Consider the following 506,070-nt stretch of genomic DNA (forward strand, 5'->3'; position numbering starts at 1 on the left):
ACTCTCTTAGCCTTACTATACTATGTCATTTTTTAAAGAAAAAAGCCTTACTATATATAGTATGTTGTTTATTTAAAGAAAAAAAAAAGCCTTACTATACTGTCGTTTTTTAAGAAAAAAAGCCTATGTTGTTTTTTTAAAGAAAAAAGCCTGACTATACTGTCGTTTTAAGAAAAAAAGCCTTATGATACTATGTCATTTTTAGGGGGGAAAGCCTTACTATACTATGTCGTTTTTAGGGAAAAAAGCCATACTATACCATGTTGTTTTTAAGGGAAAAAAGCCTTACTATACTATGTGTTTTTTTAGGGAAAAAAGCCATGCTATACTATGTCATTTTTTAGGAAAAAAAGCCATACTGTACTATGTCGTTTTTTAGGAAAAAAAGCCATACCATACTATGCCGTTTTTTAGGAAAAAAGACATACTATACTATGTCGTTTTTTTTTTAGGGAAAAAAGCCTTACTATACTATGTCGTTTTTTAGAAAATAAGCCATACTATACTATGCGTTTTTTTAGGGGGAAAAGCCATACTATACTATGTCGTTTTTTAGGGAAAAAAAAGCCTTACTAAACTATGTCCTTTTTTAAAGAAAAAAGCCTTACTATCCTATGTCATTTTTTCAAGAAAAAAAGCCATGCTATGCTGTCGTTTTTTTTAAGAAAAAAATCTTACTATACTATGTCATTTTTTCAAGAAAAAAGCCTTACTATACTATGTCGTTTTTAGGAAAAAAAGCCATACTATACTATGTTGTTTTTAGGAAAAAAAGCCTTACTATATATACCATGTCGTTTTTTTAAAGAAAAAAGCCTTACTATACTATGTCGTATTTTTAGGATTGTAAGGCTTTTTTTCTTAAAAAACGACATAGTATAGTATGGCTTTTTCCTTAAAAAATGACATAGTATAGTAAGGCTTTTTTTCTTAAAAAACAACATAGTATAGTAAGGCTTTTTTCTTAAAAAACGACATAGTATAGCAAGGCTTTTTTCTTAAAAAAACGGCATAGTATAGTAAGGCATTTTTCTTAAAACAACGACATAGTATATAGTAAGGCTTTTTTATTTAAAAAATTACCATGTATAATAAGGCATTTAAAAAAAGACCATTTAGAGTATTCTTTCCTTCAGTGTGGTCAGGAGATTACACTTTTTTCTGGGTCACTCCTGTCACTATTCAAATGCCATACAGGCGGGGATTGGGAAGCAGGGGAGTTAGTTGACCTTTACAGTGGTCTTCACGAGAACATGCTGACTCCATGAAGCCTGTCACCCCTGTTGTTCGTGTAGACAAGAAACTCTTTGCTCTCATTTGGAAAATTACTGTATATCGCCTGTTTATATTTTTATATTATAAACTCTAAAACAATATTATTTAAAGGAAAACAATTTGTGATTAGAGTGAAAGCACAAAGGTGTACAATTCCACATTTAAATGAGCTGATTACAAATTCAGGTTTAATGTTATTGTAGATTTATTCTCTGAAGAATGCCTGTCACATTTTCATAGTGTGGCAGCTAAAATGCTTGTCTCTGGGACGTAATTTCATATTGTTCCCAACAAAAATTTTAAGCTAAGGCTGGCCCGCATTCCGTGTCATTGTCGTTAATTTCAATGTCAAACATGCCATCATGCCTCCTTCCTGTCAGTCAAATGTGGCCTCTCTCAATCCTGGTTCATGTTCTCATGCTCCATTGTTGTTTTAAATAACATCTGATTAGCAGGCACAACTTCCTAAAAATAAAAATGGGCTCCTTCTCTCGTCACATCGGTCTGAGAGCCTATTTTTTCCCCACCTTTCGTCCAGCTAACACTACACTCCTTTTTTTTAATGTTTTAAAACTTTCACTGGCTTTTCTAAGGAAACTGTTATTTATTTCTACCCCATGATATCGTCCTGGCAAGGGAGGATCGCAGACTAAAAGCCCGGGGCAAAAACAGAGCGGTGCTCTCTGCACATAAATAACAGAAGCGTGTAGAAAGTCTGTATGGTGGTCTGTTACAGGAATGAAACCTCTGCTTTGTCTATCTGAATCTCAACGGACCATTCAGAGGTTTGCTTGAAGACGCATTAAAAAACAAAAACCAACAAAATATAAACCCAAAATGGATATCTGAGAAGCTCCTCACTGAATACTGCAAGAAAGCCACAAAGAATTTAAGTAGTAAATTCTACTAAAATTTAAGCATTATGTTACGCTTAAACTGGACTGTTTTCTGGAATACAAGTCTTCCTAAAAACCACTTTAAACATGGCGCACGTAAAAAGTAAAAGAAGGGAAAGCCATTTTGGCCCAAAAAATCCAACCCATTTTCGAGGATTGAAGTATGACGAAAAATGAAAACAATACAATTTATATTAAAATGTGACAACCTTGTTGAAAAAAAATGTCCCAAAATGGTTCTTCAAGCCATCCGCACAATTGGCTGACGCATTACGAAAAAAAGCATATTTGGAATTAAGTGACCATTCAAGTCGGCGACCTCCATATTTAACGTGTTCTTGACACACGTCGTGTCATTGCGTGTGCGGTCTTTTGGCCGCCGGTCTTTTGGTCGCCGGACTTTTGGTCGCCCGGACCAAAACAACGGGCGACCAAAAGAACGGCGACAAAACAAGGTAAAACAACACGGTCTACGCATCAATAAAAGCCAACAATGGCCCTGAGCAGTTTCACTGAGCGGACCTGTGAGTGTATAAGAGTTTGTATGTACATGAGTTGTCCCCTTAGGAAGGGACGTCAGTCAGGGTCTTAACAAGTTCTCCAACAAAACAAAATAAAAGTCCGGGAAATTTGGAGCTTTTCTTTAGCCTAATAATTAATAGGGCATTAAGTATGACTAAATAATAATTCACAGTTTGTTATTAGGGAATTTGAGCAACAATTTAAATGGTAATTATCAATAACCTTCCGGGCGACCAAAAGACCGACAAACAAAAGACCGGCGACCAAACGACCGAGTACCATGTCATTGGAGCCTAAGTGCCAAAATGATCAAACGTTTGATACTTGGCGCCAAAGACATAGCCATGGCGCCTCAGGTTAAACAATGATTAATGATTAAATACAGTTCAATTTCATTTCAATACTAAGTTTGTGCCAGTCATGCTAACATTGGTGTGATAAACATTTCCATTCTAAGTGAATACGTTCCTATTCATTTTGATTAGAATTACATGAAAGAAAAAGACTTTGTAAGTCTTAAGTGGATGTCAACAAAGTCCTATTGTTGTTATTAGAAATCATTAGTCTGCACCATTTTTTTTCTATATTTGTTCCCACGTGGTGGAGTCTGTCCAGCTGCTTTGACTTTGAAGTAGGCTTTAGAAAGGTGCTATTTAGCTGGCATTGTGTGCACAGTGCTAATTTATAGAGTCTGACCCTGACTCTTCTTTTGTGCCATGGCCATCTTGGGAAACAATGGCAGGAAGGCTCAAAACTTGAGAGGAACTGATTCTGCTGTTTTTTTTTCCTTTTTCTTTCTGCTCTTATTCATCTGAGAATTTTCCCCCCGGCACGTAAAATAGTCCTGTGTTTGTGTCCAACAGGAGCCATAAAGTGATGCCTAAGCATTCCATAGGCAGGCAATAGGGTTGAGTTTAACTGGACACATGGGGACAGTTGTTTTGTTGAGGAGGAGGTGAGGCAGGGGGCGAGGTGGAGGGTGCCACGGCCGCTTTGTGACCCAGCAGTGACCCGGTGGCCTCCTGGTGGAAGGATCAAGGCCTGGATGGGAGCCGGCTAAGGGTTAGAGGTTTAAGGGTCACAAATCAAGCAACACCTCACCCGGCATTCAAGCGTGCATGCCGTGTCTTTTTGGACTGCATGAGTGCACAGAATAAATATAGAAATGCTTATTTTTAATTCTCTGCAGTGAAGCCGACTTCCGTTTTGGAAGTGAACTAAATTTGGGATAATGGAAGGGGGGGGAACTGTACAAGTCTGGAGAAAAGAATTCAATTTTACACCTATAACCCACTAAGATTTTTCTGTAAAGTGGAACACATATTTTACATTTCTATTCAAACAGATAGGTACTTACCGTGGCTAAAGAAAGTCTATACTCCCATGTTTAAGTGCCAGATATTTTCTGCCCCCATAAAGAAGCCCACAAAAAATAGGTTTAAAAATATTTCCACTCTGAATGCAATCTGTAAAATGAACACTTGACCTTATCAGAGTTATGGGTGAGGAATGCCATTTGGATTCTATTCCATGTTTTGACTATGTGTCTAGTTAATGACATCTCATAGTGGAAATAGCCCCAAAAAAGTGTCAACTCTATGGCAGCATTGTCAAACAATCATGCTTTCAGGTCATTTTAGAAAATCTGAAGACAGCAACTGTGCTACAGGCAATGCATACCTGCGTCTCAGGCCATCAGTCAACTTTATGGTGATCATTTTCTGTTTTTACAGTGCTCAACTTGTGTTTTTACCATTAGTATACACTCATAAAAGAATTTGAGCCCATAAATACGACCTGCCAAACAGTCACACATCTTCCCATTAACCTCTGGTGTTCCCGTGTATCTGCAAACACCCAAACGACCCTATCGATTTAAGACCTTCAATGATCATAGCATTTTTTGATAAAGGAAATATTTTGTCTTTTAGTTTTCATAATGCCAGTTGTACAAATGCAGGTTGGAATTGTAAAATTTAATAAAGCTAAAACTCTGCACATCAACACGGATGTGGAAGACCAAACAATGTCCAGTGAATAAATCCTTCATCGAAACCGCCTATATTAAGAATTAACAGAAGTCATTAATAGAAGCCTTGAGCGGAAATTGATAACATGGAGAAAGGAGGGAAATGGGTCACAGCCAGGCCATAGCCTTAATCAGCCGCCATTCTGTTCTCCTGTTTGGAGCATGACTAAGAGGGCACCGAGTGACGCAGGTGAGAGCCAGGCCTCCAGTCAGCCCCCTCCCCAGAACCGCACCTCGCTTATCTACTCATGAAACGGAAGAGGAAGGAGTGACAAAGGCCAGGACTCTGGGTGTGATAAGGAAGTGCCTTGTGTCCAAGCACTGGTCCTCCATCACACCATGCCGTCCTTTGAGAGGGGCCAACCGGGGGCCACAAGTTGACCAGGAACCTCTTCAAGATTGCGTTTTTGGTGTAGATTTGAGCGCTGCACTAAAAGCCAAAGAGCCAGGAAGAGAGTGGCAGACCGAGAGTATAGGTCAGCTGGAGTTCAGGGCAGCAGAATTTTTGTCTCCAAGCAGGAAAGCTAAATTACTTCCGGATTTCGTTGTCTGCCCCGGTGTTACTGTTCCTACCCTTCCTGCTCCGTCATCCTCTGCTCTTGTTCTTGCTAATGTCATTTTTTTCTTGCTCTTTGTCCACCAATTGCCCTTTAGTCCTTCTGACCAGTTTGTCCGAGGGCAACAATGTCCGTAGGGAAGCAGTCTTTGAGAAGAATACCTCGGTCTCTCTGGCAGTCTAGCTCACCTATGAAACCGTACCAGTAGATGACAAGGCCAGGTCCAAATCTGAGATAACAAAGACAAACAAGGGAAAATTTAGTCTTCATAGCAATTAATCAAGAAAGTTGTGTCATGACATCTAGAAAATATGATTTTAAAAAAAGTCCTAAGAAAAAAATATACAAGATGAGAGAGATCGATCTGTAAAAAATGAGGTTACAGAATCCTTGATCCTCTTCCAGAAATTACAAACAAAATCCCGCTGTCCAGTAAGATCGCTCTCACAGTGTGATGCACACTTCATCACATTACAATGGCAGGGAAATTAACAATAATATGTGAAATAACAAAGCACTAGCAAGGCCTCCGGAACCTGTCATCGAAAGCCTTTGGTATATCGCAGAGCATGCAAAGTTCAGCGCAAAGCCTCAGACTTAAATGTTGCATGTGGCGGTTAATGTTAGCCAGTCCAACAGAATCCAGCTGTTTCATTTTGCTTTGAAACTCCCCTCTCAACAAAAAAAAAACAGTTTGCGAGTTGTGCCGTTCCCAAGAGGTGCGCGTAATGAGTTTCCAGGCAGCCAAAAAATTTGATTCCGATTATTTAAACATGAATGGCTTCTATCTTTGCTATTCCACTGTGAGCATCATATCTTTGCTTCAATTCTAGGGTCTGTCGCTATTCCTGAGGGTCAGGAAAGGTGCAGAAGCAGCCAAACCGGTGTAGCTCTTCAGTGCGAACGTTGAGGGCTACCGTAAAAACGGCACTAAATCATCTTTCAAGCTCTTTATTGCACTCCAGAGTAACCAATGGCCTCTCTCTGGCTCGTAGAGATCATACGTTTTCTTTGAACGCTGGCTGCAATGCATGAAGACATGTCAGAGTTGAACTCTGAACCAAGCGCACCTTCCTTTGCCATCCCCATGCAAAAAAGCAAGATTCTAGGGGTTTACAGTGCAGCCGTCCCAGACACTGTCGACAGTTAACACCGTTGCGGGTTCCCAGGGGATTTGGACAGGAAGCGGGCAAAATGGGCCACATGCCGGTGCAGAAGTTCAGCTCTGAGGTAAAGTACATAAAAACTTCATCCGACGCCAAATTCACATTGAAATACAACCTCCTAAGCCTTCCCTACGGTGTGGATTTAATACCAACTTAGGGAATCTTTTGTATGATTATGATTTATAAGCACCTAAAAGACACTTACATGGTTGACCTTACAACTTCAACAGCATATTTTAATCGCATATATTAAAAACATCCCTACTGTTCAAGCGCATGTGACGGCTTGTATAACTGTATACAGTCTGGGGCCATGTAGACACAGCCTTGAGGCAGTATTCGACTTACAGACACATTAAAAATATATTAGAGTGTAAGCATCTCATTCCCATCTCCCACAGAGGCCCAAACAGCAGTGCATGTTCCTGTCCGGCACACCATCCTTGTATTATAACTTTTACTGTGTGTGATTTACAGTGCTGTATCTATGGGCGAGTAGGCTCAGAGAAAGCCCACAGATGCAACTGCGAGTTCACCGCAATGTCACACACATACCTCAGCCTCACAACACTGCCGATCGAGTAGCCCCCCTCTCCTAAAAGTCTCACCGTTTCTATGGAGGACGGCAACACGTCCGCCAAGTCTTAATATGGAAATGTTATGGAAGCTAAATGTAAACATTTACATTAGATGACTTTTAAACAGGGGTTATGCTCCTCTTTTTATTCAGCTGGGGTGCTGCACCTAAGGCTTTTGGTAAAAGTGGGCCGGGAGAGGGGCAAGTGGATGTTTGAGCAACACACTGAAGAAAGGGAGCTGCAGCGAGCAAAGGGAAAGGTTAAAACTGTACATCAACAGATAAGACGGTGGAGGACGATACATCACGTTCCTCGCCTGTCAAGGGGAGGGTGAGCACAAATTGAAACACGCAAAATTATCAACACCAGGGGAGCCGTGTCACCAAGGCCTTTCCATACACCAAAAGAAAATAAATGGACTTTGAATTGTGCTCAGAATGAATCCTACTGGGAAGTTGAGGTAAGAAGCAGACACTGGGGATTGAAATAACAATACTGAGAGGGGAACGGAGTGGACAAGGGGCCAAGGCCGAGATTGAAGTCAGCATTATGAGATTGTAACTCAGAAACACTGATCAAGAACTGCAAAATACACAGCACTTTTGAAAGGGTCTGTTGTCAAACTTTACTGTTAAGACCCAAAAGGGGTTAGTTTTATTTGGTCGATATTTAAAAGAATGTGGACCTGTATTTTAATACATTTCAAGCGTTGTTTTTATTGTATTTTCATTTATAAGCTTGGTGGGAAGCATTTTGTTTCATGATTTCTGCAGTAATAAATTACCAAATTTCATTTGTCTGCCAAAGACACAATAACTTATTGCATACTGTATATTTGTGGGTTTGGATCCTAAGGAGGAAATTGTCTCTTAATGGTGTTAAGTGCCAAAAATGTGTGGAAAAAAAACAAATTATTTGCCTGGGCACAATCTTTGCATACTATAGAAAACAGGTAGGATAGGCGTAATATACAGAATTTTATTTTTATGCTATACATTTATACTATTAAAAAAAATCTTAATGTTGAGAATGCTGAAATGAATGCGACTATACTACTACTACATGAATGGGGCTTAAAATTAGATTACAATGGTGATATCATAATATCTATCCACATAATTAAATGAAGTTTAGGCTGGTTTTAAGAGCCAGTGGACAATCAAGAAAAAATGGGGTGGATGCATATGTCACCCCAGAGATTTAATTCATTGATGGTTACACAAGATTGTTTGAGCAGACCGAGAGCTGAAGTCCTCCTATGAACCTTTTACAACAAGCTGTTAAATGAACAGTCTTGTGCAGTAATGAGTTGGTTAGTTTGTACGCTTGTTGTGGTTTATTAACTAGACGTGAGGTGGCTTTAACCTGGCATGTGCTTTTTATATACAGTATACAGTAGAACCTTTTAAAGACCAGGCTACCGTGCACACATTACTCAAATTGTCTGCAATTCAAACAAAAACACTTCAGAACAGATTTGTTCTACCAGCCATGCTCCAGGTTACTGTTAATGAGCTGGTCCTATTTAAGATGCTGTGACCTAGCCTAATATTGTTTAACGAGAGCGAGGCACGCGACAAAAACATTTACAATACAATAATATAACTATAATGTGAAGCTGAATATGTTTCCCACCAAGCATTTTCTCACTTATGCAATAAATAATGACACATGGCAGGAATACATAGATTCTCATCTTATCAAAAGATTAAAACAGTCCTTGGACCCGTGTACGTTGATATATTATCGTTGGCGTACATGCTGTCTTGAGAGATGATAACCCAATACAAATACTGTATTATTGACACAACCTTAGGAATACTCATTGTTTTGATGAACATGCCAAATGTAAGATGTACTAAAATTTGTTGAGAACACACCTCAAACCTAATACTGGATGAACAATTACCATGCAATTATGAATTATCAATAAAATCAATATGGGATGATGGGTTATTTAAAAAAACAGTGACAACACATCACCTGCATACCATGCAGACATATATTTCTAACAAATACTGCAGCAAGGATGTAGGCGGGCTAAGCCTCCACCTGAGTCTTTGCCATAAAGGGGTCTTTGTTTTCAGTATCCATACATTAAGCCACAAGCAAGCGCAGCCAAGCATTACAACGTAAATTATTTCTTTACTGGCTGAAAAGCAAGTTAAATCCTTGAAATCATAGTGAGAAATGACTGGGTAAAGACAATGTGGGTGTAGAGAAGAACTAATGGCATTTTTGTTTCGTAGAGGTTTTGAATCTTATCCATTATGTTACTGCAATTACTCGCAACCAATTCAGGATGCCCGCTGACTACTGCCCACGGTTGGCTGGGATAGGCTCCAGCACCACCTTGTGTAGATAAGCAATACGTAAAATGAATGAATGGATTCATTATGTTAACTTGACCTTGTTCTTGCAGATTCCGATGCTTTGCACGCTGTCCTTTCATGGCCAAGGCGGCCAAAAAATAAAGTGTATTTTTGTTATTATTTTTATCACTAGGCACCCAGCCTGTGAGCTTGTGAAGGCCTGTCAGAGAAATTTCATCATAGAATTTTTAGTGTCTCTGCGGCCAAGTGATAGCTCAAGGTGTATTGTGGTAATTCATGCACAAAGCAAAAATAAATATCTCTTTACAACTAGTTTTAAATCTTGCCTTGTTAACGGAACAGCAATTCAATGGTAGAGTGAAGCCCATTACACACTTTCGTAGCAAGACGAAAGCACCACTTTATTGTTTTTACGTGAGACAATTGTAAAAAAAACAAAACAAGGAAACACATCAGCACTACTTATGTGGATATGTATGAAGTTGCACAAGACCTCTAATTAACGTGGACGTTGATGCTCTAAAGACAAATATGCTACTGAAATGTTTTCTCATCGTGGAATGAAATATCTAGGTGAATGGTGAATGCGATTTTTTTTTTTCTTCTAGGTATTATCATTTCTTTTATTTTTAGCCCAAAGGTATGTTTGTGTATTGTGCTGATGGGTAAGCACCCAAGATGTGATGTGAGGTCAGATTGAGTGCTAGGAATTGTATACTTGAGTAATGTGTAAATATCTGCGTAAATTATCAGTCCCAAGAGAGATACAGGAAGATTAGCAAAGTTTATCTAATTGTCCCAGCAACAACACTGGGGTCACGGCATACCCCAATACACAAAAAAAAATCTAATTTACATAATAAGGTTAACAATACAAAAAAAGAATTAAAAAGAGTACTGAAACTACCAATTATATCAATGATTACTCTGTCAATTATGTTTCCAACAATTTGATTATAAATATGGGGAATTGATTGTGGTTAAGTAGTTTATAAAGGCTATTGAATAAAATAACATTGATTACATAATTTGAATTTGTTGAAATCATAAAATTGGAAAATTACTCTTTTTGCTTTTTATTTGACCGTATCGTTGACATTTTCTAATCCCACGAGAACTGTTCAAACACACTCCATGCACACACTCCTTTATCTCCCAATTGCAAATTCTCACTTTCGCTGACCCCCCAGTGTGCCTGACAAAGCTGCTATTACCTACATCACCTTCTCGCACCTTAAAATCTTATCTCTCTCACACACATACACACAAACACGCACACATGCACAATTTGACTGACCCTTTACCAATCAGTTCACTGATAGCCTACTTCACACATTTGTGCGTGAAGGAAGCGCACAGCGATCCTATAATAGAATGACTTTTTGGGGGATATTTAGTCGAGTCGTTTTGTAACTGGACTAAATCAGCAACACACATAGTTAAGGCCAGAAATAGTCTCTGCCCATTCTCAGAGAGGGGGAATAAAAAGGAATACATCATTAAATCAGTGTATCATGAAAATGAATTGATCCCTACTTTAATGACTTGCTGCGTGAGAATTCATTAACACCTGATACAGATATGACTAGATTCGGTATAAGGGATTGTAAATTTAAAAGTTAATTTAACATACTCAACTAGTTTTAAATCAAAAATTAAAACATTACAGCATACATTAGTTAACCCGCTCAACACAATAATTCCAATAGCAATTTTACAAAAGTCAGATACTGCAATGATGAGAGCATAATAGCACATGTTCTGTGCAGGACGAAAATGGCATTCTGATATCTAATATGTCCACTAAAAACATAGGTACATATTGATTTGATGAATTTCAATGAACCTGAACAGCACCCACAGAGCTAATTTGAAGAGCTGTGTACATAATCCCTGTGGCATGGACGTGTTGCATGTGTAGTTTTGACATGGAGATGAGAAGCTCCCATGATGGGGATTGGATGTGCAGACAGAGAGGAGCTCAGAGCCATGGGGATACATGCTCCTTTAACCTGTTATTGTGAACCCCCAGCAGCTTTTGCTGATAATTGCCTCCCGTCTCTTGGGAGAGGCAGTCAAAAGGAAGGCATTGGGACAACCATTTTGGGATGAACACACCTCCAGAGCCTCCCTGCCCTGGTCCTAATCCTGCCCTCAGCCCTGGCGGCGAACATGTTTTCAATTTAGGATGCTCCCCTGCTGAAGTCGTGGCCCTAATCAACAGCAGTTTGTACTGTAATCCTATCTGGCCTTGTGAGGGCAGCGTCAGGCTGACCGGGCGCCTGCAAACCTGATGTGTCCAGCTGAGTGTTAAGTGTGTGCATGCGTCTATGATATTGTGTGTGTGCATGTGGAGTCACAGGATGTGTGCCCAATATGTCCACATATTGCTGTGATGTGGACATAAACATACAAATCACACACGATAAACAACTCAGTGGGCCAAAGTGCTATGTAATAAGAGACTCGGGATTGGATGTTCGATTTAAAATTGGTGAAAGCTTTTCCTGGGACGTGTGATCTTGAATGCCGTCAGCTCAGTGTATTGATACCATGAGATGGCATGTACGTAACATAGGTAGAAGATGAACGGGAGGATCTAAACAAGAAAGACTTCAGCAGCCCTACGATCCACGTGAGGATATCTGACTTGGAAGATGAATGAATGAAAATTGGCCATGTTAAAGCAGGTGTGAATGTTTGTCGTAAAGGGCCTGCTGGCCTCTTAGTTCACAACTAAAACCTCCTGTCCCAAAATTAGAGCGTGGCCTCTAACGTGTCCCTGGGAGTGAAAGAGAAAAAAAAAAAGAGGCCTGGCTTTCGTCCAAGTCAGCACCTTTGGAAGTGCAGTCGTGTTACCGCCACTAAATCAACATGTCAGCACCCAGCCTAGTAAACTTCTTCAGCTACCCCACACACCTAATGAAGTGGTGTGAATGCCCATCTGTCTGTGGGAGGGACTTTACCAAGGAGGATGAACAAATACATACTTTTCAAGTTTATATTTGAATGGCAGACAGATGCAAAACAAACTGGCTATTAGTGGGTTATACCAGTCGACCTTGGCCTCTGATTCCAAAGTGTCCGGGTTCGAGGGGCACGATAGAAGATGGACACGGCTTGAGTGTTGGGGTGCATGAGAAGCTGTGTGCTTACTCTGCACTCTGTTTACATTCCCTAGGGTAATTTTAGCCCCTGAGGTGGGGAAGGGAAAGGGGTGCCACATGTCGTTGGGGCTTGTCAGTAGTTGGTCCACCCACCGCAATGGTGGTACATAAACAAAAAATCAACCAAAAAAAAGAACATACAAAAATCCACTATAGTTTTTTTTTTTTTTATGTAACGGGATGAATTCATAACATTATAAATCCACTATAATTAAATTTAAGACAATAGCGAACCACACCCCTAAAGGGTTTTGGAAAACAGACCAACCACAGCGTCTGGGCAAGGGATTTCAACTCTTGCTTTCACAAAATTTAAAGGGTGTAAATCTAATTTCGTTGTAGTTTTAAAAAATTAGCTACGCAAACAAAACAATAATCTCAGCTCAAGAATTGCCTGCTGGAATTTGTCTCTTTATTACTCCCAGCTCTACAAGTCCCCTCAAAGGCCGTAGAATATCTGTGTGTTTACAATCTTCCAAAGACTTTCGTTTGTGAAAGCTGGGGGTGGTGGGACAAAGCTTATCGAAACTAATTAGGCGAGGGATCGGGATAGAAGTTAAATAGTGGGCTACATGTAATGAAAGCTGCCGTGCCGGGGACACTAAGGGGTCAGGCCCACACCAAACAGTGCTCCTCAGGCAATCTGGTATTGATTTTCACTTGTTTGGGGATGAAGGTGGATGGTGGTAAAGGGAGGGGGAGGCATGTAGCAAAAGAGAGGGAGAGTCAAAGAGAGACACTCTGCTAGAGTCTAAGGGCCTTATGAGTTGTCAACTTGACAGTTTAACCCCTTTTGGAGAAGAGCAAACAAACCAAGGGATCTCTTGGGCTGACGGTGTTGATCTGTCATAGCAAGGACACTGCAAAGCCCCACACAATGCCCATTTAGCAGAGAAAAGACTGAGTATATGTGTGTATTAGTATAAGGCAAGTGTGGCTACATATTATAGTATTCAAATCACATTTCCCAAGCCTATAAAGATTGCAATGCTTGACACAATGCTAACACTTGGGATTTGCTATAGATTCTACATGACATGTCATTTACTGTGCATTTATATCTAATTACTACTTTACTTTTTATCGAGTTACTTTATATTGAAAATGTGGCTTGAGCCTACCATTGTCAGACAAATCATAATACAAATGAATTGGTATATTATTTTAATAAAATCTGACGTCTTAAAAAAATATTCGACAGCGCAATTTAATTTGAAATAAAATATATTTACATATAATATATATTTAATTTTCCAGTCAACTGATTTTTTTTTTTATAACTGAACGTAGGTCAGCCAGAAGCGCGTATATGCCAATGCTCTTCTATTGCAACCCAATCTTTAACGCAGTCCATAGTAGCACCTTCCGTGTTCTTAAACACTACATTTGCCAACTCGAATTCTCATTGCCTCCTCAGATGGCCACAAGGTAGTCAGTCCATTAACTGTGCCGAGCACGGACACCCCAACTCAGTGCAATACTTAAAAAACAAACACACACCCAAAAGGGTCTTCACGTCAAAATTACAGAGGTCCTTATTGTCCCCATTATGGCCCGGAACAGCTCCACCGCGACGGATACTATGGGATCCCACACTTGTCAGGAGTTGTCAGACAGATAGTGAGTCTGAACCCACACACATAGTTGACAGGTAATCTGAATGTCTTCAATTATCCCAATTAAGGCTGTCATAAACAATTCGATAAGTGCTCGAGCAACACAAACAGATAAACACACGCACAAGTGCACAGGCGTACACACAGCAAGGTCTACGGGGTATTAATGAGAAGGGTAATGGGTATATCAGCGGATGCTTGACTTGTCTTTTGTTTCAAGAATCTGTGGCATGTGTGTGTGTGCTGTTCCAATCTAGAGGGCCCCTCCCTTGTGTTGCTCTCAGCTGTGCACTGCTGGCTGCTACCTGGTCACTTCAAATTGCGCCATCTCCTTTCATTAGCACATTGCCGGCTGAGAATCTGAAAGGCCGTGACAAAATTCATTTGAGACGAGTGGGAGCAGATTGCCTGAAGCAGGTGCTATAAGGGAGATAAAACAAAAGCAGCACCTCTGTGTGTGTGTGTCACTGTACGCGTGTGCCGTGTTTTCAGTCGGTGTGTGTGGGTTTGCGGGTGGTGGACGCTTTTCCCTGGTCTTCACATTCAGTTTTTGTCCTGGCTATGTTAAATGGGTAATGACACATAAGTGGTTTTTGGGGGCGGCCCGAAAAAAAGAGAAAGAAAAGGATCGGCCCAGTGCACACTTTTACAAAGCTATGGTGAAATCTAAATATTGTTTCTAGTGTGACTAAACAGGGCAACGCCTTAACAGCAAGGAGACGCGTGACAGCGCTAACATTGTTTGATTTGGTTTCCCCTTCATAGTATCTTATCGCAGTGCAAAGGTGACACCCAATCAGCTTTTGTCCACAGATTGTTCCATCTGCATGCATTTCTGGCTGACACGTTTTGCCACACGTTAATCTTGAAAAGAATATTTTTACAAACACGAGACCCAAGCGGCCTTCGCATCAATATGTGAGTGAATAAGGCTCCAGCATCATCGCCGGCAATATTTTATATGCAATGCTTCGAAAATGGTTCTACATCAAACAAGGCTGACAGTTTTAGTTCAGCCTTTAGAAGCTCTACGTTGGGTTTTCAGAGAAACCTTGGACTAATTCTTGCATGTCATCCTTGTCTCAAGTGGTACGGTATCGAGAAACCAACATCAAACACAATATCAATTTTCAATAGCCAAATATGTGCGCAATTAATGAGTTTTACTTTTTAATGTGACGTAAACATCAATATTCTCCAACTGGAGTTAAACTTTTATCAAGAATAAACAATTTCAGAAGAGTATTATTGTTCAGAAGAGTATTATTGTATTATTAATAAAGGCACTTTAGTAATTTATCAAATTTCGCTTTACTACGTCATGTATGCAGTTTAAATTTTGGATTTTCATTGATAATTAACACAATGTATTCACTTTCAAGGTATCATATATATGTTTGTGCCAATATATTGATTATTCCATTATTGACTCAATCACTTGGTTGCACCTTTAAGGTCTATTTTGTCTGATTTTGCATGCCTCTGCTGTTTCGATGCCAGCAATACAACAAACATATGAAAAGGTAAAAAAATTAAATGGATAAATAAAAAAGACCAGAAGCATCACTGGGAAGTTGTAATAGGAAATTGCTCTTGGCAACTATTTGTTCAAGCACCAGATTTATTTCGTCTTCATGCCAACCCGACAAGCCCCCATTGGAAAACAGGGCAGGTTCCCCCTAATGAGTAATCTATTTCCAAGCAGTCGTGTCTGGGCATGACAGTTTACTGAGAAGCTTGAAGAACTGGTAATTACCAGTGTTACGGGGCAATTAATGCATATTACACTGCAGCACTCATAGCAGTGACTGTCAGCTCCCCAATAAAAATGAGCACTCTTCAGCTAAAGGGTGACATTAATTGGACCCTTAATGACTATGCAGAGGAACCAAGCCAAATAGGAACAAAACAGTGGAATCACTTTGACTCCAGCAGAGGGCTGGAAATTGGACTAAAAATGAGATTAATTGCTGTTGAGGGGGATGTGGCGAGGGGAAGAGGGGGAAAAAATGGAGTTGGGAATTATAGGGTGCAGAAGGAGCAATGGGTGCTCGTACAGATGACAATTCAATTAATTATTCTTTATACTGTTCTTTTTCAAGCTCTTAGTCTCAATGTCTTTGAATACCTGCAGTCGATGTATTCTATTCTACACGAACCAGATGCTTTTCACATACAGTTAACATGAGATATGGCACCTTATAAATGTATTTTATTAAGTTTCTTTTTGTTATTTTTCAAATTCTTTTGCAGAAAGGGTTCACATGATGAAAATAGCTTTTGTAAGCAGATTCATAAGCACTGAGAATGAAGCTAAAAAAATAATTCATCTTTATAGAAATTAGCTGCTAAATGCAACACTCTGGCCAGCAGGGCGATATTTACATGGAATTTATTTTAATTAAAATCATCAAAATAATAATTTTACCTTTTAATGTTTTTAAATATATAATACAAAATAAATTTAAAAATTACATGAAATCTTACAACTCAAAATTAGGTGCATTAGTTTAAATTTAAACAACAAAGCTTTAAGTAAGGCTAAGAGAGAAATATTTTTTTTTAAAGGCACGATGAAGTTATCTTTGAGGAAAAGTTTCTTTATGAAGCAAGGATTTGCTAGAGATGTGAAATCCCAATTAGTGGTCCTATATGCATATATCTATAGGCCTCCACCTCAATACATGTGAGCTCCTAAATTGCGTGTGAGTGGTGGTGATGGTGGGGGTATAAAACATACCAAACACACTGCTATTTGCATACATTTTTGATTTCGGATTTCCTGGCTATTTAAATATGCGGTTAGAAATAGTGCGGCGCTGCCTCTTGCGCTGTCACGCTGCACACTCATGCTGTCATTGGCTCTGATAGAACTCACATGCTTCAAAGGCGGCTTTGCAGCGGCGCGGAGAACGAGCAAATATTTGAATTGCAAAAACACCTCATCTTCCGAGGGGAGCAAATTCAAGACAACTTTTTAAGGAGTTCGAGACAAACCAACCCCCCACCTAATGAAACATCGAGGAAGCCCACCCTTCTGCGCACGGCGTGGAAAACATATTCAGTGTAAGCACTCGCCTGGCTAATTTACCATATCCAAATTTGTGTAATGGGATATGACACATTCTACAGGGGTTTGAGGGGGGTAGAAACTTTAATACAAACAGAGAACCGTAAAATGTTTAAGCTTGCCTTGTATATAAATGAAATCCACCACCCAAATCCAGATTCTCGAAAAGCTGACATGGGTTTGATTGCAGAATGAAGCGTAATTAGCTGCTTAAGTTCTACAGCGAGGTTTTTTCACTGATCCTTCGATTCTACCAAATATGTTACACCTCAAGACTTTACATATGTTCACTTGAGATAAATGTTAGAGTGCTTCCAGCTAAAGAGAAAATGTCCAAAAATAATCTGAATCATAAATCAACAATGTGGCTTATTGGTTTTCTAAAAGTATGAGCCCAAGCGTTTGATGCCAGAATAAATAGCGCAGTAAAGCCAAGGAAGTAAAAATCGAGGCATGAAGGCCACAGACAACCTTAACATCAATAAATAGTCATCGTTAGACATCTAAGAAAATACTCTTGCAACAAGGGAGACACTCATCTCCCATCTTTATGATGAGACACATCTGCAAAACTTGAATCCAAACTTAACAGAGTCAGCAGTTTTTCATCATGCTTAATATGCCTGAATATTTTCTTGCCCTTTACTATCACTAAATCATGTCCCAAAGTTAAAGAGAGTAAAAGGGTGTGCAGGTTTTGGGTTTGATTACTGAGCTGGATTAGCGACAATTTATATGACCACCTTCACTAAGAAAAACAACAGTTTTTTTTTCTGTTACTGGTGCTTACGGATGAGAGAAAAAATAATGAAATTCAACAAATGGCAAAGAGAAGTCATTTCCATACCCATCGGTAAGGAAATGGATAAGCACACGCATAACCACTTTTTATATTATTTACTTAACTTTTTTTTCTTAACAACAGATACTCTCAATAGCCGATGCACAATTCTTGATTCATTTAAATATACTACGGATATGGAAGCAAAATCCTATGCTGCATGTTTAGTACTCGGTCAAAATCACGCCACACAACAAGCCAAACCTCCCGTAGCCCCCTCTTCCGACATGTAGACAACATGGAGACAGGTCTGAGCCGAAATCAAATGTGAATGATGAATAGCTTTACTGCACAATGACCTCTGTCACCGGGCTCTTGCCCTAAATCAATGCTCAGCGATAAGGGGCCTTGCGCTAGCGCTCACCTTGGTATGTTCGCCAGCAGACCTTATCTGTGGCTTGAGGAAGTTTGAGTAATAACTAAAGACAAGGCAAAACAAAAACCAACCCCACCTTGTCAAACATCATTTACAATGTATACGCCCTTTTTTTTCCAGCGTTGCGGCTGTTAGGACAACAATTATAAGAAATACAGACATTTTGGGAAGTGCATCAAACACGGTAATGAGACATTGTGTAGTTTGCTAGAATTTAATCAAGGATGAAAAGGAAACAGATTTATGCAAGGATTACTATTATCAATATTATTATTTTACTACAGATTCAATAGGTTCAATGCTTATTTTTTTGTGACAAAGTTAGAGGATCAGAAGTCTGGAACTACTTTGTCAAGATGTCAAAATTATTGCATGTTAAATAAGAATTTTTTTTTTTAGCTCTAATTTAAATTTAGAGAATAGACCACTACATGTGGTCAGGTCAAATTAAAATTGTTATGTGGTATGTATCAACAAAGCAGTTTAAACTGCTTTTTTTAATGAATACAAATCTAAATAGTAGATGAGAACGTATAACAGAAATTTTCAAAGATGGACGATGGCTAAAGCTGAACAAGCAATGTTAAGTAAATAAACAGTGACATGCAAAAGCATACCCAAATGCTTATAGTAATTACTGGTGTGTTCAAAGTGACAGGCAGGAGGCTGACAATGAGTTAAAGAAAATACTTTAAGGTTTACAGAACTTGTAAATTAGACCAGTGTGTTTTTTAAAAATTGAAATAAATGTGATGAAGTGTTTACGCTTGTGTGTGAGAAACAGACACAATGGCGCGAACTAGCATGCTTCCAGCAGTCGCATCAAAAGGGTGGAGGGAGACCAAACATGACATCAAACGTGGCAATTAGCTGACCCCTTTTCCCCAGAGTCGCGGTTTGAAATGGACTGCCTTTAAACGCGTGATTAAAATATGTTTGCTTTCTTATTCAAAATGACATTTGACAAGGTTAGCAATATTTCAACTAACTGCAAAAACATTCTTCTGGCTATAATCCCTTACTTTTTTCCATTGCGGACTAGAGGCGCAGGTAACCTCCGAGCGAGTTTCCCATGAACTCATAGCTACAATTTTGGAAAGAAAACCGCTGGGAGGGAAAAAGTAAAAGCGTGTTTTGTTTCACTCTACACGGTTGAAGCTAAATGTTTTACAATGATTATCCGGGGAATTTAACCCCCCCTTTTATTAAGTCATTTTTGTAACCACCAGCTCCATTCTTGCATGGGACATAAAGACTGTCAGCAGCTGAGTGGATCAAGTTCCTCAATCTGTTAAACCCCCTCATCACCAAATTAGTATAGGTATAGTCCATAGTCTAGTGGTCACTTCAAAAAGATCAAGAGTATATTGATGCTATTTAATGATGACTTTCAAAGGATTACATAATGGCACTTGCATAAAATTTTGATGTTGAGGCTGCAAAGAGTACGCACGCATGGGTATGGAGTCAAAACAAACCAACGTCTGAGATAAGCAACAATTCATGGCTTGGAGTCAGTAACAGAATGTAGTTAATAGTTTTCATATTCACTCTAGACAAAGCAAATGCAAAGTGTCAGGCTCGGACAGCGAGCTGGGCAGGGCTTCTGTGGCAGCTGAGCGAAAAAAAAAAAAACCTTTTGTCAGACAGTTATATGCTGCCAGTTATGCTTAGAACCTTCAGCCAAATAAGAGTCGTCATATATAGCACACCCCTGCCATGGAAATAAAAAAAAAAATGGCATTTAGCACTGAGGAAGATTCCTTGAGTGAATTATATAGATATCGCTTAAAATCAACAGCAGATTTCTGTGGCATTTAGATGACAGCACTTATAGAGAACTGATCCAGAGACTCATGTTCGATATAGATTCACTAAAAGACAAAATACAAATATCCAATGTACAGTACTAATTCAGTACGGCTTTCATATACAGTAGCATATAGCAAAAGTACACATAAGTCAAAATATAACTGCTAAATAGCTAAACTCTGAAGAAATGGACTTGTATGCTGAGTAATGCATTTTTGTGGAACTCCGACACTCACAATTACTGAGTGAGGACTGAAGCCATGCTACCTGAATTGAATTTAGGCAATCTTACCACTGATGTTGTTTCATCAGTCACTACTAGAAAGCAAAAATATGTGCTATTTACAAAATTTGATCTTGTAATAATATTTATCGTCTTAGAAGACTGACTTTTTGGGAGACAAATCTGTGCAAGCCTTAGTGATTGGATATTAACCCTCACAATTGATGAGCATAATCATCAGGTCAGCACTTTTGACACGGGCTACTCATGTGTCTTTGATTACACACTCCCACTAAGAGTGACGCAGGCAGCAAGGTTTAAGCTATCAGGCAATCAGACGGCAGACAGACGTGAAACTCGAAACAGAGTTGGGTTAAGGGGAGAAGGCTGCCTGGAAAAAAAATAGATGGATAGAAATGAGTCCTGACGAAGGTCTTTAACAAATGCCAGGCCATAGAGGAAAACTCAGATATGCATGTGTTCTTTCCGTGTCTAGCAACGAGTCCCTGAAGAGAATTAATTGTGAAATATCATACAAAAACAAATGCCTTTTTTGCTGGCCTTAAGAATCTGTTACTTACGGCATGTCAATCAAAAAACAACTTCTATGAAGTAAAATCAGATAAAGGTCCAACACAGGGAAACAAACCATCCTGACCGTATATCAAAGTTATTCTATTTGAGTGATGAGGTCATCTGGAAACTGAAAGTTTTTCAAAGTATCTTCCAAGCAAAATGAGCAATGATAGATGGAAATTCAAAACAGCATCCCGCCATTTGACATTACTTATTGAGGAGCATGGATTGATTTTAAGGTGTTTTATGGTTCTGTGGTTTTACAACTGCTTAGAATTATTGCTATTGTATAGGATCATCTTGGTTAATGGCTGCTTGGGAACTACACCAATAAAAAAAGAGGGTAAAGAGAGGAAAGACGAAGCCGAATATCAGAATATCAAAAGCTTGCTATAAATCAGCTAGACCCTTTAATCAGGATGTTTTTGTTAAAAGCAGAAATTTGCTTTGAATGAGGAAAAATCACTAAATGCTTGCCCATCTTAAACAGGGAATTGCACTAATAATATCTTCTTTCTGAATCACCATTGATTGCATTAAAACAAACAAACGAAGAAGCAATACTTCAACAATGGATCACTTGTAGAAGGTGAGAAGGAGGGCGAAAAACTAAAACGGAAAAAAAATGGCAAAAATAACCCTGGGTGGGACAAAAAAACAAGGTTATGTGTGGGACAGTGGACCTATAAAAAGGAAAACGCTGTCTAGGTTATCTATAAGAAACCACTTATCACAAGCCAGCAGCCCTGCTCAGTGAATGATGGGCCTCCACAGACCTCAAGTACTGGGCGCATTATCTGGTACACACAGAGCGACTCTTTAAAAACAAAAGGCAGAAATATGATGCATTGTTTTGTGTGGTTTGTCATTCGGTACAAAACAACTTATTTGCTGTCCTGTCTGAAATAGAACGACTTCAAACATTGATAGGAGATAGTGACACTGACCTTAAGAATTTATGATCTGTGATGTAAGGACACCATGGGGAACCTTGTTGCTTTTCATTACATTTTGATGCAATTATAATTTTGCATATTGGTCTAATTGTGGGGTGCCAGGTGCCAAATTATTGACATTTCCACTTCAGCAGTGTTTATAGACGTATCATTTTTCTGAATATGTAAAGGCTTGTAGTGGACCGAAAACAGGCTGAAAGATTGGTATTTAAATTCGGGACTTTTTTATTTATTTCATGGAGTAAAAAAAAGATTTGACAAAAATTTTGGGGTCCTATTTAAAGAGGTCAACTGACTTCCAGACAATTACCTACTATCTGCGGTTTAAATTAACATATGAGGGATGAATGGTAACTCTGAAATTAACAACCTAATTCTATAAGGCAGATAACGGCAAAATTAAATACTTTGACACCAAACAATAGGGAAATTTAAGGTGCATTTATATAAAATAAATACTCCTCTGGTTTTAAGAAATGTCAGGTGCCAGATCTTCCAAACTCCAATCGTAAAATTGATTCATGATAGTTAACATGATTGTTAAGTATGAAGAATAGCGACCTTAAGGAGTTTAAAAAAAGTAATAAAAATTAATAATTAAGCCACAGCCACAAAGAACAAAACCGCAGAATATGTGCTATAGTCACATTTTCTGCTGGAAAATATATCAAGTCTTCATAGTGTAGGGCCAGAGGGGCACTGAAAGAATAAAAAAAAAAACTGAGGGGAAGAAGTGTGTCTGCGATTCTGATGTTATAGATTGTGAAAGCTGACAAAAACACAGATATTCTTCTCTAAAAAAAATAGTTCCAGCACAAGAAAAGAAAAAAAAAACATTGAGTCTCTCACCTCATTTTACTTGAGGCTTTCTTCATCATCTTACAGTGTTGTGGCCAAGCGCTAAGATAGGAGAAGCGATACACTTAATGTGCTACCGAGATGCCACTTTCTCTACTACTGTCAAAACCAAGTCACACACTCAATGCTAAATGACAAATTTGGATAATGCACACATGTGACTTTACTTATATAAATGGCAGACATGGCGGCTTAACTAAAGCTAAATCCTGAGGCTGCTGGAGAGACCTGAGTGTGCGGATTACACCGCGGACCCCTTAAACAATGCGCTCAAATGTGCATCCTTAAACGCATGAAATCCTTGAAGCATCACAGCTTACTTGTCATTTGGCATTAATACTCCAGGATGCCGGTGAAGAAGAAGGGAGGGCAGGCTTGCACCTCTGTGTGCGATGGCGCCCCAAAACAAACACTTGCAAAGCCCTAAAGGAACTAGCATTGTGGAGACCTATTTTTTCTTCTTTTTTTCTGGCTGTGGATATTCTATGAGAGGATGTCATAACAAAGGAAACAATAAAAGAGGCCACGTTCCTTCACAGCAAGGGGTGCCCATAACTATAAATAAGAGGAAGGCAATGTCACATGCGCTTATGCTTTATCAAGGAAGCTAATATTGCTGCTTTCTCAAATAGGAGGGCTTTATTAATATTCATATTTTCCTCTGCATATACGTTTGCTTTTATAAATAACAAACAAGGGAATGATGTTTCTGTCATATGACATTTCGAGGTTACGGGTGGCGCGGAATGAACTAAACTGTATAGCGGCACAAGAATATGTTGCCAGTACAAAAGAAGCCAAGCTCAATTATTGCTTGTGGATTGCTTGATATTTATCCCTTTAAATTATATTTCATACTCACATTTATTTTAAATATGACCTCAATACAGGTTTATTGTCGGTCTGTAAGAATACGACTTGAAAAACCTAGTGCAAGCATTCTGAAATCCAAATTTAAAAGGGCCAGCAACCTTTTCACCTACATTTATTGACTTAAAAACAAAAAATTGCAAAATCTAAACATTTCCTTTTTTATTAATTTATATACTATATATTAACAATCCCACTTCCATCCATTTTTTTTTCTCTCAGGGTCCCTTACAAAGATATAAATTGCAAATGGGGCCAGCTCTAAATGCATTAACATCCATGAGTGAACAATCATATCTATAAGCTGAATTAATTAGTATTATTACAACATGACTTCATTTCAACTTCAAATGATTGGCGTGGCCAGACATAGCCTGCAGATGTCATCCTTAAAGTGCTAGGACCTGTCTATTGAGAGACGGTATTTATTGTTAGGTTCAGGCCCATTGGATCAGTGGCGGTAGCTTTGGCCGAACAAAAACAATATTCTATGTCTGATTACTTGGGCCTTTAGAGAAGTTACTAATTATTTTTTTATGCCTTTCAACATGACCTTCAAGAAATTGACTCCTGAGCTATTTTTAAGAAGTATAAACAAAAACGATAAGCAATATCAGATCAAGAAATAAAATAGCTTCAATTGATGGGCATTACCTAAATTTGCTTGCTCAAATTCATATTGTAATTGCAAAAGTTTCAAGCGGTTTAAAACTTGAAATTGCAGGTACGTCAAACCAATAAATAACATGCACTTTGTTTTGTCTCATTGTTAGATAAAACATGTCCGTGAGCAGAATAGCAATGTGACAACCTATATACCGTAAAATGGATGGACAAAGTTAGGGTAGTGACGTAGGTATTTTTGGAATTATGATTGACTCATTTTTGGGCGTTCAAGAATTATTTTATGGCCTTTATGATATATATCCAGCACAAAATATACTTTGTCGTATAGACACTGTAATTAAAGTTAAGCATATGTATTAATTTCCACGATTTTATGATGTCTGAATACCATGTCCTAAGGATAAAGCCTCCAGGAACAAACAGAGTAGTGAAGCCGAACAATGCAAAGACTACAGAAAATAAATAAATAATCCTAATGCAAATTTGCACCTGAACACATTACCAGGTGGTCAAGACAGATGATGTATTATAGCAAACTCAAGGGTCTTAACCCCTGCTTCATATGAGGAAGAAATGAGGCATACTGTACTATTATATTGTGATCAATCATTTGTTTTGTGGGTTTCTGACAACTCTTTCTCAGAAGTAACCTTTTGACACTCTGTTAAGAGAGCCAGCATTTAGCATTTGCAGTTTACAAATCTCCTATCTGACTGAGTGTGGAGGGGGAAGAGATGTGTTGGTGGCATTACGGGCATGAATTTATGGGGAAAATGTGAGGAAAAGGCTAAGCATTTTAATCTTTGAATGTATTATACAATTCATCAAAACCATTTTGTGCCGATACGAACAGTATATTCTGATTAGTGCTATTGATTTGTCCATAGGACACCATTGCTCTAGGGAGGACAACCTAATGGTACACACTAGATCCTTCATCATCAGCTCTAAAGAGCCGCATGCGGCTCCAGAACCTATAGTTTCTGAACCCCAGTCTAGTGCATAAGACAATTGGAGGTGCTGTGTATGTGTCTATGCTATCACAGTTACATATACTTACTCTAAAAATGGAAACAGTATTAAAAACAATCTTGATAAAAGATGGCTATTTTAAGGGCTCCTGTATGGCACCAGTGTCTTTCTTTAACATTAGCCACTTCTTCCAAAACACACAAAGGGCTCAATATGTGTTTAATATTCAAAAACAAGGGTATAATTCTTATGCAATTCCAATGGTGGGGTGAGAAGGATAGATTAATTATAATGAGCGTATGTCATATCAGATCCACTTGCCAATTTTGAAACACTACCATCCAAGATTGAAAGATTAATGGGTGATCGACATAAGGCAGTAGACTTGAACACAACGTTTGATTTCATAGAAGAGCACTTTAAATTCATTTTTCTCTGCTTTTCCACTTCTTCCTTTGGTGCATTGTATGTGAAGCATCATTACCCTTCACTCCACTGAAGAGGGGTTCATTATAGGGTTAGTGTGTTGGCAAGACTGTTGTTTGGATGAAAAATGTAGTTGGTTAGAGCTTTGGAGAGAAAATTACTTTTCTATTTTTCTCCTCCATTCTCTGTCTACAAAACCACGTTCCCAGAGCTCCCCTTATTGCTACAAACTGAGAGCAATTAACACAAAGGCGAAGCAGTTCCGCTACGTGGAAGTGAAAGTTCAGGAAAATAAGCAAATCAGTGAAGGTGTCATTAAAAGGAATCCCAATCTCTGCTGTGGATTCTTAAATAATAATAAAAAAAACTCCAGAGGTTGTAGAGTAGAAAGGGTTGGAGAAACATTTAAAACATGAGCCCTTCAGGGCTTGCTTTTCTGTTTTCACGATTAAGCATTGACCCAAAAGGACAGAAATACCTGAGACGGTGATGGAAAAGCTCTAACAATGAATGAAAGTGATTGCAAATTTTGAAATGTCAACATGAAATGTCAATTAAAAGTACTGGTTGCTGGATAAGGCTCAGACTGACAGTTTTACATTTCTAGTCTGACACAACAATATTTATCTGATCGGGCTTCAGGCTGACATGATGGGATCTACATTGTCACTTGTCTAATTCAATTGGACAAGGCTGTACCGTCGAATATCAATGCAAGACACCTCCGGGCAATATATGTAAGGCTCAGGCTAACCCTAAACTCCCAATAAGCATGTTAGTGCCATGATGGTTTGACCTATCGTTACTAGTGAGACTGCGATAAACGACACTTGCTTCAATTCAAAGCAAACAAGAAAAAATAATGATACTTGGTGACTGTACTACTACTCATACAAACTATATATGGTATTATATCAAATAAAAGAAGAAAAAATGGAGACAGGCTCATTATTTTTTCTCTTTCTCTTGGATTTGAGATGTTGAATGAGGCTTATCGGTGGCAGCAAATCAAAACCTATTTCTAAATTGCACTTTTCACCACATAGCCTTTTTTTCTGGCATCAATTAAAGCTCTTAAGCAGTTAATAACAATTCAGACAGGGCAGAGCAAGTTGGATCACATTCAATGTGTATATATGGATACCGGAACAGTCAAAGAGGACGTTAAAACAACAATGGAAAAAAGACTATTAAAACTAAAAAGAGTGAAAGATAAATATAACAACAAATCAATGAAAAACAAGAGACTGACCGGTTCCAGTAGCTCCAAAATTGTTCGTTGAGATAGGTCCGGTGACTGTGATCATCTCCAAATGATGCTTTGCTTTCAATCCAGTGAACAATGTGTCCTTCCACAGCTTTCCGTAAAAACAGATATACAATGAGTCATACAGAGAAAAGGAAGAAATGATCATTCACATTTGCACCAATTTAGTTGATGACAATGCATTGTGTATTTAAAGAGAATGGATTTAAAATTGAAACAATCATAAACGGCTTACTAACCAATAGGGACTTCTAGGATGATATCAGGTGTTTTGTCATAACCTTTAGCTCTCAGTTGGTTTTCATCTGAAAGAGAAGGCAAGGTCAAATATGTAAGATTTGTTGGATTTGTGCGTTCAATACCTTTAACACAACAAAACAATTGTTTGCAAACTTCCCTTGGTAATACAAGGAACAGCATTGACCACAGCTTTTGTGTATTTGCTGTCTTAGCACAAAAAAGCTGAGCTTCACTTTGTAGTTTGGTGAAGCTTCATAAAATATAAAGTGAGAGGACAAGGTTGGCACTATAGCTTGAGTAAGCCCAACCTCGATCCTCACGGACTACAGCCATTGTCCTTGACTTTTTGCACACTTCAGCCATTATCCGCACAACACCTGATTTCTCCATTAAATCTCGAGCTGACCAGGTCATTCGGTTCCAAGGGCCTGCCTCTTTGTCTCCAGTCAAGCTCAACTAATGGGCTACAGAGGAGAATTGAGAAGAGATGGAAGGTGCTGGTGTCAGTAAAGAGGCAGCATCAGCCAAGGATGGAGAAAGGGGAGCCGTGAGGTCAGAGTGGCTGCCAGAGGCCTGTGGTGCATATGGGCCATCCTGGACTGTGCTAATGTGTCTGCACTAGAAGAGAGGACCTCTATTCGCTGCAGCTAGGCTGTTGACATTGTCATGTGGCTCTGATCGCCTTTTTACACCACCTTTGATTAAAATTAATGGGCCGTCCCTGCTGTTGGGTAGCTTATTTCCAATCCATTTATCAACCGGGGTGATGTTGCCTCAGTGGCCCTCGTGCCCTCTGACAGTTTTAGAACAGTCTTCTGTATAGCCGTGAAGAAAGGTCAACACCGCAGGTCCAAATAAATGATGTGGTCTTAATGACACAAGGAATGACTTTCATCCTTCACTCACCTGACCTATGGGATGATGATGGGATGGGGGGTTGAGAGGAAGGGAAGTGGGGGTTAAATATTAACTTCCACAATTTCACACATGAGCACTAGCTCAATTAAATTCTATTGGGACAAAATACAAATTCCGAATCTATAACCCTATACACTTCAACACTGCTAGTTTATTGAAAAACAAACAAAAAAAGGTATTTTTTTTCTTTTAAAAAAGTGATAGTCGTTGCTCATCTTTGGAGCAATTGCTGGTAATCATTGTCATACACAAATTGGCTAGAAAATTTATAAAAGGGTCCTTATTTTTTTACAAGCATCAAGAGTAAAAGTGGGAAGGTCAAAAACAGAATGTTGGGATAACCTTCAGAGCGTACTGCGGTGATAAATCTTCGGATGTTTTACCAAGATACCTGATTCCTACAAATGGTCATTTGGACTAAATCCCTAATCCCTAATTGAGAAAAAAACATGGCACATGGATCTCCTTGGAGCTTAACTGTACAATAAACAGTACAATGGAATTAGTCAAGGATTGATTTTTTTTCCTGGTGAATCTCATAAATGATCATCTCATCATGACTCCATGCTCCAACCAGAAAGATAAAAAATATTCAAAGCAAAATCAGCAATTTCACATCTGTGTGATTAAAGTATGAGGTTAATTCATTAAATGTTGATTGGGAAAGGTTGATTATTGGAATTGGAGTCCAAAGCTAGTAATTTATAATGAGCGCTATTGAGAGAGTTGAGGGGGTGTATTCAGGATCTATATAGTATTAGAAAATGTATCAATAAAGATACATAACAAGAATTTCAAATTGCATTGTGTATGTACTACCCATCAAAAGGAGGGTTGCAATTTTACTAACAAAAAGCTATTAGCAATAAAATTACACATCAATTTGCAACAATCTACTGTAGCCCTATTTTTGTGTACCAAGCCTATGTGCTGTCTTATAAAGGTTAAATGACAACTTACCCAGGAAGGACAAATTTTTATCCTTGAGTTTGTCACAGAGCAGTACCTCGTGCTCTTGGCCAATAGCACTGTGGATAAGAGTCAAGGATTCCAAAAACTTGTTTTCTACTAGAGCATGAAATGCATAAATTATGAGTGAAACAAAAAAACATCCCGTCATCATTATTTATGTGCAGATCCATTCCTTTTCCTACTTGAACATAGTTGCTGCAAAGTCTACTGGGGCTTATTACGCAAGGTAAAAGTAATTTCTCTTCATACAACGTATTAATCCAAACCTCAAGGGCATAATCAAGTTCTCTGGCCAGCGTTAATCAGCACTCACAACAAAGCCCTAAAGTGCTTCGCTGTAATAATGAATTGGGAAGAGAGTCAGAGAAAGTACAATGTGGAACACAAATCTTTTCTAACAGTGTTACAATAACTTCTTGCATTGTATAATGTAAATTATTTACCTTGATATATTTATCAAGACCAATTAAAACAGTGCTGCTGTCACATGAACTGGGTAACTGTATTTTGCAATAAAAGCAAATCACACATGAGTAATTATTGAGCCATTAATTAGAGAATAGACTAATACTTACCATTAGTTTAAAAAAAGCCTTATACAAGATGTTTCTGCAGTATTGAACATTGATTTATTTTAGACTAAGAGAAACTGTCATCCTTAATGACATATGCCAGCAAACAAACAAGTGGTACGTCTACACTGATCTAAAAAGAGCAGATAGTGAATGTGAAGATGTCGTTCCTGGTTAATCCAATATCATCATGTGACATGAGTATGTCACAAACAAATTGGAAAATTGAATTACGTATTTACAGTATGTATATTTCAATTGCCGGTAATTTCTCAACTGATTGTTGATACAAATTGCGTAAGTGACTAAATCTATATGCGGTGAAAAAGCGTGACTTGAACTGTCCATGGTGCTGAACTGCATTTGATACATGATAAAAAGAAATTTGAATAAATTCATAAAATGCATACAACCCACCTGGGGATGATACCAATTGGTTTCATTAAATAGCACCCAGCTCTCGACATCTTTTTTTCATTTTACTCCTATTCACCTGCAGTATTTTGAATTCCTGCCATTCAATATTTCCTTCCACATCCTGCATCATTTGCAATAGAGGGATGGCAAATGCTTCCTCCGTGAAGTAGAATTTTTATGTGAGGTGAAGGCAGACACATCTCATCCCCTTCAATAGCTTCTCGTCAATTTCAAGCTTAAAATTTTATGGGATAGGATACTGTTTGATGCAGTCTACCAGTGGTCCATAACAGCAGTCGTTTACTGTGCACTGAGGATAGGAGGGGGTGGGTGGAGTTACACAGCATGTGGAGCATTGAGAGAGGAAGAGAGAAAAGTGGAGGTGAGGTAAGGTATGCCATACAGTAGTACTATACAAGGAGAAAACTAGTGTTGCACTGAAACCGGTACGTGAATCAGAAAGGGACCCCAAAATGGAATTAAAATACAGGTATCGTAGGACTAAAAAAAATATGTCAATGCTTCAAAATGCGTATTTACACCAAAAAAAACACTGAAGATGCTCACTAAACAGTCATATTTCTGATGTATGGGCATATACTATACGGTGTGGATAAATGTACATGTTTATTGGTAATAAAAGCCAAGATTTGCAGCAGCAAAGAGTGTGAAGCCGAATGGTATCAGGAGAAAAATCGTCAGTGCAACACTAGAGAAAACATGTCAGAAAAACATCCCTTCTCTTTATAAAGATAGTCTGCATGCAAAAAAATAATAATACAAAAAAGGGAACAATTTACTTGGTATACATTCTTGGCCAAGGTTTGGTCTGGTATTAATGATGGTTCCTTGAGCATACTGTTGAGGATGGATTTAGAGGCTGTAAAGAAAAAACAACAAACATGGTGATGCACATAGTAAAGTTTGCGGAAAGACTGATCATAGAAATTTTCATAGGCACCATGCCTAAATAATTACTGGGTTTGTTGTTTATTTTCACAAACTAACACCATTTCAAAATTAAGGGTGATTCTTAAATAAATTACACCAAACACATACAAAAACACATTCATTCTGAATGAGAAAACCCTGGGAAAAACAGACAGTTAATTGAATTAAACTGCCTAGTGCTGGATTAGCATAGTATTCAATATAAAAACAGCCACTTGGCATCTATTCAGGTTTTAAATAGATAAACGTTTCAGTCCAGAGCACAAGACCTCCATGTAGTTTATCTATGTTACAAACACCGGCTGTTCTGCATGTCTCATCCCCATTTTTGGTCTACTAACACAATAAATCAGACATAAAAGCCTGCCGGATGAGTTTCCCTGGGTATTGCAAAAGGCTGAGGAAGAAATAGGCAGGAGGAAGAAGCCTTAAATCATTTCTTTAAAAGATTTGGATTAAATGGATTGTAACATTGGGTGACGAAATGGCGGAGGCACACCATTTTAGTGATGTATATATAGATATGTGTGCTCCTGACAGAGTCACCATATTACCCACAATACCTAAGAATGTTTCAATACATATTTCAGGCATGGATGGAGCCTCGAACAACACTGCAGAGAACCCCACACTGTTTAGTTGTTGTTTTTTGTTAAGAAAATTGTTTTTGCTAAAATATCATATCCATTTTTATCCAGTTTGACAAAACTAAACAGATACTGGGACTGAAATTCAAATACTAGACTAAGAGGTCATCCCATTGTGAGGAGAAAGAGCAAGCTTTGAGCCTTCTTCAACAGAATAAAAACAGGTAAGCTGGAAAAGGGACTGAGCCTTAAGCACTCCCTCTTCACTGACACTTCTTTTATTTGTGCTACCATCTATGTTTTAGCCTCACCCTCCAGCTCATAACCCCACACACTCCCTCTCAGAACTGCCAAGCATGGGCTTTATTTCTTTGCTCATTTCTCTACAAGCTAGGCTCCTTTTTCTATTTTTTTCCCCTCCTTGGTGGATCCATACCAAACTCCCAAGCAGGAAAGAGGGGTTGTAATTTCCCCTTGAGTTAGGACACCTCATGACAAATGATAATGGGAAATCAATAAAGCAGGGGAAATATGAGGCGGCAAACTTTATGAAGCCAGGAGATGTATTACTCTATAGATAAGACTGTTTTCCCTTAACAAAGTCACTACTTGAGTGTACCTAATAATCTGAAGGAAAATCAAGGGAGCCACAACCACATCAGCAATATTGGCAACTTATTCCACTTTAATGGCATTTGGATTGATCCCCCCCTCCTTGTCCTAATGGTCCTTTTATAGATTTGACGCTGCTTCTGCAAAACAGTCATGTGTATTAAACCTCCCTGAAGGCTAACGGTAGCCATTAAAGCCCTTGTCTCACTAGTGCTCATAATTGGAGGTTTGAGCACCACCACAATTTGGTCTCACATGACACACACAAATACACACATTAGTAGTAGGCTGTGATTGCTTTGAACAGCGAAATTCCCCAAGTCCAAAAGTTTAAAGCTTGTAACATTTTTTCAAGAATACAATGAATTTTCCTCCTTACCGTCACTTTTTTGTTGGGGTTTTGGGTGGATGGGTGTGTTTTTTTTTTCCTTGTGTGAACTGTTCGCATGATTTGGAATGTGTTCCACCTGCCTATGTATCTAAACCCTGTGTTGTTGTCAGTGTGTGTGGCAGTATTGTTTCCTGTGAGTAATATTTACCTATTCATTGGTGTGTGTCTCCCCTGTTAAGTTTGTATTGTTGTTAATTTTGTCCCAGTCTGTATTATTTCTATGGTTATTTTTCATTAAAATCCTAATTTGTGCAAAGCACTTCTCTCTCATTTTCCTGCTTCCTGCTCCTGGAAAAGAATGACAGCAAACTTGTCTGTTGTTTGTTAGGCTGTTTCATAGAAATTAGACACTTAACTCCGCCCCCTTAGCCAAAGGCCCAATAAAGAGAGTTATTTTCATTACCATTATGATCAGGGCGGAGTTTGGGGGTTGTGGCAAGGTGAACGGCATTGCAATTATGGAAGCATAACAAAAGCCAATCATCACGCCCACTCTACTGAGGTGACCAGTAACAAACTTCTACAAGCTGATTTAGAGTATTGACTGAGTGCCAATCGACACACAGGGAACATAGAGAAAAAAATTCTGCATACTTAATTTAATCTAATTTAGTTAATATTGTTTATACTATTGCCTATATAAAATACCCTGTTTTAAACTCTTAGAAATCGGTAGACCACAACTGTCAGCAGATTATTCTGTAATTTGGTGACTAATCACAAATTCTACTCATCCTGCTCTCTCTATACCTTTACAGTAAGATGGTCTTAAAATAACGATAAAAAGGATGACCTTGGCGCTGACATTGTAGAATTCCATCCAAGAATCGACGTGATGAAAATCGAAGGCCTCGTTGTTAATAAATCACCATGCTTTTAAAATGAATTTACCCTAATGCTCATTCATCATGCACTGTAATACTTTTGCAGGACTGCACAAACACAGCAGTAAATAACAACAAGGCGCTAGCGTTCCTTTGCAATGCTGCATCTTCCGGCATCAGCATACATTAAAAGACGCCCCCGCCCTACACGGCATCGCTCCTCCATGACACTCTGAGCTCATCTGTTTCTCTCTCTCACCCCCCCCCCCCCCCCCCACACACACACGCACACACACAAACTACAAGCAACAACATACATAAAATAGAGGGATATAAAAAGCACAATCTGACGAGCACCAGACACACAGAACAAAGCCCTGCAGCGCATCTTTGCCCCCTTGTAAACATTCACCAAATTTACAGTAATTGTCCCACGTTGGTATAAATTGTGACTAAGGCGCCGTATCACACCGTTAGCATCTGAACACAGCAAAAACAGAAGAGGCAGGAAAACAACAAATATAACGCTACGCCTCCCCCGGGATTTGCTAAACAAATCAGAAGACTGTGTTTGTGAAAAAAAACTCCAAAAGAAGATGAGCAAACAACAAAATAACATTGATTTATCACAGCTCACGTGTGCCATTTCTTTCTATTCCTCCGCCCGGGTGAAAAAGTCATTATAGCAAATGCTGAGAAACATCATTAGGAAGCAAAATTTGTTGAAGGAGGACATAATAAACAATAACGGATGACAATTGTGATTGAGTCTGACACTGATGAGCTCCTCTGCAAGTTTGTTTATAAATTAAAAAATATATATACTATCCAGAATGTGTGTGACGTTTGGATTGGGGTGAGGCTAAGTGTACCCGTGGGGGGATTAGCCGTTTCCTCTACATGCCCACCCCACTAACACATCATACTCCCTTACCCCATGCCACCAGAGTCATTTGAGCTGTGGAGTGGGGGTGCACTCATTTATCAAACTTCATGGAGCAAGGGAGAGACAGGCCCTGATAATGTGCGCCGCGCTAAAGCTGATTTTCCATGATGAATCTCAGAGCATATAAATTGGCTAATATCTGAAAACATTTACAGATACTGCAGGAATTGACTACTTGCGCGACATGATGAATGAGTCTTCCCGATGCTGGACGACAGCTTCGCAAATCTCCATGGCAGCCGAAAGCCCCTCATTTGACTTTCCAATTTACTTCTTTTTAAATGCTTCCTCAAATATATATAAATAAATATATATAATTATGTATATATATATATATATATATATATATATATATATATATATATATATATATATATATATATATATATATATATATATATATATATATATATATATATATATATATATATATATATATATATATTTATATATATAACTACAGGAAGTTTATTTTATATATATATATATACATACATACATATATACATATATACATATATATATATATATATATATATATATATATATATATATATATATATATATATATATATATTTAAAAAAAACAAATTAAAATAAACTTCCTGTAGTTATTAGAGGTGAAGCTGGTGGTGCTGAAGCGGGTACTGGGGCAGAACTGATCTGCTTCCACCTGATTCTCCGTGAAAGCATTGAGATGAAACTCTACATTGCAGTGTGTATGTGCACGTGTGTGCATGTGCGTCTGTAAAATAATTGCAGCGGTAGATCTGGCAGTACGGAGGCTACATAGGTCAGGCCATTAGACTGCGGCAGAAGCTGGCTGGAGCTCCTCTTGTGAAAGGGAGTAATTAGTATACTTGTCAAGTGGAGTGCTACGGCGCTGCTCGCCTCTACCGCACTTGCAAAGAATTGCTCATCTTGCCTCCAAATGCACTCCCTTTATGCGACTTTAATTATTTCTACACACACACACAAACAGTTCTTGCCTTCAGGTAAACAAGAGCCTTAACAATGACAATGGACTCTCAGGTTTGACTGGATGCAACACAACATGACACCCAGCTATCTACAAAACAGCAGAGTCATTATGAATAGATCAAAAGGAGCTTGAAAACATTCTCGTAGTGTTAACATCAAACATGGGACATTTATAACCTGGCATACAGGGCTTCTGTAAAGGAATGCGACAATAAATCTTGAGGGCGCTCGAATCACACAGTTACAAAACACGCAGGGAGCAATCTAATCTGGAGCCGGGCCTTGGGAAAATGGAAAGGTCAAATAGCTAGCAAAATTGCCTACACGAGAAAAAGAAAGAGAGTGAAAAAAGTATGTCTAAATCTAGAGCGCCTGTCAAAGAGAGGAATAGAAAGAGGGATGATGAGATTGAAGCGTAGCAAAAAGGCTGAAGAAGTGGGAGCACCCCGTCTGATCCTCCTACTGACAGTGAAGATTCGTCAGTATAGATTTTAGAGAATACTAATATCATATTTTCTCACATAGAGGGCACATGCCCCTAGTGACCGCCCTATAGAAAGTATAAAACGTATACTATCATATTTAAATATAAGACAAAACCAGCAAGTGAACATTCCCTCCCATGTGGGAAAAACCATCATCTACTAGATAAGGATCACAATGATTGTTGATATCATATTCAATACATTCCAAACTGATTTAAAGGCATTGATTTATTCACAAAAGCCGCCCAAATAGCATTTCATACTGCTCTCAGGATGCTTTGTCGATATTATATTATATCTCTAAGAACTGCTGAAAGAGGGGACAGGGGATTGGCCATCATGGTGAGGTGAAAAAAAAACAAGGTGTGTATTGGTGTGATTGTATGTATGTAAGTACATACGTGTATTCCCTGCAATTTAAGGGACCATCCATCCCTATGTCTCTTAAAAGCAAAGATGGAATCGAGAAAATTAAAGAAAAAAACAACGACAACAGCAAACCACTTCCCTGGTCGGGGTTAATGTCCCTTATATAGAATTTTATTGATTTTTGCACGCCACTTTGGAATCCGAAAGGCACATGCGTGCGAGGAGAGTGAAAAATATTCCTGCCAATAGCTCTGAAGCAGCCTGTTAGCTAATTGCCCGCAAAGACAATTACCCAGGCAATGTTTCATAATGGTAACATATGACTTGGCTGTAATATACCAGTTTCGGGTTCTGCGATTCAGATTTCCAACTCCAGTAGGCAATAAAGTGACCTAATCCACCCCTATAATCATTGTTGCAAATTTGGAAAATATTATACAAAATTGCAAAATAAGATGTAAACACATCTTTACTGTTAGCACCTTAGATAATAACAAAAGCAATAGTTTAAACCGATATTGATTTACTACATGAGTATCAAAAAACTCCTTCACTTCCTCATAATCTACTGTCTGTCGTACAACACAATGCCTTGTTTTTTTTGATACATTATATAAAAGTTACTCTATACCATTGTGTAATAGTTACTTAAAACACTTTCCTACATAGTGAATACATGTTTTATCCATAATGCAGTGGGGCAATGGAACAGATTAGTTCAATTTCTGTTGGCGCTTTTTGGGGAAAAAATATTCTATTGATTGTACAATTTGTACAAATTGGAAGTGCAACAGCATAGGATTGCACTTTATATTATGTCATACAATCTTGAATTTCCTATTAGATTACTGTTTAATAACAAAACTCACACAAGAGTTTGATTTCAATTTGATATCGGAAGCACAAAAAAACAACATATCATGCTTTCGCTGTATAGCGATGCAGGGAAATGGTCTAATATCATCTGAGATTGCCTGCATCTCCCGGGTGAATGACCAGCTCTACAAGCTGCCGTGACTTGTATTTTGACAAGCAACGGATAACTGTGCTGTAAGTCCAAAGCAATCACACACTGACATTGACAAATGACCATGCTGTGTGAATCTGAAAATAACACACATTCCCTTTCATCTCTTCGGTGATTAAATGGCAAGCACATCTCCCCTGATGATCACACAGACTTCTGTATACGTCTATTGAATTCATATTGCTAGTATGTTTCCACATTTGTGAAATGATTTCCCAAAATTAGTGAAGCAAATATCAAATTACTATAATATGTATACCATCAAGCAAAGTTACAACATGTCTGGTGTCTCTCTTTAGTTAAGATAGCAAGTAGAAAAGAAAAAGAAAAAATATATGTACCTATTTAAATGTGGGGCATATAGTACCATTCTAAAGCGCATACAAGTAGCATTTTTTTCTCTTGCCTAAATGTACCTCCAAATATCTGACACAATGTCTGGACAACATCTTTGACAATTTCAACAAAAATGTGAGCATCTGGAATTTACTTCCTCTTGCAGCTCATCCATCAGTGCTACCTCAGCACTGTTTGCTTTTTATTTTGTCACTTTGCGGCAACTCAATTTCCTCAGTGGGGACCGGTAAGGTTGAGAAGAGGATGTAGACATAGGAAGGAGGAGAAGGTATGTTAGATGGATGGAACTAGGGATGAAGTGGGAAGGACTCAAACGTTATAAATAACACTGATGAGGTGAGCTTGCATTGATCCAAAGTGCAATTGAGGGGCGGCGCCCCTCCTACCGCTCAATTGTCAAAGCTACTAGAGGTAGTCTGTTGCACATTTAGATGAAGCAGAGAGGAAATTGCAGAAAAGGTTGGAAACAGAAGGCGGAACCCACAGACAAACTACTCCAATTAGGACTGATGGGGACAATGATTGAAAAGGTGAATGGAAACTCACGCATTCCACCGTCCAGGTCCTGGAGGAACCTGTCTAGGATGATGCGAGCCATCAGTGCGGGAGACAAATCCACCTGTAAAAAGAGACAATGAGTCTTTTTTTTTTAAAAGGTCTCAATTAACTCTTAACCAACTTTTGCTACAAGACATATTGTAAAGTCATTATAAAACTTTTCTACCCAAGAGCAAATTATAGTGAGCCCTGGTAAAAGCATTAAAAAAACCAAAATATATAAATAATTAAACATTTTTGTGCATTTATGAAAAAATAAAATAAATCTAAAAAAGCCATAGTCAACAATACCAACAAATGAAGGCCTAAAAATGATAAGACCATGGCTAAAATAAGGACCACTTTAATACGATTATATATGCAGATTGCTTATATGTTGGCAATTGGACGTCATTCAAAGCATAATACTCGCAAATATTTTGGTTGAACAAGTTTTAAGGCATTCCAGAGTTAAGGTTACACAATATTGGATCCTATTCTAAAGCCTTTATGTTTAACTGACCTTTACATAAAAAGTCTATATTGTGCATAAAACTGCAATATTCACGGGGGACATCTAGGGGCGAAAAGGGTCCGGTAGCAGTTTTCATCATTGTTAATCATTTCTCGCCATTGGAGATATATTGTCTCATAAAGGGATGAAACTACATCAATTAGTGGTCTGAGAGAGCATGAGTGCTTGGTTTAAATGTTAAGTAGCATATTAAAATGACAGTTAAATGGTTCATAGACAGTTATCTCTGAACTGGATTCAGTCTTTTAAAAAGAGGAAGAAAAAACCTTGTGTCAATTAAATGGTGAATGAATAATGACAGTTAGCTTTGAGGCGCCACTCATGCATGTGAGCTCCTCTGATTTTAGATTAAGAAGCACTCCAGTGCCATTGACTGGTCTAAGGATGCAATAAAAAAATCTAATGTACATTTAAATGGGCAAAGTAAGGCAAAAGTAACACGAGGGCAATGTGCAGAAAGAAGAAATGAATAAAAGACTGGGAAATGTTGCTTTGCAAACTCATAACTGAATAAATGTATACATATCTGTACCCTTTAAAATGACTTTAAAATCCATGCAGAATGTTCCCTTTTATGCTGTGTGATGTTCTTGGCATCTAAATTATATGGTTGGTTAATAAATAAAATAACACCCTGAATTGGTTAACAGAAAATCGCAGAGCAGGAGATGAACCATATTTTCCCCAAAATAAATTTGTACAATGCCGATATCTGCAGTTGAGTAAACGTCCCGGTACTCTAGCAACGTGGAATATACTATATTATGTTCCTTAGAAGTGTAATTGTTGAGCTGCAGTGTATACCCTTGACTTAACCTAAGCCACAACCTCCGACATCATGTCAAATCAAACAAGCAATGAAGTGATAGAAAGAGGAATTAACAGCTGACCCCTCACTCCTCACCTGTCTGTAGTTTACACTTTGCCGGGCGGGACCGGTGCAATTTGGGGAAAATTGCACGAAAAAAAGACAACAAAGTATTTTCACATCTGCTTGATGGAGGTGAGAGCTAATTACATTAAATAATTGATAATGGAGCGGACCATTTCAGCAATTTTCATAATGACTAACAGACAAGGGAGAAAATCAAAAACCGCTGCCAACCTCTATATAAGCATTGATGCAATAGGACATCAATGAAATAGATGGAGGCGTGGAGGGTGGATGTTGAACCATTACCTCATTGGCCAACTCCAGCAAGACAGGAGCAGAGGGATGTGCCAGGGCCTCGCTCAGATACCTTCATTAGAACATGAAAAGAACAAAAGCAGAGACAACAAATGGCAGTCAGTTAGTAAAGGGAAACAGCAAAGGCTAGCCGAGACATGCTAATGTCCCTGATGACTTTCCCTTGGATGGCATATGGCAGGCTCAATGTGGTTAAAGCAGCATAGCTCAGAGGGCTTCAAATTTCCCCCCTAAGCCATATATAAATAGAAGGTTAGTTAACCCCTGCCGCCCAAAAACAGGAGTTTTCCCTCCGCAGTAAAGTAAGAGCTGCCCTCAGTTCAGCTTTGAGGTTTGTCAAAGTGGAAATGACTGTAATATGCGGGTATAGTATTCCTTGTCACTATTAAGACTACCAGGCAAGGAAAAAAGCAATATTTGAAATAATATTAACTGATACTGGTATATTTAAATTTACTGTATGTCAAAACTTGTTTCTTCTCTTACCTACTGAAGTCCCACGAGAAAAGCTATACAAATGACAAAATGGTCTGGATTGACTTCAAAATATTATTATTGTAGCCTCTTCCCTAGTGGCCAACAAGACAATGACATAAAGCAGAGCACTGCACCTTTGGTAGTGGCTTTCAACGACATCGGGTGCATGGTGCTTTGAAATTGTCCTTTTAGTCCGTTTCTGTTGAGATAGAAAGAAATATGTTATTAGAAACAGGTAGAAAATAATACAGCTAATACTACTACTACTACTACTACTACTACTACTACTATTACTACTAAGATAGTACAATGTTACCTCAAGACAAGATGAGTACTAAATTGGAATTTTACAGGAGCTAACGTTTTTGGTTTTTTTTTTCTAAGCAAAATGAGTAAGACAACAGGTGTCTCTTGCAAATGAGACCTTGGGTCTCAATGGCATTTTACCTGCATGAAAAGGTTATAGTTAAAAAATAAAAAATGTTATTTTAATAAAAAATGAATCACAATCAGCTATGCCATTAGTGCAGATACTCACATCAGCTTTCCGAGTAAATTCACACAAATTAGATTTGAAACAAAGTGAAGGATTTAATTTTTCTCCATCCAAATGAATAATATAAAGCCTGACATAAATAGCTTTGGCACCGTCCACATTCTTGTGAATGACTATGGGGATCTTAGGTCACAGTGATTTATTTTTAATAAGTTTTCCAGAGTGGGTCAAAGCGTGTAACAAACACCTTGTATAACCCACGCCTCCACCCCCTGCTCTTTTATCAAACAATGATGCTATTCCCGTATTCCTATCTTCATGCAATTTCCTTCTTGAGGAGTAGCACAAGAGGTAAGAGAGGAAGAACATTGTTTTAAAAACAACCTATTTAAAAACTGCTACACACAAGAAAAAAAAATGTAATTCCACTGAGAAAACCCGGTGACTGACACCCGTCAGACAGATGATAAATGACTCCATTTTCTGCCCGTGCTGCCTTCTGCCACTGGCGGCGGCGGCCATTTATCATCATCGGCTGTCAAGCGTGGAAAGCGGCAGTGACAGTGCGAGTCAGCAAACATTTAGCACACGCAGCCGCACTAGACAGGGAAATTATTATTGTCAGAATAATAATGGTTTAGCATAATTTATTACAGGTCCACCAAATAAGCAGGGGCTAGATGTTATTAGACAGATGGATGGGGAAGCTTGGCAGCCATCCACTGAGGCTCGGGTAGGCAAGTGGCGTCGGAGTGATGAGGAGGGGTTGAAATAAACGAGTACGTTGGCGAGGTGCGGGTTTGAGGGGCATCCTCCAAACCAATCAGAGAGTTGGCAGTTCAATTACAAAGAAATAAAGGGACATTCATCATTCAATTAGGCACCTGTCAGGGCTCACAAAGGAAGAAAACTTCTAACCTGGTACTCTAGGGAGAAGATGCTCAGAAGAGTGGACTGCGAGTGACTGGAACAAATAAAAGAAGGACAAAGTTAATTACCAGGAAAGCATTGCACACGTTCACAAAGAAAGAAAGGATGGGTGAGTGGCGGTGTGGTGTAGCGCGGGCGGGGGGGGCTTCAAAGCTCGGGCCAAATGCCCTGTAATCTAAAAGAACATGAAAACAAGGGTGGCAAAGTTGTTCCAGATGATCACCTCTGACAGAGAAGACACAGGGAGCATGGATGTGTTTTCACTTTCATAAATAACATCACATCATTTTAATGTATGTTGTGGAATTTACTGGAAAAAGGAAGGGGCAATTTGCACAATGACAACCTGTATTTGATTGAATGGTAGAATAATCAGGAGATGGTCTGATTGGCATGTGATTCTACACTAAGTGAGCCCACCACAAACTATTTCGGCAACAAATGGACTTTGGAAATGGAAACTTGCACTGCAGGAAGCCCAGAGGCTCCCAGGAGTCCGTTCAGTCCAAAAAGGTTGCCATAAGCTACAATCATCGCAGGCTCCCGCCCCCAATGTCAAACACCTGGCAAAGACACCAACATGGGGAAACATGCGGCGGCAAGAGGGGCAGCCTTTAATATCCCTCCAATGTTAAAAAAAAGACAACCCCACATTCCATCAAAGGGAAACCCAGAATATGAATACTGTGCAGACTAAGGCAATACAGTAAAAACATACATTTGAACACCATCCTAACTGACCTCTGATTTGTTCAATTTTGGAATAATTTCCCACAGGAAATAAAGTACAGGGAACTAATCCATTTCAGGGGGAAACTGCTGCCATCATAAAAGCCTCAATTCGAAGAAAAAAAATCTCCAAACAAGTATAGTCAACCACTGTAAAACTGTAACTCACAGGAATCATTTTTTGAATTTTGGATAAGTTTAAAAAGAATTCAATACTAAAACTATCGGACAGATTAGAAGCGACATTTATCTTAATACAATATTCACATTTCAACCAACGCCAAGACTGAAAACGGAAAAAAAATATCACAACATCATGAATTTTAGTCCTGAAACACAAACAGGCTTTTCAAGCTGTGAGAACTCATCACATGAGGGGACAGATGTCACCCTCAAGGTTACTGTCTACAAAAATAAAGCTTCTCAGTTTCAAATAAAAGACAAAAGGAGAGAAAGTTTGAAGGTAAAATAAATAAATAAATAAAAATAACACCGTGGCTTCACCATTAATCTACAATGACGCTTGGGGACGAAGGGGGCCGCTGCAATTAAAGGGGAGGAGGTGCCATTAAATGGTCAACTGTCAACATGTGGGCACTGAAGGGAGGGGTGGAAAAAATGTCTTCCACACTTCAACCTTGCACCTGAGCATTTCAACAGCATTACAGCCTTATGGTTGGCATGGGACCGTCACGATCCCCCTGCTGGAACAGACATCTGTTAGGTTTTAAATGGATAACTCCATAATGAGCATGATTACAGTCTAATTGCTAAATCTATACCCTGTTAACTTTAAAAGGGACATAAACTGCTCTTAATATCTAAGAAAATAGATCTGCTTCAAAAGTCTAAGATCTAATGGAACTTTTGTTTTTATTTCTCAAGTCAAACCATTTTGAGTTCTTATCAAATCTAGACAAATAGTGACAATCCGACCGTGTTTGTGTTCAGTTTGAAAATATATGTGTAAAACAAGACAATATGCTAGATAACTACTTAATATATGAACTACTATAACCAAGTGCAGTTAATGTTAGGGGCTTGATGCTTGTTTCAAAATCCAAAGAAATGTTATCTCACTCATCCTAGAATGTCCTGAAATTTGTAACTTAAGATTCTGAAATGTAGTCTGCAATATGTTTAATGCCCAGTCCAGGCCTTTAAGCAATAAAAGATACACAAATTATATTTTACAGATTTTGCTACTAAATGTAAAAGACAATCTTCTGTTTTCTGAAGGCAAATATCCACCCATGATTTGCACATTACAAGTATGAAGCATTGTTTTGCAATTTAAACATTAAATATCTTTTAATTGACCTTTGTTGGGAGAAAGATTACAATCCAGCATCCCACCCGCTCTTCGCACGCTCTACTTCGTGGGTATCATTTAGAACAAGAAAAAACAGAAGGCTGGGAAACACTAGAGTGGATGAGAAATCATTCACTTTCAACCTCATTATCTTCCCTCACGACCTAAGATGGGGGAAGTAATATGCATTGATGCCCAAAATAGTGAAATAGCCGATTAAAAAAAAATTGTGCAATTTAGTACGTCATTTTGCAAGTTTTTTCTTTATGCTAGATTAAGTTAAGCAATCTCCTACTAGGCAAAGTGAAAGGTTCTAGTTATGAAAGTATTTTACCAATGTACATAGAACAAAGCAGAACATGGCACCTTTGACATATTTAATATGAGATCTTGAATTATAAAAATATCAATTAGATTAATTTACATCAATTGAGAAAATTAATTATAAACAATAGCAGTAATTTGGGTAATGAAAGCCACCTGGCTAATGACAGTGGTATCATGTGCTCTCACGGTGCTTAGCATTTGGTGAATCTGCATGCATCGGAGTATGGGGCATGCGGCTGGCTAAATTAGATACAAAACATATTAAATTCTTCATCCATCCTTGACGATAGACGAAAGAAGTTTAAAATATGTTTTTTTGTGAATGTCATTTAAAAAAAAATAGAGTCCCCTTGCAAAATAGACTTATAGAGTGTTTTCTGGCTCAAAGTGCTATGGCCAGGAACAACAAATTGCAACAATAACATTTTGTACATGTAAATGGGCTCAAAAAGACCAGATCTTTCAAAGTTTTTTCCTCCCATAAAATCCTGACAAACTGGCTGTAGAATGTATGCACTATAGTGAAGGACAATGCTAATGAAATGAGTTGGGTTTGTTTTATGCTCACAAAAGCTCATGCGTGAAGGTTATTTTCATCAAAACATCTTTAGTGTGCATCTTTTTTTGTCCAATGACTTCACAGAGGGAGTTTCTACTCTAAAACATGTCCTCATAAATGGTTACAAGGCCAACTATACTTAAGCTGCTTACCTCAGTCGTTTTATCTCAATGAGTTGAAAAGGGAAAAGTAATCTATTGAATGTACTTGGACAACATCCCTGATATGAAAAGGAAGTCGTCATTCCCATGCTTCCTAATCAAGTAATTGATTGCATCTATTATTCATGAATTCCTCATCCTGACATAAAGTTGTAAACTCAGTGTTTCTTCTCCTTGTTCGTTTCTCCCTTATGCTTACGAGTCATATATAGTTATCATGTTGTTTTTAGTTATTGTTATCCATTTTCATCAATTTATTTTGTGAATCATTGGAGAGTTCACTCAGGTAGAAGAACCCAGCGAAATGGCCTCAATCTCAGTAAAATAATGCACTTAATGAAGCAAATTAAAAGATATATAGAGTATTTTTTTATAACCACACAAAGACATATCAACTGAATCATGTACATGACTTCGTGAAACATATCCTATCAAATTCGATTGCGATCCGGCTCATTAAGTCCATATGCGTGTCACGTCAGCAAAATTTTCTAAGGATGCCAAATGGCCATGCAAAAGGGATTTGAATGTCATTCATGTTTTGGATTTTAAACGACATTTTCATGTAAGTATTGTTTTTTGCTGAATAAAGTAATGACAATTCTGAAGAGAAAATAATTTTTAATCGATAAGTTAAGGAAACGATGTAAAAAAAAAAACTTAACAAGTCATGTTCCAAGGCATTACTCAATGTTTTAACCAGTGTGTAAAGAAAAAAAACACTCGAGGCACAATAAATAATCAATGAGCAAGTCCCTTGCCTTGGTCTTGAGCCGAGTTATAACCATCAAAAACAAAGTGTCGGGAGTCAGGAAATCACCATATCAATGGCACATGCCAAAACAAGCCTGCCCTTTGCTTTTTCCTCCAAAGATCACGCTAGATAAACCCCCACCAATAACAGAGAAATTAACAAATACTTGACATTTGCTCAACATCCATTATTCTGACACTTCTCTGCGAATTTCAAAAGGCTGAGCGCATGCTTAATCAACATTCATATTCCCACAGCGATCCACCACACCATATTGTGGCCCGCCTCGGTGCCAATGAAAACGGCACATTAGGGCCCAATTCGAAAAAGAGCATACGAGGGGGGACTCCACACTAGGGAGCTGTGTATGTGTGTGCTCGTGTGAGTGTTTATCGGCGTGCATATATTGAAGAAAAAGAAATAAAGCAAGAGAGAGAAAGAGACGATGCTTCACATTGAACTTTTAGTTGTACTCTAAAACAGTGGCATCTGCACTCCCTTTATGGACGACATACGACTGGGCTGAATGGAATTCTAAATAAGGAAAAAGATAGGAGGGGGCAATCATTACAGCCACATCTATTCATAATACACCACAGAAGGACAGAGAGGATTCGCCTCCCCTCCCTTCATATACTAAAAGGGACAAAGGGTGTAGGAACTGGGGTTCCCCCTCCCTTTGGACACAAGGGAACTCAGGCAAGACCTCGGAGACCAGCCCATCATTTCCAATTCTAATGCACGGCAAGAGAAGGAACTAATAGGACTGATGTCACACGTCTGCTTGCACTGGTCCCCCACCTTTGCTACACTCCAGATACTTGGGCAGGACACCACATGCTCACTTTTACACATACTCATGAAGTCTTTTGTCCCTAGCCCCCAGTCTGTTAAGGCTCTCAGATGCAGAAGGAACATCACAGTTGGACAGGAAACCATCGTGCAAGGCTAACTGGCAAAATTAATGAAAACAGCTCTTATTACTAATGTCTTTCACTGGTAATACAATCCATCCGTGGCTATTAATGCTTATCCTGTCCGGAGTAATACGTGAGCCTTTGCCTAACCCAATTGACATTTTGGGGAAATAGGGTTCACTTTAGAAAAGATGCCAGTCCATTGTAGGGCACATGAAAAAGTAGCAATCCAAACTCAAAATGAAAGGAAGACAATTTTGAGTTTTCAAGTATCACTGAATGTTTAGGAGAAAACCTACACAAACCTGGTGAAAAAAAATCCTCAGATGAGATTCAAACCCAGATTCTTTCATCTCTAAATAACTAGTCCACGGTGCCTGCTAAAAGTTTTTTTTAACTAATACATGCTTCAAAGGCTCCCAATACTGACAATTGTTTCTATTTGCCAGGTTCTTAAAAAAAGCCTTATTTTCCATGGGGTCAAAAACTCATAGTCTTCTTATTTGAGAAAGATAGATTTATGAACAGATCTTAAATACAACATTAAGGAGGACAAGAGTGCACAAAAATGCATACTGTCAAGCTTTACCCAAATTTTTGAGCTGAAAAACTTTTTTCCATTAGGATGGAGGGACAGCTGCACTAGACACATCAAGTGAAAAGAGCATTGAACTTGAATCAAACAAGACAGTCACAAAAGGGTACATTTCAAATTTGCCTATACCAGCAAGTTTTTCTTTGTTATAAAAAAACAGTTCATATTCTAAGAATGTATTTATAAAAATAACACTTTTGTTGATATAATTTAAAAAAGTGTTTGTACTTTTTTACAGCTCTACAGTGCCTCCAATTATCAACTGCAGTTGTGAAATAACTGTATAAAAAATAAATAAATAAATAAAATACTGTAACTTTTGTTCCAAAATGTGAAAATACATTAATACTGTCATCACATGTTGTTTGAAAATCATTATTTAGTTATCCAGGACACTTAATTTTGAAATCAGTAAAAGTTGAGTGACATGTCGGTCTTCGCAATGAGTGCCCGCTTCGGGGTTGTTATTATTATTCAGTGTTTATATTACCATGTGCATCCATTGTGAGTAGGGTTAGGAAAGTGACAGCACCGTGTCCAATCCGTCACCCCTCACCACCAACTTCCAACTCCCAACCCTCTCGAGGAGCACCCCATACCCGGAAAGAGAGGCCAGGCTGACAGATGACTCCCAACATCTGTGTTATGCAGGCCGTTACAGATGAGGGGGTCTCTTTCCACGCTGTCTGCGGACCCTCCCACTCTCCTCCCACTGGACTGATGGCCCGACAGAGAGGCAGAATGAGCAACCCACCACCCCCGTGAAAATCAGTTTGAAATTGACTCTTGCTTTCACTTTATACCAAATTGGAATCATCCCTAATTTGCTAAATAAATCAAAAGATAATTATTCTAAAATACTGCTGTGCCAATAAATTATTCATCACTATTGTTTAACATCATTTTACAGAAATAAATGTCAAATCAAATTTATTTATAGGCCTTAGTATTCCAGAAGATCCCCAAAGCTTTATGAACAAATACTAGTAAACAAACAACAAACATTTAAGAAATGATAACAGTTAATCAAATAAGTAAATAAAAGATATAAAAATCTGCAATAAGGACTATGAAGAGACTACTGTGTGTATTTTTTTTGCACATATACGAACAAATTGGAGCATCATATCCTGCAGGGGTACACACAATAAACATACAAGTATTTTATAATAATGTCAAATCACTCTAACTTAAGTAGAAATGCAACACTAATGTTTCTGAACAAAAGATAAGAATGACAGAGCTATAATAAAAATAATAATAACTGCAGTAACTTCCAGGGAATGGGAGAAATTTGGGGCTGATACCAATACGGAGGTGAAACTGTTGCCTATAAAAAGAGTTCACAATCATAAACCAGGTTTCACAATCCTTGAAACAACTGCCACTGCTGTCTCGGACCATCTTATTTAACTAGTGCATCACTTTTATAGTTCATGTGATACACAGAGATGTTCCCATAAAGCAAAAATGCCTGATTCCCTCCCACAAAGCCACATTATATTTTTACACAGGTTTCCAGTACCACTATGATCAGACTATTTAATGAATGAAAAAAATATTCTCCCAACTGTGCGCACATAACTCACTTCATTCTTGCAGTCATGACCATTTCGGCCAATATTTACGCAGTGGCAGTGCTCCCACATTGTCCGAGGGGATAAGGTGGGTGGGGGGCATATACAGCAAGTTGGAGGGGGCTGACTGGCGTACCCGAGTGCACGCTAAGAGATGATGGATGGCCTCGTCGATATGTTATGTCTTAAGAGCCTGATTTCCTGCCAGTCCAATCACTAACCCTCCAGAGTCCAGCTCAGCTGATTGGACAAGCAGAATAATTCTGCAGGCTGTGAAAACACTGCTGCTCAGCCTGCCTGTCAGGCCCAGTGAGGAGACTTGGGCATTTTAAAGAGCAAGGGTCTCACCAAGATTGCTTATGCTGAACGAAATAATAACAATAGCAGGCAAGACTAAACAGAAGACCAAAAATTTCCGGGAAGCGGAAAATGCTTCAATTTTTTTTCCTTTAATTATTACACTCACCAGTACTTCTTTCTTTTCTCGAGACATCATGAGATTATACAACATGTTTGTGGTCAAGCAAACATAGTACTGAATTTAGGCCCGCCATCATCTCAATTATGGGTGTCAAACTAATTTTGTCAAAGGCTGTATGATAATTATACATTGGATTGTATAACTTTATTCATCCCGTATTCGGGTGCAACAGTAATATATTTTTTATCAGTGCATCAATGTACTGCATTTGTCATTCATTATTATGATGTGTATCTACGATGGAGAGTGGTAAGGACATCCGTCTCACAGTTCTGAAATCCAGAGTTTAATCTCCACTGGGTTACGACCTTCCTGTGTGGGGTTTGCATGGGTGGGTTTTCAAAAACATGCATGGTGGGATGATTGAACAATCTAAATTGCCCCTAGGTATGAGTGTGAGCACCATGCGATTGGCTGGCAATTCAGGGTGTGTCTATATTTTGAGTGGGATATGCTCCAGCACCCCACCGCGAAATAGGCAAGTGACTTACTTTGGAAATCTTTCCTTTAACAGCTTCATACACTGCCTCGTTGGTCTCAGATGCTCTGTCCATCTCACTATCTCCTTGTATTCAGCACGGGATAGTTTCATCTTTTAACTATAAAACAAGGAAAGATGAGTTAAACAAACTGTCAAACAAGTTGTCAACATCAATACGCTATCTTTTCTATATTCCTGAGGCAAAGGCCACGGATCGCATTCATATATAAATGTAGAAATTACTACAAAATCTCTATGACATTGTAAATACGGAATTACATTTTTGCAGATGATTTAAAATGCTGATAAAAGGTTTGTTTACCATTTATACCGGACCCTTCGAGGCGACTCGTCTAAACCCTTAGGAAGTTGAATGGACAACACGTGAGTAAACTGTGCACCGATTGGGCTAGTCTGGTCATATTTGAGCATACTTGCGTATGATTGGCTCATTTTCCATAAAGGGGGCGGAAGTAAGTGAAAACAAACTAGGAAGCGCGTGCATACACGCTCGCTCGTTTGAAAATGTAAGCGACGCTTTCCCACAATCCCAAAATGTTTACAAATATTTAACGAAGTATGCATTGTTGTAATTACAAATGCTTTTAAGCCCGATGTTGATAATGATGCTCCGAGAATAGACAGTGAACGGTTGACGCTGCAACCGTCAGCTCAAGGCTGAGAGTAATGCAGAGCGAACAGGGGCGTATACTTGAGGGGGCTCCACATGTACGTACGTTTGTGCAGTTTTGATTTTTTTGGTAACTTATTTTTTTACTGTATGCTTCAGAATCAGGATTCCCTTAAATCTCATTTCACAAGAAGTTGCAGAATGAAACTGGTGCATTTCTCTTGCATTGCATACACGTAAATATAAATACAAAAACAAATACTAAACACAAGAGCAATATATAGCAAATTTAAAAATATACAGATAAAAACATAAAACCTCTGTCATACCACTTTAATGCAAACTGCAAACATCACCTTTTTTTGGTCGGTTCCATTTCATTAAATGTGAAACATATTATAAAACATTTTAATTCAAACTATGAATGTCTTTAATTATAAATACTTAATGTCACTACTTAATCAGATATTTTATTATTATTCCAATCAAGGCATGGTTTGCTGATCAGGAGATGAGGAGAACATTTGTCCATACTCCTTCATAAATCTGGAGGAATGCCATTTACATCACCAGGAAGGGAAGGTATGCCAATTCATGTAGTAAAGTAATAAGTAGTAACTCTGGTAAAGTAGAATAATGATGAAATGCATAAAAAACATAGGGAAACATTGACTGTGATACTCATGCATAGTCCCCTTACCACTCATAACTTCATATGTAATTTGACAAATCTTCCCCATAAGATCAGTATTTTCTAATAGCTTCATTTAAATTGTAATTAGTCTCTTAGCGGTGCTAAAAGGCAGACTGCTTTAATTAATTTTCTCTGTACATACCATTGGTTTGATGTTACATAGGATTGTGGATTTTGTTTCCTTTTTTTGTATTTGTATTTTTAAAATTTAATGAACAGCGTGTTGGCTTTTTGCCAAATGGAAATGTCTTATTGCACTGCATGTCTAGAGAGTCAAAACATTTCATTTGAGTGTTGAGTGTTACTGGTTCCTCCCCATTGTGATTGAACAATATATTGATGAGCCAGAAAGCCTCTATCCTGACCTGCGTGGCGTTCGGAAATAAAGGCCATTGTTGTTAGGCAGTGTAGTATGATGACTGAGATGAACCGAGGTCTCAGGCCTGCCGTGTGTTCGTGGGCATAGCCCATGGATTTGAAAGGGCTCGCTTCGCCGCGCTCGACTACAAAAGAAAGCCGTGTAGTGGAATTGGTAGAGCCAGATAAGATCAGGGCCTCTGAGGAAGTCTGGTCTGATTGCTACAAAGGGCCAAGGTCAGGGGCAGGAGGAGCGCCTCGGCTAGGTATCAGAGGATCAGGGGGTGGGGATTTGCTGCAGGGTAGTGTAATAGGTAGAAAAAGATCAGTGTAATGTGATGGCATTAACAGATAAAAATCTGAGTCAGGGTTGGGAGTCGGTGAACTGTGATCGCTCTAAAAGCGGTAGGATCACAGATTATGTTGTGTCTGTGCATCTTTACACTATAACGATTAGTAAATAAAAATGGAACTGTTTCAGTCAAATGTACCAACAATGAGTGTTTCCATAGTGGTCAAATATTGCTGACCAGATACTTTTTTCAGTCACAAGGTGCAATTTACAAGGTCACAGGTAGAGACCATTCGCACTCACAATCACTCCACCAGCAAGTGGATCTATACAGTCTACACTGAAGACAGTCGAAAGAACCACTGCACCAATGGGAGGCATGTTTAATTATCCAGGGCTAAGCTCAAATGGGTCTTTGGTAGGGGCAGCGATTGTCTCCTGTTCATAACAAGTCAGCATGTACCTGAAATGAACAAGTTTGGGGGCAAACGGAGTCTATAGAACTAACGAGCTAAGGGTATGATTAAAGATTAGAATCCACCCTGAGCACGCAAAAATCAATTTAAAAAAAGGCGCTTTGTTTTAAAAGCCACAGGGCACAAACGGACAGGAAAAAGTCGTGGCTTCTAGTCCATAATTTACGGTACTTGTCAGAAGATTTACAACAACACAGCACAGCACAGGGGATTGTTGAGTTGGTATTATCTTTAAGGTTACAAAAGTGCTGGGTCGATTTTACCCCAGCCCCTATTTTAAAAAAGGGCAGAAAAACACATTTTTCACATACGAAGTGAAAATAACTGTCATAGGAGGCTGTGTGCAAACAGGGCAGTGGTACACGGCGCACGCTCACCAGATGTGAAGCCTGCTCACAGTGGGTGGTGAATTTACAAAGGGTGTCTCCGTGTGATAACCGAGAGAGGCTGCACTGATCTCTGCCATTGTAGTGCAAAGCAAGGTGCCGCTAATGCCACCCACAGAAGAATAAATTGACAGCATCCCCAGTTGACGAATATAATGATTGATGATTTGCTTGCTCGTGTAATTTCCTTTACTCTACACACATCTGAAGTATATTGTAAGATCTTCCACGTCCTGCCTGTTAGTCCCCCTCTCTCCTTTCCACATCCAATGGCATCACTTACCATGCTAAGAGCGTGGTTGGTTTCACTCCATTGTCAGTATTGCTGTCATAATGTTTCTTCCTTCTCCTTTTTTCCCCCCACCACTGAAGCTAGTGACTTCACTGGCCCCGCACCACAAAATTGCTCTCGGAATCATCAGGGAGTCTGGAATCTCAGCTCTAAAAATCACAGTTTAAACACGAGGGAAGCCAGAGTCAGGAAATGCCTGTAGTATTAGCACGGTATCGGATTCGTGCCTTCAACTCCCCCTCCCGTCCCCACCTCCTCTCCAAACAGCATGACTGCCCCAGAAAATCCCACATCCATATTTTACATCGTGGAAGACATGACATGTGTTTCGCTTGAGCTTTCCACTGTGCCTCCCTCATTTATTTTATTATCTTTTTAATGAATCTAATTAGCAAGACAAGTAATTAAATGCAATTGTGCCCAATGCTCGCGAGACGTAGGAAGAGCACACTGTTCAGCATGAGTGAATTTACCGGATTAATAGGGGATTGATAATATTTTGGGATTGTATTTCACTCTAAATGGCTGTGTGCGGTAACAAAGGCGGCAGGCCGAGCTCATTAATCATAGTCAACGGGCTGGCCGGCCCAGCCCAATTTGCATGACCGAAGGAGGCTGCACATGCTGCCGATTGGCCTGAATCGCTGGATCAGCCTCCATTGGATCAACCTCCATCCAGACTGTTAGCGCAATGTCAATCAAAAACACAAAAACGATGCTGCTAAAGGAGAGCGAGACGAATCATTTTCCCCCTCATTATCCAACACACCTGCACCACTGTCCGCTTTGCTTTAATATACGTATGTTGTGTGTATATATATATATATATGTATATGTATATATATATATATATATATATATATATATATATATATATATATATAGATACATATATATATATATATATATATATATATATATATATATATATATATAAAATTCTCAATTCACGAAATGAATAGATTTGGGATAGACTACAACTAAAGAGACAGATTAACCCTTTAATTCAGGTATTTACTCAGATTGGGGTAGGCCTCAACGAATCCCTTCCAGGGACAGCAGTAACTACAGTGGACAGATTGGTGATTTCTCTCAAAAGTTTTAAATTTCATATATGCATATATAAATACTATCTATGAAGTGAACACAATTATGACCCTTTTATTTCATTTTTCACATTTGTTTTTAATATATATATATATATATATATATATATATATATATATATATATATATATATATATATATATATATATATATATATACCACATGAACAACAACATAATTAAACTGAATATAGGCCTGATTCCATGGACAAATAATAAAGAGAATAATTTACTGCATCTCAGTACAGCGTTGAATAACAATGGTCGTAAAAACCACTAGTATTCCACTAATGATTCTCCTCCAGGATTTATTGTGTTTTCCAGCGTGTGGCGTACATAAAACACGCTGTGTCCCCTGCGCTCATCGTCGCGTCATTCCCCCCAACCGTTCACCCAACCCCCCCTTCTGCAGGTACTTCCAAAGCCCAAAATTAAATTTTAAACATTCAGGCCCGGTGTTCGGTGACCATGGTTAATCATTGTGAAAGAAAGACATCAAACAATATTTGATAATGAGAAAAATGCCTCCAGGATATTAGGGAAATGGTGGGTGGTTGAAGTGGGGTGGTAGTAGTGATTCAAGGGGGGTCAGCACAGCATGCGACACTAGGTACAGTACTACATTGTCTAGACCAGAGGAGGCTGTGTGATGCACACACACATTAACTATCTCCAGCCCACTCAGTCACCTCTTACAGAGTTAAAAAAGCCATTAATACATTGCCTCTTTCTTAAAGTTCATGATGAGATAATTACAATTCAAGATTGGAGAGGCAGTGAGATGAGATTGGCTGTGCCACTCCTCAACTCAATTATACGTGTTAAAATAGATTTTGCACAGGAAAAAAAAGATGAGAAGTGCAGATGAACGAGTGATTTTCTCTTCAATTTTACATGCATATATATATATATATATATATATATATATATATATATATATATATATATGTGTAAAATTGAAGAGAAAATCACTCGTTCATCTGCACTTCTCATCTTTTTTTTTCTGCAAGTTCAGTAAACAAATCAACACAAATAAAAACTCTTTCTCACTGTTCTTGTCCACATGCTAGAATTAGAAGAAATGCTTAATTTCTGTGATGGCCTATTGATATTATCCCAGAACGTCTAGCAGAGGAAAAATGGTAGCGGCCCATTTTATTGTAATAAATGCAAACTGGTGGGGAAATTGAGCACAGCAAAGAGTAATGCAGAAAACAGAGAAGGACTGTGTACTCTATGAATGAAAGGTTATACATCCCCCCACGTATTTGTATTGTCAATAACTGGAGATGGCTGTCAGGAAAAGTGGGGAGATAAAGGTCAATAACTCAGGCAAATGTGTTTGTATTTGTGCACTCCCGCTGATAGCAAAGCAAACGTCAGGGCCCTCTGTGTGTGTCAGTGTCAGAGACACCCCCACAACAATAACACAAAAAGCAAGGTCTTATGGCTACACCGCAACGCTCATTATTATTGTCGTCGTCATGGGTGCTGGAAACGAGAGGGAGCCTCAGCACATGGCAGTGACAGCCGGTGCGATGTCACTCAAGTCACTTAATAATGAAACACGCCAGAGATCAGAATAGATGACGACAAAGTGCAAACACAGAGACATTATAGTTCTGGAGGAATAATAATAATAGAAAATCTCTATAAATATAACTGTCCCATTTTTTCCAGCATGGATATGAACATAACTGGGTAGTTTTGAGGCACCAAAATAATAAAAAATGATATGTTGCCCAGTCTTAATATACGTAGGGATTTACTTCTATCATAAAATTGCATAAATGTGACTATTTGTTTATTTTCCCCAACAATAATAATAATAGTCATAATACATTAATCATAATGGAAACTCTAATCTTTCTTTGGTTTCTGACAAAACAACACAAATTAAAATACTGATTGATAGGTAAAGCAACATCTAAAAGTGTAATTTTCTTACTGTGCTCTCGCATTATTATTATTTTTTTTATCCCTGTGAGTGACATTAAGTGCAACTCTCTATGGCCTTGAGGATCATACATGTGCAATTGACAGACTTAACTGAGGAACATTGTAGAACTAACAAAGAGCACAACAACTATACAGATGGCGCTGTCATTGGCCAATACCATCCGTGCAGTGTTTGTTAATTGGCGGTTGAAAAAAAAAGGTGATGTCGTTTTGAATAGAGTTATTGGCTTACTATGAGGATAAAGAAGCAGTCCTGATTATTTGTATGTGTTAAATGCCCTGGGTAAGCAAGTTAACAAACACGTTTGCCCCTTTTTTTTACTACAAAAAGACTGTCCCAATAAGCAGTGATGTTTAAAGAAATACTTCTATGTCCTCTGAGCAAAACCGTCTGTTGAAGTAATGTTTAATTGTGGAATCACTGTATCAGCTTCTGGAAAGAATGCTCTAATTAAAGTGGTATATCCTCACAAGAGGCACCACACCTAAAAATGGATGCCTCTCATTTACTTATGTTGTATCCGGAAGCACTTTATCTCCCACAATGCACAAATGTTGTCCTTTATGTTGTGCACAGATGAGATTAAATATACTCTTAGTGTGCATATAAAGTCCATAAGGGGACAGAGGGATGTAAAAAGCACAGTCCTCATCTCCGTCAGCCACAGTTTGTTTGTTGCCCTGCTTTACATTACACGTGATTATGCAAATCTAGAGCTGTTCCTGTGCATTATGGGCCAAACGCATCATCAAGATCTTTTCTAAAGCAGTCAAGGAGCTATTTCGGCATTCTTTTATTATCCGCAACAAAGAAAGTCTTTTGTTCACGCTTTGCTGCGCACACACTTATATGAAGGAAGAGAGAGTTACACACACACACCTCCACACACACCCCACACACACTAATCTACAGTATATACGCACAAGCCCTGCTTTTGCTTTCCATGACTTACTACTGTCCCCTAGTGGTGCTAGACTCCCTTATTTCATTCCCAAACCCTTCATTTTCTTTCACTTCACCTGATTTCCCCCCCATGTCACCAGTCCTCTCCTCTGCCTGTCCCTTGCCTTATCATGCTCAAATATTTAAAGGCTTGATTTGTTGTATTGTATGACACAGAGCTTCTATTATGTGTCCGCACTGTGTCCACAGTGGCTTTTTGCCTCAATGGAGGCCTCAAACAGAGTCAACAAAAACAGGAACCCTGGTGTTTTGTGGCTATTGTGAGCCAAAGGGCCCCATGTCAATAAGGTATTGTTTGGTGAGAGTGCTGCACCGAAACTTCTCTGAGAATGTTATCAGGGCTCGTGGACGTGCCGGGTGTGCATAATGGTGCTAAAATGTAAGTATGATTGTTTGGAAAAGCTTTAACGCAAGTGGAGAATGAGCCTTGAAGAGGGTTCAACTAGGTTAGTTGCAACTATTTGACCCTCAATTTTTCTTGTGTATATTTCGCTAAAATGTTACTTTAAAAAATATTTACAAAATGCTCAGCATAGTATATGCTTAGTAGAAGCATGGTTACAAAAGTCACGTTAAAAAAAAAAACTCACACGGTAAATTATACTCCTTTTAAACATGGTCTAAAAATGTTAGAGGTACATAAACAAACACATAAATAAGGAAACCATACTCAACTTTGGTCTTGCTTAGATTAACTTTATTTAAATCAGGTATTGGATTGGATTGGATAACTTTATTCATCCCGTATTCGAAAAATTTCATTGTAACAGTAGAGATTCTTAAATGAAATTATGCACTTTTTCTCTAGATACACTCTGTTAGAAGGACCAAATTGACCCAACAGACATGAAATCTAGCTAACCTATAAAATTTAACTCGCCTCTTTAAAATGTGGTTGCAATGTGAATGAGTCAGAAATGACTGGAATGTATCAATATACACATAGCCATCTATACAAGCATCTGCAAACTAAATCAAGACTAATAGCTGTGTCAGAAGAGTTCCAAAACAGAGTCAACCCATTTTTTTCCTTTCAAACAAACTAGGCCTAATGCATAGGGATGCCGAAATTACCTGAATTTAAACGAAAAGAGCCTGTCCTCTCAGTTCCTCAAAGGTAACTAATAGTATGTATGTTTATACATCCTGTTTACCCCTAAACCCCCACTTTCTTCCGGATCACTGTTATCCTAGACCCTAATTGGTGCGATAACCTGGAACGGTGCTAATAAACAGCGGGGTAAAAAGGGTCAGCCTCCAGTGGCAAGAGCATGGACACACACCGTCAAGTCACTCATGTCAAAGTAGCAATTAGACGGGTTATAGAGGATGGCACCTCTGCCTCTAGTGTGGCCTGCCACCGCTGGGAGGACTTCTGGAGCAAAGAGGGCTATCAGTCAAAGCCAGACCACATGCATTCATTAGTCGGTTCAGCTAGACATCAATTATTCATTTAAAAGTGTGGTCACTGGATTATTTCTGTCGCCGTCAGGCTTATTGTATCAAATCTTGATCATACCTCGGCTGATCAGGTAAAATCAATCAAATAATGTATGCATTCCAAGTATTGCATCTAGACAAAGTGACAATTCTCTATTGCTCTTTAACTTGCCGGATATCGTGTTCTTCACATTTTATCTCCAACAAAAATAGTTGAAACTAGAATTACTAAATTATATAAAAATAATGTGACATTTTATTGTGCCATAATGCAAATGTTGAAAAATAAAATGCCCATATGTTCTTTAATGTTGATGTAAGCAGAGCAACACCATTATATCTTCTTGATCTAAACACATTTAATATGAGGCAACTTTATAACAACCATTGGTCTGTTTGGCAGGATAGTTTGACAATTTCATGTTTGCTGACTTCTTTGAAATCCAAGTGGGCATTCTCAACTTCAGCAAACTGAATTAGATCGCATGTGTCTTCTCTCTTTTTAGTTGACCATTCATCACCTTTTAGTTATGGTGCAGTTAGGGATACCAAATGACTTATTCCACTCCATCTATTCATTCAGATTCAGTGAGAAATCTCGACTCAAATTCATAATCTGTCTTTACTCGGTCTCATTATGCTTTCATCTTGGTCTTCTTTTTGTTGTTGTTCTCTTTCATTATTCAGCCTTGCATTTCTTGATTTCACTGTCAACCCTCCCTTTTGAAATGGTTTGGACTTCTCTCAGCATCAGTGACCCTGAAACATCAGATCATTCACTGCCAGTTTCCTTGTCCAAATGGATTTGGACATCTGTCATCGTCAATAGCAGCCAATGTGGTGATTGCAATGAATGCAGTCACAATGCCATCCATCCAAATACCTCAAACAATACAAAAAAAGTGTTCCACTGTCACCCTGCTTAACAAAACCATATTTAGGAAAAAATGTAAAAACTAAATATTAAAAAAATGGAAGCTTGTTATACTTAGGTCATAATTATGGTATAAACATTGTTGGGAGGTGACGGAGCGCAGACCTTGGACTTAACCCTCGTCTTCAGGACTCGGCAGGCACTCACAGATGATGCAATGACAGCCCTCTGAAGCGGGCGGATAGAAATAAAGGCCAACACAGTGTAAAACTCTAATCATAACATAGCTTTGCTTATGAAAACAATAAACATTTTTGCATTTGTGGTTAAATTCACAGAGGTCGTAACCTTCTTCCTGCACCTCCAATGGATTGGCTTCATTTTCTTCCCCCCACTTCATTCCTCTTGGGTTTGTGCTGCACTTGCAGAGTGAGTCTCTTCACAAGAATGTGTCTAATTTAGTGGCTAAGAGGCAGATTTATACCTGTGCTAGTTATGGAGAAGGTTACTCCCCGGAGAGGCCCGATGACTGTTTACAGGCGGAGCCACAATGGCTTAGCAGATGATGAAGCACCTGCCAGAGCTCCCCCATGTCTCTGCCGTCCCGTTCTGTCTGCTCGCTCGCATCCCTTCGCCTTGCCTTCCTCCTTTTCCCGTTCTCATGCCTTCCTTTTGCGTCCTACCCCTCCTCGGGGTTGTGTAGCTAACACCCATTTCCCACTTTTCTCCCAAGAGCAAATCTATTTACTGGCTCTCTCTGATACTGAGCTTTCATCTGTGTATCCCTCTGCTTCTTCTTTCCTCCATCCTGCTCCTCCTATATGTGTACGCCCACCGCACCCACACACACATACATACACCCGTCAGCCATCAGTGCACAGAACTGTGGTCAGGTTTAGTTTATGGCCGGGAAAGGCAATATCGAGATTGTTTCAGAGCAGTGTCATCACTCGAGATGTATCGCTGTCAAGAGTGTGTTTTATACGTCTGGGCCGGCGGCCGCAGCCATTTTGGGAAGCAGAAAATATCATATCATATGACCTCCTCCAGTATAAAAGTAAACTATCAGCTGTAAATTCGATACACAACTACAGAGGGTGTGTTAAAAGGGAAGGAAGTTAAACGGGCTCGGTGTAAAGCGTTCTAGAACTAAAGATCAATTCTTTCTGTTGTGAATAGTTTTTCTTCTTTTGGTAATGAAAGATTAGAAGGACACATATTTTTTTTGCAACTCACGACAATAGCTGTCCAATCCATTGGCAGTGGCAGGTCAACTTCAATTTTGTACCTGTGACTATTCTCATAACTGTTCTTCATTCAAAAGGTTATTATTATTTTTTGCACTTTGCTTTAAAAAATATAAACACTAACGTTTGATAACTTAATAACTCATCCAAGAACCAATGTGGAAGGAGGGAAATGGCGACCTCAGTCATGTCAAGTTATAATGTTTTAAACCTAGACAGTTGTTGTCATTTGTGCAAACCCATAATTTAATACAGGGGCGAAGCTTGAGGCGGAGGCGGGTTCCCAAAGTTAAATAGTTGCAGTAATTCTGCATCTATGTCTCTCTTGTGAAACTTTTTGGCACCTCTTGAATGCATAAAGACCAGTTGGCGTTCCGAAGTAATGATCATAAAGTCAATCACAATCAGTCGAATTACCCTACAGTGTGTGTCAGTTTGTCCCCTCTCAGCCCCCAACGATGCGACGTGCGTGGGGGAAGAGGGTGGCTACATTTGTTTGCACATGTTCATGTGACATGTGGCTGTGAACGTGCACAGGAGGAGAAATGTTGAACACCAGACATAAATTGACATTTTTTACATGTTTTCTTAAGGAAATTGTAAATTATATGTAATTGTTGTTAAAATTTAAAACAAAACAAACAAACAAAAAACTTGAAGCCCCCCAAGTCCGAGCAACTCTCACATTCTGAATGGCTGCCCATAGGAAAACGTTGTTGGGAATTACTGTCAGGACTTCTGATTTGTATGCATGACGGGCCTTCTCATGTCAAAAAGAATACTAGACCCCACAAGCTCTTTACATTACGGGCAAACATTTGCAATTATGATGACTTCTGCCCGCTTATCTCAAAAGGAACAGGTTCTTACTGATGGACAAGTCGACATTTTAATGAAATAAACGGCTCTGAGCTGATGAAATGAAGATTGCTCCACCTCGGGGCGCTCTCAAATTAAATTATCAAGATGACTATGTGCATGGTGGCCTCATTAACTCGGGTATGGTAACAGCAGGGGTGTCGTGCTAGGACTCTGTTGGACTTCGAAAAAGTGTTCAGAGGAACCTTGAAGGTCCTACACTGTCAGTTACGTGCAAGCTGGTTAATAGTATAGGAAATCAATTTAATGTTGTTATCATCTGGAATCAAACCATCGCTATCATAAAAAAAATATTATAATGTTTATTTGTACAAAGACATTACTGTATAACAAAAGGAAAACAATAGCTCGAAATTTTAAATGCAACATAAAAAAAGCACTTGCGCAATTTCGATCAAATGACAACATTTTGGCCTTTGAACTTTAGAGGCTCCACTTTATTCTTCTCTTGTGTTTCCCTCTTTGTCCCGATCTACACTTTTCAGTGATAGAGAATGGCCTCCCAGATTCGTTTGACTCCACGGAGACAAAGCAATGTAAAAAGCATGTGTTGTCCCAAGAGTCATTGCAAATGGACACTGATGCAGATAAACACAGAGCACGATGGCGCGTCAGAAGTCGCTCCCCATTAAAACAATGTTGTTGCTTGTGGAGAGGGAGGGGCCGGCGGGCTTCGACTGGCAATGGGAAACACCTGTGTTGGGGTGAGCGTCAGGGCATTGGGTTGACGGCAATATTTTACCACTGTTTCAAAAGGAAACCAATGGGGGCGGAGGGGAGGGGGGGCGAATATACAGTAGAAATGCTCACAACTTCCTTGCATTTACTGCATTTTCTGATGAGAAAGTGCAGTTCATTTCTCATTTGTTACTGTTGGTAGCAACCATTTCAGAGGTGAAGGTTAACTCCTTAAAAAGTAGATCTTGGCTCAAAAAAGTTTCAACACCCCTGTAATAAGTTATATGTGATAAATTTCCACAAATGTGGTAAGTGCACAACCTGTTATATTATTTTTGTAGATTTTTTTTTTGGTTATATGTATATCTTTGTACATTTTTGTATGACTTTCTATTAGTTTCTTTTAAAGCTTGGTGGGGAACAAAACACAGAAACAGAGTGAACATTGAACACCATTTGAAACAGTCTCTCTCAGATAGAACAGCCTTTAGACAGGAATGTAATTACGGTTGTAATCAAATTTAATTTTATTTAGATTCCAGCATTATAACTTCAAGGTATAATATGACTTGAAACATCTCAACCCCCTGAGCACTCACAATAGCTGTTGTTTTATTGTGCACTAAAAATATGCGTTAGTAAGCTAAGTATTGGGGAATCTATCGCATGTTCTATAACATCTATCTCTGAGAAAGTATGCATCCGGTAAAAATGAATCATGTAAATTCCAAAAGCAATAAATAATGTGCAATAGAGCATCACCTTATTCTGCAGCCAAACATTCTGCCAGTGAGTCTATTCTCTGTAGCCGGGCGCCTTACCTTTCAGTTAGGTTGATCATTCTGTACTAGTCTGCATCCCTGTCCTGGGGCCCCTGCTGTCTATTTATCAGCTGCTGCCTTTTAATTCCACGCTTTCTGCGGCGTGAGCATCCGTCTCCGCTGTCTGGCTATGCCGTTAGAGCATCCAGAGCGTAGCGGCGTGCGGCTGACTGATGTGGAGCCCGCAACTGACAGGTGGAGGCAGGTTTGCCATGGAGTAATGATCCCTTTTGCACAAGAAATAGCTGAAGAACAGCGCAGCCTTCACTGTGCACTTTCTGTTATGGCCTGAAATCAATGATAGCATTCCATACTGAACTGTATGATACTCTTAACGTGCCTTGCATACCATGTCTTCCTGTATCATAGTATATCATGGTGTCACATGCCATGTCATGCAAAAACCTGGTCATTGATCACTAATGTGTTAAAATAGCAGACCCAGGTGAGGACTCTCTACCAGCATCAGTAGAATTTGGCTGAGTGACAATATATGACTTGCCACTGAGAATGTGTAAAGATGCCAGGATAATTTCACTTCTCAAGATAGCCTCAATTTGTATCTGTCAACACTGTGTTTGCGTCTGACTGAATAATTTTAATTTGCATCCTCCGTGCTGATAAATGAGAAATCAGATGTATTGCAGGACTCGTAACTATGCAATTACTGTATGATATTAATGCTAAAAGTATCTACTTTTGTAATCACAGAGCAGCTAAAACCTGGGAAAGACAAATGTTAAAGATGCCACATAAAATATCATAAATTTCCTCTTGATTTTGGACACTCCATCACCTTCTTGATTGTAATCCCGTCTCCACCTCTTCATCATTCTTTCCTCCATCACATTCCTGCTCTGCACGTCTAACCAAATTAATTACTGTGTGTTTTATTTCATGCAAGTGTCAGGATGGAATGATGAATGACTTGTAATATCAACCCAATGCAATGAAGGGGACGTTCCTGCTTATGTCGTCGTAGTGCTTACATGCAGACAACACTCGCACACACTCACCCTGCATAAGGTCTCTAGGGCTGCCAATATCCACTTTCATATATGATATTAACTTACAGGGGGAGCCATTATGGCTGCAATGTCATTACCAGTGGTAGCAGCAGGGGATAATAGAAGTGAACCTCTCAAAAAAAGGTCCTCATAATTGCAGGTTGGGCACGTCTTGATAACATTTCATATTGCTACATACTGTACACCAGTCCTCTCATTACAGCCACAGAGCTTTGTGGTGTTGTGTAATGAGCGTCGTACCAGTGAAGGTCATCTTAATGGGTTTCGACTTGCATTTGGGGGTCCAGAGGAAATATTCTAATGAGAAAAAAGCCACTACGCCAATTAACCACATATAGATAGGTGCTGTTTTATTGTTCCTTTCCTACTGGAGGCCTTTTGTTGTCTTTGGCAATATCGCTCCCGCTTTCCAGTCGGCTTTGCTGCTCAGTAGATTTAACATAACCATACACAGACACTTATTTTTTCCACATTTCAAATCAATTCACACACTACCCAGTATTTATGGGAAGCTACAGTTATTTCATTGTTTAGTCATGGGTGAACAAACATCAGAACAAGCCAGCAGAAGGAATGAATATTAACCCCACCAATGCTCATGTGCATTTGTTGGCTGTGCATGCATGTAGTTTATTGTCAGTTTGCCAGAGCTTACAGTATGCCTTCTTTCTTTCAATGTTCTTTTTATTGAGGGTTCCTTCTTCAAGGCAGGAAAGAACGTGAATTTATTTTTCGACTTCTGTTTTATCCCATGTTTTCAATTTCATCCTCATTTTTATTTTAATTTTTAATCATAAAATTTGACATTGGTCTACCAGACATTTGTTGAAGTTTGTCATTCGTATAACATGCTATATAGTATGTCGCTATATATGTAATGACATACCAAATTATACCATGCCATAACAAACCGTTCAACATAATATCACATAATGCCATATCATACTATATTCCCAATTTTTTTTTGTCAATTAATATCATACTAGAATCATATTCTTGATCATGTCAAGCCAATGCCCTTTTCATACTAGTATAAAAAAAATCAGATTTTTATCCCATCCCATGCTATAAAAATAGCATACTACAATGTAATATTCATACCATAACCGTTAATATGACATTATGATAGATTGTATTTATCATACCATAGTATTTTATTCAGTTTATCGATATTGTCTATATCGTTTATCCATGTGCACAGTCCTTTGGTTCCTTTTCTGGTCATTTTTATAACGGCCCGTCATCAATATTTGACTGTGAAAGTAAAACTACTATTTTCTGTTCAAGAACGTGAACGAAATGTAAGTTAAACTCTTAAAAGCTGTGCCCTATATGCATATACGCTTTGGGGATTTAAAAAAAATGAAGCAGCCGTTTGTCAAATTCCAATCAAAGCACAAAGGCGCGTGAAACACTTTTCAATCACAGTGTGCCGAAAACGGTCAGGTGAGGAAAAATGAACTCGCTCCACGTGCGGTTGTGTAAAAAGTGTGCTCACACTTTCAAGGTGATGAAAACGGCAAGGCAGCAAATATCATCTTGAAGATAAGACGCCACCCTGCTTTCCACAGGCCACATCCATTTTTATTGCATCTGGCAGCGAATTAAGGCCCGTGTGGAATATAAAGGACTATTGAAAATGAAACCCCGGGCAAAGACTGCATTCAGCCTGACTGTTTTCTTCCCTCAGCGCCGACATTCAACTTTGATTCTCACACGGGTCTTCTGATGACGATGATGAACCATAAAAAATGATATAGCTCAATAAAAGTACAAAAAGGCCTGAGTTCATAAAGAGGACCTGAGGGCCATGTTAGGTTCGATGCATTTCTTCTCCCTCTACTAGCTTTTAGAGATGATTACCTCAGATATTTATAGACATTTTTTGATTACCACAAGTTCGCATGCCTCTTTATTTCTGTTTCTTCACACGTATAACACATCCAACCCATAATGCAATAAAAACCTTAACTGGTGGCAGGACAATTCATCTTAAGATTTACTCAGAGCCAGGCCATTGACTCCAAATTGATAAATGAATAGCTGGGAAGAACTGAAAACGTTATAAGTTAACTCATTGGCTTCCATTGATGGCGATAGACAGCCAATCCACTTGAACTGGGTAGATCAGGGGTGTCAGACTCGGGTTGGTTCGTGGGCCGCTTTAATGTCAACTTGATTTCATGTGGGCCGGACCATTTTAGATATAATATTTAGATATTTTTTTAATAAATGGATTAAAAGAACTGGATTAAAAGCCCTGAATATTCAGTTTTTTATAGATCTAAAACAATGTTTATTTTAGCTTTTTTTATATATTTTTAGATTTTACAAAATGATTTTTGAACTAAAAACTGAAACAATTGAGTAAAAACATTACAATTATTGATTTAAAACGGGGAAAATCAGGAAATTTAATATACATCTATACTCTTCATTTTAATTTGATCCGAAAGCAGAAAGTCGGCACTCATGATTTACTTTCCGGGCCACACAAAATGATGCGGCGGGCCAGATTTGGCCCCCGGGCCGTCACTTTGACACATGTGGGGTAGATGATAGATTGTAATTATTATTTATGGGTGTATTTTCTGTTTCTATTCTTTTTCATTTAACTACTTTATTTATCCGTAAACATATATATACTAAAGTGGTGTCTACTTGCGTGGAGGCCAGGTCTTAATGATTCTTTTCAGATTCAGATAAAATCTGCTATGGCGTAGTTAGACGCAATTAGAAAACTGCTTATTGTTGAAAAGCAAAATGGAGTTGTTGCATTCATCTTGGAAGTCCAATTTAATTCTACATTGAGATGAATCACATCCATCACACGTCTCTATATCACAACAATATGACAATACATTGGCTTTTATGTTGATACACAACTTCATAAGAGCCAAGAGTATGGTTATTACATGGATATGGGCGCAAAACGTTTATCTTTTCCGAAGCTAACGTTATCCTCTTTATGTAGCGCTTGATATGACTTCAACACCCTGGTGCATAAAGTTAATAATCAAGGCCACACAGGGTGAGTTCAGATGAATGCAGACACATTCAGAGTATCAAAAACAAAAAAAATAACAATAAGCACACCCCCTTTGAATAAAAAAAAACACTTCCCAAGTGCATTTGCATAAAACATTAAGCTTAACAAAATGATTACACCTGACAAGTTGAGTTGGAGGAAGAACATCGCCGGTGGCAGAAGGTTTACTCTCACATCCCTGCCATCATTCTCTCGTCAAGCTCGGCTTTCACGGCCGCCTTTTGTGGGCGCTGTCACGCCGCCGCCTCGTGATTAATCCTCTGCCTTTTGTTTTCCCCCCATTTCTCCCCTCTCAGTCCCTCCTGCAAAATCCAATAAGTTGCCCTTAAATCAGGTTACCCTGCACCTTGCAGATAGGAGCATTGTGACGGATATGCCAGGAAAAAAAAGCATGCCAGGCTATGTGTGTGGAAACACTGTGAAATTGTACCGCTATGATTGCACGCTATGGTACTAAGTGTTTGTCTTGTAATGCAATTAAAAGCGCATGTTACCCGCCTCCGTACACCTACCGACTATTGTGTGGCATATTTAATAATTTTACACGCACTCTTTTGTGACATTGCCCCCGAGGAGAAATGGAATAATTTAGAGTAGCATTGAGAAGAATAACTTTTTAAAGAACAGATGACAATCAAAACATTAATATCCTTTACAGTCACATTACAGGGAAGGAAAAAAATGTGAACGTTGAATACTTTGCTGAAGGATAGCTTGCAGATAAAGACAGAGAGATTATTGCCTCCTTTCATATCTGCCCCCCTGGCGGCAGTGGGTTATGGTAATATAGTTTTTGAATATGTGTGAACGCAAAACTTAAGAAATGAGTGCTGATAAGTAGTGACAGCGCGACAGAGGCAAACCAGATCTGCCAGCGTGACAGGTGATGTCAAGAAGCTGCGGCGACGCTGTCACTGTGACAAACTTTTCAAAAGAACAACACGGCATTATTGAAGCGAGCTTCTTCCAGCCTTCTATAACGGCATCATCCAAACCCTTACTGGGGAGAAAAATGGAAGCCTCAGCTCATTATGCACATTTTCCCCCACCCTACTGAAAGCTTAAAGTTTTAGCATATGTCAACATACTTGCGAGAAACATTCGTATATATTTTATAAACAAAATCAGATTATGACCTCTGCCAAGGAGCTTATGTTGTTATTTATTTTAAGCATCATTGTTTTTTGTTTGCAACTTTCTGTCTGCAGCTTTTTTAGAGCATTCACATAGCAAGTTTGAGCTTGTTTACATTTGGCTGATTTTTTGTTTGTCTATACATGTCTTGTGATTGGATCTCAACCCGTGGCCTCTTGCCGTAAATTTAAAAGCATTCTCTCTGGAATAACTTTATCTTGCTCCAAGTGGATCTAAATAGTTGAGCTAATTTTGTTACTGCGCCATCTTCAAAACTACAACTAGTATGAAGCAACAGCCGGGACCATTGTATAGACCCTGCCAGCTGGGTCTGTTTTCATAACCTGTTTTCCTTTTGTTCTGTGTCACGTCCCCATTAAAACTGGGGCGCATGGAGATAGACAGAGTTGCATTTTACGATTCTCGTGAACTTTTGTCCTTATGAGAGGGCTTGTCCAGTGTACCACTGTGTGTCTCAATGTAGGGCAGGGTTGTGTGTGTCAACATGCATGTGTGAGTGACGCTGGGAGGAAGGCAAGGTCTGTAATCACCTAATCCAAACATACACTCGGGGAATCTCATTACTGGACCTAACGGTTCCATTTGAACCTTATCTGGTTTCAATCAGCCGCTTCTCATTTGGGAGCAAGGCGTAGAAACCCGATGCCTTTTGTCTACATCCTGGGGGTCTCACGCTTTTTGTTTGTCGTGTCATTCACCGTCTTTCGCAAGCCCCAATGTGTTTTTAGATGCGCTGCTGCCACTTTGTTGGCAGTCAAACGAGCTGCTTCTCGTCAACCAACCCTGCTGGTAGCAGTGAGTGACATCAGCACGGCCACTGGGAACTCCTGCTAACCCTATACACTACCCACCCCAACCGCCACCCCATAGTCCGTCATCCACATGCAAACAGACATTAAAACGAAACCCGACCCTAGCCCTGGAATCTTTTTTTTTTGGGCGAATACAGAATTCTGCAACCTGTGTGCATATGGTTTGCTTGGGGGAAGGTCAGTCAGAGGTGAGGTAGATGCAACATCCCCTGAACTGAATCTGAGGAATCCCCCGGATTAAAGATCTCTAGAAGAGTTGGGAGATAATCACAGGATCTGGAATTCACAATAACAAAACGGTCATATATCTATCTGTCTCCGGCCTTCCTCCCTCACACGGCCACAGGGTCAGCTGAATTGCTGCATTCCATCAACAGCGCTTTTTTTAAATCCTCTGAGCTCCCGATGATTTGCCTTCAAGGATCAATCATGGTTTCAGAAGGTTAACGTAACTTTTGCAGTACTTAAAATATTTTTGGGGATGGCTAATGTTTGGCCACATGAGTGGCAAGGAGTGGCGATAGCTGCATGAATTGGCGTGTAATCGTTGTATCATGACACTATGTAGGTAACTTATAACTGAATTCAAGATGAAGACTGTGACATGATGTTGTAGGTAGTTCATTATCTCTGTGCAAATGCATTTTATATGGTCACAACTTTCAATCTTGAGCTTACGTTGCGGTTGTATTTATTTATTTGTGTTTTTATTTTTTTAATAATGGACTATAATGTAGTATTTTTGCAAGGGAGGACACTTAAAAGTTTTAGATCTAGTTTTTTTTTATAAAACTCCAAACTTTTCACAGTGTAAACTAGTGTTGGTGGAAAAAAAATGCAACTACCACAACTGTAGACTCATTACCAGACTCTGATCTGCTGCTGCATAGGAGCTAATGTTAGAGGCCTGGTGCTTTAGAGTACTTCCTCTGAGACTTTCCGAGGTGCCACAGGGTGCTGTGGCGCTTTGGCCATTTCTGGGTTGAATTAACAGTTGAACAGGGGATCTGTGACTTTGTGTCTGCATTGGGGGTTAGCGGGGTCTGCTGTAGAAGGCTCGTAGGGCCAGTATGATTTACATAGCAGTGTGAGAGAGTCCAGGATCTGAGTCTGTTCGTTCCCAAAGGAATTATGCCACATTGTGATCCATGTCTGATATATGTTCCCTGTGTACTCCCTCTCTCAAACGGCCAACAGATTCATAATTTATTTCACGTTTGTTGGGATTATTTGCTGTTTTAGCTATCAGATGTTTTTTCAATGTAGTGGAGGGATTTGTCTTATCGTCAGATCTTTGCAATGTTGATGTTAATTGTACACGAACGTTCAGTAGAGACACTGCAGATAACGTATCCCTTTACTTCCTTTCCTTCTCAGTAAAGGAAATTACCTTACAAAAAGGGAAAAGGGCTGTCTATGAAAAGGGAGGTATTTTGTCAGTGCAAACTATAGTAAATAGCCTTAGGTTATAGGAAGAACTAATGTCTTGTCCAGAAGAAGCATGAGATACTAAGAGCTTTTCAGAAAACTTTTTGAAAATGTTTGCAGATGATTCATTTCAACATGTTCCTGCAGTGCCACTGTGAATAATAACATTCCTCAATGTTGGTCATGCACATTGAATACCGACAATTGTGGGGAATTCAGGGATTACACCAGAATGAAAAATAAATTCCATTATTGATTGTATACTACAAAAAAGGGAAAAGACGTGCAAATCCACAGCAGACTGTTTTATTCTTCCCTCACTGGCACATTCAAATTATTTGCTTTGGCAGTTGAAAATCGAATGGCCGTAAACATTGACTCTCTGCACAAGCAGAGATAAATAAATTTAAGACGTATTGACAGCAGCCAAACAGAAAAGCTATTGCCCGGCTTTTAATTATTGAAGACATTGATCAGTAAAGTGATTTATTTGGCTTGGTTTGGTTAAAAGGCCTAATTGAGTCGTAGTGTGATGGTAGTGTAACGTCTTTTAATCGTTAATTTGTTTTAGATCATATGGAATAGTGATAAGACATACATATTTTAGAAAGAGACTAGAGGTGGGGGACATGTAGCACCACTGCAAAAAAGAAAAGTGGGTTGTTCGTTTTCTGAATAGATGGATCAGATGGAATGGAAGCTTGCATTGGAATGAAGGCAGCTGCACATTTGGCACCGACTCGCAAATGTGTCTCATTTTCCTAAGCACACACACGTACAATATATAAGGATCTCCGTGTACCGTTTAGGGTTACCTCCAATGTATAAGCCCTTTGTAGCTGGACAAAGTATGATGTAGGATGAATGTCTCTGCCAGTAGTGCTTCTTCTCGCAGCTTCTTCTTTGGGGATTCATCAATAAGAGAAGTGTTTAGCAAGGCCTCAAGGCAAAGAGCATGCCAAACCTCAGACGCATTTCAGATTACCCACTGTGCTCTTTGTGAGACACCACTTTGTGTCTTTTTTGTTGTTATTGCGAGCCCTGAATGTTTAGAGATTCAGTTTATTACATTTTGGCTAGGTGTGGAGTTGGATAATTATTTTTCTCCAAAATGGGGTCATACATATGTACTATAATACCTGAATTCATTTTTGTTGAGACTTGTTAATAATTTGTCACTACTCATTTCAAATGACTCACCTTTTCTCAAGCATCATCTTCCACAATTATCATGAGGCTATATCTCATTTTGAGTGTGGCTTGTTAAGGATAAATGGAAGTGCTGTATCACTGCTTCGAGCTAGGACAGTACTTTACCTTGCTCAGCACTCTGTCGACCTCACTAGGAAAGAACATGCTGCACAATATGGTGGTAATGCTAGTGGGGCCTCGGACCCCTCGCTACTCATGTTTGCTTCCAGCATTTTTTTGGAGACGCAGCATGTGAAGTGACAGTTTGATCCACGCCAACTGCTTCCCGCAGTCATGTTTCACGGTTTATCTCTGTGTTCATGTGTTTGTCCAAAAAGCTTTTCATCAGTTTCATACTATTTTTAATATGATGAAAAAGCAACCCCGGAGAAAAGCAGGTCTGGCTGTATACTGCGGTGCTTCCGGGGTCTGCAGGATCTCACTCAGGAAGCACTTTAAACAGTGCTGGACAGAAATATCGACCCACAAGCGGAGTTGTTTAATATTTCCTTTCCTCCGTAGATATGGACACGAGGGGGATATCGGTCTCCTAGGATCCTGCCCCCCTACCCCCATAGGAAATATCTATATTCCAAGCGGAACTCAAACAATGACATTTGTGGCGCTATTTGCAGCATTGGGTCACTTCCAAAGTATCAGGCCTTAACCTTTCAGGACCCCACGCTCAGCTCAATCCTTTTTTAGTGGCAAGCACTGTGAAAATAAGCATCAAGTGGTGGTTTGTCTTTTACTGCCTTTGCATCATTTCCTGCCTACTCATTTTTTGTCTGCCTTTGATCATCTCCTCTCTGCTCAAATGCACACAGCCGACTCCCCCAGACCTAATGAGTCTTTCAACTATGAGTGATCATGGACTGTTAGTTTCCATTCCTCAGACGGATCGTTTTAAGGACATGTTTCTACATCTCAGTAAAAGATGAATGAACTGAACATTGTCATTCTGTTAAAGGAACCATTGCCTACTCTTCACATACTTATCCATTCCACAGTATGTGGTGAACATAACAGCAAGTCACCATATCCAAAGCCCAAGCAAAAAGCCCCCAACCTAGTTAACGAAGGAGCACATTGGCAAAAAGGACACTGTCTGTCAAAGAAATCAAGCACAAGTGCCTGATCAGTTTGCATATAAAGTTATCTGGTAGGGGGAGAGGGGCTGTGAGGCTGTTAGAAGGACACAGAGCCAAAATTTTAGATAAATGTCAGCGAATTAATGATGGCACTGCACACTTGAAGTCATGAATGCAACATTTCACGTTCCATGCAAGTCCATAAGACATGCACTCGGGGCCTATCTAAACAGCCACACTAGGGCTCTAAGCACTCTTTATTTACTGTAGGATTGTGTTTGGGCTGGTGCCATGCAACACTCTTACCCGCCGAGAGATGAGATTGTTGAGACGTGTACTTGTGAGGGGTGAACAAACGAGCCATTGTAAGTCACTCAGTGATGTTATTATTATCCTCATTTACTGACGTAATAATTCTCTCTTGACTTGTCCATGTTTTTGATTATTATTATTTTTCGTATGCAAAAAAACAGAATTGGGTGCATGGCATAGATTCACTCTTTGCTCCCCAATATCCTCTGCATGTGGACATTAGATCTAGAGGATCAGTGAATTACACCCCCAAACCCCCAACACACATGAACTCCCCTTGGGCCAGATGGTCTTTTGGGAAGGGGTTTTAGGGTAGTGCGACTCTCTGGAACATGCAGGACGAATCAGAGCACCTGTGATCGGTTGGACATACTATGATCGTTTGCACATCACACCATTTGTCAGAGAGGAAGGGAACCGGAGGTCATAGGGTTCTTCTTCACCAAAACGTCCCATGCAGAAGATTAACTGATGCCATTTTAAAGATGACATTACGTATGTAGTTGTTCACTGTTAACTGACTCAAAGCTACTGTATATTGAAGCATCTTAAAGTCTCTTAGCATCACTGTCATGTCTATACTACATTGCTATATATATGTATATATACACATACAGTCTTTACACCCTGAGGTTTTTGGTGGAACATGTGGAATGTTATGGCTTAAACTTTAGCAGAACATGTAAAGGTCACAAGGCTAGGCCTACCAGGGAGGTGATACTAAACACTAACTGCTGTTTGGGTGTCATAGAAATATGAATTGTACGTCATGACCGTGAACACTCTAAACCACCATAAGACCTGGAAAAATAATGTATAGTTGATGGCATTCCCACCACAGTTCGATTGGACATGCAGTCCATAGACCTATCTTTTTGTTCTTAAAGACTCTAGTGGTTTACCCATTTTTTTCTTAGAAATGCGAACAAACTAAGCCCAGATCAGAGGAGAATATATATATATTTTTGGAATACATTTTTGCAGTGACTCAACATATTTGACTACATTCACCTGATAAAGTCCTGTAATGAAGTTCAAATATTTGTCTGGAATTCCATTTGATCTCCAGTTTAAACCCTTTAAAATGATCCCGTCAGGTGAATGTTATGTGCAGTTGTCCTCTACCTCATTCATCCTGACTGTTTCTGAGGGATGACAGGTAAATGACCTCTGAAAGCGCAAATGCTGTCACTGGACTGTCATAAATGTCCTCCACCCACCCGTACAAAGCACAAAAGCAACATGCATATTTATGATTTCCCGTAAACACTGGCCTTTACGTCTCACGCTGGCAGGCATGTGTGTACCTCGCCGTGACACTCCTATCCCGCCCTCAAAAGCTGTGATGGCACAGAGACGTCAAAGAGAATGCCAGCCTTTGTCAAAGTCTACATGCTACATGCATCAAGGCACCAGAAATACTCATTAAGATTTCCACTTGGGGGATTCATCCCAAACGGCCAGTCCAAATGGGAGTGCGGCCATTTCATCTTTGTTTTGATTGGGAGGCATCAGCTAAGATCTAAAGTGCACGTCGAGCTGAGGGCCTAATGATGAGTATATGAGGCATCCTAACCTGTCAGGTATATGTAGGCCTGATTCTGAGGAACTCTTGATGATTAGTGAATGATGAGTCCAGACATGTTGCTGACTGACAGCTTCACCACCCTGCCAAAGCCATACTCCAGGAAAAATGGCAGGCATTAATCCTTTGCGCATTAGTCTAATGGTAACACTAAAATACTATTCAGTGTCCTTGTGAGCGGAAAAAAATGTTGCTGCAATATAAGATAGTTGAAAAATGTAAAACATTAACCTTTAGATATAATTTCCTAGGTTCTTTTGGAATGTTTAGTGTATTGATAAAATAGGCTCATCTTGCAGAAAGGAAAAAAAATAATTTCTTAATTCAGATCGTTTTCTCTCACATGCCACCCTTCAAGTGCATTCTTAAACGTTTATTTTTTCATTTATTACTAAAAAGCAACCCTACAATATTTCGTAAAACCATTCATTCATTTTCCAAGCTGCTGGTTAAGTAGGTGGGCTACAATTACTCCTAAATGTTCCTTCAACTATACTGCACAGTCCAATTTCCACACTTTTGTCACCTGCGGGCAGTATAGGGAGGCATAATTACGTAGTACTCTATTTCAGTTTCACTTTAGTCCCATCAGCTGTGTTGTCCAAACGTCTCTATGACACCAGCGTCATTGGGTTAAGTGAAATGTGACAGAGCAAGGAAACACATTTTGTCAATACATTAACTCTCAGGAAGGATCTTTCGCAAATGTCTCCGTTATTGGCTGACCTCTGAGGGAGGAGTACAATGAGATAAACCAGCCTTTCAATGTCAGACAGCATCATGAGCAGATGGCGTTAAAAGTTGTTTGCCATTCTAAAACGGTAGAGACTCAAGCCAGCATTCCTCAGCATTCACAACCATTAATCATAATATACTTTACATAAGATAGCAGCCAAGAGGAAAAGAAATATCACATCAAACTAATTAGAGATTAGTTGTCTACGTGTGCCATTGTAACATGCACAGAGGAATACAGGAAGTCTGACAGCTCTGCCAAGGGAAGCCAACATTGACATGAGGCCACGACGCCAAGATGAAAGATGGGTACGAACAGCGTGCGCACCTCACAAGGGACCAAAAAGGATTTCACACCAGTTGTGGCTTATTGTTTGGATGGAAGAGTCCCTCCCCATTAATACTGGCCAACTGGCAGGACTGTGAAATTATATAGGATACTGGGACATTTACACAACAGAATCTGAAAATGCACAGTTTTGGAAGCCAAATGCACAAAGATGCAGTAATAGCAGGTATTAATTTACTGCTTTTACCTTCTCAAGACAAATCTCTTTGAGAATACAATGAGACCAAAAGAGGACAACTTTTGGGAGTCAAATCTAAGTCATGAAGGCAGGTGACTTATTTCATCTCATCTGAGCACAACCGTTGTTGTGACACATGGTCACACCATTCAACAAATATATAGTATTATTTATCCTTTGCAAAGAAGCATAAAGAAAAGTTGACAAACAAGTTGATCTTAAGAGAATAAAATGAAAAAAATGTATAGCTACTCTATCTTTGCCACTATCTGTCTTTTCTGTATCTTCCTCCATCCATCCATATTTAAATCTATTTCTAAATCAGAAATCTGCAGCTTTCAAAAACAAAACAAAAATGCAGGCCAAACAAAAGACTCATCATCACTGATCTGCCTGTCCAAATGGGTGTTTACCCTTGTAGGCTTGAAGTGATTGGCAGGTGCTTTGGAAAGCGTCAAAGGTTATGCTGCATCACACAGATGCATGCTAATGGTAGCCTCTAGTAAGCTGCACCTGACAGCAGGAGCCTTTGCTTGAAATGCTTGAATAAAATGAAGAAAAAAAGGACAGCCTTGCACATTATTTTCCTTGAAGCCAATTGTTAGTTAGTGTTGAAAGTATTTTGATCACCTGCAATAGTACTTAATGCCCAGCAAATATTTTGGACACTACTCATGGTTTCCAGTACTCTGAAACCAGGCAGAACAAAACCAAGTGAGCCACCAGCAGGGAATGAGGAAAGGAATATTGACCTTTTTTTTCCAGATCATTTTGAAGAGCTCTGTGTCATATAAATTTGTGGTTTTTCACATCACACAAAAACAGTTTTTCCCCCTCCTCAATAAAATGTACCCGTATTACTGTAATGAACTGTATACATCTGCCCTGTGGTCTTTAAACGGATTACTGCAACAATACAACATCGTCTTTGTCAGCACTTAAGGTCTATATAGTCACGCCTCAGGATATCTTTTTTTTTTCAGAAACGAGGGATTGGCCCATTTTCCAGATACTCACTCTATTTACTTTTTTCACCCCCAACAGTTCTACTTCTCATCATATTACATTAATACCCCACTTCCACTCCAACGCAAAAGAAGCTGGTAATGGGATTAGTTGGAGTAAAGTTGCTATTTTCTCACAATAAAAGTTGACATTGTGCCTTTTTTAATCACTTCTAATCCAACAAAAAGGCTGTTAAAGGATGCATTTCTGCTGCTAATAAATAATGACGAGTGATACAATAATTTCAGACTTTATCAAACAATACTGGTAAAAGACAACCACAATCCCCACCCATTAGCCATCTTCACGTTCTTCATCCAGCTGTTCTTATTTGACTTCCTCCCCCATCTGCCAGCCTTCGTTTCATAATCAATAGCGAGTCCATTTGCCATATCCTACAGAAGCATCTCGGACAATGTTGGGAGATTTGATATGATATGCAATGATATGATAACCCAAGGGCCATGTACACAGGGAGAACTTAAGTAGATCGATACTGCCAGTGAGCACTCTGACGGGTTTCCTAAAATCTTTCAGAATGAAAGTGATTCACTGTGTTTTACAATGCTGACATGCTCAATGGAAAAAAGTTTGTCTATCCGTCATCGTGTGTCTTTTTAGATCTGTTTATGGGTCATGTCCCGTCCCTGGATGGTTGCAGTGATATGAGCCACTATGACATCATTCCTTTAAAGTGGCCACTGAGAATCAGAGTGGGGTTCTTCCTTAGAGAGGGGTGCATTATCCCACCATCTCCTCTTTAAGACAGCCTTCGGTTTCCTAATCATAGATTTAATACCCTCATAAATGATATATGACAAAAGAGGAGATCAATGCAGGCTGCAAGTTACAGGCCAGGGTAAATGTGGTTGTGTATGTATAATCCAACTTTAAACTAATGCCTTTAATTCACGCTTGGTGGTGGTGTGATTGTGGGTGTGGATAGTTGTCTGTCTTTATGAGTGCCTTGTGACTGACTGGCGACCAGTCTAGGGTGTAATTTGCCTTTCGCCCAAATGTCAGCTGCGATAGGCCCTAGCGCCCCGCGACCTTAGCCAGGATAAACGGTGTTAAAAATGAATGAATGATGACCATAGCCATACAACAGCACTTTAAAGGACATATGACATGACAAAACAAACCTAATAATACAATGTCATACACAAATCTCAGTTTATCTGCATTTAATTGTATGTCCAGAATTAATGCTCTACTTTGTACCTTTGTCTTTGTGCCAATTAAGTATTTTGCTTTATCTTTTGCAGGGTTTGCTGGGGTTGAATTTCTGTTTACAGAGCATCAAGGTTAAAGCAAGTGTTTTCAAAGGTAAAATTCAAGCACCATCTACTTGACCCTATGCGACTATCCATTTGTGAAAGAGCGGACCGGACAGAGGTGATGGTGTGTAATAAACCCCCCTCTCCTAATCCCTCCTCTCCATCCAAGAGCAAAGTTTGGATTTCATTGCCCGCCAGCGTCAGCCTGTTGAGCAGCCGCGGCGACCACTCGGCACTTTATTTTTCTTATTAGATTGCTCTCCCGGAATTCCATTTTTATCCACATAGATCTGGCCAGTGAATCACCATTAAAAGAGGCCCATCAAACTGTCAGGCCATGCGGTGCGCAGGTGTCGGAGTGGGCCCCCCGCTCCACTGTAAACAAGAAAAGAGCAGTCTGGCTGAATAATGGGAATCCAGACTGTTTTTATGCCTTTCAAGATAACTTAAGGAGATTCATCTTCTGTTTTATATTTTGTTTTGTTTTGTCTTTTTTTCTGGAGGGGCCACTTTCACCTCACAGGCAGTGGCACTAGTGAATAATTTTGGCAGGAAAGAAGAAAAAAATGTTTTTGCTAATCACCAACTTTGTTTTCTGGCTCTAAATGGACCATTTTCTGCCCAGATCAGGACAGATGCTGAAACATCATCCTGCCATTATAGTACTATATAGACTAAGATGGATGTAGTATTAAACTCATAAGTACAACCATAAGTAGCTTTAAAAAAAGTTTGATGAAATTGCTTAATTATTAAATTAACCAAAAATATCCTGAATGTTGTCACCACGTGTAATCAGAATGTCGGATACTAAACTTGTTCATGTACGACATGTACTAGATCTTGAGTTTTACCATCCAGGTTTTCGAACTTAAAACACATGTGGAAAACGACTCTGTGTTGGTGAGAGTGGACATGTTAAAAAATAATAATAATACAAATAACTTGTCTTGCAAATACTACTGCAAAAAAAAATAAAAAACAGGTTGCCACATCTGGTCGAGTTTTACCACAAAGTTTGGGGCCTGGAGGCTTTGACGGAGAGTGGGAAAAGAAGGGAGCTGTCAGGCTAGACCAAACAAAGCCTTTCTGGCTAACGACAGGCTAAACACACAAAAGACCCAAGTGTGCTTCGGCTACTGTTTTTTTTTTTTTACTCCATCAAGCCTTTCATAGTGACGCCTCAAATGGATGTCTTTCATTTGAGTGTTTTCCCGGTATGTGGCTAGCAAGTTGGACGTAAAGATGGTGCTCAGATACCCAAACAAGTGTGATGTAAACTAAACAAAATTATGCAATGGTGTGGAAGTATATGGTTTAACCTCAAATTTATGAACTTATAGTCCATCTTCAGTGACATTATTATATTTACAATACATAGGTTGATTAATAGGTTATTTGCTGTTGACCATTTCAGGTTAATATATACTAATATATGCCTTCTTTGTTCACTTCTGGTGTAGGTGGACATAGTCAAGAATAAGAGAAAACAGCGCAACACTACAGGTAAGCTCACACAAGATACTACAAAGAAAGCGTTTTATGCATGCATTCACTGCTTTTGAGGGATGGACATCCAATCAATTTGAACTGGGATATTTGTTTGTGATCATTCAAATTAGACCATTTGAATTAGACTTTAGCAACAAGAAAAATGTAATGCTGTAAACACACAACAAAAGAAAATTGCACATATTATATATATACACTAAAGTATAAAAGACATATTTTTTTCAAAGGAAAGTAAGCCCGATATGTCCTAACCACCAAGTCCCGATACTAGAAACGTTGGTATCATGTTCAGTAGACAAACTTGATCCTAGTGGAGACTATTGGCCATACCATGCACCACTGCCAGAAAGTGATTCAGCAGTGTCCAGAATGAAGATGCTTGCGTTAACATAGTATCTGTTTATTTTAATAATTTTATTCCATGCTTCCTCAAAAAGTATAACAATTGCAAATTCTGAAACAGTTGGACTCACTCCCCACTGTCCTTCTCTAGACGTCTAGTTTGCAAATTGCTGGATTTTTTTCCCCTCCCTAGAGGTCCAGAGTAGTCTTATTCACTCACAGCCGGGGAGGGCGCAGGGCAACATGGGGTGACTAAAGGACGCTGCATGGCATCACATAGGGTTTCTTCCTACTCGGCATGTTTCCTGGATCACTTGCACTCGGGGCCAGGACTGATTGCTGCGCTGGGATTCAGCCACAGCGCGTTTTCATTAGGAAACAGGCCAAGATCATCCAGGAAGGTTCCGGCCCATTAATACATTTGAAGCGGCAAATGAAAGGGAGAGCAGTCCGTGAGGTTTACAGGGGGGGAACGTGGGGGTTGTGGTCTATTTTGAAAGTGGAGAACCCTGTGGAACAACCATGAGAGCCTTTTGTGTATAAATACCCCTTGGATCATCTTAACCGCATTCTCCTTTTTTCCCCTCTGTAGCCAATTTTCCTGCAATTTAAAATAAATTGTTTGTGAAATCCCTGTCGCTACTTCCACTGGGAATCTACGGACAATAGTTTAAGATAGTAGGGATGAAAATCATCTCTATGATATCATCAGTTTTCCATTTCAGACACATGCTTTTTATATTATTCGTCATAACTGTGCTTAGAAATGCCTTTTACACACTCAGATTACAAAAGTAAAGTTTGAATAACACACGGTGTGACACTAAAAGCAGCAATGATGGGTGATAAATATGATATTTCCCAAGCTAGTTGACCCACTCTAGGTGTTTATTACCAGCAAGGCCTTTGCTCAAGCATGAAAGAAAATATGCCTCGGTCAGTTTCCCTACTAGTTAATATTTTATTGTGTGTAGTGGTGTAATGATGCATATTGATTTTTCACCATCTTCACAATCAAATTTGTACTGCAGCAAACTGCTAATCCTATACAGTGTTCTGATTGGACATTATGAGGAATATATGGGATATGATAGAAGCTGCATTTATGTAACATAACTATATTCAGTATTTTGTGAAATTAAAACCATTTTAATACAGTGACTGATTGTTAAATAATCTGTTTAGTTGCTGTATTTGTGATATGAGTGACAAAGTTAGTGTTTGGATGTGAGTTAATTAGTGAATATGTTGAATAGTTAATAATATGGTATTACCATGTTAGGTGGTTCGTTACTCTATTATTGTTGAAAGATGTTAGAAATAGAGAGTGGGTTCAATTGTTCAGTGCGTAAAAAATTGATGCAGTTGCAGTCCATGTTAATTTATAGGTCCACCTGCTGGACTGGAGTGAGAAACAGTTGCATCCTGTTTAAAGAGTTAGTGATTAAACAACAGCATAATCCTTGAGTATGACACTCCGTGGTTGTCAGTTGACTATCAAAGACTGTGTTTTATGTTATCGAAGCGCATCAGCAAAGGGGATCATATGTAAATGATTCTCATGGACTTACAGATGTTAAAAAAGGGCTATGTGACTTGTGCGCAGTGTGGTTTGAGTTGCTGCCAATGCAGCTGTCCAACAGGCATCACACTCAGAGCTGAAAACGACCAGCCATCTATCACAGCGGCACAAGGACGCAAAGGTGTAAAGCTTGCCTCAGCAGAGTGCTTTACACATCTTAATCTGGCCTTGTGTAAAAAATGTTGATAGCATCATTACTAAGCATGACATTTGCACTAAATTTCCCCAAGTCCACTGTTAAGACCATTAGAATACAGTGAATACTGTGTATTTACAAGTCTCGTTTTCATGCCAATCGTTTTTACCCCTTTTAAAATACTCAATTTTATATATGTATCTGGTGGGTCTCTCTGGCCATTTTGGCCCAGATGCAAATAGTCTGTTACTTCATTCATTACAGTTGCATAACAAGTGCAGGAGTGCATTCAACAATTCATAATATTCTGTAAATTTAAAAAAAATATATTAAAAAGACATGACCAGCCACCGATATGTAAATCAAAATAAAATGTTAACTCTGATTTTCGTCCTAAAGAGAAGAAAAAAATGATACAATTTCAACGAATTACCTAAACTACCTGAAAATATCCAACAGGAAAGAAGTCATTAACGATGCCTATACATATGAAGTGTTAAAATCCAGCCTTTTGTTCAAACATTCCAGTGTGTAATTCAGTCAGCGGTTTCTAACTTGCCGGGCGCCAGCCACTCACCATTGTCTTTTTCGAAAATACAATGCCAACTCCGGTTGACTCTCATAAGCACGTTGCACCCTTCTTGACAACTTTTTGTTTACACTTTCATTACATCTCCACTATATTATCTGATACCTGCATGCTGAGTCCAATTTGGCTTTCCCGTGCCACACCGGGCACTGGAGAGCCGGCTTATATTACAGTGCATGAATCAAGGCAAAATGAAATGCACTCCAGATGCTTTCAGATGGTTTTAATTCATGGCGGAGGTCTGAGGACACCGAGAGGGTGAAAAAAATACCTAGATGTAATATGATCTCCTTATTCGATGCTCACTTTATGAGCGATTTTTTCTGTCTGTCCGCCGACTGATTTATAAAACAGACACTGTAATGTTTTAAAGACCTCTTTAACACGGTGGTGCCGATAATTATATGGGTAAACTGTTTGTTTGCATTATAAAAATGGCAAGTCATTGAAGGTGATCTCAAACTGACTTCGAAGATGGGAAAATAATCTTATTTAAAAATAAGGGAGTGTGTCCTTTTGTGTACAGCATTCAAACACCCCAGTGACTGTGAAAGTTGTGCCTTGCTAGGTTAGTTCACACCTTGTCACACAACATTGTGGATTTACCAAATGTCAGGCAAACCACTGTCCGCACAAAATGCAAAATCATTTTTAATGTTCAACTTTTATGTTCACCCTTAATATGGTGACATAAGAGCAACTTCTTAGTCACCTCCAATATTTCAAAGAACGAGAAACATTGCAATTAGGGATTTGTAATGAACCCACGGTTTCCATGCACCACTTGGTTCTGCTGTTTTGGCCAAAAACTGACTTCAAAGCACAATTTGGGTCTTTACCCAAAGTTCACTGAAAAGCAGAATGTATCTAACTTTATCAAAAAATGTTTTAGGATGTTAACAATACCATTCCACAATTCCACAATTGAAGCACCCCTAAAGAATTGATTGAAATAATGAAATGAAACAATGTCCTAAGCTGATTTATGCATATCAGTTTTCCGGTGTCAGTTGAGGCCAGATTGACTTCCCCTATCTCCTCTTTATTGCGGTTCGTGTTCCATTGACATATCAATTGTATTAAAAAAACACCATTGCGTGTCCTCTGAGATCGAATCAATTTTCCAGCGTTGGATGTCTGTCGCTGGAACAGAATCCATTATGGTCAATCTGAGCTGGCCGAAGCATTTAACTTGTACATTAACAGGTCCGCAGACAGTTGCTCTCAAGTGAGGAGATGCATCATGTTTTAATGGCCCAAAAGCCACAGAAACCAATGAAAGATTAGTCGTCGATGTTGTGACTTGACAGTTATGACTTGTGGCTTTTAAACACAGGCGATGATTGCCAAATGTTGAGATTTCTCTTGAGTGGTTAGCAGTGTTATTAGCCGCTTGTTGCCACTTGTATGCGTAGGAAGTGCATCCATCAGCAGTTTTGGGCCTGTTGCTGAAAAACAAAATTGCCTCTTCCTTCCCTCCAACTCTGACCCCAGCGCAACCCGTGACAACTGATAAGCACATCTGGATACGTGAGGATGTCCCTCTGTCTTCCTTCAAATGCAGTATGTTCGCAAAAATGAAAGGTGTGCCCTTCTCCATTGGAGTTCTCTCTTTTTTTTCCACCCACTTAAGGGAAACTGACATCAAACCTTTGGTCATCTGCCTCTCCTTTTCAACTTTCATCATGACATAAGTTCCTCTGAGGGGAACGTCCCTTTACAGCACAAGCTTCCTGTATTTCACAGTTAAGTCTCACCTGCCCCCTAGTGCTAGGCTTCATTATCATCACTGCAAGCCTTTCAACCAATGGTAATCAGACATTTACAAATATCTTTGTAACACATAAGAAACTCGCAACTCAAGATAACTATGTATCTCTACACCCTGAGGCGGTAATAGGTCAGTTCAGATATTTAAACCCCCAAATTAATGGTCAACAGAATGTAAAGAATGAGCCAATATTTGCAACAGATGCTTGGGATCAATGCTTTGGTGGTGTTTTTTCCATCTCTGTGTCACCTACATATAATAGTCAGTAATTGCTAGAGCTGTACTCTAAAAGTGGTGTTATGCATTGGCCTGTCAGCATGTGAACACACAATTACAGCCGGCTATGTTTTGATATGACAAGTGTCCAGCCATTTGATGGCCATTAGATAAACTAGCATTGTTTTAAAAGCTTACTTTCTGTCTATCTATTCTTTTGATTCCCAAGCTCCCGCAACGTTTTCTTAACCAAAGAGACCGCCACACTCTTTGCATCGCTCGCTCTACTGCGAGTGGTGAAATTGTTACAAGTGCTCAGTGGTTAGATCTGTGATGAAAAACAAAAAATGAAAGAAAGAAAGCCGCCGGGGTGACGGAGGAATTAGAAGTTCAGAAGGGCTGGCTTGGCGAACTGTGACGGAAGTGGTAGTGGTGGGCGCCATTAGTGCTCCCAGTTGGGAGGATGACTCAAAGTCAAAGTATTACTTCTTTTATTTTATTCTTTAGTTTGGATTATGTACATTTTATCTCTAATTTTTTTATTCTTATCTCTTCTCGACGTTTTTTTCCTGATAGAATCCTTATTAAAACTACCTATACTGTTTGAAATATAATATCTGAAATTTTATTCTTAGGAGATATTCTGCAGATAATTATTTTGATAGATTTTTAATATTTTTTTCATAGTAAAGAAAGCATGAGACATGATAGGCGCTTAACAAACCGAGAATTCTTTCAAAATGACTTCAAGAAGCTTTTTGGCCTGTTATTGCCCCGTTCTCTGTTTTCATGTCCAGGCAAGAATGTGTTATTCATTCAAAGTCGCTAACAAAGGAGCTTACACTTAAGGCCCAGTACTGGGGCAATGATGCGACGGCACGACTGCGATCTTCGATAACAACACTTTCCGCTTATGTATGTATGGAGAAATGCGCTGGCTTTGTACCTTTGCTCAATTGTCTGTCCTGCGCCGTGGCCCCCGGGCATTTACGCGAGCTCAAGTTGTGGCCGCGGATCAGATGGGGTGTAAAAGGCTTCAAAAGCATCAAAGTGAAGCTCGCTCAGAGCACCGTGTAAATTAGCCTGGTTACATATGCACGAGCTTTGCCATGCCCACAGGTCACATGCCAATCTAAAGAGGAAAGTGACGCTGGTTTTACTCCAAAGATAAAATCTCTGACACCCCCAAAATATTCACAAATAGATATTCTTTTCTTTGAAATAAATAAATCAAATAGCATATTTCAGACTTTTTTTAAAGTAAAAGTTTACTCATGTTTCTTATGGCTATTATAACATTGGATTAAATTTTTTTATCAAAAATACATTTCCCGGAGCTTACTGTTTTTTTTTTTCTAGAGAATGATTATTATTTGCTCACGTGTACTTAGTAATAGTCAAACTGTTAGTTTATCTTTCAAGATGGTGGAAACCTTCTCTTCCTCAAAGTTGTTGTTTCAATTCTCATCTAAAGGCGGCCCATCACGTTTATCAGTACACATGAGTTAATGGAGGTCATCTGACAGATTTTTATTGATTTTCTTACGGCTGTGCTGTCAAAAGGTAGATGTGCCAAATAAGAGCTTGTTGTCCATTCCACAGCGATGAGGCCAGTTGCTAGCTGACCTGTCAAGCATGCTATCTTCTAAAGGGCATTCCCCGTCCATCCTGACACTAACAGTGTAGGTCAACAATAAACAAGTCCGTCACAGCATCACCCAAAAAATGTCAATGTGGCCTCCGATTGCTCCCTTAGCGGCCTTGAAGTTTTCTACCAGAGAGTAAAAAAAATCATTAAATGTAGACAGACAAACATTTGGCTGCAGCTGATAATGTCAGCAGTCAACCTTGAAACTTACCAAAAAATACTTGACAACATAAAGACAAAATCATCAGTTGCACTCATGGTATGGTTTTGTTGCACTTAATTAAACTTCATAGCACAATGATCAGGATGTTGGGATAGAAATTGTACTCATGGTTCCCAGTGTGGCCTTTCAACATGTGACTGAGTCACATTTAAATGGGATGCCAGGTGACACTCTCATTGGCTGTGAATGCTTTCATGCATATTATATTTGCCACTGTTAGTTATCTCAAATTTGTCACTTTCCTGGTTCAAATAAACTTTTCACTATCTTCTTGTAGCATCCCATCCCCCAAAAAAGTTGGTGTTAACTTTGATACTATTTCATGTTTGAATAATAAATTATTGTAAGATTGTTTTGTTCCAAAAAGTAAACAAAACATTTTTTTGTTTGCTTGGATAATATTGAAAACAAAATGCCCCTTAGCGATGATACAAATGTCACCCCAAAATTTGACATTGTTTCAAATGCAAACTTTTGTTTTATCGCATGTCTATAAACAGCAAAACAAAAGCCTCAGGTGACACAAATACCCCCCAAAGTGTCACATATTGATACTATAGCAGTGGCGCGTGTTTTTGCAACCCTATTGTTTATGTGCGGGGCCTTCTGAGAGATGAACTGCCTGCGTTGTTGCTTGCCCGAGCGGAACGCGACGAACCGGTGAACCCTCGAACCTTGAAATGCAGATCTGAGGCCCGCTGAGGAGCGATGACAGCTGTCATATAGCTCCTGTGATGAATCACCCAAAAAGAAAAAAAAATAGAAAAAAGGAGGAGTGTGGAAAGAGGGTGAAAAAGAAAAGCAGCAGCAACTTTTGTGAAGACACAGGAGGATTGTTCTTCCATGTTTTTTATTATCATACTAGTCAGCATAAAAGTGTTGGATTGAGGACTAAATCAAATGCTGTGAGTGACCACTTGAAACGTGGAGGCTGCGCTGCGGGGGATTCTGCCTCCTTTGTTTAGATGCTAATATGCTGCTGTGATAGCAATATTGGAGGAAGGGGGTCCTCCTTTGCCTTTGATACCCATTACCCCTCCCTTCCCTCCTGTATCTTTTTTTATTTTATTTTTTTTACTAGCCAGGCATAACAATAAGCCAATCCCTTGGAGAGTACATTTATTTAGTTATTTTTTTCTTCTTCTTCTCCATCCACTGACCTAAAGGCACCGAGCGCCCATCATCTTGAGCCTGATGGCACTTCAGTAATCAGACTCCCTTGTACATGCATACTCTCTTGTTGTCCACAGGGGCTATAATCTCCTCGTGTATTCATATTTAATGCAACGCAAGATTATTGGATTGTCCTGTAGTAGAATTTTTTTCATTGTAATGGATTGAGTAGGATTCCATACAAAATTATGGTATTTATCAGAGAATTTACATTTTCAGAATGCCATAACTACGTTTAAGTGATGTTTTCATGCACTAATAACAATAATAGTACACAGTCTAATTATGTCCTTTTGGTGTATATAGTACTATACACATACATAAACAGAACAGTCACAACCTCAGGTACACACTGTAATCTAATGAGATCCAGCACAACTGCTGAAATAATATTTCTGTTTTATTTTCATTCTTGCTTAAACTTTCCCCAATTTTTTTTTGCATTATCTTTGAATTGTTCTTACTTTTTTGATTTATCTTTTTTTTTTTCAGATTTAATTTTATCTCACTTTTGAACTTGTTTTTAATGAATATTTACTTATTGTTTTGTCCTTATATTTTCTTGACTTTATTAATGATGATTTTTACATACTTTTCAACTTACTTAATTGTTCATTTATTTATTGTAAATTATTATTTAAATTATGTTTTGTGATTGATTTCTATCTGCTTTAATTTACTCTTATTATATTTTATTAAAAAATATTCACTGTATTTTTTTTCTATTGTAGTGATATTTTTAGCATTTTAATTATTTTCTGTACAATTTGAATTTACTCACCCAAAGTGACCACAAATGTCTGATGAATCTAGCACACATACATAGTACACCTCCACTTTTTGCATAATCGCCTATTAAATTTCCCTGTTGGTTGCGGCTGAGACGATGTCATAATAAGTGACCAACTCCTATCCTCAGTGTCCTCGCTTGCTGTGTAAAATGAGCCCTCTTTGCGCCCTCTCTGAACTGGGGGCTATAGATCAGGGTCCCTATTTGAGCCGGCGTGCTTAATGTTTTCGTGCGTGTGGGCAAAGTCAAGTGAGACTGCAGACAGGAAATGGACAGGAGGGGATCAAAATGAGTGATGGGGCGGCGGCATAGTTGAGGGGGGCTGCAGAAAAGAGCAAAGAAAGAGCAAGGACCTTCTCCAGTTTCATTTTAATAGCAGCGGGCCATTTTTCTCCCTTTTCGCTAAGCAAAGAGCTGACCATTATAGGGCCTCTCTGCAGAATGTGTCAAGCTGCTGCTATTAAAAACACTATTTGCACTGTCAGCTCCTATGAGCCAAATCTATGACCCCCTTAATCCCTCTACCACCATCCTCATTTTTTTTTCTTCCCAACTTTGAGGCCACAATAACTATCATCCGTTAAAAGTAGAAGGCCCATTACACTTGGCCCGTTCACACCGACTTGCATTAAGCTAATATTATCTAGTCCCAGTGTGCCCCCCACTCCCCTGTAGTAGCCCATCAATTATTAATATCCTTTGCTCGCGGCTAATGTTTTGCGCTGCATTATTTAAGGCCATCTTCATTTATCAATAAACATAAATGTTAAACAAAGAAATGCTGATGAGAGTGAAGACGAAAATACAAGTTTATGAGATGATTTGGGAAACGGGACATGATTTATGGAGGTGATATTCATCGGGAATAAGAGCGTCGTAAAGCCCAAGGGTGTTCTGGGGGGTGCGGTGGGGGGCTTTGGGACACGCAAGACTGGGTCAGTTTGCTTGCAACTATGGGAATGTTGCAAAGAGGAACTTGTGAAGTTTTATCAGGATTTCTTTAGTACAGTGGTGATTTCACTTACAAATTAAATTTATCTGTCTGCGCTTAACACTCCGATCTTGATTACCTGATTGAAATTAATGCAAATGCAATTATTCTGCTCCAGCCCTCCATAAAACACCTACAGTTTTGTGACAGCTTTTATGACTTTCCACTAAATTCTTGTAAGAATGTATTTGTAAAGGTTTATTACACGTTCCACTCTGGAAGGTTTACATGGCTTTTAAATAATTGTTTCCCAAAACAGCTTATCTCACAGTGTCAAAATGAAATATGAGGCCCTTCTGAGTCAATCTATGTACTTAAAAAAATAGATAACAAATGAGTGAATAATCAAGGTTTACATCCTATAGTTAATTGGAGCCTACCTTTGTCAACAGGCCCATCAAAAGCATTGGAAATAAAAATACATTGGCCTAAGTGCCTGGTTTTTTACATGCTTTCACCCTTTAAAGCTATTAGCTGTTAAAGGTAATAAGCCGAGAAGCATGATATGCCGTCAATTTTCCATAAATGATGTTGCGACCAAATTCCGACCCTGGTATCTACTTTTAGCGGAACAACTTACATTTGTGCAATTTTAAATAAAAAATACATGACCTGCCGTGAACTGTACTAAAATCTCTGATCAAGTCCAAACTGTCAGTTGGTGCACACAAATGGAAATGACGGACGCCGTTTGAAAGCGTCCCTGCCCTCTTTGCCGTGAAATGCTGGGGATTCCTCACAGTGAAGAAAACTGTGATAAATATAGCTTCTGCCATCTACTTTAAGCTGGTGTGGAATTTAGGTGAGACAAAGAAGACAACGGTGTGCAGAGTGGGTGGCATTGGTTCTCCTCCAGCTAAATAATAAGAGCCAAGCCTGTGCCACACAATGTACCCGTTATTGTACTTCAGTCTGAATGGACAGATTAGGACACACGCCACACAAAGAGTAGCGGGCTGCAATGACAGCGATACGAGGACATTTATAGTGACACCCAAAGGGTACCTTCCCTCGCGCCTTAAAATCTGAGCGCGACTCTTGTGCAGAATCCCCATCGTCAAGGCGCTTAAATTGGCGGCTTGTATCGAAGCGTTGAATGAGTGGTTTAAGGTTTGCAGTGAGCGGTTTTCACAGTTAATTAACCTGCTGCTGGCAGAAGGGTGGATGCCACTTGACAATGTAACTTCAATCAAAAGTATTTCATTTATTTTGTCACACTTGGATATGGAGCAGATTATTTTTCTTGCAATTTGCAGTGGCACATTTTTACATGAAGTCTCAACTGAACTTTGAGGTTTTGTGATATTTTTGGTATAACAAAGAAGTACAACAAGTCACTTCAATATTTGATGCACATATTTTAATCCACAAGTGATTCACCTGACATAATCTTCTACGTATTTTTAAAACAAGTTCTGTGTTTCATGTTTTTCCATGGTTAACATTTTGTACGCTGTTTGATAAAGTATTAAACTTCTCCGTTTCGGCTAAATTCTTGTGAGAAAGCATGGGATTACGAGCTGATGAGTCCCTTGCCATGTTTTGAAAACAGGGACCATTACCAGTGCAAGGTCAAGGACTCTAGGATTAGTGCCTGATTTGTTCTGGCCCGTTATGATTTAGAGGGGGAAAGAGGAGCTTTGAATGCAAGACATTAGCGCTCACCAGGTTTCCGCGGAAACTCGATCTGTGGCGCGCTGAAAGCTGTGTCTTCACCTGTTAGCAGCGCACCTTCTTGTCTCCGGGGTCAACGAGTGTTTGCCACCCAGGACGGAATGTAGTGTGTATGATTCATTCTCTGTTTAATTACAGGGTCTTGCTTCATTTTTAGCTGCTGACTATTCAAACAGGTGCTAGGGTATGGGCCTGAACAAGGGTGTATTACGTCTCAACTTTGAACAAGATCTTTTGTTGTCGTTCATCCAAGCCTTCACTTTTTGTCCTTATTGCGCAAGTGAAGATGGAGACTGCTATGTTATTCTTGAGATGTATTTAAATCTTATTCACCGATATTCTTGAATTTCATCTACAATCCTACAAAGATCACTCGTTCGTGCAGTGGTAATTTTGTCTGACTTTGGTGCAGTCAGCACGAGATCGATTCCCACTCAGTGGTAGTGAATCCAAATGTTTGTCTCTCTATATGTGCCCTAAAACTGATTGGCGGCCAGTCCAGGGTATAGTCTACCATTCCCCCCAAATCAGATGAGATAGGATCCAGCACTCTACACCCCTAACAAGGATAAGTTGAAAATGAATGAATGAATCCTACAAAGTATTTTAGGGCCTCTTTAAGTGTATAATCATACATTCCAATCTCCATACATGTGCATTTTTAATGTAATTCCCTGACTAATTTACATTAAAGCTCGAGGCTGTGCGGGAAAACAATTTTCTAGGGATGTTGGTTAAAAAAATGCCTCGACTTACGCAAATAAGAACATGTAAGCCATTATTGACTTTTGGCCTTTTTAACAACTCTCCTAAGGTCTATGTAATTGTCTATCCATTTATATTAGTTGTTCCGGGTAGTTTTTCAACGTGCTTTGATATGGTAATGGTTATAATTTGATTCATATGTGCAATTAGAGCCAATATTACAATGAACAAGGTGTATTTAAAATAATCCGTTTGTCTCGCATGCACGCAACATTGTAATTATCATAGGATATTTTGCAAAGACAAAATATTCCTCGAATCGTCACTTGCAAGCCGTGATTCAAAACCAATGTATATCCGTGGGGGAATGATGCGTAGGTTTCTGTCTACAGGGAAATTCAGTAGTGGTGCAGGAACACATTGATGTATGGGACTAAATGAAGCATCCTCTCCCATGGCAGTAGGGGATGTATACTGTATAGACAAAAGAATAGTGTGTGTGTGGTGTTGTTGTATGTAACAGCAGGGAAAAAAAGATAAATCTATCTCATTAATCCCTTCTTCTCCCAGCCTTAGCATCTCTTCTAAGGGAATTTGGACCCTAGAAATTCTTGGATGGTCAAATAATACGCATATTCACTTCCAAAGTTAGATTATTTGATGATGAAAAATGAATTTATCTAATTAGGTTATAATGTGATAAAATGATTCACTCCAAATACAATTCAATTGACTTTACAATGTAACTAACTTTGGTTATAATTCAATATGATTCATTTAGATGATGAGGCAATGTATAATAAGATTCATTCCAATTACCATACAAAATCATATAAAACAATTCACTGTATTTACAAAAGAATGTTAACATGGACATTTTATCACTTAGAATCCAATCTTGATAGCTGAATCAAGGTATTTGTCAATACCCATACAATTCACATTGCACATCTTTTTTTTAACTTTTATTCAGGCCTTGCAGTTTTAAAAATCTAAGCAAGTCATCCACCGCTGTCCTAAATATGTCTAGGAGATGAATTTGCTCAAATGCTGTCCCATGACATCATTGGTCATCTGTATGATTTACCCTGTAATCAGTATTAGCAAGACATAAAGACTAAAGAAACTAACAGTTACATAATTTCTGCCAGAATTCATTTATTTATTTACACTATATAACAATCATAGGTAACGCTGAGATGTGTTTTATTTCTTCTTACTTTTTCTCTGCCCCCCAAACCAGCTGTTGTTCCTAAATAAAAATGCACTTTAAACAACCACAACGGGAGTGCACCAAATTCCCATGTGACACATTAAAACCCTTCAGCCTAGAAAGACACATCATTTCCATTCTTCGCGTCTAAGCAAGTTTAAAGATAGCACTACGTATTAAAACTTGTAGATTTACAGACTTTTTTTCTTGTTAATGCTGCAAAAATACTGCAACTGTGCATACTTTACATTTTTTGTCAGACCAGGATACAAAAAGGACAAAATAACTATAAGGAATATGTTTTCAGTCTTTTTTTTAGCTGTTTGTTTTGTGCTTGTGTGCAGTATTCGCTCACATTCTGTTGGAAAAAGCCCTACCTCCCTATAGGTCTAGTGACGTCACTGAGTGGTTGTCCCTAAATTTGGCGTAAAAGCATTGCAATTTTAACCAGCTTGACAGGGGCAAACTAGCCAGGCTGCTCAGCAGGATCCATTATGTTGGTGTTCATTTCTGGGGAAAAAAATCGTGACTTTAACCTCATACCTTGCTCTCTTGCGGCCTTTCATTTGGGTTTGGCTCTCTTAATGCTCAATGATAAATACTGATTCTCAGGCGAAAGTCATTTCAGAATGGTGGTCTTTGAGGTAAATTGACTGGCACTCACCACCCGTGCTGCTCAGTGCAACATTTTGCGAGATTTATAGGCATTTTTGGAAGAAAATTCATTTTGGAACTTCCTACCCCAACCTCACTCTCTTGTGGATATTTTTTTATAAATGACCAAAACCTGGTCTAACTCCCCATTTCTCTGGGCACAGAAGTGCACTGATCTAGATGTTGATGTTATATGAAAAGAGAGCCCAGTGTGTGAATTAAGTTGTAAACTGTTGACAGTTTTATTGCAGTTAGCCCGGTCGCCCTAGGGTAGCTTTAAAATATATTTTTCTCTGCTGTACAGGGGTGATGTTAAGGACTCAGCAGGTGTTAGCTGTCCCAAGGTATTATCAGACCATAATAATATACAATAGACTGGTATGATACCATGTTCTCATTAGTTGAAATAGGGAAAGTGGGTCTCAAAATGTGTGATGCTGAACTGCTTTGAATTTGTGGGGTTTTATGACTAGGGGCCATGAATTTGTAATGGCCTTTTGGTGTTCATTATTCTTCATATCCATTTGATGGACCTCAAATTTCCATACTTGAATTTTGTGCTGCTTAGTAAGTTTGTAAGCCCCGTTGTTGTGGGCATGCAAGTGATGGAAAATGATTTTATGATGTCTTTATTGTTTGGGTTTAGAGGGCCTTGTCATATTCCGTGCCCCTAGGCCTGGTTCTGATTTGTTTCCACCACTGAACGTGAAACAATACATTTCATTGTAAATATGACGTTTCATCCCACTGAAGATATATGATTCATTCCAATCATGACATAATGCAATGTAATCCAATTACGGTACCATATTATTCATTTCACTTAGGATGAGATTCACTCCGATTGTGCTATAATATAATTCTTTAGTTTTGATATAATAGGAGACAAATCACTCCAATTACAATACAACATGAGAAAATCTGATCCACTTCCAATTATAATTTGATTCCCTGACTTAGTTTGAGATCAAATATGATTGACTCCAATTTCTACTGACTCCAACATGTGAAAATACCATTATTTGGTTAATTCCAAGTACAACATGGATCACTCTAATTATTATACAATACACTCCAATTTCAAAATTATTCTATTCTCTCCGTATACGATTGGAACAAATCCCATTATAATGTCATAATTATGATGGGATTCATCCTGTTATTTTGATCCTTAGACTTCCACTTTTTATTCATTCCCCACCATCTATGTTCTAATAAAAGATTTGGTGAGTTGAAATGTCTATCATATAACAAAACATACTATTGATTTTTGGGGGGGAATTTAAAATTAAATTGATTTCACCACCACTCCATCTGAGATGGCCAAGAAGTCCATAAAAAGAGATAAAGAGGTCATAACCATTTTATCAGCCTGTAGTCTCTCTCGCAAAGATTTAGGAGGCAGTGAAAGTGTGATGGTTAAAAATAAGGCTCGTTGAGTACGTTGCAAAAAGATAGATGCATGTGTCTATAAAGTAACTGTTGATATGTTTGATAGATTTTTTGCAGGAGGTTGTATTGAAATGTTTTATATTTCTTTCTAAGAATAAATAAGTGTAAAATTTGTTTGGGGTCAACGTGGCTGAAACCCAAGTTGATTGCAAATTCAATTAGAAGTCCATTTTCCTCCTCATTTTAAAGGTTAGTGGACATTTGATACACCTGAAGCAAGAATATTTCCCTCTGGATACGGACACCAAATGTCAAGTTTGGATCTTAAACATTTGTTTACCCTTTTGCAAAGTTCCACACAATCCCTGGGGCACCATTCGGTTTCCTAAGCGTTCACTTCTTTTTTTTTCCTTTAGCTTCCACTCACAAAGAAAATTAGTTTGAGAGTATACCTATGTTTGGAAGAAGTCATCTCTGTTCTACCCTAAACTTTGGACACAGAAAACACAGTGTTTCAGTTATAATTCTCACAATATCTGCATATTGTTTTCTACACTATATTCTGTAATTAAGAGGTATTATGCAAACTATATTCAAATCAATGTCTCGGTTCTCATTGATGTTTTGATTTTTCCTAGTTTAAGGTCCTTGATTTTGTCCAACAACAATAAGAGTTTGGTTGAACAAAAGAGTTTTTTTTTTTTATTCAGTGTATAGATACAATTATAGAACCAAATACTATGTAGGACTTAAACTTCTAATATGGGTTTTGAAAATTGCCTTCCAATCAATGGGTTTATTTGACAAATTCAATCACGTACAAGATTACTGTATTAAATGTGTTTATCCATGATATGTTGTTGACAGATAAAACTTTTTCTTTTTTTTTAAATCTTGTTACCTTCTCACATTTTACACCCTAAGGCTTAAACCAGGGAATAAGAGGTGAAGTTAGAATCCAATCCTGTCAATGTTCCCCTTCACCTGTCATGATGACAACACATTTGCAAGGGCTTCTTCACCCTTCTAGTTGTCTGTAGGTCATGGGTTCACGATCTGAAGACCACTCCTGTCATAAAAAAGAAGCATTTCTTGCAGAACTTCTTCCTCCTGAGATGTAATTTTCAGCACTTCTACAAGGCCTTGAATATGAGTAGAGGAAACCTGTTAAGGTTTCTCTCTCTCTGTCCACGGCATTTTGTTTTGTGGGAACGGAGGTCGTAAACTTGTGTAGTAGACTGCTGTGTGTGTTCATGCTAATTTTAATCCAGTCATCCATATCGTTGATCTTGTCTGGGGAAAGCTACATAACAGACAGGAAACAAGATATGATATGATCAGATTTATGGGATACTGCACAAAATGGGGAAAAATGAATCTTTTATTGCCTTTTACACATTACAGATGTGCACTAATGGAGATAAAGAAGAGGATTTCAAAGCCAGGTTTTGACATTCACCCCCTCTGCATCTCAAGGTAAGATAATACTTTTGAAAAGCAGGAAGATGAATATGTCTGTGTGTGGTCTGGGTTCAAAATTACAATACATATTCATTTAATCCATTTGTCAAGAAGTTAAAAAGAAGTTCTGGCTACAGTGTTAAAGCATATTAAGTTCAGAACACATGACAACATGCCTTGTGATGAATTGGTTAGCTGCTTTTCCAATTGTAGTCATTTTTAACTAATGTCTGAACAAAAGATCATAGTTATGTCTTGTATTATGTAATGATAATGTAACATATTTCACCACTTTCAGTAATTCACTAGAATGAGTTATAGGTTTTATAATCAAACCTGATCAATCCCATTGGATAATAATTCAAATCTGGTGCTTGATCATTTTTGGTTCATTTGCTTTGAACTCATTCACTGCCATTTTAGGCAAGAGATGCCCAATGGATTTTAATGATCACTGCCATCCCTCCCGTTTAAATGGAAAAGATGTCTATCGCCACCTATGGCACTTAAGTTGGAGTATGTGTGAATATGTGAGAAGTGGGAAAAGCAATTTGAGATATACGTACTCTAAATGGAATTGACTTAGCTTGACTTCAGTTGCAGTGAACTCAAGTCAGATAAGTTAAAACGCTGTTCCACAATATTTTTTTCTGACTGGTTTCACTGCAGTTCATTATAATTGACACAATTGTTCCAGAAATGGACGATGATTGAGGGCGGGGAGCACGTCACCGCACACTCTCAATCACCAGTCAAAATTCTCCACAATGGAACTTAAGGGAAAAACCCTTTGTATGGGTCGACTCTCCTCCTTTTTCCGTCCTGTCATCCTTTGATCTCCTCAGCCCTCCTGGGCTTGACGCCACACACTCACCACTATCACCTTCAAGCACACACCGCCCAACCTCAGAAAGTGCCCACAAAAGGTAAAGGGGTGTGGAAATCTAGTGTTTATTCTTGAAACTCGAATAGAATAGCATATTATAGCATAGCATAATATAGCATAACATAGAGTAGATTATAGAATGTCTTTATTGTCATTGTATAAGTACAATCAAACTGAAAGCACACCCCTTAAAAATGTGTAGATAATAAGGAACAATAATAATATAAAATACATTTTAAAAATACATACAGTGCTACCTGTGTAAAAATAGTGATTTAATATAATAAAACAACTGGTTAATCAAACAAGGAATTGAAAGGGAAAAAATGTTTTCCTTAAAATAAATTGTACTAGCACTAACACTTAAAATAAATCAACCTTATTATAGATAACATTTCAAATTTGAAAACAAATGCACTGGAAGCAGTTTCTAGTAATTAGGAGTAATAATGAGACAGGAAAATATTTGCTCATGATGAATCATTTGTTTATTCATACATATTCATTACTGCTTATCGTCACAAGGTTTGCGGAGGTTCTGGGGCCTATCTATGGACAAGAATTGGGGTACATACACCCTGAGCTGATTGTCAGCCAATCGTAGGGCACATGAAGAAAATCAATGATTCACACATAGGTAGAATTTGGAGTGATTAAACAACCTACCATGCATAGGTTTTGGAATGTGGGAAGAAACCAAACTACTGGCATCCATTGAAAAGTTTGAACCACCAGATATTGTAATGGTTTACCCTTTTATGTCAAAACTTTTATTTTTCAGATTAGAGTTTAACATGTTAAAATCAAAGAAATATAACAATTAGAAAACTAATTTCAGTCTAAAGTAATAATGTGCAAAATTGGTGTCTTTCTCTATTTGGTACTTCATTCAGCATAATCATTGGCCAATTTAGGACCTAAAAAGCTATTAACCTGTAACTTTGGAAGTAAAAAGACACCCCCCCCTTCCTGAACAAACAGTTGTACTACAACATATTGGAGTTTATGCGGCCCTACATTTAATTTCACCTTCTGACTATCTGCTGTGTTGCCAGACCACGAAACTCCGTCAATACTATCAATGTAATCCACAAGCATCCCCTGCTGTCACTGAGCACTTGGCCTCTGATCCATTCTGCACAACGGCTGGTCAGTTTGGGCCATTGATAAAATGTCACGGACTGCAGCGCTTTGATTAGCTCTTCGACTAATGCCATGCTAAGCAGAAACATTACTCTACCCAGCAGGAGGATGAGGAGGTAGGAGAGGGAGAGAACGAGAGAAAATGTACTCTACAGGGAAATTAAGCAATGCGGATGAAATGGCGAAGCGAGGAACTTGTTGGATAAATTAACAACGCAATTACATTACATGACACGGCAGCAAGATGGATGAGGAAAACTTGGCTGGTGTTATGTTCTGTTTTCCAAATTGCAATTTATTTGAGGGCTCTAATGGATGCTGTATTAAAACATCTCTGGCCGCGGTCAGATTTCATTGTGTGTCACCTCAAGGTGATTGATGAGCCTCTCTTCCACGCCCCTTGACCCCCCCTCCATTCAACACACACATCCACGCACACACATACCCCACTTTACTCCAGTGTTCCTCTCCCGGCTACACTCACAACACATTTATTGGGAATTCTAAACACAAGGGTCCAAACATATTACACTGATATGCTTATTACTGCTTTAACACCATCTGTTTCTTAAACAATAGCAGCTGTGGCTTGAAAAAAATACAGTGGTGTCATGATTTACGAGTTTAATCTGACGACATTCGTATCTCAAATCACTTTTTACAATACCGTGGATCCATTCAGCAACCAAGCGTGTAGTGCTGTAACTAAGCTGCTGCAATATTAGTTGCTTTTTACAGAGGATAAATAATGTGATTAAAAATGGGTTTTTCTAAAGGCAAAGTGATGTGCTTGCATCAAAAATAGAATATGTAATTATCTTTGTTTTATTTTTACTTTAACTTCAACTGGGAGGGGCAACAAACATCTTGAGATAAGCCTACTTGGCTTCATATTTGATCATTTCTTTCAAATGTATACTTCGTTTAAGGTCACTGCTAGTATTTCATTTTCTTAATGATTGGGTTATCTAACCCAGATCTAATGAAACGTAAAAAAATAGAAGAAAAATTCAAAATTGAAACTTATTTTTCCCAATCGATAAATTTGAGTTTTTTCTTTTTATAGAACCAGAAGAACATTATTTTGTTTATTTTTATATCGCCACTAGGCTCACAATTGCTTCTCACAGTGATAACTGCGGCTATTCCTCGCGATCATGTCTGTTTGCATAGCTGGAGAAAATGCATTAGCTTGTCGGCACATCTGGAAATCATCAGCGGCTCGGTTATGGCGCTATCGTTGCAGCTTTACATCACCGTTCCTAATGACTTACAGCGCAAGGGGGAAGAAGCACATGCTATCTGCTTTGAACTCACAAGGTTTTCCTCGGATGGCAACCCAATCCTTGATAGGCCCTTTCGTCATGTGTACCTCCCGTTCCCTCTCCTAGAGGTTAACAACATTCCGCAGGATGACATCAGCCAGTGCGCCTCCTAGCCACGAGACAGTAAACAGCTTTGTTTTTTTCTTTTCTTCGTTCTTTCTTTCCAGGTTTGTTTCAGATGTGAGCAATGGGATACATAATGAATGAGGCGCTGACGAGACACATATTTCACTTAGCGGAAATGGCCCTAATGCCGTCGGCCCCGATTAGGATCCACGGTGGGTGGGAAGGAGCTTCAAAACCAATGTGCAAGGCAAAGAGTGTTAAACTCAGGCCCATCCTGAACATCAACAAGCTACTTTCCGACTGTAGTGAAATATTAATACAAAGGTGTTATAATCTGGGAAAAATGGCCAATACCACGCAAGGAAAAATATGCAAGAGCATCTGGCTAAATGATATCATTTTTCATTGCATAATTGCATTGAATAAATGGGGTGGGCCAGTGGGAGAGAGTGGTTAGGGCATCTGCCTCACAGTTCTAAACTCAAGGGTTCAATCCCCAGTGGATACCTATCTATGTGGAGTTTGCACATTCGCCCCAGGCCTGCGTGGGTTTTTTCCATCTACTCCGGTTTCTACCTAAATCCCCAAAACATGCTTGGTAGGCTGGTTGAACAGTCCAAACTTCCCCTAGGTATGCATGCGAGCATGAAGGGTTGTCCATCTCATTGTGCCCTTCAATTGGCTTGCAACCAATTCAGGGTGGTCCCTGCCTACTGCCCATAGCTGGCTGAGATTAGCTCCAGCACCCCTCGCCACCCTTGAAGTTTAATTAACTTTAAACTGCCTAAAACCTGCCTCACAGTTGATGCTGTCCAGTAGTAGTCTGCATTTACACTCTTTTGACCCATTTAAAAATTGAGTAAATGAATGGTGTGTGGTGACTATGTCAACCAGTTTTTGGGTTGTCAACTTTGATGGACAAGAGGCTCAACACCTGCTGACTCATCCCCTCACAAGCCTTTAAGAGGTTACAAAAAGCTTCCCCCTCCCTTTCATCAAAACAACCAACATATCCCCAATCCGCCTTCGCCACATCCTTTGACTTGACACGTGAGAGACAGCACTGACCACGACAGTGTCCTCACCACACCCATTTGACGGCAAATAGGCTAAGTGATAATTTACATAGTAACTTGGAGAATAAAGTATATAGTACATTTAAAATAGAATATGTCAAAATCCCACTACTGTAGTGTTGTGCAACACACTCGTATAGTTCCCAGTGAAATCAATATAAAGGTTGTTCCAGCACCTAAAAAAATTGATATGTTTGCATTGATATGTTTTGGATAAAGAAAATTGAACTTTATTATTTATTTAATATTGAATTTCATAAAAACATTTAACAATAACACAAATTAATGGTATTTGAAGAATGAAACATAACATTGGGCATCATGATTCACTGGTGTGCATGTATTCGCCACCCAGTGGCACTATAGAGTACTGTAAATAAGTGAAGAAGACAGTCACAACTCTTTCTGTTGCGTTCATTCATATTAATTTTCTTTTACGCTTATCCTCACAAGGGTCGCCGGGAGTCCATTCATTCATTTTCTGTACCGCTTATATATTCGTATTCATATTATATAGAAATAAGGCCAATCGTATGTCAGCTTGTATTGCCCCACTGTTTGTTTTTAAATATTTTTGTAATGAACGGGTAATATAACTACCACCCTATAGACCTAATATATATTCATTTGTTTGCCAGTCAAATCAAATACTGGATTAGGTTGTATCGTATCGTATACAATTGTACTTCCAAAAATCAGGTTAAAATGAAAAATCGTATTGAAGTGAACGCATTGTTTTAATTAACAAAAGTAAAAATAAGATCACAGTAACTGGTTTAACAGTGATATAGAATATTTTTTGAATAAAATACTTCTCCTTTCATGACAAGTTCTGTCAATTCACATTCCTCTTGTATCTCAGACTACAACTGAAAGGGTTCACAAAGTGGGAGCTCATAACAAGGCCACATCATCTAATTAGGTTTTCCTTACGCCTTCTTAATAATTCATGCTATCAGCAAGTCTACAAGGAAGTAAGTCTCCTCTTCTTCCCAGGAAGCTTTCGACAAGGATCATGTGTCCACTGTAAGTAAAGAAGTGTGAGTAACAATACATACTATAGCAGCCTCATAAATAAATATGATGATTGTTAATGGGGTTTAATGTTACTCAGTGGTGCCCCAGTTGACCGATATGTGCGACCACCATGGCAATGCGAGCTCAATGGAGGCTACGTGTCCATCCACAAGGAGTCTGTCACCAGGGAGAGAATTCTCAATGAAGGGTTGCTCTCGTTTTATGCCTTGTAAGAACCAAAAAAAGCTATCAAGGTGACTTTTTATCACCCTGCAAAATGCAATCCAATAATAGGAATTTTTATGACTCGGGTATATGCAAAGGGTTGAAAAATATGGACATAATTTTGGTGTTAAAGTTGAATAAAAAAATAAAAACAAACTCTCTAGTTCCAAAATGTCAACATATTCCAATTATCTTAGCTATTAATTTATAATATTGTTGCAGTGACTGCAAATTAGGCAGCCTGGCGGACGAGTGGTTAGGGCATCGGTCTCACAGTTCTGGGGTCTTAGGTCCGATCCCAGGTCGGTCCTCACTTTGTGGAGTTTGTTCTCACTGGGCTTGTTTGGGTTTTCATTGGGTACTCTTGTTTCTTCAAACATTCCAAAAGAATGCAGATGCTGTCTTTAGCAAGGATAGGCTCCAGCACCCCCTAAATCCCTTGTGAATTGAATGAATGAACTGCAAATTATTGTTTAAATTAATACCTGTCAAACGATTGTATACCTTCAAGTTACTCTTTCTAAAACTACACACTTACATTTTACAAATACTTACTCTTGTTACAACTACAAAAATATTTTGACAGCTTAGCATAACATTTACATCGAAATTACAAGCTAGTTTCTTATAAGTATTTTTTACAAGTATGAGTTACCTTTGCACCAAATTGACCCCCAAAATTTTTACATTAAAAAAATTTACAGCAGTTTTAGCCTTAATTTATGGGTTTTCGGCCAATGAGAAAATAGAGGTGATCAGTGGCCAACATTGAATTGCAGTATACTATTCTTGTTGCATTTTAAAAGTTAAAAGTAGCAGCTCCATATTTGTACTTAAACTCCTGAATACATCTGGTATGTCTTTTTCCTGACCTCATTTCACTCCACTGAAGACAAGCGGCCAGAACATCCATGCGGAATCACAGTGAATTGGAAGTATATTATAATGGCCAGCAGAAATACTTTCCTTAAAATTGAAAATGATGCAGGCTTTGTGAAAATACATATTTTTTACCAATTCAGTAACTGCCTGGAACTTCCTTCTAGAAATGTAAACTGTCTGTGCTTATACTGGCATTGCTAATCTTGGTGAAGTCAGTTTCAGCATCTGGTCTTAAGAGCCATGTTTATTTTTGTACTGTACGAGAGAGACGTGATATTTTTTGGTGGTTTTTTAGGATGTTTCTTCTTCTTCCTTTTCCAATAAATCAGCGGAGACGTTCTATAAACGTACTCTAGCAGGGCCGTGCACGTCCACTTGCACTGTTATGATTACGAGTGTGAGACAGGAGTGTTAATATTCCGTCTGTATCCCACTGAGGTGTAGCTCACGTCCATCATTTCTCCCCCCCCTTCCTCCCCTTTGCCATCATGCAGAGTGTTCCAGCAAGCTTGTATCTCCCCCTCCAGGACGAGCTCTATTATAGTCCCTGCACTCCCACAACACAGAGCAAACACATTTCTGTCCCAGCCCTCAGATTCTCCAATCTGTCATTGCAATCACTGGAGGTCGGAGAAAAAAAAAATCCAAAATAAAACATCCCAAAGCCAAATGACGCTCCAGTGTGTGACAAAATAGTCAGAGGCGGTAGGCCGGGGCAATTTGCCTGGAATCTTTCATTCCCATCCCAGGCTCTCATTTCGGTTCTCCCCAGCGCTCGCCTGAGCTGATAACAAGTGTGCGCGTTCGGCAGAATGATGGATGGACTTTAGCCACGGGCTTGTCAGGAGAGGGTGCAGGGCCATATGGAAGTGGCATATGGAAGCTCATAGCGGAAGATGGTGAGAGATGCGGAAACATACATTAAAGATGTTTTTTTGCACTTAGAAATGCAATGTTCATCAGTTTAGTGAGGGTGAGCTTTTAGTGACACTCCATTACTTGATGGAGAGTTTCTGATTGGTTTTGGGAAAAAAAAGTTGAGCTTTAGAATACTGTTCTTACGTTTTTAAATTTCAGTATATTATGTATTTTCCAATGAAGTCATGATCTATCTATATGTACAGATGTGCACGTGTATCATTGTCATTCCTAGCGGCCATGTGGCATCTAGGGATGGAGGGGCCCTGAGGAACTTCGTTTGATTGTTTAAAACCCCGCTTAATTGGCGCTTTGTCTGCTCACTTCTAAATGAGGCGGGACGCCCACGGCGGCACGGAGGGGGTTCCCGTGGAGACCACTCGCCATTTGACAGGCCCCGTAGTGGGTGGGTTGCTGCAGACCCCCCTTTCCCCCCAAATTGCCAGGCATGACGGCGGCCCGTGCTGCACCAACCCTGACCAATTAAAACTCAGCTGACATGACTAGACAGTCGACCAACACTGTGTGACTGAGGGTGTATGTGTGTATTGCAGGTAATAATAAGCCTTCCACTTAAACATCATTTTCCAGTTGCAGCACAAACGATATAAATTAAGAAGGAACCCAAAATTCAACATGATAGAATACTTGAAATACAAGACCAGCATACAGAAAAAGAAGGAATCAAAAATTCAATGTTACAAATCTTAAAATACAACAACTGTATACCATAGGTCAATATGAGTCTCCCGTTTCTCATTTGCTGTTGACTCGCCACTTGAGCTATAAAATAGGAGAAAATCAAAAATTCAACATGAGTGACAACACATTTACTATCACAACGGTGTACTACAGGTCAAAACGGGTCTCCTGTTTCTCCTTAGTTTTCTACTCGGCGCTCAAGACATAAATTTTGACTGAATTAGAACTTCAATGTATGTTACATCCATTTTGAGTGTGAGTGCAAGCTTGTGTGCGTTATCCTGTTAATTTTGGCTTAAAGAAATCCCCCTCTTCTTCCATTTGTTTGTTCACTCATTTCTTTGTCATACAGACAGAGGCCCATGCCTGTGCATGTTTAAAAATGTGGAGGTACCTTTGCAAGAGTTCTTTGTGAACTCAAGTACTCAGATCGGGTTACATGCAGACAGATTTATAATTGGCGGTAATCACTTAGGACAAGCCCTTGCACCGCTTGCTATCCGCTTGTGACTGTAGGCCAAAGTCAATACTTATAGTTGAGTCATGAAAAGGGGGTCGTAGGGGTCACTCTGCTTTTTGCTCAAATATTAGATTCCTTTTTCTTACTTGGTCTCTTTGTCATTCATCTGCCAATAAAAATATGTCGCCTTAGTCATCCTGGAATGATAGAAATGAGTTAAAGCACCCTTTTGGTTGGATCCAGATTTGTTATTTGAGGTTTCAGCATCAGACATATATTCAATTCAATCCTGGCCCAAGGCAACATGCAGTTTTTGAAAACTTCTCACCCAGTTCTCATCATGTTCAAGGCTCACCACGCAGTGTTGAAAAGTGTCGGTCAAAAGGATAGCCTTACCTCAGAGTTATTGAGTCGTCTATGGAGGATGAGGAGTGAACAAAGTAAGACTGCTGAGGTGCAGCCACATTCTATCCTTGGGCTAGTTTAGGGCTTTTCTGATCATTTGATTGACAGGACACTTTGAGTGCTGAAACTCATGAAGCTGGTTATCTAACTTTTGTTTCAAAAGGTGTAAAATACATTTCATATTTACTCGTTACACTGTTTGTGGTTGTCATGACGAGAATGGATCCGGTTGCCATGTTAAAGGGAGACAAACAAACAATGGAAATCATGCACACATGCATTCCATTCAGTATAGTGTATGAGTAGTGTACATCGTCATCCTGGCTGACGTTCTGTATGTGGCAGTGGCTGCAATGAAAAGTGACTTTTTCCTGTTCACTCTTGGTTGGGATCATTTCTACTTGTTCTTCTTCTTCTTCTTCTTCAGGGAGCTGGCCCACATCCAAGGAGGCTTCACAAAAGCTCCACAGCTGCCTCGCAGCACTTAAATGCAACATATGCTACCCAAGTACCATTGTTTCACCACTAAACACCCACTTTTTTTTCAACACGGAACAAGAAGAGGCTATTTAATGTCACTTCCATTTGGGATCGCTACACCCAAAACTAGGCTGTGAGAATGAGCGATGAGCCTGTGCTATTACACTTTTTTTTTCTTTTAGCGTTATTTTCCCACTAATTATGGCAGTGATGACATTTTGATTCGCAGTCTGCGAGTTTATGAAACAACACCATCTGTGTGCTTTCCTCTCATTAGCCTAATAGACGCAAAACACACTTTTAACAAGCTGCTCATGTCCTATTTTGAGACTTTTCACACAATTTAAAAGCCGCACATTTGCACATTCCATTTATAGTATACGTTGACTGAAAGTATAAAATTTAACATAATCTATCTTTTGTTTGCGTCTCTAATAAAATATTGCAGAAAGACTGTCAGGATAAGTTTGGTAGAATACTGTGCACCCTATTTTTTGTTGTTGTCTATTTTTTTCTTCAATTTTGCACATATGAAAAGCTTTTGAAATCATTTATTTATCAAACAGGGCTGTGTAGAAATAAACCTTAGAAGTCACCAATAGGAAACACACACTTTATTATACACCTTTTGTCAGGAGATTGCAATGAGAGCGTGGCTGCAATTATAGATCGCTTAACCTGCTGCGCTGCACACAGACATTGTCGCTGTCATCCTGCAAACATCACATCATCTTCTCCATCCTCTAGCTTCATTTCAACCCTCCCCCCGTGACCCCTCAAAAACGGCGACACGAACAAACGCAAGTTAATTTGCCTCCCTCGGAACGTGTTACAATCAGCGGAAAGGTTAATGTTTCTGCTAATTTATAAATGCGGAGATGGCTGTCAGAAGAAGAGGGGGAGAAGAGGTTAGTGGGTGAGGGGAGGTTGTTTTTTGAAAGGCGCTGACACTGTAAATTAAGCCTGTCACGTCGTCTCATTGGAGCGCCGGCGGATCAGGAGACGCCACAATCTATGATGTCAGACAGGCGGGAGGGAGGACAAAACAGCCCTGAGGGACAGACCTCCAACGCCAAAACACAGGGATGCCGCAGAAAATGTATGAGGCTTTTGGGCAAAGGTAGCTGGGCACGTGAGTGGAAGGCGATGCCACCGTTTGATGAGCCTGGCGCTGATGCAGTCAGACTCAAAAGGGACTGAAGTTGTCTTGCTTTCTCAGTGCAATGCATCTTGCATCATGTTAGCATGGCCATCTTTTTTGCATATTTGATCATGCTTGTCTAGTGTTACGTTTTGCCGAGTGGAATCTAAGAGCAGGAAGCAGGCAACGAGAGGGAAGTGCTGGTGCACAACTTAAGATTTTAATACAAAATATGATAACCTTACAAATCACAAAAACTGGACAAAAAAATTACAAAAATACAGCAGGTGAAACTCGTACAATCACATGGACAGGACACGAAAAAAAAAAAAAAAACCTGCAAACTCCAACAAAACATGACATATACAAAAGTTTACTATCTTTGCTTTTTTGAATATTTGAGACACTGGATAACATTTTTTTTCAAGTTATGCTTCCTATGGAAACTCTGAGAAACTCTTGGCTTCAACACCAAGTTATTTTTTTCTTTCAACACCAAGTTATTTTTTTCTTTCTTTCTTTCTTTGTTAATCTCCTTCACTTCCTGCTAGTCACCTCTCGACTCACTCACTGCATGACTTCTCAGCAAGACACTGAAATAAACATTGGTTGCATGCCAATTTTCCCTTGTTATGTTATTACATTTTAATCCGGACCTACTGTAGATTTAATGACTTCTTTTTCCAAGACAAAGTAGAACAAAACATTCTTAGTGGAGGAAATTGGCGTTATTTGGTTGCTTCCAGGCTTGCTCGAGCACCACCTGCCTTGTCTATCCGAGCGCCCAAAAAAAAGGTATGGGAGAATGTCATTACCTGCAGCCTGTCAGGACCAGGTCTAATGGTGTCTCACCTGGCAGAACTCTCTGACTCAACACCAGACATGCAGCTCAAGACACGTATGATTGGAGCTCCAAACCCCTGACGGGAAAAGATAATTAATGGCAAACTTGTTTTTCCTCACAATGACAAGTGAGGTATCATCGATGTTGTAGAAAGGAAAGTATTTTGTGCTGGCTTCAAACCATGGGGGGTCCCAGAGGAAAAATTGGTTTGAAGACTAGCAATCAAAGGACAAATTGGCCTCATGCAAATTATGTTCAATACGACAAATTACATTTGGAAAACATAGAAAATAATGATTAAAATATATAAAAAATGAAAAAAAACGTATAATTTGCCAATAATAAAGCTCTAAATATACAGGGACACATGTTTTGATTTTGTTGAATTGAAAAAATAATAATTAAGTACCAAAAAGTTGCTGTATAGCAAAAAAGCAATATTCTGGGATTTAAAAATAATAGGGCAAAACATTTGATGTTATATTATTGTAAAAATACAAATGATAAAATATTGCACACAAAAATTTAAACAGAAAAAAAGTTTCATTCTTACAAGAAAAAAAATGACCTCAAGTAATCTACTCCCCAGATGACCTACCAGAATGGATTTTTCAGATAAAGCAATAAGAAGTGGTTTTACAGTTTTTTTTACAGAATGGTATCAGTCAACAACACCGTGCTCGTGTGCTTACATGTGTGAGTGAGTGTCTGATATTCAACGACACACCCCGCCCGGCCTTGTATTGTTGGGATGCCCGACCAAGGTCACACAGACACATGTGGAATCTGAAGATGTATGAGAAAGATGCAGTGAAGGTCACATAATGTGAATGATAACACAGTGTATGGATGCAGTTAAAACACCGTATATACTACTACATAAACTACAGGGAAAGATAAAAGAAGCATGGCAGGAAGAAGAAAGGGGCATGTTGAGTGCAGGGGGGTTGGCAATAGATGACCTTTCCACAGAAAGCCCCCTTGCATGCCGTCTTAAGCGTGAGGTACACTTTTATTTATAGAAGGTATTTATAGAAGTCATTTTCCCGAGGTTATCCTGCGCAAAATGCCACTTCTCATTACCGGCCCGGTCCGGTTCGTGCCTCATTTTACGGCTGGATGAACCGAGGCGGCGGGTGGGGGACCAGTCTGCAGCCCAGGGTCACCCATTAAATCCTCCGTGTCCGAGTCGACGAGGGGTAGTTGTTCCGTACTGGGCGGGGCCGCGGGTACTAGAGGTGGTCAGGTGCGGGCGGATAAACACGCGTGCTTTCCATTATGTGGCGGTGGTTATTTATCACGCTGGTTGACCGTTAGTATACAGCTTAGGGAATACATTGAGTGCCTTGAAATATGAGACTTTGGTGGGGTTTTTTGTGAGACAAACCGTCATTTGGGCCTTCCTGCTATGAACTCAGTTTGACTCATGAGGAATGAGCAGCATTTTCTTATTGGGAAATAGTTTTTTTCCCCTCCACACTATATGTTGATAATGAATTAACCAAATAATGAATTTGTCTTCATTAGAGCTGACAGAAACTGAAGAAATGACCCAGTTAAAATTTAGAAATTCTGCCGTGTCAAAAGTGTTTTTTGATTTTCCTATAAATGGTATATAATAATTACTTGTACAGGTAAAGTTTTAACATTTAAACCCCAATCATACATATGCAAAAAGTAAGTTCGCCACTATGGGCATATTCCATTAAGTAAAAAAAATAATGAGTTTCATTTTAGATCTTTGCTGACATTGACGTCCCCCTGCAGGTCCCGCTGCCACTTAATCTTCACTGAGCTGCCATTTCCCTGCCTGTGGGCGACTTAAAACTGATTAGCCGAGAGGGCCTGACCTCCCTGAACACATTCGATATCACTTATTGATCGATCTCTCTATTGATTTCGACCACCCACGCTGGATCAAGGGCAAATGCGCTCATTAATCCATCCTGATTAGCTAAGACAAAAGGTTGACAAATAAGTTTAGACGTGGGCCAAGGAATGGATATGACGGCAGGGGATTAGATTTGACGAGGGTTAACGTTGGAATTGATACAGCCAGCCAGCACTGCGGCGACCGGTCGCTAATCAAGTAACATGCTTTGTTAATTCGGTCACGCGTGCCCTTTAAATGCATTGAGGTTACAATCAGTCGATAGAGCTGACCTGAACAGGCTTCAGATCGTATGCAGATAACATTCATTTTCACCTTATGCTAGAACTTTGTCACTGACACATTATTTGACTAGTTTAAATTGATTAAAAGCATGAATCACAAAGACAAACTTCTCAGTGAACTTCTACTTAATTGTACGTACCTAAATGAGGATTGTTGAGCCTTGTAGGAGGTTTATGTTATACAGGTATAATTTATATTCAATGTAAATTAGTGTCAGAGAGTAATTTAAGTGGTTCCAACAATTTCTATACACTTTAGTTCCATTACTCGTCAAGGCTGATCACAGTCATTTGCAGCAAGCGTAAAAGCATGAGAAACCATTTTGGTGCTGTCACCGTTTTTTTTTTGTCTTTTAGCTCTCTCCATTGACATTCATGCACTCTGACATTTGGGGTCCGGTATTGTGCTTTTAAAAGCTTGGCGGGGGCACTCAGAATCACACTCTGTCAACTAAGACCAAAACATACCTGTCACACACTGGCACACGAAGGCTGCACTTAAAGACGCTCTCCAATTGTTTCACATCAGTGACATAGTTGATCGCATGATCACATTGTTTTTTATTTTTTATTTTATTTTAATGTCATTCAAATTTTCTTTTCTTCTCTTCTTACTTTCTTTCTTCCACCCTTTCGTTCATTTGTTCTTTCGTTTTGTATTGGAAGAATGTACTATTGAATTCATATTCAAACTACAAGAGCATCTTGTATAGTCCAATCCTAAAAACAAAACGAAACACAAAAAAGTTACCTATTGTATAACAGTTCACATTTCCACTAACATCCAATTAACTCATTCACTGCCATTCCAGTGATTTGTCACTACAAACCCAACCACATCAATTGGATTGGGCAGCCAAAGAGTCATACCCACTGCAATTCCAGTGTGACCCATACTTAGACCTGGACATCACATCCATATTCAAAAGCTAAAACAATCTATACACCGCAGTGTCACTTCACCCTTTTTGTTCCCTCACAATAAACAAATGGGCACTCTGGTGGGGTCACAGTTCAAGCCCGACACAGGAAGACGCGACGTGATGGGCTTAGGCCACTCAGGCTCTGCAGCAGATGTTGTAACCGCGAGCGAGTAACAGAAGATACTGGTAATTACTTAGGCTCCCCCGGGAAAGTGGTGACACGCGGCCGCTACTCCTTGAGCTCATAAGGGCGTCATTAAAGCTGCGGTTAAAGTTGTTAACAGGGCGGCTAATAAAAACTACACACAACAACAAAAAACTAAACTTTTTCCCCCCCAATTGGACCAAGTTTGCCATGACTAGGACACTTGGATACCACAAAACACCAAGTGTGTAAAGATTTTGGGAAGAAGAGATTCAGCCTATAATTTAGTTGACTCTGGAATATGACAATGTCTTATCAACATCTAAGGGCATTAGCATGATTATTTAATTTTTTTGTCACGTCTCCAAATTCCATTATTTCTTCATTTTTTTGTTTTCCAAATTTCAAGGAGATAGAGGGCAACAAGAAAGCAGCACCGCAGAAAAATACCTGACTTAAATTTGCATCAGCGAATAACAAAAAAGCCTTTTGATCAAAGACACAGTGACGTTTTTAAGAAGGTTGGAACTTTAAAAGGCTCTTTTTATGCAGCACGCTTTCTTTTTTAAAGGCAATATTTGGCATCTGTGACATTAACGAGTATTATGAGGGAGGAGGGTGGGTGATTCATAAATATGCATTAAGAATTTAGTGGGGTGTTAACAGTAAGCACCTGTCTACTTAGCCATGACAGGAACTCTATGAGTGACTTTAGAACACCCCCCCCCCCCCCCCCCCACCCCCCTTGGAGCCACATGTGTCCCACTTTACTTAGCATCCTGACACTGACAACCAGCACTTGGCAAAGAGAGGGGATTGGACATTTTTTTTAGGGACAATGTCCCCCAGCAGTGATGAAAGCTCAAGATTACCCAATTGTATGCCTGCTTTGGAATACTGAAATATTCATGTATTAATAATGCATAATGTTATTGGAAACAAAGGGGGGTGGCACATGCTAGATCCCAACTCCCAACATTAAATAAACAGTAGATTCACATTTTTTGTCTGAGTTAGACTTGTTGTTTTATGTACAAATCTATATATATTTTATGTAAAATATACATATTGATTTGCATTCACATTTACATTTGTTTTATATCGTGACAAATGTGAACGGTAACACAAACAGCTGGTCAACATCAGGGAACGTTGAATGTATCGTGAACATCATCCGACAGATGCAGGACGTAGTTGTTTACCGCCATATTACTTCCCCTCCTGCCCTTCCCCTTGTCCTCCCTTCGCCTGTTTGGCACTATAGAAGACAGGTGGAATGCTATTATTCGGGGAATGCAGGTGTACGGGTTGCAGGCTTGTGTGACGGGTCAGAACCCAACAAGCTGTGCTGGGACGCACTGTGCTGCTCGCCCGTCCTGTTCTTCTCTTCTCTGCCAGCGCCAGGTGGCGGTTGGCTGCGCTCTCGTCTGAAAGTGTCACTCGGCAGTGTGAAGTTTACTTAACAAAAATGAGGACACCTGCTACCTGCCCTTGTCATGGATGACTTCTGCCTTTAGAATAACTTTGCCGACTCCAGCAGGAAATTTATTATACTTAAAAAAACCGATAATTTAATTGCCTCAGGTTTGGGGGTTTTGTTTTTGCATGATAAAACATTGCAATGATTCTCTCTGTTTCTGCAGACACATCAGAGAAGTTGGAATGGATTCCTTCGCCATGACTTCAAAAATGTAAGTGTTACCACTGACGACTATTTGTAACTGTACTTTATTGGTGTTAACAATGGTGCCACAAAAATTTGTATTCATAACCATAACAAACTGCGGGCTTTCCTAAATGATTGCGTGCAACCTCGGCTATCGGGTCTACTTGATTTTTTTTTGTTCTCTAAAATGCAGTAAGAAATGAATCTCTTGAAACCAGACTGTACCATTGAGATCCGACAATTGCAGACATACGGCTAACCTTCATGTTCAATCAATAACTCTATTTCTTAGGAGTTCTACTTGCTGTCAGAACTGGGTGATGAAATCTATGAAGCCTGTTGCACTGTGTCAGTTTAGTATGAACTTGATTTCTTTGGAAACTATTGGAACAGAAAACACCTACCTAAAGGACTAGAGTTTCCATTTGGGAATGGAACCCTTCCGCGTGATTAGCTGACATACTTTCTACTCAACAAAGTTTGAGACGGTGGAACCTCAGCTGTTTTCACTGTTCAGCCTTGCACTTAAGAACAAGTGCTATCAAAAATAGCAGTCCTGAGAGACCTCAGCCTGCTGACATGAGTGAAGTGAGCCAATCATAGGGCATTTTAGCAACCATTCATACGCACTATGGACAGTTTAGTTTTCAAATAACTTAAGGAACATGAAGTACCCAAACAAAAACCTAAACAAATTCCATACCGAAAGGTTAGATAACTCCAGGACTCAAAAGTCCACCATTATAACCTTGACTTTTCAATTTTGTAATTTTACTTTGTTTTATATTCAGTTACTCAGTTTTATATATATTTTTTCATTATTGGCAATCTGCCCTGTGATTAACCAGAAATCATTCCACATGACCCCTGGTTGAAGCTGTAGCACACACATGACCTTGAAAGGGCTCAGATGTTATAGTTATTTTTCTCTCTCTCTGTCACCTCATGAGCTAAGCTTTGTTCAATCAGGTAAGCCTGACTGATGTCTCCGTTTTCAAGTAAAAAAATCCCTCCTCCTCTTCTCCTGCTGACTATTTGAATCGCAACCAAACAGACCTTCAGCCTGGAAGATGGATGAACCCAGGCTACTCTGTCATAGGTCAATGACTTCCCTTTCCATGTCAACCGAGAAGTAAACACCAGGGCACAGGCAGCTATTTGCGACTCTGTGTCTGGACCCATGCAATCTCCTGTGAAGCTCATGATCTTTATCTGAGACTAGCGAGAGAGCACAAGGCCCCTTCCCCCCATTTCTTATTCACCCATCGACTCCCTCCTGCATGCTCTGTCCTCTTACCTTCATTACGCATTTTTTTGTTTATGCTTGGGCGCAACTATGGCTGCTCCTGATGGTTTGAGGTCAGGCATGACTGGCCATGGGTTACTCTGAATAAATACACACGGACTAGCCAGGAAGGAGCGGGTAGGCTCCACTCGCCGCCGAATCGCCCTTGATTAATCAGCTGGCAGATTCGGGGTGACTTTTTGTGTACAGTCCCCCCACGCCCCAGCCATTGCTTCCCCCTCAGACACCGCCATAGGTGATGGAATCAGGTCGGCGTGGACATGGAAATCCAGGCATCCGAGCAGATGGAGCATTTCTACCAGCAGTTGGTTTTAAATGCACAAATGCAATTGCAGGCAAAGTACAAGACCTACTACTAGACCGTGTGATCTGGAGCTGAAGTGACAGACAGTCCTATTTTCTACGCGCTCAGTGAACGAACACATGGCCAGTTGTCACACTCGGTAGAACTGTGGATGACAAGCTATGCGGCAGTGTTACTACTTGACTTTTAAATGCTTTTTGATACACTGTGCGTGCATTGCAGTGTTGATTTTCTTCTGCAGAGATATGCAATGGTTTCGTCCATCGCCGTCCACTATTCTGCTTCCATCTCATGCCTTTGCCCCACCACCATCATCTCTACCTTAGTGGTGGTACTGCACTCTCACCTGTCTGCTCCACTCAAGCATGGATCAGTAGAGCCTCAGCTGGACCATACAGACCTTCCTCATAACCCTTGACCCCTTCTTCTCTTGCCCCTCACCCAACCTTCTGCACCCCCTCGTTTGCCTCCCTGGGCCTCCCCTTCAGGCTCTGCCGCCCCAGCATCCGGCCCGTTTCTCCCCTCCACTTTGCTGCTTCTCATACCGACAGCCTACCAGCTCTTGGCCTTACCTCACCCTCGCAGCCTAAGCACTTCCCTCGCAGTATACAAGGACCTATCCTCGGGCAAGGTGTGCCCCCATGTGGCACGCCTGTCCAGAATACAGGTTACCCACTCTGATCGCCGTGATAGACTCCTCACCAAACCTGCTGCCCTGAGGGGATGCAGACAGAAAAAAAAGAGATGCACCAAAAGCGTACGTCAAGCAGACAGCAGTTGATGAGCGAAAGGATGAAGAATGGTGAAAAAGAAGTAAAAATGAAACTGGGCAGGGATGTGGATGAAGTATTGCCCTAAGGCGAGGATGAAACAATGAGAAGCCCTCAAAAACAAGCAGGCAGTTGGAGACCACCACAGGCACTTCTAGAGGGAAGAACATGTGGTCTTTTCAGCTCTGCGGCTAACATTAAGAGGCATGCACTCTGTTGTCCAGCATCAACTAGCCATTTGATTTTATATGGTCCCAGATATGTTCATTCATTTTGCATATACTATATTGTTCTGTAATGCAGTTTATTTTTCCTCCATCATTTGGGTCTTACCCGTAAATGAATTCCTTTGAAAGGACAATGGCAAATGAAATACCATGTCAGCCGATTATGACTACTGCATTGCTGTAAGCGGCTTACCAACTAACTAACCAACCAAATTGAGTGGTGTCTACAATAGCTTTCTACCAACTTTCGTCGTCATCCACGAGTTGTGTCCATTGTTGGTTCACAATCGAAGGGATTGCAACGGCTGCCTAATAGGATACCAATTGCCAGCAAAACGGCTCGATTCCACGTTGGCAGCGCTTGCAAAGATCGTCCGAGTTTCAAGCGCCATTAAGTCTCCAACCGCTGTGTCTCGCGGTGAGATTGCCCAGCTGTCAGCGAGCAGTGCTGCACTTCTCGGTTGCAGACATTGTAATCAGCCCCTCAATAATCACACTCCCAGAAAATGGAAAGCGCCGGGGGCCCATGTCTTGGAGCTCTAATGCGGGGGTGGCACAGGCAGATGGAGGCTTCCATTAAACACACACCAGCTCCATGCAGAAGAGGAAGACATCAGGGGATGTATCCTGGCTTTTTGGACATTTAGTAGTGTCAGTGCCCAGAAAAAGATACTTGATTCTACTTGATAGCATTTGAGCCGTACCACATGTTCCTTGATAACATAAGGCATTTTGAAGACATTAACTATTTATTTTTAACTTGCCCAAATAGCTAACATTAAACATATTTTATATTGCTTTTGAAAAATGATATTTACAAATAAAAGTTCTGTTTGGTTTATTTGTACCCAGCTGGGTATATACATTATGGCTTGGGAGTTAGCCAGAATTACAGCAATCCACTAGATATTTTATTACAATTTCCTACTAACTTTAGTGTTTATAAATCCTGCATTTCGCGACCCCTTGTTTCATAGCTTGCTTAAAAGCAACATTGTTTATCCCTTTATTTCCTAAGCAATATGACATTCCTCATAAGAGTGCCACAGAAAATCAACCAGGCACATATTCAAAAGAAATATTCATTTATGACAAAATGTGTTTTTTTTTTTAAATTATTTTCTCTGTCTGTGCAGTACCAGTTACAAAAAGTATCAGGCAGAACATTAATATTTCTACTATATTGTAGAAGGTACAACATTAACCTATGTGCCCACTTCTTTATGAAATGAATGTTAAATGGTGTGCCATCAAATTTGATCCAATATGAAATAAGTGCCTTGGCTCAATAAAGGTTGGGAAAACTGGTTAATGGCACTAGCTCTGCTATGACATACATCCCATTGCCGCTAATTTATCACATGCTAATGGCAGAGACAGGCGAGTAGACAAATAACGATGTGTCAGTCAAAGCGCAAAGAGACTGTAATGAGGCCACCAGCAAAAATGGATATGACATTGTTTGCGCCACGAGCGGGTCAGACTATGTGGACTTTCTAATCAGACCTTAATTTCAAAAAAGCCTCTTTACACACTGTAAATCATCCCATATGCGAGTCTTTGTCCGACATCACCCCCCCCCCCCCCAACTCTGATTGTTCCATGTCTGGATCATAAATCTCACTATGAAGGGCCATTAGCCAAGAAAAAAAAATGTCTAGCAAAAGGGACATTTGACTAAGAGCGGATGTCCATGTTCTGCATGATGACAATCATGTTGTGATTCTTTTCTTCAGTCACATTGAAACATTAGGAGCAATAAATTACATAAAAAATAGTACTACAACACATTCTGACATTAGGCTGTCTAGTTGCTGTAGTATTATAATCAAGTCTGTACATTACCGTGACATCCAGATTTCACTCTGCTTTCAGTGTCCTCTTTGTTAAAAGTGTGCCAGTTTAAAGCTGCTGTCAGATTTTCTCCAAAGTTTCCACTTGGCTGTGGTAACATGGTTTCTTTTTTTTCCATGGGAACCTGCTAACTTGATTCTTTGCCATGTTGGCTCCAGGGATGCCCCCCTCCTCCACCTCCTTTACCTTATTCACATTTTTAAATAGATGTAAGTCATTCACAACCACCTCTGTAGTGGGCAGTAATATTGTCTTTAATATGGTCATCACTGCCAAAAAGAAACATATTCATGCCTTGACTTTAAGAGCATTGCACCAGTGTGGGTCAATTTATGGCCCATCTATAAGTGTTCCTTATTATTTCTATAAATCCTAAAAGAGCTCGGTAACAGAGGTATAAATGACCTTAACCACTTCATTAAATCTAATTAAAATTAATTGACATTAACAGCCATCATTTCTGGACCTTTTTTGCCGATTGCAGATTAGCTGCAGCCATGCTGGATTCCCTAGAATGTTAAATACATATTGCATACAGTATTACAGAGTTAATGGGACAGATAATTGACAGTGAACCATAGGAGGTTAATAATAGAAGCTCAATTGACTCCGATCAATTTGTCACAGTGAACATATCCTCTCCATGTGCAGAGAGCAGGCGTGCTCATATCCGAGTTTCCTAGTTGAGCCTGGATGTGGACTCTTTCAGGCAAAGAATTATGTGGTAACATGAGAAAATTACATTACAAATATGATTCTAACCATTTTTAGAATATTGATTTACACAATTCAAAATTAATATTTGAAATTGAACTATACATGTTATTGTCCCTGTAGTAAATGAATGCATTAAAGCAAGGAAACATTGTGAGTAACTTTACTACTTCCCCACATCTCTAAATTAGACTGCACTGATTCCCCACATGTGTTTATAGCAAAGCCAGTGACCATATGCTTTAACATAAACACTTACGTTCCCTCGTTTGGTTACTTTATAACCTTCGTAAGCATATATGGCTCCCCACACCTTCAAAGTGGCATCTGACACTGATTTAAATTCATTTAAACCTTTATTTGTATTAAGGCAAGGAACCATGTAAGGTAATCTAGCCTCTGTAGCTGCCGAATAAGGTTTCAAACCCCTAAAATTAGCGTTTTTACTGATGTGAGTTCACATACCTCTTAAATGTATTTTGTCAGAGAAACAAATTTAGTGGCTTAACCTTTGTTGGTTTACAAATATGGTTCCTTGCGCCTCCATATTAGCTTCTGAAACTGCAGCAAGTTTACCTAACACTATATTTAGCTACTTGGGTTATGTTACGGAGAAAAAAAAGACAAATGTAAAAAGTTGAAGCCTTGGAACAATGTCTCGTACATGTTTTTTTACAATGGCGCCATGATTTGTGACGTTGTGTTTGCGTGGATGGCTTTCTTTAAATACTGCCCATGCAGTAATATGACAGGTCAGCCACTGTCCCAGGCCCTCTGCCCCCCCGTGCAACACGGCTGTTTATAGATTGTGTTTCACCTTCTTCCTTTTAAACAATTAGATAGCTTGCCAGAAGGAAACATGCCCTTAGATCCCAACACGCCATCCAGCCGACTGCAGGGCAGTCGGCCAACATAGACAGGATGAACGTGGGTAAACACTAGCGCATCCACGCAATTCACATGCACCAGCCACCAAGAATTGACCCTGCAGACTCTTCTCATGACTCCATTCCATCGCTTATAATGTTCCTGTCAAAGAATCACTATTGTTTTATGCCCCTGTAATTTTAACCCATGTAAAATGAGGTGCAGACATTGGCTGTTTTCCACGTGTCACCCGAGATCGATAGAAGAAGCTCAGACTTGCTCAGAAAATTAATAATAGCAATTATTGTAAGTGTTTTGCTGTGGCATCATCATGCCGTGACATCATCACACTAGGCCCATATATAATTTGTCAAGTGCAAGATTAACAATAAAGGTACACATTTATCACCCGTGTGAGTAAATTGCAGGGAAAAAATGTATCCTGTATAAAGGAAATGCCATATTGAAACAAATCAGCATCTGACACTGAAGTCAGTCAGTTCATGTAATCATTTTTTTTAATCGGTCTGTTTTTCCAGCCCTGATAGAAATCTATTGTGTTGGCCCGGTGTGTGATTCCAGCCCTAGCGTTTTAGTTTCAACAGGAAACCAAAGGATTGCGCACATAAATTGACATTGTCAAGAGATTCACATGAAGGCAGTCTAAAAATATGAGAGAAGTGCATGGATGTTGGTACTTTCTTTGTCCTGAAGTCAGGAAACGGTAGAGCCTAGACTCTTAAATAATATTCCGCAAGTTGGAAAATCTTTTTTTTTCAAGCAGTCAAATCCGGTGGTAAATATTATGCAGACATTCTGTTCCAGTAAACATGACCATGCATACACCCCCAAGTTTAGGACACCTAGTAGTCAATTAACCTCAAGTCCTAACCAAAACAGCAGCACTGAACAAAGATGATCAAACTTTATGTAAAGATGATCATCTTTTATATTTGATTCAATGCAATGATTAATACAGATTTACAGTATTGTTGTTTGTGTCTTCAATGATAGTTAGACTTTTTTGCAAGACCTGCTTTTCAAATAATAGTATTCTCTCTTTGAATTCAATACGTTATAAACACCCCATTTGAAGCTCTTGGGACATCAGAGAGGTCTTCAGGGTCTCTGACGTATCATTGCCTCAGTTCTTCCGGGCAGTGGCCCAACTGCCTGACAAGTCTGCTGCCCTGACCCTGAACTCAGAATAAAAGGGGTGAGCCAAGGGTCTGACTCTGAAGGTGGGTGGTGCGCGGGTTGGAGTGTGGGGGGGTGACAGCTATTAAACACAAAAGAGGAAGAAGGGCCCATCAGGATGTGTCTTTTATAGCCAGGCTAGTAATTGAAGGAATGGCGGTCCACTCTGAAAGATGAGAGGCAGACAGATGAGATGGCAATGATGGCCCCACTGTTATTTGTATTTTTACAAGGGAAGAGAATATTTAGGGTCTTAGTGTTCCATTGAACTGCATTTTTATTTTTCCAGTCTGATTCTTAAGTCTTTTAACTTTGTCGCATTCCATACAGAAGCCCTCAAGTGTTAACAATTGTTTGCACTTCATTGCGGATATTTTTTTCCGCAGATAATTGCCAATTAAATAAAGTATAGTAGTAGTAGTCGTTAATGGAAAAAGGCAACAAATTTCACAAGAAAGTTGTCATATATTTGTATCATAATTATGATTCATTTGGCTATATTTTCAAAATATAAAAATGTGATTTAAAAAAAACAGTTTGTGTAAAAACAATTATCCCTAAAAAGTCATCAAATGGTCATGATATATATAAAGGGGCAACTTTGCGTAACAATATGTACTGCTGCAAAACAAAACAAAATGTTGGAATTTCCATCACTTTCTTTGTGAGAGAAATTTACCTTAGCCTCACATTTAGCTGTAAATTAATATAGAAACATTTGTTCAAGTCACCAACAAAACAACCATGCAACTCCATTTTCCACATCGAGTAGTGTTCCCCAGCCCTTTCCTTCTCTTCACCACATGCTCTTTCATCTTTTCATCTTCTCCTCAGTGGTTTCGTCCGTTTCCGTCTTGCAACACGACGTCACCTGCACCAGGTCAGCCAGACCGACAAAATTGACGCCAGAGTGCCGCAAGCTTGAAAGTCTGTAGTTCATCTTGTGGTTTCCAAGTAGGGACGCCTTGGTCTGACGCACCGTCCAGTGTCAACACTGAATACCATTATTCGTGCTGTAGGAAAAATAGACTATTCCATTGGGGGGAGGATTATTGGACGTAAACTGTAAAAAGGAGTATTGGCTGAGCTTAAAAGAGCTTAAAAAGAGATGGTTAACAAAATTTGAAAGAAAAATGGATCTTAACCAAAAAGGTGTGTCCCTTTAGTCCATGTGTTAGTTTTAGATTGGAGTGCAATTGAGATACAGTTACATGTGCAATATATAAGAAAGTCTTAAGGACTAACACAAAATATCACTATATCTTCAATTTTCTTTTCTTTCTCCAGTTTAACTCATAAGAAAAGTTTAAAATTGAAAGTATTGGATTATGTTTTTATTACTCATTTAATATATCTTCCTTTTTTAAACAATTTACATATATTCTTGTAATAGGAATAAAATATCAGATAAAGGTACATGGTGGTAATCCCTGGCCAGGCTTCTTATTCAAAAGACTCATGTCACGGTCTTCACATGGGGAAGAACGACCTCTGATGGTTCATTTCTCAAGCGGTGACTAACCATAAATAACAAACAAAATCCAAGGCCTAGTCTTACAGCGACACAGCTGATGACCTCAAGTTTATGACCTGCAACCTGTTGGTGCTGAACGATTACTTGTCATACAACCGACCACCACAGAAACAAGAAAGATACTCGCCATGAGTAGTACATCAGGAGAACCTGCTTTTACGAGAAAAAATCACACAGTTCTCAGATACGTACTTGAGCCCGGTGATTAAAGTGTGTAAAAAAAAAAGGCAAAAAGCGCCTTGCAGTGGCTGTAAAGACAGTGATTTAGTGACCATGGTTGAACAAGGGGCCAATGAGTTCAAGAAACTGCTTGAAGTATGGGAAAATTGAAAGAAAAATATGCGGAAAAATACACAGGAAAATACACAGAAAAATATAAAATACACACAAAAATAACTACGGAAAAATATTATGTAGTTACTTTCAAATTGAATAACTAGTAAAGTAATTTAGTAGGTTTTTTTTCCGAAAAGCTACAGTAACTATAACTTTTTACTTTTCAATAGTAACTTGAAGAACACTGGTTATAAATGGATCTTACAACCTCTGGCTAGCAACAGAAAAAAATGTGGATGATGGCTTTGAATGCAGGTGACATCATTTCTCAGATGGAAATCCAAACACAGGCATGTGATACAATCAATGCATCAACATACCACAAACACACACTGTTCTCTCCAGAGATATGGGAGCTCATTTTTGCCAAGCCAACTTGGCAGCCAGCGGACTTTTGCGGTCCAAGAAAAGCAAGGCGCAACCACGAGAGGGTTGAGGGTTTTGTGTTTGCCGAGTGTCACACTTGATCACCAGGGAGAGCCATAACAGGCCCGGGAGAATCTTTGAACCAATGTGTGTTTGTCTGTGTGTAGGGGAATTGAGGAACTCTGATGTCAGCTCCAATATTCTGATTGCCAGCTACAGTAATACCGAATTGGGATCACACTTGGCGGCCGATGTTGGGAGAGCAAACTAAACCACTGCGCAGCTGTTTACCATAACTGACCATTTTTGTACCTTCCCGAATTGATTGAACTGGATCAAAAGTGGCTAGAAGTGACTTGGAACATTTAGGTATTTAAATTTTCATTCAAATTTGAATTGGATTGAACAGATAATTTAATTTAAACCATTAAATACAAATGCATTGCACTAAAACATTAAACAAAACAAAACTGCCCTCAAAGGTTTTGAGATACTTTCTTACTCTTCTCAAAAATTTTGAACAAGGCTGTACTTTGGCAATATTTTTTTAAGTAGTACCAACGTGTGCCAATAGACCAATGGTATTATGCCTAGTACACTATGTCGATCCACAGATTAAAGTCTGCTGTTGTGCATACCGTAATCAACATTTTGCACCACGTAACCTTGTTAACTGACTTTTATAACTATTCGAGTAATGCGTGCCTCAAAATGTCTTGAAAAAAAGACTATTTGAGAAGCGAGAGTCTCTGTAAACCATTAGCCTACGATCTTATATCGGCGCTTGGCTCAGGTGATGGCAGTGCGTGCAGTTTGGGTTGGCAGCATGATAATTATTGGGATGGAGGCCTAGTTTCACGGACCACATCCTTTTTGGCTGCAGCTTCACAGCACCGAAGCTGTAATTTGGGGTCTCAGGGATGATGGAAGGGAAGCCAGAAGACTACACATCAAGGACAAACGTTGGGGAAATTACATTTGTACTAAAGGATTTTTGGCAGGCCAGGACGTTGGAAACTTGTCCTTAACGGATAAGGAAATTATCGCTTTAGAGAGGATCTATGAAACTTGAAGCGTTAGGTGCACATTTTGGTTTCCTCTTCTTTTATTTATTTATTTTTTGCTGCTTTCAGTCCAATAAGAAATGGAACGTAATTCTTTTAAATCCAAGTCAAATGTAATGGCTGGTTGCCATTGTTAGAGGAAAAAGAACTAACCTTTTAAGTCACCCTCATTTATTCTCTGCCATTGACAGTGATAGACGTCTAATTCATTTGAACTGAAAAGGCCTGGCAGTGAATTATTGCTGTACTTCAAGCCTTTCTATTTAAAAAAAAAGTTCCATAAGATGTAAAATTAAAATAATTTGAGCACATGATCTTATTTATGTCCATTATATTAATTTTACTTATGTTTTAAAGTGAATTTATGTAAATAGTGGTAGTGATCTGCGATTGTCTGGCTGCAAATTCAGGGTGTCCTCCAACATTATCGAAATAATAAGACTGCAAATGTCTCATGCTAGATAGACCTTGCCCAAATGCCAATTAGCTTTAAAATCGTGTATGCCATAATTTAATTTGGCTTCCGTAATATTGTTTTGTTTGCTTCATTCAGTTTCCATTATGCAAATGATTCCATATTTGAAATAGTGTAGCCCATGATTAAATAGAAGCTAAATCTGCATGGCTTATCTCAACATAATCATAAATGCAAGAAAGGCTGTTGTTGATCTAAATCCTTATTTTAAGGGTGAAATAATAGCAAAATATTGGGCTTTGAGGCGAAACATTAATCATTGACGTCTATGTGAGAGCAGTTTTCAAGCAAGCCAGATGGAAAGACCGCTCAGGGGCCAAGTCTTCATGGGGCCATTGAGACAAAAACACTGTTGAAGACCATTTGGATGTGAAGCACTTTTGACTTGATTTCACGTTGTCTCACATTGCCAATCAAGGAGCGATTAGCCTCCGACATTAATGGGTTTACTAATCCGTTTAAGCCTCTCGCGATAACAGTTAATTGTGTGTAAAAATGTGTACAAATCCCCCCGTTTGGGTTGTTTACTAACTGATTTGGATGCGGTTAGGCCCTAAAGAGGTATCATTATGTTGATGGTTCTGCAGCAAAATGAGCCCCTGATGGAGGCAACGTCAATGAGGGGAGTTAACAATGCCTGAGCAAATGTAACATGGGTTGAAGATAACATTTGGTTGTCATTAAACCTCATTGTGCTTCCATTAATATTTTCCATTCATTTCTTTGGACTTTGAAACACTTTTGCCCATTGAAAATCATAGAAAAGTGTATTAATTCACTTTTCTATGATTTCATTACCATTATTTAAACGTTCAGCAACAGCATTTTTGAATTACTTTCTATGGAAATTCAATTACAAGAAAAAGTAGATGATACTCTCTTATAAAAACATGATGATTTTCACGTAAAATGTGATCACTATCATGTAAAAACGTGACACTATTTTTTTGTAGCTGAAATATGCTTCTGTAACCAGGCACATGTTTCCAGTATAATAGCCAGATATTATCCCTTAGTTGATTTTATGGATGATGCACTTTCTTTTCTTGCATTTTAAAAAATGTCAACCACTGCTTTCTGATGCTGTGCTGCACATGCACTTGCCATGCGTTTCGTTTTAAGACACGTTGAGTGTGCGTGCGTGGACGTGCGTGTGTATTCCTATTAAGGCCACCGGAGAGTACAACCTTGGCTGCCCTGTTTGTTGTGACACTCAATTTATTGTGTGGTGATTTGAGGCGCAGCTTCTTATTACAAAACTTTTTGTGTCCTTGCGCCACAGAAATTAGCTGTGCACGTGTGTAAATCACCTGTCATATGCACAGGCACTTTTAAGAAAAAAAGGGCCCAGGGTGTCATTTGATGCCTCGCCGCCGCTCTTTCATATTTATGCGTCTCATATTCACATCCATTGGCCCATCCATCAACACTTTTTTTTTTATCTCCGTTGCACCAACAATGCGGACATAAACTGTTTTTGTATGTTTGTTTTTTTATGTCAGCAAAAAAAAGTACCACCACAAAACAAATTGGAACATCTTTATTTGTCTGTGTAATAAACTGAATAAATTAAAAACAATAAGCAGGACATTTTACATTTAGTCACATCCTGGGGGGGCTTTCATTGAAATTGCCACACAGTACATTAGGAGGGGAGTAGGGGCTCATTTATGAAATACAAGCGACAAAGTGGTGACAATATTGCAGCTCCAATGATGAAAGCTGAGAGACAACCAAAACCCACGAGAGTATATTCCTAAAATAAGGCCGTTCTTCAAACACTTGTCAAAAAAGCAATACCTTATGATATAGTGCATCTCATTATGGTTGCCAAAATCAGATATTTATTATCTGAAATACTATATACTTCTTTTACCCCATTCAGGTAAGCCATCTGTGATTACCTCAGTTGGAAGACACAATTATTTACACACCAACATTTGAACTCGGTTACTAACCAAAACATGAGCTTCAATTGAGTAAACGGTCTCTCAGGAATTCCCTGTGTGATGTATATGAGCCAAAGAAATTCTGCCTTTAAAAACATTGCATGCAATTATATGATTAAAACACATTATTAAAATGCACCTAAATTTTGGGAGTTCGTATTCTTGGTACAGCTTGAAAGATTATATACATATTTTAGTACATAATGAAAGAAATGACACAAGAAACCCAAGTTAATTGAAAAAAGAAAAATATTGTGCCAAACAGCTTTCAGGGAATTGTTTTTTGATAAGCGATCTTGCTTTTCAATCACTGCAGACACATTCTGTCCATGTGTAGATTTTCCCACTTAGTCAGAACTTTAAAAATTAAAACTACAAGAGAATGCAGTTAAAAGTGCACGGATGATAGGATGTCTTTCTCGATTTTGTACACTCAAACAGAATGTGTTGCCTTTGGCCTGCTTAGGGGCAGAAGGTGAGCGGTGCACACGAAAGCAGCAGCAATTATTCGTCTCTGGCACAACAACAGAGAGCAAAAAGAGCATCAAAGGTTTTTCCTCTGAGCAAAAAGCACTCCCTCGGAGGAAAAACCTGCAACTTATGTGCACGAATATCAGCGCATGGACTTTTGCGGTCTCTCGAGAGATAAATGAAGCAAAGGATGTGCACCAATGTGAGTGCAAGAAATAGTTAAAAGCAACTCTGACTAAATATGTGTGCATTCATTTTTTTTAAATCTCCATAATTAAGATAATGTATAATTTTCACTCTCCATGGATGTTATGAGCAGTATATATATATATATATATATATATATATATATATATATATATATATATATATATATATATATATATATATATATATATATATATATATATATATATATATATATATATATATATATATATATATATATATATATATATTTATATATATATATATAAATTAAAATATATACTGCTCATAACATCCATGGAGAGTGGGAGAAAGAGAGAGATGAAGTCACGCATTTTTATCAGGCACAATTTGGGACACCACGAAAATATTGGTGGTCCTTTCAACAGGGAAGTGTTGTCACATGTTGTAAACAACACAAGCTCAGCCACCGGCTTGAGGTGCAGCACTTCATTATCAAACATTACAGTGAATCCTGTCGGAGTTCAGACGGCTTTTGGCCAAAAAATATCGGAAGATGAAAGTAGTCGCATTAATAAGGTAAACGGCGATCGGCGATCCCATTGGGTGTTCTTAGAAGGGCTATTCGTGAATGTATTTGAAACAGTAAAATCGCGTGTTGCAAACTAATGCAAGCCCTTGTGACAGTACTACATCTCGTTCTGATCTGTTTTGTTATGGTTTCAGTGGAGGCAAAGACAGTTGCTACAACATGATGCAGTGTGTGGCTGCTGGCCATCATATTGTAGCTCTGGCCAACCTACGCCCTGCACATAAAGGTGGGGATGATTTGTGACCTGAGTACGAATTTATTAAATAAAATGCGCACAAGTTATTGTGTTTGTGGTTTTGGCTAGAGAAAAATAGGAAAAAAATCTAATATTTTGCTAAGTATCATTGTATTGTTTATAGTTTATAAGAGCAGAGGAATATTTGTATAACAGCTAGAATATTTCATACTTATCAAAGATAGATGTATACTACAGTATTGATCAATCTGCCTACCCCAACCACGCCCACTTCCCCACCCTCCATATTGTACAATGGCATTCATAGAGCAAGTGACTGACCGTTTTTGCTCATTAAAACTCAAAATGCACGCTAGGGTAACTGAGTTTGATTTAATTAATAAAGGGACAATACATATTAATGAACACATGTACATGTTCATGCTAATGAAAATATATATGTAAATATGTCAGATTATATCCGAAGGCTAATTTCCATCTTTAGTCCCTTGTGCAGGTTGAAGATAACATCAATAAGGCAATACAGGACAAAAGACTAGAAAACAGAATAGACATGATGATACATACACAATTAGCACAGGTCTTGGCAGCATTGTGATCACAATGTTGTTCATCCAGCAGCTAAGCTTTAAGATACCAAATACCAAAATGTATCTTCAAAAATGTTACAGATGAGCTGGACAGCTACATGTACCAAACAGTGGGCCATCAGGCCATTAAACTGTTTGCCGAAGCCATGGATTTGCCTCTCTACCAACGCACTATCCAGGGCCTCAGCTTGGACACCAGCAGAGACTACCAGGAGACAGAAGGGGACGAGGTGGAGGATCTTTATCAACTGCTACTTCATGTCAAGGTATCCTTCCATTCATTTTCCGTACGGCTTATTCTCAGAAGGGTTGTGGGGGGTGCTGAATCCACCAGCACACTTGCAACCCTCGCAGGGATAAGCGGCACGGAAGAGGAATGAATGAATGTCCTCTTTATGTATTAAGAATATGCAAATACATATGTACATACTGTGTAGTTGATTTTTTTCTGGTCATTCATTCATACTTGTGGTGGAAGCTTTATGTAGAGATTCTAAATCTGCCATCCTCTTGACATTGAACACAAAGTTTCATAACACACCAAACTCGCGTAACTCTTTCAACTCCAAAGTGCGTTGGCTGACATGCTCTACCAACCGCTCTTTACATTTGTCAAGCTCGCCGAGCACCACTAAACTTCTCCTGCTGGCTAAGGTTCACAACACGTCACCCAGCGGAGATGTTTTACAAGTCCTCCTCTTTGAGTTCTTATTCACTTAGTAGCCCATTAGTGCCGTCTCACAGGGCCTTTACTTGTCTGATTCCATCTGGCCAACTCAACAGGGGCCGTACATTTTGCGCATCTTGTAAAGTGCTGCTAAACTGTGCGGCAGATGACAAAATCATGTTGCTGCTCTTAATCTGTCATACTAGGTAAGTCACTCGAAAAAGTGCTCTGGATTGGATAAAGTTTTAGATTTTAAAAAAGTTACCCCCAACTAAACTAAATTTGTATTCTGTTTGATCTCATGTATGAGCATACAAGCCTGATCTAGCCGGAACCTTATCTAGCCAATCAGAAGAATCAATCAATCAACAATGAAAGAACTAATACGCACTCATTGTGTGTGGCAACATTGAAATTTCTTTTGAGTTTTGGTTGTGAATGAGATAAATGCAGTGTTGATAGAGTTGGGCTAAGGCTCAGTGGGGCAGAGCTCCAGGACGCCCTTTGCTTATCCGCACACCACCAGGGTAGTGAGTAGCTGGCCAGTTTGCCTGGGGGCTGTTTGCACCCTCTGTCTGACTTTCTTTGTCATCTTCTGTTTAGGTTGGTGGCTTTACATGTTTCGCCTGCGCGCTTTTGTTTCCCGTGTATCCCCCTACACACGATCACACTTTTTGTGGATTTTGAACCTTTATGAATATTCACAGTGACATGAGCAAAAAACATTGGAACCTCCAAATCTGGGCAAAATGCCTTACAGGATGCTGTCTGACCTCATGTCAAATAAAATTGTTCTCATAGGAAACAATGTGACTAGAAATCACTATTACAATTTCTAAAATATTACGCACTTGCCTCTCATACCAAATTTAAGGTTCAAAAGAACTTTTTTATCAATGCTCCTTCAATTTGGTGGTATCTAACAAAAAAAATAAAAGAACTAAAGGAATGTTCATTCATTTTATGGGTTTTGGGAGCTTATCTCTGATGACTCCAGGCACGGAGCAGGGGCACCCTGAATTGGTGGCCAGCCAATCGCAGGCCACGAGGAGACAGACAACCATTCACTCTCACAACTATGGGCAATTTAGAGTGTCCAACCTGCCTACCATGTGTGTTTTTGGAATGTGGGAGAAAACTGGAGTACCTGGAGAAAATCCACACAGGCCCAGGAGAACGTAGAAACTCCACAAAGGTGGACCGACCGGCATTCGAACCCAGGACCCCAGAACTGTGAGGCCACCGCAGTAACCACTCAGCCGCCAAGCCACATTCAAATAGAAATCTCCTGCATTTTTACTAGGTTATTCACTTTTTTACAATTTTTGCCACCACTCTGACTCTTTTTAACTGAGAACATACCTGTAGACTTCTCCAACCATTTCTTATCCCTTGTCGTATCCCGTATTGCCTTGTACTCTTGACTCTTAACTCTTAGGAACATACCTACGACTTTTTGACCCTGGGAAAGTTTAGTAATTATCCCCGTGGGTGGACATTAGTGTAGATTTTACCCTGCGGGATCCAAATGAACTCCTACTGTACCCCTATTTCTGACAGCGTTGTACACATGTTTCTGGTATGCGATATAATCCCATCTTCCCCCTGTGGTCAGGCCTCTATAATTGCAAAGGGCTGCTAATTTCCCCATTTCCAAGGCTTCTCAGCGCTGACCTCTGCAGTCACACAGGCCATAGATCACGGCAGTTGCAGTCCCACGGGGCCCCTCGTGGGCCTGCAGACCTCCAGTGATCCCCTCGTTTAGCTCCCGCGCCATCATCGATAGACCCGCAACCATAAACAACAGGCTTCCTCCCTCTCTCCCTCTCTTGCCAAGTGGTGTCAGCCAAAAGAACAACTTTGTGATCTCAAATGTCAAGATTTCTGAGGTGCTTGTCATGCGGTGTAAATTGGATGCTTTACTCTTACCATTCGGCCAAGTACGTCTTTTTGTTATGTTCAACACATATGCTGTTAAATTTAGAAGAAGGAAACAAACTCACACTTTTTAATGACAAGCTTTTGACTGAATACGTTTTCTATGCGAAAAAAGAGCTCTGTTTATAATGTGTGATGTTTTGAAGGATTCACACATTAATTAAAAGTTTCAAGATTATATTTGGAAAATGACACCACGCCAAAAGATGAAAGATTTCTTCTCCCGTAGTCGATGAGTCTCGTTTTGGAGCATTCTTCCCGCCTTCCTCTTGCTCTTTGTCAGCGTGAGCCAACAGTGCCATCTATGGCTCCAAGATGGAACCAGTTCCTGTTCACTTGCATGTTTGGAGCCATTCAAAAGAATCAAAGGAAGAGATCATATTCTTCAGAACCTTTTGTTGACAGAGCAGAAAAGGAAGAACTATCCCAATCATAATAGCTGAGGGGGTGTGGGGGGCATCCATCTGCTAGCAGTGGCGATAATGACAGGAGGACAATGTGGCCCTATCTTCAGCCTCTTTGCTCTCACCGCGGGCCGCGCATGGCAGTCTGGCTTTGAACTGTGTAACCTGATCAACGTGCTATGTGACAGCCAGCCTTGCCGTCCCATCCCACGACGGGCTCATCTTAAAACAAACTTGTTTTGGAAAAGGGAAAGGAAGAATGGCACAATAACTCTCTCCTGCTCCCGCAGAGCTTGTATTAGGGTGTTTTTGTTTTCTATAATATGACTGTGTCGCAAGCACAGATGGTCATCTTATAATAAATGTCTCGGTTGAAAGTCATCAGTTTGTTCTGTTTTTTGTTGTTGTTTTTTTCTTCTTCTTTTCTATCTTTCGTGCCTAGTGCAACTTATTATACCAAATACGTATCCTGAGACATGAGCAAGACAATGGCAGAAAACTATTGGAGAGTGAATGGCTTGTGACCCTGCACTTGACCTTACCTCAATTGCTTCATGATCTATTTAATCCATTCCACATAATTATGCCCATCCCTAGTCTCAAGACCTTTACAAAGCATGTCTTAAATATTCTTTCTGTGGATTTTAAAGGAGTAAAATAGTTCTCTCCATCTGTGTGTGACCCGCTATGATGTGTGATAGAGATCAGCAGTGTCAGTCACCCCTGGCTGTAACGCTCAGTATACACCCCCCCCTACCCCCCATCACCACCCCGCAGGCCTACAAAACCCCTCATATTAGTCATATCACATCCCTCAAATCCTGTATCCTCCTCGCTGTGCTCTGTGACCTGACACTGGCTTTTTGTGCCCTATGACCCCCCACTTGTGCTGATGTATTTGGAGTGTTTGTGTGTGTTTGAAGTCTGGTAAAAGCAGGGTTCTTTTGTGTGACGATAGATCCATCAGATCTATGCGTACAGTACTTGCTTCCTTTCTTGAAATAGCTTATTTAATAGGTACTATATAACATAAATGCAGTGCTCTCAATCACAAATTTTGTTCTCTAAAGCAGTGTTTTCCAACCTCTTTTGAGCTGGGGCACACTTATTGCATTGAAAAAATCTCAAGGCACAGCACGAGCTAAAAATCTTCCAATTTAAATCAATCTCCCCTAAAATAACAATATCAAGTCGTTCTCACCAAGATTTTATCAGCATGGATCAAATAAATCCCCAAAATTATTCCAATTTTTTTTCACACCAATCTAATGTCACCAAAGTTGATGTCTGCGGACTCTGAGCAACTTCCGGTTCAGTAATGTGAACCCTTGTATGACATTTACTCCCAATATTACTGAAATCTCCTAATATTATGTGAAAGGAATGTTGTGCTCACACCTCGTAAGGGTTGCAGGGGTTGCCGGAGCCTATCCCAACTGACTTTGGGGCAAAGGTAGACTCCACCCTAGACCGGTCACCAGTCAGCCGTAGGGCACACAGAGACAGACGACCATACACACTCACAATCATACCCCCACCAGCGGGAATCGAGCCCACGCTTGTCCGCACCAAAGTCAGGCGAGTGAACCTCTAGATCATGAGGCGGCTTACATGGAGAACTCTTCCTTGGAAACCTTTGAGCTGACAAATGCAGACAAAGACATTTAAGCTCATTAGAGTGATGAGGAACTATAGATCATTGCTACGCACGCGTTCCCATCCGCCAGCTTTAATTAGCGGCGACGTGACATCTATGTCACATTGTACACCAGCGTCGGAGTGGATGGAAATGTTTCGTTCAAGTCGAATTTGCTGTTCTTAAATGAATTCTACTAAACTTTCGCGAAGCTGATCTGTTTTCATTTGCCGCATTTCCATATGCTTTTATCTGTGACACTTCCCACCTAATTTAGATGTTGACCTTAACTAGAAGTATGTGAGAAAATAAATCTTATTCTAATGTACACGATGTAGGCTCTAAGGAATGTTGCTTAGTAGAGCATAGATGTCCACTTTTGTGGGAACTTGGGACGGACCAAATTTATAAAAAGTCTCATTTATTACAATCATGCTGAGACAAAGTGCAGATTGAGAGGACATTTCCATGGAGAGGCACCGCTCTATTACAGAGTTGTATCCACACAATAAGAGATTATGGATTTTTTCAGTTTACAATGCAACAGGTAATCGTCAACTTCAATCAGACTATTTTAAACAAAAAAATCTGCTACCAATCACCTTACCTTGTAAACCATATGCTCAATTTAAGTTAACACAAACTGAACAAAACATCCTTTTTGTTTGTTTGTGTTTCATTGCCGTCACACACACTTTCTGGATCAAGATGCTGGAAGGGATGAAGGGAAGTTGTAGTGAGGGGCTTATCGGAGAGGCGGAGGAATCTTAGTTGTATCGATTAGGTAGCTGAGGTGTTGGAAGACAAGTCAGAGTAGTGCGAACCGCTGGAGGAGGGCAGGTGCGGGTGTCAAAATCAAACATACAGCCCGTCTCTGATTACCGTCGCGGTACCGCATTAGACGTTCATCGGGGGGCGGCTCAACAGGAAAATGGATTTTTCTTAAAAGCGGCTTAATACATAAATCATGACCTCAGGGGTCACCGGCGAGGGTTTAGTAGAGACAATCAATAACTGAGCTAATGTGAGCTTGTTTGCGGTTCAGGGGTACTATTAAATGCTGTTCTTGGAGTGAGGTTACTAACAGCCAAAACTTGTTTAATGTTTTTGTCTGTGTAGCTTTGGTCTGAGCTAAACCTATTGTTAGCTTTATCCTTGTGTTTCTCCAACAATGCAGTTGTGCCTCGATAATGCAACAATGTATAATGCATTATTTGTCATGCACTAAGCAGAATGAGCAGGATCTTATAGGCAAAGGCCCATATTCTCCAAAAACGAATACTACACAAACAACAGATAGTCTTCCTTCGAGTCTTTTTAATCTGTTTGAATTTTTCTACTCAATGTACTTTGCACAATTCTGTTTAGCGATAAAGAAAGCAGATATCCTTATCTTGCCTCAACAAGGGCATGAGCCACTAACCACTGCCACGCTACCACTGGCACATGTTCAATGGTCTTAGGAATATTTTTTTTTCTTCCTTAAGTGTTTTTTACACAGTGAAAGGTTAAACGTGTATATCCTCTATAAAATTACATCTTCAAAAGTAATTATCTAGAAAAAGGATAATTTTATTCTTACCCCAGTGGAATATGTCCTTTTTAGAAACTTTCAAATAGCTTTACTGACCATGATCAATGGGTTTGCAATGGCACTGATTGGCTACAGTTGCTGATTCTTCTCATGGAAAAAGCTCTCTGTTTTTCCAAGAAATTAAAGTCTCCATAGACTAAACCTGAACTTTGAAGCTGGTGTGTTCATTTATTTAAATGTATATTGACATGTTAATAGAGATATTAAAAAACTAAGTATCAACAGGCAGTCAGGCTTCATTTCCTAAATTATTATTATTTTTCTTTCATGTTTTATATTTTGAGTCCCAGGCCCAACAGAAAATATTTGTGGCAGCCCCCATACCTTTCAGAAGCTTAAGTCATAGCCCACTGCTGGAAAAAAACACTACTTGCAGTCTGGAGAATAGTTTTAACCAGCATGTTTTTCTGTAGTCACTCTCTGGGGCAGGGAGAAGGCTCTGTGATGGTTGGTTGGAGCGAGTCACTGTCGACTACAGAACAGACAGAGCAGGCCAACATGTCAAGAGCCTGAAACCTGACCTCACTAGAAACAACATTTACATTTGTGAGTGTGTGTGGATATAGATTAGCACGTGTGTGTGTGTGAGACTGGGTTTTCTGTACCGCTTAGCCATTAACACATTAAAAATATACATTGTTGACGGGACATAGGATTGCATGACTCCTTTGCGGACCCACTCGTTGATTCGGACCATGAAAAGCACCTGATGTGGTTTACCTCTCCGTGGCATGAGAGACTGTCAATTTGATTTCTGTATTTAGACACACTCACCTCAACTGTGACAATACCAGGATTAGTAATTTTTGTTGTTGCTTTATTTCTTTTAGATATATATTGCAGAGAACGTGTTATCCTTTCATTGGTGACAAGCAAAATGTTTAGAGATCGTTGCATCATTTCCTCTCTTTGCAAAAACATACTTCATTGATAATGTGGGAAACAAAGGGATTTTATCCTACTTTCCACAGAAATTACCATACTGGTTTTCACGACTTGAATTTTTAAATTTTCATTGACCTACTGTAGTAAACTACCATTCATTTACCTTGCTGCCGACTACTTAATTTTCCATCTATGTTCAATATGAGCACTTCTTCTGTCCCTGGGCTTGCTGAAACCCGGCCTTTGTGCTTGCTTTGGCCATGGTCTTCTCTCGCCTTGTCTCACTTCTGGCGAGGCCCATATTTATGTATCAGTAAATATCTGACAGGAAACATTTGTCTCTTATTCTTCTCCTTTTATTTTTTATTCTTTATGGACTTGGGCCCTGTGTCTCAATTGTTCATAATGAATGGTGTGTGTGTGGACATAAGCCATTCTCATTGTAGAGTAGGACAGTAAAACAGAAATAAAGATTATTGAATGATGAATATTTTCTTTGCACATATTTATGCAGAACTGAGATGGATTTAGCAGCATCCAAGTAACAATGATAAACTTTAGTGGATTCTAAAAGGTCCTCGCAGCTGTGGGGTTCTGGCAAAGTCAATAGTTTTCTACCTTTTCATCAATCATAGCCACTGGGTTTAATCCTTACACTTACAAGTACACAGGGTCCTCAGTTGACGATGGAATGCAGAAGGGCTTTGAAATTGTATGCCATTGATTGAGACTGGTGTCATTTTCAAAACATGAGAATCTGAATAGGTCCACAAGAAGAGGGTTTAATGATGTTGGCTATTTTTTTGTGTCTTAATCATAACAGCATAACATAATGTCTTAACATCGGCTTGTGGAACATTGGAAGTCACCTTGGACTACAAAGACGTTGGTTTAAAAAAAAGCCAATACTAAACCTCCTGCCACTGATATGTCTCGAATTGTTGGGACAGTCTGCCACGCCCCAGGACGGTGTGTCCGCATCGCATTAAACACAATCACTTGACCCAAGATGGCCTTGTCCCTCACATTCTACATGCACTTGAGTTGTCCCAGCCCTTCTTTCCATGTTCTCACCATGTCATTACATTACATGACTATAGGCTGCTGAGCTGATCTAATGGAGAGAACATTAAAAGTGACCAGTCACTTACTTGATGGGCCTGTGAGAGCTTGATGGCGAGGAAGAGTGTTTGACGCGAGGTGGTGGGATTAGGGTTAGAAGTGGCGTCGATATGATGAAGGCAATACACTGTGTGATGGCACCCCAAATGCCCTTGAGCAAGCTGTCATTCAAAGCACTTTAATTAATTTCTCTACCTTTTTGCCTTCAACTCCTCCTCCTCCTCCTTCCTCACCATCAAGCCCGCCACATGCAAGAGGCAATAACAGAATGAAAAGTGCACGTCAACAACGTAGGACTGGAAAAAAAGACATTTTCTTTCTTTCTTCCTTTTACATGGAAATATCTGTCAAGGCGATGCACAATAGTCAAGATTCACCAATTCGGTTGCTCAACATTGCCAAAATGGTTTGTAGGAGATATTTTGAATTTTGCTAAATGGAGCCTTTGTATTGTTAAGCAGTATAATTAAGATGTCAAAGTGACAGACATTTGGAGGGAGCTAATGAGGCTTCTTATGTATTGCACACAAATGTGGAATTTTGAATATTTCATGGTGTTCTAATTGCCTTGCTTGCTCTCAATGGATGCTATTTTTCAATATTGTAAAGTTTTTCGTGCGTATTAGGCTGTTTGGCAAGTCATTCATTCCATTAGAGTTCTGCCACAACAATACTAAAATCCTCATCAAAACTTGCTCAAACTCAGGGATCACTGTGATAACGTCAAGCTCGACACCAGGACCAAGACAGTCTTTTGCGATCAAGTTTGACACTAGACCAATTGTCTTGAACTAGGACCAATTTCAAGTGTACAGCATTATATTCCATATTAAAATATGCATTAACTACCAGAAATAGTTTATTCTTTTCAGAAGTCTAGGGAACTGATCACCAGTCATTCACTGTGCACTCACAGTCTTACTGTTACTGAGTAAGGATTAAACCTACACTGCTTTCAGTGAGTGAACCACTACACTGTCAGGGGTGCTGTATGGCACGCTTATTTCTAATCTGAATAAAGACACAATTATCAACTGTTGACATTTTATGTAAATTTATTGCGATACAAAAACAATTCTAATCTCCCGAAAAATAAGTTTTCTTTCCATGTTGTACTTTTGACTCATTTAGAATCACAAAAAGCACATGTTTGCTATTGTGTTAAAATATAAAATCAAATTAAGAGCTAAACATCTAAAAATGTCAGTGTGGCCACTTTTTGTAAATTCACCCTATAATCAACATTAGACAGGGTCAATATGTTTACTTCAGACAGAAGTAATATTGGAATTTGAATAATCCACTTGACCTTACATTTTATGATAAAAGGGAATGTGCAACTAGAACTACCTTGAACTCAACCATTGCCAGGATTCCATTTATTCTGTGTGGTATTTTTCTCCTCTCCATGTCTGGTCAAATGCATGGCTTACCTGAAGGCAGCGTGACTGTGAATACAATTGAACAACTTTTTTATGTCCCTACACAGACAAATATATATATAATTAGAAAGTATATCACGCAAACTACCTAGCGATTGAGTTTAATGGCCGTGTCGTTTCTTTGTGGAGCATGCCTACTGGCCTTAATCTTCCCCCGCAGCTGACATCTTAATAACTCAGTCCTCTTCCATCAATTTACACGGGAGACAATACGGATGTGGGGGTAAGGAGGAGTTTAATGAATTTGACAATTAGTAACAGGAGTTAATGACTGCATGTGGCTAAGTACCCTGATGGACATGGCTAGGGGACCAAGGGCTTCCATTGCTCAGGGCCATAGATCCTCATTAATAGCTTTTTGTGCCTGATGGAAAGGAAGAAGGATAGCAATGGCGTGCCTTTGTTTAGCAGTTGCCTCCGATGGGGTTGCTGCAGGGTTGTGCGGTCACACATTGGCGGGCTTGAATTAGTCCCACTCAGGGCACGAGTTAATGCAGAGCCTCGGGTCCGGCATCAGGTGGAACGGCCTTTAATGAAGCGGGAAACCTAAGATGGAATGGGACTTCTCTGCCAACAGTCATTGTAGTTACAAGGTCTAAGCCCATCAACTGCTTAGCCACATAATTATGAGTATTTATTGGCTACCTTGCCACTCTTTATCTTTTTGATTTCGTTAGCTACGATTAGTAGCTCATAGTAATCTTTTGAAGAATAAATTGCCCCTTGGGGAAACTTTAGTATGCATGCAATTTTTGCAAGTTTTATAATAGCACGGCAGAGGTGCAAACTGTTTACTATAACTTCAAGTTCAGAAATTTTGAGTTTGTCTCCAACTCTGACACTTATGTATAATTTTCTATGAGTATTCATGAGGTGCACAAAATTCTAATGGTTTCACCTGTAAGATCACAATCACAAATGCAGCATCAGTTACTTGGTAATTGCTGAATTATCGATGTCCAAAGTTTCTATGCAGATTCACATAAGGCTTGCCACTGCAACGGCCTGCCAATTTGCCATTGCGTAAAGTTGACTGCGTCAAAGCCTCAACTTCAAAGTTGTAAATCCTGTAAATCTCCGAGTGATCTTTTTGATCCATTAAACCATTGGTCTTGATCCACCCAACCTACCTTTTATATTCTTCTTATTGTCATTCCTTATACCAATCTGCCCTTCCTAATTGGCCTCTTTAGGAAGTGACAGTTGCGTTTAGGCAAAGGGTTATCATTGCATTAGAGGAGAGCGCTGGCCCTGAGGCTTACCTCGAATCATACGACTGTGCCTGCAGCCGCCTTAGCTCCTATGCCGGGCCTGAAACGCTATCAGTCCGACTTAATTATTGTCACCAGGCAGTGGAATTGGTTGTAATGTTTCTCACAATGGAGGGATGTTAAACCATACTGGATCCTGAGGCCTGATGAGGTTTAAACTTGAGATCACACATTTAGATTCATATTTATTTACATAATCCTCTTTTTACCTTTTACACTACACTTTATGTTGTAGCAAACATACACATACAGATACACAAACAACAGTGCATTTTTTTTTCTTAAATCTGATTAGCAGGCATGCCTACTTGGAGTTGTATGTGTGTTTGTGTGCAGCCTAGCGTTAGGCCCCAGGCAGGGCATGGATTTCATTTAGGAAAGTATCAAAGGTTTACACGCTGCTCGCTTTAATCAGCATGTTTATCAGGCAGAGAAAAATTGCAGGAAGCAAGGATGGGCGGGAGGGAGGCGGAGGATGAGGACGACCGCGAGGGTTATCTTAAGGACCAGTAGCCAGGGAAATTGATAATGTCTACAAGGTAATTTACTGGAGACCGCTCCAGCCGCACTACTACCACCAGCTAGGCATTCTAATTACATCCCGTGTAATGTTCTAATGAATCTGCAGGTGTGTGTCGGTGGGGTGAAGGTATTGTGGTAGGGAATATGTGTACCCCCATGCACCACTGCACCTTGCTTGTGTTTGTATGATTGTTTGTGTGACTTTCAATTTGAACCTTTTCCTGGTTTTCCCTGGAGTCATACAATATATGAATATGATAAAAAGCAATTAGAATGCCCTCACCTAGTGATTTATTGAAAATAGTCTAGAAGAATAGACAAGAAAACCAAACAAATAAAAATGTTTATTGGTAGTTGTAGCTACTGGAAGTAGAATTGGAGCAAAATGAAAGGTTATAACAAAATGTATTGTAATTAATAAGTCTTGAGACAACAAATTTAAAAAAAACGAGCTCCAACCCTCTATGAATACAGTACATACCAAAAATGTCATTGTAATCCATTCACAAATAACCAAAAGTATTAATTTTATTTTGTGCCATTCTCAAGAAGAAAAATAACAACAACAAATGAAGGAAGTTTTAAAGCCTTGCCTCATTTGTCGAGTTTTTTAAAAATATTTTCATTGCATTATTTTACGGGCTGAAAGCCTGCCAAGGGACCACAGGAGTAGTTGTTGTTCTTCTTATGGAATTTAATTTAAAGTCCAATTTATTCATCATTAGTGAACCAATCATTTTGATGCTTGGTATTGCCCAAAATCTTTCATGAGGGTTGATAATTGCGGATTAACAATTTTGATTTAGCCAGCAAAAGTCGGGCATATGTAAGTTAGGAATGTGCTACTAAGGGTCAGCCTTCTAGCAAACAAGCGTTTGTTTTGCCAGATCGCACATCTCTATTTTGAAGCAAGTACGTACACTCCAAAAATTCCCTTAAAATGAATAGGAAGCTAGTAAAAAATCAATCACATTCAACTTGTAATTTAGTTTTTTCTTTCATCAAAATGTTGATTTAAAACACTAATATGCTTTAGCTTTTTTATACTCGTTCTTTAAAACTGTAAGTAAAAATACTATTTAAAAAAAATCAAATTATTTAACTAACCAACATATCATATACATGTGAACTCAGTTTATGTACACAAATCTCAGGGGAATATGGGCTGAACCACAGTGACTTTGATATGACAGAATGTAAACATCCTGGCTGAGAATGGAAAGACTTGCCATGTCTGCGTATATATGTCACTGTGTTTGTGCGTGGCTCGGGTAAGATTAGGAACACCATTGTAGGTTGAGCAAACAGTATTTACCCCCCACGGGACGCACACGTCATTGCTGTTACTGAGTGTATCACAAATACTGTAGAAAATAGAGGAAAAAAATCTTTGTATATGAAAGTTCCTTCATTCTCTCCACAGGAAAAGGAGGGTGTTGAAGCAGTGTCTGCAGGGGCCATTCTCTCTGATTACCAGAGGGTCCGTGTTGAAAATGTGTAAGTCTTACAACACGCACACATGGTTTTAGACCACAACTTCTGATTTTAATTATATCTCATTCGAACATTATTTTAAAGCTATTTCACAAAAGGCCCCCTGTTAAGTTTCACAGTATTTATGAACGCAGTAGCGTGCACTGCTGTACTTCAAATTGCACCCTTCAGAGAGGCTTTTCGGAGATCTTTGTTGGACCCCATTGTCCCTTTGCTCGTTGCAACCAAAAATTAAAATCAAACAATATGTTTACCATGTTTTCCAGTCTTAAAAGGGCATTTTGGTGAAATTCTCAGCTGTAGAACTTTCAGCATCGTTCAAAGTACAATCTTCCCCTGTAATCAAGCTGCCCACCCCCTTCTCACTTTCACCTGTCCCCGCCAGGTGTTTGCGTCTTGGTTTGCAACCCCTGGCCTACCTGTGGCACCGAGACCAAGAGTCACTGCTCTCAGAGATGATCTCATCTGACGTCCACGCAATACTCATCAAAGTCGCCGCCTATGGTGAGATAGCCTACCCTTTTCTCTTTTTGTCCGTCAGCACCTACAAACCCCTTCACCTTGTCGCCCATGCCCTCCTCTCAGCCATTTGTTTTCTTTCCGGAGGCTTCGTTAAGTAGTCATGTCAATCGAAGAATTCCGATATGCGAGCGATAGTGCAAAGGGATGAGAAAACGAGAAAAGTAGAATAATGGCCTAATCGCAAATCTGTAGCTTAGCGTTGGTTGTCGAGACGTGTGCCAGAGGCAAAAGGTATTGAAGCAGAGAACAATATGAGGAGATAAGAAGCGCCAAGGGAGGAGGGCGTGTACGCTATTGTGCACGCGGCTGGCTGCCTGGCAGCTGAGAAGTAATCGCAGGTGATCGCCCACCTCCCCCTGATCGCATTCAGCCAGTCAAAAGACAGCGTCCCTCGTTGTGCTAAAGCAACACACACTTTTTCTTACTCGCACGGTTACGTTTCCCAACCGCTTTCATCCTGAGGTAAATGCATCGTAACCTACGCCCTCCCTGTCTGTTTTCGAGCCTTAGGGCAATAAGATGACTGAATAACAGGAGGGTGTTAAGAAAAGTTTTTAAAAAAGAAGTTTAACTTTTCTTGTGTTTCACTTTTATCACCAGTTTGATCAGTTAGATACCAGAAGAGTTTGGGAATTTCTTGATGGAAAAAAATAGGCTTTCTCAATACGTTTCCTGACCACAAATAGGTATGAATCACTGGATAATTTTTAGAAGTAAGTTGGTCATCATTGCCTCACTTCAAATGTAGAACCTAAAATCAACTATTCACTAATCACATATTTTTATCCTATTTATGGGGGGACAGATCCACTTGCACAAAAAATGACTATTACTTTATTTGATTACGGCCACCAGTAGATTTAATCAATGAAAAGAACAATTTATTTCTGTTTTTGTATGTCTGTCTGTTACTTCCACTATATTGACAATTGAGTGTGTGTGTGCATGTTTTACCTAACTGGAAAAAAAGTCAAGGGATCTTATCAGTCCTCCCCTGACTCCTCACTTGTCCTACGGCATTGTTAATTAGAAATGAGACCATCTAATGGGGGTTTTGAGGCTGCTCTGTAGTAATTGCAGGGTTTGGTGGGACCAAGTCTGAGCAGTGAATTTTTAGGAGAGGATTTGTAACAGAACAGCGAAAAACAGCGACGCACCTGGTGGCCTCTGCTTGTGTGTGTATGTGTGTAATTGTTGCCGACAGAAAAAGACAGTGATTTAAAGGGATTTACCTTCCCAAGGGAGAAAAAATGTGGAGGTCAAAGTTTAAGTCTCCCTACGAAACGACAGCCAAAACAGCTTGTGATATTCTGTCATAATAATAAGATGAAATGTGTCCTGCCAAGTCAATAAAGATTAATATTCCTTCATTTCCTGCTCAAGAAGATAGGTGCAAATTAGAAGTGAATGGATAAAGAAAAGTCTCTTTTTTTCTTAAGGGCATGATATAGCTTGATGACAAATCCCCGTTGTGAAAAGACAGCTGTCCAAATGCAGGATAATCCCCTAAGTGAATTCTCCACAAGTTTGAAATCTGTGCTGATGGCAGCTTAATACCATGTAACAGGCGAAAAGTAAAAGAAAATGTCGTTTTTCCTATTTTGGAATTTTGGCAAACTTCTCAGTGCCCTTCCATTAGAGAGAAGAAACCCTAATTGTCATTGAATTAACTTAACATACCAAGGAACATATAAAGAGCTTTTTTCCCCAAAAATATATCATAAATGCATATCATACATTTCGTAAAGCTTAAAGTAATTAAAACGTATGCTCAAAATATAAATACTAAATTTCTTGATTTAATCCAATTCATGGCAACATTTCCTGTTCTTTGACAAAGTTTACTCTTGACCCAATTTTCTCTTACTGTTATTCCATAATTTAGTCAAGAAATTCCTGATTAGGAACTAGACAATTTTTCCACATAACCTTCTTCTTAACGTTTGTCGGTGCTCCTTCTTTTGCCCTCGTTCCTCTTCGCAAAACGACGAGGCGATAACAAAGAGCTATTATTTTGAGTGTTGTTTAAAAAGTGCTCTACAAGGGAAGGGAGATGCTTATTCCATCCATTTAGTGAGCCAAAGTGCCACACGTCACAAATCTAATTTGCTCTGTGAAGGCGGGGATTAAAGCCGAGCTGTCACCAGATTGTGAGACAAACCCCGCGGATATCTGCGATAACGCTCTCACAACTCGGCTTGGCAAGGCGGTATCTGCCATCTCCAGGTTTTTAATTCGGCACGCGAGCAGAACTTCACACAAGTAAACCTCTTGTACGGTTTTATATGACACAAAACCACCCTTTTCGCATTAGTGTGATATAATTGATCAAATCAATTGAGGTCAACTCATAAGATTGGTAAGCGTCTGGCGGTGTAGTGGTTTACTCACCTGATTTCGGTGCAGGCAGGAACAGGCTCGATTCCCGCTGGTGGCGGTATGATTTTGAGTGCGAATGGTCGTTTGTCACTCTTTGTCCTCTGGCTGACTGGCGACCAGTCTAGGGTGTAGTCTGCTTGAAAATGAATGATGTTGTTAAACGGTATCTTCACTTTCAAACTAAAATCGGGATTGTCATTAAAGGCCTTCCCAGGGAAATATGTTGGCATTAATGCTACTTCTGTAGTATTTTTTGTCACTTGAGAACTTTCTGTCTGAAGTCCACAACCTGTGAAAATGGATGGTTAATCATTTAAGAGGCGAAAAGTTAATGAAACTATCAAAAAGGAGAAGTGGGCATCCCCAGTGCAATTTGGAGTCAATTATGAAGATTTTGTTAAAAGACATGACTAATTATAGAGGATATTTAAAAAGGATTGAATTTTAATGTGTTCCTTCTTATTACCTTTGCAGTGGGGTTAAGATGAGAGGATGTTAAAATTAGAAATTCTCACTCTAATTAAGCGCTTGGGTCCCCCGGGATGAGAACGAGGGTCTGCTCATTCTACCGGTGCACCCCCCTCCTTGATAACCCTCTTTTGCGTAGGGCTATCGCGAGATACAACTGGGATTAGGATGAACCCCAAATCCTGCCTTCTCGTCTCCCACCCATGGCTCCCCACGGGTGGGCTCGCACCGACTGACACTTTAACCTTTGAGCTTGTCAGACCACAAGGGAAAAGATCTTCTCACATTTCGATTAACTTTGCTCCTTTAATTAGACTCATCGTGCTACACTCCCCCTGCAGCGAGGCAATGGTTTTTCGGCCTTCTTGGCAATCATTAGAGGCATACCATATCTCTCGGGATTTGTCAGTCACTTGTTAAAGATCACGTCAATCAATTAAGACACTTTTCAGTAGTTGTCCCTTCATGATGTATAAAATATTTTTTTTCAGAGATGAACAATTAATGGCATTTTCAACTATCAGAAGCGGTGATATAATTATATATAGATATAAAATCAGTGTGTGGTTAGAATATTGAATGTAGCCCATCTTTTAAAGAGACTGAAATGTTCCACTAACCACCAGACAATTCTATGTGTCTTTTGTTATTGATGGTTATGAAATTGTTTGCGCAGTGGCATAATGGTGTCGTAATTAGAACAACAACAAAAATACAGGCAAATTTGCATTTGTTTAGTTGGGTCAATTCACTTTTTGAATTACACACTTACATTGCTCACAAACCTTTTAATATCCTTTCTATGTCTTAATTCACTGCATGTTTTCGATGTTGCTATTTGAAAGTGACCTAGTGCAATTATTGAGGCACTGCAGGTGATCACATTTTAGACAGCCAATGAAGTAGGAACAAGTGAGATTTCAGTGACTAGCTTTCTTTATTCAAAGACTGAAACCGTGACCCTCTGAGTTTGCATCTCATCGGATGTTGACAATACGAGTCTCAGTAGAGTGAGGCATGCTGAGTGTTCCCCCTCTTCTCCTTCCCATGAGTCGTTTGCTTGCACTAGAAGGGCAAAAGACAAATAAACATAAATTCACTCTGTTTATGTTCTCAAAGGGTGAACTATATGACGAAGCAGCAGGTGGGAATGTGCACCTATAAGTATGAGATTCTGTGCATACATTGCTTTGAAAAATTGTTAGCCTTAGCCATAGAGACGTGTATACACCATTTGCAAAGTCAAACAAACAGATGCCATGCCCAGGTTTTGCTGTGTGTTTACATCTGTCATCTTCAATCACTCATATGTGATTCTTTCTCCTGTGTGCGTGCACAAATTAGGCCTAGATCCTGACAAGCACCTGGGAAAATCTCTGGCTGACATGGCGCCCTACCTGAAACAGGTCAGCAACCCTTTTGGATGCCTTCACTGATCATTTCATTTGGTACACCTGCAAAAACATTACGCAATAGGCTCTCTCACAAAAGTATTTTGTTTCGACTATTTGTTACATTTGTAGGTTGCTGATTTAGTTGGTCAGATTAGAACAACCTAATATTTAATTTAATTTAATATCCTAAAAGAAATACTCTTTTTCATATATATTTTAGTCTCTTACTGTTGTGCTCAATAATTATTTTTACATGGTACATGTATATTTCAACTTTAAACTTTCTATTTTAAACAGCTCTCCCAGAAATATGGCGTACATATTTGCGGAGAAGGAGGCGAATATGAAACCTTTACCCTCGATTGCCCTCTTTTCAAAAAGAGGCTTGTCATGTGAGTATTACCTTTCAAACATTGTATACTGTACATTGCTGTCTTTATTTAATGAAAGAAAGTAGTATATGCAAGAGATGACTTAAGGCTGCAGGAAAATAGACTTCTATAAAGAAATAGACATAGCATCATGACGCTACTACTAGACATGGTATATATGGTGCTTGGTTTTCTCACTGGCAAATCATAACAGTGTAGTAAATGCCATGAATTTTGACGGGAGCCTTGTTTATTTCCTTGAAGTTTACAAAGTGAAGCACCTCCCTCTGATTTCAAACCCTAACCGTGTATTTTCCTGACGTGTCCCAGAGATTCGTCGGAGACGGTGATTCACTCCCCGGACCCGTTCGCTCCGGTTGGCTACCTGCGCTTCACTTCCATGCACACAGAAAGCAAAGCCAGTGTGAGTAGTACTGAACTGTTTTGACTGAAGATGTTGATGCTCGTTGATGCGAACCGATAAAAAGAAACAAAGAAGAAGAAAATGAATGTTTGTCCATCTTTGCCGTTGATTGCTTCCAAAGCACTCACAGGGCAAAACAAATAGAACAAAACATGGAACTAGAGGCTAGAGTTCAGAGCAGCTTCCAGAGGGGTGCCTCTTTCACATGCTCCATCTCTCTCTCTCTCTCGCTCTCTCTCCATCGCTGTCTCGCCTCTCTCGCTTTCCTTTCTCTCCCTCCTCCAGCCTCACATGGCCTAATTTGACGTCTGCAATATTCACTGCTGCCTGAAACTAAGCCCAGTTTAATAAACATGTCCCATCACATTAACGCGTTTTGCATTCAGGTAGTAGGCTAAGTGTGTACAGGCAGGGTTTGCAGGGATGTTACAAGAATTGTTTTTTGTTTTGTTTTTGTCTTTTTTTTAATGCTTAATCAGAAAATGCTTAAAGAGAGGAACCGAGGGGATGTGACTTTTTTAGTTACTTTTAAAAGAGCATTCAATTGAACAATCCCTATACTAGTACCAGTTTATAGGTTAAAGAATCAAATTAGGTTAGAGTTTACTATTTTCTGGTTTGGCTTTCTACCACAAGACATTTGGAGATTCCCCTGTTCTTACTTCTCAAAATGTAACAGTGATCACTGTGAACATAGTCTTACAAACTCGGGTTAAGCTTCCTAACATACTGTAACTCTGATGGACAGAAATATTAGAACAGATGAGATGTATCTAGGACATTATTGAAATGACAAAATGAAATGCCAAAGTGGACGATTCAAAACTGTAGGCAATTATGTGCATTCATTTATTTATTTATCAACCCTTATGTCTCAAGGATACATTTGAATAGCTAATAGACTTTAATAGACTCATTTTCAAAATTTGACTTGGTCTAAGACGACACGGAAAAGAATGTTTTATTTTGTTTGTTTGTTTTTGCCTCCTGGATGTTTTCATGTTGTGGGGGTTGGGTTATTATGGACAGAAAACATACCCTGTCGCACACCACCCGTGACCCTACAGCCATAAGCCCTAAAGCTATATATTTCCTCACCCCCTCTCATCACATCATACGCCATTCCTCTGCCTCCACCCCACCCTTAGAATGCTGGGGGAAGAGTAGGAAGATCCAGGGATAGTAGAGGCGGTGGTGGGGGCGAGCCAACCAGGGAAGAACCTGCCCCGGTTCAGCCTTCTGAAGCTCTTCTCGTCAGGGTGACAGATCGACGGTGACACCAGCACTAGAGGAGACGGCACCGGGCTCAGGGGGTGGGGACGGACTGCCGTCATTTGCCCTCCGTTAATGCTAGTCAAGCTATTTTTCATGCTGGCAAAGAGGAGAGGGGCTGAAGTATAATTAATTTGATTATCTTATGACCTCATGCGGTTGACAGCAAATGAAGGGGGGCGGTGGTGAGGGTGAATGAGTTTTGGGCATGCTGATGTGGGTGTGGATGAAATATGTATTTTAATGCAGCGGCTATGGTAGCAGGTAATATGTATGTCTCAAGGGAATGCTAATGATTTGTTATTTAAAGGCGACACAAAGAGATAAAGACGCACATGCCCATGTCGTCACATTTGACTGACAACCACAATGATTGAATCTACAATATCGTGACACACAAGTACTATGTCTGTGCTGTGTTTCCATATTCATTCACCTTCAAGTTACTTATGCCTGGGCCCTCAAAAGAACGACATGCGTTGAAAAGGTTGAGTAATTATGCAGTGTTTTGTCTGCTTTGGCCTCACGTCTCCCTCTAATACACACTCTCACCCCTAATGGCAGGATGCGGTGGCGCGAGCTCCGGTCCTTGCTCGTTGTCCTTGCCGGAATGCCATTGACAAGATGACGGAGGAGACAGAATATGCTGATGGAGCTGGAGACGACCACCATCACCAGCGACAATTTCCGTCAGGCGCTGACCTTAGTTGTCAGCAAGGCTTCGGTGAGATTTGCGTATTGTGCCGGCAATGCGTGAGGCCATGTATTTATGTCTACACATAGCCCTACGTGTGTGGAAAAACAAAGGGTGCAATGTCACTTATCGCTGTGCATTCCACAGATCAGTGTCATGTTCATCGCAATGAATCCGTATTTGAGTGACTGCTTGACAATCAGTGCATTTCTTGATTATCACCATCTACAGTATGCATGGATTATCTCCTGCATACTGCTAGCTAGATTCTCATTTAGATTTAGGATCCTTGAAAGAAAAATATGTTATCTTTTGCCTTCAGGATGCCTTTATGGATTTACAAAAGAAGCATACACAGAAACTGAGAACTAAAAAAGTGACAGCGACAAACAACTCATCCCACCCATATTCCTATTAGAATCTTGAATGCCCTTGACGTGTATGATTTTGGAATGTGGGAGGAAGCCAGAGTATAGCAGGAAAATCCATACAACCACAGGGAGAACATAGAAACTGCCCCAACTACCCCTGCTAACTCTCTCCTCCTGTGTTTGAAGTGATTTCTGCCCACGTGCCTCTATCCTGCTCTTCCATGACGTCTAGAGGTTATCAGTGGATTTCCGGCATAAACGGGCTACGAAGCAAAGACCCTGGAATCCACGGCCAGACTGAAGCAGCCTTTGAACTCTTGCAAAGTAAGGATCGAGAATAATGGTGTTTATTGTACATGCTCAAATGCCACTTTTCCTTCTCCAAAATAAGATATTTTTAGTATGTTATCAGATAATTATGCAGAGTGGATTTAAATCACAGTTCCACGTTGGTTGGGTAGGATTTTTGTTGTTCCGCCATGCAGCATTTGACGATACATCAAATAATGTCACAATTAAACACCATTGTTAATGTCAGTTTTGGTCTGGAGCTTGCAGTAGTTTGGTAGCTCCAGAGGTTCCAGTGAGATAGTCCACCATTACCAGTTTACTTCAGTGCTCCATTTTTGTTACCCTTCTTGGATACATTTTGTCATCTTGATCATTTGGTACATTTTACTTGTTTGAAACTACATAACATGTGTATATCTGTCTGTATTTGCTAAAGTTGAATTGCTTTTTTTCACACTCAGCACTCAAAGCTTTGTTAACATGGATGAGGTGTAGCGACAAAGCCTGACTGAGTTCTTCTCCCGCGTTTTAAGCGCTCTAAAACCCAGCAGGCGACCGAAGCCTTGTGTCAGATCCTATGTCGGCTGCTACAGCGGAATAGCAAACAGTGACCTCGCCACCAAATAAGGACAAGCTCTTCAAATGTACCCCTATGCCAGACTCGTCTCAAAAACAATGGTCCAGGCAGTGCTGTTACATTACGCGAGGTTATCATTGCCCTGCAGAGGTTTTAAAGTGAGCGCTTTTTGTAGTCTATCTGTAGTTCCCACCCGCTTTCTCTCCCCGCTTTATTTTTTTATTTTTATTTTTTTGATGGAGAAAGAGGAGCGAAAGATGAAAAGCATATTTAATGTTTATCGCGGTGCTTGGCTGAACTGCCTGCACAGCGCCGAGACAATATTAAACAAGTTAATATTTAATGAACGGCCTCTTTGTATGAGGATGTAGTGTGAGACGGTGGTGTTGGCAAAGGCAAAACAAACTTGAAGCTCTTTCAAATCATTGCGAGGGAAGACTTGGCTTTGAGCACTCTTTTTGTATTGAGATTGTGTTTGCACTTGACGTGCTGCGTACATACACAGGGAGGGACAAACACCATTAGTGCTTTACTGCAGTTTCAGTCGTGTTAAAAATACATCAACAAAACGATCTTCAACACAAAGCCCAAGCTTTGCAAATGTGCAGGTTGGCTGCTGTATTGCTTAGCACTGCCTCGAGGACCCCCCAAACTTACCAAAATTCAGAACTTTCTTAGAGGTTGTTATTCGGAAATTCAGATATGATATGGTTTAGATAAAAACACCTTTCAAAATAACAATCACGTTTTTGCTTTGTGTGTGTCTAGGTGAACTAGATACCAGAGGCTGGACCATGAAGGACATTGTCCTTGTTCACTTGTATGTGAGCAGCATGGAAGATTTTGGTCAACTGAATGCTGTGTATAAGAACCACTTTGGAACAAACCCTCCTGCCAGGTGCTAAGGCCGACCCCTGTATTTTTTTTCTCTGTTTTGGAACCATCACTGTGAAACACAAATCTTTGAAATTCAGGGTATGCGTCCAGGCCTCGCTGCCCACTGGCCTCCTGCTGCAGATGGACACTCTTCTCCATAAGTGGATCGAGCCAGCCGAAGACGACTGCTTTTATCGGCGAGAAGCACTGCACGTACAGTCTCTATCTCACTGGGCGCCGGCCAACATAGGCCCCTACAGCCAAGGCCTCAGGGTAAGAAAGCTAATATTTAATGTTGGTGAAATGGGATTTTGGACAAACACATTTTAGCAAAGGGAAATAAATGCATCTAGAACTCTTGTAAAGCTGATAACATACCAATTTGCTTTTGGTGACTCTCCACAACTTAGTCTTGTTTTTTTTCTAAGTGACACATCACACAAAGTAGTTATAATTTTCACGTTCGTGTTATGGTTTGCAAAGAGCGTAACAGCAATTTGGTGGACATATCCAGAGATTCCGAAGATTTTAGCGGATGTTCCCATGATGTGTAGTTACATGATGCTTTTTATGTATTTGCCTCCGTTGCTGTTTGTGTGTGCTGCAGCGTATGATTGTGGTTTTGTATGATTCCGTATTTTATCCCTAACTGTCGTAAGTTTATCTCCATATTTTTCATTGGGAACCCAGAAAGAATGTCATATCCCCACTTTGGAGCTGGGGGAAATGCGGTGCAGTGGTTGAGCATTTGCCTCTGCATTTTTTTTTCATGTTTGTTTACTCTGTGTGTATTATCCGGGATTACACTTTTCAAGGTACTGTCAACAAGGATAGTGTCCATCTCCTGCACGCTGTCCTTGATGCCACTGCCAAATCTGTGTATGAGTTAGAACACGTGTGGATTACCTATTCGCTCAGATGCTTTGACAGCAGTTCCAGCATTCAAGTACACTTTCATTTCTGTAGTCTAGAGGGTTGTTGCAATCTTGCATTTACTTTAGGGCCTGCTTGCGTGACACATTTTGCTTCAACCATCATGTGTTTTGTACTGATATTTATTTTTAAATTCTACAAATGCACTTTACTTCGATAATGGCTATGTATGACTGACTAAAATACACGAGACTGACTGGAGATTATCTTTTATTTTTTCATTGCCGGTCAACAACAAGATAGTCAGCAGGAATTGTGAGGAGAGATAAATGAGCTCTTTTAAACATCAAACATCAAAAATAGACGGACTAAAGATCAATAAAGATACATGTCAAAATCAGATCACCCTGACGGCCAATCCATTTCAATAAGGATGGATAGCAGCAAATAATCATGTTTCAGTGCCATTGCCAGTGATAGACATCCTATCCATTTTGACTGTGAAATTGAGCTAATGTGCCATGGCACAGTGGTTGGTAATTAGTCTGAACTCATCAAGGCCGCTGTGGAAATGGGCTCTTGTTCTTGGATGACTGTGAATGGACTCTTTCACAACGCTACTAATGATTAGTCTGATTCAAAGCCATTTAGAAAACTATGTGAGGAGTGCACTGGTTGACCAATTCCTCCATTCCACAATGACTTAATTTGATCAAAGGCATGTCTCCCCTGTGCATAAGGGTATTATTTTTACCTATTCATACAATTACCGCCTTGCTTCAAGCCTGTCATCAGCGCCCCCGTCTGAGTGACACTCCCTTTTGGCATCCGTTGCCATGACAACATGTCCCCTGGAACAAAACTACTGATAGACAGATGATAAAGAATATGAAATTGTAATTGAATCCTAGCTAAGCAATGGAACTGTGTTGAACCATGTAAAACCCTATATGCAATTTTCTCACTTATCGCATTAGCTTGTATCTGGTACACCAGCCTCGTATTTTAGCTTGTAAAGATCTCAACAGGTGTGTCGGGATCACACAAACTCATCACCTGTTCACCCAAAACATTCTTGCAGATGAGAAGCTGCTACGTCAGTATTGTTTAAAAGTAAACTCGTAAATTCTGCGGGTGAAACGAGATACCAAAGAGCATCCACGGCCGTGTTCCCTTCGTGTGGTTTGGGGTTCTCTATTGCGTTCCAACTCCTGAAGCTTTAGTTGCACTTTCCCGGCACTCGTTAGTCTTGGCTTCTATTTCCCAAAACTCTTTTAGACATTTGTCATACATTTTTCAAGCTTGAAACAATGCTACAGAAACTCTGTCAACACGAATAATTTTAATTTTAATAACAACTTGAACTGAAAGCGTAGGACAGAGCCGAGTTCTAAACTTGAACTTCAACTATGAGACAGAAATACTATTCACTAGGGTCATTGTTCTGCCCCGCGACAGAATTCCACGTGTCCAAATAACTGACTATCATGGTTACGATTCACAAGAAAGATAAGATATCATTCAATTCTTTTTCCAGCATCTATTGAAAATGTAAAATGAATAGGTTGTTAGTTTGATTGATTGATTCAATTACTGTGGCCGACAAAATAGCTCTTGTTTGCCTCACTATTGTGCACAGAGACGTTGGCTTGTTAAATATCTCCTCTTACCTATTTAGGTAAAAAGGCTCACCCCTGGGATATTTGCCAGGAAATTATACCCACTGATGACATTGTGTGAGCAGTGACGGGTTTGGTGGGTGGGAGGGGCAAATCAAGCATTAGCCCCCCCAATCTCCCACCCCCTCAAATGGTGACTGACAGTCGACAACATTGTGGAGAAATGTCGTGTGCCAAGCCACAATCAGATTTGCATCAGATTTTTTAAAATTGTTAAAGTGGACCACCAGGCATCGGCCACAAAGTGGAAGTGACGCCACCAATTAGCATCAAAGTGTGGTGGAGGTGTATAGCCAGGCACATATTAGCATTTGAATAATCTTCTGACAGGTGTTGGACATTTTGAAGGGGGAAAAAAAGAATAATGGGAACTTTTTTTAGACTGTGTGAAGAAGTATAAGAACAGGCACAGCACTAATTTTTCTGGCAGTTTAATAGAATTTTAATATAACTTCACCAACTATGATCGATTTGGGTTTTTTTCCCCAAAACTATTTTTTGGGAAATGAGAACAACTTGCATGCCAAGTAGCGTTACGGAAACAATTTTGGTTTTACTTTGGAACCAGGATTCATCATTTCAAGGAATACAAAAAGACTCAATTTACCTCAGTAATTACTAAAGAGCAAATGTCTTAAATATTGGTGAGAGGTTGTGGAGATTAAAAGATGAATTAGGATATTTAACTTAATTTTGAAGGTAACAAAAATTAATCCAGTTAAAATATGACGGATCTTTCTGAGGAGGTGGTGCTTGTCAGGACCTTGACGCCTCCTTCCCTTGTTTGCTGTCAGTTACTAAATGGTGGCTTTCATCCCACCTCTCCTGTTCGCCATATTTTACGGATTTATTTTTGTGTTGTGTGAAAATGGGCGGAGCCTGCGAAATTATTGAGTCGATGAAAAATGAGCTCCTGAGCGCTCTTTAACGTGTCATCACTCGCTCCCACATATAGCGGATGTTAACGCGAGCTTGTTTCCTTTACGAAATTCCTTTCTGAATGACGTGTGATGGGCCTTTTGTCTGAATACTTAGTGAGTGATGTTCAGAATGTGGACTGATTGGCTTCCCGTCTGCACCTCTACTACCTCACCTGTTCTGTCTTGAACCGAGACACAAACATTGAGGTCAAGTGACTTCTCTTAAGGTAGAATCTCACCAAAGAAACTCATCTAATTGGTATGCCATGTAGTCAAAATGTGTTTATCATCTTCAGGTGGTGCAGTATTTACTACATGTTTAACAGACTGTGACAGAAAATCAGATTCATATATTATTCTTTGAACTTACCATAAACAAGTACTTGTTTGCAGTTTTTTAGAGGATCCCTTGCTTTTGTTTTGGAATTTGTAAAGTGACATTGGCTCATTCTTCAAAATTATTTGCCATTATGTTGGCAGTAACTATAAACAACTTCCAAACTAACACTGAACAATTGCGTTTTGGCTGTCGTTTGATATTTACTAAGTGTAACAGGTTGTAACATTTGATTGGTATTGACATTTCTTTTTAACTATAGAATTTTTGGAACCCGTTTCCCAAATTATTGTCAACACTTGTGTTATTGTCATCACGTGGCATTTGATTTATTTACTCGTGGAACAGTAGATGGCTAATTCCGCAAGATCATTAACATATTCATATATCCATGTAACTAAACGATGTTTTGAGCAACAGACTTTTTATTAACAGCACTGTATACTCAAGTTGATCATCTTTGGCACAGTAATTTTTGGGGCCTTTTCTTATCTTATGTTTAGTAGTTGAAGCATTTTAGCTAGAAACTACCTACCTACCGATTTTATTCCGATTTTAATCATTACCAGCAACTTCCAATGTCAGAAGTTCCTGAGATGTTCCCAGTACCTCAAATGTGATAAAATCATAGAGACGCCACATTCTACTTCCCTGTTGCGACAATTCAAAAATGGCATTGTCAACTCATTGACTTCGCACATAAAAGACACATGCTTAAGCATTGGCGTCGGTCTGCTTTCATTTAGTGCACATCCCGCAAACATGCTTGTGTAATTCAGTCCTGGGACTAGAATCCCCTTCCCGCTCATTTGAGGTTTGCCAGCATTTACAGCTGCGTAATTCAATGTTGACGTGGTTTTGAAGCTGTAGTCAGCTCTGGAACCCTTGGACTACGTTCGACCATTGTCTCACAGTCAGTATTTTAATGAGGGACTTGTGTAGACTCACACCCCAGACACCCGTCTCGCCCGCCTGCCACTCTGCTGCATCCAGGCCCACGTGGTGGACACAGGCTGGTATTAGCATGTAGTGAGGTCGCGGGGAGGGAGCGGATGTGTCACAGTGCATCGTCTGTCAACGCGGTGGGTTACTGTCCACTGCCACGCTCCCACTCATTAATGGGCCTGAGCCTGATTGCCTCTGAGGGTTTCTCCGTGTATTGTTATTGGTGCTTGACTGCCTCCGAAGCGAGAAGTGCAACAGACCCGCGTATCGCCCTATATTTAAATATTAATAAGATTATGTGCTTCACAGTTGCGAGTGGATATGCTTGTCTTTTGAATGAGTTCCCTATGCACATTTGATGAGATCTAATACAAGCGCTACATCAACAGTAAGAAAGTATTTCATCGTGACGTTGTCGGGTTAGTGATATCGGATTCATAACTGTCCAACTGCATGATCTTATATCGACCACTCAACAGAGTGCAGTGTTCATATTGCAGCACATAAAAATAAATAAATGAAAATACAAGTTGTACTATACATACCTTGGCTCAAAGGTGGTTCACAGTGGGGACCGTAAAAGAAAAAAAAATGCAAGACATAACACTATAACTGCTTTTATAAAAAGAGCCATCTTATTTAACTCTTGGTAGGTTGTTTCACTCATTGACTGCCATTGATGGCACTAGTGTCGTCCTCGGCACGCAAACGGGAGTATTCAAAGCCCCCCCTGGCAAGAAGTTAATAGTAAATATTGTTTTAATTGTTAAAGGGGTTTTAAGAATAGGGGTTTTCCACTTCTTAATCATTCTTTTAAGTTAAATGACTAAAATTGGGGAAAACTATGTATTTATTTATTTTAATTTATTATATATATTACAAAACTAAAATATCACTGCAATTAATATCTCTATGCATTTAAAATTGTGTTCAATTTTTTTTCTCGTAAAAACAAAAAATGCTGTTTATCCATTTTAAAGTACTATGTTGGATCATATGCAATTATTTTTCATAATTCTATAGCATTTTAGTCATTTTTTTACATAAAAATGGAAAATACAAATGGTTTAATAATAATAAGTGTGTATTGATGTAGTTATTTATGATTAAGATCTGTCACACATCTTAACATCACATTTAGGGTCATGCAGGCCAAAATTGTACAATTGTACCACATGTTAACATTGACCATAATGTCAATATATGGCCCCAAATTGTGACGTCGAACTATGTACACTTTTTAAAAGACCCCAAAAAGTCAGTAGCCCTATAAAAGGTCCATGACATTTAAAATGAAACATTAAAAACAAACAGAAAAATCACCAGCAAAAGAAAAAGTCTCAAACAAACAATACATGATTGTGTCGGGCGAAGGTCAACATATTTGTCATAGACTATGCTAAGTTTTAGTCACGCACATTTTATTCTTCCTTTTTTTTAAATGAACCACATGCCTAATGTGTGTCTATTGGTGTGCGTCAGAGTGGTGAGAGGTTCACAGACACGGCAAATTGTGTGTTTACACCATTGACACTATCCGCCGTGACACTCCTGCTATCAACCACTGCAAACACCCAGTCAAAACACGTCAATTATTCCCGGTATCCTCCATGTCCCGACAAATTGTATTGACACCCCCCAGTGATACATGTTTCTTTTACTCATACATGTAATAAGTAAAGAGGAAACGCACAGATAAAAACATAGTCCGCTGCCATGGCGGTTGTGCAGAGAGAACGATATATGACCATCCCATTACTATGGTAACTAGCTTCTATATTCGGAGCTGCCCGCCCGTGTTTCTTTCCCCTGCAGTGACAAGAGCTGACAAGGCCCGAACTCGCACATGTAGAAAGACACGCACGCACACACAACAAGGATGTTAAATATCCTCCTTGTTAATATCAGCCGACCCATACAAACATTTTAGGTGGAAAATGCACTTTGATGACATGTTGGATATATAATTTATATAGATATGAAAAGATGAAAATACATTTACACTCAGAGAATATTGAAATTTCATAGTGCAATGTGAGACATCTGAAAAACACATTAATTTTAACAATAATATATTTTTTTAATCTTCATATATTTTTTAAATTCATACACACTCACAGAGAGAATATTAAATATACATAAAATATATTTAAAGAGGTCAACAGCAATCAACCAATACAATGGAACATCATTCAAAATAATTAAAGATAAATGAATATAGAAAGGAAAAAAATGTGAAAACAAACTGTGTCCAACATCTAATATTGTGTCTAGAAAAATATATAAATACAAAGAGTAAATTGTGAAATGTACAATTGAATCCAATAGAAACAGACCAATACTGAGGCCCAACATAATAGTTAGAATTATTTTTTTATGTCATGGAAAAATATAAATTACATGGATTGACTAAGTCTGAGAAGAAAGGTAGAAGGACATTTGTCATTTGGAAACATTTTAAATAATATTTCCAATCGACTTGTAATGATACTAAACTTTGAAAGAAACTAGTAATCATGCATGCTGGTTGTGAATTTAAAATGCCACCAATACAGACCATTGAGTGAGTCCAGAATGTATTATTAAGGTGTAAGAAGCACTCTACCCCAAGAAGAAATATTAATTTGAATTAACATATTCATGGTCTGTGGGTTTTATTTCTAGTTTGTTTGGAGAGCAGAAGATTAACGAAAGAGGAGCATCAAATGACTAGTATCTGTAAAACTGATGCTCTGCAGCTTTTTTTCCTCGTATTTTAGGAATTTGCTCCAGCAGCAGATTATGTATGTGATTATTATGCCCCAGTTCTGCAATGTCTTAAGTTGCGCACATTAAAAGTGACAGTCGCTGCCTCTGGTTAGAAATGATTATTACATCCACATGCAACAATATGCCAGCATTTCCATTTTTTTGCGGCACCACAGACGACTCAGACAAGATTAGCGTTTACTTTACATTTGAGGGTATTTTTCTGTTTGTTTTGTTTTTTTGGGAGCGGTGTAGTCGTGGTGCTTTCATCCTACAAATATTGGTATACTGGGCAAAGTGGCAATTCATCAGAGTGGGAACATTCAAAATGTTTTTTATTCATTTATAAAATAGTGTTGTCATTGGGTCACCCTTTGCTTAACTGTAAGAGATCATTAATATACGACTTGTATTTTTATGTTTCAGCTTGCTACCTTTTAAGGCACAGTTCTTATTGATATTGTGGATTTATCTTTATGAAGTGTCAAGGCCTCGTAAGTTATCCTGGCAAAATTTTCGGCGTGACATTTCATTTTAGAATGCTCAAGTTTTTGAGAGATTTCTTGCCTCTTGTAGTCTTTATTTATAGTATTTTTAGTCTTCTAGTTCTTGGAACTATTTACCATTTATAATACTTGAAATCATAACTTCAGTATTTTGGATTTGACCCATTCATTTCAAAACGTAAAAAATGAAAGCATGGACAAATTATTATTTTCATGAATATATTTTAGTGGATGTAATTTTAATTTTTGCCAAATTTTTCTTTTTGCTTATTTTCCAATATATACTGCTTTTTCCATTGATGTATTCAAGGTCAAACCATGAATACTATAGATAGTTAAACATTACAAATCTTTTCAAATGATTAAAAACAACACAAACAAAATATCAATTCTTCAATCAGCATTTTTTATTGTCCACTCTATTTAATTTATATTTGTTATTTATATAATATACATTTGAAGTAATATAAAAAACATATTGTAATATATTTAAGTTTAGTTGTTTTTTTTAATCTTTTGTGTCACTGCACAAAATAACCGCAGAAGGAAAAAAATGTACTGAAATTTATAATACAGGGCTTCATATATTATTTTAAAATTACAACAGAAAATGATGTGAGACACAATAACCACATTATTCACAATGAATATTTTCTTTTATATTTCTCTTTGAATATTTATTGACATCAATGTATTATCATTAAAACACACTTTTTGTTTCTTTATTTTTCTATGACAAATGAATACTGGCAATGTTTGTGTAGCAGTTTTCAGCAGTACGGCCCACAAAAACGATTTACAACCTTCCGAAAATTGCTGCAGTACACTAGAATATGTATACTTTATTAAAATGAACCTTTTGACTTTGGGCAATAACAAAAAAAAAAACATTTTTTGATGCCTTTGACTTTTAAAATCTGTATTTTCATGCAGCCATACTGCCATCTGTTGGAGCTAGGTGTTATTACTACCTTGTGTGTTGGATATTACTATTTATTTTGTCCAAAATGTGTATAGTTAACAAACAATCTAAACTATAGAGTGCTGTCTTACACGAGGTATTCTTTTAGTCGACATTTTACCGTTAGTGTACTAGAAACTAATATAACTGCACAAGAAAATGATATTATTGGACTGAAGGAAAAGAGGTGGGTAAATGGAAGACAGCAGGGGTGGGGAGGGGTGCCGTTTCATCATCATTCAATCAGACAAACATGCCCCTCAAGCCCAAATGGCGAGACCCTCTGCGATTCTCTCGAATTAGGGAGATTAGCGGCAAAGCGCGTAATGCAGGATGATGGAATTTGTCATCATTTGCATTGTCCTGGAAAGATCGGGCTTGATAGAGCGATGCGTGACGGTGCTTGTCATGTCCCCACGGGCAGGTCACACACACACACGCACGCACACACACGCACACACAGCGAGGGAGGCTTGGCAGAAATGATTTTTGCGATATGTGCATCAGTCGTAAAAAGCCTCACAACCAATTTGTCAAAAGATCGGAGGTGGCGACAGTTGAAGGCAGTCAGGGCCATTTGCCTAACACCATGAAAAAGCGTGCCCTTCCGTCAGTCTGGCCACAGTCATGTTTTAGGTTTAGTTTTTTTTTTTTTCTAGTGCGGGAATCACACAGTAACTCATGGTAGAATATCATTACCACAGAGTTCCGTCATGCTATTTGGAGAAAACTAAATGATGGATAGCAACTTTGGAATTACAGGTGGGAATCACCCTATAACTCATAATACACTAGTGTCATTTTTTTTTTCTCCACAGAGATAAGTGCCATAAGGAAACCACATGCTGTGCAATATCACTTGAAATCACAGTACATTTGTATCACAGTACAGCGATGATTCATTTAGTGAAAGGAAACCATCTACAATATAGAGATCATAACATTAGGATAAATAGATTTATGAAGTGATATAACTTTTTTGCGGGGTAAAAGGTGGTCTTGGACAGCCGTAGTTGTACTATGAGTGAGGCCAGACAAAATAGGACAATCTTTCCTTATTTGTGTAACTTACCAACAGACTTTCTGTTGTTAGAAAATTGCAGTAGTTTCAAGTAAAATTCAGTTTGAAGCAAACATATATGACGTCACATATAGCAAACTCACACTCTCACTAACTTGGTGCTGCCATACTTCAATCACGTTCCTCGTCGAACTACTTCGCACAAAATGCAACAAGTTGGATTTAAAATAAAAATCTAAGGTAAAACAACATCTGGTACAAGCATCATCCATATATGCATAGTACTACAATAATACCACAATGATAGAGTGGGATGTATGTGCCACAACAGCATCAGTATAGATATTATGCCACCTCATGATAGTTATTTTTCAATACTTTGTTTAATTATCATCAAATATCATATCGGCCTACATTTTGATACTGTTTCCATGCACAATATTATTTTGAAATAGAAGGGGTATGTTACAATTGTACACAACACAGAGCTCAACATTTGAAAATCCCAGCAGGAAGAAAAACAAGCACACATTTGAGTGATGGCGAGAGGATGTGTTTGTTTATTCATGCCCGTCGGCATTGGCGATGCGCCTCCCCTGAGCATCCCGCTGTCAGGCTTTCCCCCACTCCGACCTTGGCTGGAGACTGAGCGGCAGCCCTCTCCGACCAGCATAAAGTTGACCAGAGCTGACATGACAGTGTGTAACTCCTCTGTGTGTGTGTGTGTGTGTGTGTGTGGAGTGGGCACATCAAGGGCAGACGTGAGGGTATATTTTGGGGGGTTGCAGGAAGGCCTTTTGTCCCTGTCTGGTACTACGCGCAAAAATCAGTCTCCTGTTTGTGAAAATGGAACTTTTGACATGTCGACTTTTTTTTTCTTATACATATTCATCTTAAGCCATGCGAGTGCTTGAAGAAATATCTTTGGAGCATCACACAGGGCTATTTATGCATCACTTTAAATAACATTGATATCTTGTGACATTTGTGCATCTATGGCCAAAGCTCAGACGAGGACACACAGAAAAACAATGTATACATATAATGAACACCCACAGATTCACGATTGGCTTTGTGACGTCTTGTTGCTGTGATTCAGTTTTTTTTTCCATCAGTGTATGAGATGTCCTTTTTGTTTGAGTCCTTGATTGCACCTTGTCTTGAACTGAACAGTTACTGTGTCATAGAATCCCAACTTTCCGTATTCAGTAAAAAGCAGTGGATTCTCAGCATTGATGAATAATTTGGGGAGCTTTGCTGCATGTATTATAAGCATATTCCGGGTGGGGTCACCACCATTTATAACTAAATGACAACATTCAAGAAGAGGCATGCTGCTTAAAAGCAACATCCATTTTTTTAGTCATACCCCAACATTTTGTCTCTTTTTGCTATAAACTAAATCTTCATTTCCACTAATTACTCTGTGGGAAAAATGACATATCTTCATGTGGTTGAAAATTTAAACAAAGACGCTTTCATTTAGATGGAATATAAATGGTTACGGATGACTTTTACAGTTTAATTGCAGTGTCCATTTGTTTCGCATGTGTTGCTCAAACATGTTTGTCTGTATATGACAGCAAAAAAAATCCAGTTGGGGCGGATATGGCAAATTACTGCGGGAGGACCTATGACATCACAGCCTGCACACATTAAACACCTTTAGTTTGTTTGCATTTGTCCTTGCATTAAGCAATATTACAGACGTAAACCTATGACATACTTTGCCCATATTCATTTTCCAGATTAAATTATGCATGAGGCCTCCACGGGGACAAACGTGACCATTAGCATAGCTAAAAGGTGACTACGAGATCCTATTTTTCTCGCTTGTCCTTGGAACCAGGCTGACTGCCTGACTGTTTGTCAATAGACGGTAATTTTATCCCAATTTGGCTATCTAACAAACACTGAGAGATGTTCCTCGGAAAAAAGTGGCTTGGGCCCCAGAGGGCTACTAAGACCAAATATAGTCCAGCACTATCTGGCCATCTGTGCAGGAAAAAGAGAACCCTGCTTTTAGAAACACCTCAGCCTGGAAGAAGACACCATTAATGATCCACTGAGGGTTACAGGCTGCATTTACATAAAGTTACTGTCCGTAGAGAGCATCTTTGGTGACCTTTTAGCAAGGCAAAGATAAGCAAGAAGGAAAAATTAGGCTTCATTTATACTAAGTGGATAGGTACTGCATTTGTTCGTTTTTCACATTGACGGATATACTATTTTCAAAAAGGAGCGATGAATTCATCTGCTGCCTTTGACGGGAATAGACGTCAAAAGTATTTTAAGGGAGGGATAGCAGTAAATATTAATGTGTCCAGACAGAGACAACAATAGTCGCCCAATTATGTTAAACTGGGAAAGGTTGGTGATGAAGTACCAGCCCATCTTTCAAAGTGGCAGCCAATGAGTTGATGATGATTATAATAATTTCCATATTATATTCAACGCGGCAATGTATGTACCATAGTTGAATTTTGACACAAATGGTAGAAGCAACAATGCCAAACAATCTTCAGAGAACAGGTAAAGTCTTTATCTTCTGTGTAAAATAAATATATTATTTGGATCGGTCTTCTGTATTAGAATGTGCTGCTCAAAGCTCATTGGATTACCATGATACATAGTTGTTTATTTATTTAATTAAATTACCATATTGTAGATACCTTTTTTCCCCCTTTTTCTTTACATTTTGAATTGAATTGTTAAGTTTAGTTGTGAAAGTCAGAGCAAGGCCCCATTGTTCATGGTTTAATACCATTTGTCCCAATGCATTTGAATTCAATTTCACTTTGATTAATAAAGTAATAATATATTTTTTGTTTAGAAAATGCAAATTGTGACTCGATTTTCCCCTCAAAATCCCACGGACAAACTTTATCCATGAGTCATATTTGTTTAAGGATAAACAACATGGAAATGCGGTAATGATATGCTCTGTTTGAGGAACGTGTATTTAAGAAGCGACAACATACCCGCAAGAACCAGGCTTTTTTTTCCTCCTGGTCCAGTATGAAGGCTTCATGTCATGGGTAGCACATTTTCACTAGTATATCATGGTCACAACATGTTGGCACTTGGATAAAAATACACCAGCAAAGCAATAAAGTACAAGCTGCTGGTCTAATGTGGACACAAGCAACGTCATGGCAGTTTTAGCTCATCATTCATCACTGCCACAGTGGGAGCCTTCAAGTTCCTCACGAGGCATCACTTTAGCAAACGGAAAAGAAATTCTGTAGGCTTCACAAAAGGTGGAGGCTGTGCAAAGATGATAAAGTAGTGTTTTATGGTGTCAAATGCCTGTATTCTTCATCCCTTATGAAAAAAAACCTTTTATTATTGTATCTAACTGGATCCCGAATTGCTGAACTCTTAGTTTGTCAGTATATACTTGGCACAGAAACACCAGAAAGAGCATAATATGGAATTGACGTTGAATAATAGCATTTAATTTAATAGCAATTAACATAATTGGAAAAATTACAATTTAGGGAATAATATATCATAACCATAGCGTACGAGCCTTTAGGTCATGAGCACCGATATCGATTAACTCTCAGAACAAAAAAAAGTGAAAGATAGTCCCCCCGGCCCGCCACATACTCAGTAATGTGTCTCATCCTGCCGCGTCTCTGCGGGCCATTTAAACGGATAAGATGAGCGTTTGAAAACTACTTACCTTGTTATAGAAAGTTTAATGTCATGTGCAATTGTTTGCCCCCTCATGAATATAAAGAAGTGGCTTCTATTAAAAATGCATGCGGCGTCAGAGGTTGTTGATCACATCGGGAACGCCCATGCAAATTGGACTGTCTTTCCTGTCAGGGCCTAGGATGAATAATGTAGTTGTGTGTGTGTGAGTGTGTTTTAATGTGTGTGTATGTGGCGGCAAACAGCATTGACAGTCAATTAACAAGTTTGATCAATGTGTGTGAAGTGATTCTTTTGAACTGTTAATTTTATGTAAATAGTATTCACCCATGTCACCCCCCACCACAAATCCCCCCAATTTCACCTCCCACAAAGAGTAACCAGAGCAACGTTGTCAATAATTGATCATCACACACCTGCTTGGTAGCAGTGAGGGGAGTCTGCCTTTAACAGTCGAGGGAGCCCTCTGTTAGCACCTTTTGATATTCAAATTGACTAAATGGTCGCCGAGCTTTTGTGAATTCCAAATGGAGTGAACTCGTATTGCTGAGATGATGGATGCCGGCCAGTCGTCCCAATCAGAAGGAGGGTTAGCGCCCGTGTGGGCGGGTGTGCCATTCTTTCCTTTGCTGATCACCTTTGATGGCTTCCAAATGGAATGCCAATGACAATGTGTCAAAATCCCTTCGTGTGTCCTCTTGTTTAGGTCTACAGGGATTTCATCCATAACCATATTGTGCAGCAACAGGGCATTGTTGGTTAACGTTCAAATCCAGCTTCCATTGCGCGTGTCTTTACAGGCTGCGAAAAAATTCAGTTTAAGGATGTTACTCCAAATTATTAAAACAATCACCGCAATGAAGTGCTTTTCAATTTTTTCATTAAAACTTCTGCTTCTCCTTTCAATTTTGAACACATGATAAATCCTGCAAATGTGAGAGATCTCAATTCTCCTCATTTTATGCACGTTGACGCCCGGCCAAACCGGGTAATTATCAGCAGGGGATATTTGCATTGACCACACGTTAGTATCTAAAAACATCACTGCTGACCTCTCACTGGGGTCTCTAAATACCTGACCTCTTTAATACCCCCTCTCATCCTCGCTCGGGTCTACGCATTAAATAGATAGATCCAAGCCAACTTTAGTTATGCAAGACCCCACCTACGTATAGAGGTATTTAACAAGGATTTAATTTATTATCACATGATTAATTATGCTTATAAATAGCTTTGGTGTTGGTTAACAGCTATTGGCATGTTTTTTGCAGCCTACCACCTTGAATTAAAAGTGCGAAATAGAAAGTGTCAGCGATAAGAAGACGATAACCAAGAGTGTAGCGCCTTGATAAATGTACTGTTAACCAAGGGATATTTAGAATGGATTCTAATGTGATAAAGAGCCTCATAGACAAGAACTGATTGTCTAAAATGGTCTCAAAGTCCGGCATGTATTTTTTGAACAGATGCAGGTTAAATTCTTGGAAAATACTAGTGTGTGTGAAAAATGTAAAGCAAAACATAAAAATAAAAATAAACATCAACGTAACTGAAAATTATGAAAATATGTTTGTACATTTAAAATAACTGCTTTAAATGTCTAAAAAATAAAATTAAATAACTAGATCTATTTGTTCAAGTCAAACCCCCCATCAACATCTCGAAAACAAGCTGAGTAGTTTGGTTGAACACTTTTCGAAAGCTAATGGTAAAAACCTGACCAGATGTTTTGATTAGTATTATTATTTAAGTGGATTATTCCTTTATGGAACTTTGCGATTAATTGGTGCTGTTGCTCACTTGTTCTGATTTTGTTCTTATTTCCCAGGTAAATGATGAAGTCTTCTGTGCGGGCCAAATCGCACTGGTCCCCTGCACTATGCAGCTAGTGAAGGCAGGCACCCGCATGCAAGCCAGCTTGTCTTTTAGCCACGTCCAGAAGGTTCTGGAGGCCACCATTAGCACCTTGACTCTAGCCCACGTGGTTCAGGCTCACTGCTATGTCACGAGACTACAAGACGTTGCCATCATCCAGGGCGTATGGGAGCGTGAGCTGGAGGTTGTGGACAAAGATAAGGTCAGTACATATAGGTTTGTGACTGATTATTTAACAGTGGTTTCTTTTAATTATTCTTCTATGAAAATGGCATTTTGTATTTTCATAAAATCCAGTATCAGATTTTGTTTTTTATTTTTTTTATAAATCATACAAAGATTTCCTCTTATGAGACGGAAACCATTTCATGACTTTAAAACTAATTGGAGTGGGTAAATATTTTTTCTTAATTTGAACCCCTGTAGGGGAATTTAAAAAAAAGTCTTTAAATATAAAATGAAATTGGGATTTACTTAATAATATTTTTTAGGTGGCCCCACCTTCATGTTTCCCCCCTTCTCACCCACTAAAATTGGACTGGAGCGGTGTCTACCAAACTTTTTCATATTTGGTGCAGAGGTTGGAAAAACCTAAAAGTTCTTATGCCCCCCACCCCTCTCTGGGGACCGCTCATTGCGAACGCTATTTCCCGCCGCCGTTTCTCATGAAAACTTGATGATGTGGGAAGCGCCGGCGTCTTTGATAATACGCAGCTTGGCACAGAGGCAGATGTCTTCCTCAGAGCCTCCCTAATCCTTTGCACCCCCCGTTCATTTTGGATAGAGGTTCAACCTTCAGAGCAGCTTATACCCCTCACCCCCTTTCCTGCCACCACCCTGCGTTCCTCCACCGTGGCTTACAACCCCTTGCTACGTGGGTCTAACCAGAGCTCCAGTCTCTTCACTGGCAGGCTCTCTCCGCCCACCGTAATCTGTCTAGTGGTGGGAATAGGCCCCAAGGGGCCACGGAAGGAGGCAGAAGTGCACATCCAACATGTGGCTCTGTTGGGGGGGTGGGGGTTAAAAGCCGAGGCAAAAGAGGATGTCAACTTTGTGTCACTTCCTGGAAAGCCGGGTGGTAATTCTTGCTGTTTTTGCCTGTTCGGAGACTTTTTCAAAAGGCTTCAATATTCAAATTTTTCAACCTAATGTGATTTTGACATTTTGTAACTCCATGCTATAAGAAATCCGAAAAGCGCAAACGACATGTCACCACTTAAGAATGTAAACTGGGTCAGGTCATGAGAGACGCAAAGTTTCAAAATAGAGTTCAGATTTGAAGTCGTACAATCTCATGTCCTTGTAGAAATTAATAAATGAAATTGATTGGTGCAGCCCAAATAAAAAGTCCAGCTCAATTTTTACTTGAATGTGAACTTATGAACTGTGAATTAATTTTTTCAATTTCAGTGAGTTCAAGTTCAAGTTCAAAGTTGAGCACTACATAAGGAGTTCATTTTTATACACATGTTTCATTGCTGGACTGTTAGAGGCCTAAAAAAAACAAGAAAGAAAAGCAAAAATGATAGTTTAGTTAATTATTTTTAGTTGAGTTTTCTCACGATCAAAATTTAATCCAATGTTTTATTCTTCTTTATAGAAGGCGTAATTATTTTTCTAAACCCTTTTTTTGAATACAGAATTGCAAATTTTATGACTTCCACTCATTTTTCCAGCTCTGTTGACCTCTTTTGTAGTATTTAGTCAAAATATTCACATTGCTCTCTTAGGAGCCAGCTAAACTGCTACAAAACCTCACGTTTGTTCCATGCAAACATCCTGGCCAGTGGAAAAGGACGCAATGGCAAACCGACACTTTTACTACAGCGAGGGCTCGGCGCCGACGGCGTCCCGCTGGGCAGGAAATGTAGGGGAACCGGCTAAGCGGCGCGGTCACATCAGCTCCCCGCTGCTCGGCTGCCTTTACACCACTTCCTTATTACCGTGTTTACCGTTCGGCTTTCACGCCTCTCTTTCTGTCGTGCGCCTGGAACGCCAGTTAGCGAGAAGAAGGAAAACAAACATGGAGTGAGAGGCGGGTCACACTCCATAAATGCGGCACTACAGGGATTAGGGTTGCATACCCTTTAAGTGAAGGGTGGGAGGGGTTTATTAACAATGAATCCATCATATTCTAAAGTTTTCCATATAACATAAGTAGAAAATTAAATAACTATCACAACTGTTCCCATATAGTAAATTTAAGTGGCCTTAAATAAAGAACACACACAGTCTTGTGCTTATGTGTGCAGGTAAAACACAATTCCTTTTTTTGTAAATGTAGCAAAATATATATTTTTTGTATTTTATTATCCTCTTTCTGGGTAAATAATAATGATATATATTTAGGGTAACCTATTTTAACTCATTGGCCGCCGTTGACAGCGATAGACGTGTAATCTGTTTTAATTTAGAGGGTCTGCAGCAAATGAATATCAGCTAGTTGTCCCAATTCAAATGGATTGGACATCTACAATTGGTAAACTAATGTAATTGAACAGCAGAAAGGAAAAAGACCTAGCTGATGAGACATCTACCTCATCTAAATCACTGAAAGAGTAACTATAAATTAAGAAATTAAATTATTTACTGGCACCCATTTTCAGAACAGAATTTCTAATGACAGCTGTTTTAGAACATTTTGACAGATTTTTCAAGACCAACATAATTGACAATAGTCTTTCCAAAAGAGAGTTTATAGATGCTTTCCAGGAAAAAGAGAAGTTTGCTTCTAGCTTTTTTCTGACCCAAGAGTGGAGAAAACGTGCCTTTTGTGAATAGAAACATGTTAAGGTAAACAGTGACTAAATTGTTTCCCTGTCCCAACACTGGTGGTTGGAAAGTTTAATTTCCTTCACCATATAAACTTTCTGCATTTTTCTACCCCTCCAATTTCCATTCTGTGGTCTCCATGAATAAAAGAACAAATGTGAACCTGACGTGAGCTTGTCCGACAGCTTAAAAAGTCAGCAAGTCGCGTGTCACGACAAAGTCCCGGAGCGTCACGCCGCTGTCCTGGCGGACCGGGCATGGCTGGGTATCCCAAAGGCCTGCAGGGTGGCCTTTAAGCCTGGCTGAGCAAAGGGTCCGCTCAGCCGGCCCCCTCCTCCCCCTCGTTCACCGCTTCAAGCCTGTCACATCTCTCCTCATTTGCCCAGTCCCTTCCATGTTCAATTGCTATTGACAAGGAATAGCTAGAAGTGCTAATGTAACATTTATCAAAACGTGAGCCATGTATGGGTGCTGTCACTTGGCATGACTCACCTTGCTTTTATTGGAATTTATTGAATGTTGGGAAATTAAATGAGATTACACTTTGCGATTGAAGTTATGAATTGCCAAGCTATTTGTGTGTGGTTGAAGAAAAAAAATGATGACATTTTGAGATATAAACTAAATTTACAAGCACGTAGATAATTCCAAAAGAAAATACCTACTTGCATTTTAGAAGTAAAAGTTAATCAATATTTAAATGTTGTGATTTGTATACTTTTGCGAGAAAAAAATTCATTTTCGAAACAGCTTCTTTTGATTTTAAAGTTCTAATTTTAAAAGTTTTATATCTTGAACAATCATTGATATATAAATTTGATATTAACATTGTAATTTCAACAATTTTCTCTGACATAGTCCTTATTTCCCACGTTTAAATGTACATTCCTAGTCTCTAGACAGCCCTAATTTTGCTTTATTGAAGTCATTGGCTGCCTTTCAAGGTTTTTCAACGTGCAATCCATTTTGACTAGGAATATTGGCAGTCGTCAATTCTTAATGATACATTTACAACACATATTTTGCGAGTAAATACCTGAACATTACCGGACTTCAGGGCATGTCTGAAAGGGGTTTAAGAGTTTCAGAACTTTTATCTGAAGGTGAAATAAAGTTCTGCCATTATTTGCTGCACGTCCATTCCTCCTTTTGGATGTGTGTGTGTGTTTTGCAAGAAGAAGAAAAAAACTGAGAATAACCTGTTATTATTCTGCACTTACAGAGTGCCATATAAGTGCCTGAAAATTGATCCAGCAAATTGAAAAGGGGGTTAAGTGTTTTCACCCTATCGACTTTGGCTGAAATGGCGCTTATATAAAACACTCATTTCTGTCCCATTAGCAGATGATGCCAGCGCCAAGTATTATTAGATGGCCGCGCTGAAGACTTTTTGTTCGGGCTAATGGCCGCCGCTCTGTTGGTGTAGGAAAGCGATAAAAAGTGAGGCCGCCGAATGATCCTCGAGGAGAGGTGAAAAGTTGACAGGAGTAGGACCTGTCATGTTTGCATTTTGTTTATGGCAGCTGAAAGCATTATGGATCTGTTGGCAGTTGTTTGCACACTATCATTACCCAGGGTCAAATCACAATCTGTGGGTAATGGATGGTCTGTCACAGCTGTCATGTGAAGAGTAGAGGGTCTTGGTCGTTTGTGTGTGGTCCATTTTGATATCTGTGTGTGGTCTTGTTTTCGCTTGGGGTACCATATTTGCTAACGAGGAAATTTTAATGAACAAATTGGTTGAGAAATTGCACTGGTACCAAGTGCGTCTAATGGTAACGCACAAGGAATCCTGGATCAGACTATACTGCATCAGTTGATGATGTTTATTTTAGCATTATTGTAGTGATAGTTGAATGATATCTTGGTTTTAAGTGATTGAGTTTTTTTCCTGATATGAACAATTTTCCTGTATGCCATGAATTGGAAGAAAAAGAAAAGTCTAAGCCAAAGTTCAATATTGAGTTAAGAGACAACATATTTACTACCAGTGTGTGTCAGCAATTATTCAGGGTTGGAGGGCCTTGGAGCCTATTATGGCTGACAACATCCAAAGGTTAAATACATTCTTAACTGGTCGCCATCCCCTTCCAGGAGGGTACATTCACTAGGGACTGACAACCCTTTGCACTCACCTTTCAATTCGTCAATGTGTGGGACCAGTTGTTTTCATATATATGCAGCCTTTTTCCAACATTTTACTGACTTTTCAAGCCCCACTGCACATTCATTTCTGTGATTATTTAAACAATGAATCTACTACATGAAAGATTATACCGTCTTACTCCAAGAAAAATAGTCATCATTGAATATTCTGTCTACATTACAGGAGCTGCTTATTGTGTCTGACAGCAAACCCCCTCCATCATTAGTGGTGGCGGTCGTACCTGCGTTACCCAAAGGCGCTGCCGTGGAACTTCACGTCACAGCCATTCAGGATGACCCTCGCCAAAGGACTACCTGTCACGTGACCACAATATTGCAGAACGGCCGCATAGATTGCTATGCTCTAACATCCGCGGACCGAAGCGCCGCCTCGCTGTCCCTTCGCTTGACCGTGACCGACCCTGCGGCCAGCGAGGATGTGAGTAAGGTCACAGATGCAATCTGCACAGCGTTTCAAAAAGCCCTGAAGAAGACAGAGGGTGAGCTGGTGCCGCTGTGTGCCCGAGTGTTCTATAAGTGCCACGATGAGCTGGCGAAGCAAGTGACTCAAGGTTTGTGCACCTATAAATTTACAAATGTAGGCTGCCAATAAGATGATAGACATCTATTAGTCCTCTGGGAATTTATAGCCGGATCAAACATTTTTTAGATGATGATTCCTGGGGTGATTTATCTATGATGCACATCACTACTGTGTTACTAGTTAACTGGAGCAAAGTCAACACTTTGATTATGTCGCTACCCCTCCAACCATATCCTGACTCATCATGGAAGAGTTGGATTTGGCTCGCACGCACAAGAAGCAAAGCCCCCGCGCTCCCCCGTTCCCTCAAAGTCCACCCTCGGGCAACTTTATGGGTCACAGCCTGCTCTCATTGGGGAGATGAATCCAAAAAGTCAAAAGGGGGAAAAAGTAACACCTCTGGCGTCGACGACGCAAAATGTGAGCCCCACCACCCACGCTCCGCTCCCCTTTTTTCATTATTTGCGTGAGGATTCACAGCTGATAGACGTGACATATGCTTCGAATGAAACCTTTAAACATCTTGTCTCAACTTGTTACTCACGATTCAAATCCCCCTTCTGTCTTGGAGACCGACTTCAACTTTTTCCAGAGAAGGCCAGAGAATTTTTCTGTGCATTTGGTGGCTGATTAACTGTAAATACCAGGTATTTTCCTGAAGTAGACTCCTGGGTAGTAGATACTAATTCACGTTTACTGATACTGTACATATTTTTTTTATTACTCACAATTTTATAATATCTGTATTTATGTGTGAGAAAGTCTACCGTAGAGTGAGTCATTGGTTTTGATAGATGATATGGATTAGTAAATAAGTTGCTGGATAAAAACTATATATTATCACTTTTTACTCAAATATTGAAAATAATTTTGTACTTTTTTACACAAGTATCTGTCCTTCTATTTAAGTAGCATCTAATGGAGATGGAACAGATAAAAACCATTTCCATGCCCCTCAGCGTCTGAACTCATCCGCTGCTAAATGAACAATGTTCATTGGCCAACACTTGCTATAATCGCCGGTTCATTTGACTAATTTGATCCATTTGGGAGGCAGCGTTGCACAACTAAAAAGTCGCACGGCTCTGGGCCTCGGCCACTCCTTTAAAAGCCCAAAGAGCCCCGAAGGTACCAGCTATTAATCACAGTGATCCTCTAGTTCCACTGCAGTCTTCATTTATCATGACATGCTCATGGGATCTTCTCAGGTCACCTACCCCTCGACATTGACAGTGTTCGGTTTACAATGGTTGAATTAGAACATTTAAAAAGAGGCCATGCAATTTATGGTGGGCTCCATAATCCCCTTTAGACAACCCCCTAAAAATGTGCTACCTTTCCAAAAACTGTTTTAACAGTGGGTTTATCCCAGAATCATTTAAAACTATAAGCCAACAGTGTGCCATAAAATTAAGGCTCAGTTTATTGAGCCCACATTTAAGAGACGTAAGCTGCTAATACACTGCTTTTACCCATCTACAGCTAAAACAAAGACCACCAAGACACCTGTTTCCCTTATTGAATGTATGATTATTTGTACGCGTGCTGCCATTACATACCTGTTTTATAAGACTTACCCAAATTTTTTGGAGGGGCTTAAATGTATCCTCCGTCCGTGTGCGGTCGATTGGTCGCCCGGACCGCGACAACGGGCGACCAAAAGACCGGCGACCAAAAGACCGACGACCAAAAGACCGGCGACAAAACAAGGTAAAACAACACGGTCTACGCATCACTAAAAGCCAACAATGGCCATGAGCAGTTTCACTGAGCCGACGTGTGCATGTGTAAGAGTTTGTATGTACATGCGTTGTCCCTTTAAGAAGCTACGTCAGTCAGGGTCTTAACAAGTTCTCCAACAAAAAACAATAAAAGTCGGGAAATTTGGAGCTTTTCTTTAGCCTAATAATTACTAGGACATTAAGTATGACTAAATAGTAATTCGCAGTTTGTATTTAGGGAATTTGAGCAACGATTTAAATGGTAATTATCACTTACCTTCCGGGCGACCAAAAGACCAGCAATCAAAAGATCGGCAACCAAAAGACCGGTGACCAATCGACCGTGTACCCCTCTGTCGCCCCATCAGATATGCTTTGACATAGTGCCTATCGTTTTAAAAGAAAGGAGTTAAGCAAAAGTTAGACACCTGTGAACAATTGGCATTACAGATCAAGACAGGGCAGTTATCCCAGCGGACGACCGCTAAATAGACGGGCTGTCATCGAGACGTTGGCATCATAAATTCTCATATGTCCGATTTCCATCTGTAGACCTGCATCCCCCCACATAATGAGGATAACAACTGTGTTCAATAAAGACAGCACCCCAACTCTGTGTTCCCACACATTTTGCTTGTCTATGTGTGGAATCCAATCCGTTTTAACATATGTCTGCATTGCAGTGAATGTAAAGGGTTTAGGAATATCAATAATTTGTGAATAGCTCCCGGTCAAAGGGTTAAGTGCAGCCCCAGTGGGAGCGATGCTCTAATGTCTCCCTCTGTCCTCCACCAGGAATCGAAGATGCTTTGAAAAAACTCCTCCGGGACTCCAGTCCATCGGTGGCTTTGGTTCCAGTGCTGGACTTGCCTGATTCCGGCATCCTCCACCTGTCGTGCTGGCTCAGTTCATAGGACCAGAACCAAGGTCAGCAGTCCCGTATGTGCCAAATACTTGACTTGGACTATTCAAACAACTAGTTTCCAAGGAGATGCTTAAGTGTTTGGGTAGTGAGTGGATCTATTCCAATATGCCCTTGTAAATAGGTTTATAAATCATTTTTACTGTGTAACTGAGTGCGTTTTAAGATTGTTATATGTAGGAATTTGGGGTACCAAATTTGTAAGTTGGAACGCTTACACCATGCAGTAGTAAAGTCATAATTGCAGTACTGGTACAAGAAATCTGAGCCATAATTATGTAGCAAGCAAATTACAAAAATCCTGTAATTACAGTGGTAGCTGCTCTTGGGTTGCATGACGCCATCTTTTTACGTCACTGTGCACACAGTACGTAGTGTAAGCGTATCAAAGGGCACCACTCTATACCATCTGAAATTTCTAACACTTTTCTTTAACAGTGAGAAAATGCCAGGTCTTTCGCATATTTTTCCCGTTTTTAAAAATGACCTTTTCTAAACTATGAATGAATAACAAATGATCTCGAACATCAGAAACTTTCATTTCAAGGTTTGCCACTTGTTTGAGTTTGTTTTTGTGAACCACTAAAAAAAATAACCCTGAAGCTGCTAAATGCTGCTAGGTCTGTGGATGACTGGAAGGTGACACCAATTTTCTATAAATGATCAAAAACAAATCCAGTTTTTTTTCTCAGAGATATAAATAATTTTAGGCCAATGGTGTCAGACTCGGGTTGGTTCGCGAGCCGTATTAACGTCAACTCGATTTTATGTGAGCCGGACCATTTTAGATATAATATTTATATTATTATTTTTTATAAATGGATTAAAAGAACTGGATTAAAAGCCCTGGATGTTAAGTTTTTTATATATCTAACAAAAAAAATGCTTTTTTTATATATATTTTTAGATTTTACAAAATTATTTTTGAACTAAAAACACAGAAAAAATGATTTTAAAAATGCAGTTATTGATTTAAAAGGGGGAAAATAAGGAAATATAATATACATCTATATCTATCATTTTAATTTGATCCTAAAACAGAAAGTCGGCACTCTTGATTTACTTTCTCGGGCCACACAAAATGATGCGGCGGGCCAGATTTGGCCCCCGGGCCGCCACTTTGACACCTGTGGTCTAGGCTTATGGTATTGAAACATTGTTGCTACTTATTTGAAAGGAAAATATTTTGTGAAAGATCATTGTATGCAACACCAATGAATATCAATGTATAACACAACACAAAACAATAGGTTTACTGTGTGTTATACTAGTGTGTGTGTGTCCGTTAAGAAGACTGTCTCTTCCTCTTGTGTTACACAGGACTGAAGGTGTGTTATTATTGTGTAATAGGCAATCAGCAGCAGGCACCAGAAGAGATTAAGCCTCTTTATGTTTTCCATTGATTTGAAGGCAGCCTGGTTAATAGGAGAGGGACTTCAGCTCACATCGCTCCAGGCAAGGAATTAAGCCTGCGTGTGTGTGACTTGTGTGTGCGTTTGAAGAAAATAACACTATTAACGCTCCTGGAACATTTCTTTTCTCAAAGATCATGAACTGTATTGATGAACCCTAGTTGGAATTCATCTTCACTTCACCAATTCTCTCCTCAATGCGCCTGAAATGGCGGCGGGATCGGACATACCTATCGACCGTCAACCCGCCCCACTGTTGTTTTGATTGTTGCTATCAAAAATTGAACAATGGGGGTAGCCAATGGAGCCTGAAGATTTTTCTTTATTGCAGGTTGAACAACACAAACAAGCAATTATTTATAAGTGAGAAAGCTAATGGTCTATCAAGCGTGTACCTGTTTATTATTTAAGATGGACAGTTGTTGAGAAAATGGATTTCCATAATGATACGATTATCAACTCAAGCTTTTATCATTTACGCAAGTGAAATCAATGTTGACGCTTTGTAAGGATGAGCAATTTGTCTATGGGATTTACTAGGTAAATTAAACAACGGCATACAATAAAAGTGAATTGAATTGAATGCTTTTATTGTCATTATAATGATGACAATAAGATGTATTTCTGTGCATTCATTCTAAAACCATTATTTGGTCAAATTGATGGACAACATACTAATGTCAAATAATTATCATTCGTCATTTAGTAAACGATGACTTGTCCTAAGGTTTTCTCATGGACACAATGAGAAAATATCTGAAGGATTACTTCATTGCTAAATTGTCATTAGGAGTTTGAACAGAATTGACTAATAGTGAAGCGAGACATCCATCTTGAGTTTGGTGCAGAATGGCTTCAGTTCCAGTCAGTGACAACCAGACTGGAGGTTGTCCGTCTCCATATGTGCTCTGTGACTGACTGACAACAAGCCCAGGGTGCAGTCTGCCTTCATCCAATGTTACCTTGGATAGGCTGCAGCACCCTGAACAGGAAACGGGTTGAAGGATAGACTTTGACCTGGGTCGGTGGCAAATGTGGTTTTCCTTCACAACAAGGGCAAATTGGATAGAGGATTCAAAATGGGAAAGATGGCGACTACTTTTCTAGGAGATTTTCCTTGGAAAAGACAAATAATCAATTAAAAGGCATTGTTTTTGGGTGTACATGCAGAAACACCCCAAAACAATGCTTTTTAATTGACTATTTTTCCAAAGCTACATATATACATACATACATACGTACATATGTATACACACACAATTTCCACCATTTGTGGTCTGCGTGTATGCGTCTATTTCCATGTAGAAGCCGATAAAGCCACAAGGACGTAATCATGCCCATCGCGGCTGGGCCGACGTGATGTTCCATGACAGACGGTCTTTGTGTCCCGCCTCACAAAATGACTAAAGACAGGGTGACATTTGCGTTCGTGTGTCCGTTTTCTGCCAAGCTGCGACCGCTCCACATATAAATGTGGCTTTTTTTTTTTCTTTCTGTAACCAACGTTGTTGTCCTTTGTGTGCTTGCGGCCCTTGTCATTTTGGCCTTGCACATGGACTTAACTGTGTGCTTCTACCTCCAGGCCTACTAGGCTGCTGATGTGGGGGTATATGTGTGGGTATGTGGGGAAACTCGTGTTGAGATTTTGGGAAATGACCTCAGTGTTGGAGACACCTCTTGGCATCATTTGTTTTTGTTTGTTTTCATGTTGTAGTCCTTTTTTTACATAATGGTTGTTTTTTTCTGGTGGTGTTGACGTATTTTGAAAGCCTTGTCTTGTACAAGTCAAAGCCTCACTTCAAACGATTGCTGGATGCTGGACCAGGAGGCCCTCAGATGGATGCTCCATTGAATGGTGTGTGCCTCCCTCTGCTGTCCAGAAAAAGTAATATATTAATACATAAAGAAAGCCCTTTGCTTTGGCTGTCATTTTTTAATACACACTCTCAAATCATCCAGAAGTGGCTGGATTTAGCAGATTTTATTACATTTATCATATGTTGCCCATTATCCTGATAATAATAACTATTTCCTATTATTCAATATATTTTTAAGATATATTTTTGACCAAAAATAGGGCCTCATCTTGACAAAAATAACAAATTATCCCAGTTAAATAGTGAGAATCAGTTGTATATGCTGGAAGGACAAGATTTTATCTTAAATATATACTGTATACTGTGTATTTTTAAGGATTATTTTTATAAGTAGTAATATTGTTGTAGTTATTATTATCATCATTTTTATTATACAGTAAACTCGATTTATTTTACAATAATCCAAAACAACTATTTTGAGCTCCTATTATACATCCATACTATTGTTTTATGATCACAGTGATTACGTTTTAAACCATGTATTTATCGAATGAACTAAATTAACTTAGAATTCATGGATTTTGGCTTTCTCGTCCTACCACCTCATCCATGGTCAATACGGTTCAGATTTCAACCCATTATTACAACTATTTCAAACACTCATAAAATTACACGGGCTTTATTTATTTTCATCCATAATTTACTGCACGGTAATGAAATTACTTGTATGTTTTAGAACACGATATAATGGTAGGAACACGTTGTCGCTTGCCATCGGTGCCTTCCGGAGCGCGTTTTTGAGCGGACCATAACTCGGAAGTGTGTCGCATTCAATTCGTTTTGTTGTCTACACGCGTCCCCCAAAAGCGTATAACTTTACTCCGCATCCATGCTGAGGGAGCAATAAAGGTCTGTTTCGCTGTTTCAATTTCATCGTACAGTTTAATATAACGCTCCGGAACAAAAATCAACGAAATCCTTAATTAAATAAATGATTATTTTATTTGTACACATTCGATTTGGCGGAAATATCGGATGTGCCCGTGGTCCTGTTTTGGAAAGGCATTCTTCCAAATGTTTGATCCCTAAAAACAATATTGTTTATGTTTTTATTTTTTATGATAAAAAAGCGTCTTCCTGATTTACATTTTCAAATCATCCAAACTCCCGTTTGCCACAGTTTAACTGATTACTAGCATTAGCGCCGATCAAATGAATTCAGTTGCGATTGCTGGCAATATATATATTTTTTTAAACATTAAGAATGTTCCAGTGGCTGGAAGATTGTTGATGTGTTTTCTAACAGTGTGTGTTGTAAGGGCTAGTATGGCAAAGTGGTAGATGGGAATCAACATCATTTAAATGGGACGATTGGTATTGAATCATCATGTTTCAGTACCAAAGACAGCGTTAGACGTCCAATCCATTTGGACTCAGCAAGCCTGGTCCAGCCAAATTGCTGTTAAAGGCAGCTAATGAGTTAATTTATGAAAACATTTAACCTGATCAAATGGTAGGAGTTGTTGTTGATGTTATTGTTTTAAAAAGACTATGGTTCATCTATCAAAATTAATAGCAGTGAGTTTTAACTACTTAACAATCAACTTTTTTTCACATCACCCGCTCTCAAATGATGATCTTGCAAGAAACTTACACAGGTCATGTCAACATGTTATGTTTACTGACAGTTGTCAACGTAAAGATGCTTGGGACAAGCAAGATGGAGAAGGAAAGCCCATCTAAAAAGATTGCTGCGCCATCTGTGTCGCAGATTAATGCGGAGTATGTCACACAGGTAAAAAAGAATTGCTCACCTGTTGCTTTTTGTAGTTACCAGTGTAATGTTGTCACCTAAGTCACGAGTGTAAGGACTGAAATTAGGCTTAAAATCTATTTTTTTTGGCTTCTTTTTTGAAAGAATTTAGCTTTTGTTGTATGGTGCATAAAACTCCACAATACATCGTAAATGTTATCTGGATGTTTTTTTTTAAATTTCCTTTATTGAATGTTATTAGTGAATGTTTCTTATGCATATTTAAGAAATTGCTTTTTTAGCATATAAAAAAAAATAAAAATCAAATATATTCCCTTGAAAATAATTTTCTAAATTAAAAACAGATTGTACATGGAGCATATATTTGATGCCTTACTATATTGCTTTTTATATTTTAGCTGGCAAACAAATATTGGGCCCCTCATGCAAAAAACAAGTTACCTTTTGACCCTAAGGTGAGTTTGTGTACATTTCTCAGATTGATGGGAGCTTTAAATGAATCAAAATATATATTTTTTAATTGCCTTCTTTGCTTGTAGGTGATGGATGACATTTATGAAAAAGAGATTCTCATGTCCAAGTAAGTATTTATTTTTCTTTCTTTAATGTTAAATTTCACATTGATGTGTTAATTTTTTTCATCTCCTTTTCAGATTTGCCATTAGAAAAATCATGTTGCTGGAGTTCAGGTACCCTTTTTAACTATTCCTTGTATTAAAATATCTGTTTACAATGTCTTAATATGGAATGTCATGTCTTACAGTCAGTACCTGGAGAACTACCTTTGGTTGAATTACAACCCGGATGTGTCTAGCAATGCTTTCCTGATGTCTATTAGCTGCATTGTCAATGAAAAGTTCAGGGAAAATGTGCCAGCTTGGGAGGTAACACATACTATTCAACATCCATGCAACCTTCACTAACTTTGTGAAATGTCAACATGTGTCTCTTTTGTAACAGGTGTTCAAAAAGGAGCCTGGCCATTTTTCTTTCTTCTTCAAGTGCATCATGGAAGCCCTGTTGGCGGGCGATGAAGGTGGCCTCACATTGAAAGAGCAAACGGTGCTGCTGGAATTTCTCGACCACTGCTTCAATAGTCTCGTATGTACCATGACTTATATCCAATGTTCAAACTATTAAGGTATGAGAAAGTACATGTAGAGTTAAACCCAACTCCTCACAGAGTTTAACTATTTACCCTGGCTACAAAATACCACTAGTTGGCATCTAAAATGTTTTTTAATCAAACACGTTTTATACTGTCATTGAAATTTAATTTTTTTTGGGTTGCCATAAAATTTCTCTTTTGAAATTTTCCTCGTATCTCGAGCATCTCGTAGGTAGAGCTGCTCGTATGTAGAGGTACTACTGTTTATCCTTGTAAAGGTAGTTATTTTTCCCACAAGGTGGCAGTATAGCTCTGGGCCAAGTCATTTTGGTCATTGCTCAGTGGTGCATTAAAGCACTGCAGAGGTCTCGTTTGAAAATGTGCTATAGTTGCATACTCACTATTAATGTCCTCCTATAAAACCTCCTGAATTTTTTCTAGCGCTGGGATGCTCTTATTGCAGTGAAATGGAGGGGGGTGCCATTGGTGTTTTATGTACAATATTAAGGCTCTCTTTCTGTGTCTTTCTATAGGAGGTAGATTTGATCCGAGAGCAGGTGCAGCAGCTCATCTCTCTGCCTATGTGGATGTGCCTCTTACCAGTAAGCGCAACGGCAAAGTGTGAAATAACTGATTTGCAGTGTAATCAGTTGACACGTTGTTGTAGTGGTTAGAATATCTACCTTTTCTGGCTTTTCACATCTGGACTAAGGCTGTGTAGGTTTTTGTAGCTTTCTCACATTCCAAACACATTTGTTAGGTGAATTTAATTTAATTTTCCCATATATATATATATATATATATATATATATATATATATATATATATATATATATATATATATATATATATATATATATATATATATATATATATATATATATATATATATATATATATATATATATATATATATATATATATATATATATATATATATATATATATATATATAACTCAAATTAACATTCATCTTGTATGCGCCATGTAATTGGCTAATGTTAATTCCAGTAATTGCGGTATTGTTTATGGATTCTTTATTTATTATTATTCAATTTCATTATCACAAGTATTCATTCCATTTCTTAGGTCCCCTATGAATACATTTTTCGATGCGGCCTAACCCAAAATTGCAACTCAAATGAATCTTTTAGTAAAGGCTTGGTCATCCAAAATCTCATCACGCATAGTGATTGTTTAAATTCCAGAGTTTTATTGGATTTCTATTCCACCCATTTCATACCCATTCCATTTGTGGCAGTGCATTTGGTTTACTGATCACCATCTAATTGCAGGGCACAACCATTCATTTTTAATTCACTCAGACTGACAATTTGAACTTGACTTTTATTTGTCCAGAATGGTTTTCAGTCATTTCCAGTGTATTTGGTTTTTGAAAGCGAAAAATGAATGAAAGGCCTCTAACTTTTCTGTTCTTTTGCATTGTTCTAGTCCAGACTTCAGAACGAGCTGAAAAAAGTTCCTAAACTGCAGAAGTTCTGGAATCTCATCCAAAAAAAATTTGACAAGATGGATCCTGGCGCAGCTGAACAGTCCGTAATCAGTTTTTGTATTTTTGGGCAAACAAACAAAACTCTTTCTCTGAGTAACTTTTTTTCAATATTCCTCTTTTGTTTTATTTCAGGGCTAAAAAGGAGCGAACTTTCCTTTCATCACTCATTAGAAAATTCCATGGAGTTCTTGAATCAATTCCAACATCAGGTAAGAATATTTCCCCCCCTCTATTTTGGCCATAGCGTGCATAACACAGTTCCTATATCAATGCAACTGTTATATTTTCTTTGAAATTTTTGGGGATGTGCAGTGGGAGCATGAGCTCCTGCTGCCATGCCAGCACCAATTCGTAATGCGGTCCGACACTGACACACCACCCCCTACACCAACCACCTGGAACGCTAAAAACAGAACACTAGTGTGTTTAGGTGGAATTCATACCTGACACAATAGATTACAGTCGCAAAGCTAGCAGAGTCCACATCGCTTCTAGCACCTGCTGCACATGCTGGTGTTGCCCACACATTTGCATGCTTTGGCGTCAACCTTCTTCTCACTCACTTTGAATATCCGCCTTTCTTCTTGAACTAACGTAACCCCCCCCTTTCTCCCCTTCCTATATAGGGATCATCACCATGGACAAGGTACACTACTGCGAGAGATTTGTTGAACTCATGATTGACCTGGAGGTAAGATGAAGTCCTTAGTTTTGTTTTGGGTTGACCTAAACTGGGTTTCATTGTTTGTTAAGAGGATTCTGGTTGAATTTCAGTCTACAAAATCAGGTTCACTGTATGTATGACAAACTCTAAATGTATTTTCAAAGATTTATATATTAACAAAATACCCTGAGATTAGAGTATAATTTGTTCTCTCCCGTAGCCCAATCAGTTTTCCCTTTTGAAATACCATTTATATATTGCTAACTCCTCCAAAAACACAACACTACAATATTTTCATATAGTGTTTTGTATGAGGAAATGATTACTCTATATAATATCATATAAAAATATACACTAAGTACATCATTCAATATAATTCAAAATAATTACAATGATTTTGTAGCACTTTTTCCCTTTAATGCTTAATGTGCTGCTCATTCTGTGTTTTCGCCTCAACCTCTTGAGGGCAGTATATCCCAGGCTTATAAAGGTACTGCACTGGAAAGTCAATTCCTTGCTCAGCTTCTCCGTACTCTATTAGTAATTATTTGTCCTTTGCAGGAGATAATGTATACCTGTTTGCATTCAGATAGTACTTGTTTAAAAAAAAATAACAACGCTGCCACATAAGTACTAATCATTGTCTCTGGAGTGTCCCATTGCATTTCGGTATCAAGGTTGTGGAGGCATGTAGTTTTTTAGTTTGACATTTTGATTTTCTATGGCTTAGATCTCGCCAGGGCATTTTTGGGGTGTTTTTATCTGACATTTTTAACCAAGTAAGTTGGTCTGGAACAACTCCCTGTGATAATGTTTACTATCCATTCAGTTACGCACAATCCAGAACAAAAAAAATGATTGGTTGAATTTTGCATAGTCCATTTTTGGCTTGTCAAATGCTTGTACGTTGAGGAATTTAACTGGGAATTCCTTGCTCTTGCTCAGATGGTTAAGACGCCGACAATGAGTCAATAAATACAAATAGCTATAGCACTTGATTATATTGGTATAGTTGCTTGTTGTTTTTAAGCATTAAAAAACTAAACGGACTGATGCCCATGATAAACAGCCAGCTTTTAAAATGGTTTAATTGGCAAACTACTCAAAGATAGACAACTTGTCGTAATCAAGGATAGAGACACAATGTTCCATAAGGTGTTGCTGTGTGTGCACATCTCGCATTACAACTGGGAGCGCTCTATAGATTCCATCCTGCTGACAGGCCGGCCTTGCTGTTCCTGGCATCGTCCGTTGGCCAGCCAGCCCACCTGCCCGCTGTCTCCAGCGAGACGGGCTCCCTGTCCTTCAAGCCGTCTCCTTTTACAAAGCCTCCCGATGGCTGAAATCCATACTCGTCTCCTGTGTAGAAAGGAAACCAGTCGGGATAAGAAGAGCTCTTTTCTTGTTTTTTTCCCCCCTGCGTATCTTGATTAAAAATTGCTGGATGAAAGAAAAGAGGTATCACTAGCTGCACGCATAGCCTTAGAGAAAGTTTATTTTCAATTTTAAGAACCATATTATTTGTAGCCTAAGTTGGATTGGTAGCCACTAGTGACTTTTGCTCAAACTGTCAATTTGTCAACAAGTTGAGCTGATTTATTCCAACCGAACCAGCCCCGCTATCTCATTTTGACAGCTTTCAACCCCCCCATTCTCTGCGTTACTGCCACCAGCAACTAAATCAAGTCATCCCTTCTGTTCTAACACTGTTGATGCCAGTATTCCATCAAGAAAATAAGAGAACAGTGATGAACCAGGGGCATTCACACTCCCGATTCTGATTACTATTCTATTGTTGTGTGATTTTAAATCATACTAGAGGCTTTGTTAAGACCAATAACCATCAGGATATGAAGACCATTGTTATGTGGCTGATTAAGGCGGACACAGTTACTTTCATTTTATTCATTATTATTTATAAGAGGATTAACCATGGTGTTTATTTATCCCAAATTTTAGGTGGGTTTGACACAGTTTTTTGTTATAGAGCTCACATTTTTCGCAAAGTAGCATCAGTATCCATCTGCCACTAAGCGGCTTTCAGTTATGATGGCAAGTCTAAAGTAATAGATTGCTTTTGACATACTGCTAGAAAAAAATGTAGAAACATAAATCAAGAGTTCCTATATCTTCAGATACAGGTTCTCAAGACTTGGATATGTCTACTTGTAAATGTGTCTCAATTTTCAAGTGTAACTGTCCTCGTGGAAAGACATTTTCCAAATGTTGAGGATGAATCAGGTTGTGAAAGTCCCCCGGAAAATAACTCGAATGAATCACAAATCTGACTCCTGGGAGCAAAACGGCTTTTTCTTTTCAGGCATGGCTGTCTGATTTTTTTTCCCTCTAGGTTAACTCATGCTAGATGTGTTGCTAAATGATACTAGCTTTTGATCTTGTTCAATGTGTAGCTGTTTCAAATGAAATCAGGTGATTTTCAATTACCGGTAAGCTTTAAAAGTATTACTATCACCTGAATCTCTTGTTTCTCTAGGCCCTGCTTCCCACCAGGCGTTGGTTCAACACAGTGCTAGACGATTCCCACCTTATGGTGAGCTGCAACCTTTCCAGCCTCACCGAACGGGAGAAGGAGGGCCACCTATTCTGTCAGGTACAAGGCCCTTGCGACACAATCAACGCACACTTTGTATGTCTGAGTGGCGTTAATCCAAAAGAGATGACTCATTCTCTTATTCTCTTACGCACAGTTGCTCGACATGCTCAAATTCTACACGGGCTTCGAGATTAACGACCAGACAGGAATGGCTTTGACGGAGAAAGAAATGACAACGCTACATTATGACAGAATCACATCATTGCAGGTAACCAGCACAAAGAAATGGCAGTTTTGTGATCCACAGTCTCTACTTGGTGGTTTTTACAGGTCACATTTCCCCGGACCTTTACTTCAACATGAATGTCACATTTCTCTTTTGCAGAGAGCAGCCTTTGCTCATTTCCCTGAGCTGCACGACTTTGCCTTGTCCAACGTAGCCGCGGTGGACACTCGAGAATCCCTGACCAAACATTTTGGCTCTCTCAGGTAAACGAGTTAAATTCATGTTTTCATAAACTGCTGCGTTAACCTCATACAACACATAAACATCCACCTTCCTGCGCCCCCGTGTTAAGTCAGTGAGTAACGGCACCAGTGTTGCCGCCTGAGTGCCGCCGCTAAATGGCAGCCAGCGCTGCCCACCGACAAGCAGCGAGCGAGCGAGGGGCACGCCTCATTAATTTAATCGATTTGCAGCGGCTTGAGAATAAACTCTTTGAACAGCTGTGTTTGTCACATTGTGTTAGCTTGCCAAAGAGCACACTGGCCTTAATAAACACCTCCATTGTGCAGTCGACAGTCCTCTTTCAGGTGAAAATGAACATAATATTCAGATTTATGAGGGTTGCGCAAAGTTTAGTCTGCTAAACGAGACTTGTACTTGATTTTTGTGTCACTGTGTCCCATGCATCCTATTTAGGCGATTCCCCTGACTATCCCGGCTGACTCGTAGGAGAAACGAGTGGTCCTATTCACAGGGCACATGTGGTCAACATAGAAAATTAGTCAAAAGTTACAGAAATTGACTTTGATAACCACAGTCTACATTGCTGCTCACTTTTACAAATATTGGGAGAAAAAAAGCCACCAAGTGAGGGTGTAAACCGTCCCAGATGTGTTGGACGATCTCCAATTTTGACCATTTCTTTTAATATCAGTAAAAATCTATTGAAGTTATTTTTGGGGCCACATAAAATCAGTGAATACAGTTTTATTCTGTTGTTCCCGTGGATATTATTTCCACTTTACATGTTTCTGAGTAATGTTTATGTCAGACTTTCATGCGTCCATTGACTTTAGACTTCATGTTCTTGAGTTCAAATTTGAGCCATTTTACTGAACACAGTATCTCAATAATGGCTTCCTTTGTGAATATTTCTTAAAAGTAATTTAATCACTATCAGCAGATGGTTTAAAAAAACAGGTCACCAGATTGTTGTGTATTTTGTAAAAAGAAACAAGAAATAAACAAGACTGTAAATGTATAGTCTTGGTATGCTTAGAGCCTTGAAATGTTGTTTTGTCATAATAGATAGCTTAAATGTGTGTAGTTGATATTAATTTAATTGCTCTATATGGTTAGCTTTCTTAAAACAATATTGAATTATAAGAATCTATTTTCATGTATAGTATTGATTTTCTTGGTCATTGTTCCTATTTATTTTCTGCCAATGCAAATCATTACATCCAATTCTTTAAAAAAATGTTGCCAGTATTACGGTGGCCAGCAGCTATTACGTATAAACACCCAACTACCTTTGGCTTGACACAACATAAAATTTGTCATTACCATATATCATCCTCTCCTGTCAAAGATTAGAAATGCTTGGACCTCACACTGTCTCTCTTTAGAGCGTTATTAGCTGAGCATTGCTGAATCGGGTTAAATACTTTTGCTGAATCATTTCACGTATTTTCCCAAAAAGGCAACCCCCCCATCCCATCCCATCTCAATCCGCCACTTCTTGGCGGGTGCCAGAACGCCATTGTTCCTTGATCCGCAACTGCCATCCTGCGTGACTCCCCCACCGCCGCCATCCTCTGGAATAAGCCACTATCAGATTTAACGAGGCATTTTTTCCTTCCCCCATCAGAGCAACTCATGCTAATGCCACTTTATTCCTGCCGCGCAAACCTCTCACTAAGCTTCCAGTCACCCGTCGCTCCGAATTTATCCACTAATTCCCCAAAACACACAAACGGAGTATTATTGCTCAGCTTTGCCTATAAATAGAAGCTTCTGACACTTGCATAAAGCACCACTGAGTGTCATTTTAGGCCAGCAAATGAATTTAATACATGATCAAAGACAGCACTTTGTGAAATGCTGTAAAAGATATGTACTGTATATATTTTTTGGTAAGCTTTTAGTTTCACCCTCACTTTAAAGCTTTACTCATTTGATATCTTGGTTCATTAACATTTATGATAGTTATTTCAAGTTGAACCCCCGGCCATGTTACATTTATTTATACACGCCTTAATTGCAACAATGCCTCATAAGGGATTTAAGGCCAACAGTTGACTAAAATGGTGACATCTGATCTAAACACCAAAAAGTTAAGGAAAAACTTCTAGAGAAGACCAAGAAACCGCGAGAATTGGTCGGCCTTGAAAATATAGGAGACCCTTCTTATCCTACATTACCTGACTGATACAAGATGTTTTTCTGTTCCATGCAGTACATATTACAGCTCAAGGGAACCTAATTCTCTAGAAAATTCAGTCAAACAGAAGCAAGTATTGCCCAGAAGAGTCTAGAAATGAGATAACCGCATTACTTTTCTAAAGTCACTGGATTACCACACATCAATAGGGTCAAAACAAACCCGCAGGCTGTAAAATAACCCAGTTGCAGTACATGCCAGTGGCTGAGCTGTCAATCAAAACCTTGTCCAGTCATCACCAAAGCTGCCAGCGAGCTGCTGTGTCTTCTTGCCGAGGGGCAGGGAAGCCCATACGGCCTGTTTCAGGTCATCTACGGGCCAGAAAAATGCAAAGCTGGCACTATGTCATCCATTTGCGACATGTCACGACTATGCGCACGGATACAAGAGCCACGTGTAGCTGTCAGAACCTAACACGCTTGTGTCCAGAGTTCCTCACGCTTCCTCATGCCCATCCCCTTTTTTTGTGGCGCAGCCCTTGCCCATGTCATGTCAAGCTGATTAAGCCACACGCCTCAGTTTGTGGAGGCTTTGATTTTCATAATCCTGTCGCATCAATGCGGTCAGGCCCATTTGATGCATGTGTGCTGACAGAGCAGGACCGCAAGTGTCAAAGTAAACAGGAGTGGCTTGGTGTAGCAGTGAGAATTGCAAAAGGCCATCGGATTTCATGCGCACTGCACCATCACAATTAGAGAAACCCACACAAGTTAAGCAAGCGGTTGTGGCCCAAAGTATGAAGGGAATGTTGAACAACATCAAATTAGCAGCACTTACTATGGTGAAATGCTGCACCCAGTTCTCACAAACACACCATTATACTGTATTGACATACAAAATCAATCATAACTAAAATAAATGTAATCCAATAACATTTTAAAAATATTTTTACAAATCACTCAGGACTTTCAACACAAATCTGTTGGCAGTACCTGACACATTGGGAAGCGAATCAAGGAAAACCTGGCATAAATGGTCAGTGCAAAAACAGGAATAGATTGTCACTGAGGTACTTCATGCTGTTGGCCATGGCCTTAATGCAAAACATGTTTGACCATGGTCAGACACTAGTGCTAATGTTAACATCAACCATTGTAGCACTAGCAAGGTTACTTCGTCTTAGTCCCAAACTGACAGGCTTTTCCCCCTTCAATGCACCGATGTGAAGGTAGACACAATTTTGTGATATTATTTGGATCAAACATTCCCCAACAGTCATGAGTTTTGGTTACTTTCTTTTTTTATATACGATTGTCAACAGTTTGAAACATTTACAAAATTACATTAAGTGAAGATATTTACATCTAAAAACAATACTTTCTGTGTGAAATGTTTTTCCTCACTTGCAGGATTGTTCTCATTCATTCCATCTTTTTATTGCAGTCCTAATATGCTCCACCGGGTGGCATCTTACTTGTGTCTGTTGCCTGAGCTGCCCAAGGACCAAGAAACCACCCATGACAAAAAGGTTCTTCTTGAGCTCCTGGTATGTACAAGCTCAATTTTATATCAATCCCTACACCTACCTTTCTGCTTTCTAATTCAGTTCCACTGAATTTCAACATGTGTACCATCACTGTCAATACAGTGACTAAAACAAGTGTAAAGTTCTACCTATGGCTATGGTGGAGATATAGATCTTGGCAAAAGATAACCATCTTAACTAGTCGTTCTCAAATATTTTATACACATTACTAGCACTAAAAAGTGGGAGTATGATACAGATCATTTACAGTCACGTATCTCCCGCACAAGTTGACAAGTGTATTTATTTCATGGTCCTGGTGATGTTGTACCACCTCCCCAAGTGAAAATAAAAATGAATTACTATAGGTGTGTACTCACCCTTTCTCCACCTCCAGAGACATTGATCAAGGCACAAAAGAGGGTGTGTTGTTGTGTAAAATGTTGCTCTTTAGGCATTATGATGACAGCAAAAAATCCGCTTACATTATTTCCCTGTTTCAGGTGTCCCGTCATGAGCGCAGAATCTCTCAGATTGAGCAACTGAACCAGATGCCTCTTTATCCGACAGAAAAGATCATCTGGGATGAAAACATTGTCCCAACAGAGTACTTCTCTGGTGAAGGTATGAACATGCAGCAATTTGCCGCTTTCTGACTGGCTCTTTATCTTAGTTTACTCATTGCAGTTCTCTTTCCCTACTAAGCGTCACATATTACTTTTAGATCTTATATACTCATACCTCTTCCTTTTCAGGCTGCCTTGCACTCCCCAAGCTCAACCTCCAGTTTCTGACCCTTCACGACTACCTGCTAAGGAACTTCAACTTGTTTCGCCTCGAATCCACTTATGAGATCAGACAAGACATTGAAGATGTGGTGTGGCGCATGAAACCCTGGTAAGTCGTCTTCTGTCTTCAACAGGGAACCTTTGCAATAAACCCTATTCATTTGGGCAGAGGAACTAATGCGAATTATTGACACCATCCAAAAAATGGGTACAAGCGATTGATATAGCTACAAAGTACGATAAGATATATTATATACCTTGACTGCTTTAACGAGGCTCACGTGACTATCCCAGCCCATTTGTAACTGATCAAGAAAACACTTGAATCCTTTTTAACTTTTACGACTGAAGAGCCCTCTCATGGTGCTAAAGCACGGCACATTGATTATATTTAATTCAAAGACTATGACAAGTCGCTACAGCACATTTGGAAACCCATTGCTTAACATATTAAGTGTTCCCATTATGTCAAGTGGTATCGCAACTTTTTACGTGTTGTTGCAGCAGAAAGTAAACAACTCAGCAGCAGTGTTGTCTGTCGCTGCCCCAAATCCAACTCATTTCAGGCTTGACAGCAGCCCACGGCACTTGTCACACCTCTCCTTTCTTTCTTTCTGTCTGTCCTTCAACACACACACATTCTCAGGCAGTCGGAATATGGCGGTGTGGTATTTGGCGGCTGGGCCAGGATGGCCCAGACCATCACGGCCTTCACTATCGTGGAAGTGGCCAAGCCCAACATTGGCGAGAGCTGGCCTGCACGCGTGCGAGCTGACGTCACCGTTCACCTAGATGTGCAGGATCACATAAAGCACGAGTGGGAAGGTAATGGTTTAAGATTTTAAATTGACCCCGCTAAAAACGACTCAACATTCTAGCTTCTAAGCTTATTCAAAAATGTGATTCACCTTCAGACGAGTAATTGCATTGTAGTTGTTTGCAGTGGCATAGAATTATGCTGCATCTGATTCAAGTTTATTTCTCATAGTTGGCACCTTGTGTGTAGAAAAGTTAAATGATAAGACAAATATCTATGCAGATCTTATGAGTTCTACTCTATTAAATTGTAATATGTACCTGATAATGTGGCCTAACTCCAGGGTTTCCATATATGCAATGTATATATGTACATCTGCCATATATGCATATGTATTTGAGAAAAAAGGCAGTATTGTTTGGATTTTTTGGATAAGAATAGAATGTAGAATTTAGCTTTTAATGACCTTCATTTTCTTTACCTGCTGGTACATGGAATTTCTTCTACGGGTTATAAAGTTTTTTTTTTTACATTTTACTTTATGAAGAAGGCAAGGTCATACAATCCACCTTATTCCAACTCTAATTAAAATATCCTAAAAAAACAGTTTGAATGTTTGATTTATTGTTTAGTGACTTGGTAGAATAATAAAAAGAGACAGATAATTAGACGTTTTTCATCTTCAACGGCACTTAAAAAAGAGGACTAAGTTGCTATGAATTTTCAAATAAAAGAGGATGGTCACTGCTTGCTTTTATACTGACGTCAAACTTGCACACCACCATTGCGGAACTTTTAATATTCAAATCTCTTGCAGTGAGACCTTTTAAAATGTGATTCTTTAATATTCTATTTCCTCAAATTTAAATCAAGCCTACAGTATCACTTTCTATCCTGTCCCCTGCTTCTATAATTAGGAGTTCATGTTTTAAAGATCAGGTGCACGCTGACAAAGCAGTTTCTCTCTCTTTTCCTGACGCCTACCCCCACTATGCCACTGTTCTGCCCCTACACACCTTTCTGTCTTATCTGACTCTCAAATGCTCTCTCTCTCTCTTCCGCAGGGCTGCGTAAGCACGACGTTTGCTTTCTGATCACGGTGCGCCCCAACTTGGCCTACGGTACTCGCTTCGACCGGCGCCAAGCCTTCGTGGAGCAGACAGGCCTGGTGTACGTGCGGGGCTGCGAAGTGCAGGGCATGCTCGATGATCGAGGGCGTGTCATCGAGGAAGGTACGACTCAGAAGTGTACACATACACCCCCCACTAACACAGAATGACACACAGTCTCCATCCTTCCCATCAATGCAATCATTCCAAGCAGCTGATCCTTGGGAGAGGGTCACAAGTGGCGTTGTCATGGTGACAACCAGCGTAAGACCTGACCTGTTCACATTAACATCACATTAACCTGAGGTCGACGGCGACAACGCCCGAGAGCTGCAGGCCCTGCCCCCATGTACCCCTTCCACCTTATTTGATTCATTTAATTTAGCTGCATAGGTTGATTATGGATTTGTAAACCTTGAAGAATGTGCTATTCCTGCAGAACCGTGCTCACATTCGCAAGTGAGAATCATTTTTTTCCCTTTTGATACTTTGTATGAGTTTAAAGTCACCAATTTCCTAAATTCAAAGTGTCAGCTAGTTAATCCTTAACTCTGGGTGTCCTGCTACGCCGAGGTATAGATTTGTTTGTGAACAGAAAACACATTTAATGGAAGGAATGGGAGGGGAGGAAAAAAGCTAACTGCATTTGGAAGTGTCCATCTGAGCTGCATCACTTTAAAGAAAAAGAAAAAGTATAATATCAAGAAAATTGTTTTGCATCCATCGCCGTCGTATTCGATGGGCTCCCTCACCGTCACAGATATTGTCACGAAAAAAAGTGTGCAAAACTGTTAGCCAATCATCACAATCATCTGCAAAGGTTAGACATCGTAGCCATCCGCTTACCACTTTGAAGGGTTTATGAGACCCCCCCACCCGTTTGAAATTTTAATCCTAGATCATTGTGATGATGTCTCATGAGATGTGCAATAATTCTAGTGGGATTTGCTGAGGTATCACTTGAAAAGGAGGCTTTTTTTCTCAATATATTATTGCTTGCCTTGTGAACTGTATAACCTCAGGGACAACTCTAGAGGTGGCCAATGAAAAACCAGAGCAGTGTCTGATTAAACTCAGTTGAGTACACGTTTGAGCTGAGCCAAGTTCTTCTCCCCATTTGGGCCACAACTAAAGGGGGGAAAGCGCTGGCGGGCAAGCTGTCATCTCCGCTGACTTGAGGCGATGGCTGTCTGGTTCCGCTCTGCTTTTGAGATACCAGCCGTTGGAACGGTGACAGGGCGTCAGTCACTCTTGGAGTCATGACAACCCAATACACAACATGATGCACCGGTTACAGCTTCATCTCCTGAGGCGGAGTGACAGACAGGACAGGGGGTTCATATAGAGGCGAATGTGAAGAAAAACTCGAAAGGGAATTAGTTAAGGTTCCCTTTTAACTCATATTCTATTCATGATGTTTTTCATATCAAATAGATTCCATGTTCCAGTTAGTCAGCCATTTCAGAAAAATAAACTCAGTATTTCTGGAAGTTTTGGTCATGCCTTTTATCAATGCATTGAGCAAATTGATCATCACCCAGTTTCCACTGAGGACAAATTACAACCTCAATCTATCCATCAGGGGGAGAAAAAATCAGTATGGAAATTAAAATATCATAACTTCATCAAAGCACCCCCCAGAATTATTAAAGTGTAGCGCACAAGGACACATTGCAGACTAATTGCCTTTGTAGTAATGAAATGTGGAAATAACTTGGTAGCATGTGTTGACAAAAGTTCTTTTTAAATTAGTTTCCAACCTCTAGTTTAAATTGAATTCTTAATACAGGGTTAATATTGTTTGATTATGTTACAACCTTTGTATTGGGTCGTCTGTTTTATGTATAAATCCACCAGAGGAAATATTATACTCAGTCACTTTTTATCTCTTCCGTAGAAAGTAAAATATGCAACAGTAACATGATATTTATCACTTTGCCTGAGAGCAAATGCTGTTCTTCATTCGCAATGAACATTGCCCGAAGCCATTGGTGTTTATTTTGTCCTGGCCATATGTAAGCACCCATATTCTGGTCTGCCCTTGCTCTTCTTTCCCCTGTGTGAATTAAATATGCAACAGGCATAGGTTTGTCCCCAAATAGTCATCTGGCTGTGGGAACATGCCCCGCCTGCTTTGACTTGGTTAAACTTTCAGATATCCAACCCCCCTTGTGGATAAGTGATGGCCTGGCTAACTGGGTGGCGAGTGCACACATTGATAACCATGTGCTTGGTGTGAAATCCAGGAGGCGGGTCCACTTTTATCAGTTAAACCTGTGTTTTGCTTAATACATGATATTTCGGAAAATGATGGTTTACTGTTCTGGTCGCACTGTTCCGTATACTTTATTAGATATGCTTGCAAAATCAAGTGCACGCTTGTGTCTTACAAATATGACAAGATGCACGTGGTTTTAGACAATCCTGGCCTAGCTCCTCAGTTATTCACTGCGTCACCTTCCAGCACACTTATTTAGTTTTTTAGCCATGGGGATTAGAAAATTCCATAGCTACACATAAGGACCAACAGACACAGGCAGGCAGACACACAACAGGAGGTCAACTAGATCGAGTATCATTCTCTTCTGGCCCCTCACCTGCCCCACCGTGCCATAGATGACTATCCGCAGACATCCGTCAGGGAGCTGCCCTCAGTATACCTCGCACCCGCTCTCTGAGTGGCTGCCTATCAGGCCCTGCATCTACATTCTTCATCCTAAAAAAGGCAAAGCACTGTTGGAAGGCCAGGCCAGGGAAGGTTGCGTTGTAAAAACTACTGCGTCTCTCAAAGATAACATGCTTTTTTTCCCTGCGCCGTCAACACTCTATTGATTGCATTACAAGCATGCAAAGTTGCTACTCTGCGGTTGTAGTCATTGGAACAGCCCTAAGAATGTGTCTCTGATAACCCTACACCTTTCCTCTGCTACAATTTGTGTTACTTTCTTTCATCACCTTGCTTTTTTTCCAGGTCCCGAACCGAAACCCAAGCTTCGCGGCGACTCCAGAACATTTCGCGTCTGGCTGGACCCCAACCAGTATCAGCAAGACATGACCAACAGCATTCAAGCTGGCACAGAGGACCCCTACGAGACATTCAACATCATCATGAGACGCAAGCCGAAAGAAAATAACTTCAAGGTTTGGAGTGCATCACCAATCCCCACCCCCCTCCCACTCTTTGACACTTATTATATTCATTCGGGTGTTGTAGTTGTAAGGGTTGGGGCCAGGGCACGGCTCAGATTATGGCTATTCCAAGGCCCTTCTCAGTGGAATCTTAGCCTAGGAACCCTGCTCTTAAAGATAAAGGCTTACGATCAAGTGAAGAGGAGGCAAAGTCCCAATATTTTTATGTAGGTCAAGTTAGTAAGTTAAACCCCACAAGAACTTGAGCGTCAAACCCCAGCTCGTGTTTTTGTTTGAAAGCTACTCAACTGGGGCTTTGTCAAATCTACCATGTTCTAATGCGGGGCACATAAATCTGCCTTTTCCTACCCGCACCTAAAGAACAACAGATGTTTTTTGCAAGTCGTTAGGAGCTGATGGGTATTCGCTGAACATTCTTTTGCATCTTTGATGTTTTAGCACAGATAAAAGCAAACATGTTTCCAGCCTGCTGATTGACGCACAAGGTGCCGTTGAAGCTCATTAAAAGCAAACTGACAGATGGACATGCTTCCCGTTGTCCCATCAAAGCCTCCTGTTGGATGTTGTCTTAAAAACACAAAAACCCTGTCTAAATTTCCTGTCTCTCACATGGATGCTTGTTAAAATAGGCTGTTCTGGAGACCATCAGAAACCTGATGAATACCGAATGCGTCGTCCCAGACTGGCTCCACGACATCATCCTTGGTTACGGCGATCCAGGCAGCGCCCACTACTCAAAAATGCCCAATCAGATCTCCACCTTGGACTTTAATGACACCTTTTTATCCATGGAGCACCTGAAGTCCTGCTTTCCTGGTTCCACCATTAAGATCACTGAGGAGAACCCTGAACTGCAGGTCCCGCCTTTCAGGTGGATGTCAAATGTTTATTTTTAATCAAAACAAAAATCATTAACACTAACCATCTATTTTTTTGTCTCTATATTACAAGAATCAAGTTTCAAGTCCCAAACCAAACTGACAAAGGAAAGAAGAGGAAGGCAAACACTGATGATATCAAAAAGGAGCAGACCTTGATGGTTTCCCCCTATGTAACACCTAACCGTGGGCCCTACCCATACAATCAACCCAAAAGGTGAGCACTACATTGTTAACACCAATTTTCCACTCAATATGGTTCAAGCGTTTTTGTTGTTGTTTTGTTTAATTTGTAAAGTACTGTTCAGTGAATGTGCATATGTAACTGGAGGGGTTCGGTGAATGCGCATATAAAACTGGTGGAGTTCGGTAGCTCCAACAAGGTTACGAACCACTGGTTTATAGAGTCTGACTAATTACTTGCCTTAATAACATTATTTCAGGAACACGATTCACTTCACGCCTACTCAGATCGAAGCCATCCGAGCCGGCATGCAGCCAGGGCTCACCATGGTAAGTTGTTCACCTTGACTGGTTTAAATAGCAGTATGTGAAAAACCCCATCACCTCAAACATTATGTTGAGTTTAGGAGGGTATTTTGAAACTGCAGCTTTTGAAGTGGGCATCCTACCAGATTTGCACATCTATAATTGTATATTTTTCACTCATCTTACTTTGGGCACACTATTCCAGCATTCTACTCTTGTTTCTTCAGTCATTTGCAACTTCACGCTAGCTCTTGAAAAGGCCTTCCTTTACGGAGGTTGCAGCAGTCGTTAAATGTAACAATAAAGACACGGTCGCCACCTCCCCATCATTCTCTGTTTTCGTACCAGGTGATTACACACTGATTTATTCAGGAATGCTAAATTGTGCTCATTATTTTCCAGTAGAAAAGACTCACCTGCGATGCCTAGATGAGATTTTTTGTTGCAGTACTCCCCTCCCTTTCCACTCCCGCTGAAAGAAGCCTTAATTCATTCTGATCGGAGGTTTTTAGCATACCAATGCTTGCTTTAATTTCAAACAGATACACTGCAACTTCTCGGGTCTCGGGCTAGTTAAAAATCTGAGCTGGACGCCAGCGATTTAATTATCTCTTCATTTCTCTATCTCCAGGTCGTCGGACCGCCGGGTACCGGCAAGACGGATGTTGCCGTCCAAATCATTTCAAACATCTACCACAACTTTCCTGACCAGAGGACCCTCATAGTCACTCACTCTAACCAGGTTAGCCCATCATCCTGCACATGACCTGACACATACATAAATGTTTGTTATTATAAGGAGTGCATCTTATCTAAATATATTCCCCTTGCAATTCTCTTGACTACCAGGCTCTAAACCAGCTGTTTGAAAAGATCATGGCGCTAGACATTGATGAGCGCCACCTCCTGCGTCTCGGCCACGGAGAGGAGGAACTGGAGACTGAGAAGGACTTCAGCAGGTGAGGACAGATGGGGCACTTTTGACACGCCAGCGATACCAGTGGGAGATGCCATCTAGGCAAACAAACTTTGGAGAACTATCTTATATCCTAATCAAAGCCAACACACTCACTTCCACTTCCCCAGCTGCCCACATGCTAAATGAGTCTTTGCCAAAACAGACAGAGCCACCTGATTCCCTCGTATGTGTATCTTCGTTAGACATCCTCTCCCTGTCAGGGCTTTCAATCCGTGTAAGAGATCTCTCTCCATTCACCTAATAATTGGCACTCTCATCATTATTCTGGATCTCCAAGCACTCTGAGAAATGATTTGTTGGCAAAATACGGCCCGAGGGCCATATAGAGGGGGTATATGCTCTGTTTTTTTATTATTATTATTATATCCGGCCCATCCAGCGCAACATTGTACAATATGACCAAAATATTGCCAAACAAAAAATGATAGTAAGCTTACTAGCTCCATTATACGTACCTATCATCATTATTGCCACATACTAAAAATAGACCATTTTGCGTTAACTCCCAGTATACATTGATGGAATTCTAATAGTTGTACCATCAAAACAGCCTCTAGATATCAACATTGCCACTTAAAAATACTTTTCTGTTTACATGTCTTATTCATTTTTATCACCACTTACCTGAACCGAAGAAGGTTTTTTTAAATTATATTGAACATCAAAAGTTTTAAAAGTTCAAACTTCTCATGTGTATTACTCGATAATTGGACATCTGTACATTTGTGTAAAAATATGCATGCCACTGTGCTGTTTATTTTTACACTGGATAGATTTATATGTTGCAACAATACTTGATGCATTTAACATATATGTGGAGATTTTATCATTTTTCCACTGCATCAACCTATTGTTTGTTGGTCTGCTCAATTAACTCAAATATAAAAATCGCAGTCACTCTTGTGGGTTTGGAAATGAAATAAAAGCAAGTCAGCCCTTCCTCATCTTAAAGTGCCCTAGGAGACCTCTAATATTGGTATAACTCTGCCTTATAAAACTCTGGAAAACATTAAAGCCCCTTTTGATGAAATATTCACCAAGTTTTCTCTGGCACTGGCACAATAAGTGGGCTTGATGGTGTATTCATGCACATATAAAGAAATGATGGAATACATGTCAGGCTTTAAAGCATTAAAATATTACTTCAATAGAAGTACTACTATTGTTTTCAAGCCTGTCATCCAGTAGTAGATATTAGCATCTATTTATATATTCGTATCCCAAATAGTTTCACATAAAATTGGACAGTTGGATGGAGTTGCTATTCATCTTCCATGCCGCTTAGCTTCTTGAAGTTCGTAGGGGTGCTGGAGCTTACTTCCCAATTAGTGTTAATCTATTTAAACATGAGTTAAATTGATTTTTTTGGTGAAGACTTGATGACTGAGGCATTTTTGTTTCCATGTAACACAAAGGTTTCGTTCAATATTTGTCAAGTATAATTCGGTGTCTTTGTGATGGCCCTTTTTTCAACCCTTTTTATCCTGGTAAAAACAAATTTCTTGAGTGGCACACCACTTTGTTAGAAGGTGTAGGGTTAGCTCATTAGCAGGTTTGCATTACCATGACTCCTGTGGGCTCATCAAGAGCGACTATGTGAGAACTAAAGGGGAGAAAATAACAGCAAAAAGAGAGTGAAGCTGAAAAGAGAGTAAGGCTATATTAATATAATAGGGCTTGATGCCCAATTCAGCTGTTTTGTTTGTTCCGGTTTTGCATTTAACCCTTCATATTGCAACACGTGACTCGCAGTGTTACGGGAACACTTCCATGACGTCACACCCTTGTGGACTTTAACACGTCATCACGTGTCAAAGTGTTTACAGAAGTAAAGCGAGGAGTCCGCCGTGATGCTTTTGGAGCTATTTCGAGGATTTAATGTTACTCGAGCAAACCTTTTTTCCTCTGATAGATTCCCATTTGGCATCTCAAAGACAATGTTATTCTTTGTACTTTAGTCCGTCATTGCTCGTTTGCATTTGCTGTTTGTTTTATCGAACAGTGGTGACGTGTCTCATTAATGTCATTGACATGATTTCAGAATGCATTTCATGCAATTTCTTTGATTTTATTGGTGTTTTTAACAAGTATCTCCTCTATAACTTCGGCCCATGTTGTCATGGTAACAAAAATAGTTCTCATTGGCACACCCAATTGACTGATGTGACTGATGAGAGACAGGGCCATTTGAACAGAGCTCTATAATAAAGCTGAAAATTGCGTTATAATTCTTATCACTGACATTAGCCTGGAATTTGGGTTTTTAATTTGAGGTAGGGGCATAACATGCCCCGTTTAATACCACCCACTGCCCTTTAAATGTTTCCATATAAATAGGCCAGTGCTATTGACTACGGATTAAATATTTTAAATGGTTACTATTTCAAGTTTGTTTCTAGGCGAGCTTATTAATTACAGAGCAAATTACATCTAATAGTGTGAGAAAGGTGAGGTAGTTGTGGTGCCCAGTTTTGTCTTTATAGGCTGCTTAAGAATAGTTGCTTGCCAAATCCGTTTGTAAATTATGTAGGGTAAAAAAAGGGTTTCAGCAATGGATACATGGAAAGAAAAGTGTTTTTGCTGGTATCATTTAATACGATCATTGCCTGCCTGTGGATATTTTGTAACAATGTGCCCCTCTTTGCTTCTTCCACTCTTGTATTACTGAGTACCAAAGAATTTTAATCAACACCAAATATGCGAGGTTAGAAAACAGAGACCTGACAAATGGAAGTCAATGACGAAATATATTTCTTCGCCGCTGCCCATCGGTCCATATTAACTTATTGCCTGACGTTGACACCGTCAGACGTCCAAATTGGCAATCCATTTGAACTTGAAACAGCCATCCTCCTTCCTGTCTACCTTTTGTCAATGCCACTGAAACATGATCATTCTCTGCCCACCTTCCCAGTTTAAATGGATTTATCGTCTATTACCGTAAATACCAGCCATTGAGTTATGTAGTAGTGCCTATAGTCCAAGGTTACAAGCAGTAATCTGTATGTGTGGATAGCTGCATCACATGTTAGTTTTCCTGGGCATCAAGGTCACTTTTGTTTAATTAGACTCTGGCCAAAAAAAGGTGGAGCTGGGCCATTGTCTTTTGAGTCGTTTGCTGACTGAGGATCTTTGCACACGTTCTAAAAATAGTGTAACCCCTAGAAACCTTTCCACTTCCTGTCTGTGCGTACTTTATGCCGCTCTCTGATTGCATTGCATTAACACTAATCAGGTGCACCAAGCCAAGGACAGAAATTAGACACTATAGTAAAAGGCTCTAACATTAATTCCAAAAAGTAAATGTTGCTTTTTTTCTGACTTATAATAGTAGTACCCAAAAATATCAAATTAAATTGTTTAATGTTGGCAATTTGACACAAAACATGTTAATGAGCCAAATATGTTGATTTGCATTTTATTCATTGATTTAATATGTAAAATTCACCATATAAGTTACACTGTAGAAATACAGCAATCTTTTTCCCCCAGAATATTTTAGTTTTTAAGTAGTACTGAATATTTTTAGAATACAGTTATTTTAATGGCGAGTTCATGAGATGTGTGAGTGGCATCCTCAAAATTCCTGAAAGACAAATTTTGAAATCTTAGAATTGTATTATTTAGTACATTTATTATATATTAAATAAATGCATGGTTGATTTATATTCACTACATTTGTTTTCGTAAAGCAAATTCGAAACACAGAATAAACCAAAATACCTTGACTAAACTCTAACTGGGTGATTGATGAGTCGCTTCTATCCATCTATAGGTATGGCCGGGTGAATTACGTCCTGGCCCGACGATTGGAGCTACTCAAAGAAGTCGGGAGGTTTCAAGAGAGCTTGGACGTCCCTGGTGATGTCTCCTACACCTGTGAGACAGCTGGACACTTTTATCTCTACCAAGTAAGCAGTTATTTTGTTTCTCAAGCCGTGGGGACACCTGCTCCACTTGACTGCTTCATCTTTACTATTTCTCTACATTTTGGGTTGGAGGCTTTGGCATATTTGGTTTCCACCAAGATCGGTACTTCTGCACAATTTTGTGTATGACGATACTGTTGTCACCTTATTGCCACACATTTATTTGCTGCGTTACTGCTTGCATGAGACCGTAAATAACCCATGCAGAGCGAGAGGCACGCTGTCAGCCTTCACTGTTTATGCCTGACACCTAATTATCACTGGACTCTTAGGAACGACTCCTTCAGCGCCACGCTGTTCATTGAAGCAGCACTCCCCGTGTGAGAAAAGCTTTAAAATAGCTGTGCCTAGACTTCAGATTGTATCTTGTTTCTATCTAGACATTTGGCACAAGTGTTGCATCTAGGGCTCTTTGTGTGTGTGTGTGTGTGTGGTGGCTGTGGTTGAAAAGCATGATGATGAAATGAACAGAAACGCCTGGCTGTATATTATACAATATTAGCACTGCAGTTACAGAGGTCTCCAGCTTTGAAATGATTTGAAAGCCCTTGGCTGATATTAGCTTTTATCGACTCGATCCTCTTCACTGTATTAAAGTACTAATGTCAAAAAGTTTCGCCAGCTTGCCAATAGGCATTGTCCAATGATTTCAAGGTTACGGGCTAATCTTTAATTTAAAACAGGTGTCCCGCCAGGCTTATAAAGCACTGGGGGAAACCCTGCTGTTCCTTCGAGCCAAATTGCCAAAGTTGCCTTTCACCAAGGAAGTTTATACCGTGATTGCCTGCTGGTTGGTTGAAGCCGCTTTATTAGTTTCACAGCTAGAGCAACTCCCCATGTGTACTCCGATCTGTTCTCATTTGTCTTTATAAAAAAAGGTCACCGCCAGTGTCTGATGTAGCATTTAGAGTGAGGAGTGACACGTAGGTTCTAGCGCTCTCAAACTGATTTAGCCGATAAATCAACTAACTTGTAAAGGGTATATTTCTATTCGTAGGCCACAATTGCCTTGAAATCATTGAATTTTACCATTTCTCGTGTATAAGCCGCCCCCGATCCACAATTTTCAGCTCCATATTCATGGTTTTAATAGGGAGTACAAATGTGTTACTTTGAAGGGAAAATCATCACACGTGGTGTTTCTGAAATACTGTATGAATCAAAAGAACATTATTAGGGTCAACATCATAAGGAATTAACTCATGTAGTAATGGTTGTTTTCTTACTGCAAAACAGAAAATAACCACCAAATAGTAATTGTTATTTTGCCGACATCTACTGGTGAAAAAAGTAGAGCAAGTCTTATGCGCAAATAAACCGTACCCTTGATACGGTCATCATTATTTTTTGTTAAAAACACAGCTTATATGTGAGAAAATACGCTACTCAAGGCCCTAACTGTATTTAATGGTCCAAAACATCGACTTGCCCTCTACTACAGGTGGTGTCCCGGTGGGAAGAGTACCTAAGCAAAGTCAAGCCCAAAGAGGGTGCAAAAATGGAGGTTGAGACCGTGGCGGCGAGCTTCCCTTTCCACAAGTACTTCTCTAATGCCCCCCAGCCTGTGTTCAAGGGCCGCTCCTACGAGGAGGACATGGACATTGCAGAGGGCTGTTACCGCCACATTAAGAAGATATTTACCCAGCTGGAGGTAAGGTCACACTCGTAAATAGACACACATTCTTCAATGACAGTGGTATTCATAGAACTACAATTACAGTTGAGATTATTTATGTGAACACCGCAACAAATTACACAAATGAATGTGTGTGTAATCAACAATGATGTTAGAGAGCAGCCGTATAAATCATCGCAGTATCTAAGTAACTGTTTGTGGATGTACTGTAATATAATATAACTCCTTGTTACATCATTACAATAACCATTATTTAATGCATTTACTGTACCTGTAAATTAGAAAAATTATACTTCCACCGATGGCGTAACTAATCCGATCAGGACCGAGGGCGAGCAATAGAACCGGGGCCCCTAAAACCAAATGATAAAGAGAATTTCACGCATGCCCACAACTGCATTAATGTGAACTGTACAACTACAGTACATGTCGTATTTCCACCAACCAACCGCGGTTGAAGTGTAAATATAGTCAATTACTATTGCTACCTTACTATCAGAGACAGATTATGCCATTGTAATGGGTTTAAAACAACTGCAATAATTCAAATCACACTTTGATGTTTATAGTATGTGGAAAATTCCCAATGGCTGAATGACAGTATTCAGCATTCACATCTTGAGTTACTTCCAGAGGTCTCTTTAAGTGTTCTTGTTTCCCATATTTTTCACTTTTATCATTTCTTCTTAGCACATTGAGTATTCCTATAGAGATAACAATAACATATCAGATTTATGGGAACAGCAAGGAGGCCCTGTGAAAAAGCAATAAAGGCATTATTGACTGGAGGTAATATCCCAACATGCCTGGTGACCTTGATTTATCCGGCATCAAATCCAATCCCCCCGCCACCACCACCCCTTCTTTTCTCCTCCCTTGGCCTCGCCCAAGATGCAGCAGTACGCCTACTCTTGAGAGGGAGGCATCGCAGCTGAATTTGCGTATTTGTCTGCCATGTCCACATGTAACGGTCTAACTCTTCTAAACAGGAAAAAAAGACACTACAAAAACCTTTAAGTCATTGTCGTATTGTATGTACAGTAGTAGTGAAGCATCTCAACTGAGTCTAGTTCCGTAGAGCCAAATTTGGTTGTAGGCAGAGAAAGCCACACCATTTTGCAAGTGCACATAATCGCATACTAATTGTGTAGTCTTTCACAGAAAAAGTGCCTTAAAGGCTCCTGTCTCCCGGACTCTGCTTGTCTTGGGTCTTGCTATCTTTGTGTCATTACTTGATTTCACCTTCTATCTGGCCCAGAGCCACAAGTGTTAAAAGTACCTCATAAATATTGGAGGTCGTGATTGGTTCAACATTTAGACTAAAATAGTAACACATCAAATATGTATAACTCAGTGGTCGTGTGGTATTGCAACCCCCTGCAGATATTCCCCTTTCTACGACAATATTTCCATCCACCCCCTCTTTCAGCTTATGTTACGTCTCCTCTTCCCTAGATAATGTGATTTGTCTGGCGATAACCACACACACTCATGCTTTATCTTGGGCGAACATCGCGATCGTATCATGTCAGTGGGGTTAATCAGTGATAAACACTCCCTCTGTTGTACTTCATTGTACAAAAGAGTATATTCTACTGAGGTTTTGAGGCATTTTTGAATTTTGGAGTCCAAATTCATACTGTAAAACACAATTTTCCACACAGGAACTGAGATTTCTCATTTTACGGCATTGTAATGTTTGCTCTCTTTAACTTCTGCATCTAGTTCTCATTTTTGACATCAGTTTTTGATGCATTTGATTCCTATTAAATTGTCAACCTTGCGACTACTGGGGTTTTAATGTTATAGAGCCTTTTTCTTTTTGGTGGTGTTATTACGCAGCAGATATCAGTGTCATCTACCATCTAGTTCAGCAATCATCTTGTCTGTTGCCCTTCTCAATGAACAATCATTTTGTCAGCACCATCTTCTGAAATGTTCAGTTAGTTTTAATCCAACCAAAACTTTTGTCCTTTGTGGGCATTCTTTTTTTAAAAAAAATTTTTATTCTTATATATTTTCTCCATTAGGAGTTCAGAGCCTTCGAGCTGCTCAGGAGTGGACTGGACCGAACCAAGTACCTGCTGGTGAAGGAAGCCAAGATTATTGCCATGACCTGCACACACGCTGCCCTCAAAAGACATGACCTGGTGGAATTGGGCTTCAAGGTTAGTCTAGCCACCCACTTTTATCATGATTTTAAATAACTCATAACTAAGTCGCTATTTGGTCTCATTAGTACGATAACATCCTGATGGAGGAAGCCGCTCAGATTCTGGAGATCGAGACCTTCATCCCCCTTCTCTTACAGGTACTCATCTCTTCAATTATCTACTAGCGTTCTTGATTTGACTGTGCGTCTCGCTCCGCATAATTTAAACTAGTAGCACAGCCTGTCCTTCCACCATTAAATTTTAATTATCCATACAGTCCCCCCAAAACTAAAAGTGGTCAAATAACAAATGCTATTCCTACATTCAAAAATGAAATTGTCTATAAAACATGTGGTCTTAGTCGTGATGAATGCATGAACTGTTTGTTTGATGATGAATGCCGCATTGTACAATAGAAATGAACAGTATGACAATCTGGAATAATCTTTAAAAAAATCTTTCAGGCAAAGACAACACGTGTCATTCTAAATGTGATCTCTTCGATCTTTTCAAAAACAGCCACCCCGACACTGAAAAAATATACATAGGACTACAGATAATACATTACACTGCATTGGAGTACATCCCTAACTTGGGTGGGCCATAAATATTCTTCCATTTGATATCTTTATGGACCGATCCACTATCTGCCCCTCAGTTTTAAATTCAGCAGTACAACTCCCATCATCAAGCCTCCCACCACCTGACCTGTGTTCATTACTGCCTGACTGATGGGCGCCAAGCAGAGTAATGATGCTTGTCTTTGGTAGTTGCGCCTAATTGTCCGCGATAGCGCTAATGTCTGTTTACAGATGAGATCATTAAGCGCATCAACCCGCCCAACAACCACACCAGAACTCCTCGTCTCTTTAGATGCGGTTTGTTTGTTTTTTTCATTCTGAATGAGTGACTGACTCATACTTAACTGCCAGACGCGAGAGAACGGTAAAATCACTTTTTCCGCCACTGGCAATAAATCCTGTACACTGAAAAAAAAACTGAGGTCATGTTTCAGGTAAACTACACTTTATAAAGTACATTTGTACTCCCTTTTCCACGGTCTATGTCACAAAATTTCAGACTATTTCACATTTTGTATTTGAATACGGTAAGATTGTGGCCATATGTTTGTGATCCCTCTCTGATCCTTAAATACCACATCCAAATGTCATCATTCGACTGTAGAACCCAGAGGATGGGTACAGCAGGCTGAAACGGTGGATCATGATTGGCGACCACCACCAGCTGCCCCCTGTCATCAAGAACATGGCCTTCCAGAAGTACTCCAACATGGAGCAGTCGCTGTTCACACGCTTTGTGCGCCTTGGCGTGCCCACCATTGATCTGGACGCCCAGGGACGTGCACGTGCCAGGTCAGGCACTTTATAGGACCTTCTTCATTTTTTTTGGTGTGTTTTTTTAAATTGTTGTTTATACCAGAATTTGTGTCGCTTGGCCCTTACAGTCTGTGCAACTTGTACAACTGGCGTTACAAACACCTGGGCAACCTGCCGCATGTCCAGCAGTTGCCTGAGTTCCAAGTACCCAACCCTGGCTTGACCTTCGACTTCCAACTCATAAAAGTTGAGGACTTCAACGGCGTGGGGGAATCGGAGCCCAATCCTTACTTCTACCAGGTCAGTAAAGGAATCCCTCAACTCTTGCTATAAGCAAAACAAACAGTTGCCTTAGTGGCAGCGATTGATGGTGATAGACGGCCAACCCCTTTAAACTGTTCCATTGGATTGAACATTGTCTTATATCATCAAATAATATAAAATACAGTAATCCTGTAGTAAATCATGACATTCTCTTCTCATAGTATAAAATGCCCCATGCCCTGAAATATTTTTTTCCTTATCGCACAGCAATAACTCAAAGTGAGACACATAGGTCTGCCCCATACACATATATAGGCACAATCTGTTCTGGAGTCGGATAACGTTTCATATTCCTGACATTGCTGAGATACTTGCGTATGTGTGTGTGTGAGTGTGTAGCCAGTGGGCAGTTTTTTGCAACTTATCACAGCCATTCTATTTTCCATGACTGTCTTGAAATCTAAATAAGACAAATTGGTCGTGGTGTTATGCATGGAAAAAAATTAAAAACCAGAAAGTAACAAATTATAATTTCCACCCCCCCAAAAAAATCTGTAGTTATCCATAAACCATGTCAAAAATGGTATAGCAGTGCTGAATCATTAGTCTCTGGACCAACTGAGAAATTAATGCCCTGATCCCCTAATGCATCACATAAATGTCATCTGGTGGCCAGAGCGTATGCCCGTGTTTCCCTGAACATTGTGATTGTTCCGAAATGCAGACCATGTGCACTTCCCGAGGCTCTGGGTCACATGAACCTCCACTCCGTTTGACTGTTGCCATTTGCTCCCTCCTCAAGGGAATCACCCATGGTTCCTGACTAACACAGGCGCAGACACACAGCTGGAAAGACGATAACACAAAATCGACTTTTGCACATTCAATACTATATCGTTTGTCTTTTTCTTTTTATAGCATGTTTTCATTGGCTACTGCATCTCATAGACTTATAGAGTCTTTCATAAACTTGTGCAAATGAGATTTTTAATTCAAATGCTATCTGGATAAACATGGCTCAATGCCTCCCAACTAGATGAGAATATGTGACCTACCCATAAACTGAAAAAGCAATAATTTACAGCAATAATTTACCAGTTAAACATCTATGTTTGTTGGTTGATTACCTGTTGGGTTATACTGTGATATTGCTTCAGCATCGTCAGGAAAGATCGCAGTGTGAACCAGTTATACATCTGCCAGTGGGAATCAGAGTGCTAACAAAGACTGTGACACTTTCTGACATGTCGACTCAGATGCGGCTGGATAGGGAACTGTTGATGAGGGTGCGTCAATAATTAGCAAAGATATGAGGCTGCGGTGCTGGCCTAATTGAAACAGGATGAATAATGCATACCGCAGGCTTACCCTTGCTTATTTCCTCTTACATTTGAAGGGCAGAATGAAACCTTGGATAGAGGATTTTCCATGCTCAGAAATGTGTCTAATTGAAATTGGGTTAACGGAGGTAAATAATGCCTGTTGTCGTCTCCCTTTGTCCCATGTCAAGGGCAACCCCCAATGTTAATGGAGATTTTTATGAAGAGCAACATTTTAAAATTATGGTAAAAACTCTCTTCTGATTAAAGAAAAAAAAGACTGGGCAAAAACAAAGGTTTATTCCTTGAAATAATAAAACAATTGACTAGAAGCAAAAAATAAAAACTGACCAGTCTTCCCCCAAACTGGAATAGCCAAAAAAACAATCAAGAGACCAATTTCCAAAACACTCATTTTCTGAACCGCTTATCCTCACAAGGGTCACGGGGGGTGCTGGAGCCTATCTCAGCTGACTTGGGGCACGAGGCCTAAAAGCATTCTAAACTCACTGTCAACTGCAGAAGGGTTCTTAAACATTTCCCTTGTCTCTCTATTTCCCCGCAAAGAATCTGGCAGAGGCCGAATATTCCGTGGCTCTGTTCATGTACATGCGTCTCTTGGGCTACCCGGCTGACCGCATCAGCATCCTCACCACCTACAATGGACAAAAGCACTTGATCCGTGATGTCATCAACCAGCGCTGCGCCGGGAACCACTTTTTTGGGCAACCGAACAAGGTAAACATCTTACACAACTTGACAGCCCATTTCACATTCAACAGTTGCGGCAGTGCATCCAGCTGAATGCCTCCCACCCAAACAAAGTAGGGGCGTGAGAGTGTGCGCGTAAGATTAAAAAGGATTGTGCATGGAGTAACAACAGCTCCGTGTCGACTTCATTCCCAAAAGACCCCGCTGGCATTTTCTGAAGCCAGCCCACGTTAACCACCGCATCCAAGTCTGCACGGCTTCACATCACTGTTTGCAAATGTTTGTTTGTCTTTTTTCCACACACATTTTGCCTTAGGTTAAGTTTTCCACCTTCTTTCGTCTTTCTTCCAACCCACAATTGTTCACCTTCTACTTATATAAAGTCCAAAGAATGCATGTAGGAAAGAAAGGGGATGCTCAGGAGACCTTGTATGTCACACCTGATTTGTCTTAGAGTAAAAAAGAAACCATTTTATTGTTCACAGAACCCATGTCAACAGCAGACAGGTTGTTTATCTGGGGTTTGAAGTTTCAACAATGAAAATGATTTCAATTGTCCTTTGAGCAGTATATTCGGCATTGAAGTGCTCATTTTGTTTTTAGCTGCGTTCTTTTTGACTTGGCAACAGCACCTCTCAGCATTCACATGACTGTCATCTTCATCTCTTTGTCTTCTTTCATTTATTCTGTTGTGACAGCCAGTCAGGAATTGTGCTTGGTCATGCTAAATGTCCCGCAACGTTCTAAGACTGCCCCTGTCATTGGGTGCACTGCTGGTTTTAGTCAGTATGCGTGCCTCTTGACAAGCTGATGGGGCAGGAGGTTGGGAGTTGGGAGCTTGACAGGCTCACAGATCTGCTGAGGAGAAAGAAAGATGGCCTCAGAAGGAGATGGACATTTTAAAGGTCACCATGTCCGAGTTTCGGGTTCCGCTGTTTACCGACAATGTGTCATCCGAGCCAAAACCAAGAAAATGTCAGCGGCCAGCCCATGTAATGGGATGATTCTAATTAGAAAACCGGCGGATAAAATGAGATTCAAGGGCTGACGTTGACCAGATTTATCCCCTGTCGTAGAGCAAATACGGATATAATAGCAAGAACTCATATTCTGCTCATCTGTCTACATATTTGTTCATAGAAATCGTTAAACGAGTCTGTGGAATTTCCCTGCAGCTAAACCAGCTGACAACTCATGCCGGCTTTATCTATTCAGTGATATCCCATGATCTTTGGAAAAGTGCATTCATTTATCTTTGACTAAAAAAAATAATGAATGGTTATGTACAGAAATAGTATCTAATTTTAAGATTCTTTCAGAAAGAAATAGTGGTCTGTGTGCACAGACAACTCAAATAATAATTTTAAATGCATTCCCAACAGCAATTTTTCTTATATTGCATTTTTTTTTTTAATATTTTGAAGCCCGGCCTTTCTATCTATTAACTTGCTGAAATTTAAATATGCAGATTTGAAGTTACATTACTTTTACATTAAGACAGAAAGCCTTGACCTCAAATATTAAGCGTGAGGTAGATGTTGTGTTTTAAATGTATTTAAAATGTCGGCCAATTATTTCTACAGGCAAATGATCCTCTTTAGAGTAGACAAATTAACCTCTTGCTTATCCTGGTAGTACCTTAATTATTGATTTTTTTTTCTCCACACAGAGATTTAGGCCATTTGCACTCAACTCAGATGCTGTGACTTTCAACAGAACACACATGCCATCCCCCAACCATAGTCGTACTAGAAGCAGCACATTGCTGCCGCTGGTGCTGCACCTGTTCGGCACAGCAACAACAGACCTAAATAATACTGGTCTATCACGTTAGCCCTATTTCTCTTCACATGCTGGCTTTAGCTTGTGGCATCACAGTGGTTACTTGGTCTAGTTGGAAGCTCATTTCACTTCATACTACTATCTCGCTCCCCATTACCTCTTGTGCTCTCCTTGGGCTTGTTTTGTTTTATCGTTCATGTTGGGCTGTGTTACGGTTTGTGTTATGTTTGACAAAGTGCTTCGATTCTTAAATTTGGTTTTGTGTACCACTGGCTGTTTTTAAAAGAACCCCATCAGTTTAGCATTTGTTTGCATTTATTTAATTCAACTAGTTAAAAAAAACTTAGATGTGTTTGAAGATAAATACTATGTTTCCATTCCTTGAATATCTATAGGTTGCAGTTGTGAGCTACTCAGTATTTTAAATTTCACAGGCTATGAGGAGGTCTGCTCTCTCTTAGTATCCCTCCTAGTTTTACAAGTGTTGTTGTACTGCCTCCTTTTAAGACATCCTAGTATCCTTGGCGCACACTTCTCGGTGTGACGGGATTACTACCGTGTCGAAGCAAATTGGCTGACTCGAGTTCGCTTTTTGCAACCACTTTAATTCACTGCTGTTGAAAAAAAATCTCATCTCTGATCCTGTTGCAGCCTTGGCTCCCCCTTGAGTCTCAGAGGTCCAGGTAAGAGGCAAAATGGCAGCAAATGCCTCGTAAGCCGCCTTAGAGACGACGGCGTGTCACATGGTGATAACACCCACACGAACGCAGGCACCGTCTTGTATCTTTGCAGAAGGATTTTTCTTTTCCCCCCTCAAGTTAATCCCAGAAATGCACTCTCATTTAGTCTGCAGAGGAGAATCAGCTCAGGCCTCTTTTGTCAGAGCAGGGGGCTCGGTAATAACACTATGTTGTGTCTTTACAGGTGACGACCGTCGACAGGTTCCAGGGTCAGCAGAACGACTACATCATCCTCTCACTGGTCCGGACCAAAGCCGTAGGACACCTCAGGTGATAATAATGTAGTGTTCAGTACACTGGCAGAATTGCCTTTTAGCAGTTTTGCTTGGTTTGTCTGTTGGTTGGTTCGATAGTTCTTGTATGTTAGATTTGAGAGTAGAGCTGCTATGATTAATTGACAAGTAATGGATTAACAAATTAATTGATATTTTTTTTTAACATTTACGCATTGCCTAAAGACATTGTTGGAAATTGACTTCAAAATTTTCTACCAGGTAGCATCATTTCCTTATGAAACAAAGAAATTTCTGAACTAATCAATAAATAATTTCTGTCCACCACAATTTGAAGAAAATGGTACAAGCTTTATTCAATGAAAATGGCAAAATACAGTAAAAATACAGTATTTCTACCTTTCTTTTAGCAAATTGTGGCACATTTGGAGAGTGAGGCTATTGTTCTTTGCTAATTAAGTTGAACATCTACCCGAGACAAAGCTTTGCTAAGGTTCAATTTTTAACAATCATTAAGTGGAGCTGCCATTCTTGTCCTCGGATTCAGTTCTACATTGTTGAAAGTAAAAAGTTAATCTCTTTTCCCTTGCTGGGTTCCCTCAGACCCTCCCTATTGTAAGAGAAGCTCTTTGAGACTGAACCCAATAATTCTTGGCTGGCGTCAGTTTGGAATATTCTGTCTATTTGGACAGTCCAGCGCTTTGGCGCAGCTACTTTCGCCCACGTTCACACTGCACTGTCAGCATAAACCAGCAAGCCAGACAATAGGTTGTCCTCTTACAGCTAAATATGGTCTTTGCTACAGGGAAACTCCTAAATCTCTATTAGGGATGAAACTATTAGGGACAGGCTTGCAATATTGAGTGTTATCTGGTAACTTGGTTGATTTTGATTAGTGTCTTTGTTAAGTATTTGGCGAGGTTGTTCGTTAGGGTTAAAATGTTGTTTTGGCACTTGGTTGGTTTGTTGGTTGTTAAATTCTTTGTTTGTTCTATTTTCTTACAGTTAATAGGATAACACAAAAACGACTTTGCTTATTTGTACATTCTTGCCGTGTCAGATTTTTGTTCTATCCGATATTTTTAATTTTAGGTTACATTTTTACTATGACCCATCCACCCCACTCCCAACATTTCTCTGAGTCCTGTCTAGTAGTCGTCTCCGTTTTTCCCCAACGCTCTGCTCCTAGCAAGCTGCTGCCGTGACTACAGCAGGAGGTACAGCCGACCATATGACAAGCCAACCCTTTGCTTTCATGGGGGTTGGGGGGGCATTCCTGCACACAGAAACACATTCACACAATTTGACAGGGATGCACAGATGCAGACCCACTCTGACTTGTAAACACACACACACACACACACACGCAGTGCTGGTCCACTGTGCCCTGGCGTGTCACACAGCGCTGCCCAGGTGGGCGTCTCTCGCTCCGTGCCATGTCCACAGGCAACCGTTTGCCCCCATTGGCTCAGCTCCTCTCTTCTCTCGGTTTTCATTGGTTGTGGCTGCAGTACTTTGTCTCTGTGGAGTTTTGTTTGTCCTTCTCATTCGACTTCACAAGGACTCCATCTTTAACTCATCAAGCACCTTCAAAGCATTCATCTTCTTAATCAGGTGGACACGTGGCACATTGTGTGCCAGACTCCTCTCCATCAAATCACAGATTGCTCTTGGAATAACCAGACAAGCTTGTATTCCCCACTTCAAATGTTCAGACGTCCTACAAGCATAAAACGAGCTGGTTAATTAGCCTCATTGAGTTGCTCCATTAGGATCCCCCCAGTGCTTAAAAATGAATAAAATGTCACTCACGGGGATGTGCAGATGCAATAATCCTCCTTGGGTCAGCAGCAATTTCAAGCTCTCCCATATTCCTTCATGTCTGAAAATAACCAATTTTTGTAAGTGCATGATTCCTAATGGAAATACATTCGTGCCAGTTTGGACTAATATACACATTTATATGGTTTGATTGGTACGAGATGCTTCTTATTTCAATAGTTTAGCTGCCTATGTAGACTATTGATGCAAAATCACTTTTACATTAACCAAAGTGCCTAATCAGTCCACCAAAACTTGGGCTGTTCTTTTTTGTATTTTTCATTGGAACTTTGAAATTATACAAGTTCAAAAGCACGTGCCTCGTGATCCCCTGAAGAATTCTTTCTCTCACGCTTCTAATCCCTTTTTAGTTCATCGTAGCCAGAAGAGCAGTCACGCCACCCATCCTCTTCAGATGGTTACCCAAAGAGAAGCATAGCCATTGCAGCGTCACTCATTTAGATTATTAGATGCATCGGGACATCTGTGTGACAGCAAAAATTGCTTTCCATACAAAGCACTTTTGACCTAAAAGCATCATCTTTTGCCTCACTAATCTTGCTACACTCTCCTCAGGGATGTGAGGCGACTGGTTGTGGCCATGTCCCGAGCACGTTTGGGCCTGTACATCTTCGCCCGGGTGGCACTGTTCCAAAACTGCTTTGAGCTGACGCCCGCCTTCAACCAGCTTACGGAGCGCCCCCTGCAGCTGCACATCCGGCCGCACGAATACTACAGCCAGGAGCAGCCGGTACGTAGGATGAGTGGCCACATTTTTGGGATTGGGCGATTTCATTCTTCGCGTATAGAAGATTCATCAACCTAAAACACAAAATTAGGCTCTGGTGATCAGTGTGTATACATCCTTAGACAACACCTAAAAATGTCATTCTGAAGTATCCATTTTATTTAGTGTTCTCACTAAGAAGAACAAAACATGTGAGATCTTGAGACCTCCCTGCAGGCAGTTTTAAAATGTAGTAATTGGTCAAACTCCAAGGCATAAATAATTAATATATTGGGATGAAATGTAAATAAATAACCTTTGGTTGCTCAGTGAAAATTGCTGTTTTTGTACTTTGGGCAGCTCAGTTAACAGCATTCAGCACACTTGGGAAAATAGAGACCCCACTTTTAACCAACTGCCCGTAGCCCCCTAAGGTCAGATGGCAAACCCCCACAATCTCCCAAAAGCCCACCTCACCGGCTGTCTGGTCCAACACGTCTGGCCTGCCAGTGCGTGTGTCCAAAATCCGCCCGGGGTCTCTTACACTTCTCTGACTGAATAGTGTTGGCTCCGCCCCACCAGCGGGGACAGCTCTTTTGGGCACACACATGCGGCCCCTGCTCAAGCACTCAGTAAGGCTCACCCAACTCCCACATCACCACCACATGCAGATGGAAATTAGAAGGCTTACGTTCTGGCACACTGCGCTAAACTGGCATAGCAAACCATTCCAGTCACGCCATTGTCATCTTATCAAAACCTTCTCGAGTGGACGTTTCCACGGTTCAGTTCATTGTCAGTAAATTTGTCAGTTTGACTTAAATCCTGAATTAATTAGAATTTCGGCAATTTTCAGAGAGATGCTTCTGACTGTCCGGACCAGGTTGTCCAAAACATGCCCGAGATGGCCAATCTTGTGTACAATATGTACATGCACATGATAAAGACTACGCAAAAGAAACAGGTAACTACACCCATTTAATATTAGTAATTGAGTCAATGGATGTGGGGGAAATTTGTAACTGTTTGTCTGCTGCAGCAACTCGCCAAGCCTCCGCCGCAGGCAGAGCCAGATGAGATAAAGGAAAAGGACCTGGAGCCAACTCCCATGGAGACGGAGAGCCAAGAGGCAGAAGAGGGAAAGGTCAATGAAGCTCAGCCTAAGTCTGAGTCGGAAGAAAAACAGGAAGCGAGCCAGATGCCCGATCACCCTGGACAGGACAGCGATGACGAGGGAGAAGTAAAGGAAGAGCATTAATGGAGGCAGCTTACTTGAGACTATTTGAGAAAACAAAGTGGATCCAAAGTGTAACTGATCATTTTTTATTAATTAAATTCTATTCATTAGTTTTATTTGGGAGACCTATGCAATCATTCATTCATCTTTAATACCGTGCATCCTGGAAAATGATTGCTGGAGCCTAACACAGCTGGCTTCAGGTGAGGGGCATACTACACCCTAGACTGGTTGCCAGTCAGCCTAAGGTGACACAGAGACAACCGACCATTCATGTAATCATGCTGCCACTAGCTGCAATTGAACCTGCACGCACTGAAGTCAGGTGAGTTAACCTCTATGCCATGAGGCTGCCCAAGGTCTTAACAGCCAAACTCAGTTTCCTTAACTCTTTAGTAATTGTAGAACTCTACTTTTTAAAAATACTCATCATACTACCACCAGTGGGAATTGAACCCACACCTGCCCACACTGAATTCAGGTGAGTTAACCTCTATACCACAAGGCGGCCCAAGGCCTTAACGGCCAAAGTCAGTTTCCTTAACTCTTTAGTAACTGTAGAACTCTACTTTTTTACCCACTCTCTAAAAATAATCTTTTCCACATGGGAAACTATTTCTAGTTAAGGTTCTTCACATATCGTCAAATATTGTGTATTTACATCTATTGAAGAGGAAATTGTGGTGGGCAAGGATTTAACAATGATTACCTTTTGAAAGTGGCGGTCCAGCGACTTGAGTGATTAACACGTCGGCCTCACAGCTCTGGGTTCAAATTCAAATCTAGGTCAGTCCGCCTGTATGGAGTTTGCATGTTCTCACTCGGTCTGCATGGCTTTTCTCCAGGTTTCCTCCCACATTCCAAAAAACATGCATGGTAGGCCAATTGGACGCTCTAAATGGTTGTTCGTCTCCTCATGCCCTGCAACTGGCCGGCAGTCAATTCAGGGTGTCCCAAAGTCAGCTGGGATAGGCTCCAACACCCCCTGTGACCCTAGTGAGGATAAAGTGATTAAGAAAATGAATATTTACCTTTGAAAGCAACTGTTTTACAATTAAAGAAAATTAGTGTTCTAATGACATGCAGTAATTGAGATTTTTTTACAAGGTTAATGTGACTCTTCCTCCTCAAATGTCCATTGTAAATCCACACATTCCTTTTTTTCTCTTCCTAAAAGGTCAACCCCATGACTGCATTACTAGTGTTTTACAGTCAGTCACATGAACAAGAACATTGTGTAACATCCTGCTCCTGCCTTCTTACTCAAGCTTCTGTCTTTTTGCTAACAACCTCGACGTCGTCTTTAATTATTACATTTGAGTCCCTGGGAAGTGTGCTGCAAGGAAAGCAACCACCAGACGGGAAATCTGCAGCGGCTTGGCCTGGAGGTGAACATGTCTTTTGTTATCCCACGACAGGTATTCATTGGGTTCATTGCAACTTTTTTGTGGCAAGACGTTGACCTTCTAATAAAACTTGCGGTAGGGACTACTAATAAGATGAGTAAAATCTTGAGGCTTGTACTGCTGGCCCTGAAAGGAGGATTTGTTCTTTGACAGGGAAAAAAAGAAAAATATTTGCTTTTAAGGAAATGAAATCATGCTTGGAGATGGGATATAGAGACCATGAAGGTAGGATTGAATCTTGGTGGTTTCAAAAATAAAGTGAACTGAACTATGCACAGGCAGCCCGCAAAATTAATCATGTTGCTAAGCAACGATGCACAGTGAAAATCTTAGCATTACCTGAAAATGTCTAACCTGTCACTAATCTCGTGTATTTTGCGGTTTGCATGTAAATTGGCACGTTGCTGTTCATTTTGAAAGCAATAGTACATTAAGTGTGTAAACTTGACTAGTATGTTTTCCTAAGTGCTTCACAGTGACTTAAGAAGATTTAAGTTTGATGGAAAAGCACAACTTTTTGAGCATGTGTGGAGTGGTGAAATGTCATATTGACATTTCCTGATTAGGAGTCTTCCTGACTACCGTTTGTTTTTCCTACCGCAGACAGGGTGAATTATTTGTTTGCACTCTGCATCATAGGCGCAGCACAACAAGCAATCACGCCCAATTTTATTCTGTACAATTGATTTAAAAAAAGATGTGAATTAAGAGTTTGCAGAAGCATAAATTCCATTTGTAAAAATTGAAGTGAAATACTCTAACAATGCAGTTTTATCCGATGACATTACAGGGAAAATATTCTCAAAAAGCTTCTATGTCACATTCTTAAGTTGGCCCCTTGAGTGTTACGGTCTTTAGTGACAAATCCTTTCAATATTTTAAAATGCTACTCTTGTGTGTCCCAGAGCAGGATGGCAAACTTGGGCTCGTGTATTTGGTGCATCGTCTGGCTACTCATACTCCTGTTCTTCGGCTGGCCCATCGGCATCACCCTGGGGGGTCTCTATGGCCTGGTCAGTCCCCTGACCACCTGCCTGGGCCTAGACCGACTGTCTGACCTGCTTCTGGAGGGCGCCAACCTGGGCCGCACCTGCGCCCTCAACATGAAGCAGTGCAAGCCGCTATGTTAACGATTTTACGGTGCCGATAACGGTCACGACGACAGCTCGCATTAGCGAGCGTGGGTTTGTCACTCGCTCTGCTTCGCGGCGTTTCGTTGCCGATGACGCTGCGTGAATGAGATAAGCATTGAACAATAGTGTCGCTCTGACTTGTGAATGCAAACTTCTAATGCGATTAAACCTGCTTTGAACTCGTGCCTGCGCCTGCTGACTAAATGTTTCTCGCTCATGTTTGTTCACAGGAGAAAAAGTCAAACTTTGCTTGTATTGTTTTGGTTTTACAGTGCAACGTTTCCTTTATCGTGGTTTCGTGTTTATTTTTCAATGACTTTAGGGGATGGTATGTGATACGTCTATTTTTCCTATTAAATTACAATTGTAATAACTAGTTTTAAAATTTTCAAAATAATATATTTTGTTGTCCTTTTTTATAGAAAAAAGCCTTACTATACATAGTCATTTTTTCAAGAAAAAAAGCCTTACTATACATAGTCATTTTTTCAAGAAAAAAAGCCTTACTATACTATGTCGTTTTTTTTAAAAGAAAAATAGCCTTACTACACTATGTCGTTTTTTTAAGAAAAAAACCTTACTATACTATGTCGTTTTTTAAGAAAAAAGTCATTGGCAAAGACATTGGGTCAGAATCTGAATTGGGAACAGGTTCAAATCAGGAGACATCATAGGTCCAAAAATGCTGTATCTGAATCTTTGGTGGAAACAAGTTCAAATCAGGAGTGAGTTCCAATCCAGCATTTAGAGAGCTCATCTTCTTTTCCAATGGTGCTGAGGTAATGAAAAGGATATATCTGACTTCTGATTTTTTCCCTTCTAGCTGTTGCTGTGGTCCAGTGGCAAAGACATTGTGTCAGATCTGGAGGTGGGAACAAGTTCATATCAGCACTGAGAGTGCTCATCTTGTTTGCCAATGGAGTTGAGGTAATGAAGAGGACAAATATGACTTTTGATAATTTCTTCTTGTCTGAATCTTTAGTGGAAAAAAGTTCAAATCAGGAGTGAGTTCCAATCCAGCACTTAGACAGCTCATCTTCTTTTCCAATGGTGTTGAGGTAATGAAGAGGATAAATGTGACTTCTGATTTTTCCCTACTAGATCTTGCTGTGGTCCAGTGGCAAAGACATTGGGTCAAAATCTGAATTGGGATCAGGTTCATATCAGGAGTGAGTTCCAATCTAGCACTGAGAGCACTCATCTTTTCCAATGGTGTTGAGGTAATGAAGAGAATAAATCTGACTTCTGATTCTTCTTCTTCTTCTGGGTTGTTGCTTTGGACCAGTGGCAAAAACATTGGTCAAAACCTGGGGTGGAAACAGATTCAAATCAGGAGTGAGTTCAAAATCCACTACTTACATCTTATAATCATTTTCCAATGTTATTGAGGTAATGGAGAGGAGAAATATAACTTCCAATCATTTTATTTATTTATTTATATATATATATATATATATATATATATATATATATATATATATATATATATATATATATACATACCTGACGTCATCGACGTGCGACGGTGACCGTGTGTTGAGCTTATCCACGGCTTTTTTTCATTTGAGCCACGACGTATACCAACAACACGAGTTGCTCAATTGTCGACAAAGACCGTCTTTAGGTCACAGATGAAGCATAATTCATAGAAAAAAGAATGCAAAAGTCGATCGAAGAGGAAACCGAAAAAGGAAACAAGCGACCGAACTCTAACAAGGCTTATTTGTAAGTGGACTTTTTTGTGACAAATACATTCGCTCACTCGACGAAACACACGAAGGGACTTCTGTCCCGTCCATTATGAACTTTTAAAGGTTTGCACGAGAGCTAGAATTCGTATTTTGTCTATTGACGGTGTTGTCCATCCTAAAAAATAAGACGAACGACGGACGATTGATACGTACTGAGCTATTTTGACATGAAATCTTATTGCTTGCATTTTGAAACGCCGATTTCAACAGTAGGCGAATTTCATAAAGCAGAATGGCGGTCCGTGAGAACCGAACAAGCGTCACCTAACTTGATAGCCTGATGAAATGAGGCCAACTTTGATTGTTCATTAATTCTCTGAACCGCTTTGTCCTCAAGGGTCGCGGAGGGTGCCTGAGCCTATCCCAACTGACTTCGGGACACCCTGAACCGGTGGCGGAGGAGACGGACAACCATTCACCCTCACGCCTAGTGTGCAACCACCCTACAGCCTTTGAAATGTGGGAGGAAACAGGAGTACCTGGAGAAAACCCATGCAGGCCTGGGAAGAACTTCACACAGGTGGGCTGACCTGGATTCGAACCCTCCATGTATAGTAAGGCTTTTAAAAAAAACGACCAAAAAAAGACCATGTATAGTAAGGCTTTAAAAAAAAACGACATAGTATAGTAAGGCTTAAAAAAAGACATAGTATAGTAAGGCTTTTTTTTAATGACCATGTATAGTCAAGCTTTTTTTCTTAAAGTAGGACCATGTTTAGCATGTGTCAAAGTGGCGGCCTGGGGGCCAAATCTGGCCCGCCGCATCATTTTGTGTGGCCCGGGAAAGTAAATCATGAGCGCCAACTTTCTGTTTTAGGATCCAATTAAAATGAAGAGTATAGATGTATATTAAATTTCCTGAGTTTCCCTCTTTTAAATCAATACTTGTCATTTTTTAATCAATTTTTTCTGTATTTTTAGTTCAAAAATCATTTTGTAAAATCCAAAAATATATTTAAAAAAGCTAAAATAAACATTGTTTTAGATCTATAAAAACTGAATATTCAGGGCTTTTAATCCAGTTCTTTTAATCCATTTATAAAAAGTCTATCTAAGTTTATCTAAAATGGTCCGGCCCACATGAAATCGAGTTGACGTTAACACGGCCCGCGAACCAACCCGAGTCTGACACCCCTGATGTATAGTAAGGCTTTTTTTTTAAAACGACATAGTATATAGTAAGGCTTTTAAAAAATAATACGACCATGTATAGTAAGGCTTTTTTCTTTAAAAAAACGACATAGTATATATAGTAAGGCTTTTTCTTAAAAAACGACCATGTATAGTAAGGCATTTTTTTCTTAAAATACGACCATGTATCACGACATAGTATAGTAAGGCTTTTATTTTTTAAATGACCATGTATAGTAAGGCTTTTTTCTTAAAATACGACCATGTATAGTAAGGCTTTAAAAAAAAAAAACGACATAGTATAGTAACGCTTTTTTCTTAAAAAACGACCATATATAGCAAGGCTTTTTCGTAAAAAATGACATAGTATATATAGTAAGGCTTTTTTCTTTAAAAAAAACGACCATGTATAGTAAGGCTTTTTTCGTAAAAAACGACAGTCTATAAAGTAAGGCTTTTTTCTTAAAAACGACATAGTATAGTAAGGCTTTTTTTTCGTACAAAAATCAAAATAGTATCGTAAGGCCTATTTCTTTAAAAAATGACCATGTATAGTAAGGCTTTTTTTCTTTAAAAAATGACCATGTATATAGTAAGGCTTTTTTTCTTTAAAAAATGACCATGTATATAGTAAGGCATATTTTCTTTAAAAAATGACCATGTATAGTAAGGCATATTTTCTTTAAAAAATGACCATGTATAGTAAGGCTTTTTTCTTTAAAAATGACCATGTATAGTAAAGCGTTTTTCTTAAAAAAAAAAATACCGTGTATTGTAAGGCTTTTTTTTTTCTTAAAAAATGACCATGTATAGTAAGGCTATTTTCTTTAAAAATGACCATGTATAGTAAAGCGTATTTCTTAAAAAAAAATGACCATGTATAGTAAGGCTTTTATTTATAAAAAAATGACCATGTATAGTAAGGCTATTTTCTTTAAAAATACAAAAACATGCATTGTGTGGCATTTGAGCAATAATAGTCATATTTGACTTTATTGTATACTTAATGAATCTTGGCTTCTGGCTCATCCTCACAAGGCTCGTGTACGTACAAGATATTTGTTGAATGTAAGTTACAGCATGGAGGAAATGTTCCCCACAAGTTTACGCCTTGCTTTGTTTGTTGACAGACTCGTACCGGCGCACCCCGGATTGCGCCTTCATCCAGGAGTCTCCGGTGCCCCCCCGGATTGCGCCTTCATCCAGGAGTCTCCGGCGCCCCAGTCAGCGGAGGCTGACATGGTCATGCTTTTGGACGGCTCCCGCAGATGCAGGCGGACGACTTTGCCGGATGGCAAATCCTCACTGATCTGTAAGTCCGATTGTCGTCGTCGTCGTCAACATCATAACTTTGGTCACGTGACCTTTATGTCATTCATGGCATCCAGTCGGGAAGAGTTCGCTGACCGGCCGCAGGAGCAGTTGGGACAGATGCACGTCGCCACCGCCTTCGTCATGCCAGGTGAAAACCGTGTCGCCACTGTAAAGATATTGGCGTCGTAGGACAAAAAATTTATCATCTTGGGCAGTGTTGAGAAATAATTGTCTTTGTGTCATGAAAGATGCATTGGACAACGTGGAAGAGGAGCAGGAGGAGAAGAACGGAGTGCAGCCGACCGACCGACAAGTCAAGGCCTGCTTGCCTCACCCCGTGACAGCCGTGGGTTTGAGCTGTGTCCTCGTCATTCGGGAGACCCCTGCTTGACGGACATGGATGTGGACAAGGGCGACTGGCAGAACAACGTCACCATGCGGTTCTTCGACAGCCGGCGGTTGTGGTGGGAATGCCAATCGCCCCCCCCCCCCATCTCTTTATCGTTTGGATGTCTATCGCCAGCAACCAGTTGAAAATGATTGGGACTGCCGATTGCATTTTGGTGCCGGCGCGACGCAAACGTATTTCGGACCAATAAAAGGATTTGGGTGCTTGCTTGAAATACTAGCAAATAGCCAGTGTCTTTAGATTTTGTAGGCTAATTATTTTAACGAATTTTGGTGTAAAAAGGTTCTAAATGTAAAATTTAAAAATGTTTAAAGTTTTTTTTAGTAAAAGGTAATTATTCTCATGTCGCAGGTGTCTCTCCCCGCCGAAGGCGGGGAGAGGCACCAAGAGTACGTCTGCGGGACGTGAACCAGCCTCCACTCGGCGGTAGGCGCATGCTCTACTGTGCGTGGTAAAGGGCCCTCCCACCGTCCCACTAAACTTCGACCGGCTAAGTATTTTCGGTAAGAGGGCGCTTGAGAAATTTGGCTAAGTGTGCAAGCCGCCGCCCAATAAAGCTTTTTGGGTGGCTTTGAATTCCTAGCTAATATCCAGTGTCTTGAGTTTTTTTTAAACTCATTTTGATGTAATGATTCAATGTAAAATTTAATTTTTAAAGTATTTTTTAGTAAAAGGTAATTATTCTCATGTCGCAGGTGTCTCTCCCCGCCGAAGGCGGGGAGAGGCACCAAGAGTACGTCTGCGGGACGCGAACCAGCATCCATTCGGCGGTAGGCGCATACTCCACTGTTGCGCCAAGGGGCCCACCCACACACCCACTTAACTTGGACCGGCCAAGTCTTTTCGGTAGGAGGGCGCTCGACTCAATTGACTAAGTGTATAAGCCACCACCCTAAGAAGTATGGTCCTGCCCACTCGGTTTTTATTTGACCTGAAAAGTGACAAGTTGGAGGAGGCGGGGAATCCAACCGATTACCTTTTGTATGGTAAGTTTGTGCTCTACTATTGCGGCCAAGTCAGCCACTTGGTGAAATCGACTGTCCATCCCACAAGTCATCCATTTTTGCCTTTGTCACGAATCTGAAAAAATAAAAGTTGACAGCAAAGTATCTCTAGTTCTATTATTTGACTTTAATTTATAAGAAATATATTTTTTTCATTCTAAAAAGTTTTTTTTATGGCTATGCACACGCACTATGATCGCTGCAACAAGGCAAGACATCACATACCGAGCCAATACGAAGGTGACCGGTCGGGGCGGCGCTTCATCTGCAAGCTGGTCCCAGACCTACTCCATCCTGTCAGAGAGACCACAAGAAAATACCTTACAATACATGGTCATCTTTGAAAGAAAAAAGCCTTACTATGTCGTTTTTTTAAAGAAAAAAGCCTTACTATGTCGTTTTTTTAAAGAAAAAAGCCTTACTATACTATGTCGTTTTTTAAAGAAAAAAGCCTTACTATACTATGTTGTTTTTTTAAAGAAAAAAAAGCCTTACTATACAATGTCATTTTTTTATAAATAAAGCCTTGTTTATAAATAATGCCTTCATTTTTTAATGAAAAAAAGCCTTACTATACCATGTCTTATTTTAATTTTAAAAAAGCTGTACTATACTATGTCGTTTTTTAAAGAAAAAAGCCTTACTATACTATGTCGTTTTTTTAAAGAAAAAGGCCTTACTATATTATGTCGTTTTTAAGAAAAAAAGCCATACTATACAATGTCGTTTTTTAAAGAAAAAAAGCCTTACTATACCATGTCGTTTTTTTAAGAAAAAAAGCCTTACTATATTTACTATGTTTTTTTTAAAAGCCTTACTATACCATGTCGTTTTTTAAAAGAAAAAAGCCTTACTGTACTATGTCATTTTTTATGAAAAAAAAGCCTTACTATACTGTCATTTTTTACGAGAAAAAAAAACCTTACTATATATACTATGTCGTTTAAAAAAAGCCTTACTATACCATGTCGTTTTTTAAGAAATAAGCCTTGCTATACTATTTCGTTTTTTAATTTTAAAAAAGCCTTACAATACCATGTCGTTTTTTAAAAAGAAAAAAAGCCTTACTATACTATATGTCATTTTTTACGAAAAAAAGCCTTACTATACATACTATGTCGTTTTTTTTTTAAAGCCTTACTATACGATGTCATTTTTTTACGGAAAAAAAAGCCTTACTATATATACTATGTCGTTTTTGACGAAAAAAAGCCTTGCTATACATGGTCGTTTTTTATTTTTAAAAAGCCTTTCTATCCATGGTCGTTTTATTTATTTATTTTTTTCAAGCCTTACTATACATGGTCGTTTTTATTCACAAAAGCCTTTCTATACTATGTCGTTTTTTAAGAAAAAAAAGTTTACTATACTATGTCGTTTAAGAAAAAAAGCCTTACTATACATGGTCATTACCAAAAATAAATAAATACATCAAGTCGTCAGATATCACCAATATTACTGGAGAGAGTGTCTTTCCACAATTAGGATTTTCGTTTTATGACAAATGTTCTATAAAGGAATTTCAAATTGGAAAAGTCATCATTGAGCCGTCTTCTTTTCTGTCCTTGTGCGATCTTTGAAACGATTAAAAAACACTAAACGCAATTCGATTTGGAGATATTATGACTGCAAGTGGAACTATATCTTTATAGAAGCTTGCAATGTAGAAAACGGGAGCATTTCTTACCTTTTCGGCATGCGTCGAGTACACAAAAATCAGCCATCGTAAAAAACAACAACTTCTTGGTGGACTTCTGTTCATGTCCTTTAACAAACGTGTCTTGGTTGGAGCTGACCCAAATTAGGCCGTTTAGATCATGCGATTAAAAACCTGGAAAGACGTTTACAAACAAAACAAAGCATACAGGTTAATGAAAACCTTTTTTTCATTGTCTTTTCCGGTCCGTTTCACTTCCGGCTCACCAATGTGACGTCAATTCAGGGAACGCCCTCGACTTTTTTTTTATATACGTAATAGTAGTTTGAAATAAAAGCCTAGTCTTATGGGATGCAGCGCCTTTATATCAAATCAAAAGACTTTACTGTCATCATACACAGCTGTGTATAATGAACAAAGTCTTAATTTTAATGAAAAGATATACTGAACTACATAGTGTAGTGATCAGTCATACAACACTGGGATTTGAACCCCAACTGCCCACAGGGCAATTAGGTGAACAAACCTCTGCACCATGAAGTGGCCACCCTTTAGCTAGTGATTATTGGAAGGTCTTGACTACACATGGTTGTTTCTATTTAAGGGAAAAAAAACATTCCCAACTGAGATTTGAACCCCAACTGCCCACATGGCAGTCAGGTGAGTGAACCTCTAGGCCATGAAGTAGACACACTTTACTTTGTCATTATTGGAAATTCTTGACTACAAATATATAGAAATATCAAGGGAAAATGTTTCCCAACCGGGATTCGAACCACACCTGCCCGCCTGGCAGTCAGGGGAACGAACCTCTACACCATGAAGTGGCCACACTTTACCTGGTGATTATTGGAAGGTCTTGACTACACAATGTGGGCAGGTGTAGTTTGAATCCCAGGTAGGAATAATTTTTTCCCTTAAATAGAAACAACCATGTGTAGTCAATACTTTCCAATAAAGACAAAGTAAAGTGTGGTCACTTCATGGTGTAGAGCAGGGGTAGGGAACCTATGGCTTGGGAGCCATATGTGGCTCTTCACTAACCTGTGAAGTAAAATATGGAAATCACTGGTGAGAGAGCTGAGTCCTGTGCATAATATTATTGATACTGATTCATTAGCAACAGCATAACAGTGTTGTCAAAAGAATTCAGAGACTTTTTGTACTTTAAAAGTGGTGAAATGACAAGAAAAATCACACATTTTCATGTATTTTTACTTTTCAATTCTGAGAATGGTTCTCAAGAAATAACATTAGAAAATATGAATTGTTTAGGGCTCTCAGTCAAAAAGGTTCCCGACCCCTGGTGTAGAGGTTCACTCATCTGACTGCCATGTAGGCAGTTAGGGTTCAAATCCCAGGTAGGAATTATTTTTCACTTAAATAGAAACAACTGTGTGTAGTCAAGACTTTTCAATAATCACTAAGGAAAGTGTGGCCACTCCATAGTGTAGAGGTTTGCTCACCTGACTGCTGTGTGGGCAGGTGGGGTTTGAATCCCGGTGGCCGCTGACTGGAAAATTGTTTTGCTGAAAAAAAATGACTAAGTCTTTTTTTAATGAAAAAAAGATCATCCATAGACTGAACTACATAGTGTAGTGATCAGTCAAACGAGAGTGAGATTCGAACCCCAGCCTCCCACACAGCAGTCAGCTGAACAAACCTCTGCGCCACGGTGGCAACACTACGATGTCATTATTGGAAGGTCTTGACTACAAATATATAGAAACAACTAAGGGAAAATGTTTCCCAACTGGGATTCGAACCCCAGCCTCCCACACGGCAGTCAGCTGAACATACCTCTGCGCCACGGTGGCCACACTACTATGTCATTATTGGAAGGTCTTGACTACAAATATATAGAAACAACTAAGGGAAAATGTTTCCCAACTGGGATTCGAACCCCAGTCTCCCACATGGCAGTCAGGTGAGTGAACCTCTACACCACGAATTGGCCACACTGGCTCTCAGTGCTGGATTGGAACTCACTCCTGATTGAAACCTGTTCCCAATTCAGATTGTGACCCAATGTCTTTGCCACTGGACCACAGCAACAACTGAAAGCAAATGATTGGAACTTAAATTTCTCCTCTCCATTACCTCAATAACATTGGAAAATTATTTTAAAGATGTAAGTGGTGGATTTGAACTCACTCCTGATTTGAACTTGTTCCCACCTCAAGTTACTTACTATACTATGTCGTTTTTTAAAGAAAAAAAGCCTTACTATACCATGTCGTTTTTTAAGAATAAAAGCCTTATTATAGATGGTATTTTTTCAAAAATGTCTTACATTCGATGAGTGGTTAGTGCGTTGGTCCCACAGGTCTGAGATTCAGGGTTCCTTTGTCTGGACCTTTTGCACAAGAAAAATAGTTTGTGTTATGATTTATTTTATTTAACTTTATATGCATTTCGTTTGTAAATAATAAGCTGTCACATTAATCAAAAAGTTGAAGTATATTCTTGGATATTCTTCAGAAATCAAATATGTTTTCTTCATGTCAAGATTATTGTCAAATACTTTTTTGTGGGGAAAACAGAATTTTCAAGAACATGTTTGTAAAATAAAATAACAACATTGCTTTTGACATGCAATATTATTCAGGTTTCTTGAGTAGCAATGATTTGAAGTTAATGCTTCCTTCACGCAATGGAAGACAAAAAAAAGTCAAAAAGAAAACCAACTGAATTTTGGCCTAAACTAGCAACAAGAAAAGCCGACATACTTTCTGTTGCCGTTCTTTATTCATGTTGAGGGAAGTGTTTTTATTCATAGAAAGTTAGTGAAGATTTGAAAGCTCTTACAAAAATATTGACCCTCAGGATTCATGCCTGACTGGCGTATTAAATGATACAAAACAAAAGTACACTCCATGACTTTGCCCTTGAGTTTCTCTTCTGGCTACAGTTTGCTGTAAAAAGCTTTACCATACATTGTCTGTTTTGTTTTTTGTTTTTTTTTAAGAGAAAAAGCCTATTCATGGTCATTTTTTTATGAAAAAAAATTCTTACTACAATTGCTTTACCATTTTTCTGACGAAAATAGCTGAGTCTTTTTTTATGTAAAGTATAGTAATACACAACATGATACATTTTTTGTCTAATCTATTGTATGTAATACCTGGTCTTTTTTTAAAGAAAAAAAAACTTACTATACATGGTCTTGCTTTTTTGTACGAAAAAGTGTCTCACTACTTTTTCATGGGAAAAAAATCTGTGACCAAATATATTAACAATTTGGGCTTATAAAGACCAAAAAAAAGTCATTTTTTTACTGTTGATGTCCTATTGACAATGACACAAGTTCAACGAACTGTTTTAAAGCTTGACAATATTTATTTAATTTATGACCATTCAACGGACAAAAATGAGACAGAATAGTATTATATTACTTTTACCAAAAGCAGCATTCAATCATTTAATTTATGTGAAATTAATGATAGTAAGACTTGGGCATATCTGCCAAAGTTGAAAAATATCCACAAGAGCATGAAACATTCCAATTGAGGGGGGAAAGGGATTGAGTTATTTTCGCAATGTTGGAACAGCGTATGCTGTAAATTTTTATCTGTTACATAAGAGGCCAACCAAGCAGCGAGGTCATCGCTGGGGGTCCGCTGCCAACAACATATGATTCACGGATCGCTGTGTGCCCTTTATATATCCTGTTCCCCTCATCCGCGTGGCCGCGGCGGCGGGAAACCTCGGCGGCTCCTCCGCCATTGGCCCTTTTTCCGCAACGTCGCCGCTGTTTGGCGCCGAGCGGCAATGTCACCCCGCTTGCCTCCATCTTTGCCCGGGCGGTGAATAAAAGCCGAATATGGCACATGTCACAACAAGACACGTCCCTGAAGCGCTGGCTGTGCTGACGTCGCAAAGAATAGACATTGTCAGCATCTGCAAATGATGTTTTTTTTTAAGGCAGAAGATATTTTGGCAGAACAGTGAATTCTTGGGGAGCCTGTTTTCCACACAGTCTGTGGTCCAGGGTTAAAAAAATCTATAAACCACAGGGTTCAAACCTGGAATATTCATTCATCTTCCATCCCGCACATCCTCGAAAGGGTGGTGGGGGTTGCTGGAGTCTAAGCCAGCTGACTACGTCCTACACTAGTTGCCAGTCAGCTGTAAGGCATTTTGCGTCACTTTACTTCAGTAAAATTGTTAATTTATTTAAAATATATGACCTCGAACCTTTGGCTCTGCAGCACAAATATTTGCCGGCATGGTCAAATATGTGGTATATTTAGTATGTCCGAGATGAAATGAAGGCATTAACCTTTTTTCTATTTTAGCAGGCCAGGGGGCTATCGATATACCCCTTTGTGCTCCAAAGCCTTGAAAATGGTAACAGCTGCAGACACCAGCTGTTTGACAAGCCTCCACACTTGCCGCCTGAAAGTAGTGCTACTGTGCGTCCGGACATTCAAACTCGATCTTTGCAGTGGGGCTCACCGAGCCCCCCAAAATAAACTGAACAAAAGAAGCGGTCAAATAGCAGTATAGTGGCAGCGAGTGTGTCTCGCTAGACAGTAGTTGCAAAGAGGTACATCAATAATAGGAAAGTATACACATAGTAGTTAAAAGAATTCTAGAAGATGAATAGGATTGGGCTTTTGGGCACCAAAACATCTGACCAAGCCATTTTACATATATTTAGATGCATAATTTTTTTTTCTTAAAGCAAGAAATGATGAAATCCTATGAACGTATTTTTAAACATTCTTTTTCATGTCAGTTTTGTTATTTTTTTATTTTGTAATTTAAATATGTTTTCTTTACAAAAAAAACAAGCACATTTGCGATCATTTAAAATCATGGTGTAGATTTTGGAAAACCATTAAAGCATAATCATATGTATATAATGTATTAAAATATGTTAATCTAACTGTTCAAAATTTTTGCTGTCCATAAACAAATCAGCTGCGCTAAAAAGGATTAATCGAAAATGCTATAATTCATTATATTTGAGAAAATTTATCTTTGATTCAAAGATTATATTACAAAAAAAGACAACACTAAAATTTGGATTATACGTACGTACTTCTAACATATTTTTTGAAGTAGTTGTTATTTTTCGGTCTCACTCAGTAAAATGTTAAAGAATTAATATTTATTCGTATGAAAAACATTAAAGAAATCTGCCCACTGCTCTCTTTTTCAGATGTCTTAATGAAGGCAAACGATGAGCTTATTTTACATCAGGAGATAAAAACGTCCCACTTTTCACAATCCCAAGGAGTCTTCAGTGTTGAGTCAAGATCTAAAGAAGATGCTCATCTTCAACATGAGCACTGCCGCCACCCATAGATGGCCCAGATGGACTTGCATGTCCATGTCATGCCATTCATGGAGCACAGTTGTCAATGGAGCGACGGGGGTTACCAAAAACAGACAAAGAACAGCCCCCCTCGCAGGCTATAAAGTACGCTGAGCTGACACGACGACAGCCGCTAGTTTAACACTCTCCCCAAATCCTAAGGTGCCTGGTGCTGATTTGGTGAGTACGGGAACTGATGCAAATGTGGATTTATGCGGAGAAGATGGATTTGGGACTTGATTTCTACTATTGACTAACCATGTCATGATTTTAACTTCCATATTTTCTCTATCTCTGGAGGATTTGCTAAAAACATCTTGGAAATGCCAGATAAAACCCAGCGGGAATCGTAACTGATCAAATCCTAACCATCCACTTTCCAAATATTACAATAGGAACAACATGTGTGACGACGATGAGACCACCGCCCTCGTGTGCGACAACGGTTCCGGTCTAGTAAAGGCCGGGTTTGCAGGAGATGACGCTCCTCGCGCTGTTTTCCCCTCCATTGTTGGCCGCCCTCGTCACCAGGTAAAGGATAAAATGTTTACGTTGTGTCTACGAACCGGTTCGACTAATCTTCTCGAAATTAAAACATTTTAAAAATGGAATTGAACTGTCAGAAATCGGACTACGAAAATGTGAAACTGCAAAACTAGTTAGTTACAGAGAAACGGTCAAGAAAATTAAACTACTGACAAAGCATCGCATAATCTAATTGACAATTTTTGGGAAAATGTCTGACACACCCCAAAAATATCAAAGTCTACAGTAGTGTAGGAACTACTAAAAACCGAATCTAGGCCAAGCAATCGAAACAATTACCATTTGTTTCTCTATTTTATCTCCCATCTTATAACCAATGTTTTCCGTGTGCACGTTTCATAGGGCGTAATGGTGGGCATGGGCCAAAAAGACTCGTATGTAGGCGACGAAGCCCAGAGCAAGAGAGGTATCCTGACCCTCAAGTACCCCATCGAGCACGGCATCATCACCAACTGGGACGACATGGAGAAGATCTGGCACCACACCTTCTACAACGAATTGCGCGTAGCCCCAGAAGAGCACCCTACCCTGCTGACTGAAGCGCCACTCAACCCTAAAGCCAATCGTGAAAAGATGACCCAGATCATGTTCGAGACCTTTAACGTACCCGCCATGTACGTGGCCATCCAGGCCGTACTTTCTCTATACGCCTCCGGTCGTACGACTGGTACGTTGCCGACCGACATATCACCAAAAACAAATACGTTACTGTAATTAACTCAAACTTTTACATGTACTCTGCACTCTGAAGATGTATTTTGAAAATAGACATGGCTGAAACTGCATAGAAAGCTAAAAGGAGCGATAATTTTGTGGTCAGGTATCGTGCTGGACTCTGGCGACGGTGTGACGCACAACGTACCCATCTATGAGGGTTATGCTCTCCCCCACGCCATTATGCGCCTGGATTTGGCCGGCCGCGACCTCACAGATTACCTCATGAAAATTCTGACTGAGCGCGGCTACTCCTTTGTCACGACAGGTACGCCTCATTCAGATCCAAAAAAGTTGTTCTTTTTTTCCGCTCTACTGATGTCAATGTTCCGCCTTGCCAGCCGAGCGTGAGATTGTCCGCGACATCAAGGAGAAGCTATGCTACGTGGCGTTGGACTTTGAGAACGAGATGGCCACCGCCGCCTCTTCTTCGTCCCTGGAGAAGAGCTACGAGCTTCCCGACGGTCAGGTGATCACCATCGGCAACGAGCGCTTTCGTTGCCCAGAGACCCTTTTCCAGCCTTCCTTCATCGGTACGTAAATCGCCATTTATTCCAAATAGTGCCAAGTACAAAGTGGAATGCTATAATGTGAATTTTTGAATGTGAATGATTCAAAAGATGGCGCTGAATAATCATATTTCAGTGCCATTGATGCCAGAAAACCAGTCAAGTTGCAGGGTATAATAACTATGGAATTCTGAAACCTATTAAACACCACATCTCATTTTCCTACTCGACAACAACCAAATAGAAAACCAAACATCTCGACGCTTCTGTCACACAACTTCAGCCGACATCAAACATATACTTCAGCATTTCGGCATAAAAGCCAACCTCATCTTGAAGTGTTTCTCGCTGGCTGCGTTTTCCGACAGCCAACTGGAGGTTTATCCCCCCTGAGTCTTATTTAAAGCAGCCACGTATCGTTCACATTTGCCGCCGTCAGCTGTCGGGACGTGTCTGCCGCCGCGCCTCGTTAACGCCAGCTGACAGCAGTGGCGGTTCCTTTCTCCGCTTTGGGTCGTGGGGGCATAAACATGGCTAAGTTAACTCCCCGTGCGCCCGTTTTTGCACAGGTATGGAGTCGGCCGGCATCCACGAGACGACTTACAACAGCATCATGAAGTGTGACATTGACATCCGGAAGGACCTGTATGCCAACAACGTCCTGTCGGGCGGCACCACCATGTACCCCGGTATTGCTGACCGCATGCAGAAGGAAATTACCGCTTTGGCTCCTAGCACCATGAAGATCAAGGTAGCCACGACACGTGACATTGCAGTATCGAGTTGTATGAAAGTTAAGCATCGAGTTATGCAGTCCATTCCACAAATATAGCCAACAAGCTCTTTAAAAAAAACAATTCTCTTTTGCTATCATAATGCTATGTTTCGAAATGATCATAATCAATATTTCCTCCAGCAATGACTGATTGAATGATTTCAATGATGATTTTTTTTGTCAACTACTTTTTTAAGGAGACTTTTTTTCTTAACAAATCTATAAAAGAAAAACACTTGAAATAGGTCTCAAGTCTTCTGATCCAAAAATGTTAAATTTCTATCTTTCTTCCTAAATGTTTTATTTTATTTCATTGATTTATTAATAGAAATTGAGAATTCAGTCAGTAGGGGCTTACTCATATCTCTCATAGTAAATGAAATGATCATGAATTATTCCTTATTTCATCTTGATTATATAAAATCCCACTAAATTTTCTCCAAAGTAGTCTCTCACTTTCGGTCCCCATTTGCAGTCAAAACGAATGCAACGATTTAATTAACACCACTTTTCCTCAGATGAAAACACCCAATTTCCTACCCTGACACACTAAATTACATTGCTAAATGTGTCTTCTTCCTCAATCAAGGTCGACTTGCTTTGCTCCAAACAATAACAAATGAGAAAACACCCTTTTTTTAAATATAACTTCCAATGGATTCAATTATTATTACATTACATTGACAAAAATCTTTAGTTTTTTCAGATTTCTATACTGGCGTACATATAATCCCACGACCATCGCTCATACACCTTTTTGCTCTCATTTAGATCATCGCCCCTCCCGAGAGGAAGTACTCCGTGTGGATTGGAGGCTCCATCCTGGCCTCCCTGTCTACCTTCCAACAGATGTGGATCAGCAAGCAGGAGTACGATGAGGCCGGACCCTCCATCGTCCACAGAAAGTGCTTCTAAGATTTTCCACGCCTATTCATTAGCTCCAATGCAACATTTGTTTACAATTTATACATGTATAGCTTTATAAATAAACAAGAACCCAGGAGTCGCCACACCAGGGCTCTTTGTCTTCTTTACGGGTGGGTCAGGCAGACAAATGAGACCGGCTAATGCGAGGTGAGCTGCTCTTAAATTAAAACCGGATGGAAAAAAAAAAAGTGTCCTTTGTTCACGTGATGGACGAGTAAAGGTTATTAAAGATTTGAATTAGAAAAGATTAGCGAGCGGAGAGGATAAGCCACCTTGCCACGTTTCATTGAGGGAAAACAGGTGGTCATGTGACCTCTAATCTCTTTTGGAACATTGATGGACAAACCTCATTTTAGCCTCCTGAAATAAAAAATGACATTAATAATCAAATTCAGAGGTCTAATATCAGTACGTAGGCAAGTATTTCGTCACAGTCCCCTTCCATTGGGGCAACGACCATCCAGCACAGGGGAAGGAGGTCATTTAAAAGAACGAACTAAACAAATAATGTACTATTTTGCATCATCAAAGTGTCCTCATTGTTAAGCACAGCCGCTCCACAATGGAAATATTCATGTTTCAAATCTCGATTACCTTCTCTTCAGCTATCCACTTTCACAACCAGAGAGAAGCCTAATTTGAGATATCCTGATATAACAATGCATTGAAAAGAACACTTAAGTTTTCGCCATACAAGATAGGACGTTGTAATTGACACAGCAGAGCAAGATATCTCTTTCCACCGACTGAAAGTTGACAACTAAACATTTCATCTAATTGGATGATATGACAAAATGAAGCTCCTCTTTTTAAATTACAAAATGGAGTGGCAAGCATTGCCATTGAGAAAGTAGCAAGAAAGGATTCAAAGCCTCCCTTTATTTACAAGACGGTTTCCTGATTCACTCTTTGCAGGGCAGACATTTAATGTGTTACCTGCTATCGACGACAAAAGTGATGTCAGCATATAGTTTTTGATTGGTTTGTTTAGTTACCAAAAATATATAATTGTCCTAAAGTACAGTGTATAATTCATCAATCTGAGGGAGGCACTGAGTTAGGCAATATTTCGCCCAATTTTTGGTGGATTTTTAAATCGCAACTTGGTTTAAATTAACTGCCTACTTCACAACACCAAGCCGTAATTAAGATATACTTCTAAGTTATTGCAGTGGGGGGAGTCTCCTGCCCCGCTTTCCGGTTTTCCGGCTTTTGACGGAAGTAACACTTGACAGTCAGGTTGTTACACTAATTTAGTTCATCAGCAGATGGACAGACCGATAGACAGTTGATGGATGATTCTGATGAATAATTTTGTGATTCCGCAATGAAATATTAATCAGAACAGTGTACCTCTGGCACATAAATTCACAATTATAGAGGCCATTTCGACTTCTCGATGAACCTAATGTGCATGTTTTCGGAATGTGGGAGGAAGCCAGAGTATTGGTCGAAACGAAACCCACGCAAGGAGACTAAAAAACGAATCAATTGATCTTGTGACCGTGAGTTGGAATGGACTTGAGTAATTACGCTTTTAGACTAACTGTATTACAAAAGACTTAATCAAATATATGGGCCTCTAATTGCACGTACTTTATCGCGCATCACTCGCTTCCTACGTTCAAGTGATGTGATTGACTCCAAAGCAGAAGCGCCGTGCGCGTGCGTCCGGAGGAGGTGGAGGAGGAGGAGGAGGAGGAGGAGGAGCGGGGTGGGAGAAGCAGGAGGTGGGGGCCGTACTTAAAGGCGGATTAATGCTGGCAAAGCCATTCAACGCCAGCTCCCCTCCGCGCGGGCACCTGATGTGAGGATCGTGCACATACAGTGGGGAGGGCTTAGAAGTCAAAACCCCTACGCCCCCCGCCACTACCACATGACGGGGGACAGCGTGGCGGCGGTGCGGCGGTGGGAGCGCGCGGCACACGCAGCGGGACGCGCAAGCAGACAAAGAGACGCTCGGCGCGGCGGGACGCGCTCCGACGCCAGGCTTCCACTCTTTTTTGGGGGGGAGTAAGAGGGAGAAAAAAGCCAAGACTTCTCTTCGGAGGCCAAGGATCGCCGGAGCGCCACTACTACCACTTGTGCCCTCTTCTGCTCCTCCGGATGATCAGAAATGGGGGAATGGACTATACTAGAGAGGCTCCTGGAGGCTGCTGTCCAGCAGCACTCGACTATGATAGGAAGGTAAGGCGAGAAGAAGGACAAAAAAAGAGCCGCAGCAGCCTCCAGGATCGTCTTTAGCATGGTCCATCGTCCCCCAGCTTCTGTCTTGTGCACTCCCCTCCCACAGGAACCCGTGTGTACCCCCTCCTCGTTTTTGGTGTGTGTGTTGTGGTTTCCCCTGTAGTGTTGAATTTGGGTAAGACAGAAGAAAGGCGCTTCAGCACCGGACAGCTCCCGTGCGCAAAAGCCACTCGATTGGCGTCTTTGTGCTCCTTCCTGACGAGTTCACTTGTTTTCACTTCTTTTATTTTTTTTCTCCTTATTGAAAAAGGATCCTGCTGACGGTGGTGGTGATCTTCCGCATCCTGATCGTGGCCATCGTGGGGGAGACGGTGTACGATGACGAGCAGACCATGTTCGTGTGCAACACGCTGCAGCCGGGCTGCAACCAGGCGTGCTACGACAAGGCGTTCCCCATCTCGCACATCCGCTACTGGGTCTTCCAGATCATCATGGTGTGCACGCCCAGCCTGTGCTTCATCACCTACTCGGTGCACCAGTCGGCCAAGCAGAAGGAGCGGCGGTACTCCACCGTCTACCTGACCCTGGACAAGGAGCCGGACTCGCTTCTGAAACGCAGCGGGATCTTGGGAGGAGGCGGCGGCGGGGGCGACGACTCGGCCAAGAAGATCAAGAACACGGTGGTCAACGGTGTGGTGCTGCAGAACAGCGAGAACTCCACCAAGGACGCCGACCCCGATTGCCTGGAGGTGAAGGAGATGCCCAACTCGGCGGCCGCCAGAACTACAAAGTCCAAAATGAGGCGCCAGGAGGGCATCTCGCGCTTCTACATCATCCAGGTGGTGTTCCGCAACGCGCTGGAGATCGGCTTCCTGGTGGGCCAGTACTTCCTGTACGGCTTCAACGTGCCCTCGGTCTACGAGTGCGACCGCTACCCGTGCATTAAGGACGTGGAGTGCTACGTGTCGCGGCCCACAGAGAAGACCGTCTTCCTGGTCTTCATGTTCGCCGTCAGCGGCTTCTGCGTGGTGCTCAACCTGGCCGAGCTCAACCACCTGGGCTGGCGCAAGATCAAGACGGCCGTGCGCGGCGTGCAGGCCCGGAGGAAGTCCATTTACGAGATCCGAAACAAGGACCTGCCGCGCATGAGTGTGCCCAATTTCGGGCGCACGCAGTCCAGCGACTCGGCTTACGTCTAAAGAGGAGAGCCCCGCGCCCTCCCTCGACCCCGCATTCCCCTTCTTCGGACCCCCGGACCCCCAACCCCTCCTCCTCCTCCTCCTCTTCTGCGTTTGGAACTTTTGACTGTTACGCACGCCTCAATCAGTGTCATTACTTTTCGACAGTGGGCAAGTTTGATTTTTCCCTCTTTTTCAATGAATTTTGGGCTTGGATTACGCATACGCCGGCTTGCTTATTTGTGATTACGATTGCACTGATGCAACTTTTTCAGTTTGTACTCCACAAGAGCGACCACTAATACACACTGGACACTTATTAGGTACACCTTCCCTTTACAACGAACAATTTTACGAATACAATTTAACAGTATACTAGTGAGGTTGGCAGCAATCAAAATCTGTGGGAACCTATATGTACCTAATGTGACTGAAGAATGCACTAAAAGAAGGTAAAACAACTGAAAGCTTAATCCAAAAACGTGCTTTGTTTTTTTTTTAAGACAAAACCTCGACCGGTAGTTTAGTGGCATCATCAAAAGGACATCAATATATACATATACATATAGGTATGTAGAGAGAATATAAACATATTGGTATTTTTTTTGTTGCCTGTGTCACACCACTTGACCTTAAAAACATAATGCCGCTCCATTACTTTCTAATATCAACCGTCGCTGCAAACGCTAACGTCTGTGACTTTACCTTCACGTTTTGCTTTGTAGGACACACACCAAAGCGGGCATAGATTATTATTTTTCTTTTGCCTCATTTGTTAAGTGTAAGAAATATTGTTTCCTCAATTTTTTTTGTTGCTTCTTTTCTCTATTCTTTGTGTAAACAAGTGCCATACATGTATATAGACATGATATAAATGTATACATCTAAAAATATATATAAATATATATATAAATAAAATATTCATTATCAAGAGAAGCGTATTCCCCCTGCTTGGATGCTAAATGATGGCCATTTTTTTTAATGCTATTGTTCTGATTTCAGTGAATTGAAAATGCATACAAGCAGCTGTATTCATTTCATGGGTGGGAAATGAAGTCCTTTTTTTAAAGCCCCCCATGAATAAAAAAAGAACTCCAAGTAAGAAAAATAGCACAAATTGAGTTGGCTTTTTTTGTAAATTCAAAAATACTAACTGCTCTGGTGCTACGGTTTTGCTTTGTTTTTTCTTAAAGAATGCTTTGAAAATGTAACCAAAAACATCGGAATAAGGAATGACGAGCAAATAAAAAGTGGGATTCATGTACACAACAAGTCCGTGAGGCAAAGTGTTTTTTTCGTGCGAGTGTGAATGCGTTTGATTGGGGGGATTTGGGGGGGGTTGAGCGTCCTTGGTGCAGTGGCTGTAGCCACGCCCGCTCCACTGCGGGACACACCTTTCACACGGGAGGTGCCGCATCACTGAGATGCAAGTCATTAATATATGCAGCGGACAAAACTGCATCAGACACAACTGCATGAGATTCAGCCTTGAATGTCTACCATTTATGGGATTAGCGACTATTTTTGGCAATTAAAAAAAGGTAACCTCATAAATAACTAGCCTTCAAATACATAAAATATTACATTTTATATTATAATATTACATTTTATGTGATGTAGGCCAGAATACTCACACTTGGTATACAAGTGTGGCCTACAAAAAAAAACCAATGTGTTGTTCACCTATGATGACGCAAGGTCTCAATAATTATTTTTTATACCCTTAATGAAATGTTAATAAAACCAATTTGACTTCATATTCCCTCCTAAAGTAATTTCAATATATTGTGATACTAACAATTTCAATTATATTCTAAATTTGCAACAGATGCCTACTTACAGGGGTGAGCATTTCCCCAAATATTGTCTTTAAGTAAATTAAAAAGGTTGTGTACCTAATCAAGTGACTAGTAAGTGTGAGTTCCCCCCTTTTGCATTTCATCCTAATGCGGAATTCTATCCACCCTGGTCAACATTCAGTACAGGGATAACAAGGGGCCCAATTTTTTGTCTGTTCAACTTCACCTTTCTTCTCTCATTTGCGATGAGAATGATGAGGAGAAAGGTGTGTTCCTGAAGGTCAGGAATGAACCAGGAGAGGAAAAAACGAGGAAAGCTGCCCCTCCTTTGGAATAAAGAAAAAAAAACATACTTGCAGTAGCTCATTGCACGTGACGTGTGGAGGCCGAGTCCTCTCGCCGGCGTGACTCTGCAAAGCCGGGTGAAATGGACAAAGGAGTGGCGGTGGTGCATTCATTTTGAATTCCGCCAGCATGATCTCCTTCAACTTGAAGCAAAGTAACACTACAAGAAAAAAAAAAAAGAAAAAATTTGACTTTGATGTCCCACTCTCTTGTTCTCACAATTCACAGCGAGACAAAATAAGAGGAGGAATTAGCCTTCATCACACTGACAAATCGCCGCAAGCGGAGATGGTTTTTAACGGCTTTTTATCCAGCCAGAGCGAACTTCCACTCGCCTCTCAAACATTGGGAAAACCGGCAGAAATAATTGGGCTGTGGCACAATGCAATTACACACACTGCACTAAAATGCAGGAATCGGGAGAGCTGGCACGATTTACCTGAATGTCTCACTCTCTTAAGAGTACTTAGAGGTAGTGAAAGAGATGCTATTAAGTGCAATAACCACATTCATGTATTTTTGTACCTCAATTTTGAAAAAATACAGAAATTCATTTTACTGATGTGCAACAGTTGAGGAAAACCCTCAATAAAAGCCAGGATTTCCAGGAAGTGGCAACATCCCATGGGGACAGTCATTTTGTAACTACAAGGAACAATTTTAGCCAATCACAGATTGGCTGAGCATTCTGATACCCTCATTGATAGCCATTGTCATAACGGACTTGACAAGAAGGGTGCACTTATTAGCAATGCCATCCGGTTTTTGAACCAGAGAAAATGGATGGATGGCTGTACTATTTCCTCCACTATCAAATATATATAGATTTTTTAAGTACAATTGGCTTACTTAAATTGAGAAAAAGTCTTGAGCAAATCGGTCATTTATACTAGATGTTAAATTTCCCTTTAAAACATCTTTTTGCACATGTATCGTAATTTATATGCATAAAGAAATATATATATATATATATATATATATATATATATATATATATATATATATATATATATATATATATATATATATATATATATATATATATATATATATATATATATAATATCCTTTCATTTTCCAGAAAGCATGACATCAAAAGAGTGGACTTCTATTGTTGTGAATTTTGCAGGTAAAACTAGTGCAATGAGCAAGCTGCCATGACAACTGCATCAGAATGCATTAAAGTACCAGCAGTGATTTTAGGAGACGTATAATTCCACTGGATCCCACCTTATAATGTGTAATTCAGTCCCCTTGATTAAAGATTAAACATGTCGTATAGCACCCCTCGGCTTCCGGAACACGTGCACGCAGAGATAGAAATGCTCTTAATCCCGAATGTTCACAGGGAAGGCATCCGTGTCCATTGCGGGGCTCGTATATGCAATTTTACACAGACAAAAGAGGGGATTTGGATGCATACATGCATGTTGTGGGCGTGTCACTGATGTGAATCTGAACATGGCTTACTAGGCTATACAATCGAATCTACCTCAATGTAAATGTACGGTTTCATGAATAGATTCGCTCTAAAATGTCAATCGAATGGAAGGTTGGAATTTCTGCTGATGGAAGCATTCTAGTAAGTATAAATATACTGAAACAACTTTATTTTATTCATGGCCAGACTGAAAGACTGACTAAGATTTTTTTTGGACATTTTCATTCTAGATTTCTAATAAATCTGGTAATATTGTTCACTATTAATATGTTGAAGAAATGATATTTTTGTAGTTTTTTAAACACGGAAAAGATCTCCAATTGCTTTGTAAGGGGGGGCTTGTCAGAAATACAAATAAAAAATAATGAGGACTTTCACCTGTGAATGAATCCTATCGTGCTTTCTTCCATCTCTCTTTTCAGGAAAAAAGAATAATCCTGATGTCTCTTTCAACTTGAAAAGACGATGTCTGGCTGGTATAAGAAGTGCTTTGCATAGGCCGTTTTTGCCTCCTGTGAAAGCAGAACACCACCAAAATGTTAATGCACTCGAGTAAATACGATGACATTCACATGGTAACTGCATATATGGGCAAATACATGATGGATTCATGACACAATTCCACTTGTGATTCATTTTATGTTACAAATCTGCGACTATTCTCATCCCATGAAGAGCTACGATTCTGATTGAGTCCTCACTGTCCAATCACATTGATAGTGTTAGTGCATATATAGTCTATTAATTCATTTTCCACACTGCTTATCCTTGTCAGGGGGATCCAGATCCTTATCCCAGCTGACTACAGGCCAAACGCGAACTGCACCCTCAACTGATCGCCAGTCAGTTGCAGGGCACACATAGAAACACACAACCATTTGCACTCACATGACATCTATGATGAAAATATTGAAAAAATAAAAATTGCATCCATTTTAATTATCAAACAATAAATCCAGACAGTAATCGCCTACGGTGTCAAGGACAAAAGGGCTATTTGTAGTTTGGGACAAAAGAGACCAGATTTGGCATTCCGATTTGGTTCTTGTTTTGTGCACATGAACAGCAGGCTTCGGCTTTGCCAGGCCGGATATTGCGGGTGCAGACAGATTGTTCTACCTGACAGAAGATTAATTTCTCATCCATTTTTTTTTTAAATGTGACCCCACTCCTAGGGATTATGAACATTAGCGGATTATACAGTGGACAGATTTGCCAAACTCACAGGTTCGCTGTGAGATCATCGGCACCTGGTCGAGGACACAATGAGCCCAAACTCCAAATTTATGGGAAGCGCTGTAAGGTGAATGATGATGTTGCAGTTCCATTCACAGTCATAAATGTCTTCATTTTAAGTTCACTGCCAGTCGATTCCAGTTAAACCTTTATTGGGAGGTGGCTATCTATGTTGCACCTCCTGGTACGTGCAACCTGCCTCCTCCCAGATTTGACTTGTGACAAGCAAACCCAGGCGTTATCACGCCTGCAAAGGCAGCAATTGTCAGTTCTCGTATCGACTCTCATTAGATTGCTCACATTGCGATGCAGCACCACGACCTCAATAACTAAACAAAAACAATTTCCTTCCAGTAAGAACACTCATTACCCCGGAGAGGTGACAGTTCATTCTGACACCTACTCTGTGCAGCCACACGGCTCCCCCCCGCCCGCCCCTCCGCGCTGCCTAATAGCCTTGTACAGCACACGGCTCCATTGTTCCTGATTAATGTTTCGGTTCTGCGCCATTACGCGCCCAATAAAAGTCAACGGCTGGCAGGTCTTAATCAGACGCGAGGAACATTGGCGGGCCAATTGGACTTGATGCCGACGAGACAGGTATTGATATTCATTTTCAGCCGGTGACACGAAAATTCTGAATCATACAGAGGAAAAATATGAATCAACAGTGCGGTGCAGTGCAGGCTCAGAGAGAATTCCCATCTTGTGAGCAATGTGTCAGCGGGGAATTAAAAAAAGAAAAATAAGAAAAACAGGAAATGGAGAGAAATATCACCATATTGACGATGAACTCATTTTTTTTTTCAAGCAAATCCCAAGGGAATTGTAAGATTACACAATGTGGGTAAGATTTATTGTCTGTGCTTCATCGTATAATCAATCCCCTGCGCTTTACCTTTGGACTCTGTTTGAACCAGATATATTTTCCAGAGGCTGCTACTGGTACCACACTTTTTTTTTGTCTGTGGCTTCTAACCGCACGTATTTCTCGTTATCTTTTTTCATCATGGCAGTCTGTTGCTCTTCTCACCTTTTCTTCTGACTAACATCTGATCCTCTTACTGAGATGTAGGAGCCTCACTTAATAGGGGAGCTCAAAAGGGTTTTATTGATGGCCTGATATATTATTAAGGGGACAAGCTTTGAGGCAAAAGGGATGCGCTTTGGAGGCTTTTGTCACTTTGTGTGTCACTACACACACTTTGGTTTTCAATTCGGTTTAAGGTTTCATTCGGATGGATGTAAGGCTAACCTCGCTTGTGTAGTTTTCGTAAGCATCCTATTCCCTGTGGCGCGCAAAATGACACTGGAACAGCAAGCAAAATAGATTATTTTCTTCCAGACTGCAGTTTAAGGGGAGATTAAGTAGATATACGTGAGGCAATTGACATAAATAACAAAAAATATATTATTTTACTGAACTTAGTCTAAAGTCAAAATCAGGTGGGTATATAAGCTATCCATAAAATAACTGTGCTGATTTAAATGTAAAATGTTAATGCTATGTTGAAATCCTGAGATCTGTATAAATATGCAATTTTAGCTTAAAAACCATTAGGCAGAGATAAAAATGACTTGCCTGTGATATTGTTTTTACAACCTACAGCGATGGCTGTCATAAAGAAGGTTTATGCTAGTGTTGTTTTATGAAATAATCTTCAGTTTTAACAACAAAAGGGATATACATGGTTGTCATCAAACAGCAGCAATTGGAACACAGTGACAAAACCACACAAATCAACAAAAACAAGACAATAAAATGTGCCTTTCCCCTTGGTTCCATTTTTGGACCATTGTTCTGCATTCAAACAGTAAGGAACACAAATATATTTGTATAGCAGTTGACATGGAATTGTAAATTATGAAAGACTTGAGGTAATTTTATCCCATTTATCCGCTCAATAAGATTGTGGAATATTTTTTTTTGCTGGGAAAGCCAAAAGACTTGGTTTTACTCAAATAGAGATGAGGGGCAAGGAAGTCTATTTTCAAAACCTTGAAATTGTGTAGAGACTGCAATACAAAGACAAAATCAAGAGAAGAAAAAGATGGAAAATGTGATTACTTCACACAGTACAATTAAGAGCCCATTGGCCTCCACATTGGAAAGAAAGACCATTAAATGGATGTGTTGTGTATATGTCTAGTATGGCCAGGTGGCCTTTTCCAATCAAAGCTCAGCAGTTATTTGCATATCAAGAACACACACATTCGTCTATTGTAGAGCAATTTCTACATTCTGAAAAATGGAAAAGTAGTTAGAAAGGTGGTTGAAGCATCACCTACTTTACTGAATTCCTTTTTTCCCATGAGACTAGTGAACAAATCTATGCTACATATCCCACAATATAATTCCGAAATCAGTATATTATCTGACAACTTTTTTTGCAAAGTTTACCGTTAGAAGTGGAGGTAAAAACTTTTTCTACCTTCCAACTTTCTAATGTCTTTTTAGCGGAAGAATCTTGTGAAGTGTTACGGTTGAACGCTGCCTATGAACCATAAAAAATCCCTTGTCGCACGCCAAGTGTATAGCACTGGCCCGAGATGACCTACACTTGAATGCACAGTCCTCATCGCCCTTTGAGCGAGTCTCTGGAAAAAAAAAGAAGAAAAAAAACTAAGGATACTGTAAAAGGTGCATCTAGACTTTTTAGGGCATTAATTAAAGAGATAAATGTTGGCCTCAGACCTCACACCGTCTCACATACACAGATTTGGTTTCCACAAAATGCACGCAGTCCATACCACGATAACAGTAAGCCATATATTACTCAGAACACCAGTCGTTGCCACCTAACTGTGTGAAGAACTTGAGAGTATTCACTCCTAATGAGGGACAATTACTGGAGGAGATTGTAATGCGATGAGAAATACAGGGCAATGGTTGCGATTAGTTAGTTATTCATGCAAGGAGTTACAAGTCAAAATCATTAAGCAGGTTTCGATGGTAGCCAGTTGGCTGCTGATGTAGCGGAATTCTTAGAAACGCATCAATGATATTAGATCATTTCCTCTTGAGCTCAGTTTATGTCCGCCTAAGCATCACGAAACAGATGCATGCAGTTCATTTTTGGGATCTGCATATGCTAAACTTAGCCCCGTTCATCACGGTTGAAATGGCTTGAACATCAATTGCCGACATTCCTCGTGAAACAGTTAATATCCACTGTAGTCTTATTCCATGACTATTTTAAGCGACTACTTGTTTACTGAGTCGCGAGCAACGTGTGGAAATAGAGCAGGGCTGTCGATGTCGTTTATAATACAGGCATCTAAATAAAATATGATGCAACCATGACCCAATGAGCCATTCAGCTTAGGTCATCACACAAAGTCATGCTGACTTCATTCATCATTAATTAGCTGCAGTGGTGAAGACGATATCATGATAGCGCATTCTGAGTCATACATTGAACTCAACTGGGTCATCACATGACCTCTAAACAAAACATTGCTATGTATATTTGACTCTTTTTTGGGTTACTTTCCATATATAGTGAAGTAAAAAAAAATGGAGAGCAGTTCTGGAAATGCTCACATAGCCTGGGAAGGCACAACTGGAGACAAGCTGTTCTCCCTCCAAACACAGATTTGGGCTCACATGACTCAAGCAAGCGAGCAGCTTTGGCCCGCAGTGGTGCCCTACAGCAGCTGCAGCATGCGCTACCGCAACGCCAGAGTTCCTCAACGCGCACGTGCACAGCCATTGTTTGAACCCTCGATAGAAAGTCCCACATGGAGGCAGCGCAAAGACAACAGGCACCTGGATGATGCACCTCTCAAAACAACCGAGGGAGGATTTGCAAGCGCTGCCAATTCAGACTTCATACTGATCCTGTTTTAGAATAGCCAGGAGGGACGGTATCTATAGGGGGCACTCAGAAGTACATTGGGCAAAATTCATTTTTGGCGTTCTGTGTTAGAGTGATTAAGAATATTATGGCTGCCGCCCAATAGCTGCCTGCCACTTAAAGTTTACCGCATTGGGAGTTTAAGTCCAAACATCTGTCAAATCTAACCATAAAAAAACAACAATCCGTCATGTCACGATGCCAACGTAAAATAAAGTTTGAGTGCATTGAAACATAAAATAAAGTATTTATATGGAATGCCCATCATTTCTGGATTCATTAAGTGATTTTCATAAAACTAGTTTTTTCCTTCCTATAGAGTGAAATTTCAAAAAGCTTTGAAAGGCAATATTAAATTAATTACAAAGACTGAAGAACTTTATGTATAGCTCGTTGACGGCAATCGACGAGGATTTGATCAATTATCAGTGCCACTCTTCCCAGTTTAAATGGCGATGAGAGCAAATGAGTTCATGAGCAATTATTTCCAGATTCAAACCCCCAGTTTTAGAATTCTAAGGTAGGCAAGTATACTACATTTCAGCCTAGTTCAGGCTGACAATACAAGGTGAATTTTCCAGAGGTTTTGGTAGCGAGACGATGCTTGGGGCTGACAGATTGTGGTCTAATTGAAACAGTGTAAAAATTCTGGTCAAACATTCATGGCCATGACATCACACCGCACCGTGACTCAGAGTAACACGGTGAGATCACGACAAAGCCCATGTAGGGGGCACGCAGAGCGGAAAGAAACAAACGACACCTGAAGGAGGCCCGTGTGAGCGCAGAATTTACTTTATCGCCGCTGCTTACAAAGTATGACCTCACCGGACAGGGGTGACGCCATCCGGCATTAGCGAGGAAGCCTTTGTAGTGATTCGAGACTTGCCAACCCTTCGCCGTCCTCTGCAGCAAACATTCAAACTGCATCGAGTCTTTGATAAATCATGCAGTGTTTACTACTACGGCGAGAGAGCCAAATCCCTCGAATCGTTTGGCATGAGCCAATGACTGCATAATTCATCGAAACGGAGGTGTAACTCCCACTTTGTCGACAGAGGGACCCTTGCATTTGTTTACCGAGTCGTACCAAAAAAGAGGAGCGGCTTTTTGGTTTGTCTTGAGGATTATGATATGACAAACGTCATTGTTAGCTATGTACATTGGTTTTAAGACTCAATAAGGATTAAAAATGAATAAAAATATGTAGCTATGGCTCTCAGATAGTGACTCTCATGACACCATATATCAGCACTATACGGCTTGCCCTTTGGTCAACGTGAGAGTCCAGTGAATTTCTGTCCTTCCTGTCCTTTCTACTGAGATAGACATCTGAATGTCCCACGTCATCATTGTGTCAAACAACAAGCTAATATATCAAAGCATCAGCATCCTCTCTCCTTGTTCGCAGTCACTGGAGAAGGCAAAGTGGGACATGTACTTTGGGACAAAAAGGGCATGGCCTGTTTGGGTGATGGGTGTCAAGCCAAAGGGAAGAAGTTTTTTTAAATATATTTCTTTTGACAAGCAAAAATGAGTGACAGTGAATGTTTGCATAGCTGAAAGACAGACAGACACACAAACACATATTCATACATACATACACACACACACACACACACACGCAGGTGGGTCAGTAGAAGGTCCAGAACAGGTGAAAATGTGTGCCAAGAAGACGTATTGGACAAAGTCTTGCAAACTATGTCAGCAGCAAAACTTGAAAGGGGCAAACTACAACGATGTCAACCTGACTTCCCATGGTATAAACAAAATAACAGCTATAGTCACATATTTACATCATACAATAGGTGGCATCCTGTGAATACTATTTTTGAAAACAGTGCAGTCCTCCGCCACTAACTTTTTAAACCAGGATATCCATACGAAGGGAGTAGTATTACTGTTTGTTGCTGAATGTTCCCGATATGTTGTTTGGGGCAGAAAGGGTTAGGATCGACTAAAAGCAGTGGGAATTTTGGGAAGAAAAAGGTCAATTTAGATGGTGAAGGATACATGGAGCGCAACAACTGAATGAAGATATGATTTGCAAACAGTAAGCTTGCCATAGCTTCAAAATGGGATTTTTAAACTGCTAGTGGTGGAAATTCATTGTTCTAGCACTATGGCTGATTTTCCCTTTTTTGAGATCCCTCCCATCCCCCAAAAATGTAGTACAAAAGGGACAATCTCAGCTCACCCTTCCCACCTACATTCAAAATTATTCACTTGGATAATTCATTATTCAGTCATGTTAAAGTATTAAACATGTTCATTTGTGATGCATTGCATCAAAAGCAAGCGCTTCTTGGAAACAATGAAATACGGCACCCTGCATCTGCAAGGAGACACTATCAATTGTCAATTTCTCATTTATAATACAAATGAGAGTCAGAAGTCAGTTGATGTTAAATCAGGATGGTAAAGGACTTGATCTAATTTCAAAGTATGATTTAAATGTTTTTTTTAGTTTAGAAAAGCTCAATAAAAGCATTGTGTGACAACGATATCATTATGATAACGCGTCTAACGCACTAAGTGGTTAAGGGAGGTGGCAGGTCAGAGCGGAGGCAGAAAATTGAGCCGGACCAGCTTTATTATAAATGGCTCTCTGATTACGACTGATAAAACTAAGGCTCCCGTCGCTTAATGGGATTGTCGAGAGATCGAGTGGAGGCCAATTTGGCCGTATTAGGCAACTGGCAAGTTGCATCATACCTGCGGCAGGTTGCCATGGCAGTCATTTTGTATGCGTTCTCTCCGCTTATCCTTTGGTCCCACCCTTTCTCGTCTATCCTTCAATTATTTGTTGTCCATTTTCCCTTTCTGTTCATCCACCTGCTGATGATTAAAGCTTTTTTCTATGAATGCAGCGGTTCCTGTTCAATTAAACAGAACAAGGAAAGCAAACATTTGAAATTAATGCCAATGTCGCTGTGTTTTTAACTTATTCGTTGCCAGTTATGATGAATAACTTCCAGCCCTCTGTCATGGCAACTTAATTATGAAATCCATCTTTCTTCCTTGATTAGTATTCAGTGTTTTACTTTACTTATATGATTAATTTGTGGTTGTTCTTTGCTTAACGTTGAGTTGCATTCAGTTGTAATCATGTTTTCCTGTATTGCTTTGATTGTGTAAACTGTCTGATTCATTTTGACCCATATAATTGTGTGATTCTTTCCCATAAGATTAAAAATCAATTCAGCAATGTATGTTGTGACACATTTGTGCCCTCCCCTCCTAAATGCATTCGTAGGTATTCTACACGCCACCTTTTGTTTTGGGGGTTAATGTGGGAATTTCATTCAGCTCCACGCATCCTTCTCAAATATTACCATACAAATAAAAGCTAAGGAAGCCAGGAATAAATAAATAAAGGGGAGAAGCACAAAGAGGGTGAATTTATGGACTGCAGCCATTGGAGAGGCAGCACAAGTGAATTTCACACTCCAGCAGACTGGTAATGATGATAATAGGGGGCAATAAAAAGCTGCCCCTTTACAAGCATGGGAGATATGGATTGGGCTAAATTGACATAATAAATTATTCTGCTTCATTGGTTGTGGGGAGATTAAATATATATAGTGCACGCTTCGTTACGCCTCTGTGACCGTGTGCACGCGCTTGTGAGTTTTAAAGCTGTATTTGCATTGAGGGTTCAAGAGTTCAGAAGACTTCATCCTGATCCATGGAGTCTCAACCTTCAGATAAACTCCCACTATAAAGAACACTGCGCTTTGTAGGCTTAGTGTATATCATGCAGGGACTAAACAAGCTATATGGTCATTTGAAAATGGTATAAACATTGTCATCAGTAAACACTCGAGATAAAGCGCATTGCATCTACTGCCTTGCAAAATGTAGTCAGACCACATTTACTCAAAAAGTGTGCACCTGATTTTTAATCTTAGATTGTGTCATCCAGTTGATTACCTGTAGAATGTTTTCCTAATTTGAAAGAGCCCATATTTATCATTGTAGTGATATATTTTTTCCTAACAAAAAACTGATTAATAAATTTTATTTTACACACACACACACACATCTGGCTTTTCTACATTGCTTCAACTCCAATCCATTGTATATGTTTACGCTTCTAAAAATTATCTTATCCGCTCAGCAATCTTCTAATCTAATCGACTTCCAGGTGACAAAACATCTTTGATATCATCTTCCTGTATAGCCGGCCACAAAATAGCCTCTTTTTCTCCCATTAAAGTCAGTGTCTTATTCTGCTGTCACTCATATGTGCAATTTCCTCAACAAAACCTGATCAAACTGCAGATTAATCTCAAATGAAGCATTGGATTTTGCCTGAAATCACAACATAGGATTTTATTCATCCAAAAACAATCCAAACAAGTGAAGCCAAATCTGTTCCGTACACAAACAGAACTATCATTTTATGCTACATCCATAAAAACGACAACACGGTATCTCCCCCTCATCATTGTGTCTTAAAAGCGGAACCCAGTGAAAGGCGAAACGTTTATATTGTTTCAAAAAGCTGATTACGTGGGACTTTAGGGAGCACGCAACACATGACCACATCCCATCCACCGATTCCCGTTCTCAAAGACGACCGTGTTAATCTCCTCTCCGCACCAAGGAACGCCTCGCTCCAATAAATATGAGGAGCATGGCATATGATGAAATAAGACGGTTTTAAGTGTAGCTACCTTGTCGTGTGACTGCGTGGGAGAAACATATTGTTTCAGCGTGGATGATGATAAAGTTTCAAATCAGCCACGCTCAATGCATCACTCATGCTTCACGGTGCCACATCAACCGACTTCTGGAATGATCATATGGGGAAGATGATCTATTTTTGAGCATATTTATGCACCATAATTGTGCTGTAATGACAACAAAAGTCCCCTTCTATTTAACAGAGGTAACTAGCAATAATGTATTTTAAAAAACTTTAATAACTACACACTTGAATACAATGATGTTAAAACATTGTCTCTTCAAAAACTGCTATTTGCCATGAAATGTAAGAATATTTCCAAAATAAAAGGTGAATAAATATCATATATGGAATCTATTTGAGTTTTTGTAAAAATAATAATAATTAAGCCCTCCACAAAGGATATACTGTACTAAAGCCTTCTCAAAGTCAAAGAAATTGGCCCTAAAAAATCAATTTAAGCCTGTAAAACCATTTAAGATGACAAAACATCCATTTCAGGCTCTAAATCCTTTAGCGATCTGATTCAGAAAAATGGTCGGAAAAAAGAAAATAAAGATTCCTAAAAAGTGGAGGACGTGTGTGATCGTAATAAAAAATAAAAGCACCTAAAAAAGAGCCAAAGTCAACTAATTGCGTAATTGAAATCTCTGAAATCCCCATAGAGGCGTAATTAGTTGCAAAGCCCAACTAAGAACATTTAGGCTTCTCTATAAAACAAAATTGTCTTTAAATACAATCCATTTGCTGGAATGAAAAGAATAACTGAAAGTTCTTTCTCCTTACTTTTCTGCTGTGTCTGTGAATGCTAACACACTCATCTTTATTCAGAACACTCCTCTAACCGTTTGGCTCCCTCAGTTATTGAACCGCCATTGACTGTTTTTTTTTGCTGGCAAACTCACCTCTTTCTTCTCTCCCAAAAAAATCAAGCCTCATTTATTCTAACCCAATTATTACCAAGGCCTAGCTGAACAGTTTGATAGACGGTACTTTGTCTGAGCCCGCATTGACCGACTGGCCAGCCGGTCGCCGCTGTCCCCACAGAGGATTAAGCAGGGCAGCAGGAGCATTATCCCAATTTATGACTAGTAATGGTAATTAGTATTAACACAGCGTGGATGTAGAAAAAAAATCAACTGCGTAGGACAATTTAAGGAGTGCGAGGAAGGGGCGTGTACAAATTAACACGGTTTGTTCTGAAAACTCACTTTTATGCAAAATGGACACTATAAAATATCCCAATTTTCCTATCTGGGAACACAAATCCTAGCTGTAGCATTTGTTACATCACATCCTCTTACTGTAGACTGTGTTTGCAAGATTACAGATGCATACAGGGAGATATCACACAACTGCAGTATATTTAATTTGAGTTATTTTTTGTTTGAAGTATCCCAAGAGCCAAATTCAAGAAAATGCAACCTCCCCACAGAGAGCAGTAACATTCATTAAACGTTAAGGAATCGAGAGGAATGTATGCGTGTAAACGCATTCATTGTTTCTAGCAATCTGGTTGGCCCTTCCAATATCTGCAGTACCCCAGCAAAATTGGATTGGAGTGGTTCAGTCGCAAATGCGTGTTTGTCTGCGCGCCACGTTACCTCAGACGACCCTTGACGAGTGCAAGTATTTGATGTGTGGCGGGTCAGATTAGAGCCAAGGTGTGCTCCGCTCCATAATGTTGTTGAAGGGAGGTGAGAAAAAGAAGGGAGGGGTAGAAATTACAAGGGGGAACGTGAGGTGCAACATGGTTTGCTTTGACAGCGGTTGGTGTGCCAAGCTCGCTCCTCCAGACTGGAAGCACGGCCTGCATGTCAATGAGCAGAGATGCTCAAGTCTCTTGTCTCACACACACTGGCTGCCATCTGCACCCTGAATGGGGAAGGGGTGTGTGTATGTGTGTGTGCGTGTGCATACTTCAGAGGATGGGCTGCAGTTAACCCTGCCTGTCTCACTGCCTTTAAGAAGCAGACAGATCATTCAGAGGAAAAAATGGGGATGGATCTATTTTTAGACATGCAATGAGGATGCGGGAAAATGTGCGTGTTTGTCTGATTGCGAGGGGTGAGCAAGATCCGTGGTGATAGCCTACTGCAAAACAAGGTCATCGAGGACGCTTTTTCCAACAAGTCCAAGTTAAAGGCAAAGAAGTGGGTTCATTGTAAAATAATCCCCTCCCCAAAAAAAGAGTGGTTAAATGATCATAATCGAAAAAAGCCATGAAGATATTAAATGAGTTAAAGTCACAATGGTAGGATGAAATGATTCATAATTTTTTTTTTTAAATATGAAAGATACTTTTTTCAAAATTCCAACTCCTGAGAATTAATGCACTTCAAAAGGAAGGTCCGCAGTTAACCCAGCCTTTGAGAATCGGACAGATGATTGAGAAAAAAAAAATGGGGTCTGTCTATTTTTAGACGTGCAATAAGGGAGGGGGGATAAGCGTATGTGTGTGTATATGCATGTTTGATATCAAGGGCTGAACATGATGCGCAGTGATAGCCTTTTGCAAAACAACGTTGCCAAGGAGGCACAAGCGATCGTACACTTCACACGCAATCACATAAAGCACACATGAAGTACAGGCAGGCACACACACTCCAATCTGGAAATGGTCCTATTGTGCCTTCAGCAAGCAGTGTTGGACCAGCATCACACACACGCCACCTCTTTCCCTCCCGATTGTAACAGGCACACGTGACGGCAGCTCGTCGCATTGTGCATCCAAAGCTTTTCACGTTCTTCTTCCTGCGTCTAATCCGTGGCCACGCGGCTGCCAATTGATGATTAGCGTGAGAGCGAGAGAGTGGACCCAATGTGGACACCAAGCTGAGGTCATTCCAGCCTACCGTTAAGATTCAAGGCAGTACGGTTAAAGTAAGATGTTGCTGTTGCTCATAGTGGAGTTGAAGCCTAGGTTTTGGTACATCATTTAAACAAAAGAAGAAAAAGTGTTGACTGGTGAATTTTGTAGTTATTCACATTGCCCTTCCTTTAAAAAAGCTTTGTTATTGATGCTAAGAATCACAACTGCTTACTATGTGGAACCCCTCAACTCATTTAAATATGAAGAAGGTAACGGATTGTAATGTAATGTAGCTTCATGATATTTAAAGCCACTATAACTGTTCGAACATTGTAGGAGTTATGCGCACATCATTATCGCACATCATCATACTATTGGTATTACAAAATAGATGGCCAGATTTTGGACGTGCAAGGAATAGTAGAGGAGTGCCTAATTGGAAATTGTGGTTCAAAGATTTGGTTCCAACTTTGGGGCAAAAATATCCCAAATACGTCTATAATTTAGATAACTAAATTGTAAATTTGTATACTAGTAAGACAACAACAAAAAATCAGGAGTTTTTCCATTTTAGGCTTATTTCGGCCAGTCGTGGTCATTCAGTAAACCGTACCAGCTTCTCCGACAGGCGCTCAAACCCATTTTGCAATCAATGCAAACAGCCTCCCACCCTTCCTTCAATCTATTCTAAAGCGCTACATCATCTCAATGTACCAGCTCTACTTCCTCCCATCCAATCTCAACACGACACTTTCATCTGTGTGACACACGAACGCATGTACGCACACGCAAGCACACTTCAAAACACTGCCCCCCCTGCTCCGACCTTGCCTGCTTATTGGTCGCTGACCCTGCAAGACAGCAAAGGTTTTAATTATTCATGCACGATGAGAGACTACTGCCTCTCGCAGCCGCAGGACAACAATGCCAAGTGCTGTCAACGCATCTGTGTTGGTCTACCACCGAAGCAGATCCCATCAGGTATCCTCCAGTTCTTCCTGGCGCTTTATATAGACGCTGAGGCGAAATACTACTAGAATTTAGTCTGCAAATTTTAGGTTTCTCCTTGTAACTGTGAAAGAACTCCACAGTAACAGTGTTTGGATGCAAGTGCAAAAGCTGTTATTTGTTCTGAAGACCACCATTAGACCGTAGTAGTTAATATGGCATCTGTCAGAGTTCACTATTTTCTGGACATACTGATAACCAATGACATCTTAATTAAGCCAACACAAATCAACGCCACTATGAGATAAAAAAGGTTATTACCAAATTTGGCCACTCAAAATCTGAAGTTCGGATGAATAAAATCCTCCTAAAAATAATCAAAACTCCCAAACAGGACTCTCAGGACTGCAGTTTTACTTTCTTGAGATGCCTCTTCTTTCTCTTCCTGACACCAGTCTGACACCTCTAGGGTGGTGGGTGGGATGACTTGGGGGTCCGTATTTTAAACACCTTACAAATTTCCCCCATTAGGCTGACAAGTGAAACGTAGGCTTTAAGTCAGCAGAGGCTCCACTTGGGCTTGCGCGGAGTGGATGGAAGGAGATTAGAGGAGGCCTCGTCCACGGGAAAAGCGGGTGGGGGGTGTTGGGGGCCACAAATTGCTGACAGTTGAAGCAAGAGAGAGGAGAGTGTCACGCCTCTCATGCACAAAGTGGGGAAGTTCATTACCCCGCATATCATCCGCCACAGTGAGAGGAGCCCCCAAGCTTTTTCCGTTTTTTTTCTTCCCAGCTCTAAACCCCTCACACCCTCAGCCTTCATCCACCCACCCATCACTTCTGGCTCCCCTTTTCTCTCTCATTTTAACACCCGCCATTTGTTGCTAAAGCAAAACTCCAAACCGCTTATGGGTTACATTTCACACATCGGCGGCCAAACGGGTTGCATCAAATTGCAGAGTTGACTAACCCTCTATAACTATATTGATTCATCTTCTGCCATCGACACCGATAGACGTGCAATCCATTTTAACTGGAATAGTAAGACCTTCCCTATAAAAAAAAACGTCTTTCACACACTAAGTTAAGGAGAAGGTACACGGTCGATTGGTCGCCGGTCTTTTGGTCGCCGATCTTTTGGTCGCCGGTCTTTTGGTCGCCAGTCTTTTGGTCGCCAGTCTTTTGGTCGCCAGTCTTTTGGTCGCCGTTTTTTTGGTCGCCCGGAAGGTAAGTGATAATTACCATTTAAATCGTTGCTCAAATTCCCTAAAGACAAACTGTGAATTACTATTTAGTCATACTTAATGCCCTAGTAATTATTAGGCTAAAGAAGAAGCTCAAAATTTCCCGGACTTTTATTGTTTTTTGTTGGAGAACTCATACCTGTCAACCTCTGCCGATAACTGCCCTTATAAATGATTATGATTCCCCTTACAAACCCTCAAAAAACCTTAAAAACACCGTGCGAGTCGTAAGACCAATCCACCACACACGAAGGAGGAAGGTAGTTCCTTACTTGTTTACAGAATCTCACAAATAGTCATCCGAACAAGCATGAACTCATTTGTGTAGGACCTTAAAAAACATTTAGTACTTTGATACACATCCAGCCTTCTTTGCAGAGGTGTGGCTCGGCTCTTTGAATGACAATATGCCAATCGACTACTAAATCAGTACTCTATATTACATATAAACACCTTAATTGACAAGATTGGGAAACACTGACTCAGAACGAGGGCCCAGATAATGGCCACCTGCTCAGCCTGGTAAGAACAACGGAAGATTTGCATGCTAATGTCACTATGCGCGTGTGCATGAATCCCCAAAAGCAAACAAAGCATTTTTTTTGGTTTAACTTCCTTTTATGGTGCGTAAAACTCACCTACATGACACCATGGCTTAGATCCTCTTTGTCGCTATGGTGACAGCACTTCCCCCGCTGGGCGCCAGGGTCACCCACTCCGGCGAGCTCATTAGGGCAGTTGTCACATTGGACCGTGACACCCCTCCGGGCACCTGGAAGGATGACACTGTCAATGTGTGCGCGGGTGTGTTCGACAAAAGGATATGAGTCATTTATAAGTATCATTTCTTCTAGTAATGCAAATACTAAAACAATCTGAATTTGTGATTCATTTTATTGGAAAGTTGTGTTGAGCTTCCAGGTCAAATTAATTTATACTTTTAATCCCGATCTGGCTCTAGATTTGGAATCTGTATTTGTATTATTTTAGGACCATGAACTGTACTGTACCGTATTATACATAAAGTTTGGATAATACAAAAAATATCCAAATACTTTTAATAAGCCGGCTTCTAGATCTGGATTCAGAATCTGGTCTATCATCTTTTATTAAATTAAAAAGTTAAAACCCCAAATAAGGAGGAAAAATAACTGCATCATTAGTATGTTGCTTGGATAATTAAAGATAAATGGTCATGTTACAATTGTGAACCTGGTCGAGATATATGCAGATCCATGTACTGGATCTAAAAATACCAAAATTAACCAAATTATGGTTTAATGACAAATGACAAATCTTTTCAACCAGATCCTGAAATTGCAACTACATTTTGAATTCCAAACCGGATTATTATTACATCATCACATTATTTTTTTTCCTCGCAATTTTTTATGCCATTTGGTACGTGGCTTGAAATTTGATTGAAGGAGAAAAATCCAGCTCATGAGACAGATGAAAACATGGATTCAGAATTTGGAAAACATACTTTTCGATTGCAAACATGATTCAGATCTAGATGCTAGATTTAAGATATATAATTAGTCTTTATATTTGTGTGACTAAACTTAAAAACCCATTCGTGGTAATCCTAGTCGTGCAAATCGTAGAATCTAGTAGGTGAGAAATCTGTACACATTTTTTTCATGTCAGAACTAACAATTAATTAGTTTTTTGTTTATATCTGTCTTCACATGGGGGTTAAACAGCATGGATTCACACACAAACACACCCCACCCCACCCCACAGGGCACAAAAGAAGAAGCAGAAGTAGAAGAAGCCTCTCAGGAAAATGGAGTGAGATTGATTAGCTGGGATCATTTGCTCTGCCCAAAGGGAAGACAATGACGAGGAGCACCAAATCTTTTACATTTTGAGGGTGTAAGAGAGAAAGAGAGATAGAGAGAGAGAGAGAAAGAGAGAGCTAGAGCGTGATTGTCATTCGCTCTGGGCTCATATCCAACTCTAGTGGTGTCGCTTTTACTTATTCATCACTTGTGACTGTGTGCGTGTGTGTGCGTGTGCGTGTGTGTGTGTGTGTGTGTGTGTGTGTGTGTGTGTGTGTCTGTGGGTGTGTGTCTGTGTGCGCACCACAAAACTCAATAATAGATCGGAAGGGAAGTCATGCCAGATGTTCATACGAGGGAAAAAATAAAGGGAAGAAGCACCAGGTTTTACATTATTATTTCTTCTATAATGATGGCTGCATTACCTATTATGTGAGAAGCACACTGCTTCATACATTGACAAGTTAAGAGTGACTCGATATATTATGAATAATTAAAATACAGTGTATTGCTTGGCTTGGAACCGATAAATGGGTGTGTTGGATTATTTTTGTATTTGGATCAAATTTATTTTGTCATAGAGGGATACTGTAGGTCTTTTCATTTTACTGTTATTCTCAGAGTCTCTAAATTTATGAACATGGATGTAGCCATACTGTGACTCAAAACATTTTTGATTGATTTTTGATTGATTTTTGAATAATTTGAGGTGTAGTTTTGGTTTGAAATGATCTTTGGGTCCTGATCTTATTATTATTATTTTTTCATAAGAAATTTGTTTCCATGACATAAAAAATAGTAAATTTGCTAAATGCTTAATAATCCATATAGGAAATTGATAAAAGAATATGAATTGTAAAGTTGGTTGTATTAAAAATTGTTTAGGAAAAGCTTCTAACTACATTTGAAGGGCGAATTTGAAGGCCCAAATTCATGATCCACATCCATTTACAGAATCTATATCCAGAATCTAGATTCATTCATTTGTTCTGACACACAACTAAATGCAAAATTCTAAATTGATGATATATGGTGTGAAAATTTTAAACATAAATTGGAGAGTAATTGACCAAATTTAGGTTCAGATCCAAATCATGCCATGGAATGTAGATATAGAATCTAAATTTAAGCATCGCGGACATAACTCTAAAAGATGCAAATGGATGAAGATTGGGATGTCCTTTTTACAAACAAGCAAGGACAATGAGATGTCTTTGCGTGTCAGGTCTGAATCATGATAAAAGAATCAAGATGTGCTGCCGGGATGTACTAAATTGCTTCTGGAAGAGAAAAAAAAAGCAATGTTGGCCAAGGCTAATGGTCCTTACTTCTGAAAAGTGCCTGAAGAACATCAACAAGACCTTCTGTTTGCACACCAGAGACATTTGGCGTTGATTACAGATGCGCAAACTAAAACAGTAAACGAAAACAGGGTTTGTTTTCTCGAAATGGGTCAACCGCCATGACCGCTCAGGAAAGTGAGATCACTTGGAGATTAGTGGGGCTTCGTGTGGAGAGGCTTCACCCCTTCTCCTCCACTGCCGCCCCTCTCTGAAAAGCCTGGAAGCTTGTCAGCACATGACAAAGATCTGGACGTTTGATGGACAGCAGCAGGAAGGAGAGAATATAGAATGAAAGCAAGGAAAGAACAAGCTGAAAATAAGGAAATGACACCCACATCTCTTGTTTGTTTTATCAAACAGTGGTGACAAATATCACTTGATGTTTAGGGCATATTCATGCGAAATTGCATTCATACTTTAGAGGTGTTGCATAGACATCCTTATCCATATAAGAAGGAGCCCAGATTTGGATGAGTCACACTGTATTAAAAGAAATCGGATTTGTCTCACATATTGGGAAAGAAATCAGAATTGACCTGTAGCGGGAACGTAGCTTTACGTAGTTTTACACAGCCAGCTTTAATGACTCATTTCTGGGAAACTAGAGAAACTACTATTCTTGAAAGTAGCAGTAGTATCCTCATTATGTGGCATGGAATGCTTATCTGTCTTGAAACACTATAGCACACACACACATTGCTGAGAGCTCTTCCTCTTGTAGGAAGTCCAAAAACCTATTTTTTTAAGATGGATACATCCATGGTATGCGATAGTCGTATCAGAGTATGATATAACAAGCAAGAGTGATGCTGACTGGTATTTCTGCTGTAACTTCCCTAACTGGAGGCACTGTGCCATTTGGTATCCTAATTAAGCATTCATTGGCCACTAACGATGGGTTCTGACCTCTATTTCCTGCACCTTTGGCATTAAATCAGCCCAGAGTGATCATCACACACACACACAAGCCGGCACGCTAGTGAGAAGACAGCCAAACGTAGAAAGCAGAAGAGGAGTATAGTGGGGTGAAATTAAATGGCTATTCTTCAAAGCAGTCATAGGAAAAGGGAAGAGTAGCAGTAGTGGCTTTAATAAGGAGCCTTGGGGAACGCCTGGTGTGATAAACACATCAAACCCAAGCAGAGCAGCAGCGTTATCCCGCCGGGACTCGGCAGAAGCTCTAATCCACTTTGAGGTCCCACCGCAGCATTCCCACTGTGTCAGAATGCCAATCCTTAAAATGTTCTCGAAAATATATATACATCCCTATTCGGCTTTTCTACATGGAAACATGTTTCACTATCAATGGGCATAAGACGCAAGTGCTACATGGAGAGAGGGGGGAAGAAAAGTGCATCCTCGAAATAGGAAACACTGATAAGTGGTACAAATTGGAACTTCAAATCGTATATAGTAACTAAACACACTTAAAAAAACAATGGCAGACCATAAATGGCTTCCAGGCAATAGTTGGGAAACTATCTCACATGGTTAGTTTCAGTTTCCATTTTTCAGTTCCCTTTTCACTGGTTATTGGAGGAAAGAGTTGTAAATAAATAGTTGTCATTTCCACTTTTATTAATTTCATTAGACAAAACTAACACTCATTTGATATATTTTAGCGACAATTATCTGTAAAGCTCTGTAAAATTCTCCAAATTTCACATCGACTTAGTATGCTTCCCGGTTTGGTTACGTGACATTCAAGACCCCTTCTCAAGTAGTATTTTTGAATCAAGCATGGTCAGCAAATGAATGAGACCTATAAGCCAAGGTACCACTATACAAAATTCAACATTAAAATTTATAGCACATCCTATCCCCAGAAAGATGTCCACCACGCAGCTATTAAGCACCGAGGTGCACGAAATGTTGCACATCCTTGGATGAATATGAGCTTGACACATACATGCACCTCCACACACGCACAAATTCCACATAATAGATGGCCAAAGACACAAAGGTCAGCAGTCAGCGGGGATTGTTTTATATCACCTTGACTTAGGAGATGGAGCTGACCCATCTTTTCGCATACAGCGGACGATTTAAAGAGCCAGTCACCTCAAAATAAACAACACAATTACCAAAGCTGACTTCCAGTATGTGTAGGGTAAATTCCCATGAGTAGAGGCTTTTGAGTGACATTTATCTTGTTACCCCCCCTTTTTCACATCAGGAACCTCTGTCAGCATGATTCTATATCTTTGTGAAAAGATGCTCCTCAGAGGAATGAGGTGTGTATCACACGAACACAAACAGATTGTGCACCAGCACACAAGCACGGGGTCATGATTACACAGCCAATCCAAGAGATTGGGAAGTGATTTATTACTTGAAGACATGCTCACGAGTGTTGTGGGCATTACTTGTACCTTCACTGGGCACATTAAATTCAGCGATGCACATTCATGGATCTAAAAATTGGAGCATTATAAAAATGGCTTTATTAATTCAACCGGGAATATTTTATAGAATATATTTAACATTTGTCACTAAGTAAGGAAACTAATGTGAGGGCCTGTCAGTGAAAAAGTTAAGCTTGAGCTCCCTTGAAATTATTTTAATACTCATTGTTTCCTCACAAAGACTTACACGTGTGCATGTGTGTATAGGAGGATCTAATTAAAGGTCCATTTATTGGTGTGGCCTTGGCTTGAGGACACAAGGGGTGGAGAATAGAAAGCGCAAGAAGCCACCGTGACGGCTGGAATAACAAGGCAAATGACCTCAAAGTGTGACAATGAAAATTTGTTAAGCTCATGAAAATATAAGATGTTGGTGACAGACTTGAGGCATGACTTACACTTTATGTCATCGGTAAAAATACAGTCTTAATACTAAAGAATTACTTTTTCCTCGGTGGGTAAATTTAAACAGCGCAGTTTATTTTTTGTGATCATTTCGGTGCAACATCACGATAATATTAATATAATGTTCTTAAAACCCGATGAATTTCCCCCCACATACTACAGTGTATGTGCTTATAATTCAAAGAGTCAATTCTGTTTTACCCCTATTTTGGCCAAAATTATTATGTAGAGATTTTACACACGTGAGCCAGACACACACACACACGCACACACGCACGCACGCACGCACAATCAGCTTGGCAGGCGACGGCCTCACCTTGAAAGCTAAGAAGGCTTTGGCTAACCAGATTGTGTGTGTTTATCATGTGAAGAAGAGAACCTAAAGTGGATTACCTTGTAACTGATCTGGGATCTGTCTATCGTACCTTGATGAGTATGTTCAATGCATTGTTAAAAAAAAGAAGAAAGAAACAGAAGCACAGATGCAAACACGCCCTACAAATGAATATATAAAGTAAACAACTGCATGTCCAGTGCATATCATGCAACAACTCATTATGCATGCAAGATAAGCGGCATTGGAGAGCAGTGCCGATAAGGGAGATTAAAAGGAGACGAAGAGGAGGCTCGGATAGGTAATGGAGAATAAGGAGAGGAGAAGGTAGCTGGGAGAGGGGAAGAAAGAGAAGATTAAAATAAAAGAAGGCAGACAAATGCAAGGAGGAGTGTGAAATGGAGATGAGAAGGAAGTACAGCAGGCAGGAAGAGGAGACCTGATAAAGACAAGAAGTAGAAATGGAGATATGGAGAGAATAAAAATTAGAGGATAAGAAGAATGAAGAAAGAAGTGAAGGGGAAACAAATGGAAAGAAAAAGGTGAATGAGGTATGGAGAGAAAATGAGCCACCAAAATGGAGGGGTTGAAGAAATAAGTAGACAAAAGAGGAGAGACTCACAGATGCTAAAAATGAAAGGATGAGAAGAGAGCAGGGAAAAGGCTGAGGTGAAAGAGGATAGAGCAAGGTGAAAGGTAAGCAGTGAATGTGGAGGGAGGAAAGAAGAGAAGAGGGAAGAGAAAAGAGGCAAACAGGTAAGAGGAGAAGAAAATGACCTGTGACTAAGGAAAGAAGAAATGGAGATGAAATGGGGGAGTGAACATGCAAAAATCAAAAGGGAGGTTCCAGGGAGATGCAAAAGAGGGAAGCGAAAAGGATATTGAAAGGTGAATCCTGAGCTAAATTGCGGCATCTGCCGTAAGATTGACGGCCAACGTATCTGCGCCAGCTTTCACCGCGGACCCAAGATGAAACCTTTTCGATCGATAAGCAAATCAGAGCCAAAAGGGGCAGGCGGGATCTTAACTCACGAGGTGGTGAGGGCGTGTCGACGCGTTGACGTTGGACGCCGGCCAAGGCACTACCGCAAAACTGGGACACGGGAGGTTCTTTAACGAGCGATCATTACCTTCACCAAGGTGCTGTTTGTCTCCTTGTCAGCAAGATTAAGCTCACCAACTAATGCATTCTCCCACCGTTTCCCAGTGGTTGCCATTGATGGAGTGAAAATTTGAATATTTACTTACTGCACCCATGCCTTTTCTACTTATTTCCCTCAAGTTTTAGGTCAGATGCCCCCTGCCCTTTTGAGCTCTGCATGTTTAGGTTGACCTGAAGAGGTTTGATTAAATGCCACGAAAAGAAATACAGAAATAGCATCTTGTACGAGAGACAAGCTACCGAGACGGGATCACCTTGAGGAAGGATAAAAAGGTCTGGAAGCTTTGTCACAAGGAAGAGATGCAATCTGCTAACATGAAGATCCAGACTGGCAGAACATAGAAGAAATTGTGCTTTTTCACTAGGGATTGCTAGGTGCTCATGAATAAACAGAGCAAGAAAGAAAGAATATAATCCACAGCATTGGGAAAATGTTAAGAGAATATTTTCAAGCTGAGTGAATATAATTACCACCGTGCACAGTAAAAATAAACACATTTTATCAAAAGATAAGCACGATTCCACTCATGATTTTCCTAAAATGAGCCACAGTGTAAACAAAGTGTTAAATTTAGTGGGAAAATGGTAAAATACATGTAAGCATTCTTTGGCAGTGATATTTTGCTGCCATTTCAAATGAATGGACATCTGCTGCCGTCAATGGCAGTGTCTGATTTCCAATAAAGAAAATGAGTCCACATTTCTAGCTGTACTTCAAGTAAGCTTTAAATTTGTGGAGGCGATAAACATGCCTTATCCATGAGCATCGGAAGGGGGCAGGGGGGGGAACAGCATGTCAAACAAATGTGTTTGCGCCTGGAAGGAAGATGGATGGCGTCAACAAATCGTGTGGGGCCGCGGGAGCGGAGTAATGGTCACTAAATCAACGTCGTCACACGTTCATAACCCAGTTACACTCTTAATTCACCTGCTCTACTGGCAGACACTGAATTAGAGCTGGACAAACTGCATAATGCCACTGCAGTGAAGAAACTCACTGCATGCTAAGATAGTGTACAAGTACAGTGTATATGTGCAGCAGATGTTCTCATTAGGGGGCGGATGTCAAAATGAGTAATTAAAAGACATTTAAGGTTAAAGTGAAGAAAGTCATCTCAATGACAACAATTGGGTCTTATGCCAAGTTTGTCCCCCACCCCCACCTGTCTAGTAAGGACTGATATTTCACACTGGAGTTCAAAAGTATTAGATATGATGTGCAGTATATCGGAGAGAAAATGTTTGTTCACATTCACAAGGCACAAAGATGTGAAGGCGTACCTGATCTTCCAGCCTCAATGAGAATACTCGTGACAATTTTCTGTCCTTTTCTATTTACTAGATGTCCATAATCTGGTTTCTGGATCGAAGCCCAAAAGGCGTGGGTGAAAGAAGAAGACGACAAGGTGCGTTTGCCTCATCGGAGATTCCTTAATCCGTACTCGTGACGGTAGAAATTGGCAAGGAGTAAGGAATTAGATTTACTCGAAGAAGAAGAAGAAAATGTTATGAGATGTTTTGGCAAAACCTAAGAAGTGTCTGACTCGAATGAAGGAGCTGCTTCTTTTGCGGATCACTGAGTGTAAAATTAAGACACATTTCCACATGGATTAAAAAAACATCTAGCACTGGTCGGCAGCCATAATTTGAGCACTTGGTAGAAACATAGTGCCATTACATTCCGCATATTAGCACCTCCCCTAAAATAGATGCAGTCATGAGTGGCAGTAAATGAATTAATTACATTTATTGCTTTCAATGGGACACAAAGAGTCCAGTTGGCACACAGGAAGTTGAAGTGAACTACATTATTGATTGAAACTAAATATGAAAAAAGGGCATGGAATATGGCAATGTCACCCTTGCTCCTAGAGGTGAGTGCTCGACGGGGTTGAAAATCTGCCGTGACACCCTGTTGAGAGCGAGGTGGGGGAGGGGGGAGGAGTGGAAGTTAGATTCCATAAAAAATTCTGCTGACATCCACGGGTGTCAACTTGCATTACGCAGAACAGATCAGCAAATTCATGTTCTTGCTGATAGCGAGACAGCGACTACAATCAAAGAGATGTACGTATGTTTTCGCCATATCTGACTCTAAGACGGATAACAAGAGGTTACGTGATTAAAATGTTTCTGTCACGGCAAAACAAGCTTATTAGTTTGATGTCCTTTTAAGTCCTCGGAAGGATATTGAAATTCACTTCTGGGGAAATTGAACCTTTTTGATGTGTCTACTTATAAAAATCCCAACACTGAAGAGATTCCAAGACAACACACCCTTAGAGAAAAGCGACAAAGAACAAGAACAATAGTATCCAGCAAAAGAAAAAAAATCCATAATTTATTGAGCCAATTTTATAATGTATCAGTTCATTTTGTTCCATTTGTGTTCCTTTCCTAATATACTGCAGGATCTTCCCTGGATAATTTAGCAAATCTGCATACAAACTCTATAATAAAACCATGCTACAGTCTCCACACGTCATTAATAACAACAACAGCACAAGTGTGATTTATGACCCCGACTTGAAAGGAACAATCCCCTTGTGAGCTCTGGGTGTGTCAAGGTATTTCTTCCAGAATCGGATCAGGGGACCTGACACAACATCCGGCCTGTTTCCTCTCCTTCAATAACTCCAATGGTTGCTATTTCGGGAGAAGCAAGCCTCCACATAGATCAATATAACCCTCTTACTGCACTGCAGTAGACACACACAAAAAAGCGGAACTCCGCAGCGTTCCGGGACGTGCGTTTTATGAATGTTCCTTTCCTACCTTAAACAGGATTTGGTAGGCAAAAGGGGAGGTGGAGTATTTTACTGTTAAAGACGTGTGATGTGAGAAAAGACTGTAGAATTTCACCATAGGGATTTTAATCCAATCTTTAGCTTGTCTCTAAAGGATTTAAATATATAGATAGATAAAATATAAAATAATTACCATAAAGGAAATTATTAATTGACTAAAATGTGGTTTGCCTTCATAATTCATTATTTTAAAGACATTCATTCAATATCGTGCAGCCCTAAAATATACTGTAAACACAACATCCTAAATTTATACATATAGTGCATGTACAGCATAGCTATATGTTTGATTTTCATGTGCTTTATTTGCATAAATTAAGGCATTTTTATGGTAATGGAAGAAAACTATTCAAAAAGATTAGGGATGTAGCAAAGATTATACCAAGTAGGCAAAAGGAAAACTTTTCCACTAATCATTTTTCCTCAAATTTCAAGCAAGGCTGAGTGTCTAGGGCTTTCATGCCGATAGCAATCTCTTTCAAATGTATAACAAGAACAATAAAATCTCATACTGGGAGCAAAAGACAGTGACTGACGGCTTAAACTACAGGGAAAAAAAACACTCCAGAAAAACAATCATCATTACTGCAGCACTCCAAGTGATCGCAGCCGGTGTTCCGGCAATGTGAAGGGCGGATAAGATACCGGGAGACTGAGGAAAGTTAAGTTTAAAACTGAATAACAGAACTGTTATGGCGAAATTAAGCAAATCAAGAGCACTGCAAGCGTGTGGAGTGAAGTTGACTGCAATGGGAATCGTTACAACACAAGATATTTTGGAAGCGTAATGTAATTCTGGTTTTCTTGCAATGTGGATGAGATACCAGAAGAAACTTTGAAAAGAATCGAGCGATAAAGTCAGTGAATGTGTGAGCATCAGCACAAACTTTCCATTTTTCCAATTAAAGCGCACGCTCTCGCCCCTTCTGGAAAATGATTGTTCCTGATTTTTTGAGGGGCTTTTCTAATGGATCAGATGGAGTCCTTATCATTAATTCACACATCAAAGCTGATCTAGACATTTTCACTTTAATCTCTATTCTCTTACTTTTCAACAAATTTCACTGCCTGATACGTTTTTTTTCTTCCATTGTTTAAGCTAGAAACCCTAAAGAGGAGAGCATTAAATTATACACGCAAAAAGGCGTAGATTAGTTAAATTTGTTTAACAATAACGTTCATCAGTACTGGTATTGTTGTTAATAGCATTGTGTTGAACGGACTAAAGTGTTATCGTTGTGCATAGGCTGTATTCGTGAGGTCATATTATTTGCCGGGTTCACATTTAAAGTTTTCTAATCATAATTCATGCATATAATGTTCCAAATCTTGTTAATGAAGTAATATTAATCGAAGACACCACTATTAAAATTTGCGATAAGGGATTTATGCAAGAAATAATTATTGGTCCTGAAACAGATTAAACTGATTTTTTGGGGGGGGTTGTGTTGCCCCTAAGCTTTAACTTTAAGTTAAACTGTTTTTTCCCATTTTACCGAAGCTTGTAGTGTATTGAGCTCACTTGTACGTCAAATTCTGTCTTACAACCTGAAGAAAAAAGTGAATGACTACTCTAGCTCGGCAGCGTCAATCGTAAAACGTTGTTAAAGAATACAAATATAAAATGAGTGATAACTCTTTGGTGTGTATGGAGGAGGAAATGGGTCGGTTTAATTTCCGATTGTGTGAACCCGGGATGTCTGCGTGGGTGTCATGTGACGACCTGCTGCCACATCCTTCATTGTTATTTATGAGTCACGGCTCAGATGTAGCGCCTTTCCATCGATCCCTCAAGGTCGAACAGATGCTAAGCGGCACCGGCTAAAGCAGGGTGTAGGACGAAGGCGTAATGTAACAATGTACTGTTTGGGGGGTTATCTGCATTCTATGGAAACATATTTAGCATGGGAGGATAAAAATGGACCCACACAAATTGTGGTAAGAGGTCAAAATGTTAACATTTAGTAAGCAAGTGAGGACACTAGGTCTTAAACTCCCGTTTTGGTCCTCAATAAGTGGATTTTTTTTCATGCATTTTGTCATTTAAATTGGGAGGAGAGGCTTTGGACATTCATCCCTCAGTGCCGTTGACTGCGCTAAAGGTCCAGTATACGTAGTGACTGGTGGGTTCCAGCCTCCAAATGTTTATATGGCCAGCAAGTGCAGTCAAAGAGTTTAACGAGTCCCGTATAGAGGGTGAGTTTGTTTGCTTTAGACGAAGACGACATGGAATCTCTTGACATGTTAATAGTAATGCAGTGAAATAGCACAACGTGTGCACTTTTCCCTTCCTTAAGCACAATGTATAGTGCACTGTAATCCCGTCTCAACATGCAGTAGCTTGTATGAGCCATGGTGAGTAATGAGCCAACGTCTACTTTTCTATTGAAGCGTCAATACCACTTGAAGTGGCCATACATCAAAAAACAGAGTGTAAAGATGAAAATATTAAACTGCGCACCAAGGGGAGAAAGAGCGGAAGAACGATGTCGTCTAATAATGTACTTTTACAAAGAGTGGCAAGGGGCCAGTTATTAAATAAGAGGCCTTCACACTTCAAAATGACTATGGCGGACAACGTAATAAATAATATTATGATCTTACACCTAACAGATAATGAGTTGATTAAATATCCGAATTAATCGATAAAGTGATCATCTAGAATACAGTTTGTGTTTTAACAGGTGTTGCTGTTTTGGTTTAAAAAAAAAAAAAAAAAAAGCTTGAATATTAAATGTGTTTGAAATGAAATGATTATCTGAAGTGCAATGAATGGATTCACTCTTTTAGAGGGAAATATTGTTTTGATGTTTGCAGTTATTCAAAAGGCATAATGAGAAAATATGTCTATCAAAGTCAAAGCAAATGTTGCAGTAAATTCCACGTGGACATCTATGTTCTGAAGCCATGTGACTAACAGGACGCGAAGGAGTTTTTTACGGCCGCGTCACCATGCCGAGGCAGCTGATCCTTAGGCTGTCATCTATATGCCTGGATACAGCGGTCACTTGTGACCTCGCCACAGACATCCCAGGAAATGTATTTTGGGAGATTCATTTTTTTATTTGTTCATTTTGTTGCACCAGGCGGGCTTGTGTGGCAAGATGCTGCCATTCCATGATGTTGAGGGCAATTAGTTGAGTAACGGGCTCCAGGCTGCTTTGACATTAACTTGCACAACTAGTTGGATTCAAGTTCTTCTTCATTAGAGACTACACTGATACTTTTTAAAAATATGGGTCACAGGTTTTTCAGGTTCTCGCCAATTCTTTGTGCACTATAAGTGGTGAACAATTCTTCAAAAGAGAAGCTTTAAATATTTAATGTGACTCCCAGTTAAATTGGGCTGTCAGTAGGCAACCTTACTCTGAGGACACTTAAAAAGGTTAAAAAAAATATTTCACAAAAGAACTAAAAATATCTATATATATATTTTAAATTCCCTGGAAAGCTTCAAAAGTTAAATTTCTCTTGCTTACCTCACAGGAATTTAAAACCTTTCCAGCTATTTGGTCCAGCACTTCACCTTGGCGCTGATAAACATGATATTCAACGTTTCGGCATGTATGTATTCAATTACGCCAACGCTTCCTCCTCTAAGCACTATTTGAAACCGTGACAACATGCTATTATCTTCTACCTGAACTGGATGCTGCGTTGCATCCTTAAAGAAAAAAAAAAGAGCTTAGTGGGGGAAATTGAGGAATGCTGAGAAGAAATGTTCGGGCGAAAGGATGAGTCTGGTCGCAGTGTGCTGTGTTGGTGAATAAGTGATGAAGAGCAAGCGGAGCGGTTTGCGAGTGTTTTCTTTCTTTGATGTGTGTCTTTTAGGGTAAATGGGTTTGCGTGTTTGCATTGTTTTGTTGTTTGTGCGTGTGTACATTTTTTGTTTGTCTATCTGATTTTGCATGTTTGCTTGTTTTTGATATTTTCCGATGCTTCTGTGGGCCAAATACAACTTTACTGCCTATTATGGACCTGTGTTTCTAAATTAAATGGCCTCGGAATCAATTTTCTTGACATTTTTACATTAAGCAATGATTTGGAACCTGGTTATTAAAATTAAAAAAAGAACACGCTCCGTCTTTACAAGTTTTAATCATCTCATCTTTGAATATTGTTTTGTGTCATGAAGGATTAATGTTCAAGGCCTGCAGATTTTTTAATCTATTTAAATATTCATTCATTTTCTGTACAACATCTGGCAGCACAGGACTTCAAATCAGAGGACGTCTAGAGTTGGGAAAAAGTAGCACATAAACCAAGGAATTGCGTTGTGGAGCTGAAGAGACGGACGCCCAGCTTTAACCAAGCCAAGAGGTCAAGGACGACATACCCTCGTTCTCTATTCCAAGGGATGATTTCACTTAATGGCACCATTAAAATAATGTCGCAAATGGAAGAAAAAAAACTACACCAGCCCAGAGAAGACGTGAATACCCACTGCGTGTCAAGGGCGATAGATGTGTAATTTTTTTCTATATTACCCATTCAACAAATTCTTACCGCAAAAATTCTCTTAATGAGTCCAGATCTACGAGCTGGAAGGCTTAAGGACTTCCAATCGGACTCTATGTCCCCCATAAGGCCCCTACCAGATGGAACGGCAGCCGCCCCACCGGATGTTTGACTATCCTCAGATAAATGAGCATACAACATAACTCGCCCCAACTAATCTAGTGTCACGCACCGCACTGTAAACACAACATACACTATGCAGTATATTCACAAAGCTAAGACTTAAATGCATACAGTGAAAGTATCATCATAGGTCATGACAGCTGTCAGTCAGTATAAAGCCACAGGACGGATTAAAGTGTAGGTTAACTGACTCCTAATTACCCTCATGGCTGCTTTTTATACAATGACTGTTTAATTGCATTCGGCAATGAAGTCAGGCAGAAAAGCGCACATATTAAAACTGTGGCAGCGAAGAATAATTAAAACTTTGAAAAATATGTTGGCAGTAATGATAATATTAGGATGGAGCGAGCAGAGGTGAATATACTCCCACCCTGTACTTAACTGAATAACTGCCATTGACGGCACTAGGCCCCTAAATTGTTTGAATATGGGATGGGGGAGGGATTGATCACTATCAACTCAGTCCAAATTGGATGTCTAAGGCCATCAATGGCAGTGATTAAGGTTGTTACAGACACAAGCACAAGTACAGTGAAAAAAAGTATTGGAAAATAAAATGATCCCATTAGTGTGTGACAGTAAAAACTTCTACTGGAAAACAAGAGGAGCATTCAGAGAGCAGACTCAAACCTAAGCAGCCAAATTCAAAGTATTTCCATATTTCGTGGAATGGGCACTATGTTAACTCCAAAATTTAATCACTCCATCACTTGCCATTTGCTTTTCTTCTCTGGTTGTAACCTAAAGGCTAGGAATGTCAACGTTTAGTACGTAAGTCCATTGAGTGGAATTTTCTACTGAAAACATTAAAAAGACATTTTTAAAATGCCTTGCAGCCTGATTTGCAGCTGTGTTCACATGCATTGTCCCAGACAGCTATTGATTGGGCCTGGGAGGGGACGAAAGGGAATCAATAGCTTTTTTACATCAGCGCACAACAAGCAGTTTCAGTACAAGTTGGGGAAAAACAATAGCATCTAATTGTACACGGGCACTTTCATGTAGTGGTCAAATGAACAAAGAGATTGTTACAAGAGGTTGTTAACTCAATGGGCTTATGAAGGTCAAAGCGCGTGCTGACTTTGCTTTCTTTTTTAATATTTATAACTTTTTCCAAATGTCATTGCAGCAAAATGAGGATGATACAGACATGGACAAAAGGAGTCGTTAAAATTGACTTTTGGTTGATTGCGAGAGACTAACAGACGCCTTGTTTTTACACAACACTGACATGGAGACATGCAGCTAAAGACCAATTAAGGGCTGCCTTATGTCCAATCAAAATCACTGACACCAATGCTTTCTTACAAGACCATTTTCCAAAGGGACCGTAAATACTTGTGGGTCTTTTTGTATAATTTTCCTTGTACACATGGACACAGTCACAACGACTCTTCCATTCTTCTTCTTGGCTAACAGGCACATTATTCACACGCACAATGTTCAAGTCGCCCTGTCAGCTCGAGGAGTTCAATGACATCATACGCCTGAATCACATGAAATGACCTTGTTCCCGTGGATCACATGCATACGGCATGATGACACGCATCCTTTACCTGCTCCAAGTCAACACAACATTATGGAAGGACCACATGTCAGCCCTACTACGCAGGGGTCGGCCATTTAGGAGTGCTCGCACGGCTAATGGAGGGTATACAAAAAGGAGCATTCATTAAATCGCTACACCCTGAAACAGAGCCTGCGTATAGATTGCTCTTTAGCCAACAGAGGCATGTATTGATCACTCTTTGATTATCATGAGGCTCGTTTTATGGACCACTTCCAAGCCCGATCAGTGCATCTTTTAAGGTGTTCAATAAAAAGCTATCGTCTCTGTCCTGTTTACATTTTATCCATTATACATTCTATCCATTTCTATGCACACACATCACACTCATCATAGTTATCCATAATAAATTATGGACTTTTGTTCCCCTTTTGAATAAGGTTACTTCCATCAGATAACAAATATGCTCAATAAATGCCAAAGCCTGCTTTGACATTTATTAAGGAATTACATTGAGATGTTTTTTTTCCATTGCTGTCAAATATCAAAACAGGTCAAATTTGATGTGAATATTACTTGATTTGAACAAGTGCTTTTTTTCCCAGCAAATGCAACCACACAACTCCGCTACTTAGAGTACAGTGGAAACGTGCGTGCGCAGTGCAGCCTCAGCAACCGAACAGCATCCCTGAGGGACGCCTCTGCAGAGCTGCACACTGTCAGCAGTCTCAGGATGGGACATGCCCAGTTCTGTGCATACACACACACACGCATATGCAACCATCAATCATGTCAAGAGTGCTGAGTCACTGTCACTATCGTATCGTTGCCATTCTTGTTAAGGCTGGGAAATTGTAGCTTTATCAACTATTTTATTTTATTTAAGCATTTATGAATAGAGTGGGTAATTTCTTCTGTAAAATCTATCTACATAGGATTATATGAAAATAGAAATAGTCTGCTAAACTCAACTGTAACTGTACCGAGCAATTAAGGATAATTTTTAACTCTCATTGGTAACTCTTTTGAAAATATTTTTCACGCGCAAATGGGTAAAACATGGGGTCCAGCAGCAACATTTAGACAATGAGATATTCTTGATCCTTCGCATAGAATGACGCAGCATGAAATAGCGATGAGCTAAGACAAGGGATTAAAAGTTCTGAATATTCCATTTTTTATAGATCTATCTAAAACAATGTTTATTTGAGCTTTTTTTCTTAGTAAGAGAAATTCATTTATTTAATCATTTGTTTTTCATTGCGAAAGGAAACCACATTTTTCTTTAATTATGTGCCTTATTAAAGTGGAAAACAGAAAATATTTGTATATATTTTTACATTTTACAAAATGATTTTTGAACTAAAAACACAAAGAAAAAATGGATTAAAAATTTCAATTATTGATTTAAAAAGGGGGGAAATCAGGAAATTTAATATACATCTATACTCTTCATTTTAATTTGATCCTAAAACAGAAAGTCGGCACTGATGATTTACTTTCCCGGGCCACACAAAATGATGAGGCGGGCCAGATTTGGCCCCCGGGCCACCACTTTGACACCTGTGAGCTAAGAGATTTCAAATAATACTGTGTGTCCGTCTTATACTGCCCCCAGGTGGACAAGGCAGACAGAACCGAAGGATTGGCTGTGTGTTCCTCGCAATTAGATGTTCCTCTTGATTTGTGGGTTTGTGTTCATCTAATGTCTTATGTTTGTGTTTCATGCTGTGTGCAAGTTGTTTTGCAAATCTCAGCGCTAGAGTGGGCCAAATCAATGTTTGTTGTGTGTTTGGCGGGCTTGAGGGGGCATTATTATGATTAGATCTTCCAGATACTTGTGGTGGATTTTGCCGGAATATGCCTGTTCTCGATTCATTTTCACACTTAACTTTTTGACCTAACAATATAGTAGGCCACTGTTGTTCCAAATGGCTCATTTGGCACATGTTTTGAAGTGTGCTATTTATGTTGTATTTGTGTCAACATATGTGTCTTAAACATGTATGTTGAAGGTGACCTAGTGAATCAGGGAGCAGATGGCTGTGTGGAAAAGATGGGGATATCTTGCTGAGAAAAAAAAATAAAAATAGAAAAGGTTCAAAGGCACCTTTGGGTGATCCATGTTGTGAATTGCACTGACATTCTTGTTGCCTTAAAAATGTCATGCATCAACCCTTTGAAAAATGGTGGAGGACTGTACGTGTAGGGCACTCATTGGGCACCATGGGCAAAATGGGGCACAATATGTATGTAGGTAATATTTTACAGCCCTGTTGAGGTTTATCTTTATGAGAAAAGGGGGGGGGGGGATTCGGTATCACGAGCGGAAGGAAAGAAGCGGGAGGCAGTTTTCTTTTTGGCTGCATCCCCTGGAAGCATTCCCGATTCCTCGAAAGTTAGCTGACATGACTATTTATTATGTTACTAAATTACAGCAACACTAGTGAAGAAAGGGGGGGGCGGTGTCAAGTGGTTAGCACGTCTGCCTCACAGTTTTGAGATCGAGGGTTCAAAACCTGGTGGGTTTCGACCCTCCTGAGTGGAATTTGCATATTCTCCCCAGGCCTGTGTGGGTTTTCTCCAGGTACTCCAGTTTCCTCCCACATTGCTGCATAGTTTACAAATATATATTTTTCTGCACATTTTGGTTTTGACAAATAGAAGCCTTATTTACAAATAACAAAAAAAGGTTGGGAATTGAGCAAATTATAGCTTCATGTCGATGTCGATTCACCGAATTTAATGGAAACGACACCCAATTACTGTGTATCATTGTGTATGTTGTGAAACCTGGACTTCTGCACATATAAAAAAAAACTCCACTGGAGCATTGTATATGGGACTTGCAGTAGAAAAAAATATTAAACTGTCAACTCTCTGACTGTGCTGGATTTCATTTGTTGGTGCTGTTTGACTGGCTCCTTTTCACAGGTTGGCAGGTAATGCAGAATAATTTAACAGCACAAGCTAGAAGCATAAGCTGTTAGAAGACATTGTTAGTACAACAATGCAAAGTCACAGCTACCTCCCGCAATTCCGTAGCGAGAAAAGCGAGTATGGGTGATGTCCACGGGGAGCCGACGTGAAGCTCCTGGGCTTATTTTGTGTGCGTGTGTGGTGAGAAGCAATTAATTTCGAGCTCAGCGAGCCGGGGAGCGAGAAGGTTAGACTTAAACGGAGAACAGGCGGCTCCGGAGAGACGGCTTAATTGTTTGATTGATTGGCCGCGACTCACCAGGCATATTTCCGAAGCCCCCTCAGCGCCGATCAATGCCTAAAACCTTCACTCCCCCTCCCCCAGCCTGCACGCGATTGAATCACAGGGCGGAGGCCTCAGGATGGTGTTACAGTCCCTAGCTCTAAATCTCAACCCCCCAGGAAAATGAAGGGGCGTGGGGCTTTATTGGATCGGTAAAAGACACTACATAGTGTCCGCAAATGCCATCACACGCTTAATTTGTCAGTTAAACAAATTATAGGCAGGCAATGATGCAGTAGCAGAAAGGCGGGACTCCGGGGTGTGATAGAAGGGGGATTGAGTGGTAATGCTAATGAAGACAACGAGAGGCTTACAGGCAGCGGGACGACACTTTAGAATTCCTTGCATGGTCTGTTAGGTTGTACCAATGATATGCAGCGATATATACTAGTACAGTGGTACCTCGTCATACGACCGCTCGTCATACAAAAATCTCGTCTTACGGCAGAAATTTCGATCGAATAATTCGCCCGTCATGCGATCAAAATTTCGTGATGCGACCAAGCCAGGTCTTTTTTGCATATCTTTTGTGTATAACAATATTTACGAGCACGGAACGATTAATTCAGACGAGTTTCTCCTAAGACCAGGAAACGCACAACGCGCATGCGCGGGCAAAAAGAGGGCTTTCTGGGTAATGAAGTATACTCGTGCACACAATTTTAGTTAGATTAAACACATTTTATTACTATTAAACCACTAGTTATGTGTTACTTTATTAATAGATGGCGAATTAGAAGAAATAAAACATTTTTTTCTAATCCAATATCCTGTTTTTGGTGTTTTTTCAGAGGGCTGGAACGAAATAATTTGTTTTATATTCAATTCAATGGAAAACGTCCGCTCTAGTTACGAGAATCTCGTCATACGAGCTCAGTTCCTGAAAGGATTAAGCTCGTATCTCGAGGTACCACTGTACATGCAGTAAACCCTGTACATCAGAATTAGTAAAAATGCATCTTCCAGGGGAAAACAACATTTCCAATTTAAATAAATGACTAAAGAACAACTCTGGTTCTGGCCTCAAATAACACTAAAGCTTTTTTGTTCTTTTTTGACAGTGATAGATGTCAAACTCACTTAAACTGGGAGGACTGCTTGTTAATGCTAATCTTTCTGTCCCATTTGACATCCATATTGGATTGTCAATTGACGTCCATCACAGTCTATGCCCGCCAATGAGTGCAAATGAGTGCCCTCTGTGCCAAAGTGTATTTCTGTGCTCTTTCTATACTGCCCATCAGGGCCGTGTACGCAGAAGCTCCCATTTTGTGAGCTGTCAGCTAAGACATGGTTGCTTGGTGGAATCCAGCAGGTCAAGGCTGAAAGAGGGGTCATTCTTGAAGACTGATGGCGTAAGCGAGGGAGAGACAAATGTCTGTCACAAGCTGCAACGTTAAAGTGAAGTACTACAAAGGAGCCTAAAACCCACATGCTTACAATTGCACCAAGAGCAAGCGCTATTAAAAACACACTATTGGACTAGATGTAGAATGTTGACTAATTGATGTTATGTGAAGGTGAAAAAGCAACACTTGCTTTTAGCTGCATGGCTCGCAGTCAATTTCATCATCTGCCAATTAATTGCAAGACTACAGCTCAATTATTTATATAGCCATTCACCGCGCCAACCATACCAGGCCAAAAAGTTAACATCAAGCCCGTTTTTTTCTCCTAATTATCCTTGCAGTCGATTACATTTGGGGCAGAGATCCAAATTCCATATTTAAATTTAAAAAGGTCCTGGGAGTTTAAATTGGAATGGTCCGGGTTTGAGCACAACACAGCAAAATGGATTTTGCCAATTAATTATTATCATCTACTTAAATTCATTTAAAAGCCAATACATAATTCAATGAATTCTTATTATCCCTGCTACAAAAGTTTTATTCTTATTATTTTAAATTAGGACTCAAGTGATGGTTGAAAGAATATTCAGAGAATATATTTTTCATTTCATCTGAGGGCTCTTCTCTAGCCCTGCTTGCCCACTGAGAGTGGAGGCAAGTGGGCCCTACATGAACTGCCAATGTCCAGACTTCATTTTGAAAGCACGGATGGAACATAAAAAATAAAAAAATAAAAAAAGATGAATAGAAATTTTGGATGATAAAACTACAGATCACTGCAAGACACCATCAATAAATCAGCATTCAATTATACGCCAAGCATTTTAAGGGGGAAAACTAGATCTAAGGATTTCAATGTTAATAGTGCAACAGTGCCTTACTCATTGATGAATTATCCACCAAAAATAAACTACGTTTGAAAGTAGTGCATATTCAGACACTCATTCAACGGCACTCCCTTTAAATCGTCTCAAAGGACAACGCAAAGACACGGCAAGTGGAATATTTTTGCTTTGAAGCATCCATGGTGGAATGAATCAGTTTGGCTGAGTCCAGGTGCCTTTCAAAGATGGACCAACAACACCCACAGATTTACTTTTTTGATTCAGCCCTTCCAGCCAATTTTATTTGGCAACATGAGCATGACATGCTTTGTTTTTGTCTGCTGCCAGGCAGACGAAACCCAAGCCGACAGCAAACACCCAAATGCGTCCTGTCGCCCGTCCTCTCCCCGAGACGTCTCACTGACACCAACTGAATTTTCTCTACATTCAAATACCAACTTGAAAGATGACTATTAATATGCTTTTTCTTTAAGTGGACGAGAAACCACTGAATGTTTGGAACAAGTGGCAAGAGCGGCATTATCTGTCAATGTCGTTAACAAGCGAGCAACGTTTAACCTACATAGTCTATCTGCCGTCATTTCCACTGAGAAAGTCCCTCTTATCTGCTAATAGAGCTGGCTAATCCCTCAAACACGCATGTATAGCATATACACGAGGAGCTGCTGATGAATACTAATGAGGCTGCCAGAAACTCAACTGTATTCACAGCACTTCATTTTCTCTGTTACGCACTCTTATTAAAAATGGATTCCTTTGACACATAATACCTCATAATGGAAAGAAGTACAGTCTAGTTACACTTAGAGTGCGAGTAATTACATATACACATACATATATATATATATATACATATATATACATATACATATATACATATATATATATATATATATACACATATATACATACATATATATACATACATATATATACACACATATATATATACATATATATATACATATATATATATATATACATACATACATACATATATATATATATATATACACACACACACATATATATATATATATATATCTATATCTATATCTATATATATATATATATATACATACACACATATATACATATATATATATATATATATATATATATATATATATATATATATATATATATACACACACATATATACATATATATATATATATATATATATATATATATATACACACACATATATATACATATATATATATATATATATATATATATATATAGTCTTTTTAGCATGAAGTTTTGCCCTTCTGAGTTGTGTTTTGCTAAAACGGCAGTTTCTGTCCAAACCAAGTTGAGGTGATGGGCAATTAGATCTCAATTAACCAACTAGGGACAAATGATCGCGCTCCAAAAATCCAGCAACAAGTAGCTTTGCCAAGTGAAGAAGAATCTGAATCTTTTGAAATTTTTGAGATACTATTATTTTGTCTTTTACAGCAATACATTAGAATGGAGAATCCCATTCAGGGGCACATGACCGTCTGCCCCTGGCATCCACATTTGTGATCTCGGAAAGGAATCAGAGCATTAAACCCTACCCTTTGAAACATTGCCAACAAGGCAATTTTATCTTGCATCAAATGACCACCTTTAGACAAAAATCACAATTTGAGCCAAGAAAAACATCCAACCGATTTGTACCGCTAATTTTCATACATCACGGCCAGCCTTTAAGTATGCCGCATAAAATATCCTGCTAATACGAGCGGGGTCACTGCACCACAAATCAAAAAACAGGGACTGCAGTTGGTCTGTCGGAATATTTAGGACTGTGTTCAGACGCAGAGAATTCAGCATGAAGCAGAAATCCGCAGTGTGCATACCCAGAAAATTAGATTAACTGAATTAGAGGGATTAGCTTGACCTCAGATGGATTGGACCTCGTGTCTTCAAGAAAGAAAAAAGGACGATCGAACAAGAGCGAGCACGACCGAGAGAGAGCAAGAAGGAAGATTTATAAAAAAAATAAAAAAAAGTCAGGCTCAGCACATTAGGCATACCGGATAACTTGTTAGTGGCTGCTTTGCAACTGGTCCTTCAGCGGGTAGAGGCGGGTTCACATGGGTTCGTCCAACAGGAGGCGCTAGGCTGGTGCAGCAACGACACTCAGCGGTGGGAGGTGGAACACGTGGCGTGGAAAGGACCATGGCTACAAAATCAAGATATGACAAAAAGGCAATGGTCATGCTCAGAGCTTTGTTGAAGTCGCTAGTATAGTCGGTTTTAAAAGGCGGGATACAGAATGCTATTTGGTGGCATCTAGTGGTGAGGGAGGAAAAAGCAAACAAGTTCTAAATAAATAACGGACCACGACCTTCGTTAATTCTGGAAATGGGAAATAGTTCTTGAGCAGGTTAATTGCATATTAAGTAAACTGCCGAAAGATTGAATAAAAAAACAAACCTGTGAATTTGGTTAAAATGATGACCACAATTAAAGCTAAATTGTGATTTTTCTTACATACTTTCTTTCATGCTTCAAAATAACACTAGGGAATTGGTGCATCTACCGTACATGCCAAAAATTGGAAGTCCCCTGACACAAAATCAATAGAGGTAGACATGTAGGTGAGAAAGATGGATGGCAATGCATAAGATGTAGAAGAAACATGCTGCTAGAGTTCCGCCTTCTAAGCGCAAAAAACAATCAATATTTTTTTTGTATTCAAAAATCCATTATTGGCCAGAAAAAAAACAGTTTAGTTCAATCCCTTTTATGGATTAGTGCAGCTAGACTCTGGTTTTGATTTGTATTAAAAATGCATTGAGTTGAGGCTCTTGTTACAATATTAAACCAACTCAGTTTGCAGCATTAGAGGAAGCGACACACCAAAAAAAAACACCAATATATCATGCAGATAAAAGAAGTCGCCATTGTATGTTTCCTAAACATGCAGACGGTGGTTCGATCCACGTGGTGGCTCCAAGTGGACCCCTGGGGAAGGAAAAAGATTACACATCAGCACATATTTGCAACCAATCTGTTTCCTGGCTCAATATGGCCGACACACGCCGCAAGGCCGGCAGCTGGATCGATGACGGGGTTCATCCTTCCGTGATACTCTGGTGTGAATGTCACAAGAAGGGAAAAAAAGAGGAACGGAATTAGCTGGAAAAAGGGGCTAAATGGGTTATGCTCAAGGATGGTGGCAAATGCATGAATTCTCATTGAAATAATTGAAAAAAATTAATAAGTTCATTTGCGATAAATAATTGTCTTTATATGCGAGTGGTTGTCTATGTTGCCTGGTTTTAAAATGTTGACAATTGTTGGTCAAAACGGTAATGGCTATGGATCTAATAAGCTACAGAAATTCATGAAATTCATGCATCATGTGTAAAAAGAGAATGTATTGGAAACAAAATGTTCCAAAATTTGGCAAACTACCAGAAACTTTCCTCTATCCCAGCAATAAGTCTTGAACATTTACTCATAGTATCAAATTCTACAAAAAATAAATAAAGTTAATATACATGTTTTATAGAGGTAAAATGCAATTTCCTGAGTGTGTTTTGAACCAAGAACCTAATGACATTAACGGAAATCTTGGTTTAAATAGGAAACATTATATTCGTGTAGAAAATAGTATAATAAATCCGTTCAAGGTTAACTGTGTCATCCAAAACTAAAAAATCCACACTTACTAAACATCATACCTGTCAACCTCTGCCGATAACTGCCCTTATAAATGATTATGATTCCCCTTACAAACCCCCCAAAAACCTTACAAACACCGTACGAGTCGTACGGTGTTTGTAAGGTTTTTGGGGGGTTTGTAAGGGGAATCATAATCATTTATAAGGGCAGTTATCGGCAGAGGTTGACAGGTATGAAACATCCCATAAATAATCTTATTCATTTCCAATCATGTGTATACTGTGATGGCTAGGTGAGTACAGAAAATAGGAGTTGCAATTTCATGGACACCAACTCCCCTTATTTGACTATTAAATTAAATAGAGATTTAATTGTATTCACTTGGGTTGGTGATCCACTGATAAAAGGGTTAAGAGTATTAATGCATCAAAATGAATACTCAACCCCCTAAAATGCATCAACATTTAAGCAAGTCTTACTCAGACGTTCACAAATGCACAAAGTTTAACTTGAATACCAGCTCCATTATAATGGACATAAGCGATTAAATAGATGACCTCTAAACCCCTTCCCCAAACATTTCATGTAGTGGTAAAGACATTGAATATGGCACCCCAATTCTATCAACCCTCAAACACCTCTGCAACAGTTGATTGAGTACACAGGATGGAAGATTAAAAAGATGTTATCCCTCACAAGGTCATATTTTTTTCAATATGTTAACTCTTCAAAACAGGCCTTGGAAAAACAAAGCAGCCATTTTGAATCCATGCCTATCCTGTTTACACACAGTAAATCACTATAAATTAGTGGTAAGTGATGAGAGTAGGAATTAGTGACATTGTACAGTTTTCCAGAAAGCTTACATTAGTAAATCTGTTGATGTCCAGTTGCTTTAAACCAGAGGTTTCCAAAAAGTTTGCAAAAAAAGTGCTGCAGTGGTTGCAGGATGACATCTTTGCACCAATCTGTCCAGTTACAAGGGTAATCTGTTGATTGTAGTCAGGTGCTGCTTTTTTTTTTTTGTAAGATAGCTCATTGGTTAAAATGTTTGTGCTAGATCGGTTGGAACAAAAACCAGGACCCACATGGCCCGTGAGGAGTGTTTTGGAGATCACTGCTTTAAATAGAGTTGTCAAGTTATGGCAAACTAGTTTCAGGCCAGGGACCACAAAATGATCAATAATTTTAAATGCATATGTAGAAGGGATAACTTTGTTTTACCTGGTGGTGGGCATTCTGGGGAGGGTCTGGTACTAGGTCTCCTGAGTTTTCAATCTCCCATGGGGTCAATACCTGTGGGAGAGATGGAGGGTGCTTGGGGGCTTAGATTTTTGTCCTACTCAAAGACCACCAACAGGATCAGAACAATTCTTGCCCAAAACACAAATCAAGGAGACCATGCCGAGTTCAAAATTTGTTTTTTCTATACTAAAAAAACTGTTGAAATGAGGAAACTTTTTTTGTTTTAATTATCTCTCGAAATTATGATGTACAAAATATACTTTGTTTTGGCATTCTTTCCAAGATAAGCAAAAAAAAATACATGGATAAACCAAGAAATGTCATTATAATAGAACAATTTATCTCTTATTTTTTCACTAATATAAAAATGTTTTAATGGTGTCGCTATTTATAGTACTTGAAATTAGTTTAATACATTTTGGGGTATAATTGTTTAAAAAAAATAACCACATGGGAGCAGTGTTGCGCTGTAATCCAAGCAGTTGAGTAACGCTTTTATTCTTCCTAAAATAATAGATTAAAATAATGATGGAACACCTAATACCCCACTTTCAATTGTGTGTGACAAGGAGCTCAGTAATATTTGATGATGGAAAAAAAAACTTCTATATGAACATAAAGAGCACAAAGCAATAACATTGACCTGGAGGAAAAACAAACAAACATATTTCACATTTCTTTTTATTATTAAAACATACATCCAAAGTGTTGCGTTAGACAATGAGTGAAAGCACATTGACGATTCTGGCAAAAAAGAGCGGGTTAAAATATCAATTACAAAATATATTTCAAATAAGTTACATGAAGGCAGTGAAAAAGAAGTTACTACTTTTGTCTTTTTGGAAGAAAACACTTGTTTTGATGTTGGACATCTATTACAGAAGAATCGAATGCAGCCATTGGAAGTGAGAAATTCGCAGAAAAGGCGTCACCAGCTACACGACACGGACCAGAGAAGATTGACACGTTTGGCTTTTTATCACGTAAAAGCTAAGCGAATCCAAGAAAGCAATAGTTCTCTAATATGCAATAGAATTGATTCTTCTTCAAGTGCAGGACTGTTTCATGGAAAATAAAAATACGAACGAGAATAAATATTTTCAGTCTGGCTCTGTGAAATAAGTGCGACCTACAGTGGACCCTCAGATTCATTAACTCCTAGGCTGTAATTGACAACAATAGATGTCCAATTCACCTCATATGGATTGGACGCCCATCCTGATCAATGACGGAATGTCGAAATTTTTACAACATATTAGTGGTTGATTACAGTAGATAAGCGTCAAAATAACTTCCAATGATGACTTGTTGGCAGTGTTGACAATTGGCGGTTGCACTGTTGCTGTTTTTTTTTAAACTTGTCTTATATATTGTGGAATGATTAACAACAACAACAACAACAACAATAGACAACAGTCCAAAGTGAGTCTCCGGTGGACACTCGTACGTTTATCGATCGCAAAGCTTAGAAGAACAGATGTTCTCCGTTTGTATCACGGATGAAATTATTCGTCTCTCCCCCAAGGGCGCCATCTAATTATTAATGTGGCTTTGAAATGTGTGTGTGTGGCTACCACCCACGAGAGTGCTCATAAATAAGTAACATGTAAAACCGCCATAGAAAATGGTCCACCTCTTTGACTCATAACTTGGCTGTGAGAACAAATGAGAGAAGGATTGTGAACCAAAGCCTTCCATTTAGGTAGCTTCTAGTCAACAGTTTTGCTCCTTCCATAGCATATAACTCAAATATCGCAATGTCTTTTTATAAAAACAACAAAACTCCAGAGTCTTGGATGGATAATGGCAATTGCCGTTATTCCCCTCCAGTGCCCTCATGAAGACAAGTTGGCTTTGGCAGTGGATGATTTAACACTTGTGCTTCATGGCGAGCTATAAGATAAACAGAGCCAGGGTGGGGGGGTTTGAAAAGATCATAAAAATATCATCAAGATCATTAAAATACAAGCAATGAATGATCATGCTTCCATATGTCATTGATGACATTACGTGATAAATCTGTTTATTGGACACATATCACGGTTAAGAGCAGCCAATGAGGTAAAGCAACCAATGACCTGACAGCATTGGGGAATTATTTTTTAATTCAATAAATTGAGACGATATGAGATAAGGGGGCACCAATCGACTAATCGCTATTTTGCAATGAGTTGACAAATTGGCTTATAGATAAATCACATTAATTACTGTTTTAATACTCTGTGCTTAACGTTTGGGCTGTAAATGTGTACTGGAAAATAAATAAATAATAGTAAAAATATAGACTATTTAGTATTGAGAGGTTTAAAGAAGAGTTGGACAGTTTAAGTAATGTCTTTTAACAATTGACTGTCAAAATATTTGTTAGATTAATTTGATTAAATTGATTAGTAATAGTTATTCACGGTGACACGTGCCATATAGACAGAGTGAAATGGTGGCATGCTGAGTTGGGACAGATGATGGCAGTAGAGTGTTGGACAAAAATAAAAAGCAGTTGGGGATTTGATGAGAAGGGAAAAATGGTGACCCCTTTGTCTGCATCTGACGTGTGATTGCCCTTATTAAGGCTATTGCATAAACTTTCTAAATATCCTCATTGAGTTGAATAGTTCTTGTGGGGGAGGCAGGGATGAGTGAACGTGGGCAGTTTTCATGGGAAGCCGCTGCTCAAAATGCATCACGCAGCAGGGAGGCCGATCTGCCATTAACAAGAGTGGAAGATTCTTCCAGGAACATTTTGAAATGTGGGAAGCACAAAATGAAAGGGGAAAATGACTTCTTTCTGGATGTCTTGTCTGAAGGGGAAGAAATATGACTTTGCAGATAATAAAAAGCGTTAGAAACTCAGTCACGGCTGCAAGCCAATGATCCCGTTTCGATCCAAAAATGACAATTTGAGTGTTGTTTTTGTGTCGTCATGTTGGTTTGTTTAGAGTAAGGCAATTCATTTCGATTTCTCAGAAATTTCAAAGCTTGTTTGCTGAAGAAGAAAATGCTCCATACCCGTAAAATTCTGCATAAAAAGTTCCTTCCAAAGGCTTTTCCAGTGCACCATAGTTATGCGGTGGTGCTTAATTCAAACATCAGCAGGTGCGTGAATTCCAACGAGATAACTGAGCCCGCAAAAGTAAAAACAAGAGTTGCCTGGGTGACCTGTGGTGCATTGCGCTATTACACAGACAACTGCTGTGCAACCATTATAATCAGCCACACAGTAAATTGGCTTTTTGGGTCATTTTGTATGTTAATGGATAAACTGAACAGCATGTGAAGCGCATGGGGAAGATGTGAAATGAACAGAGGGCACGGAAGCTTCCCAAATGTAAATGAGGGAGCATTGAGTTAGTTATTAATCTCTTTAATGCGGTGAGTAAAATGAATGCAGGCCATGGCAAGGCTGATTTTGATACTTTGAGTTGAAAGCAAAATTAGATGAGGTTGGGTGACAATTTTTTTGCCATTCAAAGCCACGTCACGCATCGTATCGCACATCAAAAGCAACTGCAGGCTCACCTTGTGTGCCGTGACAGAGAACTGTTCAGCACTGTTCCTCATGTCGGCCGTCCTCTCCTCGGCTCGGCCCAGTCGCTCGCCTCGTTCGTTCAGAGCCTGGCTGGCCTTCTGCACGGCACTCGTCACGCTGTCTGCAGCAGAGTGCAGTATACTATTCCCTGTTTTCCACCAGGGACAAGAAAGGGACACACAAAAATGCAAAATTAGGAGACAGCAATTTTTCGGAAACAAACAATATCGGTGCAGAACGTTCAATAGGCACGTAAACAGGGATTTTTGAGGATTGAGGAGAAATCAAAGAAGCCCCAAGTGTAAATATATCTCTAACAAGACATCAACGGAGCTACCGTGCTATGCTAACAACAAGATCGGACGGAATTTCATCTGTCATTTTACGAAGACGGGTCGGTGTTGATATTTCCGGCCGTCCAACATGGGAGAGAGAGCTGGTATATCCCCAGAAGGAGCAATGACATTCTTGCCACTTCCTGTCTTGAGGGGGAGAAATACAATTTCTCTTGAATTCTGACTCAGACAGATTCCTCGGCACCCCATCAAGGGAGTCCAGGAAGTGTACTCCCATCATAGTAATCTTCCCAACCTTTCTGACCCCTCCAGAAGTGTTCATCTCCATCTTATTTGACTTCTCACTGCCTCCGATTTTCCCAGCCTCCTTGTCAACACCCACGTGGGCTTCCCTCCCCGGAGGAGAAAAAAATGTATATGTACTGAAGAGGCATGATGGAGATGCTGTGGGGAAAAAAGAGCTGATTGCAGCTTGTGGGGGAGAATTATGCTGCAAAAATATAGAACTAAAAGCATTATCTAGAGTTTTCTAGACCAAGGGTGTCAGACTCGGGTTGGTTCGTGGGCCGCTTTAACGTCAACTTGATTTCACATGGGCCGGACCATTTTAGATATAATATTTAGATTTGTTTTTATAAATGGATTAAAAGAACTGGATTAAAAGCCCTGAAAATTCAGTTTTTTTATAGATCTAAAACAATGTTTATTTTAGCTTTTAAAAAATATTTTTAGATTTTACAAAATGATTTTTTAACTAAAAACACAGAAAAAATTAAAATTATTGATTTAAAAGGGGGAAAATCAGGAAATTTAATATACATCTATACTCTTCATTTTAATTTGATCCTAAAACAGAAAGTCACCACTCATGATTTACTTTCCCGGGCCACACAAAATGATGCGGCGGGCCAGATTTGGCCCCCGGGCCGCCACTTTGACGCGTGATCTAGACAAATCTCAGCAAGTCAAGAGTTTAAAACAGTGAGCAGCAAAATGATTAATGCCACAAGTGCAAATAACCTATTTTGGGGGGTGGGATACTCTTTTTATTTTATTTTTTTTAATTTCCCGTGCACTCTGTCTTCCTCCCACAACGCAAATAACCATACCATGGGCTGCCCAGTCTGGACTCAACATTGATTACACTGTGGACTGAAGAAGGATGAAATTTGACTGATAAAAATTGGTGGACTACTGTAAATGTGGACTGCAACCAGGGGTTTTCTGAGTGGGACATTTAAGCCTTCCTTGAAACCATTCCAGATTCATCATACCCTGCTGGAAATGCACAATTGGCATTGCAGTGTTGCTGGGGAGAATAAGCACATTTTCCCCGCATTAACATTAGAGGCACTCGACGATCAGACAGCCAAGCAAGTTAACACTTCAAGAAGGATCATATAGGACAGTTGAGTGGAGGAGCGTACACGGCCCAGTACACCAGAAGGAAGTGCATATTGTGTCTTATCACTGCTGTGCAAGGAGAATGCTGGGGGGTACAGCGCTCGAGTGTATGTGGGCGGAAGGGCAGGGAGAATTCTTTGTACAGTGGCTACGCATCAGACATTCGCAAGCACATGCTTATCTGCACTTCAACGGGTTTCATCGAAATAATCCCTTTAACGAGTGGCGTATTGTCAGAGGACCTACATCTAGTGCTCGCGAGAGGAAGAAGCCAGAAAACCTGTTAGCACAAGCGGTGGCAATGATGGGAGAAGAACACTGCGACCCACAAATATGTATATTAATTTTCTGATAGTAACTGACTTGGTGATGGATGATGAGACAAAGGATTTTGCATGAACTCATACCTGTCAACCTCTGCCGATAACTGCCCTTATAAATGATTATTGATTCCCCTTACAAACTCCAAGACAGGTATGTGAACTACAAATTAGGATTGAGTTTTGATGCCAATTTCCTCAGTATAAAAGAGGGGAAAAATCACATTTGATGCGAATAACACCAGAAAAGAATCATTCTTACTAAAATGTAGATGATGTGTTACCCTAACTATTGGTATTCATCATAACTATTTCCCCCAAAAAAGTAATGTTCACTAGAGAAGTACTGGCACATACAATGGTTTATTTAAATGCTTAAACCATCAACAAAGTAATTATTTATTATATATATATATATATTTTTTTTTTTTTTGCATTAGGAATCATTAGTAATATTTCAATCCCAATTTGATTAAACTTGTAAGCAACATGGCGAGATCATCAACCATGGAAAAGCATGAGCAGAGAAAATTCAGTCTTATGTTGGCCTTCAAAATAGAACCCTGTTTTGCTTCAGTGGCATTTGTCAGCAAAGTGCCGAGTTGACACAGAGGTTGCCGGACAGTGAACATAACTCACAAACAACCATTAGGGGATAAACTAGAAACCCTTTACAGCACATACTCTTTGCTAACAATGACAAGTCATATCAAGGTAGGGCGACCTTGTACTCGGTGTGCGTGTCCAATCATATCTACGGTAGTGTTAGCAGAGGGAAAATGACAGTATCCTAGGATGCACCAAAGCGAGATTTCAAATAGTGGCGGAACTATACTAGGGGAGTTTAAAACTAAACAAAAACAAATAAAGCAATGCTGCACCTACACCGTACAAGTCGTGTTGCTACGTAGAACAAAGACACACTACATTGTGTCTATTAGAAGAAGTGTATGCATGAGTTTTGATTAAAAAAAACGTTTTCAACTCTTAAAGGGTTGACAGGGTGATAGCTTCTGTGGATTCAAATAGACAATTGGTGTTGATTTGCCTTGACTCTACTCTGTTTTTTTAGTGGTCTTACCTCGTCTTCTGAGATGACTATGTTGCGCAACCAGATCTTTCCTCACTCTGTTCATAAACTCTTTGCAACGGACAACGACCGAATCTACTGCTTGGGCTTCTGTAGTGAAGAAATATTGATAGTAATCATCCGTTCTTATGATTGGAAACATTTTGTTTTGTAAATATAGTTAAGATAAGTTTTTGGGTTACCACTTCACCACTTTAGTACAAAAGTGAACTATGTTGGGAATGGCATGCGGTTACTTTTAATTTAAAAACAATTCAAAACTCATGTTAGTATATTGTAGTGAGGGAAGCACATTTTAGGGCCAAAGTAGTTCTTTGTATCGGGGAGCCGAAACAAGCCAGTCATAAGACACATTGTTGCATATAAATAAATGTATGAAAATTGTCTGTCAAAAAGAAAAATAATGACATGACAGACAGGGAATTCTAAATTGACGTAGAGAGAAGACTTCTACATTTGTTTCTTTTAAACTTTGCACCATCAAAGCCATTTTAGAGTGATGAAGTTTCAGGCGAAAAAAAGTCTGCCACAGTTATGGTCCCACACCTGAGCAGCGTCATGATTTTTGTTTTGCACTGGTGTGAGACTTAAACTGGAGTGGACAGCAATGTTGACATCTGCTGACACGAAGCTCCTGCCACAAAGTAACTTTGTGTCTTTTACAAACAAAGCAAAAAGAGAGAACCTGTTCAAATCTTTGCCGCACACGGACCTTAAAAAAAAAAGTTAATATTTCAAGAAAACTCAAGGATCTAGGACATACTCCAAAATGAACCAGTCAAAATGGATTAGAGCCCATTGCTGTTAATGGCAGTCAATGTGTCACCTTTGAGAGCACAGAATCGAGCTCACGACAGACAAGTTTACTCTGCAAGTTAACTCTGTCAAGGAGGGAAGGTTAAGTGACTGGGCATGTTTGCCTGTTTGCAAGACTGCACAAACAGCCAAGGTGCTTGCGGTTGATGGAAGTCAGAGATGTGTTTGTATTAACAACTCCATGAATAATACAAAAGGGGAACAGTGCTCAAAGATGAGAGTTGGAAGTAAACAGATCAATATCTGATTTATCCAGACAGGATGCTACATTCTGTGCTGGCTTTATGAGCAAATTATTTACTTTCTTGAAGCCAGGAAATGACAGAATTGGCTGTTGGCTTTGAAAATCACCCTTCTCCTATGACCACGGAGTGAGTAATACTATTAAGGAATTCCAAAGGGTGAAAATTAAATGTTTCTTTTATAAATAATTGAGTGACAAGAGGTTTATTAGAGCCGAAATGTTAATGCAGAGTAGACTAGGGATGGGCATTAACTACATTTTCTGGGATTACTTTTGTCCACCAGGTTGTTTACCTCAGCACTATCTTTACTTCAACTGAAGTCCATTTGGCTTAAAAATTTGAGAATCAAACTACTTTAACTGAAAACTTGTGAGTTTAAAAAAAAATTGAAAATTAATTGGTTACAATTTCAAGTGCTTCCATTATTTTTGCAATGGTATGAGTTCTATTAAGCAGATGGGTCCATACAGCCAATCTAAATGCATATTGCCTTAAAATTGAGTTCAGTTAATTATCCAACAACTAATTGTTAAGTGAATAAATTCATTTCATATGAAGCCCATTCCTAATTACAACAATGTTATAGTTAGATTAATTGTGCTGAATGATTAATTGAAGAGACAAGAAAAGTCACTTCCACACACCGAAGGTGAGTTTTCGTTATACAAAATTCAAAGCACGAGGTCCAAGAAAAGTGGCAAAAAAAATATTTATATATATTTCTTACCTCCCAGCAATTTGGACTGACAGTTGACAAACTCTGGTTTCCTGGTGGGAATGTAGCGTTGGCAGGTGTGGTGAAGAATCTGAATAAAGGTGCACTTCTCTCCCGCGGATCCGGCGACCCACTGGTCAAAGGCGGTATCAAACGTCAGGTCGAACTCTGGGGAGTCCTTGGCAGGAAGTACAAGGGAGAATTGCTTAGACTACTATAGAAGTAGGACTATCAAATTGAATTTTTCCTGGCTTACTTTGTTGGAGTCAATGCCGTTGACCTGTCGTAGTTGGTCAATAGTCCACTGTGAGCGTTTGGCAAAGGCAGAGGATCCTGGAAATTGTTTCACTTTGGTGATGGTGATGAGGACTGGCTTTTTATTCGTCACTGTAAAAGAAATGTTTGAAAAACAGTCAAATAAATGTTTAATAAACTATAAAATAAATGTTTGAAAAACAGTCAAAGAAATGTTTAATAAACTATAAAGGAAATGTTTGTAAAATACAGTTAACTTTAATCGTAATTGACGAGAACGAAAAAGTGACTGCAACAACGATTACATTCTTTTTCTAAATACCCATGTGGAATACCTCACATTGTTAAAACAATGTATTAAAAAGCATTTAAGAACAGGGTTATCCAAACAAAAACAGCAACTTGAGTCCTTCAACTACTGAATTCATCTTATGAATGTATTTCCAAACTTTTTGGAGAGGAAAAAACTGCTGTTTGGTGTATAATTCTGTCTACTTGCTGTCCTCAACTGGCCCCTCTCTGAGAGGATCATGTAGACTTCCTTTTGGCCGTCTGTTTGTTTATGGATCATCCAAGCTCATAGTGAGCTTCTCGGAGACAACCTGTTCCTTTTATTGCTTTTTTGACCCGGCGAGTCAACCTCCGCTTCCGCCTTCCAATGTGATATGATGGAGGAAGTGTTTGAGTCACTTTCTCTATTGTTACACTATCCCGCCACTCCCGAGAGTTGCAGCTATCACCGCTGCAGGTGGTTTCTTTAGATATGATTTGAACAAATAAAGGCAAGGTCCATTGTTGCAGCAGGTGATGTATTCGGTGAACGAGTTCCCCGGTGAGCTAGTGGGATCTTTGGGTATGTTTTGTGCGGCCATTTGTACAGCTGTAGCTAATACGTGAGGTTTTGGCCTGTGATCGCGGGTAAGAATAAAGACCGAAGGAAATCCACAAGCATGAGCAAACGGATGAGGTGAACGATATCATTGCAATCACTACAGGAATTCAAGGGGCCTGAAAAGATGACAGCTGGATTTAATGAAGGAGCGTAGAGGAATGCTGACGACAAGACAGGTGAATAAAATCACAACAGAATAATTTCTTACATCTGTGTTCGGCCATGAAATGTTGAGACCTGGAGCTGTTACCGATAAACGGTACATTCGCTCCCTGACCAATCAAATGAAAAACCCGTTGAAAAATAAACTAGCCAAAAACTGTTTCATGAACTCAAGTAATTCCAAGCAAATTATTGTCTTTGTGTAACCTGAAATTAGTGCAGTAAACGCAGACAGTTTTAAAAAAAATGCAACATTTGAACTACATGTAGTAGACTGGTTGTAGGAATATTAGACGAAACAAAATTAAATTTACGATAATTAGAACAAGAGAAAAGGCTGAATCTCAAAATTTTCTGACAGCTATAGCAAGTCGCAAGTTACCCACCCTTCAGTAATTGTCTTTACACGTCCCTATATAATGTGTTTGGAACAGGACCTCTTAAAACGTGAACATTTAGCTCCAATTATACAAAAAATCTTTGTCAAAATTATACCACTATTCAGTATTTTCCTCTTGTAATTGTATCTCTTTTCACTTTAGCCTCAAAACACTTTTGTCATGGAGTGGAGGCCAAACATTCAGTAGTTACATATTCACCGGTACCAGCTCTGTTTTATAAACAAACACTGAGGCTCGAGGATTAGAAAGGCTGTTATGTAATAGTGAAAATATGTTACTCACTGCATTTTCACAGGCAGCTTTGCTGCTGCACCGTTTGTTTTGTTCAGTTGAATAGGAAGTCCCGTGATACCTGAGAAAACGTCTGTCTGAAGGTCATGGAACAATCCTGCATCGGTAAGGCAGTCTTCACGCACCAGACTACTTTGAGCCTCTCAAATTATTTTTTATATTTGACTTTCACTTTGTGTCCCAGCCATCTTGAATATTAAACAAGGATTTAATGTTAGATCAAAACCTCAATCAATCTATGGAGGGGAACTGCTCAAGCTTGACAATAAATGTTGTTCATCCAAGTGGCAACTTTATCTGCTGTTTTATTAAGTGACACACTTCCCTCAAATGGAATCCTCCATTCTCAGATCCAAAAAATTTGTAAAATGTTAAAAGTTCCTTTCCCATGCTCACATGGTGACTTGCAGGCACTTTCCCCCATGGATTAGTTTCTTGTTGTGTTTGGCCCTGATAATTGCAGCCTGAAGGAAAAATGTGACAATCTTGCAGCTATCCAACACGGAAAGATGATCACCCTTGTGGTGAGAAGGGGAGAACGAGGCAAGTGGTGACAAATGAGCCTGTTATCAAACCAGACTGAACGAATCCCAGCTTGTTAGACGTATCGTAAATGAAAGCAAATATGGTGCGACGCAGGAAACAGATGGAGAGTATAAAACGCATGGGTAAATTGGGAATGACATCATTAGAGCTAACGGAAAAGTGAAAAATACATTAATAACATCCTTGACCGCCTAGGGTAACAAGCCAGCTCTCTTCTCTTTATCACACTGTGCTCATAGTGTGCCTAAAGACAAACAAAAAAGAAAGAGAGAGAGAGACGGCCACATCAGGACAAGTAAAAAGCTTGAAAGAAGCTGAAATTTACATTATAATTATTATCATCATATAATTCATGGTAATCGGACATTTCGTCGAAAGACGTTTGGTCGACCGGACGTTTGATCGACCGGACGTTTGATCCGTTCTACCAAACGTCCGGTCGACCAAACGTCCGGTCGACCAAACGTCCGGTCGACCAAACGTCCGGTCGACCAAACGTCCGGTCGACCAAACGTCCCGTCGACCAAACGTCCAGGGACGAAACGTCCGGTCACGTAATTCATTGACAGAGACTGTGCACAGGCAATTGTTATGCCTTCTCAAGTCAAAGTGGGTTCTTTATTGTGTAAAAGACATGCCGTTAAAAAGGCAGCATTTCTGTTCTCGCTCTGATGCTCAATTTTTTTGCAATCTCCGTATAAAAGAGGCTAATGGTGCTGTACCGTAGTGCAAGTAGTTGATTGCTGAGGGAATGTGTTTTTGTACAACCCGCTTGGGAAACATTACCGTGAATTCATCCAATGGGCCATTAGGAGCTATAGCTACAAGATGCGACAAACTCCTAGCCGAGTTGATGCTTGATGAAAAACAAAAAGCAAAGAAGTCATCAAAATGCATTAAGATTACAGGTCAACATCCACCACTCTACTGAAGCTGTTGTCTTCAAAGAAGTTGCCAAGAGGATTTATTGTCAGCATTGGCTAGACCAGCATCAACGGCATCGAACAAAAGGCCTCTTCAGTCCTTTCACAAGGGTGGAACACTGTGACTGTTGTATTCCAGGTCTGTTACCAAGCAAAAATGGTGACCATGCAGTGACAAGACACTAGGAGTCAATAGGACTGCGTATACCATGGTAAACAATAAGCCCTTCAGGAGATTAACAGAGGTATAACTACCGTAAATAGTTCGTGGAGAAACTAAAATAAACCTCAGCATTGCTGTAAATTAAATTCCCGTAAGAAAACTGAACGGAATAAGTTGTAAGAGAACGTTTTTTTTCTTCTTTTGAGTGACCACAAATTCAAATGCGACATGGTGTTCCTAACCTTTAAATGTCAAATTTCAAGAACATACTGAAATTGTGCCCCGCGCATAGCTAGTGAGTGATTATTTGACATTACCATATCCTACACATCTTAAGTCAGGCTCATCCCAAAACTGTTTTTTTAAGCTCTTTTAAAATGTAACATCTTACCTGTACTACACTTGCATTGTTTTGGCTGTCGAGTGACATTTTACACACAAACACACCAACACATGGTAGAACATACTTTGGTTGATGGAGATGTAAAAAGTCAGCGAATTGAATCAAAAGAGTCACGAAATGAAGATGTGCAGAAACAAATCAGGTTATCCACAATGAGAAAATAGTTTGCTTCAAAGTTGCATTCCTGCACCTGGAAAGAAGGCCCAGAAGTCACAATGCACATATGCCCTCCCTCCCTCCCTATTTTACTCCATCAGCCCTTGGGCCACTTATAATAATGCTGCTATTCAGGCCAAGCCAAGTCCATACACACACACACACACACAATGCATTCCTCGAGAGATCAGGCTCTAGGATACAGGCAAATATTTAATTACACTAGGCCTTTGACTTTGTATTCTTCCCTGCTTTGACATGTGCTATGGAATGAAAGTGCTTCTACAGGAGCATTCAATAAATTTTCACTCTATTGTTTTATGTTCCATTTTATTTCTGGCTCACTTAGTTTATACAAGAGGAGGTTTACCAAAAGAAGATGTTCATTTATCGTTATTTCAATGAAATCCGTTATTGTTATTTCAAGAGTTATCGTTATGCCAATTCCTTGTACGCTGTAGTAGATTTCTTAAGAAATGCCCATTATGCAGCATGTGCCAAAACTCTGGAGAGTGTTTCACTTGAGAAAACGTCAACAAAAAACTGTCTGGTTGTCATCTTACAGTAAACACAGAAAAACAAGGCTATTTCTCAACAAGATACTTTATGCTCTGGACAATTTTGCGTTCATGCTGTTATAAACAGAGTTCCTGGATGCAAAAATGTTTTAATCAGGTTCACGTGCTACGAAGCAGACACATCAGCACTCAATGACTTTGACCATTTAATTATTAATAATTACTGTTTACCGGATATTCCCACTCTACTTTATAGCCCATATATATAGCAACTCGCCATGGTTTAACGTTCCATTTGTCCAATTTGTCCAACCCAGTGCAGTTGTCCAACAAGAGTTTAAACTCAAAGGAATCACTTTATTGTAATGGAAGATAATGTGCACTGACAAACCGCGATGAAGCACCTGACTGGGCTCAAGTTATTTTTGTTCACAGCAGTCGAATCGTCAATCATCTATTTTTCCATCCGATTTAGAAGAGCAGCATGAAGTTTTGGACTCCATAGTTTTGAATCCAATGAGTGATGCGTAACGTCACCGAATTGGCAAACTACATTCGTCAATTTTCCATTCAACGGACAGGCCCGCTCATCAGGCAACATCTCATGTCATGATTGGGCAGAGGCCCCATGTTGATGTTTAATAACAACACACCCTTCTACAATACTGCACCAGTGAATATTCTCTAGAAGAAAAAGTTGCTATTAGATTACAAGATTGTATGTAAAGGTTTATTACAATTTAGGGGAGATCACTTAAGTTAGGGGTGTCAGACTCGGGTTGGTTCGCGGGCCGCGTTAACGTCAACTCGATTTCATGTGGGCCGGACCATTTTAGATATAATATTTAGATTTTTTTAAATAAATTGATTAAAAGAACTGGATTAAAAGCCCTGGATATTCAGTTTTTTTATAGATCTAAAACAATGTTTATTTTAGCTTTTTTATATATTTTTTTAGATTTTACAAAATGATTTTTGAACTAAAAACACAGAAAAAATTGATTAAAAAATTACAATTATTGATTTAGAAGGGGGAAAATCAGGAAATTTAATATACATCTATACTCTTCATTTTAATTTGATCCTAAAACAGAAAGTCAGCACTCACGATTTACTTTCCCGGGCCACACAAAATGATGCGGGGGGCCAGATTTGGCCCCCGGGCTGCCACTTTGACACATGTGACTTAAGTGATGAGATGAGCACGTTAAATATCTTATATTATTTTATTTTTTTTAAATGCGCACACAGCAGGCTCTAAATTTTAGGCGATAATAGATCATAAAGAAATCATGGATGGAGATGCACTTTTTACCATTTAAATCCATCATATTTTTGTAAAAATGGGTATAACCTGCTAGTGAAGAGTGCGTCCTTGATGGTCGTCAACAGAAGAAGGGTGTGGCGACAAACTAAAAACACACTAAAGCCCCTTCTCGTTCTAATCCAATGTTGATTTCCACCCTCACACCACTTTATGTTGGTTGCAATCAAGGTTTAAAGGTTAGACAGGATGTTAACTGGCACCATGGCATCTATTTCCCCCCAGGAGGCGATGTCACTAAACTACATGCAGACAGTACACTGCTGGGCTTTCCAGGGTATTCTGCTGTAACTTCCTGTCTCCAACCATGGGTGGGCTTTGCGCTGGTATTTAACACTAAGGGCATGGCTGAGCACCAAAAGCCCCCATCCACCCCCCTGCAAGATTTCCTGACATCTGTTCAGCCACGTTTCGACTGTATATCTTAAGGTATTCCATGCAAGAGGAGGGGAAAATTGGCTTGTTCTTTCTGTAGTTTACATGAGTGGCGAAGGAAATGATTAAGGTTATCTCATATTAGTCTTGTTTTTTTGGACAACTTGTTTTTCCTGTCGCACAAAAGCAAAGGAAGAATGATATCATAGATTAATATCCCTAGCACAACTGCCAGCTGTTTTCCTGCCTCACATAGAGACCAGATGGGAAAAGCACTAAGATGGCGAACAAATGAAACTTTTCCTGTGAGTGCGAAAGATCTATTTCAGCAGAAGAGGCAATTTGTGCCTTCTTAATGACACCGTTTTGATGAACATGTACCTGTAAAGGGAAGGATGATTTGGCCGCCGCCGGCAAAAATTTCGGTCTGCTTTTACTCTTTGAATTCATAGTGATTATTTTCACATTTTGTGTTTGATGAGATCTTTCTTTAGATACATTTTGGTAGGATAGCGTCCTACACAGAGTGCTCTGTGTAGTAATCTTCTTTTAGTGATGTTTCGATTTTAATCTACATGATATTTAATCATTTTTCAGTCACTTTGTAAATTGGGATAAGTTATGGCTAATAGATAAAATAGCACATTTCTCAACTTCTAGTTGTTTTGTCTTTTATTTTCCAACCCAAATTCTGCATCCTCATAAATTATCTGAAAATAATCTGAATCGTCTGATAAACTGCGATCTGTGCGATTGTTTGGCTAGATGACTTTGTATTCACAATCATTCCCACAAACCCAAAGTGATAAATATTAGACAAGGCAAGCTTTGTCCTTTTTTGACCTCCTCATACTTGGAAGAACTGGAGATAAAAGCAAAAAAAGTTAAGCGAAATTTAAAGCCACACAAAATGAAATTATAAAGTACACTCTTATGATCAATCTAACAAACCTGAGTAGCACATTATATTAGCAATTATTATCTTACTTCCATTATTAATTATTTTTAAAATAATTAAATATATGGATTCATAAAATGATAAAACAATATTAATTTAAAAAAAATCTGGAATAGACTGGTTTAGGCCCTTATGATACAAATGTTATTTGATAGTACTATTTAGCCAATTTCCTGTTATTGATGGCAATTATTTTACACTGACTGTGAAAGCTCATGCCTCCGTTGACTGCACTAGACGTCCAATCCCTATTGACTAAAACTAATCGCTGCCAATTTCTCCCCAAATTGGATTGGACGTGCCGTCATCGGAAGTCAATGTGTCAAATGATCTTCCTAATTTCGTAGTTAGTCTTTCCAATTTTGATCCAGCAGCTACTCTTAACATTCTTAATCTTAAAACTCAAGTCTTTTAAACTCTTTGACTCAGCTTCGCTATGGCAACTCGGAAAAAGGTGTCAAGTGATGGCGAGGAAGCATATGGCGCTTTTGATTGCTTCGATTGGGACCACGGCAGGCGGGTACTTAGCCACCGCTGTTGTTTTTGACACAGAGGAGGATTCCAGCTGCTCCTCCGGGTGACCTTCATTACGACAATTAATATGCATGCCATTCAAACACTTCATATGCTATGCTGAGGTTTAGGCAGAGAAAGAATGGTGATCCACATGGCTAGAGCTGGAAAGTATCACCAAATTCAAATATACAATTTTTTTTACAATTAAATCATGAGGCTGAGATTATTTTAAGTCTTTGGGTGAGGCGGCCCGAATGACCGGCATATTGGCCAACAGGTAATGGGCATCACTTTTGTTTGTTGTACCCACGCAAATCAATCGTTAACAGAGACTATTAGCCGGCACTTTGCTCTCTTCTCCAAAGACAGCCATTCATCTACATGCTTAATCAGGTCCCAAGGCACAGTGGCATTGGGAACAGAAGAGAAAGCCTAATCTGTTTAAGAGGTCCTGCTTTCCACTCAACAGACAAATGTCAAAAGAAGACATGTCTCTCTTCCTGTCGGTTAGACAGTTATGCAAGCCCACTAAACGTGTATGTGGGAAATAGTTTGCCCTGTTGACTTTTGGCGTTGTTTTTCCAAGCTCGTGAGGAAAAACATTCTGAAATCTGAATTGCATATCATAGATGTCTCATTCCGATAAGATGTAGCCAAAGGAGACAAGTTGAGGTTAGTCCAAAAGAGCCCATTTACTATAGTCTCACAAAGGAATGGTTTTATCCGATAAATGTAAAAAGGAAGAGTGATGAGGCACCCGGCCGGGTAAGTATGTGCATCTGCCCGGAAGGTCCAATTACTCAAGTGCAGTGGATTTAAACTTTCTCAATAGCTAACTGTCAAGTCTGAAGCCTGCACCAATTTCCCCACAAACACCTTCACGGAAACCTTGGACGGAGTCATGTATGTTGTTCACACCAGAGAATAGCTTTTTGAACTCGATTAAACAAAAAATAAGATTTTTTTTCAGTTTTTCATATACTGATTGCCATCTGATTGGATTGTGTATTTGTAAAAGGTTCTTCCACACGCAGATAATTTGTCAAAAGAATACATTGGGAGGATAAATTAGGAATTAAGCATGAATAATTAGCATTCAATATTTTTCATATTGAAGCTCCTTATAGCATATTAACAACACTATATAAAACGTACAGTAAAATATACTGTATAAACTTATTTAAACCAACTGAGTTTAGTTATGGCTAATAATTCGCACACTGACGACCTACAGGCAGCAAAGTCAAACAAAGATGCATATTTAAAATGTTTGTAGACGTACAATGTGACCAGGAGAAAAGTAATGTGAATACATTTCTGCGCTCATTTTGTTGCGGGTATGTAAATTGTATTTAGACGCCATCATCTATGAGATGCCTTTGCTATTTTTCAAGGGATTGTAAATCACAACGGAGAGAGAGCTTGACAAGGGTGCAGCTGCGGCATTGACGTCGACCTAGCGGATGATAAACATCGGATTAGTAGTGCAATTCCAATGTAATACGTCAAAACTGCCTTGTGATGTCGAGGGAGACAAGAACTTTTTGAAGTGCTACTTGCGCATAAAAGATGAATGGCTTGCCACTAGATTGTCATTATACCAAAGTTTCTTGATTCACTGGGGGGCAATTAACAATCAATTTGCTAAGTTGTAATAATAGTACTAATAAATTTCAAGATTCAATGACATACTTGGTATTCAGTGGCTGTTGAGTTGAGTGATAAGAGACCCGATTCTAATGTATATTTACGGTGAGATGATTTGTGAGTCGTCAAGTCATTCATTGCCATTGACGGTGATTGATGTCCAATCAATTTTGACGGGGTGAATGGTTATTGAGAGAACTCTGTAAAAGAATATGGGACTTCTATCATGGTCACTGGCATGAACTAGCTCATGAAATAATACATAAAATTGCTTACAGAGTAGAGGATGGAAAGTAATTTTAACAACATTCAGAAGTCGGCACAATGCACCCAAGAACATTGGTAATATTGTTCATATTTAACCTAAAGTAGCACATTCCTTCATTGTTGTTTTGTTTTTGAATGACATTGTTTTATGTTTGATTTATATTTATGGAAAGCACTTTGTTACTGATGGGTTAGGTTCGGTTCCGTTGTTCTTAAAGTGCAATATAAATAGAGCCGAGTTGAGTTAAAGTGATTTCCTGGAAGTATTGAAGGTGAAAGTGTTAGACATTCCAGCAAGACAGAACGTATAGTGGCTGGAAAATGTGGAAGTTATGATTGAACCTCCAAAAATGTTCGAATGCGGAGTTTGACTACATTTTCTGTACTAAGCATATGTCTTGATTTTTGGATTTGGAAACTACATGCCTGAAAAACTCTTTTCTTTTTTGTTTGTTTTTACAACCTCCATTACCCTCCATTTTAAGCAAAGAAAAAAAATCTTATTAGTTCCGTCTGGAGAACAAATGACTATTATGACGCTTTCCAGGCAAGACTGTAAAAAGTTTGGACTCGTGAGATGTCTGCTTCCTGTGATACAATCCACTCCTATCTTCGTCCTAGTCCCAGTCCCAGTGGTGGGGCAGGTATTGTGCTCTAATAAGTCAGATAAATCTTTCCTGACAAATAGAAGCATCCGGGGAGTCGGACTGAGCAGATTTACGGGCTGCACCTGTAGATTAACAAGATAAGGGATGCTGCCAAAGTCATATCTGCCATGTCCATCCATAAAGTTAATGTACTTTTTTCACTAAGCATATGATCAACAGTCATTTTGGTTTTAGTAGGAAACTGTGGAGCCTCCAGTGGAGAGGGAATTTTTAACTCATTTGCTGTCAGTGACAGTGTAAGACATATAAGCCATTTGAACTTGGAGGCATTGATTGCAAACTTTCCAAGTAGAAATGGATTTGACCACTTATATTTTATTTATGTTTCATTCAAAAGAAATAAATGTGACAGGCATTTGAAGAATCAAGAACAGTGTGTCGATAAGTTCTGTAATGATGATTTTACTGAACTACGAAATAATGTTCAGTTTTGTTGAAAATAAAAATAAAAACAGCAGTGGCCAAACATCCTAGTTGAACTAGTTGAAAATCCATGGTAGAAAGAATGCTAAATGCATTCAAGAGAATCCAGAAAACATTTTAGCCGCAGGAATTAATGGAGTCAAAGAACCAAGTAGGCAGTTAAACACAAATCTATACATAATGCTGTAGTCAAAGAAATAAAAAAATAATCAAACTATCATGGAACGCCCTACTACCAAAGACCTCGAAATGAGTCAAATCTGACTTAAATCTTAGGATAACCATGCCAAAAATGTAGCACAAAATGAGGATACTAGTATCTATCATGATGTAGTCATAGTGGAAATTATGTGGCTGAATGCTAATCATCAATCCTCCCAAAAAACATTTTTGTTTTGAAAGCTGAACATCACCCTTGAGCTAGTACCACCAACAAATAGTAGTTCAGAGTACATACAATATGATTAAAACCATGTGACTGTGCGGTCACTTCAATGGCCTCCTCTATTTCCTGATCCTGCGTGCCATCAACACGTCACATAACATGTTGGTTCAAAAGGTCATCCGGGCAAGGAGGCAAGAAAAGCAAACTGTTCAACGTCAACTCAGATGTCCGAGGACCACGCCTTAGTTCTGCGGTAATAACCTTGGCAAATGTCGAGACGGCACCAGGTGGAAAGGCTCCTTTGCACATCCACTATAATGTCAAATCTCTTTTATTGCGAGGCCAGCCATCTCTTGGATTAAACCATCTGCTGCATACTCCTTTAATCTAAATATAATCGATGATGTGCCGAGTGATGTGAGTGCAATGTTTATTTTTGCATTCATCTGCTGGGAGTGGACTCTTGCTCTGTCCACACTGGAAGCATATTTGGAGGGGGCGGTGGGGTAGTCGAACCGCGCGATCTTCCTGCGGCTAGCGTGACGCCACGCATCCTGTGGACATGTTTGCATTCTCCTGGGTGGGAACAGTTCCAAATTTCTTTCATCCGCCGAACACTCAACTTTATCCTATTCTGTGCAGATAACATTTCAATGCCAAAAATTGCCATGGTCACCCTCAAAGACCTAGATTTCCACAATTCATTCAATCACCCAATTTGTGACATATGGTGTTGAAATTTCCATGTTAAAAAAGGGGAACATTTCCGCCATTTTTTTTATTCCATGTTCTTAGACCACCTAATTGAGACGTTTTCAACAGCCCCTCTGCTAGTTGCAGTCAAGCTGTCCACTAAGCTTTGCCTTCATTAATTGAGGACTGATTAATTAAACAATTTCACACCCACTCAAAGATTAGCCAGCTGTTTTCTATCCTTTTTCCCCCCTCAACCATTATAAGTGAACAGCCTGCCGGGGGGCCTGATTGAGACCACTGGAGTGAAACTAAATTTGGAGAAATACAATCGAGGTCCACCCGCAATAGCTACCAATTCATAATACAGCGATACAGTATACATTTTTCATAGCCTTACCAATCCCACATTGCAGTCTTGTATTTCATCTGGTCCAGTAGACTTCCCAACTACTCACATGTACTACAATAAAGGCTCAAATTGTAATTTCAGCTTTGCTATATTACACCGTAACAACATTGATGTGAAATCTGCGACAGCGGTGACGCACACCAGAAGGCTTTTGCCCTTTTACCTCCAAACTACGAAAAAACGTGTCAAATATTTGCTGGTCTTGGGGGACCATACCAGGCGAATATTCTCTGAAACAAGTTCGAGACTCAGAGGAAAATAATGAGTTGGTTCATGAAGCAAATTTAAACTCGGGGTTGGCTGATAAATATGGACGATGCGGGGTTTGAGATAAACCAGGATTGCGGCACTGTCAGAGCTCGAATGGATTGCAAACGTACAAAACTACTGTATATTTATAGGGATGCAAAACCTCCCACACATTTATTGTATACATTTCAGCCCACCTACACTGTACCTGAGTTTTAATCTGCCCCAGGCAATTTATCTTACCTCCCTTTACCCACTTGAGCTCTATTCAATCAATCAATCGCAAAGGTTTTTCCGAAACCCCAAAAGACAATCCGGGATGGGAGTCAACGATCTGGAGGAGCAGCAAAAGGTTTTCACAATGGGTGGGGAGCCAGAGGGAGTTTGATCCTCTTTGGAAAAGAATCTATAGTGAGGCTAATTAATATGAATGAAGACTGCCGTGATAGAAGGGTGGGATTGCACACATAAACAAGTGCGCATAGACACAGAATGTATGTTGTGTGAGTGGGCTGTTTGTCTGAATACTTAGAAGCTCGAATCAATCGCAAGTGATATTCTGCGAGAAGCCCACAGAAGTCAACATTATTCAGAACACAGGCTGCCCACATACCCACATCTGGTTTAGCATCATTAACAATCATTGGTCCGCGACCTTTGGTTATGTCACTTAGTTGCAGTATACTTAGTACTTGCTCTGTAAAGTTAGCTAGGAAACAAATGGATCAAAACCTTTGTTTTTTTCAAAAACTACAACTTTGTCGGGTTAATGAAAAACCTTGACTTTTACAAGTGAACGAAGAGCAAAAACATAAAATCCAGAAAGTCAAACGAAAGTCTTTTTGAACCAAATAGACCTAAGTTTATCTGGCCAATAAAGCTTAATCTACTTGTGAGTTACACAAGCCTCCCAGCTCATCCATTTCACAAGGTAATCGATAGCCGCCAGGCAGCCGGCTGATGATGAAAACAGCAAGGGAGGGTTTGGAATATAGAGGCCAGAGGGGTTAGCACAGAATTTATTTACAAGGTGGCCGGCTGAAAAATAGACAAAATTTGCTGCTGAAGGAGACTATTGAAAATGGAAACACCTTTCCTTGGGAAATGAGGCGGTTTTGAACGAGTACAGACTCGCAGCCATTGCCATTGAAAGACTACAAAATTATTTTCAGTGATCATTTGCCGCCAGACCTCCTAGTGAAAATAGAATTCATGTTTATCACAATTGAAACATTCAGACCAAGTTTACCTGCATCTAAACTATTTGCAATTCAAGAGCCGCCTCAACTTGTTTACTTGTTATACACAGGTTCTTGTTGAACTATACACACAATAGGTGTATAGTTCAAAAGGTGACAATATGGGCACCCCAAAACAAATTAACAAGCGGAAAGAGAAATTCACTCATGACAAACTTTTAAGTTCATGAACTTTGACTTACTGTCAAAAGTTAATCAATACCCTTCTGAAACAACTCAATACTCTGAGACCCTTGATACGGTAAGTGAACTAAAATCCAAACAAGGACTGCTTAGCTTTGGGGAAATAGTATCTGATTTTTTAGCAGATATTCAAAATTGAAATAAACCCTACAAACTACCAGCAATAAATTCAGCCAAAAGCATAACATGCTAAGAAGTCGGTTAGACAGAAGCTGAGCTGAGTTGTATTAGTTTACACATCTGAAATTCTGCCAAAATGTGGAGCAGTTACACTAAAATCTGTAGGCCTAATGTAATATCACTTTCACTACTCTATACTATACCTGTGAAGGATGTAAATAGGCAAACTTTTTAAAAACATCATCCTCATCAGTATCAACAAGTACTGTTACTTCCAAACACTTGTTAATTTGTTTGACTGTCAGAAACGGTTTCAATCAATGTCATCAACAGGTTTCAAGGGAAACAGCAGCAACCCAAACGTAGTGCCGAATCTTTTGTCTTTGTCTTTGTGAGAACACCTTGACAGTTAGCTTTGATTTTCTGTCGCAAGCGATTACCTCGCAGTGCGAACGTGATAACAAAAATGCAGAATGAAGAGTGATTCTGTGAGATTCAATATCTTCTCCATGCTAGCGAAACATTCGCCACTCTCATCTTATTCAGCGAGCTTCTTGTCTCTCACTTGCCAAACATTGTGTGGGCGATGCTGCATTTCAACTCAGAGGTACAGCTAGAAGGCACCACCACATGGGTTCCAGTGATCAAAGACAATGCTCGCTAACTGACCATGTTGAGTTGCTGGCTCGGCTCCAGCGAACACTCCTATGATGCTGTTTTTACAGCATTCAAATACAGCACGAGCCGTATACTTGCTGCCTCGCTACCATGTCAACTTGGATGTTGTGCCTTATTGGGAAAAGTATCGAATAAGGAATTAGAGCATAGCAGCAGTATTGCTTTAATGTCAAAGTACAGGGTCACCCCACAGCTAAACATTAGAAGTCTCAGTTTGGTCTTCAGTCTTCAGAAAGTCTTCAGACTTTCAAAAGACAAGAGGCCCGCCCAACTCTCCAGGTGGGTGCAAGTCAGAACATTTTAGTAGCCCGAAGCTTCCAATAATGTAGGAATGGCTAGAGAAACTACAAAAAGCTGAAAATTACCACATTGACTGTGAACACATTAATTTTGTTTTATGGTCCTGGTACTAGGTTGCATGTGGCCACCTCCACAATCTGGCTCATCACACTGTGGGCTTCCTTCAGCTGTGACCAACCAAATATTACATAAGTGGGCCACTGTGTGACCTGAGGGCCTCAATCTTACACTACTACTGGTAGTCTTAGGGAGTTGTACTTTTAGAGCCAAGTATTTTTGAATGTAGTATTTGGATTAGGAATTTTAAGAACTGAATCACATTTCACTAAACGCATATCAAGATGACATATTTGTTACAAATCAGACTGTAATATCTTTCAATTATTCTTAGGATACTGATGTTGGTTGTTGTTTCAACATATTTTAGCTCATCCAGGTCTCCTTTATAATAAAGTCTATTACTCCATCAGCTTGGCAGGTACCCACCACTGTTCAGTAACAATAATTAAATAAATATTACAGTACTAGCAGGGGAATGGCACCAAACCTAGCACACAGACACAGCATAAGCACTTCAAAGTTCAATGATCCGCGGAAACACAAATGAGCAGGCCCTTGCCATTCCACCCATGAATGCTATGCACGACCAATTCCATTAAAAGGCAATGAAACCAAAACGAAATCTCAATTTGTTGTGAAATGATGATTCATTTAGAGAGTTAATCCAATCTGCATTGACCTACAGCTTAACATGTAATTCATTTACCGTGGCATTTTATTGGCAGAGGAAAACAAGCTCATCATTGAGGACATCAGAGTGGGAATCAAGGAAGACGTGTAAATGTGTCTGACCTGAGAGGCAGATGAATGTCACGTAGTCTCCCTGACCACCAGTAGCCAGGAAAGGAATCTTCTTCTTAGTCTTCCGCTTCACCTGCACGGCTGCCAGCATCTTCTCGTCGTGGGGTACAAAGACCTCCTTGTTGATGGCGGCTTTGGAACTCATCTAGGAAGCTGGCAGGGGGCTTCGGTGAGTTCAGGTGGGCTCTCAGCCTCTGTCAGCAGAGAGAACAACAAACAAGGGGGAGATGGCAGATGAGATGGATCAGAACACGTAAACCTGACTTACGGTGATGCCTTCACTGATAGTTTTCATTAAAAAGCTGATTTATGGGATATGTATTGTTTCATCATATAAGTCAATCACACTGACCTGCCATGGAATTATACAAAATAACCAATAGAAAATGTGCTGTCCATAATGTAAGTTCACTTAAACATGATTCCATTTTGAATATAGATTTCCTTCACAAATACATACTTAGTAGAATAATAAGTAATGATTAATTTTCTTTTGAATAGAGGTCACAGTAAACCGGAAGCAACAAAGTAGAAGACAAACTCTCCAGCCCTCAACTTCACTACGTAGTTGTAATTTTATGGCTCTGCAAAGAAGTGGGTTGTTAATCAGCTCCAAATGCTCTCCTGAGATCTGATGATGTCATCAGCCACACACTTGAGGCACACACAAACACTTCGAACCGCACAAGCCATCATGACAGCTGAGGAATCAATTTGTCTTCCGTAACCAGGGGATGAACTACTGTGTGGCGAGGACAAGTCAGTCCAATACAAAACTTCTTCTAGTCCCTATTAAACAACAGGCCTAAAAATTAGACAGTTGTTTTGCTCTGACTCGGCAAGCTTTCAAAAGTAATAATGCAGTGGGCCGAGGGGAGCCGGGAAACAAGTTGAGCAGTAAATAATACACAAACAAACTAGCCTCATCGGAGGCTGGAAGATGGCTATTGTTGGCTGGCGGTCATTGTTGTGTCGGGGGTGACGTCAGCCCACGGGGGGAAAAAAAGAGTGGAACATAAAAAGGCTGGCTTCGGACTAAAGCACATTTCTGGAAGGAAAAAGTCAGACTCAAACATCTCGAAAATGAACAAGGCAACGACAATAACACGGGCTTATGATTATACCTTGGGAAGTCAAGCAACAGACATCGGTAAAAGCAACGTGTTCAGCCTCGGAATGCAAAAAAAAAAAGAAGAGAAAAAGCATCTCCATTCCTCCAGCCTGCTTGCCAGCTCTTCAGTAAAAGATTTACATTTGCATTGTCGAGGACCAAACAATACTTCAAATAGATTCTTAGTCAAACAACCTACACACACACGGGAAGCAATCTTAATTCATCCTCATTTGCACAGAAACACCAACTACTCTATTAGTTATGCTTATCAAGCTTTGTCCTTCATAAATCAGCGAGCCAGTAAGTTGTTGCATAAACTGCTCAAAGGATAAAATATCCTGAATTCATGATTTATTTATGTTTTTCAAGAGTTCTGACAGGAAACATTAAAAAGTGTGGCTGTCTGTTCTGTCATCACAGCTTAGCCACGGGCTCACCAAAGAGATGGCCATAAATATCAAACACACAAGTATCTTCACATCCATTTGAAGTATTAGGATTCAAAAAAATACTCTACTCTGCTTTTTGGTGAACCATTATAACTTCTTATAAGGCGTATCATTTGTTCTGGAAGATATAAAGTCAAAGGTCCCTAAAGTCACACAAATTCAGGGGCTTTTTTGTGACGACTGTTTAGGGGAACACAGCGGTATCAATGAGGGGAGTTAAGATAAGAACGTAATACAATATTAACCTTGCCAAAAAAAATGACTTCATCATTTTAAAAGTTTTTTTTATGTTATTATTTATTTATTTATAACATTTTTGATAGTCATTCCAACGAGCTGACTAGGTGTTCAAGAGACTGGTGTAAATTGTTTTTTTTTAAAAGCTCCCAAACAAAAGAAGTAGGCTTCTTGCAATCATCATTCCTCACTGCACTAAGCGATGCAAATCTACTTGAGCAATTAGGATCAAGCCAGTGTTTCATTGATTTTAGCGTTAACAGAAGTCTAATTAATCCTCCCTCACCATTAACTTAATGTTTAATTGCTATTTTAAACTTGCCAGTGCGTGATTAAATATAGTGATAGACGGTAGAGCCACCCTATTTCCTTTATGTCATACAAGGAAAAAAAAATAAAAATCTAAACCACGAACCAGCATCTTAAAATGGTCTGCAAATGATTTTCTGTGATAATACCAATGGGTAATGAGTTAAATTTTTAAACCTCATAGAAAGTAAGGCGCAATAGATAAATAGGGGGATAAATAAAAACAAATAAAATAAACACATTGTAACATGACCAATTTTCTTAGCAGGAACCCTAATCCCCAGCCTCTTCAGCCATCATCCTCCAGTTGAGCATGAAGGCTGCTTGGCATCTACCCGTGAGCTGTCACCAGGCAAAGGCGAGCGCATACCACCCCCTCAGGTGGCCCACTCAAGCATATGAAAATGAGGATGTGAAGAAGAAAGAAAGAAAAAGGATGATATGGACAGGAGCCTCAAGGCGGGTGACATGTAGCCAACTACAATGCCTCGACTCGGAGCTTTCTTATATAATGATCGGCGGATGGGACGTTTCCATCGTGGGAGCCAAACCACGTACACAAATTTCACGACTGAATATCGCTCGGCAAAAAAAAAGTGCGCTGTTAACTCCTGAGTGCACGGCTCTGGGCCTGAAGGCAGCGGTCACACCCGTTTGTTTGCTTTCCTCCAAATGTTTTTCTTAGAAAACGGCAACAGCCTGCTAATGACATGGAGAAATTGTACCATTTAAAAATCTTTAGCTTTCATTAGAAAGCCATAAAGCAACATTTGGCGGAGGTGAAGTAACATCCATCTTGTTTGTGAGTCTCAAGCTTCTGCTGTGGGATACCTTTCCTATTCTTTACGTTGTTTTTCCAAATAAGATCTGTGTATAAAATGACTATTTTAGTGACAACTCACATGTAAATGGCGTAAAAATAGCCTAGGAAATTCGAATCTCGCGTATAACTGACATCAAGAACATTGGTGCATGATCTTAAGTATTCAAATTTGATTGACTAAAACAGTTCTGATCAGCAAATTTGTTTACTCTTTGGAAATAATGGATTAATAAATGTTTTCCCCCACTATTACACAGCAAAAAAATACAAATATAGGATTTTTCCAACTAATTATTAAACAAAGTTACCATTGGAATACACAAAATCTCCCTATAGGTTTTTACTTTGATAACAGAATGAATTACATTTATAATTCAAGGTGCCACTGCAAACTGGCAAATAAGTCAAAAATTGGAGACAGCAATTTTCCAGTAATTACAATACCAGTTCTTCAAGTCCCAGTTTATACCACCAGCATCTGTAGTTAAAAAAATAAAAGTCTTGTGGTTACTTTTTCCAGAAGGCTAGATTACTAGCTTTCTGTAAAAAAAGCTAAGTTTGTCCACAATTTGGGCAAAAAAAGCAGCATGGGCAATGTTTTTGATTGACTGTTTACCCAAACATGAACATTAGCGACCACTCAGGAGAGAGACCGCTGTGGCTATCCTGTACAATTGTGGGGTTGTTAAGTTACAACAAATGCATGGATATGACTTTCCTAATGACTCACAGGTTTGGCTTTTACACCCCAGGCACCCTTTGAGGGTGACGTCTCACCACTTCTTCTTCTTCGGGGCAGCTGTAGTATATTCAGCATTGGCCACGTGCACACATTGGGGGATAGAGTATGCAGTGCATCCCATAATGTCAGGGTGAGATTTACATGCCTGTGGTGGCCAGCCAGCGCAGTCCTAACATGCAGAAAGTAACTACTCGACTTTTTCGACGCAACTATAGTCTCCCAGTCATGTCAAGTTATGGAAAAACTCCCTTTTGCTTACTCAGGGGTCATATGAATGTCTAACAATACTTTTTAGCAGTTTTACATTGCATCATTCCAAATGTACACTTGGGGACTTGAGCACAAATCTCTCTCCTTTGAGGCGGTGTTGTAAAAACATTATTTTTTTCCTGGCATAAAAAGCAACACATTTATATTTTATTGCCACAAAGTGGGGAGAAAAACAAGCACAAAGGTAGGAATGCTTATCCAGGCCGGGGAAGAATTCAATGCACTACAAAATAACATTTCATTTGTTTTCCAGCCACTCCAAATGTTTGATTTAGTATAAACAAGTGAAATAACATTTTTAAACTTGTGCATGTTGCTTCAAACCTTGTCACTTCTTGAACAGAGGCACTTTTCATGAGACCTTGGAAAAAAAATAGATAAATAAACACCGTTGACTGTGCTCGTGATGTCCCTGGCAACTCCGAACACGAGGCAAGGCAAACAAATGTGTCCGTGTTGACTTGAAACTACTCATGTGTAGCAAAACCTGACAGTTTGAACACTACACTAAGTGTACGCAAAAATAAGAAGTTACTGATTTTTTTTTAGGTGACTCCGGAACTTGTGAATGTGACCATGCAAGTACGAAAAAGCTTAAACCAACTTGGTAAAAACTGTTTAGGAGTGAAGCCAACTTGCAGACAAGATGGTGGATGTACATAAGTGGACAAAGAGAACGATATGAGCTTATCTTTTATGTTGCAGCGCAGCCAATTAAGCGTAGCCACTAAACTCCTTCCAGGAAAGAAGCAATATTTTATAGTAAGTGGGTTAGTTGGGCCTCACAACAGGGAACACAGGTCAGATAAGGAGGCTCTGAGCTAATAAGAGCTAGAAAAAAAAGAAGAAACACCCAATCATATTTAATCTTTTACATAAAACAGAAATGTACAACTATATACTTACATTTTATTGCAACTCAAGAACTGTTTACTATTAAATGAAAGGAATTTCCTTGGAAAACTATCGTGCAATGTAAAAAAACAGTTAGTGGGGGGGGGAAAGCCTGCTTTGTATTCTAACCCAAATATTATTACATTATTCCTCTATTGAATTAAGAGCAAACTGTGAGTAAAGAGCTCATTTGGGAAAAAGTAAGCTGTACACCGACTTAGAGCAAATGCTTACTAGTAGCTTGATTCATTTTGTACTGTACTTAATGTAGCACCAGGGTGACATTAAACCTTTCAAAATCCAACTGTCAGATGTATATCTAAAAGATTATTCTGAGTGATTATCTTGCAGTGTTTTCAACTCAGAAAACAGTTGTGCCATTGTTAATGTTAAAATGGTTCAGTGTCTGCACCTGCAAATCCTAATGCAGATGGTCAACACATGGAATTTGCTATACGTGCATAAAAGAAAGATCAGAAGCAGTGTTGAAAAATGTCTGGATTAGTGCCAGATTTGAGAGCACTATAAACACATTGGGAAACACCATTTAACAGTGAGTTACTTTTGCATCCTTATTGAAATCATTGACTGCCATTGACGGCAATAAACATCAAATCTATTTGGACTGGCAGAGGCAAATGAACGTTCAAGCCCATATAGATTGGACGTCTTCCTATTTCAATGGCACTGAAAGATGAGCATTCACAAACAGTTTGGATTTTTTTTAATGCCCCTCCCCTATAAATACTTAAGTAAATTTCAAAAACAGTTCAAACATTAAGTATTGTACCAAGGTCTGGATTGGACAGCTGCCAACGGTGGGAACAGAAAATTGATTGGACGTCTGTTGCTGTCAAAGGCAGCCACTGAGCTGAATTGGGAAATTTAAGGATGAATCAATGCATTTGATTTATTTAAAAATAAATCAATTGGGTTCTCTGCAGAATCAAAAGCTGTTACTCATGAGAATCTTAAATCATATTTTATGAAGATTTAACATTGAGGACATGCACGGAGCACGTGCATCATAAAATTTGTCAAGCAAAATCGAATCCATGCTCGAGATAGATTTGGTAGCAATGTCACTTCCACATGGGAAACTCTATTAAATTGATTAAAAATGAATTGGAGCGGGGGTCGTTCACCTCCCACTCGGAATCTGACGTCACATCGTTTGCCAATTGAACTGCATAACTTCCAAACAAAACAAATCAGCAGGTGGACCGTCGACAAAATCAGATTAAAATGACTTAAAATCGGGTTGACCTGCACACAGAATCCGGCAACTACAAGCAAGTTAAAACGACTTTAAACACGAACCCGAGCAACACTTATTGTAAAGTGCCCAAAAAAAGCACACACTTAAAACACGCGCACCAAAAAGCACGTAGAAATTCATTGACGTCATTTACTCACCGACTCGTGCGCTGGAAAGGTTCCACGTGCTGCCCTAAAAAATCCAAAACGCTAGTTTGTCTTGTCAAACATGTCCGCTTTTCCCCTGTCTTCCGTCCACAGTCGATTGATTGAGAAAAGCGACTTTTTTTCGACAGAGACGAGCGTTCTTGTCTGTCTGCCTGCGGCTGTGTGAGTGAGCGTCTTCTTGCTTGGATGGGGAGAGAGGAACAGGTTCACACACACACGCACGCACGCACGCACGCACGCACACGCACGCACGCACACGCACGCACGCACGCGCGCGCGCACGCGCGCACACGCACACGCACGCACGCTGTCATTACACGTAAACAGTCGTGTTTTGGAGGCATTTCCTTTCCAAAAACATACAAATAGAAGCAAAAATAAAAGCCTAGTAAAAGCTGATTTATTGAATGGCATAATTTCTCGACGATTACCCATTTTTGCCATTGACAGTGTATAGACGTCCAATCTATTTGGAATGGGTGGCCGACAGCCGCGCCCACTTGAATTCAATTGAATGCTTTTATTGTCATTATGCATGAATAATGAGATTTATAGCAAAAGAAATAGATTTCAGGTCTACTAGTGGTAGACTAACTTAAAATCATAACAGAACATGACTGGGCGTCTATCACTGTCAATGGCAGACTGAGTCATTCACATTAATCTTGTTTTGTCGTAAAACATTGGCCATTATCTGTGAAACAATGCTGTTTTTAACTACACATGCAATAGTGCTCTGAAAAATACAGTTAAAAACTTTTCTTTCCAAACTACTACTACATTCTAATTTGCGGACAAGTTTAAAGTAAATTGATAAATTACTTTATTACAAGATTATACCATGTCTGTTATTCTTTCCTTTTTAGCATGTTAATATCTTTCATACTGGTGTAGCAGTGACCAAGTGGTTAGGACAGGTTCGATCCCAAGTCCAGACCTTCCTGTGTGGAGATTGGCTGATCAATTGAGACACCTCGGCTATATTTCAAACTAAAACTACAGACCTGCATTTTGCATAACTCCGTCGCTGCCATTGATGCCGATAGACACTCAATACATCTTGACTGGACGACTAGCGACCATTCACTGTCAATCCCGCCAGTGAAAATGAATGGGAAATTGGATTTTCAGCAGTTGTTACTTAGAATCATTGGAATAAATCCGTTAACTACAATTTTCTGGCAGAAAATCTAATTTGACATAATGTAATGTTTCTAAGTGTATTTTGGTTTGCATTGCACATAAATGTAACATTTTACGGAAGGTCAACTGTTACATCGTGTTTAAAGGTGTACCCTCCAACATGTCTTAGAATAATAAGGTACTAAATACCAAGTGATTGATAGCTCAGTATTGAAACTTTTGAGAAAATCTTCAAACACAAAGAAAACTCCTCAAAGTCATCATAAAAATGAAAACTAAGGGTACTTTGCCCACCGCAGCTACCACCAAAGCTGTTTCAACTCGTAATAGTATCGTTTTGGAGAATGGACAGTGCTCCCGAGGCTTATAAACCAGGCCCAGAAAATAATTGGATGCCCCTTATAGAGACCCCTTTGGATCCTTTTAGCTGCCATGGAGCTGCTTCCATTATGAAGAATGACCCTACACCCTTTGTAGTACTTTATCTGCAACAGGATGTATTTCTGTCTCATTTGTTGTATGAAAATTGGTTGCACGTATGAAACAAATTGCACGTGACAGAGTTGTGTGACAATGTTCAGCGGCCATAAAGCAATTCCGTTCCGCGGTGCCGCCTAGTTTGTAATGGTGCCTAACATAATATTTTACGATTTAATTATCCTATGCTTGGCTCAAAGCGCCAATAACTCGCTCACGGTAGCTTGACCTCCACATTTTTGGGGTGAACAGTAACTAGCTCGGCCACCGTGGAAGGTTTCTTTACATGATAGCGAATTCATGAAGGCTACCTCAACACTTTCAAGGGAGGTATCTGTATTTATGATAGTCTTCAGCTGCTGGCTGCTTTTATTTCCGCACCAATGGCAGGACCACCCGAGGCGACCTCTTCAATGTGTGTGTTTGCGTCTGTCTTGTGCTTTGCTTGGCCAGTTGTGACTCTTCAAAAACAATCCTGTGCTCTGTTACGGAAACATTTCCTGATTGTTTTGGCTGTGGATCTTTTTTTTTGTAGACAAGGTTACCATGCTAGTTCAGGGTTTATGAATCATCAAAGGCTCTATGAAAAATAATGAAATGCTTAGAAAATAGTGAAGAAAAAGTCTATATTTCACTATTACCAGGTAATAGTGTTCGCAGGTTGAAAAATTTCACCTCAAATATGCGTGTCCATGTCTTAAGGTTGGTTTCTTAGCTATGTGGTGCGCATAACATAAAAGTTTTAGCCCTAGTTTTCTTAAGTCTGATGCTGGCATTGGCGAAAAGTCTGTATATTTCATAAGTACCACAGGTAATGGTGTTCGCATGGTGAAAATTTTGACCTCAAACATGCATGTCCATGTCTTAAGGTTGGTTTCTTAGCTATGTGGTGCGCATAACATAAAAGTCTTAGCCCTAGTTTTCTTAAATCTGACGCTGGCATTGCCAAAAGTCTAAATTGGATCTGGACAAGGGGGAAATATTAATGTTTCTTTGACAGATGTAAAATAAGTGCAAATAATACTTCCGACAGATCATCACAAAAAGGTTTTGACAGTCAAACCACAAATGCGTGAATGAAGACATCACAGTAACAGATATTTAAGTTTTCAACTACCTCTTTTTTTACAGAGACTCCATCTAGGAAGATATCAGTATTCTGATTGTGTTCACATCGAAACCATATTGCAATAAAATCCCACCAGAATTCATAACGACGACGAACAAACTCAGTTTGTCTCTCCTTGGTGGAAAAGTCTTAGAAATAATTCACTAATCACGCAGCCTGAATAAAACAGTGTACTACTTGGCAGCTGGCAATCGTCAATAATGAAGCATGACTATTCCTTGTTTAAGTGTCTCAAATTACAGTTTGTTTGACTCTTTGAACACAGATATAGCAAGCTGCTCCGCCATCTGCAGTAGCATGTGGAAACGCTTCTTTTAGAGAATCCGGAGGGACGCAAATGTTTCCCTCTGAGATTTTTATGCTTACTTTGAGGTCGTCCACTTTGATTTCAGCTTGTCTCGTAAATGCGGATGAGAGGTGGGCGGTGGCGGGGGACGACGTCTGCAGGGAAGGACAACAAGAAGACGGTTGTGGAAACACTCTGGAAAGGCAGAAGTGAAACCTCTGAGACATGAGTTAACCTGGGCAATGAGTCATTGTTTTCTAGTGGGGTAGACCGCAAAAGAAGCTAAGCACACACACACACAAAAGGGAAGTATTGTTACTGCTCTCAAAAGGCCTACTTCACTTGCCAATTCCTAGAAATGTTCTATGCACACAAGGAATTTCAATACGTCAGAAATTGAGGTTATCCTGTTAGTTGAAGGCAAAGAAAATGCCTTTCTGCTCAGGTGTTCAAAACCGTGACCGGACGTTTCGTCGAAAGACGTTTGGTCGACCGGACGTTTGGTCGCCGGGTTCGCTCGCTGTCAAATTATGACAGAGTTTACTGTTGATATTTTGATATTAGATATTTAGATATTAAACTCACTCTCTCTCTCATGATTATAATTTTGAGAGCTGGTTTCAACAGTAACAACCCGGCGACCAAACGTCCGTTCTACCAAACGTTCGGGGACCAAACGTCTTTCGACGAAACGTCTGAGTACCATTGAAAACGAACAACATATGGCAAGACTTTAATTCCAGATGCCTTCAGTGTGAATAATTTCGCCCCATTGATTCCAGTAGAAAAGTTAGTATTGCTATCTGTGCGCAAGGGTGCAACTAGTGAGGTGCTTAGTTACTTAATTATATCATTTCAAGGGACTTGACTATTCATTTAAATCCATCCATGTTCAATACCACTAACATTATGGGGACAATTTCATTAACTAATAAGCTTTTTAAAGCTTAATAAATTGATATACTTTGGTTTAGGATGGTATTTACAAGTTCCCATATAATCGGACAAAATGTAGACAACATTTGATCAGTGTGTCTGAAGAATATCTCCTAGTAAACTTTGTCAAGTGCTTTCAAAGAAAACATTTAAAGAGCCATCTTGAAGTGTTTCTGCATTACTCAAGCGAGTGATGAAAGAAGCCACCAAAAAACCAAAGAAGTTCAGAGGTTAATTGGCCATCCGTTGGCGTTCCGTCATGGAAAGCGCTCCCAGAGGAGGTTGGGGAAGAGGTGCTATCTGACGTCTACCTGGAACGTCTTTTCCCTCGGCTATCTTGTCGGGCTTTTACTCCTTCTCTCCCTCCTTCCTAAATCCTGGCACACATATGTAAACTCTGGGCCACATGGAGACGAGCCTGGACTGTGTGCGGGCTTAGATGTGGGGGCAGGAGCGAGCTGCCTCGGTCCCTATGGTGAGCAGGGTAAACATGGAACTCCCGATGACTAAGGAATGAAGGATGACATGGATAGATGACATGGACACAGATAAAATTCAAAACAGGCTTTCCATTTTTGTCATCTGCGCCTTTCATAACAAAATTGACATGTTATGTCAAAATACACCATGTTTTTGGTCAATATTCCAAAGGCAGTTTCATTTGTTTTTCTTAGGTCAAGGCTTGTCAAAACAACATTGTTTGGTTTTATCAACAGATGATCGGAATTAAACGTGACCGTTTAAGGCTCTTAAAAACCAAACTATTCCTTTTTGCTTTGGTCCTCCTGATGGCAGTTTTGAACTGTGGTTTAAGAATGGCCTAGAAAGCCGTTTGTACAGAGATTTAAAGTAGCCATCCATCATGTCTGCGAGCTGAGCACACCGCTATAATGACTTTCATACGCCGATTCGTCACCGCTGCTTTGGAATTGCACATTACATAAAGTACATTTCCTAGAATATTACCATAACATTATATTTTCCTGAGAATTTAGCCGGTAATATAAATACTACTTGGGTACCTCCAGTTATAAAAGTGACTCCGTGGTTAAAAATTTTTTGCATCTCATTGAAAACCTATACTAATAAGTGAATACTATACTGATGATCAACAAAAGCACAAGGCTCCATGTTTGCGCTGTCATCATGTGACATGATGTTACTGGATGAGGTCCTTACTGGCATGTTAGCAACCAAGAGATTACATTTGTAATGCGTCGTTTGGAGATGACAAAAGATTGGACAAATTGTTGGAAAGAATAAAAAAGAAAGAAAAAACACTTTAGAGAACATTGTGACACAGGACTGAAGATATTACCAATAGCATTTTGGCCTTGTATCGCGTTAAGTCATGTTCCATGGAAAAAAAAGAAGTGATTTCTGTTTTTTGATGTTCCTCTCAAGTGACCACACTGACACAGCACGATGATGTTAAGCATCTGGCTAGAACAAAATGAGATCAAGTGTAATTTGCTGTTAATACTCTGGCTCGTGCATTGTTTTCCTGCGTTAGTTTCAACAATCTTTACAATCGTATTCCACAAAGGCTCAAGGTGTGTCCTGATATTTCTTTCAACCAGTTACCAATTACTTTGTTTTCCTCATACCAAATCTTCACTCTAACTTTGTCATTCTTGTTATTTTACATTAATGTGTATATTTTGTGACTTCATCAAAGGTGCTGCAGAATAGGATTTCTTTTTCTTTCTTATATTCATCTCAGATTTGGCTAAAAAGGTGTTGCATTGCTCCTCGATGATAAGAGGGCGACTTATGTAAAGGTGCAAATGGAAAGGCACATCTGCCTCTCTTCTATCATCTCACCTCTGTGTGTTGCTGTTGTTGGCCTTGATTCAATGGACGGAAAGAAAGGGAGGCCAAATACAAGTTACTGCACTTCCCTCTGCTGGAAAAACATAGTTAGTACATTGTTTTTTTAATAATAAAATGGAGGAGTACCCACATTGAGAATTGAAGGCATGGCTTACTTTCCTACATATATACTATACTATATACATATATACATAAACATATATACTATACTATATACATATATACATAAACATACTATACTATATACACATGTATACATAAACATAATCTGTAGAAAAACTGAAAACATATCGCATTGTACGAATATGTATTATAATTTAAATAATCAGTCTTTGAAAATTGTAAATTATTTGAGAAATTATTTTTTATATAGTTCCAAGAAAAGCTATTTTGTAAATTGAGTTATTTTTTTAATTTGTAAGTAAAAGAAAAATAATTCAGCAAGAAGTGAGCCGTTAAATAAAAATTAGTTTTATTTTCTTTTAAAATAAATGCATGTTTTTTTTGTTTTTTTTACAGTCAAAAATAACTCCAAAACAAAACAACAGGACATGCACCCTTGTTTCGGACACAAAAAAAGGCAGACAAAAGAAAGAAAACAAACATGAGTTTCTTCATATATCATAAAACACTTATCAGACAATTACAAAAAGCTGAAAAAGTAGTGTTTAAGTAAAAGAAACATGTATTTCTGTGAGTTTACGATATTTTCATTTTAATGCGGTGACTGATGAAAGCGGAAGCGGAAGCCGCACTCAGTCAACACGTTAAGAACAAACACACACACGCGCGAGGGCGAAAACAAACAAAACATATTTACCCCTCAAAGCAGCGAGGAGAAAGACTGTACAATTCTATAAAAGCTGTGTTTTTACATTAGTTACAAAAAATAATAATAATACTTCATTTTGCTTGCATAATTCATCATGGGGTGGTGACCTTTGCTGGTGTTTTCATAAAAAAAAAATCACAAAAAGAATAATACTATGTGGCGTGAGAGACAGGTAGAGGTAATATTAGGATTACTTAGACATCCGTTTTGTGAGAGCGCTTGCGAAATAATAAGAAAAAAAATGCACATTAATATTGGATATTTTTTCTCAAGATAAATCATGGTTGCTTTGTGTGGCGTGACCTATAGTCCAAGTTTTCCAAATACAATGTTATGTGGTTCAAGTGCTAAAGAAAATTTTGGGGAGTTTCAGGTCCTGAGGGAGAAGCTAAAGAAAGGCCTTAGGCGTATTAAAAGTCATATCGTAGTGATGGACTAACTTGTCCAGGTACTTACATGTCCTTTGTCCTCACTAGCAAGACATTTCTGTGTACTGGTAAATTGAATGTGCCTCTGTGGTGATCATTTTCTCCTATACTGTTATTCAGGGGGAAGAAAAGTTAAAATAACATGAAATTTCAAATCAAGTTTGGATGGAATACTCAGGTATCGCCGAAAACTCAAAATTTTAAGTGAAATAGGTTTATGTTACGTAAATTGAACTCAGCATTTTATGTGAATTTGTGTTAAGGATAGTTAGATCTGAAAATTATAGATAAAGCTGATTTATAGAGCATATTTATGTTACGTAAATTGAACTCAGTATTTTAAGTGAATTTGTGTTAAGGATAGTTAGATCTGAAAATTATAGATAAAGCTGATTTATAGAACATATGAAATAAATTAACTGAATTGGAATTTGGGTTAACACAAATAGTGGGGTAAGAAGAAATAGCAATTAAATGAGAAGCACTGGGTTTAGTCAATGAAAGCCCAAAGTTAATTGATGAAAATGAGTTGGAAATACTCAAAATAAGTTATGAGAGAATTCAATAATTTGTAGTATGAATACTTAAAATCTTAATTTTGCATGATTTATATAGATTTTTTTAACAGTGTAATGTTTGCAAAAAGGAAAAAATGTCTTACTAGTGAAAAAAAAAGAGCTTTTCATATACTGTAACTGTTGGCCTATGTAATTAACCTACTAGTAGGTTTGCTTCACTAGTAACAAGTAGCTGTCCTACCACTAGTTCTCCCTGGTCATTCTACAACAGTAATAGGGCAAACTGTCTTAATTTACTTGCATCTGCAAATCAACGGTAATGAATAAATACTATACCATGTACTATATATTTAATAGCCATCTTAAGGTCCATGTACATGTATGCTCCTTGTCCTCTGTAGTAGGAAAACTACTTATACTAGTCAGCTTGTAGTGTGCGTGAGTGAGTCCATTGAGTGTGTTTCCTACTCATGGAGGTTCATCAGACCCAGCCGCTGGTGAGCTTGTAGAACATATCATCGTCCAGGGTCTCGTTCTGGTCCTTGGCCCGCGTGGACAGGAAGATGTAACCACCGATGAACTCGTGGACCACCTTGCAGTCCACCTCAGCGCAGATAAACGACAGGCTGGGCTCGTCCGCAAACTCCACAGTAACCTGCGAGGGCGGCAGACAAAAAAAATGGTGTCAGAACAACTCTTAACTCGCTACTCGAATGCTGTTTCATGTTTGCAACTGGAATTTTAGAAAGCCTCAGTCTGCTTTGACATCTTACCTTTGAAATGATTAAATAATCAGCTGTCATAGACGTTCAATTTGGTGGAGCTGCCAGCTTCCCAGTTCAAATAGATTTGAATGACTTGAAAGCGAAACCTAGGTTTATTTTAACCCCGGATATGCAAAAGCCCAACCCCGTTTTTCACCATTTTGATTTCCCAGTTGACGTTCCATTGCTTCATGTTGCTAAAGCGCCAGGTTTTGATGGCGTCTCCGGTGCCGGCGTCCATTCGGATCAGACGGTTGTACGTGATGCCAATTAGCTCGTCACGCTTTCCGCCCTGGAACCTGGATGTACAAAGTTCTTATTAGTGAGTAGGGAATGGGTGTGTGTGTATGTGTGTGTCTGTGGCGATTCATGGATTAAATCATACTTGGCCAAGAAGTGAGTGATTCCAAACTCAGGCAGCGACTGCCACGCCTGAATGAAGCGCATCTTAGCCTCGATTAGACTCATTTGGGCCACGTTCTGGTGGGCTTCGAGGATGCGGGCAGAGATCTGAAAATTATTAGACAGTGAACGCTCCACTTGTGTTTAATGACCAATCACCAAGACCCACATAGAGGTAAACCAGGCTCATCAGAGAAGCCGATTTCCTGAGGACTCGAGAAAAACTCCAACCAGTGCAACACTGCAAACATGCCCTCTACACCACACGTGTCAAACCCAAGGCCTGGGGCCCAGATCAGAGCCACCACATGTTTTTCTACGGCCCATGTAAATGAGGTACATTGATTTCATGTTCTGCACTGAAATAAAATGTCAGAAAACATTATAAATGGACCCTTTTCCCCTCTTTTTTGTTCAATCAAAATAAAACAATAATTAGTTTTCACACCTTTTACATCTAAATAAGATAAATAAAAACACTGAATTAATAATTTTAAAAATCATCTTCCTGTTTTTATTTCTCATAAGAAAGTTATTCCCCCAAAAAATGAATGAAAAATATATTAGATTATTTGGACAATTTTCAGTAAATGGTGCCTTGAAAAAAATAGGCAACCATCAACATAGTTGTCAATTTATTTGATCATCAATTATTTGTGGCAGCTGTAATTGGCAGAAATAAATGGCACTCGGAATACAACTATAACTACGACATTGCCAGCAAGAAAGATGGGTTTAACAATCCTGCTCTACACTGTGACTTGAACCCTTCTTGAGAACTCTATCTATCCTGCTTTCAGTAATTTCTGAGTAAAAAGCATACATCCTACTTTTGTCACAGCTCTGATTTGGACATTTTACACCAGAAACCCATAAGAAAGAGTCTTCTGTGCCCTCTTGTGACATAGCTGTATCAAGAAGAAAACACTTCCGGCCCTCAAGCTACGTAGAACGAGTCCAGAGTGGAAAGTTGTACTCCAAATAATGGACTTTACATTGCTCGAGCGTTAACATGGAAAGAGTAAAACCAAATCGATGATGTCAAGAGTGGGGAATTAATCAATGAAGCGGATGATCTCGTGCATTAAATATGTATAGTCGACGATCCTTTAACACAATGTTGGTTGCGTGTTAAGTGTGTTAGGAGCTACATCTAGTACACTGGTCGCTATTTGAAACTAAGACGTGGTTACATCAGACGGGATGGGGCTACTACTACTTATCAAACATGCACCCAGTGGACACTCATGATGAACTTACCAAATCCCTGATTAAGCCTTGCTGGAAAGTGAAGACAGAGGGGATGGGAAATGGAGGAGAAACAGTCAAACAGTTTGGACGCGGGGAGTTAAGCCACAAGTCATATGCATACCTGTCAACCTCTGCCGATAACTGCCCTCATAAATGATTATGATTCCCCTTACAAACCCCCCAAAAAAACTTACAAACACCGTACGAGTCGTACGGTGTTTGTAAGTTTTTTGGTGGGTTTGTAAGGGGAATCATAATCATTTATGAGGGCAGTTATCGGCAGAGGTTGACAGGTATGCATATGTAATGTTGGAAAGAGAAGAACAGTTGTCTGCCTATTCTCCATTCGGTCCCAGAATTATTCCTAATGACTGATCTCCCACAAAATTGCAATCAGTGCAAATCTTTTTAGAGCCACCAGGGGGAAATGTAGGCCAAATATCAACCAGAACGTTTGCCATTTGTTTTTTCTAGGCACACACACCCAGGAAGTTGATTGTTATTCTGTTGTTTTCTCTTCTCTTAACATGTGTGTGCTTTGGATGGGAAATTCCAATGTGTGTGTGTCTGTCCTTCAGGGGTTTCTGCAAACAGGAAGTCGTCTTTGAAAAAGGGGGGTGGGGGAATCAAAGCTGACATTGCTTTTCCCAGGCACTTTTCCCGTGCTTTACTCCCATTTCCTTGTACTTCTATGACCCCAATACTGTGGTATTTGGTGTGTCGCTCACTTTATAAGACACCAGGTCATGTGAGTAATGGTACTTTACTCCAGACCACGTTTTTTTTACTGAAATGAAACCACATGGAATGAGTCAACTATGAAGACCACCTCACCCTGCTCTTAACACATTGATGGCAGCCGTGTACTCAGCTGTTCCACACACACAGACACAGAACTGATGCTTACACGCAAAGCCGCAATTCATCGTGGCTTACATTTGACAGGTCATGTGAGGCACAAAGAACAGCGGTTAGAACCACTTTGTTGCTGTATTTGGAGTAGCTTTAACAGATTTCAGTACTTGGATTGTTATTAGGGCTGAGCAACGACTGAAATTGTTTTAAATGCAATTAATGGGATGAGATTCTTGTGATTATTTTCATTGTCTTGTACTAATACTAATACTACTAATATAGTTGTTCAACGACACACAGGTCTTTCCAATATGTTTGTCCACAGGAATATCTGTTACTTGCTAAGACAAGATGGGAGCTCATTCTAGGGTAAGGCCAATGCCAGTAGGTAGCATCAGCGACACTGTTCCGATTCAATCACCCAGCAGAGTCATTAACAAGTCAACAAGCTCGACTCAACCCTCACAAAGGCTCAACACAACCCGTCTGGTGTCTCACTGAGAGCACACAAACACACACTGGTTGCTAACAGGATATTGGAACATACTGTTCTTGATGACTTACCTGCTTGTTTTTGTACTTTTTCAGGTAGCGTGGCGACACAAGACACTCTGGGTTAATGTCAGTGGTGATGGGCTCGATGAATTGTGGGTCAGGGTTCATGTGCTGCATCTTGAGGAAGGACAAGATATTCTGCACCTCCAAGTTGTAAGAACTGTCCGCCATTGTCTTCCCCTTGGAGGCTAAGCGGCACGCGGCCATCCAGTGAGCGTACTGCTTTTCCTGGAGAACAAGTACCACAATTATTTCACTGAAGCGAAATGTTAAAAATCCAAGACATTTGATTGTGGCCGTAATGGTGGTCTCACCGTGTCGCACCGCAGCCAGATCTCATTCATGCCATCTGCCACGGGGATTAGCAACTTGATGTTGAATTTCTGACCTGATATGTTTACATCTGGGGTCACCTCACACCCTGAAGTGACAACAGCGGTATTTGAACGTTATACTGTGAAAGTGTGAAAGATTTTAATCCGTATGCACCTCTGAGGTTCATTTGATGAGCAGGCGTCCCGTGCGCCTCTTCTTTACTCTTGTAACAGGAAATTGTGATGTCTTTAAACGTGCACCAGTACTGCTTGTAGCCCTTCAGTGTCAGCTTCTTGGGTCTGGAAAACACATTTTACATAGTAGTTAATGCAGTTTATTTCATAATTATAGCTGGGGGAAAAATGAATTTATGTCTGTACACGTTAAATCCATCGTAAACATCTTTGTTGAATGAGAAAAAATATATTCTTGATCGATCCTGTTGGAGTCAACTATATGCCCTCGTTCTGTCAATACAGCAGGCAATTAAAAAGAAAGTTTGATTCACTGATTTTATAATATGATTGACAGCAGTAAAAAGTTTTAGATTTTCATTGCAAAATGACAGGACATTAATTTAATTTTTTTGTGCCAAGTGCTTTGTGACATTTTCTCTTTATCAGATAGCCAGCTTTATGTAAGCCTATGTATTTTTCTTTACCTTCAACTCCACATTTGATCATAATTTTGTCACCGTATTTGCTAAATTAGCTTTGCAGTGATGAAGGATAATGAGAATTGGGGCAGGCTGAGGTTGGATATAATAGCGCCAAGGAGGAAATGAATGTTCAAATCAGCCCTAATCATTTTATGAGACCCCCCTCCCCAGCCTCCAGCTCCAGATTCACCAGCCAGTCAGCAAAGGCACAACGCCAAGGGCTGAATGTGCTTTAAAACGTGCTTTGTCTTAAACTTCAAACTTTAACAGAAAGGCTCTTGGCAAACAAGGCAACATGGATATTAAACAGGCCTTGACGTTCACAGTTATTTAAGGCCATTTCCTGCTTCCTGCTTTTGGGATAAATGCACTACCCTGCCCCCACACTTGGTAATGTTTTCTCAATGAACAGGAGGCGGTCTTGTGGTATCGGCTAGCGGTAGACTCACTTGAAGACTTTGACGTAGTCCGCTAGCTCTGGAATAGACGTGATGTCACCCTGCAAGGAAGTAGGGGGCGAAAGAAGAAAAAAAAAAAAAGAGGACAAATTCAAACGGGGTTAGCCAAACCCACCAAAATCCCAACAACTAACAGGGTGACGCAATGATGTCATGGTTGTGATGACTGATTATTTTCAATTGTCTAAGAATATGGGTGACTGTTTGGCATCAGATCGGTATTGGATACCTAACGTTAAAAATATCTGATCGGAAATGAACAAATAAATAAATTTGTATGAGGACAACTCTAATTTTGAGTGTTCCCTTACCAGTGCGTTGGATGTCTTTCCTCCCTCAAGTGTGATCTCCAGATCCGAGAGGGCGGCATCCACTTCGTCCACCTCCTTTTCACTGTTGTTCATGTGGTTGTCAGATGACATGATGGACAGTTTGTTGATATGGTACTGGTGGGAAAGAGGGAGGAGGAGAACTGAATGGGAATCATTATTAAAACAGTGGTTAATGTGCTTAAAATCCACTTTTCCCACTGTGGCTTCCAAACATTTCTGTGCCTTTTTCACAGATTGACACAAAGACTTATTTATATTATAGATGTGAAAAGTACAGCGGACAAGAGCTAACAGGAGACAAGACAAGATTTTGAAAAGCGATATTTCTAATGCCAATTTTAATGAACAGCTCTCAACCCGAGAGACACAGCCACATTTTCATAGTTAAAGTTAGCCAAATTGGGACAAAGTACACTGTGATTCATCGCTCACTTTTCAAGTAAGGCCTAATAGGCTTATTTCTTGTTAGATGCAAAGTTCAAAATGACAGCCCAGTCTATTTTCTAACACCTGATTATCTCATTTCGACGTGCTGCCAACAGTAGCCAGCGACGTACTGAATGTGGGTAACCCTGCTCTTTATTTAGCCTTCGGTATCCACCTTCCCTTCCCGTGAAACCTCAGCCAACACCGTTAGCTCATGCAACCCTGGATGAAAAATAGTATCAAACAGCAGGGAGCCTTCAAACATCCAAGTTGGATTAGCGACTCTCCTGAGTGAAGTGTAACAGGAAACCAGTTAATTATAACCATGCAGATGAAAGTCATGAGTGAGAACAGTGTCCTGCTGGCTGTTGATTGGTCCAGGCGGCCAAAAGCATAGCATCCTATCGCCTGAGGATGCTCTATTATTAACCCCCAAGAGGGTGAAGACATGTTGGCGTCCTCAGGATCGAGTCCGAAATAGTAAAGAATACATAAAAAGGGATACACAAGTGCTTTTTAACAATGATTTTCCAGGGAAAAAGCTCAGATTTGGACCGATTTTCTACATAAAGTCTCATGTATCGTACCCCCACTGAGAAGTAGACTTTGCATTTTTATGAAAGACGGTTTTGTTTCAAATGCAACAATTCAGACCGAGTGCTAAATCAGCTTTACCTGCAGCGCAGCAAACATCATCATTTCCTCTTCCGTGCACTCGATTTCCTCCAGCAAGATGGCCCACTTGGACTGCTCATAGAGCTGGTTCACCCTTATGGCGTCATACTGAAAAGGGAGATGTTATTTGTGGGGGTTAATACACACTGATATGTACTAGATATTTCAAGTTGGGAGGGTTGTACATTCCTTTCCTGGGATTCAGCATTGTCAAAATGGTAATATGGCAATAAATCCAGTTTTGCAGGTTTCACCAAGTGATATTTAAGGCCTTTTAAGACTAATTCCTCAATCAAATCAAGTTTGGTCTATCACTGCCAATGGCAGCCAAAGATTTAATAAAGTTCTTTGTGTTTACTTTCATAATACTTTTTTTCCACCCCAAAAGATTTCAAACAGAACAGCAAAATGAAAGACAAAAAAAACAATCTTACAAAATCTTATAATAATAATTAGATAATACATCAAATATGACTTATTGATTGAAATATGGTCATTTACCTTTGGGTTGAGGTCAAAGAAACTGTGGTATTTAAACCTTAGCAGCAACACCTCATTCTCCTTGACATCCTGTTCCATCAGAGACCTGGAGGAGTCCAACCACCTGTACAAAGACAGACAAAATATCTTAACCGCGGCCCCCAAAATATTGCACACCGAGTGACTAGGTTATACTAAATTGGCCTTACCCCTGGTTAATCTTTGCCTTGTCCAACAGAGACTGCGGTTTGTAAAGCTTGACCAGGATGTCTGGGGAACTGATGGGCTGGCTGACAGCAAGGATGCCAGGGTTGCCCTCCGACAGGGGGCTGTCGCCGAACCAGGCGGAAGTGGGGGACAGAGGGCTGCCATCCCGTGAGTCGTACGTGGGGGTCATGGTCTTGCTGTACAAGCCTGGGCTGGAGTAGATGCTTCCTGAAAGCCATCCATTGAGGAGCTTACATTACTAACCAACTAATGAAGGAGCAGATAAACTACAAGTTTTTTTTAAATTTGGTGATAAACACAAAATAAGGCAGACAACCGAATTGTGAGACTAATAAATGTAGTCTTTGGCTTCAGGCAACAAAAATGTCAGAGATGATTTCAAGGTTAAATCCATACCGCAATTCATGCTTGTATCATTCCCTGAATGACAGCCCAAAAATCACATTCAGCTGCTTCACTTCAAGTGTACATTGACAAAAAATGGTGAACACTCTCACGCCAATTAGCAGCCCAGCCATGAACCAGCCCCACACGTGACAGACGAGTGGGGTCAATAATATCGTCCTGGTGGGACTCATGTGGATCATCATGCACAAACTGATCAGTCTTTACCAATTTAAGGGGCTATACACAAAGAATGAGGAAACCCAGGCCAAAAAGAAGAGTTCTTGTTTGTCTGTTTCATTGTTTCTATGGGGTGCGCAATTCCAACTATAGGAAAGGCTGCTTCGAAAACATGGGATAATTTCAGCCTTTGGTGGGCCTGGGTGAAAGAAATCATGCTGGAAATCCACCAGATTACCTTTATGTGTGTACTTCCATTGTGAGTTAAAGTGGATCAGGAGAGCACTCCACACAGAAAACTAAATCACACTATTTGGCACAAAGGGAGAGGAGAACGATTTCCGTGGATGTGAGCCAAAGTACTTAAATATTAAAATCTTGTGTCTGAAGCTCATATTTCCTGTTGTTTACGGTAATTGCCATTACACCTTTAAACACGAACCCTTTCAGTAGCATCTGTAAGCAACACTGTACTGAATTCTCTCTGAAATCAGGAAGTGGGCTTGATTTGTTTCAAAAAGAGGTCATGAGAACATGGTGCTAGCGCGGGGGGCCACCCATCCTCACCAGGGAAGGGTGTTATTCATGCGCTTCTAGGCGGATTTTCTCTAATGCCCGAGTTCAGTAGGTCGGGGAGAGCCTGACAAGTCTCTCCCACAAGACTCTCTTGAGGAATCCAAGAAAGTGTGTTGAACCAGGAAAAAGCTGGTTTAAAAACAACTCCTCCATCCTGTTTACAGAGAATTCTGATAAGAGAGTAAAAGTCACATCAGAAGCTTACATGCATAAAAAAACCTCCCTAAAACACCCACACATGGCTTTCATAGACAGACCAGCTGAGGTTGTCAAAGGTGTTAAATAAATTATTTTTCACTCTAGAAAATGAGGACTGTTCTCTAAAAACTGTGATTTACAAGCTGGGCATACACTGTACAATTAGGTCCGTGTTTTAAATTTCAATTGGATGAATTTGCTGACATATCTAGCACCATTTGAGAAAGACAAATCAAATGATCCCAAAAAATTGCATCATATGAGATGAATGAGAAGTGCGACGATTTTGCGTCAGTGTCTGGTGTGAAACTTTTTTTCACACAATAAGAAGGAAGAACTCAAAGTTCATAACCTCTTTTTTGGCTTCCTATTATTCCTTCTGAGACAGACGAAGTTTCTTCAGCCAAAAATGTAGTTAAGTTGTCACATCGATCTTAAATAAGCAAGGCAGAAGCAACTGTCACACAAAATTTCTGGAATCCATCTATACACCCTATTTCACTAGACACCTAATGAAGTCTGTATCCAAGTCTGGTGTGATACAATTTTATTTACCAATTACAATTTAAGGTGTAAATTCACCCCCACATACAGGCTTTCCAGTATTTATTCAAACTGGTTTTCTCATTCAGGCCCTTTTATGTGACTGATAAGTCCTTCAAAGCTGTAAAATGATCTTTCAAATAGAAGCACTCAGGACTGGATATCACTGCAACTGTATGATACAAAGTTTAGGCCTAATTAAATAGAGGCCCGGGGTCTCATTAGGTGGTCCTCATAGCCAGTCAACCAGCCTACACTGTGAAGGTTAAGGATGTCAAGTGATCTTCACACAGCAGCAGTGGCAAGGGTGGGAATGAAAAAAAGGGAAGGCGAGAAAGCAGTGCTGCAAAAAAAGGAGAAGACAGAGGGAAAAGCTTACCTTTGACAGGTCCGATGTATATTATTTCAGAGGCTAAGATGAAGAAAGAAAGGAAGGGAAAATAGAGGGCAGTCAAGGAAAAACATTCATGGGAATATTTAGGAAACCTTTTTTCAAGAAGGCAAGGAATGGTTGAAAGGAAAAAGACATGATATTGGTCATTTTCAAAGATGATAGCAATAATGACTCAAGTTAGCCTCATTGCAGAGGCGTGGAATAGAAATTCCGACAATTTTGAGAGTCAGAAAGGGCGAGGTGCTATTGTGACAATCCCAGGCGTCAACATCTTATACAGAGTAACCGCATGCTAGGCAAAACCCAGGAGGAATAAGCTCAAGTTTTAAAATGGACTCATTCTCATTTTTTTGGCACAAGACAATTTATGAACTGTACATTAAAAAAAGATAGGTCTCTGGCCTCCAAGTGGAAATATTTGGTCATAGAACTTTGGAGCTAACCACCAAATGCTTTTTGTATTCAAGGATAAAATCGCAATGAAGGCATAAAACCTAAATGTTCTTACATTTTAAGTTCACTCATTGGATCAAACAATAGCTCCCAATTCAAAATGGATCAAACTGCCACCATGGTCTAAAAGGTCTGAACAATGAAAATTCCCAGCTACTCTTCCCAGTTTGAATCAATTTGACGTCAATTGTTGTCAATCTCAGGCAGTGATTCAATCATTTTGGGAAAAACGAACTTTGGAATGGATTAATTTAATGATTTCGCCCATTAGGAATAAAAAAAAGTAAAGAAAAAAGTAAATCCCTGCTACAATACAGTACATTAAGTCTGCAGGAGGAGTAATAGCTTTAGTAGTAATTACATAGTTTTCTCCCTCAGGAGATGCAGGCTAACCAGCCAGGCCAGAATTACATCAAGCAATCTGCCTAGCTATACTATGCGATATGATCTGTAGAGGGGAAATAGATTTTGCACATTCTTGTCATTATGTGCTCCTTGGCACCATCAAACAAAAATCATATATCTGTCCATCAAGAGAAAAAGACACCCTGGAGAAAATATAATGACGAAACTTTTTGGGTGTTGCCGTCATCTTGGATTGTGTTCTTTTTCAATGTTCATTTCACTCAATGTATATTTTATTATGTTGTGGGTTAAATGTTAAAAGTGTTCCTGACCCCTGTGTATTCACCCTTTAACCGCCCACTTGGGTCATAATTCAGCTTAGGCGAACTGAAGCAGAGTGGGGGTGTGTACAAGGGGGGCGCACAGAATAGACGGGGTTAAATATGGCAGCGTGACCAACTATGTGTGGAATCTCAACTATCCGTCATCCTCCCCTCCAAGGAAGGCGCACCAACAGAAGCCAAGCAGGCTCGTATATTTGAATCTGTGCATCTTGGTGCCTCGAGGTCTAAAACTGAAAATTGATATAACATTGGGGACCATTTTAAATGGTCACATTTTGGTTTATCACAACATACCCAAGATGTTTCAGTGGCACATGAAACTAATTTCAGTGACTAACCTGATCCAGGGGTTAACAGTGGACCCTCTATCTCCAGATCATCGTCCTCGGCCTCCTCCAACTTTTTCTTCTTCTTTTTGGGATCACGTGGTTTGCGCAGTAGAGATAACTCCTCGGGGTGACGGATATCTGGGAGGAAAGACAGTAGGTTAATTGGTTAAACCTCAAGGCAACAGTCAGGATTAAGCACAAGATTAATAGCTAAAATCCTTTTCCATGAAAATAAATGAGATTGATCTATTTTTAAGAGTGACACCATTTTGTTCCGAAAATTCAACTATACATTGGTGGAATCCCTTAAATTGTAATTTGACCAATTTAATAAATATTTCCAAGTCCCAACCATAATCATAATTTGTGGAACCATATTAATGGTTATTAAACCCATGTGCATTGTAAAGTGAAAAATGTTAAAACATTGTCTCATGGTTTTACGAAGCAGTTTTAACCAGATGATCCATATAATAATATTTCCTATGAGAACATTTGGAAATAATTGACTAAGTGCACACTGTTGGAATGTACTGGATGTTCCAACAAAATTAAAAAGATGCTTTAGTACTTTCTGAGCATTATATGCAACAGACTACTACTAAATGTTAGTGTTAAAAAAATAACTATGGAGAGAGTCAGCACGTGACAAGGAAAGAAATGCAAAGACAGCTGGTGCACATGAGCACTGGAAAAATGGCAAATCCCTTTTCTCAGGGCCCCCACAAATCTTTGCTTGGAGTGTAATCCTCAAAGTGAGACAGGCCAGACACGATCTCAACCATCCCATCCCTACATTCGCTAACAATTTCTCAAACTTGCACGCAGACATCCAGACGTGCTATTGGTTTGCTGCTGAAGAGAATTTCACACATATCTAAGTTTGTGTGTGCTTAAAGACACGTTTACCATTTGATATAATGACTAAAACAGAGCCGCTTATTTCCACTCCCCCTCACTGCCTATTCCTCAAGCCTCAGAGGTAAGGGGAGCATCATTTAGAATAGGCAGACATGTCTCAAGAAGGGGAGCCTTAGTTGGAATAGTGCGGTGATCCGAATCATGTCAGGGATCGAGATCTGATATGAGGCATTTTTTTTACCATGATACATCATTTTGAGAATAAAACACAGTCTAACATCCTTGGTCATAAGTTTTGAGACTCTTTATATTCAACTAAAAGAAGAACATGTCAAAATATATGGCTACAGATGTAAAGTAAATAGTGATTACCTACGAGGAATTGACACCTGCCTGAAATGTGTTGTAATTGCTTAAAGAAGGCAAAAACAAGGTTAAAGTCTTGCTTAAATGAACTTCCTTCTGTCAGTTCAACATAGTTGGTTAGACCCAATATGCTACCAGATGGCCCCATAACAATATTCTATTCATACAAGTATGAAATTTAACCGCTGTATAACGAAACAGAATGAAAACCCTTGTTTCTTTGAAGACGCCCATAATCTATAATGAGACAAAGATGCTTGTATACTTGGAATGTCGGAGGAAGCTGGTTTACCCTAAGAAAACCCATGCAAGCCCGGAAAAAAAGGCCAACACCACAAAAGGTATGCCAGAGATGAGTCGAACATAGAATCTTTCAACCTCTGGTTGTGGTACACATTATGATAATGGATGAGTGTGATGTGTGTGATTGAAGACACTGTTTAGGGAAGCGTGAACAGAGCAAAAACATGGTAGCAGAAAAGCTCCTTGTTTGCTTTGTGTAACTAAAGCAAAAGCATTCCAGGGGTATTAAAAACTACCAGATGGGAGTTCGCTTACTCTCACTCTCTCCTCCTCTTCTGACTTTGCTGCAGCGTTAAAGCACAATCCCTTTGCCCTTATACAGCCATGTGAGCTGTAGGCGTGCTGCCGAGATTCAAGCCCACTGAGCTGGGCTTCAGCACATGCACGCGCACGCACACTTAAGTGCGAGTGTGTTTTGAGAGCCACGTGGCATTTAACTTACTACTGAGAAATAATGGAGCTGAAATAAATGAACACCCTATTTTTTTTTCTTGCCACAAACCAAATTTTGGATACGTAACCTAATGTAATGAGCAATACTTACCTCTAGGTTAGTGAGATTTGACTGTAAAATGATTCTAGTTTTTAACTTGGCTATTACATTTTAGAAAAGAAAATGAATGAATGAAGAAGGAATTGATAATTTTGATTTGGCTTTTTTGTTATTGCTTGTGTGGTGCGGAATCGAACTCACTCTGGCAGCACAAATAATAGTAAAAAGGTTATGATGAGTTTCTTGCAGAGGAAAATCTGCTAAAATGCAAGCAGAAGCAGAATATATCTAGAAGAGGGAAAATGGAGATGCATATGATTAACTGCACCCTGTTAGTGTAATTCAATGTTGTCAGACCAGTAACACAAAGTTAAATTATAGGTTCATAATATTTCATGAGCTAGTGGGGGAAAAAGTACCAATATTTGCCACATATTTGCGGCAAAATGTTGACACTTAAGATAAAAAAAACAAAGTCCATTAGTGGAATTGACACCTCCAAAAGAGGAGTCAATCTCGCATCCAGCAGACTTGTGGGAGTAAGCAGGCATACAGCCAGAGCTGAGGGTTTGACGGAGTTCCAGCAATGACGCGGGGAAAAAAAAAAGAAAAAAAACTTAGCAGGAGATGTGTGCTCCCTGGAACACATGATTCACTGCAGTGACTAAGGCCAATCACTACACCGTCAAATTCTAAATTTACAGGGCGAGTGCACAAGCTCAGTTAAAAAGGAAAAGGCCATAAATGGTGTAAAAAGTGGGACGATTGCATCTTTTCGCTTAAATACCGTAGCTGGCCAAGAGAACGACACGCTAGCATTCTTGTGAGTGGATCAATAGCACTGGAATTAATTAAGATGAGTTTGATAAAATGTGGACTGAGAGATTCCAGTCAGTTTATATAAAAGACTGAATTGAATATAAAAGAAAGGCCTTCATTTCCAGAAAATTGTTTTAAAAAGAAAGAAAAACATGCAATGTAATGTACAAGCAAGACCAAAAAAAGAGGGGGAAAAGGCTAATAATGATGATCAAAACATGACTTTCTGCTGAAGGCCAAACACATTGTTATGACAATAGACGGCAGTCAACCTAAGCAGACACCTTAGATGTGCTGGACCAACGAACATGCATCCATGAATTGTTATATCGTGCTATAGAGCGTAAAAGATGATAGTTTTTTTCTTTTTCCATTTCTCTCCGAATTAGACGGGAAATACTCCTAACTGAAACTTGCCAAAACGCAAGCTTGTCGTCCAATACATTCCTACTTATTCCACACAGCAGAAGAAATGTTCTGATATTGCCATGAGTTTCTTTCGTTCAGTTTGATTGAATGTTGATAAATTTCAGTTGTTTTGAACTCAACATAAAGATAAAATTCCTCAAACTGATTGTAGGTGTCCACTCTACGAAATATGGCCTTTACTTATTGCTTACAGGTATTTTCATCCGTGTACGTGAGTAATAGCACAGACGTTAGACAACGTTCTTTATGTGGCATTTAAGTGAAGCAACCTGATTCTTGTTTACGTTAAGTGGTGGTACTCAGCTGGGAAATAGAAGCCCCCTTTGTGGCTCCACCTTTGGACTCCCAACTCTGGTCATGAGCTAGTCACTTGTGAAGACCGTGTGTTCGCTCTCTGAGAAGGTAGACAACAGTGCTTTGTGTGGGGTTATAACATGGGAAAGGTGACTGAAGTTAACGCTGAGATGTCTAGACAAGACGAGCCCATGTCTGACTGGACAAATGTGCAAGGAGGTGTTTCTAATTATTGTCAGATGATTTGTTTTGGTGGAAAACAGACAGTGTTTTGAAACTGCATTACAAAACATTTGAAATCCAAAGGTCAAAAACAAATAAATGTCTAAACAAGGGCTGGAACTATGTGATTTTTACATCAGGTATTAAAAGGGCATATACTCATCGAAGTCTGTGTCAAACTGGCCATGAATGTGGGCGAAAGTGTCTTATTTTATGATAGGAGTGTTCTTTAGATTTCCGATACTTATGAATGGGAGTCTCTATGTTAAGGAGTTTTTGCTATTGCAAAATTACAGCTAGTTTGCATCACTGAATTGGAGATCAGTGCCAGTTTGCTGGTTTTTGAGTTCTAGGTATTGTCTTTTAAAGCTCATAACACTATTCCAAGCATATTATGTCTCACCACCGCACTTACCAAGATGGCACTCATCGATGCGTTTCTTATCCCAACATATAAAATGCCACCATAAAGGCCAAATCCTGCAACAGTTAGGCATGCACTGAGTCTGCCAAAGACAATTTGTCCTGAAATTTTATGTGGCCAAAATAGATGCATTACAGACACATTCTCTACCAGGGCGGCCCCAGTCAAAGCTACAATCCTCTTTCTCTACAATTCCTTGCCTTTTAAAACAATCTGTGGCTCACTATACTCTAAAATGTGCCATTCTCTCTTTTTTGTACCATAGCCGAGAGAAGCTATTTAGTTAAATTGAATACCCAACAGCTGCAAATTTAAAAATATCACCCAAAAAAATAAAAGCCATCCAACAAGGACAACGTAACAGGTGAGCCATGTGAGACCCACCATGATGGACAGATTCTTAATTGATATTTAAGGCCAAGAAAAAGTGTGTGGTAGAAGGTTATCCAATTTTACTCTGCCAATGGAGCTGGTTCGCTGCTCCCTGTGAAACATACTGACGTGATAGTGTTGAAGTTGACCTGCAAATTCTGTGGATTCCATAAGAACTGTGTGAAACACTGTAATTTTGGTGTTAAATTTGTCACTTTATACAAAGCTCTTCTGTTCTGTAGTGTCAAAAACCGCATTTTTTTCTATGATGAGAAGCTACCTAGGAATGCAACAGTGATAACATGCACTTGTTTTGGGGAATAATCCAGTGAGCAAGTGTGTGTTATCCATGAATGATTTGTACTTTGGCCCAAAATGACCATGTCAGTTTACAAAACATAAGCACAAGGCAAGATGGAGCCTGGTTTCCAAAAAGATGAGTCGTGAGTAAACATTGAGCTACTAGTTGGCAAAGCCTACTGAGCTTGTTGAGTAAATGCGAGTGTCAAGAAGCCCACAATAATACATGATTTTGCAATAGATTGAGCAAAGAATGATAGCACTCCACTTACTGAAAGTCTTGCAGATATCCGAGACAGCTTTGAAGACTCGGTCAGAGAAATTGACTTTGACCTTCATGTGCTTCATGTTGGGTAACTGCAGGCGCAGTAGCTTGTGCTGTGGTGTGAAGAGCAGTCGGGCATCGGCCTGGATGCCGTACTTATCCAGCGTCCAGTGGGTCTTCAGTAGCCACGTCTTCTTCTTCTCCCACCACAGCGCGTGGTCCGACCAGTCCTTTTTCACATCTGGTAGTGAAAAATAAAATATTAGAATGCAAAACAAAGCTGTTGGATTTGATAAGCTCTGTCAACCTTGTTTCCTACTATTGGACAATTAAAGTGAATTCATTTGATGTCTATCGCCTACAAATGGCAAGAAACATTACCTGTATTATAGTTGTGGAAATAAATTTCTTTGGAAATTTTGTTTCATATGCATTCAATAGTCGGAAAAAGTAAAAAAAAGGGTCTGTTGGACTCCTCGCCAATACCTTTTATCCAACGGAATGCATACATCAAGGACATGGCAGGAATTCTCCATTATGTCACCCAAATGTGCCCCTTCTGGGCAGAGGATCACATTTAGGGGTCTTTCAATGAGTAATTTGAAGTCAAAGTACGGGGGAAGACACCAGCAACTCTATCAAAGACATAGCAGCCTGCAGAACCCAGAGGAGAGATATCGGGTTCGTACACGCTGCTTTGTTGCTAAATTGTACCAGTCTGTGATCACTGCAACACAGAGACAAGCCACCCAAAACCTGACATTGCTCCCAGGCTATTGTTCGACTGCCACTCGACACAATGATAATGTAGCCCTTTTCTCATTGTGTACAATGTGTGGAAGGGGAGTACCCCAGAGATCGGACGAAATTCAAAAGGAGCTGTTTTGGCAGCTCACCCCGCTTGAAGTTCCAACAAAAAGTCAGCTAGACTCGCTACTATAAAGGAATTCTTGAACACATGCTTAAAAGAATAGTTTGATTAATTATACTTTCAGATTTCCCCTTGAGTAGTGATGTCATTACTCCTAACATCATACAAGGAGTGGTGTCTCATTTCCTACGCCCACATAGTCTTTAGACACTGTCCAGTCCATACACGGTCTCCCCGCGGGTCTCTCCCTCCACTTGCTGAGTCACAACTTGGAGGCAGAAGTCTGTTTATTAAATTATCCCTTATCAGTTCAGCTGATGTCGAGACAGCGGATGAGTCTTGAGTGGCTCCAAACAGAGTCGTGTCAAAATGACAAAATAATACACCAAACAGAACAAAACAAAACCAGGATTTACATTCAATAAAAAAGACAAGCAAGCATAAGTATCAGAGAATTATCAAGAGCTCTAAGACATTGAAAACCAGAAAACAGTTACTCATCATTCAAGGCCCAACACCTAAGCCAAACGTGGCACTGAATGTCACAACAACACGAATGCATAATAAGAAAAGTGGAAAGCCGGCATCGACTGTGTGCAGTTTTTTTTTCTTCAAAAATAGAAATGACTGACTCACTGTTTCTGTCTCTTCTAAAAAGGGAAAATATAAATGTTCATCACAAAAGTAAGTGGATGCCATGGAAACCTAAACCCTTGAAAAGGGAACCCGCCTGAACTGTTGTCGCCCTCCTGCAGACCCTATCAAAAATGGCTGAATGGAAAGGATTATGAGGGTAAAGCAACAGATTGGCTGCTTAGAATTAGTAAACAAGACCACTGTGATGCCAAGCGTAGCAAATCTGATCGGGGAAGTGATTACAGACGTGATTAGGACTGGGAAGAAAGTTCAATAGGAGAGAGGCCACTGGCCTCAAAATGCTGATGTGCTTATTGCGGGCTCCAACTGGGGGTTGATGTTGGTGAAGTAGTTGCTTCCACGCCGTTAGAGTTGCAAACACTTGGTAGCATAGTGAAAACATTCCAAAGCTTTCTTTGTGTGCATTAGAAGCGGCATGGGGTCTAGCTGTCATCACCACTTCCTGATGTCTCAGCTGTGCACCACCTCTTTATTGCTACCAGAAGGAGCTGCTTTGATAAGTTCATCTCACTTAATTGTGGCATTTAAGATGTTGCAGCGCAACTAGGAGGTTTTTGCACACTACAAGGTTTGGGACCACAAGAGACCCATTGGGATCCAATTAAAATTGAAGATTTCATCCAGTTCTAGAGGTTAAGTTTCGGCTCTGGGAAAGTGGTTGAGGATTATTGAAGACACTCATCCAACCAAGATGCTGAAACTAAGTTGTAGAGGCAGGAAGGTTTTCCCAGTGACTTGGATAGTACCGCTTACAACAGCTATCAAGACAAGAGCAAGTATTGAAATAGGCAAAAGGGCAAATTAAGATGGAGGCTAGTGGGGTAAACTGAAAATAGTCTAATGTATTTTCATAAAAGTTTTTCTTTTCTTTCACAGCCATGTAATTGCTGATGTCCAAAAGCAACGCTAGCACTTATCCACATTTCACCACAGACCAAATTCTATAGAAATCTGAATATCTAAACATTCATAGTTGGCCTACCTTCAGCATTATGCTGACTGCAAGGAACCATAACTGCACATTAAGTCCCTTTCACACTGTCTGCCAGGCGCTCTTTTTGTCTGTGCCGTTTACTGTATACAGAATAACAGCGAAGAAGCCGACCAAGGAATTTTCCACCGTGTGGATGCCGTTTTTTTTACTATTATAATGACATTGCGTGTCAAAAGGCTAAAGCATTAAGTACCCACCAATTATATCATTTTGGGATGCTCCAAAGTCATGTTGTGAAACCATAAACTTTTTCAATTTTGTCAGATTTTTCTGTGAAAAAGCCTCAAGTCACCCTCAAGCTCTTATGACTCCCAATTGTCCTTGGCTCAGAGGTGGCCATTTTGCAGGCTCTTCATGTCAGCGAGGTTTAATTTCCATGATTCTTTTAGTCCTGGGCTGTCTTAACTCACCTCATCCTGGACAAAAATCTTCCACTCTGCATTCCATTTTGGGGGATGCTGTTCAATTGGTTCTTTTGGCAATGCAGAAGTAACTTAATATATGTGAACGGGGAGGCTAAAAATACAGCTTGCCAAGCATGACGTAATGCGGGAGCCCGGAGAAGAGGCCGGAGGGGGGTAGCTGTGGGGGGCGTCTAAGTAATTGGGTGCATTAAACATAGACCCGTGGGCTCCTTGTTGGAGTGATGGGAGTGTGTCTTGAAAGACAAGTGTTGGGAAGCAGAACGGAGAGGCGCCGTTTTGTGACCTCCACGGGACAGGATAGACGAGCCAGAGATTGAATGCGAGTGTGCTGTTTTCTTATCCATCCATTAACCACATTAGGTGCGTGTTTGTACGTGGGCATGTTTTAACAAGCTCAATTAATTCATAAATTCTGGTCAAGTGATTCATTTTTATGAAGAGTGTGAACACTCCAATGAGGCTGCTATGTTGTTGCTGACAGGTAAGAATAGTGCTGAAAACTGTACATTTAAAAGGTTCAGGGGTGTCACAAAGAATTTCCATCAGTGTGTTCATGTTAGTACAGATGCTAATGCAAGCATTGGAGGAGGGGGAAATGAAATGGATCAATAAGAGGAGTCATTGTGATAAGTGGATGAGTAGGCCAGAAAAAAAACTAACAATTTTCAATATTTTTTAATGAACAACCTCTACAAACCATTGACATGGATCATGTCAGGAGTTCATTTGAACCAACAGTTTGACCTGCATGTTGATTTTTACCATTCCATTTATTTCCTATTTCATTTAACGCATGGTGGTTCAACTGTGCTTGATTTTGTGATAATTTAGGATAATTTCTCAAATTGAAACTGTTTGCCAACAACCATAATACGGATATTGTTGATAATAAATGCCTAGTCTGATAGAACGAAGAGATAAATAGAAACAGCAGGAAGAGTCAGCTGAGTCCACATGCAAAACACAAGACTCATGACATTGAAGGATAAAAACTGACACATGTTGCCAGTCGCTATGTTTGCACACACACACTGAAAAACACACAGTTTAATCTTAACTGATTTTCCAAAGGTCCAATGGTTATGAGGGAGGTGCTCTGTAGGGCATGCTAACAAAGTTCAACATTTTCAGCTGATAAAACTATGACAAGGTGGGGGCTGTCACTGCCAGTTTTTTTGGTTACTCCAGTTTGATGGTGCATGACGACAACTTTTTGTTACCACACAAAACAAGAGGCATCTGCAAGTTTGTTTTCCTGAATCGAGCAACCAGTTTATAGAAAGGCAATGTTAGCCAACAAACAAAACATAAGACAAACAGTCTCAAGAGTAGACTTCCATTCACAGTCACGAGCGATACCATCAACACTAAATAGACAACAGGACTGCAACATGCATGATAAAGACAGGTGACTACAATATTTGTGTAGCGGATACAAACAAAGAGGTTTAGTGTGGCTGATTGAAGTGATACAAAACACGAGCTCGTGACAAAAGAAGCATAACTCGTTCATCTGACTCAACATTTTTACAGCAAAATTTCAACGCTTCTGATTTCAAAAGGGCACAGCAGAACTGGAAAAGGAATTATAGGTTTTGAATAACAACATTGTGTAGCAATTTAATGCAGCACAGACATAAAGGACAAAATCCATACGTATAATATGCAAAATGATTTGCGACAATAAGTGTCAAAATTATATTGATTGTATGGTCAATAGCAGCCCTAAAATCCAGAACAAGCTATTTTTAAGTTGTCACATAATCAGAGTAGCTAGAATATATGAACTAATGGGCTGTCTGTGCTTTGAAACATTTTAGAAGGCATAGGCAGAATGCAAGCTCACAGCACAGAACAATAAGAAGACAAGTACAGCTATTGCTTGCGTCAAAGCATTAGCAGCCAGATGGCTTTTAGTGTAAACCTTAGAGACAGGTAGTTTGTGTCCATTTATGTCATCATCCAAATAGGGGCAAAACACTGGCACACTATAGAGCTTCAACCTGATATAGCTTGATACAATTAGAGACCTTGTGGAATAATAACATTACCATGAAAGCAAAAAGAGGACTCCGATCAATGACAGAGATATGCAATATGTCCCCCGCCCCCAGCATCCTTAGTTCGATTTTTCTTGGAGGTGAGGGCAAAAATTTGACTCAATCCCAACAAGTGTCTCAGAAACTGTGCCACTAGATTGAAAATTGATGACAGCGGAAACCACATTTCGATCATATCGAAGGAGGAGATCATGTTTGATTCTTTAAGTGTCATATTTTACTATTATTTATAGTTGTATTTACTCTTCTACGACGTTTAAACGAAAATTATTTCTATTGTTATTTACGTTTGAGAAAGTCAGTGCAAAACATTCCAGAGTTTGAATGAGTTAACAAGCAATTCTCACATCGAAGAATTAGTTTAATTACTTCAACAAGATTATGGGAGCAATATTGGCATAGATAAATAAAGTCAGATTTAAATGAAACTATACTCTATCACAATAAATACCCAGTTAAATCACCGTCTCAGGTGACTCGTTGGCGGTGAAGGAACACCACATTCTGTTTGGGTCCCCATTGTGAAGTGACTAGAAACTTGACAAAAAAGCATAGTGTGGTATCGGTTTACAACATTGAGACGCAGGTGTGCAGTGTTGTAACAACAATGCCAATGGTTCTAAAATGTCCTCATAGTGGAGTCCTTGTGTCACGTAAAAAGCCCCAAGTGAAAGGGAAGGGAAACCTATGGAAATGCTATCAGTAACTGGGGGAATTTATATTACAGTTGGTAACTGAAAAATGTAATATGATATTTCACCAACACCAATAATATCACAAAAAGTATAATACCAGTAAAATACCAGTATTCTAGGGGAAAATTAGGCTGATATATTGTATCTCAAGTTAATGTCTAGGGCGTTTTTCTCTCAATATTTAACAATAACTCAATCGCCCCATCTTAATTTTACTGATATCCTTGCCTGAAGACTGATATTTTGCCCTAGCCATGGTAGATTTACTGTAGGCTAAAATTATGCGTAGTCAGCATTTGAGCAGAGGAGAGCACAATCACTGCCCCGGAGCATCTTGCAAGTGAAACAGGAAAGCGCTGGCCTGGGCAGGACCACTATTTGGGCTAACTACTTCCTATCAGGGAGATTAGGTGGCAGGATGATTCCCGGGCTACAGTTTAATTCATAAAAGAGAAATCATAAAAAAAAAAACTTTAAAAATGGCATCAGTTTGGTAAAATGGTCAAGTGTATGAGAGGTGCTCAAAATTATACCACTTGTGTCGGAGGCGGGGGGAGACAAAAGTGACAGAAGAGAAGCAAGAAAGCATGTATAAAATGTCGTGAGGAAGTTGGGTATCCTGTGGCGTATCACATCTGTTTCCTCGCAAAATCCTACACTCCAATTGTTGGAAAAAGACAAATCGACAAAGTTCCTAGCAGGACGCATAATGTTGAACATGTCCTGGTGAGTAAATCCACAGAAAGATTAAGAGATTTGTGGATGATTCAAACAAGCAAGCACCCCATTGCATTGCCTTTTTGGGCAGTCGGGACCTGACCCAGTATCCGTTTGCTGTTTTAAGTTGTGCACGTGGCTACTATGTTTGAAAAGAAACAGACAAGATTGATGGCTAACCCAATGTTTGAAAACGACTTGATGCATAGGTAAAGTTATCCAGCAGCCTGATTTTCAAGAATCCATCTTATTGGAAACAACTACACGAATGATCAGCCACAGTACAACATTTTATATTTGCTCAACTCCTATTTATGGAAAAGTTCAAAAGGTCGTGCACATGATATAGTGACAGTAAGGTAATGATGAAATCGGACAATAAATACCTTAGTATGTATACTATAGCTGACCAAAAAGTCTTATTAGGGTCATGTGGGTGCTCCTAATCTGTCACAAATAATCAAAGACTATAATTACTTGCACGTCCACAGAATACTGTTAAGTGCCGTGACTGAATTAATGAGGGAGGGGGCTGAGAATGCAGCAGTGACGGCAGCGACAAGGGAAAAACATGCCAGACCCTGGAAGTCATTTCCTGCCTCATCCAAGACTTTTATGGAATTCTAGTAGTAATGTGCCTGCTGAGGTCTTCTATCCGACCCCTCCCTATTGTTACTTCATGTGACAACCCACCACCCACAATCTCCGCCCCCCCACGTCACTGTAATATACACAGCTGGTACATGCAGGGAGGTTTCAGTAGCACAAGCTTCCTTAATTTGTTTACATTAAATATGCATTAACACTGTATTACCTGGAGAAAAGCCACACACGAACGCACGTGGAAGGTCAGAACCCACAGGGGATTGAACTCTCGATCTCAGAACTATGAGGCAATCACAATCTTGTATTATTTTACTTCAACGCTATTTTTTTTTAGCAAATAAACTGTCCAGTTCTGAGTCTACATTTTCCTCAGCCTCACTTTTTTCTTACAAAAACCCAGAATTTGAAGAAGGGTATGTAGATGATAGAAATATACGCATATATATGTACAAAGTCACTTTGTAATGTATTTTTACCTGCGGGTCATACGAGTTTGACACCTGAAAATAGCCATTCAACAAGAGTAGCACGAAAAATCGAATAGAATCTCCCACTCACAACTGTTTGCGCAATAGTTGTAATACTAACTGTATCTTTGTAGGCCCTGTCAGCAAATTGCCAAAGAACAACTGCTAGAAAGGTGACAGCATTACGAGGGGGTGGCTTTAAATAAGAATTTACCATGGGGGTGGAAGTACAGCTGTGATCAATAGCTGAGTGCCTTCCTGGCATTTCTCTATTTAATCCATTATTGAAGGCCATCTGAGCCTGTGATAGAGCAGGACTAAAGACTCGGAAGAGTTGATGGGCTGAAGCAGGCAAGCGTCCATCCAATAGCGTGGGCAGCGCTCACGTGCGTCAAAACGTGTAGCGGCGAGACAACGTATTTTATATGGACAGCTGCAATTCTCAACTCATTGGCGTCTGGCTGTGGACAATATGTACAAGGCGCAGTTGTGAGTGGCTGCAGCATGAGCGGAGGAGCGTCAGGTGCTTTTAGGTTTAAAAATAAACATACACAATGATCATGTTAAGCTAAGGAAAGTCAATTTTCAGAACAACAACGATAGGGAGCGCTGCAACAGAGTGGGGACCGTGGAATATGATACTAACCGAAGACGTTGTTAATTAGCAGTTCGCTGTAATTTGACTGGTTAAAAATGAGCACAGTGAACAAAGGCTTCAATCATGAGGTGGCCCAGGACAGGACAGCTAAAAGCGGGAGCGTAGGCCTGGAATAAAAGCCTTGTCAGCCTTGCAGGAATGTCGGGCATTCGGGAAGGCAGCCTTCCACACACGACACACTGTCACCCCCCCCCCATATAAAAAAAAATATCACACAGCTCTTTTCTCTGCCGCCCTTGAGAAACAAGCCACTTTTCAAGTGACAGTAACACAGTGGTACTCTTAGTTCTTGCTCTTAGCCTCATTTGTCAAGACTACAGTTGCACAAAAGTCTTTTCTGGGTGATGTTTATCATGAATAACTTCCAGCAAAGCGTGGTTGTGGAAAAGTATTCACAGACTATGTGTTGTGGTGGTTAGCAGAGGTATGTTTTTCTGTGACAGAGCAAAAAGATGTCTTTTATCTGGTTTACGAACGCCACAAATGTTGGCAGTTTGAATAGGCTTGTAATATTGGGCTCCAACATTATGCGAGTTTACATGGTCATATCTCACCTAATTTTTCAACCAACTTGAGCATGACTCCACCGATGTGGATCTCGCCTGTGACCCTCAACGATACGTCCCGGTGGAGGTCAGTAACATGCATCTTCAGCTCCCACGTCCCATCAGCGTAGCAGCCATCAGGCATCCGGATCCCGTCCAGCGCCATTCCTATAGGGGCCGAAAGATAACGCCAAGTGGCACACAGTGACAGGGACAGTAAGAGTGTGGACAAGCATAAGAATAACTGATAAAAAAATAAGGATCAGAAGTCAAAGGGTGCCTTGAAACAGGCATGGTAGTAGGAAACACAAAAATTAGTGAACCATACATTCGTTCTGGTTTGCTGGTTCTTATCTCTGAAACCTGAGCCGTTAATTATTCCCTATTTTGGCATCTTTGTATCAAGGATGCATGTTGAAGCGAGTTGTCATTATTCCTATAGACATTAGAGCGCTGGTGTCATTTTTTTGGCATCCGTAGGAAATTTACTAACTTTTAGGAGGGTGCCAGCAATTCTCACTATTCTTGGCTTAGTTCTCCTCCCCATCAAAAGCAAGGGTTCTCTGTAGTGTCCCAATCTGAAACTCGGCAGCATTTCGGCGAGTAATAACGTTATTTTTGGAGTATCGGACAGGCAAGATAATCAATCGCCTAATATTTGTCAACAGAGAATTTTGAGGAAATACCAGAAGAGCGTAATGTAATACAAAAATGTGATTTGTCATTTACGGTGTTGTATTCATTTTAAAATGTCTAAAAATAGGTGCCAGATCAGAGTCATATCAACAATAAATCTAAAAAAAGAAAACAGATTAGATGTAAAAGACATCTGAACATCTCCAGTTCCCAAATAATTAGTATTCTCTTTGAAATAATATTGATCTTACATCCATTTAAGAGTCATTGCATTTTTTTCAGTGCATATGGAAGTTATAAAAATATTTTTGGGCCTGGGTTGTTGCACAGATCACGAAACTATGTTCTTATGAACGATATGCAAGATCATGTCATGACAGCAGCAGTGTGGCCCTTTAAATAAACTTTATGCGTTTTAAATGGTAAACTAGACAGAAGCTTATGTTTCTATGTTAGGGACCCACTGACGAAAGTCAAACACAATCATATGAGCTCAGAATATACATTTTCCCGACCGATCGCGGAATAAGACGCACCCTAATACGGGGGGGAAATGAAATGAGGCGATCTGTCACTTATTTAAGCAAATCGGCCCATTAGAGAGTGGAGTCTGTGGGCTTGTATGGGCGGGCTACGCCGGGATAAACGCAGCCGAAACAGGACACTCTCTCCCGGTTTGAAGGGGGTGGAACTCCCGATGCCTGTGCCACAGATTGTTTGTTACCTGCTTCCGTGATTCATTCACCTGTTGGAAAGTAACGGTCCGCACTGTGCACCACACTTCCACGCACGTAGGCTCCAAAAAAAGTCACACATTGCCCATCGTGCGCAGAATAAGCACTTTAAACGTCAGCAAAAATGCTGAAATGAGTGGCTCGGAAAGTTGCATGCTAACAGCTAAAAGCTAGGGTTTAAAAAACGATTAAAGTGCAAAGGGAAAATCACTTACCTTGACAAAAAATACCCTCAAACCCTCGACGAAAGGATATAAAAGTGCTTTGTCCTTGGTTAGAACATGCAGAGAGGGGGTACAGTCTAAAAAAGAGAGAAATTCCCGACTATGATCGTCCTAAAAGAAGTGGCGTATTCCCAGGCACTTTTCCGCAGCAGGCTGGCTTCGTCTTAATGGAGTCCAGCCGTCCGCTTTTCCTCCTCCTCTGTCCTCCTCCTCCTCCTCTCTCCCCTCCTCCTCCTTCTTCTCCTCCTCCTCCTCCTCCTCCTCGTCCCTTTCCCTGCAAAAAATCACGTCACTGCTCGAATTCCACTTTTCCTCTCCCTCACTACCTATTATACTATTTTTAAGAATATGCTATATAAATGATGATAGGAAGTGACAAGGGTGGGTGAAGGATGGAGAAAGGTTGGAAAACATCAGAAAGAGGAATAATGATTAAAAATAATAATAATAAAAGGAGAATATACAGAATGGAAGGAAGGTTTGGCTTGGCATTTATGATTTTTTTTCTTTTACAACACTGTTCTTGATAAACAGCATCACAAATCGATTTCAAATAATTATGCTTAAAACCTACTAGTACAATTTCCCTATTCTGACTATTATAGTTCAAAGTGATAATCCAGACTAGTATGCCTCACTCATCTCATTATCATGCAATAATCCCCAAGGTGTTAAAAAAATCATTATACATTATTATTTCATTGTTTTGAATGAAAACACATCGAAGAGCTTCTAACTTATGTTTGACACATGTAAACCTTCTATTGTAAAATAAATAAATAAATAAAATTCTCCTGATGGATGAAAAGAAAAATGTAAGTACTGATCAGCAATGATTCAAAAAGCCACTTAAAGAATACTTGACGTATTCAATCATAAAATAAATGCAATTTAAAAAGAGTGACTGATGGATGAAAAACTCACCCAAGATGAACTAACATAACAACAGAATGGGGCTCTTTTTTACCCAGGTTATGCATTAGATGGGGTGCGCATATGTTGAGCATCAAATGGTTAAATATAGCTAGTTCTGGATGTAAAAAAAAACAACCACTGGCTCTCCAACAATTCACGTGAGTGAGCAAGGGGCCATAAATGGAAACAGCAGGGGAAGCATCCTGTTAGCAGATGGCTCAATAGGAGCCATTGTTCCTCTTCTTTAACGATACATTACTGACCTCTTGTGGCTCAGCACGGAATTGCAGAAACCCCAAGAATCAAGCAGATGTTTCAGACACAAAAAGCCCATTCATTGACAGTCAGGAAAACCTCTTTGTTGTTCTGATCGTGCCTTAGAAAGAATGTTTAGCACACAAACGTATGCTTTGTCTTCAAATAATCAGACTTTCACATTAAAAGAAAGTAGGACAGAGGGATTTGACAATGGAAAGATGGGAGTAATGTAGTTATCATTTAAAGTAGCAAATGAAACGAGATGAATGGTTGTATTCCAAAATAAGGAATGCCCTTTAATGACAGGGAATAAATAGTAACAGTGCTTTTAATGGAGGTTAGATCCATTTACAGTCATTTCAGTTATTGCACTAAGGGGAAGGGTCATAAATCACAATTCATCACAACTTTCTTTCAAGCCCATCCAACGACAACTACTGCTTGACAGTGAAAACAATAGGGAGTGTCTAGTTTAGTGTGCCGCTGTTAGTAGAAAATATACTATCGTTGTTCAGATAAAGTAGACTGGTGTGCTTTGATTGAACACCAAGAAAGGCAGTGTGGGTTTTAGTCAACAGGACACAGACAATTATTATTTATGACACTAATAAACAATAGTCCATCAGCCCTTGATTGTGCTCAAGCAGCACAAAAACAATGCTTTCCTTTTAACACAGACTTGGGAAATTTGGCCTTCAGTCAAGTTTCTCTTATATGAAATTTGGTGGACAAGATATAAGGAGTTGGCAAAAAAAAAAACTTGTGAACACATTGAAAAGATAGTTTTGATTTAGAATGGCAATTTTACAGTCATTTTGGACATTTTCTGGGGACCTTCACAAAGATGGTCTTTCTCCCAGTGACACTGAATCTATAGTTGTCACTTGAAATAGCCATTTGAGGCTAATTACTTAAAGGGTTCGTCAAAGACAGATTTTTGGAAATGTTTAAAATTCAGCCCATGAAGCAACAAATGAAAAATAGGAGGCAAAGAGTCACAAGAGGTTTTGCTAGAAAAAATGTCAGAAGTCCATTATTTTTAGCTTATGTGGCCATTTTGGTTCTCCAAAGTCACTTTCAAAAAGACATTTGTCCTTCAAATGAAGTCCAACTGCTCGAGAAATGGGACCTCAAATGATAGAGAGCCATGCAAAGCTAAATTACAAGGATGTTGAGTTTGTTGTCATTGCATATGAGCGGAACGAGACAGTGAGGATTGATTGATTAAACACAAAGGTCGCATCTTAATCAAACATCCCTTTATGCCTCTGAGGCAGCCCTGATTGGCAGAAATGTCATGTTTGCAAACAGTGAAAATTTTTACGCCAATCATACGTTCCATCCAACAAAAAGCTTTGGCTTATTTCTAAAGGTAAACCAATGTATTCCACCAGGGTAACTGTGACACAATGGCTGCAGACAGGTGTGTACTGTCGTTATAATGGCTATTGTTTCAGGTCGGATTAAGTATACTAACAATATGCTTATATACAGTGGAACCTCTAAAGTGGACTTTTTTCATTAATGTTTCAGAATAAAAATAGAAAAAGAGAGGAATTCAGGTTTGTTATTCCCACAACGCTTTATTGTATACAATAATTTGGGGATCCTATTCTCCATTATTTCGTGAAAACCTCTCCGTTACATGCTAATATTTGACCAGATAGAAGTTAAGCCTAAGTCTCGAACAATTTTAAGTGTTCTAATGTAATTGATTAAATTCTGAATAATAATTTACCTCATTGTTTGTCTACATCGTAGCATTTTGAAATAATTAGAGTGAATAATGTCATATGTTACATAACGCAGATTAACAAAATGTCGTATGATACAATTTGACAGCTAACGGGTAAGAAAAATTGTGTTTAATAAATTTAAATCTCTTTTATTAGAAATACATTTTTAAACAGTATAGTATTTGCCAATGTGTTCAATCACAAATGGGTAAATAAGTATCTCCTGATATAAATGGGATGTTCGGTTTAAATGATTTTCTGTGGTGAAAAAAAATGGAAGTAATGTTTCACTTTGAAAGTTCCACTGTTGTGAAATTAGAGGCTGGCCTTTTTTACGGGAATTTCTTTAGGTTGGGAGTGAATTTCACTATAAACTACGAGACTTGGCAGGAAAGGGAACGAAAGTCACTTTCAAGATACAAAAGTCCACCAACTATATCAACAGTTTAGATTTTTCCCTCTTGAAACAGCAAATGTTTCCGTTTGTCTCTATAAATGCATCACAAAGGCCATCCAATCACAAAAGTCATTTCAAAAAAAGGGGGGAAGGAAAAGGGGAGGGAATAGGATGCAACTCTTTGGGAGTTGGAGGGAGCACGAGTCAAAATGCTTCCGGTCAGCTTCTAACTGGAATGAAACTAATCAAACCCATCTCATTAGTCCACTCAACTGGATCATAGGAAAAATATCTGTGTGCATAAAAAATATGAATCTAAGAATCGACAAAAAGGGCTGAAAATGAGGCGCTCGTTCAGTCAGGTTCAGCCGTGTCCCCTTCAGGGTCGGAGCTGGTCTTCCTGTGCTCATAAATGAAAGTAAGCAGGAAGAGTGCTATGTCATGTGAGCACCAGTAGCCCGTATGCGACGTTACGGCTGACCAGTAGCGACTTTCCACCAGGCCCTCGCGCAGCTCAAAGTCAATGCGACGTTCAAGCTCCACTGGGGAAACAGACACACACACACACACACACACACACATTGGCCTCATTATTTTTGGTTGGGTTGAATATTTTTTAAATGAGGAAAGTTTCTGTATTTCATGTGAGCAAAACTTTTAAGTATCAATATGGAGTATTTTTAATGACAAATCGTGTATGAATTACTTATCCTCAAAATGTAGTTTTTTGCTATGAATTTTGAATGAATTTGAATGAATGAATTACTTATCCTCAAAATTTAGTTTTTTGCATTTTTTCTAAAAATGAAATTAACTGCAGTATAAAAAGAGCGAAACAGTTGAATATATTTACTATGTTGTTTTTAAAATGTTTTTGAATTCACCAACTGTGTTCATTTTCTTAAAATATATTTGATCCAAAATAAATATTTCCAGCGCAATTTGGATTGTAAAAAAAAGAAGAGTACATTTTATGAAACATTTTTTGATTGACTCTTAACACAAAATTTGGGTTTGTATCATACATGTTATCCTAAAATTTGCAAATTAAAGAAGAGTTGGTCGGGACCATGGACCGCAGTAATGCATTGGATGCTCAAAACTTACATGATACATCTACAGTGGGTGAAGTGGGCCGAGTCATGGTAGAGAGGCCATAAGCCGACTGGCTTTCGGTGCGCTTTTGCTGCTCATCTTCTTCAGTATTGGACCCACCCTCTAGTCCCAAGGAGACTGAGGGTTGGCTGTTGGAACGCGAAAAGCGTGAGAAGAGGATCCCACCGATGCCTTTCCCAATACTTGCCGCTCCTAGAGAAGAAGAAAAAAGGGAAAGAGGGAAAACTAAGCCTTGGTACTTCCTTTGCAGGACAGCATGGGATAATACGGCTCTAATATGATCTTACCCAGGATGCTGGCCTTGCCAAGGTTTGTGATGGACTCTCCGTAGTGTCTTCGGGGCAGGACGGGAGAAGTGCTGGGACTAGGGATGCTCTCTGTGTCCGACGTTGGCTCTTTAGCCAGATTGAGGAAAGTGGGCCGCACCTCGTCATAAGGTGCCGGGTTAATGGCACTACACCTGCAAACCAAAATACATTCCCCCATGTTTAGGGACATTTTTGTAACAGTTTCTAGCACAAGGCTCATGCTGCCCTACCCGATAGCCCAGATATTTGAAGACTGAAGATTGTAGTCACATGTACTAAACAAGGAGAACGTGGCAGAAATTCTTGCAACTCTTTGCTTTCAGCTTCTTGGCAGGCTCCCTAACATGTTTTCTTATTATCATATTACAAATCACAAAAGTCTTACCAATGTATCTGCACTGGGGCAACGTTGTTATAGTGTTTCAGGATGAGGGGCTCCAATCTGTAGGCCTTAAAATGAGCAGAAAAAATCTGTTAATAAGCAAGTGTGAAGGATTGTGGAACTAAGTTATGGTATTTCTACAAATATTTAGGGCAACTGACCACAGGGTCTGTCGGGTGGAAGACGTTAAAAAGGCGGCTGCAGATGGACGTGGGGAGGATGTGGTCTTGATGGCAACTGGTTCCAGGACGGATGCCCCTCAGTGCCAGGAACACGGCCAGAGGAGAACCCATGCAAAAGAAGTTTTCCACCTAAAATAAGAACAGGAAAAAGAGTAGTCATTTTAAATTCATTTTAGGTGCGTCACCATTGAAGTGGCCAAACCTTAAATTTTAATGGAGGAGGCGCAGATGGTTTAGAGGCTTCCAGTGTTAAAAGTTGATTCTCTAGCTCTCGTAATCTGTAAAACAGAGATAAAATAGATTTGATATAGAATTTAACAGTATTTTTGGTCTCAAATATTAATATGATTTCAAAATATTCCATGTATTTGGATTTACAAGTAATACATTTGTACTTTTCATGTAAATGCAGGGTTCTTGATGATATGCTAAATTTGTAGAAAAGCCCATTGACCGACTATAATTACCATAGCGCTTACAACCTGACACTCATCATTATTTTTTACCTGGTCCGAGTGTGGCGCAATTGCTCCAGCAAATGCCTCTCCTCGTACGACGTCCAGTGTAAATGCAGCTCCTCTTCCACGGCGTTGTGCTCTTGAAGGCAGAATCGTACGGGGTCCCAGCCCGTCATGATGTCGTACGTGATCACGCAGCCCAGCGAATGCGACACGATGGACACTTTGCCTCCCTTCTCTTCAAATTCAGGGTTGCGCAAGCAGAACAGGCTGTACAGTCTGTTCAGCTCCTGTGTCAGTCCTTTAGTAATCTGTATAAAAAATAATCATGACTTAATTGACTGCTATCACGCGAGTACAATGTATGGAAAGCATCTGTAGGCGTGTGCCTGGCACTTACCTCATCACGATACAGTGGACTGTTGTAGTACATGATGTCCATGGCACTGCTGTTGAGAAGGTCCCTCAGGCCTCTCAATTTGTCTGGTGTAATGGAGTCCACTGTATCTATACAGAGACATCTCACCAAGCATTAAATAAGGCAAAATCAACATTAGTATTACCCAGAAATGCACAATTTCTCTGCAAACCTCCATCCAGTGCCAATTTGGAGCGCCACTCTACAGGAAGGAACTCCACATGCTCATCATTGTGCTCCGAAAAGTGCTTCTCCTCCATTTTTCTCACACCTTCCCTCAACCTGGGGTTGACACACAACATATTGTGTTGTATTTTGGAGGTTGGGCAGTATGAGAACAACAGGAAGAGGTTTGACGTAACATATGGACGTTTCTTCTTTGCTGTGAAAGGTGTTTGTGGACCATAATCCTCATGTAGCCGCTACTGAGGCTTAAATCGCAACATGGCTTGACTTGGTCTATTTTACCTGCTTAGCTGGGCTAAGCCTCAAACGACAACCTCGCTATCTTTTTTACACAGAGGCACACATTGGCTTTAGAAATGAACCTTTTTAGGGGTCTTGATTTAAACAATTTCAGGCTTCAGTGGTATGACACAACTGGAAAATTCTAAAATTAAATCTTGGGAGGTCATTTTTACACAGAGGTTATATTGAAAAGCAAAATGCCTATTTGCCCTTTTTACATCTGATGCCTGTCAATCAGAATCAGACAAAGCAGAAAGTTCACACCCTAATACTGAAATCCTTACTCTTATTACATGTGTGGCATCTTGTCTATGTGTGAAATTTAACACCACTATTCCAGCAATATGACATGGTTCAGATTCTGCAACAGCCTCAATATACCCAGATCAAGTTCTTCCATCTGACATTTAATTATTAAACCACTGATAACCGTAAAAAAATAATAAATGTCTAAGTTAGAAGCACTGTAAAAGAGGACTAAAACTCACATTCCTGTGTTTTTGATAATGCGTCCCTCGTCCATCTTCTGCCCGATTCCGTGCACCACAAAGACGATATGAGTGGTCTGTGGTGGTCTGTCTTCCGGAGATGCTTCTTCTACGTAGCCGCGGTGCAGCCGGGTTCCGCTACTAGAGGCTGGGAGAGAACGTAATGGCGTTAGGGGCGTGGTTTCACATGTTTCCATTACATCTCATGCTGTGATAAATTTCAATTTGTGTAGGCGGGATTGCAATAGGAAGGATTTCAGGGTGGGGTTTAAATACATAATACTATAAAAATAAAGCATATTCCAGGAATTTGGGTTGTGAGCGTGACAGACCTTTGGAGAAGCCCAGTTTCTGTGTCACTGTGCGAGCGATTTTGGACGTGGTGGCGTCACTGTAGAGGTAGACCTCATCCACACTGTGCCAGTCCACATGCGTCCGGCTCAGCTTTAGGCTGTGGATGGCTGCAGGGTGAAGCAAAACATGTTGAGAAGATTAGTGATTGTTTTTAGCCAAAGACGTTTGGTCCCCGGACGTTTGGTCGACCGGATGTTTGGTAGAACCGGCGGGGCGTCGACCGGACGTTTGGTAGAACGGACTCTCTCGCTCTCTCTCGTGATTATAATTTTGAGAGGAAGAAATTACCTGGTTGCTCGCTTTCAACATTAAACTCTCTGTCTTTCTCTCTCAATTTGACAGCGAGCGAACCTGGCGACCAAACGTCCGGTCGACGGCCCGTCCGTTCTACCAAACGTCCGGTCGACCAAACGTCCGGGGACCAAACGTCCGGGGACCAAACGTCTTTCGACGAAGCGTCCGGTCACGGTTTTTGTATACAAAGGGCTGGGTAAATACAGGAGGGGTAGTCAAATCCAAAGAGTTGCGAAGGTGTTGGAAGGTATAGGTTTTGTCAAATGCAGTCTGGGGGAGTGATCTGCATTTGCAAGGAAGGATGAATCAAGACAGTCACTTCTTGCTTTCGTGTCCATTCATACAAGGAGTCTATTTTAATGTTTAGGTGCTTGTAATGGATGGAGAAGAGCAAGTAAGATATACACTAACGGGAAAGAGAAACTGGTCGATTCTCCCTGCACAATACGCCCTTTGGATGTTGTGTATTGCAGCAGAGAGATCACATAAATGAGATTGATGGAGGACTTTGGCAGCGGTCCAGTGGTTGCCTTGTACAATGACAGAACCAATTTGAGAAATGAAGGCCTTAAAGTAAGCTGAAGGGCTTGAGGGACAATGCAGTATTTCCAACGACAACTAACAATTTGGCAATAAGCAAAATTAAAATTGAATGCACAGTATTTTTAAACTAACTTGGGACAGAGGATGGGCATAATCTAGTTTGATTTATCATGTATTTATGCAATCAATGGGTTTGCTGGCTACAATCATAATGGTAGCAAAGGGAAGTTTGAGTACACCCAAGCATGCCTACATCCATTTCAGACTATATTCAGAGAGTGTGACCAGTACAATAGACGAAATTGTCATAAAGTGAGTAGGATGAATATAATCAGATGTAGTGATGGGCATTTTTTTTCTTGCCAAGAAACACCATTTAGTGTAGTTTTCACCAGCAAAAGAAGAAACCATGCAGTGATGTGCATTTTTTTCTTGCCAAGATACACACATAATTTAGTATAGTTTTCACCAGCAAAAGAAGAAACCACGTAAATAACACACCAGCACTCTAATGTGACAATCTTAATTGAGCAGCTCTTTCCAATTTTTCCATGATAAATGTTGCACTCATAAAAGAAAATACTGAAAATGGGGTTTTCCATCAAGTCTACACACATTTGTGAGTCATGAGGCAAATTTACAGCCCTCGGGGAAGCCACAATTTCAATGGAAATTATATTAGTCAAATACTGATTTGACATGCAAAAGTTGGCAATTAGCAAACAGAAGGTTTGCTAGAAAGTTTTGCACTTTTCATTTTACAGTTCAGTTAACGTTGTATTGTAAAAAGAATGGAGAAAATTAAAACAACTAAATTAGTCTCAAATGCCATAATGCATAAATTGCTAAAGGTTAGTATGAGAGAAGGCATTAGAAATAGAAACGCAACAGTTGTTGGACAAAGTTTCACATTCAGCCAGCAACGTAAAAGTCGACATCCCATTCGTCACTTCGCCGGACCACGAATTAGAAGAAGTACTTTGTGAAAGTGGAAGTAGACTCCAGTCTGCTAATCTCTGAAGTCTCAAATTCTCATTTTAAATTGCACCTAACTGGGCTAAAGAATGGAACAAGAGATTTACAATGGACATGTAATGTGCATTACCGAGGAATCAAACCCACGTTGGTACAATTAAAGAATACGCCAGAATTACTCCGATGGGAGGACATAACCCAGAGACCTCTCATCATTTGAGGTCAGTCTCTCCAGAAGTAGGCCACTACGAGGCTGAACAATACAGTCACAAAGGCGACTCTGTTCCATTCGTTCCGTGTACTTGGATCGCAACCAAGTACTTTGTTCATTCCTTTTAGAAGGGGAGCTGTGAAGGAAGTTTATTATAACTGTGATGTAAGTTGATAGATAAAACCAGGTATAGCTCAATTTGTCATTTGGAGAAAATTCTTCATTATTCTTCATTAAATAGTATGTAAAATGTCTGATAGATGTCACATTTTCTCAAAGTATGTACTTTCATAAAAATGTTCTTAAAGCTATTGAATATAAAACTACCATGCAGCCACGTGAGAGCAGGTGTTGTGTTTTGAGCAATCATGTGAGCTACATGGAAAACTATTTTACTAAATATGAATTTACATGTACTACTTAAGTGGAATTTTTGTGGATTTTTTTTCTGCTACCTATCATGCGTTCAACATATTTTCTATGTATTCATATTAGTGCATGTCATGTAGACCTGACTTAGCAAGTATCACCATGGTTTATTCACAATCAAACCAAGGGAAGTGATAGAAACAGCAGCAGTATCAAACCAGAGGTCACAGCACAAAAGGGGAAGTTCTAACAAACTAGGCCAAGATAAAGCCGCAATGGACAACTGATCCTAGGTCTAGATCTAAATACTAGATCCAGTGTAATTAAAGGGAATGTAGTCCCATAAGGTCCAAGGTTCTACGGGACGAGAGTGGATAGAGCTAGTAGGTTGAGGTGAAAAGACAGAGGAAAATTGGTCTTTTCCTTTTTTTTGTTTACAGTACCTTGGCAGCGTTTTCGCTTGTGACATGTCGCTCTAGCGGTCGTCTGATATCCGCTCCATTTGAACAGAAAGGGAAGGTAGAAAGAGGGCAGGTGGGAGAGGACTAACAACCAAGAGATAGTGAGTGACGACCACACACACCGCCTACCCCGGTCAATGCTGTTCAACAAGTTGGTCGGGTAGCGTTGCTATCAGATTACGGCCATGGGTATGACAGAAATTCAAAGTGACCGGGGTAGTGAATGTAGACTTTAGGTTAATACATACATACATAGCATGATATTTCAGGTTCAAATGGATAGGACCCAATCAGTTTAAAACATTGAAATGCAATTCATCAATGAATTGATAAGTATAATGAACAGATTATTATTATTTGTATTATTATTAAAGTTTCAAGTTTAATAAAGTGAGATAGGAATTTGGTCTTGAGGTGCAGAGATGCAATAATATAAATAAGCAGTGTCATACTAGGTAGAACTGCACTCAACCTGTTCTATTAGGTCTACGTAAATTGCAAGAAGATATCTGGGTTTGATTTTTTAAAGGCCTAACCCAGCATTTTGTAGACCAATCAGCAAGTTTTGAATACCAGGCGCGACTATATCATTGATTCCCGTGTAAAGTCGGCGGGTAGATTTTTATAAATGTCAGCGTCGTCTTCCTCCGCCGAGGTGAAAAGGCTGACGAGGAGGCAGAAAGAGACTTGCTGATTGCACAGGATTTAAGACGCCGAGTGTAAATCATTTTGCTCTGAAACCCATGAAAGAGTTGATGAATTCCACGAATCCACCCGAAACACAAACTGTGAGGTCACATATCAGTATTTGAAATTTTAGAAATGAATACGTAGGTGACAAAGTGTCTACTGTGGTCGCTAGATATGAGTTTAGCCTTTTCTTCATAGAGTAATGGCTCACCGTCTTTACTGTCGACAGTCTTCACAACCATCTCGCTGGCGTCGAATGGATCCTGCTTTTGCTGCCCACGAAAGTGGCCAAGGTGCTCACTTTCGATGAGGTCACTCTCATCTTCCTCCAAGGGTAACCACGTGCCGTAGATGAACCACTGGCCTCGCAGCACCGGAATATGGTCTTGATCTGCAAAAAAAATTAAAATATCTTGAAATGTTCATGTCATTAGATGATTGTGATAACCTGGTAATTAGGGATCAATTTATTATCTTCAGAAGTCTTTAGCATTTCGATGTAGAATCAGACTTTCTTTTTAAATATAGTTGTATTTAACTTCATACCACATTCATGCATGCTATAATGCATACGGTAACTTTAAAAATAATGTAAACTGCTCATCAATGTGACTCATTGCTTTCACTATTTGGGTTATTTCCTTAAAATGGGAGAATAGGACTATTGCTATACTCTTTGTTACTGTTTATCTCGGGTACTTATGCAGTTGTCTGAATCACATCAACCTTCTATATGTGAAAATTGGTTGTCACGACTTTACTGGAAAAGGTTGTAATTTTAATCAGACATATCCAGCAGGGACGATTCTCAGTGGGAATTACAGTTGGGTCAGCTGTGATTAGTCTTGCACATTAGTCAGTCTACTGCTGCAGTGATTTATGACAAGGATGGGATTAATAATACTCATGTGGATCAAAGAATCTTTAAATGACCCGAATCTGCATTAATCACCATCTTTACAAGGAGAAGAATGAGATGGATGAACTGTACAAGCACAAACCGGATAGATACCATGTAAGTCATAACAAGATGGGCTGTAGAGAAGCCAAAAGAAATGTGTGCAGACCTGTTAAGGTTTCAGGCCAGATTAGATAATAACACGATGGGTTTGCCAGTACATCTGCTCTCCTGATGGATATCTTCTACTAAATGCCTTAAAGAAGACAGTAGTACCGTGACTTGAAGATTCAATTTAGTGAAATCCATTCCTTGTTGAAAATACTACATTTATGTAATATACTACGATAATGTACTGTCATTTAACTGCTTCCTTGTTCCTTCCCCCAACAACTAAAATACAATGCATTCATGTGCCTACACTATTCATTCACATTTATCTTTTTATCCAACTTCAAGATATGGACTCATAAACCTATTTGCTCTGTGCATTCAAAGTTCATAAAGGTGTAATAAAAAAATAAAATAAATGAACACCATCTTGACAGTTGATATGTTTAGTATAATTACAAAGCAGCTCTGCGGATGAGTGGTTAGCGCGTCGGCCTCACAGTTCTGGTGTCCTGGGTTCAAATCCATGTCGGTCCACCTGTGTGGACTTTGCATGTTCTCCTTGGGCCTGTGTGGGTTTTCTCCGGGTACTCCGGTTTCCTCCCACATTCCAAAAACATGCACGGTAGGCTGTTTTGGAGACTCTAAATTGCCCCTAGGTATGAGTGTGACTCTGAATGGTTGTCCTTCTCCTTGTGCCCTGCAATCGGCTGGCCACCGTTTCAGGGTGTCCCCCGCCTCTGGCCTGGAGACAGCTGGCATAGGCTCCAGCACCCCCCGTGACCCTAATGAGGATAAAGTGGTTCAGAAAATCAATGAATAAATGAGTGTACTAATTACAATAACAGTAACCGACAGCCTAATATATATATATTTTTAAAACACTTTACTCTTATTTATATATTTATTTTAAGTCAGTCTTGAACGTGGGCCAAATTTGACATAATATTATATACTTGATTTTAGATTTACCTACCTGTGTTACTATGTAATGTACCAGAAACGGTGGAACCCTCAAAAGAGCCAATAACAATATGCACGGGTAACGGGATACTTACGCTTCCAGTAAACAGGGTAGCATCCCCGCTCTATAACGTCCACCTCATAGAGTCCCCCCCGCACACACACTGGCTCCACTTGAACGTAAATGCTGTCAGGGTCTCTGACATCAGTGTCCAAAGACGCCTGATCCCCGACGACGCCAACGGTCGGGGTCTCCATGGACACTTCTCCATTGACGCCCTGGTCTTCCACCTTGCTGGGGCTCGCCGTAGCGGACTTCAACTCGCCGCATTTGCGATACATGAGCTCGATGTTAAGCGAGTCGTGTCCCACAAAGGGCTTCCACGTTTTCTTGTCCTCCTTGTAGTACCATCGCACCTCCTCGGGACCCAGCTCGGCCACCACGTCCCCAAAGTGGTGCCTGGAGCTGTTGGAGCGCGATCGCTTCCGTCTCTCGAACAGTGGACCGTCGCCGTTAACGTCGCCCGACGGCGGGCAAGCGAGGTCCTCCAGGAGCCGGACGTCCAGCGCATCCAGTCCGGGCTGGACGGACGACATTCCGGGTAGCACAGCTTCGTCCGTGGGGCTCAAGTCGTGACAGCGCTCACATCCATCGCTCCTTGCCAAGTGCCACTTTTGATTGTTGTTATTAGCCGTCGTCACTCCCTCCGGTAGACATTGCTTCGTTTTTACGGATGTTAAGTCATAATTGTCCATAACTATTTGAGACACTTCGCATCACTACTCCGGCTCGAGCTACGTGGCTAACGAAATAGCCCCAGCTAACGAAGCCGGTACAAGTCCGAGGCTAGCTTATTGCGAGTCTTCTTTTTACGGTTGGATCTGAGATCAAGCCCGATTTTTAAGCACTTTTCCCCGAGGAAGAAGCCCTCTTGCTGGCCACTCGGCGATCATGTTACTTTCAAATTAAATGACGCAGTTTCTATTGCGGAATTCTAAGGAAATACCAGTCAGTGGTAGTGATATTTGCTGTAGTGTAGTCCATAGTAGTGAGTGCTGCCGACCGAGCGCGTTCACGAGTTGACAGCTGACGCATTGACTCGAGAGCGCGCACGTCGAAACGGCCTGAACCTCCAACGTCACCTTCCGTTCGCCAGATGGCGAAAGAGACTAATCAATGGTGACGAATGCGGTGCAAAACATGCAGTAACATGCTTCTCCGGCAGGTGCCGACAAATCGTTTGAACGATGATAAATACAGAACATGCATAAAACAAGTGGAGTACTCTGTGAGGGGCTCATGTTGTTGTTTTTTTGTTGTTTTTTAGGGATAAACAGACACATTTTGGCCTTGGGCAAGCACTTGCACAATATGCAAGCATCCCAGCAATCCTAAATTTGCATGTTTGTTATCAAATTCTTGCCTCTGGTGTAAGATAAATAGTGCTTCTCGTATTCTTAATTTTGAGTGATTTTGTGTGATTTTGAAACTGTTGGCATGACATGATGATGGGGTAAAGGCTCAAATAAGAGACTTTAAAATAAAAAATGACATTGTGTAATGTGAATGCTACGCCAGTAGATGTCAATGTTATAACAGACAATCTCATAAATGTGAAACTTCTGTGATAACAAAGATCCTGTTTTTTCCCCCTGCTTCTTCCATCTAAATGACTAAAGTAGTTCCAGGTTACAAGAATTGTGCTGTAAAACATGTTCAAACAGGTTGAGGATTCTCCCCACACATTTATGCACCTGTTAAAAAACTAACAAAAATGAAAAACTCCCTATTTACTATTCTAAAACATTGCTGTTACATAAATTTATGACTAGATGTGTGGAAAATGTGTTATTATGAGTGGGGGTGACATTTGTGGGATGTGTATAACAGTTGACATTGGAATGGTTTGAATAAATGGAAAATGTATACAATGAATTTGGCAAATTTTCAAAATAAAGTGGGATGAGAATTTTACAGATGTTTTGAAGTATTTCATGGAAGTTTTTAATTAGGTTAGACGTTTTTTTCTTGGAAAACATAATTCTTTAATATTTTCAAATATTATTTATTTTAAAAAAATAACTTTATATCGTGTCAGAATGTTTTGACATTAGAAGTTGTTAAAATTGTTGAATTTTCTGATCATTTTTTGGAGGAAGTGGAATTCTTAAGAAGAAAAATTGATTGGGAAATTGTGAATTTGAAAGCAAATTTGTTAAGTTTGATCATATTGAATTCGGAATTTTCTATCGGAAAGTATAGTATTCTAAAAATTGATATTTTTAGTGTTGGAAAATTAAAAATTTTGGGGTGAGCTAGAATTCTTGAACCTTAGGGCATTGGGAATTTTTTAGGTTGAAGTGTCAAAAATTGGTGAGAAATTGTAAATTACAGGTAAGCTTTCAAACATATCGATTCATTTTTTTATTTTTCCCTCTCTGAAAAACATGGAATTATGGCAACAGTAGAAATCATAGTGACGTGAGGATGGATTATTCCAAATGAGCTGAACCTTTGGGCATTGGAATGGTTGGAAAACATGTCCGTTTCTGCAAAACGTTTGCGGTTAGTCATGTTTTGCAAGCACCTGCATGAGTGGATGAGCAACAAAGTGCCCATTTTCCTTCCAGTAAGTGAGCCAAGAGATATTTATAACCAGCTGCTCACCTCTACCCCCACCTCTCCTTTGCTGTCCTTATAGAGCTCTCCCTTTAAAGAGCACTCTTGTCACTTGTTGCCTTTGTTCTTAGACAAAGACAACTTGCCCTTCATCTGCCCGTAATTGGGCCCTGGGACTCTTGGAATGCGCTTGATGTCTCCACTCCAATAGACAGCAGTTAAAAACGCAACCAAGCGTCTCGACATATATCCTCCGATTTTGTTCGTTGGAGTTCCGAAAGAAAAAAAGTCTCTGGAAAAATCCATAGTTTGACCCAATTTGATGACCGATAATCACTATGGCGTTCCAGTTGGGTCCGTTTTGCTCACCGCAGTTCATCTCCGACAAAATTAGAAACAAACATAAACACGCGTTGAACACGTTATGTTTTCTTTTGCCGTTTCCCTTCTATATAATCCTAAAAGTGGCGTTGCAAAACACGTTTCAAGGCCAAAAGTGTCACTTCCAGTTGCGCTGGGTGATGCTGACCGTGCGCAGATGCCTAAATCTCTTGTTGCCGCATTGTCAGCCAAGAGGAAGCAATTAAGTCAGTTGAGATTCCGCTCCCAAATTATTTTCAAACTGTAGTTGGCAGCCAACCAAAAAAACAGTACCAACAAAAAGGCGTCTGCATTTTTTTTGTTAATAGCAAATAATCTCCAACTCTGGCAACCATTAAGTACGGTAAATGTTGGAAGCGTGTGGGAAATCTCTGCAGATTATCTAGCAAATTTGTAACAATCATGTCAAATGGTGAAAGAGTTTCCCAATTTGTGCCTATGGGTGTGTTTGTCCTTGTCACTAAACTTGTTTCTGTTACACTCCACAGTCTTATGCTGTTTTCTTGCTACCCTCGTGTCTTTTTTAAATTTAATCTGTAAAAACTCTGCAAAAACAACATGCAATATGTCATGCTTAGTTTCGGACACGTCACTATCCTTTAGCAACTCATCCTCTGGCAACCATTGCTAAAAAAAACAGAAAACCTGAACAGGTTAGCTGGGGAAATTTGTAAGAATCAATTGAAATGTTCAAAGATTTTCACAAACCCAAACGCAATTGTGTGTGCATGTGTGCACACGCGTTCAAGTAACCTTGTCCAAGCCCTTTGGTGTCGGTCATGACTCATTTACTCCTGAATCCTTCACCTTTCACCCCTCTTTTGCGGCACTCTCCATGATGTAATGTGTGTTTTTCAGCACCACCACTCCATCCCAAAGACCCCCTTCGGTTCCACCCATATATAGGTGGGGAGGTAATGGATCAAGCTGGCCCTGTCTGGTGCCTCCACCCCAGCAGTCTGTAGCCGCAGTGGTGAGAGCGTCTCCGCCGGACCACCCCCCTTCCCGAATGTCTGCTTCCCGGGTGGCAGCGGCTCGTCGGTCCCCGCTTTGCCCCGCCGTAACGACCTCCTCCAGGGCAAACAGAGCCATTGTCATGCAACGTCTGATACACCGGAGCCCCCGATCTGCCTGACGGCTGGCTGGGAATGGAAGCTCTTTATGCGAGGCCCTAATTTAATTACAATGTGACCACTTAAATGATGGACTTTACTGCCTTAACTTTGAATTGTGGTTGTTATTTTTTTCCCAGGCATTTCAAACGAACACACTCTCTACTAAACACTTTAGTAGCAATAAGACAATTGTCATAGCATTATGGCATTAAACTAAAAGTTTGACTCTCGTTAAAGTGCTTGTCATGCAGATTCTGTTTTTAATTTCAAATAATCAAAACATCCCAAGGACTTTCACTGTTGAAACTAAATGTAATGATTATTAAGTTGAAATATAGGGGAAAATGTTGATAATGACAAGATACATAAAAAGCATTATAATGCAACAATGTTGAAAAATTGCACTCTTGTATATTTTATTATTTAGTTTTATTTGCATAAAACTGTTTAATAGCATTTTTCCTTTGCTAATGGTTACTTTAATCGAACACTGCTTATCCATGTTGTGCTGTAGGCTATCCCAGCCACCTCGATAAGTAAAGAAATTAAAGCTAGAAGGTATTATTTGTAATAAAGTATGATCGATTTTGTGTGCAGATTTAAAATGTTTCGCATTCAGAATTGGTTAAACACAGCAAAGTCTCGTCCTACTTTTTGATGTGTACAAAGCAGTGCAAGTCTCCCTACTGTCAGCACTGGTTTTTGTTTACTTGAGCATCTTAGTCCCACTCCAAACACACACAGACAAACAGAAGGATGACAAGCGGGGCAGTGTGAACGAGTGGAAAGACACACTTCATCAATCTATGTGGCACTTAGCACTCTGCTTTAACGCTTTATTTATTTTCAATGCGAAAGTGAATGACGCTCATTAAAAAACCGCAACGTGTAAGTTAATATTTACCAAAATCTTTGGATGGAATTGATAAACACGCTAATTCCGCTCCTTGACCGTTTGTACTTGTCAAAAAGAGAGCTTTTGGATGGATGGGTACCAGTTCAATTCTTACGGTTCACTCTATTATGCCTTGCCGCACATAAAATAAATAAATAAATTAAAACAAATGTTCCCCAGGCCAAAATGAAGTATTAAAGATTAAAAAAAAAAGATTGAAATAAAAATAATAGAAAACTATGATACCAATATCTTCTCACATATACAAAAAATAAATTCTATTATAGCATACTGCTAAAATCCAACTTTTTTCAAAATGAAATATATGTTAAAAATAATTAGGATAAAATGAAATTATTTGCATGTGTGGTAATTAGTATTTCCAAAGAGTGCAATTACTCACTTACCTATATAAATATTTAAAACATTTTGCTTTTCATCGTGGCATTGTCTAGAATAGTTTAAAAAAACCTCTGTGGTTGGACTTATTGTTGCTTATTAAATACACACTGAAATACACACAAATTCTACTGTATTGTGTGTATGCATCATTTCTTGGCAGGCCCCCGGAATGTCTTTTGGCTTACCTATATCTCAGATGATGTTTCACACTGTTGGTCTTGACTTATCTGAGCGAGGTTCCCTAGGATTGCAGACACAATCCTGGAATGTTTGTACAGGACGGCCCAGAGGGGGACCCGTATGGACGGGTATGCTCCAGACAAGAGTGACTGCCATGTTATTCGGTGCGTGCATACAAGAGTCCCTGGGGAAAGAAAATAATAGAATTGGTCCTCAAGTGGTGGTGACTCAAGATGTGGTGGAGACACTGAGAGTATGAATGTCTTCTTTTTTTTTTGATCTCGTCCTTTCTCTTGTTTTTTTTTTATAGGACATCCACTGAGAGGTGGCACCGCAAATATCCATTTCCATCACTCTAATGGATGTCAGATGGTATTGTTAAAAATTGCGAGGAAGAACAAAGGCAAACACACGAATTCAGGAGGAAATCATTACTGTGGTTAACTTCCGTGTACACTTCTTTTTATACATGAAGCCAGCGGCAACCACTGACCGGAGAAGAACACATCATTTGCATGTTTTCCTAACACACCAAGAATTCTACGAAAAAGTTAAAAAAAAAAAACTACAGCTGTCTCAACCTGTATTAATAACGCTTTTGTATATTGGCAGTTCTTCACAACATGGAATCCCAGTGAATACGTTTTTGCATTTTTTTTTCAATTGTTCTGTAAACGGCCACTAAGGAAGAGTTTAGCAGGTTGACTGCATTTGAGCCCCTAACCGTCCTTTGGCTGCGTAGGACAAGGGGCAGAGGGTCTCATTATATCTCTGTCCATGTTGGGCCCCTAAATCTGTCCCACCCCCCCCAGCGACCGTTGTGTTTGTTTAGAGTGCTGGAGCTTTGCTAAGCTACGTTTGGCCTCACGAGCCCATTATCTGCAAATGATCTACAAAGGCGCTTGCCCTCACGTCTCCTGTTCCAACCCCCTCCTTGATCCTCTCCACCTGATTTCACCAGCACTTTCCCCTCTCTCTTTTTTTGTCATCTCGTTGACATCCTTCCGTTTCCTCAGTCTGCCCACATGTGCGTTTTATGTCAATGTTGGGAGCGACTCGGGTCTGCTTTTAACAGCCCAACACCTGCGCACTATGTTGCCACGCTTTATAGTCACACGACGGGACACCGTCTTCACAGTCTTCAGGGGACAAACGAGAGAGATTTGTGAAGACATCTTTGAAGCCCTCCAAGATGCAACGTGGAGGAAAAAAACAACGTGGTCTCGCTGGGCTGTTTAACGTGTATTTTACCAGGCGAGCTATTGCGTAATAATATAGTGATTGGAGGTAAACATCTGACATTTTGGGTCATTTAGGCCGCAATTTTAACATTTGGTGTACAAGATGGCCTAGAAAATGTGATGTCCTTTATGTTGAAAGCAGACCTCAAAATAGCTTAACTTTTTTTAAGATTGATTATTATTGTATTCTTAATATATATTTTTAATTGAATTAAATAAAAATATTCCAATGTTAATAAAAGACAAAAATACTGCAGTTCATTCTTGAATTTTCCAAAGGGCTTATGAATTAAATAAAAATATTCCAACGTTAATAAAAGACAAAAATATTGCAGTTCATTCTTGAATTTTCCGAAGGGCTTATGAATTAAATAAAAATATTCCAACGTTAATAAAAGACAAAAATATTGCAGTTCATTCCTGAATTTTCCGAGGGGCTTATCCCAGTTGTTGCAGGGGTGCCGGAGCCTGTCCCAGTCCTAACCCTAATTTTTTATTTATTTGTATTTTTAGGGAGTTTAGGAAATCGTCTCTTAGTAAATTGTTGTGGGAGGACATTGTTTCGATCTGTTTCAGGAATTCAGCAAGAAAAGAAAAAAAATCACCCGAGTGGATCAGAAAGTTTCTCATGCTGCTTTTCTAATGCCATCCATTTGTTGTCTGCTCACTTCTCTCCAGCTTTAGCCACATGCTAAATTCCTTCCATGGCTCACCCCACCCCTTTTTTCCTTTTGTATCTTTTTTTTGGGGGGGGTGCACATTTTTTGCTTCCAGCTAGGCCCTCGCTATCTTGCACCAGATTGCGCAGCTGCTTTGTCTCTGTTCTCATCTGAAAATAGATGATTAGAGTCATCGTGGAAGACAAATGCAACTTTTCTGGATGCTCTAAATCTGTTTAGGCACATTTAATAGTGTCAATTATTGAGGGGCCAGACACAGGACTCGGCCCTTTCTGTAGTCCTAATAACACTGGCTGCAATGAGAAGCAGATGCTGACCTGCTTGGTCCCTTTGAAAAAAAAAAGACATTTGAGTAGCTCTGCTTTTAATTTATGAGCCCCCTGCCCCTCCCATCCTTCACATCTGGAATTCTTTATGATTAAAACATAAAGCCCGACATTGTACTTCCACCTGTCAAACGTTGAGAGGATGAACATTGTAATGGGCTGGAGGGACTCGTTCTTCTTATTATTTTTTTCTTAGAAATGGCTATAATGGGGTGGAAAGAGGGATTGTTTTTCTTTGTGGCACCGCATAGATATAGAAGAGACGTCTCATTGGTGCTGCTTTATGAGGATGTAAAAAAAATCTGAGAATGAAATCCTCTGAAAAGATAAGACTGGTTCAAAGCGATTAATTCAAACCAAAGATTTTCAATTCCAAGCACGAAGCCGTAAGATCCAAATGAATAGATTTGTCATTCTAACTAATGGAAGCAAAGAAATTGTAATTGTACACTGCTGACAACGAATACTATTAACCTTGCCCCTGTCAGCATCAAGGGTGTCATGAAGATAAATGGTTGTTTGCTGCTGTAGAAACGGAGTTCCTGTGTAAATCGAGTATCCGTTGTACACACACGTAAACACACACATGATATATATAGTATATATATATACATATATATATACATATATATATATATATATACACATATACATATATACATACATATATACATACATATATATATACATATATATATATACATACATATATATACATATATATATATATATTATATGTGTATGTATATATAGTATATATATATATATAAATATAAAGAGATAGAGAGAAAGAGGGAGATATGTGTGTGAATGTTCTGTTTTACAAATAATTGTGCTTATGATTTCCCCCCCTTTTTTTACCATAGTACTGATGCGGAAATGTAATGTTTGATTCACTCTTAACATTTACTGTTTATTAAAAAAAAAATAGAATTGGGGGCTTAGGCTGAATATGTTGTGAAGCTAATAAAGGTCTTAAAATTGTGTTTTTTCACCATAATTTGGTAGGTTACAAGCAGCGTGTGCCGAATACGCGATGGCGTCTACTCCCTTCAAGGTTTAGGCATCACAAGCAGAAACGGACTACTCTCAGGGGTGTGATTGAAAGGGTGAGAAGTTAATTTGGCAGCTTTTCCTCCTCGCTTTGCTAATGTTTCCTCTCCGGGCTAAACACCCCCTCCTCGGACCCCCACCCGTTCAGGCCGCCGCACCTCTCCAAAGTTCATAACGACCGACTTCCACCCAACACCCCCAGCGTCTCCATCCAGCTACACCCTACCTGCTAAATGCTGGCTTCATCAAACATCCACTCCAACCTACCCATCACCTTCGGCCCCCCCCAGCCCTTCCATCCTTGTGAAAATCCACCCTCCATCGCCGCATTGCACGCTGACCCGAGACGAAACCTTTTCTCCCCAGGAAACATCCTGCTCCGAAACACTTCGGCTCAAGTGTGTTTTCTCCGGGGACCCGGAGAGGAGTGGGTGGGGGGCTGGGTGGCGGGAGGTGTGTGTGTCCGAGGTGATGGCGGCGCGGTACTTGAGCTAAATAGAGACCATGTTGGTGTATCTTCACGGCCTGTCAATCAGGAGCCTGCTGATGTGTAATGGGGTCTCTGCTACAGCTCAGCGGAGGATGAAGGGTCACAAGGGGGTGGCGGCGGTGGTGGGTAATGGGGGCCAGGGGCATGTGTTGTGTGTTACGCAGATCGGGAGGCCACATGGTGTCCTTGTTCTCTTCACTCAGCACATGAAGGATGACTGGAGAGTGTGATGGTGTGTGGGGAGAGCTGCCGGTTGTAGCGGAGGATTAAGAGGGAAGGGGTAGGAGGGTAAAAACGTATTTTAAAAGCCACAATTTGATAGACTCCTCTATGAGGGACATGAGGGAAGCTTGTTGCAAAGCTTTCTTCCCATAATCGCCCCACCGAGATAAAGTTTCCTGAATGTGAAACATCCCATCGCTGTTTAACTGTTTTATGATCCATGAAACTCATGACTCTTTGACTCTGTTTGACTTTGATAGTGTTTAGTCGTTTTAGTTAACGTCACCGTTTATAGTTCTCTTCCTTAAGGCATACGATCAAAGAAGAATGAAAAAACATTCTAAATGTTGGAAGATGTAGAGAAATCTTGTTTTTATTCAGGGTTTTAACATTTTCACAAGTAAACGACTGGGTCTTGTGTCCTGAACTATAAGGGAAATCCTCTCTTTGCTGATCTAAAAGTCAAGTCCTTGGTGGCTGATCTACTGCTGTGTTATATATTTTATTCTGATACTGTACATCCACAGTGGGAAATCCGAGAAAATGCCAGGCTAAAAGCATGTTGAGCTGTTTTGGGTGTGGTTACTCACTTAAGAGCAGCTTGGAAGGCCCAACTCGTAGAAGTAGCCTGAATTTTGGTGCCCTCAAATCCACAGACACAGAGCTTCTACCATCAGAAGATCTCAAACAAACATTGTTCAAACCAAGACAACAGTGTAACTTTACTGGGTTCCTAAAGGCCTTCAAGTTCAGTACATGACTGTGTAACACCAGGCAGGCTCTAGCCAAGTAAACCAAACCCAACCTCTCGGTGTTCAGCTTGCATTAAAAGGACTTGTCAATGATTGCATCGTGTCAAACTACACCCCTACACAAATGAACCGTAACACTACGACATGCCTCACAATGAAAGTCTGCTGAAAAAAAGAGTGTTGGTACATGTTTTTGGGCTTTACGATGGAAAAACTATACTGAACATTACTTCCTAGGTTCTAAGTTATGTTAAATGTACTTATAAATAATTGATGACGCAATCTTGAACATGACCAGCAGCTCCTTGCTTTCGTGTGTGTGTGTGTGTGTGTGTGTGTGTGTATAATTTCTAGACTCCTAACTGGCAGGTAGACCTACGCCACCCCAACATTAACCGCAGCATCCCTGGAGAATGAGGCAATTTAAGTATCTCAAACAATTTTAAAGCACTCAAGAGCATTTACTCGGACATGGAAAATGACTTAAACAGTTTCTCCAGTCAACAGCTAAGCACCAGCAGCAGGTCCCACTGGTACTGAGCTCGTCATAGTGGGTGGGGTGGTACCATTGGGTTTTCACTATGAGTGACATCACCTACTGAGCTGTAACTCATTTTCCTGCAGTGGACTAATCAAACATAGGTTTTGGCCTGAAGCCAGCACCTTACACATAGAAGAATGACGTCAAGATGTACCTATGGTCCTAGCTTTCACACCAACAAAACATGATCTCACACATGCAGACCCACGCACATATGTTCACAGGGACAAAACCTGTACATTTGAGGTGGCCCCTGTGCCCATTGCGTGCCTCGCTATTTTTCTAAAGTGACATTCCCAGACAATGTCTTCGAAACATGATGTCATCTGACGTGACACCCTAGCCGACACGTGCCGTGGTGTTGTAATCTTTGTCTAATGCTAAGGCTAACATAAATTATGGGATGCCCAAGCTGAACAAGTGAATTCAAAAATAATTGCTTTTGTCTGATTCCTGTTTTCTGTATTCGAAGGAAACTGCCAATTGCACGGGAAACATTGTGTCCCAGACCAGATTAAAAGCAAAAATCAAAACAAAAACAGCTTGGACACTTTTAAACACGGTTAAAACTTTTATAACTCATTGTGAGCCCTTGGGCATTTGATAATGCAACAGCATTATAATATTTATACTGTAAAAACGCATTACAAATACATTATACTGTGAGTAAACCATAATCTACCCTGTTTAATGTAGCTATGAATTGAGAAACATACGAAATGAATTCATTCCCTGATAACACTCGTAAACCAGACCACCCATATCTCACATTGTGTTTCCCCACCAAAAATAAATTGGAAGGCTATTAAGGTACACCATTTCCGAACACAGAGTAATAAAACTTGCCATCTTGTTTTAAGCCTGCAATTCAATTCATTGCGTTACAGTGCTACTCAATCTGGTGTGCCTACCTTGGCCATTGAGAGTCCCGATAATGCTGTGCAGTAAAATAAAAATATAGACTTTTTCTGCTTTACTATGAATCGATATATTGGAATTGCTGGATTCTGTTTAAATCACACAATGCAGAATCTGGGTGTAATTTACACAATTTCTGGAGGAAACCAGCTTCAATAATTTTTCAGCCTCTGATGGCAAAAAATCATGTTCTGCAAAAGCACTCAATTTTGTGATAAAATCCTGCTTCTCTGGCTTCCGTGTGAAAACCAAAGTGGAGAATTCGGTGGTCAATTTGCGTGGAATAGACTTCGTTGACAGTGTGTTGACGCAACTAACGGCACACATGGCTAACACAGCACAGAGACAGGCCAGCTCGGCCGGTGACAGTGTGCAGCCGCTCCCCTGCCTCATTTATCTGCCATGTCAGGAGGACAGAATGCAATTTCCTGCAGAGAGTGTGTGAGGGGTAGGTGGGAGGGGAGGTGTATGGACTTTTTAAGGGGGTTGGGGTGCAAAAAGAACTTCAAAGGAGGCTATCAGGAACTTGAGCGGTGCCAGTTCTACATGCCAACCCGCAGCCGCTCGCTCACCCTGTGGTGCGCCCAGATGTGACGCACGCTACTCGTGTGTGTTGGGGGATAAAAATACCTCGTCCATTTAGAGACGCAAACACTTATAGCTTGCTTGCAGTGACCATTAGCGCGCCTGTGGCATGAGCAGGAGGTCACAGTTTATCAGCATTGCCGCCCAATGGGACCCCCGTCCCCCTTGCCCACCCCCGTCTCAAAAACACACGTACAATACACAAACAATGAATGCAAGATTACGACTTGGCTAAATATGAGTGGTGCCTTCAGATACATATTTTTTTCGAGGTACTAGTCATCACTCAGTCAAAGTTATTCCTTTGACTTGCAAGCAAAGATTTTTGATGTGTGCTCTATAAACGCATGTTATTTGAAAATAGAAAGCACTCTATGATCATCAACTCTTTTGCTATGTGGTACAGGCGTACCTAATATAGTGACCAATTTCACCCTTTTTCTTTGAAACCAGGCTGTGTTTCTTGGTGTTTTTATAGTTACCATGGCTGTACAGAATAGACATGTCTTGTACAGCAATGAGGGCAGCTGGTTAAACAAGTGCAACTAAATAAACCGAGCGGCCTCGGCGTGTGCGTGTTTGCATCGTGACCACCGCGACTGGGCCTCCTCACGCAAACCCAACATTCCCAACACAGCTGCAGCGACCAGAAAAGAACCTCACACTGGACAGAACACACTTCCTCTCCCTTACACTGAGCCATGTGGCGTCCATTTATACATTTTTCTCCAAAGCTATAATCTCACAGAGTTGGCTTATTAGTTTCATGTTTTATGGTAAACCGTCAAACGAGAATAATGACGAAAACTACATATTTTAGGAATTTAGTGTCATTTTTCTGCTTATTGTACAGGGTTAAAATTTGGTTACTATGAGACAAAATCAGCTAATCTTTGAAAATGGGCCCAAAATGGCTGAAAATGTCTATCCACTAATACCTGACAGGAGACCAAATATCGATGTGGCTAATATAAATAAGTTTAAGGGGCTTCACTTTCCAAATCCCCAGAAGTTGTATGTACATCTTTCAGGGATCCATTAAAATGTGATTTAAAAGAATTAGAAATTAATATCCACTCTATCTCAGATTATAACTTGTTTCAGACAAATCTCAGACAAATTCCACTGATACTCTGTTAAATCAGTTTTTCTAGAGCACCTGGAAATGTCCAAAACTAACTAAAATGTTCACATCCATAATTGCAGTTGTGGCCACAATGCCATTCTCAAATCTCACCTAACACTCGCTTGGTCGTATATTTTTCTAAACTCTAACATGCCATTACAGAGAGTAAAATGGCACCTAATAGCCAGTACAGAAGGTTTTTGTCCCGGTCTTTTGCATCGACCGCTTTCACTTGAATCTTCAACATTTGCTATGTCGGGTCGAAGAACTTTTTCTTTCAGTACCAGCCATTAGAGGGACAGTTATCCTACTTATTTGAGAGGTGCGAGAGGGTTCGGGCACTCGGGGTGGGATATCTTATCACAGACATCCCAAAATGCCTTGTCGGCAGCCATTCATTGTGGACCCTTACTACCTTAAAAATGACAGATAACAGCAAACCACAGCAGGGGTCCCGTTTCCTTGGCCGTCTATCACTCTTGCCGTTCTGTCGTCTCCTTCTAAACTCTTTCCAGGGATGGTTTTATAGTCAAGGAGAGAAAACAGAAAGCCTCAGTGTGGGAAGCCACTTGTTATCCGAGAGTCTTGGGAATCGATGGCTCTGCAGAGGCTTCACTCAGCGCTCTAATGAAAGCAGTACAATTTGGTTGCATTCATCCCTTGACCCATTCCCATTCCACAGCGCCAGTACCCAGGAACGCCCTCATTCTACCTTAGCATTCTGCCACTAGAAGGCCATTTGCAATCCTGGATTGGTTGCTAGCCAATCATGACATACAGTATGGATTGGCATCTAGACATATTAGTTTTCATAAATATTTAACCAGACAACTGCATTAACCAATTTAGAGGCTTTAATGAATTTAACGTGTAGAGTACATTATTGGAAAAGTGGTTTAAGACAGTATGCCATGGTAGACTAGGCCCAGACCTCTAAACTGAGATGCAGATCATGCTTCTCATAATGCTTGTCTATTAAAACTCAGCTAAACAAAACAACAAGAAAAGTCTCACTCCTGACCCGGAGAAGTATACTAAATGGTAGAAAATAGGTGATCACACTTTGGCTAAATTTACACAAATAGGGATAAAGTGGTAGGGTACTTCACACCCAAAATTATATCTAGCCACACAGGCGTTTACACAGCGTTTACAACCCCCTGCTGCTGCTGCTGCTCAAGGCATTGCCCATATTTACACAGAGAAGGCATGTGCCAAATGGAGTCAGAGGAATATACATGACCTCATAGTGAATCATCTCGGTGGCGACAAAATAGTATCTTAAACGGACGTATGTAACAATAGTAAACAGGTGGTTGTACAGTAAAAATAATAAATATTTTCTACATACAGGTCAAGAAATCGGATACGTACACACAATCTTTTTTGAGCACATTCATTGGACCTCGTTCCGCAAATGCCAAAAAAATTGAAGCCGAACTAATCTGGATATTTGGAAAGTTCTCTTGCAGCTCTTTTAATAAGAACACACTCATTGATAAATGGCTAATGTTCTTCCAAGCATTACCCAATCTGTCGGCGAACATTAATAAATTGCCATAATTAAAATAAATTGCCGCACTTGCCTAACCGTATTCCTGTGAAATCTTTACGAGGGCCCCACCTGCAAAAGGAGGAGCATCAAGGAAATGTGGTTGGTCCCCATTTTCCTGTTTGTTTACACACTGCGGTAGTTAGAGAAGCTGACTGTGGAGTGTTTTATGACGCTACTTCCTTTCTGTAAACCCTTCGGAGCCGGCAAAGGTGGCTACACCAGAAGGACAAAGATTTTTTTTTTATTTAAGTACATTGCTGACTAGCCCAAGTGTGGGAGACATGAGGTTTTGGCTAAATAATTGTACATAGTTTAAGCACTTATCCATCCTGGGGTGGACGTAGCTTTGTTCAGGACTTTTCTGTTCAGGGCATTTTCTATCTTTTATCCTAAGCCAGTTGAGTAGTCTCTACTAACTCTGCAAAGTAAAGATTTACAGAAAATAGACACCCCTGGTAGCGTGCAATTCAAAAGGAAGACTGGTGCTCCTATTACAAGGTTCCACATAGCAGCAAAATCCTTCCTATTCAGGAACTCATTAAAGCTAAAAAGATTTACCTTCCCAGAACCAAACAATGGCGAAGAGCTCTGTTAAGTTCACCTTTGTCTGTCACATAGCTGAGGTTTACCATCCTGCAGCTAAGCGCTTCTCCGCCGGGGTAGAGGCTACGAAACTTATTGTCGTAAGCCAAGACTCGGCCGCCAGGCATCCGGGGGGAGGAACCAAAGGCCCAACTACCTTTTGAGGCGGATGACTGACAGGTCGGGATGTTGAACAGACAGAGACCTCGGCCCATCCACTTTCACCTGTGGTGTTGTCCCAGGCCGAGGGGGGTCGTGGGTTAGATTTTCCCATAGGGTACTAGGGTGGCGTGTAAGCGTGATATCCCGGTGGGGTTTGGCAGTCTCCGGAGAGAGGTTAAATGAAGCCAGGGCTGTCTGCCGGACAAAGGCCGCAGGTCACTGCATGGGCCTTTGATGGGCTCCTGGCCTCTTCAGACCACAGAAGCAGACTTTTTGTTTCACCTTGCTCTTCTGTCCCAAGGGCTTGCTAACCCTCCCACCCCCACAACACTCTTTTTTCCCCTCTTTCCTCTCAATCGGCCCCTGACAATGGAGTCACTTACAAAGCTCGGAGTGCTCGTATGGCTCGCCAGTCACCAGACGGGAGAGGTTTCAAAGGCAAGGCGGAGGAGGTTCGGGTCCCCAGCGAGGAGATGGATACCCCGCACGGGCACCGAAACCCTGCCATCTGCACCTGGAGGCATCTAACAAAGACCCAGTGGAAAACAGTGTTGTACCTTTTTACTTTTGAAAACTTCATCGCTGATATCAGGTAGCTAAAATAGTATTGAGATCTATGTGCCAAAAACAGCAGTACACAGGGTCCTTATTTTACACAATAATCTATAATTCGTTCTATAGTCTATCCATTCCAGATCATCTTGATATATTTCATAGATTTATTGATGAAATATCCCTACCGGGAACCCTGACAGAATGTCTGAAATATAGGCAACCAAAGGCAAGGCAAGGGCCGTTTCATGTCACAATCATCATCAGTACCAAGCGAACCCATTTTTAACAACATGAAAGAAGAACAAGAAACGATAGAGTGTCTTGAGTGCACCTAATTTTATAGGGCGTAAAGGTCTTGTAACTCAAGTCTGAACCCTTAGCACTCAAAATGGTTATTTTTCTGTTAGTGTGTCTGGGGCCCTGGCGTAGGAATGCAAAGGCCGCATTGGGGGGCCTCTACTGTGCTAATGGATTAACAGGGTGCCTTGGCATGCTAATGAAGTATGTCCATGCTGTAATGAGCTTCTAATTAGGTCACCTCTAAGCTTGACCCCCTTGTAATGAACGAGGGGAGGGAGGAGAAGAATAAGAAGGAGAAGCAGGACAGCAAGATGAAGGGGGCCGTGAGGCCGCTGATAGCAGCCTGACCTGCAGGTGTGAACCGGCCCAGGCTGTAAACAGGGGTGGACATTCCTGGCATTCTCAACTCAGCATCTCCTCCTACTACTCACCACGTCCTCCTCCTTCTCTTCCTCCAGCCAGAAACTTGTCTTTCCCAGGTGCTGAATACCTTCTCAGTATGATGTCAGGCTTCATTCCAGTTGGCAAACGCTGTGATTGTGCCACTAGTAAACAACCTTCCATGTTTGAGTGAGGCAGGGGGATCATGAAGATGTTGTAAATGGCTTAAATGTCGTTTCTTCTTCTTTTCTTCCTTTGTACTTTGAATGCATGAAAGATCAGCCGAAAATGTGCTAGGTGAGGTAAATTGTTTGGAAAGGAGCAAGAAGGGAGTAACAGTAATTTACATTTCAACAGGTAAGTTTGTTTTAATATAAATAAGCGCAGTGGAAACACAGACGTCTGCAACACCTCACCCGTCTTGACACCTTCAAGTTTGGTCTTGACTTGTTCTCCGTTTAAAAGTTTTAGTCCTCTAAATTTGTATTTTTAAGTCCTCGTTCAGGTCAATGGGATACCTTTGTCAGGACCTCTGGGGTCAAGGAGATGCTGAGACAGGAACCACAAAGAATTAGGAAGTTAGTAGACATTTTCTTTATCAGTCTTTGTTTATAGTAGCCTTGACTCATTCCGTCTCCCATAAATGGTCTGCTCTTAATAAGGAGTCTTTTACAGGAGCCTCCAGGGAACAATCAAACTACAGTAGGAAGTCATCTGTCTTGGTAGGTTGTCCCACGTCCCGGTGGTGTCCCAAATGCAACATTCACACTCTCGCTTCCATCACACTCCCCGTCCTTTCATTCTATCTTGCTTGTGTGTCACAGATTACAATACCAGTACATTATATTCAGTATATCACTGAAGGATAAAATCTGAATACAGAGACCACTGTCAGGCCCTCTAGCGGGACTTAAATTGCCTCCTTCCTCGCCCCCTACCCCCAGTCCAGCCGACTACAGACCTTTTATGAGACTCAGGCCCCGGACCTAGCGGCTGCCGCTCGACTCTAATTCTTCAATCTCTTCCCAATCGTTTCTCTCCCTGTATCTCCCCAGGCATTTAATCTCATGCAAACGTGCAGGACGTGTAGCAGCAACAGATGGGGGATGTGATAGTGAACGTGATAAGGCTGCAATGCTTACAAGCTACAACCAAGTACTGTTATGAATACAGTGGAGCAGGCCAACACATACAATGTCATGTAATTCAGAATTAGAACAATAAATATTTTTTCACAAATATTTTGACCTAATTCCAGCAAAAACAAGTGTTTCTTCACTCCTTACAAATGATAAATTTATAGCTACAATAACTTCGAGCTAATTCTTGACTTCATTTCCATATTTATGACTTTACTCCTGCAGAATAAAACATGTTTCCAAAATATGTCTACCTAATGTTCATAATGTCATTTCACTGAAATACGTTATATACAATTACAAAGTCATTCTTGCAATATTACATTCTTGTCAAATAAATTAAGTGTAGTATGTCATTATTATTATTTTAAAATATATTTTTTAGACATTTGTTGAAAATATATCGACATAGAAGGAATTTTGGGCCAATGGGGCTCACTCAAGGCCCCAAGTGAGGCCTTGGAAGCACATTGTTTTTCTTTAACTTTTCAGAAAACAAATCTTCATTCCTATAAGCTTATAAGTTTATTCTATCAATGAATCCTTCTCAGAAAACCCTTCTTTACCTCCACTAGCCCAGTCAGAAATCACAATTATGTCAAAGAAATAATGCAGTAAGAGCAAAGATGATTAGTAATCAAGTATCAGGGTATTATCACATTTGTTTGAAATTGTAAAAAATAACAAAAAAAATTAAACAATTTTAAATGCGATATGGCTGACAGTGTTTACTTGGTGGATTCGGCAGGTAATGACAATTCATGTCGATTGTTGCTTTGGCTGATTAAAAGCATATTTGTCAGCGTCATGCCGGATCGGCCGAGACACATTATCCCCGATGCACGTGTTTACTGCCGAGGTCAAAGAGCGCGCTGTGTTTACATGGGCGGCTTTGGGACAGACATGTTTACCAGTGAAAATACCGCCAGAGGCAAGTAGGATTTTAATCGAATTACTTTTGTTCCCCTCCTTTCGCTGTCTCCTCACTCAGCCAATTCAAAACAACTGCCGCCCAACGTCACTGAGTGGACGTTACTTCCTGCCCTCAGTCATTCCAGAGGAGAATCCTATCTGTACTAAGAAATAAGACCGTATCGCACAGCATGTTTCAACTATTTATGTCTCTTGATGTGACTTGTAAAATGAGGGCTAATACTGTTTAACAGTTAACTTCAGTATGCTGCGTACGTGCATAAGGGCGACCAATTCAACAACACCAAAAATGAGGAATTTTTGGGGCATTTAGTGAGGAAAAAAATGGCAACATGCAACAATACACTTTTCTACATAAAATAATACTGTAGTTCCAAGATATGCTGGTCATTACAGGATGACTATAATATACCGTCACATGTTGTGGGGCTACGTGTAACAGATTCGAGCAGTTTGAAATGTGTCCAAAACGGTGGCTAATTTCTGTAGACTTACTGGATTTCATTTTGTAAGACAGTAGGTTTGGCCTTGGTTAACATACTGGAGTTTGTTTGCATTCAGATGCAACTCAGAAAGGGATGATGAGGCATTAAAATAAAGGTCTGTTCCTCAAAAATAAGGTTGTAGGTCACCCTGATGTCCATTGCCAAGTAGGCTATGCATCGAGGTCAGATTTGACCAAACCTTTACTTAAGCCAGTCATTGGGTTAATGTTGTTTAAGGTTACCCCAACCAAAATGGACAAATAAAAAGCTTGCTTAATCTGCAGGTGAGTAACATGGGCGTTGAGCAGCTGCGTCACGTAGCGGTGTCTCCGCTGGAGCCTTCACTTCTTGGCAGCAGATTCAAAAGAAGGAAGATTGAGAAAGAAAACGATGGCTGCCAAGAAAAAAAAAGAAATTCTCTCTGCTTTCACTTTGGCAAGGCACCATTATCAGGACGGGTGTCAGATCAGACAGCTAGCCTGGCTCGACACACTCCAGACAAAAGGGCACGGGGGGAAAGTGCTTTTCGTGAAATTCAAGTTAGCGTCTTTGGAAGTGGGAGGTGGAAGGTCGAGTCCAAAGGTGGTGGCCTTGGCTCGGGGTACGGGAGCTGTTACCGGTGAGGTGCTTGGACAGGACGCGAGGGAAATATGCAATGCACTCTTACATCCTAATGGGGTTTGCTTTAAGAGGAGAAACATTTGACGCAGTAACTTGAACCAAAAAGCTTCAGTTTCGCATAAATAAGGAAAAAAAGAACCAAAAAATTACAAATAAACATTCATCACAGAAACCTTCACTTAGAGGTTTGCATCCCAAAGTTGTGTTTGAGCGTGCTTTTGTAAGAAGATGTATTAGAAATACGGAGATAACAGAAGAAAAATACTCTGTTTCCTATTCGTGCTGAGGTATTTGTAAAGACTAAACAACTGGCAAAATGTTAAGCGCGACGGGCGCGAAAGTACTAGTTCTGGTTAGAGGCATGTTGTATGATTCACCTGGGCTGCGCCGTGATATTTTATTGCAGTTTCATTTGGATGCTGAAAGGATCTGTGAAATATACCATTAAGGCAATAAAAGAAGGCTTTTTGGGGGCCCGTTTTACGCCTCCCTTGCATCATCTCAACGTGCCTTCACTTCCTCCCCCTTCGCCGCACGAAACACACCTCCGCCGTGACTTAGGGCGATTGGTGTGCTATCATTACGCTGACTGAGGCGCACCCTTTGTTGTTGACATGATGACGGTGATTAACGTGCCATCTCCTTACCCCAGCTGCAGTCTTCGCAACTCTTCACCATTCGTCCTGCAGACATCCTTCATGATTTTATTAACTCTGGTTGACTATTGTTTAGTCATTTCTATTACTTTTCACATGCGGGGAGCATAATCATGTTTGCAAAAAATTTATCCTATGCCTCCACTAACTGTTTTTTTATCTTTATAAATCTTTTGAATTTTATTTGATACATTCAAACACTACGAATACCCCCAATTGTGTACTGCCGGCCCTCCCGTCTCATGTGTCGCAGCTCTTATGCAGTCATTTTCAAGGTGGCGACCCAGTGCGTGGTAGTGGGTTAGGCGGCAGCAAAGCTGCCTTGCCAGAGTAAACATGTAATCATCGTGGAGGACAGCTATCATTAGACATAGGATAGGAAGGGAGAAAAGTTTGGCCGATGAACATCAGAAGACATCGTCTTAAAAGAGGTTTACCCCTAATGATTTATGACAGAAATGATTTTACCTAAGTGTACATTTCATTTTTCATTTTCAAAGAAACTTTTAAGAGAACCAGTGGGTGGCTCAACCGTCAAGCCTGATCTTGAATCCAACTCTGGCAGAGAAATATACTCTGGGATGGTTGAGTAACTCCCCCCATCTCCATTAAAAATGAGTTTGTCACTGTCAATACCCAATGCATCCCTATCTGTTTGTCTTTACATTAAGTTGACTCACTTTAAAAGCAGCCAAGCCTTCTTCTTTTTCTTCTTGGCTTTTATTGTAAAAGTCGCCCTATAATTTGCACAGGGCATCTTGAAAGGGGGGGCAGGACCCAGTGGTGACATCACATCGTTTAGGCAAATTAAAACGCACGCACACTCAAATAGACAGGGACCAACTGAGGCTAATCTCTATTACAGTCCTTCTCCAAATGTTTCAAACACACTTTTATGCCGGCGCATCCATATTATCCACACACACATGGTCAAAAAGGATAAAAATCAATGCCTTTGTAGTCATGTAAAAACTCGTTACATGTTTTAAAAAAAAGTTTTCAACTACAAATCATGCAAGCAAGCATTCACTGCCAGCTTCTTACTCTCAATCAAAATGAATTGGACAATTAGCACCGTAAATGGCAGCCAATGAGTTCAATGAGCGCCATATTAAGGATTAAACAAGTGACAATGCCTTTAATAAAAAAATGGATTTTATCCTCATTAATTTGTGGATAATATTTGTCAGATTTATGTAATGATGAATAATGATCCGCACATTTAACTGGCACAAATTTACAATTTACATTTACAATAGTACCCTATGTTATGCTATTTGTAAATTCACACAGGAAAAATAAGTAATGATCAGACTGAGAGACAATCTTCGCTTCGCAGAGAGGATGTAATTTATGCTTTGGTTGTTAGTTGAAGTGTACCGTATTTAACTGTATCGCTAAAACTCCCAGAATGCTGTAAATAAATGAATACCTTTTTGCTGACTCTTGTATATTTGTAGATGTTTAGTTGTAAACAACCAAGAGAGTCTCTAGTTACCCAATTTCCTGAAGTGAAGCAAAAAAATAAATACAAACTCTAGACCGGCGACCCCCCCGCTCTTTCTTATCCCGCACGGGCATGCACGTACTCCTTTTAGAAACGGCCGCGCTGAAGCATCCAGGCTCACCTCTCTGCTGTCGGCATAATGGCAGAAAAGACGATAAAGAGCCGGGGATAGCTGGGCCTTTATCTGCTCTGCTGAAAGTCAGCCATTGACACTATGCACTTTAGAGGATGTGTCACTCATTACAGGGACCCATTCATCTCCCCTCGGACCTTCACTGACAGCGCCACTTAATGTGACTTACTTGATTTCTCTGAAATAGTAGCAAACTTTGTGAGTTTATAGCGAATAACCAAAAATGGTGTCCGGCCCCAAGCGCAGTTTTCACTGAATACGTTTTGACTGAATACGTTTTGACTAAATTGTAATTTCACAACAGGTTCAGACCTGACGCAGTGGGCCAAAGTCATCCAGCCTCCAGGTTTTCTGGTGCGGATACAAAAGCTTTCCTGGATCTCGGGCTCGGAAAGGGGCAGGGGCAAAGTTTTAAAAAGGTGCAATTTAGAGACATGTTTAAGCAAAGCAGTTAAAACATAAATTAATAAAATCAACCCCATAATAGTGGACCTTGTTTTAAAATGTCATATTCCTTGGATTTAGGCCATACTAACATTATTGTGAAATTAATATTCCATGACACAGCCTATCCCAAACAATGATGGGCAGAAAGTGGGGGTACCCTCAATTGGTTGCAAACCAATCACAGGGCACAAAGAGAAGAACAACCATTCACGCTTAAACTCATACCTAAGGTCAATTTAGTCAATTTAGAGTGTTCAACCAGCCTAACATGCATGTTTTAACAGAGAGAGAAAATACACACAGGCGAGGGAGAACATGCAAACTCCACACAGGAAGTTTGGAACCCACTGGGGATTAAACCCTCGATCTCAGAACTGTGAGGCCAACATGCTAACCACTCTTTCACAGCTTGTGACAGCCCAGGAACAAAAAAAAACTGAAGTCAGCAAAAAGACAGAAAAATACCAATCATCCTGTTTTTAAAGCAATGGTTCGATTTATGCATATCGAGTATATGCGCGAGACTCCTTTTCCCTTTTCAGTCAAACAATGTCTTGTTGCTTCCCTGTGAAGTTGTTACAGTGACATTTACATCTGTTGAGGTTTCCATCTGTTGTCTGTTTCCAGCCTTAGAGCTCTTCCCTTCTCGTAGAATAGGATTTAAATTGCAATTAATTGGGATAATCCCTCAGTGTTCCCACAGTTGGCCCGCAACTGAGCTTCTGTAAGTGACAGGAAGTAGAATTCCTGGCTGACAGGGATATGAGTGAAATCAGGAGGGCCGTGCTTATCTACTACGTCCAACCGGACTCACTTCAAGCTGACAATGACTCCCCATCTGAGCTCCTTATCCAACCCGAGCGCTGCTGCTTTTTTGTCCCCATTGTATAGTAGTCCCGTTTCATTCTTTCATCGCTTCCCACTGCTCCGAGAGCAACAGCCAAATAAAAAAAGAAGTCAGTGGAAGGCAACACCCCCGTTTATCCCAAAGTCAGTTGGTTTCCACTTTGCAATTTTGATTGCTGACAAGCAAGGTTTGGTGAGCTTAGCAACGATAGCAGCCTAGAAGCAATCTCATTGTAAAAGTCGCGGCACTTGATTGTTGGCTGAAGGGCGACGGGACAATGTACCAGCAGGCGGCACCGGGCACGGCCTGGGCCCTCCCTGCACTTCTCGACAGCCGTAATGACAGCCTAAGTGCCAACAGCAGGTGTCTTCTATTCAAGGCGGGCCAGGTTAATAAAGTTTACCCCCCACCGCACATCACGACTAACACTACCACACACGTACACTCTAAACTTAATAAGTGCTTGCTGAGACACTAAAGCTAATTTCAAATTACCCCCCAAAAAGTCACTCAACCAACTCGTTTTGGAAGGAGCTTTTGAAAGAAAATAAATGGAAAAGTACCAAGTTGTCCCCCAAAATTGATAAAATATAAAAATGTATTGTTGTTTTTCTTGCTGTTTTGGGTTGCCACTTTGCAAGGGTAAGGCTGGTCACAAAATCAAGAAAAGGGGAAGTTGCTACTAATGCCTCAATGTGGTGCAAGGATCCCTGGGAAACCTTCCATAGCCACTAGGAATGTAACGGCACACTGAAATGTAGTTTCGGTTTGGTTTCTTGAAGTGCTCAGTTGGGTTAGTTATCGGTACAAAAAGAGCAGAAAAAATATAATAAAATATCTAACTGATAGAACTAGAGTTTTTAGACCGTTACTATCTTCATCAGAAAAACTAAATGTGATCTTTTGTGTATTTGTCAGGTTTCTAGACTACAATTTAGTGACATGCACTGGTTCTTCTTTTAAATTTGTGTTTACGTGGATGCCTAAAATTGGAGTCCAGCCACTCTCAACCAAGATCAAGTGATGCGGTTCCATTAGAAGGGACACATGTGGTAACTTTCAAAATAAAATGACGAACCGCAGTTACTCACAAGCTTAAGAGCTTTGCCATGTCAATCCAGATGTGGGCAGAATCACACGTACATGTGTGCGGGCTGCCTGCTGCAGTGTGTTTGGCTACTTTTACTGATGATGTTCCTGGGATTAGACTACCTCATATTTGAACCTATAATTTAAGGAACATAAAATTGTCACAACCTATGGTCTGAAAAGTGTTTCAAAAAGTACACTGGTGCAGAAGAGCTTTAGCAGTTACACGAAAACCAACTTGAAGGTGTACCCTTGAAAGTGAATTTGGGAACTCCATGTACTATCTTTAGATTGCCTCAGGTTTCTACTAATAACTGCTCACCACTACTAAGGAAATGACCTTCAATACCACACATTTGTACTGTAATCCCATTTCAGATAGTATAAATGTGGGAATAGAAATTTAGCAATGTTGCGAAGCATACATATTAACCTTTTACTCTTGGTGCATGTATTTGGTGTATGACATTTGCTTAGTATAAGGCCCACCGTCAGATTTGAAGAAAAATAAGAATACGGTACCTGAATGATCAGGAGATTACTCAGACTGTGTTTCTGATTGTGTAGATATGGTATAGATTCTCTTTTAAAATTTAAAAGACTCAAATCTTTAGATCTTAGACAAACAGTTAGCAAGTATGTCATAAGAGCAAGTACTCCCACCTTTAAAAGTGGTATATTCAATACAATACAAGACTGAGACTAAGATAAAGACTGCTCAAGCATTGGAGCACTGCACTGAATCAATTCGTTGAATGGATGCAGTGTGGTGGTTGAACATACAACCTTGTTCGGAAAGATGGAATAGTCAGAGAACGCATGGACCGTAGAATGGCATCGACATCATACGTGACAGATTGCCATAACAACGAGCATGGACAACGTGCTGTGGGAGCTTAAAATAAGATATGACAGCTTCCACATCAGAGAACTATCTGGGGATTTTCCCAAAACCACACTATGAAACTCCCTGTTGTTCAAAGTTCCAATGCAAAATGCAGGCACTGGCTTGAAGTCGATGGAGTGAAGTGGTAAGGAGGTCAGCGCTGCTGCACATGCAATGTCAAATCATGTTCATGCGGCAGTGAGGTTCACGTCCCGTCCAACCCTGCAATTATCTGGGTATTTCCTTAATCTTGATCTTGTATGTGGGTAGCGAATATTGAAAAGTTAATGGTGGATTTTGTGGGTGGGCCATGATGGGCCAGATATTTTGTGAACTTTTGCTATGGAAGTATTTAAAAATGCCGGTATATTGAACGGAAAATAAGGGGAAAAGATAATCATATAATATTTTGTTTTTTACAGGAAAAATAGACAAGGATACTGGTTTTCCTGTGTTTCAGAGCCAACATCCCAAGTTTATTAAAATCGTGTATCAAGGAAGAAACACGAGGCAACTATGTGACCCATGAAGAGAATTTGGTTTGTGTCTTGAAGGGTAGCTAAGTACGTAGTTTGAGACGACTAGCCGGGTGACAAGACATTGTACCCCTAAAGGCTTAACGTTTTGTTCTGTTCTCTTGATAGAAGCGAAGAATATTGAAGCCAAATGGGAACAATATGGCTGGTAATGAGAGACATGATGGAGGAGTAGACATGCATTACCAGCATTCCTCTTGATGGGTTTTATGGAAGAGGGAGTAGGAAAAAAGAGAAAAGACGAGAGCTCCTTGGTTTATTTGATTTGAGGGGTTGTGGTCGTCCAGATGCAGGTTTCATCAGGGCTAAATATTTCCACCCGGTGAAAGAAAAGAGCCAGAAAGCAAACCCAAGCCAGATTGTGGACGATTGTGGGTATTTGTTGACATCTTTGTGTGTGTTATGTGCATGTGTGTGCGCGTGTGCATGTGTTCCCTTGTAAATAAATACCAAGCTGGACCACATTGCATGTCATAGCAGGTGCTTCTGGAACAATTGTGCAACAATGTGGTTAACGATTTTTCCCCCCTTCCGGGCAGGTGAAATAAATGTCAATACCAATATTTTCACTAATAAATTTTTGGACACAGATGCTTGCCAAGGATATTAAGCAAGCTTAATGCCATAAAAAGACCAACTTGGTTGAATCAATAACATCTTTGAATTATTGGTATGAAACCCTGTATCAGGCGATTTAAGCAAGGAAGCCAAGATTTTCCTAGAACTGGACCTCTTGTTCAACTAAAGCATCTGGCCCCTCATGATGATGTATAGAGGAACATGCTTGATGGGTGAATGACTGATTAGTATGTCGCCCTGGAGTTCTGGGATTAAAGTTTCAGTCCCAGGCTATAAATATATACACTGTGAAGTACACCTTGTGGGATTACTAGGGGTACTCCAGTTTCCTTGAATATCCTAAAAAGCTGCATGGTAGGTTGACTGACCACCATGCTAGGTGTGAAGTTGAGCGTAAATGATTGTTTATGCCTTTGCAATTGGCTGACAACCAATATAAGAGGTGTACAGTTTGGTGACTAGAAAACACTTTTCTAAATTTGCTCTAAACATACCTTCTACAATCATGGCCAAAAGGTTCATCCTTGAATATAATGGACATTAATACATGCTATCCCATGTGGACGATGTGAGTGGTGAGATTTAGCCATTCCATTTTTCCAATCTACCCCACAGCCCAGAGATGAAATATATAAGAACTGTTAACGCAATGCCTGATCCCAAACCCAATCTCCAGGGCTAGAACGTTGCATCTCCACCCTTGTGAAGCTCCCACCTGCATTTGATTACCGAGAGCCTTGAGAAGTACTACATTTATAAACTCCGTAAATACTTTGATGCATAGTAAAATCGTTGTCGTAATAGCTGCCATGTTTTCCCGAGCTCATCACCTTCCTGGTTTATCCTTCTCTTTTCTACCATTGCCCCCCTTTCTCCTTCCCTTTTCTTTCTGCCCGATGGAGGCTGAGCCAGAGCACCTGCAAATGCTCACTTTGAAAGATGTTGCGAGCTCAAGAATGTGTGCCGTAAACACACCAGAGTTCTATTTATAATAAATCAGCTTTATGGGCCTCTGATGGCGGTGATATCAGTGAAATTTATGCCAGGAGACCTCGCTGTCCCAAGTGGAACAGCTGTGAGATAGCACTAAAAAACGAACCCACACACACAAGTCTGCTGACCAGTACTCTTGTCGTTTTGCCAATCCCAATGCCGTACAAATCACTAAGCCAGGGGTTTGGAGTCCAGGCACCACATAGAGGAGACAATTGTTCCTAAAACCACACCCAATAATCTACATACATATGCATATTTGACTCAGGAAAAATGTAGTAACCCTTAAATAAGACAAAATATTCAAAAGTTAAACAGCTAGATTAGGTGATCTCCAAACTCTGAGTTTTGGATTGATTGATCTTTGCCTACCACAGTCTGGCCACCTAAACTCTGTCAGAGTGGAGACAGTACTCTGCCTCTATGTGCATTTGTCTCTGTCATATCATACATCAATATTTCGAAAAAATATATATTGATACATACGCCCAGCACTCGGATTCGAAAACATGAAATTCCTGGAACATGGATTTAAAGCTTCTAGAGCTTTTCACTGATGGCATACACATTCAGGCAATGACATCACAGACATACATAAGCATGCAGGGTTTCACCTTACAACAGGACTCTTAACCCCACCACACCCCCAACACCACTGTCTCTGCCCCCCATTCCCGTCATTCTATGATGAAAGGTGACCACCCGCTGTTATTTAGTTTTCAGCAGATGCAGCCAATATTAACAACGGCTGCATTCGCTTTGCTCTTCCTCCTGAGCTGCTAAAAGCCCGGCAGACTCAAACATAACAGAGAACCAGAAGTAAGCAGCAAAATGGCTGCCGCCTGATGTCATGCTTGTTCTGTAAAAGAGGTAAACCAGCTTCTGTATGTTTTCGTTGTCCCATTTGGTCATTCCTGACATGAATGACCAATCATGTCCAGCTGAACTACAACCTGACAATTGAGCTTGACTTCTTAAGAAAGGTCAGGCTTTGCCCAAGACCAGATCAAGATTTGTTGGAGTCAAGACCAAGACCAACAGAGTATTTGGGAAGCCCTTGAGAGATAACATTTTAAATCTACCTATTCTTGCCTCTGACCTTTTTCCTGCGCCTCGCGTAATGCGAAATTGTAGTGCTTGTTGGTGGCGAAAATGTAAAAACATGGACCTTACGATCTTGTACCACAAAACCGACTACTTTGCTAATGGAAAGTCTTGAACCACCACGTACAGAAAGTACTCTAGGTAAATCTGGATCTGAAAAATGCGCTTTTCATTTGTTAGTAATGCGAATGGTCACAACGAAAGCACCTACGCTGTTTCTTTTATACCCTTTCAGAATACGGCCGCACCCAAAGAAGAATACAGCTCAGGCTAAATCGCCGGGTTGCCCTAGTTTCCCTGTTATCCCCCACTCGGATTCCCTCGCTGCTCACGAGACTCCCTGAGGGTGGGGGGCAAGGTACTTGAGGGAAAGCAGGCAGCGCAAGGCAACGCTTTTTTGGCAGCGGACCAACCATGCCAAACGATGGCATGTTTCAACGGTCGCCATGGCAAAGGGGCAAGCTCTCTGGGGGTCTTGTTCGGGACGGAAGGTGTTGATGATGCCGGGAATAAAAATTGAAAAAATATGTGGATGCATTTTTTTGGTAAGCTGAATAAACTAAACATTGCTCTCAGAAACAATTACAAATGAGTCAAACCATAATCAAATTAAAGTGAAGTGTTTGTTTTGCTACAACGTAAGCATTTATCCAATGGGCAGGTGTAGTAAATCCCACGTGTTAACATGACCGATTGAGTAATTTTCTTCCAGGATGATAAAGTGACACCGAATCCTGAATAAATAAACTAACAGTCATGTTGGTTTATATCTTACAGAGCATTTGCCGGAAAGGAAAATCAATTGTTAGTGGTACCATTTGCTCTGCTTAACCCAGCCATAAGCCTCCGGGCGTCTTTGCTTGTAAGAAGGAATGCACAGAATCAGCATTAAAAGCCGTTTTTGGGGAATTGTTGGCTTATTTTTTCGTTTCGGTGTCAGCGGAAAATTTGTGTCATGTCACAAAATGAATCCTCCAGGGTCTACACCGGTTTGCAAGGGGAAATGTGGCTCTACTTAGAAGATCTGTTTCGAGTTTTTGAAAAAGGAACAAAAATGACGTGGAGCTGCCCTTTATTTTGCATCTCAGATGGATTTGGTAGCGCAGGTAACACGATTTAGCACTTTTACAAGCTTCCCAGCAGTCAGCCCACATGTGCAGTCATAGCTACCATGTTCTCTTTCTTCCTGTTATTGTTGTTGTTGTTTGATAGCTACCCAGGTTTAAAGCAAAGATGTTTAAGTCGTAAACTCAGTAATTACCAAGCCTAACTTAATGTATTTCTTTCTGGTGTTCCCGTATTTAAATCCAATTTAGCTCACTAATATCTTAAATCAATACACACTTACTCAGCTGGAGCCTTAAAAAATGATGAAAACATGCAAGGAACGATTGTATATTACGTTATGTTCGTGAGACTGGATTAATCCGTGACTCATTGAGATAACGAAAAAAAAAAAGTTAATAATTTTAAAACATGAAGGTTTAGGGCATGTGTTGCGATAAAATATCAGGAGGTGTGAAAGCTGGAAATTTATTTTGACAACGAGGCTATGAATTTCTTAGATATGCCAGGTTATTCTGACCGCGGCTTCAACGCCAACTATTCTGGCAATTAAACACCATTCCCCCCAGGTTATTCCTATCAATGTGCTACATCTTTAATATGGTGCAGGGTGGAACCGGGAAGTGGCGACTGCCAAAGAGTTTTTCCATGCATGAAACCAGGAAGATGCTTAATCTAGAAGACACATAAGGTGTGAATTGTGGCTTCTACACCTTGTTTTCTGTCCACCAAACTACGGCATATTGCCAAGTTTTTATTGGCCCACAGCAAATAGTAAAAATATCATTGAATATAGCCCAGAAAGCTTTAACACTAGATGGAGAAAGTCACTTAGACTCTCCATTATTTCTAATCATTGTAGGAAACGTTAGAATTTCAGTATTTTGATTTACATAAATATTCACAAAATACTGCTTATTCTCACGAGGTCACCGGGGTCAACCTCAATGGATTACAGATCTATCGCTGTGAATGAATAAATACTTAGGAATACATTTTAATAACGTTATCTTTTGTACCTGATCCGGATCGGCTCTTTAACAGATTAACATGAAACGATTTAAAGTTGACCCTCACTCTTTGATTTTTCTGAAAGCGGGCCTCAGTAAAAAAAAAAAATGTTTTGACACCCCTGCTGTAGTTTAGTACACGTAAAGAAAATCCGGTTTCTGATGAAGTTTATGCTTAACGTCAAGCTGCCTGCAGATGGCAATATGGAGAGTCTCCCTGATAACTTCAATAGGCCGTCACTAGGCGTTTTAGTCGAGTCTCCTTTCAAATAGACTCCCCCTCCTAACTCCCCCGTCGCCCACACAAGGGATGTTAGCATATTCCAACTGCTTGGAATTCCTGGCCCGAAGTCCCGCGAGCGCACACTGCGTTTTAAAACTTGTTGGGCCCTTTCAAGTTTTTATTTGAAAGTATGTAATTGCATTCTTGGTAGAATAACAGGTCCCCGGAGTGATTTACTCAGCGTATTAAATGTCACGGTTGAAAAAAAAAAACAGTAATGTCGACACTCGGAAAGTGTTTAAGAGCGGCGTTGATAATCCGCTGAAATGCCGCAACAGCTTCGGGGGGGTGATAGAAATGTTATACATGGGGTTGGTGTGTTCGGAATTATATTCGATGTTCTGACTGCCGTGTAGAAATGTTGTGTTGATGTCTCACTTTGCAGTAGATGATTTACGGTGGTGGAGGTTTTTGAGTGTTTCTCCTTTAGGGTTAGTGAAGGTTGTCAAGTGGTGCCAAGATTTAGCTATCCATCCAGTTTGCGTATTTTCTTTGTGTTCACCAGCTTCCTCCCACATTCCGTAACCAGGCATGTTCAGTTGATTGAATACTCTAAATCTGGGGTCACCAACCTTTTTGAAGCTCAGACGTACTTCTTGGGTACTGATTCATGTGAAAGGCTACCAGTTTTGTATGTTATTATTAAGAATGAGTGATATTAAATCATGTCCGATATCAATCTTGTCAAAATAATTAGTCAGCCAATAAATATCCAAGAAAAGGGGGCCATGGTGTAAAGTTTAAGTCCATCTTAATTGGCAAAAGGCTATATTCAATAATGCTCATTCTGCAATGTCATGACAACTTATACTAATTTATCAAGACTGTGACATTTGTATCATTTTTTTTTCAAACCCTAAAATATTTTTTTCTGATTCCTTCGGTATCATGAATTTAGAGAAGGCAAAAATATGACCTATTAGAAACAAGTTGTGTTTTAACTCAATAAAAGGAGTGTAACTTCTTGGGAACGGGACAACATGATATCCTGCATTAGTTTGGTGGGAGTGGCCTGACAACCCCCGCCCACCTAAGCGATGAAGGCATTATCTTCAAGTGCCAATCTAAATGATGATAAAAAAAGCTTTTTCATCCATTGACAAAGTTTCCTCCCTTACCAAAGTCCTGCCCTCCTGTCCACTCAGGCTGGGTCTGGACAATGTTCAAATTCTAGGAAGACCTAAAAAAAGGCTCCCCACAACACCACCACCACCAACCACTCACTTGACCAGTCTCTGCTGATAACATCTCGCAAAGGGCAGGTTCACAGCAGCATAAGAACCACATGGAAAGACATTAAAGCAGCATCACTCTCTTGGCAAACTCACGGACGCCGAGTGCCGGTGACACTCGCTTCTTCTTAATGGATTCCACGGTCAAAAGCCTCCCCCTCTGCCCTGACCCCCAAAAATCAAGGTGTAGCATGAGATGACAACTTGACAAGGCCTAGTTTCATTGTCAATGTTCCCAGCTGTGGTTAAAAAAAAGTTCAAATCTGTGCTCAAATTACAAAATTTTGTGATTTTGATTAAAAAAAAGATGAAAATAACTTTTTCTTTACCATTTAGGAGGGTCATAACCTATAATACAGCTGAACTTTAGATGAGGTTGAATAAATGCAATTTGAATGGTAGCGTGTGTATATGTGTGAACTCAAATTTGTAATGGAATGGACTAAAATTTGGCTCGAGTTGTAATGGAATGGACTAAAATTTTACACGAGTTGTAATGGAATGGACTAAAATTTTGACTTTACCAATTCTTGGCAGGACAATACACACCCAACAAAAAAGTACAGTTTTCTTTAACTATACATTTTGGTGAATAAATTCCAACCTATTTCCATGAAACAAAGTAAAGCTGAATAAAAAAAAGATGATATCTTACATGACTTAATAATCATAGCAGCAGGGGGAGCCTAGGAGCAAAATAATAATAAAATTGTAATTCCTTACTGTTGCTTTAAGAGCAAACCTCCAGTTTGAGCATAAATATTCTTTGTGGCCATAAGGTTGCCGTGTTTATCCAAACTGGGAAATGCGCTGACAAGAGATGGTCCGGAAAAGGTTTTAAAGTATCTTGTGGTCCTTTCCCTCTGAGGGGGTTGGGGGGGAAAGAAGCAAAGGAAGGAATACAAACTTTGAGTTTCAACACAACTTTTCCCTTGGAAAGCTCATCCATCCCTCTCCATTTTCCCTCTGTTTACTTCCAGCCGTATGAGTTTACATGCCAATTCCATTACAGGGATTAAAATAGTTTGTCCAATCTGTCCTTAAACTTTTCTGTCCATTTTTTTTTCCACCGTCCTCTCTTATCCTGGCCACCATAGCCAAGACAATGTTCCCAATGGTAAGTAAATCTTCAATGTGACATTTTTCTGGCGTGCCTTTGGAGGTGAAAGGGTAAAAAGGTAAAAGGTGCCTTAGGGGTGAACGGACTTTTGGCGCAAAATCACACAATTCTAACCATACATTCACTTATCTACTGTATCTGAATTTACATAGCATTTTCTTGTCGAGTTTTTTTTTATCTGAATGTAAGACAGTATATCACCAGCATGAATTTTGCTGAAGGCAAGCTGCAACAGTTCCCCATGAAACATGCCAGCATTTACTTATCAGTTCATAACAAATAGCTCCATCACTTTTATGTGACATCAGAGATTTTACATCTCATGCGCCGAAAGTTGCCTCCATGCTTTTCTTTGACGCATCTGAGGTGACATCACATCTGATTCATCCCATTAAAGCATCAGCGGCGCCCACTGCTTTGTGTTACAATAACAAGGTTTGATTACGTCTCATTGTTTGCTCGTACATGTCAGAGATGTGTTAATTTGCCTTCCCTTCAGTCAAAACATTTCGACCCAAACGTTTATAACTGTCTCTCATTCCTGACAGCGTCCAGAGAGTGTTGGATTATTTCACAATTTTCATCTGCTTTTAATTTCGCTTTCAAAGTAAAATCATGCGGGGAGCGTGGCGTAAGACAAATGGGAAGGTAGGTGCTCATGGCTGAATGTGAAGACTGTGGACGCTGAAGTTAAATGAATTTTTCATGCGATAAAAAGGATGCAAAAAAATAATTGGATTGGATTGGATAACTTTATTCGTCCCGTATTCGGGAAATATCCTTGTGGCAGTAGCAAGAGGATGATTAGACAGAACAACAAAGCAAAACCACAAAGTACAAAGCAAATCAAAGTAAATGGGATCATGTAACCATTATATATGACAAATAATATTTTTAGAATTAAAGTTAGCCCTGGGGGTATGTTCTCAAGAAATGCTCTGTTTACACGGTGCTCGGTTACTATCATTTCTCATCATATCATCAATTTCCAAAGAGAAATTGTTCCACTGGGCAGTTATTTTTGCCTATTGGTTTAATTTACTGCAGTTGAAAAGTTGGTACTAAAAATAATATGCTACTACAGGATCAGCTCGAATCTTGTGACAAATCTGGGTCATATTTGTCCTCAATAAAATACAACATTTGTGCTTTTGAAGAAAATTTGAATGGATTATTGGCGTTATCCACCATTTCAAGGGAAAAAATATGATTTAAAGTATGAGTGCAATTAACATATGAATTAAACTTGTATTTCAAGGCACCAAAGTCTCTAAAAAAACAAAAACAACTCCTTTTTACTTTATTTCTTGTAATTAACTAGCAAGGGGATCAACATCGAGGTGAAAAAGGGGAAAAATTCCCACCTTTCAGGCTGGCTGAGATATGAAAAACGACATGAAAATGAGCCAGAGGGTACTGCCTGTACGCTTACTTTTTTTTTTGACCCAGCGCACTTCCAAGCCTTAATGGCTCGTCCATCAACATGGTCCTGCTCAGGAGTGCTTATTCAAACCCGACAAGTGGAGCCAACAGCTGTAAATAATCTGCGACTTTCACACATCATCTTTCTGTTGTGATAGTTTGGCACACGTCAGGCTCGCATTTGGGAATGGAGAAAGTATATTTCTCTGGCCGACCACGTCTTGTAAATCACAGAGCGTTCAGACTACACGGACATTCGGAATATGGAAGATTACGAGAACGTGCTCATAAATAACCAGTAGATGGACGGATTGGTTGCTGGACAGACAAGTGGACGTCAAATGATTGCCTCGTAAAAACTCAGGCGGTGGTTTTTATTTCAGAAGAATGGGGTACTTTTCTTAGTTTATCAAGCAACGGGTGAACTGACAGGTTGGATGGATTAAAAGATTTTTGGATAGATTTATTTATCAGTGGATAAACGACGTTGAATTGGATTGTAGATTGTTGAAGTATTTCTGAAGGATGGATGAAAAGATTAGCTGATTTCTTCGGAGACATGAATGGAAAGAGATTAGGAAGGGCTAACGGTTGGATGGCTGGATAGACACATTTTTGAATGAATTGTAGTCACCAAATTGTGAATTTAAAATAATCTCGGATTGATAGGTGGAACAAAGTTCTAAATATATCATTGATGGATCAATTGTTGGTTGCATAAAATATTGTAGTGGTGGAGGGAAAGACAGTTTTTATAATCGATTGGTTGTTTGAAATATTGAATTGTTGGAGGGGAGGGCTTATACACTATTGACATGATTTTTGGATGTGATGGACATGTGATGAACAACAGTTGTAAATTGAGGGAAAACAGAGGATTAGATGACTGAAAGGTGGATAGTCTGGACAAATGAATGGACAGATTGTTGGATGTAAGAGTTATTTATGGATGGGTGGATGGCTGCCATTAATTGTCAAATGGATGACTAGGTAGACAATTGGGGGGTCTGCATATGAAAAGATGGATGAACATATTCAGCGTTGTCCATTGACAACTAAAATTAAAATGTGTCTTTTGCCCTTTTTTTAGTCATGACTGCATATGAGCGCAAAAGACACATTTTAATATAAGACACTTCACCATTTAAGATAACAGCTGGGCTCATTACACACAACAAAAACTAGAGGTTTTCCATGCGCATTTCACAGCATAATAAGCAAAAACATGACGGTGAGTATTATTCAAGGTGTTTGGGACAGATGAAGTTGAGGGTGAGGGACGCGCACGGAGGAGGGAGTAAGCGAGCGTGGAAGGAGGAGGAGGTAGAGGAGGAAGAGGAGGAGGAGCAGGGTTGGCTTGGGTCGACTTGGCTTGGCTTGGGTTGGGCATGGCTGCTTGAAATTGGGCGGACACATAAAAAGTGCACGGGGCCTCGGATGCTGTCTCATTTCGAACACGTCCGTCCGTCCCTCCCGTCAACCACCGCCTCGTTCCTTCTGTCTTGCCTTCCGACACGCACCCATCCGCCCCTCCATCTATCCATCCATCTATCCATCCTTCCATCCATCCATCCACCCATCGGCCCTCCCACAGCCGAGAAGCAGCGCCGGCTGAGCCGATCGGAGCCCCCATCGCTGGGAGACAGGCACCTCGAAAGGGATTTAATGAGCAACGAAGGCGTCCGATTTCCCATTTGAAACTTGTGAACTTTTCCTGGACTTTATTGGCGCAACCCGTCCATCTTGATACTTGCTCGATCGAACCTGGACCACTACTGATGGTGAGTCTCGCTCGTACGCTCAACATGTTCATTTGGTGCGTTTTCGTTTTCGACTATCGCTGTAAACCTTCAGTTTAATTAAAGAGTTGGATTTACAAAATGAATATGACGGACAACACGGGACTGCGGTGTTAATTTGCCGTGTTAAACGATGAACTAACCCTTTAACGGCAATTTTTGGTACACGATAAAAACAAAACAAAAATTTAACCCCATAAAAGCATGGCATTTGAACTTCACATTTTGGGTCATGTGATAACCACAAATGTGAGCGCGAGATCTCAATTATTCGTTAATTATATATTTAATCAAATGTTAATAACTAATAAAAGTCAAAGGAATAGGATGGTTATGGCCTCAAAAATATTTTTGACATAGAATTTAACTCATTGCCTGCCAGTGAAAACATCAGACGTCCATTTCATTTAAACTGGGAGGACTGGTTGTGAATGCTCATGCTTCAATGCAACTGATGGCAATTGATCCATTTTGACTGGGAGGACTGGCAGTGATCATTCACTAAGAACCTCCCCCAGTGAAAATGGATTGGACGCCTGGCGCCGTCAATGGCAGCTGAGGTATTAAATGAGTGCTCTGAACAGGGTTAATAATTCATTTCAGGCATGGATTTATAAGTCAATGACAACGTCATCAATTGTTCACATAAGTTGTGCACGTTGCAAAGCCGTCGGGCAACATCTGCTGTTTGTGAGCAACACATGAGTGTTGTTAAATTCGAAACTCTTAAGTCCAAAAGTGTGGATGCATTTAAGAATCTTGTGGCTTGCGCGTGTGTGTAAAATGTCTCCATTGAGCAAAGGACAAACATGCATGCGTATATGATGACGTGTAAGCAAGTTCCAGCAACACTAGCGTGGGTTAAACATGCATTTAGTTATATAACAGTGGGAAAAATCAATGTCTTTTTGTTGGCTTTAGATCCTTTTTTAAAGGAGTATTTGTTTTGTTTTTTCTTTCTTCCAGTGCATCCATATTTTTTTTATTTTACAATTTTGGTAAATCATTTTTATGTGTGTTATTAAAGAATATTTCTAATAAAATACCCTGTCTGAATCGTAGAGTTTGGACCCTAAACAAGTTTTTCTTTTTTTGCAATTTTTACTATTATTATCACTTGCCATTGTTGCTTGCAGCTTTAATTATTGGCCCTGCAGTCCTGCTATGCAATTAAATTATTATGTGGTAGATTATATGACTGGGCAACCGGGATCATAGAATAAAACCTTTTTTTTTTTTTTAAATGAAACATTTTGTACAGTTCTCTCACAGGACTCATTAAAAATGTCTGAGAGAGCCAAATCGAGTCCATTATTTCCCACAATGGTTATCAGATAAAATCTGAATATAAATAGTGAAAAAAATGAATTTGCTCATATGTTTATAACCAACAACATCAAAGAAAACCATGCATGCCTTTTCTGCCGACTTTGATGTTTCCTTTTGACGTCATTTTGCCTTTGATGCAAGTCGTCCTGAAGTAAAATAACCACGACAAAACATGCTGTTCGCCACATTCGTGTCCCCCTTTAACCAGCCTCTCCCCCTGTGACTGCAAACCTAATAAGCAAAATGATAAAAATCTGAACCTAGCAATTGCTGTTTGCCATCGCAACCCATCCCCACTAGTCAAATTCCTCAAGAAACAAATTATCTCCGCTTCCTAGCTGCTGCCCGCTCTCGAGTTAGCCATCGCAAAATGTCCGCCACGGGACCTCGTGTGTCGACGTCATAGCAATGATAATACTACCAATACGATGAAAAATAATCCTAAAATGGCAAGAAACCCTGCACCTCAAAGCTATCCATCATCACTTTGTTACTATCTAGTTAGGGTTGCTATGTTTTTGATTCCTGTAATGATGGAGAGGCCCCGTCTCTCTCTATCTGTACAATGAACGCTTGTTGTCACTGATATGCACACACACACACACGTTATTCCCCTGTACATACACACACGTCCCCGTTCGTAATAGAGCTGATCATGTTCCGAACCGTCCCCGCTTGCTCTGTTCTCACAAACATGCAATGCACTGCATGTACGTAGATGAAGTGCCAAAACACCATCAGCATTTGGTGCGATGACTAAGTGAGCTGAGGGTCAATAGTGGGTTAAAAATGTCAAAAAATTCAAGCTTCCTTGACTTGACATTCTAATCAAACATATAAGTGTACTTGTATGTTATATTTGTTTTACGCATTTGACTGAATAGAAATTTCGTTTGTCCTAAGACAACACAACACATCTATAATGAAAAACAGCACTGTATTGTATAAAGTTTTCATGAAGAGAAAGCCACAACAACTGCACACTTGAACTGTGTTCTTTATAAGAGGTGTGGCCTAATGGGTGATGTAAGCAACATTTCTGATTAGTATCTGGTAGCTCCAGGACATATGTTTTGGTTTAATATGTCTTCTTGTATTTGTATGTTTGAATCCGAAATATTGGCCCGCATCACAAAGCCAAGAAAATCCAACAGGTGAGAGCGCGGTTTTGGGAAAACATGCTAGTTGAATTCCCCAAGAGTCTAGAATATTACTGTACGTTCCAGATTTGCAATGAGTAGGATGATCAATTATCCGACCATTAAAAAGTTCAGTGACTTGTGTGAATTAGCTCCAACTTTGCTGGCATTAAAACCATGATTTGAACAATTCAATAAGTGAAAAGACTCGTCCAGGCAAATAAAATAATTGGTTAACAAATGAATCATTTGAAAAGGATTCCATTAATTAGGTGTGCGTACTCTCTCAAATGCTATGAAGTATGAGATGTGATGTCACAATTCTGCAAGTTTCTTCCTTTGCAATTATGATCCAATTTCTGTCATTGAGAAATTGTAAACGCCAGAGGCAATTTTTCTTTGTGTTTGAACTAAACGGAAAATAACAGTCTAGACATGCTTTTGATAGCAAATCAAGTAAACTTTTTAATTCCTCTAATCTATGGACTGTAAACCAAATCCACCAAATTATATATGAAAACTATCTCTTCATCTTCAAGCCGCTCTTGGAAATAAAGGCACAGGTGTCCACATTGTACTATGGGATGGTTCACCAAAATAAATCCAATCCAGAGAGAGAGATATATGAACTGCTTATCCTCAGGAGGGGTGCTGGAGCTATCCCAGCTAACTATGGGACAGGCTCCATGCAGAGAGCACCCTAAATTGGTGGCACACCAATCGCAGGGCACAAAGAGAATGATAACCATTCACACTTACACTCATAGTTAGGGGGAATTTAAGGTGTTCAACCTACAGCCTACCCTGCATGTTTTTAGGATGTGGGAGGAAACCAGAGTACCTGGAGAAAACCCACACAAGCCTAGGGAAAACATGCAAACTCCATACTTCAAACCCTCGACCCCAGAACTGCGACACCAATGCGCTAACCACTCTGTCGCCCTGTCGGCTTCTACATTTATACTCATACACACACAATTCATCCTTTACTGATTCCATTATTTATAAATCTCTAACAATATATAGGTATCTTATTTGCATCAGATCGGTATTGGCAAAACATATCGGATCAGAAGTTTCAAAATAAATATCACAAGCCGCACAGGACAATCATAAGAAATGTTCAAATTCAAGGAAAAAGTAGTGAGTTATTGACTGAATATTTCAGTAGTTTTGAGTTTTGTATCTGGACAGCACAATGTTTTACGTTACAAAATGAAATGCAGTCAAACCCTGGTTCACACAAACACATTTCTATGATTGTATTTGGCGTCAGTATCTAAAATGATGACCAAACACCAACGTCACTCTTGAGTGTAACCTTAATAAACACTTTTACGATTGTGATTCAACACTGCGGTGTATTTAACGATCACCTAAAAAAATAATAAAAAGAAACACACCCAGCGCTGCTTTTCTTCCCCGTGCCAGACGGCGTAATGTGTAATAAATCAAACCTAACCTTACGAAATAGTTTCACACGTGTTGCTTCACTTAACAAGTCTATTAATACCACAGCGGATTGGTTTTCAAGTTTCTCTCGGAGAAGTCTACTCCTAGAAGTCACATGCTTTTGATGCCTTTTTTCCCCCCTGAAATGTGGAAATACAAGAACTATTTCACTGCCATTGATGGTGATAGATGTCCAATCCATTCTAAGTGGATGGACAAAATGGCAGCCAATGAGCTTGAATGAAATAAAACCTAACTTTACTGATAGGGGTCATGTACGTAGTGGGGCTGTTGTTACTGGAACAGGAAGCTGCCAGCAACTTTTTACAAACATGATGGTTTTATCTCTGCATTACACGGTCAGATGGCTCGATTTGGCAATATTTCTTCTACAGCAGAAACAGGCCAACTATTCACATTTGATGTATATTTTATAACAAGCTGTGTAATTATGAGTACAGAGTTTTTAGGGGGGGCTTCTAGTTAAGATGTCATTGTTTTGACATTTAAATGTTTTTTTGTTTTGGGAATTTGCATAGGGGAAATGTGCAATTGCATAGGCAACTATTTTCTGTACTTTTCATGAGTATTTTTGGAACATTTAGATGGTTATGTTTAGTTTTTTAGTTTCACAAGGAGACAACTCGTGTTTGGTGCTTATTTTCAAATTAGTAGCTATTCATCTTATTCAACAGGAACCTAGCAATAGTTTCCCAAACTTTCATTAACTTTCCATGGCGACTTTTGAAAGGGAAACGATTTCCTTCTTCCTATCTTTCCATTTTCACACACATGGTCATTTAAAGAAAATGGAGCCTTTAAATGTTTGCAATTAAGTTTCTAAGTGGTTTGTGTGCATTTGTCTTCCAGGAACAGGCTCATTCCTCCGTTCTCCTGCAGCCGCCCAACGCCACCTAACATTTCCTGGAAGAACGTGTCCGCCGCCTGCTCCCAACAAACATGGACTGTTTTCCCATGCTTTATTTTCTGTCTGTAAGTAGCTTGCGTCTTTGTTAATGTGTATAGTTTTAGCATTTTTTTAATGTACGCCTCTCCCAAAATACCTCATAACACAACTGTATGTATAGGAGACTCTTCTTTACTATAAACACATTTTCTTCTTCTTAATATTCATATTAAAAAATTGAAAGTCATTTTTTCCCTTTCATTGACGAAAAGAAATAAATGGGGGAAAATGGCCTGAGATCAGATTGAGCCAAAGCTTTCAAGTCTGTCACCAAACACCAAATGCAAGTGATCTAAGAGGGTCATCTTTACTGTAAACAAGCCAGACGGGATCATTATAAGCAATTAGCGGGTGGCTATGAAGTCTTTGTCTCTGGGCAGGTCAAACTCTAATTTCTATTCTGTCTGTAAACGTGTGCTCCGTCAGAGACATCATGATTCCTGGTAATCGAATGCTGATGGTCCTTTTCATATGCCAAGTCCTGCTGGGAGAGAGCAACCATGCCAGTCTAATACCTGAAGAAGGGAAAAAGAAAGTGCCGGGCCTGCAGGGTCGTTCGGACGCTCAGAGCCATGAACTGCTGCGGGACTTTGAGGCCACCCTGCTGCACATGTTCGGCCTCAAGAGGCGGCCCCGGCCCAGTCGCTCCACGGCCGTGCCGCGCTACCTGTTGGACCTGTATCGCTCGCAGTCCGGGGATGGAGAGGAGTTGGGGGCTGATGGTCAAATGGTCTTCGAGTACCCGGAAAGGTCGGCCAGCCGGGCCAACACTGTGAGGGGCTTCCATCATGAAGGTAAGGAAGGAAAAAAAAAAATGGAACATGTGCAGGAGGGAGTTGGGATTTCCTCAAAATTGGCAAACACTAAAGCTCATAAAGGGAGCAATATTTTTTTTTTATTTAAAAAAAGATTTGAAGATGACGGCTCCACCCGGCTCACTATAACCAAAGATTTCTTTTTAGATGTGGTCACCAAATGCTGAGCTAAGAAACCCTGAATTCTCAAGAGACTCTCTATACTTGAGTGGTCTGTTAATAGAGATTTAGTTCAATCCTTTTCACACTACTACAATCCCGTTTTTATGCATTTGCTGAAGGGGGTTCGTATTACCCAATACAAAGGAGCATTACTGGCTTTTTGGGTGCCAAAGTGTGGTTAAACAAATACAATGTTCTATTCCACAGTTCTATTCTCTGACGTCCAAAAGTGCCTCAAATTTGAGAGAGATTTAGCAAGATAGCAATCTTGGTATTAGTTTTTATTTCAAAACAAACAATGAAGATTTCGTTATCTTTAATATAGCATTTAGTCTGTGAAAACGAATCATATAATTGTAAACATTAACATGCATTTAGATGAGACAGTTTGTTATAGGTATGCATTCTGCCATTCATTTACATGTAAATGTGAATGTCACCAAATGTTGCCTGACGAGCTGTGAGATTCTGCTGGAAAAACTCTCATGAGCTTTAATAGACTAAAGGAGTTTGGTTAACAGCTTAAGCAAAAAGCATACCTTCATATTACCGACGTCTACGTCTAGCCACATCCTGTATGGAGCAACTCGGAAAACTGGACTGCGACTCTTTAGTTTATGTGGAGATGGGACCCAACGTGCAATTATCTTTAATGCTACTCTACCGAGTTCTAAATAAAGATGCCCACGGTTAAGAATGTGGGTGCCTGGGAGCAGAGAGATGGAAAAATCTGTCTCAGAGGCCCGTGCGACCTAAGGGGGACGGAACGCCGTTGTGGTGACCGAGGCTGGAGGTTTTCGATTAATGTTGAAGGAACTTGTGGTTGACTGATCTGTTGGTGGTAAACTGTGGTTGGAAAGCCTTAAACAAGTCGGATAAATCCGAATGGCTCGAGAAACGAATGAACCAAAGGGGAATCAAGTGTGCTGAACTCGGAAACCTTGGTTTTAAATTGAATTAAATCTGATTTTTTCTGATTGACTTACACACACACACACATGTATGAGATGGTTTGACAAGACTTTAAAGCTATGCCTGAGTTTCCCCTGAATTTAGTTTTCATTGAACAGCAATGAACGTCATCAACCTGCAATCATTTTACAGACTACACGCTTAGAATAAACTTCCACTGTACTTATCAGTGTAAAAGATAGTGATTTAAAGGTATGCTCTGATGACACCTAAAGCATAATAATGGACTTGTCATCAAAATGACTTTAACATCCCTAAGGCAACATGCTAATTCCAGCCTATTAACTATTTGTGATACTAAATAGAAAGGAAACAATCTGGTCTTTTTTGCGATTGCAAACGACAAAAAACAAGACACACTGCATGTAAGAAATGTTTCTACATCCCTATTAATCATTATTATTTAACGCTACTAATCCCGGTAATTTACGTAAGGGTCTAAATGATGTTAATCCTACGTTTTGACTTCTTTTGAGAGGGAGCGGTCACTTTCAGGTCTGTCTTTGTGCAATACAATTGACATTTCACTCCCTCCTTTATCCACCATCGCCGTGAACGCCCAACCTAGCTGACTTGAGTTGATAGAAATCAATAAATAAACTGATGAATATATTTTAGGTGGACAAACAGTGGTGCGGCGTTAGAAACACAGCGGCTTTTAATAATGAGAACCACCTGGGTATTAGGGTCTACGTGTGAAATAACAGGGGTGGATTGAGCAGGAAAATAGTAGACACAACATTCCTTTTCACGAGAAATTTTGGGTACAAGAGCGACATTGGTACTTAGGGCTGGGCGATGCGGACAAAAAAGGATCACAAATGTTCTTATGGTTTGATCCACATTGTTCTTACATTTTTTATGAGAATATTTTCTTGATTACTTTTTTTTACAGTTATGCATATGCCTGCAGATGTCGTTATGACTTGTCCATGACAAGAAATATTTTAAAGCAATGTTAATGTTTAATCTTCAAAAGTTTAACTAAGATTTTTGTCTGCGCCTGAAAGAAGTTTTCATTGTTTATTAACATTAAACTAGCAGGCAGGTACGAAAGACAAAATTTATGTTGCATTATAATGCAATCATTCAAGTCAATGTTGTTCATAATCATCGTTTATTTCATACCATTTCAGAGCACATGGAAAGAGTGCACGATTTGCATGACGGCGAGGCCCAGCCCTTGCGTTTCCTGTTCAACCTCAGCAGCATACCCGAGGATGAGCTGCTGTCCTCTGCCGAACTGCGCCTCTACCGGCAACAGATGACCCAAGCGGGCGACTCGGCGGACGACAAAGCGGGCCTTCAACGGATCAACGTGTACGAGGTTCTGAAGACCCCGCGGCCCGGTCAACTCATCACGCAGCTCCTGGACACGCGGCTTGTGCGGCACAACGCGTCGCGCTGGGAGAGCTTCGACGTCAGCCCCGCCGTGTTGCGCTGGACTCGCGAACGCCGCCCCAACTACGGGCTGGCCGTGGAAGTCCTGCACCTGGACGGGACGCGGCGACGCCGGGGCGAGCACGTCCGCGTCAGCCGCTCGCTCCACGGGGAGCCCGGCGAGGACTGGGAGCAGATGCGGCCGCTCTTGGTGACGTTCGGCAACGACGGCAAAGGTCACCCGTTGACCAAGCGGACCAAGCGCAGCCCCAAGCAGCGCGGGCGCAAACGCAACCGCAACTGCCGGCGCCACGCGCTCTACGTCGACTTTAGCGACGTGGGCTGGAACGACTGGATAGTGGCGCCCCCTGGGTATCAGGCTTACTACTGCCACGGGGAATGCCCCTTCCCGCTGGCAGACCACCTCAACTCCACCAACCACGCCATTGTCCAGACACTGGTGAACTCTGTGAACAACAACATTCCTAAGGCCTGCTGCGTGCCCACCGAGCTGAGCGCCATCTCAATGCTCTACCTGGACGAACATGACAAGGTGGTGCTGAAAAACTACCAGGAAATGGTAGTGGAGGGTTGCGGCTGTCGCTGAATAGCGACCAATCCCAGACTTCGAACTAAACGACTCTTTTCTAAAAAGTTTTTCGCTTGGACCCTTATTTATAACTTTTACATTGAGGTGTACTTTTGTCTCATACGTTTTTGTTTCCTTGATAATATGATCATATATTTTGACAAAATATATAAATATATATTTATATCGACATATAAAAAAAGAAATTGAGTCCTTATTTTAAACATGGAAAAAAAGCTGTACAACTTCATCATGTACATTAGATTGTATACAGTATGTTTTTTATTGATGAAAAAGTAAAGAAGCAAAAAGATACCAAAGGAGTTCATTTACTGCTAAAAATGTTCTATTTTGCCTGTCATTTGCTTTCTCCCCAAAACAACAAATCGCTAACAATCACATCGCTAGGAAAAGGTGGGAGAAAATATATATATTTATAAGTGTTTTGGGCCTCATATTGAGCACTACACTAGTTTTAACTCATCCAATCCACTTGATGGACAGTGAGGAACAGGCAGTGATCATTCGTATGGAACGTCTATCACCATCAATGGTAGCCAACAAGAAAAGAGATAAAATATATCCAGGTATGATTATATTTTAATTTCCCTGCAATTTCTTAGCCCCTTTTTAATGATTCCCATTTGAGTCCCCAAACAGTTTTTTTTCTCCTCCTCGTCTCAGCAATTGCTGCTCCAGTCGTTTAATTCCATTTGAAAGACTGTAGTAGGCATTTAGTTAGGTTGCCTATTGTTCTCCCATTTCACCTTAATGTCAATTAGACTAACATGTGCTGAGACACCCGCTAATCCAATTGCAAGCGGGCTGCGGGAGAGGGTGAGCCTATTGTCCCTCCCGCTGAAGAATCAAAAGGTTAGACGCTCTGTCTCCTGCCTTTGTCTCGTGCCGGCAACTGCTAAGACGCCTGTCTCCAACCTGTGCCCCCGCCACACAATGGGCCTCGACATCACTTATTTACAAGCCGACGGCTGGCCCAAATTATATGATAATGTTTGGAGAGAGCCGCTCCTTTGAACTGCTGCTGGGAAGAGGGGGGGTTAATGGAATCGAGGAGGGGGAGACACCACTGGCGGTTCTGTATTGTTTTGAAGAGGGTTTGTGCTCACACTGCACTTCGTTTTGATCACAATCTTAAACAAATTCAACACTCGATGGAAGGGATTCAAATTCAAAATTCCATGGCCGACGATAGTTATGATACAACACTGACGTCCTAATCCTTGTATTATTGCAATTAAAATATATGTCATCAGTGTATACTGTCCTATGATATTTAAACCTTTATATCGGTCCACATTTTGTACATTCTCTATGTATATAAATTCACAAAATGTGGACTCAAATATTAATTCAACCATCAATACGTTAAATTATTCTTACTGTGCAAAAAAAGTACTGGAAAAGCCACTTTATGGCATAAAATGTGATATGCACATCATCTAAGTTTCAGCAACATGATGGCAACAACATGCAGGCCTGAAATGAATACCACACATATTATGATGCGGATTTATGTGTTTAACAGGCCTTCACAGTGCAGGTCGGTATGTAAGTATGTAGCCCCCTCGACTAACGACTTCTCCAAAAGCTAATCGGAGTCAGGAGTCAGCCAAGCAAGTGTCTAATCAATGTGACAAGAAAGGAGGTGTTGGTTAAAGCTGTCCTACCCAATAAAAGCACACAGCAGTTTTCGTTGCTGGAAAAGCATTGTCGGATACGAACCAAGAATAGGTCAGGAATTGTTGAAATGCCTAAAAATTAGAAAAATCCTGAAAGTCTCTTTTGCTGTTCTTCAGGCCACACTTAACATCTTTTTTTCATAAGTCCACAAAGTAAAGAAGTTACAGCACATCGCCAATAAAATTGCGTCTTATCTATGAAGGGCAGTGGTAAAGGCACCCTCATTCGGTGACAATTTAAAACCTCAGGCCCAAGACTGGACCACCAAGTAAAAAAATGAATGCCAAAGTTTACCCAGACATGTTGCGGCTGGACATAAAACCATCAGTTTGCTAACTGAGGATTTGCAGAAGATGAGGGATGTTGGAGGACATCAGCGAACGACAGACGTAAATCAACAACTATATGATTTCTACTGAAGAAAATATGCCAAGGCAAAATCCTGACCTCAGCCAGATTTAAATATTGTGGCATAAACGAGAGCAATTTACACCAGACAGCCTAAGAATATGCAGAATTGAAACAGTTTTGTCAAGATGAATGGTTTGACATTCAGTCTACTACTACAAAAAACACATGGTTGAGGTAATTGCTACCAAAAGAGGGGCAACCACTTATTAAATCCAAAGGTTCATATACTTTTTCTCCCCAAGTCCAATGAATGCTTTGAATACTGTTTTTCCACCAAAAATATAGCAACTCAGAATTAGTTCCGTGAGTTTTAGCAGACTGAGTGGGTCTCTAGGTGCGACTTAGATAAGAAAAGATGACATTTATGACCCATTGATGCATAAATTAAGGTTACTCTATACAGTTCTAAAAGAAATCTGCTCCAAAATCTGCTTTATTTCTACTCAAAACTCCAAGATTTTAAATGATGTGATCCCCGCAGTTTCCCAGATGAAAATATTTATCATAACTATACATATACGTATCTAAAACACAATTTTGATGCTCATCGGTAAAGCAATATATTGAATTTGCAAATACAACCCACTTTGGGTAAAATTGTTTAATTCCACTGAAACACCAAAGGTCCAAAAACACTTAACATTATGCTAGTTTTGTTGTTTTCTCATCCTGGAGCCTCTATACTCTATATGAAGGCGTTGGAGGCTACTGGGGTTGTGGGAGGGGGCACTCTAATGGTTACTGGGCATCCCTTTGATGCTTAGCATATCAGTGTCAAAACAGGAGAGAAAAAAAACTAAGAAGAATTTCATTTTGAAGTGGCTAAAGGCCGAAGGGGTGAAAAACGAGGGGTGGGAGGAGGAACATACATGGGGATGTATATGGGAACCAACTGCTGTGTGTGTGTGAGGGGGGGGTTGTTTGACAGTGCAATTACAACATTTCAACTGCCCCCCCAGCCTTCAACCTTTAAAGTGTAGATAGCATCAGCTAGTTATGGTAATTTTCTGCCTGTCCATACAAAGACGATGGGCATGTTCGTTTCAAGACCCTTGTGGAAGATTATTGAGTTTGCTAAACGCAGGTACGTTTCCAATGTTTGGGCTTTGTCTGCATGTTTTTTTTCATCAAAACTATTAGGTGCTAGTGAGGATGTGCAAATCTCTTGTTATGGCAAAAAATCATAGATTAATCGATAAATCACCCTTTCCTAAGAGAAACAATTACATCCGAATGTAAATCACTCTAGAAGGGACACAGATGTCTAATCCAATAATGCTTAACAGTTTTTCCAACTATAGTGTATTGTTCCACAAGAACCAAAAAGTAAAGAACCCAAAAAGGGGTTCTATGTTTTAAAACCAGTTGAGGAATGCAAATGTTAGACTCCATTCTCCATTAACCAAAGAGTTGCTAGGTAGATTGCATATGTTCATGACTGTCCATTAACAAGTATGTTATCTGCTTGATGGAAATCAAGCCAAAAAGTACTACCATCATGTACTTGGCAAGAATTTCAGGAACCCAAAAGATAACCACGAGTGTGTGTAAAGGGTATTAAGGGGGTGGGGTTCACTTGCAGGAGTCCTTAAAAAAAGATTGAGGGCCTGGTCATTCCTTTGTGACGTGCCATTCAGTCTCCTGTATGTGCTCGTTCGGACGCCATAACAGGTGAGTCATTATCTGCTGGGGTCTATTGACACTGCTACCCTAATTGACTGGGTGAAGTCTTCAAAAAGCTTTTTTACATGGACGTTCCACCGTAAAAAGCCGAGTGTTTATAGACAGTAAACCTCCCCGCGGGAACAAAGGGAGATGATCCGGACTGGCCTCGTTTGAGCCGAGGTGGGCGGGGTCACTTCCCCATTTGATATGGTGACACAACATTAAGTGGGTTCGGTCAAATGTTAGGGATGGTATTATCCATCAAGGTAAATTTTCTGAATTCATTTATTTTTAGGTAAAAATGCCCCTTCATAAACTCCAGCATTCCCGTGACAAGGACAAGTGATGTTGAAATTGGATAGATCCCCTCACAAAACATTCTAAAACTTTATATTTTTAAGCTATTAATAATTTTCCTATTTCAAAATCTCAAATGAATAAAGAAGCGGAATAATGTGATTGAATTCAATAGGACTTGGGCAGCTATTTGAGGAAAGGATTATCGTTAAAAAAGGAGATAATTAAGATGCATAAATGTGTACACCCTCGTAAAGCTAGTGATGCATCTGTGTTCACTTTTAACCAATCACATTCAAACTAATGTTAAAAGGAATTGTCATTAATTGTTCTGCCTGTCATTTAACTCATTGGATGATGATGGTGTTAGCTGTCCAATCTATTTTGTTTGGGGGGGCTTGGCAGTAAATGAGCAGGAAATTAGTTAAGATGAGAGATAGTGAAACAAATATAATTCACGACGAGTCAGTATCATCATTTTCAGAACAATTCAGCTACTGTTCGATGAGAAATGTTACTGATATCAATGGAATATTGATTTGTATTGACTTTTTCTTTAAATCCTGAAATAAATATGGTAGACCAGCATACTGGAACGACTGGTGAAAATGCAACACTCCACTGTATAAAAGCGAGTGTTAACTCTAATGATTAACTAATGAGACCTGTCAGAGGAGTGACTAAGGACATAAGATTGGTAGGTGCCCTCAACCTAACCTCAACTGCCTCTTGAGTGATGAGCAAGAGTATCAGATACTTCAATCTTGGTAACTGCTCTGCCAGGAAGGTGTGTGCTCAATTGTATGTGATTACCCCCCACTATTAGTCTCCCACGACAATTCTCCAACGCGGAAGGCTTCGTACTGGAAATTTCCACTGCGGCAGCACTTAAAAATTTGGTGTCGAGTGTTTCTGTCACTTAGCCGACGGAATTCGCCTCTATTGTGCGAGTGAACGTGAGGAGACATTTTTGGCAGGGCATCCCCGCAGTGGGTCTCTTTTCTTTCTTCCCTGAACACCACGTGGTTTCATTAGATACGGTTTATGAAAAGATGGCTTGGGCCGCGTTGGGCTGTCTTTAAGAGCGGTCGCCTTGCCCACTCGACAGGTGTAGGCCTGTAACAATCGCTAGGCAATTACTGGAGCACACTGAACTATCTTTGTCCTCATCCTTGATTTATGTTAGGCTCAATAATGACTAACCAAAGTACAAAAACATGATGCAGTCAAGAACACTCGAAGGTTAAACATATAACCTGAGTCAATGCAATTATCCCAATTAGATAGAATGGAAACAGGAATAATTAATTCCACAGCCAAAAAAAGGAACATTGACCTACCTGTATAAATTTCCAAGCGCAGTTCTGGTACTGTCATGATAGAAGCTGCTGCCTTTCGTGTAGAAGAACCCAGGTTCAATTCAAGGTGAATTTCCCAATGTCCAACCACTGCGAGCCTCATGCCTAGATTTAGAAATAATGCATGACACTAGTAAAAATGTAGCAATAAGTTACCAAACTTAATATTAGCAGTTGTATTTTTTTGCAAAGCATTAAAAAATATGGGCAATTAAAAGTTAGTCAATAGTGGCTTTGTTTGAGCAACATTCATTCGAAGTCCAAACACAGAGGAGGTCATGTTAACATAGAACATACGCACTAATTGCATTAGTACAGAGAATTTTGCCTGACCCCCCTCAGTCCTCCATCCCTATATTTTTAGGAATCCCTCAAGAATAATGTGGTTGTGGTGCAATTTTAATCTCAGTTTATTGTCCATACTGATATTTATGAGAAATGGTTATCAGTATATAACTCATGAGGGGTTATTTCACACTGTACACTTTGGATAGTTGATCTCTTCAGGAGTCTAAATTTGGAGTTAACTCATTGGTTGCCATTTACGGTGATATACGTGACAGCCAATGAGTTAAGACTGAATTTCTTGTGATAACATTGAAATATTGACTGACTTATTCCTATAACAAAAGAGGTGGGGTGCTATTTACAGAGCCACCAAGTTGTTAGTGTGAAACTAATAATCCTAACACAAGTTTATTTGCAAACAAATTACAAACTCCCTCTATTCCTGACTCTTTTGTACACGGCTCTCAGGTGGGCTGCGCCCCTGCTTCACCGTGCTGAAAGCGATAGCGGGAAACCGGAGACGTAAGGCGACGCCGAGGCAATTAGGCCCACAAAGAGCAGCGTCAAATTTAGTTTGCTCTTTTTTTTTCTTTTTTAAAACTCATATTCACCCGTTTTGGATTAGAAGTAGCAACTCAAACCTGACCGAGGGTGTGTTTGTTTGATGCTTCCTGGCTGGTGTTATTTGTCTGCAAGCAGGGCGGGGTGTCCATGCAACATGTGGATAGAAGAGGAAAAGAAATGGCAGCCCCCGCACCCCCCATTCCTGAATACTGCGTGTCTACCGGATCTGGCCGGGATGAAATGTCATATCTCAGAGTGATCCTTATCTCTTAATCGCTTCCTTTGTCTCCCGTGATTCCCCCAGACCCTCCCGGACGGACTTCCCTCTTGGACAAGAAGCTTTGATGTGTCAGCCGCTAGTTAGGGACCAGGGCCTGCTCCGCTGGGGGTGGGAAATCTGTGTGTGAGTTTTAAAGGCTGGTTCTACTCGGAAATAAATGGAGGCCCGGGGGTCACTGAAAAAGCTATTCTTCAGGTATTTCTTTTTCTGATAACAAATTAATACTCATATGCAGTGCCGGTTTCTGGTATGTGCAATATGAGGGCCATTACCGTTTCATTTTGTTTTTTTCTTATTAAAATAGCTATTGTTTAGCTATAGTATAAATCCACCCATTCCGAGGACTTGATCAATGTGTTTATTTATATTTAAGCCTCATGAGGAACAAGAGGTGGGCAATTTTATACTTGTATAGATGAATTAACCATCGTTTTTCGAATAAATTTGAAAAGGGGCAGCACAGTGGAAGAGTGGTTACCATGTCTGCCTCACAGTTCTGAGACCAATGCTTGAAGCCTTTGTCCTGTGTGATTTACATTTTTTTTAATTACAATCTATAAATGCTTGTAAATTCTAATTCATATATATCTTTAAACATCTATTATATATATATATATATATATATATATATATATATATATATATATATATATATATATATATATATATATATATATATATATATATATATATACTTTTAGAAAATATATCTTTTCTTATCACTGGTTCAATAATATTTATCAAATTACAAAAAAAATTCAATGTGCAAAATGAGATTGAACTCACCAAAATCCTTGTCTCCCAAGGAATTATCTGTGGATTTCGGGGAGGTTGCACCACTTTATCTGCCTCAGAGTGACACATTTTGGGCAACAAAAAAGCCAGCTATGTTTCGCCTGTCAACGGAATTTCTCCCCGACCCTCCATGTGGTTGAGCCTGAAAATAGTGTGCTTTGGGCGGCCACGAGAGACGCGTGAAGCGCCTGGAGCCTCCAGGCTGGAGGTTCAGTTACACTCTCCTCCAAATATGCTCGGAAATCGTCACATTCGATCATTTCACACGTTCATTCACAGTGTATCTGTGTATTGCAGCTCACTGAACGAGAATAAAAGACACAAAAATCTAGCTCTATTTCGCCTGAGAAAGAGCTTTTTACCCCAATCCTCCGTGCGCTTGTGCCCGTATGGACGGCCACGAGAGCTGTGCAAAAAGCCTGGAGGTTCATAGCTGTATTTTCATCCAAGCATGGTCAAAACGACTGGAATGGATCGCGGAAAGCGGCCAGGTGTGTTCACGTTCGTCACTCCACCTCACATCAGCGTGCCTTATTTATTTTGTCATTATAAAACTTAAAACTGAGTTCCACCTGACAACCAGGAGCGCACCTGCGTCTCTGCCTAATCAGTGACACGACTGACGGCCAACGTTATCTTAATATCTTACAAGTATTTGGAAATGTCAATTTATCTATGTTGACTGCGTAATTATTTACTACTTATTTAATGATGATTTATTATTATTTATTGATGATTTATCTGTTCGTTTGTTTTTTATTTGTGCATTTCCCTACTTATTTATGTTTTTGTTGTTGTTGACTATTTATAATGTTGACAAGTTATCTATTTAGTATTTGCTTATATTTATTATTAATTCATTATGTATTCATTCTTAATTTATTAGTTATTGTAATTATTTATTGATTATTTATTTGTCTGGTTGTTGTTGTTATAGTCCACTTCGTGGTGTGGCTTTAAATCCCATTATTATCCCAATAAAAGCATTCAATTCAATTCAATTCAATTTATAAACTACAGAGGATAGGAAGGGCCATAGTTCAGCATGAGTTTCAAAATTAAAACGGGGTCAAATTATACTCTAGTTAAATGCTGTTATTCACGTTATTTACCTATTTTATTCCCTTTCTGGCCCCTCTGGTGGCCATATGAAAAGGCACGGCTTCTGTTTGTGCGTGGATCAGAATCGAAGAGGAGTTCAAATGGCATGCCCACCATGAACAGGTGTTTAGAGCTACGTGAAGTGCAACAATTATTTGTGTCAAAAAGTCAAAGTCACATCAACGGTCAAGCACCATCTGTTTTATGTATAAGACTAGAATAAAGTACTAAAACTACTCTTGGTTTAGCGCAATGTACTGGAGCGGTAACAGGAATGGGTCTGCAAAGGGTTACTGTTACCTTGTGGCCTTTTATGGCATTTCCATACATTGTGAGGTCAACCGCCATGTTTCCTTCAGCAATCTGGTTGCAATTGTGTTGCTCCTGGTCAGGCCTCTTGTTGGGCACAGAAGGTTGCACTTCCCGCTCTATGGTTTTCATACCACCATTTTTTTGCCATCACTAGATGCCCATTGCATGAAAAGCCAAAGATAAACAGTAAACTTGAGGGATCAATTGGATCAGCCGAGCCAACTTTGGTGCTGAAATGTGCCACATTCGCTTGCAAATGGAATCAATTGAAATTAAAAGACATTTTTCCCATCGCAAAAGCTGCACTTTTTAAAAAAAAAACTATTTTTGATAGGTTCCTCATGGCTTAGTTGAGGCATGTTTGCCTCTTTGATGCTAGATGCACAAGTGCAGTTATTCCAGTATTCAAAAGTTTAGCTGCTTTCTATCCAATGCAAAAACGAGATCTTATGGGACACACTTGCCCCCCGTTGCCAAATAGTCACTCAAGTGGGCAATATTCCAGCCACAAGTGCCTGTGTGTATTTGAGCAAGCAGAGAGTCCAAATATTCCAGCTCATTTGGTCCACATTTTGTATTCTATAAGCTTGAATCAACCTCTTCCAGTTCAGTGATTGTCAAGAGGCTGTGTGTTGCTTTTGGCATGACCATACACAACTGCATACATTTAGCCAATTTAGCCAAAGAATGCTTTGGGCATTGCAGAGTGAGCTCATGAACATGTGGTCTGAGGTAGTTAAGACCCATAGTCACGAGCCCGTAGGGACCGCCCGGCTGTGTAAGACTATACCGACCATATACTTTTAGTGGATGGCAACAACATGTGCAAGAAACATGCTCGCTAAGTGCATGCAGCAGCGTCGAGTGAGCGACGCATGCATAGACAAACAAACACAACGGGCAATATTGCCCTTGTTATGACCTTGTAGATTAGGATTTATCCCAGAATACCTTTAGAGGGTTCGCTTGGATGGTCCGTTGCACTTTGACTGCTCGCAAAACTGTGACTTTGTTAAAAAAAATCAGGAGTAATTTCACTGATTTGTACAAAATGAACGTGTAATGTGACTTGAAAAGGTGGGAAAATGTAACGGTTGTCTGTATACGCATTTACTAAAATTGCTTCGATTTATAGACAATGTCATTCCCACCAGCGAGCTATTGAGCCTCAATTGAACTTGGCTGCAAACCAAAACAAAACGAAAAAATGTATTTCACGTATCAGATTCATTTGACTGTTGCATAAATCAGTTCACTTTGTGATGGTAACAATGAAATGAAGTCACGTAGTCCCGCCACTCACCAATAGATACCTCCCCCATTTACAGTTGAGTCAATAATTTTTGTTGTGTGCATGTGTGAAGATGAGATGGGTCTTTTAAAGGCCTCAGTGGGCACACTAAGGCGTAACCCCAGTGGTCCGGCCTGCTATTCATCACACTCCTTACACACTCCTCAAAGTCTTTGCCATTCTCTTTGAAGTGGATCACGGTTCAGCGAGCGAGCGAGCGGTCGCCATCCCGCAGCTTGGAGGCATGCGGGGAGCAAGGGGGACACGCAGAAGAAGTCAGCATCAAAACTTTATGATCCTCAAGAAATAGGACAAAGCAGATGTTGAGAAGAAGGGTTATCGTCTTTATTTTTTGGTTTTTTTGTGGAGGAAAACAGTCGTTCTTTACTTAATGACTAATTACGTGCCTTAGTAATGACATCATGGTCAAGGGGAGTGAAGTGGAAGGTCAACATAGGTGTTTTTACAATTACATATTAGTGGTGTGCGTGTGTGTGACCAGAAAACATTAGTTTCCTCTCTAATCATACGTGTAAATACACTTTGACAATCGAGCACCTGATACTACAATACTCCCTTCTCTCTAGCAGGCATGAAAAATGGGAGAGTGGAATCAAGCAAAATTCTACTTTATGAAAGAAAAGGAGTTAGACATGAAAAAAAATCATGCAATTTAATAACTTTTTAATGTTTTATCAGTGTTTTAACCAAGAAAACTCTTTTTGCTATGGGTTAAAACTCCCCAATTTCAAGTGTATCAGTTTCGTCACATCCTTGTCGCAGTTTTGTAGACAAAAGATCACTTGTAATCACCACTTGAAGTCACATCTTTATGATTTTGATTTGCAACACAACATTTGGATGTACAAGTTGTTATTTTCATCTGTGGTCATTAACATTTTATAAATCTATTGAGTCCAATGACCCACTTGAAGAATCTACTCATAAAAACCGCCAAAGAAGAGCAAAGTATTACAGAGGCATTCTCAAGTATGATGTCAATCTCCATCAATAATAAACATGTACTTCAACCCCACCTGACAGGAGATTGTTTATGTGCTCCCTGTACATGAGCGCTAACACGGGGGTCTCCCCAACTTTCCAATCCCAAGCCTGACCCCGAGTGTGAACTCCCTTTCCCAGACTGGAACATGAGGCTGTGCCCTGAGGGACGCCCTTGGGAACCATGTTAGCCAGCCCGTGTTTTTGAGCACGGCTCTCTCACCACCAGGAAGCGAGGGCCTTCTCCCGCGCGTCTCGGGCCGCAACGTTTGACAGCTAATATTTTTCCGGCCGATGCACGATGGTAATCCGCACTTCCACGCCGGGATCCCGTTACGACCTGTCTTGAGCGGTCCAGCTGTTCAAACAAGGTGATTAATTAAAGGAATTCTGTTTGTAAAACAATCCCTGACCTCTCACGCTTTCTCCCCCGTCTCACGCTCTACCTTCATCGTACTCGTCTTCTCGCATAGTTGCCTCTCCTGTCAGACCATCCATTAGGTCTAATTTTTGGATCCCAGTGCATCCAGTCTGCCAAGAATAAAGTCTAGTCTAGTTGACCCACAATAGAAAAAAAGGCTCCCAACATTACAAATGACCACTTTTTTTTTCTAATTAAATTAAAACGGTTGCATCCGTTCTGTTGAAACATCGCAGCTGCGTTCTCCCAAAATTATGGAAATGTTTGTACGTGATGTTACGATTTCATAAGGCAACTTTTTTCTAGTAATGTGATATTTTTGTCCTGTTACAATTCAACTCTTTGTTATATCACTGTATATTATTGTTGACTTATATTGTATTGTTGATTTCTTCTCAATACAATAAAAAGCCTTATTTCTCAGAACATGAAAGCTTTGTTTTAATTATTTGACCAGTTTGTTAGATTTCTTTCTTTGCGCGCAGCTTTTTGATATTTTCTTCAGTTTTATTAGTTTTTCATTCATTTGACTGAACCATTACATATGTTCATTTTTTCCTTTAAAAGTACCATTTGTCTCTTACAACATTCAATTTCTTTTTCATTTCAAGACCTCCATCTGCGACGTCCCAAATAATGAAGAATTGGGCTTTTCTTTTCTTGCCAAACATCAGCTAATAAAAGTAAAGCACAGACAAACTGGCTATCAATCCAGTCAATCCCTGTGCAGTCCTCATTTCTGCAAGATCCCCCGCATTTTCAAGACAAACATGTTGAGTAAATGCAGTACAGCTGGCTGTGTAGCGTGCGCGAGTGCATACTTGATGGTAGCTGATAGTGAACGAGGGATGGACTCCAGGAAGGGAAGTTTGCAGACTACAGATGTTTTTTTTCATTGCCTTTTGCCTTGTAGCAGGTGAGTCCTGTCATTGCCAATTCCAGAAAAAGAAAAAAAAATGCAAGCCCTCCAAACCTCCCCTCGTCCCCGCCATCCTTCCGTGAGATGTGCAGGTGCTTGTGATTCATCATTAACTCAGACAGATGCCGCAATTCCCAACAGGCACCGGTGCATGCTAACCTAAACCATGCTCACGTCCTTAGGCCAGAATTTGAATTGGGTTTTCAAATTGTATTTAAATAACGCTATAATAGATAAACAGATGGATATATAGATTTGTGTAGATGCATCATTTGTCACTGATGATTGGACAATGTATTACTGAGAAGATGATGAGTAAAATGTTCACAGGACAGTTGCTTTCATGAAGCGTTACTTCCAAGAACGTCCAAATCAGCGAGGAGTGCAGAATGAGAAAACATGAACGCGGGCTTGGTGCAGATGTAAACAGCTGGGGCCGCACCTCGTACACATGAGACAAGCATGCACCCGCTGCTCTCCAACTGCAGTCTTGCGCACAGATGTTTCATCACAGGACACAAAAGAGGCCATAAAGCCCCCCTGCCAAAAAGCCCATTGCACACACGACCTTACATACGCCTTGGAAAGCATTCTCTCCTTAAAAAGCCAACAGGGACTTTTCCAAAGTATTTCTATTAGGAGTCTGGGTTTTGTCCTGGACTGCGCGGAAGGACTTGGTGAAAGAATTAAAGTCACGTACTGGTCAAGAGGCCTCGCTACTTGGTATACTGAATAATTCCAAAGTACAAACGACCTGGTTAGTTAAGGATTGAAGGTCAGGCACATGGTTTAGTTCCCAGCAGAGTGCTGCAATGTATTGAAGCTGAATATTTGGATGCGTTCGTCAGGTTGTGTGAACGTTCCAACGTGGCAATATTTTCGGAGATGGTTGGGGACAGTGCTACAGATAGTGGTAGGCTGCTTTGCACTTAAGTGACTCCTGAGGACCAGTTCAAGGTGTAGTCTTACCTTTTGTCCACACTCAGCTGGGATAGGCTGTAGCATTACCTCCAATTTGGAACCGGATTAAGACCTAAAGATAGATGGATAAATCAACCGCAGCTACGATGAGCCTGGAAATGAATCGGCTAGGAAGTTGGAGGACGTTGCAAAAAAATACTAAATAGTCGCAGAAGTCCATCTGTGGGAAGCCCTAATTTGATTTGCGGGTTTAATGCGCCATAGTGGCATCTCTGGTCTCGCAATATTTTAGTCCTTAAAACAGATGATGTCAATTCCTATCAGGTGTTGTTTATTTTTAACGTTTCTTGCTCTCTTACTGATACATGGCATGATGCGGATTGGTAAAACTGCACAGAATGACCTAGGTGACCCAAGCTGAAGATCACCAGAAGAAATGTTCTCCACCTTGTTCGAGATTTCCTAGTTAGCGCTGCCAATATGCCCAGCAGAGCTTGTGTGGCTCCATTCCAGCTTCTAACACACCACTGGACGCCCTGGTTCTCTCCTTGTTTCCCTCACACCGGCAGAAAAAAGGACATTATTAGAAACAGGCCCATGCTTGCATTTTGGCAAAATGATGATGTCAAAACTGTGGAGTGAGCCAAGGGGCAGTCGAGAACTTGGGCTTACTTAAGAGGGGGACGCACAATGACAAACTCGGCCCAGTTCCACACGGGGTAAAAATGAAGTGGGGAGATATTTGGGCATTTTAGGTCCATATTTTTGTCACTTTTCACCACTGCCCCAGCAATTCCACTCCTTCATTTGTGGAGTCTGGTAATTGTTCTATAGCTCACCTGAGCTCCTGATCTGTCCCAGATATGACCCCCTTCTAAATTGTATATTTGGATTAGTTTGACTGTTAACCCTTTGTTAGGCACTCATTGGTCACAATTTATGGCTCAAGGCATCCAATCTCTTTCGACTTGAAGAGACAGGCAGTGAATAAGTGTAATGAGATAAATACATTGGAAAAAACAACGATAAAATCAACTTTTGACTCTTATTTAGATCACAGCCACAATATATTGTGATTTATTTTTTTAATGTTTTAATAATTTAAATAATTAATAATTCATTTTATTTATTTATTTTAAAATTGAATTGTATTTGTTCACATAAATATATCAACGTAATGACTAATGATAACAAAATAATGAAAGTTATTTCGGTCATGTAGGCCACACTATGTATACTAAATGTTAATATTGTGAGCTGTATATCCAAAAATGTCACGGTCACATATGTAACCACCTGGACATTATAATATTTTTTTTGTTTATTTTCAAGGGCTGTGCTCAAACCCATATTCATCCCCAAAAAATCATTTCACTCAAATTTTTGGTTTCACCAGTTAATTTTCCATCTTTTTCTCAGGTCAGCAGAAAAAGTCCATTAAACCAGGAGGCCAAAATGGTAGTAAACTGCACTTGTACAGGAAGGGCGGCAACTTTCTGCCATTTCGTCCTGAGGTTTTGCAAACGTATTTTTAAATGAACAATCATCAGGAGGTACATAAAAACACGAGCTGGTGGAAAACATAACCTGAATATGTTCTTTCGCCCAGGCCAATCTGTGTTTGCACCTGTGATGACAACCCCTTGTGTGCACTCCATTGATTGTATAACCTGGAATGAGACAAGGAGAAGGGTTGAGAGAGGTTATGTAAAGCTCCCATTAACTTGTAAATCCACGACAGGACCCAGAAAGTCACCTCTGTCCTCCACGTCCATCAGCAGGGGACGAAAGAACCCGAGGGGGAATGAACCCAGCGGGCCCCAGCTCTTGCTCCGTTGTCTCAACCCCAAGCTCACCCTCACAATGCCCCCTTTTTCTCTCCCCTTACCTCAACCCTGATCACCATTCCGCACAAGTGTGTTGTTTCAAATCATAATAGTAACCAGACTGTAATCACATTATTGCACACATGGTGATTTTTTGACAAGTGGTGGGAGTCATGTGCTCAAGCTTTGGCAGGGTTCGCACACCACTCTCCCAGCTGTGAGCTCGGTCGCACCCTACCACCCTCCCCCTTCTTCACTACATACACACACACACACACACACACACACACACACAAACACACACACACACTACAACCATCTCTCAGGCGCTTTGTTCCACTGTAACCTGCATGCATCTGTGCCCGGCTTAATTTAGATCAGACTTTTTTTTCCCCTGACACTTGGCTCTGCGTATTTACCTTCACTCCCCCACCCCACCTTGACGAGAGACCCCTAATGGGCCGTTCCCGTCACATGTGGTGTACGAGTTACAATGGTGCCTCATGATATCTTGAAGACAAGCTGTTTGTTACCATCTAGAACAAAAGTCTAAAAAATACAGTAGTGTGTGTGGGTTGTGAACAGGCAGACAGGGTGGTCAAATGGATAAATGTCTGCCCACAGAACAAATCTTGGCACAGCACCCATGAACTACCTGTCAAATTTCGCACGATCCTCTTTCATTGTTCACCTAAAAAAAATGATGGATGATTAGTGATTCTGCAGATGGGCTGCAGTCAAGACCACTTAGTTCCAGTCAAAAATGGAGTGAGGTCGAGGGCAAAGAATTTAGCAGTCAGCCACCCCGTGTCATGTGCTCATGTACGACATGCTTCAGCCTTGTCAAATCCATGACTCGTCACTCATCCCTGAAATCAAAGCCAACTGACACCTAATATGTGATTGATGATTAAGCTTGTCAGCAAACCCCAAATGCGTTTTAATGGGTAAGACACGGTGGCTTATTGATATCCAATTGTTATGATTTTTGTGGACATTTTAGCAACTATTCTAAATTTACACAAAGGTTTGTGTCTGATAGGACCAAAAGCACAGGAAAATGAAAGAAATGTTGTGTTGTCAGTTTAGACATTTTTCCTAGGTTTCCTTTTATTGGATCTTGAAATTTCAAGAAAATAGAACAACTCTAGGATGTAGAATGTCTAAATAGCATCATCTTTCAGACGAAAAAAATAGAAAGTTGGTACTGCGCTGAATAACTGTTTTATTGTTGTTGTTGTTGTTGTTGTTGTTTTGTTTTTTATTACAACCCTCCTGGGCCACAATCTTACTACAGAAAAGCCAATAATTTCCGAAATCTAAGATATGGCAAAAAATAATCAAACCTTTCTGGAGTTTTTTTTCTTTAAAAATGCCTCCATCAGGGTTTAGTCTCTCTTAATATGACGTGACTTTGTGATAAATAGATCAGATGATTTGACTCAAAACAATCCACTTCACAGAGACACGTGTAATGTGATTAAACAATGCGAACTGATGGCCCACACTGCTCAAAGGTTTTAACAAAGCTTTCAGGATCGTACGCTGCCGGGAATGTGTCTAAATCAGATAAAACTCATGTTTTTATGAACAGGACACATTGTTAGCACTGCATCATTCAGTAAGTAATTCACCAGAGCTGTAAACAAACAAAAGCTTTCCCAAAGCTTAAAGGTCAGTCGGGCTGTCATAGAGGAGAAAAAAGCTGGCGTAATGCAATTATGCTGGCCACAATTATGTCATCAACAAGGGGAATTTAATCATTTATACAAACAAACACGCTATTTCCCGTCCTCATTCGGAAAGCTGATGAATTAAGGCACCGATGAAATGCTTTGACAAATCTGTAGGTTAGCACTCATCCATGGTGGTCCTAAAATCAGATAATACCTCAGGAATCCCCGGAATGATTTTGTTTCACAGTCCCTCTGGGGGGGAAAACAATTGTGACAATCCTTGGAAATATGATTCCTCTTATTTGAGGAGTGAAAACATCACTCCTTAAAAGATTAACAGGCAAAACCCAGATAGCGACACGTCTGCTATGGAGGCGTTATCTACTCTCCGAGGGCTTGACGTGATGAAAACAAGTTAGAAGGAACGAACATGCACGCACGCAGGTATCGTTATAGCACAGCAGGTGAATGTGTGGTCCAAAAATCATATTTTAACACATTAACCGCACTAGGCGTCCCTTCCTTTTGAACTGTGAGGACTTTGTTCATTCGCTGCCAGACCTCCCGCTTTGCAGGTTAGATGGATTGGACGCTTCCCATGGACATTGCCGTCAATTGCAGCCAATAGTTAAAAAGACACACATATAAATGAAAGACAATAGTTGTACGCGGCGAGGGCAACATGTGTTTCTTAGCTTTTTTTCCTATTTGCCTGTTTTGCATTTGTGGCTGCATTTATTTCCGAGCCAGAAAGGGTATGCCAGGCCCCAGTTAGGACGCAGGCTATAATTTCTGCTCGCTTTGATCATGCGTGTGCGTGTGTTTAGATTCCAAACTATATGTGAGCCTGTACGGTATACTATGATACCCAAAGGTTACGCGAAAAGTTAAAAGTCAATGCATGGACTAAATTACAGTGCGGCACGCCTCTGACGTTGCCGCGGAGACCGTATCAACAATGGAGGCCTTGACAAAGGAGGCCATTGTGGCGTCCTGCACAGGTGGTGGTGATTTTTTGGGCCTGTTTACTGTTGCGCTTATTGACTTTTTTTTTTAGGTTGGTGACACGTGCGTCCAACTTGAACCCCTTCTGAACTTCATCTCACTCTTTCATTGAGGTTGAATATTTTTTATTTTTTTTAAAAGCTCATCGAAATCTTTGGATATGCAGTCGTTTTACCCAAACTTTCCCCCAGGCCCGTAAAATTAGTCCGTGTGGCTGCTAAGCCTCGTTTTAAGTGAATTCAGGTTTTCGAAAGTTTGCGAAAGGTGTCATTCAATTACACAGGTGTAATTTTGCAGGCATATGTAAAGAATTTATTGTCTTGTTTTGGCATTGACTCACTGAAAAACAACATTAAAAGCGGTTAACAGTCATTCACCTGCATGTGAACTGGCTCTGGTCCGACTATCTCCACTAAGGAGTAGTCATCATATCATGAATTAAAGGCCTTTGTCATAATGGTTAGGAAAAAAGTCTCCAATGAGAAGCATGAGGTTGTGGTAAGTTCAGGTTCCCCGCCGGGTGACAGTACACAGACTGAACCTTTAACAGGGAACATCAAAGGCAAGTCAATTAAGGAAGCGGACACTTAACGAGGAGCTTTGAGTTGTGCGGAAAAACGGGAAATCTCATCCGGGTGAGTCACCTACGAAAAAAAGTGACTCACGCACAGTAATCCACTCCAATGGGGGAACTCTGCTGGGAAGCTACTACTAAAGAAGCCTCAATGTAGCGTGGGCGTCTTTAAGTGAAGACAGGACCCCTGCTCCGAAGCGCTTCATCCAAACAAACACGACCCGTCATGGCATTTATTGGATGCAAGCGGATACGTGGCTGCAATAAGAAGTTGAAGGTTAAGAAACACTTTGTAATGAGCGTTACGCATGACATTTTTCGCCAGGTGTTTCACGATTTTATTGGATGGCGACTGCTCATGCTGAGCTCATTTTACGTTTGTCGGAATGGACAGTCTATTGTATGCTTATTTGATCTATACTTTGCTTTAATGTCCTCCTAATGCTCAGGGGTGCCCAACTGGCGAACCGCGGTCCAAGTCCAGACCGATGAGCAGTTTTTACATGATTAAAAGGCAAAAAAAAAGATTATTTTCAAAAGGAAGCCGATTGGTAGACACTCAAGCAGCAAGCCACAACATGTGAGCTCAATAGGCAATCACAAGGACAAGACGCACTCAGGGCAACGGATCAACCATTAAAATGAAGCAAAACTCTGGTTCTCTCTGCCCAATATCTCCAATCTAGCGAGCCAGGCAACATAGTGTGGTCTCTGATCTCATACCGGCGTCCAACCTGCATGCCAACGTATCTGTCAAGCTATGGTCCAGATAGTGGGCGGTCAGCTGTAAAACTCCATGCTTACTAGGATGCAGGCAACTTGAGATAAGCTGCCCGTGTACCCATTGAGGCATCGGGGAGGTGAAAATAAAACACCAGCGGATTATGAGACCGAACCTATGAAAAAAAAATCAAGAGACATCCACGTTTGATTTGTACAACTAAGTTTCAAGTCATTCAGTGTTGTGACGCAATTCCATGCCCTTGTTGCCTCTTATCCGATTTGGAAGGATGAAACTAATCTGATGTTCTCATGTAAAGATTTTTACAGTCTACTGGCAAAAATGCCAGCGGTTGGGAAAAGAATCAACCTGCAGAGGCGTTTTTATCATGCCGACAGATAAACTCTCCAGGTGTGACGATAAGACACGTTGTCGCAAACTCCTTGAGATGTCACACGACAGATTTTCGTCAGCTTGAAAGTGTGGTTCATGGATTTCTTGGTTTATCGAATCGGTAGACCCTCATCAGGGATTAGGATTGTTTTTGAGGGCGGATGGGACATGGGGTGTACCAACTATATCGCGATTTTCACATTGTGATCATTTTGCATGATAACGGTAGCTAGGTTTCTGTTTTGTGGAAATCCTTAAGTAACCGGTCTGCCGCTGGCGACACCCTCTACCTTGACTCAAACAGTGTGATAGAGAACATGTTTTTATTAGTTTATTTCTTTTAATTAAAAAAAAAACAGTTTCAGTGATGTTTTCTGGAGTGGCCGGTCCTTTCTGTCCCACCTTACGTTGGTGGTCTGGGACGAAAAGGAGGATAAAAATGGGATGGAAAGAGAGAAAAGGAAAGCTAGTTTGGCCCTGGATGATTTGCCTCGGCTGCAGATGTGGTCGTAAAGAAGGGAGGAGATTAAAAAAAAAATCCATAAAGTTATAATTATCCACATAGATCCAGCAGAGCATATTCTTAAAAGGACACACACTGTGTAGCTTACTTTAGCGGTTGCCAAAAGAAGGAAGTTTATACTGTCTTTGAAGAATGTTAATGGCCAATTGTATTTCTTTTTAGGAAGACAGGGGATGATATTTTTATCTGCTTAATTCGTTTCGACTAGTTCCTGTAGCCTTCTTTAGAAGCATAACGTATTAGTTAAGCGATGTGTCCAAAGCTGTTCAGTCAATGGGGAGAACTTACGGTTCCTAGTGGTTCATGCCTTTCCAGAATGGTGTCCCTCCCAGGTGAAGCGGGAATCACACACCTGCAAGACCATTCTGGGGAAGACGTCTCATTGGCTGGCAAACCCACGTATGCAGGTTTGGACCCATCACGTCACCACCTCCTGAAGAAGACTATGGATACTAGTCGAAACCAGTTAAGCATGTAAAAACCTCATCCCATCTTTCTTAAAAGAAAGTACAATTTCCTATTAGTTCAGTGGTTCTCAAACATTTACATTAACAGTACTGCTGCACCTTGAGAATTACTGTGGAAATTACGTGAGAAATTGAGGTTTTTACCACCTTAACTTCCATTCCAATGTTTCCAATGAAAGTTGATAAAGTCAAGTGAATAGCTCAATATAAACCAGAAGACATTCTTCAAGTTTTCCATCTGGTTTTGGAATGAGCGTTCCACAGTCGGGTCAAGATGTCTTCACTCTCGTACACCGACAACTGGTTTGGATCAACTCAGTTTACCCAACAGTATATTTCTCCTTGGGACATGTGGAGAGATAACCAAATAAACCTTTCAAGGCAGGAATGTTCCCCAGGTGGGTGTTTTACTGAGCTATATTTGGGATTCCGAGAAGCCCGCCATGTAACATTCGTCATTCAAACACTACCTCTCAGGTGTCGCACTTCCTCTGGTTAATGGAGGGGATTCTTTCAAGTGAAGAGTGCTTTTTTTGTTTTTACGGTCGCCTGGAGAGTGCACATCGTAGCTGAAGCTCACGAAAAATTGGGATTTAACTGATCGTGAGAAGTAAGGAGGAGTCGTAAGCAGCTTCTCCCTCTCGAGGCTTTGTTGTCCCAGCTGCTGACTGTGACCGACCGCAGTGTGGTGGTGCTACTCTTCTTTTAACGTGACAAGACTTTTTTGCGCTCAAGTGCAACAGCACTGGCTTAGTTGACACGTGGTACACTCGCAAAGTGCATCATTTCCTATTTACCCACTTATGTTTCGGCTGTGATTATGATGTATCGTGACACGCAGAGTAAAAAAAACAATATTGCACTGCTTTTAATAGGAGTGAGATCATGTTTCATAGTGGGAAAGTGTACATTTCTGTGAGCAATGTAGGTTGAAGTTTTAGGCAGGTTTTAGAAGGGTACTAACACTGATATATGTTGTTTGACATGATGACCAAGCGATCTCTATAGAAACAGCAACTAAAAAGTGAATGACGTGTCTGCACAGGATGAAATAAAGCCTGGCAATTAAATAGACAGCTCACCATAAAGTAAGTACAAATGAGAAACTTTAGACAAAGAAGAGCAAGTGCCGACTGCCATGTACAATATGTTTTGTGGATGATGATTATAAACACAGTGACTCCCAACGATGGCAAGTAGCAAGTCTTGTTTCAAAGTTTGTTTGGAATCACAAAAAGTAAACCAAATGACTGAAAAAGTCTGCAGTTTTGGTGTTGATATTGTATAGCCATACTGGTAAAGATGTTCTAGCATTACAACCCATTCTAAGATATGTGCATTTTTGTTTTATTTAAGGTCATATCGTCTAACTCTCTCTTATCCAGATGTTGTTTTTAGGTTATTTTGTGGTTCTCACCACTCAACTGTGCCTTGGCCAAACAAAACCTGGAAAAGTCTGTTTCTGTGGTACTGAAGATCCAAATCACAGATGAGTTCTCTGCTAGACCTTGTTTGTTTGTCTGCCGCTGCATACTTCTGGTGATGCTGCAAAGCGCACGCTGCCAAGCCCACCCGGACTCTCCATGTCAGCATTTGACACGATTGACAGACAACTGCATCCAACAGCAGCACAAGAATATGTGCGCAGTAAAAAAAAAGGCTGGTTGTAATACTTTTATTTTACTTCCATCCTTTTCTTGCCTGTCAAGCTTGATGGCGATAACAGGCTATGTATGCCTTTAAGACTTACAGTATCCAGCCCATAATAAACTCCAGAAGGACTAACTTCCTAATGACTGCTTGTACTTTAAGCCTTTCCGGGCATGACGCACAATGTATGCCAGTGATTCTCAAACTGGGGTCCATGAGACATAGCTAGGGGGAAAGGCGACAAACAAAAGTATTTGCAGCATATATGCTACATGGCCAGGTGTCACTTCATTAAATTAAAACATTAATTTTACCTACTGTACTAAAAGAAAAGTCACATGAGTTGGTTGGTACTATTGTTGCAAATTCAATCTTCAGACTTAAACCCTATAGACAACACTAAAGATTTTATTAAAATCTCTGGGAGCACCTGCAAAGGATCTGAGACGAGCTCCAAAATGAGAACCATGGAAGAAAGCAGCAGACATGCTGATCATGAATCCGCCATTTTGGCATGGAGTAATAAAGGACCTAAGAAGTTCGCTCTAATGTCCAGTCGCTTCTCTCCTCATTGTCCCTCGCCTCATTTCTCCCGCTGCCCTGCTCTCCGGTCGCTGGGCGTCGGGAGAAAGGAAGCAGGACGAAGGATTTACTGTTGGGTCCTGACTTGTACACATTCCTAGTGTTGTTTTTCTCCCCTCGGCCCCCTTCGGCCATAGCCAAGGCCTCTAAAACAACAGGCTGTCAGGTTGAGACAGCTGGCTTCAAACAGCTCCTACACAGCATCCCCACACCCACACGTTCCCAAGCCTCACCATGGAGTTCCGTGTGTGACTTTGCCCTTAAGTGTTTGTTTGGTCTATGCAGATAAGTAGACACCCAGTCACTACACTTAACATTTAAGCCTCTTTCACTGTGTTCCACAGGTGGCAGAGTGGCTTTGAAGCCCTCTCACGGTCCGTCCAGGTGTGTGTGGGGCGGCCCACCTTTTGCCTTTTGTGGTCCTCATCGCATGTGGGAACCCCCGGCACACACACAAAAAGGTGAGCGGCAGCACTAATGGGATAATTGTTTGCTCTCCGTTGACCTAAATGAGGTCACAGCTTAAGTGTGGCTCTTTGCAAGTCACACAGGTCGCAAATGTTAGACTTTGAGGCATACTAATCGCAATGTGAGGCTTATACGGCAGCATTCAAGGCTAGGGGTGGTCTCCGTTTGGTCAACTGTACTAAGCAATTTTCGATTTCAGTCAAGTGGAGATTGAAAGGCGAGAGAACGTAGCGCTCAATCAGCCCATCAAACATGTTGTTGGGATGTGGGTGGATACTGGAGTACCCAGAGAAAACCCACACAGGCACGAGAACATTTTCAAAATTATAAAATGTATTACCTTTCTTCCAGCAAATTTTAGCACATAATCAAGATTAAACTAAATTACTTTTTTCTGTTCAATATTTGAATATCCTTTTAAAAAATGGATAATACAAGCATTACACTTATTTTTGTTGGATTTAATGATAGTGTGGGAACTTCAAACCAGGCATACGGTATTCTGTACGTACTGTAAAGCTTGACCTTTTGTTGCTTCTTCTTGCCCGTTAAGCTTTGAGCCATTTCATGGCTCTCTTGCATTCCTCCACCACGAAAGAAATTTTGAGAGGAGTCATTGGTCTCATACTTCCGAGTTTTCAGCACTTAGCACACTTAGCGATAGAGAATTTAGGCCATCGGTCAAAAGCAGGGATTTTCGAGGCCTGTTAATGTTAACTTCAGATTCTTTTACATCAACTGTTTAGCCATCTCTAATTAGAACATGGTCCTTCTTGTTCTTCTTATCTAAACACGGGAGAAGACATCCTGCTCGGGGGAATCGCTGTGACATCTGGATGAGCTCATCCATTGCACATGGGGTAAAAAGGCTTCGTGGAGAGCGCTTTCAAACAGCCCACCATCCACCACAAACACACACACACGCACACACATTCATTCATAAGCAAATGCCCATACACATTCTGTTATGATGTTTTGGACTGGTGTAAATCAGGGGAAAAAAGTCCCACAGAAAATACAACAATTAATGTTTTTCTGGTCAAAATATAACCATAAAAAGAAAAAAACTTGAGAAAAATAATTTCGTACCGAAGCCCAGAAGAAAAACGATTTGAGAAGAATGGGTGGATGGATGCTTGCTCTCATTATTATGCTTCTACCTGACACTTGAAAAGGGTACTTCCTCAAAAAAGCCACTCGTGTATTTTGATGTTTTTGTTTGAGGGATGTCTGGCACTTCTTTCTTGCCATGTTATCAAGATCAGTGTCATGAATTGTAATGTCCTTGTTCCTCACCTTTGTAAGTGTTACATCCTGTTAAACGAGCTAGAGAAGGCGTTCCAAAAATGTTTAGCATTGCCACCCCCTCTCACCTGAGACCTCAACTCTTACGTACCACTTCCTGACACCAGCGCCTGGATGGGAGGCCCTTTCACCTTACCTCTCCCCTGCCACTGTCCATCCCTTCACACATTGCCTTGCTGGCCTCCCTACCGCCTAGTGAGCACATTTCCCTGCTCCCTCCCTAACGACAATGGAGAAGCTTTTACTCATTAGTGGATGACCCTTGGCCCAGGGCCACATTTTAAGAGGCTCTACTTGACTCCTGACAAGGCCGCCAGCAATCAAAACATGTACGTTCCGAGCGTATAGAAGCAGAAGAGGGCTGGGAGGGAGCGCGTATCCATGTGTGCGTGACGGCCGAATGACAGGAGACTGACAAGTCCACTAACTCGTGCCTAAACCCGTGCTCTGTTGCTTCCTCTCATTTCAAGATAGACACTGGCTAAATGTGGTTCCCAAAGGCAACAGTGGGTTTGAATGGCAAGTGGAAATCAAGATGAATATGTTAGCCATTTCTCCTCAGCGACTGTCTATCCTCTGAAAGCAAAAGGTCCGTCCATGGCCGAAGCAAATATGTTTGGCTATATTCCCTTTGAAGAATGGCAGAAGACCCCCCTCACCTCCCTCCTAGCAAAGCCCAGAAGACATCGCCACTCAACGAGTGAGACAACAAACCTTTAAGTAGGGCTCCCTTTGACCTTTTAAAACCATTTAATGCTCCACATCATTGAAATACTTTGCATTTGCCCGGCTAGGATCATTGCATCTTTGTGAATGCTACCTATCCAGGCGACTCTCTAAGGAGGGCTTTTTCAAACAGAAGGACCACCATCGTGGCCGACATGAAAATACAATGGTGCCATAAACAAAGTAGTCATCAAACATGCCGTTTATGTCGTATACCTAAACCGTGCCCCCAAATGCCTACAAAACAATAAGAAGTGCGCTGTTATGAACATATATGGGCCTTGAAATTTCCCTGAATCAACAGGAACCCAAAAAATGAAAGAGACCATTTTTATATCAGCTACTCTGCGTGTACATAATCTGTACATTTTATGTACATACATCAATAACAAATATGCAAACATATATGAGTGAATGCTACGTGTAATCAGTCATTGGTGACTTTGAAACAAGTTTAGCAGCTCCGGAAATGTACATAAATAAAGAGATCGCTTCACGCTTGATTTCAAATGTAAATAGTAAATGCTGCCGCAGTACGTTTGCATGTCAGAGCCCAATCAAATGTACTTTTGTTTTTTTTTTCACTTCCATGTAGGAGGCGGATAATTGCTGTGCAAACACGCATATTTACTCACTGGGCTCAAAAATAGATTAAACAAGCATAAATTGATGCTCTCAATAGAATTTAGTGGGTCCTTTGTGTCCAATATTTGCATCTCTCATGCCAACATGAACCACATAAAATAATATGTTTAAGGCAGGTTTTGGCTTCAATATACTCCCATTGAAAAGTCTATTTTTATATTGACAAGAAATTGAAGTGGAGGGGTCAAGGAGTGCTCTTGCATGAAGTGAAACTACTGTTTTAGTAAGAAAAAGAGGTTCAAATGGTTTCAGCAGTTCATTCTTATGTCTGATTTGTTTTTAAAACTGGTGTATATTTTTTTCTTAGCGCAAAGACATCTATATGAACTATCATTATTATACAATAACCTATTTCATGACCATATTAAGGCATGAAATCATCGAATTCCGACTGTAAAAATATACGGAAATGAAAAATCACCCATCGTGTCCCAAGAGCATGAGTGGCCTCTAGCAGATAAACATATTTTGTACCATAAAAAGCAACCGGTCATATCTCCAGTTTTCTATGGTCTATCGGTGGAAATAAAAACTGAGAGTTTCAAATGCACACTTTTGAATAATGTTGATAATATTACTACTACTACTACTACTACCATGACTACTCCTACTACCATTGACACAACTACTACTGGAATTAACATGGCTACCACCACCAACATCTTTCCTATGACCAATCACTATGAGGACTACCAGTTCAAATACTACCAGTGCAATTTCCAATACTACCAGTGCAATTTCCACTACTAATCCTATCTACCACACTTGCCTTCCACCACGATGACGATGACGCCCCAATATTACTACTTTCACTTCCTCTGCCACACCATGGTATTATTTCCACTATTACCACAACCACATGTACACTACTTCTTCCACTAAGCTGTTTTTATTACAGTGCCCCTTCCCATGGTGCTAAATAAGGTAAGCCCTCTATTTGAATAGCATGTGTGATATATGGGATTAGGGCTTCCTTTGTATGTTTTCCTTGCTCTCTCTCCCATGGATGCTAGATGTTGACGTCACATCACAGAGCCTGCACTCACATGAGGTGCTGACAGCATTATTGACGCAGGCTCCCCATTGGGCCGGCGTGTTAAAACGTTATACGAACCCTGGGCGAGTGACAACTCTCCTTTCACCTGCTCACCCTCGCAGTGCACTATATATTTGGAAAGAGTTATTGCCGCCGTAGATGAAGTGAGCCATTTCTTCGCGTGGACAAACTCGACAACATGAAAAAGCTGCCAGGATGAGGTGCGTTGATAATTTGGTACAGCGCAGAGCTTCATCTGTGAATTTTCACCTGCTCTTTGCCGTAATACGGAGAGAAAAGAGGGAAGTGGTGAGGCTTGTGTATAAATGTGCAATTAGGGAGAATTGTACAATCCCAACTGCTCTGTTTAGGATCTGGAATGATTTCGTAACAGCTTCAACATGTTCTCTTTTGAGGTGGAATTGATTTTTTTCCCTTTTAAGATAAACAATAATAGACAAACGGCAAATGCAATCCAGCTACTGCCAGTGTTCTATGACAAAGTCAACAAAGCTGCACAATAGAAGAGCTTTGTTTTGACTTTGTGATTTTGTAAAGCTTACCAGTGATACCATCGAATTAGCGGAGCACACTAAGAGAGCAGACTACCGCCTAAGCAGTCAAATTCAAAGCACCGTCATATTTTTCACCTCTGTGACCTTTAACACTTTTCCGATATCACATACCCACACAGGCGATTTGATTTGGAGATTAGATTTTTTTAGATTTGTTTTCTGAACCGCTTTATCCTCCGTAGGGTCGCGGGGGTGCCGGAGCCTATCCTAGCTGACTTCGGGCCAGAGGCCTGAATCAGTGGCAAGCTGATCGCAGGGCACGAGGTCACTCTCACACACATACCGAGGGGCAATTTAGAATGTCCAACCAGCCTACTATGCATGTTTTGGGAATGTGGGAGGAAACCGGAGTACCCGGAGAATACCCTCGCAGGCCCGGGGGGAACATGCAAACTCCACACGGGTTGACCGACCTGGATTTGAACCCAGGACCCCAGAGCTGCTAACCATTCAAGCCGCCGGTCACACAAAAAATATGAACTGGCTGACATTTAAGGGGTTAAAAACAGCTGCCAACATCTGTAGCGTGCTCGCCGGAGTTGTCTTTTAATTACGAGGCCCACAGTTAAACCGAGATGGCGGGTGCGGAGCGGTGGAAGAAGGGCGGCGTCGGCGGTGGTCCGGCAGGCCGCATATTTCACGGGGCCGACATGTGGCCTCAATGATAGCGTCCAGGGGCGCGCTCGTCCCCTATGAAATATGCAGTCTGGCTCTGCGAACGGACCACCTGCGAGAGGGAAAGCAAGCGAGTGAACCCGGAGGGAGAGATGCAAGGCATCACACTCACCTGTGTATGTTTGCCTTTGTGTGAGATACAAGATAGTGAGTTTGTGAGAGATACACGGTGATGGAACATATCTAAAAACCTGACTATTGATTCAAAAGCATCATTCAGTGAGTCAAGTGAGCCTCAAAATTCCAACTCCAAATTCCACCATTTTCTAAGAGGCCTGTAGCTTGCATGCAAATGACATTAGAAACTCTAGCTGTAACACAGCTTATAATAAAGACATAAAAGAAGTGCATTGCCTGCAAAGCCCATGAAAACAGTCGTTTCTTATGAAAGCAAACAAAAAAGACCTGCTGCCTTTCAGAGGCAGCTGTTTATGCAGAGTAGCTGGCTTCTGCACTCTCAAGATAAGTGACACAAAACGCAATTTTCAAGCAGCATTCTAAGACTATTTAAGAGACGACAGCGTCACTCTGCGAATTAATTTGTCATTGCATGCAGAAACGGCTTACTTTCCATTATATTTTAGCTGTGGCATTCAGAAAGCCTTCAGAAAATATTTATATAGTAATTTCTTTGCAATATTGTGTCATATGTGATTACCTAGGCCAGCTCGGTGGAGCAAGTGGTTATTGCGTATGCCTCACAGCTCTGGGGTCCTGGGTTCAAGTCCAGGTCAGTCCACCCAAATGAGATGAGATGAGATGTAATTACAAAAAAAATAATGAATTCTGAAGCACATCTTGAAAATTACCGTGTAGTGACTATCTAAACATGCATCACCTAAAAAAAACACAAGGTGCCAGTAGAGTTGCGTTAGTTTACTACCGTGACTCCTCCCTGAATTCGGCCATATTCGTTCGGGTGAAGGTGCCGTGTAGTGGATATTTTATTAGGTTTGAAGGTCATGCACGCCAGGCTATCATACACGCCTGGAATGTCTGCATTTTACTGGTGTAATTGTTGCCAAATGATACAGAGGTGCTGGTTTTTGTACTGAGAAAAGAAAATATTTATGAACGGCTTGGTGGCATCACAATTAGCCTTATCAACTGTCTGCTTGTCATTCCAGACATGCTGGGACTGTATATGTTGTTGTTCCTTTTCTCCTCTCCCTCATACAGATGACAAATCGATAGCATCCTTCCTAGAATGGGGTAGGGGGGGGGGACCACCTGGGGACTTGGTCCCACCCCCGAAGGCCATTAATGATATTTTACTATTTTATTTTATAACACAATGCTATCACGTTGGTTGAATGCAGTATATTGTTGGCTTATTTAACATTTAGGAACAGGAATAGGTAATTTGCACCAGCAATACATTTTATATTGCACTTTAGCCACTGCAATCTTTGCCCTGGTCATTGGATACAAATGCTACACAACATTTGCTTGAAATTCTATTTTTTATCATATTTCTATTGTCAATTAGCCATACAAGAAAGTAACATAGGAAAATCATAAAGTTTGTTTATTACCTTTCAAGAACGGCGGTGTGATCTTACTGTTTATCATCAATTTTTTTCCTCGATTGGTACACAACATTGATAAATCTACCTGTCGCTGTGTGCGACCTTTGTTTATGTAGCTTACAGAAGTAGGAGAACCCCAGACAGAGACAATGAAATGATCTCGTAATTGGCCGATGGTGAAGGACGGTCCTCCATTGTAAACACAGAATAAAATAAATAACATGTCCTTGGGGTCCCTGAATATTCTCTCACTGGTGGTATGATGGTGAGTTTGAATAGTTGTCAGTCTCTTTTCATGCCCTATTTCTGACCTGTATTAGGGTGTAGTCCGCCTTTCGTACAAATTAAGCTGGGATAGGCTCCAGCACCCCACAAACCTGAAATGGATGAGCATTATAAATACATGAATGAACTTTTCCTGCATGCCAATCACCTTTTAAAATGAGTATCAGAACAATTTCCCCCCCAAAAAACTGAAATGTCTGAAATCCAATTCTTACATAATTCTCCTTTAAATGGAGGATTACATGTTGAATGAATGGAGTATATTGTAGGTTTAGTATTATAAGTACAGGAGGATAATCATACTTATTTCATAAGACCTGCTGACAGAACTGATCCTGCTGCAGCATCTTCGCGTTCTACACTAGAGCAACGCCCCCATATAAAAATACAAATAAAAAAAAAAAAAATACAATTAGACGTACATCTTGACGTCTAGTCTATCCGGCGCCCCAATTGGCTTGCGACTTCATGGGGGCGGGGCACTCACCATTGAGGAATTTGACTGCGACGTACGTGCACACGCCTCCCCGATAAAAGTGCACTGGAGAGTAGCGGTGGAGGAGAGAGCTGTCAAGGGCGAGAGGAGTCAAGTTTGCACGACCTGCTTGGCTGTTTAGTGGCTTGTAAGCATCTTCTTTTGACTCGTTTTATGGGGAGGTTTAAATGTGACACTTCAACGTGAAGTTTAGACATCCAGAAAGCCACGAGATCATTTGCAGCAGCAGGTGCGATTCGAATGCATGTCTATTTCTTCGATCTAATTCAGGTGAGTATTTTTTTTATTTTATTTTTTTTATAATTATGTTGAATCAGCGTGTGTGATGATTGTTTTTGCTCGTTTTCCGTTGATTTATAAAAGTAGATTTAGGGCAATATGACTTAACAGGTGACTCTACTCAATAATCACACTCGTTTTCTGAGGCCAATGGGAGTGAGCATCATTGGAGGCAGGAGGAAAGTAGTAGTGTCAAAATATTTTTTACTTTTTTTTCTGTACATTGTCAGTAAGGATATAAATGTATTTTTGGGATGGGGATAAGTCCTTGTTGGACCATCCTCTTTGCATATACTACACCAAACCTTGTGTTGTATAATGTAGGTGCACTGCAGCCAGCAAAGAGGCTGCCACATATGCATGCAAAGCCTTATGGGTATTATTCCATATCTTTAATATCCAGCTCAAGTTCCTGATATTTGCATCATCTTTGCCCTCCTCGGTGAATATGGCATGCACTCGAGATGACTAGTCTACTAGACTTTGAGTTTAAGATGTATTATAAGTTGATTCAGTTTCTTACCTGTATGTCTCTTGACCCGAGACAACCTTAATTTAACTTGGATGTTGTTGTGGTTTTTGAGACTTCAATGTGCATGCATCAAACATCCTTCCTGTCTCTGGGGAGGATGTGCAAGTTGCTTTTTTGTCTCTGATTGGCGAGCATTGTTGTGCAGGTAGCTGCTTTACCAGGAAGTTTGAACTCAACAACTTTTGATGTAACCACATTTTGAAGTATTTACAGTGCAACCTAAACAGGCTGGGATTCCATGAACTTAGCTGCCATACTAGATTTGGCAGGTAAGGCGTGGTCAGTGAACGGAAAGGAGGGTGGTTGGTGTTTGTAGGATCGCTATTTCGCTTTTGTCTGCTCAATATGAACATTGGGTGCCAATGATGGGAATAGGCACCCAATTTGTTTGGTGCCAAACCAGTCAAATGGACTGGTCGCCTATTGACATCAATAGCAATCAGTGAGTTGAGACTTATTGCATGCTTGCAGAGGCAAAACCACTACCTAAAATTTCAGGAAACATTTACACAGGGTGCATGGTAAACAGCAGCAACATTATTAAGTTTGATTTCCCTCCACATTGTGCATCGTTGGAGGTACTGAATTCAATAATTTTATCATTTATAAATATAACATGTAAAAAATGATAACGAGTCCCGTATTGAATTCATCAAACTTTCTGAATGTGGAATCAAGTTACTAGTAAAACTACAAACTTGGACAACTCTGTCTATAAATGTATACTACGTACACTACTGTTGTCACCATTCTTAAATGTGTGCACTATAGCATTTGTATTTAATCCTATTTAGGTCAAGATGTTGAGGATTTGACCTGGACATGGCTCACTTTAAATTAAGTCACTGTGTGTATGTGTGGGGTCATGACTCAGACATTCTCCGGCTATATTCTGTAGGTTTTCATGTAATCCGTTTACAGCTTTGATACATGTAGGGCACTCTGTCTGGAGTCTACCCATTGGGACGCACTATTCGGTCATGCATGACTCTTGTAGTATAAATAAACATACTAAATGGCGAGCCATCTGAAGAGTCCATAATGCACTACATGATATTCATTTTAACTTGACATAAAAAAATTAGTGTTCCAGTGCATGGAGAATTTGGATATTGAATAAATGCTCTAATGGATTTCTGTACTGTTGTCGACAGTGCAAGTCTGTGGCAGGTGGACTTATTTGCGAGCATGCACACTTCCTCCTCATTGTGCCACCGTTCTGTTTTATTAGCCCAATGTTCTGTTTTTCTTAGCCCAGCAGGATGTTTATACAATCCTTGCATAGAAATATGACTGGCAAGGACTGGTTGTTTATCTTTCTTTCCGCTCCTCAGGTCGTCACTGTCTCACTTCCCTGAGCATCCCTCCATCGCCCCCCCCTATTCTTTCCCCCTCTGCTTTTTGCATGCCTGCCTGGCTGTCTTCTGCATCCCACTCAAGGATGAAATGACATCCACATTGATGAGCTTCTTATGTCTCGATCCGCTATCAGTGGTGTAAATCAACTTGGAATGAAGTAAACTAAATATTTGAGGCCTCAGTAAATTAATTGTATAGTTATAAATAGTTGATTCATTTCATCGTGAAATGGGTTGTGAGCAAAATACGTTTATTTTTCAATAAAGGAAAGCTAAGCAAGTCACAACGGTTAACTGCCGTAATATCAAAATGTAAAACGGTAAATTGCTGATCGCTTATGACTAGACAAGTCTCTATATACAGTAACTGCATTCATGGGAAATGCAAGTCACGTCACGGGGACTTATACAGCTGACTTTGTGATGTAAATTCCGTCCCTGCTGGCGTACTTTGTACCAAGCAGTGAGCACGGGATGACAAGGGTTGTATTCCTAATACTGTGCTAATTGCCCAGACAAAGTTGGAATTGTTTTGGATTCTTCATTATAATTCAGCCCGAGTGTAAGTCAGTTCTGTAGGTTTGTCTGCGTTCAAGATAACTCAAGAATGAATAAAGGGATTATCCACTTTCAAAGATTTGTTTATAACATGGAATGGAAGAGGTGATTATATTTTGAGCTAATGAGGTCAGTGAACTGAAAAGGAATTTTTTTGATAACTTTAAAGGATTTGCCTATTTACTGTAAATATAACTTTCAGGGAGTCTAATTCTTTTGAAGTGAGAGGGTTTGAGGTCTAGTGCCCAATCTACCAAATATGGTGATGCTTTGAATTTGGCTGCTTTGGCACAGCTTTTCTCACTTGCGGGTTCCTCTGCTTTTTAGTAACTTTAGACTTTTTTTTTCCCTAATTCACTCAGTTTAAATTTTTTTGTGTGGATTTGGATAAATATAAAAAAATCCAAGTTAAAACAAAGTATAAATTCTGCAGTTGCTATTTGAAATGATGGCATTGGTGTCTTTAATGTCAATGTTTTAATTGGGGTAACACATTTTTTTCTATTATACTTTTATTTCAGTTACTGAAAATATTTTAATTTTGTTTCCAAAAATTGTCAACTGGCTTTTATTTTACCCTCCAATGCCACGTTATGGCACCAGTGTGAATTCCTAATGACTCCGTTGGATGATGCTCACTCTTTAACACCCAAGTTTACCCTGCCTGCAATGGCAGACTTTCCATTAGTGACCAAAACTGTGAGTGTTTAATCAGGCCTGGAAAAAGTGATTTAAAAATAAAAAATAAACTTGCAGACTGTTTTTCTAGAGGGTTCAATCAGCTGCCACCTAATGACTCGTGTCATGTGACTTACCAAGCCCCACTGAGGGGCTCATTTGAGTGTCCTCTTGAACTGGAAATAGATAATTTGGAGCTTAAACGTGCATGTCCTCATGTCCCAATGCTACTTGGAGTGCTGATATTGTATGTCATTATCATTTAGTATTTCAGAAGAATGCTCTCAGGTCCCAACACAAATATTTTTCTTTGTTGATAATGCAGTAAATCGTCTGGGGAGAAGGTTTATGACCTAAAGAAACCCTTGATTTTGAATTAGGTCTCACTGTAATCTTTTTTTTATCCACATACATTTTTTAAAATATATTTTTTTAAACTAAAGAGTTTTTCCTTTTTTTTAAGAAATTATCACAAAAGAAACTAACTTACAGATTTAGAAAAAAAATACTGTTTACTTTTAATCCATTCACACATGGTTTGGTATTTAAACTGTGAGAATGCCCGTGTTTCAGTAATACAAATGATCACTGCCATCCCTCCTTTTGAAAATGGATTTGATGTTGAGCCCGGTCAATGGCAACCAATGAGCTATTCATTTTTGGTGGCCATGAAAGGATTGTTTTATCAGATATTGCCTCGATGCACTTTCTGCTGTGCAGTGGAATTAAGCATGAAATGTCATTGTGAGCCACAATGGTTTGTGATATTTTGGTCGCTGTTGGCTCATGGGTAAAGGGCCAGAAGTCGTAGAGATGTCATCAGTTATTATTGCAGGCCAGCTCAAGCTAAGTCACATGGTCTTACGTGTGGTTGAATGGGTCAAGCGCTGTCTCGTGGATGTGTCCACAATGCAACGTTTTTTTTTGTTTTTTTTTATCAGGTCTCAGAGGTGCAGAGGTGTTACCGTAGTTTCCGATGTAATTGCACACACACAAAGATGACTGCTGTGTACTTTTCTAAATGTATTTTATGTTTCTTTAAAAATCAAGTTGAAAGTCATGTATGAAAGCGTTCAAAAAAGTGAATTATTTGTACCTAAATTTGCTCTTTTCCCTTGACATTTTGATAAAGTGGAAGATCCATTCCGAGTGTTTTGACAAAAGCCAGACCTGTGCGTCACCTTCCTTTGGGGGATATGTTTCATGATGTAATACATTTTTTTTTAGTGTTAGGCTTGTCGTAAAATGTACTGTATTTTTCGGACTATAGGCCAATAGTTTTTTCCCCTCATAGTTTGTGGACTCTGCTTTGTCTTCCTACATGATTATTTGGTTGAAGATATTTTGGCTCAAATATTTCTCTGTAACATCTCTATGTAAATGACATATTAAGAGATGGGTGCCGGTAGCTAATAGTCAGTAGTGAAGGATACATCTAAAATTTATAGGCCTTATAGTCAGGGGTGAAAAATTATTGTAGCAGTTCAAAATTGTAAAATTTCCTAATGAAGCAAGTAAGAACATTTCCTTCAATGCTATTAGATTGTGGTGAATTGATTTAGTGTAACTCCCATTTACATAATGGTACTTATCAGTAAACCATGTGTTAATCACAAACCTCACGTCTATACTCAAACACGTCTGAGATTTAAAGTGGGTCAGGCCAAATCTCCTTTCAGGCAGCTCATGTTGAGCATCTTGTTATTTTTTTCTGTACAGCCAGTCAGGGAAAAAAATCCAAGCTCGTGGTTGCCGTCAAGCACATACTTTAAATAGCCGCCGTGAGAAGGCTGCTGAGCATCGAGTCCCGAGACTGCATGTGGCTAGTACCGCTGCCAATCGTTATAATCAAACAAAATAAAGAAAAATAAAAAAGAACTTGCAGGCAACCACGTGCTGGTCGGTACACTTGGGTTGGATGGTACAAGAGTGCATCCAGGTCCTTCCGTATTCATACTAAAGCCCCCACTTTGTCACGTCCCTCCTAGTGCATTCACAATGACTGTGGTGCAGTGCAACAACAGTGTGGCTTATGCAGTGCAAAGATTCACTATGATGTTGCAGGACCTTGACATTTTTTCAGACTAGTGACTATTTTTGGTTAAAAAAAGACCTACGAAGACCTCGTGTCCACAGGGTTACATCACATTTTCTCTCATCTAGGCCACAGTATTATCATTTAGAAAACTATATATATTGTATACATATTAACTCATTGAGTCTGCTATTGACCGCATCTGATGTCCAATCCCATTTTGATTGGAAGACTCTGGCAGCGCTCCATAAAAGGTTAAAGACATTGCATCTTTCTTTTTCCACAGTTCAGTGTTTGTGTCCGTCTGCGATATGACTGAGGTAATGATCACCAGCACCCCCATGGAGGACATGAGGCTCAGTCCCACCAAGGACAGACTTTCCTTCCAGGTACGTTTCTCACACACACGGTGTATAGTTTAAATTTCGTAAAAGTAACAAACGTATAAAGGATGAGCTGTGAATTCCGTGTGCGGTCGATTGGTCGCGGTCTTTTGGTCGCCCCGACCGCAACAACGGGCGACCAAAAGACCGACGACCAAAAGACTGGCAACAAAAAGAGGTAAAACAACACGGTATACGCATCAATAAAAGCCAACAATGGCCATGAGTAGTTTCACTGAGCCGACGCGTGTGTGTATAACGATTTAAACGGTAATTATCACTTACCTTCCGGGCGACCAAAAGATCGGTGACCAAAAGACCGGCGACCAATCGACCGTGTACCGTGAATTCATTTGAAACCAGTGCTAGGGAGGACGGTGAATTGAGGAGCTCTAATTAGGCAAAAGTAATACATTGTGGCTGACTTAGTGGAACTCTGAAGTGTTTAGAGGAGGTTTTAAAGTACATTTGCTTGGCCAGTTATTTGTACAGTTGTTCAGTGCAGCTGCCTGATGGTCGGCCAAAGCCAGACATAATCAGCCATCAGGTGGTCTTGACAAGCGCCTTCCACAAGCTTTGTTTCAGTGTCAGCTCAACAAGTTCATCCCAACGCGCAGCTGCTGTCACATTTCGTACACAGCGTAGACACTAAGGGATTCAATTCACCGCGCGTTTATGACCTGGAACGACAACATTGCGTCCGCTGCTCATAAGAAATGTCCGTCTCGTGAAGACACTGAGGAAGAAGCGGACTTCCTTTCACAGTTTCACACGCCATCTGTCTGAGGAGAGGCTGGAACGGATGCAAGGGAAACAGGTGCGAAGTGAGAGCTGAATTGAGCACTCTGTCATAGTTTTCTGCCGCAAGCTTCCAGACTTTCCTTGTAGGAAACATTGCATCAAGAAGCAGTCTATGTTTAACTCCTTATACTTGCTAGACTACAATTAGAGGAGCAGACGCTGCGCCTAGGCTGCCAAATTCAAAGCATTGCCATATTTCCTAACTGTGACCTTCTCATCAATGCAGATACATCTTTAGAATATATATAACCCCGCAAATTAATTGATCTGTCCATGAATAATAGAGGAATAGATTCCAAAAAAGCAAAAATAGTGTCCACAACCCTAACAATATGAGGGTCAGCTTTACAGGCCTTCACCCTGTAAAAATAGTATGGTATATTATGGGCTGTATACATATATAAATAGGTTGTTTGCAACTGTTCACATTTTAACAAGGTAAATGTTTGAGCATTTTTAATAGTTTCTTCAATATCCGTATCAGTACGGTTTTGTCCCGTGGATACACAACAATCCCAAAATAGCAGCCGTTGCCGCTTTCAACCCCCGTCAGAGAAACGAGTTGTGACGTGTGTCCAAAGGCAAAGTCATTAACCGCCGGGACCCCCGGCCGCCCCTTTTGGTGAGAATAAACTCCCGATGATAGGCTCTGTTTTCCTAACCTGAGAAATTCTCAAGGTCCACACAGAAGATATTTGCCGTCTTCTCATGCGTTTGATGAAATTCCTGCAGGCTTGGACACAGCTGCATCCCTTCTCGCTCGTCTCATCTAATGCTTACTTTCCACTCGGCATCTTGCCCAGACGCTGACCCACCACCCTCAAACGTCTCGGAGTGAAATATGTTGGTCTAAAAATATTCCTCTACTTTGTCCAAACAAAAATGCTGTTCTTGGACCCAGTGTTTTTTTTTGTCCTCCATGCATCCCTTGGGCCTTTATGCCGATTCCTGAGAATTTACTGAAGTCGGAGTTGGTCAAATCTCACATGGTTTTGACTCGACCATATTCCATGGCACTTTCTCTACCTTCAAATAAGATTCAACACTTGTTTTGACTATTAACAAGTGTTGTTTCAGTCGTTTTTTTTAAACTTGTACCAATTGAATCATTGACTATATTATGCCCTTGGATAATCTTCCATGCTGTAACAGAGTACATATTGAGCCGTGAGCAGCTTGGCAACCTGCCTCCAAAGCACTTTAGATTAGACACGATGGCAGCATTTTAGCTATTGGACATGTTTAATTTGCTACTGATGTAACCTGGATTTTTGGGGTGAATTCGCTTTTGGACTGTTAGAGCGCTAATGTTAACTATACAGGACAGTATAAAGTGTTTGTACAAGTACCAATTCAGGGTACACGGTCGATTGGTCGCCGGTCTTTTGGTCGCCCGGAAGGTAAGTGATAATTACCATTTAAATCGTTGCTCAAATTCCCTAAATACAAACTGTGAATTACTATTTAGTCATACTTAAATGCCCTAGTAATTATTAGGCTAAAGAAAAGCTCCAAATTTCCCAGACTTTTATTGTTTTTTGTTGGAGAACTTGTTAAGACCCTGACTGATGTAGCTTCTTAAAGGGACAACGCATGTACATACAAACTCACGTCGGCTCAGTGAAACTGCTCATGGCCATTGTTGGCTTTTATTGATGCGTAGACCGTGTTGTTTTACCTTGTTTTGTCACCGGTCTTTTGGTCGCCCGTTGTCGCGGTCGGGGCGACCAAAAGACCGGCGACCAATCGACCGCACACGCAATTCAGGCGGATGACCCGTTTTAATGTTGCCCTCTGTCCTCGGCAGATCTTCCCCGACCCGTCCGACTTTGAGCGCTGCTGCAAGCTGAAAGACCGCCTGCCTTCCATCGTAGTGGAGCCCACGGACGGCGAGGTGGAGAGCGGAGAGCTCCGCTGGCCACCCGAGGAGTTTCTGGTGAGCAATGATGACAATGACGACGACGAGCCCAACCACGGTGGCGTCCAAAACGGCCAGGCCATCGTAAATTCCCAGTGTTAGGAGTTACGTCACGCTTTCCGATGTCAACAATTCTTCTGCACGCCTCACCTGGTCACGCTGCACCTTAAAGCTTTCCGGCTGACGCAACTCAAACGAAGCAATACACCCCTTTTTGTCGCACTGCCACTCAATGGGACTTCTTTACCACACTTGAAAAAAGACTGAGTGTTGGGAATGCACTCGTATTGGGTCCACAAAAATGGCACCCTCCAAGAAAAATAACTTTTTAACCGTAGAATTGTGTGTTCACATTCTGGATTGCTGTTAAGTATTTGTCAATGTTGCTTAGCCGTTTTTGTTTATCATGCGTGTCAAATGTGCTGAGGATTTTTGGGGGGGGTTGTTTTTCTGGTTAAAAGTTGACATCTGCGTACTGTACGTGAAGCGCTAGATGTTGACTAATGGTCTTGTTTAATGTTGTCAAATGAACATCCACTAGTGCACAATTTTTTTGCCTCACTAGTTATATGGAGTAGAGAAATGTGACATTTGACAGCCTTTCTAGAAATGTCCTGAAACATTTATGGTATGTTATACTTTTGATGAAAATTGTGAGTTAGTCAATTAGTGGCTGTTTCTTTTGTTTGCTTAGCTGAAGGTTTTAAGCAAGTGAGCAATGAAAAGGAGGCTTAAGTGCTCAATAGATGCTGTTGGCCTGCCCTGGAAAGCCTTATGACTCGTGAAAATAAAAATGGTTACTGTATAACTTCTTTTTTTTGTCGTTTTCTCCACATTGAGCTGATACTGTTGGTCGTATAACTAATGGGTCCCGTCACAAGTGAATGCTCTTCTATTCTTCCAACTTTCCTTTCAAGACACCATAATCTTTGTCATCAAATAGCGTTGATATGCAAGGCCATTCAACATGTTTCATCTAAAATGTCAAAATCTAATGTTTTCATCCACTTGTAGTTAGTTCTAACTTGTTTTTTGTTTTGTTTTTTGGGCGTTAGGGCTGTGTACAGGACACTTTTTCTTTTTTTTTTTTTTTCTTTTGAATCGTTTAACCAAGATTGTCTTTTGTAAAGCTCAGGGAGAATAGCTGCCATCATTTTGTTTTAGTCATTGTATTCAGACCGCTTTTTTTTCTCTGTGTGTTACAGAGTATGTAAATAAACTTGAATTTGCTAAACCAACTGTGTGCTATTTGGTCTACCGTGTTTGCTTCTCCCCTCAAAAATATTTGGAAAGCGATTATGCAACATTTATCCTTATTGTGAACTTAAAATGATTTGGTTTTACATAAGTTTTTTCTTATCTAACTACATACATACAATTTTATATTAGGGTCTACTGTTTAACAAAAGACTGAATAATAGGACACAATCTATTTTTAAAGTGTGTGTTTTAAGTCTCCTTTTGTTGCAAACAAGTTGTATAAATTCAAATTCCAGAACTAGAGTTAACTGTTGGTTTAAAGTTTCAATCAAATAAACTGTGGTTGGAACATTTTTAAATGTCCCAGAAAGTATTTAAATCCGTTATACAGTTAAAAAAAAACAATAAGGAATTGTGACTGGATTACAAAGAAAATAAAGATTTCCTATTAAAATGAGAAAAAAATAGAATCTGACGGATGAATTAATAGAAATTGAAAGTCCGCAAATACCACAGCAGTGTAAAATAATCCTTATGAAAGGGACTGATATGTTTAGGACTGCTACTATTTACAGGTTTATTATTGTGCTCACCAATGGCAAACTCCAATTTACCCTGTGCTGTTATGCTGTCATTGGCCTTTAGGAGAGGACCTAACAATGGTCTGCTTCCCATAAACATGATCACATTGACACAAGAGTCATAAAATTGGGGTTTTGTAGAAGTGCCTCTCTGGGTGCAAGTTTTTGTTCCACACCATCCAGCCCAGTTTAACCAATGAGGTTTCCATGGAAACAAGCACCCCGCTGCAATCCACTGATTGCACTTGTAGGAGACCAAATAGTTGAAAAAAGTGTCTTTTTTATGGGTTGGAATGAAAACCAACATCCAACCCCCCTTTAACCCAAATGACAAGGTAATTTCACTACACTGAGATTCTTACTTGCCCTTTGCAAAAAAAAATGAGGCAACAAATAAGTTTCCTCATTCTGTCTGTTTATTGTTGTCTTGTTATTGTTGTTTATTCAAGCAGTGCCCTTGAGCAAGGACGCATGACCTGTTGGTGGGTTTTTAAATCCCATAAGCCGCCATTTTCCTTCCAGGGAAAGTAAGCAGACTAAAATGGCTGTTCTTTGTTCCTGTTCCTTTCCTATCAGGAAGTAAGGTCCCCAGGGTCCCATTGTAAAGTAGTAGGATATTTTCAAGTTCGTGGAGTTATGGAATATTATGTAAGACCACATTGTACCATTTTTAATTGTCGGAAAGAATTGCATTTCAAATTTTTCTCCTCCATGTTCTAGGCTTTGTTTCAATGTAAGTACTTAGATTTAGCTGCAATTATAGTACATTTATCAAGTTGCAAAATAACCAATATAGCTAAATAAGTAGCAATGACAAGTTAAAAATACTCTTTATTGGAAACTTTGACGGTACTTCAACTCATTTCAACTGAGTTAATCTGACGTTTATATGTAGAATGCATCTGTAAGTGTGTCAGTCACTGATAGAGCTTCTTGTTCATTCTTAGAATTCTTTCCGATGGAAACAATGTTAATGCTGATTCCGCAGTGTCGGCCAAGTTCGACCTGCCCAGTCGACGAAATTTGGGACTGATCGTCCACATTAAAATCTCTTTCTCTTACACACACGCACTCTGAGCCAGCCCCAGTGAAACATTAGTCCTTGAGTCCCTTTTTGGTATTTCTTGAAAACAAGAGCCAACTGGATTTCACTGAATTGAACCTATTCGACAGCCCGTGACAGCGATAGGCGTCCAATCCATTTTAATGTGGAAGATTGGAAACTGGAAGTGCCTAGTGTCATTTGTTTCTTCTGCCGCCACGACACCATTCTAATGTTACACATGACGTCAGCATGTATTGATGTGTGTGTGTATGTTGTGAGTGTGTCAAAGACACAGGCTGACAGACAGGCTGTAAAGAGAGAGAGAGCACTTAGTCAAACTCAAGACTTTTCCATGACCCTGTTCCCCATGGCATGCACTCTATTTAATAGACTGGTGTGAACCGAGAGAGGTCATTCCGGAATCTGTTGACAATTAAGGCACTAAAATTGAGTATATTTATTTAGTAATTGATGTTTTCAAGATAAAGACTTCATGTTCAACTTCACGTGAATAGTAATTTCACAGTTCTGAGATCGAGGGTTCAATCCCCGGTGAGTTCCTGTGTGAAGTTTGCATGTTCTCCCGGGCCTACGTGGGTTTTCTGTGGTTACTGTGGTTTTCCCCCACAACCCAAAAACATGCATGGTTGTCTGTATCCTTGTGTCCTGCGATTGGCTGGCAACCAATTCAAGGTGTCCCCCGATGGTGCCCACAGATGACTGGGATAGGCTCCAACACCCCCCGCGATCCTTGTGAGGAAAAGATTCACAGAAAATGAAGAAATAAATGCTAGCTGTCATCAGCCATACTAACTGCATATGTAAAAAAAAACAAATACTATTCACCCTTAAATTCCGTGACTATTCCCATGACTAACATGGTTGTGTTGGTTTGAGTGACTCATATTAAATAATGATAAGCATCATTATATTTTACAAATGTTTAACAACAAATTTAAATAAAAAGGCTTCATTAACAATAGAAAAAAATGTAATCTAATTGAGTAATGTATGCAAAAAAAATTCCAAACACATTTTCATCTTAAATGCAGAAGAGCCGCATAAATTCAAGTTGGACTGGACATGCTTGTTATGTAAGTCAACGTGGGAAAGAAAAAACGTGACTTTTTTTGGGCATGTCTTCTCTTCTCCTTTGAGTCTATTGATAGCACTTTGAACTTTTCTTTGGAGAGACAGAGAGAAGGAGAAAAAAAAACGTTTGTTATTTTTAACATTCTTCCCTTTCACGACCTCGCTAAGTTCTCTCGTCTTACCGCCGCATTTCCTTTTTATGTCCCCAGGCCTTACACCTGCAATACCACAGCCGCTGTTCCCCTTTAAAAGCATCTCTTTGTACTTTTTGCCAGGTCCTGTATCCGTGCAATTATCTAGCCCATGTCCCTCCATGCACCCCTCCATACTCTCCAAGTAAAACGGATTAGTGTGGCGAAGACATAAGCTGCCTATTTAAATCAACACATGGCTTTTCAGTCTGGGTTCTACTATTACGTTCCAGTACATAATACTGACACAACTACTCAATAATGTACAAGTGTCTTTATGTCGCTTTTCCACTGCAAAGTACCGGCTCAATTTTCCACTGCGAAAAAGCATTGCACTTTGAACGCACCGTGAACCTACAACAACAGTTCAGGTGACCAAAGTAATCCTGTATTTACTTCTTGGTGAAAGGAAACATTTTATTCATGTACTATGACATATCACCACTTACAACACTCAAACTGGGTTGACGAACTGGTTGGCTCACCTGCCACTTTCCAATCAACACAAACAGTTTGACCTTTCTTCAGATAGCTGATAAATTAGCCAGCTAACCACAAAATGTTGGAAGCTGACAATTTTGATGAGCTAATATACTACTTTTAGGGGAGAAACCCTTTTCTTGCTCATGTGAACGTGACATTGTAGATGATGAAATCACAGATACTGTAGGGGCAAATGTGTTGATGTACTTGATGACACCAGATGACAATTCAGTCATTTATTTTCTGACCCGCTTATCCTCACAAGGGTCGCGGGTGGTACTGGAGCCTATCCCAGCTAACTACGGGGACCAGGCAGGAGACACCCTGAATCGCTGGCCAGCCATTTGCAGGGCATAAAGAGACAATCAATCACACTCATACCTATGGGTAATTTAGAGTGTTCAACCAGCCTACTCTTGTTTTTGGGATGTGGGGGAAAAGCGGAGTACCCAGAGAAAACCCTTGCAAGCCAAGGGAAAACATGCAACCTCGATCGAACCCATAACCCCAGAACTGTGAGGCCCACGAGGCTGTGAGGAAAATTAATTTTTAAATAATACTACCTGTTTTATAAAATACTTTTTAAAGGTCAATAATTTTGTGGCTCTTTTGTTGTGGGCATAAAAGGCCTTGAAAGTTCTCCACTGGCTTTAAACATAGAAAAAGAAGTCATCCTGAGGAGACACCAGGACTTTTCCTGTTGAGCTTGCTTTTATACCCAAAACGGTGGTTATAGAGGATAGAAAATACGCTTTCATTTTTTTTAAATAATACTTAAGGTATGCATCAACCATTCATGGCTGCGTGTTTTGCAGGTAAAGTCTCTTCTTGGCACCGGAAGAAACGACACCCCCTTTCGATGACTTGGCGCAATTACACTTAGAAGGCGTCAGGTTGAGAGGTCGTGTTAGCAACGTGGTTAGGTTGCGAGAATTTTTATTACAGCTTCTTGATAACCCTTGTAGTGAGCAAGAAACCCACGGAGAAACCCTGTACTGGCATTCGGCAGTTTTCTCACCCCCGGATGAAGCTGCCCTTGTAGCCTTTATGGAGGGACCAGCTAGCATCCGTTTAGCCAAGCAGGTTGCTATGTTGCAGGCGAGCATTTGGACGGATTCAGCTCGACTAGCCGCGCTAGCTTGAGAACTTTTTTTAAATTAAATTTTGTTGGGGCGCCGGAGAGCACGACAAAAGGTGAGTATGTTCATGCCTGACAATTCGATTTAAGTGTTATATGTTGCTCACCGGACATGTTTGCGCAATGACTACCGTGGTGTAATAAACCATTTTTACAGAGATCAACTCTACTAGTTAGCTTAGCATTCGGGGTCAGGCCAGGTTCGAAGATGACTATCATTTGAACCCGAGTTATCAGATTGAATGGCACCGAGTGATAAACTTAAAAAAAAAAGGACTCTGGTTTTCAGGCATGCTCTTTCTTTCCCCATTCCGTAACTCTGGCTGCATTCGAATTCACGTTCTATCCACCTGTGGGGCTTCAACTTTATTTATTTTTTTAAACAGCTTGTTGTCGCGTTATAGTTGAAAGATAACAATAAAGAATTAGGAATAATGATTAAAAATAAGTATCAAAAAATTCCATCCGTTCACTGTAAAACATGTAGTCGTTCAATTATAATGCATATTACATTACCAGGTAATAGAAATGATATGTACTCAAATACACTGTAATATACACTTTGAAAGGTAACAAGCAAAGTCTCACGGACAAACTAAAGTGGTTGGTTCATGGGAAACTTAACAATATATTATTTTCTACAGGTACTGTTTTAGCATCTACTGACGCACCATAAGGCGTCTCCAGAATGACAATGTCTAGTCAACCTTGACACATTCAGCTATTTTGTTATGACCTTTGAGGGGTAAAATAATGTGCTCTTGATTGGGGAACCGCCAGGCTATAATTTAGCTACTTTCTTAAGAGCATCCTCAAAGATCTGTGATTGATATCTTCAGACTTGATTGTTTCTTCAAGTAAAAAATATTTTCATGTTGACCTTCAAAAAAATCTGATATATCGCCACGTTTAAATGTTGTGATAACTTGTTTTATTATTGGGTGCCGTGATATTTCAAATGTATACGTGTGTGGATGTGAGATAATTATCGCTCGTAGCTCACATTATCCATTGTTTATGTCAGTAATGCTTGCGTGCAATTTATTTTTCCGCTGCTTAATAAAACTTCAGACTATTCGCAACATCACGGAGCTTAGAGTGTGCGTGCGTGTGCCTCAGAAATAATTGAGGTGGAAAAGGTGCACGCTGCAATGTGCACCTGCTGGATGAAATAAGTCCCTGTAGCGTCAGCTTTAGACTGTCGGTGTCAGCGAGGCCTTATCAACTCAACATTCTGCAGGCCCTTTTCACCTACACTCGGCAATAATTGACTGCCATTCGCCTATGCGTTTACAACTGCTCAAGGTTATTTGAAACCATCAATAGTTGGCGGATATGCAAGTTATGCATTTTTATGTAGGTATAGTCATTTTGGGAAAATAAAATAAACTTTCTCTGGATGGATATTTTTTAAAGCGTGGAGTGGAACTTCTGAGGTCAATAACTGGTATGCTTTAAATCATGTTTTTTCTCTGAATTGTCGTATAAGTGATTGACTATTATGTGGAGGCTTTTCGTATGCCTGCAAAAAAAGGATTTCATTGTAGTTACTCCATCTGGTCCAATTAGTTATGTACAAGTCCATGCCTTACGCGCAGGGGTGTCAGATTCGGGTTGGTTCGTGGGCCACACCATTTTAGATATAATATTTAGATTTTTTAATTTTTATAAATGGATTAAAAGCCCTGAATATTCAGTTTTTTTATAGATCTATAACAATGTTTATTTTAGCTTTTTTATATATTTTTAGATTTTACAAAATGATTTTTGAACTAAAAACAGAAAAAAATGATTAAAAAATTACAATTATTGATTTAATAATACACATGTGCCTTACAGTGTATTTTTCAAAAGTTGTAACATTTCTCATTTTAACACCTGGACAAAACGCTGTTGATCGGCTTGACCAGATTTATACCCACAAATACGTAGTCCCATTCAGAACAACCCCGCTTATTTACATTCCACTCAAGGAATGTCCGCACTGGATTTTCCACTGTTTGTGGGAAAATATAATGAAAGGGCAACAGAACCTAGTTGAGTGTATGTAATCAATCATGTGTTTCACAAAGCCTGAGAAACCTACTTTGCTGTTTTACTTTAGCCATCGATCCTAATAGGTGCCTCTTTGTTTTTATCTCCACAGATGGCTGTGTCAGTGAGGGGTTTGTACTTTTTGCTCACGCTGTTTTTAGCCAGTTTCTTCGGTAGCATCTTCATGCTTGGTCCGGTCTTGCCTCTCATGCTGCTGTCCCCCGCCTGGTACCGCTGGATTACCGATCGCATCGTCGCTACCTGGCTCACCCTGCCTGTGGTGCGTTTAGCTAATCGGCTCTTACTTGACATACTTGCAGCAGGCTTGTCATTTTTGGTCTTAAATTCACTGAATTACTGGTTGCTTTTTTTTGCTCCATCTTGGTTTTGAAGTAGAACATGTCTATTCTAAAAAATAGAATTCCAAACAATATAATACCCATCACCGTACATATTCTCCAAAAATGTATAGCTTGGTAGTTAACAGTAAGTGTATAATATGCTACTTTCTGCCCAGCCAAGGAAATAACATGACATTAATTGTATGTATTTCTGATTCTTGAAAAAAATTAGACATTTTGTCTCTCTCCCAACAGTCCCTGCTGGAACTGGTATTCGGAGTAAAAGTTGTGATCACAGGAGATGCCTTTGTACCTGGAGAGCGCAGCGTAATAATCATGAACCACCGCACACGTCTGGATTGGATGTTCCTATGGTGCTGCCTGCTGCGCTATAGCTACTTGCGCCTGGAGAAGATATGTCTCAAGGCAGTGCTTAAAACCGTACCTGGCTTCGGTATGTCAAACCTTTAAAAAATAAAAATAAAAAACACATTGTAAAGCATCAATTCTTCCAGGCTGGGCCATGCAGGTGGCCTGCTTTGTCTTCATCCACCGGCATTGGGAAAAAGACAAAGAGCACTTGGGAAACATGCTGGACTACTTCTGCGACATTAGAGAACCCCTGCAGCTCCTGCTCTTCCCGGAGGGCACCGACCTTACAGGTGAACTAGGGCTGAGGGGCTTTTGTTGATTTCCACCTAGCAGCTATCAAACTGCACAAAGTAACTCCACCTGCCTCGGCGCTTTGCGCTGACACTTTTATGTAAACACAATTGTACAGTGATAACGCATAACCAAATGCTTGTCATCACGCTCTCGGAATGCTCTGATGTCAAATGATACAGCAGACTCAAATCCCTCCCTTAAGCCGAGCAAAGCCCACCACCCACTTGTTTTTATGAGCACGAACGCTCAATTTCTCTTTGCGTGTCATGATGTCATCGCGAGGGGTCCAGCGTGTGACATCATAATTAACCAGAAGCTTAGACTATATATACATTTTCTGACACACTATGCTATCTTATATCCAAAATCTGTATATATAGATCAATTATTAATGATGCCTTCACAGATGCTGCCTTTTGAACTGTTCATAGCACAGAATAGTTTTCCATTTGACAACAGTCCATTTTAGATGGGCTTGGGTCCGGCAAGGATATTAGCTTTGGCTTTGCATAGTAGTTGTAATTACAAATGTACCCATTAAATCTTCTATGGGCCTTCTTGTAAGAACCGCAAGCTATGAGTGCAGATGAACTGTCTCCCTTTGGTCCTGGCCAAAGGAGATGTTACATAACATGATTAATGACTCACCGGAGTTTGTTCCCAGGAAATGTTTGCTTAGTATACAATCATGTATGTCTCTGTTTATCTGCCTCGTCTCTTGCCATGTTGTGTCTATCCTTGGCAAAATGTGTGTTTCTATGGGCTGGTACATCGTTACTCGCCCTGTCACACGCAGCGTTCTTATTTTGGCTTCGAGTTATGTTTAAAACAAACCGAATGGCAGCGTTGTATTGCATGATTAAGGGTCCATCCTTGGCACGAAGGTATCTGTAAACTTTTATTTCCTCCGCAGAGAACACAAGAGCGCGCAGCGACAAGTTTGCAGCACAGCACGACCTGCCAAAATATCAACACGTGCTGCATCCACGCACCACTGGCTTCACTTTCATTGTGGAGCGACTGCGAAAAGGTTTGTAATGCAAAATGATACACACTTAAAGTGATGTGTGGTACTAATATAAGAAAAGCTGACTATTTATTTTTAATTTAACTTCTCCATATACTGAAAAGCACATCTCTTTGCTGTATTCATTAACATTAAATCCTAATGGTCAGTTTTTCTACTATGTGGCTAATTTAATAGGTGTTTTGTTCAGAAAAAACATAATGCTGCCATTATTTTTACATGATATCATTTTGGAGGATGTCTTAATCGCTAAATGTTCAAACTCTCCTATACTGTATTCCTGATATTTTGGAATATTATTAAAATGTTACGTTATTTAAACTAATTCATAGCCATCTACGCTGAGTGTATTGTTGTATCAATTTGGGTCATGTTCACTGGGTTCATACGTATGTTTACGGGTCATATTCTAATAGCTAGAGAGATACAGCTGCTAATTTTTCCCCATGAGCTAATCATCGTGGCACTCCTCCAAACTTCTCAAATACCACCTTTGGCTGAACACTAACCATTCCAGCAGGTGTTGTAAATTGTGTGTGATCTCATCGTCTAAGTCGGTCTCACTCTTGTTTCTATCACAATCAGTGATGGACCAACATAGTGGTTTTGAATCCCCTCAGCATGTCTGTCCCAAATTTATTTTTACTGCTCTACGGCCCATTGGGATATGGGCAGGTTCTTTCTAACAAGTATAATCCCTTCAGTCTTAGAATAAAAGGTGTGGAGCTTTTTCCAATCGGTCATCATTTTCGTTCTGAATGGCAGAAATAGTACCAGGGTTGATAAAATGGTCACTTCCTAGAAATTCAAGCTTGTGTTGATGTTTTTGCTCAAGTATTTCACATCAGAAAAGTAAAATTTGCAGTTATTCAATGAATCAAACTAGAGTCTTTTTTTCTTGGATACACATGATAATCCCTTTTAAAGAATAAAACTGCAAATTGGACATCTTTAAAGCTTGGAATGTTCCGGTCATTTTCTTGAAACGTTTCTAGTTTTAAATATCAACGGGAAGTTAAAAGGGGTATTGTGTCAAATTCAAACATAAATAGAAATGCTAAAATTTGGGTATTTGTTCCCAGGAGACAACTTGGATGCGGTGCATGATATCACGGTGGCTTACCCCAAGAACATCCCCCAGACCGAGCGCCACCTCATGCTAGGCCTCTTCCCCCGCGAGATCCACTTTCACGTGCGGCGCTACCCCGTCACCACGCTCCCCTCCGCCTCCGCCGAGCTGGAGTCGTGGTGCCGCGAGCGTTGGGCCGAGAAAGAGTCGCGTCTACGGGACTTCTACTCGGGCAAGCTTTTGGCCTTCGACCGGGAGGGTACGGCGCGGGTGCCGCCGTGTAAGTCGGAGCTGCGCGTGGCACTGATTAAAGCCGCCTCGCTACTCTACTGGAGCAGCTTCATCGTGCTCTGCTTCGCTGGCATTTGGCTGTGGGCTCCCGTTCGGTTGTACTTAGTGGTCATGGTGGGCGTTTACGTCGTACAGCAGAAGATGGCAGGCGGGGTGGAGCTGCTCGAGTTGGCCTGCCATCGCTTCTGGACCTCCGTTGCGGCCAACGGAAAGGACAAGATGGTGGATGGAAAGAAACCCTGATCACGATATACTAATCTGAGCATCCCTTTTGCAAGGTTCTCCTTTAGAAGACGTGTTTACCTCCCGGCAGCTTGCTTGACCTCAGCGCGAGGTTTAAAGAGGAACGTGTTGTCAATATCCCTCGTTTTGTCTCGCTTATCATTACCTCCGCCAAGCATGAGTTGCACCAGACATATTTTTATTGCAAGATGACAGAAACAATCATTTAATTGCAGGCTGCTTTTCCAGTGCCCCGTACAAGCCCAGTCCCCCCCCCAAAAAAAAATGCAGCTGGAAACTACAACTCTTGCACTAAAGGAATTCTCCTATAGTGAGCAGATCTGGAAAAAAAGGACAGTTTAAAGCTGCTGCAGCCAAATGGAGATTGGCAAGTTTAATATTGCAGCCATTTTACACGTTTTTTTTTTTTACCTTGGTAGAGATCCGATCTCAATTGTCACTTAGCTCACACCATTGGTTGCTTTCATTTGAAGTGGTGTCAGGCTCCAATCTGTGTTTTGTGTTTGTTTTTGTCTTTTTTTTTGTGTGTCCCCGGTGTCACACGTGATGGAGCAAAGCCATAAAAACTGCACACTCTCCACAAGGACTCATCTAAATATGTTTTGAAATACCTCTTACTTGGGTAGAATTTATCTTTTATACAAAAACCTAGAAATGCAGTTTTCCCAGCCAGGGAGAAAAATCTGTACAAGTACAAAAGCCAAATGTGAGCCAGAAAGTAAATACTCACTGATAAGGGTTGGCTATACTAGCTCCTGAAAATTAGAAGCAGATGATTTTATTTTTTATTTTTTTTGCTTTACGCTTGAAGCAAATGTCCTTATTGGGAGTCATTTGTGGGAGGGGTTTGAGAATGTTGGGACAACATGCCCCTCCTGCTACAGTGGTGGCACTGGAGGACCACCAGACATGGAGTGGAAAACGGTCCCCCCGAAGAAGTAATCCCCCAAAAAGTCCGTTAAGGCCCACTTCTCCGTGCGACACTGATGCGGAGGCTCAACTCAATTAGCAAGATGCCAGCTGAGAGGAAAGCTGCGTCCGTTGTGTCAAGCAATGAATCGTTGTTTTTGTACCCCCGAGAAAACATTTTTTTTTGTATTTGGGGGTAGCAAGCCTTGAGCAAATCAGATCGACGACATGGCGACAAACAATCTTTTCATTGTAATCAAGCCAGGCTGTAGTATGTCCTAAAATTATGGTCGTGGAGATTTGTTTTCTCACCTGTGGGCGTTATAATGATGTATCTTGGCAGTGAAAAGAGGAGATTAATTGTAATTAGTCTTTAATGTTGCTCCTCTGGGTTAATTAGGGTTATCTTTTTGAGGTAGGGGGGCATTATAGTATGAGGAATTGCATTGATTGTCTGTTGGGAAGATCAAGTTTGCTTTCCAGTCACTGTGATTAAGAATGGTCACTAAACATGGCAAATCAGCTTTAAAGTATCACGTGTCTTTTTTTAAAACATTATTTTATTGATGATTGTGATTTGTTTAGTCTCTTTATTGCTGATGCTGGACCTCTTAAAATTACTACCCTTAGGTAAACATGGAGAGTTGATGGGGAAATGACTGCAACCATTGAAATGAACTCTGACTTGCCTGGAGGTTTTTGGAAACACTCGTTGCAGGAGAATGGCGTAGCCTCGACGGGGTGTTTGAGAAGATGACAACGCGAGAAGTCATGCTGTTTGAGGGTTAGTTGTTTTACTGCATTTTACATTTTGGGGGTTTAAGGGGAAAATAAATCCCATTTTTTGCTGCATTCGATTGTATATGCTAACATTAATATTCTCAGACTCTAATTCCACTGTGTTAAAAGTCGTGATGAATTGCAGAAAACTGTTTTCTGCCATATTGCATGATTTGGATTTGATACGTTTTAAACAATGAGTGACATTTTCCAACATGGCTGCACCCTCGTGATAGTTTAATCTGTTTAACTCTTATTCCACGAACAAAATGTTAATCAGACGAGCCTACTTTGAGCAGTGCCGGCAGATACAATTTATTTTATATTCATGTATTTGTTTGATGTTAGTTGTCCTGAATTCACAGTGATTCCTTGAAGCACACATTTCAATTTTTCATGTAAATTAATACACTCCTATGGTAAATCACCTTTCCTTATTGAAGTGAATCAAAATGCAATTCATCTGTTCCAGGCACCACCCCAAAATCACCTTAAGGCATGTTTTTTTCTAATGGAGAAGTGGGATTACGAGGATAATATCACTCATAAAATCAGAATACTGGTTTGAATACAGAAGCACCAATGGGGGCTTGTCCTGCCTAGAATTCCAGTGAGATTCCTAATATCGCCTCAGTGAACAGTAATTCTGTCTGTCTTATGCTGCCCTCGTGCAGCCAAGTCAAGCACACTAAAAGAAGCAGCATGCAGTTGACAAAAAAAGGCTTTTCGTTTACAATTTATACGCAATGGCCACAGAATATTATTTTAATTGTATTTTCGACTATGTTTTTGTTTTATATGAGGTTCTAGGCAAAGTTAGCTAGTTAGGCCTGTAGTTTTTTTATTCTAACAAAAAAATATCAAGATGATGCCTAAGAATTTGTTATTTTAATGTTATTTTTTCAAGGAGGGGGGTTCACCTGCTACTTGCATTTAATTAATGTATAATCTATGTTTTCCTCTTGTGCCTAAATGTTTACTGTTGAATTATTTTTTTCAATACATTTAATTGGTTTTGCATGTACATTTTTCAAAGTATCTATCTTTGTTCTATTTAGACAATTTCATTTTATTTTACTATGTCCAAAATGACTATTTATTTAATGTAGTATTATATTCATGTACTTTTTGTATTTATTCACATATTATGGTTGTGATTTTTCAAATTATTTGAAGAAGTCTTGCATTTCCTAACCATTCTCTTCATTCTCCTCCCCATTGCCTTATATTATTTTTTCTTAGAACGGTTCACCAGGGAGTGTCCTGGTGTTACACAACAGCAAAGGTCTCGTTCCCCTTCCCTCCCTGAAGAAAGGTCAAGCGCTTTGAAGGTGAAGTGCGGTTACCATAGTAACAAATGTTGTCTCCGCTGTCGTCTGGCAACGGGATGTGAAGTGATGTCAATGGAAAGCATGCTATTTTCTCCCCGCTTACAGAATGTCACCTCTTGTGTGTGCGCTGCTAAGGGAATGGAAAAGGGGCTACGATGTTGACATCCCCAAGAGTCGACGATAAGCTAAAATATCCCCCCTGGGATGATGAATCATGTGCCAATTAAGGGAACCAGTTGATGCTGCTGGCTCTTTTTTTGGCAGCCGACGTCGGCGCAGCAGGATCATCCTCCTCCGCATTTGGATGCAACCTCAAATTTGACTAAGGCAAGATGTGTCATGCATCACACTGCACATTATTTTACAATGCACGTCCACGTCTATTATTACACCTTTACACACTGCGACATGAAAGCGGTGGGCAAAGTATGGTCAGCGGGCCGTTAACTCAATGGTTGCCATTGGCAACCCTAGCCATTCAGTTCACCTTAACACCATTCAAATGGGTTGGATATCCAGCACTGTCAATGAAAATTAAATTAAATTATTTTCTATTCTAATATTTTCCCTAGATGTCCAATCTATTACGACTGAGAGAGTCAAAATGGATTTATTTTTACAAAAGGAAGAAAACTGTTAAAGTAAAACTATTCTTATTTATTTAAATTACTTACATTTTATTTAGAAAAAAATTTCTACTATTCAAATTGGGTTTTTTTTAATCACAAAGAATACATGGGTTACCGAACACGTTGAGCCATCTTGTCACACACCACATGTTTCGTTGAGGTTATGTGGGGATAATAGGAAAAAGACTGCAATGAATTATAAAGCAGGATGACACTCCATTTTTTTCTCTCTAGGGTGGGGTGTTGTTCGGCTGACATACTTTCCATTTTCCACACATGGATTCCACTTAAAAGGTAACACTGAAATCTTAGCTCCTTGTTTTGGGATTAAAATATTCATCTTCTATCTACTTATCCTCACGACGATCGCTGTAGTGCTGAAGGCTATCCGACTATGAGATGAATACATCACATATTAAATAAAGCATCCTTAATATCACTAAGGATGATGAAAAATCCCCCCAAAAAACACTAGGATTTATATTTAGACTAATACAGCTTCTGGATTTTTTCAAATTACTTTCCTTTCACATTCTGAAAAGACTTCAAAAAAATGCTGTCACTTTTCTCCCCACAATAATCATTTTTGTAGTTTTATGTACCATTAAAAGGGATAAGGAGCACATTTTCCTCCCCAACATTAAAACTGGATCACTCCCCTGTGAGTGGATTTGAGTGACTCATTGTGAAGACCTATTTATAACCCAATCCGACCATATTTTCTATTTTGTTGATTGAGGGATGGAAAAAATAATTTTCCTATTCATTTTCTTTGCCTCCAGAGAGCAATAAGACTGACGTGCATTTTGCAGTGAACCCTTGCTGCATGCGTCACATCCACATCAGGCACTGCAGACGCAGGTCGTGGTGATACACTGCCATCTACTGGCCAAAACGCTAGTAAACTTTTTAAGGCGAGATGGTAAGAAATCCATTTTTTTAATGATTGTGCGAAAGCCAATAATAATGATTGGGATGGAAGTCCATATAGCCAAAATTGCCAGTGGAAGAGTCAACAATTGAGTTTAGTCTTGAGATTTTAAATAATAAAAACACAAGAAAGAGCACAAATAAACCTTTTTATCAATTGTGAAAATGCACACAAAATTAATAAGCGTAAATTAAAAATAGGAACCATCAAATATCTACAAACAGACAACTTTCGTTTTATGAAATCATCCTTGAGATACACGTAAATCAAGGATTACAAAATGCAAGTCATCATTTGGTCGATTTCCTTGCTTCCACTCGGAAATGTTTATCCAATGGCTTACATACTTCTTTTTTTTAAACGAAGGAAGCCTTCTGACAATGTCGTCCATTACGGCGAGCATACAAAGCCCAAAAGGTCTACTCTCCATGGTGACCGGATGCCGGCGCAAAGAATGCGACATAATTAAACGCAGCGTGAAATGAACAATCACCTTGACGTCAAAGGTCTTTTCATTGGCGCTAATTAAAGGAAAGTCAGGGCTGAAATCTATGTGTTTCATGTCACCTTGTTAACAACAGATTCATTATTGATGAAAGGACGCAATTTTCCTAGCCTGGTTCAAAACAGGAGAAAAACTAGTGCAAATTTTGTTAATCATGTACAAATGTTTACTTCTCATTTAAAGGCTTCCAGTGCGTCACAGTCAAAATGGAATAGACTATCTCCGTTTGTGTGTTTATGGAAAATTTTAAAGCCGTTAGTAAAGTAGGAAGATTGCCATCTTTTCCTGTGGTAAATTGACAAATTTACCATGCGCTCACTGGTCAAAGTAAAAACAAAAAAACGTGTTCTTAAAGCAATTCTGGTTCAATTAAAGCCGATGAGTGAGTTGCGTCTTGGAGTAACTAATGGAAGTGTTTGCTAAGACCACTCAGAAAGCCATTCTACTGGGAGAGAAATTTAAAAAGAAAAAAATAGAGCATCGGTAAATTGGTCGCCTGCGCAGTGGAATCCAAATACGGCAATGGCGTCAGCGTCGTCTGTTTCTGCACCGCCGTTTAAAGAAAAATGTTTTGTCTGTCAAACAGATTGCATGCGACATTCAAGAGTTGTCCGAGGGCACGTGCTCCTCAAAGCCCTCGCTCTCCCTGACCAGCGCCCTCTCCAGGATGACTCGTCCCTCCTTGTAGCGCTGGCTGTCCTCGGTGGCGAACTCGTAGATCCAGCCCAGCTTGCTGTTGCAGTTCTTGCAGCTGACGTCTCGGACCATGTGTCGCCCCGTCAGCATCACGCGGTCCTGAACCTCGCTGTATTGAAGATTCACCACCTGCGTGCAGAGGAGGCTCTTCAAAGTATGTGCAGTACACACACACACAATCTTCATTCGATGCAACACCCAACTTTTCCTACGCACTTGCTCAAACATACACCTAGAAATTGGGCCACGGTACCTTATTAAAGAGAAAAGCTCTGCCAGTGGCACCCGTAAATCGGGTGGAGATGAGCTCGGAGCGATTGGTCAAGATGGTGTCGCAGTTGGCACACGAGAACAGGCGAGTCCCGCCGATGTGGTCCAGGAAGATGCGGCCCATTCTGACGACCTTCATTGAAGCCAATTGACATGTTTGAGGGTACAATACTTTGATATCAAGCACACACAAGAATAGAAGGCTATTAAAATGTAGTGTGTATTTCTCAAAATTGGATACAGACATTTTTCAGGTCTGCTGCCTATTTTTCGGATGGGTTTCAAAATTAATACTAGTTGGGTCAGGTTTGCAATTAACAATGTTGACACTGTGAGAGTGTGTGTGTGTGTTTGTTTGCATGTGCAGTTGCACTTTTGCATACTTTAACTCTATTTGACTTCAAAGTGCAGCCCGTGTTGGGATAAGAGGATTAATTTGAGCTTCACCGTCGAATACAAAGCCGAGGTAGTTTTTAATGTTTACATATTTTCTGTTCAATTGAGTCCTAATCAGTCATTTATTTCCACATCAAGCAATTCACTAAAACGGTTCGAACGTTGTCTTATGTTGTTATATATGCTATGTAGGACGAGCATATATGCTTAATTTTCATTTCAGTCTGAAATTAATTTCAAGCGTTATGTTATCATCTGTTTACGTAATTTTTTGCCTGCCGGATTGATAGAAAATGGACGAAGTTTACACAGCGCTAGCCGATTGAGCTAACGACGGAGAACAAAACGGAGAATCGGCCACGAAAAAAACATGTTTTTCGTCACTGTCGGCTTCTTACCGGTGTGTTCGAAAGATACAAAAAGCGCCCTTCGTCTGAGTGGGTTGACTGGGTTGTTTTTTACCCCAATAGATGTCGTGAGTCTGTTTGGTTCTGAGGTTTTGTTGTTGCGTTCAGCTGTTCCTAACGTTGTGTCCGAAGAATGCACACTGTCAACATCCGGTCATGACGTCGCACATCGCAAAAAGGCGGATTAAAGCAATGTGTCAGACCGACCGCGCGGGGGCAGCAACAGGTATAGATAGCAAGTATATAGTGGGATAGGTCAAGCTAAAGGTCATCATAAAAAACAGTTCAAATAGTTAGTGCCTCATTGTTTGCCAAAGACAACGATAGTTGTCCAATTCATTTAAATTGGTAGAACTGGCTATAAATGCTCATGTTTCAGTGCTAGGCAAAACTGACAAGCAGTGTTATTATTAAATAGACAAATAAATACACAAACCAATGAGGAAAACATGGGAAATTTGTAAAATACTAATAAAACACATCTTTAAACATTTTGAACACTGTATACATTGCAAATAAATAATAAACAGGTACAAAATGTACAAACATGACTGCAAACTTATTAAATAACATAAGTACACATCATCAATAACAAAAACAACATCAAAAACATTTTCCATGCTAAATTAAAGGAATATAATATAAGGAAATACTGTGGATAAATTCAAGTAGAAGTGTTTAAAAAAAATAAAACAACAAAGTTATATGTTTGAAAAATATATATATATATATATTTATATAATAAATAGAATTACATATTATGCACCATTGCACTTGCCTACATAAAGCTGCAGGCATTGCAAACCATTAAGATTAACTATCTTTCCTTGATCATTCCAAGGATAGAACTATCAACTGAGCCAATCTGTTCATGTCATAAAGCATATCTATCATGTCATCACCATCTCCAAAACTCTTCTGGAGTTTTGCCATTTGACTGTTTTTGAATTGCTGATTATTACGCTTGAATTGTGCAACATGTTAAAATATTCCAAAGACAAACCAGCACTTGCAGTTTAAGAACAAAAGTTAAACATCAACTGATAAATTACATTTTAAATGATGAGACTTGAACGTTATGCCACCACTATTCCGCGCAACACAAAGCAGCACAACAATTATACAATATCCCAATGTATTACATTAATTGAATATGTATGAAAAGCTTAGTGTTTTGTCTCCATCCTTCAACATGCCATAAATGTGTCATAAAACTCTCTGGTTATATATTCAGTACAGATTGAGGGCTGAGCTTGTAGAAAAGAGGAAGACAGACACGGATAAGTTGATCATCATGCCCAGGCCTATGCTCCTTGCTCAGCTACTTGTCCTTTTTGCTGGTCTTTTGCTCAAAGGTAAGACATACAAAAAAAGCTTACAGAGATAAATAATAGCACAAAAGAGAAAAACTAAATAAATGTATTTTTTTTTATATTTATCCAATTTAGACACTGTCACCATTGAGGCACAAGAGATATACCAGGTGTGTGTCTAACTATCTGCCTTGACACAGACATGCTCACCACTATTCCATCCTTTTATATATTTTCTTATTTCTTTTGTGTATTATTACTGTTGTATTTATTATTTTATTTTTGGAATCCAACACAGATAGGTTTTGTTTTATCTGTTGGTTGTTATGCGGATTAAAACTAAAGTGGTATTTATCAGGGGCATATCAGCAGCTAATATACTTTTTTGTACTATTTATATTGATTTATTATCTTTTATTTATGTATTACATTTGTTGATGATTTTTTTGAGTGGAGTTATATTTAGCTATAACATTAAATCATTATTTTTGTATTTAAAGAATACATTATATTAGAAAATGGTATTCTTATTGATTTTTCTCTATATTTATCTTAATACAATTAATAGTTTTATTACTGTATGTACTTATTAATGACAATATGTACTGTAAAATGTGTGTTCAGGAAGAAAATCACATGCCATTTCTTTGTTCCTCCACACCACCACTTGCTACATTTACTGCTTCTTCAGGTAAGCAGTTGTTACTCAATTTACAGTTTTTGAAATTTAAATTTAACGTGTTTTCCTCTTATTGAAGTTCATACCGTCCGTCCTGCGGATCTCTCATCGCTTTATTGGCTGAGCACGTCGCTCTCTGACAGGTACACACGTGCAACAAAGAGAACAAGTGACCGTTTGGTCATTCTTTAACCACTCACTAACAGATTCCTGTGTTTTTATGTGTAGGGATGTGACTTCGAAGATTGTCGGTCGAGTGGCCGGTAAGTGATAAACATTAATTTTGTTTCTATGGTGACTCAGAAAAGGGGCTGTTTTAGATTTTTTTTTCACAGAGGTGGTTAGATAGGGACTCTTGCACATCTCTTGAAAAAACAAAACAAATAAAGACTTAAGGGGACAGGCAAGACCATTAACATGCGCATTCCAATGGAAATAATCTTTTTAATAAATTGAAGAGAAAAAACTGTACTGATATTTAATAGTAAAAAAACAACAACAATTAAAGTCAATATTAACAGAGTTGGTGGCAGCCATTTGATCATCTCATTTAGCCTGTAGCCATTATTTGACCAAAAATATGACTTTGAATGTCAAAAGGACTGGAAAGTTAATTCACAATTACATCTGTTACGTTTCCTTTCACGAGCAGAACTGCTGTCCATGTTCAATCCTGCACTGATCACCAGGAATGTGAAACTCCAGTCGCAATCTTGGTAAAACATACACACGCACACATGCAAATCAAATATAATTAATTAACGATAAATGTGTTGCAGGAGTTTTCAGCAAGAAGCACAGGAGATTTCTCTAGCCATGTCTGCTCAGGTACACATCATTCTTTAAAAGGGAAGTGTTTTTTGTTGATCAGTCAACTTAGAATGTCTTGCGTGACTGCAGGTTTCAGGCTGGAAGATGGCGTTGCTGTTGGTATCCACGCATCATACATCTGACTCCCCAACACAGGTAAAAGTCTTTATTCCACAAGTAATGCACAAAATGGGAAATGAAAAATTGACGACCAGTCTATTTGAATTGGTCCTCCCTGGACCTCCCAGTTCAAATGGATTGGATGTCTAGCACCGTCAATGGCAGCCAATGAGTTGACTTCAAAATGATTAAAGTGGACGTAGGTCTCAATTTCCCTGCTTATGTTGCAGGATGATGCCGTCGTAAAGGAAGTGGAAGCAGCTCTGCAGATATTACAAGAGCAGGTACAACTTATTTATGTACAGTGGGTGCCTAAAGTAGTGTCCCATGGGTTTATATTTTGGGAAAATATTTTTTTATTTTTATGGTTGATATTAAAAATGTAATACCTCTTCTACACTTATTATAATTCATTTACCCAATGAAATGCCATTGAATACAGAGGAAAATAATGATAGTACAAATATATATATATATATATTTTTTAAAGCAATAAAACTACAAATATACATCGGACTATATGTGTACATGATTTAATTCTGTTTTTAATATTAACATTCACAGATGCGCCAAACTTTAGTTCATGTTGTGGTCTTCAGCCCCAATCCACCAAACAAGTGAGTTTCTGTTAATGGTTTCTTGCCATTCCAAAAAAAATCCAGTAAACATATTTTTAAATACCGCGAATAATACTTATTCAAGTATTATTTGCCATAAATACACACAATAAAAAACTGTCTTTTTCTTCTAATAGAACAAGCTCAAGCACCAAACTAACCAAGGCCATTCTTGTGAAAAAGTTGCTGGTAAGAGCATTACCTATCCGTTCAGTTTTTGGAATGTAAATTTGCATGATTTTCTGTTCTGTTCTTTGTACTTGTAGGATTCTCTTCAAAATGTTTTGGCACGTTTCGAGTGGCATCCCAACGTCACCGCGGTATTGCAGCCAATACCACTCATCTTGGAAGATACTTCCCAACAGGTAAGCACACAAAAAAGCATCTTTGACATAAATTCAAATGGATATAAACTCTCTGTTATGTCTCCATCTAGGAGGACATAGCCAACAAACTGGCTTTGCAGCTCTGGACCAATATGGTAACAGTACATCGTGCACATGCTTATGGTTATGACATTATCTTGACCTTGCTAAAATGAAGCTCAAAGCAAAATAAGGTGTATTTTATGGACCTTTCAGGAAGATTAGATAAAACAAGATGTAAAGATTAACATGATAAAGCACAAGTGAGTGTCTCCACTTTGCTGGATTGTGAAAACATTTTTATGTATTTGGTCACTTTCCAAATTTCCTCTTGTTAAGGGAAAACAAATAGGAAAATAATTCAAAATGTGTGAAGTAAACTGCACACTATATATTCAATCAAAGTAAATAAACACCCCACCAACACACAGGTCCAGCAAATATTTACAGAAACACCTCCGTTCCTGTGCACATTTACCATAACAGATATAGTCAGTGATACAAATCGGACCTACATACAACAAATTGAAATGGCAGACCTGCAACAAAAATAATCCTATGGTTTCCATTTGAATCAAAAGGTTATTTTTGTAAACCAAAAAGTCACCATCACCATGAAAGCATTCCAAGGCAAATTCCTCATATATGGCAATTCCTAGGTAAATCTTGTTTGTTTTGCATTTTAAACACATCCCAACCAATCCAATTCTTTCAGCTTCAGCCTTCATCCGGTCTATCACAAGACATCACTATTGCCTGTCCTACTCAAGTGAGTAAAGAAATTGTTTGAATACAACCTTCAATGGGAAGTGTCACAAGTCTCATTTTCCCATCCAGGAGCGACCCTTTCTCAGAACACAGGTGAACTCCCCCAAGGGTAGCAGCAAAGCCATTTGGAAAAAAGATGAGGTAATTATTGAATTGTCATGCTGTGTGTCAATAATAATGATCTATAATATCAAGAGCGGTCTAGTGGCTTCGATTCCTGTTAGTGTGTCAAAAGTCAATCATAATAGCAGGATATTATTATTTTGATTATGATTGCTTGAATTTTTATTAAACTCTTTGTTATGACTATTTGTTGGTAAAAAAACGACCTGTGTACAAGTATGGGGATATCACATTTGGAATGTTTGGTAGTTTATGGGCACAGAAATCCCCTGCAAGGACCGGCAACCATCTCCGAATACGCCAAACTCAGGTAACAAATATATTTTGCATATACGAAAAAATGAAGTTTGTAATGCTATTTTTTGTTGTGTAGTTCACAAACTGAGACCAGCTGACATCAAAGTGGTGGCTGCAGTTGGCGACTCTCTCACCGTAAGTGTGACCAATTTTATATATAATACAGGGATTATTATCATTTTTTAAATTATAAATGAATGGGATGTGATTCAATTTGGCATTTTACGGTCAAAGGTCACAAGGGCGCATTAAATTTGTGTTTTTTTTGTTCACGATAACTCATGAACGAAAAAAGTGATTACTATCAAAATCAATATATGAAGCGAATGAGGTGCAACTTTTTTATCTGTATTTTTTGTTATCGTATCGAATTTGGTTGTCAAGATCAATAGTGTGTTCTGTGGCAATATTAACATTAAAAACACCAAAAGAAAGTGGAAACTCAACTTTCACAAAACATTTGTTTCTAGCTTTTAAGAACTTTATGTAGGCCACTTGGGTGGTCTTCCAATTCTAGAATTATTGATTCGTTTGTGCGCATATATATTTTTGCCCCTCCGTAGGCAGGAAATGGTGTAGGCGCAAAGTCAAACAACCTTCTGCTAGTCAACAATGAGTACAGAGGACTGTCCTGGAGGTAATACAAGCTCTGTATTAAATATCGTCTTTCATTTGAAGCGTAACTCTCTTGTTTGATACACTTACAGCATCGGCGGTGATGAAAACATTGAAACGGTCACCACTCTGCCAAGTATGTAGCACACGATCTTTACAACTGAGTTTCAAGTTTCTCAAGTCAAGCTTCTGATTAATCACACTGTTATACACCCACAACAATTATGATTTTTTAAGTAACCATGAGTTTTACTGAGAGAGGCAAGAATATTAACATATTGAAAATGGACTATTTGCTTTGCAATATATGTTGACTTTGGATGTTGTGCAGACATTTTGAGAGAGTTCAACCCGTCCCTGACTGGCTTCTCTCAGGGAATTGGCAAGGAGGATTCCCCTGCAGCTTTTCTCAATCAGGCCGTGTCTGGAGCCAAGAGCTGGTTCGTGTGTGCTACTCATATATATTATCTTTTTTTTATTATTAGTTATTATTATATCATTTCACGGAAATCAGTAAAACTTGGATAAGCAATTTTGACATTTTGGGCAACGTTGTTGACGAAATATTATAGGCATTTGGATGGGAATACTTTTTTTTCACAAAAGTATCAAAAAAAACATGCTGATTGATATATTGATCCAGATGAATGTATATTTAAAATACATTCATCTGGATCAATATATCAATTAGCGTGTTTTTTTATACTTTTACCCCAATAGTATTGGGGCAACCCTATTTCTAACATTGTTTTGTCTTTTCAGGGATCTGGGGGATCAAGTACGCACCTTAGTGGAAATGATGAAAAATGACACGGTAATATATATATATATATATATATATATATATATATATATATATATATATATATATATATATATATATATATATATATATATGTACACACACAATTTTTAGTGTATTTTTCTGACTATTCATCACATTGGATGTAAATTGTAATTTAAAGAGGATTGTTTGGCAAATGTTCAATCTCACTCCAAAAAAAAATTGAAATTGAAAAATACAGTAATTTATCAATAAATCATGAAGGAATATCAACCCACAAAATTACTTTAACTGTGAAAGCTAACTATGTAACATGTTTGTACTTGTGTTTTTTGGTGCAGAGAATTGATTTCCAGCATGATTGGAAAGTGATCACCATGTTTATAGGGGGCAATGACATATGCGACTTCTGTAGTGACACTGTGAGTATTCATTCGGTCATGGGTGTTATAAAAGGAGATTCCCATAATGTGTGTTAGTAATGTGCTTTCCCCACAAAAATACAGGTGATCTTTTCCCCGAGGAACGTGGTCAAACGCATCCGTCAAGCTCTGGACATACTTCACCGGGAGGTATTGCTACGCAACACATTAACATCCTTATCCCAGAATGATAAGTTTAATGTGAAGTTTTATTTCTTTTAGGTGCCACGCGCACTTGTCAACCTGGTAGAGTTGTTGAACATTATACCGCTGCGTCAGCTGCATCAAGATAATACGCTGGGATGCCCCACCTGGTTTGTTAGGTCAGTGTTGATGTTGATAGTTATTTGAATTGCGAGGGCTTGGCAGCAAATGTTTGCTGCCATTGCTCCCGGTCAAATGGATTGGATGTCTATTGCTGTCAATGGCAGCCAATGAGACGTTGCGCGTGTTTTTTGTCGTTGAATTTTCAGGATAGTTTGTCCTTGCGTACTGAAGCCGAAAGATGGCTCCTTGGAGCTCCAAAAAACGAGAGAATTCAACAGAGCTTACCAAGTTAGTGCTGGACTCGATTCTTGTCATTTTAAGTGCAAGATTTAGTCAAGAAAAAAATTCTTTCAGATGAATATTATTATAAAGATTTATTCCAATTTCCACTTATTGCAGTGTATTAACTAACTCAACACTTTTTTTTTACACATTATTCATTATTAACTAATATATCTCATAAATCTCCTAATCAAAGATCTATTCATCTATCTATGTAGTATGTATTAATAGAATACATCATGCTGTACTGAATTTTAACCAAGAGTATCTTTTATGCAAAAAGAGCGCTAGGCCGTTCTAGTTTTTTTCAGTGGTTACAATCTGACCATTATTTTATATTTCCTTTATTACACTTGAGATGCTACAAGTGTGATAGTTGACTGCCTTTTTCCCAGCATGCAATGCGACAGCTCGTGGATTCTGGCCAATACGACTCCCACGACAACTTTACCGTCGTCTTACAGCCTTTCTTCAGGGAGGTTTTCGTTCCCACGTTACAGGTTAGAGTTGATCACTTTTTATATACTGCCAAAATATAAATGATCATCATAATTCCTCTGCCTAATGTGAATGATAATCATAATTCCCAATGCTTTGCCTTTAAGGATGGAAAGCCAGATCGCTCATACTTTTCACCTGACTGTTTTCACCTGAGCCAGAAAGCTCACACACTGATGGCTCGAGCACTCTGGAACAACATGGTAGGATTTTATTGTATTTTTTGGTATTTATTGTATTTTATGGTATTGTATATTGCATTTTATTGTACTGTTCTGTACTTTATTTACTGATGTGTCATGCAGTTAGAGCCAGTGGGAAACAAGACCTACACGCAAGACTTTATGGCCGGAGTTGAGCTGAAGTGTCCCTCTGAGGTAATAAATAACCCTGTTGTGAATAGACAAAAAACATAATAATATGCAAAAATAATGAACTTTTAAAAAAATGCTGAGCTAGTATATCTGTAATTATTTTGTGTACTGCCACTAGAGGAAGCCCTCGTACAACAAGTGGTACAGTATGTGACGAGTCATCCTGACTGAACTACTATGTGAGATGTAAAAAATATACAATAAGTAATTAGAAAAATAAAGAAGAATTATTTTTAATCATTTAGTTTGAATTTAATGGGAACTGGATTTTTCATTTTTATGTTGAGTGCTCAGAAATATAAATATTGCCCCAAAATTTGAAAAATCTGATCACTTCAACTCATTTAAAGTTAGGATAATTCATAATAACATGTTATTTAAAATAAATTCAAATTATTAAGTTAGCATGATTAATAGGAACTTTTGTTTTTTTACAGTATATTTATAATGTGTGGATATTTTGAAAAGAATGAAAACTTTTTCAAAATGTCCATGTTACATTCCATGGATGGAATTTGTTTTGTCTTGAAAATGAGTGTTACACCCTCACATTTTCTGTCTAGTGTTATCAAGAAATAAAGTTATTTCATTGGTATGGAGTAGTTAAATGATTCTGATAACCTTTTCATATCTTTAACTGTTTTTAGACGACACCATTCTTTAGAACAGCCTCGAACAGCAACTACACGTTTCCAGGACCTCCACCTCCACCAACTGCCGCCCCGGTTAATGTCTTTATTCATTTACTTTTTATTCCCGATAGGTTGATTCACAATCTGAAGAGGTAAAAAAATATTTGCCTGTTTTGTAGAACTGGGGAAGGGACTTCTCGTGTCTTAATACTGAACCATCAGACTCACCACCCACTTCAGGTAACGACCTGACACTGATGGATGGATAGCCATTAAAAAATAAAAAAAATGGGCTTGTCGCGTTAGCTCACAGGGTCCGGCCTGCTGACATCAAAGTGGTGGCCGCTCTCGGGGACTCCATAACAGTAAGTTTGCTTAAAAGTAGCCCCAAGCAAACCACTGAAAATGAGGCAACAAATGTTTTTGGGTGTGTTTTAGGCAGGCTTTGGCGCAAAGGCAAAGAATCTATTGCAGCTTAAAACTGAATATCGAGGAGTGTCGTGGAGGTGAGACATCATCATGTTGTGTTAACCCTTACAACTATGATAATCATATTTATTTTGAAGCCATCAATTTGGTCTTTTCCCACCCAGGTTTCAATGATTAGCTTGCCTCTAGTCAGCTGGGATTGGCTCCAGCACACCCCGCGACCCTTGTGAGGATAAACGGTACCGAAAATGAATGAATATAGATGCAAAAAGCAATCTCCCACCAGTTCATCACAAGCTGGTTGCTTTCATTTACTTGATGTTTTTTTTTTTCCCCTCACAGTATTGGTGGCGATAAAAATCTGGAGACTGTTACCACGTTACCCAGTAAGACGTCGGAAGCTTATTTAAATTGTAAATATGTTACCACTAGAAGTCAGTTGTCGTACTTCTCCCATTCAGACATCCTCCGAAAGTTCAATCCTGACCTTAAAGGAATGTCAGAGGGTCAAGGGAAGAAGAAGACCGGCTTCAACGTGGCTATATCAGGAGCTAAAGTTGCGTAAGTTGACCTCTTCTTTATTTTATGTTTTTGTAGCACGTGTGGTTATATTATAATGCTTTTAATGCAGGGGAATTCCTGAACAAGTTAGACGCCTGATTGATGCAATGAAAAGGAACAGTGTAAGTTTTTTTTATTACATTGTTGTTGTTTTTTTATCACATTCACAATTGTGATAGTTTTAGAGTTCAAAAACATGATGAGACAAAAATGTAACTTTCTTTCTCTATTTGTCCATCTTTGCCAAATGAATTAGACATTGGATTTTGCCCATGACTGGAAGATGGTGACGCTTTTCATTGGTGGAAATGATTTGTGTCAGTACTGCAACGACCGTGTGAGTAGATTTATAAATAAATTAAAAAATTGTTTTCTTTCTTCTTTTGACTTGTAAAGGAAATTTTGATGTTGTTTAATTTTCGAATCAGGCTGTTTTGAAATACAAGTCTCGGGCCAATCATATGAATCGACTTAATTTTTTTTCACTGTCTTAAAATTTAAGCAGCCCTTGTTGGCAAACATTTTGGCTCTCCGAAGGAAATCAACTAAAATGCTTAATGTTAGAAAGATAAATTTGGTGCAACTGTTTTAGATGAACCTCTACATTACTTACACTGCAAAAAAACATATTCTACAACTAAACCGGGCTGCGAAATCAATCAGAAATTCAAACCTTACTTCCTCATTGGAATGAACGACTCTTGTCCACAGGCCTCGTTGTCGCCTCAGAACTACAGCCATCACTTGATGACCAGCTTGGACATTCTTTACAACGAGGTGAGCTACAGCGTACTAAAAACAAACGTGGGGCTAAGTGAGGACCTCGTTTTAGGTTCCCAGGGTCATCGTCAATGTTGTGGAGATTTTGCAGATCGAAGACCTGCGTAGGATTAAAAGAGACAGTCTTGGGTGCAACGTCTTTCAATCGTATGCTGCAATTATCATGTTGAGTATCTCAACCTTTGCTGACCTGTGCTGAAGTTCTTTGTTTTGACCCTTTCTCTTCAGATTGGCGTGCCCATGCTTCTTACTACCAGGAGTAGATTCTCCGGAGTTGGCTGAAGCTAAAAGGATGAATCGGGAAGTACAGGTGATAGCGCTATTTATTTGCCACAGTTCAAAAGTCAAGGTCAAACAAAGCAAATGTGTGATAGTCGATCATGGTGGTGGTACACACCATAAATTCGAGGTCTTGGTGTCGGCTATCTGAGACTGTTAGAATTTTGTTAAAATGTGCTTAAGCGGTGACTCAATGTCCAGGAAACATGGTTTTACGTTAAAAAAAAATGAAACTGAAAATGAACTAAGGAACATTTGGCTGAAAGAAACAACTTATTTGTCCTCTCTCCAAGATTGAGATGGAGAAAGTGGCCTATGGAGGCCGCTATGATGACAAAGAAGACTTTGCAGTTGTGGTGCAACCATTCTTCAAAAACTCCATTGTCCCTTTGAATGCTGTAAGTAGCCTCTTTGTTGTGCATTCAGACAAACACATTTACTTTAAGTACTTTCACTTTGTGCTTTATTTTCCTGTACTAAAGGCAACTTATCAGTACAATTTTGTACAAGACAACAATGGGAATTTCCCGAGTACGGAATGAACAAAGTTTAATCTAATCTGATCTAATATAATCCAATCTAATCTAATCTCATTTTGAAAGATACGGAAGGCAGAGGTTTCCATGTCTGTTTATTTGTGTTTAAGAGAACTCAAAATCATATAAATGGACTATTATCAAACCTACAGGACAGGTTTGTAATATAAAATGGATGAGGTGATTACATTTTAGGGTGATGAGGTCAAAGGTCATAGTGGTCTGTAAAGAAATTTTCCAATGAATAAAGAACAAATAGAAGGATCATTATCAAGCTTGCAGGATATGTTTGGAATATCAATGGAAAGAAGACTCATTTTGGGGTTGTAAGGTCAAAGGTCACAGAGGTCAGAACATGAATTTTGCGATAACTATGGATTAGCCTGACTAACTCAAATGTGATGATAAAAAGAGATGGAGTGATGACATTTTGGGGCACAAGGGAAGGGAAATACCCTAGAAAATGTCCTCCATTTCTGGAATAACACAGATTTTGTGTACTTTTGATCCGTCAGGACGGCCGACCCGACACGTCATACTTCACCGAAGATTGTTTCCACTTCAGCGAGCGGGGTCACGCCAACATGGCGGTAGCCATGTGGAATAACATGGTAGGCAAGATGACCTACTATATACACTTCATTGAATACAGGACATGTAGTTAAAGTATAAGTACTGGTTCTTCACAAGTTGGAACCCGTGGGAAGAAAGCAAACGTTCAACAATTTTACAAGTGAAAGAGGTGGCATCAAGTGTCCTACAGAGGTAAGAAACAAATAAACGTTGGCTGTAAAAAGTTGACACGGCCCTGTTTGAATGTCTACCGTGTCATTGCAGGAACATCCTTACATCTTCACAAGGGTAAACAGTGGACGCAGCCTGCCCTCAAGTCACTGCCCCAGGGGCGTCCCACTTTGGCTGACTGTGGTGCCTGCCATCTGTGCTCTCCTTCTTGGCTCCGCCCTCACCTGCCTGATGTTTACCTGGAGAACCGGGGGGGCCAAGAGGAAAGCAGAATTAATGGTAGAGATGAAATCCTCAGTGTTTTAAAGCAGGAGGAGACAAACTCAGTCCAGTAACATTTGGCGTTCATTTCCCCCTTTTCTTAACCCTGAAAATTATCATTAGAATGTATTTATTCTTTTTATTAAATGAATGTTTGCTTCGTTTATCCCATAATTAATCTTCTGTTACTAAATTTAATGAACATTGAAAGTGTTCATTTTGTTCCATTAATTATATATTGTGTTGTAAATAATAGAATTTGGGCTTTATATTTTAAGTACGGCTCACAAGTATAATGAATCATTCTTCATTTTTTTTATAACAAAGTTGTACATTTTAAGGGTTATTTAAAACAAATGTTGCAGTTGGTCTAACAAATAATTGTAGAGAGAATTTTTGTAATAAAAAGAAATAATACTAGTACTTTGTGCATTTACTGTGTTAAGCCCTTTACAAGGCACTCAGTGGTTGTCATTGACAGCATTAGAGGTCAAATCCAGTTTGGCTGGGACGGTTGGCAGCGATCATTTGCGACGAGCTTCTCCCAGGTGACCGCCGTCAAAGGCACTGCAACATAAGCCTTCACAGCCAGTCCTCCCAGTTGAAATGAATTGGGAGTCCATTGTTGTCAATGGCAGGCAAGTCGTGCTGTTTTTGTCTTTTAAATAAACATTTTGTGACTCGTTTTTTTTCTACTGAAAATGTAATGAATACATTTATTAATAATTTAACAAATAAAAGGCTTCATCTTTGCTGATCGTTTGTTCGTTTGTTGCGTTACTCTTTCATCTTCAAAGGCAAAATCATCTGTTTATATATTACTGTCATGTCATATCAATAAATTTCTTGAGGGTTTCATGTGGTGATAATAGCGCCCTCGAGCGGACGGGAAACGCAGCGCGTTTTGCACTGTCGTCCAGTAGTGCTACTCCCATCAAGAGCGTGAAGATGGCGGAGGGCGAATTGAACGTGGACAGCCTTATCTCTCGCCTTCTGGAAGGTGAGTGGAATCCCACAGCGAACGCTCCCAAATTCGTCGCCCTGACTCGTGTCGGCTTCCTGACGTGCTCGTTCCCCAAACCACTGGGGCCGCCTCGTTAGAACGTCGCCATAATAGCGGTGCATGCTAACTAGCTAGCCCGTGAGCTTAGCGCTATCTCTGCCTCACGGTGTTTATAAACAGTGGGCTGGTGAACGCCTACATTTGGCCGCACTTGGGTTCGTCGCGTACTTGGCATAACTTTCGATTATCAAGCCCACTTTTACATTGGTAATACAATTAATATGACGACGATTCGACATAAGTAGGAGTGGCAGATACGTCTTTCATAAAAACTCTCCAAACTGGCATAGCTTGCCTTACTTTGATCCCCGAAGAAGACTCGTCGTTTACATTTACAAACTTTTCATACCAAGTAGCAAATTCCAATGTCTAACTAATACTACTAATATGAACCAACAAATCATTGTGGGTCTCTATTCAAGAGTTAATAGGAAATAATGACCAATTAGTATGGGGGAATGGGGTTGGTTGTCACATTTCATGAATATCTTCCAATCGACACATAATGAATACTTTTCATTACAGGGAATCTTAATATCCTGTTTTTTTTATTAGTTGCTTTGTCATCAATCAAAGACAACCTGCCACTTGCTGTCTCTCTTCATTTTTCTTTCCAAATTAAGACAACTTCCAATTTATGATCTCAATAAAAATAAAGATTATTTCATCCTCTGAATTGAGAACCTTGCTGTTCCCAAGTGTGATATACATTTTATTTTACTGGGAGTAGATGGAGCTGCTTTGGCATCGTGTAAAATGTCCTTGGGGCACTTTAATGTACGGCAATTAAATTTCTCAGAGTCGCTGCCTTGATGAAAACATTGATTGCAAAACCACTCCATCTTGCGCACGTATTGGTCATCAGGAAGGACACGCCTGTCTTTCCATAAGCAACATAACCCCTATGATGTCTACGAATCAGAATGCGCTTCATACTGAGAAATCGAATATTTGTGTGAAAATCACTTTTACTAATACAGTTGAATGAAAAATAACAATACCTTTCCCTAAAATTTAAGTAATACAGCTTCCTCAAATAACCAAAACATTGTTAAGATCAGCAACATTCTTAGTTCCCTACCATGCGTTAAAGCTTATTGCAATGCCAACAGAAGAGCTCAAGGGTCAAGGATAGACTCAGGAGCTCTTTTAGTCATTTGATTGTTTAACATTTATTATTATTTAAAAGTGCTTTGAAACAAACATCTCTGTGCTCTTCAGTAAGGGGATGTCGCCCAGGCAAGATCGTGCAGATGACCGAAGCGGAGGTGCGGGGCCTGTGCATCAAATCCCGCGAGATCTTCCTCAGCCAGCCCATCCTCCTGGAACTTGAGGCACCGCTCAAGATCTGCGGTCAGTCCTTTCACTTACCCCCGTTTTATCCATTTTTCGGAAGCCCATCGGCTGCCGCTCACGCCGATAGATCAGTTTTGACTGGAAATCAATTTTGCGTGCTAACAATGGTTCTTGTTGCCCACTTTAAGAATCTCTGGGTTAGTATTGTGTTAAGGGTCTCTCAAATGAGATTACGTCCATTGGAGAGTGCTGCTCATGCAGAAAGCAGCATTGTGAGTCTTTGGCTGCGCCACCGGGGACCTCCCACTCTGTGTTTGTGTCTATTTCGTGTACTGCAGTTCTGAGTTGTCTTATATAATCGCCCTGCATCACAGAACGCCCGCTTGGGTCACTCTCTGCAGAGGAAGCAATGTTTACAAGGTCTTGTCCTGATTCCAACACCTAAAGGAGTCATGGCGTGTATTACAAACAACTATTTGCTTCTCTTCTGTGTCTGCTGGTGGTCTTATTAGTCAGAAAGAAGCAAACAGGACATATAATTAAGATTATAGGAAGCCACGACTTTCTTTTAACTGCTTTCAACTCCTGGTTGCTTTGAACATAAATCATAAAAAGGCTATGGCAGTTTTATTGCCACAAAACAGTTACAGATGAGAAATTAGCTGCCAAACACATAAACTTTTACTTTTACTTTCCTTTATTTTTTAATAATATATGAGGTAAATATTAACTCAACCGGTGAACACTTGTAAAATAAGCCTAGTCTCCATATATATTTGCATAAATAAATAAATGTGTATATGTTAAATGGAGCTAATTTAGCCATCTCCATAAGAAAATCCATTTGGCAGAGAAATGTCCGGGAAGACCACCAAGATATTCTTTGCTACTTTAATTTTTTCCCTTGTCCATGTTTTTTTTAATTAGTGTTCACTGTAAAAAAAAAAAGGGCAAAAATAAAACGCGGTAACGTCTCCTTTCTGTGCCAGGGACAGTTTTACCCTTAGTCACTGCTATATTATTGCATGCTGTGTAAGACAAGTAGTCACATGAGTTGCAATTTTGACCATTTGGATCAGTAAGGTCATGGCTTAACCTGGCCTGTTATTAGTTTATTTTTTTTGGGTGGATTTGTGTCATGGTGGCCTGATTTGATGGTTTGCCGGAAAGGCCCTGGCACACGTGTCGACCACAACTCAGCCTGTTATTACTGTGCTGACCTTCGGCGTGGAGCTCTTGGCCTGGATTAAAGCAGCTCTTACCCTGGGGATGTAAAAGGAATCCGGGCTTGGCCTAGCGATGGACAGAAGGAACCCCAGTATAATTCTATTTTTGGCTTCACAAAAAGCGCTGTGCTGGCGCCATCAGAATAAATGTAGCCGATAGAGTGTAAGGCTAAAACATGCTCTTTGATGCCATCAGGTGACATTCACGGGCAGTACACAGATCTGCTGCGTCTCTTTGAGTACGGCGGCTTCCCCCCGGAGGCCAACTATTTGTTCCTGGGCGACTACGTGGACCGAGGCAAGCAGTCGCTGGAGACCATCTGTCTGCTGCTGGCCTACAAGATCAAGTACCCGGAGAACTTCTTCCTGCTCAGGGGCAACCACGAGTGCGCCTCCATTAACCGCATCTATGGCTTCTACGACGAGTGTACGTTCTGATAAAAAAGCCGACCGTCTGCAAATACGCAATGAACATTTCTTTACGTTTGCCGCAGGTAAGCGAAGGTTTAACATTAAGCTGTGGAAGACCTTCACGGACTGCTTTAACTGCCTGCCCATTGCCGCCATCATCGATGAGAAGATCTTTTGCTGCCATGGAGGTCTGTTCATCGCGGACAAAGAAACTATTATATGCAAAACATGAACACAAATGTGACGAATGTTTTTTTTCTTACCTTTAAGGACTTTCACCAGACCTGCAGTCAATGGAGCAGATTCGTAGGATCATGAGGCCAACTGATGTGCCTGATACAGGTAGCCTGCAAGGACGCTAACTCATTGGCCGCAAATGTTGGTGATCGACGTCCAATCATTTGATCGCTGCTACCCTCCCAGTTCAAATGGCTTGGACGTTTATCACTGTCAATGAGTGATTGTAAAACGTTCTTCCAACAGAAAACACATTGGTATTTGACTTTTTTCTTATCCAGGTCTGCTCTGCGACCTGCTATGGTCCGACCCGGACAAGGACGTCCAAGGCTGGGGCGAGAACGACCGCGGGGTTTCCTTCACCTTCGGCGCCGACGTGGTCAGCAAATTCCTGAACCGTCATGACCTGGATCTCATTTGCAGAGCCCACCAAGTGAGCGGAGCAGCAGCTCCACGCGCCATAGGTATTTTCTTTACGCAGAGAATGAAGAAGTGCTTCTTTCTGCCAGGTTGTGGAGGACGGATACGAGTTCTTTGCCAAGCGCCAGCTCGTCACGCTGTTTTCGGCGCCCAACTACTGCGGGGAGTTCGACAATGCCGGCGGCATGATGAGCGTGGACGAATCACTTATGTGCTCTTTCCAGGTACGTATAAACATGAGCTCCTGAAGTCTGGTCATGTTTAAGGTTCATGATTATTGTCTAATGTTATGTTAATGTTTATTCATTCCTCTCTTTCAAAGATCTTGAAGCCCTCGGAGAAGAAGGCCAAATATCAGTATGGAGGGGTCAATTCCGGTCGACCTGTCACTCCTTCCCGAACCACTCAAGCCCCAAAGAAGAGGTGAACGTCCAGCCCCGTTACCTTTGCGTGCCCCCGATTTCCCCCTGCTCCTCCTCCACACATAAACACACACACAGTAATACCGCACACTCTTCACCCCCTTCCACAGAGATACAGTGGTACCTCGAAAGGTAATGTTTGTATTTCCTAATTGCTCTCTTAAGAAATTATATCAAATTAATTTATTAGAATATCACTGCTGAATTGCTACATATCCTATTGTAGAGGTTTTGCGAAGGGTATTTACAACATGTACCTGCTAATATTACTCGGTTTAATGATCCTATTGGACAGGGTTATGTTCGAGTTCTCGTTTTCTGGTATCATCACAAAAAAAAGAAAACGTGTTCCCCTTTCGTAGGTTCCACTGTATTAAACTGTCAATTCTTTCCACTGACATCACCCACTTCCTCTTCATTGACAGCTCTTTTCTTAATGTATACATGTGCATACATTTGCTGTGACCAATCTGTTTATATTTACACTTACTATATCATTTGCCTGTTTGTTAATATTTTAAACGTATTAATAACGCACGTTGTTGTGGGGGAAGGAAATGCTCGTTTGTTTTGTTGTTGTTGTTTTTTTTTCTTTCTTCCAAAGACATCAAATCAGTCTTTTGCTGAATGAGCGTCACTTGTTTAGCCGATTTTTTTTTTCTTCAGATGAACCCTGTAAACACGCAACGTACACGATTATTACAGTACGTGCATTTAAACCGCCAACAGAGCGAAACGTCTCCCTCGTTGAGTTACAAGGAATGTAAATTGACCGGTGTGTCTGAAAGGTTGAGCCACCCGCTTTGAATTCCACAGTGCCTCTGCGTTCAAAGATTCCACAGACAAAGTGGAACCTCCCTCACTGACAATGTCCAATTAAAATCTTGAAGAACACATTGCCATCTAGCTCTTACTTAGAGAGCTTTTTGATGCTCAATACCAGTGAAAGAAAATCTACATTGAAATTCTCAGTTGCCAAAAAGTTGGTCAACAGTAATAATAGGTTCCTCTACATTTATTGTTCCTTTTCATATCAACATCATCTACCTAAAAAAATATCCATCCTCTTTTTTTTATACTTAAATATGGCAACAAATCCATTTTCCATTTTTTTTTCTTTCTTTTTTCCACTGATGGTCAGTATTTTGACGTCATTATTTTGAACAGAGATGTGCGGCATGTCTATGATAAGTGCTTAAACCAGCTTGTGGATTCCTGTCAGTGTTTAAAAAGAATACTTAATGGTAACGTGAATTCAGTGTTGACGCAAAATGGCATCTTTTGGGAGCTTTGAAGCCAAGCGTTGCCCATCCATCCCACTCCTATTCCTCCTCGTCTCATATTTTTTGGAGAAAGGTGACTGGTGACAGAGTGGGAGTGGGCGTTAACTGGCACCTAACCTGGCATTGCTATTGTGACCGTGACGCCACCTGGTGTTTAGATGCAGTGTACTAAAGTATATCCCTGCTCTTTGGGGCAGTTTTCTGTGGTTGTTTTGATTTTTTGTTTGTTTTTTTGTTTTCCGCTAGTCACATACTTTTTAATTTATTTCCTAAAATGATGACCGCATTGAAATGAGTGAGGTGTTGAACCGGTTTTGCAATTTGTACGAATTTGAAAGTCAATAAATGGATGGAAACTTAAAAATAAGTTATTTTTGTTTGTTTTCAAGGTGTTCACAGTTTTCCGCCAACTCTGACCTGTTGGGTAAGGTGGCCCTGGACGTAGGTATTGCATCAAAAGGTTAAATGAATTGGGCATCTATTGTTATCGCTATTAAATTCTACATTTTTATTTATTTATTAGAGGCTATTTCTATTACTGTTCCTTATTTTTATATTATCATTCTCTCTACTTATAATGATTTATAATTACTTATAATATAATTACTTATTTAGATTTAGACTTAGGTATATGTGGACACCTGCTCTTTAAGAATTTATTTTGTTAGCAAAAATAGTGCGTTGATGAATGGTCTCGAATTGTAGAAGGCAAATTTTCGCTGCAGCAACTCTTGAGTTGGTTCTTGAGATGTAATACAACTCCTGGACAAAAGGGGCAGTGTTCATTCCTGCCAAGCGGAAGCGCGTTGTCTGCGCTCATTTACAAACAAACTGCTTTAGACCACGTGTATCCGTCTCTTCCGTTTGTAGTTCTTGGCTGCTTTCTCAGCAGCCTAACAGTCACCGAAGTCCATCTGGTTGCTGATATGTCCAAAAATGACTTGAAATCACTTATGTCCTATTTTCGTGAAGTTTAACTCGTCAATAAGTACGGCAGAAGATGTTTGCGGCCCCCCTTGTCTGTCGATGCCAGCGGTGGTGACTCTTCCAAAGCTCAAATGCAGGTAACATTAAGTTGCAGCCTGGGAGCATAAATTAGCTGTTACCTATGTGATCCTAATTATTGGAGCTATGTAGTAAGAAACAGTTACTAATGGTGATATTACAAAGTCTGCTGTCATTCGATTGAAGGATCTCCCATCGATTTGTTACCATGTTCTGTACAAATACAATAAAAATAGTTTGTGGTAGGATTTGGTATCTCACCCTGGCTAACTTCAACGTACAAGTGTGTCTGTCATAAAACGGATCTCCCCTCTCCCCATCCAGATTTTCCGTTCCCACAATGTACTTTGGCACACTGGGTGAAGAATGGCTCGGATCCGGCGTAAGGCTTGCGTGACCCTGCTGGCTCTGTTCCTGCTTGTGCTGATCTTAACCGTCGCACTGAAGTCGTTAACACTGGAGGAATCGGAGTTCACCCGTGGAAACGCGCCCTTGCTAGAACCGAAAGGAGACACACAGGGGCCCAACGTCCGCCCCGAGCGCTTCGGGACCAGCCGAGCCCCCCGACCGGATGAGGTGGAGAAACTAACAGCCCCACTCAGCAAATTCCCCCCTCCAAACTACCACCTTCACGCCTTCTACTACATATGGTATGGCAACCCAAACTTTGACAGCAAGTACATCCACTGGGACCACCCACGGCTGACCCACTGGGATCCCAAGGTGGCTCAGAGGTACTCGCAAGACAGGCACAGCCCGCCCGATGACATTGGGGCCAACTTCTACCCAGCGCTAGGGGCTTACAGTTCCAGGGACCCGGCCGTCATGGAGGAGCACATGCAGCAGTTGCGGACAGCTGCCATAGGTCAGTCGAAAAGTAACAAACGGGGGCGATGTAGCGCGTATGTGTGCTATAATGGACCTATTTCCAGGTGTCATTGCCGTTTCCTGGTACCCACCTAGCACCAAGGATGACAACGGCGCGCCAGTTGACGACATCGTGCCTCTGTTGCTGGACGTGGCGCAGCGCTATTACATTAAGGTGAGCAGGAACTCATCGACAATGATAGACGTCCAATTTATTTTAACTAAGGTATTTCGGCAGCGCTGGTGGCGTTTTTCTGTTGAAATGGATTGGATGGCTATGAGTGGCACCCCATGAGTTTAAGCAGTTAAAGCAAAGGGTGTTATCTTCACTGCTACAAGTGCCACGCCATTATTTTGAAAGTCGACTACCTATTTTTTTATTCATTGTTATTTTATCAATTATGTGTTGTTTATTGGGTTTGACATTTTCACTGTAAAGGCTTTTTTGTACAAGCAAAGATGATCATTCTCAGGGTTCTAGATGAACTTTTTAAGCCACCTGCCCATTGGGCATTGGCATTTGTGGCATTAAGAAAATGTAGACTAATATTTCACACGACAATTTTGGTCAATATCAAAACAATAATGGACCATCGAAATATTTGTGAAGAATTGAATAATCAATAAGTGGATTAGTCATGGCATCTGACATTTACAAGAAGCAAATCGATGAATCGTTCTCTATTTGCACACAGGTGGCTTTTCACATCGAGCCATACAAAGGAAGAGACGAAGTCAACATGTACACCAACATTAAATACATTATCGACAAGTAAGTCCAAAATCCTTTTCATGAAAATTTCTTTATTTTTTATTTTTTAAATTATTATTTTATTTTTCATTGCCTGGCTACCTGCTTAAGATAAGGGGTCGGGATCATTAATGTTTGAAAATGTATAGGAAAATATTTATGACGAATGTAATGATGATAAAATTGTTATTTTTTTTAGAATATTTATTAATGTAATATGATTTTCCCGCTTTCTTTTCATTGTTTTGCTGATGTTCGGATTTATATGCCGATAAAGTTATGAGCATTATGAGCATGAACACCGTCCACCCTCCGCTTGATTGCCTTTGATAGATTAAGGCATGGTTGAGTGCAAATTTTCTTAGACTCAATGATTTCAAAACAAGTCATTTTGTTTGCTGTAAACAAGTCCTTGATGCCCTGCTGGTTTCCTTGAGTGTCAAAAACCTTGGTTTTATCACTATGGCTTTTTTCAACTTCAACTGTTAACTAGGACAAAGGGTATTTGTGCTTTTATCACCTCCAGGATAGACTGTTGTAAATCTCTGTTGGGCAGGGTGAGCGTTTCAAATGACGGCGATCGCCTTATAGGGGAAATAGATTAGATATGGACTGCCATCGATTGCCAGTCGCCAATGGTATTGAGGGCAATATTTCCATAAATTCCGTCATTCTACTACAGGTATGGCGGGCACCCGGCTTTCTACCGATTCCGCACTAACACGGGTAAGCTCCTGCCCCTTTTTTACGTGTACGACTCGTATCTGCTGAACACGGACCAGTGGGCCCGCCTTCTGCGGCACACCGAGAGTGGCAGCGTCCGCGACACGCCGTACGACGGCGTCTTCCTGGGCCTGCTGGTGGAGGAGAAACATCAACGCGAGGTGTTGACGGCCGGTTTCGACGGCATCTACACTTACTTTGCCACCAACGGCTTCACTTACGGCGCCACGCAGCGCAACTGGGACGCCGTCCGGGCCTTCTGCGACGATAACGGCCTGCTGTTCGTCCCCAGCGTGGGGCCGGGCTACGTGGACACCGGCGTGCGGCCGTGGAACTTCCAGAACACCCGCAACCGCATCAACGGCAAGTACTACGAGACCTCGCTGAGCGCCGCGCTAGAAGCCAAGCCCGACTTGATCTCCGTCACATCCTTCAACGAGTGGCACGAGGGCACGCAAATTGAGATGGCCGTCCCCAAACGCGGCCCGACACTCTACCTGGACTATTTGCCCAACAAGCCTAACATCTATTTAGAGATTACGCGGAAATGGGCCGCCATATTTGGTGGCGAGCGCAGGAGACGACGGGAGTGAGGCCAAGGAAATGAAGAACAGTTTTACATTGACTGCGTATGAAATGACACCCTCTTAAACAGATGACTTGGGCCAACTACTGATTTGAAGGTGTATCAGGGTTGTAAAAGGTCAAGGTGTGAGATGTCGCAGAAACTAGCCATAGTGGTGATGAGCCATTTTTGGAGATTGCACTTTTTAGCCTGCAATACGATTGGCCGTTTGCGAATTCGACTTAACAATATTAATGTGGGGTGCAGGCATTATTTCTCACCGTCCTGCTGTTCTACACTGTAGTATCTGTGACTTGGGATGTCCTGGGCTTCATAAGGTTTGGCCTGGCCTGTTTGATTGTTTTCTTTTAAGTTTAGTTCAGTGTTGAACGTGCACCAGGTGGCTGTCACTTTGAGCACAAGTGGCAGGTTGAAATGTTGACCATTAGAGAAGTACAGTAATCCTTCGAATATCACGGATAGTGTAGACCAGCCATGGCCGCGATAATCAAAAATCTGCAAAGTAGCATCGCCCCTATTATTAATATATACCATATTGCATGTTTTCGTGCCTATACAAAAATAGAAGTACTATTTGTCAACAGAGTTGATGGTGTGCTTCTTAGGTAATCTAGGTGGTATTGATAAAAAATGCTGTAGTGTTTCAATTCCATTAACAGCAATGGTTATCCAATCTATTTTAACTGGGAGGAACTGGCAACGATCATACCTATTTCAAATGGTTTTGACTAATTAAATAGTGGTGTTAATCATTTGTTTAAAGACAACAATACGATGGAATCTTTAGACATGATATTTAGTGATATCTGCAACACGGATGATTAACATAAAGCCCACCTGTCTGCTAGCTTGAGATACTTATATATATATGTATGTATATATATGTATGTGTGTGTGTGTATATATATATATATATATATATATATATATATATATATATATATATATATATATATATATATAAAGTCAAATCTCATGTGGAGTGTGCTTCATTGAATAAAGACTTGCTGATTTTATGAGTGCACACTGAGACTTACAGACTTTGTTTTGTCTCCCATTATTTCCTAAACCTTCAGAAAACAAAAAGGACGTGTGCCCCATAGATCCGAGGTCAACAGCTAACTCTACCAGAGGCTGTCTGCATTATTGTTTGTCTAAATTCATTCATTTTGAATTATATTTCAAAGTCCCTCTTCACCGCTTGATTTAGAGCTTGGGAGAGGATTAAGTATTTTTTTTTTAAGAACAAAAGAAAACACTTTCTTTTTACTGGGTTTCCTCCTGACAATGCATTTGCCTGTGTATAACTAATTTATTTATGAGGCTGAGATGGGAAATTTTATTTTATTGATATACTTTTTTGTTGTCTTTGTCTTGTTCCAGCAAAACCAGATGTTATACATGTCACATGTCTTTAAAAAGAATGCAAACAGACGACATAAAGCAGAGCTCCGCAGTGGTCATAAACAAGCCATCACATCACCACACACACACACACGCGCACGCACATCTGCACAGTGGAGCCCCGTAGTGGTGATAAAAGGAAAAATTTAGCGAGCCTGCACATCACAGCTCGTCAGGAGGATACAATCAGGCACCAATGCGGCAAATTGAATGATTAGAATTGGATGTTTAAAAACTATTTCTGTGCTACATCTAAACCATCATCTTCTACTACAGCATCAAGGTGCATCGCGCACACGCGCGCGTGCACACGGAAGAAGAAGAAGAAGGATGGATGGATGCGGGATGGTCCGGTGTGTGTGACGCTCACACGACGGTGGCTCATTCCAACCACATCGTCGCCATGCGGGGGGAATGACTGCAAGGTCTCGAGATGGTGAGTCCCATTTCTGTTTTTTTCTTCTTCTTACATTTGCTTCTTCCCCCGTTCTATCTCCTCAAAAGAGCGTTTTGCGGCTCTCGCGCACGCCCGTTCGTCCAGCGGTTTGGCCGATCACGATCGCGTCGTCCGCCAGTGACCTTCACCTCCGTAGCTCCGTCGCCGAGGTGCGAGTCGGTGCGATCGTGACGCCGGGTTCGGTGTCATCCCGCCGGGGTGAAGCTCGCCTCCCGACGCGTGGCCCAAAATCTCATCCAAGGGAATGAATGAATGACTAGACCTCGACATTGCGAGACAGAATGACTGCATGACTCGCAGCGGCCTCATCTTAATTACGAGGACTTGGAGCACGGTCGCCATGGTAACGATTCAACTTGATGAATTGCCTCTTTTTTTGTTGCTTGCCGCATTTGCCATAATCTGGACGGAGATAGACGTCCAAACCATTTGGAGCTGGGAGAGCATGACGGCGATCATTTGCTGCCTGCCCCTCCCAGCTCAAAATGGAATAAACACGTTTATCACCCTAAATGGGAGGCAATGAGTCGAAAAATATCAATATATGTCCGTACATTGTCTGTAATTCAATGAAAAAATAAATAAAAAGGTAAAATACTGGCAGCTTTTTGTCAAAATTTTAAAACGTAATATGTAAAATTGTATACTAATGGTCGAGTAACCGCAAATTCTACGTTAGATATCATAATTATGGTAGTAAAAATAACTCTACAGTCATTGATACGTATGTATAACCAGTGTTAATGATACTGGCATGAAGTCATACCTTTTCACATCATTATCATCATGGCTCCAATTTGGATTTGGAGCACTGTTATCTTGGCAGTCGCACGTGCTAACTGCTGAGCCACTGGCGAGCAGTTTGAGGTCATCCTTTGAGGCTAGGTTGGGAAAACGTGACTCCCAGAGAGTTTCAAAGAGTGTCAAAGCCAGACTGAATTATCGTCTCAGTAGGAGAATCAAATCATGGCAGACTTTGTCATATTCCCAAGTATAACATTATTGTCACAAAAAATAAAAGTGGTACCTTCCCCAAATTGATTTTTTTCCCCCCCTAATTTTAATGATGCAGTCTGACATTAAAAAGTATTTTTGTGAGCTGCTTTTTGAAGTAGGCGTGGGACTCCATTAAAAATAATGAATTTTACTGCCCACTTTCTAGATGAACATCATTTTGATAATACGATAATTGACTAAAAAGGCTTTACATTTTTACTTGTAGAGACTGCAGCAAGCCAACCCTTCCATCCAAATATTGAATGATATCATATCGGGAACCCTTTTGACAGAGAGAGAGAGAGAGAGAGCCATAAACAATTGACATTTTCTAATGTTATTTCTTGAGAGCCATTCTCAGAATTGAAAAGTAAAAATACATGAAAATGTAGGATTTTTTCTTCCCCAACAGCCTTAAGATGGCAGCATGTTCCCACAATCTCTTCTGACAATTTACAGTTGGGTCCCTAAATATCTAGACATTCTTTTATTCCCCTGAATGATGAAACATATTTCAGTTACCCAAAAAAGGCTGTGCTTTTAAGTTTGGGACCTTCACAATAAAAGTCATGCATGGAATATGAACATATACTTATATCGATTTTCAGAAATCTTATTAAGGAAATCAAAACACTGTTTAAGAGAGTAAGAAAAATGCATTTGAATTACAAATTCTAATTAAATCTTGAATTAGGTCTTTTACACTAACAGTGTTTCCCAGTACCCCTCTGTATCTTCATCTTGTTTCAATAGCATTCCCCCCTTTTCATCCCATAATGGCACTCTTTTCTGTTTTTGCTCGGCGTTAAAACAGGCGTTAAGAGAACTTGTTCCAGACACAACACAACCCGTTGCATGGTCGCTTTTGATGAGCGCGACAGCCAAGACGCAGCCGTGATGGGCCGATGACTCCGTGCAGGAACGTACGTTTCGCTTGGGTTTCAGCTGCAAGTTAAATCCATCAGGTTGGTACTAGACGCATGCCGGAAAAGCAAAACAGCCGAATATTTTCCTCCTCCATCGGCTTTGGTACTTTCTTCGTTCTCCCGCAGGATTCAAACCAAATTTCTGAGCACTTTTCTACGTTTAAACCCCCAAAAGGCTATTAATGCTAGAGCACAATGTCCTTCTACTACATCCTATTTTTTCAGACTATAAGCGTTACAAATGAGTCAGACAAAATGCCCAAATAGGAGGGAAAACAAATCACACTGGAGTATAAGTCGCACTTTTAGGTGAGAAATCTATTTTAACAGAGAACAAGAAGAAGCCTATTGTATTCCATATTATAGCGATAAGAGCAAAACGGTCTTCCAGTGTGGGGGGCCTTGTGTTGAAAAGTTCGCTCAATGGGAAATGTCAGTCAACGTTTGGTGTGCTCTCCTTTCCAAGACAGTAATGTCATCGGCACCCGTACACAGGATCCTGCGACCGCTTTTCCTGGGCACCTTCATCTTAGGGTGCTTCGTGACTCTCTTTTTGATGTATTTCAAGCCGTCCACCGGCTGGCTGTCGGGCCCGGCGGAGTCCACCCCGTCCGGCGAGCGTCTCAAAGGCGTCTTCTACGCCAAGAGCGAGCGCAATGTGACCACGTTGCTCATTTGGCTCTGGCCTTTCGGACAGACGTACGACCTAAACGTGTGCGCCTCGCTCTTCAACATCGACTGCTTCGTCACGGCCGACCGGAACCTCTACAACAAGTCGGACGGCGTCCTCATCCACCACCGCGACATCTTCTCCGACCTGTCCAACCTGCCGCCCGTCCAGCGTCCGTCCTTCCAAAAGTGGATCTGGATGAACTTGGAGTCGCCGTCGCACTCGTCCCAGCTGGCCGGCATCGAGAACCTCTTCAACCTGACGCTCAACTACCGGCGCGACGCCGACATCGAAGTGCCTTACGGCTCGGCGGTGGCCGCCGAGAGCGAGGATGACTTCGTCCCGCCCAGCAAGAACAAGCTGATCTGCTGGATCGTCAGCAACTGGAACCAGGAGCACGTGCGCGTCAAATACTACAACGAGCTGTACAAGCACATCGAGGTGCACGCCTACGGCCAGGCCTTCGGCGAGTACATCGCCGACCAGGACTACTTCCCCACCATCGCCGGCTGCAAGTTCTACCTGGCTTTCGAGAACTCCATTCACAAGGACTACATCACCGAGAAATTTTACAACCCGTTGGGCGTGGGCACCGTGCCCGTGGTCCTGGGCCCCTCGCGGCAGAACTACGAGAACTTTGTGCAGGGGGACGCCTTCATACACGTGGACGACTTTGCGTCGCCCAAGGAGCTGGCCGACTACCTGCTGCTCCTGGACAAGAACGAAGAGATGTACCTCAGATACTTTGAGTGGAGGAGGCACTTTAAGGTGAAAAAGGCGCAGTTCTGGGCCGAGCACACTTGCTTGGCCTGCGACTACCTGCAGAGGCACAAGGAGTACAAAACGGTCAAGAACTTGGACAAGTGGTTCTGGGGATGAGATGGGCCGTGCGTGGATCAAGGTATTTGGGATTTTTCATTATTAATGGCCTGCGCGTTTACTTTTGGTATTGATTCCGTGACCGTGATTTCATTGTCACCTCAACCCATTTTTGTCAAGACTATTTGCGTTTCTCTCGTCTCCGTGAAGTGATGTTTACGGTTGGTTCTTCTTTGTCAACTCTCATTCCTATGAAATAACACCTTTTAATCGTTGCCCGCCATAGACCTTTAATCCAATTGAAGAGGGAAGGGCTGCCAGTGAATGATCACTGCTAATTCGATTGAGTTAAGACACTCCCTGGTGACTGGTGTTTCTTATCAATTTTCACGCCCTTTGGACCTCATTTTGAATGACACCAGAACAGAAATTCTGGCAAAATAATCGCATACCTGTCAACCTCTGCCGATAACTGCCCTTTAAATGATTATTTTCTTATCAATTTTCACGCCCTTTGGACCTCATTTTGAATGAATCAGTTGTTACTTTAATATTACTCAAAAACTTTGATAAATAATTATGCGTCAATCATAAATGGACTTGATCAACGCACACAACAAACTTGAAGTAATTCATTGACGATGTTTCTTGAAATCCCAGTATCTGAAAAAAAAACTAAAGGAAGAATGAAATAACTATCTTACCCTGGTGCACAATACCTAATTAGCATAATATGCGAGTGAAACGCTTCGGTCCGCACAATGCGTTCAAAGATCATAACATGCTCACAAATTTGGAAGTTTTGAACAGGGGTAGAAAGACTTAAAAATATTAAACAAAGGTGGTCAATGTAGGACATTGCAGATTTCATCTAGAGCGGCTTATTTTGGGAACTTAAGCCCCGCAATAAACGAGGGACCACTGTATTTTGAACACAGAATGTAAGCTTACTGATGTGGCTGTGTTAAGGTCCCATTTGCTTACTCACTGGCTAAAGAAAAGTATCTTAAAGATGCAAAAGAAAATGGTTGGGTTTTTTTTGGCCAATAGTTCATTTTTGCTGGTGTTATCCATTCTTCTTGTCACCCCTCTTGTTGATGCCCTTTGGAATGTCTCGCCCACAGGAAAAGCCAAAGAAAACTGCCCACACTTCTCACTAGAGTTTCACAGGCCACATTGTCGGCTGGAGTTTTTCTTTTTTGTTTTGTTTTTTGTTTTTTGATGCGACTGAGTGATCCTTTGGGACTGGATGTTGTTGACTGTGAGACTTTCGCTTACCAGTAATCCCCCTTCCATCGCGGGGTTTACGTTTTCCATACTTCTTCTCATTCTCCTTTCTTTTTTAGTCCAATTCCAACACCATCAGAGTAGTTCCGGTGTCACCTTTTCGTGACTAACAGTAGGATTACAATAAATGAAAAGGCAGAGAAAATAGTAAACAAAAAAGGAAAGTAAAACAGCAAACCTGTGATGGCGGGGGATTACTGTATATAAATATATATTACTTTCCCTAAAATTCCTAATGCATGTTTGTTTGTGTATATCCATGTAATTTTGTTGATTTGAACGTTTGCCGCCGTGCGTTTTACGGTACGACCGTACGGTAGGTTCTGTTGCCACTTGAAATTCCGCATTGCCCTGTATATTAGCGCCGAACCATCTGTACAGACGTACAATAGAGACTCTCTATCTGACACTTGCGGTGGAAGGTTGCCATGGGAATCATGATTTGCAGACATGCTCAATGATATGCTGTACATTCAGACTCACTTGCCACTACATCAGCAGCACTGACTGCTTTTACAAACTACAAGTGCTGCTGTTTTGGTTAGCAACAGAGTTGACGAGCGTTTCAGAGACTTTTTCAACCTGCTTTGTGGTTATGATTCTTATTATTGCATCTGACCAATTCATTTTTAGTACGCTTAACTTTTTCTGTGCGCTATGGACGACGATTGACATTCAATCATGCCGCTGTTCTCATCCTTGTGATTTATGTCTTTAAATTAGTATGTCACTAGTAGACGTCCAATCCATTTGAATTGGGGAGCCCTTCCCAGTTCAAATGATTTGGACGTCAATGGTAGCCTACTTTCACCAAAACAAGAAATGTGAATGACTTTTTTTTTACCTCAACGATCAAGTTAGACCTAAATTTGGGTACGTGTGTACCGCACTAAAGCCATGTATTGAAACATGATCATTCAAAGACAGCGCTCCTACTGGAGGGTATTCCTTGACATATTTAGTAAAGTATTTTTGTTTTACGAGGATTTAAAGTTCCATTGGGAGTGCTTCGGGAAGCTCTAATTCTTTTCAAAACAAATGTTGACCAATTATGACTTGACTAGCGACTTGGTAAATCTGAACTTTATCGTAAACCGAGCGCCACCATCTTTACTGTGTAAATTCAGCCTTTTATGCAAAATGATGTTAATGTTCTGTCATGCACTGGAAAGGGTTGGCGCACTGTTAGGAGATTTTATATCAAGGTGATATAAAAAAATGCAGGAACAATAATGCCAATACTGATACAAATGATACTTTTATATTTTCTGACAACTTGGGTGGACCCCTGCCAAATGGCTAAAGAACACTGTTTTTATTTTCTTATCTATAGGTTTGCGTCGCATTTTTCCTAATTTATTGCTGAATGCTTAAGGCAAGTTTTTGGTCAGAAAATCTTTCCATTCCTTTTCCAATTTGGGTTTATAATTACATGAGATACATATATAAATTGTACTGTTAATTACACAATTACAAACAACAAAAAACAACTTTTTAAAAACGCGATAAATTGTAAAGTGTAAATGACCAAATACAAAACTAAATCTGATTATTTTATTAGCCTATAGTTTGAGAAAAACTACGCTTTTTGTCCAAAATTTTGAGACTCTTTCATTTAACTAGATGCTGAAAAGTCTAAAAACTAACGGCCAAGGGTGTAGTTTCCTTCTTAATTCACTAATAGCACTCAATATTATCTTTGTGTGAAACAATCCACCTAGCGCAAAGAAAAATACATTCTTACCGAGTGTCATCGTGAAATTTGTATGTATGTAAAAAAAAGAGGGAGGGGGGCAAAAAAAATGATGTCACAGGACACAAGAGGAATGACAAGTTGTGCATATTTTTTAAGTGTTCACGGCACACTTTGACATGGATGGAAGTGTCGTGGTACCTTTTACTGAGCTTTTATGACCTGACGCTTGTGTGTGTGTGCGTGTGCGTGTGTGTATGTATGTATGTGTGTGTGTGTGTGTCAGTCAGTCATGTCCACTCGCTTGTCTTTCTTTTCTTTTGCCAAATATGTGCAGCGTCAGTGTGTGCGAATGTAATGTGTCGGTAATGTCCTTCACGGAATACACACAAGTCGAGATCGACGCGTGTGTCAAATGTCACCATTTCATGCATTGGAAATGGAACAATCAAGGTTTTTTTTATTTCTAAATTTTGCCAAATCACTGTATTTTGCCAAATGTTGTACTTGAACTCTAGGTGTCAACTAGTGTCAAAGAAAAAATAAAGAGCAGTGAAGCATTGGTGTCACAAGAAATAATGATTATTGTAGGCATATGTAGTAGTAGTAGTAGTTGTTGTTGTTGTTGTTGTTTTTGTTGCTGTAGTAGTAGTGGTAGTAATAGTAGTAGTAGTAGCGGTAGTAGTAGTAGTGGTAGTAGTAGTAGTGGTGGTAGTAGTAGCGGTAGTAGTAGTAGTAGTGGTAGTCGTAGTAGTAGTAGTAGTAGTAGTAGCGGTAGTGGTAGTAGTAGTAGTAGTGTAGGTATTGTAATTCTATGTACATTGTAAACATTAACACAATTGAATTCAAGACCAAAAATATATATATTTGGATTTAAAAAAAATTAACACCAGTCTAAGTTATTGTATACAATAGAATGAAGCATTCTTTGTGTTTCAAATGTTAAACTTTTAATGGAGTCAGGTGGCCTGGAATAAAGGTGAGTTGATGTAAAATACTAAGTAAAAATGTTACTCAATATTGGGTTAAATTAGTGTACTAACACATACTGTTTTATAGCATCTAGACTACAAAAATCACGACTAATCTATGTCATCTTCAAAACATGGACATTGAGAGGACAAACCACCCCCTGGAGGACGGTAAGCAAGCTACCATTTTTTCCACATTCAATATGGGCGTGGTTACGCCTATTGTTTACGCAGGTGCTTAAATTAAGGACATGCGCAGTATCGCGCCCCTTAGAACAGCCATTTGTATGCAGACCGGCGGTGAGCACGCCAGCGAGGTAAGGCGTTGAGCAATTTACTGGCCTAAGTGCACTTTTATCACGCTACTGGGAGATTTTTTTAGCAATCAATTGAGCCCAAAACGCCAACAAATCTGTTAGTTTAATGCTGGGTCGAACACACCGTCGACAATTTCAGTTTGGGCCTCTTTTCCCCTTCGTCTGTTTGCCACACGTGACTAGCTATCTTAGCATTAGCCTCACGAAGATGCTTCCCATTTGACTTAAAGAGGATGTTGTCCGTTTTCTCTCCATTATTTAGTCGTGTAGAAACACTTTTAATTTAATCAAACTAAGCCGAGATATCAACGGACAGTTCGCTGGGTAAAGGCTCACTCAAACATGACATCCAGAGCCCCGACTTGGTTTCTGGTGTTCTCTATGTAAGGATAGTTTTCATCGCGAGTGGTAAACACCCATTTCCAATGTGTATTTGTTTGGTTTATACAAATATTGTTAAGCCAACTATCGCCTAGTTGTTAGCGTCAGTCTGTATATTTAATCACCTTATCTGTAAAAGGGAAATGGCTCGGAGCACTCGCTAACATTTTCATTCATTCTTTATCTTGATCGTTTATTAAATTTCTTGTAATATTCTCTTTCCTTTAATAATTATTTGTCAACTCCCAAATAGCTTGGTTAAATCAAGTTGTTCCTGTTTAGCAGCAAGATGCAGCGCTTCCTTCAGGAGAGGACACTGGGCGAGATCAAGGTAAGACATGTTCCAAAAAAAACACCTATCTCTTGAATCTGCAGTCTCTATATATGATAACTTTTTCTTTTTGCATGCATTAGGCCCGTGTACTGACTCCGTAGGACAAGGTGATCTTCCCAGGTTGCCCACTTCAAGATGATGCCTCTGCACTTTGGAGAATGCTAACAGTCTTCTGAGAGGTTAATTTATTTTGTTTGTTGTAGAATATCCAAGTATTCATCCAAATAATAATCTTTCCCCCCTCTTATATAGGTAGTGTCCAGACCCCCTAAATAAAAGAGGTTTGAGTGCCATTTATTTTTTTTAAAACACTTGGTAAAAAAAAAGACCTAGACCTCATATGGGTCTTTTTTTTTTATTAAAAAAACTTTTCTTAAATATTCAATGTTTGTTATAAAATGTCTGCAGGTGGAGAACAGACTGGCCAGACCAATCAATACTTGTGATGACAATTTCTAAGTGTGCAAGAATTAAAATGTTTTCCTGTCAATAAATTTTTTGAACATCAAATGTTTTTTGCATTGTTTATTAGGTAAATGTGAAGAAAAACAAATACAGTTTAAGAACATTTTTCCACAAATTAAGCATTTGTCAAGATGTTTGTGTAGTTCATCCAGCTATTAAAAGTGAGAGCTGTGCAATCCATCCATCAGGAAATATTTTCCTTGGAACTCTGGAAGGAAAAAATAGTAAGTCCAGTCAAATACACTAAGTCCAACATTAAAAAAAAAAGTGTCAGAAAATTTGACAAAAATACTAAGTTAAGTATTTTCTATTAACATCAAAATGATACTTACCAGGAAAGCCCTTCTTCCAATGAGAACCTTCGTCACAGGAGAAAAAAATTGAAATATTAAGACATACCTCAATGATGACTTTGCTCATCGGTAGAGAGACTCAACAGATCTCCAATTGCAGTCTTCGGGGGGCCCTATCCAGTGTATTTTCCATGTCCACCACCAACACATCTAAATCAAATAATCAGGATCTTGATCATTTGATTCAGATGTAGTGGGAGATATGGAAAACATACTGGACTGGGGCCCCTCAAGGACCAGAGTTGGAGACCCTGAGGGGATGTTGGTGTCAAAGACTGCCATCCTCCAATGTCCCCATTTAACAGCAGTGCACCATGTCAACCTTTTGAGGAAGTTTGTCAAGGAACCTGAGAAGCAAGATACAAAATGAGGTTTAGTGCACATGACATGAAAATAATAAATTAAATAATAACCTGAAACACTTGGATCCCACCTCATCCACAACTTGTGCCTTGACTTCTTTGGTCTTCGATTTTGACAGCTTTGTCACCTCTTCCAGTGTCACCGTGGCTTTAAACCTGTACAAAACACCACGCGATTATGCAATTGCTTGTTCCACCGTTTTGATGCACAAATGACCCACATTCATTACCCATGTTATTTCATCCTTGATGAGTTTTTCCAGTCAATCATTTGAAATCCTTTTTTAAAAATAAATAAATATCCCAAAGTGTCATCATTGCTTCCGTTGTTCTTATCACCAGACTGAGGAAAAAATGATTTTACCATGTGTTAAAACTTGAGTCAAAAATGACCCTTGCGCAATTGTTGAGTGAATGTTTCACTTATTTTTGGTCAAAGAAGCATTTAAAACTAAAATTTAAAAGGCCCAAGCCCTGAGGTCTTTAAGAAAGGGAAGGTAAAACAATTTTAGGGTAAAGGTATATTTTATAAGCATACTGTTTATTCCTTACAACTCCACTAGATGTCACTTGTGTGGGTGTGTTATTCACACAGGTTCTTGCTATTAAAAATCAACACCAGATCAGTGTTTTAATTCAAAATTTGAATGTATCCTAAAAAAAAACAAGCCAATTGAGCAAAGCCTTGAATACTGAACGCTGACATTTAATTATTACACGGATAGAGAAAATAAAAAAGACGTTTTAAAGAAATGACTCACTTTGCTGACAAACAGCTCGCTATGGCGTCGACAAACTGCTCCTTTTTGGTCGTTTTGGCCACATTCTTGATGTTTCCCAGCAGTCTGTGCTCGTTGAGGAACTGAAACACACAATAGAATGATTTCTTTTTAAACATAAAGAGCGATCGGTAACGCAATGTAGCCAAATTGTTTGCAAACTATCTGTCTCCATCCATGTGGGGCTACATCACGCAATCGAAGCACGATCCCGTCAAAAAGCAGTCTTAAAATGAGAAGTGGGGCTTCAAAATCCCCAAATGACAACGTACCGAATGCACTGCATTGTCCTGAGAGCTTTATCAGGTCTTTCTGCGGTAAATCGTCACATCTGAGCTGCTCTGCAGTCAACGCCCGAATGGGCTGCTGGCTAATCAGCCATTTTGAAAGATGGCGGCGGCGGTTTAAACTCTGACCCTGGTGTGCATATTAAAAAAGTCCGTCTTGAAAATGGCCTTGACACGAGATCTGCAACCACATCCATTTCTTTTCCCTCTTCAGCCACTGTGGGTTGACAAAACCGCTATTAAATCAACACAACAAAATATTAGCTTGTGCAGCTCGCTAAATAGTTTATTAGCTCTGGCTAGTCCAAGCATCCCTAGCCAAGCATAGTGTGTGACAGCGATGACGTTTCCCTACGCTAATGAGAATGCCTTGGTGTCAACAACTCGAAATCTGATTGGTTAAAGCAACAGTTTTAGCGATGCTCATTTTATCCTGCAGTGCCTCCCGAAGTGATTGTGAAGGACTTCGGGTAGATTTACCAATGATCTGCTAAGCACGTCTTTAATGGTTTATTAACTTGAACATAGAGCAAAAAACTACAGAAGTGAAGGCTTATTTGTAAAGAATTTTCTAGAATGACCCATGTTTCTTTGCAACAACTCTGCTGCTGTTGGCACGCAGACACGCATGCGCCATGCACAACCAACCCCCCTACACACACATACATAAACATACATATACACACGTACACACACACAAACACACACATACAAACATACACACAGTGCAACATAATGCTTGTGGCCCGGTATAAATAGCTTTGGAAAAGCCAAGATAAGTGATTGATGATGGTGAGGAGAGTTTGTTGTGGTAGTAACGCCTCAATCCTCCGCCTGTTGTTAGTTACGACTTGACCCTCACAAACACGCTGCCATTTGTATTTCCACCCCTATCCGGTGTGCAGTAGTGAAAAATAGCAGAGTAAAAATACTTTCCTACAGTATAGTTAAAGTAATTTGTCAGGTATTTGTATTTTACTTGATACACAAATACAATTCCCTGACTACAAATCAATGCAAATGCCATTCATCTATTCCAATTCACCAAAAAACAGACATATTGCCCGCTATCTTTCAATGTGCACGGCCAGAAAAGCCAGAATAAGTCAAGACAAAAACTCAAGTCAGAAGTGTATGTATGGAGGTTTTTTTTAGCTATTTGATAACTCTAAAATCATCATGTCATCTACCGTATCTATGCAAGCTGCTCAACTATTAATACTTAAGCAAATGAGTTGAACAGTCCTTCCGACATTACTGCAGTCTGTTTTTCTCCTTGAGTACAAAGTACTTTTGCAAGCTCTTTTATGTGTGGTGTGTGTGATGCGCGCGTGACCCTGTGATGCTTTTAATCCACTGATGCTATTCCAGGATTAATGGGAAGGCTCAGGTAACGGCGTTAGTGTCTCATCATTCTGAAGGAGTCAGAATATTGTTAGTGGTACTTTATCTGACGTCGTTAAGTCTCAATGTTGAACCAAACACACATTTTTGGGCCGTTCTAAACATTTATTTAAAATTAAACTGTTTTTTAACCTACTTTAACCCCTTGGCTGCCAGTGACAATGACACAATGGCAGGCAATGAGTTAACTTTGTGCATTAATGATTGGTCTATCAATCAAGCAAACTTCCTCCCTCGACCTACTTTGTTACTTATTTATCTTTGATAGGCCGTTCATCAACTGACCTCCTCCTTGCCCATTCACACTCGTCGACCAACCCTTTGGTCGTGTGTGCGTTGCAGGGGCGCAACGGCTTAGCGCCATGCCGCAGAGGCCGAGCATTCTCATAATTCAGCCGCAGTATTGAGTGACCATACCTACCCTCCTCCTCTTCATGCTTTGTCATTAGAGTCCCTTTTTTCGTTGCAGATCATCAGCAAAATGGTGTCATTTGACCATAAAATTGTTATGGGCAGTTGTCAATATTTGTCATGTTTTTACTGCAGAAAAATGTCATGGTAATTTAAGGTCATTCTGTTTGCTGCTACATTTTAGACACATTGGTCTTTCCTCGTCTCCCACCGTAGTCATAGTGAAGCAAAGGACTTTAACATATTCCATGGTTTTAGCTTTTTGTAAAACTTTGCTTTATTTTATCTCCATCCGTCTTTTTAACAAGAAGGAAATCAGAATTAGTTTTTTCTTTGATCCTAAGGTAATTGGTCTTAATGGTGACTGCTCTATTTCCAACCAGGATTTGAACCCAGACCATCAGTCAGACAGTCATGTGTGCAGACCTACTGATGATCATCAGATAAACAAAATGATGCATGTATGGAATGTGAGGACATCCTTACAATGCAAAAATGTTCTGTGCTGTTAGCTCGGTGGTCAGCATGCTCAACTACCATCACCAATCTAAGAGAAAGAGCAAGAAAAATGAAAAATGCAGGGCAGTTTTGTCACCACCAGACCGGCTGGTTGTAAATAGTCAATTGTGTTAATACAATGGTTTACAGAAACTAATTTGACATTGTACATTTCCCGACCTTCCCCTTTTTTTAACAGTCAAATTCCTGGTAAGGCATTTCACCTTAAAACTTCCAAACCATTTTTCTTTTCCCATCTGTCCCATCTGTATGTCAGGTTTCTTCTCTCACCATGACCTATTTTGGTGAAAATTGGGGGAAAGTAGGTCAGGCATGATGGGAGGTGAGGTATCTCTAAATTGGTCTACCCTGAAAAGGTGAAAGGTTCCTGCCATATTGGTTGGCGCTCAGTCTGTACCCTCAGGGAAGGTGGGCACGCCATTAACCTCCAGAGCGGTCCCTCGTCTACTGGTTTTCCACTTAGAGTGTCATCGCCATGCCAACCAGCTGTCGACGAAGCCTTTGTGGCATGTTGACGTGTCCGTCGGTCGTTCTTTCCAAAAAGTCGTCGCCTTCAAATACTTCAAAGAAGCCATTGTGGATTTGCAAAGTCTGAGTACATTGAGAGAAGAGCGCCACTGAGGTCCGGGTCAAATAAAGATCTGCTTGGCCAGACAATCAGATGGCAGCGGCAGACCCTCGTCAATCCAAATGAGAGGATTACCAATGCTAAACCTAAGCAGATTTTTTTTCTAAATTTCCTTTTTTAAAGTCGCGCATACTCCAGAAGCACCTGTTGTCTGTCTGTAAAGCTAAAAAAAAATCAAAGCTTTATGACAAGGATTAAAAAAATGGCATTCCATTCGCCCGACTTTTAAGACGGTGCTGACATTTTAAGGTCTTTGCGTTTTTTTTTGTTATTGTCATCTGCTGAATTCAGCACTTTAATCCGACTGTTTGTGTAATCTTCTTAGAAAATGGAAAATAGACTCAAATCGGAGCCATCGTAAGTTATTCTTTTGAGACGTCTTGTTTATTGCATTGAAAGGGAATGTTAAGTGTCGACAGGCGATAGTTCATCTCAGCTGGGTGGCGTCCCTATCGCTGACCTCTCCATGTGTGTGTGTGTGCCGGGGATTACACCGTGAGTCAGGCCGGTGGTCTTCCCAGGGCTATTTTTATGAAGATGCCTGCCTTCTTTAATCCGTTAGGGAAAACGATAGGAGCACATTAGTCCGAGACTGAAAATTAATTTGGTGACTCAAATGCTGGTTTGATGTCGCGCATCAACAAAAAGAGGATTTGTGTTGTTTTGGAAGTTTTTTTTCTTTTTTTCGATAATGCAAAATGTTCATATTCTGTACTGCAATATCAACTAAGCAGTGAGAGGTTTACTTTTTTAAAATTTCCATTGCTTTTGAATTTTTAATTTAGCTCAATACTAACACATAATAGGAAACTTAATTGCTGAGCTAGTGTAAATGCGTGACCGAACGTTTGGTCGCCCGGATGTTTGGTCGCCGGACGTTTGGTTGCCCGGGTGAATATAATTTTGAGAGCTGGTTTCAACAGTAAACTCTCTGTCATGTTGTCAAACGTCCGGGCGACCAAACATCCGGGCGACCAAACGTCCGGGCGACCAAACGTCCGGGCGACCAAACGTCCGGGCGACCAAACGTCCGGGCGACCAAACGTCCGGGCGACCAAACGTCCGAGTACCGTGTAAATGTTGGAGTAGTTATGAATATTGAAACAACTGGTATTTAAACTTTTATGTTTTGCTTGACATAGGCAATGAGAAGAAATCAGCTGAAGCAATGCAGCATATTTTCATTCTAATGGTCATCTTTTCATTCCATAAAATTGATTTTTTTACACTCAAGGAGATAATGTGTATGCGTAGATACAGTAGAGTAAGTGATGTGGTATAGTTGGCATATTTCACTCAATACCGGAATGTTTTCACTGCCTTGACGAATAAAACCACAGTTAAGAGGTTAACTCATGAAACTGTTGATTACTCTAGAAAAGAAAAACGGTAGCACCTTAAATCATACGAATGATTGGATAAATTTAGTGTGGAAGATCCCTGAAACATCTTTTTGGCCATTGTGACATAACAGTATCCATATTTTGATGTGACTTTGTCCTCACTATTAGTAATATTGAATGGATTATCTTACCCTTCCTCTGGGCCTTTTTCTGGTCCCGAGTCGAAAAGGCTTAGTGATGCGCTGGACATGGTCTCCCTTAAAAGGTGCAGAATGATGCAGAGGGGCACATGAGCCCTCCCCCGGAGATTACGCCTAATAAGAGAGGCAGTATTTATAGAAGACACCCCCCAAGGCCCGGTGTATACCCCCTAATCCATGCCTCACCCTTTTTTCCGCACTGCCTGAACCAAAAGCGCTTGGCGGCTCATCCTCATTCCTGCTGCGTATCCATTAAGTGCTGCAAGCTTTTTTCTTTTCTAACCTCGCCGCTGCTTTACAGCAATAATCAGTAACAAGCATGTCCACCAGCGAGCGCTTCGACTGCCATTACTGCAAAGACTCCCTCCTGGGGAAGAAGTACATCATGAAAGAGGAGACACAATATTGCACCAAGTGCTACGAAAGCCTATTTGCCAACTGCTGCCAGAGCTGCACCAAGCCCATTGGCACCAACTCCAAGGTAGGCCCTTAACGTGGAAATGAGTTTTGGGAGGTTTTTGACTCGCTCAATTTCCAAAAAGAAATTCCCTTGACTTAGTATTGGAATAATAACATTTTCATTTAATTCAGGAGAAGTTTATATGAGATACAAGGATTTTGGAATTAAAATCATACGTCAAGGAAAGACTGAAAATTATTCGGTTTTATACATTTCTTGTATGTTGGACTGATGAATACTAAAAAAATAAGTGATAGCAAGTCATTAGTATGAATTGCAAGTTACTGATGACTTTCCAAATATTTAGACTTAATATTAGACTTCATATTGCAAGGCGTAACAGTGATATTGAGTCCATAGATACCGCACTTAAACGGCAACAAACATGGCGAATAATAGATCAACATCAGAAGTTAAAAAATGCCTTTGACTTGATCATCCAAGTGCTTCATTAGTCACTATCAAAACAACGATGGCAAATTACTGCAATGATGAGTCCAGATTGTTTACGCAATGATGGTTTCATTTGACCAAATACTCCAGAAATTCACAATCAAAAGTCCTAAAGGGAATAAAAGAAGTAGACTCTTATTGACAATATGTCATCCTACTTGTTAGAAATCACTAAGAAAAGAAGAGTACCTCTTGCAAATTAAAACCATGACTTTGAGATATCAACCGTAAAAGCAAACGACTGCTTCCCAAATGACAATTGCCTCTATACATCAAGTTATGAAAAAAAAAATGGAATCCAATGTCCTGTTCTCTCCTACTCAACTGCTTATTGGTGTGACCAGGACTTGTCCTACAAGGACCAGCACTGGCACGAGGAGTGCTTCAAGTGTGCAAAATGCAGCCAATCCCTCGTGGAGAAGGCCTTTGCCGCCAAGGACGAGTTGATGCTTTGCACGGAGTGCTACGCCAACGATTATTCATCCAAGTGCACCACCTGCAAGAAGACGGTCATGCCAGGTACGCCCACTCCCCCTCCTCACCCCATTCCGGACTCTGATTACAGATTGCTTCATATCTCGAGAGCGCAGCATTGTCAAAATTGACAAAACGAAACGTAGTGTCGTAGCTCTCGCGCTTGATCCTTTCCAAGGCAAACACAAGCATTAGCTCATTCCCGAATTATAACTCCATTGCCCTGTGTCAGGTTCCCGCAAAATGGAGTACAAGGGCAACAGTTGGCATGAGACTTGCTTCCTATGCCACCGCTGCCAGCAGCCCATCGGAACAAAGTCCTTCATCCCCAAAGACGATGGCTACTACTGCGTAAACTGTTTTGAGAAGCAGTTTGCCTACCAGTGTTGCGCTTGTAAGAAGGTGAGTCTCACTGTCTGCTTGAAACGCAAAGACACATGTATGAGAGTCCGTGTTTTTTTTTCCCCAGGCCATCACCACGGGGGGCGTGACATACCAGGACAAGCCGTGGCACCGCGAGTGCTTCCTGTGCATCGGCTGCAGGAAGCAGCTCTCCGGCCAGCGCTTTACCTCCAGGGAAAACTATCCCTACTGCCTGGAGTGCTTCAGTGAGCTCTATGCCAAGAAGTGTGTGGGTTGCACTAAACCCATCACCAGTAAGTGATCATTTACCTCTTTTCCCGATGAGAAGTGGAATTAGTTGCCTTGATCCGGCGACCCTTCGCATGGTAGGCGGGCACTCCAGCACTTGAGCTATGGAACCCACCTCCCTACTAAGCCACGGACGGACACTAAACTGAATGGCATTTCTTAACCTGAAAAGATAGAAATGCCAAATGTTACACACAAAAACTTAATATGTTTCTACCCAAGCTTGAGGTCATTCCAACAAAAAATATCTAAATTATTGCCCTACGAAATGGGGTCAACCAATTTGGAACACCCTGTATTACTGTTTCCCGTTGTTTTAATGGTAATATTGTGGCACCCGGTTTCCTCCCGCATCCTTTGACCCAAGCATTGTTTTTGGCTCAGGTCTGGCCGGTGCCAAATACATATCGTTCGAGGAACGTCAGTGGCACAGCGAGTGCTTCACATGTGGGCAGTGCGCCATGTCCCTGGTGGGCCGAGGCTTCCTTACCCAGCGTGACAACATCCTGTGCACCGACTGCGGACGCGAGAAGTGATACGGATCAGGATCATTGGGTTCTGTTTACAAAGGAGAGTTAGGACAAACATTCAAGGAAATATCTTGAAATGGAATGTTTGTACAAGCAATTGAATCTTATTCTTCACTCTGAAACTTTTTTTTTTTTAGAATTTAGTTGGTTGCACAAGCAAGTCATTCTTTTCTCTATCGCTTGCACAGTTTACACGTAATATATCCACTGGATATTTTTCTGCCTTTGTGTGCTCCTAAGCAACTGTAAAAAAAAATTAAACAAAGTGTCAGCATCTCAACATCAAATTGTACACTTTTACAGAACCTTTGAGGACATTGCTGGAAAAACATAGCTACTAAATAGGAGAGGTAAATGTTGTTGAATAAAGGAAAGAGATATGATTGTCATTTAATGTATGTGATCCACATCTGTGTTTAATAAAGAGGGTTTATGAAATCTTATGTTGATTTATTTTGGAAACACTGCAAACATTGAGCGATGTTTTAAGAAAAAAAAACGTTTTAAAAACAATTTAAAGCCTTACTATACATAGTCATAATATTTTTTTTAAATTAAATGCTTTCTCTACATCAAGGGTGTCAGACTCGGGTTGGTTCGCGGGCCGCTTTAACGTCAACTCTATTTCACGTGGGCCGGACCATTTTAGATATAATATTTAGATTTGTTTTTTATAAATGGATTAAAAGAACTGGATTAAAATCCCTGAATATTCAGTTTTTTTATAGATCTAAAACAATGTTTATTGTAGCTTTTTAAAATCATATTTTTAGATTTTACCAAATGATTTTTGAACTAAAAACACAGAAAAAAAATGATTAAAAAATTACAATTATTGATTTAAAAGGGGGAAAATCAGGAAATTTAATATACATCTATTCTCTTCATTTTAATTTGATCCTAAA

General features: G+C 40.0%; 18 protein-coding genes and 4 long non-coding RNA genes across 47 annotated transcripts; 15 read left to right on the forward strand and 7 right to left on the reverse strand.

Annotated features, from left to right (window-relative positions):
- Positions 1 to 4,648: 4,648 nt before the first annotated feature.
- cdin1 (CDAN1 interacting nuclease 1) lies at positions 4,649 to 50,194 on the reverse strand. 4 transcript variants are annotated; one of them, XM_077621405.1, is made up of 12 exons: positions 50,042 to 50,194; positions 49,730 to 49,837; positions 41,815 to 41,860; positions 40,535 to 40,599; positions 39,915 to 39,975; positions 38,209 to 38,281; positions 30,933 to 31,012; positions 30,393 to 30,442; positions 29,132 to 29,199; positions 27,253 to 27,318; positions 26,999 to 27,104; positions 4,649 to 5,508 (listed from the first exon to the last, which is right to left on the reverse strand). In XM_077621405.1, exons 2-12 carry the CDS (start codon positions 49,828 to 49,830, stop codon positions 5,373 to 5,375), a joined length of 852 nt encoding a protein of 283 aa, XP_077477531.1. In that variant the 5' UTR covers positions 49,831 to 49,837; positions 50,042 to 50,194; the 3' UTR covers positions 4,649 to 5,372. The 4 variants fall into 4 exon arrangements, with proteins under 4 accessions (XP_077477531.1, XP_077477532.1, XP_077477533.1 ...); XM_077621406.1 differs by lacking the exon at positions 41,815 to 41,860 and having other exon boundaries at positions 50,042 to 50,193; XM_077621407.1 differs by lacking the exons at positions 38,209 to 38,281; positions 39,915 to 39,975; positions 40,535 to 40,599; ... (1 more) ...; positions 49,730 to 49,837; positions 50,042 to 50,194 and adding an exon at positions 32,822 to 32,992.
- Positions 50,195 to 50,196: 2 nt separating this feature from the next.
- Positions 50,197 to 120,761, forward strand: LOC144090090 (uncharacterized). 2 transcript variants are annotated; one of them, XR_013305276.1, is made up of 7 exons: positions 50,197 to 50,246; positions 50,841 to 50,932; positions 77,999 to 78,059; positions 79,474 to 79,516; positions 96,026 to 96,097; positions 112,539 to 112,586; positions 120,635 to 120,761. It is a non-coding gene; the product is annotated as an uncharacterized LOC144090090 (long non-coding RNA). The 2 variants fall into 2 exon arrangements; XR_013305277.1 differs by having other exon boundaries at positions 50,214 to 50,448.
- A 5,835-nt stretch (positions 120,762 to 126,596) lies between these two features.
- dph6 (diphthamine biosynthesis 6) lies at positions 126,597 to 175,779 on the forward strand. Of its 2 annotated transcripts, none has more exons than XM_077621623.1 (16): positions 126,597 to 126,742; positions 126,890 to 126,981; positions 127,623 to 127,807; positions 140,446 to 140,519; positions 140,902 to 141,020; positions 145,230 to 145,291; positions 145,577 to 145,671; positions 145,981 to 146,074; positions 147,911 to 148,070; positions 148,598 to 148,735; positions 150,048 to 150,177; positions 150,254 to 150,428; positions 165,634 to 165,882; positions 170,782 to 171,169; positions 173,658 to 173,789; positions 175,105 to 175,779. In XM_077621623.1, the coding sequence occupies exons 1-15, from the start codon at positions 126,720 to 126,722 to the stop codon at positions 173,774 to 173,776; spliced, it is 2,103 nt and encodes a 700-aa protein (XP_077477749.1). In that variant the 5' UTR covers positions 126,597 to 126,719; the 3' UTR covers positions 173,777 to 173,789; positions 175,105 to 175,779. The 2 variants fall into 2 exon arrangements, with proteins under 2 accessions (XP_077477749.1, XP_077477750.1); XM_077621624.1 differs by having other exon boundaries at positions 175,135 to 175,779.
- A 1,994-nt stretch (positions 175,780 to 177,773) lies between these two features.
- On the forward strand, positions 177,774 to 214,915 carry aqr (aquarius intron-binding spliceosomal factor). Its single transcript, XM_077621065.1, has 36 exons — positions 177,774 to 177,922; positions 178,702 to 178,808; positions 179,186 to 179,242; positions 179,327 to 179,367; positions 179,441 to 179,476; positions 179,551 to 179,671; positions 179,748 to 179,888; positions 180,429 to 180,497; positions 181,348 to 181,448; positions 181,541 to 181,617; positions 182,035 to 182,099; positions 184,567 to 184,683; positions 184,781 to 184,894; positions 185,012 to 185,115; positions 188,679 to 188,781; positions 189,264 to 189,384; positions 189,516 to 189,657; positions 190,195 to 190,373; positions 191,370 to 191,537; positions 194,386 to 194,555; positions 195,194 to 195,435; positions 195,516 to 195,659; positions 195,886 to 195,955; positions 196,563 to 196,673; positions 196,781 to 196,890; positions 200,686 to 200,821; positions 202,281 to 202,490; positions 204,506 to 204,643; positions 204,715 to 204,786; positions 205,814 to 206,001; positions 206,094 to 206,265; positions 208,116 to 208,286; positions 210,966 to 211,051; positions 213,412 to 213,586; positions 214,419 to 214,526; positions 214,602 to 214,915. The coding sequence occupies exons 2-36, from the start codon at positions 178,716 to 178,718 to the stop codon at positions 214,818 to 214,820; spliced, it is 4,371 nt and encodes a 1,456-aa protein (XP_077477191.1). The 5' UTR covers positions 177,774 to 177,922; positions 178,702 to 178,715; the 3' UTR covers positions 214,821 to 214,915.
- LOC144089856 (uncharacterized) lies at positions 211,345 to 217,760 on the reverse strand. Its single transcript, XR_013305192.1, has 4 exons — positions 215,509 to 217,760; positions 213,156 to 213,657; positions 212,827 to 212,896; positions 211,345 to 212,734 (listed from the first exon to the last, which is right to left on the reverse strand). It is a non-coding gene; the product is annotated as an uncharacterized LOC144089856 (long non-coding RNA).
- LOC144089855 (uncharacterized) lies at positions 215,118 to 217,523 on the forward strand. The gene is made up of 2 exons (XR_013305191.1): positions 215,118 to 216,187; positions 217,111 to 217,523. It is a non-coding gene; the product is annotated as an uncharacterized LOC144089855 (long non-coding RNA).
- A 470-nt stretch (positions 217,761 to 218,230) lies between the features above and the next one.
- Positions 218,231 to 222,075, forward strand: LOC144089495 (uncharacterized). 6 transcript variants are annotated; one of them, XM_077620399.1, is made up of 5 exons: positions 218,231 to 218,507; positions 218,624 to 218,673; positions 219,427 to 219,609; positions 221,351 to 221,682; positions 221,783 to 222,075. In XM_077620399.1, the coding sequence occupies exons 4-5, from the start codon at positions 221,460 to 221,462 to the stop codon at positions 221,923 to 221,925; spliced, it is 366 nt and encodes a 121-aa protein (XP_077476525.1). In that variant the 5' UTR covers positions 218,231 to 218,507; positions 218,624 to 218,673; positions 219,427 to 219,609; positions 221,351 to 221,459; the 3' UTR covers positions 221,926 to 222,075. The 6 variants fall into 6 exon arrangements, with proteins under 6 accessions (XP_077476525.1, XP_077476526.1, XP_077476527.1 ...); XM_077620401.1 differs by lacking the exons at positions 218,231 to 218,507; positions 218,624 to 218,673 and adding an exon at positions 218,861 to 219,063 and having other exon boundaries at positions 221,351 to 221,532; positions 221,609 to 221,682; XM_077620400.1 differs by lacking the exon at positions 218,231 to 218,507 and having other exon boundaries at positions 218,594 to 218,673.
- Positions 221,081 to 312,787, reverse strand: stxbp6 (syntaxin binding protein 6 (amisyn)). Of its 5 annotated transcripts, none has more exons than XM_077620390.1 (15): positions 312,545 to 312,786; positions 306,282 to 306,482; positions 290,519 to 290,649; positions 290,275 to 290,440; positions 285,367 to 285,524; positions 281,830 to 281,901; positions 279,009 to 279,942; positions 255,773 to 255,906; positions 240,727 to 240,860; positions 238,916 to 239,067; positions 226,898 to 226,960; positions 224,635 to 224,778; positions 223,173 to 223,241; positions 222,920 to 223,023; positions 221,081 to 221,700 (listed from the first exon to the last, which is right to left on the reverse strand). In XM_077620390.1, the coding sequence occupies exons 2-7, from the start codon at positions 306,433 to 306,435 to the stop codon at positions 279,820 to 279,822; spliced, it is 804 nt and encodes a 267-aa protein (XP_077476516.1). In that variant the 5' UTR covers positions 306,436 to 306,482; positions 312,545 to 312,786; the 3' UTR covers positions 221,081 to 221,700; positions 222,920 to 223,023; positions 223,173 to 223,241; positions 224,635 to 224,778; positions 226,898 to 226,960; positions 238,916 to 239,067; positions 240,727 to 240,860; positions 255,773 to 255,906; positions 279,009 to 279,819. The 5 variants fall into 5 exon arrangements, with proteins under 5 accessions (XP_077476516.1, XP_077476518.1, XP_077476517.1 ...); XM_077620392.1 differs by having other exon boundaries at positions 279,009 to 279,157; positions 306,282 to 306,484; positions 312,545 to 312,784; XM_077620391.1 differs by lacking the exon at positions 221,081 to 221,700 and having other exon boundaries at positions 222,489 to 223,023; positions 306,282 to 306,484.
- On the forward strand, positions 230,328 to 233,481 carry LOC144089600 (actin, alpha cardiac muscle 1). Its single transcript, XM_077620608.1, has 6 exons — positions 230,328 to 230,458; positions 230,816 to 231,140; positions 231,294 to 231,455; positions 231,529 to 231,720; positions 232,266 to 232,447; positions 233,243 to 233,481. The coding sequence occupies exons 1-6, from the start codon at positions 230,330 to 230,332 to the stop codon at positions 233,384 to 233,386; spliced, it is 1,134 nt and encodes a 377-aa protein (XP_077476734.1). The 5' UTR covers positions 230,328 to 230,329; the 3' UTR covers positions 233,387 to 233,481.
- LOC144089493 (gap junction delta-2 protein) lies at positions 235,163 to 238,036 on the forward strand. The gene is made up of 2 exons (XM_077620389.1): positions 235,163 to 235,585; positions 235,896 to 238,036. The coding sequence occupies exons 1-2, from the start codon at positions 235,515 to 235,517 to the stop codon at positions 236,782 to 236,784; spliced, it is 960 nt and encodes a 319-aa protein (XP_077476515.1). The 5' UTR covers positions 235,163 to 235,514; the 3' UTR covers positions 236,785 to 238,036.
- Positions 312,788 to 320,237: 7,450 nt separating the features above from the next.
- Positions 320,238 to 346,928, reverse strand: fermt2 (FERM domain containing kindlin 2). 4 transcript variants are annotated; one of them, XM_077621461.1, is made up of 17 exons: positions 346,709 to 346,928; positions 345,133 to 345,291; positions 336,436 to 336,669; positions 331,290 to 331,418; positions 329,795 to 329,827; positions 327,516 to 327,741; positions 327,328 to 327,430; positions 326,827 to 326,934; positions 325,705 to 325,839; positions 325,385 to 325,434; positions 324,452 to 324,576; positions 324,277 to 324,383; positions 323,972 to 324,190; positions 322,562 to 322,582; positions 321,285 to 321,409; positions 321,057 to 321,198; positions 320,238 to 320,790 (listed from the first exon to the last, which is right to left on the reverse strand). In XM_077621461.1, exons 2-17 carry the CDS (start codon positions 345,287 to 345,289, stop codon positions 320,617 to 320,619), a joined length of 2,088 nt encoding a protein of 695 aa, XP_077477587.1. In that variant the 5' UTR covers positions 345,290 to 345,291; positions 346,709 to 346,928; the 3' UTR covers positions 320,238 to 320,616. The 4 variants fall into 4 exon arrangements, with proteins under 4 accessions (XP_077477587.1, XP_077477589.1, XP_077477588.1 ...); XM_077621463.1 differs by lacking the exon at positions 329,795 to 329,827 and having other exon boundaries at positions 346,709 to 346,927; XM_077621462.1 differs by lacking the exon at positions 322,562 to 322,582 and having other exon boundaries at positions 346,709 to 346,927.
- A 1,229-nt stretch (positions 346,929 to 348,157) lies between these two features.
- ddhd1a (DDHD domain containing 1a) lies at positions 348,158 to 360,845 on the reverse strand. 2 transcript variants are annotated; one of them, XM_077621103.1, is made up of 14 exons: positions 359,808 to 360,845; positions 357,952 to 358,131; positions 357,033 to 357,134; positions 354,176 to 354,304; positions 353,844 to 353,991; positions 353,060 to 353,169; positions 352,870 to 352,976; positions 352,518 to 352,780; positions 352,214 to 352,289; positions 351,991 to 352,140; positions 351,833 to 351,897; positions 351,427 to 351,599; positions 351,131 to 351,331; positions 348,158 to 350,565 (listed from the first exon to the last, which is right to left on the reverse strand). In XM_077621103.1, exons 1-14 carry the CDS (start codon positions 360,466 to 360,468, stop codon positions 350,378 to 350,380), a joined length of 2,553 nt encoding a protein of 850 aa, XP_077477229.1. In that variant the 5' UTR covers positions 360,469 to 360,845; the 3' UTR covers positions 348,158 to 350,377. The 2 variants fall into 2 exon arrangements, with proteins under 2 accessions (XP_077477229.1, XP_077477230.1); XM_077621104.1 differs by lacking the exon at positions 357,033 to 357,134 and having other exon boundaries at positions 359,808 to 360,842.
- Positions 360,846 to 396,280: 35,435 nt separating this feature from the next.
- Positions 396,281 to 405,768, forward strand: bmp4 (bone morphogenetic protein 4). Its single transcript, XM_077621586.1, has 4 exons — positions 396,281 to 396,642; positions 401,451 to 401,573; positions 401,974 to 402,341; positions 404,633 to 405,768. The coding sequence occupies exons 3-4, from the start codon at positions 401,981 to 401,983 to the stop codon at positions 405,481 to 405,483; spliced, it is 1,212 nt and encodes a 403-aa protein (XP_077477712.1). The 5' UTR covers positions 396,281 to 396,642; positions 401,451 to 401,573; positions 401,974 to 401,980; the 3' UTR covers positions 405,484 to 405,768.
- A 30,202-nt stretch (positions 405,769 to 435,970) lies between these two features.
- LOC144090291 (protein LBH-like) lies at positions 435,971 to 445,724 on the forward strand. The gene is made up of 3 exons (XM_077621674.1): positions 435,971 to 436,218; positions 441,675 to 441,777; positions 444,380 to 445,724. Exons 2-3 carry the CDS (start codon positions 441,700 to 441,702, stop codon positions 444,590 to 444,592), a joined length of 291 nt encoding a protein of 96 aa, XP_077477800.1. The 5' UTR covers positions 435,971 to 436,218; positions 441,675 to 441,699; the 3' UTR covers positions 444,593 to 445,724.
- A 4,228-nt stretch (positions 445,725 to 449,952) lies between these two features.
- Positions 449,953 to 457,324, forward strand: lclat1 (lysocardiolipin acyltransferase 1). The gene is made up of 6 exons (XM_077621725.1): positions 449,953 to 450,276; positions 452,367 to 452,534; positions 452,851 to 453,049; positions 453,111 to 453,257; positions 454,175 to 454,291; positions 455,371 to 457,324. The coding sequence occupies exons 2-6, from the start codon at positions 452,367 to 452,369 to the stop codon at positions 455,889 to 455,891; spliced, it is 1,152 nt and encodes a 383-aa protein (XP_077477851.1). The 5' UTR covers positions 449,953 to 450,276; the 3' UTR covers positions 455,892 to 457,324.
- Positions 457,325 to 460,602: 3,278 nt separating this feature from the next.
- Positions 460,603 to 462,904, reverse strand: ypel5 (yippee-like 5). Its single transcript, XM_077620682.1, has 3 exons — positions 462,737 to 462,904; positions 461,926 to 462,075; positions 460,603 to 461,801 (listed from the first exon to the last, which is right to left on the reverse strand). Exons 2-3 carry the CDS (start codon positions 462,064 to 462,066, stop codon positions 461,577 to 461,579), a joined length of 366 nt encoding a protein of 121 aa, XP_077476808.1. The 5' UTR covers positions 462,067 to 462,075; positions 462,737 to 462,904; the 3' UTR covers positions 460,603 to 461,576.
- On the forward strand, positions 461,362 to 475,358 carry LOC144090097 (phospholipase B1, membrane-associated-like). The gene is made up of 43 exons (XM_077621416.1): positions 461,362 to 461,826; positions 463,980 to 464,100; positions 464,194 to 464,228; positions 464,683 to 464,749; positions 464,817 to 464,880; positions 464,966 to 465,000; positions 465,390 to 465,453; positions 465,517 to 465,565; positions 465,638 to 465,703; positions 465,898 to 465,951; positions 466,232 to 466,284; positions 466,422 to 466,473; positions 466,551 to 466,649; positions 466,721 to 466,765; positions 467,487 to 467,558; positions 467,790 to 467,850; positions 467,914 to 467,972; positions 468,401 to 468,474; positions 468,545 to 468,588; positions 468,784 to 468,892; positions 469,215 to 469,266; positions 469,578 to 469,658; positions 469,743 to 469,808; positions 469,881 to 469,981; positions 470,132 to 470,213; positions 470,603 to 470,707; positions 470,813 to 470,908; positions 471,011 to 471,082; positions 471,727 to 471,804; positions 471,891 to 471,951; positions 472,018 to 472,076; positions 472,150 to 472,217; positions 472,483 to 472,526; positions 472,602 to 472,701; positions 472,772 to 472,823; positions 472,958 to 473,038; positions 473,413 to 473,478; positions 473,534 to 473,628; positions 473,710 to 473,791; positions 474,054 to 474,158; positions 474,812 to 474,907; positions 474,987 to 475,061; positions 475,134 to 475,358. Exons 2-43 carry the CDS (start codon positions 464,040 to 464,042, stop codon positions 475,344 to 475,346), a joined length of 3,093 nt encoding a protein of 1,030 aa, XP_077477542.1. The 5' UTR covers positions 461,362 to 461,826; positions 463,980 to 464,039; the 3' UTR covers positions 475,347 to 475,358.
- An 819-nt stretch (positions 475,359 to 476,177) lies between these two features.
- Positions 476,178 to 482,026, forward strand: LOC144089635 (serine/threonine-protein phosphatase PP1-beta catalytic subunit-like). Its single transcript, XM_077620681.1, has 8 exons — positions 476,178 to 476,301; positions 477,586 to 477,717; positions 479,083 to 479,313; positions 479,381 to 479,485; positions 479,568 to 479,639; positions 479,816 to 479,967; positions 480,044 to 480,178; positions 480,277 to 482,026. Exons 1-8 carry the CDS (start codon positions 476,250 to 476,252, stop codon positions 480,379 to 480,381), a joined length of 984 nt encoding a protein of 327 aa, XP_077476807.1. The 5' UTR covers positions 476,178 to 476,249; the 3' UTR covers positions 480,382 to 482,026.
- A 448-nt stretch (positions 482,027 to 482,474) lies between these two features.
- On the forward strand, positions 482,475 to 486,511 carry LOC144090010 (glycoprotein endo-alpha-1,2-mannosidase-like). The gene is made up of 5 exons (XM_077621293.1): positions 482,475 to 482,723; positions 482,989 to 483,529; positions 483,597 to 483,706; positions 484,227 to 484,303; positions 484,965 to 486,511. Exons 2-5 carry the CDS (start codon positions 483,031 to 483,033, stop codon positions 485,596 to 485,598), a joined length of 1,320 nt encoding a protein of 439 aa, XP_077477419.1. The 5' UTR covers positions 482,475 to 482,723; positions 482,989 to 483,030; the 3' UTR covers positions 485,599 to 486,511.
- A 604-nt stretch (positions 486,512 to 487,115) lies between these two features.
- Positions 487,116 to 496,356, forward strand: fut9a (fucosyltransferase 9a). 6 transcript variants are annotated; one of them, XM_077621296.1, is made up of 7 exons: positions 487,116 to 487,431; positions 489,263 to 490,945; positions 491,988 to 495,131; positions 495,766 to 495,843; positions 495,927 to 496,025; positions 496,099 to 496,127; positions 496,255 to 496,356. In XM_077621296.1, the coding sequence occupies exon 2, from the start codon at positions 489,805 to 489,807 to the stop codon at positions 490,921 to 490,923; it is 1,119 nt and encodes a 372-aa protein (XP_077477422.1). In that variant the 5' UTR covers positions 487,116 to 487,431; positions 489,263 to 489,804; the 3' UTR covers positions 490,924 to 490,945; positions 491,988 to 495,131; positions 495,766 to 495,843; positions 495,927 to 496,025; positions 496,099 to 496,127; positions 496,255 to 496,356. The 6 variants fall into 6 exon arrangements, with proteins under 6 accessions (XP_077477422.1, XP_077477423.1, XP_077477424.1 ...); XM_077621297.1 differs by having other exon boundaries at positions 495,795 to 495,843; XM_077621298.1 differs by having other exon boundaries at positions 489,263 to 489,413; positions 489,841 to 490,945; positions 491,988 to 495,843.
- Positions 496,357 to 504,853, reverse strand: LOC144090014 (uncharacterized). Of its 3 annotated transcripts, none has more exons than XR_013305257.1 (8): positions 504,657 to 504,853; positions 502,784 to 502,964; positions 502,589 to 502,711; positions 498,078 to 498,222; positions 497,788 to 497,888; positions 497,098 to 497,182; positions 496,711 to 497,011; positions 496,357 to 496,519 (listed from the first exon to the last, which is right to left on the reverse strand). It is a non-coding gene; the product is annotated as an uncharacterized LOC144090014 (long non-coding RNA). The 3 variants fall into 3 exon arrangements; XR_013305256.1 differs by having other exon boundaries at positions 498,078 to 498,309; XR_013305258.1 differs by having other exon boundaries at positions 497,078 to 497,182; positions 498,078 to 498,309.
- Positions 501,263 to 505,603, forward strand: fhl5 (four and a half LIM domains 5). Its single transcript, XM_077621300.1, has 6 exons — positions 501,263 to 501,411; positions 502,899 to 503,078; positions 503,855 to 504,029; positions 504,217 to 504,386; positions 504,454 to 504,640; positions 505,020 to 505,603. Exons 2-6 carry the CDS (start codon positions 502,917 to 502,919, stop codon positions 505,169 to 505,171), a joined length of 846 nt encoding a protein of 281 aa, XP_077477426.1. The 5' UTR covers positions 501,263 to 501,411; positions 502,899 to 502,916; the 3' UTR covers positions 505,172 to 505,603.
- The last annotated feature ends 467 nt before the right edge of the window (positions 505,604 to 506,070 follow it).

Source organism: Stigmatopora argus, chromosome 15 (assembly GCF_051989625.1).
Source record: "Stigmatopora argus isolate UIUO_Sarg chromosome 15, RoL_Sarg_1.0, whole genome shotgun sequence".
In the NCBI taxonomy this organism is placed as follows: Eukaryota; Metazoa; Chordata; class Actinopteri; order Syngnathiformes; family Syngnathidae; genus Stigmatopora; species Stigmatopora argus.

Bases quoted from the DNA above. Each gene is read 5' to 3' on its own strand.
- LOC144090291 (XM_077621674.1), top strand. From the start codon at position 441,700: ATGACTGAGGTAATGATCACCAGCACCCCCATGGAGGACATGAGGCTC. The intron at 441,778-444,379 runs GTACGTTTCTCA...TGTCCTCGGCAG, and splicing joins AGGACAGACTTTCCTTCCAG to ATCTTCCCCGACCCGTCCGA.
- ddhd1a (XM_077621103.1), bottom strand. From the start codon at position 360,468: ATGGACAATTATGACTTAACATCCGTAAAAACGAAGCAATGTCTACCG. The intron at 352,977-353,059 runs GTTTGCAGAGAA...GTCTCTGTATAG, and splicing joins CAAATTGGCACTGGATGGAG to ATACAGTGGACTCCATTACA. The intron at 351,898-351,990 runs GTCAGTTGCCCT...GCTCATTTTAAG, and splicing joins TCCACCCGACAGACCCTGTG to GCCTACAGATTGGAGCCCCT.
- LOC144089495 (XM_077620395.1), top strand. From the start codon at position 221,301: ATGGAGGAAATGTTCCCCACAAGTTTACGCCTTGCTTTGTTTGTTGAC. The intron at 221,683-221,782 runs GTGAAAACCGTG...GTGTCATGAAAG, and splicing joins CACCGCCTTCGTCATGCCAG to ATGCATTGGACAACGTGGAA.
- fut9a (XM_077621294.1), top strand. From the start codon at position 489,805: ATGTCAGTCAACGTTTGGTGTGCTCTCCTTTCCAAGACAGTAATGTCA.
- LOC144090097 (XM_077621416.1), top strand. From the start codon at position 464,040: ATGCCCAGGCCTATGCTCCTTGCTCAGCTACTTGTCCTTTTTGCTGGT. The intron at 467,559-467,789 runs GTAATTATTGAA...AATGTTTGGTAG, and splicing joins CCATTTGGAAAAAAGATGAG to TTTATGGGCACAGAAATCCC. The intron at 475,062-475,133 runs GTAAGAAACAAA...GTGTCATTGCAG, and splicing joins GCATCAAGTGTCCTACAGAG to GAACATCCTTACATCTTCAC.
- bmp4 (XM_077621586.1), top strand. From the start codon at position 401,981: ATGATTCCTGGTAATCGAATGCTGATGGTCCTTTTCATATGCCAAGTC. The intron at 402,342-404,632 runs GTAAGGAAGGAA...ATACCATTTCAG, and splicing joins GAGGGGCTTCCATCATGAAG to AGCACATGGAAAGAGTGCAC.
- dph6 (XM_077621623.1), top strand. From the start codon at position 126,720: ATGAAAGTAGTCGCATTAATAAG. The intron at 145,292-145,576 runs GTCAGCAACCCT...TATTTTAAACAG, and splicing joins TGGCGCCCTACCTGAAACAG to CTCTCCCAGAAATATGGCGT. The intron at 150,178-150,253 runs GTGCTAAGGCCG...TTTGAAATTCAG, and splicing joins GGAACAAACCCTCCTGCCAG to GGTATGCGTCCAGGCCTCGC.
- fhl5 (XM_077621300.1), top strand. From the start codon at position 502,917: ATGTCCACCAGCGAGCGCTTCGACTGCCATTACTGCAAAGACTCCCTC. The intron at 503,079-503,854 runs GTAGGCCCTTAA...TGGTGTGACCAG, and splicing joins CCATTGGCACCAACTCCAAG to GACTTGTCCTACAAGGACCA. The intron at 504,387-504,453 runs GTGAGTCTCACT...TTTTTTCCCCAG, and splicing joins AGTGTTGCGCTTGTAAGAAG to GCCATCACCACGGGGGGCGT.
- ypel5 (XM_077620682.1), bottom strand. From the start codon at position 462,066: ATGGGCCGCATCTTCCTGGACCACATCGGCGGGACTCGCCTGTTCTCG. The intron at 461,802-461,925 runs GTACCGTGGCCC...CTCTGCACGCAG, and splicing joins GAGCTTTTCTCTTTAATAAG to GTGGTGAATCTTCAATACAG.
- LOC144090010 (XM_077621293.1), top strand. From the start codon at position 483,031: ATGGCTCGGATCCGGCGTAAGGCTTGCGTGACCCTGCTGGCTCTGTTC. The intron at 483,707-484,226 runs GTGAGCAGGAAC...ATTTGCACACAG, and splicing joins CGCAGCGCTATTACATTAAG to GTGGCTTTTCACATCGAGCC. The intron at 484,304-484,964 runs GTAAGTCCAAAA...ATTCTACTACAG, and splicing joins ATTAAATACATTATCGACAA to GTATGGCGGGCACCCGGCTT.
- LOC144089493 (XM_077620389.1), top strand. From the start codon at position 235,515: ATGGGGGAATGGACTATACTAGAGAGGCTCCTGGAGGCTGCTGTCCAG. The intron at 235,586-235,895 runs GTAAGGCGAGAA...TTATTGAAAAAG, and splicing joins CACTCGACTATGATAGGAAG to GATCCTGCTGACGGTGGTGG.
- LOC144089600 (XM_077620608.1), top strand. From the start codon at position 230,330: ATGTGTGACGACGATGAGACCACCGCCCTCGTGTGCGACAACGGTTCC. The intron at 230,459-230,815 runs GTAAAGGATAAA...CACGTTTCATAG, and splicing joins TTGGCCGCCCTCGTCACCAG to GGCGTAATGGTGGGCATGGG. The intron at 231,141-231,293 runs GTACGTTGCCGA...TTTTGTGGTCAG, and splicing joins CGCCTCCGGTCGTACGACTG to GTATCGTGCTGGACTCTGGC.
- cdin1 (XM_077621405.1), bottom strand. From the start codon at position 49,830: ATGAAACTATCCCGTGCTGAATACAAGGAGATAGTGAGATGGACAGAG. The intron at 39,976-40,534 runs GTGCAGTGCTCT...GTTCTAATGAAG, and splicing joins GTTGAAAGCCACTACCAAAG to GTATCTGAGCGAGGCCCTGG. The intron at 5,509-26,998 runs GTCAGTCTCTTG...TTGTTATCTCAG, and splicing joins TTTTGGAGCTACTGGAACCG to ATTTGGACCTGGCCTTGTCA.
- aqr (XM_077621065.1), top strand. From the start codon at position 178,716: ATGCTTGGGACAAGCAAGATGGAGAAGGAAAGCCCATCTAAAAAGATT. The intron at 200,822-202,280 runs GTAAGCAGTTAT...CCTCTACTACAG, and splicing joins GACACTTTTATCTCTACCAA to GTGGTGTCCCGGTGGGAAGA. The intron at 202,491-204,505 runs GTAAGGTCACAC...TTTCTCCATTAG, and splicing joins AGATATTTACCCAGCTGGAG to GAGTTCAGAGCCTTCGAGCT.
- fermt2 (XM_077621461.1), bottom strand. From the start codon at position 345,289: ATGGCGCTGGACGGGATCCGGATGCCTGATGGCTGCTACGCTGATGGG. The intron at 327,431-327,515 runs GTAAGGCCAATT...GTCTTTGTACAG, and splicing joins AAGGCAAAGATTAACCAGGG to GTGGTTGGACTCCTCCAGGT. The intron at 324,191-324,276 runs GTGAGACCACCA...CTTGTTCTCCAG, and splicing joins TCTGGCTGCGGTGCGACACG to GAAAAGCAGTACGCTCACTG.
- lclat1 (XM_077621725.1), top strand. From the start codon at position 452,367: ATGGCTGTGTCAGTGAGGGGTTTGTACTTTTTGCTCACGCTGTTTTTA. The intron at 453,258-454,174 runs GTGAACTAGGGC...TTTCCTCCGCAG, and splicing joins GGAGGGCACCGACCTTACAG to AGAACACAAGAGCGCGCAGC. The intron at 454,292-455,370 runs GTTTGTAATGCA...ATTTGTTCCCAG, and splicing joins TGTGGAGCGACTGCGAAAAG to GAGACAACTTGGATGCGGTG.
- stxbp6 (XM_077620390.1), bottom strand. From the start codon at position 306,435: ATGAGTTCCAAAGCCGCCATCAACAAGGAGGTCTTTGTACCCCACGAC. The intron at 290,441-290,518 runs GTAAGCCAGGAA...CTTCCTGCCAAG, and splicing joins ACGGCATTGACTCCAACAAA to GACTCCCCAGAGTTCGACCT. The intron at 281,902-285,366 runs GTGAGCCTGCAG...TCTCTCCCACAG, and splicing joins TCTCTGTCACGGCACACAAG to GTATTGACCCCATGGGAGAT.
- LOC144089635 (XM_077620681.1), top strand. From the start codon at position 476,250: ATGGCGGAGGGCGAATTGAACGTGGACAGCCTTATCTCTCGCCTTCTG. The intron at 479,314-479,380 runs GTACGTTCTGAT...CGTTTGCCGCAG, and splicing joins CTATGGCTTCTACGACGAGT to GTAAGCGAAGGTTTAACATT. The intron at 480,179-480,276 runs GTACGTATAAAC...TCTCTTTCAAAG, and splicing joins CACTTATGTGCTCTTTCCAG to ATCTTGAAGCCCTCGGAGAA.